Source organism: Sarcophilus harrisii, chromosome 6, assembly GCF_902635505.1.
Source record: "Sarcophilus harrisii chromosome 6, mSarHar1.11, whole genome shotgun sequence".
NCBI lineage: Eukaryota > Metazoa > Chordata > Mammalia > Dasyuromorphia > Dasyuridae > Sarcophilus > Sarcophilus harrisii.
This window is the reverse complement of record NC_045431.1, coordinates 219,891,894-220,381,461: the sequence shown is the minus strand read 5'-3', so window position 1 is coordinate 220,381,461 and position 489,568 is coordinate 219,891,894. Positions and strand designations below refer to the sequence as shown.

Here is a 489,568-nt window from a genome sequence, read left to right as displayed (position 1 = left end):
ACATAAACTGCTCTAAAATAAGAGGCCCAGGGGAGGTCTCCGTGGGCCAGGCACTCACTCCAATGGTGCCCCTGACCACTGAACCCATCAGCTAAAACGAGCCAATCTCGTTAGGAATACACGGCCTCGCTGGCTGGGAGCTCCGAATCCGGTGATTCCCCAACAAGGGGGTGTCTTGTTGCTAGCTCATCCTCCCATTTCTGTGGTCGGGTCTCTCTGTTTCTAATTCTCTACCTCTTCAGTCCCACCAGACCTGGGACCTAATGGCCCAGAGAGAAGAGAAGCATGTTTTCCCTAGAGCTCTTTAGGTGTGTTTTTCTACAGTCTAGTGGAGGGGGACCTTGCTTCAGGCCCCCAGGCACTTTCCCCCCACCTCAACCACCAGCCATGTGTAGAAAACCAAAAAGCTCATGGGAAAGTCTCAGGCCAACCTTAGCCGGTCCAGGCTCCTCTTTGCAATGATCTGCGGAGAGATTCATGACCACGATAACATTCTGTGTGCATTAACCCTTTCGTTGCTCCCAAGGGTAAATGTGCCCTCACGATTTCGGTTGTGTGTGGTCAGAATATCAGGACCCAAAAACGGTTTGGTCTTTGTGTGGGCAGAAATCCTCACACTGAGGTACTAATCTGCCCTGAACGCCCATGTACCCCATACACCCCAGAGTCAGATTAGTTCCACCCTAGAGTGCTGGCCTTGGATTGGGTAAGAAATGAGTTCAAACCTCATCTTGGCACAACCTAGCCATATGATACACAGATTTCTTACACTTTTCATGTCCCTCAATTAATTACTCTGTTTTTGTTACCCATCTGGATCAGTGGATGGCAAATCCGTACCAAAATCTATATTGATGAAATCACAGCAATAGACCATCAAAAAAGAAAAGACATTTTGAGTCAATTGATCAGTATGACTTAGTGATAGGGAAGATCATAGTACGTCTACAAACTGTACCACATGGATAAACACATGATTCCCATGTCCAGACCTGAAAGAACTAAGCAGCAAGATAGTGCTGTAGCTAAAACCCTTGAGTCAGGGAGATAAGAGGCTAGTCTCAGACAATTACAAACTGTGTGACCCTTAGCAAATTCCCGAATCTCGGTCTGCCTCGATTTTCTCATCTATGAAACAATCTCCTGATTGTTGTGAAAATAAAATGATTTAATATTTGCAAAGCCTTTTTGCAAGCTTCAAAGCACTACATAAATTATAGTTATTATTATTAAATAGACATCTGGTTTGAGATAATTATACCTAATTTTTTATCCCTTTTCTATTTGATAGTCATGAAGTTGTGTGTCTTTAGGGCTACTGAGTTATGTTTATTTTCTGAGTATGGGAGACAGGATAGGAATTGGCTATGGATGGAAAGTGTTGAGGGTAATATATACGAATGAGACTATAGATGAATATTTAAGGGGGTACTCAAAACTCTTAATAGTTCCTCATCTGTCCCTTCTTATGGGGATCCTTTTCACCAATCTGGATTGAAACCTTTGTAAGTCTAAGGGTCCCATCCACCATACCATGCTACCTGTGTATTAATTACATTGTGAGTGTCTTAGGAATAAGATGTGTACCGGGTAGATGGTCAGTCAACAAATGTTTATTAAGTATGTACTAATGTCTTGAAAAAGATCTCTAATATAACAATTATATTTCTTCCTTGCAAATACATATATATACACATATATACATATATGTATGTATGCATACACATATAATTTCTAATGCTGATTACATTATTTGTCCATATGCCTCCTTAATACCAACTCTTAAACAGCCTGAAGTTAATCAAAAGATTGTCCTTGAAGAATGAGAAATAAATTGGAATAAAACTTATATATGCAAATTTTAATTATTATCTTTAAACATGGGTTATGAAACAACTATATAAATTTTTTAAAAAAGGTATTTACTAAGAGCCAAAACAAAGCCGAGCTAGATACCGAGGATACAAAGAAAAGCAACAATGCCATCCCTTTCACTTCACTCAAAGAACTTAGATTCATATCAAAGAGACAACAGTGGAAATAATTGTAAACATACAAGGAAAATAAAGTGTGAATGGGAGGTCATCTTGGTTTTATATTTTTCAGCTCCGATTCTTCCCCTTCTTCTACTTCCCCCCTCACCCATTGAGAAGCTAAGAAATATGAAACCATTATAGCTATGAAGTCATGCAAAACATTTCCACATTAGCCATGTTGCCAAAAAAAAAAAAGTAAAAGAAATAAAGTGGAAAAAAATATGCCAAAGGTAATCTTAGAAGGAAGATACTGGGGAGGGGAAAGACTGAGGAGAAGATTGGATTGGAGAACTGGTATGGTTGAAGTCCATCATCCTGTAGTGAACCAGCTGATGATATTCTTCAAACATAGCCAGAACTGTCCTTGGGTGAAGATTTATTAGGCAGAGCCCATATTCAAGACTTTTCCAGCTTGTTAAGGCCTTCAGAACTCAATGCTTAGCACACAATAAGCACTTAATAAATGCTTGTTAATCTAATTTAACTTTGAAAACTCAAGGATCATTGAGTAGGGAATGGCTGAATTACTGTGGGACATAAATGTAATGGAGCAATGTCATCTAGTAAGAAATGCTGGGAAGGGGGAGCCGTGGGGTAGTGAACAAATTTATCCTCAGAGTCAGGAAGATCTGGATTCAGGTCTCTACTCTGACACATACTGGCTCACACTTTAGAGGTTATGTTTTGTTGAATTATGTAGGACTCTTCATGACCCCATTTAGGATTTTCTTGGCCAAGATACTGGAATGGTTTGCCATGTTCTTCTCTAGTTCCTTTTTACAGATGAGGAAACTGAGGCAAACAGGATTAAGTGACTTGTCCAAGGTCACATAGCTATTAAATGTCTGAGGTTACATTTGAACTCAGGTCTTCTTGACTCTATGCTGGTGCTCTATGCACTGTATCAACAAGAGGATGTATAGTCCTAGATAAATAACTTAATCTCTCAGTGTTTCCAAGCAAGTCTCTAAGGCTCTATTGTAAATAGGTACCTAATTGCATTGGAACTCCAATAGAGCTCTTTATACAAATAAAATGATAGGTCCGGTTGGGGAGAAGCAGCCAAAAAAAAAAAAAAAAAAAAAAAGAATATATAGGAGGAATTCAGAGAAGTATGGGAAGATTTTGCAAAAAGGGAGGGGAGGGGAGATACACACAATAAATATGACAATGTAAGTGAAAAAAAATCACTGGAAGGAAGTTGAACTCTGAGTAACTGAAAAAGCCACCCATGTCTCCATAGAAAATATGATGAAATCCAAGGCAATCCCAATAAATTTTGGACAGAAAATGCAATCTGCATAACGAAAAAGAACCATGGAGATTGAATGTAAATCAACACATGTTGTATTCACTTCTTTTTCCTGCTTTTTCTTTCTCTTCCATGCTTTTTCCCTTTTGATTTTTCTCTCCCAATATGATTCATAAATAAATGTGTAATTTTCTTTTTTAAAAAAATTAAATTAAGTTAAAAATTAATAATTTTTAACTTAATTTAATTTTTTTAAAAAAGAAAATATGATGAAACAAAGTATGTCTAGTTCTACTCAGCATGGAGGTGGAGTCCTCCTAGGGCAGAATGTTACACACATTGTCAACTGAAGTCACTTGTACTTATTGAACCATCTGAAAATCAGGAGGAAAAGAGATATTTCTAGAAAAAACAGTAATATTTTAAAAAGGAATTGGTAAAACTATTATTTTTATTTTCATTTATTTATCATTTTAAAAGGAAAAAAAAGGCAGAAAAAGGCTTTAATAGAATTATGATTTTTTTTAACCAACCAAAGAGAGTACAAACTTCTTGCCAGGCCTTCAAGATGCCCTGCAGTCTGGCACTATCCTCCCTCTTTAGCCTTACTTTGTTTTCCTCCCTCTGCCTCTCCATAATCCATCCAAACTGGAGGACTCCCTGTCTTCCCTGTACATTCAGTGTTTTGCTGATTCTGCCTCCTTTTTATATCCCTTGTTTGTCCCACCCTCTCCCATCTCTGGACCTTTCCTCCTTCCTCTTTTCTATATCCTGCATTTCCCTTCCCTTCTCTCAAATGTGGCTACATTCCCTGTGTCTGGAGGGTACTCCCTTGCCATCTCTATTAAAGTCTCTCCCTTCCTCCAACAAGTGTATTGCCTCCTCCATAAAATCTTCCCACTTCTCTCTGAAGTTAAAAGCATTCTCTCTATCCCCACAGTGCTCATAGTATGGATCTCCCCTTCTCATTTATCCACTTCTCCTTTATTTCATCATTATTTGTGTAAATGTCTTAGGATCACAAATTGTAAGACGAATTTTACCTTGTGTCCACTTGGATTATTTTGGAGTCCTACTCTGAAATTTCTGGGGCTGGAATGGACCTTAAAGGATGAATTCAATCCCTTCCCATTTTACAGATAAGAAAACTTAGTCTCAGGTGTCTAAAACAGGCTTTGAACCCAGATTCTAAGATCAGGATCCCATCTGCCATACCATGCTGCCTGTCTATTAGATTGTGAGTGTTTTAAGACTGTACATATGCCCTTGGTATATTCCTTTGCATACAGTAAGCACCAAATGTTTGCTGCTGAGTGTCCTGCTCTTCATTTTCCCTTGTTGAAATACTATTTATCCTCAAAAAGTTCCCTCTTCCTAGGAGCCTCTTTCCATCCCCCAGCTGGAAATGTTTCCTTCTTCAGCCCTGAAATACACCTTTCTTTCTATTTCTCTTGTGGCCTTCTATTTTATATTAGAATTATTAGGCAGGACTAAGTGTTATTCCTTTCTGTAGCCTCACATCTCTCTGCCCAAAGCATTCACATGATATATGTTGGCTGTTAGATTAGAATGTAAGTAGGAATTTTTACATCTTTGTCTTTGTATTTGCAGTGTCTGACATATAGTAATCATTAGATAAATAAATATTTGTTGATTGATTGTTGAGAGACGAGCAACAGACTGGAAAGTAGAGGTTCTGAGGACCAGTCTTCTGCTGACTCATAACGTAATAGTCTTGGACCAAAAGCCATCCCTGTGCTTCAATCTGTGCTTATCCAAGATCTGAGCATTTTGAGATGCTTCAGTTGGGGATTGGGTGTACAGAAGGGAGGGAGTGGTAGACGAGAGAAAGATATTATAAGGAAAAACAGTATATAATAGCCTTGAAATCTGGAAAGCCTGGGTTCAAATCCTACCTCTGACAAACACTGATCCTGGGCAAGCCTTGAGACCTCCCAGCACCTTTAAGCTGCTCTCTAAAGCTGTAAATTCCAAGGGAGTTTCCAATCTGCATTGATGGAGACTTTCCATTAATAGGAGTTCCTATGCTGATGAAATTGCAGATCAGGACTCTAAAATTTTACAAAGCATAACAATCCAAAAGGGCACAAGATAAAATGCCAGGGATTATCCTATTAGTGAGATTATGTGCAGTGAGCAGTTTCCAGATGGCTTGCTTTCCTGGCCATGTTGTTTCCCAGCTCATACACATGTGTTCCTCTTTCAGAGTGATGTTGGACTCAGTAACCCACAGCACCTTCCTTCCCAACACGTCCTTCTGTGACCCACTAATGTCGTGGACAGACTTGTTTGGGACTGAAGAGTACTATCCTGGCTTTGAGCATCAAACAGGTATGTTAAGTGGGGGATTCTAGGAAAAACCTGGAGTTTGAAAGACTTGAAATTAACCTCAGTTATTTTCTTGGTGGAACAAGGTCACCAGGAGGCTTCTGCCCCTGATCAAAAGGATCTCCATATGATCCGGACAAAGATCCAGGGGAAATTATAAGATCATGGATGCTGAATTAAGAGAGATCATAAAGATCACATAATCCAAACCTACCATTTTTTAGAGACAAAATATATTTAATTTGTGAAAGAAGTCCCTTTAAATAAATCTACAGCTTATTTTATTAGCAAGTAGTTCTAAACAGTGGATGAGACTATATGTTTTTCCATACTCTTGCGTGATATGTGTATTATTTATTTTTATTATTCCTTACTTATTATTAGAAGGCCACTAGGTAGTTGGGGAATTTCTATATAGTTGGACTCTCAAAACTGCAAAATGATTGTGATCCCTATTTTCTGATTTCAAGATCTGCTAAAAATACCTGGCAGTATGTCTGCCAAAACAAACCCAGAAACACATGAACAAAACAATATAAAAATTTTTATATAAAATAAATCAGATTTAAATAATTGGAGAAATATTAATTGTTCATGGATGGTCAGAGCCAATATAATAAAAATCACAATTTCATTCACTCCTACCATTTTACAAATTACAAGAAGAGAAGCCCAAAGAGGTTAAATGATTTGATAGAGATTGAACTTGGGTCCTCTCTTTCCAAATCCAACATGTTTTCTCCATATCTCTATGTTGCTTAAGTTATAATACTTAGTACTGCTGACTTGCTGTGAGGTAAGGGTGGGGCAAGGAAACAAGCATTTATTAAATGTCAGGCACTATACTAAGTGCTTTTACAAATATGATCATAGTTGATCCTCACAACAATTGTGGAAAATAGGTGCTATTATGACCCCCAGTATTATTGCTGGAAACTGAGGCAGACAGAGGTTAAGTGACTTGCTTAAAATTATATCACTTGTAAATATCTGAAGAAGGATTTGAACTCAGTTCTTCCTGACTGCAGGATCAGTGTTCCATCTATGGCACCACCTAGCTGCTAAGAGGTTTAGGGTATTCCATTTTATTCCACTATGATGTAAATATAAGAACTCACATCAGCTTTGCAGGACTGTCTTTTGAGTGTTGCGTTTTGGGGTGAATATACATAATTTTAATTTCCCCTGCCACACTGACAGAGTTTTGGGTAGCTGCATTGAGTAATGATGTGAGAAGTAAGCTGGTCCTGGGACTCTCAGAATCATAACCCCACACACACAACCCTGTACATGCAGAGCCAATGGGGCAAAAAGACAATTGAGAGCCACTAAGCTCCTGTGCTCTGTTGATACTGAATGATCAGTGGGTGAATCAGCAGAACCATATTCTCAGGACAAGAACCCTATTCACATCTGTTACATATAAAGAGACCCAAGCACCCTCTGCTAAGTAGTCTTTTCTAAATATCTGAAGCCAGATTACCTATAAAATCATAGGCTTAAAGGTAAAAGAAACCTCCAAGGTTGTGTCGACCATTTTATGCCTGAAGTAAGTAAAGCTTTTGAAGGAAAGGTAGCATGATTTACCCAAAATCATACACAGAGTAAAGAGGAAAGCTGAGATTTTAACCCAGGACCTCCAACTCCATTTCTAAGACTTTTTCTGCTGGACCATGTTTCTTCTTCAGATAAATTTCTTGGGTTGTTATTCTGAGTAGTTTTTATACAAGGACAGCTGGAAAAATTCATCCAATCACCCTTCCTTAAAATGCTAGCCAAGGATATTAGGCTGAATCAAGTAATCAACAAGTGTTTATTAAGCACTTCCCATATGCCGGCCACCATGCTAGGGATACAATGAAAGGCAAAAACATATAATTGTACACTATTTCAAAGAGCAATTTTTTTGTGCAACAAAATAACTGTATGGATATGTATACACATATTGTATTGAACTTATACTTTAACATATTTAACATGTATTGGTCTACCTGCCATCTGGGGGAGGGGGTGAGGGAAAGCAGGGGAAAAGTTGGAACAAAAGGTTCTGCAACTATCAATGCTGAAAAATTACCCATGTGTATGTCTTGTAAATAAAAAGCTATAAAATAATTTAAAAAAAAGGCAAAAACATGGTCTCCACCCTCAAGCAACTCAACATTTTAATCAACTAGACAAGTAGATAACTAGGACTAATCAAGATACACAGTGAGTAGAAAGAAGGGAATCTCTGAAGCAAATCTGTTAGGAGCTGGGGGCTTGGGGAAGATCTCATACAGGTGGGATTTGAACTGAATCTTGAAAGTCAGAGTAAATCTGAGCTAAAAGGGGAGAGCAATCCAGAAATGGGGGACTCTTGGTACAAAGGCTGATTGAAAAAATGGGAAGAATGGCAAGTAAGCCAGAGTAGATTGATTGCAGAGTGAATAGAATAATATAGGGTGAATAGAAAAGGAGGGAGAGGTCAAGCTGTAAAGCAGACAAGTAGGTCAGAGTAGATAGATTGTAAATAGAATAATATAGGGTGAAAGGGAAAGGAGGGAGGGGTTAGGTTGTCAAGTGTTCTAAATGCCAGAGACTCGAAGCTCAGTCCTGGAGGTAGAAGGGAGCCCCTGGAATTCTGCTGAGTGAAAGGTGTGTCAGGAAGACCAATTAGCAGGGAGTCCTGCTGTGAGAGATGAGGGTCAAAACAAGAGCAACGGCTGTGTGAGTGGAGAGGAGAGAGATACTAGAGAGGATGTAAAGGTAGAAATCACCAGATTTGACAGTGTAGTGAATAGATGAGATGAATGGCAGAGTGGAGTCAAGAATGACAGCAAGGTTGCAGTCCTGGATGATTGGAAGGAGGGTGATTCCCTCAACAGAAATGGGAAAGCTCAGAAGAGAAGTGAGTTGTGGGAAGGGGAAGGGCAATTAGTTCAGCCTTAATTGTGTGATTTTGACATGCCCTCAGTACATCCAATTCAAGACATCCCAAAGACAATTGGTGATAGCTCTAGCTCACCGAAGAGTAAGGTTGACTGTATCATCTCCAGAGAGATTGTAATTAAACTCTTAGGAATTAATGAGATCACTCAGTACATCCAGTTCAAGATGTCTAAAGGGCAGTTGGAGATGGACTCTAGATCACTGAAGAGTAAGGTTACATATATCATCTCCAGAGAGATTGCAATTGAACTTTTAGAAATGAATGAGATCGCTAAGAGTTATAATAAGAATATATTATATTATTATTATATTATATACAATATAGAAATTTCCTTAGAACAATGCAGATCAGAAAGTTGTATCAGTTCCAGAAAGAAGAAAAAAAAGATCTGTCTGAAGCTACTATGTGCCCCAGTTTCCCCATGTACAAATGAGAGGGTTCATGGAATCACAGAATCTCAAACTAGGAAGGAACCTAAAAAGGTCATTGGGATTCATGAGCTACTTTCTCCCTTGGGTCTATGCATATATTGGCAGGGGATGGAAGAAGGGAGGAAGGAAACCCAGTAGTGTGATGTATTTTCTGAGTGTGGTAGCAAGGTAGGCATTAGTTACGTATAGAAGGCAACGAGAGCAATATGAAAGGCTGAGGTTGGGTAAGTAAGTGGGTCTGTAAGTTTTCTTGTTGGCAAATTAGAATTTAGAGACAGATTGGCATCTGTAACCTGAAATTCACGCTGGTTCGAGATGTCCATTGAATCCTAAGGTCCATTTACCCCATGATAACATCCTTTCTTGGGCTAGTCCGTCCATCCCCACTACTCCAGAATTGATAGAATCTGGACTAAACACACATCCCCATACCGTGATTCCCCAGCAGTTTTGGTTTCTAAAGGAAACTCAGCATCCACACAGGCCAGACCATCCTGGAGCAGGAATCCTTTTAAATGGTTCAGTAACAGATCATCTGTCCAGTCTCTGTCTGAAGGACTCTGGAAAGAGAGAACCCAACACTTCCCAAGACACCCATTCCTCTACTAGACAACTCTCTTCATGAACAAATTTGAACCTGACATTGAACCTAAATCTGCTTTTTAGCAAATCTTGTCCTTCCTTCCAGGACCAGACAGAATAAATCTAACACTTCTTCTACATGGCAGCTCTACATGGGACAACTCTTATGTCCCTTTAAAGCTTTTGCTGTTGAGGTTAAACAATCTCAGTTTCTCCAATTGCTTCTTTGATGGTATGGCACAGTTTGTAATAATAATAATAGCCAGTATTTATATAAATCTTTTTTTTTCCTGAGGCAATTGGGATTAAGTGACTTGCCTAGGGTCACATAGCCAGGAAATATTAAGTCTGAAACCGGATTTGAACTCAGGTCCTCCTGACTCAAGGTCGGTGCTCTATCCACTCCACCATCTAGCTGCTCTTATTTATATGAATCTTTACAAACACAATTTCATTTGATCCTGGAAAAAATCCTTGGAACTAGGTGCTATTATCGCAGTTTTACAGATGTAGAAACTGAGGCAGACACCAAATAAGTCTCTTGTCCAGTGTCTCACAGCTGGAGAATATCTGAAGGAAGGTTTGAACTTACAGTTTCCTGACATCAGGTCCAGCACTGTATCCACTGCACCACCTAGTGGCCTCTTCTCTCATCTTAGTCACCTTCTCGGACAAATTCCATCTTATCAATGTCTTTCCTAAAACATAAGAGCAACAATTGAACATAATTTTCCAGATTGGTCTTACCCAGTACAATGTGAGCTCCATGAAGGCAAGGACTGTGTAGGATTTTTTTTTCTTACTTTCCATTTCCTATTCCTAGCTCTGAACTTGCTGCTAGTAGAGCAAATCAAACATTAGATAAATGTTTATGAATAGAAATAGATTCCATCGACTAATGGAATCTGTCTGAAGCTGCTATGTGCCCCAGTTTCCCCATCTGTACAAATGAGAGGGTTCATGGAATCACAGAATCTCAAACTTGGAAGGAACCTAAAAAGGTCATCGGGATTCATGAGCTACTATCTCACTTGGGTCTATGCATATATTGGCAGGGGATGGAAGGGAGGAAGGAAACCCCTGACATTTTTGCAGTGGGACTATTATTTCCCTTAGTACAATTCAAGTTGGGACTAAATGGTCTCGTTAGACCCTATTCTAAAATTCTATGGTGGGCGGCAGCTAGGAGGCTCAGTGGATAGAGCACCAGACCTGAAGTCAGGAGGACCTGAGTTCAAATGTGACCTCAGACACTTAACACTTCCTCGCTGTGTGACCCTGAGCAAGTCACTTAATACCAATTGCCTCAGGAAAAAAAAAATTCCATGGTGGGTTGAATCAACTAAGAGTCCAGGGTGGATTGAGGTACAGTGGACAGAACATCTGCTCTAGACTCAAAGCTTCTCTAATGATCACTATCTGTGTGATTTAGGACAAGTCGTTTAATCTCCCTGAGTCTCTGTTTTTCTCATTGGTAAGATGAGGGAGTGGGGCTTAGTTGACTCCTAAATCCATGAGTCCATGATGATGGGAGAGGCTTAATTTATTCACCCATGCTCATAAGGGAGCATCAGAGTAGCCTATCTCGCCACAAAATGGTCTCATCACAGACCATTTCAAAAGAAAGCAAGCTTTCATGCTTGTCTCTTTATACTGGTTACTGCTAAGTAATGCTCCTTTGGGAAGGACCACACTTGACTCTCTAGCTAGGTTCTATGAATTTTAATGGAAAGCCTCCAGGGGAAACTACTTGGGTGAGGAAGGGAGGTGATTCTGGATGGATGCTGGCTCTTAAAGTTTCCTTTTGGCATTGAGTAAGTCTCCTTGGTCCTTTACTGCAGATATGTCTGCAACTGCTTTATGTCCCAGCTTCCCCTTCTGTAAAATAACCCCAATCTATAAAATTAGGTTTTGGTAACCCTCTAGGCCTCCCTCATTTCACAGAGAGAGAAGTTGGCTGGAAGATCTATTTAAAATGTGAAGAAAAAAGTCACATACTAAGTAAGATTCAAACCCCCAAATTGCCCAACATCTCTCTCCCCTTAGTTTGAACTTGCAAAATTCAGTTCTCAGAGCTAGTAGGATGTGGAAGAGTTTTCCCTGGAGATTTATTTTCCTTATATTTCATTTTAATAGAAGACTTTATATAAGGATTTGAGGTTAGCAAAGAACTTTGTACAAATTGTCTTATTTTATCCTTATATTAAATCTGGGAAGTAGATACTGTTATTATCCCCATTTCACAGTAGAGAGATCTAAAGAAAACAGAGTGTATGTGACTTGCCCAGGAGCACACTTTTAGTAGCTGTCAGTTAATTATATTTATTTTCAGCTTCTATGTACCAGGCACAGTGGAAAGCACTGGAGAGTCAAAAAGAGGCGGATGTGAGCCCCTGGCTTCAAGGTACTCCCAATCTTATGGGAAGATTAAGATATACTATACAAACAAGCTACAGAAAGGATAAATAGGAGATTATGAAAAGAGAGAAGCCACTAGAATTAAAAGGAGTTGGAAAAGTTCCTGTAGGGGGTAGGATTTTACTTAATATTTGTTGTGATTGTTGATGAGGCAATAGGGGGTAAGTGACTTGCCCAGGATCACACAGCTAGTAAGTGCTAAGTATCTGAGGCTGAATTTGAACTCTATCCACTGTGCCATCAAGCTGCCTCCCAATTTTAGCCGATACTTAAAGAAAAGCAGGGTAGCCAGTAGGTGGAGATGAATGGGATACATCTTGAGCCAGGATTTGAACTCAAGGCTTCTTGACTCTGAGTCCAACTCAATCTACTGCACTACCTAGCTGCCTAGGAGAAAAGGCACATGGGAAGACCGACCCACTGAATGCCACTCTTGTCCAAAGGAAATTAAGATGGGAAAAGTTAGAGGCCCTGGGTTCAAATCCCACTCTTTGATACTATCTGTCTGACAGCAGATCATTTAACCCTTTCAGTCTTATTTCCTCATCTATAATGTGCAAATAACAATGTTTATATTACTTGTCTCACAAGGTAATTTACAAAACTGAATAATCATTCTAATTCAGAATTCAAGAAACTCTAGACTTTTGGCTATTTTTACCTTTGTCATATCAACTAATCAGATAGTAGTAGTTAAAGAGTGCTGTCCTTCCTGACCTATGTTCAAATCCTGCTTAAGACACTTACTCTTATAATCTTGGACAAGTCACTTAAGTAACCAGTCTGTGCCTCAGTTTCTTTCTTTTTTTTTTCTTTTTTTCTGAAACAATTGAGGTTAAATGACTTGCCCAGGGTCACACAGCTAGGAAGTGTTAAGTGTCTGAGACCAGATTTGAACTCAGGTCCTCCTGACTTCAGGGCTAGTGAAGTCCACTGTATCTCAGTTTCTTTCTATGTAAAATGAAGTAGATCGATTTGATGGTTTCAAAATCTCTTCCTTGCCAGCTCTAATTCTAATCCTGTGATCAAAGTAACCTAAAATTCACATGCACTTATTAAGTACCAGCTATATACAAAGTTCTATATTGGGTGCTAGGAATAAAAAGTCAAGAACAATCCTTTCTCTCCAGAACCTGTATCATATATTATCTAAAATCATGAAACTATTTGTTTTTGTTTAAAAAACTACTCTAATTTCATTAATAGGAAAACTCCTCTCCACCTCTGCTTTCTGCCACCATTCAACAATCATTACAAAACAGAGAGATCTGATTGGATGTTGGGACATATATAAACATCCACTCCATGTCACATTTTTCCTATCCCCAGTCTTGAAAGCAAAGTAACCACAAAGCCCCTTGGTGAGCCCCTAAGCCCTACCTCCATATTCCTAAACTTTTGCCCATTTGACTAAGCCTGGGAAACCAAGGGGCAGAGGTTCATTTCTTGTTTTGTATTCGGTCCGCCATCTTAGTCTCTGACTGGTTAGCACACAGGTTACCATCCAAGGCACGTGTATCGCCTTGGAAGGCGAAGAAGAGAGATGATAAAAGGCTTTGGAAGCCATGACGGATCATGGCAAAAGTCGGGCGTGGTCCCTGGGACTTGCAGCCATGAACTCTCTCCCCCTTGGCGTGATTTGGCCAGGAGTTCCTGGACATCCTGCATCTGGTCAGATCTGAAGCACACTGGGCTGTGTGAGACTGCAGGACCGTCCGGGGAAAATGGCTTCTCGGTCTTCATCAGACACTTTCCTTATGCACTGTTGGGGCCAAATCCTTTTCCAAAGAGCCTGCCAACCTCTCCCTTCTTTCCATTTGTGTTTCTTCCATTTCTCCAGGGTCTTTTTTCCACTTAAGCTAAATCATTCCACAAACTTGGAAGGAAAGGGGAGAACGGTCTTGTGGATGGGGTCAGACCAGTTCTGTGAGGAAACCTGGAAGCAATTTATCATTTGGTTGCGTTTTTTTTTCCTCCTCATAAAACTATTCCTTTCACTTACAAAGCTTTAATTCATTGGACCATACACTGCATTATCCTCTTACCTTAAGCACTGCCCCAGGCAGAATTCTTTCCCAACTTCTTATGCTAATAAATCATTTTAATTACAGGTACAAAGGTGTCCAACCTAGGTCTTCCCCTGACCCAGACATCTGCCTCCTGATGTATACTTCTTCGAATTACTTTGTTCTAGGTATTTCTCTCCCCAAAGTTGAGTACCTTGTGGGGAGGGTCCCCTTTTCTGAATCCTGATTTGGACAAAATCTTACAACAACACCCCAAACACCAGTCATGTGGCTTCCCCACTCAGGACTGTTTACAACTACCTGAAGAAAAGAGAAGTCATATTTCCACTCTTATTGGGGGAAAAAAATCACTTTTATCGGGATTGCATTTCAACAAGTATCCCCAGTTATGCAGTTAGATAAATTTTGTGACTCCAAGGAGATCACATCACTCCCTCTGAGTTCCTGATCCATTTCCCATTTATATGGCAAGCAGCTGTCTGGGGATCCGAGGGAAGCAGGTCCCAAAAGGGACCCTGAGGCTCACGCCTTTCCGAGTCTCACGCCTTTCCTGGACAACCAAATGAGATAATATTTATAAAGCGCTTAGCATGGTACCTGGCACATAGTTGCTGTTGTATAAATGCTTATTCCCTTTACCAAAAAACCACATGATCTTTTACTGGTCAGTCCAAATACACAAATTATATATATTATCTTTCTATCCATCTACATATATATCTATCCATTTACATATGCATAGACACACAAATATATATTTTATAGACATACATGTATATATACGACACATAACACACATTCATACATATGTGCACACAATACACATATACCTATTTTTGCTCTGTTTTTAATTCTATCCAACTCTTTGTGATCCCATTTGGGGTTTTCTTGGCAAAGATACTAGAGTGATCTTTCATTTCTTTCACCAACATCCACATATATATACATATATGCATACACAGAGCTAAGAGAGCCAGATTTGGAGTTCAACCAGAGTAAATTATTTAACTCTTCTTACCTCGGTTTACTCAACTGTAAAAAGAGCCGGAGAAGGTAATGGCAAAGCACTCCAGTGTCTTTGCCCAAGTTCACAGATCAAAATGGCCCCAGAGATTACATAGGGATTCAGTAGTATTGGAAAGAGAGGAGATCAGAAAGAAAAGGGAGCAGCTACACAGACAGACATGAACTCTACTCCTTCAAAAGAAGCTAGTACATGACCCTACTAGCCCGACATGGCCCACGAGAAGTCTCATTAAAGAGCTCATCAGGTGATCAATAAAGACTTCAGCCATCCCTAGGAATATATTTTGCCAAGAAAAGGCAAGAGAGCAAAAGGGCTTCCTTTGATTTCTCTTCAACTTGTAAATTTTCAAAGGATTCTCTACTGGAGAATCCTGGAATGGGGCTGGAATGAACTAGAATCTCTCATTTAGTTGCTAACTTTTTGATTTTGGCCAAGTCACTGTCCCCATAGGAACCTCCTTTTGCTCACATGTAGAATAGATTGAAAAATTCCCTAAATACACTCCTATCTCTAATGTTCTAGGTTCTAAGGTTCCTCTCAACTCATATTCTATGTTCTTCAGCCTAGGAGCATTGAGTTAAATCAAGAGTTAAAAGTAATTGCAGAAGTGATTTAACTTAATTATTTTATAGATTCTTCAGAAGCAAATTGACTTAGTCTAGATCACACATATAATACGTGTGTGTGTGAATGTATGTGTGTGTGTGTGTGTGTGTGAATCAAGACCTTTTTCACTTCTGACATTCTATATTCTAGGGGCTCTTCTACTCAATATGTTTCTTTGATATCAAAGGACTCGGGTTCAAATCTACCTCTGATACTTACTATCTGTATGACTTTGGGCAAGTCACTTAATTTATTTCTACAACTACAAAACTAGAGGACTGCCCCAGATGGCCTCTAAGACCAAATTCACATCTTACATCATGATTCTAGGGTATCTTAGGGGCAACTTAGGGAAGCCCCAAGTTCAAATCCTGCTTCAGACACTTACTGCCTGTGGGACCCTTAACCTGTCTTAGTTTCCTCATCTGTAAAATGGGGATAATGATGGCACCTCTATCTTAGAATTGCTGTGAGGATGAAAGGAGATAATTATGCAAAGTAATTTACAATCCTTAAAATGGAATTGTTATTATTATTTTCCAGGTTCCTAATTTTTGCTAGTTTGTAGAGCTGTTCTATCTCAGTTTCCCCCATTTGGGGAGAGTCAATGATTGCCTTCCCCAACATAAGCAGAAATCTAGGAGTTCTTAATCATGTTTGTGTCATGGCATTTTAGGCAATATAGTGAAGCCTTCTCAGAAAAATGTTTTTAAATGCATGAAATAAAATCTAATCATATTAAAATAGTTATTTTAAAAGTTCACAAACCCCAGATTAAGAATCTCTGAATAAAAGGCTCTTAATTGCATTATAATTTTCCCTTCTGATTAACTGAATTGGTTTTTGTTGGATTTTTTTTTTTCTTTTGAGTGACTGTTACTGGCATCTGTTGTAAGGATTTGTTTGGTTTTTTTCCTCCTGCTCCTAAAACCATGTCATGATTTGGCTTTCTGACTCCTTCCAAGCCCAGTGAGATTATATACAAGGCAGGCTCTGTGGGGAAGGGTTCAAAGGCTTGAACTGTGGAAGAAGGCTCCCCTGTGCCAGCAACACCTTCCCAGTCAGTGTCAGTGCCCGCTCCCCACCCAGGCATTTCTCTGAATCACTAAAGCCCTCCTGGCTTCCAGAAATAATCTGATTCTCTTAAAAAGCCAAAGCAAACAGGCCAAAGGGAGGGAGGGAGGGAGACTCAAAGGGAATAGTTCCATGAAAAAGAAGAAACCACCGTGGCTCTCCAATTGCCAGCAACATCTTAGCATAGACAGGGCCGAGCTTCAGGACCAACTACTGAAAAATCTTCAAGGTTAATAAATATGCTTTGCCAGGAAAGCAGGAAAGATAGAGGCTCCTTAGGATGCCTTCAGGTAGAAACAAAGAGGAGAAACAGCAAATCCTTGATTTTGGGGTGCTGTTGTCTCAAGAGGGACCCTTCAAGGAGAACAAACACTAAGGAGCCTGGTGAGCAAACAGGACTTCTCTGTTGACCCTCCATTGGTACCTTCACTGATTTTCTCAACCATGCTTCATTGTGTTTTTAAGAAGAAATCAAGTTATAATAGTTCCTCCGCGTTCTCTCCACGTGGGTGTCAGAATGAAAGGATAAAAAAGCATTTATCAGACACTCCAAGCATTGTGCTTCAGCATTAGGTATACCAAAAAATGAATAAATAAAACCAATTTCTGACATTCTATATTCTAAGGGCTTTTCTACTCAATATGTTTCTTTGACGTCAAAGGGCTTGGGTTCAAATCTATCTCTGATACTATCTGTATGACTTTGGGCAAGTCACTTAATTTATTTCTATGACTACAAAACTATAGGACTGCCCTCAGTCCTCAAGTAGCTTACACTCTAAGCGGTCTTCTGAAAAGGGTATTTTGATTCTGAATATTTTCAGGGAAGCTAAGTAGAATCAAAAGGAGGTTGATTAAAGCACCTTTCCAGGAGCCATGACATTATTGATTTAATTAAGGCTTATGTTTGCCATATGAACCACAATTAGTAAATAAGTACTCACTATGTGTCAAAAGAGAGATTCCAAGAAAACTAAATTTTAAAAAATACCCATAGTCCCTACTCTCACATTCTAATGGAGAAGACAAGTTGTAAATACAAAATATAGAGAGATATAAGATATGCAAAGATAAATGTATATTGTTGTTGTTCAGTCCCGAGTCTTCATATCCCATTTAGGATTTTCTTGGCAAAGGTAATAGAGCAGTTGGCCATTTCCTTCTCCAGCTCATTTTACAGATGAGAAAACTGAGGCAAGCAGAATGAACTGACTTGCTCAGGGTCACATTGTTAGTAAGGTCAAATTTAAACTTAGGGCTTCCTGACTCCAGATTTCTTTCTACTGAACCACCCAGAGAGTTAGTGAAAGTGATGAATTCTGGGAACAGAACAGAGCAACTCATGGAGATCATCAATTATAATTTGAAGGACCATACAAGTTCCCTGCGTAGTCCATACCTGGGCTGTTGTGCTCAGTTCTGGGAACGAGAGTTTGAGAAAGATATTAATAAATGAAGGATCCGGAAGAGGATCCACCATTCAAAGTGCTGGAAAACATTGAATTCATGTCGTACCTGAATTACTCAAAGGGGCTAGGGCTCTTTGTCCTAAAGGAGGAGGGACAGCCACATAATGATTAGGTTTAAATTCTGGAACATCCGTCATATGGAAGGGGGAGGAAGAGGCAGGAGGTGGTATGGGCCAGGTGGGTCCAATCATTTCAATCATTCTTTCACCCTCAATACCTAATGAATATAGTCCAGGGTTCTGGAAGTAACAGTATCCCACTACCTGCCCACATGACCAACCGTTCTGATTCTAGCCCAATCCCTGAAAGCATAATTTAGGCAAGTGATCACTATGGAGAAAAGACTGATCATCCCACCAGCTGCCACCTCTGGACATCACTGAGACAGATAGCAAGTGTCCTATCAAGTCAAACCACCGTATCACCCTGATCACCGGCTTCCCAGGGGAATAACTCAGGATGCCTGAAACCAGAATCCTGCGAGTAGAAATGCCTCCAATATCTTTGGTTCTGATTCCAATCCAAGCACTGCAGCCATCACCCAAGAAAACAATACTTGTAAAGACCTGACCATGATTATCTTTACAGGTCCTGCAACCAAAGCTACAAAGATCCTGAAAAGAAAGTTCTTCCCCCCAAAGTCCTTGGCAACAACAGAAAGAGATATGATTTAATCATATGAATCATTATCCTTAATCATAATCAATGAAAATAGCAGTGGAGACCTGCCTATCTGCTCTGCCCCTAGGACCATGGGACCTCTCCATCTGCCTTGTAGCTAAAACCTTCCATAAGTGTTACCTCCCTCATTAGAGAGAGCCTTCTTTATCTTAATGTTTTATCTGTGTGCTCTAGACAAAGTAGGAGTTTAATTAAGGCTAGATAAGAATAGGTGGCCAGGGAGACCTGGTGAAGACTTGGGCTTAGAACTTCCAAGGTCTCCCACTGTGTCCAGAGCCCTCTCCAGTCATCCTGATTTGGATCTGGCCACTGGACCCGATGGCTCTGGAGGAGAAGGCAAGTTGGGTGACCTTGTCCAGCCCTCCCTCACTGAAATCCAATTCACTTGCAACTCATGGCATCCCCTCTCTGTGTCACGGTCTTCTTCAGGAATGAAGGACAAACAATAATTAGAGCTTAATCGATGGCTTTTTTTTTTTTCATTCAGTCACTCCTTTTTTCATTTGATGCCGGGAGCTTTGGGCAGAAAAAGCAAAGGGTTGCACATGTTTAGACTTAACATCAGGAAAAAGCTCCTAATGTTGAGAATTGTCCAAAGGGCCAGCAAGATGGTAGCCAGTGCCCAGAGTACCAGGTCTGAAATCGGGAAGACTCTCAAGTTCAAATCTGGCTGCATACACTTACTATGTGATCTTGGGCAGGACATTTAAACATATTTGCCTCAGTTTCCTTATCTGTAAAATGAGCTGGAGAAGAGAATGGCAAACCCCTCCAGTGTCTCTGCCAAGAAAATCCCAAATGGGGTCACAAAGAGTCAGACACATCTAAATAACAACAAAAGAATAGGATGGGCTGTATGGCTGGTAGTGAGTTCCCCTCATTGAAGGTCTTCTTGTAAAGACTAGATAAGCATCTCGGGGTTATCATGAAGGACTTCTTGTACTAGATATCCCAGGGATCCTTTCTCCTTCTACTATTCTGAGATGTGAGACATTAATGATTTGCTGTTGTTGCTGTTGTTATTCAGTCATGTTCAACCTCCATGATCCATATTTTCTTGGCAAAAATACTGAAGTGGTTGGTCATTTCCTTCTCCACTTTACAGATGAGGTACTGAGGTAATTAAGTGATTTACCCAAAGTCACACAGCTATTAAGTATCTGAGGCTGGATCTGAACTCATAAAGTTAACTTCTGGATCCCAAGTACAGTGTTCCATCTGTTTCTCCAACTAGCTGCTCCCTAGGAATAGACACAGCAGAAATACTTTGGTGATTAACAAGGAGAGACTCTAAGCAGTTTTATTGGACTTTTCCTGAAGCTCTTTGCTAAGCATTTTATCCCTTCTTGCTCCTGCTCCCCTGCGTGCATCGGGCCTCCCATCCTTGCTGATTTTCCTGGCTTCCTCCTCCCCTGGGCCATTATGGGTGTGTTGGCAACTTGGCTTCTGCCTTTGATCAAACTCTGACAGCTGCCAGCCTCCCTATCCCAGAATCCACTGGGCGTCTGTCAGTGCATCGGATTCCAAATAAAAGAAGAATTGGGTCAAGTGGGAGAAGGTCCCCTCTCGACCCGTCTACCCCCCCTTGCCCACAATGTTCCCCTTCTCCTTTCCAAGAGACTTCTGCTATGGTGAGATAGGGTCTCGAAGGGGATCCAGGAAAAATCCAGCACACCAGAGAAGACTCTGTGGTAAAGGAAGGCATAAATTGGCAAGAGAAGCTCAAGAACGACTTGCCAATATTAAGTAATCTCCCAGAATAGACCCTGAGAACATCTAAAGGCAAACAAAGTACCTTTTTTTCTCCTCTTCTTCTTCCTTTTATTTTTTTCTCCCTAAAGTACTTTATACTGGAGACGGGCCTCAGGATTCTGAGCCCATGGCAAGATTCCATTGCCCACAAAGTGATTCTCCTACTTTCACTTCCATCCTGAGGACCAGAGTCATAACTAGGGTTGGGCAATCTGTGTATTAACCAAAGGTACCAAAATCTAGAGAAGGAATCTTAAAGCAGTAGCCTAGCACCATAATAATAATTAAAATAGGAAGATACCAGATAACACATGCTTCCTTCCTCCAGGTGATCTCTCTCCACCCAGCAGGAAAGAGCCTTTGTTAGGCCCTCCTTTTATCTGACTTAACTGAATTTATCCTTAAACAATTGGTTTGAGGGACTTTTTCTTGATGCTTATCCCTAATGGGCACATTTTATAAAGGGAAAAAAAATATTTCGAGGCGTGAAAGAAACAAAAAGAATTGTTTATAGTTTATCAATCCTTAGATTGACGTGATCAAGATCTCCATTTGGATTTTGATTTATCCAATCTTCTCTTGTTTTCTCCCTTCTTTAAAAGCTATTTTGGCCCTAGCAGTACAACTGAGAAACTTATTATGGCCAGGGATCTGAGGAGACAAGTAAGAGGAAGGTGGGATTCTTAGTTAATCTTGTTATGAGACAAGCTTCAGGAAGAGCTGTCCGCTGGATCTCTCAGCAATCCCCTTTCCCTTTTCTGCCTGCCAGCCTGCGACTCCTACTGGACATCCGTGCCCCCGGAGTACTGGACGAAGCGCCATGTCTGGGAGTGGCTCCAGTTCTGCTGTGACCAGTACAAGTTGGACGCCAATTCCATTTCTTTCTGCCACTTCAACATAAGTGGGCTTCAGCTGTGCAGCATGAGCCAGGAGGAGTTTGTGGATGCCGCCGGGATCTGTGGGGAATACCTGTATTTCATTCTCCAGAACATTCGCACGCAAGGTCAGTGTTTCGGGGTGACTAGCTGTGTGGCCTTGCCAAGTAACTGGGGTGTCTCGACCTCAGCTTCCCTATTTGTTAAATGAAAGGACGGGGCTAAGTGGTCTTTGAGACCCTTCTACCTCCTTGAGGACCAAGATCATTTGGCTAATAATAATATTCCTTTCCAAATGTTCATGTAGACTCTTTTTATTCTTATTTTAATTTTTGAAAGCTTTATATTTTCAAAATATGCATAGATAATTTTTCAACAAGGCGTAGCCTTGTATTCCAAATTTTCCCCTCGTTCCCCGACCCTCTCCCCTAGATGTCAAGCAATCCAATATATGTTACACATGTTAAAATATCATATAGACTCTTTGTGCCCATCTTATGGTAGAGCCTTCCAAGCTCATATTAGTTTAATCAGACACAGACACACTGTACATTGACCTTGATATCATGGTGTCACTTTGGATGGCTTCAGTTACAAAGGACAATAATGAAGATCCACGGTTTTACGATTAATAATAATAATAAGCACTTAGATTACACTTTAAGGTTTGCAAAGCACTTTATAAATATTAACTTATTACCACAATTCTGGGAGGGAGGTGCTATTATTATCCCCATTTTACAGATGAAGAAACTGAGCCTGAGCAAGGTTACATAACTAGTAAGGATCTGAGACATGATTTCAATTTGGACCATCTAACTCATTGTCACAATCCTGGCAGGGAGCTGCTGTTATTATCCCCATTTTACAGATGAGGAAACCGAACCTGAGAGAGGTTATATAGCAATTTCAATTTGGGGCATTTTGACTTTAAATCAACCCTAACCCTAGTTTTCCTAAGCCAAGTAACTCTAAGGGCAGTTGGACGGAAGCTGAACCTAGAATCAGGAAGACAAGCTCAAAATTGGTATGACTTTGGACAAGTCACTTAACCTCATTGTGGCTCAGTTCTGGGAAAATAGGGATTAATAATAATACAGATTTTCCAGGGTTGCTGCAAGAAGTGAGATATCTGTAAAGTGTTTTACATGCCTTAAAGAATTACATAAATGCCAGTTTATTATTTTTATTATTATTGCATCATCCTGAATTTTGAGTGCTTCCCATTTCTATCTGGAAGCAGGGGAATGAATTTAATAGTCTCCTGCAATTCTAGTCCATCGGGACTCTGGTACAGAAAAAACTCAAATCACAGAAATCTTTTAGCTATCCTCCATTTCTAGGTGAAATCGGTAAATAATGACAAAATAAGCATAATTTTCCCATTTAGCATAAAAATAATGCTCACAGAGGATTTCCCAACATCTCATTTTCTTCATCTTTAGCAACAGGACTAGACAAGGAGAATTCTAGGTTAGAATAATAACCAGAGGCTTTTTGAGATCAACAGTTATCAAGGAAAGATTCGGCTCTCAACAGTAGATACCTGATAAAAGTCCACAGCAACAAAGCCCGGAAAAAATGGGTTTCTCTCTCTCTGTTAACCCGAACATTCAATAAACCAGGACCCTGTTCTGATGCCCAAGGATTTCAGGTTCCATTGTAGTTCCTTTTCAATGTGTTCAAATGCCAAATGGCCAGAAGGTGGCGCCAAGAGCATGACTAAGTAGTCAACTACTAGACCATCGTCAACCTTTTGGGGAATGAACGTTTTTAGTTCCATCAATCAATAAACATAAAAAAATAAAGCATCTACTTATTGTGCGCCAGGCGCTGCACTAAGTGCTTAGCCGGTCATAGATTTGGAGCTGGAAAGGACATCATTAAGTCTAATTCTCCATTTTATACACAAGGAAATCATTTTTTCAACATTATTTCAACATTAAGTGATTTGCCCAATGATCATCACATTCAATTGAATTTGAATCTTCCGGGCTCCCAGTCATTGGAGATAATGATGATCATAGGAAGATGGAGGAGGTCATCTAGCCCAATCCCCCTCATTTTTATAGATGAACAAATGAGTCATAGAAAGACGGAGTTACCTTTCCCGAGGTCGCACAAGTAGTCAAACCTGGACCCCCGATACCCAAACCAGAATCTTTCTTCTGCATAATAATTCACATTTATATATATTTGATTATTTCTAGAGTCCTTCCCTACATGGCAAGTAGAGTGAAAATGATGACCCCTTTTTACAGATAAGTTCACTGAGGTTAAGAGAGGTCATATGGCCCTTCCCGATATAATTAAGTGTATACATTATGGCCGTCTATCAAGAATGCTGCCAAAAGGATTTCTCTCCTGGGTGGGAGGCTAGACAGATGGTTTCTGACTTGCCTTCCATAAGTCTCTGATTGCTTACTTTATACCAAGTTGATTGAATGGAATTTGCAGTCCTGCCACTATTTATTTACAGTTTAAGTGGAGGCATCAAATTCTCAGAATGTAGCCCGAACCAACTGGGAAATGTTTAACAAAATAAATAAAAATACAATATGAGGGGAGGAGAGGAGGGAAAGAAAGTCAGTTACAGTAGGATTCATAATGAAGATGGATTTGAAAGCAGCCCACTGTTTGGGACCTTAGCAGCCATGTGAGTAGCTGAAAAAATATTCCCTCTCTGGTGTTGTGGACAAATAACCACCCAACCTTTGCTTGAAAGCTTCCAGTGAGAGGGAATCTAACCCTTTATAGGGTTGCTACTAAAGAGCTCAGATTGTTAGGGAATTATTTTTCTGCCATCAAACCTAAACTTGCCCCTTTGTAATCTTACTTCTGTCCTCTGAGTCCAAACAGAGAAAGTCTTCTCCTTTTTCTAGGCGATAGGACCATTATCCTGATTGCCTTCCACCAGACACTGTCCAATTTGCCAGTGACCTTCTTAAAGTGGAACATCTGAAACTGAGCATGATATTGTAGGTATTCTTCTTACTTGGACTGGATCCTAGGATCTTATTTCTAGAAGGGTCTGGAGAATCTCTCTGGGCCCTCATAACTCTAAATTCAAAAGTTCCTTGATTCATCCCCCAAAGGATGTCATCTTCCTGCCTGTGGTCTGAAGGTGTGCATATATATAACTTTATATATAATATATATAGCTTTATATGTAAAATATATAACTTTATATGTAATACATATACATATGTAACTTTATATGTAAAATATATAACTACATATAATATATATACAACTATATATATATATATATATAAGCTAGGGCAAATGGAAGCAAATGACTTTGTGAGACAGCAAGAATCAATCAAACAATTTAAAAAGAATGAAAAAAATGGAAGAAAATGTGAAATATCTCATTGGCAAAAACCATTAGGCCACCAAAGGCCTAAAGACCTTTTCTCACCAGGTAGCTCCATCCTACAGAGGATATCGATCTGCGTAAGTGACTGGTCTAGGGGGATGAAATTGGTTACTACAACCACTACAATTCATCACCTCGTAGCCATATCCCAGGGGAGGCAGATCTTTGGAGAGGGAAAAGAAATAGAGTTTGAGCTAGAAGGGATATTTATGATCATAAAGTGCCTGACTTTCTCACTTTACTAAAAAAAAGCTTCATTTTAAAGCTGGGGAAACAAAAATAGAGAAGGAAATTACTTTTCAAGATCACACAGCTAGTTACTGACAATGAGTTAGGACTCAGACCCCAAATCTCCAAGTCCAAATTGATGAGAAATGTGTCAAGTGACAGATTTCCCCTCCCCAACATCAGAAAGAAAAGAATGTGGCTGATGTCTCCTGGAAGTCTGAGAAAATCCTCTACCCAGTATTTTTAAATAATAGGAAAATAAACCCTAGATTCTGAGTCCTAAGACTCAGAAGAGAGAGAGAGAGAGAGAGAGAGAGAGAGAGAGGAAGAGAAGGAAAGAAGGAAAGAAGGAAGAAGGAAGAAAAAGAGAAAAAAGAAACAGAAAGAAAGAGAAAAAAGGAAAGAAAGAAGAGATGGAGAAACAAAGAAACAGAAGAGAGAGGAAGAAAGAAAGAGGGGAGAGAGAGGAAGAAACAAAAAAAGAAAGAAAAAAAGAGAGGAAGGAAGAAAGAAATGAATATATGTATACATATGAAAAGATAGATAACAAATTAATTTTTAAAATAAGAGGATTTATAAAGAGTTTTAAAGTTTGCAAAGTATTTCACATATATTATCTTATTTAATCCTCTCAACAACCTTGGGAGCAAGGAGATATTATCCTAATTTTACAGGTATGGAAACTGAGGTACAGAAAGATTAGCCCAGAGTCACATAGAATTCAAACTCATGTCTTCCTGATTCCGTGCCCAGCACCCCATCCACTAGCCAACTAGCTGCCTCTCCATAGCTTCATAAAAGAATCCTTTTTTGTCAAAGTTACATATATTCCATTCCATTCTACCATCCTCATTAAGCACCTACTATGTGCAAAGCCGAGAACTTGGTGCCGAGGTTACAAAAGTAAGATGAAAAATAGCCCTTGCATTCAAATTGCTTATATTCTACTGGATGGATATCAGAAATATTGTAAAAATTTGTTCAAATGAAAAGTATTGATTCAGTGAACAATCACAATTTCAAAATACCTTCTTTTTGTCCTCTAGCTGCCTATCACTTTCTGCTTTTCAGAGCACTTTGCATCTGATCTCTCATTTCCTCACATTTTCCCAGCATTTATGGGAGCTAGTGAGTTCAAGTACAAATATAGCAGTAGTTCAGTATTACAAACAGAGAACTGCGTTAAGAGTCGGGAAATCCTGACAGAATCTTGGACAAAGTCACTGAATCTCTACAGTCACAAAATGCCTGGGGAATTTCCCGCAGGAGGAGTCCTTTGAATCTAAGCTGATAGAATAGTTTTATTAATCACCTTCAACAGATGAAGAAACTGAGATCCATGTAGGCCGTGTGCGGTTTTTCCTGCTCACAAAAGGAATCCAGATCTTTCTGGAATCATGAGATAGAAGGAATCTTGGGAGTGTTCCAGCCAGTAGCCTAACCCAGTTTGAAAGTAGGTTCCTACAGACCACATATTGACTTGGAAAACCACAAATTGACATTATCTATATCGTATTGATTTTTATTTATTTTGTTAAACATTTCCTAGTTACAATTTAATCTGCCTTAATCTTACCACAAGAGTTTCACGGCCCTCAATTTGACACCTCAATTTGTTCTAGTTCAACCTCTTCATTTTTGCAGGTGGCAAAAGTGAGACTAGTTAAATGAGATCATATCAGTACAAAATGTTAGGGGTGGGATCAGAACTCAGGACTTTTAATTCCAATTCCATTTTTTTTTCTACTCCCGAACCAGAATATTTGAAAAGTCTTTGGAGACTTTAAGACTTTGGGGGACACCCTATAAATGATTTTCCATTGACGATTTGTTTGATAGAGATAGCTCGAAAATGTTCCTGTCTATCCCATGTTTCTTATTACTTTGATACTCAGAATTGCACAAAAGCAAATGATTTACAATTCAATCTAGATGGGATATATGATTAGCCTTCAGATAATGAAATCTAATTATGTAACATCTGGAACAATCATGTTGTTTTGTATGCTGCCATTTTGTAAGCTTACATTTTCCTGGGTCATAGAATTTAGAGCTTAAAAAGAAATTAAAAGATGATCCCAAGTGCCTCATTTTACAGATTGGGAAACTGAGACCACAAAAGGGGAAGAGACTAGCTCTCAGATTTCACATATAATTAAGCAGAAGAGCTAGAGAATTAACTTAACTTTTCTGCTTCCCAATCCAGTGTATGTTTTTCATAACACCTTATTACCTCTGGTATTTGGGGTTTACTCATCTTCTACTGGGTATAGTGGCTTATAACTGGGTAAACTGAGAACAGAAGTGATCCATGATTATTTAATGATTGATCTGGATCTAGTCTCCAGATTCCGGGGCCAATCTATTCGGTCCAAAATAATTGAACCAATATTACTAAGCATTGATATTTTGTACTGAGGCTGCACTTGGACTGTTGGTTAGGGAGCCTTTTTCAGCAGCCTTTGAAAATGAGTCCATTGTCACCTGTCTAGTACAGCATAATGAATAGTGCACTGGACCTGGAACTAGGAAACCTACTCTTACTGACTGGATGGCCATGAACAAATCTTTTAATTTCTCTGAGCTTGAGGAAACTCTCTACCAAGACTCATCTACCAAGTTATAGAGACACTGCCACTTGCTTTGGTGAAAGGAATTTCCACCCCAAAATCCCGGATCATTGACTTATTGTCACATATTTAGGATGTGTTAAAAATGGACCTATTAGGACCAAGTCACTTCCTGTAGCTTATATAAAAGTGTCCCATCAATGGCTTAGTCTTTTCTCGATTCCTTCTCCCCCTAGTCCCTTTGGGCCCCAGAATCCTTGCCAAATCAAGTCTGAATTGTTTGTTATTATTTGTGGTTTTGTGTTGTTTGTTTTTTGTTCCCTAGGCTATTCCTTTTTTAATGATGCTGATGAAACAAAGGCCTCAATCAAAGACTGTAAGTAAACATGTTCTAAATTGCCTAGATCGAGGTTAAGTGGGTTGTAATATATATGCGGGCATGAAGTGGGGTGGGGAAAGAGGGGGAAGAAAAGGTTCATTCTCTGGCTGAGGCTTAAACAGAAATCCCCTTTTGGTTTTTCCACCCTGCTTACTGAAAATCTAAAAAATGCCCAAGTTTACTTCCTTGCCTTAATAAATGAAGTCTGCTTAATTTAATATATCATAATACCCAAAGGTCATTCAGGACTTTAGAACCCACATTCTAGATCTTATATAGGAATTAGAACTCACCCCTGAATAGAATTGATTGTTTTGGGAACTGAAGAGAGAGGAAGAAAGGAAAAAAGAGAGGGAGAGAATCTTTCTAAAGATTGTCGGTTAAATCAATGGAGGACCCTTTGTGATAGTCATTATAGAGGGCATGCTGGGTATCCAGGAAAGTGTTAAACTAGACGGGTCCTCCAAGTCTAAAAGTTTGGGATAACAGGAAGGAAGGAAGGAAGGAAGGAAGGAAGGAAGGAAGGAAGGAAGGAAGGAAGGAAGGAAGGAAGGAAGGAAGGAAGGAAGGAAGGAGGGAAGGAAGGAGGAAGGGAAGGAGGAATCACTGTGCTGCCCCCTCCAAAAAAAAAGTCAGTCCTCTTATGGTCAGTCCTCTAGTGATCAGCTTCCCTCTTTTAGTTTAGCTGGATCAAGGGACAGGTAGACTCAAAATCTTTCCAACTTGGCAAGACCTGCTGGAGATTAGGCTCTGCTACAGTAGCTTTCAAGACTTCCATGTCATGGTACAGTATCAAATAAGGATGGGATAAAAGGAATAGAAGTAACAGAAGTAGGAGTAATACTAGTAACTTCTCCCTTTTGGGCCAATTTTATGATTCCACCAGCATAAGAAATTCCTTTGTATGGGAACTCCCAGTGTAGCTAAGATCAGCAACACATCTGTAACTCAAGGAAGTATCTCCAACCAATGCAACCGATAATTCTCTAAGACTATAGGTTCTCTAGAAATCAAGTGATTGGCTCAGGGTCACAGAGCCATTAAGTGTGAGATGTGAAACTTGAAACCAAGTCTCTGACTCCGTGTTAAGGAGGAAAAGAAGGAAAAAGAAGAGGGAGAACAGAAGGAAGAAGAACAGGAACAAGAAGAAAAACAACAAGAAGAACAAGAACAAGAACAAGAACAAGAAGAACAAGAAGAACAAGAAGAAGAAGAAGAACAAGAACAACAAGAAGAAGAAAGAAAGAAAGAAAAGGAGGAGGAGGAGGAGAAGAAAAGGAGAAGAGGAACAAGAAGATGATGAAGAGGAAGAAGAGGAACAAGAAGAAGAAGGAGAAAAAGAAGAAGAGGAACAAGAAGAAGAAGAAAAAGAGAAAGAGGAACAAGAAAAAGAGAAAGAGGAACAAGAGGGAGAAAAGGAAGAAGAAGAGGAAGAGGAGGAGGAAGAAGAGGAACAAGAAGAAGAAGAAAAGAAGAGAAACAAGAAGAAGAATAAGAGGAACAAGAAGAAGTAGCAGCAGTAGCTAATTTAAGCATTTCTTATGATTTGCCTCTTTGTCCCATAAATGAATTCCATTAATAGAATGGTTTTAAGTGCCATTAAATTTGGTTAAAAGAGGTTTCAGTACCCACTGATTTAACACAGAAACACCAAAACCCTAGAATTGTGTCTCCCAAATGACTTCCAAAAGAAACGCCTCCCCTATACACCAGTTTCCCTTTGGCAGTGACTCTATGTCCTCCCAGGACTGTTCGCACCATAAGCCCAGAACAGGAGACAAGCTCCTTTCTGCAGCCAAGGCTGAGGTGAGAGCCTTCTAAGAAGGCAGGAGGAAGGGGGGCCTGAAAGGCAGGCTAGTCCTGGCTTCCCACTGTAACAGTCTTCCATATGCAAATCTGCTTCAGTCAATCAACAAGATGGTGCTTGGTACAACAGGAGGTGCTGAATAAATACCAATTGGTCAGTCCAGCATTTATTAGGTACTTTTTGTATGCCAAGTAAAAGGAAGCATAGCCTCGTAGAAACCAATCAATTCAAGACACATTTCTTTATTAAATGCTCACTGTGTGTCAGGCACTGTGCTGAGTGCTAGGGATCTACTTCTTCCCCCACCCCACAAAAAAAGAGCAAAAAGAGCTCCTGCCCTGAATGAGCTCAGAGTCTCTTGGGTCTCAAGTGGTACCTCAGACATAGATTGGCTATGTGACCCTGGCCAAGTCATTGAATTTGTGCCTGCAGAATCATCCTGAGACTATAAGATGCAGGGATTTGTTGATCTGCATCATAAGAAGGATTTTCCTTGCAGGGAAGCTCCCTACACACTGATGAAATCACAGGTCCAGACCAAAAAAAGATTTTTTAAACATCACACTTTTTTTAGGCATTAAAGAAATAAATATTAAAACACCACAATCCCTGCCCTGGGAAAACTTGAATTCTAGTGGGGGAAGGGATAGTAGAATGTACTGACATAGAAGTATAAATACAGATTGATGGAGATGAAGGTTTACAACTGAGTCAACAAAGGAGAGACTTCTTGAAGAGGGGAGCTCTTACCTGAGCCCTTAGAAAAGTTAAGGAGTTAACAGAGCCCTAGAGTCAGACTCTTCTCTGCATAGACTGGGCAGCTAGCCCTACCCTGGTGTTGAAAGCCCTGGATTTAAAATTTGTGAATGGGAGAAGCTTGTTGGTGCAGTAGATAGAGCATCAGCCCTGAAGTTCGGAGGATCTGAGTTCAAATCTGACCTCAGACACTTAACACTTCCTGGCTGTGTGACCCTGGGCAAGTCACTTAACCCCAATTGCCTCAGGGGAAAAAATTGTGAATAGTCAGAACCAAAGCCCTAAGATATTGGGCCAAAAGAATGAAGCTTACCTAGGTCTCAGTTTTCTCACCTGTAAAATGGCCCTATCAGCACCTGCCCACCTTCCTTTAGGTATGGGCTGCTAACTCGTCAGGTGTTCCCTCTCTGAAATACTCTGGAAGTACCGGCTATATACATATCTAGATGCTACATATCAAGGTCAATGTTTGCATGTCCCCACAGACTCGCAGAATGTTAGAACTGGAAGGGACCTTAGAGACCACCTAGTCCAAGCTCCTTATTTTACAGATGAAGAGACCGAAGTTCAGAGAGGTAATGTATTTTGCTCAAACTGAAGTAGCCAGTGATTGGTCAGCTGGGTTCTGGTGCCCAGTTCCTTTGGATGGTCTTATTCCCTTTAACTCTTTCTACTGTCCTGGGCTTTCTCATTATTGCGCTTTCCCTTCTTCCTTCCCTTCAACCATCTGTTCATTCATGGGTTACATTTTCTGAGTGAGCTGCTGGGCTGTGGGAAGCAAGGTGGGAGGAAGTCTTGGTCCTCCAACAGGTGGCAACTAGTGGGGGAGATTAGCTAGTTCTATGATAGATCAATAGATAAATACGGATGATGGATACATGGGTGAGAGAAAGAGACAGAGAAAAGAGAGACAGAAAAGATGAGCATTTATTAAGCCCTTTATTATACTAAATGTAGGAACTGAGTGACAAGGAGAATGCAAATTCAAGTAAGAAGGAGGGAAACACTGGGGCAGCATGGAGTGTAGACAGCTGGGAAGTAACAAGATTAGGGACTTGGTTCTGGGAAAGATAAAAAATGTAAATAAATGAGCATTGGGCCAGGAAGGACATAAAGAGGGTCAGAACTTTGACCCAGAGCATGAAAAATCTCAAAGGAAAAAGGGATGGCTTCTCATCTCCATGCATCTGCCGGAATTATGATAATAATAACAGTATTTAAGTAGCATTTTTAAGGTTTACAAAGCATTTAATATTTATTATTTCACTTAATCCTCACCATCCACGTGAAAAGTAGATTGTTATCCCCATTTTACACATGAGGAAACTGAGGCAGAAGTTAAAGTGACTTGTCCAAGATCACATTGCTAGTAAGTGATTGGGTAGAATTTAAACTCAGGTCTTTTAGACTCAAAGTTCAGCACTTTATTCATCTGTCCAACCCAATAATGTAGTCTTGGGCCTTATTTCCCAGATATGTGATAGGGCCCCAAAACAAGTGCTTCCAGCCATCCCACAGCCTAAGGTCAGTCCTTAAGGTCATTCCTGACCTAGAAATGCTTTCTTTCAATTCAGCAAATATTTATTAGGCCCTTGGAACGTGAAAAGCCTTGTTAGTTACTAGGGATGCAAAAATAAAAGCACCCTCAAGAAGGTTCCATTCTCCTCAGGGAGATCCAACATGCAGACACCAAAGTACGATGCAAAGTAGATAGAAATGGAGGCAAAGCAGAGGGCCACCTGTCCCCAAGCATGTATTAAGTACCTCCTACTGCAGGGATTGTGCAGGGGCTTCAAGCACAAAGACAAAAATGGAATGGCTTCCAGGAGCTTACGAATACATATACACATAGAAATTGAGTGACAGCCAATAATAATAGCATTTATATTTGAAGGCAGCTGGTAGGTTCAGTGGATAGAGTAGTAGGCCTGTGGTCAGGCCTAATTTTACATTTTAAATTTTGAATTTAAATTTTTTTTAATTTTAAATTCAGCCTCATGATGGGGTTTCAGCACCAAATGCTGGGGAGAGGGGATTTTGGACTCCAAAAGCATATCGGGGTCTCAAGCCAGTGACAAGAGCTGTCCCAAAGAATTTGTGAGCCTAATTCTCCAAATCAAGAGGCAAAGATTTTATTATGCTGCTAACAGCAGCTAAGTCCATATGGAGTTTTTTTTAAGCAATTAACAAGAGGATGGAAGCTCAGTCGCTGACAGGATTCACAATTAAGCAGGGAGAAGACCCCATTAAGGAGGAAGATGCCATTAAGGCATGATTAGTCCCTAATGAATCCTTGACTCCATAAGGTGGGCTAAATTCCTAGAAAAGGAGTTTAGAAGGAGGATTACACCATTGATTGGTGGGCTAAATTTTTTTTAACAATAAACATATTTAATTCAAATGAAATGTTAAAGGAACAAAAGAATTACAACAATATACTCGTCTGGTTCAAGATTTCAGGGAACAGAGAAATGGTCACATGTCCCACGGAAGACTTTCTCAATAATATGCAAACCCCTGGTAGAACCCAAATGCAAAAAAAAAAAAAAAAAAAAAAAAAGAAAAAGAAAGAAAGAAAGAAAAGATTATAAGATATATTATGCTTCTCTGTTCCTTCTACCTGATTTCTCAGTCTTGCTCTGGTCCTGAGAAATGAACCCACATATGTAATCATAGAACAGAAGAGCATCCCTAGTGGACTAAATTCTTTTTTTTTTTTAATTAAAGCTTTTTATTTTCAAAACCTTGGGTTCCAGTTTTCCCTCCCCTTTCCCCACCCCCTCCCCTAGATGGCAAGTAATCCAATATATGTTAGACATGGTAGAAATATATGCTAAATCCAATATATGCAATTTACACAATTATCTTGCTGCACAAGAAAAATCAAATCAAACTGGAAAAAATGAGAAAGAAAATAAAATTGGGCTAAATTCTTAAAGACGTTTTTAATGCCCTAAAATCCAGTACACTTGCATGCTACGGTATCACCCACAATGTCGTTGTCCTTTTTGAGAAAAAAAGGACAAAAATAATAAGTCATAACAAGGAGAAGACTTCAGGAAGTTCCTGGAGGACCATGACAGGGTAGATTAAAAGTTTTAAGGGGGAATCTGCAGTAAGAGTAGGTCTTTTTATAGGGGAAATATAAACTCAGGGGCTGACATCATAACTTGGCTTTCTGATTGGACACAGCAAACTGTGGGTAATGATGGTTTTGAAAAATAGAAGGAACAAAAGGCCTACTTAAGACCACATAATCTACTTAACACTTCCTGGCTATGTGACCCTGGGCAAGTCGCTTCACCCCAATTGCCTCAAAAAAAAAAAAAAAAAAAAAGATTCTAAAATTTAAAAAAAAGACCAGATAATCCTATCAGTGCTCCTTGCTGCAGGGAATAGCTGGTTTCCAGATTGTATACAGTGATTCAGGCTCTCTGGGTCAATGCCCATCTGATTACCAAGGACTTCATTACCCAGAATGTGTGAACTCCGACAAATTATTAACCTCTGTCTTAATCCACTGGAGAAGGAACTAGAAAACCACTGCAGTATCTTGGCCAGGAAAACTCCACATAAGCTCATGAAGAATCAGACATGACTGAACGACAGCAATAACAAGCATTTATGTAGTGCCTACTGTATGCAGACACTGCGCTAAGCGCTTTACAAAAATTACATCATTTGCTCCTCACAACAACCCGCGGAGGTAAATGCTATTATTGCCCCCTGCACCGGGTAGTTTCACAGGGAGATCCCAGCATTGAAGGAATCAAGAAAGAGCATCATCACACGGGATGCTCTAGGAATATTTAGCAACGGGGTGAAGATTTTCAGCTTCTATTTCCCAGTTCTGATCGGCCCTTTCTGCATTAATAGCCTGGCATATGGTAGACTTAATAAGCTTGTTAAATTAAATTGAATTGAATTGTGCACTCTGATGAATAAGCCCGGGGCAAGCTTTATTACGAACAGATACGAGTTGCACTGTTACATTTGAGACATTTACCAAGGTCCTGTTGTTCATTATCCACACATAGAGGGTGACTGGCTGTCAAAGACTAATTCAGTTCATTAAGAATTGACATTATCCTAACACTCTCTCTCCTTCTCCCTCCCTCCTACTCTGCCTCCATCCTTCCCTCCCTCCCTCTCTCTCTCCCTGACACACTCTCTGTCTCCCTCTCTCTCTCTGTCTCTTTGTCTCTGTCTCTCTATCTCTGTCTCTCTGTCTCTCTCTGTCTCTGTCTCTCTCTCTCTGTCTCTCTGTCTGTCTCTCTCTCTCTTTCTCTCTCTGTCTGTCTGTCTGTCTCTGTCTCTTTCTCTGTCTCTCTCTGTCTCTCTGTCTCTCTCTCTCTCTCTCTCTCTCTCTCTCTCTCACACACACACACACACACACACACACACACACACGGCCCGCACCTCCACATTCTCCTTGCACTTTAGTTCCACCCCTAAGTCGCAATGGAAGATGTTGCCTGGGCAGAAGGGGGATGAGGAGGGGCGGTGGCCAGAGCTCAGTTCGTACCCTAAAGGCCGGGAGGGGTTAATGGGCTGCAATCCGCGGACTGGCGCACCCCGGCAGCCGAACGAGCGAGCCCGGTCTTGGACCGCACGAAGTGGGCCCGGCCTGAGGGAGGGGGTCACGTGCTGCGCTCGGCACTGGTCTGACCGCTTCTGGGCCTCGTGTTTAACCCTCGGCAGCAAAGTTTGGCAGGATCGTTGCCGAACGCGGGCCCGTCCGGGAGAGCGCGGCCGGGGGTCGGGGAGAGGCTCCGGGCTGTCTTGAGCAGCAGAGAAAGGGGAGAGGGGGTTTAGCCCGGAGTGAGATTAGAGGAAAGCGCGCTCCGTCTGGGCCGGGGGCGGGCAGGAGTTAGACTTGGTCCGTCTGGGAGCTCGAGAACCTGATGTTGGCTCCGAGGAAGGAAGAAAGACTCGGTCCCTGTCCGAGCTTCCACAAGCGGCCCGGGCTGCCCCGGGAGGGAACGGGGCCTGGGGCACCCAAGTTCCCAAGCAGGGGCCGGATGCCCAGTTACTGAGGTGCTGGGGAGGGGGCTCAGTCAGAGCTCCGAGGGGCTTTCAGAAGCCCCGCTCCCCAGGATGGAGAATAGCAGGTCTAGATCGGACTCTAGTGGCAGGGATGGTTAGCAGGGGTGGGGCTGGGGCAGGAGAGTCAATCATTTACTCTCTCGGTCTCCCTCCTCTCCCCCTCTCCCTCCCTTCCACCCTCTCTCCATCCTTCCGTCCATTTACTAAGCACCTACTATGTGCTCAGCGCTCGATTGGATTCAGCTCATCATGGCTGCCTTCAACCAGTCTCAGGCCAAGGTCACCAAGCAAGGCGGTGGTTCTGAATAGTCTCCATGCTGTCCCCCAAACCACCACCAGAGCATTCCCAGGAGGTTTAGCTTAAGCCAGACACACCGGCCCAGGGGATAGAGCCACAGTCTAGGGCAAAGAAAGGGGGCTGGGCCGGGCTCATCTTCCCCTTCCCACACTTACTTAGCTGTGGCGATTGAAACAAATCACTCGCTCTCTAAAAGCCTCCTTTTCTCATCTGTAAAACGGGGATGGGCATTCTTGCTGAGCCAAAAAATAAGCAAACACAAAAATATCATTAATCATATTTATAATTGAAGATCTGACTTCAAATTTCACCTTTAATTCCTACTAGCTATGGGTCATTGGTCCAGTCGCTTCACCTCTGTGTCTCCTCCTTTCTAAAATAATTAATAGTTCCTAGGCAGATATATACAGGCTGTGTAGAGATAAATATATGTGAAGGAATAAGCATTTATTAAGTACCTATTATGTACCAGACACTGTTAAGTGCTGGGAAAGACAACCCCTACCCTCAAAGAACTTACAGTCTAATGGGAGAGACAACTTGAAAACAGCGGTGAACAAAAAAAATATAGACAGAGTAAAAACTAGAAATTATAATAGAACCTTCTAGGTTCTGTAAAGGGTAGAATGAGGTAGTACTTGTAAAGTCCTTTAGACACCTTAAAGTGCTATAAAAATGCTCACTAATATCATACCTCCCTCCTGAGATTGTTGTGAAAGAAGCACTTTGCCAACCAAAAACCACCATAAACAAGGAAGTTGCAATAAAGATAAGAATTTTTGTTAATGCCCTATGTTTGGGGTACAGTGTGTGTACATATACATACATACACAGGTGAGGCAGAAGATAGACTCTGCTCCTCATCCTCCTCAACTCAAATCCGGCATCAGACACTGTGTGACCCTGGGCAGGTCACTTAACCCTATTTATCTCAGTTTCCTCATCTGTAAAATGAGCCGGAGAATGAAATGACAAACTACTCTAAGATTTTTGCCAAGAAAATCTTAAATGGGTTCACAGACACAACTGGAAAACTCAACAGTACACAGACATCTGCATATATATGCATACAGATACAAATAAGACATCCAGTTAGCATAGTGCTGGACCTAGAATCAGAAAGACATAAATTCAAATGTGGACTCACATATGTCCCAACTAGGTGACTGTGAGCAAGTCATTTAAAATAGGGATTATAATGGTATTTATTTCCCACAGTTTTTGTGAGTATTAAATGAGAGTATTGAATTAAATGAGTATTAAATTAACATTTGTAAAACACTTAGTTCCTGGCATATAGTAGTGCTTAATAAATGCTTATTATTTCATCTCATTTCATGTGCATTTGTGTGTATACACACACACATGAACACTTGTGTATGTATGTGTATATACATGTATAAGTACACACACATATATATTCATCTTTGAAAAAAATAATGTAAATATTTGAAGTTTATAAAAACTAGTTTTCCTTTCGGCAATTCAGCACAATTTACTCTCTGCCCACATGTTAATCATCCACCTTTGTTTATCTTTATGGTTGAGCTGTTTTTCTCTCTTGTTAAAAGATCAAACATCAGATAGGTCAGCCACACTGCCCAGCTCTGGCTTGCTGAGATGTGACTTTGGATCAGGCGAAGGGGCAGGACTTTGGATCCCTGGAGCGCTGGGCTCTGGCCGCTTTCCCTCTGTGAGCGTCACCTGCCTTCACCTAACCTGTGTAGCTAAAGCCCTCTTCCTCTCTCCCACAAATTAGAAGCCTTCTCCTCTGCCACTTTATGTTTCCACGGGCATCATGGGAGGGCTCCGGCTGTCTATTCACATCCTATCTCACTTGGTAGCCCAGTTGAAACTACATTATTAGAGACCCCCACCCCAACCTGGGGGGTCTCCAAACCTAGAGACTATTTATTTCAAGGGAATAGTTTGTAACAGACGCCTTTGTACAGACACAGGCAGAGATGGAAAGTTTGAAGGAGGCCAACATTGGGTTTGTTCTCCTGGAGATTATAAGAGTATGACAGAATAGCACATCCTGAGCTTTACTAGATCTCTATGGCAGTGGTGGTGGGAGAATTGCTCATGTTCTTCTGTAATTCTCATCAGAAGATCTAGCAAATGACCATCCCCTCTGCCTTCTCCATAGGAAACACTTCTCCCTGGTTACCATTCCTTCATATCTGCTATCTTTCCTAATAACAAATTTAATAATAATAATAAATCCTTCTCTGATTGATTTTACAGATGAGGAAACTGAGGCAAATAGGCTGAAGATTTTTTAATTGGCTACTACAAAGAAAATGTGGATATAAAGAAAAAAGAATCCCTGCTCCCCATCTCTGCTCCCAGAGGAATATAGGGAGGGAATGAAGATAAATATGAATAAATAATCTATATATGGGAGAAAAAAGAAATAATTAAGATGAAGGCACTAGAATTAAGAGGCTTTCTGCTGAAGGTAGAATTTTAGTTGGGCCTTGAAAGAAATTGGAAAAGATAGATGGAGAAAATGGAGAGAGAGGGTTCCAGGCGTGGGGACGGCCATAGAAAAGGTCCACAGATGAGAAATGGAGCACAATAACCAGGACTGAAGAGTCCATATTTTGGATGCCAGACAGGATTTTGTATTTCATCCTAGAGGCAATAGGGAGCCACTGGGGTTTATTGAGTAGGGGGTGACATGTTCAGAACTGAGCTTTAGGAAAATCACTTTAGCTGCTGAATGGAAGATGGAGTGGAGGCGGGCAGACTCTCTAAGAGCTGTTGCTGTAATCCTGGCTTGAGGTGATGAAGGCAGCAGGTGATGATGGTCTCAGAGGAGAGAAGGGGGCAAATCGGAGAGAAGGAGAATCGGAGAGATGTTGCAAGGCTGAGATCGATAGACCTTGCCTGCAGATTAAATTTGGGGGGATGAGAGTGAGCACTTGAGGGTGACTCAGTACTTTGAGACCTACTGTGTTATTATGGTTCAGAAGAGTTTTTAAGCTTCTCTTGCTTTTATGTCAGACCTCCTCAAGGACTGTGAGTTTGGAGCAAAGGATTGTTTGCTTTTCAGTCCCCCCTGCCCTCCAACCCCACAGAACCTGGCAAAACTCTTGGCCCAACCAAGGACCAGCGGTAAACTGTGGAAAGCTTTCTTTCTGGCCTCAGAAATTCTCCAAAGTTTCCCAAACCTGTAGAAAACAAACAAACCTCCCCAGCAACCTCTGCTTTCACTCCTTCTCTGCTCGCCCTGGTCTCGGCAATTAGACCCAACTTCTTTTGGACAAGAGCCATCGCACTGAAGCAACAGTGGGTTAAGCAGGCCTGGACAGGGCTTCTCCCTTATCCCAATCTGGTTTGGATGGGGCAAGAGCGAGCCCCATAATCCCATGGGACCCTTCTTTCTCTCGTATTCCCTAATGCTCACCTTTTGTTACAGCTGCAGACTCATCGTGTTTGAAAATAGGAAGCCTAAAAAATCAAGAAAGCCATAACCACGGCAGATCAAGTAAGTGCCATTAGAAATGCCCCTGGAAGGGAAGCTTCATAAGGAAGGCGAATGTCCCTTTAGGGTCCCCTTCACCTCATAGGAGCTCAAATACCCACTGGCATTCCAGTTGGGCTTGGGATGAGGAAAAACCTTGTAACCAGGAACTCTCCCAGAGGAGCCTGGGCTGCCCTGGGAGATAGGGGGTTCCCTCATCACGAGGGATGAGCACAGTCTGAATGACCTGGATGGGTTGGATAAGACGGCCTCAGAAATCCCTACCCGGGCATTATGTTGGTGGAGAGGGGCCTGGATTTGGAACCAGGAGATAGTCAAAGTTGAGGCAGTGGTTTGCCTTGCTCGGTCCCCTCAAGGGTGCAAGCTAGAATGGTTTACCTGTCATTTGCATGGCAGTTGGCCAGTAGATGGAAATGACTGGAAGGCACTTGCAATTTCTGGGTCTTGTTTTTCTCATTTGAAAAAGTGAGGGGGGGGGGTGGACTAGGTGATACCTAAGGTTCCTTGTTCTTTTTTTTTTTTTAAAGCTTTTTAATTTTCAAAATATATGCACAGATAGTTTTCAACATTCACCCTTGTAAAACCCTGAGTTCCAGTTTTTTTCTCTCTTTCTTTTCTGTATCCCCTCCCCTAGATAGTAAATAATCCAATACATGTTGAACATGTGCAATTCTTCTACTCATTAAATCCATGTTCTCGAGATGAGTGACTTATCCACCATCACACAGTTAGTAAGTAGCCAAGTCAGCCTGCAAATCCAAATGATCTGTTTTCAGATCTGTGCTCTTGAGGGTCTAAGGCTCCCTAAAACTGAGTAACTTACAGGGAACTCTGCAGGTCAGCTCTTTCTAAAGGAGAATCCTCAAATTAAAAAGCAAACCTCTCTTTTCTCCAGTGTGACTACATGTGTCTGGTGCATAAATGTTGTTCAGGAATTATATGATAAGAAAAGATGGGCTGGTGTCGTGGTGAGAAATAAAAAATAAAGTTCATTATTATCAGTCATCCAACAAGCAATTATTAGGCACTTACTATGTACCAGACACTATTTGAAGAACCTAGGACAGAGAGGTAAAGGGACCCTTAAGCTCACATTCTAATTCTATATTTAGAGTGATAAGGAAGGTTCTGATAAGGACCATTCCTTAGATTGGGTGGGATGAGAGAAAGCCTGGAAGGAAAGGAAAAAAGCCCAGAGGCCGACACTGGGAGGTAGAGCTGGGCTCAATCAGGGAAAAAGCCTCAAATTATGGCTTGAGGAGCAGCAAGATCAGCATTTCTGCATGGTAGAATATGGAAGGAGCAGGATGATGTTAGAAGGCTAGGAGAAGAACAAGGGGCCGGTTTCTGAAGGGCTACAAATGACAAAGACTCACTAGAGTATATCGGGAAGGAGTCAGACCTGGACTTGAGGAAAATCACTTTGGCAGCTGATTAGTAGATGGAGCAGAGGAGACATCAGGGAATGGCCCCATGGGCTCAGATGTATGAGAAGTCATGGACAAGCATGGCAGAGGGACAGGAAGGGATGAATGGGCCCCTGGGGAAGGAAAGCAAGTCCATGAATCCTCTGGAGGATTGAGGACCTAACTTGGTTTTTTCGCCTTTCTCTTCTCCCAAAGGCCTCCAGAGTTCTCACCTATGGGAATTTGTGAGAGACCTCCTCCTGTCTCCCGAAGAGAATTGTGGCATCTTGGAATGGGAGGATCGGGAACAGGGTATTTTTCGGGTGGTGAAATCGGAAGCCCTCGCCAAGATGTGGGGACAAAGGAAGAAAAACGATAGGATGACCTATGAAAAGCTGAGCAGAGCCCTAAGGTAAGATAATATCCTGCCCCATGGCTCCCCTCTGGGCACAGTTACATAAGCCAGGGATGACTTTGTTTTCCTGGCATTTTCACTCTAGAATGGAAAGGTCATGAGACCGAGCTCCTGGCTTTTTTTGGTGGCACTTAGATTAAGAGCTTAGAAGAGGACACTCCTTGCTTCTCATTCCTGGCAGCCTTTAAAGAAGGGATCTATCTCTCGGAAGGCAGACGGTCTCGCAAACACACACACACACACACACACATACGTGTTTGTGAGCAAGAAGAAGGCAGATCAATCACACAGGGATCTGAGAGCTTTCTGTGTAAGCTGATCAGGTACATGATTAAAAAAAAAAAAAGAAATCTAAATAAAGTTGCCCCATCAGAGAGGCCCCAAGCTTGAGAATGTTGACTGACTGGTAGTAAGCTTTTTTCCTCAGCTGTGACTTTCTCCCCAGTTACCTTTCTGTTGTTGTTCCCCCTCCCCTTTGTTTTTCCCAGATACTACTATAAAACAGGAATTTTGGAACGGGTGGACAGAAGGTTAGTGTACAAGTTTGGGAAAAATGCACACGGTTGGCAGGAAGACAAGCTATGATCGGCTTCACTCAGCCTCATTTTATGGATTTCCCCCCTTAAAAAAATCATCATGTGACATCTAAAAGTCTCTCTCTCTTTCTCTCTCTCTCTCTCTCTCTTTTTTAACCTGAATACATTCTGGTGAAATTTCTCCATATCGGTTTCCATCTGGATTGACAGGTTGCCGACTGTTTTGCATGATAGCCATAAGGCTATTTGAAATCTAATGTGAGGGGGAGGGATGATTTAAGGGAGGATAAATTTATTTTGCAATAATTGACTCCTATGGTTTAAATCAAGCATCATTTTTAACTCATCAAGATTCTTGAGAGCAATAAAGACAATCAGAATCTCTGGCTCAAAGCCAAACTCAGTATAGGACTGGGTTTTTGTTTTTTAACCCAGGATTTTGAAATTTCAAAAGGGGCTGAAAATGCAAAGTTCTTCACCTTCAATAGTTGCCTCCTCCTCAACCGTTTACTCAACGGGCATCTATCTATACCCCATTCCCCTGCCTTCCTCATCACCCCCATCTCCTTAGCAACTGGCCAGTATAGTAGCAATGCACACTCCCTTCCTCCTGGCAGCTGTACCCCAAGGGAGCTCCTTCCTCCATCCCACCCTCCTACAGAAACTCCTAGTTAGGTTTAGCTCCTGGCCACTCACTCACTCACTCACAGCTCCTCTTCAAGAGCTTCCAGGTAGATCCCAAGGAACAAAGTGCTTAGAGACAGAATCCAATGAACTACAGGTGAGAGGAATTTAGTTCCAATTTTCCTTGACTGAAATCAGCAGCTGGGCAAAGATGTGCTAAGTCAACACGACTTGATGGAGAGATTCGAGTCGGAGGACCCAGTCACGTCTCAACTGTGAGACTTTGGCCAAGTCACACTTCTCCGGCTCTTGGTTTCCTCATCTGTAAAATGTGCATTATCAGACCTTGCCTGCCTACCTCACAGGGTTGTTGTGGGGACTCGATGGGTTTCGCAGATATAGTACTCTATTACCTCGACGTGCTATGTGAATATCAGCTATTGTTCCAATGTCAGGGAATTTTGCTGTTTGAAAAATAAATTTTACAAAAATTGAGCTTTAGCCATGAATCCAGGATACAAACTAAATTTAGCAGAGGTGGTCAGTAGAGTTCTCAACCATCTTTCCAGTCATGAAATAAACTTTTAAGCATCTTTCTAAACATATTAGACCTTTACAATTGACTTTATTAATATTTGTTGTTGAAATTTCCCTTTCTCCTGCCCAATTTTGACTAGGAGTGGAATGAGGGTGTGCAAGGGGTTCATTAACTGAAAAATAAATATTTTCTCCTCCTCCCCCCTACCAAATATCATAAATTTTGTTCCTATGCAATCAACAGGAGATGAGTTCTCCCACTTTGAACTAAGTTCTAAAAAGTTAAATCTTTTCTCTTTGGATCTTTTTGTGACAAAAACATCAAACTTTTACATAACTGGAAAAGTCCTATTATTTAAAGGCAATCAAAAGGTGCATCAGTTTTATTTTGTTTAACTACTTGATTTGTCTCCCTCCCCCACCATAAAAGTCCAGATTGCCATATCAAAAATAGTGAAAGTGAAGGAACACTGACTCAACAAACTTCAGGGAGGTCAAGTCTGCACCGACAGTTTCTTGCTCATCCTCAGCGACCCATAATTCAGTGGTCTGTGCCACGTCTTCTAGCTACCGAGCCAAAGGAGGGAGGCATCTCAGAGCCGTGATATATGACGAAAACTACAGTGGTCAAAAGGTTAACCTCAAAAACTAATGTGTTTAAAAGAAAAATGTGAATAACTGTAAAGTAATCTATTTTTGGATTCATTTTTTTCCAGACGGATAGTTTGTAAACAATGTGAATAAAATATTTAATGTGAAAATGTTTCTGTATGTTATTCTCAAAAGCAATATGCCAAAATCATGGTGGATTATAAAAAAATTTTCAAGGGCTTTAGCTTAATCTCATTGATTTGTGTTTAAATATTGAATTTTAAATTTTTTTAGGGGGGGTTTCTTTTTCTTTTATCCCAACCTGACATTTCGTCAATGTTTAGAGCTCCATGTGAAGAAGTTTATCTATCTCTTCTCTAACTCAATTCAAAAGAATTAAAGCTTTCATAGGGAACATGAAATGAGAGGGAAATAGCAGCAGATTTATTTATTCTAGCCATCTTTCTTTTTTTAAACAGGTAAAGTTCAGTTTTATAGAATGAATGAGACCACAATCACTAGATCATAGCCAGTCAGGTTTAGGAAGGACCCCAACAGCTTTTGGTCCATATAAATCAATATAAACCTAAGCAATAATGGCCTCTGCAACACAGCCTGGTGCAGTACCTGGTAGGTATTTAATAAATGCAGGTTCACTGACAGACCATATGACTGTTATCAATGTCCAGTCTTTGCTTGAACACCATCAGTGAGAATGAACTCATCAGCTCCCGCCGAGACAACTCCACCGGGAGACAGCTGCATTGTGAGGAAATTCTGGGAGACATGGAGAATATCACCCTCCCTAAGCCTGCCTCAGTTTCCTCAGATTTAAAATTAGGGGACTGGACTCAATGACCTGTGAGATTTCTTTTAATATGTGATCCTATCACGACTCGTGGTTCAGTGTCTTCAGCTGAAAAATGAAGGGACTGGCTCAGGGGTCCTAAGTCTTTTTTGTGTCAGAAATTCAGCCATGCCCGCCCCATACACACACATCCACATCCATGTTGGCAGTTTGTGGAAGACTAAAGAGCCTTCTCAGAACAATGCTTTTAGATGGAGCAGATAAGATGCATAGGATGACAAAGGAAACCAATCATGTTACAGTAGTTTATATATATTATATATATATATGTGTGTGTGTGTGTGTATACATAAACACAACTTTAATATTGTGTGTACGAATTATGAATATTTAATATGTGAGTATAAATGTGTATAGATGCATATATACACACATACATAAATAATTATACATAATAGGACATAATGAATATATACACATATGCATAATTATACATAATAGTATATATGACAGTGTGATAATAGCATTGAATAATATATATTACAATGCAATATTAACTATGTTTAATATGATATATATTATATATTCATTATATTATGACACAATATATCCTATATCATTAAAATTATATACATACACACATATATATGTGTGTATATATATTTATATAAACATATATTTTTTTTTAATTCATAGACTCCAGGTTAAGAATCTCTGTAATTGAGAGCTCTATTATGACCCAATGAATCATAACTGCCTCCCACTTTAAGATTTACAAAGCAATTTAAACAAATTATTCCATTTGATCCTCATAATAACCCCAGGAGTTTCACAGATGTTTTACATCTGTATATTTACATCTGTATGTTATTCTCAAAAGCAATATGCCAAAATTTTTTTACAGATGTTGGGGCCAGAGAGGCTCCCACAGCTAGTAAGTGTTTGAGGCAGGTTTTGAACCTAGTTTCTCATTACTCTAAATCCAGAACTCTGCTATGCCATACAATAGGACTATCACCCTCTTGTTTCTGGATACAAATTCCAGATTGAGGGGAGAGGGAAAGATTGAAGAAAGGATTTTTGGAAAAAAGAGAATGAAGGGAGAGCCATTGGACCACAGGCTCAGGACAATAAATAGCTGGTGTAATCACCTTGTTTTAGTAATGAGGAACATGAGGTATTTATAAAGCACTTATTATAGTATCTGGCACACAGTAGGCACTTAATAAGAGTTTGTTCCTTTTCTCCTTGAAGTAATTTGTACTACTGCTTAACTTCTCCCCCTCCCCTAGAATGATTTGGTTTCAAGAATCAAATGGGAAGATCTCGGTCCCCTAAAATGATTCATGTTACCCCATGGACTAGTTAGCCCCTTGAATGCCCTGCTAGATACTTACCCTTTGTCTACAACTTCACTACTTCCATAGCAATGCAATTTCTAATCTACTAAGCTTCCTGTGGAAGCTCATTCACCATCCCACTTGTCACCATGATCTCTGGACATATTAAAATCTCCATGCACAAGACTCTCCTCCTTTTTTCTTCCTCTCCAGTGGCCCTTGCCCGGTGTTATCTGTCCCAGGCCTACCATCTTGAAGAGTAAGATTTTCTCCAGTAGATCCCAACCATAACTACCTACTGCAACCTTGTGGGTACTCTCTGGCATTCGTCCTCAGCAGCTCTTCAAGGGGCTTCGAGAGTGAGGAGAGGAAGAAATAAATACCCGGCCTTTGCAGGCTCTCGTGGAATGAACACCCAGGAACATTAAGGAGTGTGACAGTAGCTGGGAGCGTGGGGAGGCTTCAAGGGCCATCTAGTCCATTGGTTCTTGACCTTCCCTGTGTCACAGATCCTTCAGGCAGAAGTATATACAGCCTTCTCAGAAGATTGTTTTTAAATGCATAGGATAAACACATAGACTACAAGGGAAAGCAATTATATTAAAATCCAGTTATCAAAATGGGTTTTAAAACATGTTCATCTGTGCCCAAAGGGTTATAAAACTGTGCGTACCCTTCAATCCAACAGTGTCTCTACTGGGTCTGTATCCCAAAGAGATCATACAAAGTGCACCCACATGTGCAAAAATGTTTGTAGCAGCCCTTTTTGTAGTGGCAAGGAACTGGAAACTGAGTAGATGCCCATTATTGGAAAATGGCTGAATAAATTATGGATGTTATGGAATATTATTGTTCTATAAGAAATGATCAGCAGAATAATTTCTGAAAGGCCTGGAGAGACACGAACTAAGTGAAGTGAATAGAACCAAGAGAACACTGTACACAGCAACAAGATTATGTGATGATCAATTCTGATGATCAACACTGTAATTCAGGCCAATTCCAATAGACTGGTGATGGAGAGAGCCTCTGCAACCAGAAAGAGGACTGTGGAGCCTGAGTGTGGATCACAATAGAGTATTTTCACTTTTTCATTATTGGTTGTTTGTTTTTTCTTTTTCTTTCTTGTGTTTTTGTTTCCCTTTTGATCTCCTTTTTCTTGCACAGCATGATGAAAATGGAAATATGTTTAGAAGAATTGCAAACAATGAAAAAGATCTGGGAATCTTAATAAATTCTAAAATCAATATAAGTTAGTGGAGTAATATGACACCCCCAAAACTAATGCTAAAGCAAGTTAGAAGGACAAGTATTGTATGTGAACAAAATCTTCCAGTGAAGTCTCTCTAACTGCCCTCAATGAAGGTAAAATAACCATGGATGATATTATGGACATGTGAGTCCTATTCCCATACCAGATGTCCTTTGAGGTCCCCTCCAACTATGAAATCCTGAGTCATTACTTCCCTAAGGCATTATTCTAAATCTACAAGGAGACACAATCTGCTCACATTATGCATTGGATTAGTCTTGTCAAAGTGGATGAAGGCCAGACCGGGAGTGTGCTGGTATTTGGTAAAACTATAAATGGGACTGGATGATGTTATTATAGCCGTAGCACATGATTTCCAATCCTGAGTCAAGCCATTGCTGAAAAGTCTCAAAAGGACCTCTTAGGAGCTACGAGTATCTCAAAAATCCCATTTGGACCTGTAATGTTATGGGTTGGAATACAACGGGCCTACAAAACAATATTTGGGGTACTAAACTCAATCTAATCGGCAGGTTTGTGTTCTGGGATCCACTCAGCAATTTCCTTGCCGCCACTAAAGCCTCTGCCTGGATCTCTAGCCCCTTACTCTCATCCCACCATTTTGTGGCAATAAGCAGCAGATCTCAATTCTGTCCAGCCCCTGAAGAGAGAGTACATAAGAAAGCAGGAGCATATTCTACCCGAGGCAGTAGCATTCAGCCAGAGAATGAGAGAACCAGGGCAGAAAGGAGTGACATCTAACCAGGATGAGCCAGACAAAGGCTGATTAAAAGAAATTTGGCAAAGATGGATGAGGAGACTTTGAGGTTCACTCCTTGGAGAACTGCCATCGGGGAGGAAGGAGTAAGAAAGTAGACGATAAGGAAAATAAGGGGAGGGAGGAGGCTGAACTAAAATTACCAAAGATCCCAAGAGAAGGAAAATTCAGTTAAGAAGCTAGAGCTCAAGCAGAAAAAGTCAATAGGAAAGATATTAAAACAAAAGACAGGATCATCACACCAAATAACTGCAAATGTCTCTTAGTAAATATTGCAGAACAAAGGAAATCAAACAGAAGACAATATTGACTCTCAAGGGAGCAAGACGTTCCAAGTGATTCAAAAGAGGTCAGATTCTTGAAAGAAGTTCAAGTAAAACAGAAGAAATTTTGCCTTCCACAGCAGAAATAATTACAGAAACAAAAAAAATAAATAAAAACAAAAACAAAAAATCCACAAAATCCCCTAGAATCCACAAATGGAATATCTCTCCAAAAAAAGCAAAAGAGAAAATAACTAATTGGAATAAACATCTACCCAAATGAAGGACAATTTGGAGGAAGAAAAGCAGAAAGCAAGAACACTAAAAAAGCACATGATCCCTACACAAGTCAAACACGCTATTTTTGAAAACAAGATGTATAGAGATAATTTAAAAATTATAAGCCAATCAGAAGAACATGATCTGTTTAAAAATATATGAACACCCTGATGCAAGAAATAATACAAGAAAATTTCCTGAATATAGAAAACACATCAATTTAAAGAATCTCCTCCCCTCCTGAAAAAAACAACAACAACAAAATACTTGTGTTGTAAAAGCCAAGACACATAATGATTACACTGAACAATTCCAACAACAAAAAAACAAATTTTGCAAGCAACCAAGAGAAAGACCTTCAAATATAAAGGAAAAGAAATTCGAATAATGTAAGACTATTCTGCACCAACTACAAACCACATAAGTGGATGGGAAAATATATTTTGAAAAATAAAAGAGAACAAAATGACACATCCTAAAAACAGAGCCTAACCATCAGTGAAAAAATATGGATGTTCAATAAAACACATTGCTAACAGATTATTCATTAGAAAAGAATTCAAAACACAGAAAAGGTAAATAAATGTAACTGCAAAGAAATGAAACAAACTACTCCAACTCTAGAAACCACTGACACCTATGGGGTTAAAAAAAAAAAGAAGTAATAATAGAGAAATCATTAAGACATTTCTTTCTAAAAATATACAAGGCAATAAAGATAAAAGCGACAGTAAGAAACATAGCAACCAGTCTGAAACATCATGTCCTAAGTCTCACAACAAATCAATCAATAAATCTTATGAGATTAAACTGCAGAATGCTAACGTGCCCACACGGGGTGAGATGATGGAAGAGACTGAGTGATGTGGTCCATTGAAGTCAATGGTAAAAAATAAAGAGGAATTAATTCCAATAATTTCTCAGCAAGAAGAGGGGCTACAAAAGAATGCCCAAAGTGAAAGAAGGGATTGAAATGGAAGGAAAGAAAGGTAGAAATCTTGATTCAGTGGATGGAGAGGGTCTCACTGAAGAACATACCCACAATGTAAAGATGGGGACATGACAATGGCTATAATCTGCAGCTATTTGATTCTCAGGGAGATCACCACCTCTCAGGATAGAGGAATAGGAGCTTCTAAGGACAACTGGCACCCAAAAAGGTGGGAGGTCATGGTTCTGGAGAGAAAATTCCATGGCAAATAAAATTATCACCATTTTTCTTTGATATTCTCTTCCAAGTTTGGGGAACATCATTCAATTCTGCTTCTTCTCCTACCCAACTATCCCTTTTCACTCTCCTATACTAGATCCTCATCCAGATAAAAACCATTCAATATGGGTGTTCTTCCTCAGTTCTGGATCATTTGATGATTTCATCGACTGCCATGGATCAGAGCAGAAGATGCTCAAATAGGCTCCTATCCCCATTTCCTGTCTTATTCCACCCCTTCTCCTCCCACATACTCTTCCATCCTGTGCCACTGGCTTCTTTGCTTTTCCTCCAACAAGACACTCTCATCTCTAATCTCCAGGCATTTTCCTTGACCCAGAAAGCTTTCCCTCCTCATCTCTGCCTCCTGACCTCTCTGGCTTCCTCCAAGTCCCAGCTAAAATAGCCCTAACCCTTCTGGTGAGTTCCTGTCTTGTATTACCTATTAGACATCTTGAACTGGTTGTCCTGTAGACTTCTAAAACTCAGCATGTCCATAACTCTGCTCACCCTTTCCCTGACAGTTTCCTCCCTTCTGAACTTTCCTATTACTAGAGAAGGTACCATCATCCTCCCAGTGCCCAGGCTTATGACCTAGAAGTCATATCCTTGACTCCTCATTCTTCCTCCTCCTCCCCAATAGCCACATTCAATGTGTCCAAGGCCTGCCCAATTTTACTTTTATAACATCTCTTGAACTTGCTCATTCACCTTCTGAAGCTGCCATCAGTCTGGCACTGTTTTCATTGTCTCCTGCCTAGACTCTAACAATAGCCTGCTAGTATACCTGCCTCAGGTCTCTCTCCAACCCAGTTTGTCTTCCAATCGGCACAGACCTGACCATGGTACCTCCTACTCAATAAACTCCCGTGGACCCATATCACTCATAAGATCCAGTATAAAAACCTGTTTGACATTCAAGGCCCTTAATAAACTGCCCCTCCCCATATTTCCTGTCTTCTTTTACCCGTTCTCCTCCCACATACTCTTCCATCCAGTTCCACTGGCTTCTTTGCTTTTCCCCAAACAAGACATTCTTATCTCTAAACTCAAGGCATTTTCCTTGGTCAGAAAAGCTTGCCTCATCTCTGCCTCCTGATCTCTGGCTTCCTCCAAGTCCCAAGTAAAGATGGGGACATGACAATGGCTATAATCTGCAGCTATTTAATTCTCAGGGAGATCACCACCTCTCGGGAATAGAGGAATAGGAGCTTCTAAGGACAACTGGCACCCAAAAAGGTGGGAGGTCATGGTTCCGGAGAGAAAATTCCATGGCAAATAAAATTATCACCATTTTTCTTTGATATTCTCTTCCAAGTTTGGGGAACATCATTCAATTCTGCTTCTTCTCCTACCCAACGATCCCTTTTCACTCTCCTATACTAGATCCTCATCCAGATAAAAACCATTCAATATGGGTGTTCTTCCTCAGTTTAGTATACTTTATATATATATACTAGTATACTTTATAAAGCTAAAATAGCACCATCCCTCCCACCCCCAAGACAATTGGAGTTAAGTGACTTGTCCAGCTAGTATAAAGTGTCTGAGGCCAGATTTGAACTAGGGTCCTTCTGACTTCAGTACTTCAGGGTTAGTACTCTATTTACTGCACAAGCTGCCCCAAAGTAGAACCTTCTACAGGAAACTCTCTTAATTCTAATGCTTTCTCTGTCCTTTTTAATTTGTCCCGTCTACATCTCATTTGTACATTATTGTTTGCTTGTACTCTTGCTCACTGGATCATGACCTACTTGAGAGTTGGGACTATCTCATTTATACATTATTTATTTGTGTTCTTCCTCACTGGATCATGACCCACTCGAGAGGAGGGACTGTCTTTTATCCCTATCTCCCCAGGGCTTAGCACAAAGCCCAACCACAGTAAACATGCAATAACTTTACTGAACAACTGAGTGCAGGGAGGGCAAGAGGCAGAACTGGGTTTTGTGATCAGGGATATGTGGAAATTTCTTCCATGGAGCAAAACTTCTATCCTCTCTACCTTTTTTTTAGGAATGGCTACTTCTAAGTGAGGCAAAATGGGGGAAAAGGGCAGGGAGCAGTATCTATAGAGAGTAATAGAGGAAATTCAAAATTTTAGGAGCATTATTTTGATAAATGATGTGATGAGGCTATTGGAGAAATGGATAATTATCAAGACCATGAAACAAAGAATAAAAATTTGGGAAAAGCCAGAAAAGGCAAAGAACTCATGAAAAGAGCAAAATAAGGAAATCCTTTTAAAAAAAAAAGTAATGGCAAATTAAAACTTAAATTAAGTTGAAGGGGCAGAGAGAAAGGATTTAAATGAACAACTTACCCGAGAGGAAAAAAAGAGAGGGGAAAAAAAAGAAATAATAAGTTAAACTCTAAAAAATGGAAAGGGACAGAGGGAGGGAAGAAGAAGGCTTGAGATTGAAGAAAGAAAACCTGGAGAAATAGGGTTGTTTTAAGGCAGAGTAGGCAGAAATAACTTAATAATAATACCACCTTAAAAAATAAAGAGGAAAAAACACCCTAAAATCCTAATTTGGAAAGAATGAGAGGCTGATCTAGGGATGACTTTCCCATTCCCCACTAGCCTTCTTTGTCCCCTCTGGTCTGGAGCTGTTTGGTATTATGTGAACCCTTTTTTTGTTGGTGGGCCCTTCTTTGTCTTCCAGTCAGCTGTGGTACAGTGCAAAGAACACTGAATTTGGAGTCTAGACCTAGCTTCAAATCAAGCCCTTATATGTGGAATCAGTAAACCCAAGACCAAACCCTGCCTCAGATACTGAGCAGCTCTGTGATCATGAGCAAGCTACTTGACTGAAGTTTCCTCATCTGTCAAGGAGGTATAATAAAGAATAGCAGCTGTGGTGAGGATGGAGTGAGATCCCGCTCATAAAGAAATTTTCCAGGATTTGTGTTATGGAAATGCCACATGTGGTTATTATCATTGCAATCCTAGCCCTGCCTTTTACTACTGTGTGCCTTTGAACAAGACCTTCACCTCAGTCATCACACTTGTCCAATGAGTCGGGAGGACCTGCTCACCAGTTCTAAAGCTGTGATCCATGATCTGCTAGAGGGGCTGGGTCTTAACAAGAGTATCAGTCAAGGATGGAGCTCTTCAGTAGAATGTAAGATCCTTAAAGGCAGGGCTTGGATTGTTCCCAAAACCTATCATGCTGCCTAGTACACAGTAAGCACTTAATAAATGCTTAGTGAATTGTATTAAAATTCAGTTGCAGTTGACAAGTTTTAATATCCACCTAATCACACCCAGAAGAAAGAAACTAAACACAATTTGTTTTCTTAATTGGAGATTATTTTATTGTAAAATGCAAATATGATTACAAATCAATCTGTTTAAAAAAATCAGTACTTCATATTGATACTGCAAACATAATTCCAAGATTAAAAAAAAAAAACCTGGAAGATGACAAGCAGAAACAATGAACCAAACACAAATGATGGAGGCAAAATAATTTCCTGAAAAAGAATACTCCAAAAAATGTATTCTGGATAAGAAAACTGATTTCTTCTTTAAAAAATGATTCATCTAGAAGAAAACTTCTTCAACAGTGGATCGCAACCCCTTATGGGGTCGCATAACTGAATGTGGGGGTTGTGAAAAATGTGGCAACAGTAAAAAAGTTTCGGAATATATCTTACAGTATCAAATAATCCATCCATATTTAATTCTTTATGTTAAACAAGTAATCATTAGTATGCAAACTTGCTTTCTTCTTTAATAAATGGTAAAATTATACATATGGCAAAGAATTGTTTTAAAATAAATTTCTTTATGATTTATTATCAGTGTTTGATTTGCATACCTATTTTATATACCCAGGGTTACAGAAAAATTTCCCAGGCAAAAAGGGATCATGAATGGAAAGTTTAAGAAGCACAGATTTAGAAAATGATTCTTTCTTCTTATCTAAGAGGCAATGAGGTGAGATGAAAACATCAATTTTGTGAGATAATTTTTATCAGACAAATTGATAATTCCACTAAATTTTCTCCTGGCACATCACATGAAATCGACAAGTCAATACCAAATACACTTTCTTAAAGGCACCGTATCAACCTTCACTTTCAACATAAACACGAGAAATTACTTTCCCCAAGTACTAACCCTGGGTCCCAAATGGGCAATAAGTATTATTTGTTGCAAAATGTGAATATTTTTAAAAAGTAGGCCTTTTTATGGGCATATTTAGCATATAGACGCGCTGTATTGTGCAGCAACTGACCCCGAGTATTAACCTCTTGGAGCTTCTTCTGTAAAATTCTTTAGTTGAAAAGAGATCTTCCCAATGATCTCAGAGATTCGATTTTTCCTTGGCAGCCAAATGAGATCCAGACTGGGTATAGGTGCGAATCACATTCTATTTAAAAGAGAAGGGCAAATTAACTTATCAGCAATCCCTAAGGGCAGCAGCTGTATTTCCCTCTTATGACATTACTATGCTAAGACATTCTCCTCCAGGGTGTGTGACCCTGGACAAACTCTGTAACTTCTGGGGGGTCTCAGTTTCCTTAGCCGTAGAAGTGAGTAGGTTAGCTAAGGGATGTAAGGATTTTTCAAAACCTAAATCAATGATCACGGGGGCCAAGTGTGGCTGAGTCAGTGACATTCAGCCCGGTCCTGTGACCAATGGCAACCTAACTTAATCTCTGTCAGAACCTGTTTTACCAAGTAAGGGAAAGGGCAGGAAAGTCAGCAACTGAACTAAGTGATCACACCAGTTGGTCTCCAGCAGGGAAAGGGGGATTTATCAGAGTCAGCGCTCTGAATGATTAACCAAATGACTCCATTAAAAAATTGGAAACCCCATTTGGGGATCTGGTGAACCTAGACTTTGGCCAGATCTTGTCACAAAGAAAGGGAATAGTAAAAATTAGCCAAAATTCAGAAATCATTTTGAACTGGAATTCAATTATAATTAATTTGTAAGCTGTCTTCTTCTCAATGATTTTGCCGTGAGACAAGACAGGGGCAATTATTGCTCAAATTTAGGGCAATGCTGTTAAAGCTAGAGCTCCACTCTCCTACTACAACCACCAGCCTGTGCAAGGGCTTACCTTCTGTTGTTCAGCGTTGTATTTATCCAGGAGCGCCTGGATCCGGGACCCATAGTCTATATGAACATCAGTGAAGTTTTTTACCTGGAACCAAAGTAAATTAATCCAAAGCTGCACGAACCACTCCACAACACAAGCTCTAGTCCAGGGGTAAGGAACAGGTACAAGGGCTGCCTCCAGATCATGCTTAAGCCCATGATTCCATGAATAAGGGGGATGCTGGAGGGAGCTCGGACTTCTCCAGAGTCCTAAAAGAAGGCATTCCCAGCGAGAGCCCTAGTCCAGCCCCAAGAGCCAGGGAGGGGAGCAACTGAGAGAAGTTTCTTTACTGCAGAGGCCCAGTAAAAGATAGATTAAAAAAAAATACAGTTGTCTCTTCCACACCACAACTTTCCCCATCATAGTTTCAATAATTTATGGGTTGGCACCTGAAATTAAATAGGAATTTGGGGGAAGTTTTGTGGAAGACAAAGGCCAACCGATGACAGAGAGCCTATGACCAAACCCAATTTTACAATAAATACACCCCATAAAAGAAAAAGAGAAACATTTAGACTTCTCTGGTGGGAAGAGACGGCCAAAAAATTTTACATGGATTTTCCAGGTCATGGGAGTGCCCGTTTTGTAGAAGGAATAACTAATTGCTTTTGGTCAGACCCTATAGCTAAGCAGTCAGTTGTAGGCACAGCCATCTTAGATTAAGGCGTATCCTGGGCCTGTGAAGGTGGTTTAGGAATAGAGGCAGAACTGGGCATGGCCAGCCTTCTCTATATCCTGAGGATTGGAAAAAGCCATGGAGAGAAAGGGTATGGGAGGGAGTCTGCACATGTCATAATGAAATGACCAGGACCAGAAGTGAGGAGGTATTTTATTAAAGGTTATTTTTTTTAAATGCTTTGAGAAAACAGTTTCAAACTGAGCTAACTTCCTCCGGAGGCAACACAGTTCTATCCAGCTCAGTAAATTTCTACCGAACTGCTTACAAAGGGTCAGACACCAACATTATTTGGAAATCCAAGGTTTAGAAACCATGTCCCTGCTGGTTACAACTACTGAAATCTGTGGTCAAATCTGTATTTTTATCAGGTTTAAAGGCACTGTATCAATCTTCACTTTCAACATAAACATGAAAAATTACTGTCACTCAGAATCTTGCACAATATGGGGCTGTAGCCATGATAAATCAGTGAGAGAATTCCTCCAATTTTAAGAACTTCAAGAAATCGTGGCTGAGTATTTTAAGCATGGGCCTGAGGATCAAGGGGGCTGCCCACACCCTGGAAACCCTGGAGAGAAAGAGAAAGAGGTTCCAAGTGGCCTCCTGATCATTAGATCAAAGAGTAGGGAGGCTGCCTTTGCTCCAGAATATCTTTTCCCAGCCCTTCCAGGCCCTCAAAAACGTGGTCCCACCCCCAGCAAGCTTGGCCAGGATACAAAGATCACTCACAGCTTTCTTCTGGATGAAGAGCTGGGCGTTCTTCAGGTGCCCCGCGATGTTCTCACACAGGCGCTGGCGCTGCTCCTCATTTAGCACTCGGACAAAGAACTCTCTCACCTGGCAGAGCCACAGAAAGCCAAAGGGTCAGCTCATCCCAGGGAAAGACTAATGGAGCAGCCCGGAGGAAGGAGCCTCGGCTTTCTCCCTCTGTAGGCTTGTGCGACTGGCTGACTTTTCCCAAGCAGAATGGGCTCCAGAGCCACCCAACAAGCTATTCTGGGAGGGAAGCGCCAGACCATGGCGGTCATTTCCTAAGGAACACCCAGAACTAGAAAGCAGCCTCTGGCCATTACCTGGGTGACATTATCCTCATCGGAACTGTTGTAGCGCTGCACATCCCCTGAGGTGTTATAGCGGTGCTCCAGAGCCAGGGGATAATTGTGAGGAGCCCCAAAGCTATTCGGGTAGTAATTGGGAGCCCCACCTTGGAAGAACAGAAGATACGGTCAAAGTGTAAAACCTGCACTTGTGCGTTACTCTACCCCCAGAATTGGAGCCTTCTCACTAATGTCATCTTTAATAACACACACACTGAAGCACCACCAAAGACCAGAGGAAAATATACCAACAGGCAACCTGGACCCACACCTGTCCAAGGTCAAAGAACAGGAGAGGTCCAATTAAGCATCTTAAAAATGTTTACCAATATATAGAAGAACTGCACATATTGGATGAAGAGGGTAAGGGAGAAAAAAATTGGAACACAATGTTTTGCAAGGGTAAATATTGAAAACTGTCTATGCATAGATAGATCGATCGATCAATAGATAGATTTCCCCCTAGGAAAATATCTTATATTAGCAGGGGTATGTGGCTTGGTAAAAAGAAAATCATATAAGGACAAACATAGCTAGAGTACAAGCTCAACTAGAATTTCTGGAAGAGATGAAGCATGAACTTAAAAAAAGAAAACAATAAAAAATATTTTTATCAATGAGAGTAATTAGAGAAAAAATGGGGAAAAAATGAGAGCTACAGATCAAAGAATTAGAAATAATAGTTTGGCAGGCACAGGAAGACCAAACCTTACCGAAGCAACAAATTCCCTGAAATATCAGAACGAACCACGTAGAAGCCAATGACTCCACAAGGCAACAAGAAACATCTCACAGCTAAAATGATTGACCTGGAAAACAACCTGCTTACATTCTAATCTGGAGAGATGACATATGTTACCTCAGAATCCAATCATCAGGAGACACAGAAGGAATCTAATTAGACAGAGAGGGCCTGGGAATGGATTCTGGTAATCTTCACAGAATAGAAAAAGAGGGGAAGAGAAAGGGAAGGAAAGATGCAGGAAAGTCTCTTGTATAACTAGAAAGCACAAGTAGAAAGGGGTGCTTGATACTCTCATGTAAAGTAATCAAAGGAGGATGCATCCTCAAGGGAGGGGTTCCCATCATTTGAAAAATAGTTGAACAAATTACGGTCTATGAATGTGAGTGAATACCACACAGTGCTGTAAGAAATGATGTAGAGGATGGTTTCAAAGAAACCCGAGAAGATTTGTGTGAAGTGATGCAGAATAAAGTGAGCAGAAGCAGGAAAACAGCATATGAAATAGTGACAAAGCTGCAAAGTCAAACAACTCTGGAAGACTCAGGAAGGCCGAATGACACTGCAGAGGTCTCATGATGACCATGATGACGCCTGCTACCCCCCCTTCCTGATAGAGACACAAGGGACTCAGACTGCAGATGAAACATATTTTGGGAACGCATGGCTAATGGGAGAACTTGTTTGGCTCAATCGTAAATGTTTTCCTTTCTTTCTCAATGGGGGAAAGAAAAGGTGGGAAGAAGAAAAGGTGGATTTTCATCGATTGAAAGAAATAAATCTTTCAAAAAAGAAAGAAAAATGTTCACAGAAATGGATGGGCAAAACAAAAGTGAAAGGGACACAAAGGAAGGCATTGATAATTGCTATGAATAATTGAAGTTGAGGTGTTCAGGGTATAGAGAGAAATGTGGTGATCATGATCATGATCATGCTACAAATTAGGGCTAATAAGAGATAATGCAGGAGAAATGATATAAAGGACACCATCAAAGAAATCTATACACCATAAAGCAAGGCAATACATATCCCTGGGGGAAAAAATAGAAAAAAAGAAAACTATCAGTTCCCCTGTGTCTCCATTGGTATTCTTATATTGTAAAAAGAATGTGAGAGGAAGGTCCTAGCATACTGTGCAGACCCCCGTGACAAACTTAGGAGGAAACATCAATAGATTCTCAGATCTACAAGAACATAAAGAAATATATTATTCAAATGTAAAAGTTCTATTGCATACTTAATTGATTTTGCTGATATTAAAAGTTAAGATCAAAATAAATCTTGCAAAGTCATATATGGTCTATCACAGACATGTCTTTTGTATACTGAGAGGACTAGAAAAGGGAGAAAGTAAAGTTCCATTTCTCATAAAGACACCCAAGAAGTCAAGAGGGCAGATTAAAGTAATTAGTTATATCTAGCTATGTATGAAATATCAAAACAATCTGTTATAAAGTGGAAAATTCAAAGAACTGATAGTAAATCAAAGATTTTTTCCCACTGAATCTACTTCCTTTTCTGGCAGCCAAAAGGTAAGGAAAGTGGCACCATGGGAAGAACATCAGATTTCCAGTCCTAGGAGGCACAGGGCTCTCATCTGAGGTCTGCTCCTTATTATCCAACATGCTCTTGTATCAACCACATCTGAGCCTCATATGCCTCATCTAGAAAATAAGAGGTTTGAACTCAATGGCCTCCTGAAGGTGACTGCAGACTGAAATCCTGAGATTGCAAATTTAGAAGTAAACTTCTCCTCGCCTAGGATACCGAAGAGTTTGGGGGGGGGGGTACCTTGGTTGTCAGACATGCACATGGGTCCGTCTCTTTGGTAGCTGGCCACTCGAGTTCGGTAAGGACAGTTCACAGGTATATGAAGGTAGTTGGGTCCTAGGCGGTGGCGGTGAGTATCAGGATATGCAAAAAGACGGCCCTAAAATAATGAATTTGGATTTGTAATTCAAGTTGTAAAAGTTTATTTATTATACTTAATCAACAGATAGGAAGATAATTCCATGAAGCACAATATACAAAATATTGAAAAGTCCTGCATGTACCCCCACTGAGGATTAGATCTATTCTTTATTTTAAGCATTATCCTTACTGAAAAGTAGTTTAATCTCCATGATGTATCCCAAGTTAAGCTAATATTAATTTTAAAATCTATTCTACACAGATTTTTTTCAGTTTACAAATGACCAACAAAGTCAAATCATTTACTTAACTTTTTTTTCCCCCATGAAAGTTTTCCATCACAAAAGTGTTCTATATTTACAATTAGCTGCAGTGCTGTTGGTTAAAATAACGAAGCTGATGTATACAAACTTAATCATAAAATATTAGATGGTGGTCAAAATATTTTGTTTACTATGGCAGGAAAATGTAGACAGGCCATGGAAAGAGCAAGGTTCTGAAGAAACAGAAGACAAGATCCTGCCAAGTTGCCACTCCATTGGTTACAGCCCAAGTGCCTTTCTTTTTACAATGCAGTAAGATGTTATACAACCAACTCCATAGGATGGTTGTGAGAAAAAGGGCTTTGCAAACCTTCAATACTATTGTTAGTATTATTTGTTTGAGAAAATTATCCAGAAAAGACAAATAAAAGAGACCTTCTCCTTCAGAAGACGCATGATGATATGGCATCAACTATCTCACAGTATTATTTTTCAGTTTTGTGAAGAAATGAAGAACTGAAACTTTAAAAAGGAACTTGCTGGTCTAATATCATGCACTTAATAACTTAAATTATTAAAATCTAGCTGTGCTAAATTCTAATTCAGTGCTGTACCATGCATGAATGGGCTTTAAGGGAGGAAAGCTGCACAAAGTTGTCAGTCTCTCTCTTCCAGAGTCACCAAAGTTCAATGACAAGACAAAAGTTGACGACTGGCAATGGCCCAGAATGCAGCGGATGACTTTGCCATCTTCAGTGTCTGCCCAAGCTCTGAGCACTCCAAACAGCCAGCTACAGTCGCCTTCACGGCCATTGGAACAAATTGTTCTCATTCATTAATTCCACCAGCCTATACTTGGTCTGAAACCAGCTCCCAAATCAGTGTAAACGAGCGAGGGTCTATTTTTTTTCCCACTGTTCCTGCCAATAGCACAGTCCAGGCTCTGTCTTGGGCTTGAAGCTTCACTAACTCCTTAGCTCCAGAGCCAGTCTCCTAGAGGCAGGACAAACACTCTGTAAACAAAAGCAAGACCACGGCCTCCTTCATATCGTCCTACATCACCACAGTCCTAGTGTTTCTGGGGCCACTTCACATAGGAAGGAAGTTTCTAATACAATAGGAAAAGGTCCAAATATCTAACAACAGGAAAACAATTAAGCAAACTGTAGTATACTGCATTCTAAAGTCATTAAAAACAAGTAAAAGTCTATGAAATAATTTGAAGTTTGCCAAACAGAATATACAACAGAATATTCACCACAACAACACAAAATCCCAACAAAAATCTTATCAAAGATTGGGGAAATTTTTGACATATTATAAACAGTGTTTAATATTTAGATTTATTGAGGCAGCTAAGTAGTGCAGTGGATAGAGCATCAGGAGGACCTGAGTTCAAATCTGGTCTCAGACACTTAACATGTCCTAGCTGTGTGACCCTGGGCAAGTCACTTAACCCCAATTGCCTCAGCAAAAAGAAGCAAAAAAAATATATATATATATATATATTTATTTTTACATCTTTTCAATTTTAATAATAATAACAGTGTCTTAAGATATATTTTTACAGAGACAGCTAAATGGTACAGTGAATAAAGCACCAGACCTGAAGTCAGGAGGATCTGGGTTCAAATCTGACCTCAGACACTAAATGCATCCTGTGTGACCCTGTGCAACTTAACCAAGTGCCTAGCAAAAAAAAAAAAAAAAGTGTGTGTGTGTGTGTGTGTGTGTATATATACACATACATATATATAATTATCATTATTACATAAAAATCAGGATGTAATGAATAAGATAGATTTATAAAAACTTCTGATTAAACCTTGGTTCATGGATGTAGTTCAAGAAAACAAATAGCTCAGTAATTTGTTAATTAAACCAGTTCTTTTGCCATCGAATTCTTACCTAAGAAAATAGTTACTCACATTACAAGAGTATAATATGGCTTGAATTATGCCAAATACACCCAATATTAAGGATTACAGTTATTAATTATATTTATGATTTTATATATATATAAAATTATAATTATTAAGGACAACAATTAAGGCAATCTTAAACATCAGCAACAGCAACTCAATTATTAATTTCATCAATATTTTCTGTTTACAAGTGGAAAAATTTAAAGGCCACATTAACAAAACAATAAATTAATAGAAGAGTTTTGACCAAGGCATGCTCTTCCCTACTAATTAATTGTAGGCAATAAACTGCCCAGTCCTCCTTCAATGATGAGACTGCCTAATCAATCAATCAGCATTTATTGTTAAGGCTACAGGCCAGGCATTCTGTAAAATGCAAACAATTTCTGAGACACATTTGAAAAAGCAAATACCAGAATCTTAAAACCCAATGGCCTCTTGCTCTAACACTATTCATCACTAAGTGGATTCAAGGAGATGGGTTAGTTGAGGCAACAGAAGGGCCTAGTAAATGTGTCTGGTCTCCACCTCTCGGTTCCAGCTTCCTTGTTGTCCCCCATGTCTGGAATGTTCTTCTTCCTCCACTCTGGACTTCTTACCCGCCAGCTTCCTTTAAGTCCCAATTAAAATCCCACTTTCTACAGGAAGCCTTCCCCTACCCACCTCTTTCCAGAGCTTCCCTCTCTTAATTCTTCTACATAAGGGCTTCCTCTCTATATATTTGTTTGCATGCCATCTCCCTCATTAGACTGCAAGTTCCTATATACATAAACATTTATAATTACATTAATATATATATGTAAAACTTTATATATATTTTATGTAAATTGTAATTATAATGAAAAAATTTTGCAAAAACTTTAATACTGAGATAGTATATAAATTGATTTTTGCGAAAAAAAGAAATAAAAATGTTGTTGCAGGAAGTAGTTTAAATAGAATATCGGCTTTGGGCGTTGATGGTGGGGTGTAATGCCTTCTTCCTGACTGTCTTGTGGCTCTCTGTATCCCATGCATGTAGCACAGTGCCTGGCAATGTAGCAGTAACGACTGGTTACTGACTGATTGACTAATGCTCTCATCCCAAAGCATTCCCACCTTGAAACCTCTCCAGCTTCAAACCTAAGGTGAGACTTGACGGTCGGTCTAGGATGCTCTGAACAACACAGAACTCATCCGACTCACCTGCAGCATTTTATCAGGACTCGGTTCGATGCCTGGCGGCATGCTGCTGGGGTCAAAAGCGAGCTGCTCCACCTCTGCGAAGTAGTTCTCAGGGTTCCTGTTTAAGACCAGTTTACCCACTGGGATAAGGGGGTAGTCATTGTGAGACCAAACCTGGAAATGAGGGAGCATCAAGTACGAGAGATAAGCTAAAAAGTGCAAAAAAACAGTTTTTTAAATCCTGGCACCCTAATGACAATGACAAATGATAAAAGCCAAGAGATCATTCTTGGGGCCGCCATCTACACAAAATTTATCTTTCACACTTTTCACAAAATTTATCCCTTCACAAACAGATGCGATTCCAAGCAGTTCAGCAACAATAATTACACACTGAAAGAACATTCAGCTGAAATTTCTAAGTCGATAATATCTTGTTTGCTGCTAGTATATGATTTCCCTTTCATTCTCCATACTCAATGCAGGGGAAAACAAGAGTAAGGAAATGTTAGGCCATCTAAGTCTTTAATTTGCTTTACCTTAGTGAGGTCAAATGGATTAAATGGAAATGCTTCTGCTTGTTCAAAAGTCATGACCTGGATGTAAAATGTCCAGCTTGGGTAATTGCCTGTAGAAATGGCATTGAAGAGATCCCTCAGGCCATAATCAGGATCTTCCTGAGCAAGTCTTCCAGCCTCTTCAACAGAAAGATTTTTGATTCCTTGGTCGGTCTGAAAGAGAAAAACAACCGAAGCATTTAGACCGAGTTTAACTGGTAAAGTTATCTAAAGTTAATGAACCACAAAGGAAAGGACAATGAGGTCATAAATAAGGGCCCCTCACTAATTTCCATGATAATTAAATCACCCATGGAGAACATGTTTGAGTATCATCATTTCCAAATTTCAAACTCATTATTAGGCCCTTAAACGCCATTTTCAGAACAGCCAAAGAATCACGTTTGTCTATATCGAAAATTCGTTCTATAAAAGCAATTCTAGCAGATACTTAATAAATATTTGTTAAAGAAATGAATGTATATACCTTTTAGACTGTAAACATTTTAAGGACAGGATTAGTCTTTTGACTCTTTGTTTCCCCCATGATTGGTATAGTGCCTGACACAGAGTAGAATTTAATACATATTTAATGACAGATATATAATTATCCCTCTAATATTATAATAGAAAATACAAGCAATATTAAAAACAAAAGAAATCAATAAAAATTTGTTTTAAACAAAAGTACATTGCCTCCACTTTATGATATTCGAATTAGCTCAGACTGTAATTAAGTAGACTTTTTCTTTTAAAGAAAATTCTCTGAAGTTCTCAATGACTAGTACTTATCATCATGAACAGCAGTATTTTATGACAAAAAGGTCCATTTAAAATATTCCATATAACCAGAGGCAATATTAGGCAATAAAGTGACCACTTAGACTAGATAACAAGAGACCTGAGATCCAGGCCAAGGTCTGCAACTAACCAGTTTCTTCACTTAGGGATAAGCACTTCCTCTTTCTGCGTTTCAGTTTCCCCATCTGCAAAATGAGGGAGCTGAACTAGATCATTTAAAAGGTTGTTGTTATGTTTAAAATCCTATGGTTTAGTGTCTTCCAAAAAACAAATAATTCATTTTCAATGAGGAGGGGAAAAAAAGGAGAATTTTGCTTCTGCCCTTTGAATCATTTACTTTTACCTTTGTACAAGAGGAACTCAATAAATATTTATTGAATGAAAGCTCTAAAAAATCCTGATGACTATATTTGAAAAACTAAGAATCACCTTATAATGGAATTTGCAGTAAACTGCGTTTCCATCAGCATTAACCAGTTTGAAGGTGTGAGATCCATATCCATTCATATGACGATGGCCATCTGGAATCCCTCGGTCACTAAATAGGAAAGTAACCTGAGAGGCAATAAGTAACAAAATTTACTTTAAGGCCAAAATGGCCATACAGATTCTTAACCACATCCTAGCAAACAATATGGTGCACAGACCGCCCATTACGTGCTTATTTCCTGAATCACAATCACGCCATCTTTCCTTTACATACCCCAAATCCAATGAAACCCTTCATGATATATGAAATGATCAATCTGTTGCTTCTGTCAAGCTAATTCTAATTAGGTTACATTAGCAGTTTAAAGTTTCTTTAAAGAAAAAAATCAGAATATTCTCCCTCCCTAGGAAATTAGAGGAAGCTCCTCAAGAGAAAACATAAAAGCCATCCCCATATGATTTCCTAAATCCCATAAAATAAAGAATTAGTAAATTCTCCCTCAGAGGGAAGTCACAATGCAATTAAAGACAGCTATTCCTACCTGATGCAAAGATTCGGGGCGAAGACTCCAGAAGTCCCAAACCATGTCGGCATCTTTAAGGTGGGTCTGAGGGTTCCTCTTCTGACTATGTATGAAGGATGGAAACTAAATGGGGACAAAAGGTTGGGGGGAATCCAAAATCAAGACTATAGAAATGATGGCTTCTTTTCCATACTTGCTTTGGAGCTAAGTCATAGACTGTACTGCAAGTTTAATGAGAAATATTGATTCCAGTCAGTCAATAAGCATTTATTAAGTGCCTACTATGTGCCAGGAACTAAACAAAAGGCAGAAGACACAAAAAGGGGCAGAGAATCCCCACCTTCAATCTAAAATAGTATCATGTAAATGAATGGAAGGATAGGAACTGAGCAGTGGACTCCACTGGAGTTGAGAACACCAAGATGAGCCAATGTAGGTTAGCACCTTCTTAAAGAGTTAGCTTGATCACTCATGGGTTAAGTGAGTTGACCACAGACACCTAATCAAGTTGGAAGCTGGACTTGAACCCAGGGCTTCCTGATTTTAAAGCCAGCTATCCAGCCTTTATATCAAGATGCTTTTCAAATAAGTCAAAATCTTGAATTGACTACGATGGAATGTTCTATTAACTATATTGAGCTCAGCTATTGACAAAACTGTCTCCAGACTCCTGATCTGCAAAATTATAGTAGGAGAATCTCTTTAAATTCTACACAAAGTCTGAGACGTCTCCAGCATCCCAGTATAAGCCCTTCACTGTGGGGCTTCCCCCTCCTCTCAGGGTCCCTGGGGCCCTGCCGGGGCAGACTGCCATGATTATTATGACAATTAATATCAAATCTCAAGACTAAGAAAGATATTTGTTCTTTTTTTCTTGAAATGCAAGATTTCATTTACAGTGGATCTTCCAAAAGCCAACCAGGCAATATCTGAACAAAGGCCTTTTCTCTTTGGTCTTCTCCACTGTGGGGTGTATAATAGATTCCCCTACCAGAAGTGGGTCCCGGATGAAGAAGATGGGGGTGTTATTTCCTGTGAGATCCCAGTTGCCTTCTTCGGTGTAGAATTTCACAGCGAAACCTCGAGGGTCACGGACAGTGTCTGCAGACCCGGATTCTCCAGCTGGAAGATACACCAGTAACCGAGGTCAGAAAAGAGCGTCCTCTGGGAAGACCAACACAACCCTGTGCTTCATTCTCGTGGGGTAGCAATGAAATGCTTAGAGTTCTAGAGGATCACTTCTCTACCTTATGATTCACTCTAATTAATTCACTCTAGGAAATAGGCAAATAAGAAAATGAAAATTAATAAGCATGTGTTATTCTCTTATTAGAACATGGACTCCCTAAGAGAAGGCACTGCCTGTTTTGTCTTGAATCCCCAGTCACTAGGACAACACTATGTACAAAATAACCACTAAAGAAATGCTCTTTCATTTATTCATTCAAGTAAAATAGTAATAAATAATAACAAATAAAATAAAATGAATAAAAGTCCAAATGATCTTAGTGATAAACTTTAAAACCTTCTTGAGCTAATACTAAAGTGTCTTTCAGTTCCACAATGAATCAAAATTTCCAGATAAAAAGCTTAAAAGAGGAACTGAAAATTAAGGAAAGTTATGAAGAATCAGTAAACAGCCAAATTATGAATTTAAAAGTAAGCAGAGTTAAAATAAATTTCCAATTTGTAATTAAATTTGTTCTTTAGTAATAAAAGAAGAACTTCAAAACATATTAAACCATATAAGAAACAATATGGAGAGGGGAATAAAATCTCAACTCTGGAGTGTTGAAGTAAAAATTAGTGCTTGTAATGAAAATCTCAACTAATTCTAGAGATTTTCAGTAATAGGTAAGGAAGTCACTGCCCCCAACTATTACTATTCAAGATTCCAGCAGGTAAGATGTAAGTAGTTTCCTAACAAGTATCAGGAAGTTTCTGTTATTTTTGAAATTTTGCTCTATTTTTCAAAGTTCCTTCCCCAATCCCCCAAAAAGGCTTGTTTCTGCATGAGATTATATTTGTTGTCATCGTTCAGTCATTTCAGTTGTGACCCCATTTGGGGTTTTCTTGGCAGATGGCTTCGCCACTTCCTTTCCCAGCTCATTTTACAGATGAGGAAACTGAGACAAACAGCATAAGGAGACTTGCCCAGGGTCACACGGCTAGTGAATATCTGAGGCTGGAGGCAATACTAATTACAAAGCAGACAGTGCAAAGCAGGAATGATCAGGTAACTAAAACTGATGACTTACCAACTGTAGAGAATCTCACAGCAATTGGAGTCCTCTTCCCAATGTGCTCAAACACCTTTGCCTTGCAATATTTGGTAATATCATGAGTGACTTCAAAATATCCGAATGCTCCTATGAGACAAGCACACAAAACACCACAAGTAAAAAATGAGTCCTTTTGTTGTGCCTGCCTATGAGAAGTGGGAGGTAGCCTTGCCCTCCAAGAGTTTACAACCTATAAATGTAAAGGAAACGGTATATATGTGTTTAAATGCTAAACCATGGGCACTGGGCTGGAATTCAGGGATTGAGTTAATAGGATCTCAAATGTGTTAGAAGAAGCTTTATGAAGGTACTAGATGTTGAGCTGAGGCTGACAGGAAGAGTAGCATTTGTTAAAAGAGAGACAGAATTCAAGGCTGGGAGAAAAACCAGAAAAAGCACCTTAGGGGCAGGAATGATATTAGCCATTCAATGAAGATGACATAATGTTGAATTTAAAATCATGATGAAAAATCTTGCAAAACTGCTCAGAGATGAGTGGGGATGGGTTACATGATGAGATTCAGGTCTCTTCCAACAGAGGGAGTAAATTAGCAAGTTTTCCAACAGAAACTCCACAGGGAAGAGAGATTCAAGTCCCTATGCTAGAATTGGACAAATTATTTCATTATTAAGACAAAGGTATAAAATAAGAGCTTGAGAATGCCTACTCTCAACCCAGCCAGCATAAAATAATTACTGTACAACAGCTAAAATGCAGCTCTCACCTGCTCCTTTAGCATGGACAACTCTCTCAGGAATTCTCTCCCGGTCAAAGTGAGCCATTTCATCGGTGAAAACCACATCTTGAACAAGAAGGGGTCCCCGAGGTCCCGCACTCAAAATATTAAGTTTGTCTCCTACAGGATTACCAGATCCCGTGGTAATGTGTGAAGGATTCTAAAAAGAAAGAGGGGCATAGAAAAATCATCCACACTTAAAAGGACATTTAATTAGTTAATACCAATATGTCCCCAATTTACATGATCACAATGGGTATCTTCCCCACAATTCTTTACCTTTCCACTTGACCCATGAAATGTATCATCCCTACCATCCTGCTCAGCTGTGATTTTTCAGAACACTTGCTAAAATTTGCATTTGTATTTCAGCCATGTTCGGTAAACATCCCTGCTTGGCCATGCTGCTTGTTCCAAAGCAAAAAAAGGCTTCTGAGACTCAGCTCATGTCTCTCCTGAGATCACGGAGTCTGACTCAAAGCCATAGCACCCTCCCTCCCAAACTGCCTTATGCTTAATTGCTTGGCATCTCATCTTGCTATTATTTATTTGAAATATATTTGTCTATGTCCTTTGTGTCTACCGTCCCTAAACCGGAAGCTTTCTGTGGGTAAAAATACATACAATATATACATAAATATATAATACATGTAACAATACAAATGCATCATATCTGTATCTCCAGTCTGATACATAGTAGCTATTTAGTAATTTGTTGACTGATAATATCAGCTATGAATAAATGCCCTAGCAACTTATTGTTAAAAACTGACATTGCTATGGGGCTTTAAGGCTTACACGGCATTTTATATAGACATTACCATCTCGTCTGACACAAGTTTTATAAGTATTTACTATATGAATTTTACAATCAAAGAAATCAGAGGATCAACACTTCAGTACCAGAGCCATAAGGCTGAGGGTGAAATTGAAGGAAAGGAAAGAGACCGAGCATTTATTCCCTGCCTGCTGTGTGCCAGGCACTGGGCTAAAGTAAGCCTTTTATAAACAGTATCTCATTTGATTCTCATAATTATCCTGGGAGGTAGGGGCTCTTATTGCTTCCTGCCAGAGCTAGCTCTCCGCCACACAGAACCCAGAATCACCTCCTTGTCGCAAGTTTAGATCAGAGCTTCCTAAACTTTTTCCACTTGCAACTCCTTTTCCCCTGAGAAATTTTTACATAACTTTGGGTATATAAAATAGGTATACAAATCAAATATTTACTGATGATAAATGATAATTTCATGACCCCCACTTTTGGGCGACATGACAGCTGGTGTTTTTGCCCCATAGAATAAAAAGGTACTGCTTAATTTGTGATAATGCAGTTCTGTCTACTTTGCTGGCGTTAGAAGCCTTTTCTTCTTCCTTCTGGAGACCTCATATTGGGTCACAAACCACAGTGTAAGACAACAGACTTTAGATGACAATTTGGGGGGAATGTGCTTGTTGGGGATAATGCAAATTTCAAAACAATCACTTTACATGAGACTCGTCATACAGGTGAGTTATGATTGTGGTTAGTATTAGAGCAAGACAAACAAGAGCCTGAGTAATTTATCAACTTTCTTCATGTTAAATATAATTCCTCTAATAATCCCATCCTCAAAAAGACATGAGGAACATTTTACTCTAATTGAAAACAAGTTTTTTGGGGACTGTGACAACCTATTTTCCAAAGCTAGAAAGAACCTCTCTGATGGTTTACTTTCAGTGGATTTTTAATCCTTTAAGCATGAAAAAAAGTTAAAATAAAAAACCAGGAACAGCTAGGTGGTGCAGTGGATAGAGCACCGGCCATAAAGTTAGGAAGACCCAAGTTCAAATTTGATCACAGACAGATTTAACACTTATTAGCTATGTGATCCTGGGCAAGTCACTTAACCCCAACTGCCTTAGTAAATAAATAAATGAAGGAATGAACAAATAAAAAATAAACCAGTCAGAGGGAAAGAAGAGATCTTGAGCAAGATAGATCCCTGTCTAAAAATTTAATTTGTCAAAATGTGATCCACTAAACAAAGAGCCAAAAGGAATGAAGATGTCAGCCCTGAACATGCAATGTAATTCTGAAACTACAAATAAGTACAACAAGGAATTCATTTTTTAAAATTAAATATAAAAATGAATCTTTCAGCCATGGATTCTTGATGCAAAGGCTGAACCATTGTGATACAAAAGCATCAGTACAGGAATTCCAAGAGATCTTCAAATCAAGACAATGGTTTCCTCTAGTTGCCTTAATATGATGATGTGGCTAAAAGAATAAAATGTGACCAGAAAGCAGATAATTAAAAAGGAATGAAACTCCTGATGTCTTCAAAATGAGATTCAGGTTAAGGGAAAAAGGTGAAATTAAAGGCAATAATCAATATTGGCTCCAGGGGGGCTGATGATGCAACAAACTACCTCCCTCTTCCCTGGAAAGAGGTGAAAGCTTTACAGGTACGAAATGGTGTCTGTGTTGTCAGACAGAATTTTAATCCTGTCCAATTCTCTGTGACCCCATTTGCTCGCTGCCAAAAGACACTGGAGTGGGGAGCCATTTCCTTCTCCAGCTTATTTTACATATGGGGAAACTGAGGTAAATAGGATTGAGAGATTTACCCAGGGTCACACAGCCAGTGATTGTTTGAGGCCAGATTTAAACTCAAGAAAATGAATCTTCCTGACGTTAGCGCGGTGCTTTATCCATTATACCAACCAGATGCCTGGGAATTGCTTTGAACTGTTTGCTGTTGTTGATGAAGTTTTTTGTTTGTTTGTTTTTGGTGAGAGAAGATACTGGGAAATCTATGCTATAAAATCCAAAAGACACCAATAAAATTTAAAATAAATCTAGAGGGGGGAATAAAAGAAATTAATAGTACTAAACTCAAATCTGATTCTAGTCAAGGCTGCAAATTCTTGTAAAAATGGTCCCAGATTATTGCCTAACTTAGGACACTTTAGGTCACAGAGACCCATAGTTCTGTATTTTTCAAAGTGGGAAAGTGAAGCTCATTAGGAAGCTCTGATCCAATGGCAGTGCTGCGAATGGACCTTTACTGTCTAAACCTGAATCAAGCAGCGAGAGTCCTCTTAGAGGCACAGGGAGTAAAAAAATTAGGAGGAAGTCTGAAACAGTCCACACTGTACAGCAATTACAGCTTCAGACCATTCACTTCAGGTCATTCAGAAAGATAAAGCAAACTCACGGTGCAATGTAACCTGGCTAAAGGGACTGACGCATAACGTGCTCCAAGGTGAGAATTACCTCCTCTTTGTAAGGGAATACATCATTTTCTCTTTAGATTACCATGATTAATCAAGGTACAAGAGAACCAGAAATTTTAAAAAGACATTAAACCTTTCTCTCTGCCTTTAGAGAAGATAGCCACAAGTATTTAAGGCAGCTGACTTTGTTCTGTTAAAAAAAAAAATGCTAGTAAGTGTCTGAGGCCAGTTTTTAACTCATGTCTTCCTTATTTCAGTCATGACGTTCTATCTACTACCTTTGCCTAGCTACACTTTATTTATGATGAGGAATAAATATTTGTGATTTATTTTTGATGAGGTCCCTTTGAAATCATTTTTAAAACAACTGATTTAAAAGCCTTTCCGTATATTTCCATATCATCAGGATTTTACTGGTGTCCATATTTCTTTTTACCAACACAGATGACAATTCTTCCATGAATTAGTCATTATCACCACCAATATAATTACATCTCACGTTTGAATTGTTCTTTACATTTTGCAAAGTACTTTATACACATCACCTCAGGTAAGTAGTGCTGGGAGAGTTTCTAGAGCCCCCATCATTCCCCTGTAGCAAGACCAGGGAGGAGCCTTTGCACTGAGCTGAGCTGGTCAACTGTAACCAGAGTCCATCCCTGGGCACTATTTGAAGACTTTCCAACTTGGTCGGCCTTTCCTGAGCTTCCAGTGCCACAAACACAGCCTTTAAGAAACTGCAAACTATTAACAGTCATATAAAAATGTTTTAAATCATGAATAATAAGAAAATATAAAATAAGGTAACTCCAAGTTTTCACCTCACACCTAGAAAACTGGCAAAAATGAAAGATGGGAACAAATGATTGGGTGGGGAGAGGAGTAGGGGTGGGAAAACAGGGATCCAAATGTACTGTTGAGGGAGCAAACCAGCCTAAAGGCAATTTGGATTTATGTGAAGAAAGTGACTAAAACAGCCATCCTTTCTAACCAAGCTCATTTACAAGTCTTTCATAATCATTCAGTAAATCTGTTTCTTGCCAGTCTAAGTTTATTTTGACAAACAGGTCACCAGCACCTTTCATATGTATGAATTAGCAGTTGAAAGGCACAGTGAAATAAGGAGATGAATCTGTTTTTTTGCCTTCAAATAAAGGAAGAGAAGGAAAAAGACAAGGCTTCCCAAGTCAGCAAAATAGACAGAACTGCATTATCACAAATTAAGCAGTATCTTTATTCTATGGGGCAAAACATCAGTTGTCCTGTCACCTGAAATAAGAGAAACAGAGAAAATAGCAAATTTTTCATTGTAATTTTTTTTTTTTTTAATGTTAACCACCAAAGCTTGGAGAATGCCCTACTACTTGGTTCCACATGGCAGAGTAGCGAGCCCTTTTCACTCCACCTCTTACACTGGCTGTTTTTGCCATACACTGGAAGCTACAGCCAAACTCTCATTTTGTTTTTATCTAAAATAATTGGAAAATAATAAATGGCAGACACCATTCAACAAGTATTATACAATGTCAAGTGTACACTTGATACTGAAAGGCAGAGGTGTCAAACACACCCAGGGCTTTCAAGAATGCTCCCAAACCAGATTAAAATGTAATTGGGAATAGATAAGTAATCAAAGAATTGCAACCAGTTCTCTAAAGAATAGCACAGTACTAGAAAGCACCTTGAGAAAATGCTCTAAATCACTAATAAGAGAAATGCAATCAAAATTCCCCTAAGATTTCATCTCAACACCCTGTAAATTGGCTAAGATAAGCCAAAAACCCCAAGATAATAAGTCAATGAATGGAGGGCTTGTGCAATGACAAGCATACTAATGCATTATTATTGGTGGAGCTGGGAAATGGTTCGGCCATTTTGAAGAGCAATTTGGAATTATGTAAATGAAGTTACTAAAAAGGCTATATTCTTTAACCCAGATACTCCACTACTGGATTTATACCTCAAAGAAGCCATTAATACGAAGATTAATCTCTATATACTCCTATATACTCAAAAATATTTGTGTGATGCTAAGAGTCAGAACAAAGTAAATGCCCCATTAACTGGGGAACGGCTAAACAAACTGGGGTACACGAATGTGATGGAATACTGCTGTACTGTAAGCAATGATGTGTGTAATGAACACAGAGAAGCACAAAAAGATCTTGATGAACTGATGCAGAGTGAATTTGGCAGAACCAAAGACAACAGACAAGGTAAATGGAAGAAACCATACACTAAGAAGGAAAAGTAAATGTAACAAAATTGTAAAAATCAGTAGAACTTGAATGACAAGATATGAGAAGACACCACCAAATTACCCTGTCATGGAGGTGGGTGGTACACAGGTATTGTACCTCACATGTTTTCAGACTTTTTCAATATATTGATCAATTGTTTGTTTGTTTTTCCTTCTCTAAAAAAACAGTATTTGTTATATATCCTGGCTCTTGTGAAAGGGCAAGAAGAATGTTATATGGGATAATTACAGTGATGTGAGAAATAGAAAGCATCAATAAAAACTAATTTTTAAGCAATTGTGATTAAATAGTCTGCCCAGAGTCACACAGAAGTATCTGTGGCCATATATGAACTCAGGTCCTCCTGACTCTAGACCTGGTACCCTCTATCCACTGCTATTCACTGAACCAACTTGCTATCCCTTAACCTATAAAACCTACTATCCCCTAATATATAAAAATGTAATTGGGAAATATTTAACAGAACAAATAAAAATCCAACAGGACATAGTGTTAATATGAAGCTTTCTATTTTAATATGTACATCTCTGCAGGGATCCTTATGTATGGTTCTGTGGCCCCATTTTATTTGCATTTGATACTACTGTTGTAGAGAAAAGAATAGCTACAGAATATCTGATGATGTAGATCGTATATTTCTTTATTATTAGTTTAATAGCAGGTTACTGCATTTGATAGAGTGCCCAATTCCCCTAACACCAGAATCTGTTCATGAGTTAGACGCTCAATAAACTACCTTCTACTTGGGCTCACACCCTGGTTCTAAGTGTAGATAGCCTTGCCAAGGCAGGTGTATCTCCATACCTGTCAGAAGCACACCTTATTTATCAGGTGAATTCAGAGACCAGGTAAACAAGAGCCATGAAGTATGGAGCAATGGAGTAAGAGCTGGTGAGGAATCATGAGAACCAGGTCCTGAGAACCTTGGACAAGTTACAGCTTGGCCAATCCTGGCCTCTGCTTCTCCTTCTATAAAATAGGAGACCTGAAGATTTCTAAGGGCACAGCATCACAGGACTGAGTGGCAGAAGAGATCACCCAATCTAGAGGCTCTGACTTTTGTCCACTGTGGTTGTACTTTTCTGTTTAAACACAATTTTAGCAGATTCACGTGGTCAAATCCTCTCACATTATCTTTTTTGATGCTTATTGACAACATAAGGTTCATTGAAACAAAAACAAAATACCTTAGAATGTTTCAGGATTTCTTACAGCAATCTGAGAAATGCTGATGTATAATAGAACAGCCATATGAAAAAAAGGCTCCAAAATCACTAATCACCAAAAAAAACCAATTCAGACAACTCTAAGTTTTCCATTTACATCTACTTAGCAAACTGTCAAAGAGGATAAAAGATGGAGTTAGTAAATATTGTTGGAGCTTGGGCAAACAGGCACACTTCTACACTGCCTACAGAATAGGTCTAACTGTTCTGGAAAAGTTTAGAATTATTGAAAAAAAATCACTAAGATGTCCATAATCTCTTATCATCAATCTCATGATTAGACATATGCCCCAATGAGGTCAAACAAAAAAAAAAAAGCTCTATGAACAAAATATTCATAACACTTTTTAACAGGAAAGAAAACTGATGTCCTTTGATAGTGAAGTGGCTGACCAGATTCTGGCATTTGAGTGAATAATTTTTCACTGTACAAAATAACAAATATGAAGGTTTAGAGAATCATGGGAAGACAAGGATGAGCTGAGACTAAGGGAACCAAGCAGAGTCAGAACACTCCATACAACAGCTACAATCATGCAAACACAAAAAGGAAGCTAAACTTGAAATAGCGTTTCACTGACCAATCAGGGCCCCCAAGAGCACCAGGGGGAGGCACTTTTATTTTTCTCCTTTCCAGGTCCAGGTTGAGTCAAGTGCTTTTTGTCTAATTGATTTTCTGTGTAATTAGACTGAGTTGGAGTTGGAGGAGGAGGAGAAGGAGCCAGAAGTAATGGTGATATCAAAAGAAGTTATCAACTAAATGTATTGATCTACATTAAACTTGAAACCCATCTGAAAATGGGTTTAAGAAGAAAGTTCCAGCATCTCCCAGTTTCCCTTGGTAATGCTGCCTCCAATAAAGGGAATCTGGGAAGTCTCCTTTAGGATCCCAGCCATGGCCCAGTCCTACCTTCTCATTTTGAAGGTCTGACATGTCAAACGAGCCCACCTAGGCTTTCCCCTCAGTTTCTCCAACCCTTAATTTTACTTCCACTAAGTTTTGTGGCTTCTCCATGTCCTTCCTCTCAAGTGCCATCACTAGAAGTCTAACCAGATCAGCTCCAAGGTAGAAGCAGCTGAGAAGAGTTTACACCAAGAAGAGAATGATGGATCAGCCTTTTCATCAGTCAATCAACAAGCATTAACTAAGTGCCTCCTGTGTTGCCAGGCACTGTGCTGAGCCTTTTCATATGGAGGGGAGGGGAAGAGTAAACTAGATAAAGAATCTGAAATAGCCCCAATAAAGGAGGGTCCAGAGTACATTTCTCCCAGTACATACAGAATCTCAAAGTCAGAAGGAACCCAGAGACTAATCAACTTAACTCCTTCCTGACCTCCACCGGATTACAAATAGGGGATACAGCCTCTGGATCCACAGGGCCCGAGTTCAAAACCCGACAATACAGTGTGATCTTCAATAAATCACTTGAGGTCTCAACTATAAGGGTGGATCTCTCACCTCTTTAGATCGGTCTAGCTTAATGCATAATGCTTAGAGTCCCTTAACCTCTCAGTGCTCCGGGCAAATCTCTCGGATGCCAGGTTGCTTAGAAGGTGCAGAGCAGTAAAGGGACTCTATTCCAAATGGCCTCTGCACCTTCCTCTCGCGGAGGGCTTCACATGACTCTACTTCCTGCAGTTTCACTTACTTGCCTGGCTTCCCCCAAGGCCTATTTCAAAGCTGCGACCTCTGTACCACTTGGCAACCTCGCAACGACATACTTGGGGCTAGGTCAACGCAGCCGCCTCGTGGGTTAGAAACATATGGGTGTTTTTGCCAAGGTTCCCAGGTCCTTTCCCATGTGACGCCCCATAATCCTCTCCGTGGACAAGAGACTTTGAAATTCGGACATCCCCCCGCCCCAGTCCCTCGGTGACTGGGCTTTTTTTGGAAGCCCGGGGATCCCGAAATAGACATTTCTCCAACCCCGAGTTCCAAGCAGTGGAACTTCGCTTTGGAACCCACGGATCCCGACACTGATCCCCTCGGCCCCTCCGTGAGTGAGCACGGCATCTTCCTCTGAACCCCCGGGGATACTGAAATGGACACTGCCCCCACCTCGCTGTTAGCGGGCATTAGATCTTTAAAATCCTAGATCCTGAAACGGACACCCTCCCACCCCCCGTTAGCGGCATTGGTACTTTCCTTCAGACCCTAGGGTTCTGGAAATGATTCCCATCCCCGCCCCCCTCCGCTAATGGCCATTGGAACTTTCCTTCGGGATCCTTCTCCCCACACCCCCCTCTGGGAGCGGGCATTAGAACCTTCCTTTGGAAGAGGGTCCCCAGACTAACGTTCCACCCCTGGTCTGAGGCCACTGGAACCTTCCTTTAGAAGGCTACTGGCTCGTAAGTCCCGCCCCCAACCCATGGCCACTGGACTAGTGCTAAGAAAGGCCGAGATCATGGATTCCCCCTCCCCCCCCCAGCAGCTGCATTGGATTCTTCCAACAAGCGGAGGCTCCCCCCGCCCCCAACGGTCCAAGGACGGCTCCCGGGGCCGCCAGCGCCCGGGGCCGTTAAGTCTCCCGCAGCCTCTCTCCTGCATCCTCGGGCCCTCTCGGAGGGCCGGCCCGAGCCCGCGGGGGGGAGGCACCTGCGAGCTCCGCTGCTCCTTCCAGCGCTTCATCTGGTCGCTGGCTTTGTCGCGGTTCTCCCCCATGGTGAAGGTGCCCGGGCGCGGAGGCGAACGCGGTACGAAGTGGCTGGCGGCGCTCAGCGCTGGCCTGCAGATGACTGACAGAGGGCCCCGCCGGGCGCGGAAAAAGGCGTCAAGCTCCGCCAATCAGCGCCCGCCCTCGCGCCGAGCGGCCCCGCGATTGGCGGGCGGCCTCTGGCTCTAGCTTAGTTTAGGTGGGATCTTGGGGGGGGGGGGTGGGCGGGGACGGGAATGAGCTGGGGAGAAGGCCCGGAGGGAGTCCGAAGGAGGCGGAGAAGAGGGTGGGAAACGGACAGAGTCCGGGCCACCGGCATTTAGTAAGTGCCTACTGTGTGCAGCCATTTAGCCCTTCCAGTCGTGTCCGAGTCTTTGTGACCCTGGATGAAGTTTATTTGGCAAACCTAGATGTTTGCCCTTTCCTTCAACGGGGAATTAAGGCGGGGTCACCCAGCTGATAAATTTGAACTCGGGTCCCCCTGACTTAAACCCAGCACTCTATCCACAGAGCCACCTAACTACCTCTACTGCTTGCGAAACCCTACCCTGAGGGACTGGGGGCGCCCTAAAGGGGGCTGCGGGAAAAGAATCAGATTTAGGGGTGGGGGAGACCATCTAGGCTGTCCTCATTTTGCAGATTGGGAAACTGAGGCTCGGAGGAGAATGGACTCGCCCAAAAGTCACCCACGTGTGAAATGTTTTAGTCTGCGCGTAAAACTGAAATTCTGGCCTGGTGGCAATTGACTAAGTGTGGTTTTAATTAACTCATAAGAACACTCAAGAAAAATGATACTATGTATCATCTTGCTTGCGGTCTTAAGGAGGGGAGAGTGGAGCGGGGAGAAAAAAGTGCAGCACAAAATCTTACAAAAATGAATGAATATTGAAAACTATCTTGGGGCAGCAGCTGGGTGGTGGAGTGGAGAGGGCAGGAGCGCTGAAGTCCGGAGGACCTGAGTTCGAATTTGACCTCAGACACTTAACCCTTCCTGGCTGTGTGACCCTGAGCAAATCACTTAGCTCCAATTGCCTCAGAAAAAAAAAAAGAAAACTATCTTTACATGTATTTGGAAAAAATAAAATGCTTTTGAGAAAAAAATTGTTAGCTAAGAAAAGCTCCTCCCTATTGTATGAGGATGTATTCTGATGGAAGAGGATTTTTCTGCAAAGAGAAGATCTAACTTAGTTTCAATTGATCAAGGATGGACAGAAGCAGCTACACCCAAAGAAAGAGGAACACTGGGAAATGAATGTAAACTGTTTGCGTTTTTGTTCTTCTTCCCAGGTTATTTCTACCTTCTGAATCCAATTCTCCCTGAGCAACAAGAGAACTGTTCGGTTCTGCACACATATATTGTATCCAAGATCTACTGTAACCTATTTAATGTATAGGACTGCTTGCCATCTGGGGGAGGAGGTGGAGGGAGGGAGGGGAAAAATCGGAACAGAAGTGAGTGCAAGGGATAATGTTGTAAAAAATTACCCTGGCATGGGTTCTGTCAATAAAAAGTTATTTAAAAAAAAAAAAAAGCTCCTCCCAAAAAAGAAAAAAGAATTCCTCATCCCCTATAAAGTGATATATATGGGCTAAATGAATATTTACTATCCTATTGTACTTTTTCTCTTAAGTAAAAGATTAGATAATTTTAAAAGTTTTTATCATTTTTTTAGGATTAAATAAATTTTTAAGTAGAATTGTTAAACCACTTTAGGGGCTCTCCTCAGTGAGACAGCTGGGGCACCTGAAGAAATTACTTACTGTTTACCTTCCATATTGTCCCTGCCATCCTTTCATAGCATAAGAGCTTCCTATTACATATAATATATATATATATTTAGGAACAGATTTGCTGAACCCTTTGGTCTATTTTCTCATTTGATCCTTATACCAACCTAGAGTCAGGACTGAACAACAGATGGACTGTATTTTTTATTTTCCTAATTACAGTTTAATCTGGTTGGTTAATTTGGGAATGTTGGGACCCCACGTGTCACTAGGTCATGAGCTTGATACCTTCCTTAGATTCACATCATTGGAGAGAATTCCTAAGTTAGTCAGAACCTGATCCATAGAAGTGTTGAAGATGTATTTATGTAAATCAAGATTTTAAAATCTATACCCAACACCTAAGAATTGCTTTCCTTACAACTGACTCTACATGACACCAAGACATAGTTAACTGGTATTAAAAAAAAAAATCAGACTATTTGATGGGGGGAAAATCTATCAATCTGATTGTTCAGCCAAGGGAGTCAAGTAATCAATCAGTCCTCCTCTTTAATTAACAGTACTGGCCCCATAGTTCACAATGTCAACTTTTCTGCATGCTGTTCCAAAGGTCAGATAGCACATGACTGCAGTTTTCAGATAAATGAAGATACCCAAGTCAAACTATCTTTCCGACCATTTGCAAGTTGTTTTTGTATTTTCTTGAGCATTCCTGTAAATTAGGACCACTCCTATTTCCCTAGAAGCAAAACAAAGTTTCAGCACTTCAAAAATGTATTAAATACTAAAAGTCTTCTAACTCAGCAAATGAAGAAAGCATAAAAATAAAGAGGAGATTGCAAGGGTCATGCAGATACACACATTTCATAATGGTACTGATGTTTCATGGGATATAATGGAAAGAGATGGAAGGCAGGGATGTTTAGCCACCTAGCTGTCTCACAGTAATTTTGTTGTTCAGTCGTTTTCAGTCATGTCTCAGTCTTTGTGACCCCATTTGGGGCTTTCTTAGCAGATACTGGACTGATTTGTCATTTGTTTATTCCTTCTGGTTTTACAGATGAGGAAACTGAGCCAAACTAGGGTTAAGGGATTTGCCCAGGGTCACAGGGCTAATCAGTATCTGAGACAAATTTGAACTCAGGAAGATGAGTCTTTCTGACTCCTGGCCAGGTGCTCTATCCACTGAGCACCCAGCTCTGTATAGTATAATATAGGTTATTATATACATATATATATAAATAGATATACCACAAATACTTATATAATTTGTGTGTATATGTACATATACTAATTTATGAATGTGTATACACAAATACACACATACATAATTAGTATATATACACATTCATAAATCTATTTAATAAGTATTTAAATATATAAAAACAAAACTATGCTATCCTCTACATATATACATTAGTATATATATATATATATACATATATATATACACAAAATGCATAGATATATATTATATAAATAATATATACATTTATACTATTTGGGTATAAAAATCAATTATTCATATGTTTTATATATGCAGATACGAAATAGTCTTTAGTTATACAAAATTGCTTACACTTCTATCCTGGGCACTTGGTATATAAACAAATGTTGAAATTTTAGAACATTGTTTTACTTTTATAAAAATATTATTAACCATTTTTAAAACTGAGCCTGTAATTTCATCAGTGGAAGGAGTTCTCTGTCAGGAATTTCTTCTCTTAATGATTATAGAGAAACATCTGCTCTTCAGCTTGTAGTCCTAGAGAAGCCTGGTTCACTTAAAATTAAATTGCTTGCTCAAGGTCATCCAGTCAATATGATCAGCTCTCTCTCTGTGACCCTCACCTGCTTTTCAGTATTAAGGTTACAGAAAAGTAAATCAGTATTTTAAATATTGGCATTCATTTGGTCAACTGACTCATGCTTGAACTCAGACTAATAATTCTATCAGTAACGAAAATCAATAAGGGTTGAGTAAATTATAAATAAATAAAATTAAAAATGTGAGGTACGCTTTGTTCTCTACATAAACTCGTTTCTCTTTCTTTTTTAACCTCTTATAGTCACTGATGGTTTATAGGAGGGCTTGTTAAACTTTTTCCACTTGTACCCCTTTTCACCTGAGAAATTATTACACATCTCTAGATATGTGTGTATATAAAATAGGTATGCAAATCAAACATTTACTGATAATAAATCATAATTTCACAACCCCCACTTTCAATTACACAATCTCATATGTTTAAAAAGCTTTGAGCATTAAGAGCTATTTCTGTACTTCTGACCAAGAAAAGGAACAACTTGCTGGTTTCAGGTATCACCGCATCCTGTGCCTCCAACTACTTTACCTAAACATTACCTAAACATTACATTATCTCCATGCATAGAAGCATATTTCATTGATTGATTGGGGTTAGAATATGAAATTTAATTGAAATAAAAGTCATTTCATGCCTTTAAAAATAGAAATCAGCAGCAAAATACTCGGAATCATCTTTTTTTCAAATGAAGATTTTTCCAAAGGTTTTACTTTAAAAGACTGTTAAATAGCAAAGCAGACCAATATCACACACTCCTATATCCTTCCATCACACACACCCAAAACAAATTCTTGCCAGAGTCCTCCTTAATAGACTAACCCTTCACCTAGAAAAAGATCATCTATCTGAGAGTCTGTATGGCTTCAGAAGGGGCCAAAGAACGCTCTATTGCCTGACAACTCCAGAAAAAAATTCCAGGAGCAGGAGGTCTGTATACATTTGTAGATCTGACCAAGGCCTTTGATACTGTCAGGAGTGAGGACTTAATGGAAAATTATGTCAAAATTCAGTTGCCCAAAGTTTATCAATATAGTATGCCAATTTCATGATGGCAAGCTTAGGCAATGGCCAGTGCTCTTGAGATTTCCCAGTCACCAGTGGAGTGAAACAAGGCAGTGAGCTTGCTCCCATTTTAACTTAGTGTCGTCAGCCATATTGCCAAACACCTTCAACGTGGACAAACATGGAATCAAAGTCAGCTACCATACACTTGGTAAATTCTTCAACTTGAAAAGGCTACAAGCCAAAACCAAAGTGGAAGGTTTTTTGTTTTCAGGTGATTGTGCACTCACTGCAGCCTCTGAAGCTGAGCTGCACCAAAGTATGGATCAGTTCTCTACTGCTTGTAATAATTTGGGCCTAACAATACCAAGAAAATCCAGGTCCTCCATCAGCAAGCACCACTCCATCTATAAGTGGAACCATCACTTAATAGTAAATGGGGAAGTTTTGAGCGGCAGTATGCTCTCCCGGGATGAACACATTGATAATGAGATTGATGCATGCATTGCCAGAGCTAGCTCAGTGTCTGGGAGGCTCCAAAGGAAAGTGTGGGAGAGGAGAGGAATTAGACTGACGATGAAGCCGAAGGTCTACAGAGCCACCATGTTGATCTTATTGTTGTGGGTCTGTGAAATCTGGATAGTATACTATAACCATGCAAGGAAATGGAATTGGTTCCATTTGATTTGCCTTAGGAAGATTCTGAAGATCATCTCTCAGGATAAGATACCAGACACTGAGGTTGGTTCTCCAATTAAACTGCTAAGCACTCAAACTCTACTGCAGAGAGCACAATTATGTTATGCTGGCCATTTTAAATGCCAAATATATACTTGCCAAAAAGACTATTTTGTGGAAAATTCACACGGGGCAGGCACTCACAAGGATATAAGGACATACAAGAACACTCTCAAGGTATCTCTTAAGAATTTTAGAATCGATTGTATGACATGGAAAACATGCACAGGACCTCCCAGCATGGGATGCCCTCATCAGAGAAGGTACTGTGCTCTGTGAAAAAAGCAGAATTGAATTAGCCTAAAAGAAATGTAAGATACACAAAATTAGAGAAGCTATCCCAAATGTTCTAATAGACTATTTGTATGCAATCTGAAAAAGCACTCTGAAATTGTATTTGTCTGATCGGCCACAGTCTAATTCGATTCTAACCATTTGGTCTTCTTCAAGAACGAAGGACAACAATCAACCAACCAGTTTATCCATAATACTGTAATAACTTTGAATGCTACTTCATGACTATCCTAAAAGTTAAAGATATATTTTAAATTCATCAAATAAAAGGATTATGAACTTGAAGTTCCATGGAAATTTGGAGGACATCTAATCTCATTTAATCCTCTCATTTAAGAAAAGGAAACTGAGGTCTAGAAGTGTCATGTTACTTGCTTGAGGTCACACAGGCAATAAATGGCCAAGCCAGAAGTAAAATTCTAGATCAGTTGTTCTGAAGAAAAAAAAAAAAGATGTCTTGGATGGCTCAACCACTTTGGCTCCCAATTCTCAGCAGCCCAAGCACAGTGATGGAAGTAGGGATGCTCAGAAGCAGACTGAGTTGTTCCCTACCCTTTCTCCTGAGAGGTAGGGTATGGGGTGTAGGGAGAAATGGGGCTACCCCTCCTCCCATCTCAGCAGAAATGGTGGATGGTCTGGCATGACAGTTAAAGTACATTTCTTAATTAGGCAAACCTGATCCTGGTTTGGGGGCTGTCTCTACTTTGATCTTTCCTGACATTAGATGAATTAGTGTTGATCCCAATTTAGATTCATCTGGGATCGGAAACCTCCTTATAAGTTCAAAAGTTTCAACAGTCCTGAATCCTTTGGTTATAGCTGACTCACCAGAATGAAGAGAACAGTGCAAAGTCAAGTGAAATCTAAAATGCCTTTTCAGCAATCCCACAAACTGTTTTATGTCCTGATGATATTTAAAGTATCAACTTCCTAAAAAAAAACTATTCTCCTATACTGTTGTTATAAATTACTGAGTGCTATTTTTGTCTTCCTATCAATGTAAGCTTGTATTTTTTAAAAGCTTTTTATTTTCTAAACATATGCATGGATAATTTTTCAACATTGACCCTTGCAAAATCTTGTGTTCCAATTTCTCCCCTTCTCCCCATCCCCTCCCCTATATGGCAAGTAGTCCAACATATGTAATACATATTAAAATAATGTTAAATCCAATATTTGTAAACATATTAATATAATTATTGTGCTGCACAAGAAAAATCAGATCAAAAAGGAAAAAAATGAGAAAGAAAATAAAATTCAAGCAAACAACAACAAAAGAAGTGAAAATGCTATGTTGTGATCCACACTCAGTTCCCACAGTCCTCTCTCTCAGTGTAGATGGCTCTTTTCGTGTGAGTATTTTGTGTTTGGCATTTCTTTTGTGTGTAGGAAATCAATACCTTCTCATACATTTTTGATTTTGGGCATTGAGTACCTTCGTGCTCTTTGGGGAAATCTGGTCCTGAGGCAAAATATGAACCTTAGACAATTTTCTTCAAAAATCCTGAGGTTGGAGCTTTAAAAATAAAGATCTATAAATATATAGTGTGTAGGAAAAAAGAAGTCTAATCCTTCTGGGTAATCCAAATCCCCTAAGAGTGAACCCCTTTTGGAAAACATATGCATGGGTCCAATGAGAAGGCTACCTCAGTGCAGTTTAATTGAGGATTTTAAATTTTGTTTTTCTATTTTTATTATTGCATGTCCAGTTCATTAATTTGCTTCTTTTTCCTCTTGAAAGTATTTGGGGATATACATTTCCCCCTACGAATTGCTTTCCTTCTTAGTGAAGAAAAAGAAGACGATTGACCTAGATTTTATGAACTCAACAGGAGTTCTAAATTGTTAGATTTAAATAAGAGACTACTATAAATGTAGAGAGTAGACTAAAATATAATGCACTAAAATGAAAACCAGTAGTATTAATTCAGGTATCTCTTCATTAAAACCAAAACTTCATACTGTGGAATATAGTTTGTTAAAGATATCCAGGAGTATAAGTAGAGTACCTCCCTGAAACTCTTTGTAAAAGAGTTTTTAGTCATCAGTTCTTGCCAGAAAAGAATGATTTAAACTAGTTTCATTTATTTTGGCAAGGGAGAGGCACTCAAAGCAGAATGGGAAGCCATAATAGAAACCTGGTGAATTTGTTTATTTGCTCACACTTCCCATCCACCCTTCCTCTGAACTTTTGAAAATGGCCTGCATACTTTAGGGTAATTATTTTCACTATGTTCCTGAAAGATCAGGTAGGTTTTGAGTCAGGAAAGTCTAGAATTATTGTACACAAATAAAAATAAAAAGATACATTCTAGGAAGGTTTCACGGCCAAGATTTCACTTTTGACCAATGATCAACAAGCAACGCTCATTATATGATTTTGATTGAGGGGGCCCAGGCTTGAGGGTAACAAGAAAAGATTAAGTTGCCATCAGTTGGGGAGGAGGGGAAACAGAATATGTTTACTCTTTCAATTATCACCATGACTCATATCTCATATTTTCTTACTCTTTGGCACACTTTTCATGTTCTCTTCTCCATCTTTTCATTAGTAACTAACCTGATGTTTCATCATGAAACAGAAAGGAGCCTAGTTTTCAAAAGCTGGACACAAAACTCTACAGGTATCTAGCAAATGAGGAGGTTTGGAGTTCGGATCTAGTGATGAACTCTGTTGTCCATTCTCCAAGGATCTCATTGATATAAGAATGACAACCCAATGGTTCCTCTGTTTGGCTCAGGAATCTGACTTTTTAAAACTCTCCTAATACCACCCTTTGCACATTTTTTTTTTTACTTTATTTGGTATTTAGAACAACACATCAGGGGCAGCTAGGTGGCCCAGTGGATAGAGTACCAGCCTTGAATTCAGGAGGACCTAAGTTCAAATCTGGTCTCAGGCACTTAACACTTCCTAGCTGTGTGACCCTGAGCAAGTCACTTAACCCCATTACCTCAGGAGAAAAAAAAGAAAGAAAGAATAACACATCAATTATTTCTACTAAAACATACAGTATTACATGGGAGTGTGTTATGGAAGCCACCTGTTAGTGGCTGCTGGGGATCTAATTCTGGCCAGCAGAATAGATCCCTTCCCGTGAAAGGATGATAACAATACAAGGAGACTGAGAGGCAGTTGTATTCTCTGGCCTCCCTCCTCTTCCCTCTTGCCTCCAATTTATTTCATTCCCAATTCACAAGCAACATCTGTGTCAGTAAAGGCTGATCTGCATTTCCTTCAAGTGTGCTGTGGGGGCTTTCAGAGAACCAACTGGCCCCTTAATGGTACAATCCTCTTTAACCCTTTACAGGTTTTCTGGGTTTCAAATTTAGCCATTGTCATTAATATGAGTGCAGACAATTACTTGAGCTCAGGACATAGATTCCCAATTGTGTTAGTGTCCCTCTCTTCAGAAAAAAAAAAATCTACTTTCCCTCCCACTCTACTCCCCACCTCGGAATAGAAAGAAAAATAAAATTTTTGTAATAAGCATACACAGTCTTCTGAGCATTGGCCTTCTGTTAGAATCAGGAAGACCAGAGTTCGAATCCCATCTCTGACACCTACCAGATGTCTGACCCTGAGTCAGTCACTTAACCTGTCTATCTCAGTTTCCCTATCTGTAAAATCTATATCATAGATTTGTTGCAAAGGGCAAATGAAATAAAATATATACAACACTTTAAAAACCTTTTGATGCTAGTTATTATTATTGTTTTATTATTTATATTTTTAGTCAAACAAATCAAATTCCCACATTAACCTGTCAAAAAACTATGTCTCGATCTAGTTTGTTGCTTTTATGTCAGGAGGTGGCTAGCAGGTTTCCTCCTGAGTCCTCTGGAATTTTTATCGGTCATCATATTGAATAGTTAAATTTGTGACCCCATTTGGAGTTATCTTGGCAAAGAGACTGTAGTAGTTTGCCATTTCCTTCTCCAGTTCCTTTCTCAGTTTCACCTTCCAAATCCTTCTCTTCAAGATTCAGTTCAGATGTCACCTCCTCTATAAAGTCTTCACTGATTCCTAGCAAAGAAAATGGTCTTCCTCTCCTCAAATTTTCCTAGGACACATTGGCAGGATCTGTCTTTTGCCTTTATCACACTCTACTTGGTATTATACTTTTCCATGTACAAATAACACTGTTCTCGTTCTCTTCTTTGTCACTTAGAAGCAAACTCTCTCAGGACAGAGACTATAGCATTATTTACATTTGTATTCTCTCTGTCTTGTCTATAGTAAATAATTAATATCTCTTGAATTCAATTGAATGAAAGTGAAAGCAAATATCTTGGTCATTGTAAGAAGAATTATGAGTTTTTCCTACTTTTATACTGCACTAAAATATATCTGGCATAGATAATTAAAGGAAAGGGAAAAGATTTCTAAGTAGAAAGTTTTTATTCTTAAAGATATGATAGTATTCTCTTTGGCCTTTTGCCTAAAGTTATATATAAGTATTTGCAAGTTTACTTCTTTAGAGAAATATCTAGTTTAGTTTTGGTTTTCAGTTATCTCTACCTCCTAAAGGAGTCATACTCTATAAGGTATAAGAAGATAATTCCAAGTCTTTGTTAAATATTCTGTATTTCTTAAAAATCTCAATGAGATTTCCATGAATAGACCTATCATAATAAACACAAATTTATAGGAGGTATTATCAACCTTTGCCATGTTTGCTCAAAAGTGGTATGCTAGCTTCTAGATTAAGGATTTCCCCATGTTGGCTTGAAACTATTCAGCAGAAGATCCTTGATCTTCTTTCTAAGAGAATTCAGCAAATTACCACACTGGTTTAGAATAGATACTCATTTGTACAATCTTATGGAGTAGGATGGTAGAAGATTTTGAACAATATCATTTCATGAAACTGCAAGAACACTTTTATGAGAAGCTTGGAAGAAGAACAGAATAAGCCATTTATCCCAAAGGTAGGATGAAACTAGGACAAAAAAGAGAAGATGGAAAATACCTATAAAGACATGATAGATAGATAGATACATAAACAGTAGAAGAGTATTTGTCCTCTACTATTATAGTCTTTTGATGTGCTGCATGAGGAAGCAGAATTCTTCATCAAGGATGTAATGTTAGAACAAGTTTTCTAGGATTCCATCCATGGAATTCAAATCCATACATTTACATCATTTAGTTTTTGAATTAGACCAAGTGTATACTCAGCTGATACAATTTTGAAGTTGTCGGGTGATTAACTCGAGATTTCTGAAATCAGCTAAGATACCTAAAACTCAGAAAAGTTTTAACATTATTTTTACCCCAAAAGTGACAGAATAATTAATAATTATCATAATATATATATAAATATATATATATACACTTTCCCAATTTTACCACATTTTAAAGAATATTTTATAATTTAGCATAGAGCAAATACTGAGCTGAAGCCTTAGACTGGCGACCTTGCACCATCAGTTCTGGCTTTTTCTTAGCCATTATGGTTTGCCTGAGTTCAGCTTAGAAAAAGCCTACGCCCTAAAAGTATGCTCCCCGTCACCCTAAATCTCAGCCCCTCAGAGGGCCAATTCTAATTTGCTAATTTCCTTAAATAGACATGTAAAAGAGAACTCAGTGTACAAACATAAATCAAGTATAAGACAAGCGACTTATTCCTATTGGAAAAATATAATAATAAACATAAGAGAATTACAGCACTCATCACAGAACAGAATTAAATAAAAGCTTATTAGTACTGGTATAGTAAGCTGAAAGCCAAAGGGGACACCTCATCAGAACATAACACAGTTGAGCAAGGATTTAATTAGGGATTTCACATTTTACCTCTGCATCAAACTATTTGACTTAATTTTCTCAGAAGCCTCCCTTTTAGATGTAGAAACCTCCTATGATACCAGTCACTGTAACTGTATTTATAACCACAACCACTCAGGGAGATAAGATAGCTATCACTCCAAGATAATTTCACATGACTCTCTACTAAAAGGGGAAGGAAAAAAAGAGCAATCAGGAGTCCTGAGCACTGACTAGCTTGTTTAAATCCTTTTGGGCATTAGCTACCATCTGGGCAGGGTTGCCCTAACTTTGGAGTGAAAATCCCACTCTTCATTAAAACAACATCTTGTCATCTTAGAGAAAGCCTAGAAAAAATCAGATGGAAATAGTTTCCTCTTTGAAAAGTTCTGTCTGACCTGAGCTCTTCAGACTCAGCTGCTGAGCAGGAGACCCTTAGAGAGAAGGCATATGTGGCCAGAAGCTGGGCTCCCAGCTTTCCCTTATGGATGATGAGAATGTCAAGTGTGTGTGTTTCATATGAAGAAAAGAGCCACTGCACATAATCTAGGAGTATGGCCAATAAAATTTTGAGATAAGAATAGACAGGCCCTTATAAATTATATTCTATAGACAACAACTAACAAAAATATCTAGAAAATACAGGATCATCCCACAGTTATTGCTTGTTGATTATTTGATTCTGTAGAAGAAAATGATTGGGACCTTAGGCTCACTTTCAACAAAATATCCTCTATGCACAAGACAAGATCATGAATGATTTTTTGAAAGATGTATCAACAAAGACAACTTGTATTATGCCCTTTGATTATTAACATAAATGAGACCTAAAACAGAGAGAAGTAGCCTACTGGACAAAGACATTTACCTCTTTCAAGAAAAATATCTAGAACAGAATCTACCTGGGAGAGCTGGATTTCATTTTATAGATAATATAAACCTCCAAATATTCCTGTTTGTGAATCAGGTTGTTATAATTGTATCAAACTTTACAGAACATACTAAAAGAGATCCAGGATTCGAGTTTAGCCTAACCACAAAATAAAAACAAAGTGGATGAATAATTCTTATTGATTAGATCATAATATGAAGATGGATTTATAACCATAAAACAGGTCCATTAGTACAGATTTCTCATACAAATAAATGATGAGTTGAATCTGACAATTTAACAAAAGGATTAGAGTGTGTTAGACTTCTAGTTAGAAACTGTACAGTGTATTTAATAACCTTAAACTCTTCCCTGAAACAAAAGGCCATCTTTTAAAACCCTATATGTCACTAAAGATGTTGGATGGTTGCAAGACATAGAATTCCCTGGTTGCCAAAAAATTAAAGTTAAGGTCATGCAAGCAGCAGGGCAAAGACTTGTGAAGTGGAAATGAGTGGGCTACAAAACACCAGAGACCAAGAACTGTGGAAGTGAAAGTGGAATAAAGGATGTCATCAGAATGATATAGAACTAGAAATGAAGGTGGCTCATTGACATGAGGAGAGTAAAAGATGTCCAATGGATGGCCTTCATGTTCACTTGATAAGCAGAATGTCAAGAGAACCCCCATCAGCACGCTGAGGGGCACTCCCATGAAGGATTCCCAGGAGGATGTGAAAATGAGTCCCAAGGGATGGGAGATCATGATAAGGTACTCATGTAATATAGTTTCTAGGGGAGACAGCAATAATTTTTAAGGTCCCCTGACCTTAGGGGGCTTCTGTTCTAACAATCTGTTGTTGATTCTAAATCTTCTGGCTTTGAAATTTGTGATCCTGAGGCCCTCTGATCTAAGAATGCTATTGTTCCATCGATGATTATAAAAGTTCTCTGGCCTAGGAATATAATAATATTTCTTCTCTTAGACTTTAGGGAAGATATATTAGTGATCCTGAGATTATTGTTCTAATAATCTGTCTGTCAATGATTTCAAGTCTTCTGGCTCTAGAATAATCCCATAAACATTACTGTTGCTCAGTGGTAACCAAATTCTTTAGACCACTCCTTGGTTCTTCCTCTAGGCCATAAAATTAGCATATCAATGACATGAAGAACTGAATAAATGTGTCTCCTTGCTTCTGTTTCTTTGCTAAATTCTCTTGGAATTTAGATCACTTCAACTGGCATTACAATTACAATAAACTTTGTCCCTTGACTTGGTTATCAAGTCTGCAATTTCTTTTGAGACACCTTGGATACTGGTCTGCCAGCCCTAATCTTTTTGGAGTCCCTTCCCAGCCTCAATAGTACCATCCAAAACATCAGAAATGAAGCATCAAAATATCCAGAAGGAGTCACCTGAATGTTTAGGAGAATCCTCATGAAGGATTCTCAGGAGTATTTGAACACAATTCACAAAGGATGAGAGGTCATAGAGTACCATCCAGGCCAGTAGAAGGCATGTCCTCATAAATAAGTATATAAAGACAAAGTATTAATATATCACAAAATCAGAGTTATCAGATTAGAAAAGTCAAGAGTAATAAAGAAAATATTTGCAGAATGACCACTGTGGTTATTGTCCTTTGTTCTCAAATGACATCACAGTGTTAAAGTCAAGTTATAGTGTATCTGGCCACGACTGATCAGATGAATATGAGACACGGGTTATGGAGCTAGGAAGGTTGGCAGTCCACTGGACTCCACTTTTGTCAGACTGCCTCTAGAATATTGTATTCAGATAAGGGGGCCACTCTTTAGAAGGAATCTTAATCATCATCAAGATAAGGATAATAAGTAGAGTGAAGAGCCTATAGATCATGCCATATGAATATTAATTGAAGAAACCAGAGAAGAAAAGATTTAGGAGGTAAGTCATAGTTACCTTCAAATATTTGAATGGTTGTCTCTTGGAAGACATAGATAGTAAAATGTTATTGGGCCATTTTATAGGGGAGAAAACTGAGACTCAGAGAGTTTGTGGCTTGCCCACAAGTTCAAACAAACTAGGGATTGGGCTTTTTCCTTTTAAAAACCCTACATTAAATTGAAAGTACCTTAAATTTATTAAGGGAAAAGGGCAAACGGAAGCAAGAAGAGAGTAGTACAAAAGGGACAAGTTCAAAGGTGAATTTAACCTGTTTGAATATTTTGCCTGAGGTCTGAATATTCCCTGCAAGAGCAGGAGGAGAAGCTCACACTGAAGTAGGTCAGAGCACCATGAGTAATGGAGAGGTACATCATCACACTGTTCCATTTTTTTGGGTTATGAAGTTTAATGAGCTAATGCTTACAAAAACTCTTTTCATCTGATGAAAAACACTTTGTGGGGATAAAACGGATTATAATTCCAAGATTAGGAGTTTCCTAGATGGTGAACTTTAACATTTGGTTTTGAATTTTATCTTTGCCTGCCAATTAGTTGCCATTTGTTTAGTAAATATCCCCTATTATCTTCAAACAGCCCCAGTTTTATGAGAGCCTCTGGTGGTATTTGAAACGTGCCCTATCTTGCTGAGCCATCACTTATGCAATTGTTAGTATTTGTGTTGGGCTGTTGGCCTGGTCTCTGCCCACACAAGGTTTGAAAAGAGAAGTTAGATATAGAGAAATCAATCATAATACATAGAAATACTAAGTCTCATACAAACTCACTGGAGTCTTGATTTTTTAAGTTTGTATTAGAAAAAATTTTGGGGAAAAGTTTTCTACCTTCCCATTAGAAGGATGGCAGAAGCTTAGGATAAGAGAGCTGAGGAAAAAGAACAAAGAAGAGAGATGAAAGTCCTAAGAAATTAATGGTAACTGAGAAATCAAGAATACCGAGGTCAGGCCTTGGAACAGTCCCACTATAAACAAACCAAAAAGATAAAATACAAAGATGGCGCCAGGTGGACTCCATTGAAGTGTTTTTCCATGCTGTAGTTGCCCAAAAGAAACAATGGTTGAAGTGAGAGCTCTTAATATCTTTTCTTGAGACAGAGACTGTCTCAAGACTCAAAAAGGATGGTGAGGGTTTGAGACTCATCTCTGCCTCCTAGAATTCTTAAGTTCTTTCAACACTCAGCTCAGGTGCCATCTCTTGCAGGAAGCCTTCCCTGATTCTGCTATTTGTTAATGTTCTCTCCTTCCTCAAATTTATCTTTAGAATCACAGACTTAGAAGAATAAAGTTCCTGAGAGCTGCCCAAACTAGATTAAAATGTATTGGGGAAATATTTAACAAATAAAATAATATGTAATAGATAATATTTAACTAAAAAGTACAATAAAACAAAGATTATATTACATTTTAGAACTAAGTCACTATGTACCCAGCAAGGATCCTTATATATGGATTAGTGACTTCCATTTCTATTTTATTTTGATACCACTAGAATGGTGGAATCAGGACAATCTGGGTTTAAATCTTGCTTCAGACTCTTCTGTGGTCCTGAGCACATCATCTGATTTCTCAGATCCTCATCTGGAAAATGAAAGGGTCTGTTTAGATGACCTCCAGCTCTCAGTCAGTAGTCCTATGAGCTAGAAGGGGCCTTCAGCCACTCTGATTCCTTTCACTTGGCTGCGTTTTGGATTAATTGGCTGGCCACCAATCAACCAATAGGAGATGGAGATGAGAACTGCAGTTATATTCACTTAAGAGTGAGGCATATCCACAAAAGTAGATGAGAATGTAGGTATAATTTTGCTAGTCATATTACATAATTAGTAAGACCAGACAAAGATGAGGATGGCCACAAAAGAGATGCTACAAATATTTTTGTACATACTTCCTTTTTCTTTTTCTCTGATTTTGGTATACAGCACTAGTAGTGGTACTTCTGGGCCAAAGGATATGTTTAATAGCCCTTTGGGCATAACTAACAAATTGCTTTCCAGAATGACTAAACAGGTTCACAGATCTAGCAACAGTGCATTAGAATGCCTGTTTTCCACAGCTTCCCAGCCATTTGCCATTTTACTTTCTTCGTCAACTTAGCCAATCTGAGGGATATGAGGTAGAATCTCAGAGCTGTAAATTTATCTAATTTTTTTATCTAATTATTTTTATCTAATAAAATTTATCTAATTTTTAGTTATTTAGAGCATTATTTCATGTAGTTATTGGTAGTTTAGATTTCTTCCTCTGAAAACGATTTGTTCGTATTCTCTGCCCATTTATTAATTGAGAACAACTATTACACTTATAAATTTGAATCAATTCTCTGTCTCTCTCTCTCTCTCTCTATATATATATATATATATATGTGTGTGTGTGTGTGTGTGTATGTATTTTAGAATTGAGACTTTTATCAAAGAAGCGTACTACAAAATTATTTTTTCTATTTGCCTGCTTCTCTTCTAATTTTAGTTGTATTGTTTGTATTTGTGGGCAAAAGCTTTTTAATTTTATGTAATCAAAATTTCCCATTTTATCTTGTATGACCCCTTCTCTTATTTGGTTATAATTCTTTTCCTATCTATAGGTCTAACTATTTTTTCCTGTGCTCCTCTAATTTGTTTATGATGTTACCCTTTATATCTAATTTATGTACTTATTTAGCATTTATGTTGGCATTTAGCATAAGATGTTGGTTTATTCCTCATTACCACCTGACTGCTTTCCAATTTTCTCAGCAGTTTTCATTAAATAATGAATTCTTGCTCCAATGGATGGTTCCCTTAGGCTTATCAAACACTAGGTCACTGTGTTTATTTGCTTCTGTGTATAATATATCTAAAATTTTCCACTGATCAACCTGTTTCTTAACCAGTACCAAATCAATTTGATGACTGATGATTTGCAGTCTAGTTTGAGATCTGACATTGCTCACGTAGGAAATTGAAGGATCAAAATAACTCAGAATTTAAGTATGGGTCAGAAATGAAGGCTAACAACAATCCTTGAAAAAACTGTTATTGATGGTATAGGTGATTCTTGAATCTAAGGGACAAGGGATCTAAGATATGTCCTAAGATCTTATTAAGAAGACATTCATTTAAATGCAGCCATTGTGAGAATGATGCAAAATCATTCTTAAAAGCTATAACATATCCATCATGAACAAGTGTTGTAAGGTTTGGTGACTAAAAAAAATATTGAAAAAAAACCAAATAGTTTGAGAATAAGAAAGATATAACAAACCATTGTGTTTCAGTACAGGGAAACATGTACTCTTTCAGGTAACCAACCCTCTTATCTGCACAGAAACCTCTGTAAATCAATTGATCTAACGATTATGGCTGGATGGAAATAATACTTAGGAACAACTAGTTTCGTCTGAACAAATTCTGTGCTCATCAAACAACCTATAATTTAGTCTCCTGAGTAAACCTGCCTACCAGTAGGGAGTGTCTCATGGGTATGACTAGCATTGTTTATCCTGCTAAGTACAGTAGATTGCCTCTTAAACAGTAGGCAAATGGAATTCTGGGGTAGAAATCATTCTCTTGTGAGTTTGCTGTATGTGAATCTGTCCCCACAATCTGGTCACTCCTGATCAACAAGCATCTAACCCAGCAAAGCTAAAGCTTGGACCCTGGAACCAACGTAAAAAGATTGTGATCCTACAAATATGGAGTCGCTCTAGGAATTTCAATCACTTTCAATAATCTATTGCCTTCTTTCTTCACCATGTTATTTACAAGTATAACTCCATATGTCCTTTTGCTGCTAAATCTATAATTTTCTCATATATGTCATATAACAAGTTCAGGAATATCACCAAATAACAAAATTCAAAAAGGACAAATTTCTTAAGTTAAAATATTAGAATTGAAACTATGGCGAAATTTCATAGAAAATATATTCCCTTTTATCTTTTTTTTGTCTTTTTTGTATCTACTAGTCTACAGCTAAGAATATCTGAGCAAGGGGGGTAAATTTTGGAGAGTAGGGGACATTTTCATCACCCCCTCAAAACCCATTTTTTCCATTTTAAAAAAGTAAAGAAAGAATATTCTCACTTCTTCCCCTGCCAAAAAGGGAATACTTCTGAGGATTTGTTTCCTCTCCTGAACTAATCCCATAATAACAAGATTTTAACTACGCCCTCAAAATATACTTAAAAAAGAAAAAAAATGTCTGTACAAAAACATTCAGAGTTGTTTTATATTTTTTTAAAAAGTAGCAAAAAATATGGGAACTACACATTTTTCAAGCAGCGGGAGAATGATTAAACAAACTGTGGAAAACCAGTGGAATGACATAAAGAAAATATGGAGAGATATTAACTATACTTATTTGAAACAAAGTAATTTTTGTGCCTGCTGATGGAAAAGAAACACCTAGGTGGTACAGTGGAAAGAATCCTGGCCCTGGAGTCATCAAAAAGCAAAAAGGAGTCATCTTCATGATTTCAAATCTGGCTTCAGACACTTTCTAGCACTGTGACCCTGGGTGAGTCACTTCACCCTGTTTGTCTCAGTTTTCTCATCTGTAAAATGAGCTGGAGAAGAAAACGGCAAACCATTCCAGTATCTTTGCCAAATGGGATCAGGAAAAATTGTACTTGACTAAAATGACAATAACATCAATTGATGCAGATCAAGGGAGGGGGAAAAATCAATTTATTATTTTGTTGTCATTCATTTGAAATGTAAATTTTTCTGATTATATAATTTGTATTCTGATTTGTCAGTTTTTTTCCCTTTTTTGGTTTGTATTTGTTGAGGTTGTCACTAAGCACACTCTAAAAAATAATTAAAGAGAAAGGCAAAAAGAACAGTATTCATATTTCGCAAATTATTCTCAAAAAGCCTACTGGAATCCTTTTATGAGACAAATATAGTTCTGAAACTATATAAGGGAAAGAAAAATATAGAAAGAAAACACTGACTCAAAAATTGTTAAACAAAATTTTATTGAACAGATTGTAGTGATTCATCTAAGAAATCATTTATTGTGATCAAATGGGATTTATACCAGGATGGTTCAACATTAGAAAAACCATCAATATAATTTATTATATTATAAACCAAAACATTCCAAACCATATGGCCATCTCAATAGATGCTTTTTTTTTTTTTTTAAAAAGCCTATCACGAAGGACAATATACTCTTTTATGTCAAAAACTCTACAAAATATAGGCATAGAGGGACCTTTTTTAATATAATAGAAAACATCCTTTTAAAATCAAAAGCAAGCATCATATGCTTTGGGGACACAGTAGAATCTTTTCCAATAAAGAGTTGAAGCAAAAACACGATCTCCTAACTATTATTTATATTGTTCTGAAAATGCTAGAGATAAGATAAGAGAAAGGAAATAAAGGAATAAAAATAGGTAAAGAAGAGACAAAACTATCCTTTGCTGAAAATACACTGGTTAACTTAGAAAATCCTAGAGAATCAGCAAATATACTAATTGAGACTATAGCTTCAGCAAAGTTGTAGGGCACAGAATAAATCCTTGGAAAATCAACAATGTTTCTGTGTAATAATGATAAAATCCAAGAAGCAATAATATAGAAAGAGAAATCACATTCCAAACAACTCCAAAATATTTAAAACATCTGGGGATCAATCTCCCAAAAACACAAAAGACTATATAGATTACTTAGAAAATGTTCCTTAAAGCGATCAAGAATTTAGATGTAGGAATAGATAGTATTCATGACTAGGCTATAGCAATACAACAGAAATGACAATAACACCAAAATTAATATATACTTTTAATTTAATTTAAATTTAATAACTTTAAAGTCACCAAGGGATCCTTTGCAGAGCTTTATAAAATAATAACCAAAAAAGGGATCTAGAATATTAAAAAAAATGATGAAAAGAAGTAAAGACAAAGGGGAAATAGTATTTCTAGACCTCAAACTATATTATAAAGCAGCAGTCATTAAAACTATCTGGTATTGGTTAAAGAACAGAGAACTAGACTGATAGAACAAATTAGAAAAGGAAGATTCAGAAACATAGAACTCAGTAAGCCAAGCATAAATGAAAAATTATTTATTTCATAAAAGCTGTTAGGGAAACTGGAAAGCAGTCTGATAGAAATTAGGCTTAGAACAATACTTTATACTATATTCCACAATACATTCAAAATGGATAGACAACCTTAAAGATCACACTATAAAAGAATTAAAATAGAAACAGATCATAGCTATGGGTAAGAGATATATTCTTAACCAAGAAGAGATAGAGGCAACTAAAATAGATAAAACAAATGAGTTTGATTATTTGAAATTGAAAAGCTTAATGCTAAACTTAATGCACCTAAGATAAGAAGTGAGGGAGTAAGATGAGGAAAAAAATCTTTGTATCAAGGTTTTTTTTTTTTTAGTTGTATTCCAAGATATGATAGTTTAGATAACTCTAACTATCTATCTATCTATCTCTAATAGACATTCCCCAATAGATAAATGGTTAAAAGTTATGAACAAACAGGTCTCAGAATTATTGCAAAGAATTCATTACCACATGAAAGAATGTTTCAAACCACTAATAAAAAGAAATGCAAATCAAAACAACTCTCAAGTTTTATCTCACACCATTAAAATTGGCAAAAATGACAAAAAATTAGCGATGATCAAAGGTAGAGTTATAGAAAGCTAAGCACCTTAATATATCATTCATAGAGTTATGAAATGATACAATCCATTTGAAAAGCAATTTTGAATTACACAAATAAAGTAACATGATCCAGAAACTCCTTTATTGGGCTTAAACCCCAAAGAAGACATTGATAAAAAGAAGACAAGATAAAAAGATCTCATGGGCACCAATATGTTTCCAGCTGCACTTTTTGTGATAACTAAGAATTAGAAACCAAGTAGATGGGTCATCATTTGAAGAATGACTAAACAAGTTGTGGTAATAGAATATTATTGTGCTGGAAGAGATTATGCATGTGATGAATACAGAGAAGCATAAAAAGATATGAACTATTCCTGAGTGAAATAAGCAAAACCAAGAAAACAACAGACACAGTAATTACAACAATGTAAATAGAACAACACACCCAAAAAATCAAAAGTAATTATAATAAAATTGCAAAGATCAAGCAGGAGAAGATATTTCCAACTTATCCCTTTTTAGAGGTGGGAGACCCACAATTTTTTCATTGTGTTGATCAATTGTTCTGATTCATTTTTCCTTCTCTTAAAAAATACTATTTGTTACATACAATGGACATTGTCCATACAATTCTGGGGCATAAAAGTAAAAACAAGCAAAGTGGATACAGCAAATAGAACTTGAGAAGAAAGAGAAAACTAATAGGATTAATCCAAATTCAGCCTGACTGAGCAAGAGGATGCAAAGCCAGAACTGGGAATATTAATCAGAAAGATTATGGCTAGGGAACAAGTGGGGGCAAATCACATCATAACCAAGATCATTAAATTAACAGTATCAAACAGTGACCATAGCCATCCCAAAGAAAGGATCCTTGGGAGCCTTCATTCAGACAGACAGCCAAAGATTCACACCATCCCTCACACTGGAGCGAGCCAAGACTCCCCAGTTCCTTGGGACTTTCTTTGTCTGTGATCAGGAAGAAATGAACTGGTAAATTTTGTCCACCCAACACCCAATTTATGGTCCTTTGGCAGCATCTTTCACCTGTTTTTTCAACCTACTTTTTTAGAACTATAATCTCTATTCCTCAAGGAAACCTTTATCCAGTTTACTTTCTATTGGATTACAGCATTCTCTCCCCCCTCACATGAACACAACTTTTGCTTTCCATCCTACAGAGTTTATTTTTATTTTCCACTGCAGCAGTTGGTGTGGTGTAGCAGAAAGAACACTGAATTTGGAGTCAGGGGATCTGGATTTGGATTTGGGGCAAGTCATCTATCTGTAGCTTCAATGTTTCATCTCTATATACACTAGGTGGGTATTCTATGAATAGTAGAGTTAATTGGGCAATACTTTCTCCTTATCTTCTGAAAAACTGGCAAAACTGAATCTTTCACAGCCCCCACTAATTTCTGCCTGACAGTGGACTTAGGGGTTAGGGTCCTATCTTTTCTTTAATCACAGCCCTCTCCTCCCTGCCTTGGCTCTCTGAAAATTTTATTGGCCACACTTAGTTACAAATATCAGCTTTCTTTAGCCTAGGGGAATAGAAATCAAAACCACATGGCTTCTTTCTCAGCTATGTTCTAGCATTTATAGTGAACAAAAAGTTATGGGCACTATTGCTAAAATTCAGTTAGGAAAAAACATTTGGAAATAAATTTGTCTCTTTTCTAAATTTTGTGCAATTCCAGCTAACTTCTGGTTTCTTCTAGTCTCTCTTTCTTGGCATAGATCAAATATGTGATATAAAGTTTATAACCTTCTAGATTTCTCTTTATGTGAATCAAATTAAGAATACAGAAATGCCCAGATTTTAAAAAGTGATTAGAGTATATGAGTGGCTGTCACTACATCATAAGAAAGTGGGGAAAAAGAGACCTTATAATTTATGTATAAGAGCTTCTATGTAGCTATCTGTGGAAAGGTAAAGATTGAGATGAGATATGATTAATATCCATAAAATCATAAAGATTCTGTGAGCTGAAAAATACTACTAGTTTCAAATAGAATTTAGATAAATTTATGAACTACAGTTCTATCAGATTATTAAGGGAAAGTTAAGGGAAGATATATAGATATATATAGATACAGACATAGACACAGACACACCCACAATACACCTAAATGCTAAGAAACCATGGATCAGCTTATTAATGTTTCCCCAAAATGTCCTTTAATACTCTTCTCTTACAGTACATTAAGCTAGGTCAACCATTGCTCTGGACCAGCTATATTTCTTACTTTTCTGCATTCCATTACCTTCTATAGCATCTCTCAGCAGTCTAGGCCATTCATCTCAGGATGCTATTTCTTTTTAATGAGACAATCAAAGAAATGTTCTTCATGATTCATGAAGCCACCCAGTCATTACAACTCTCTGTACACACCCCTGTGTCTCAGTCCACAGCTTAGTACTTTGTCAAAAGACTTTAGTTTATTGTCCCTTCAGGTAAATGATCTACCTTACTATATGTATTTCACGTTGGCTCTTCTCAATTGAATTCAGTATTAATTAAGATGAATGAATAATCAACATCTAATCCCAGAAACTATCACTCAGGAAGGCAGAGCTCCACCACTTACCAACAGCCATTTATAGACAAGTAAACCCAGGGACCTGTTAAACCCCATAGTCCTCTCCAGACCATTTTCCTTACTTCTCTCTATGTAATTGTGTGGTGGAGAAAACTTTGTATTCATGTGACCTGGCACCTATTTCTGAGGGCAGACAGCTCCTACCCCATCAGCAACCTTATTACTGAAAAACCAATTTTAAAAAACTGACTGCCAAAGTCCTGACTCAATCAAATGGCTTAGAATGAGGAATGGATATGGTTTTAGCAATAGAAATGATGATTTCTATGAAAGAAAGAAAGAAAGAAAGAAAGAAAGAAAGAAAGAAAGAAAGAAAGAAAGAAAGAAAGAAAGAAAGAAAGAAAGAAAGAAAGAAAGAAAGAAAGAAGGAAGGAAGGAAGGAAGGAAGGAAGGAAGGAAGGAAGGAAGGAAGGAAGGAAGGAAGGAAGGAAGGAAGGAAGGAAGGAAGGAAGTGTGGAAATGTTATGGGCCAAAACTCTGAACTTGAAACAAAGGATTCTTACAAGGTACTAAGTCAGTGGAATTGATAGAGACAATAGTTACCTAATTTAGCATGGTTTAATATGATTGATTTAATCCTACAAGGAGATGTTATGAGCCAGAACTTGAAACAAGGTACTAAGTGGAATTGAGGAGACAATGGTTAAATCTAGTTTAGTTTGATTTAATACTACAACAAATAATGGTTTCCTAGTGACATAATGTTGATTTGTACTCAGTGTGGGGCATATAAGCTAGGAGCCTCAGCCAGGGAGATTCAGAGATTCCGAGACAAGCGGACAGAAGGCTGGAGGCTGAAGGCTGAAGCACAAACCTTTGGATTCGGAGAGATTCAGGGGGCCTAGAAGGAGGCAGAACCTCTGGGAATCAAGGAGAGAGATAGACCTCTAAGAAAACTAACTGGGCCCCAAATGAAGGAGACAAGACTAATACCTGGCTGCACTTGTGGTGATTGCTGAAGTGGAACAAAGGCTGTTCCCAGAGACCCCAAGAAAACCTCAACAGAGAACATTACATTTTAGAGAGAACATTACAAGGAAAGAAGGAAGGAAGGGAGGAAAGGAGGAAGGGAGGGAGGAAGGGAGGGAGGAAGGGAGGGAGGAAGGAAGGGAGGGAGGGAGGGAGGGAGGAAAGAATTGCACGACTATTTGCATTCCTACTGCATTCCAACAATAATTCTTTCCATCTGACTTGCAGATAAACCCTCCTATCCGTGTTGCTGCCCCCATTAGAATGTCAGCTCCTTGAGAACAGACACTTTTATTTTCCCCAGCACTTAGCACACACCAAGAACCTATTTAATACAGTTTTCATTCATTGTTCATCATTTCTACTTTTCAAGGTCTGTTTCAAATGGTTCTCATTCCAGAAGGGGCAGAACCAGGTCTGAGTTGTGTCTTGGAGAGGATACAAAAAAATTATGTGTACTCTCATCTTGGAGGACATATAACCATAAAATGTCAGTTATATTTTAATGTACTTTTAAAAATAATCTTGCCATGGCTTGCCATGGCAGAGTACCTGGCGCTTAGTAAGTGTTTGATTAATGGTTATGGATTGATTTATATGTGGGCATAATTTTTTGTGTGTTTTTTGTATTATCTCCTTACCGGACTATAAACTCAAAGGTGACCAGGATTGTATTTTATTTAAACTCTGTCTCTTTCCTAGAACTGTTATAATGTTTGACATACAGAAGGTCCTTAATAAATTCTTCCAGAAGGGATGAATATTTGACAAACAATATCAAATAAAAGAAAATTCTCTCTCCCCTCTCCCAAATAAATAGTGTTATAGCACTTCAAAGGATAGAGAAATTACTGTGGACTGAAATAGTCAAGGAAAACTTAATGAAAGATGAAAACCTGGAGTTAAGCCAAGAAGGATGAGTAAGATTTAAAAACGTAGAAGAAAGCAGGACAGTTTTCTACTGTTCAGGGGTTGGGAGATGGGAAAGAGATGAAAAAGATAAGCAAAAACTTGTACATAGAAACGAGTGTGATGGGGGTAGGAAAGAGATGTCTAGCTGGTCTTGATACATGGCTCTTGTTAAAGAATTCTGGGGTGGGGGGGATAATGTAAAGAAACAGAAAAAGAATCTTTTTATCTTTTTCCCAAAACAAAATTCAAAAAATCTGCAGTCGTCCAAAACACCAATTATATCAAACACCGGAAAGAAAAACCGCATGAAATTAATAAATGAACAGAGAAAATGCCCTTCTGGATTTCACAAGAAGAATACCTCATTAATGATGTGCAAGAAAGCCTTACATTGGTGGCTGGTAATCCCCAAAAGAATAGGAGGAATGACAAAAGGACAGCTGTGGTCACATCCATAAAGCATTATAAATCTCTTTAAAAAGCAAGCAACCAACCAACCTTTGGTATCTCCAAGTTTTCTGTAAGAGACTGATACAGAGAAATAGAGACAAACCTCCCAAAAATGATTTTTAAAAATTCCTCAAGTCTCTCTAGCAGCCACTTGAAAATCCTAGCATGTGAACAACTCTCACAAGAAGCAAGTGAAGAAGGAAGGCTGGATGGGACCAGATGAGGGTTTTATCTGCTTCAGTCATAACATTTCACCTGGGCCAAAGATGATCATTAAAGACAAAATGGACAGTGTGGATTACAAAAATTTTAAAAAGCTTTTATATAAAGATAATAAATACCAAAAAAAAAAAAAAAAGATGAAGTGTATAGGGGAGGAAAAAAATCTTGGCATCAGGAACTGGAAATTGAGTAGATTCCCATCAGTTGGGGAATGGCTGAATAAGTTATAGTATGTGAAGATTATGGAATGATGATTTCAGAAAGGCCTCAAAAGACTTGTATCAGTGAAGTGAGTAGAACCAGGAGAACATTGTACACAACAACAAGAAGGTTATGTGATGATCAATTCTCATGGACTTGGCTCTTTTCAATCATGAGGTAATTCAGGCCAATTACAATAGACTTGTGGTGGAGAGAGCCATCTGCATCCAAAGGCAGAACTATGGGGACTGAATGTGAATCACAACATAGTATTTTTACCTTTTTGGGGTTGTTGTTTGCTTGCTTTTTTTCCTCTTTTTTTTTCCTTTTTGATCTGATTTTTCTTGTGCAGCATGATAAATGTGGAAATATGTATAGAAGAACTGCACATGTTTAACCTATATTGCGTTACTTGTCTAGGAGAGGAAGTGGGGAGAAGGGAGGGAGAAAAATTTGGAATACAATGTTTTGCAAGAATGAATGGTGAAAACTGTCTTTGCATGTATTTTGAAAATAAAAGGCTATTTTAAAAAAAAAAATCTTTGGTTGAGAAAAACCTAACAACCAATGTATGTAGGTACTTGACACAAATTTGCTAACTCTACCCCTCACTCAGACTTGGAACATTGAGTAATCAATCTCCACCAATGAGAAAAAGTCTTGTGCAAATGGACCTTGAGCTGAGGGTTACATTTAAAACCAAGAGCCATTGCCCAATGGATAAATGGTCAAAGAATAGCAATTAAATATAATATAAACATTATAACTATTATATATCATTATTATAAATATATTATATTTATTGATAAATTTGATATTTAGAACTTCATTAAGGTAGAATTATTCTAGGGTTAGAATTCACATTTAACAGGCATGGTCTTAAAGAGGGTGGGTACAAGTTTATTACTGCTCAGATCTGATTTAAACAAGACATAAGAAAAGAGGAAACTTATAGCATCAAAAGAATGTGCAATTAACAATTGCAGTGATCACCAAGATAATATAAGAAACAGACAACATATAACATATATCAATATTTTGTATTGTTTGTTATACTACTATAGTAATTATGATAAATACTTATTATTACATTGATTAATATATTGATTATTGATTCACCCAAGAAATTGAGTAATGTCCTGCCCCTTGCAAAAATCTAGGAAGTCAATGGGATCCAGTCAATGTTAAAGGAGATAAAGACATTTGTTGCTAAACCTCATCTCTGTTCAAACATATGAGTCAAGGGGTGGATCCTTAACAAAGGAGAATTATTATCACATTTTCTACTCTCTACATCTTTCAATGAAAACCCCCATGCTTTTTGAAAAGCTCCATTCCAATAGGATCTACAGGTTCTTAGGAGGTAGGGTGTGGTCAGAATGAGGCAACAAAGGTGGTGTGGGAAAAGTAGTTCAATAATCCCAGCCCTTCTTTAGAAACATAGGATCCAAAGCTACAGAGGCCCAAAGAGATCATGGAGACCAAACCAACTTTTTGCAGATGATGAGACTCGGGATTGGAAAAGGGAAGTTATTTGTTTAAGATTAGACAAGGATGCAGGCTAATCCAATGAAAAGATGCAGTGTCTTTTATTCACATTTGTATTGAGAACTAGACTCTGCTGCTTACTACTTATAAGACCTTGGAGAAGCCATTAAACTTTTCTGATCCTCAGTTTCCTAGGCTGCAAATTAAAGGGATTAGACTCTAGTCTCATCTATGAGCTCTAAGATATTTTCAACTCTAAAATCCTTGTAGAGTTGGAATTCAAATCTAGATCACCTAACTGTTAGTAACAAGAAATTCTAAATAGATTCAATATAGAAAAATGACCCTATTTTCTGATTTTTTCTTTGGGAGGGGGGCCACTACTTTCTCCCTAGCTTTAGGGAGATTATTCATACTTATTCCCAAATTGGAAAAAGGAAAAGAACAACAAAAAAAAAAAAGTAAAAAAATATACATTGTAAAAAAAAAATTTCCACATTGGCCACATTTAAAAACATACTTTATTAAATAAAGAATATCATTATTAACTTTTCTCATTCTAAGGTATTAGCAAGGTACCTAATTAGGAAAAAAAAGTCATATTTGACTAAACATTCATAACAGGTGAATAGGTGGGGAAATGAGGGAAGTGAGGGGGGAGAGACGGGAAAGAGAGAATTTTAATTTGAAAATAAAACAAAAATTAATTTAGGGGGAAAAAACTGATCCATTCCACTGTTGGCTGAGCTGAACCAAAAGCTGGGATTGGCTGTCTCAGAACTCTTTCTATCCATAATGTAATGAAATTAAACCACTGAGCTGCCTGATTTCAGATTTTCTAGTTTAACTGGATCTTTGGAAATAGAGTCATGGAGGTGACTTGTTAGCTATTGCTATGGAGTAGCATGATATGCAGGCAATTCAGTGCCTAATCTGTCTGAAGTTTACCTGGAGCTTGCTTTTGTTCCTAGCCCCAGCCTAGATAGAGTGTCACAATCTTGAGGCATTGGGGGTAGGGAAAAGAACAGAGGGAGAAAGGGGAGGAACTGGGCAGATACAGACCTTGGGAAGTAAGCCAAGAGTCAGGACAAAGGTTTCTGTCCTACAGGGCAGAAACACTCGTCTGATTGACTTTGTAGAGCAAAATTCAGCAAAATGCCATGTCATGATTACATCACAACTAAGTTTCTAAGTATTAAGCCTTTAGAAAGGGAATAGGAATGGTTGAGGTGAAAAAAAAAAAAAAAGAACTCTACAATGAGCATGAAGGAATGGAGAATTTTGTCCCATAGGCTGCTTTCTAAACCGCAGAACTGAAGAGAAGAAACGAGTTGTTCTCTGCCATATTCTCTGTCTTTTGACAGAGACATGCTCATTTTGTAAAGGGAGTATACTATGGTGTCTGTGACCAAGTATACTTGATAACTATCAACTTCGAACTATTAATACTTTATCTTTCATAAGCACCAGCTCTATTTCCAAGACACACCCCATACCATCTGCCAGCAACCCCTGGATAGAATGAGCATTGTCATCTCTGCCACCAAATGCCAATCAGCTACCACCCCAGGAGCAAGCCAGCCAGCCTAGCCAAAGCAATAAGGTGTATAGAAGGAGAAACAGCTGGTGGCACGTACTCTAACCACTATCCAGATCATCAAACCTGCTTCCAGCCCAGCCTCCCCTCTCTACTCCAAGCAATTATCTAATAATGAGACCCTTGTGGAATTACAATGGCCAGCAGCTAATTCTATGGGTGCTACAACCCCCACCTCCTCAGCATTCATGGTTCCCAAAGACCTAGAAAAGAGTTCCTGCCACCAAAGTTCTTGGCAGGCAGGTGGCAAATATTTAGGTTCTTATTATGAGCTAGTTATTGTTGTTCAGTCAGATTTAATTATGTCCTACTCTTCATGACCTCATTTAGGTTTTCTTGGCAAAGATACTGAAGTGTTTTGTCATTTCCTTTTCCAGATCATTTTACAGATGAGATGAGAAACTGAGGAAAACAGTCCAGCTAGTAAGTGTCTAAATTTGGATTTGGGCTCAGGAAGATGAGTCTTCCTAACTCCACGTGTGGCACTTTATCTACTACACTCTGTAGATGCTCCATTTTGCCAGACACTCCATTAACCACTATAGATACAAACAAAAAGACAGTAATCCCTCTCTGTCCAATGGTTACACATTTATTCTTGGGAATGACATTAAGGAAGAAGGATACCGTCTGCCTGCTGCTCTGCCTTGAGAGCCACAGGGCCTTGCCATCTGCCTGATGGCTGAACTTCCTCTAGGTGTTGTCCCCTGCCCGTGAGAGCAGAGACGTGTTTCTCTATTTGTACCCCAGTGCTTTGCACAAAGCAAGTCTTTGACAAATGTTTTTTTAATAATAAACATCATTTATTCATTTCAAGGTGTGGTTAATAATTATTTCTAGTATTATTTCATGAAGCTTAGGTAGAACTGGTCCTGGGAAGATATCATATTGCATACAATTAACCATGGCCTTGGGCGGTGCACTCCTTTCTCTGACTTTATTCCCTAATTTATAAAATGAATTTAGTTAGATTAAGGGATGTCTGTCTTCCCTTCCAGCATGAAACTTGTGATTCTTGGGATCTATAGAGGAACACAGAATCATGAATAGATCATATAAGAGTCTCAGTTCAAATTTTACCTTCTTCAAGAGACCTTTACTTGTCCTCCAGAGAGTATTGCTTTCTCTGAGATTATCTTCCAGCTAGTCTCTCTCTCTCTCTCTCTCTCTGTGTGTGTGTGTGTGTGTGTGTGAAGAGAGTAGATAGATAATGTGCATATGTATGTATGTATGTGTATATATTCACGCATCATCCAAGATAATTCAACATCTTGGCTAGTTATTCCAGATACGTGCATATCTAGGTAGATAACTATATATTGTCTCTCCCATTAGTATGTAGGTTTCTTGAGGAATTTGTTGTTGCAAATATTACAAATTTGATTATTTTGAATATTATCAAGTGAGATAATAATTGTAAAAAGCACGTAGCTTAGTAGTATGATACATAGTAGGCTTGGTACTTGGTACTTAATAGGCACTATATGAATGTTTAATCCCTTCCTCCCAAGGGAAGGGAATGTGGTTTGTTTTGGGTTTTTGTTGTTGTTGTTGTTGTTGTTTGGTTGGTTTTTTGCCTTTTTAAAATATCTTTTGGAGCTTAGCACAGCTCCAGGCACATACTCAATCCTTTATTAGATTCTTTTTGATTGAATGATAGGTTTCCATTTAAGAGTACAATTGCCTTTAGTCAATCTCCAAGGTCCCTTTTGATTCTAAGTCCTGGGATGATGAATCAATGAACTAGAACCCAATGTAACCAGTAAGTGCATGAGTAAAACCTATTGAAACATTTATTCCATTATTGTCTCATTCATTTGTGGCACCTCTTAAGTTCAAAGCCCCATAATAGCCATTATAGAGCTCCAATTCAATTTAAAAGACTTAAACAGCTACTGGTCCTGTTCTGATATCCCAGAAGGGAATGGGGATCGCCACTCCCTTGCAGGTTATGCTAGGGAAGGTGTCACAAATCTGGGAGGCTTTGAAAACAGGTCCGGTGTAACTAAGTACCAGCCTCAGATTCATCACAGAATATTTGAGCGAGCATAATCCTGGATACCATTTTTATTGTGCTTTAAGACTTGCAAAATCTAAATATACTCCTTCCTTTTTTAGGTGGATAATATTGATAAGGAGCTGAATAACTAGATGTAGTCTTTTTCTGCCAAAAGACTGAAGTATTGATGTAATTAACTTGCGGAGGCAAGCAGGGAAGGGCCCTGATGGGGATCAGTTTAGCTTCATAGTCCCACTCTGTGTGGAAGTCATGGGTAGCCCCATCTTGCTATATTCAGGCAGAAATCTGAGTTCTGTCAAACTCTAAGGTAAAATTTCCCCATAAATCTGTTTGTGACTTATGTCATCTGTGCTGAATCCCTTTTGGGGTTATAGGCTGCCATAGCTCTCTGCCCTGTAGTATCTTTCCCCTTCTCCCTCCCCCATTCTACATGGTATTTGTCCTCTCATTCCCTCACCATGGTTCATGGTGTCTTTCTCCTTCTCATAGCTAACTTTTTTTTTTTTTGGCTGAGGCGACTGGGGTTAAGTGACTTAGCTAGGAAGTCACATAGCTAGGAAGTATTACGTGTCTGAGGCTAGATTTGAATTCAGGTCTTCCTTACTTCAGGGCTAGTGCTCTATCCACTAGATCAACTACTATAGCTAACTTTTTTAAGGTGCTAAATCCTTCTTAGGATTTAGCCTGCCAGTTAAGGGTATATTCCAACCTCATGGAGTCTTTCCTTTCTCCTGGTTCATTGTGAGTTCCACTAAGAAAATTGTCTTTTCCATCATCAATTGTTTAAATTAATTTATTTATTAAGTTTAAATTAAATTAAATTAAAAAAACCCAACTCTACCATTGGTAACTACATGCTTTCCCAACTCTAATTCATATTTACCATTCCTGGTGCTTATTGTATCTCTTCATTTTGTCTGTAATTTCTTCTCTTAAACAAACCTACCTTTTGCCAAAAAGAATGGCCATTGTGACTTCTTCACATGACCCAACCCAACATTTGGTGCTAAACTCCAAAGGCATTATTTGGAACTAGGAATTGTTCTCCTAAATCACATCGCTATCATCCCCATTGTACAGATGAGGACATTGAGAACAAAAATGGTTTAATGAGTCATATACTTTCAGGTTACAGGTCTCCTTAACACCAGGTCTGGTCCTTGGGCTTCTCATGCCTCTGATCTATCAACTTGAAGTGAGCCTTGAACGTTCCAGAGATTCCAAGAGATGGAGATGAGGATGGGATGTCTTTAAGGAGTAAGGGGAAGATGGGGATAAACTAGAGGCAAGAATGTCAACTGGGGGATAAAAGGCATCAGTGGAATAATAGATAAGTCTGGATTGGTGAGTCTGATTTGGAGTCGGAAAATCTGGGTTTGAAGTCCCCCTTAGCCACTTGCCACCTTTTATAATCCAGGGCAAATCTCTGGGTCTCAGTTTCTTTAACTGTATAATGAGCTAATCAATTATGCACAATTCATTACATGAGACAAATTGGAGCTCGCTACTTATTAAAGGGGATGGCTATCACTCGATACAGGAGCTAAAGAAAGAACGTGGACTTGTTAAAAATAGCTCTTCATTCGACATAAAAGGGGACATATATAATTTGTGACATGATATAAAGAAAAAGTCTCTAGAGATGCTAAAAGTGGAAAAAAGCAAGAGATTGCCTCACTTTTTTTTTCTTATTCTTTCATTTTTTGTACTTCTGTTCCCAGGTCCTAGCAGAGAAACTGACAAATAGTAGGTAGGACTATCATTATAGTATTATACTATTATATTAATAATATTATAGCATTATACTATTATATTAATTATATAATAGTAGATTAATTCACTGACAACTATATTTTTATGTAATTCTTGACTCTGATTTTTGAGCCTCACTAGTGATTTTGAATGTAAACTCCTTAAGGGAAAGACTTGTTTCTTTTTGCTTTTTTCTTTTTTTGTCTTTATATCTGTTGCATCCAGCATAAACTGGCTACTTTGTATTTAAGAGTCCATGCTCTTATAATGGTATAAATCTGTATGCTTATTTTGGATTTGACATATATTTCTACCATATTTAAAATATATTGGACTACTTGCCATCTAGGGGAGGGAGTGGGGGAAGGGGGGAATTGGAACACAAGGTTTTGCAAGGGTTGATATTGAAGAAATGTCCATGCATATGTTTTGAAAAATAAAAAGCTTTAATTAAAAAAAAGTCTGTGCTCAACAAATATTTGTTGATTTACTAGGAAGAAAATGAATTGTACTGAAGCTTTGGAACCAAGAAGTATTGTTCCTTTATATTTTGCCAAAAGAGGAATTCTGGGAGTTGGTCATGATGAATGATGACATAATGAAATCCATTTTGTTCCACATTAGCTGAGGGGGTTTTGCTTTTGCTATGTGGTGCCTCAGCCTGAACTGGAAGGACAGCTTAAAGCAAGCTGACTTCAGTATCTCCTTTCAGTCTTTCAATAATTGTTTTATGACCGAGAAAGAAAACTCAGAGAACTTTGATTAGTATAATAAAGCTATGTCTGATTAATTCCATCTGATACAGAAGGTATCACTCTCTTTTAACTAGGACACAAGTTCTTTCATTTGTAACAAGTGAAAAGTATCCTCTCTTTGTTACAAAATGCCTTTGTCTTTTCCTTTAAGCATATAATAAATCTAACATCTAACTTTCAAAGCTGTCCTGTTTGTCAAATACTTTCTGGTTTTCCTTCTGTACATTTAAAAAGAAAAATGTTTCAATGGCCATCTTTTCTTTCTTTTCTTTTTACTTCTTTCCTTCATTCCTTTGTTCCTTCCTTCTTCTTTTCTTTCTTTCTTCCTTTCTTTCCTTCTTTCTTTTTTCTTTTTTTCTTTCTTCTTTCTAACTTATTCCTCACTGAAAAAAAGAAAGAAAAAGAAAACACTGTAAAAAATATACATAGTCAAAATATACCCTCACATTAACCATGTCCAAAAGCAAGCAGAGTTCATCACTTTTTTTTCCCAGGCAGTTACTTATGTGAAATAGCTATATTGCAATGCATTTGTTCTCATTTTTCAAGTGAAGAAATTGAGGTTTGGAGAGATGAATCCACTTATCTATGATCCCACAACTATGAAGTATCAAGGTTTGTGTTAGAACCCTGACCCCAAACCCAGAATGCCTTTCATAGCTCATGCTACTTTTCATGAGTCACAAGAAGAGTATAGTTTGTAGAAGGCTACTTGTTTTGGATTTTTATCCAATGGGATTAAATAATTCTTTTTTTTTTTACTATTAATTTATTTGTTTTTCCATCAATTTATGGATATATTTAAAATTGTCCTTCCTCATCATATCAAATAAGAACAAAATCATAAATAAATAAACCCATGTCATAAACTTGCATGCCCAACAAAACAGATTCCTACACTGTCTATATGTGACTGAAAATGTATGTCTCTCTCTGCATTTTAAATTCATCACCTCTCTAACAAGAGGGTAGTATTTTTTATCTTCAATCTTCTGGATTCATCATTTGCCATTGCATTAAGTAGAGTTCAAGTCATTCAAAGTTGCTTTTCTCTGTAATATTGCTGTCATTGTATAAATTGTTCTGCTAGCTTTTCTCACTTTGCTCTGCATTTGTAGAGGTCCAAAATGTTGGGGTTTCAGACTGGTATCACGAAATATTTCTAAAGAATTTGCAGGCTTAGACCTATCTCCAAGTCAAGGGGCAAAGTCTATTATAATTTTAACCTCATTTAAAGCAGGCTCAATTCCAAAAGAAGTTGAGAAAGAACCAGGAACAAGAAGGTAAATTTATAAGGAAAAGTTAGAGAAACCAAATGCTTCATGTCACTGAGATGCTAATTTTATGGCTTAGAAGTGGAGTTGAGAAATGGTCTGGTTCTGACTTTGTGTGCAGATGCTAAGGTGGGGAGGGGGGAACCTTTACTTGGTTCACTGGTGGATACCCAATTTTGTTATGTACCTGTGTTAACTATAAGTTAGTTATAGTTATATAGTTTTTTTCTATACATTGTTATATATAAACATATATATATATATTCTCATTATTGTTGCTCATTAGTTTCAGAAACTCTGTTATCACTGTCCTACAGGCTGTTATCTGAGAGCCATCAATATGTGTGACCTTAGCATCCTGATCATATAGAGCAAACTGGGGCAGGATACCCTAGAGGAAGAGAGATATCATTTCCAATACATCACTCCCAAGGCCAGGCGATCTTAGAATTACTGCTCATAGAGGTTCATAGAGGTCCTCCAAGTTTTCTCTGAAGTGTTATTTCTGATGGCATTCACATGTCATTTGCCATTCCCCAATAGGAAAACCTCTTAGTTTCTAACTTGTGGTCACTACAAAAAGAGCTACTATAAATATTTTTGCATATATGGGTCCTTTTCTTCTTTCTTTGATCTTTTTGGGATATAGGTGTCAGTGTGATATAACCAAGCCCAAGGATATCTGCAACTGAGTCACTTTTGGGGCAGAATTCCAAACTGGTCTTCAGTTTGACTAGAGCAATTCATAGCTTTATCATCGGTTCATGTGGACCTAAGTGAGTTAATTTTTCAGGAAGATTTAATCACCTAATTTTATAAACTGAGATTTAAGCAAAAGCCAGTATTTCTGCTATATATTTTTCTGTGACCATCTAACATTTCCTGAAGATAAGGTTTTGTAGTAGAATTGAAGCAGACAAGCATAAACAACTAGGAAAATCAAGGAGGGTTTCATGGAACAGATGACATTTAATCTGAGCCTTGAAGAAATATTCTGAGAATTGAAGGTAAGGAGAGGGTGCATTCTAAAGGGATTGTTGATAGTCTTTTGAGCTGAACCATATTGTGGGTCTGTGCATAATTGGGGGGGGGGATAATGTGAAATGGAGTTGGAAAGGGAGATGGGAACCAAGATTGCAGAAAGTATTAACTATCACATTGAAAACATTATATTTTGTCTTAGAGACCCAAAGATAGAACAACTGGTGATCTGTGAACTGTCATCCACACTGTCTGAATTTGAGATCCATATCTTACCCCTGGGTCTTGCAATAGACTACCTTCTTACCTATAAAGCATATTCTCTTCAGTCTTTTATAATTCTCAATTCATTTCAACTCAATTTAATTTTAATATTATCTATTAAATGCCAAAATTATGTGTGAGGTACTGTGAAGAAGAAAAAGACCTTGCTCTCAAGATGCTTGGGAAAGACCACACACAGAAAGAACCTGAAATGGAAAGAAGGGGACATAGGTGCCAGAGAGATCCATGGAGCGGAAGTCAAGCAGAGCTGCTTAAGGTAAAGGGAGTTACTTGAAAGATTATAAGTTTTTTTTTTTTTTTTATAAAGGAAAACTCTGAGAGGAGTTTAACCCTCCACCCCTTCAATCAGAGGGGAGAAGCAACTGAGGATGAATTGAGAAGGTAATGTTCTGCCTCTGTCCCAGGCTATCATCCATGCTCTTAGCAATATCTTCTATTTTCCCCACCTTGACTTCTAGATGAATCATTCCAAATCTACACTTTACCTCTTCCTTTGAGTTCCTTGCCTCCTTATTTTGCCAGTTGCCTTGGATCACTCCTACCATCTATCACCTTTACTCCTATATATGTGTCACTGAATGAAGATAGAGAAAATCATCCTTATTCGATCCATTCCAAATTTATGTTACATAATCTTAACTGGGCTCTTACTGCTGCTAGGCAATACTTCTATATCTCCAACATCAACTCACTGTCCCATTTCCCACAGTGCCTCTTCCAAACGTTTTTTATCCCTTCTCAAACTTGTCATGATTCCTCCTTCTCCAACCCTTTCAGATGAGAATCTTACTGGAAAATACCAAGGCCATTCGCTAAACGTTTCCTTTTCTTGAATCTGTTTTATCTCACATCACCAGATGCTTCTGCCATTATCTACTTCACTCTTGTCTCACACAGTGAGGTGGCCTTTCTCCTTATCATCAACTTCTCTAAAACACAAAGTGATTATTAACACAGATATTCCTGTGTACAAGTGATCCCCTTCCATTCTATCTTCTCCGGCAGATGATCTAATCAATGAATATTTATTAAGTGCCTATTATGTGCTGGGTACTATGCTAAGCACTGAGACAGAAAAAAGAGGGAAAATACAATCCCTACCCTCAAGGAGCTTACAATCTAACGTGGGAGATAACATGTAAACAAAATATATGATACAAGCTATAACAGTCAACCATTAAGCATTTATTAAGTGCCTACTATGCGCTAGATATTCTCTCCACATTCCAATCTATTTTTAGCCACCAAATTGATTTTCCTAAAGCCCAGATCTGACCATGTCACCCCCATTAATCAAAAAACTCTAGTGGCTCCCTGTCAACTCCAGGATCAAATATAAAAGCTTCAGTTTCCCACTCAAAGCTCCTCATGACTTATCCCACCTTGCCCTTGGTCACTTGAATCTAGTGACATTTACTTCCTTGCCCCTTCTTGAGCAAGGACACTCCAACTTCTGGCTCCAGTCATTGTCACTGGTTGCTTCCTTCACCTGTAATACTATCTCTTCTCATCTCCATTTCCTGGTTACTTTCCCTTTGATGATTATCACCTATTTATCCTGGATTTAGCCTTAATGTGCAAACATAACAGCCAGGAGGGGTTATTTCCAAATAGTTACACAGTTATTTCCAAGCTATCACTGCATCCCCAACATTACATTTTGATCTCCTCCAGGACAGAGGCTGCTTGGAGCCTTTCTTTGTACCCCAAATGCTAGGTACCAGGACTGTTGGGGGAGTTACACCCAAGTTCTCTGATCAGACACTATGCCATGTTGGTTTAGAAGGAGGCTCATCTGTTTCTCCTAATGTCTCTATTTGGAAAAAATGTTTACATAGATCTTATAAGTTGATGGTGTCAGAATGTTTGCTCATGTCGGTGATGATGATTGTATTGAATTTCTGTGTATATTGCACTTCTTCCACATATAGGACCAAATCTAAGCTTTTGTGGCTTACTCTAAGGTTTCTCTAAGCAGGGCTTGTTAAATTTTTCCCACTCTCAACCCTTTTTGCCCTAGAAATTTTCATGTGACCCTGGGTATATAGGTATATAAACTAAGTATACAAATCAAACATTTACTGATAATAAATCATAATTTCATGACCCCCACATTCAGTTACATGACCACATATGGGGTCAAAATTCACAGTTTTAAAAGCTTTGCTCAAAGGCACTACTCCCAAAAACCTCTCCCCCACTGCCCTATCAGACTATTGAAAATGCCAGAATAATTTCTATTTCTGTGCTTTGTCATGGGGACTGAATAGTTTGATTTTTTCTTTTTTCCTTTCCTTTCCTTTTCTTTTATTTATTTATTTGTGTGTGTGTGTGTGTGTGTGTGTGTGTGTGTGTGTATGTGTGTGACTTGACATTGTCTCAAGGATTCCCTTTGGTGATGGATTTCCATTTATGGATGTACATTGTGATAAGTCTGCTAAATTGTTCAGGAAGTAGCTTTAAAATTTTAGGCTATGTTAGGTTAAAGATAAAAAAAAATGTACTATTTTCCTCTGAAGCAGCAGATTGAAACGAACCAAAAACAGCACTCAGTTAAATCACTACCTTATTTCCCTGGCTTGTCTTCCATGTACCTTTCCTTCAGTTTCAACATCTGCATTCCACAGGAAATTATGCAATTTGATTATACACAATTTCTCATCCTTCCCTTAAAGTCTTTCATTGATAATGACTATGTAGCATCAAGATCTACTGCTGGGTGTTTCTACTGGACCTGTTTCCCAAAGAGATCATAAAGTAGGGAAAGGGACCCACATGTGCAAAAGTGTTTGTGGCAGCCCTTTTTGTAGTGGCTAGACACTGAAAACTGAGTGAATGTCCATCAGTTGGAGAATGGCTGAATAAATTATGGTACATGAATGTTATGGAATATTATTGTTCTGTAAGAAACGACCAGCAGGATGATTTCAGGGATACCTGGAGAGACTTACATGAACTGATGCTGAGTGAAATAAATAGAACCAGGAGATCATTATACATGGCAACAATAAGATTATATGATGATTAATTCTGATGGACATGGCCTCTCTTCAACAATGAGATGATTCAAATCAATTCCAATTGTTAAGTGATGAAGAGAGCCATCTGCAACCAGAGAGAGGACTGTGGGAACTGATTGTGGTTCACAACATAGCATGCTCACTCTTTCTGTTGTTGTTTGCTTGGATTTTATTTTGTTTCTCTTTTTTTTCTTGTGCAGCACAAAATTGTATAAATATGTATGCATATATCGGATTTAACATATATTTCTACCATGTTTAGCATATATTGGACTACTTGCCAACTTGGTGAGGATGTGAGGGAAGGGGAAGCAGGGAATTGGAACACAGGTTTTGCTTTTTTTTTTTTTTTTTCCACATTCTTATAACTAAAAATCAGCCTCCAGGAAGCTGCTGATTCGAGATTTCATCTCCACCTTGGCTCTCCACTGTCTAAACAATTTTCTCCAGGGATATGTCTTCTGGCAAACTGAGCTAATGGGCTCTTCTTCCTCTTTGGTTATTTTTTACATGCAAATATGCAAAACATTCCTCCTGTGTCAGTCAGCACTGACTGAGTAACTGGATGTCTGGATCTCTCGGATTCACCAGGTTGCCTGGAAACATCCATCTCTTGACTGATGCTCCCTCACATATATTTAAGAAGGAAAGAAAATCAGAAAAGGCATTCCCAGATCCAGATTCAGGCTCACTTGGGCAAGACAATATGCTTTAATTGTCTTACAACTAAAAGTACTGCTGAGTTGTATGGGAGGTAGCAAAAAGAAAATGTCTCCCCAAACCTTGAGGGAGAAGTTCAAATAGTTCTGCCTCATCCAGGGAAAAAGGGTGGGGTCACTCCCTTTTAAAAGCCCACTTCATGGTTAATAGATTACTAGCTTTTGTTAAGCTCTGAGCCACATTTGTCCCTGAAGTTGCTAGGGGAAGTGTTCCATGGGCTCCATGGGATAGAACACCCCCTACAAGTGTAACACTTGCACTTTATAACTCTTAGTCCCAGGACTCAGTGTTCTTGAGAGCTGTTAACCTGCCTCAGACTAAGGGAAAATCTTTTCCTAGTACATCCAAAACACCATACTCAGATGACCCCTCACTGCATTTATGAGGGCGTTGCAATCACGGCTGGCCCTCCTCTGAGACTCTTGTTCAAGCTTTAGTGGGAAGAAAAATGTCTTCTAGGGGAGAGGAAGAGGGATTTAACCTTTGTCCAGATAAAGGGAAGAGTTTTGTACCTATACTAGTACATATCTATGGACCCACAAGCACACACATGTATTTGGAGCTCTTCTTTTTTTTTTTTCTCAATACTATTTTATTTTCCAAACATATGTAAAGACAGTTTTCAACCTTCATTTTTGTAAAACTTCATGTTCCAAATTTTTCTCTCTTACCTCTCCCCTCCCCAAGACAGCAAACAATCTGATATAGGTTAAACATGCACAATCCTTTTAAACATATTTCCATATTTGTCATGTTGTGCAAGAAAAATCAGACCAAAAAGGAAAAAAAAAACATGAGAAAGAAAAAAAAGCAAACAAAAGGTGAAAATGCTATGCTGTGAGCCACATTCAGTCTCCATAGTTTTCTCTCTGGATGCTGATGGCTCTCACCATTGGAATTGTGTTAAATTACACATTGCTAAGAAAACCGAGTCCATCACAGCTGATCATCACACAATCTCACTGTTACTGTGGACAATGTTCTCTTGGTTTTGCTCACTTCACTCAACACCAGTTCATGTAAGATTTTAGAAAATCAGCCTGCTCATCATTCCTTATAGAATAATAATCTTCCATTACCTTCATATGCCACAACCTATTCAGCCATTCTCCAATTGCTGGGCATCCATTCTTGCCACTACAAAGGGGGCTGCCATAAACAGTTTTGCACATCTGGGTCCCTTTCCCTCCTTTAAGATCTCTTTGGGATATAAGCCCATTACAAACACTGCTGGGTCAAAGGGTATCCACAGTTTGATTACTTTTTGTGCATAGTTCCAAACTGCTCTCCAGAATGGTTGGATTCGTTCACAATTCTACAAAGAATGTATTAGTGTCCCAGTTTTCCCACATATCCTCCAACATTTATCATTTTCCTGTGTGACTTAGCCAATCAGAAAAGTGTGAGGTGGTATCTCAGAGTACCACTCTGAGAATGAAAAAGAGGAGAAGAAGGAAGAGGAGAAGAAGAGAAGGAGGAAAAGGAAGTAGTAGTAGTAGTAGTAGTAGTAGTAGTAGTAGTAGTAGTAGTAGTAGTAGAAGAAGAAGAAGAAAAGAAGAAGAAGAAGAAGAAGAAGAAGAAGAAGAAGAAAGAAAGAAAGAAAGAAAGAAAGAAAGAAAGAAAGAAAGAAAGAAAGAAAGAAAGAAAGAAAGAAAGAAAGAAGGAAGAAGGAAGGAAGGAAGGAAGGAAGGAAGAAGGAAGGAAGGAAGAAAGAAAGAAAGAAAGAAAGAAAGAAAGAAAGAAAGAAAGAAAGAAAGAAAGAAGGAAGGAAGGAAGGAAAGAAGGAAGGAAGGAAGGAAGGAAGGAAAGAAAGAAAGAAAGAAAAAAGAAAGAAAGAAAGAAAGAAAGGGAGGAAAAAAGAAGTGAAGGAAGAAGAAGAAGAAGAAAGAGGAGGAGGAAAAAGAAGAGGAGGAAAAAGAAGACGAGGAAGAAGAGTTGCAGGAAGGAAAAGAAGGAGGAGGAAGAGAAATTAGTGCTTTGGGGTACTGAGGCAACTTTGTAGCATCAACAACAGAGAGACAGAGAGGTTTGTTGTTTTTCTGTAGTATGTGTACAAAGCATAACAGAGAACCTTCTAAGACATCCAAATGAATAATAACTATTTGCTTCTGATCATATAAATGGCGATTCCAGAAGAAAGCTTAGAACTACTACTAAAAGTTATGAAATTTTAGCCCCAAAATTGACAACCATTATGATATAAGCTATATTTTCCTCACTTTCACCAAGTGAAGGCAAGAGACAAAGAAAAGAGAAAAAAAATTTTTTTTCTAACTAATAAAATAGTGTCTGAGAATGGGATTTGCATTTCTCGGTCATGGCTTACAACCCAGAATTACCAGGTTCCTGACCAGAGATGGAGAGTGCCGAATAAAGAATGGTAGTAACTGTTTTGTCAGATATCCTATAAATCCAATCAAAAGGGTTTTAAATTAAAAGGGATTGAAGTGGGAGAAGGCTGCCTGTCTATCTCCCTCATCAAGGGAGTGACATCAAGAGTGACAAGAAAGAAGGAAAATGCCAGTAGGAAAATCCAGGGAGGGCCTGAGATGTCTATTGACAAGTACTCAAGATTTAAGGAATGAACACTGCAGGGGTAGGTTAAGGCAAGTGGGCAAACTTCACCTCCTAGGTACTTGTTGAAACTTGTTGAAATGAAAACTGCACTATGCTCTGGATAAGCATACTTTATTCAGAAGAAACAAGATGGAAAAAAGCAGGGAGGGCTGGGTAGCTTTATATACTAAGAAGTATAAGAACCAGATTAAGGAAGCATGACAGAGAGTATATGAGGGAAGTTCAAAGGAGGAAGAAAGGAAAGTGACTGTGTCACTGGAAGATATATATTAGAGACTATTTGGACAGAAAGGAAACAGATGAGTTTGAAAAGCAAATCACAATCCCAGCCCTGAGGCATGACATAATAGTGACTGGATACTTCAATTATCCAGACATCTCCTGGAGACTTCTTTCTGCCAAAAGCAGATAATTTCATGGCTAATAATTTCATATCTTGCCTTAGTGATAATTTCATGCTTCAATAGACAGGTAATAGTCTCAGGAAGGGAAGATGGAGAAAGGGATAAATTTTGAAACTCAAAAATAAATTAGAAATGTCAAAAAATATTTTACGTGTATTGGGGGAAAATAATTTTTTTAAAAATAGTAACAGGCAATTGTTTGTTTGCTTTAATAAATGCTTATTATGTGCCAGTCATAGTGCTAAGAGATAGAGATACAAATACAGGCAAAAAGAAAAGCCCCTGACCTCAAGAAGTTTACAATCTAATGGTGTAAGAGGATACATAAAAAGAAGCTGAAACGGTGTGGAGAAGGGACCATCCACTTGGGGACATGATGATGAAATTAAGAGAGTCAGAAGCCTAGCAAAAAGGAGCATGAAGCATGGCCAGCTTGGGTCCACCTCCAAAATCGAGGAACTGGAAGGAAGTTCCAGAGACAGGGATAAAAGACAGCTAAATCATGGTGGTAAAAAAGCACAGTCTGAAAGGAGGGAAAAATAGAGAAAACTAACAAGGAGAAATTCTGAATTCTTAGTTATTGGGATAGGATACTTAGAGAGAAGTGACCACTCTATTCAGGAGTTTGTAAGAATTAGTAAGTTTGTAAGAACAGAAAAGAAATCTGGACCTACTTTGTCATGTAAAAAAAAGTAGAATCCTAAATGAACTCAAAAACTTTAGGAGGATGTTAGCCCAGGAGACTTGGAAAATACTCAGGAAATGCTCAAGAATGAAATTCTGAAGACACTAACGGAAACAATTACAACTGGGAGGACCAATTGGATTTGACTCATGAAACTGGTGTGGATGCAAAAGGAACTCATCAACCAACTTAGATTTTGTTTTTTAAAAATGTACAGAAATTGGAAGCAAAGCCAGGAAATAGAAAATGAATATAAAAGCATGGTGTTGGTCCTATTTTTAAAAAAGCTTCCCACCATTTTGTTTATTTGATAAACATTATTGTTTATATTCCCACCAATCTCAGTTCATTTGATGAAGGAAACTAAAGATAACAAAATTGTGGGGAGCAGCCATAGTTAGAGGGGGAAATGAGGGTTGGAGAAGGGATGAGGCATTTGCTTTAGGTGGAGAGGATGATAACTGGTCACAGATGGAAGGCCAAGTTGCTTAAATCTTAATTTTGTTTCTGCTTTCTCTTCCTAGGACCTTCTTACAATGAAATAATAGAACAAACATGACAAAAGGGGAATTTATAGCTAGGATTAAGTGAGAGATTAATAGAGCTTAGGGGACCTAGTCCAGAGCTATCCTCTGGTAACCTCAATTTTTTTAAAAAAAATTATAATAGTCTTTTATTTTTCCAAATACTAGCCTCAAGTTTGAAAAGAAAGGGGAAGGAAAGAAGCATTCATTATGTGCTAATAGATACAACATTTTACAAATATTCTTTCATTTGATAAATGGCTGATATAATTGTGGAACCTCTGCCCATGATATATGGAATGTAGGAGATACATCACGATAATGGAGAAGGGTCATTATTGTACTGATTTTCAACAAATGAAAGAGAAAAGTGTATGATATCCATTTTACAAATGAGGCAATCAAGGCCCAGAGGAGTTTAAAGGGAAGCATCATGACTTCCTCTACCTTTCCCAGCAGACAGCAGTTGGAATAGAAGCTTTTGTCTTTGTCCAGTAGTGACTCCAATTGGGATTTTCTTGGCAAAGATACTGGAGTGGTTTGCCATTTCCTTCTCTGGCTCATTTTATAAATGAGGAAACTGAGGCAAATAGGATTAAATGACTTATCCAGGATCACATAATAAGTGCCTGAAACTGGAATTTAGGTCAGGAAGAAAAGTCTTCCTTGCACCAGCCCAGCAACTCTATCCCCTGAGCCATCTAACTGCCCACATAAAAGCTTTTCGTCCCAGTCATTTGCTGAACCACTCATGCAGCAAAAAGAATAAAGGCAGAGTCCAATCCAGGAGTCCATGGCTACAGATGAGATCATTCCTGGCTGGGATCCTTGGGCGGTGGGTGAGTGGGTGGGTGGATGCTAGTCTTTAAAATTCAGAATGAGATCGAGCTGCAAGATGTGTCACGTCAGGACCTGCACAAACATTCAGCCCGACCAGAATTCTTTAAATCCCAGTTGTTCAGATAGAGGTCATGATATTCCTTCCCATCTGACAAAGTTGCCATCTCATTGTCCAGCAGCTTCCAACTTTGAGTTCCCAAAGCATTTCCCCTATATATGTCATGTACTTCTCCCTTGTCTTTATTGTTCATTACTTCAATCATGTCCAATTCTTCGTTATCCCATTTGGGATTTTCTTGGCAGAGATATGGAAGGGGCAGCTAGCTAAATGGCACAGTGGATAGAGCTGAGTTCTAATCCAGCCTCAGACACTTAACACTAATTAGCTGTGTGACCCCAATTGCCTCAGGAGAGAGAGAGAGAGAGAGAGAGAGAGAGAGAGAAAGTGGTTTGCCATTACCTTCTCCAGATCGTTTTACAGATGAGGAAATTGAGGCAACCAGAGTTACGTGACCTGCCTAGGATCACACATCTAGTAAATGTCTGGAGTCACATATGAGCTCAGGCAATTATTGCTTGCTCAACCCCAAACAAGTCAATTAACCTCTTTAGTCCTCAGTTTCTTGACCTAGAAAATGAAGATGTAAATGACCTTTAAAATCCCTTTCTCTTCTAGATCTATCATCTTATGCAGCCTCAGAATAAAAGCACCCACACTGTTGAGCTAGAGTAACCGATGTGTCTGTCATATTCCCACATTGTCAGTAGGTCACCCCAGATCCCAGACACCAATCTCAATTTCCAGACTGTTTAGCTTAATTCCATTACTCTCTTCCATACGTTGGAGGACAGGAGGGGACCCACCAAATCAGCCAAGTAATCAGCATGTCATGGTCCCTCAGTATGTCAATGGCTTCTTTATGCATCCTGAATCACATTTCATCCTCATCCATTAAGAATGAGAATATAGGTTAATTGTCACTTAACTGCTGTCAAAACAAGGTGAGGACAGTCATGGGAATGGACGTTGGTCCAGGCGGCACCCCAGAATGGGTCAGTAAGCTTACTATTGTCATTACAAGGTGGGAACAGTCAGAAGGACATTTGTCTAGATGACATTTTAAGTAGTGACGCCCTAGAGTGGGTCAGTGAGAAAGAATGATAACTTTATGTCTTGTTTCTGAGTCCTGTTACCTCTGACACAGAAGTAACAGAGACAAGAGCTTAGAAAATATTAAATGTGCGGCTTTGGGATCCAATGTTCCATTGTGCTGCCCTCCGGGATGAAGACCTCTAAAGATTTATGTTTACAGTCCAAGGCTTATGCCTTTCCCCAAGGATGAATTCGGGGCAAATAGAACATAAATAGACATGGGGAAAGCTGAGCCAGAAAAATCAAATTTCCTAGAATTGACTCAATCATAGAATCTCAGAGTCGGAAAGGACATTGGCAACTAATTCCTTCCTGAAAGATAACCCATTCTTTGCTCACAAACATTCAATGCGAGGAAATCTCCTATTCTACAATTAAGTCCATTCTACTTTGGGACAATTTTAAACCTTAATGTGTCACTTCCCTCTCCATGCTGCCCGTGTCCAATCAGTTATGGATTCCATGTCCATACCTTGTCCCATATCCCTCTCCTTCTATTCACTTACAGACCCACCACCTATTTTAGATGCTCTCCATGGGCCCACCTGGAGGCAGCCTCCTCATGGGACTCACAGCTTCCAACCTCCCCTCCCCAAGACAATTTATCCTCCACCAGCTTCCAAAATCATCTTCCTTGAAGCACACATTGACCGTGTGATTCCTCTTCTCCAGAAATGTCTGTGGTTCCCCTTTGCCTCCAAATTCAGCTCATCCTTTAAAACCCTTCATAAGCCAACTTTACCCCATCTTTCCAGGCTCCTTGTATGTTATTCTCTTCCACATGCCCTTTCTTATAGCCAAACAATAACTACTTACTGCTTCCTGTAATGGACATTCCCTTTCCCACCACCCTGCCTTTGTCCTCCAGGACAGTTAGGAGTCACAAAGCTCTTTATATCCTTTGGGTTCACCATTCAGCTATTGAAGATCTATGCCACGAAAGGCAATGACAGAAAGAAAAGTCCTAAAACGTGGGTAGAATCACCCACTGCGGCCACCAAAAAACTGCAAACAATATTGCTGCTTCCTGATTAGGAAATGGCTAATCATATTATCATGTGGATATAACTGAATAATATTGAATCATAAGGAACAATTAATATGCAAAATGGAGTAACATGGGAGACTTATATTGAGTGATACATAATAAAGAGGGTATAGCCAAGAGAACAAAACATATACATATACACACAAATAATAACTGCAATGATACCAATCAATCAATTTTTTGCCCAAGAGGCATTGGGGTGGAGCAGCAGATAAAGCTCTGGATCTGGAGTCAGAAAGACCTGATTTCACAGCCAGCCTCAGACACTGACTAGCTATATGACCCTGGGCAAGTCCTTAACCCTATTTGCCTCAGTTTCCTCATCTATAAAATGATCTGGAGGAGGAAATGGCAAACTATTCCATTAAACCTGCCAAGAAACCCCCAAGTGAGGTCACAAAGAGTCAGACATGACTTAAAACAACTGAACAACAGCAATGAGCACTGATCGTTGTGCCTACTGTGTGCCAGGTACTGTACTAAGTACTTTGGGACTATTTTCTCATTTGCTCCTCAAAGTCCAGGGTCATATCCTCAATCCACTGCACTACCTGGGTAATGGTAATAAGATAAGAATGGTAATGATGCAAAAAATGTGGAGGTAGAAAGAGCCAGATTTGGCAATTGATTTTCTGTGTGGGGTGAGAAAGAGTGAGGGGAAATATGAGAGGCTGTACATCTGGGAAAGTAGAAAGGTGGTGCTGCTCTCAACAGAAAGTGGGGGTGGCGCAGGAAAAAACACTGAAATGCTCCTGAATTCAGGTAAGTTGCAAGTGTCCCTTCACCTTGGCTTTGCACTGTCCCCTCAAAGTCCGTGGCTATCAGCCAGCCAGACTCCTCTTGTCAGTGGACATTTTCTTCCATGCAAAAGCTTCCCTTGCTTTCAATCCACTAACCCCCATGGACCCAAGTTCTTTGGGCATCAAAAACTCCCAATCAACCCCAAAGTCTGGGTATGTCTATCTCAAGACCCAGATTAAATCCCCTACTTAGTAAAGGAAATACACAATGCAGGAAAGCATCCAAGAGCCCAGCTCAGGCTCAGGCTCAGATAGTTAAGTCCTGTGCCCCATCCGCCAAGTATGTGGGGGGAGGAAAGGGATGACCAGCTTTGCCTCCATCCCTCCAGGAAGAGGATCTGTTCTAAGGGTTCACATGTGTTGCAAGAGGAAGAGAAGAGAAAGGAGAGGGAAAGGGGGAAGAACGAGAGGGTTTTCTTGTTTGGGGTATTGCTTCATCATCCTAAAAATAGCACAAGGACCCTTCACCAACATGGCCAGAGCAACCGGGAGCTTTGTTATTCCCAAGGTACCTAAGCATGGAGCTTGTTCAGAACCAGAAAAGGTCTGCTCTTTTGCACCCTTAGTTATCCTAGCAGTTCACTCTATTACCAATCATTTCTTCAGTTTTTACAAAAATGAAGAAGAGGTTGTTTATGGGTAGAGGGGGCATTCAAAATTATCAGTTCCAATCCCTTCATTTTATATCTAAGAAAATCAAGACCTGAAAGGGTTGAATAACTTGCCTGTGTTCATGCATGTAGATATGGCAGAACCCAGATTTGACCTTTGGGCCTTTTGACTCTCAACCCAGTTCTCTCTTCACTGTACCCCAAGGCTACCCCTAAATCTCTTGATATCACCTTAAACATGGGAACAGCAGCAAAATCCTGCTCTAAAAGGAGGTGGTCCCTCTTAGAGATTTGTTTATTTTTGCTACTAACAGAAGGACCATTTCTGAACAATTGTGTGGGCATCCAGATATTAAAACTGTGCCACCATATCCATATTAAAGATCCAGTCAAAAAGCAAAAAAAAAAAAACAAAACAAACCAAACATGTAATCTTCAAATCAACAAATATTTAGACAACACCTTCAACATTGCCCTTGACATTGTAAAGTGTACAAAGAAGTAGACATGACCTTTCCTCCCCAAGTCCTAGAACATAGGTCAATTTGGAGTTGGTAGGAAACTTGGAGAACATCCAGTTAGTGGTGAGAATGGAAACAGCTCCTAAAGGAAAAAGGAAGGAAAGAGAAGGGAGGGAGAGGGAGAGGGAGGAAATGATGAGAGGAAAAGAGAGGGAGATGGGGAGAGGGGGATAGGGGAGATAAGGAAAAGAAAGGAAGAGGGGAGATGAGGGAAGGGAAAGAGAGAGGAGGGAGAGGGGGAGGAGAGAGGAATGTGAAGAGGGGGAAGAAGGGAGAATCAGAGAAAAGGAAGAAGGAAGAGGGGAACGGGGAAGAGAAGAGTAATAGAGGGAAGGAGAAAGGGGGGAAAAGGAAGGGAGAAAGAAAGGGGAAAGGAAAGGAAGGGGAAAGGAGAGGAGAGGAAAAGAGAGGAGAGGACAGGAGAGGATAGGAGAGGTCGAGAGGAAAAAAGAGAAGAGAGGACCCTGGGGCTTAAAATAAAAGAGTAACAACGCTGCTCCCTGCTGGGCATAACCAAACTGGCTGGAAGTGGGTCCATAGTGATCTCGGTGCATTCTGTATCCTATGATTCAAGTTGAAATCTTATGACTGACTCCCAGTGGCAGATTCAGAGATCATCTCCCTGCTCACTCACATTTTACAGAGCCAAGATTGGAGCCCAATTTCCTTGAATTACCAATCTACAGTTGTTCCAAACACAGCCCACTTCCTTCTTTCTACAGAAAGCACCGTTTCCTCCTCATCTCCATTTCTGTTTATATTCAAAACCCAACTGAAAAGGGCCCTGTGTGGTGCTCAGGGTCTACCCATACAAACCACACACAAACTTATTTAGCTGTAGGTACTCTAAATGTGAGATCTTTGTCTAGTGACCAAAGAGACCTAGTCCTAGTGCTGGAGGTCTTGATCTGTTAACTCCAGGGCAAGAAGGTACAGATGAGCTGCCACCTGTAATGGGGAAACATCCACAATGCTACCATCACAGAGTCTTTAGATGTATAGAGAAAATCAGACTATAGACTCAGCAAGTTTATAATCTACCCAAATTCTATGAGCTTTTTTCAGATTCACTGTTTTTGGGGTACACTTTCCCTACTTTATACTTGTGAAGTTTGGTTTTTTTTTTTAACACAATTGTAAGAATTTATATTTATGCTTTTAAGTTTCATTTCCGGGCAACTAGGTGGTGTGGTGGATAGAGTGCTGGAATGGGAGGCAGGAAGATATCTTCTTACATTTAAATCTGTCTTCCATTATTAGTTGTAGGACTCTGGGCAGGTCATTTAACCTTGGTTGCCTCAATTTCTTCATCTATAAAATAAGGCAGGACAGTGAGTTTTAATAATTCTATCCCTGGTCCTCCATGCACTCTTCCAGTTCCACCAGTCTGTAACCCTGTCCAAAAATAATTTAAGTTTGGGATGTTACTGGATTTAATGGAGGAATTCTTTTTTTTTTTTAATTATAGCTTTTTATTTACAAGTTATATGCATGGGTAATTTTACAGCATTGACAGTTGCCAAATCTTTTGTTCCAATTTTTCCCCTCCTTCCCCTCATCCCCTCCCCCAGATGGCAGGTTGACCAATACATGTTAAATATGTTAAATATGTATATATTGTTAAATATACAATATAAGTATACATGTCCAAACAGTTATTTTGCTGTACAAAAAGAATAGGACTTTAAAATAGTGTACTATTAGCCTATGAAGGAAATCAAAAATGCAGGCGGACAAAAATAGAAGGATTGGGATTTCTATGTAGTGGTTCTTAGTCATTTCCCAGAGTTCTTTCCCTGGGTGTAGCTGGTTTGGTTCATCTCATTGCTGGAGATGGCCACGTTAATGGAGGAATTCTAATCTGAGCTCCATGAACTAGCTTTTAAAAATATTTCAATATATAATAAAATATTTTAATAACTATGCCTTAATCTAATTAATTTCCTCAGAAACCCCATTGTTTTGTTTATGAATTTCAAAACATAGTTCTGATAAGGTATCTGTAGACTCCCCTAAACTCCCCTAAAGAGGGGTCCAGGATACAAACAAGGTTGAGTCCCTATCTAAATGATCAACATCACCCTTTCTAAATGTTCACAAACCATCAGGAGTTTATAATTTTGTCAGGAACCAAATCAATCTCACTGGCCTAGAATTTGCAGACTCTCTCCTCCTTTTTACAAAAATTGGGATAATGTTTGCTCTTCTCCAGTCCTGAGAACCTTTTCCATTCACCCATTCTCTAAGATATTTCAAAGATCCCTGATGACAACTCAGACATCACATCTACTCCTTCTCTCAGGCCCCAGGAATGTAGTTCATCCTGGCCTGGTAAAAGAACTCATTAAGGGCACCTATGTGCCTTCTACTCTCCCACGTATCCTTAACAAGACTTCAACTTCCTGTTGACCATTTTTGTTCTTTCCTCCCTCTTCCGAAGAGCCTTCTTGGCAAAAGAAAATTGTTGAGTTGTCTCTGTTATATCACTGTTATTCCACCTGCCCCCAAAATGCTTCTCTCCCTTTGTTCTGCTTTCTCTTACTGATAACATCACATTTAAAGGTCCCCTTTGCTGTCAATAACCTTCATGACCAGTCTCAGCTCATTCTGAGCCTTGGTGGACCTGACAGAATTCTTATGGGACCCACAACTACTCATCACTTCCTCCTCTGGCCCTTGTTGGTTAACCCCTCTACTAATGATCCTAAATGATCCCTTTTTTAAACACAAGGAATGGATTTTCTTCCATGTGTTCCCAGCCTCCTAAAAGAAAGGACATTATACCTCCAACATGGCTGCAGTTTGATATTCCGCATCACATTCTCCACACCCTCCAAATTCTCAACAGGGTTGGAATTCCCTTCTTCAGATTTTTCTCTTTGTTTTCTTTTTGAAGTACTTTCCCAACTCTTGAAAGAAACTCTTTGTTCCCCTTTAATACCCTGGGGAGTGAGAGGCAATATGGCACAATGTATATAGAACTGGGTGAGGATTTAGAAAACTTTAGTTCAAATTCTACCTCACATACCAATTGCCTTAACTTCTCATTGCCCCCAGGCAATTCTGTATTTTTTCTGTGATCTCTTGTGTTTTTATTAACTTTCTGTGTTTTTTTTTTGTTTTAGTTTATTTTTAATACACATTATTTTATCAATAATATTAGGGGAGGAAAATCAGAGCAAACAGGAAAAACCATAGGAGAGAGGAAAAAAAAAACAGAAAAAAGAAGTGAGCATAGCATGTGCTGATTCACATTCAGTCTCCTTAGTTCTTTTTCTGGATGCAGATGGCATTTTCTGTCCAAAATCTATTTCATTCAAGTCTTTCCAGGTTCCTCTAAAACCTTTCCTTTCATTGCTTTTTTAAAAATTCATTTATTTATTTGTTAGTTTTTAACACACACTCCTTTATGAATTATGTTGTGAGAGCAAAAGTCAGAGCAAAAGGGAAAAACTATGGGAGAGATTTTAAAAATGGGAAAAAGTGAACATAGTATGTGCTGATTCACATTCAGTCTCCTTAGTTCTTTTTCTGGATGCAGATGACATTTTCTGTCCAAAGTCTTTTGGACCATTGAACCACTGAGAAGAACCAAGTCTTTCATAGTTGATCATCGCACATTCTTTGCTGTTACTGTCTGCAACGTATTCCTGGTTCTGCTTGCTTTGCTCAGCATCAGTTCATATAAATCTTTCCAGGCCTTTCTATAATCAGCTTGTTCATCATTTTTTATGGAAGGCAATTCTCTAAGATAATGATACTGATAACATTTATTTAGCACCTACTGTGTGCCAGTCACTATGCTTATCTCATTTGATCCTCACAATGGCCCTGGGATGTAGGGTGCTATTGTTATTATTATTCTCACTTTACAAATAGGGAAACCGAGGAAGGCAGATGTTAAGTATCCCACAGTTTCTCACTGTATTCTACCCAGTTCTAGGGATGAAGGTTCGCCACCTGGCTCTCTAAGAATTTGAGTTGCAGGACAGGTATCGATCTACTTTCCTTGCTCTACTTTGGGAACTTCCGAAATAACACGTTTAGTTAGTGAAATCTCCCCCTCCAAAAAAACAAAAAAAACTTCAGGAGTAAAAAAATGTTTCTCCAATACTTTTGCCTTCTTCTCTAGGAATAATTCTAACTTATGTTTCCTACATATAAAGCTTCCTTGAATCTGTCAGAAACACAAATATTATATAATATCCCACTGCAAGTTATAATGAAATTCCCCGTTACCTTTTGTACTTACTCGCAGAAAGAAGATCCTTGCTCCTTGGCTATTCTTGTTGCTAGAGATTATAGCTAATTCTCAGGATTAGCTAATTGCCTCTTCTCCCTGCCTGGCTGCTGTCTCATGAACTGAAGTATTGGAAGCTCTTCTTTAACTTCTATTACCCTGAGGTGACAGTAGCTCGTACACTTGCCTCTCATTGACATCTTCATGGCTTCCTGGTAAAGCACCAATGTCTGTGGCTGTTGTCTGCAAGAAGGTCTTGAGCAGAACCTTATTATCATTCTCAACACAAATCTGTCCTGTCCTATCCCACTACGTGTGTGAGTCATGGTTCTTAGTTTGAAATAATTCAAAGAGATTCTCTTAAAGTCACCAAAGGGTTTATTTATGCCATTGCTGATGGGCCTAGTCTCTAAAGGGAGTCTAAAAAATTAGGAATAATTTGGAGAGAGCCTTATATACTGAAATTTGGGGCCTAGCTAGCAGGCTAACAGCCTACAAGGTTGTAAATTATAAAAAAGAGATAAGAAGGAGCCAGGATGTCTTTTCATCCTGGTAAGGAGACAGGATGTCTTTCAGCAAGGTATTTTCAGACAGGATTTTTTTTTGGCAGAGGACAAATAAGGAGCAACAGATAAGAGGTTTTATTGCTCCACATTCCTTAGCGAGATAGATAGTTGTGAGCAGACTCTGGGCTCTGACCCATCATCACTGATCACATTCTGGAAATCTCCTCCAATCTTTCCAGTTTGGTTTTGGCCACTATCAATCTCCATGTCTTGAGCCTAAAATTAAACATTGTGCCTTTGAATTTCTTGAGCCTAGAATTAAATATCAAGCTCTCCATGTTGCTATTTATACATCACAATCTTGTTTCCAACTGGAGAATAGTGCTCTAGACTCACTGCAAGCTTGCTGTCCAACAGTATGCCAGGTCTTTTGCAGACATCCTTAGTCTCAGCAAGTCATTGTTTGTCTCACAGTTTTACAGTTTCTTCCTGAAGCTCACTCTTCTGGATCATAAGCCAGAGGCTAAAGAAGAGCTAATATCCTCGGGTGTTCATCCCATGTTCAGTAGTAGTGATTGACTATTGTAAGTGACTTAGAGCAATAAGGCAGTGTAGTCTAGCGGACAGTGTCATGACTACAGCCAGATGACCTGGATTTGAATCCTGCCTTATCTACTTCCCAGCTGTGGTGATCTTGGACAATAACTACCTCTTTTCTGTGCATCAATATTCTCCCTCCCTCCCTTCTTCCCTTCTTTCTTCCCTCCTTTCCTTTTTCCCTCCCTCCCTCCCTTCCTTCCTCCCTTCCTTACTTCTTTCCTTCTTTCCTACCTCCCTCCCTTCCTTCCTCCCTTCCTCCCTTCTTTCCTTCCTTCCTCCCTCTCTCTCTCCTTTATTTCCTCTCTCCCTCCCTTCCTCTCGTACTTCCTCCCTCCCTTTCTCCCTCCCTTCCTTCCTTCCTTTTCTTCCTTTCTTTTCTTTCTTTCTTTCTTTCTTTCTTTCTTTCTTTCTTTCTTTCTTTCTTTCTTTGGCAATCAGGGTTAAACAAGTAAAGACTTGCTCAGAGTCACACAGCTACTAAGTGTTATGTATCTGAGGTCAAATTTGAACTCAGGTCCTCCTGACTTCAAGGAATCATCTCACTGCCCCATGTGCACCAATATTCTTGACTGTCACATATCAGCAATAATACTTTTACTAGCTGCCTCAAAGTTTTGCTAGAAAGAAAATACTCTGCAAACTATACAATGTTTTAGAAGGTAAACTGAGTTAATGAGATGGTATCATAGTGATAACCAAAAGAGCCACATACAAGAAAAAGAAGAAAGACAGACAGAAACAGAGAGAGAGAGACGGAAATAATGAGAGTGAGAGACAGAAAAATAGAGAGAAAGACAGAGAGACAGAGAGACAGAGACTTACTCAGAAGCTTTCAATGGCTTCCTATTACTTCTAGAATAGAGTGAAAACTCTTCAGACCTTTAAGATGCCTCTCCCCCCAATCTCTCTCCAACCTACTTTTTTTAGCTTTATTTTATGTTCTATCCACGATGCCAAACTTGGCTAACAGCTGTTCTCATATTCTACATTCTATACCCCCTCTCCATTGATAAAAATGCATTTATTAAGTACTTCTGAGTGTCAGGCATGGGATTAAGCCCTAAAAATAGAACTAAAGGTAAAAATGCTCCCTGAACTCAAAGAGCTTACATTCTAATGGAAATAATATCATGAACACACACACACACACACACACACACACACACAGAGCATATGAAGATTATCTGGAGGTAATCTTAGAAGGGCAAGAGCTAGCAGCTGCAGGGTCTAGGAAAGGCTTCCTGCAGAAGATAAGATTTTAGCTGATTCTTGAAGAAAGCCAAGGAATCCAACAAATGAAGTTAAGGAAGGAGAACATTGTAGGTACAAGGGACAATCAGGGTAAAGGAGTGGAGGTGGAAATTGGGAGATAGAATGTCCTACTCAAGGAACAATACTTAAATTAATTCAGGTTCTTCACTTGGTGACCAAATGCTGAAATTGAAGATTAAATACTTTGATCATATAAGGAGAAGATGGAACTCATTGGGAAAGACTCTGATGTTGGGAAAGATTGAAGGAAAAAGAAGAGAACTGAGGAGGATGGAACCAATGAACACAAACATGGAAAGATTTTGAGAGATAGGGAAGGATAGAATCAGGTACCACAACATCTCTGAAATCTTCTCTGAGCATTTCTTTCCTTGCAACTTAGTATTTTCTCCCTCCTCACATTACCCTGGAGCCCCTAGGACTCTACCTAGAAGATGAGCTAGGAACCCTCCCCAGGCCATCCAGAACCCACTCTCAAACCTTTCTGCTAATACTTTATTGTTTATCAATCACTTCAGTCATGTCTGACTCTTCATGACTCTGTTTGGGGTTTACTTCACAAAGATACTGGAATAATTTGCCGTTTTTTTTCTCCAGTTCATTTTATAGATAAGGAAACTGAGGCAAATTTAGCTGCCCTAAATACTGCCCTTTCCCTTTTTACCTCCTGGCCAAACACTGACCTTTCATTTCCAGAAGGCACCTAGAATCCCCAATCCTTAGGGCTACTTCTTCCTTTCTGGTGGCAGTGGGTCAAAGACTCTCCATACTTCAAAGAAAACATCCTAATATTTTGTCATCTGCCCTTTTACTGGACTTTTAGGATATGAGAACTTTCACATCCACCCTATAATTGAACTCTCAATTTGTCTCCCTTGAATAAGGTATTCCTGAAAATTGGGGTTGTCTTATTTTACTGTCTGTAACCCCAGCACTTAACACAGTAAACAGTAAGCACTTAACAAATGCTCTTTCCTTCATTCCTTTATGTCTTCTTCTTATATCCCTTTTCAATGAATTTAAGTTCTGTGACACTCATTTTTGCCTTTATATTCTTATGATTGGCAAACAGTAATCACTTAGCACATGTATGTTGAATGTGCTCAAAATTACTCAGCCTAAACCCAAATTTAAACGCTTTCTTAGGAGGTGTCCTTAGGAGGGCACCTGCCCTGTCCCTTAGACCTAGAGGCTGATGGGATTGTTACTGACTCTGACCAGCATAGTAACTACTTCCAAGAATTTCTTGAATAGAGAATGTGTCTTGTGTCATCCAGTAGCCAACTTAGAGGGGGTGGATTTTGAACTCGCCTGTTCTCTACTTCTCTCCCATCAGGTTCAAGGTGAAACCTCCTGATTATCCTTTAATTCCAAGATCCAAGTGCTAATTACATATCCCAAGGAGGTGAAAGATACAAAGAAAAGTCTCATAGACATCAAAGTGCTTATAGCAGAATATTGTGTGGTAGCAAAGTTCATTGTTTAGGAAGTTGTACCATAAAGAAATTATGGTACATGAATGTAACAATATTACTGTGCCTTAAGAAACAATGGATATAGAGAATAGAGAGAAGCATGGAAAATCTTATATATATTGATACTAAGTGAAGAATCAAAAGAACCATGAAAATTATACACACACACACACACACACACACACACATATATAACAACATACATGGAAAGAACAAAACAAATAAAAAAACTCTTAACGTTTTTTAGTTATGATGACAAAGAAGAAATGAGGAAAAGATATTTTTCTCCCTTCATTGGCAACATGAAGAATTATAAGTGTGGAAACATTGCCTAGACTGTCAAACTCAGTTAACTGATTCTGTGGATTAATGTTGTCAGATGCTTTTTCCCCACTTTCTTTGTTAATCTTTGATATAAGATATATATCCTGTAAATTAAAGGCTATTAAATTAAAAAAAAAAAATCTTTGATATAAGGGATGCATGATGGAAAGGGTGTATTTTGGAATGATGGTAATGTAAAAACAAAACATTGCAATAACTTTTTAAAGAGGGAATCTGTCTGTATCCAAAAGAGATCATAAAGAAGGGGAAAAGACTCATATGTGCAAAAATGTTTGTGGCAGCCTTTTTGTGGTGGCAAGGAATTGAAAACCGAGTGGATGCCCATCAGTTGGGGAATGGCTGAATAAGTTATGGTATATAAATATTATGGAATATTATTATTCTATAAGTAATGATCAGCAGGATGATTTCAGAAAGGCCTGGAGAGATTTACATGAACTAATGGTGAGTGAAGTGAGCAGAATAAGGAGAACATTGTACATATCAATAACAAAATTATGTGATGATCAACTGTGATGGACGTGGCTCTTTTCAACAATGAAGTGATTCAAGGCAATTCCAATAGATGTGTGATGGGAAGAGCCATGTGCATCCAGAGAGAGAATGATGGGGGCTGAATGTGGATCACATCTTAGTATTTTTACTTTTTTATTGTTGTTTGCTTGGTTTTTTTTCTCATTTTTTCCCCTTTTGATCTGATATTTCTTGCGCAGCATCATAAATGTGGAAATATGTTCAGAAAAATTTACATGTTTAACCTATATTGGATTACTTGCTGTTTAGGGGAGGTAGGAGGGAGGGAGGGAAAAAAATTTGGAACACGGGGTTTTGAAAAGGTGAATGTTGAAAACTATCTTTGCACATATTTTAAAAAATAAAAAGCTATTATTATAAAAATAATAAAGAAGGAATTTGACTTTTGAGTGATTGTAGTTACCAAAGTTGACATATAAAAACCTTGGCTCATTCTCCAAGTGAGAAACTAGTTTCCTTAATAGTGTCTCGATCTCTGCCTAAACATCTTTGTTTTCAAGATTAACTTTGTTGTATTTTGACTAAAAGTCTATGGAAAATCATATCCCTAAAATATATTACACAGCATCATAGGATCATAATTTTTGAACTGAAAGAGATTTAGAAGTCAGCAAGTCCAATAGATAACGAAACAGACCCAGAGAGCTTTCCCAGTCACACAATTAATAAGCATCTAAGCCAAGTTTCAAACTCAAGCCAAACAAGAGTACTTCCTAGTTAAAGTATTTCTAGATAAATATTTCATATTTTTTGCCAATTCCTATCTCTTTCGATTTCAATTCTTCTGCTGCATATGATTTTTGGTGGTTAAGTCCCAAGCCTTTTTTTAATTTCAATTTCCTCCTCTACTGGCAGTGAATTGAAAAGCTTGGCTAGTTTTCAGGTCCTTTCCAACTCAGATATGATGAAAGCTATGTGACCTCAAGTTCTATCCTTCAAAAGAACCTCGGCTTCCTCCCCACCCTGGGCCAAGATTGTGTTTGTACCAGCTCTGAGCCGAGATGACAGTTTGCCATTTGTCCAATACTGATAATTCAATCAGTCTAACAGACTGGTACAATTTGATAACTTCATCCTTCTAGTTTCTTTTTTTAATCCTGAGTCAAGCACCTCTAAAATAAATAAAGTCAAGTCAATGTCATCTTGTATACTCGGCAGCCCAAGTCTCACTCTGACAAAACAGCCTATCTGGAAGCATTTGGACCAGATTCACGATATTACTATCTATTTATCCATATGTACTGGAAGGTGGACAGGGAAACCGAGATAAAACCTCCAGTGCCGCTCGGGTTCTTTCATTGAGGTGGAGCAACAATCCTAATGTTCATTGCTCTGGAGCATAAGGTTATAATCTCCTCTGCATCCTGTTAGCAATGAGTAAGTATACAATTTTGCCAGCAGGCACACAGAACTTAGAGATCAGCATCACTTTAAATCTTACATTGAAGGTCATTTTCTGGCTCGGAAAGTTGCTTAGATGAAAGCTTCTGTCATCTAAGCTTTAACCAATTTAACAAGCATTTATTAAGCATCTACTGTATATATCAGGAACTGTGCTAGAGACTGGGTATACAAAGACAAGAATGACAGTCCCTGCCCTCAAAGAGCTTTCATTTTACTGTGAGCACACTCGGTTGGTTAGTTGTTATTCTTCCTTCTGAGGTGCACCAAAGTGACATCACTATATTAGAACCAAAGTACAGTGTGGCGGGAGCACTAATCGGCCAGGAATTAGAAAAGGAAAAGACTCATCATCTCCATCATCATCATCACTAGACTTTATAGTGATTTGCAGACATTATCTCATTTGATGCTCATAACAACCCAGATAATTAGGCACTATTATTATCCCCATTTTACAGATAAGGAAACTGAGGCAGAGAAAAGTTAAGTGATTTGCCTACCCTGGGTCACACAGCTAGTAGGTGATTGACATCATATTTGAACTGGTCAAATCTTCCCGATTCCAGGTCAATGTGCTATGCACTATGCCACCTAGTGACCAGCGGAGAAAATGACACTTGAACTGAGTCCTGAAAATTCATGAGGATTCCGAGAAATAACAAGTATATTCTAGGTATAAGGAATAGCAAATTGACCGGTTTTGCTGGAACATAGAATACATGGGAAGGGAGCAGTAAAGGAAAATCAGTCTGGAAAGAAAAAAATAGAGCCAGATTGTGAAGGTTTAAATGTCAAACAAAGCAGTTTATATGGGATCCTAGAATCAATAGATGCCCTCCGAAGCCTTTGTAAGCAAAAGGGTGAGATGACATATCTTTTCCAGTGATGATAACCTGACCAATAGCCAAGTCATGAGAAGAACCTGATTCAACAGTGGGGTTGATGGTCCATAATTACTTTATTTCCTTTTTGGTCATGGAAGTAAATTTGTACCTTCTCTCATACAGGATATTCATGAGTAGTCTTCAGGGTTAAGATGAGAATTACAATTAGCAGATGACATGGGGAATGGTATAGCTTCCCCATACCACCATGATCATAAAAAGCTGAGAAAACTGAAATTATCAGGTGAATCCCAGGTATGTGACTAGAGATACATGTGGACAACACACACTAGAGACAAAGATGGAAAAGCAAGATCACCAAATTTCTCTATTTTGTCAGTGACATTCCATGGTCTTTGAAAATCTTGAAGTTTATTAGAGTTTTCTCACAAGTTAATTAAGCTTGAAGAGTAGTCTGATCATTGTCAAGCAATTTTCTCCTCTCCAACTAATTTCTTTTAATCTTTCTTTTTCCCTCTTACCCCTTAATTACCATACCCAGCAGGGTGAAGAGAGGAACTGACTGCCAGATAACTTCATAACCCATGCTGAAAATTACTCCCAGAAGGAAGGATCATCCAATAACCTTGGCAAGCCACTTGCTCTCTCCCCTCTCAGTCATTGACCTCTGCTAAAGCATATGTCCTATGCCACAGGAATCCATCTCATGGAAAGATTATAAAGTTTTCCTTTCCCCATATTTTGTAACTCTTTGTTTACTGGGTGTGGGGGATACTGCTACTAATGTAATAGGTTACCCTTATATAACATCCTTACCCTTATATAACAGAGACATCCTGTCTCTATCTTGCAAGTCATCAAGTCTTCTGATTTTCCCCAGAAACTTCATTTCTGAAGTAATTTTTGCCTTTCATAAGTTTTTAGTTCCAGTTTCTAGTTCATTTGACATAGTGAAAAGAATTCTAGGAGTCAAACTCAACTTCCTCTCTTACTAAATGATCTTGGATAAGTGACTATCTGAGACTCTAATGCAGTGGTTCTCAAAGTATGGTCTAGAGAATCTTGGGGATCTCTGAAACCCTTTTAGAAGGTCTACAAATTCAAAAATAGTTTTTATTTCCAATATCATATATGTCTATAAATATAATCCAGATAAACAAAAACGCTTTGGAGAGATCAATAATTTTTAATAGGATAAAGATACTGAAAAAAAGTTTGAGAACCACTGCTCTAATAGATTCATCTGTCCAGTGTGAATTCTACTACTCAAGCTATCTACTACACTGAGTTGTGTGGAAATGCAATATGAAAGTTACATAAATGCACATCTATTATTTTGAGAAATCTTTTTAATAGTTAAGATTATAAATCATCCTAAAACAAGTCATTTGATATTATTCTTTTATGTTTAACATTCTGTAGACTGTTATACAAGTACGTAAAATGCCTTTATTTTATAATGGAATAAAAGTATGGAGATAGAATCTCATTCTATGAATACACAGAAAACATCCTTGGGATATCTTCAGTAGCATTCAGAATAGCAGTGATATTAACTCATCCTTTTCCTACACAATTTTAATTTCTTCTTTTCAATCTCTATATTTTGCAAGCTTTCCTTCTATGTTGTCTGGAGAGTCTGAATGTCCAACATGAGAGTCATTTAAAAATCTTCCATTTTTGTGAAACGATGCTACGTCTAAACAATGACTAGCAACTACTTTCATCTTTGGTAATGATCCTCATATACCGTCTTGGGTGAATTCTCCAAGATTTTTTTGTGAACCACCTTTGTAAAATGATAATTTGTTAACCATTAACTCATGAAAGCTAATAGAAGTCAGGGGTTGTGCTGGGTTTCTTCTATGGACCTTTCCAGTTCATAGAATCTTAGTATCAGTAGTAGTTGTCAGTGAATTCAATATCTGATTTCTAACTTTCCAGTAGGGGGAGACATTCACTTTCCTTTTTCAAATCAAAGCAAAAAGCATTTATTAAGCACCTACTGTGTTCCAAAAGTTGTCCTCAACACTGGGAATAATTTTTAAAAAGGGGAAAAGTTCCTACCTTCAAGTAGTTTATACTCTAACTAGGGAAACATATGCAGAAACTACATACAAACAAAATATAGATGGGAATAATTGGAGATAATTTTAGAGGGAAGGCATTGTATGATCATGAATTACTTAACCTCTGCTTGCCTCAATTTGTTCATCTGTACATTGGGGGTAATAGTAACACCTAACCCTCAGGATTAAATGAGATATTTATAAAATGCCTGACACATAGTATACAATTAATAAGTGCTTGTCTTCTTCCTTTTCCTAGCTCCCAAAAATCTTTTTTTTTTTTTGCTGTCTCCTTTGTTTTCAGTCAAGTCTATGATTTCCCTGACATTGTCCCCCCTTTTCTGTTTTTAATCACTAATAACTTTTGCTTCAGTAAGAGGTCGATGACAGCAGGGGGCAGTGTTGTTTCAAGAACTATGAGAGTGGAACCCAAGGCAATCCATCCTAATAAAAAGCAGCTTCAGAAAGAAAAGGGCCATTAATTTAGGGAGGAAAGAAACAAACCAGACATTTTTAGTTCATATCCAACTCACGGGCCAAGGTCAGAACTGTGTAAAATAGCACAAAGAAACCATTCATGAGTGGGGGTTGCTGACATCAGGAAACGCATTTACAATCCCTTCATTCATTTTATGATACCACTGGAGGAATATATACATATGCTCATACATACATACGTATAAGTGTATATATATTTATATGTGTGTGTATATATATATACATGTGTGTGTGTGTGTGTATATATATACATATATATATATATATATATATATATATTCTTGTGTATGTGCATACTTACAGACCAGAATAGGAAATGTAAGCAAGAATAAATTTACTGGTGCCTGAAAATATAAATGAGAGCTCTGATTGGCGAGAGCTGCTCAACTGCTCTGTACTGAATGATCACTTTAGAGAGAGCTGCAAGAAACCTTATAGAACTCAGCCCTCACTTGACGCAAGCAGAAGCTGAGGCTTAGGGACATTTAATTGGCTCGTTTAAAATCACACAACCAGGTAGAACATAGTGTGGATAAGAGAGTGCTGTATTTGGTACTTAGGGGAACTGGATTCCAATACTATACTAATGCTACTCTCTCTCCCTTTGGGAGAGCTTGGGAAAGTCGCTTGTAAAAATGAAGGAACTAGACCGAGTTGATGAGTCAAAAGATGAAGGTCCTTTCCAGTTCTAGGTTCTGAGTATCCTATGATCCTCAGGTCAGTATTTTTCCCCATTCTACCAGAATGCATTTTACTTCAAGTAATAAATCCCTCTTGGATAGTCTCCAAGAGAGAGTGACTATGTGCAGAATTCCACATTTTGTCTATATTGCAAATTGAGTTATTGTGAGAATCTGTTTGTTTCTAGCTTTTACTCTGAACTTAGCCCTGTGCTAGTCACTGAAGGAGAGCTATAAAGGAAATATAAGCAATGGCCAAATAACTAGACACACATATAATTTCAACATGAATCACTCAAAGCCGCATGTAGATAAGAGGGTTGTTTTTGTTTTGGAATAAGGTAGGACTTTTTTTTTTAAAAAAATGCTGTTGGAATAAAGGCATAGAAATATACCAATTGCAATGAAGTGGCAGCCTAGATTCCTGCAGAGAATGTTGGTCTTAAGAGTAAAAGAGATCTGAGTTTGAATCCCCTATGAGGTTTATTTACAAGCAAGTCACTTAACATCTCTGTAAGTTCTGTTCCTCCTCTATAAACTAGGGATATGAATACTCACCTCAGTATCTGAGCGCCTGTCTCAGAGTTGTTGTGAAGATCAAATGAGATAATCTATATAGTGGCAAACTGTAAAGAGCTACATAAATGTGATCTGTTATTATCCAGGCCCAGCCCAGAGTAGGCATTTAATACATGTTTGCGACTGATCAAAAATGTGAAAGCTATTATTTATTAGGGATGTGAAGAAAAGGGCATGGGTGGAATGCCTTTCAGGTGTGGGATTTGGAACATTTGGACATCAGCTGAGAGTCCTCATTTTACAGATTGAAGCTGGGAAGATGAAGGTCACTCAGATATGATTGTGGCAGAAATTGGGGTGGGACCCAGATTTCTTAACTCCAAATCTGAATCCTGGTCTCATTCCAGGATATTACATTTAATCAATCTCTCTCTCTCTCTCTCTCTCTCTCTCTCTCTCTTCTCTTCTCTTCTCTCTCTTTCCCCTGTCTCTCTTCTCTCTCTCTTTCAACACATCCCAGTTTTGCTCAACACACACACAGCCTTCCTTTCCCAGAACAGGCCAGTTCAGCTTTCTTTAATGTTCAAAAGGCTCGAGCCATTCCCAGGTTAATGCCCTCTCTGCCCACTGGTTCCCCTGTTGCTTTGTCTCTTTTGCGAAGCGTTGTTCCCCTCCCGACGTGTGCGCTTCCTCTTCTGCGCCAGAATCTAAGAAGACAGCTTGCCGAGATGGAGAGAGATATTGGGCCGGGACTCAACGACCTGCTTTCAAACCCACCCTTGGATACTTACCGGCCGTGAGACTCCGAGAAGCCCCTTAACATTTAGTGTCCTCAGGGTGTGAAAAACCCAACCACAACGGGAGGGGGGCGGGGGACAAACCCTGCTCGCGTCCACCTTCCGGGACTTTGTGAGTCTCTAACGAGACACCTGGTATCTCGTAAAGCAGCCGGCCCGGAGGATGCACTTAAGAGATGCTTGTTTCCTTGCTAGAGGCCGGGGACCGTCTGAGTTTTCCTTTGCACCCCAAGCGTGCGACCTGGTGAGTTACTGGCACACAGTAGGTACTTTAGGGCTGATGGGCGTGTTACACTAGGAAAGAAAGGAACGTAAACGGTTTAAAGGTTCCCCCCCCACCCGCCTCCTTTGTGCAGACATCTAACTCCTCCTGGCTCCTCACCCCCTCCCGCCCGCTCCGAGCCCTTCCCCTCGCCCCCCCCCCCCCCCCCCCCCCCCCCCCCCCCCCCCCCCCACGGACCCGCCTCCGGTCCCTCCTCCCAGTTTCTCGACGTGGAGTGGGATTTGCATAGCGACCGCCCCCTCGGAGCGCAGTGGCGGACGGGGCTCCTTTCCGGGCTCGCGATTGGCCCGCCGGCCGAGGTTCATTTGCAAGCGGGCGGCCCGCCCCGGTGGCCAGCTGTGCGGCGCGGCTCGGCGCCGAAGTTTGCCCCGAGCCGTCTCCGCGGCCGGTGAAGGACTCGCGGCCCGCTCCGGTCTCCTCCTCGTTCCCTCTCCCGCGGCGGCCCCACAGCCCTGCTCGTTCGGTCGGGACCTTCCCGGGGGGGGCGGCGCTGCCTCGCCGAAGTTCCGCCGGAGAGGGAAGAGCGGGAGGCTCCCCTCGCGCCGCCGCCGCCGCCGGCTGACCGCTCCTCCTCCTCGGAGGCTCCTCGGAGGCTCCTCGGAGCCGGGTCTCTTGGCACCCGCTCCCCGGGGTCGGGAGCGGGCGGGCGGGCGATGCAGGCCCCTGGGGCCGCGGGGCGGCGGGCGGCCGGGCGCGCCTAGAGCCGCGGCCAGACGGACGCGCGAGTGCCGGGCTGCGAGGAGGGGCGCGCGGGGCCATGGAGCTGTGAGCGTCCGTTCCCGCCCCGCTCGCCGCGCAGAGCCCCGCGGCCAGGCTCCTCCATGGCCGGCACGTACAGCTCTACCCTGAAGACTCTGGAGGACTTGACCTTGGACTCCGGGTATGGGGCCGGGGACTCTTGCCGCTCCCTCAGTCTGTCTTCGTCCAAGTCCAACTCGCAGGCGCTCACGTCGTCGGCGCCGCAGCACCGGGGGGCGGCCTGGTGGTGCTATTCGGGCTCCATGAACAGCCGCCACAACAGCTGGGACACCGTCAACACCGTGCTGCCCGAGGACCCCGAGGGCGCCGACCTCTTCTCGCGCTGCCCGCGCCTGCCGGAGCTGGAGGAGTTCCCCTGGACGGAGGCGGACGTGCTGCGGGTGCTGCGCAAGGGCGCGGGCCCGCGGCGCTTGCCCCCCTTCTCGGCCGAGGCCGGGCGGCGCGTGGCGCTGCTGCTGCGCCGGGCGCTGATCCGCGTGGCCCGCGAGGCGCAGCGCCTGAGCGTGCTCCACGCCAAGTGCACCCGCTTCGAGGTGCAGAGCGCCGTGCGCCTGGTGCACAGCTGGGCCCTGGCCGAGAGCTGCGCGCTGGCCGCCGTGAAGGCGCTCTCCCTGTACAGCATGAGCGCGGGCGACGGGCTGCGCCAAGGCAAGTCGGCGCGCTGCGGCCTCAGCTTCTCGGTGGGGCGCTTCTTCCGCTGGATGGTGGACACCCGCATCTCGGTCCGCATCCACGAGTACGCGGCCATCACGCTCGCGGCGTGCATGGAGAACCTGGTGCAGGAGATCCGCGCCCGGGCGCTGGCGGCCGCCCAGGGCCCCGACGGCGGCGCGGAGGTGTCGGCCGAGGCGCTGGAGATGGTCATCAACAACGACGCCGAGCTCTGGGGCGTCCTGCAGCCCTACGAGCATCTCATCTGCGGCAAGAACGCCAACGGTAAGAAGCGGGGCCCCGCGCCGCGCTGGGGGCAGGGCTGCCGGGCCTGGCGCTGCCGGGCGGGCTGGGCTCCGGGGAGACCTGGGCGCCCCGGAAGGCACCTGAGCGGCGTAACCCCCCCGGGCTTTCCTCAGAGGGGCCAAGTCCCTGTTGGGTCATCCTGCCATGCTCCAGCCCCCCCGGCCTTTGGGGGACCCGGAGCTGCCCCGAGCGCTAAGGGATCCGTGGTGGGCTGCTTCCCCGGGCCGCTCTCTGAGCTCCTTGACGTGAGAGTCAGCGCGTCGTTTCTGTACATCTTGGTTGGTCAAAGATGGCTTTTCCTCTCTGTTACGCCAATTATCCGGGACGGCTTCTAACGTTGGACACTTTCACTGTGAACTGTGGATGGTCGCTGTCTGTGGTTCTGGCCCCGGCACCGCGGGAGAGGTACAGATGTGCATCAAGTCAGAAGGTGCCTCGGTTTCTCCCAACCCTCCCCGCCTCCCCTTCCTTCTGTCCAATCTAGACGACAGAAGTTGGCGAGAAGAAGAGTTTGAAGGGTAGAGACACAGTGAGGTGCTCTAGCAGTTCTCCCTGGGCCCGGGCACCCATCCGAGGCCGAGGGGGGCACTTATTCACTGCATTAAGCTAGAGGCAGAGATTAGTTCTTGTGAATCCCACCTTTCTCAAAAGATGGCACTTGGGCCCATTCAAGGGCCTGATTTTTTAAAAAATCCCAACCGTTGACCTCATGTGTTTCTGGAGGGGGGTTTGACCTCATGTGTTTTCTGGAGGTTTCTAAGGCTTCTGGAGAAGCCTTAACTGCCTGGAACAGTATTGAAGAGCTAGACGTTGTGGAACAGTTACACGCTCTATTGGAGCAAGGGGAGAGGGGAGGAAAACCACTAGGTAACTGGTGCTCCTGAAAGAATGACAAGGGGGCAAAAAGCAAATACCTAACCCACCTTTCCGATAACGTTTAGTGTGTAAAATGTATTCTACAGCCAGCTGCCTCCCAGGCTCCAGTTTCAGGAGTTGGCGTAATATAAAATATTTAGAGTGGTACTGTGGTAAGACATCCCTGTAATCTGATTGGAAGGCAGTTTGGGGGCAGCAAGGCAAACGAGGGAATGGAAGAAAGCCAGGAAGCACATTATAGAGACATTGCAAAGAGCTCAATTCTTGGGAGGGTTAACATATTGAGAAAGCAGCTTTGTTTATTTTCACAAAATCCATGAAAAGCAACAAAATTATTTTTTAAGGGCCCAGCCTTCTTCTGTACAGACCCAAGTGGGATTGCTCCAATGTGTTTTTGTTTGTACTGATAAAGGAAATGGCAAGAATCAAGAGAGCTCTTCCCTTCCCCCGCTCCCCCTTTTTCCTCCTACCAATCTGGTAGGCCTGCTGCTTCAGCCCCACCTGAAACCAATCCAGGGCTTTTGTGGATGTTGCCACAACTAGTAATTGTGGTTTCCTCCACACCAGCTTGGTGATGTCACAAACAGGAACACCAGGAAGCTTAGGCAGGCAGGCCACGGGTGGTTTCCAGCCGGTTTTCAGATTCCTGAGCAAGAACGATGACTTTCTTAAAAGGAGAGGACATTGGAGTTAAAGGAGAGCTCCTTCCTTCAGTAATACTGGCAGTGATTTAGAAGGATGGTGATGATTGTGGATAGAATATGTATAGTACTTTAAGGTTTAGAAGGTTTTATATATAAACACACACATAAATGTGTGTGTATATATATATATATATATATACATGCATGTTTGTGCACAGACATAATTGTGTGTATATACACATACATATGTCTATATGTTTCCATATATATACATATATGATGTGTGTGTATATAAACTTGATCCTTAGAATATCTCTGTGAGGTAAGTGCCATTATCCTCACTTTAAAAATAAGAAAACTGAAGCTGAGAAAGGTTGACAGGATTTGTTCTATATCACACACCTAATATATGTCCAAGACAGAATTTGAACTCCCAAGTCCAGTATTTTACCCTATATAAGCAAAGAACAGATGTGCTGCAATTACTGGTGGGCATATTTTTATTTTTCCTAATACTTATAATATCTGTTGGGGCAAGGAGATTTTCGCCTTTTTGCTTCCTTTCTGGTACCTAGCACCATATTTTGAATATAGGATACATAAACATTTGTCCATAGAATAATAAATAGACGAGTGCTGGAATCTGTCACTCATACACAGCCGTTTGCCGCCTCCAGCCCTGAGCTAGTCACTTAACCTCTGGAATTGCTAGATGAAGATAAAGGAAAATAATAGAGTATGAGCTGTCTTCATACTAACTATCATAGAGATAGTACTTCTAGTCATTGGGTCATTAGGTCAGAGCCGAAAGGGACCTTAGAAGCTACCCAGCCCAATCCCTTATTTACAGGTGAGACAACCAAGAGATATTTAGTGGCTCACACAAAATCAAATGGATAAGAAATAGATGGGTCTACATTTGAACCCAGGGCCTCCATCTACAAATCCACTGTTCTTTTCATTGTTCTCCCCTCCTCCCCCCCCCACCCCCCAACCGTACTTTGATTCCAGAAAGCAGGTGTTTTCTGTGAACTGTGGATGCACATACTACTGAGTTAACTGTCATCCTGTGTAAAGTTTTGGGGGCTTTCCATTCAGGATGAGTATTTGACGCTCTCAAGGATATTGCTTGGAAGCTGCTTTATAAAGCCTATACACATTTAAAAAAAAAAAATTGACTAAAAATGAAACAGTTAAGGTAACCGATCACTCTTGAGGGTAGCAAACTTCTCTCATCAGAAAGAATATTTCCCCCTTTATATTTTACCATCTCTACAGAATTATGCTAGGCCGCGTGACCATTTATCACCTCCTAGTTCTCTGCAAACTCATTTTGAATACATGATAATAGAGAGAGAGAGAAGAGCTCTAAACAATAACTGGTCTGATTTATTGAGTCTATTTAGACAAAATAAAATGAATGTTTAGAGGAAGAGCAATTAATTACTTCTGCCTGAAAGCTAGTCAGAGAAACAAACTGCTTGGGGAAGGACCCCAGAAGTCCAAACCTTTTTGTTAATATTAAAAATGCTTCCAAGGCCAGTCAGGTTAGAGTTTGCACGGCTGGATCCCAAATGTCGACTGGCAGAGGAAAGAGACATGGTGAATATTCCCTTGCTGCTCTTCCCTTTAAATTATATATTTATTGTTGTTATGCTAGTTAATTATACAGTATGGAAGTATGCATTTGACTCAGCTGTATATGGCTTTTAAAATTCTGTTCTTCTAACCTGGAATTTAAAAGCCAGCACTACTCATGTCCATTATGCAGATCCTCAGACAAAGATGATTTTGCTCAGTCTGAGATGGAAGATAAAAGTCCCAGGGTGTTTCTAACACATTATTTTAGCTTTGTAGAGTAGGAGTTACAGATTGCTTGCTCATTTGGTATTGATGTCCAGGCTACCAGAGAAATACCATTAAATGATAATATCTTCATAGCTTCCTCATGTGGAAGCATTGAAACCACTTTAACAGAGAAGCACTTAGAAACACAGCTCTGGGAGAAGATGGTAGCTTGTTTCCTCATTTTATCCCACCGAGGTAAACCGATGTTGAACATTAGTTATGAATTTCTGGTCTCGATCTTCCCTAGTCCTATGTAGAGACCGAGGAAATCCTTTTAGCTTTTGGACCTTGGGACTAAATAATAGGTTTGGGTTGGAAATTTTCTCCCCTACAAAGTATATAAATTCAATTCAGCAAGCATTTATTGAATACTTTGTTTGTCAGGCCCCATGGCTGAGGCAGCACAAATTGCTTTATCCAATGGGTTCTTAAAGATACAGTAACAGTGTCCATAGTTAACTTTGAAATAGAGATTTTTCTGTTATTTACTCAGCAGCAACTATTTGTCAAGCACTGTATCCCAGACAGTATGGTAGAGCAGAAATCCTTCTTTATAAACATAGTCACAGGACTTCCAAGTCCTGAGCTTGATTCCTGATTCCACCATTTGTGTTCATCTTGCCTTCTCAGGATCCCAGTTTCCCCCTATCTAAAATGCTCTTTTCACATGAAACAATCTCCAATATCCCTTCCAATTCTGACCATGACCAAACTTTACTAGATCCTGAGAACACAGACAAAATGAAACAGTTCTGGGCCTCCAGAAGTTTACATTCTGTGGAAGAACCACCATTAGGAAGAGCTCTCCACAAGTCTTCCCAGGCCAGGCTTTTCTGAATCGCTTGCTTTTTAAAAGAAGCTGGCTGGGGCAAGTCTGAACATCTTAGTTCAAGTACAGAAGAGAAAATACTTGCTGTGTGTGATGGCAGGGAAGAAAACCATCCCCAGACTGTGGGGTTAACTTGAGGGATTTTTAGAGGGCCTGGACTCCCACTGAGGCAATCGACTGCCGGAGAAAGTGCTAATTGAGCAGCCCTTGGCTGTTTGGATCCGTCTCAGAACCTAGATGAGCTGAGGGGAGAAATTCAGTTGGTTTTGTCTTTTCTCAGACTACTTGACTGAAACTGAGGAGACTAGGAAAGAAGGGATGTGAAAAACAAAAAAACTTAATTCTTTAGGGAAGCAAGTTACAGTATAATAATAAAGGAAATGAGTGTATTTTTTTTAATGATAAAGTAGAATAAATACCTTAAAATCAAGGCTGGAGCTGAAAAAGGGACCTTACAAATCCCCTCCCCCCATTTTCCTGATGGCTGAGCTGAGAAGTCCATTAAGGAAGTAACTTGGTCGAAGTGGCTCATTTGTTTTACCTCCTGCCAATGCATGCATAAAGTACAGGTCAAGTCAGAGATAGATATGGAAGGCCAAAGAGCCCATTTAACAAGCATTTTATTAAGCAACTTCTGTGTGCCAGACCCAGTGAGTGCCGAGACCTTGAGAAAAGGTCTTTCTTGAAGTGTTGGATATCTCTATCCCGGGTGGAGGATGTCAAAGATGCTGTAAAATGAGGTCAGCAGGAGCTATTTTTAAGTCAACAAGCATTTATTAAGCTTATCTACTATGTGCTAGTCATCATGCTAAGCAGTGAAGATGCAAAGAAAGGCAAAAAACAGCCCCCTGTCCTCAAGGAGGACAACCTCCAAACAACTATGAACAGACAAGATAGATACAGGATAAACTGGAGATGTTCTCAGGGGGGAGGCAATAAGATTCAGAAGGATTAGAAAAATCTTTTTGCAGAAGGGATTTTAGCTGGGGCTTGAAGGGGGAAACCAGGAGGCAGAGCCAAGGAAGGGAGGACATTCCCTGTGTGGGGTACAGCCAGGGAAAATGTTTTGAGTTGGGAGATGAAGTGTCCTGTGTGAGGAACAGGAAGGCATTGTATTGGAGAGTAAGCTATATAAAGATTTCCTTCACAGGGTGATTGTGAGTCTCCATTGAGGAGGCCTACATAGTACTTTAAAACCTTCACAGGCTCCCAGAGAGGGAACTATCATGGTCAGTCTTATCAAATAAGGACACTGAGGCAGAGGGAAATGAAGTCATTTGTCTCAAGTCACAGACCTAGTAATCATTAGAATCCAGATCCTTGGGCTCCAGCACACTTATTAATTGTACTATGTTTATCATTATTATTATCATTTTTAAGCAAACATTTGGCATCTTGTTTCTTTATGTCTAAAAAGAAGGGACTCTAATGATCTGAGATCCTACAAGCTGTTTGAGGGCAGGAACTGTTTTATTTTTCTTTCTGTAACCGATGTCTAGCACCAGGGCCAAGCAGCACATCAGCACGATAGAGTAGGAAGGCACTGGGTTCCTCCGTTTGAATCTTGGCCTCATAGTTAATGTGATCAATAAGACAAACGGAGCAGAAACTCGGTCAGATGTGTTGCTGTCTATGTCCTAATTAATGATGAATCAGCTAGATGGGGGAAAGGGACTCAGTGGTACAAATGGAGTCGTCATCTTTTTGGGGAGCACCTGCTTCCTTATACAAACCTTCCCCTACCCTCAGGAAGGCAGCACGATGTCACCAAAAAGTGTCTGGCTCTGAAGGGCTTGGGTTCAAATCCCACCTTGGATACTATAGAGTTTTTTGAGTGTGATCTTGGTGAAATCATTTTCCCTCCGTGAGTCTCATCACATCTGTCTCCCTCATTTCCCAGATTAGGAGAAAGAGGAAATGATTTTGCCCATATCACATTTTGTAATCTGGAAAAAAAAAAGATGACAAACCACTTCAACTCAATTTCTATAAAATCAGAAGATTGGAATAGATAATCTATTACCTCAGATAATCTGAGGTTTCTTCCAGCTTTTCATCTAGCATCTTATCCAAATAAATGATTAAGTTGATTTGAACTATGAACTTCTGTTGAAAGCGGGCACTGTCAGGATTCTCGGCGAGATGGTAAATAATAATAGAAAGGGCTTCAAGGCAGATGTCTGATATATCTAAAAGGTGAGTCACTTGGAGGGTGAAAAAGGCAGTGGTACTGTCCTCAGTAATGCTAGCCTTCTCTCTTCTTTTGTTCCCCTTTATCCAAAGGAGGGTGCAGGTTCCCAAACTCTTTATCAGACAGCTGCTTGGCTTTTTTTTTTTTTTTTTAATAGGATGCATTTCCCTCCCCCCCCCTTTTATTTTGTATGTTTAAGAAATGAAGCAAGGCAATCACTGCCCAGCTTTTCCAGGATAGATCAACAAGATTTAATATTCTGACCTAAACCAGGGCCATTTCAGAGCAGAACATGAGGGTTTGTCCCCACCTGACCCTGTGGTGTTTGTTCTTATCCAGGACACTGAGTGATATCTTTGACTTCAGTTTCCAGGCTTTTGCAATAATAATCAAAGATCGTATTTCATGGAATCATAGAATATTGGAGTTGGATGGGACTAAGCATAAACCAAGGTCTATGCTTATTTGGCAGGTGCTTTTAATCTCCCTCAGACACATGGACAACTCTTGACTTGTTTATTCTTACAAGCATTTTTTCTTATTAAAAGGCAATATAGCATAGGAGATCTGAGTTCGAGTCCCAATTCTGACACATATATAGTGGTTGTGTATCCCTGTTCAAATCACTTCTCGGTGCACATTCTCTAAGATTATAAATTGCAGGTCCAGGTATTTTTTTATTTTTTTCATTTTATTGGGTTTGTTTTTGTATCAGTTGGGATTAAGTGACTTGCTCATACATAAGTAGGAAGGCTTAAGTGTTTGAGGTTGGATTTGAACTCGGGTCCTCTTGACTTCAGGCCCAGTGCTCTCTATCCATTGCACCATCTGGCCGCCCCATTGCCAGAGACAGTTTCCTTCTCTGGCAGTCCCCTGTACCAGTGAAATCAAAATCCAGTCTCCATCTCTATTGTTCCTATTTTCCAAAGATCCAGAGAGACTAATGCTTGACCTTACATCACAGGGCTCTTGATTTCTAACCTTACCTTCTGTTCTTTACCCAGCCAAGTGTTGTGAATGTTCTTCATTGTGGTTCTTGTGTCTGTGAAATTCCTGGGTGTAGGCGAGAACGGCATTATTCCCCAGGTAAAGCAGATGGTTGCTGTCGAGAGAATGGAGGAATTAACTTCCGATGGGTATTCCTTATTTAGTCCCAGTTTTCTAGCACTCTCGGCCAAACTCATTGGGGTGCCATTGATTTTAATAAGCTTCTATCATTACTCCTAAGAGTGGGGGAGGGAATTTGCTTGTCTATTCAGAAGCGTTAGCTGTCAGGGTGATCAATAAGACAAACGGAGCAGAAACTCGGTCAGATGTGTTGCTGTCTATGTCCTAATTAATGATGAATCAGCTAGATGGGGGAAAGGGACTCAGTGGTACAAATGGAGTCGTCATCTTTTTGGGGAGCACCTGCTTCCTTATACAAACCTTCCCCTACCCTCAGGAAGGCAGCACGATGTCACCAAAAAGTGTCTGGCTCTGAAGGCTTGGGTTCAAATCCCACCTTGGATACTATAGAGTTTTGGATTAATCAATGAGCCTCCTTAGATCTTGGTCTTTTCATCTAGAAATTGAGGGGGTGGGACCATCTGGTTTCTAAAATCCCTTTCAGCTGTGAAAGTTGTCAGAAGAAATTTTAAATGAGCGTCCCCATGGTGCCTTTGGGGAAGGAGCACTCGGTGCCTTTGGAGTTGCAAGGCCTGGGGTCCCATCCCAGCTCTATAACTCACCGCCTATGGGATCTCGGCTAAATGATGTCATTTCTCTGGCTTCGGCATTTCTCCTTTGGGTGCTGACAGGGTTACACTGGAAACTCAATGGGAGTTGACAGCAATTGTCATCTGAACGCACAGAGGAATGGACAAGAATGATTCGTGCTGGGAAACCTGGTGCCCAGAGAATGAGGAGCCCGTGTGCAGAGGGGCAGGTCGGGGGATCATGGAATTAGAGAGGGGGGGTGATGGAAAAAACAGGCTCCGCTGCTGCTCTGTGGCTTTCTGGAGGAGGCTCATTGCCAGGAAAAAGGAGGCGGGTGGGAGCGGAATGGCTCTGACTTCTGCTGTATCTCTTTTTGCCGGTTAGGATGTAGTCATGATGGATTCGAACTCTCAGGCTTCGGCCCCGGGGAGGGAGTTGGCCCTGGATATCTGATCCATCTTGTTGCAGCCCCAAGTGGTAGCAGGTGTTTGGTGTTTGCTCAGCCTGTCATAGAAACATGTTTTGTGTTGTTGGTTTTTTGTTTTTTGTTTTTTGCTTATTTTAAAATAAGCCTAAAGAATTTTGATGCTGTGACTTTTAAGGTTGCCTAAAGGGAGGCTTTGGGATCTATCTAGAAACATGGTACCAAGAGAATTCAGGATGATCTGGGCCGATTTGGATATTCATTCCATCACCCATTCAAAAAATTGTTTAAGCACCTACTATGTGCAATGTACTATAGATTACCATTAATTATAACCATTTGATTTTTTTGGGGGGGTCCCCAATTAGTCAAACATTTCTTAAGGGCCCACTATGTATCAGGTAGGCAATGCCAGGTTTATTTCCAATTTATCAATGGAAAAACTGAGACTAAAAAGCGAAGGGGTTTGCTCAAAGACTCAGCTAGTGTCAGAGTGGGAATTTGAACCCGGGGACGTACCTCCAACTTCAGGATGTTCTTTTTGTTACTTTCTTGAGACCTTTGCTTGACATGTAGCCCCTATATGTTCCAGGCTCTAGGAATGTTGAGATAGGGCCCATCAAAAACATGCTTCTATAAAAGAAACATTAAGACATCACCACGGAGGGAGGTATAAGAAATGAATAAAATAAAATTGTACAAATAACTGTGGGAGAAATCAAAGTGGGCTTTCTGGAGGAGGAAGAACAGATAGGATCTGCCCATCTTGAGCAAGGAAGTAAATTTGGGTGGAAGGAACAACATAAGGCATGGCATGAGCCATGAATGGGAGAAAGCAAAGCAATGAGGGGGGATTTACAAAGAGTGGGAGCAGAAGGTCTGCTTGCCTAGGGAAGTAGTGGGAGATAAAGCCACAAAGTGGAAACCCTGCCCACATCTTTTATCCAGATGTTTGCGGTCTTGCCAGAGTGTAGGCTGAGATTTTTCCAAATTGCATTTTGTAATTCAGACTAGAATGTTCTCCCCGTCCCATCCTGAACCTCAGCCCCAGACCTCCTATTACCCATCCCAGTCTTGACCTTGAAACTGTAACTAGCTGCTGGTCTTGACAATACAAATGACAGAAGACCATCTTGGCTGTCTAAACATGTGGGGAAAGAGGTTAGGGGTGAGAGAGAGAGAAAGGGGCTCCAGAGAGGGTTCTCTAATAAACTTACCTTTCCAATTAAAGTCAGCACTTTTAGTGCACGTTTCTTTGGGTCCCCCCAAAGTAATATTTTTATAGCAAAGCATTCTGGATGCCAAAAGAATCTTCTGACGTTCAAACAGAAGTAAACTGCAGCTGCTTGTGTGTGCTTTTGCAGCTCTGTACAAAACGGGACTCAGAGTAGGAGAGTGGATAACAGCAAAGCACTTAGGGTAGCATAAAAATAATCCTAAGCTTTCCTTGGTAATGAATGTTTTTGCTTGTTAAGTATAATTTCAAAAAAAATGAATTAGCCCCTTTAGAGTTTGGAAAAACAAGGCAAATCAGGGCAACAATTTCCACAAAGACAATGTTAATAGGAAGGGAAGCTGTGCTGAAAGCATGCATTGACCATTGACAGATGATGAGTTGGAAGCCCAAGGGGATTCTGGCCTCCTGTCTCTTGGCCCAGACCAGCACAATGGATAGGTACAGAAGGAACTAGGTCCCTATTAGTGAGAATAAATGAGCCTTTTGGAGTGGTTACATGCATTCATATTCACACTATTGGAAGTTATAATCATGTCAAATATGGCAGTTGGTTCCAATCATGGTTTCCAATGGAAATATGCAGTGTGAATTTTAGTTATGAATGCTAAGTCGAACCTAATTGTGTTGAAAAGTGAGAAAGAACAGTCACTGGGGAAATGCGATATGTACATATATTTTAAGTCTTGATCATTTTTTTTTTTTTTTTTAAGAAAATCGTTTAGAAGATTTCATAGAAGCTTAAAGAGACTTTCCAATTCTCCATTTGGGGTTAGGACATCCCCAGGATATAATAATACTTGTAAAGTATTTAGCACTGTGCTTTGCACATAGTGGGTATGTTGGTTCTTTTCTTTTCCTGACTGAGATTTGATTTTAAAAATTTTAAAACTTAAAATGTCAAATATGATTTAAAAAAACATCAACCCTGTGATCACAGATTTAGGTAGACCATGGGTTGCCATGTCCCTGGAAGCATAATATGCCATAAAAACTTGATATGTTTCTTTTTTCTGTAACATGGCACCATGAAGGAGTTCTGCTGTAAGTATGCATTGTCAAGTGTTACTGTTAGATTTTACAAGTTATTTTCTAGTAAATCCACTGGGGGTTCAGTTTACTGTTTTCCTTTTGAAAAGTGAATTGAAGTTGATAGAGAGAAAGGAATTAGGCCACATGTTGGGAATATTAACCCAAAGGAAATTAAGCTCGGAACTGTATGGGGGATTTAGCCCCAAATGGCAAATAATAGATTCCCCCTCCACATGATGTATAGAATCTCCCTTAAAATTGGAACTATGTGTGGAAAAACCATTTTTGATGCTGGGATATAAAAATGTTACTATTTTCATTAACAATAACAACAGCTAACTTTTATATGGCATTTTAAGATTTGCAAAGCACTTTACAAATGATTCTCACAGCAGCCCTGGAAGGGAGCTGCTGTTATTCCCATTTTACAGGTGAAGGGTTAAGTGACTCACATTTCTAGTAAGTGCCCGAGTGAAAATTTGAGCTTAGCCTTGGAAAAAGTCCATCTGGGATGTAATTTGGGTCCTCCCTGAAGACAGGATCATGCAGTAGTGCCGAGATGAGGCCCTTTTGTATTGAAATTATCTGCGATTATCGTTATCATACATAAATCTGTGTCCTATCTGATTCTTCCAGCACAAGGGCTGAAGCTCTTGACTCCAAGTTCTAAAAATTCATCATTGTGGGGTGATCGGGTCCAGATTATCTATGATTATCGTTATCATACATAAGACTGTGTCCTGATTCTACCAGTCCAAGGGCTGAGCCCTTGACTTTTGACTCCAAGTTCTAAAACTCATCGTCATGGGATGATCGTGTCCAGGGGTGATCTATGGCTGAACTTTGCAAGCCAGCTTTATAAAATGGCCTGCTTAGCCAGACATGGGTATTTATAGTAGGAGAAGGATTAGAAAAAATAATCAATGTGCTTACACCCTTTTTAAAAACGTGTGTGACAGAGGAATTGAGGAGGCCGAAATGTTTGGTCCAGCAAGATATTTTTAAATGTTGTTTGTTGTAATTGGCACTGTAGGCTTTTTAAAAGGGGAGGGAAACTGAGCAATCATAATAATAGCTAGCGTTTATATAGCACTCTGAGGTTTACCAGGTCCTTTATTATCTCATTTTATCCCATCATTTTGGGCAAGTCACTGTATGCCTCAGTTTCATCCTCTGTAAAATGGAATCCATAATAGCATCTCCCCAGGAGTTGGGAAGCACAGTAGCTATCATATAGAAAGCTCTAAATTCCTGTTCTCTTCCCTTCCTTTATAGGGAAGTCCCAGTAAGAAAACTCCCTCTATCAGTGCAAATCAGTCTTAAGGACTCTGCCTGGGAGTCCAGCCCTTTTGTATCAGAGCTGGGCCTGGAACCCTGAGCTCAAAGGTCACTCTCAGAAAGAGGCCAGAAACAGAACTGGGAATTTGGATCCTTCAGCTCCCTCCTTTCCTTTCCTGTCCTCTCCCAGGAGTGACCTGGGTGGGGAAGAAGCATATTTTGTTATTTATGGAGCAGAGGAATGGGTTGATTTCTGTAGCCAAAAGAAAAGCTATCAGAGGCCCAAAACTCCCTTTTGCATTTCTGAAGTACTGGGACTATCTAGGTTATCCTAGAATAATTACTAGGAAGACTGTACTTTGTGAAGGTAGGCCTGGGGTTTAAGGCCTACCTTAATGGTGGTGATGGGATTTGTACCTATTGGTGTAAAAAGATCCAGCCTGCTAAATGCTTTTATTTTTGTTCTGTTACTGTGAATTTAAAAAAACCCAGCAACCTCAAATGAAATCTGTGTATGAGTTGCTTAAAATAGCGCAATAGGAAGAAATTTTGGAAGTGTTTAGCTCCTTGAGACCTCCTCCTGATTTATGGTCCCTGTGAGGGCTCCAGGCCTTTCCTTGTTTACCCTTTCCCGCCTACTGTGTGCACAGAAGTGAGCCCAGAGAGAGCTCTAGCACCCATTTTGGACCGATTTCGACTTTTCTATACTTTTTCTGGGGGGGAAGAGAGGGCACATACTATTTGTGGGTGAAGATTTTGGGGGAAAAAAAGAGTCTTCGTTGGGGATTTGGCTCCTTCCCTCTTCCAGTAGAGTTTGCTCATCATCATGCTGAGATTCCAACTCTGTGGAATTTGGACAATTCAGGTCTTTTTGCTGTTTCGTTTCTCAGCAAGATGTCAGTGATTATATCGCAGTGGTAGCAGAACCGCAGCAGGGGAAAAAGGTCATTTATGGAAGGACCAAATTTATGGAGACTCGACCATTCTCAGGGTATCTCAAAATCTTCAAGTTCATAGAAGCAGCAACTGCTGCTACTACTATTACTAACAAATAATAATAATAAAAATGATTTTTAGTTGTTTTCAGTTGTGTTCAACTCCTCATGCGTCCATTTGGGATTTTCTTGGCAAATATACTGAAGTAAATCTGCCATTTCCTTCTCCAGCTCATTTTTGAAGATGAGGAAACAGAGTGAACTGACTTGCCCCCCAGAGTCACAGAACGAGGAAATATCTTAGGAAAGATTTGCACTCGAGTCTTCCTGACTCTAGGCTGGTACTCTATCCACCTTGCCACCAGCTGCCCAATAATAATAATAATAACTAACAATTATATAGCATCTACTATGTGTCAGTCACTGTGCGAATATTATCTCACTTGATCCTCACAAATACCATGTGAGGTAGGTGCTATTATTAATCCCCCTTTTACAGTTGAGGGAACTTAGTGATTTACCCAGAATCACACAACTAGCAAGTGTTTTAGGCTGGATTTGAACTCGGATGATTCCAAGACCAGCAGTCTATCTAAGGTTTCCAATTCATTCTGCATGTGAATCACACGTTGTGAAATAGTGTATCACAGTGGAAAGGATGGGGAATAGAGAGTAGAAAGTCCTACATTTTGAATCCTGTTGCCACCTTGGCAAATCACTTCCTTCTGGTGGTCCTCATAGACCCAAGATAATTTGGTAGGTTCCTTCCAGTTCAGTTTCATGATACTAACTGACAGTTGAGGACATCCATTTCTATAGGGCTGATTTTCCTCAACTTTAACCAGGGGTCTCATCCCAGGACATCATGCTTTTCTTCTAAATTGTCTTGATTCAGTAGCTATGTTTAATGGAAGTAGGTGGCTTGACTGCATTGTAAACTAACCAAAATTTCAGTTAGCCGTCAGCCTCTGAGATCTTTCCCTTCCTCTGACAGCCTGGTCCTTCCCTGAAGGAGACAAGAGAGGCTTCCCAGTCATTGTTACTGCGTTTCATTTTCCTGGTAGATTCTAGGACTTGTATTATTGAAGATGCAAAGAGTCTCTCAGGTCCATTCTGACATTTTCCCAGAGCTTACTTTTCATTTTCCTGCAGATGACCCTCCTGGAGTTCTCTTATGGCTCCCTTAAATAGTTAGGACAGTGCCTGGCACAGAATAGGTGCTTACTAAATGCCAGTTGACCAAGTAATCCATTACTTTTAGCTTTCACGTGGACCGTCTCATTTTGTTCTGGTCCTGCTTGAACTGGTTAAACAGTATTGCTCTCCTACCTGTCCCCTTGGGACCAACCTTCCCTCATTTTACAGATTAGGAAACTGAGGGCCAAGAGAAATCACTTATCCAGAGAGATAGTGATTTTAACTCCTAAACCACTAGGATGCTAAGCTACAGGACTAATTCCTTTGTATTTCATTGTTCAACAACCAGATAAACAGAGTTAACTCTTCCTTTATGGGAGGCAAAAGAGTTTTTGAAGAAACGTACATATGGACCCATGTTAGAAGACCTTGAGAAAGATTTAAGTTTTGGGTTGGTTTTGTTTTAAGGTTTTTTGAAGTTTTTTTAAGGCCTTACAAGGAGTTTTCTACTCTTGATATCATGATTCTTCCCCATGCTTTCCCAAAATATAGACTCCAAAACTTTTTGCCAGTATCAACACCCCAAACCTCAAGCAGCAGCCAGCTTTCTTTTTTTGCCAAGTTTAGATTTTGATACCATCCAGGGAAACAGTGGATGCAAGGGGCCAGTTTTGGGGAAATTTGTCCTCTGTATGAGGATTATCAATATAGATATTATATAGGCATATTAAAATAGATTATATATCTAAATATTAATATTTATAGATATTGATAATCTTATAACACTACCATCCAGTTGCCCTCATCCAGATGCACATGATATTGGATTTATATATAAAGAAGTCTCAACTTTCCACTATCCTACTGGTAAAATCCATTAATTGTTCACATAATTGTAGGAAAGGGGGAAAGGAGCAAACATTTATCATTAAATGCCTGCTATATGCCAGATACTTTTTTTTAACACTTTGCAAATATTAATCTCGTATCTACTTCCCAGGGTGGTTGACAGGATCAAACAATTATGATCTCCATTTTATAGTTGAGAAAACTGAGACATACAGAGGTGTTAAATGATTTGTCCAAGATCACCCAGCTTGTAATTGTCTGAACTTGATCTCCAGACCCTATGTTTTATCCACTTGCACCCCCAGCTTGTCTCTGGATGGGATGGGGTCACTCCTGGGGACATTTCTGAATGAAAATGGCTCTGCCTTTTAAAGATCCCAGAATGATCTCCATCTGGCCACTGGACCCAGATGGTTCTGGAGGAGAAAATGAGGCTGGTGACCTTGCAAAGCCCTCCCTCACTTATTTCCTCCTGTAGATGGTTTAAGGAAGAAGAGTAGGAGTGGTTGGGAGCCACCCAGTCTCTGTAGGGAGGGACCTTATCTTACCGCAAAGCAAAAAAAAAAAAAAGGGAAGGAAGTGTGGTTTTGTGTCTTGGTACATTGAGAGCCTTCATGGAGAGGGCCACTTGTACCTACAGAGAGAGGCGTGAGGAGGTGATCTGGGGAGTCTTAGTTCTCCCTTCATATGGAGCAGGGAGATCTATGGGAAAGCCACATTTAGGATGGTGGTGTTAGGCAGGGCAGAAGGAAGACTTTGAGAGGACACAAATCCTTCCTAGATCTGCCATTTATTAATGATATGCTCTTGAGAGACGTCTTTGACCCTATTTAGGATCAGGTACCTTGAGTTAGAAGAGATACCTGAAGTCTTCTAGCCCCTTATTTATTTATTTGCCAAAGTGGAAATTGGGGCACTTTGAGGCTATGACTTGATTAAGGTTAGACAGGTGGTAACAGAGGCAGAATTTGAATTCAGGTCTTCAGTCTCTACAATCACTGCTTTTTCCATTTATTTATATGGTTTCTCTGCCTTACTGACCCTGAATTGCCTCATCTGTAAAAAGATGGGAGCATTGTCTTTTTTGACCTCAGTTAAGTAACTAATTCTCTCAGTGGCTTTATCCATGAACTCTCTAAATCAGCTCTATCCTCTGAGGGTCAGAGATAAAGGCTGGTGAAGGCCAGTGGAGTCTGGGAATCCCTTCCCAATAAGGCTGTTGGACTGATCCCGTGTCTAAACAAGTCTTTTTTTTTTTTTTTTCCATTTACTGAAGGCAAAGTCTCTGTTGTTCCATCTGTCAAGGAGGAGTGGGCTAGTGGCTTGGGGTGTGTATGGATTGTGGTTATTTTAAATGCACAAGGCCTACCCATCTGAAGGCATGGGAAAGACAGCTTTGGGAAGCTGCCTGGATTCAGCTGGAGTTGAAATCACAGTATACTTTGCCCATGTCTGAAAGTAGACGCCCTCATCCTTCTACTGACTGGGATGAGGAAATCAAGGAAGGATGGAAGGAGCAGTTGGGTAAAGAGAGAAATCTCTCACAGAAAAAAAGCTGGAAAAACCCAAAGGCCACTGGTTCTTGGGCTTTGGGGGTGGATAAACCCTCTTGTCCCTGCCCCTGAGGACTGTATCTTATAATCCATATCTTTCTTGATTACTCAAATCTCATTAATTCTGACCATAGGTGGGGGATGGAGAGAAGATTCCACTGGAGGAGGGAGTCTAACCTATGTCAGCTGTGATCTTCTTTGACCAGAATTTTTGTTTGAGTTCCCCTTTCTTCTTATCTTCCTAAGTTTGTGTTCAGCCTTCATTAGCTCAGAGGCTTGCAAACCCTGGGATACTTAGATAAGATAGATGTTGTTATTATTCCCATTTTACAGGTGAAACTGAGGTTAAGCCACTTACTCAATTTCACACAGCTAATAAGTGTCTGAGGAAGAATTTGAATTCATCATCCTAATCTAAGATTACTCAATGCCCTTTGACCCATTCCATCCTTGATTACCCAGCTCTCCTAATTTCAAGCTACAATTGGAGTTGGAAGGGTGTGGGAGGAAAGGAGCATTTATTAAATGCCAGGTTCTCTGTCATTATCATCCTCACTACAATCCCAGGAGGAACGCACTGTTATTACTCTATTTTACAGTTGAAGAAATTGAGGCAGACAGAGGTAAAGTGATTTGCCTAGGATCACAGCCAGCAAGTGTCTAAGGCTGGATCTGAGATCTTTCTTATTCCAGTCCCAGCATCCTTTTCACTGTGTCATCTAGCTTGAGCATGTAAGAAATGAAGGGAAGAGGAGGGGGGTTAGACTAGAAGGTCTTGTGGAGGATTTGGTGCTGAGTAGCTAGGGGTGAGCCTGTGCCCACTTGGACCTGTACCCTAAGCTCTGGCACACCCTACCCCCTACATCCCAGACCACAAGATGGGTTTCATCTGAAGGACCGTTCTGTACCCCCAGGTGTCTGCTGACTGTTCTCAGAAGACCATCCTTTAGGAGCCTACAAATGCTCTGGCTGCAGCCCAGCTCCCCCACCTCCCTCAACTGCTCCCTCCAGGGATCTGGTAGACATACATAAAAGAGAAACTGTGGTGGATGCTCAAAGGTCTGTTCTTGTTTGTCCTCCATTTTCAAAGAGAACAAATGACATCACGGGGTGATATTTTGCATGAGTTGAATTTAAGTGAGGTAGAATTAATTGGACGGAGTCGTCAAGCTCGGCCTGTCTTTCTGAGTCATCAAGGTCCAGTGGCAGGACCAAAGTCAAGGTGATGGCCCAGACTTCACTGGGTACCCTGTGGCATCATCAAATACTGAACCAAGCCCTAAGTTCCAGCTGCCTTTGTGGCCATTGGAACATTCTCAACCACCTCTCCCACTAAGGGTAGTCTTCTCTTACCTGGTGCTAACTCACTAACCAGTCAGACTCGACCTTCAGTGTGGTCACTACAAGTATTACAGCCACCGGAGAGAGCTGGGAGCCACCAAAAGTGGGTGGGCAGCCCTGAAAAGGGCTTGGCAAGTACTCACACCGGGGGTGCTAGCCCTTTTTTTTTTTTTTTAAATAACTTTTTATTGACAGAATCCATGCCTGGGTAACTTTTACATTATCCCTTGCACTCACTTCTGTTCTGACTTTTCCCCTCCCTTCCTCCCTCCACCCCCTCCCCCAGATGGCAAGCAGTCCTATATATGTTGAATATGTCGCAGTATATCCTAGATACAATATATGTATACAGAACCAAACAGTTCTCTTGTTGCTCAGGGAGAATTGGATTTAGAAGGTAAAAATAACCCAGGAAGAAGAACAAAAATGCAAGCAGTTTACTTTCATTTCCTAGTGTTCTTTCTTTGGGTGTAGCTGCTTCTGTCCATCCTTGATCAATTGAAACTAAGTTAGATCTTCTCTTTGTCAAAGAAATCCCCTTCCATCAGAATACATCTCATACAGTATCGTTGTTGAAGTATATAATAATCTCCTGGTTCTGCTCATTTCGCTCAGCATCAGTTCATGTAAGTCTCTTCAAGCCTCTCTGTATTCATCCTGCTGGTCGTTTCTTACAGAACAATAATATTCCATAACATTCATATACCACAATTTACTCAACCATTCTCCAATTGATGGGCATCCATTCATTTTCCAGTTTCTAGCCACTACAAACAGGGCTGCCACAAACATTTTGGCACATACAGGTCCCTTTCCCTTCTTGAGTATCTCTTTGGGGTATAAGCCCAGTAGAAACACTGCTGGATCAAAGGGGGCGCTAGTCTTTCTTGAGCATTCCATGCATCCCAAGGGTCTGTTCTAGAAGTGGACCTAGAGAGCAGGGTCAAGTATCAGGGGGGGAACTTGACTGCAGTCAAACTGGATGGGATGGAGAGCCACCGAGAGCTGCCCAAGCCATGATGAGACCAGTGGGCGGCGACTGCAAATAATCCATCTCTTGAGCACAGCCAGTCACAGTGAGCCCCAAACCTGCAACTCCTGCCTGTTCCTTCTCTCCGAGCATCCCATGTGGAGGGCTGAGCTAATTAGGCAAAACTAATTCTTTTAGATTTAGCTTTGCTATCTGAAAGTGTCTTGAGTTCTCTTGCTGAATTTTTAAAAATTGCATGACCATTAAAAGATAGAAACAAGAAAATCCTCCTTTTTGGGAAGCACCTGACTCCCCGAGATTCTATTTATGGTGAGCCGAGTGTGAAGAGAACATGGATCACTTGAGTATCTTGGGTCATCTTGTTTCTCTGCTACTATGTAGGTTGCCTGCAGATTGTGGCCCAAAAGCATTGTCCTTCATTTTTCCTTCTTGAGTCAGGTGCAAAGTCTGATGCAAGCTACCTCTAATGGCTCACTTAAAATACTGGATTTGTTCTGGGTAAGAGAAAGATTTCAATTGTAGCTGTCATCTTAGATCCCGTGATCCTCAAATGGAAGAGATCCTGGGGTGATGAAATCCAACCTCCTTGGTTTTTTACAGATGAAGAAATCAAGGCCCAGGGGAATGCATTGATTCTCTTAATGATGATGTAGCTAGATAAGTTGCAGGGCTGAAACAGCCATGGCCAGAAACTGTGGCCTTTATTGCTGGTCTTTGGATGATGACCTTTTTTCTGAGAAAATGAAGCACTTGGTCCCTTATCCCTAGCTTACAAAAGGACATGGCCTCTCATGCTTTCACCTCCCTCCATTTGTCCCTCATCAGAAGTGTTAAGAGATAGCATGAAGTCTTAGTCTGAAGTTCTAGTCTGAAGATAGCATGTGTCTTAGTGTCAGGAAGTCCTGAATTTGTCTTTGACCCATCCTGGTTCTGGGACCATGGACAAGTCTCCTAAGCTATTAGAGCCAGAGGGAGTCTCTCCTGTGGAAAGATGAAATTAAAGAACTGTCTTAATCCCATGAGAAGTGGGATTTTTGACAGAGTGGGCTGATGCTTAAATGGTGGGATGCCAGGAGCACTGAAAGGGTTCTTGCCCAAAATGAACCTTTAGCAGATTGTTGCCCGGAACTCTACAATTAGAGATTTGTTCTTTTCATTTTGTTCTTCATCCCTAAAAAAGACAAGGATGAAACGGAAAGCATTATCCATCCTCAATGAGTTGATATGAATGAATTTGTCAGCTCCCGGAGAGCAGGAGATTTATGTACCCTCATATAATGTAATGAGAGTACTAGGCACCTGGGACTGGGGATACCCAACCTTGAGGTAGTGAAAGGAGAGACCAGGTACTAAAGACAAACAACTCATTCAGAAATTTTCTAGAGAAATTGTTCTTGTTCCCTGAGGTGACTGGGGCCTGTTGACAACATATTATAACCATGCCAGAGGACCTTGGAGAGCAATGGCAAGGATGCTGACTCTGGAGCCAGGGATCTGAGGTTCAAATCCGACCCTGACGCCTAATATTTGTGTGACTGTGGCAGGTCATTTACTAAAATTGGACTTCAGTTTCTTCACTTTTAAAATGACAGGATTGGACTTGATGGCCCCTAACTCTGGCACCTTCAAAGCTCAAACCAAGCACCACTTCCTACGTGAAACTTTCCTTGATCTCCCCCAATTATTAGTGTCTCCAAAGAAATGACAGCAGCACACAATTGCAGAGTTGGAGATGATCTTAGCAACAGTCTAGTCAAATCCATATGCAAAAGGAATCCCTGGTACAACCAAACCAACAAAGGATTATCCAATGTCACGGCCTTTCAAGGAGGCTCGTTTTACTTTTTGGACAGCTCTTATTAATAAGTATTCCCTAACCTCAAGCCGTTGGAGTCACCATGTAAATCCTTGCATTAACTGACGTGTGTGTGTGTGTGCTGTGTCCCCCAATACAATGTAATCTCCTCGAAGGCAGCAACGGTTCCTTTTTTGTCTTTGGCTCCCCATCTCCTAGCACAATTCCCAGAATTCAAGACTCTTAAATGCTTGTTGATTAAGAGGCAGGTAGGTGGTGCAATGGATAGAGCACCAGATCTGGAGTCAGGAAGACCCAGTTCAAATCCAGCCTCAGACACTTAGGAACTGTGTAACCCTCATCTTCCTCCTCCTTCAGTTTCCTTAACTGGAAAATGGAGATAATAGTATCTGGATTGGTGGTGAGTGTACCATGAAATATTTATAAAGCACTTAGGACAGTGGCTGGCATATAGCAGGCACTATATAAATACCAATTGTTAATACTACTAATAATAACCACACCATGGTTTAAGGATGACATCTACCCAACTCATCAATGAATGAAGATTTACTATGGTTCACAAGTTAATTCCAGCAGACCATCCATCAGATGAATCTGTTTAATTTCTTGATTACTGCTCAGCAGCTCCATCCCCTAATAATGCAAATTTAAACATAGGGTTTTTTTTACTCCTTTGAATGATCTGAATGAGTTTGTTGGTAGAAGGGGAGAAAGAATATTAAGAAAACCATTTATAAGAGAACATTGATTTTTGCTTAGCTGGGGGGAGGTATGGGGGGTGGATTTGAACTCCTTGGATAGAGCCAAGGACGATGGATAATATGTTTGTTATGGAAGATGATCCCAGTTGGCACCAGTCTCTTGGCCTGCCACCCCTCGCTAGGTCTGCTTTCCAAATTTCTCCAGTTGCCATGGGACCCAGACTCAGACAGGAAATCATGGTAGGATGGGAAAGGGTCCAAAATACACACAGCTAGTAGGAGAGTTGCAGTTAAAAGGAGAGTGAGAGAGAACAGTCTATCTATTCTCATGAACACAAGCTGCAAAGTGAAACTTGTTTTTTTTTTCTTTTTTTTTTTTAAGACTCCTTACATTTTATAAGGCTAGTTTTAAAGTTTTTCCACATTAAATGCTGTTTGAATAACTGCAAGCGATCCTTTTATTCATCTGAACAGAGAGGGTACTCTTCCTCCTCCTCCAAAGTTGTTCAAAAATAATCCTGAAGTGGAGAGGAGATGGAAAAGTTGGGGAGAGACACACAATAGGCAATACCTTGCTGAAGGAACTGGACAGAATCTCTCTTCACTGCTTTTCTCGGCTGCTTCCCAATGGAAACCGGGTTCTTTGGAAAACCCAGCCCTCGATCCTGACGTAGGATGTGCCGATGGAAAAAACAGGAGGGGGCTGCTGCTATGGCCGGTGATCCTCATCTCCTGCTTTCTTGGAAATCTCCACAGCCAAGCCCAGTAACTAAAAATCCTCATTTATAAGGAAGCACATTTTCAGCCCATCTAAGAAGTTGTTAAATCAAATTGAAAAATCACAAAGGGACACTTACTTGTGCTCTTGCAGATGTCTCTCCAAAAACGTTCAGAAAGGGACTTTTCATACCTTGGAAAATATTTCAGTGTACCAACCCCCCTCCCCAAACAGATCTCTATTCACTTAATTTTCCACAATTGCCCTGATGGATTTCTCCAGGAGTGCGCTAATGCGTTAAAAGGAATGATAGCTTGAGTGAGGGGGTTGGACCGCTTGGACCTATTGACCTCCCCACCCCCACTCTGTCTCCATTCTTGGCTGGGTTGGGGTGCCCATTGTGAAGGCTGAGTCTGTCTCAATACCTCCCCTTTCTCTTGTCCATTATAGAATGTGTGACATGAATTCATTAGTGGGAGGGGAACCGCTGCCACAGAGCCAAGAGGGGAGAGAATTGGCAACGACCAACAATTCTGTGGAATATGAATGAAAGATAAGCGAGTTTTAGATGGGGGGATGAGCTCTCCTAAAAGAGCTCATTCAGGAGCTGGCTTCCACCTGGCCACATTTGCATCCATCCTTTGGATGGGTCAACCTTCTGTTTGTGTATCTCTTGTGGATTGGAAACAACTGTGAGAACCTGGGGCATGGGCCTGCCTCCCAAGCTTTGCATTCACAAAGGGGCAGCGAATGAACACAGTGCTTTGAATGATGGCAACCTCTGTGGGACCCCCAAGGGAAACGGGAGGAGATGGATGCAAAATAAAACACACTTTTAGTACCACTTCTGCAGAAGCTAGTCATGTCTTTGAGCAGATATAACTTGAACCTTTGGGGAGTGACTTGAAGTTTCTAAAAGCCCTCTAATGGACGCAGAAAGCCCAGGAGAGTTCTCTCCATCTTAACTATTAGCATAATTATTATTTGTCATATTCATTGTCCTTTAACAGGGATTTTCTTTTTGCCTTTTCCTCTCTAGAAGAAAAGACTCCAAATGGGTTCCAGAAATGGGCGCATTTCTTCCGTCTTAATGGCATTTAAAATAACACTGCCATGTCTCCCTTTGGCAAATCTCTCTTGGACTTAGTGCCATTCTGACATAGGGAAAGCACTAGCTTGAAGTTTGGTGACCCACCATCTGAACATCCCAAAGTGTTTTACTTATTGTTTTTTAACCCTCTGCAGCAGAAAATACAGTGTTGACAGTGCCGTGACACGCTACACATTTTCAGGCCAGGGAGTGTCTTTTTTGCAGTCTCGGTGGCCAATCTGCTTTCTCTTTCAGAAATGGAACAGATCATGTTCAGGGGCAAAGATTGAGAGCTTTCTAAAAAAAAACCTCAGAAACCTTTCCCTCCCACCCACCCTCTTGACAGATAAGGAAACTGAGATCCTGTAAAGCAAAAGTAACTTGTCCAAATTCCCATAGATAGTAAGTGGCAGAGATGAGATTTGAACTCAGATTTTCTAAAATCTTTTCTAAAACTTTTCTTTTAAAATTCTAGATTTGACTAGATTTGAATAGACAAGTCATAAAACACTTATTGAGCTATTCTATGGCCAGAATTATGTGAAGCACTGAAAAAGATATCAAAACAACCTCTTGATTGAATCCATGCTGTTATTCTGTCATCATTCCATCTGGGGTTTTCTTGGTAAGGATATTGGAGTGGTTTGCACCTCATTTGACAGATGAGGAAATTGAGGCAAAGAGCAGGTTAAGTGATTTGCTCAGAATCACACAGCTACTAAGTTTCTGAGGCCATATTTGAACTCGGGAACTGAACATGTGTTATCTGCTTCTTGATCTGATTTGCTGACATAGAACATTCTTGTTTGTGACCTGGACAGTACCGGGAGCCCATGGAAAATGGTTGTCCTGGATTCTGGCTGGTCTCAGGTCCCTTTCTGCAAGAGGTCAAACCAGTGGGCTCATTGCTTTTGGGTCACTTTTATCCCATGTTTCTGAATGTTTCACATGGTATGTGGTGCTAGACAGAAACAGTGAGACGTTTAGAATGCTCAAGGAGCCACCATAAAATTGGTAGCGTCATTTTTTTTTCTCCCCAGAAAGGGCAGTGTGTGGTTTTAAGACCTTCCTCCTTCAGTGGGAAGAAGAAAAAAAACCTGAGGGGCAAAAGTGAGAAAACATTTATATGAAAACTTTGAATAATGACATACACATAAATGCAGGGACCCAGCCTGACTGAATCAGAAATGAAACCTACTGACTGACTCTCTTCCCTTTCATCTCTCTATACAAAAGAAACTCCCTTGGGGGTAGGTGCTTTCCTAACCCTTGATGACCCAGAGCATATATTCCCAAACTGTCCATCAGTGTCTTCCTTGATCTACTGCTTAATTTTATCCTAATGATCAGTTGTCTGACAGTGAAGGAGGTGTGGATTCAGATTCTAGCTTTGTCACTTAATAGCTGTGTGACTTTGGAGAGCTCACCACCTCTCTGAAGGTTCCCATTCCCTCACATAGGGTTTTCCAAATTGGTACCTGGTGATTCATCACTTTTTCTGAGCTATTATTCACTGCCAGTCGAGTTATGAATGGAAAGTCTGGGAGCCTCTCCTTCCCCCACCCCAGCCAGATGTGCTCCAGGCTGGTTGCCTAGACAAGCCACAGTTGACATCTAAAGTCTGTTCCAGCTCTAAATCTGATTCTGGGAGCCGGTGCGGATGCCCCATGATTTCAAGGTTTCAGCCAGTGGGTGGGTGTGCTCTCTAGCTAGGAGAATGCAAGAACCTTGAAGGCAAGGGCTGCTGTTAATGGCTTTATGTATTCCAAAGGCAGTTGATTTAATGGATATAGAGGGTCTGTCTAAAGCTGGGTTCAAATCCTGTCTCTGACTGTGTAAGATGGGACCAGTCATTCTCTAGGGCTTTAGATCATTCTTTAAGGCTCTAAGTTGGTGAGAAGTAAGTCTCAAGAGAACAAAATTGACTTTGGAAGGAAGGCATGATTTGATATTCTTTTTTTCCCTGCCCAATTAATTACATGACAATGGAGTAACTAGGGTAGGAAGACTCAATTATCAACCAAAAATAAGATTTGTTCTCTTGCCCCTCCTGTGAATATGGGTCTTTTTGAAATTCAGTGTTAAATTAATCAATGAAAATTTCCAGGCTGATGAATTAATCACTCTTAATCTCGTTTTGAGTGTTCTTAGGGAAAATCCCATTTTTCAGTTGGGATTTCTGGAAATGTAAGAAGCTAGGAGCACTGAGGATCATCTTACTATGACCCAGTGAGGGGAGAGCAGGAGAAGAAAGGATGAGTTAGAACAGAGCAGAATGGGTAGTGTACTGTCCGTGGATCAGTTGATTCCCTAGCCCAGCCTTCAAAAATGGATCTCCTAGCCCACTTTACTAGAATCTTTCCTTTTCCTTTTCCACTGACCTACCTTGCCTAGCATACTTGGTTATGTGAGTCCTCTGATTAGATTCTGGTTTTCCCTGCATTTACCATAGATCTTGTACAAAATATATTTCTGAAGAGTCCCAGACCACTTCATGTCTATCCAATTCTGCTTAAAAGAACATTTTAACTGAAGACTTAGAAAAAGGAAAGAGCAGCTTTGGGCTGCTGAGAATAGCCACTCATTGTCTATTTTCTAACTCTGGATTGTTGAAGAAAAGCAGCTGGGAGAGTTGAAATGAATGAAAGGAAGGAAGGGAAAAAAAAAACATTTCTTAAGCACTTGCCATATGTAAGGCACTATGCTGAATATACAAATGAAAATGGGAGTCAGAACCAACACATTTAGGGTAATCAGAGCAATTGAGCCTTTGACAAAAGGTGGCAGGGGACAGACTATGGTCTGTTGCTTCACTGGCCCAGTCTAGAAAACTGGATCTCCTAACCAAACTGTGGCTAGAAGACAACGAGGAGACTAGGATGAAACATGGGCTAATCTGGGCCCATCTAGACCAGGACTTCTTAAACTTTTTCCACTCACGACCCTTTTTTGTCTGAGAAATTTTCATATGACCCCAGGTATATAGGTAAATAAAATAGGTGTGCAAATCAAATACTGACTGATGATAATTCAGTTTTAAGGTCCATATCGTTGTGCCACAGTTCTCCTTTAATATCCTGACTTAGTTTCCCCAATTGTCCTATTTAGTTATTCTGCCTCAGGTTATAACCATTCCCTCTTAATGTTTGATAGGATATATCATATATATGTCTTAAATCTTAGACCTAGGTTTTACTTATTCCCTCTTAGTGTTTAATGGGATAAAGGTCTTTATCCATTTTAGATGTTATTAGACTATCAGGAGCCTCTTCAGTACCTCCCATTAGATCATCCCCATCCAGGTACTTCCCCTATTATGTCATTGTTCTTGTTACCCCATAAAAGAATCTTGTTATCTGACATTCAGGGCTGGATTCTTGGAGATGATAGTCTCTTTCAGCCCTGGGACAAAACATGGATCATTTGGTCCCAGTTTCTCCATTTAATAAACTATTGTTCTCTAATCTCTATGTCACTCAGTTTCTCCAGCATTACAATATGATGTTGAGACTCACAGTTTAAGAAGATACAATGCATTCTAGTCAAGCTGAACCACACCACCCAAGGCTGAGTGGCTGTCCTCTGAGTCAATGAGATTTGGGTTCAAGGTTGGCCGCTAATGCACACTGGCCTTATGACCTGGACAAGTCATTTTAACTCCCAAGTCCAGGGCAATTCTCTAACACTATAAATTACAAAATACCTGCCTTGGAAGACAGTTTTCTTCCTGAAAGTTTCCTACTCTAATGAAATCCCAAGTCCCTATCAAAGATAAATGTTTGCTATTTAAAAAAGAAATAAAATGAGTAGGTTACACATTGACTAAAGTTGCAAGTTGAAGCATCCGGTTCCATCTTTTCCTCCTTTATGATTATTTGTAAATGTGTGTCTTTCAAATATATTTATTTTCTCTCTACTTTTACATGTATAGTAGACTAAGCTTATTTTTTTTTCCTTCAATGGTCCTTGCCTCTAAGGAGGAATCATATATGACACAATATATATTTAAGAGATTTTGGTACAGCAAAATGGTCATGAAAAGATTCTGGAAAACAATTCTCTGAGGGCAGTTGCAATGGGTGGACTGCTGGTAACTTCAGGAGAGGGAAGGGAGTGGGAATTGGCCATTCACCAAGCTCAGGATAGTAAGTGTGTTCATCATCTCAGCTTACTGATTGAGCTCCGATTCCATGAGCCGACGGGGATGTTCTTAAGATAGAAGGCAGGAGCTCAAGGAGTGAGGTGCCAGCCTGAGAGGGAGGGCTTGAAATAGGTCAGTGAGGGGAGAATGGCAAACAGGAGTCCTGCTGAAAGGCTGGATTCGCATTCCCCGCGAAGGTATGGTTACATTGACTTGTGCATAATCACCAAATTGGAGAACAGGAATGATGTCCAGCTCTGCTGGCAGGCCTCCAAGGAGCAAGGACCCTTTCCTTTTGATAGGAGGCCTTCATGTTGAGCCCAAACACATCCCTAACTTCCACCCCTTGCTCCCAGTTCTGCCTTTTTAGCCCAGAACAGAACAGATTTGCTTTTCTTACACTTGAGAGTCCATCAGGTTCCTTGAACACAGCAATCTTGTCTCCCCTCGAGTCTTTTCTTCTTCCAATTAGACATCCAGGAATCTTCTTCACATGTCATGAACTCAAGGCCCTTCACTCCCTCAAGTATTCTCTCCTTCCAACTAAATATCTATGGATCCTCCTCACTTGACATGGACCCGAGACCCTTCATTCACCCTTCTGCTTGCCTTCCTTTTAAGGTTCCCCATTGTATCAATATCCTTCTTAAACTATAGAGCTCAGAACCAAACAGAGTACTCAAGCTGTAGCTTAACTAGAATTAGATTGGACTAATGTCTGTTGAATTAAACTAAAATAAAGCGGGCACTTTACCAAGGTGTCCCGTGACCCTTATAGATTAAGCCTACGTGCTAATTTGAAACGATAGATGAAGAAACCTAACTTCACCAAAAGGGTAAGGGGATCCCTAATAATTTGATATCACTGGGGCCTTCTCTCCTTGATTCATCTCTCCACTAAATTGGTCTCCTCCCATTGAGGAGCACTATTTTGGGAAAAGGCTCACTTTGGTCAAACCTGATGCCCCTCCTTCTCCCAGTGTGCTTGTGCTCCTGGACTTTGCACTAGATCCCGGGACAGGTGCCTTCTCCTTCCTGCTCCCCTTTTATTTTATATAAGATGGTGAATTCCCTGAGACTTTTATTTGTAGCACGCAGTAAGCACTTAATAAATGCTTGTTGCCTTCCTGAATACAAATGGAAGGGGCCAGAGAGAATAGAGGGCTGTTTGAAGCAAAGGACTGAGGAACCAGGTAGATTAGAAACCTGTAATCTCTCTTTTTCTCTCTCTGAGTGCTCTGCTGAGTGGGTGGGGGATTTTGGGACTTCATTTGTTTTCATTTCACTTAGTCTCATTGAAAAACTCGGATCTTGTTTCAATGAAACTCAGGGTTCCACCAAAAACAGATGGTTTCCCCATATCTCAGTTAATGTAGATAAGAGCTCTCTTGGGCTGCATCCCTTGAGGCTGGGTGTGGTCAACAAGTGTAAGCCACAGGCCATGCAGGCCAGCGCCTTGTAGGAGTGGGTAGAAATTGGCAGGAGTCAGGCCAGCTGTGGATACCCAAGCCCCTTCTTCCTTCCTGGGCAGTCAATTATAGCTCTGTTCTCTCTGGCTGGGTTCCAGCTGACTGATCACATCTGTAATTGCTCACTGAGGGTCTGAGATGAAGGAAGACCATTCCGTACAGATGGTTACGAATGCTGGTCACTGCAGCATGGAGCCCACGGGCTCTGTTGGGCATCTGTTCTGGGCCTGCTGTTGTGCTGGAGAGAGAGATTCAGATGTGGGGAGATGAGTCTTCCTGATTTCAGACCCCAGACTCTTTATCTATCATACCACCCAGTTGCCCTAGAGGAACTGATGTGGAAGTAAGCAACAGCTAGAAATCCTTGCAGTATAGAATGATGGGGGGCTGGTTGCAGCTGGGGACATGCAAGTCAAAACCATTCACCCACCCATCTATGTCTACAAGTTTGCTGGACCCCAGGGATGCAAAGACCAAAGTAATTAAAATCAGTTCCTGGCTCCAGTAGTCTGCTGAAAGATGAATTAAGTAGATTAGTTGATAGAAGATCACTGGAGGAAATTATTGCAGTATTCCAAGTGAAAGGCAATAGAGACCTGAGCTAGTGGCTCATGTGGATGGAGAGAAGGGATTGTGGGAGGTGACTGTTACGGTGAGAAAGCATTTGATGAAACCTGGTAACTGGTTAGATCTGGGGAAGTGTAATTATTTGTCCTTCGTTCTCGAGGGGGACCATGACATTAGGGAGGGGGATGCAAGTGATTTGGATGTAAGTGAGGGAGGGCCCTGTGCAAGGTCACCTGCTGCCTCACTTTTCCCTGCAGAGCTGTCCAGGTCCATTGGCCAGATACAGATCACAGTGAATGGAGATTCTGGCCCTGGATACATTGGGCGACCTTGACCTTTTTTAGCTAAGGGCTTTTCCCACGTCCTCATTTGACTGAGGTAATGCCAGTAAATGAATGAATTAAAAAGAAGATTCTTTGGTGTGAATCTGAGTAACTGGAAAAATGTGCCTTCTATAGAAATAGGAAAATTAGGGAGAAATAAGAATGATAAGTTTAGTTTTGGATGTGGGAAAGCCTAGTGGGTAAGTTTCCTCCTACTAATGCTTTTCTCTTCCAGTTTCAACTGACTCATCATTCAATAGATTTAGCCATCAATAGGACCTTCCCCATAATAGTTCTATTTAATCCCTATTCATTACTTATACATACATTATTTATGGACTGGGCAGAATGGCTCGAGATAGAGCTTGCTGCTCTATATCCAAGTGACATTTTAAAATTTGAGCATGATGGTTAGATATTAAAGGTACAGTTTAAACAAATTGGAGGAGCAGTGGTTAAGAGTGCGGGGTCTGAAATCGGGAAGACCTGAGTGAGTGCCAATCTGGTTTCAGATACATATCAGTCGTGTGACCCTGAGAATGTCACTTGACCACTATTTGCCTCAGTTTCCTCACCTGTAAAATGAACTAGAGAAGGAAATGTCAAATCACTCCAGTATCTTTGCCAAACAAAAAAACAGAGTTCACAAAGGATCGGAGGACTGAACAACAGAATTGATTGGATCACTGAATTCTTTTAGCCCATGTGTCCCTAAAGTCAACTCGGCAAGACCACAACACTGTCCTGCTGAGAATGCTCCTGTAGCTCCCTCTTGCCTCTAGGATATAAATCAGCTTCCTCCATTTCCATTTAAAGCCTTTCCAAGCTTACTGCCCAATATCCCCATTCTGGGATTCCTGTTCCAGCCTAACTGGCTGATTGGCCATTCTCTGTGTCCAGTATATATTCCAGCTTTTGTACCCCTTGTTCTCCATGCTGGGAATGTACCCCTCCTCACCCTCATGTTTAGAATCATGAGTTTCCTTCAAAACTCAACTCCAATGCTACATCCTGTGCACGGCTTTCCCTGCCTCTCCATCCTTCTTAATTATTATTGCCCACCTTGTACTTGTCTGTGTGAATGGGTGGTCTTCCCCAGAGGGATGTAGGTTCCTTGAAAGAAGGGAGGGGCTATCTTTGCATTTGTGTCTGCCAGCCCTTAGGCTGGCATTGAAATGGTACTTAATAAATGCTTATTGATTAATTGATTGACTACCAGGCATTTTATATTAAGATTCTAGATCTTGGAGAGAAGCTTAGGATGGGAAGAACCTTGAGAGGTCATCTAATATTACTGTCCCATGCTCCCACAGCCAGTATCTAAATAGCAGAGATGGAACTAGAAGCCAGGTCTCCTGGGTTCCAGCAGATTTTCCCACAGCCCCGGCTGGGCCTGGCAGAGGTGGATGATTTTTAAAGGAGCAGCCTGGCTGGAAACTGATAGGGAGCTCCACTGGGACAGTTTGCAGTCCACCCCGCAGGAGCCCTGGGAAGCCAAACCTCAGAGCTCAGCAACAGGGCCAAGCGATTTACTAATATTCTGGATCCTCCCCCAGTGGCCTGGCAGTGTCACCAAAGCTTCGCATGAGATTTTGCATTTTCTATGGAGCTGGAACCTTGGGCCCCAGAAACAGGATTCTGAAAGATCCTTGGATCCAGGACCAGACTTACCTTCCTAGGCAAGAAAGGGCACTAGATCTGCAGCCAGGCCCCGAGGTCAGGTCCTGGGCAAGCTCCTTAAACTTTCTAAACATTTTCTCCTTTGGAAAGGGCAGGAAGACTGGAAAGATGATCTCTCCAATTCCGAGATTGCCTTAGGAAGAAGAGAAACAGAATCTTAAGTTTCTAGAGTGCAAGGGCAGAGTGCAGTGGGTGAATACAGAGCAGAATGGCCCCCTGAGGTTGGAGCTAGGTGACTCAGAGACCCAGATCCTGGAGCATCCTTGCATTGCCCCGCCCTGTTCAGGGATGTATATTAACTTAATACCTGAATACCTTAATAGTCTAAAGGCTTGTTATCTGGGTCCAGATAAGTGCCCAATTGACTTTTGTCTTTTCAAAAACCACAGTTCTCTTCCTATACCCTCCAAGATTGTTCTTGGTTCAAGGATGGGACTGATCCTGAATGGTATAATGGTTAAGAGTATTGGACTTGGAATCCAAACTCAGAAAGTCATATATACTTTCTCTTGCCTCCAATTTCTTTATCTGGAAAAATGATAGAATTGAATTCAGATGACCTTTAAGCCTGTGATCTGGTCTGTGTCACTTCTTCCATCTTGCCTTTATCACTTCTTGCATCTTGCCCTCAGTTTCCAAATATATATAAAGGGTTTGGAGTAAAAATAACAATTATTCTCCTTTTCTCCTCTGTCTCTGATTCTTTGAGCAACTTCTTGTATAACTCATAATAGCTCAGGGAACCACTAGTCCTAACTGAATATATTTTTTTCTGTGACGGTCACCCCCAAGAAAGAATGAGCTTTGCTGAAGATTCTAGGCTCACACAGTTAACACCTGAGCTTGGCATTTGATGTGGTGAGAAACACTTTGAGCTATGGTTTCCTGTCTGTCTCTTGCCTTAGCTCTCAGCATTTTCTGCCCTTATTTGTTAGGTCCTGATGTTCTCAGGGGTCTCTGGCCCCATCCCTGCTTCTCTTGTCACTTTAGTTGAAGGAGGTACATTTCTACAGGTGTGGGAGCAGCCGGGGGTGGGGTGGGTGGGGGGTGAGGGTGGAGGAGCTTAATTTTGTCCAACCTTCTTAATGGGAGAATGAGGTACTTTTGGAGATAAAGCCAATCTGGAATGATCAGGAAGAGAGCTTCCTAGCTCAGTGCTGATATTTCTTGGACATCTTCTACAAGTCCAGCTTCCTAAAAGAAACTTACTATTAAAAACCAACAGAATCGTACCTCTCCAACTAGTGAATTTTATGGACTTTTCTGCTGTAGTTTAGCTTGAGAAGATGGCTCTGTTCAGGAAGTGATAACCACAAGATTTTGCTCTGGTTTTGGAACCCGGTCACCTTATGGGCCCTCTTCCAGCACAGAATGCACATCTGGTTCCCATGCCAGCAAGAGATAAAGTAAATCCCCTCTTTCCTCCTTCCCTTCTTCAATTTATTTGTCAGTGCTGAAATAAAATAAAACCTTCTCAACCGACTAAAGCAGAATTGGGACTAATTCATCTTGCACTGTCCTGTTGTGTTTCCTCTGAAGAAAGAGCTTGTCAAGCAAGTCAGTGGTGTGAACAAGACCACAGGGGGGGCATGTTTAATATTCCGAAGGGCATGAACTCCCTTCACGAATTGTCTGAAAAATGGATGCGGTTAGCCAAAGTCGTCACATCTTGGCGTTTCTAGTTGATTTAACCCTGTTCTGGGCATGCATCACCTTGCTGTTTTACCTGTTTTAGCACAGGAAGGTCTTGCATTGACTGGAGGGGGACTGTGTCATAAACTTGCCAACACTCACAGCGATAAATTGGACTGGGCTCTAAGGCTCTCTGCTTAGGGAGAATCACCAAATGACCTCGAAAGCTGTCAAACTGTTTCTGGGAAGATCTAAAGCCTGATTGTACTACTTTGTAGATGTGTGGCCAGATGTGGTCCTGAATCTGAGTCTCAGATGTTTACTAGCTGTGTGACTCGGGGCAAGTCACTTCGCCCTTAATATCTCGGTTTCTTTATCTGTAAAATGGGGATAATAGCACTTAACCCTCCCAGGGTTGTGAAAATAAAGTCAAATAATTGTAAAGCATTTGGCAAAGATCTGACATATTGTAAATACTTTATAAATGTTAGGTGGTGGTGGTGGTAGTAATAGTATTGCCCTCTGCCAGTGTAAATGCCCTGCAAGTTGTCATTTTGCAGACTAGAGAATTGTCTTGAGAAAGGGAGGGCTTATTTTTTATTTTCTTCACAAGCTAATTGTACAATATTTCAGAGTCTGATTCTATTTGTACAGCAAAATAAGTTTGGTCATGTATACTTCTAATATCTAATTTATATTTTTAACTAATTTTTTCTAATTTATATTTTTAATATCTAGTGGTCATCCTGCCATCTGGGGGAGGGGGGTGGGGGGCAAGAGGGGAAAAATTGGAACAAGAGGTTTGGCAATTGTCAATGCTGTAAAGTTAGCCATACATATAACCTGTAAATAAAAGGCTATTAAATAAAAAATAAAGGTAGAGTTGGTATCAGCAGGACACTGACTTTTGTTAGCTGTGTATCAATAAATACATCACTTAATCTTTAAAAAAAAATAGAGAGAAAGGGAGGGCTTCTGGGATTGGGGAGCTGGAGCAGCACCTTACAGGTGATGTTGGAACATGGGGCTTCCTAACTGAAACCTTCACTCTTATCTACTACACGACCCTTCTTCCTCCTCTGGTTCTCTCCCTCATTATTCAATAGTCTTTTCAAAATCATCCAAGCTTTATAAACAGTATAAAGAACTGGAGGAAATGCAAATGAAGAGCTAATGTAGTTTTGTTTTGGGTTTTTTGTTGTTGTTTTTTGTTTCTTGCTGTACTCCTGGTTCCATTTATAGGTACTGATGCAATATTCATGGCAAACATGTGTTGGTATATGGGCACTGTCTCTAGCATAGAGTGTGACTTTATGGTAGAGTAGATGGCTATAGAGAAGACTCTGATCCAAGTTGCATCATTTGCCTTCGGTCATCGGCCACTCTGGACAGAAAATTAGGAGTGATTTTTTTTTAAGCAAGTGGCTCCTCTGAGTTCCTTTTGCCCAGACCATCAAGCGGAAGTCAAATTTATAGTCTTCCAAATATGTATTAGGAGTAGAGATCCAGAGCTGGAAGGGACCTCACAAGTCCAACTCCTTCTCAATGAAAAAACATGCCTAGAGTAGTTAAATGACTTTAAGATTATGAAATTTTAGGATTATTGGTTCAGGGCTGGAAGTCACCTCAGAAAAATCATCTAGCCCCCAGTTTCTTAAACTGTAGTTTGCAGCCCCATAGGGGGTCTCAACTGAATGTACAGGTTGTGAAATTAGGATTTATTAGTAGTAAATATTTGATTTGTATACCTCTATATTCTTTGGTTGTATAAAAAATAACTTGGGTGAAAAGTAGTCATGAGTGGAAGAAGTTTAAGAAGTCCTCATCCCCTGCATTTTATAAGAGAAGAAACAGACAAAGGGAATATAAGTGACTTCACAAAGTAACATATCATAAGCGTGGGTTCAGATTTGAACCCAAGACCTCTGACTCTGGACTCTCCAGTTTTTTTCCATCTAGAGTTCAAATATCATGCTGGGCACTATGATTAGCTCTGGGCCTGCAAAGTAAAAGCCAAACAGTGCCTGCCCTCAAGGAGCTTACACCAATTCTAGATTACCTTAGTAGCGTTTGGTTCTGTGCAGATTGGACAGAAATTTGTTTGGTTTTTTTTTAATGTATTTTTTTGACAATTATTTACGTTTATAATATTTATATGTTGTATTTTTGTTTTAATTTTTCTCTCCCCCTTAACTCTCCCCAAGATGGCAATCTGATATAGATCATACTAACTCATATTGCATGTATTCCCACATTCGTTATGTTGTGAAAAAACAAAAGGAAAAACCATGAGAAAAAACAACTAAATAGAAAAATTACAGGCTCATGTGTCTGATGGATTTGAACAAATTATTGTAATTGATCTGTGCCTCAGTTTGCCCTACTGGGAATGGATAATTGGGGGGGATTTGAGGTGTCTGCCACCTGGTGTGCCCGAGCTTGTAGAGGTTTTGTGCATATGCAGGGATGATGAGATGGTAAATGCTCCACCCAGGTGATAGTGGGCCTTGCCTTCCGGTTCTATTCTAGGGCAGGGATTGACATATCCAGACACCTGTTCATAGCTGTTCACACCCGAAACATCACTTGGCATAGGCGACTTCAGAGAAGACTTGGAACTGATGCCCCATTCTGGGGAGTATTTCCTTTGGGTAGCAGAAACTGAGGAGACAAAAAGAAGGTGGCAACCCAAAGGACAGGAAAACCAATCTAATTGTTTCCACTAAGCCATTAAATGCTCAGGGCCTGGAGTCTACAAAGCAGCCCCAAGTCTCCGCATCTCAGGGCTTCAGGAGGAGGAGAAGGAGGATTTCTTAACTAGGAGAGTCAAGCTTCAGGTTCCTTATTACCAAGGTGGTTGTGAATGCAGACAGCTCCAGAGACTTCATTTCCCCTCCATTAACTAAAAAAAACAAACATCCAGGCTGTACTCAGTAAATTTATTCAGTAGAATATTAGAACCTCCTCCCAACACACACACACACACACACACACACACACACATTCTCATGGTTTCAATCAGAACTCTTATTCTGTAGTAATTAAGGCTTCTCTGGTATGGATTGGTCTGGTTCTGTTTAGACATCAGGCTCTGAAGCCAGTTGGTTGCCACAGATACAGTATCTGCTGCTCCCCGGGCTTCCTCTATAGGCAGATTAGCCAGAACAGACCTCCCTACAAGGCAGGCCTTGTTTTATGTGGAATTCTGAAGCTGCCTGTTTTGGGATTTTCCAGTTCTGGTTTTTGAACCAAGGGAAAGAGACCCTTGTGAGGAGGCCAGACTAAAGAAGTCCTTCCTCATGGAGGAAATCATTTCTTTTGTGATAGGGGCTTTTCCTAACCCCCTACTGACCAGACCCAATTAGCCTCTGAAGTATCTTCCAGACAAGGAGAAGATAATCACGATAATATTAGCTAGCATTTTCATGGCACTTTTAGGTTCATAAGTGCTTTACACATAGGCTCTTTCATTGGGCATGAATAACCCTATGACATAGATATTATTATTATACCCCATTTAATGAATGAGAAATTAAGTGGTTTGCCCCAAGTTATGTAACTTGATGTAGCTAATCAATGTTTGAAATCAAATTAAACCTGTTATATCTTCTTGGCTCCAGAGCCGATGATTTATGGGTACCCCAGCTGTCTAGATCTGTGACCTTAAATTGTGATAGTACTTTGCACACGTGTATCCAAGAAATCCCTCAAGAGAATCATCTGGCTTCTAGCTAACGCCATAGCCCACATCTCAAAGTAACTGTTTTGAATGCATAACATAAAACACACAGGACCCCAAAGGAAGCCAATTAGAGTAAAAAGCTGGTATTAAAAATGGTTTTTACAAGCGAGCTTCTGGTCTGTATTCATTACCTGGAGTAGCCCAAATTAGGGTTACATGTGCGCATTCTCAGACAAGGTAAGTGTACAGATGGAGGACAAGGGACTTTGATTTATGATGTGGCAAAGTTTGCTAGTGGAAACCTTGCTTTTCTCTGCATATAGGTAGCTTTTATCTGGTGGCTGAACATCTGGTTTATTCAATAAAGAGGAAATCCAGGTAGACTATATATTCACACCCACTCTGCCATTTGTGAAGGATGCTGAAATGCATCCCTGCCTCCTGAGGCTGCTTGGTGGTTTTCCTCCCCAAGTGGTTTGCTCTAAATTACATTGATAGCTGCCTCTTGGCAATCCTTTCCTTCCTTCTCTTCCATTTCCATCTCCTCTCCCTTCCGTCTCAAATATACACCGCAGAGTAGTGAGGGAGCTTTTTCCGGCACCGGTTTCTTCCCAAAGGCCCTTCTTTGACCACTTTTCCATACCATCCTTGACGTCACGCTGTATTTGTAGTGGCCAACGAGCAGGTGCAAAAGCTAAGGTTTAAGTGTGGCTGCCTGGAGAGCCCCTTGGTCTCCTACCTTTTTAAACTCAGATCAGAAAGTCGAGAGCTCTGGGCTATTTTCAGATCTGAAACTCTTCCTTCCTTCTTGGGGCTGTGATTGAAAGGAAACGGGTCTCTGTCACTGGGAATATCTGGGGTCATGTTTCTCATCACTTCTCACCCACGATTCTTCTCTTATCTGTTTTGCTCTGTTGTCATTGCGAACCACGGGACCGAAGCACACTCATCAACTAAAAACATGTCCATTCATCTCCTGACATATTAACTCATCCAGCCGAGAGCAATCCCTCTTCTTGACCTAGGACAGCCCAGCTTCAGTTTTTAAAAGGGGTCTTTCGGGTTATCAGGGAGGGTGGGGAAAGCCCCTCTTCTGAGGGCACAGGGAGTTTGGAGGTTTCCTCGTTGTGATTTATCTGAGTCACATATCAAAGGCCAGGAAAGCTGTGGCCCTGGTATGTCTCACAGTTACACAACAGGGTGAGTGGGGGAGGGGGCACTCACCTTGTTTTTCTGTCCTTTGCAGCAGTGTAGGAAAAGGAAATGGGGGAGGGAGAGATTGAAGGCTTCTTATCTAATGAGGTTCTTTGGAAGCAAAAAATAAAAGCATTCAAGAGATTTTTTGGGGGAGGCGGGTGGCGGGAGGGAAGGTCCACCAAGGAAAGAGAGAAGGCAGAATTCCCAAGGACTACAACAATGATCAAAATGTAAAGAACAAAAGATCAAACATTTAAAAAAAAAAACCCATCCTGAAACTGAATGCTGTGACATTAGAATAACCAAAAAGAATGAGAATTCACCTCCCTAACTTCTGAGAAAGAAGGGGCCCATCAGTGAAGCTGCTGCAATAAGCAGTAAATGAAGTTCTTGCTCCATTCTGTTCTCCTCTAGTCATTTTTAAAAATGCTTCAACGATCTCTCCCCCACCCTTTCTTTGTAGAGGTGGGGGGCTACCAGTGTGCAATACTGCATACAGCATTGAACTTGCTTGACCTGTTGGTTACTTTTGCAGAAATGTGTTTTTTCCCCTTTTAGAATTCTTTGTGATAAGGAATGAAAAAGGAGAAAGTGGATATTGGGTGGTAAAGATGATAAAGAAATCGATAAAAATTTAAATTTAAACTAAGAAAAAGCAAAGGTAGGTCTCTTCCTGAATCGAGAGCTGTGGTAGGAATGGATGGAGAAGTGGAGTTTTCCACTGGACACAGCTGTGGCGTCCATAGGTTTCCGGCCTGCCCTCCCTCAGCCAAGTGGCCTGGATTCATCTACTGAACACCTGGGGGAATGTGGGCAGACCACATCCTATTGGATGGTCACCGGTGGCTGGTCATGGCCAGTGCCCAGCCTGGATTGTTGGATTTAATCCTCCATCTTCTGCCCCGGGGCCATCTCGAGGATCCGCCCACCAGGCTTCTGCCCAGTTGGTCTTGCTCATGATGTCCTTCCTATCAGACGCTCTTTCTGCTGGGGATGTGACCCAATTTCCACAAAGGCTTAAGCAGCCGCCCAGCCTGTGCCCTTTGGTGCCTTCTGCAGGAGTCAGCCCAGTCTCTTAACCCTTGCATCATTTTGTAACTTTCTAAATAAGGGGAATGGATTAGACCAGACACAGGCAGCTCATCTCTTGTTTTAAAAGCGTTTCAGAGATGGGAACGTCTTATTTACTTGATGATAATTTGCTTTTTTGTTAATTTTTTTGACGGTTTAGGGGGTCAGAGCAGAGACTGAGGGTCCTCAATCAATCTGATAAGGGCATTTTACCATCAGAGAGGCTGTAAATAGAGGGTTCAAACGTACCTCTGACTAGTCCAAGTTGACCATGAGTAAATTGCCTTTCTCAGCCTCACTTTCCCTGATTGTCAAATAGAGATAATCACTAACTATAATAGCATGATTTCCCAACTGGCTCAGAGGTCTTTGTAAAGTACTTTGTAAAGTGACGTTGGTGGAGTATTTTACAATGTCGTGCGAGTGCTATCAGCTAGGACCAGGAATTTGGGAACCAGCCTTGTGATGTTTTTATCAGGATAGTAACATTTCTGGTGATGCAATTTGTTCTGTTCATGCAAATCTGTCCGTGGTAGAGCCTGAGAGAGCAGGACACTGGGCCTATGGGTGATTAGCCCAGAATCACATGGCCAGGCTGGAATGTTCCTCATGAACCACACTGCCTTATAATAATAATAATGCTATTCCTTGTTTGTTCCTCTGTGACAGCAATAATCCCAAAAATGGTATCTTGTTACCATACATTGGTGGAGGGCTTAAGTTGGGAAAATTCGGCTGATGGCGTTTTCTGAGACCAAAAAGAGCAGGGTAATAGGGAAGGACAGAGTTAGGTGCCCAAAAAGTTCTCCATCCTGTTTTGAAGTACTTTCCCCAGGCAGAATCACCTGCTGCTGCCTGATGGGGATTATTTGGAGTCTTCAGATATTCTTCGTCTGTTAATATACCTGTAATTAGAAGTTCTGTTCTAGTCAAAATTAGCAGCAGATTCCTGACTCACAGTACTTCCTCACCTGGGTACAATGGGCACTGTGTCAGAAGAAAAAAAATGGCATCATTTCCCCGAGGCAGAATGCTAGTAACTGAGGTTATATTTGAAATAATTACTTCCCATTAAAAATGGCCATCTCATTTTGCTGCCTGAAGTTTTCCCTCTGCCACAGAGAAGAGACCTGGCCAGTCACAAATCAGATATTATTTCTCTCAATCTGTCACTTCTATATTTTTTAAATGGATTTTTATTGCTTTCTTTTGTTTTTACGTTATCTGTATTTCATCCTATATCCCTTTCTCCATTCCCTCCCAGAAAGCTATTGCTTATAATAAAGAACTTTTCCAAGTTCAAAATTAGCCAGTGTGTTGAAAAAAGTCTGATGTGAGAAAGTGTGGGGCAAATAGGAAAAGAAATTCAAGCCATAATACTATAGCTAAATACATTGGATATATTGAGAATAGGAAAATTGTCTTCCTCCCTTATGAGGTTTTCCCCTGTGAAGTAGAAAGGCTTGTTGCTACTTTCAAGTCCAGTTTTGAAGGCCAAGATAGAGATTCTCAAGTACTTGTCTTCCAGAGACATTGGGCACCCATTGAGCACCCACTGGCTGGATAGTGACGAGGAGAAAAATTTTGGTGATCTAGAATCCCTGGAGAATGAATACATTCTCATAACTTAGTACTTGTCTCTTTTAAACACTAAAACTTTTTTTTAAAATTATGACTATTATACATGCAAATTTTTCTTAAAATTATATATATATTTATCTCTTTTTAAAGAGTTTTGGATTTAAATGCAAAGATGAATGAAATGTCTTGTACTATAGTTCTCTGCCCAAAACTTTTTTGCGACTTATACATGAAAATTTTTCTAAAAATTATCATCTTCTTATTCATAACTTAAAAGTATGAATGAACTATATCTTATACATTTCTGTGCTCAAAACATTTTTTTTTTTACTATGACATATACATGGAAATTTTGAATGTGTAATTTCTTTGAATGCATGCAATCATGAATTGTGTTTTGTAATCTAGTTCTGAGCTCAAGGATTATTGAGGAGCAGAATATGCTTTTTTTCTCCCTTTGCCTTCTAATCTGGTTCTAATCTGGTCTGACTAGTCAATGTTGCTGGCTATTGGAGTTACCAGTAAGATATTATTGTTATTAGCATGAACATGTACAGGAGTTTTGGAATAAAACAACTGATCAGATTTTCAACATCAGGCTCTAACTGAAGGTGTAATTTAGGCTGATCCAGTAACCTGAAAGTCAGACCACCTATATCCCAATCCCAGTGGTGGTCCCAAGGAGTTGGTTTTGTATGTGAATTCCCCTTATTAATGCATGACATGCCTTAGTGTTCCCCAGTGCCTGTGATTGTCTTTGTGAGAATACTCATACTGCCAACGCAGATTGCGACCCTCCTACAGCTTCATATTTTATCTCTCTGAGTTTCTGCAATGGAAAAATCTGTCCTCCTCCAGCCAAGCTAAGGATGAGTCTCTCCTGACTTTGCGAGGCTGCTCCTCAGCAGAAAGGCATGCCATCCATCACCAAAGGCTTTCCAGTTTGCTAAAGGACCTGCCCAAGCTTGTACTCTGTGGGCTTAGCCTTCGAAGCTTTCCAGACGCAGTTACCTCTGAGGATCACAGTAGAATAATTGTGTGTCATAAGTTCTTGATTTGAGTACTGGGAGAATAGTTAAACTTCTTGGAGAACAAACATACGTTTGTGTCTATGTGTGTGTGTTTATCTTTTTTTAGAAAAGCATAGAGCAAGAAACGTTTGCTTCAGAGAAGTATTTTATCCCAAATTCTCCCAGTGTGTGTGTATGCTGAGGTCAATAAAAATGGAATTCCATCTCTTACATGTTCTATAACTGCTTCTATTTACATGTAGGAAGACTTAGTGTATGGCTAATAATCCTAAGAGTTTATAACTTTGCTCACATCTGATGATTTTGATGTTCCCATAGGTAGTTAACCCCCAGGTAAGGAAGCAGAGGCATATATCGTTCCCCCCCCCCTTTTTTTTTCTTTATTTCTAAAAGTATTTTACTTTTTTATGACTCATTTTAAAATTTATTTCTGGTACATGTATGACTTTTCTCTCCTGTCTCCCACCAAAAAGCAACTTTTAAAAATTGTTTTAACCCTTATAATATAGTTTAGCAAAACAAATTTCTAGAGTGGTCCATTTTTGAAAGATTTTGCACAGCACAGGTTTAAACAAAACCAGTTTGACCTTTGGCCAGCCAGAAATTCAGTTGACCAGAACCTGGCCATTACATGACCCTGTCAATCAGTTAAGGTCTCCACCTTTGTTTCTGTGTCATTGGAAGGAAATAATTGCATATCCTTATCCAGCACTTACTGTTTACAAGGCTATTTCCTCCTAACAGCCTGTAAGGTAGGTGGGGCAGCTGTCATGACAGGTGATAGAGCTGAGAGGCCACTGAAGCGACATGTCCAGAGTCAGACCTCCCTCCATCAACTGCGTCCACAGTCCTCCTGTACCCTTAGCATTTGTTTGAATTTTTCTAATAGGCTACTGGATCCCAGATTTAAGATTCAGAGGGGACCTTCTAGTTCAATCCCTTCTTTTTTACAGAAAAGGAAACTGAGGTCTGGACAAGTGAAGTGACTTTCTCACATTTAGTTAAGTAGATGAGCAGGGACTTCACCTCTTGCTCTGACTCTACATCCAGGGCTCCTTCCATTGCATTTTCCGGCCTTTCTAATATCTTCCATTGTCTTTTTATCCCTCCCATTTAATCTGCCTGTTTAAGACTGAAAGCATTCTGACCTATAGATCTATAGATGCTGCAATACTTTAATCTACCTAGCATCCCTACCCATCCTGTAAATCCTTAAGGCTGTCTCTTCCACGGAGCCTTCCTAGATCTATAATTACCCTTCTCTGCTCAGATTTCACAGAGCCCTTTGTACCTCTCTAATGTACTCATTATTTTTGTATTAGTGTTATTCACTTGTGGGTCATCTCCTCCTACTAGATTGTAAGTTCCTTGAGGGCAGGGCCAGGTCTTGATCTGAACTGTGCCTCTTTGGTGACCTAAATCCCACACTCAACAAAGTCTTAACCAATGATGTGTTGACAGGGATGGAACCCTTCCAGCCCCCCAACCCCAGATTATTTTTCAGCCCCAAAGGAGCAGGCCTGATGATTCTTGCAGCACGGGGTTTCTTTTTATTCAGAGGACAGCAAAAACTCAGCAACTGTTCCCTCTAATAGATTTTTCATTTTCTGGGAAAGAAGTCCATGCACGTTTTACTGCCCCCCCTGACAAATGCTTTTGCAAGCATCAGATGTGTCAAGTTTCCAACTGCTGGGATTTTTTTCTGAGAGAAAGAGTGGGGGAAGGGAGAGAGAGAAAAGGAGAAGGATGATGTTGAGACTGGACTGGAGAGAGAGAGAGAGAGAGAGAGAGAGAGAGAGAGAGAGAGAGAGAGAGAGAAAGAAAGAGAAGGAAGTAGGGTGGGGGGGTGTATGTATGTGTGTGTACATATGGGAGCAAATAGATCTCATAAAAGCTTTGCTGTTCACACGCTTCAAGAAACCATTGCCAAGAATAAAAAGCTCAGAGCCTGACTCTAAATCTCCCCAGTGTTTATAGCCCAGTTTAGCATCAACATTGAGCTGACATTCAATTTCCAAATGAGATCCAAGCAGTCGTTATAGATCAAGTATATGGGAGCAGAGGCAGACCTTTTAAATATAATCCTCATAGTAATAAATGAATAACTCACGTTTCTTTTAACACTTCATGTTTTACATAAATATATTTTACATAATATATATTTATATTATATATTATGTATATATACTATATTATACTATATATAGTATATACATATAAACAAATATATTTTACATAAATACATATTATTGATATCACCTTAGAAGGAAGCAAATCACCTTCCTTCTAAGGTGATATCAATGAATTGAACCTCGTTTTTTGGTTATTGTTGTTGAGTCATTTTCAGTTGTCTAGTTCTCTCTGTGTGTGTATGTGTGTGTGTGTGTCTATACAACTCTCCATGACCTCATTTGAAATTTTCTTGTAATTGGCCCTTTTTCAGCTCATTTTATAAATGAGAAAACAGAGGCAAACAGGATTAAGTGACTTGCCTAGAGTCACACAGCTGTAAATGTCTGAGGCAGGATTTGAACTCAGGAAGATGAGGCTGACTCCAGGCCTGGCACTCTATGCACTGTACCTTATAGTTGCCTTCAACTTCATTTTTACAGTTGAAGAAATGGATCAAAAAGCTAAATAATTTACTTGCCTAAAATCAGTAAGTAGCAAGGGTCAGAAGGGCCCTGGCTCCCAGACTTCAAATTTACCATTCTTTCCTCTCTACTGTCTTACCTTCCTCAAGTTTAGTGGATTCATGTATTTTTCACCCAAGACAAAATTCTGCTTGATTTTTGACCTTGAGAACTTTTGGCCTACCTTCACTTTCAATCCAGGTTCTTCTGAAGTGACTCCTCACAGGCCCTTCTCTCCCTCAAAATTTCTTTTTAAAAATATAATGTGATGCTGTTGGGCTTTGGGGGCCATGACTGAACTACAGCGGTCGATGATATGTAACTTGTATTCATTATTTTGTAGGATCATTTATACCAGTTTTATAATTTAAGTGATATTTAGATAATCCTAATAACTGTATATTTGGCAAACTATTAAAAAATTTCTGTGGGGGAAAAAAAAAGAATATAACGTAAGACTGTGGCTACATTAGGTAAGAGTTGGGTTGGTTGTTAGCTGACTGGTGTGACTAAGTCTCTCACCAGAGGACCTTACATTAGAAGTGTGAGCCTCAGTGTGTTATGTCACTCTACATATACAAGCCTAAAAAAGGCAATATTTCCTGTGTTGCAACTGGTTTTTTCCTTCTTACCTCTTCCTTGCTCCTCAGTTGTCTGTTTTACCAGCAAATGAATGAAGAATGACTAAATGTGCAGAATGAGGCACATTTTTGGACATGGCCAATGCAGGAATTTGCTTTGCTTGAATATGCATATTTGTTGAAAGGATGTTCTGTTTGTTTCGGAGTGGGGGGAAAGATAAAAGAGATACTTGTTTAATTTTTTAAATCAATTTTTAAAAAACCATTTGTTAAGCACTTACTAATGTGCCAAGCATTGCATTGTAGAGATACAAATACAAAATAGAAATAGTGTCTTCTGTTAAGAAACATATTCAAATAGGGGAAAGAAAACAAATGTAGGAGAGGATAGCCAGGAGAAAGGATTTTGGGTAAGAAGGGAGGATATATAGAGTCAGAAATGTTGGTCCCCTTAGCCAGGGGTGGATTTTTGTTTTTGTTTTTCTTGTTTGTTTTGTTTTTGTTTTTTGTTTCAGTGGTAGATAATAAGTGATCTTATCAGGGTAGCATATGATTTTGATCTGGAAGGAACTTGTATACCCCCTTATTTGTCCCCAGATATAGGGATAATAATGGCTTACCCCAAGTCATAATCAGTAATGAGCAGACCTGAATTTGGAACAAAGATCTTCTGATTGCCAGATCCAATATGAGTTCCACTAGGCCACGTTGCCTTCCATCTGATCCATAAAGTTGGCAAACACTAGTCCAGAGCCTCTGATGCCATTTATGGAGTTTTTTGCTTGGTACCTGCTTAGGAAAATGCCCTGTGGCCTCCACAATAAATCAGAGGACTCAGGAATGGGGCAATGTTGAGTGTCATAAGCATCAAGAACGTATCTGCCAAGGGAAGTCATTGAGCTTGGGGTATCTTATGTACTTCTCATCTTTACTCCAACATTGCTCCAAAATTCCAGCCACCCTGAAGTCTGTTCCCTGATTAGTTTGGGCCTAGACCTCTTGGGATCATCCCATGTATCAGAATCACCTTCCCCAGGAGTGAGCCTGAGCGGTGCCAAACTGCCAAACAGCAGTGATTTCCAGCCAGTAAAGTGGGCCAAAACCCCAAGATTTTGGTTGTGAGAATAGCCCAGTTACCATTCTGGTTAATAACTGGGACATCAGTGAAATCACCCATAGTTTTATTTATTAAAGCAAAGCCAATCAACCTGTGTGGATCTTTTGCGTAATTGAAGGAGTTTGGGGTTTAGGAAATGTTGCATCATTAAAAGCTGATCATATGGAAGGTTGATCTCTACTTTCTGCCCAAAGGCAGCATTTTATGGGATATGAATAAAAAATAACCTGGGCAGTGATGGCAGTCCAGTTGGTGTTGGGCCTGGACTCAAACAGCAAACGTTCAGTTGGATAGGGGGTTTTCCAGTGAATTGAAATACCCAGTTTACTAAAATATAGAGACTGTTTTAGTAAAGAACTCTGCATTTGGAGGTCAGAAGCTCTGGCTTCATATACTGACTCTGGTACTTAACTATCTGTGTATGACCTTTAGGAAATAATTTTACATTCTGTGGACCTCAGTTTCTCTTCTCTAGAATAAAGGGGCTGACCTAGATGACCTCGGAGTTTCCCTCCAACCCTCAGTCTACAATTCTGTGATCACGACCCTATTCTTCGACTATCATGAGTAGTGAATTTTGCCGCCCCCTTCCCCCCTTTTTTAAGCCAGGAAAGCCTAAGTTGATTCTACCCAGAAGGTGGTAATCATAGTATTATGGTTTGACTCCAGTGACCTATTCTTTAAAGAAATCACCAACAGTATGCTGATCTTGACTTCCTGACTATTTTGAGTCACAAACCATACAGTTCTGTATTTGTAAAAAGAGGTTGAAATGCCAGTAATGTTCTTAGAATGATGGTATCAAAAGGGAAGAAAGAATATGACACATCTAAGGAATGTGGACAGGCTGTTCTTACTCATTTGTCAGCAAATGATCCAATTGATGCAGTCAAGAGAGTGTGAGACTTTGGGGTAGATTTCTACTATGAGAGGTTAAGCTGGCACTTTTCCCTTCTTGCTAATAAAAAAGGGAGTGTAGAATGTGGTTATTTCAAGAGTTCTTAACCTGAACTCAACTAAAAAAATGAGGATATTTAATAACTATATATACTATTATTTTACTTTTTATATATGCTAGTATATTACTAGTATATATAATATACTCTTAAGTATAATTTACTTCTTTTGTATTTTCTTTTATACATTTACCAAAATTATTTTTGTGAGGGATGTGTCTGTCATTTTCACTAATATTTCAGAGGTGTCTCTGACACACAAACAGTGAGTAACCTCAGGATATCGAGAATATATATAGTATACTGGAGCCAAACAAAGTAGACTTTGTCCCTGTAGGTGCTGTTAGCACCACAGAGAAGGCAGGGAGATTAGGTACGGTAGTGGTATCTGCACAGGCCGGGAAACTGTGGATGCAGAGTAATGAAGAGTGAGAGGAGGTTACAAGAGGGCCTTTGTGGAAAGGAGATGGCATAACTGTGGTAAGCCAAGGTCACTCGGAGTATTTTCTCTGGTGAGTAGGTTCTTGTACTCTGCAGGGGAAGCCTCCCTTCCTGAGGGGGAAAATTGGCATATTCTTTCTATACTCCTTTGGTGCTTTTGGTGTATCAGTCAGTATAAAGTACCAGTGACACAAAGAAAGGCAAAAGACCTACCGGACTGCCCTCAAGAAGATCACAATCTAACGGGGAAGATGGCATCCAAATAAATATGTACAAAGAAGCTATAGACAGAATAAATAGGAAATAATCAGCTGAAGGAAGGCATGAGTAACAAGCAACACGGCATATGTAGCAGCAATCTAGAGAGGGAACCCGTGATGAGCCCAGTGCCCCGATACAGCTCCTATTCCCTTCCCATCTTGCTATATCTGAACCAGAGTTTGGGAAATCAAGGAACTCTGACAAGCATTCTGATCATGAATTCCTACACAGGAGAGTTGGCAAAGGGCTGATTATTTATTAATTCTTCTTCTTTCCAACCCATCATTCCTCCTATATAATCCTAAATCTATTCTTTTTCAGAAAGATTAGGGACAATCACTTCTTTCCCACTGGAGTATTGTCATTTTACCATGTGAAAATTCATTGGCAGCAAGATCACAAAAGAAATCAGTCCACTGGGGGTTTTAGGAGATCCAGGTTGTAATCTGTTCTTTCCCTGCCTACCTCTTAGTGTCTTGCAGTTGGTAGGCAAAGCAGCCATCAGCAAAAGGTTTGACATTCTCATTCAGCTCACGAGTAAGTCGGCTCACTTTAATTTTAAAAAAAAGAAAGAAAAAGATGAATGAAGCAAGGGAAAGAACAGAATAGATGCATTTTACTTGTGTTCACAAAATACACCAGATTATTAAAGTATTCTTGCTGTCCTTTGGTCTTCATTCACCAAATCCCAGGACTGGAAAGGGGTGGGGTGTGTGTGTGTGTGTGTTCATCCTCTTCCATGTTTTTCAGTGATAAGAGAAAAAAGTTATAAAGAGATGGATGAACTGATGATTACGCCCAATTACATTTGGCAAGCTGGAGAGTCAAATTAATGGGGCCAAATTATTCTTCTGTGCTTGATATAATATTGTACATCTTAACTATTTTAGCTCTTATGATTTGGTAGATTGTCAAACAAATTAATAGCAGGCTAATGTGAGTCTCCATCTCCTCGTTTATATTAATGAATTCTGTTCCAACCAATAACTAATGATTAATGGTATTGGAAATAGTGTATTAAGCCCAAAGACAGGATTTTTGTCACTTTTTGCTCTTTCCCCCCACCTGGATTGGGGCAAGCAGCTTAATGGTGAAACTGCCAGGTTTTGTAATTGAAATATAACAATGTTAATTATGTTCTCGGGTGCATACACACATTTCATTCTGATCATGACTTTGGAAGTTGAAACGCCTGCAGCGTCTCCTGCTACCCAGAGCTGAATGCAATCTGATTTTTGTCTCAGTAACTTGTGAAACAAGAGTGTGACTTGGTTCTTAATATCTTGGAATTCATCATGGTGGTTGAAGAGTAGGTTTGCTGAGCTAGCATTGAGTTGGATTCATTAGGGTGGGAAATATCTGCTTTGAAAGCAACTTAGTGGGATTTGGGGGTGGAGCAAGAAGGAGAATGGTTTTATCCTAGCCAGTTGAGTGATGGGGCAAGATGACCGCTCTTTCTCCAGTCGGAGTCTACTTGTTCTCTCTGTGTGAGTGTGTGGTCGATGACTTGGGCAAGCTTGATACAAAGCCCTGTGTGTGACCGCCCTGTATCCAAGGCCAGGGCAAAACTGCAGTCAGGTGCGCTTGAGAAATAGAAACCCATTTATGGATGAAAAGGAGCCTCTCCTAGAAGCTGCAGGGCAGATCTCAGTGGCTCACCCGCAGTATTCCACGTGGAGTGGTAAGCTGGCCCGACCACTGATGGAGAGCTGTGGCCCAGCTCCAGGTCCTCAGCCTGCCATCTCTGGAGGCTCCAAGCCGGACTTGGCTTTTCAAACAAATGCCTTCACTGTTTTCTAAGAGGAGTATTGCCATAGGTTTCTAAACACACAGGCCCTCCGAATTAGGGAACCCGACACCCTTTGAGATCTTGGCTTAAACATCAGAGGCACTTCTTGCTTAAATTAGTGGAACTTTAAAAAAACTTTTTTTTGCATCATTATAGTATGTTTTCCCTATTCAGGAAACCCTTCACTCCCACCAACATTTATAACAATGTCCCAGAAAGAATCCGGAGATGACTGTATTGTTCAGAGACCATCTATCTAGAAATTTTAGCGGTATACCATTCCCATACCACACCCTCCTTCCTTGCCTACCTACTTCCCCCCCCCCCCCTTTAATTCCGAATTCTTCAGTTTTTCCTATTTTATTGTCACCAGCCATTCCAGAAAGACATCTGCTAAAGAGATCCTTCCCTTGTAGTGGGAATTAAGTACATATTTTAACTTCAGACAGATTCACTTAATGTTTTCTACATTGCACAGAGTAGAGGATTAATGTGAAAGTCTCCAAAAAGCGCCCATGAAACCTTAAGCTGCATGTTCAATCGCTCAACTATGCAGTGGACAGGATTTGAAAGAAGGTCAGGAAGAACAGAGAACCGAATTAGAACAGAAACCTTTATTACTGTTTTTGTTGTAGTTGTTTTTTTCATCGACACAAACATGCCTACTGTTGGGATTGCTGAGCTTTGTTGAACCCAGACCAATAAGATTGTTCTAATTCTGTTTGAGAAGATGAGAAAATGAGACTGGTAAGGCACTGAAGAAAGAAAACGGAAATGAGATTTCCAAGTTCCCCTCTTTAATCATCTATGCTCTAGGTAATAGGGTTTTGATGTGAATTTTTATGCTGATGGTATCCCATCAGAGTGATTAAAAAGTCTGTTTTGAATATTAGAATGAAATGCATAAATGTATTTTCAAATTAGGTTAACCTTTTTTTTTTTTTTTTTAAGTCAAACTACATTTAGAGAAAAATCCAACCATATGTTTAAACTGGACTCTTAACTCCTACTCAAAAACGTGTAGCTTAAACAAATCCAAAGTCAAATGAAGAAATGGAGAAAAGCTTATTTATAATTATTTATAATAAATGCTTATTTCCTTCATCCCATTTTTTGACAGGTGGGGGGTTATGAATGCAGAGAATTGACATGTGTTCTCAGATTTAGTGTATCTTAGTAAAAAAAAAAAATCACTGTTCTCAAGATGTTAAAGCTAAAACCTATTTGTCTTGATGAAATTCAGGGTGTCTTTCTTGCTATTTTAAATAGCTATTAATGTTTAAAATGGCATTAAGACTTTTAGCACGTCTTAAATTGTTAAAAAAAAAAGACATTTCAATCAATGTTAGAGGTGACTAAAATGAGGTCTAATTTAGATTTAGCTGTTGAAATATTGAAATAGCTAAAATAGATTTTCCCAAACCATGGGAAAAATCACTTCTAGGGTGGGTCTTCAAGCAGGTCAGTCTGGGATCTCAGGACTGGCTGGTACCTCTTTCTGAGTGAATCAATAGCCCAGCCATTCCTGAGTGCTGTTTTGTTTTGGGGTGTTTTTTTTTTCTGTCCAGGAATAGGTAGGGCTGGGACTTAACCGATGCCACTTGCCCAGGACTGTTGGGGAGGCACTTTAGCAATTCAGCAGTTTAAAATCGGTCTTTGTTCAGCAAAGGGCTCCACGTTCTGACTGATGTCCTCCAGTGTCCAAGGTATATAAGCTCATCTTTGTGCTGTAAACCACATCGCTCTCCAACTGAATTAGGAAGTTTCCAAATTAGACCTTCCTAAATCATTCCCAGCCCTTGTGCAGAATACTGTGGTTTTTCATTGACTGCATATTTGAGGGGGGGAGGGGGAAGGAAAGCAAGGGAGGCTCTCCAGATGGAAGGAAAGCGTCATTCAGGATACACTGCTTTGCTCTCCCTGATCTTTTGGAGTTTAGTCCAGACCAGGGGCTTGAAATGAATGGAATATCTGTTTGGTTTGGAGAATGTTATAATTTTCAGTTTTGTTCATTCTCGCTACTTTTAGAACGGGCACGGAGAATTATTACTGTTTGATGCCGTTCTTTGACTCCTGGTTCAGTTAGTTTATTTCAAATCCCTCATCCACATGGTGAATTTTAGCTGCTTATGACAACTGGGACACTTCCTTAGAACCCATTTGCCAAAGAGACATTGATTCATATACATGTTTGTTCTTCAAATGGATGACTGTCCCATTATATTCCTGGTAGTTTACTATTCCTTTAGACAACGGGGTCTTGGTCCCTGTTCTTAGGACATGGCCATGCCTTCCTGTTGCTGGTAGGTATTGGTGAGTTTAAATGGAATCAGTTGATGGGTTTACTCTGTTTGTGCACCTGATGAGACTACCCAATGCACTTGTCATTCTAAGGTAATAAGGAGGTATACGTACACTTGCTCTTCCTCCTATGTCTCCAAAACCAAAAACTCAAACCCATCTTGTACCTTGATATGTGACACGTTGAACATTTGTGGTCCAATCAGTACAGTGTGTGTGAAGTTGGCCAGACAAGCCAGAGGCGATTCTGAACCAGTCTGAAAAAGTACCATTCTTCCCTTAATACACATAGCTATGAAGATGTAAACACAAAACCAGTTTCCTTGGGGACCAGGGAAGAATTGACTTGGATTTGAAGCTCATTAGTAGACGGCAGTGATGAGAAATCCTGGTGATGGTCGGTAATGTCAGCAATCTGGAAAGGGATCCATTTTCAGCAGCAGCAGCAGCAGACCCAGTATCGGGGAGGTCACAGCTATAAAACGCTGCTTTTCCACTGTGGATCTTAAAAGGAATTTTATTTCCCTCATGCCATATGAGAATTTCTTAAAAATAAAACTTTGTTGGGAAAAGTTTATAACAGTTTCTATTAAAAGCACTTCAGAGATGGAACATGGGAAATTCTGGGGTGGCGATTTCAGCGATTGGTCTGAAATAAAATGCAAAATGTCTTGAGACATTCATCTGTCTGCTCTCAAGGTCTTTGTTCAGTTTTCAATTAGTCTCTCCTTTCTAGCACACACTCCCGCCTTCTCCTTTCACTCACCTTGGCTCAGCAGGAGCTTTCTTTCCAGGACACAGCTTTTCCTTAACGTCTACATTGTTTCCATGCCCGTTTCTTGGTTGATTTTCCAGGAATATCCCTTTAATGGTAAAGAAAGAGATTCTATATGCTCTCCCAACCGCTGGGGGCATGCACAGTGTGGTTCAATGGACAAGATCATAACACCTTCTCTCTTTCTTCTCCCTCCTTGCCATTCATCTTGGGCTTAATTTCATAAAGCATTTATTGACTATCACCAGTGGCCAGTTAGCTCAGATGCCGGGAAGGTCCAGCGAGGTCATGTTAGATGCCCCTTCTCCGCCCATGACCACTCATGGCAACGTCCAGTCTCACCAAGCCATTTTGCAAATGTACATCATCTGTCCTTGGTGGGAGAGAGAAATTTATTTAGTACAGAGCCATCATCACTATTAAAAAGACAAATGAAAGCTTTCACCCAGTGGGATAATCTCTCTATATACAAGAAACAAGGAACGCTCTCTCTACAACAAGGAACTGTTCCTAACATGTCACTGACAAAGGAGGTATAATAGAATTTGATCTTTTAGAAATTTCAGTAGCAGATGATGAGAAATGTATTCCTCCATGTCAGACCCATCACAATGTAACCACTGCCTTTTCCCCAGCTGTCCAATGGAAATGAGCTCCAAATAGGGAGAAGGGAGCAGAGAAAAACATTGTAATTGTTCTCAATGAGGTTTCACTTTTTGGTTACTCTGCTACGTCAAAAGCGACTTTAGTAATAAACCAATCAAGCTACCGGTGCACAACTGCTTTTGCTTTATACCGTCTCTCTTGAATGCTAAGGGTACAGCTGTCAGCAGCTCAGCTGATTGATGGACCCAGGGTGCCGGACCCGCCCTTCACATCTGGAGCACGGTGCAGGGGGGCCATGGGGCAGAAATAATGTGGAGCCCTGGGGTCAGAGGCAAGGGGCCACTCCTGAAGTGGAAGCATAGCCAAAGTCTGGTCCAGGGATGGACCAGAAGATGCAGGGCAGTTTTAAGGGGTTCGGTCCAGGGCCCAGATTGTACAAATCAGGCAACAAGTAAGGGAGGAGAACTAGATGCAAAAATATTCTCAACTTGCCTTCTACATGAGACCATGGGAGAAACATTTTTATTAAATAATAAATTATTATTGAGCTTTAATGATTTATTTTTATTTATTGTTTGAGGCTTTGTTTCATATTGGCCATTTCTGGATATACAACTTGAATCCCTCTTTAGAACACCATCTTTGCAACACACATACTAGTTTCTCAGAAAATTAGGTATGGCCGTTATTCTTTAAAAAAAATTAATAATAGTTTTTTATTTTAAAAATACATGCAAAGAAAGCTTTCAACACTCATCTCTGTAAAACCTGTGTTCCAAAACTTTCTCACCTCCTTTCCCCTTATCTATCTCCCTCTCCCACACAGCAAATAATCCGATATAGATTAAACATGTGCACTTCTTTCAAATGTATTTCCACATTTATCATCTATTGGATTTGGGGTATGGCAGTTCTTAAGATAGGGAAGGCTTGCCACTGTCGGTCAGACATTCTAAGAGAACTTATAAAAGGCAGGAGGAATCTGCAAAAAGAGGGCCAAGTTGAGATGACCCGAGGTTCAAAAATCCTTCCCCTATTTGCTTCTAAGCATTCTCAGCTGTGTGAACATGGCCACCCTTCTCAGTCTCTCTGAGCTGCAGTTTGTCTATTTATAAAATAAATATAAATTTTTTTTTTTTGGCCTGTGACAATCTTCCAAATCCATTATTTTGTTTTTCCAATTCTCATTTTTTCCTCATCTGTAAAACAATCTCAAGGAGCTACTAAATGGTACAGTAAACAGTGCCAGTTCCTGAATTCAAATCCAGCTTGAGACTAGCTGTGTGATCCTGAACAAATCACTTCACACTGTTTGTCTCAGTTTCTTCATCTGTAAAATTAGCTGCAGAAAGAAATGGCAAATCACTCCAGTATCTTTATGAATAAAATCCCAAATGGAATCAGGAAGAGTCAGATATGACTGAAACGACTAAATAATAACAAAATGATGTCAACATAGAAACCTCTATTTATATGTAGCACTGGGATGGACCATCAGTTAGTTTAAGAAAGGTAGTGACTTTCAAATGTATCATTCTAGTTACCAGGTCATGTTTGGATTTCAGTTCAATAGGTGCTCAGTTTTTTTACAGCCCGGTTTGATATATAGGTTGCACAGATTCTACCATTTCCTTTTATAATGTGTGTGGACCAGTAAGTCCTGGTTCTTTAAGGCTAATAATCCTTGTATAATTTCTAGTGACAATGACCCAGTGCTGATTAGCCTGTCCTAGGGCCCTCTTTATGTAAACAAGCCTGTGTAACAGCCATTTTACCCTCCCTTGCCTTTTTTTCCAATTAACCCACATTGATTTTTCTCTTCCTCCCATTTCCCCGCCCCTGTTCCCATTGGAAAAAGGAGGGAGGAAAAACCCTTCTAGAAAATACATATTTTCCTCATACAACAATTTTCCTCACTGGCCACGTCCAAAAATGCATATTTCTAAACCTTGAGTCCATTACCATGTGTGGGGGAAGGGCAGCAGGTTTCATTATCCGTCTTCTGGAATCCTGGTTGGTCATTGCATTATCGGGGTTCCTAAAGCTTTTGCTGTCATTTGTCGTTGTGCACAATCATTGTTGACGTGTTCCCTTCCATTTTCCCATTGACAGAACAGGTTTCTTGGTCAGCAAAGAAGCCTGAATAGAAAATGTGGACTCGATAAAAATTGGGCCGTGCTTGTTGGTCTCTGTTGGCGTGGGGGGGAAGACCACTTAGTCACAGCCCCAGAGGGAGTGTAAAGGTTGCTGCTGATGTGCTGGCCAGAGCTGTACGGAGGAAGGCTGCATTTCATGTGCGGGCGATAAAACAGAGCCTTACTGTGCACGTGGCCTGACAAAGCCATCTCTTAGTCATCCAGCCTGGGGAGCAATTTCAGCCACCCAGAATCCCTGCTCCTGTAGGAGGTTTGGCCTTTGAAGCCCCACAGACATTGTCAGACCCACCCCACCCCCCAACACCAGAGAAGAGGGGAACAAGAATGACGGACAGGAGGGACTCACTTTGGGGGCCTGAGAGCCTAGGCTTGGCGTAGCATGGTAATGTGGTCGAATTCTGGGGCTGTCACTTACTGCTGGTATGACCTTGGAAAAGTAATTTCCCCTCAGGGGACCTCAATTCCCTCATTTGTAGAACGAAGGGAATGGACTAGATTATGTTCCCTGTTACTCCCCCTGAATTCTGCCTTTTGGTCAAACTGGTCTCCTTCCTGGTATTTGATCTCCCCTCTTTGTGCTTTCCCATCTGAGGGAAGGAAGAGTGGCTCAAACCTGTCATACCAGGCAGAGTGGAATAATTGTACCTACTATGTGCAGAATCTGGGTTCCTAGAAACAATACTGAGCTAGGAGTCTGGAGCCCTGAGTTTGAATCCTAGCTCCAGTATCTAGTAGCTTTGTGATTCACATAAATCATTTAATCCTTCTCATCCCATCTCCTCATCAATAAAATGATGACCATGTTTGTACTTTATATTTAGCTACTCCCCAGGGTTATTTGCAAAGAAAGCACTTTTTAAACTCAAAAATACTATGTATAAATTGTGGTTTATTAGCCAGTCAACAAGCATGTATTAAACATTATGTGGCAGGCATTCTCATTTTATTTCTATTTGACTTGTGGTTTAATTGGTGTAGGGAGTTCCTAGTGAGGAACTTCCTGTTCTAGTGTCAACTGTCACCTGGCCTAAATTTATAGACTTAGAAAGTCCGTATTTCAATACATCTCTGCCACTCCCCCACCCAGAGAGCTGCCCTTTCCACAAAGAAAAAAGAGAGAACCAGAAAAAATTATTCAGTAGGACCCAACCAACACATCAACCAAAGATGACATTGTATACAGTCATCTACACCTATAATCTCTCATTTCTATAAAAAAAGGAGGTGGGGCTTATTGTCATATACCTAGACATGCTAAATTTTGGATCCCTGTGCCTAGTGAAGTGTGCTAAAATGCTAAAAAATAAAAATAAAAAACAACTTGCAAGTTCAATTAAAGAGCTCTGTTGGGCACCTTTGGGAAAGCCATCGAGGAGATATTTCTGGAAATGAAGAATGTCTTAGGCTTTATAAAAGGTGGGAAGAGAGAACAATTAACCTGATACTTATTATCTGATACTTTGGGTCTGGGATTCCCATGAGGTCACATGATTTCCTTTTTTATTTATTTGTTTAATTTAAGTAATTTATTTTTTATCATAGTTTTTTTATTTACAAGATATATGCATGGGTAATTTTTCAGCACTGAAAATTGCAAACACTTGTGTTCCAACTTTTCCCCTCCCTTAGATGGCAGATAGTCCAATACATGTTAAATATGTTAACGTATAGGCACATGATTTCTTGCACTGATACACTTCACAAACACTCCATGTCTTCTCCTATTTGATATGGACTGGAATCAAGGAGACTTGAATTCAAATCTTGCCTCAGATATGTGCTAGATGTATGATGCCGTGGTAAGTCACCCCCCTCTGCCTCAGTGTCTAATCTGTAAAATGAGTATATGAATGGCACCTATTTCCCATCTCACACTATATAACCACAGGAAAGTCACTAGTTTTCTCATGTATAAAAATGGGAAAAATTATGTTTGTGATATCTATACCCACCAGGTTTTTATAAGGATCAAATGAAATAATGTATATAGAGAGCACTTTGCAAAAAAAGTGCTAGGGGCAGCTAGGTGGTGCAGCAGATAGAAGCACCAGCCCTGAAATCGGGAGGACCTGAGTTCAAATGTGGCCTCAGACACTTACCATGTCCTAGCTGTGTGACCCTGGGCAAGTCACTTAACTCCAGTTGCTTCAGCAAAAATAAATAAAATATAGTGCTATGGGAATATCATAATTGTCATTAGAATATTACCAGACTGAGAGAGACATTTGTGACATTTTATCATTCAACATGGTTTTGGCGTATTATTTGTCCTATTTTTGTGGGGGAGGTGGAGAAACATGACTGGGTTAGGAGGTTCATCACAAAGTTAAACATCCATACCCAAAAAGTATTGATTAGTGGATTGATGGCAATCTTCCAGGACTAGAAGGAATTAAATTATTTTGTCCAACATTTTGATCCAGGATATGGAGGAATTTTAAAAAAGAAAAAAACATAAGCATGAAATTTTTGGATGACTCCCAGCTGGGAGGGATCAATAATAAGATGAAATTAGATTCATAATTATACTCAAGGTCCGGAATGATGGGCCCAAATCAATAAAATGACATTTCTGCAGAATAAAGTTTCATTTTTAGAAAATAATCATTTGTATAAAGAACAGAAAGATGGGGCTTGAGAGCAGTTCATGGAGAAAGGACCCAGGTGGCCACTGGAAAGACATAACAAATGGGAGAATATCCAGTCAATAGGGATCAGGGAGAGGGTGAGAGATCTTAAGGCAGCCAACACAAATTGAGGGAACGAGAGGACATTTAAGGGAAGAGAAGACTTCGGGCATGTATTTAAGGGGACATATAGCTGCCATTAAATATTTAAATGGCTTTAATGTAGAAAGAGAAGGGGACATTCTCTAGTCTCTATTGCTCCCAAGGGCTTAACTGGGAACAATTGGTAAAAGCTACAGAGAAACCGGATTATAAATGAAAGGAATTTTTTGATTATTAGAGTTGTTTAGCCATAGACCAGAATGCCTCGCATCAGTCGACAAGCATTTGTTAAGTGATTACTAGTGCTGCTTGCTGGTTTAGTGGATAAAGCTCTGGACCTGGAATCAGGAAGAATCCTTTTACACTTAGCCCTGTGACTTAACCTTAGCTAAGTCACTTAACTAACCTGTTTGTCTCAGTCTCCTTATCTGTAAAATGAGTTGGAGAAGGAAATGACAAACCACTCCAGTATCTGCCAAGAAAACCCCGAATGGGGTCACAAAGAATAAATGCAGCTGAACAACAGTGTCCATTCTGTAGATACCCCCAAAAAAAGTGGAAGGGGGGAAGATGGTCCCTATCCTCAGGGAAGTCACCTCCTCCTGAGGGAGACCATATGCATACAACTTCATAAAGACAAGAGGCTTACAAAATAGTGTGAGAGTACTCTGAGGAAAGGTGCTAGCTAGGGAATGAACTATTTCCGGATCTGTTGAAGTAAAATCTAGCCAATTAAAATCAAGTATTTCAGGTTGGGCTATAGAAAAGATTTCTGAGTTGAGAAGAAAGTATTTTCTCTTTTTGGTTCCAAACTTTGTGGAGTGATGGTAGACCAAACAGAATTTGGAGTCACTGAGCTCTATGTATTTACCTGATAACGCCATCATTCCACTACCTGGTCCTCCAACCAGAAGGTCCTTTCCGGTTCCTATGGCTGCAGGGAAATAAGAAAGAAAGAAAAATTCCAACCTGTTATCTTGATGGCAGAAACACGCGTTGGATGTGCAACATTCTGAGCGGTGGCGGAGAACGCATGGACGCTGGTGCATAATTATGAATCCCCAGAGACCCTAGATAGTAATCAATAGTCTCAGCTTAGGTTTTGTTCTTAGATAATCAACGATGCAAGGACGGCAGAGCCGGGGTGGGGAGGTAATCTCCATCTCTGTGGGGGGGTTGGGAGAGGGACCACTACGAGTCCCCCCACCTCTGTCGGATCTCTATTTGAGCCTAGTCGCCAACACAATTAACTCTTCATCTATTGCCCCCGGTGTAATTAAAATATTCCTATTCCCCAGGCCACAGGGCTCCTGGAAAGCCACATCAGATTGTCCAAGTGTCTGTGACCTATTTTAAAGCACCTGCCTCCCCAGCTGATTGTTCCACTGAAGGGGATGGATGGGAGCTGTCGGAAAGGTCCGCTCGGGGGCCCTGATTGGTTCTCTGAGGCCCCGAGCTGAGGGCTGCCCAGCTGAGTGTCAGATCTGAAAAATGGGGCCTTGTGCGTCTGCCTGGCCCAGCTTCATTAACACCCGTTGTCTGGATTCTGCTAGGAGCTGGTCTGTGGGATAGGCGAGCGTGGCTAACGGCCCCCACATGCTGCCATTGTTCATGGGTGGCAAGGACAGAAACCTGCCCGACACTCCAGGCCCAGATTTTAGCAGGCAGCAGTGTTAATTAGGCCCCAGTTCCCGGCATCTGTGATATGTCCTGCCTTTCCAGTCCTTTGCCTTTCCTATCTTTCCCCAGTATATTAATGTATTCTCGGATCCCAGAAACCCTTCCTGCCCCATCCTCATCTGCAATTCATAGAAAGTGTCCCCTTCACCCTCTCTTTCTCCCTCAGGTTTCCTTCTGTTTTCATATTTTAGCCACTAATTAGTCATTTTTTTCTTATTTGCCCTGTGGCACTTGAATTGTCATCTTACTGTGATAGCTAACAATTCTTTCAGTGATTATTTTTGTGGCAGTTTTACATTATTTATGATCGGGATTCTATTGTCCTGCTTGTTTTAGTCTTAAAGTCACAATTTTTAAAAATATATATCTAAATTTTAAAAATCACAAAAGTTAAGTCTAAAACTAAACTCTGGTATTATTGTCTTTCCTTCCCAAAGCTACATCTTATCTAGTTGTGTTTCGGTGAACAACCCTGTGGTTTTTCCCATTGCCCAGATCAAAACCAAAACCCCCTCTTTTTTTCTCTGTGTCCATTTAGCCTTTTCTCTCACTCTTGCTCTCGCTCTCATTCTCTTGCTCTCTCTTTTTCTCTCATATTCTCTCTCTCTCTCTCTCTCTCTCTCTCATTGAGAGAATCAAAATGAGATGTTTAGGAAGTACTTTGCATTATTTCCCTCTTATTTTCTTTCAGTGGAGTAGATAGAAACAGACCAGGGACAAGTCTGAATGAATGGAAAAAAATGTTTATTAAGTACTTAATATATGCCAAGCTCTTAGAATACACATAGGAAAATCATAGTTTTTTTTCTTAACTATTTGACAGATTATTGTACAGATGTATAAAATGACAGGGTGGGTTTTTTTTTGTTTTGTTTTGTTTTGTTTTAGCTGAAATAAAGGTATTGGGATGCAAGAATATCTTCTTGAGCTTCAGGGAAAGCATCTTCAGAAAAATTCCAGTAGCACACAGGAGTACAGAGATGTCAAGGACTCATCCTGTTTCCCTATTATCATTGTTATCAATATCATTGTAGTCTTTGTCATCATTGTTGTTACTATGGAGCTGATAGCTCTCACCTGGACTATTATAATGTTTTCCTACTAGTCTCCCTGCTCACAGTCTCCTCTGTTCTGCATAAACCACTTCCAGATTAATCTTCCTAATATGCTTTTCTGTCACTTCACTTCAAGGCTTAAAAATATTCCTTGACTTCTCTGCCAACCAAATAAAATGTTCCTCTATTTCCTGGCACTTCAGGCCTCCACAGTATGGCTCCAAATAATCTTTCCAGCTTTATCTTGCCCAGAAGAGAATGTTTCATCAACTGTAATGTGCTGTATTAAATTTGACAAATGTTTATTTAGCGCCTTAAGCTAGCATTACCCTCACACACTCAACACTCCAGCAAAATTGGATTATTTGTCATCCCTTGAATACTCCCAGGGTCTTCCTACCTCTGTATCTTTGTTCTGGCTGTTCCCCCTGCCTAGAAAATACTCTTTCCCTGCCTAATTTTATGAATTGCATTTCTACCCATTTGGAATACCACCTCATCCAAGAAGACTACCAAGATTTCACCCTCACACTCCATAAAGATGACTTCCCCCCCCCCCCCCCCCCCCCCCCCGTTTTGTATTACGGTTACTTACATAGACTTTTTTACTTTTTAATTAGCAAGGGATTACAGCACTTTAGATTAACTTAACTACTGGATTATTTGTTTTTAGGTCTCTCCCAAGTACCCATCTCAGAGACTTGTACCTAGTTAGGGCTGAATGAATATCTGTTGAATTTTGAATCATGGCAGTGTTAGAACTGGAGAAGAGGGATTTGTAATCTTTTTTGTATATTTTGAACCTCTGGCAGTCTGGTGAAACCTATAGATCCCTTCTCATGTTTTTAAATATTGAATAGGGAACATAGGATTCTAGAGGAAATTAATTCTATCAAATATATCAAATTACATCAAACATATCAAAGTATTTTTTTTTTACAAGTTTCCAGACCTCAGGTTAAGAAACCCTGAGTTAGTATAATGCCTCAGTCCTTGAAAGAGTCTAGGAATCAGTGACTCCTTGATCTGGAGAGAGCCTTGGATTGGTAACGTATTGATCTGAAGAGAATCTTGGATCAGTGGTTCATTGATGTAGAGATGAGAAGGACATCACAGGCCAAAGGAACCATGGAAAAGATGAATTGGCAGAAAGGATCATGATAATTGTCTTCCAGTCTTTTGAGGGTCTCTTGTATGAAAAAGGAATTCAATTGCTTTTACGTGGGTCTAGAAAACAGAGGTAGAATCAGTACCAAAATATTGCAAAGAAGGAAATGTTGATTTGTGGTAAATTAGGGTTCTCCAAGTGAAGAATGGGCTGCCTCAACAGGTAATAAGTACCCCTTTATTAGAAGTTTTCAGGCAAAGATTGCAGGACCACTTACCAGATGTATTATAGAGAAGATCTTGTTCAGATATGGGAAGAGCCAAGGCAGTCTTTGAGAGGTCCCTTTTGAGCCTGAGATTCTGAGAAATGACTTGCCTAGAGTCATAAGATATCACTGGCAGGGCTAGGACTAGAACTTTTAATGTTGAGGTCACGGTTCTTACCACTCAACAGTATTTCCATAGATCCTGTGCTTCCTGGGCAGTGACCAATATGCTTAATTTTCTGATGGATAATGATCCGTTTGGGCATATCCATTAACTCATTAGGAAACCAGTTGGATCATTTGCTAATTGGGTACTAATGGCCTGAGAAAATGAATGGATTTCCCCAAAGTCATCCATTTCCATCTTTCTGATTGGCAGGGTTGGTAGCATGTGTGCCTGTCAGGGGCTTGGCACCCATTCTCAAATTGAGCCCGCCTCTTGCATTGAGGAATCTCGGTGACAAAGGGGGTATTCCGCTAGCTGTCTTCAAGTTCAGAAAAGAATGGGACAATTCTAGTCTTCTTCCTCCTCTTCTGCCTCTCACACCAAAGGCAGGGACTAATAGAAATTTTATTTTTGTGTTGTTGCTTTTTTTCTTGTGAAGGTTTGAAAATTCAGGTCACCAAACATTTGTTAAGCCCAGCAGTCAGTTATGGCCTGGACACAGAAGAGAGTAGCAACCACAAAAAGTTCTACTACCAGTACTTTGGTGTAGAAGGATGCTGTTTCTTTGTCACTGATCTCCTAGGGCTGGCCAACAGTAGGATCTCTTGGTCATTTTAATAATTCATATTCATTTCAGGAATGAGTCAACTCTGATAGCTGGGAAAATCCAGAAGTGCTATGGAGGAAGTAGCATTTAAAGTGGTCTAGGTCAGCACTTTGTGTCCTAAAGAAGGAAATCAAAACCTAGAGAGTGATTATCTTAAGGCAACACCGAAGAGCCAGCAGTAAGGCTCAACCTTAGTATATATTCCTTGCTTGCAGCCCCAGGTACTCCAGAAGTCTTAAGTCTTCCTACACTTCCAACATTCAAAGTCTTTCCCATTTGGCATTTTGATCCTTGCTGGACCAGGGTGGGTCGGCCCAATGTATGCTACGGCCTGAAAGCGGGGTCTGAGAGTCATTTGTTGGCGATGATGATGAAACGCTTCAGGGAAGGGACAGGTTGGGGAACTCTGAGATGCTTTCATCCTCCAGGCAGCTGGAGCCCTCTCTGCTTATTCCCCTTCACACTAACCCATATATTTCAGACCATATATTCACACCAACATTTTTATTTTTAGCAGTTTTATTTATCTCTCTCTTTTTTTTTTTTTTACACGAATGCCATTTCCATATGCATTTCATCCTGTTCTCTCCAGATTCTAACTGTACCTTGTAACAGAGCCCAAACAACCGATACAGTGACCACTCCTGAGGTCATCATCAATTTTTGACCACATTTATGACCAGGCCACGTTTTGCCCAGTTTCCCTGCTCTCCACTAAGACCTTTGTTATCTGTGCTCAGAAACTATTATTGCTATTTTCAGTTACTCAGAGTTGGGCTTTCTTTTACCGATCTTCTCCCTTAACATTGGGGCAGTCATATACCAGGATTTTCCAAATTCCTCATTTTTTATTGCACAGTAATAGCTTATTACATTCATATGCCACAATTTCCTCAGCCCACTTTCCTTTTTGGTTCTAGTATTTTACTAATGCAAAAAATGCTTCTCTGAATGTTGGTGTGTGTGTGTGTGTGTGTGTGTGTGTGTGTATACACATATTTGCACAAATGCAGACTTACATACGTGCATACACACATACATACGGAGTGAATTGTTTTACTTTTCTGAACATCAGTTTCTTCATCTGTGACAATGAAAAGACTTAGTCCAGCAGGTCTTTTTTAGCTCTGATATCCTGTAAGTCTGTGAAACACCTTGCCTAGTTTTATAATTAAAAAATATGACTGTCAGCCAAGTGAGTAACTATCAAGCTGATCTATTCATCTGGCAACTCGATCATTGACATGTTGGCTAGCTGAAGGTTGGATAGCAGTGGTGGGAGAGGGGAGGACCGAGACTGACATATTCGTATTAGAAAATATTTTCTCCTATTGATCTTTTTTATTGTCTTCAGTGATGGCGCTTATCATGGGAAACTGCTATCTTGTAAACTCATTTTTAAGGTTTTTTTCTTACTATAATCCCTTTAGAATCTTGACATCTCTATAATGGGATGTCATAATGATCATAGCTCAGTTTTGTGGGTACTTGAGTCACAACTACCCTGTGCAAGTATTATTGTGATATTATTCCCCTTTTACATATAAGGAAACTGAGGCTGAAAAAGGTAAACAGACTAAAGGTAAAAAGACTTTTTTTTTAACTAAAGGTAAAAAGACCAGTGGTCTAGTCCATAGTGAGACTCGTAGTAAAGTACAGTTTTCTGATCCCAAGACTCCATGTTTTTCCCCATGGACCACACTATTTCCCATTCATCCTGTGTCTCTCACAAACACCATCATTGCTCCCTCATCTTTAACGTGGACCTTAATGGTGGACACCAATTTTGCCCTAGTGTGCCATCACCAAAATAGAAGAGATGGATGGAGGGGGGTTCCATCATTTGCAATCTCTTTATTCCAAGCCCACCCTGGCCCTCCCCCACTTCCCCTCCCCCCTTTCTCTCCCGTGGCTGGTCAAATTAATTTGATTTGACAGCCTGGCATTTGAGATTTGTCAAGTATCGTAACCTTAAGCAGTGCTAATATTGAAAACTGTACTTGAAATTTATCTAATCCAGATGTGTGTGTGCCAATAAAGCAAAGATTTGAAATGGCGGCCTTTGGGGGTTGGGGAACAGAGTCCCTTTGCCTTCTATTTCTTCCACATGACATGCAAAATGCAACAGGATTTTATGTATTAATGCTTTCCCCTTAATCAGAGGAACTGTATTATGGTGTGGAAGCTTCAAGCGAGCCCAGATTTGGTTACACTGGTGGCCAAAAATAACTGATTAAACCATTTTGGGAAGGCAATTTAAATGGGATCTTAAAGTGTAAAACTGTTCAGGACCCTCACCACCAGTGTATTCTTGGGAATTATTAAAATGAACTAAAAAAGCATATTGCACAGGAGCTAATTTCCTGTGAAATTTTCTTAATGGAACATTGAAATTTGTGTAGCTTCCCCGGTCTCAGTTTCTTCATCTATAAAATGAAGGGGTTGAAACACATGGGAAGGAAAGTGATACAGGCTAAGAAGAATGGAGTAAAAGTCTGAACTCTCTTACTGCCTGCAAAACTCTGGGAGAGCTGTTTTAAACTTGTTTGGACCTCAGTTTCCTTTTCTCTCAAATGGGATGCTTAGCTTCTGGAGTCCTGAACAACTCTAGTCCAGGATTCTAATATTGACGTTTGGAAGCTCTTTGAGGGGGAGACTTGGAGGCAGGAAACCCTGAATTCAAATGCAATTGAAGACATTTTCTTGTTGTGACTCTGGACACTTCACTGTCTCAGTTTCCTTAATTGTAAAATGAAAATAATAATATCTACCTCCCAGATTGTTGTGAGGATTAAATGAGATAATGCAAAGTGCTTTGAGAATATAAATAGATAATATTATTTTATCATCATCTCTATTCCCAGTACTTAGTCCACTGCATGGCCCATGGCTCACTCAGTAAGTCCTTGTTGATTGATTTTTCAGCTCTAAATCACTACCCTGTGAGTCTGTAATGAGCCAAGTCTAAATCTGTGATCTCCAAGTTCCCAATTTAGGGGAGCATGGGCACAGTCCCACCCAGGAAATGGAATCTTTGAGCTCCAGCTCTTCAGGCTTCTTTCCCAGCTGCTAATGATCTATGCATCTTCAGACTGGTTCATCCAGGCAGTGGGGAAGATAGCTCCGGAAGCAAATCTGTACTCGCCCTTTACCGAGACCAGCGTTGAGTTCCAAAGCGGGGAAGTCACCTGCCCTCTGCCTCCAGAGCTTTCTCTCTCCTCCACCTTAACTTTGCGAGCCCTAGCAGGTCTCCTCTCCACCCTGCCGGGCCCTGACCTGTAAAGAGAGGGTCAGCAGAGTGACTGCTGGGTGCAGCTCAGTGGCCACGTTGACCCAGCCTGGGCACTGGGCAGCTCCTGAGATGAAAGGTCGGCACAAGGGATCATTATTCCTCAGCACGCTGTGTATGATTAAAATCAATTAGTGTAGGAGACCCAGGACTAGCCCAGTGAAAAACTGGTCCCTCTGGACAGTGAAAGCAGCCAAAAGATCCCCCAGGAAGGGAAGGCAAGAAGACCAGATCCCCGTGGAAGAGGCAAAGATTTACGAGAGGCTCAGGTGGACATTCAGGCCTCAGCTGGGGTTGCTCTCAGTGTTGCCTGCAACTAGTTATTTTCAGTCCTGGAAGATCAAATTGCTATTTAAGCCTCTCCCTCTTCTTTTCCCTCTCCTTCTCCTTCTTTTCCCTCTCCCTCTCTCTCCTTCCCTCCCACTCTGGCTCTTACTGTGTCTCTTTGTCTCTCTCTCTCTCTTTCTCTGTGTCTCTGTCTCTCCATTTTTCTGTCTATCTCTGTCTCTTTCTGTGTTTCTCTCTCTCTGGGGAGTGGAAGGGTTGAAAGTCTGTCTCCATCTCTAACTCTCTTTTTGTCTCTTGTCTCTGTCTGTCGTTCAGTCTCTGCATCTCTTTCTCTCTGTCTCTCTGTCTATCTTTATCTCTTTCTGTGTTTCTCTCTGTCTCTATTTCCGGGGATGGGGAGAATTGAAAGTCTATCTCCATCTCTAACTCCCTCTTTGTGTCTGTCTCTCTATGTGTCTCTGTCGTTCAGTCTCTGTGTCTGTCAGTCTCTCTGTTTCTCTCTTCTCTCATCCATCTCAGAGCACAGCTACGCTCAGTGTTTGGAGGAAATGCACAGCATGATTTACCCAAGAGCTTTTATCCCCCACGTGCCTTCCCTTTGGATGAGAGGCCAAAGTTTCCATGTGAGCTTTTCTCTGGAAGTGTAGAGGGATGTGTAACTTAGCCTTCCCTGAGATGATTTAAAGGTTTTATTCCAAGGAGTGAGGATGTTGCACATCAGTCCCATGCTGGCTGGGCGCCTCTTGCAGCTCTAGGAATCCAGTTCTGGGCAAAGGATGCTGTCGTGGCTCCAGGAAGGACAGATTTGTCTCATCCACGATAAGAATTGTCAAAGATGTGGCGGGATCCCGATGGGGTCCCGCCACATTTCTTATAATCCTTTCCAGTGTCTCACACGGAGGAAGTACCAAATTAGACCAGAACCAACCAAGTGGGTCTCGGTATTAATCCCAGGGCAAAGACTGGCTTGCCTCTTTTCCCTCTTGGAGAAAGAATTTTCTTTTATTTGGTGCCTTTCTACTTTGCTTATAACTTGAACATTGCCTTAATATTCCCCCTGGTTTAGTGTAGTATGGAGAAAGAGCATTAATTATGGGTTCATAGGAGCTGGGTTCAAACCTGATCGATGCTTGCTGTATGTATGACTTTAAGGAAGTTCACTGAACTTCCCTGGGTCTCTCAGTTTCCTCATCTGTCAAATCAAGGGTTGTGTTAGATAACCTCTCAAGGACCTTTCAGCTCTAGATCAAGAATCCGATCTTATTATTACTAGTTAATTTTATGTTGGTAACACAGTTTGAGATCTTGGGCATAAAACCCTAGGGGCAAAACAACTGTGTGATTAAATACTCCCTCCTTTAATGGCAGATCTTGACTGTGTAAAGCTTCACTCCAGGAAGCAGCTGAGATGGTATTCGTCATCCTTGTGCACCTGTCACAATCCAGCCAGGAACGCCCAGAAACCTCCTGGTGGCTTACTGAGGTCCTGCATCTTGGCTATTTACTTGTGTCCAGCCGTTCCTCTCCGGTCGAGGGGAAAACGAGCTCTTACTTAAGTCACTTTGACCTTCACATCAGGCCCGCTAGTTATCTTTATTTCTCTAATTGGTTTGTGGACAGAGGCTTCTGGTTGAATGCATCCCAGCTATTTCCATCAGAATTTGCTTGGGCATTGGACCTGAGGTCCAAAGAGTGGGCTGCTCTGCGGATTAATGGGGGAGCCATTGTAAAGGGAAGCACACACAGTTCCGGGGCTTCCTTTTGTTGACTTGTGCTAGCACTGCTCAGCTGGGGCTGAGCTCTGGCCTCCCAGGCTCCCAAGATAGAAATTCCAGGGACACTCACCATAGACCTTCGTTTTCCCACACAATGTGTCTCTTACTGGAATTCCTCAAAGGGAGATCCGTGAGCCTGTGATCCTAAACCTATTCAGCTTCCTCCAGGAAGTAAAAGAAAATGGAAGACATTATTTTACTCTTAATTTGTATGCTTGGACTGAGTTCCCACTACACTCATTTATTGTTCTCTGACCAAGACATTCTGTGCCGGCACAGGCTGTCTCCTTATTCCTCTTCCCAGTAGAATCTCTGGCTTCTTTCAAAATGCAGCTCAGAGGGTACCTATCCGCATCCCCCTCCCCAAGTCAGACCCTTCCCTCACCCCAAATTACTTGGTAATTCTCAGCCTCTTTTGTTGTTGTCCTGCTGTTGTTGTGTTGGGGACTTATTGACAGATACTGGAGGCGTTTGGCATTTCCTTCTCCAGCTCATTTTACAGATGAGGAAACTGAGGCAAACAAAGCTAAATGACTTTTTGTGACCTCATTTTAAGGTTTTCTTGGAAGAGATACTGGAAGGGTTTGCCATTTCTTTCTCCAGCTCATTTAACAGATGAGGAAACTGAGGCAAACAGGGTGAAGTAACTTGCTCAGTCACACAGCTAATAAGTATCTGAGGCCAGATTTGAACTCAGGAAGATCATTCTCCCTGACTCCAGGTCTGGTACTGTATGCACTATTGTGCCACTTAACTGTCCCTGCTTCACTGTTGCTAATAGACAACAGAAGTTAAGAGCCTAATACATATGCCAGACATGCACACAGAAAACTACTGGAGTGGCTTGCCATTTCCTTCTCTGATTCATTTTACAGATGAGGAAACTGAGGCACACAGGCTGAAGTGACTTGCCCAGGATCACACACATAGTTAGTCTCAGATCACATTGGGCCTCAGGTCTTCCCCGAGTCTGGCGCCTCCTTGTCCAGCTTGGCAATCAATAAATGGTTGTCAGATTGAATGGATTGAATGTGTTTTGGCTTTCCTACTTTTCTGCATCCCTCTATTTCTACCAAATGTGTGTACACTGAGAAGTAGTCTGCATGGACGGTTCTGAATTTGTATCCCAGGACCTAGCCCATACAGAGTGCTCAATTTGTGCTTGTTCACTGATGGCTGTGATTGAGCTGGAAAGGGACTTTTAAAGTCATCTAGTCCTGCTTCCTTCATTTTAAAGTGGAAGAAACTGAGATCCAAAGAAATTAAATTAGCCTCACAGGCAGCAGTGAGCAGAGGAAAGATTGGAAATCAGAAGGTCTAACTCCAAATCTGTTTTGTTTTTTTTTTTTTCGGTTTCCCAGAGCTAAAAAGGAACCATAGACACTGTCTAGTCTAAACTTCTTCATTTGGTAGACGAGGCAGTTGAGACTCTAGGCAAGGTCCCTGGCCCAGGGGAGACAAGCCAGGGCTCAATCCCAGCTTTCTAACACCTAGCCCAGAGCCACGCTGCTTTCCTCCCTGACCCCCTTCTTCTAGCTCCCATTCCTCAGTTAGCTCAGGAGTTTTCTGGGGCAGAACTGCTTTAACTTCTCCTATTCGTGACCCTGGGTATATAAATACATAAAATAGGTATACAAATCAAACATTTACTGCTAATAAATCATAATTTCATGATTTCCACATTTCATTACAAGAAACTTTGTTCAAGGTGACATGGGAACAGGGAACTACCCACAAACTCCTCTGTGTCTCCCAGGTGGGTGAAGGCAGGGCACCTGCTTGGCCCCGTGCACAAGAGTGGCTTGTGGGATTCAAGCAAGGGACAGTTGGAAAGCAGGCTAAAACCGCCAGGCCAGGCCAGGCGGCCACTGCAGCCTCATTTCCATCAAAGGTGTCCTGTGACGAGATTCAGCTCGAACTTCTTTTTACATCCTTGCCCTGAGATGAACCTGCTCTGAATAATTTGCCCTCAATCTCCTTTTAGACTTAAAAATAAAATGAAAAACAAGCTTTCCTATGGTTTAAAAAAAATTACAAAATATGAGGGTTTTTTTTTTTTCTGTCCTGTCCCATTCCAGGATATTAGTAAATGGCATTTTCTGGAATAAATTTAACGGATTATGGTATCTAGGCCTGAATTAGTGATTATCATCCCCACTATGTCATCTTTCAGTCATGTCTGACACTTCATGGCCCTATTTGGAGTTTCTTGGCAGAGACACTAGAGTGGTTGCCATTTCCTTCTCGGCTCATTTTTACAGATGAGGAAACTAAGGCAAACCAGGTTAAGTGTCTGCCCAGGGTCATTATAGCTAGTAAGTGTCTGAGACTGGATTTGAATTCAAGTGTCCCATTGTGCTGACTAGCACCCAGTACCCTTATCATCTTACATATGAGGAAACTGAGGAAACTTATCCAAGCTAATTTGGAATTGGAATCCTCATCTTCTGGCTCTAGTTCTGTTAACCAACAAGCATTTATTATTAAAGCCTACTATGTGCTAGGATGGGAATACAAAGACAAAAGTAAGACAGTCCCTGCCTTCAATGAGCTTACCTTCTATCAGCAGAACAACGTGTGTGTGTGTGTGTGTGTGTGTGTGTGTGTGTGTGTGTGTAGAGAGAGACAGAGACAGAGAGAAATATTTTGGAGAGAAAACTTGGAAAACTAGAGGAGTCAGAAAGGCCTTTATGGTGAAACTTGAAGGAAATCCGTCCTCTCCATCCTTTCTTACCACCTTCTCATGCTGGGGTTAGGCAGTGTTAGTGAAGCCCTTTCCCACATCTGCGCCCTGAGATTCCTGGCAGTTGAGGGACACTGTGACCCTTTCTTGAAATTATCTTTTTAGATAAATAAAATGAAATATGCAGGATGACAATAGAAGCCAACCGTATTGAAATATCATTATCAAAGTAGATTTTTTTTAAAAGGTCAGAGGTCCCAGGTTAAAAGCCCTGGTTTAGAGGGATATCAACCTTGAGCAAATGTTGTCTTAAGGCTCAGGTTGAACCAGAAAAGGAGGGAATTGTACATGGATCAGGCCCCAAGGACAGTGTTTGTCCAGGATATCCCGCACGTAGGACGGCGTCTTTGCTGTAGTAGACACTTAGGAAGTTTTGTTTACTTTTTAGAGCCCCACTGAAGCTCCTTAGCCCCTACCCTTTCACTGGGAGGGTAACCTAGAAGATGCAAGTGCCAGCTATCTCAGTTGTATTATTATTACTGTCAGTATTATCATTATTTGGCAAGGCAATTGGGGTTACATGCCTTGCCCAGGGTCCCACAGCTAGGACATAGTGTGTGATGTTGGATTTGATACAGATTTCAGGGTCGGGGCTTTATCCTCTGTGCCATTTAGCTGCCCCCAGTTAACTTATCTATCACTCCATGTAAGATCAAACTATTGGGCTGGTAATTGGGAAGACCTGGATTCAAATCCTGCCACCTATCCTTAGTAGACGTATGACCCTCGAACAAGCCCCTTAACTTCTCTGTGTCTCAGTTTCCCAGTCTGTGGAATGAGGACATCGGATTCTCTGACTTCTGAGGTCTCTTTGCCCTAAATCTGTGATCCTTAAGTCTGCCCGGCCATCCCATGAGACATCATTTTGGGCTTGGCACATGACTGTGACACTGTGAGTGGGCAGAATTCTCAGAATGACCTAGGATTCCACCAGGCTGCCCTGACATTCTGCTTGCAGTGGAATTACTGGGGTGGGGCGGTGGGGGGAGAAGTGCTCTGGGTGAGCAGTAGTGCCCTGGGAGCATTTTACCCGAACCGGATGAGCTAAGCTGCCCAAGCCAACTGCAGAGAAGGTGTGGCTGACCAAGGAGCTCGGCAGTGCTGGGAAAGCAGGCTTCTTCCCCTCCCAGCAGCCTCCTCCAGCCTCGGCTCATGTTGCAGAGATGGGACAGAGGGCATTTTGCAGCTCCTGAAAGCCTGCGGTCATCTCTTAGGTAACTGGCAAATGGCAGCCAGACCAGGGCAGATGTTCTCTTTGGGTGAGCGAGTAGTTTCCCCCAACCACGGGGCTCTGGCCGAGGGGACTTTCTGATGGAAAGCCACAGCAGAGGTTTTCACTCGTTTGGGGTTTTTTGGTTTGGGTTGGGAATACGCAGGTTATTCCCTTTTTAAAAAACATACGTCGTGATAATTTAAAAAAATTTTTCTTAAGAAAAAAAGGCTGTTCCTGTCTTCAGTGGGCAACTCTCCCACAGTTCGCCAGAGTTTTGCTAGCAGTCATCTTACCCTTTCCACCTCTACCTCCCTTCACTCACAGCCCCTCTGAGCACAGGTGTGGCTGTTTGTGACCCCATTCACACAGCATTGTGGTATGGTAGAAGCAAGACTGGCTTGGAATCAAAGATCCTGAGTTCAAATCCCACCCTCATATGTCTCTGAGTGGCCTTGGGTTCAGCTTTGACCTTCCTGGACTCAGTTGAGTCAATGTAGTGGCCGGATTGCATGGTCTCTCAAGTCCATGAATCTTCATGATCTCCTCTGATCCCAGATCAACTCTGCAGGGATCGTCACCACCATTTTATAGAGGAGGAAACTTCAGCATTAAGTTACATGACTTGTCCAAGGTCACAACATTAAGTCAATAGAAGAGAAGGAGCTAGACCTCCGGCCTCCCAGCTTCCAGTCTGCTGACCTTTTCATTTACAACCTAGCTAGACTTTAAAAAGGGGGGAGGGGGGCATATTGATTTTCTACAAATGTTTGAGGAGGGGAGATTTAAGTTCACACCATTGCCCAGCAGAATTTTAAATTGTTATTTTTGTTCATTTATTAAGTCACACACTACTCTTTGTGCCCCATTTGGGATTTCTTGGCAAAGACACTGGAAAGGTTTGCCATTTCCTTTTTCAACTCATTTTTACAGATGAGGAAACTAAGGCAAACAGAATGAATGAGCCTGGAGTCACACAGCTAGTAAATATCTGAGGCTAGATTTGAACTTTGTGAGATGAGTTTTCCTGATTTCAGACCCAGCACCCAATCCACACAGTGGACCTACCCCCCTTTATCTCTGTTTAGTTTTTACCTATAACACTTTGTCTCCCCCCATTCTATCTGGGGATAGTGCACTGCTCTTGGTCTCTTAGAAGTCCTGGTGAAAGAGAGTCATTCTTCTCCTCCTGTAGTCAGGGACCCTCGGTAGAGTAGGATCTTCAAAAGGGCAGGAGTCACTGATTCTGCCTCTTACCAGGGACCATGACATTGTGGGTAAGTCAGAACCTCAGTTTCTTACAAAAATAAATGTTGGACAAATGATTTCCCAAAACCCTTTGCAAGCGATAGCATCTGAAGGGGCGTCCTAAGTGTATTTGCCTTGCGTGGCCCCTCTCCTTCCCAGCTGTACCACGGATGGTGATTCTGAGCCTCAGTGAGCTGACACGGGGGATAAAAGACTGACTTGGAGCCAGGAAGACTTGAATTTGAATTCGCCCTCTGAGTCATGAGCTTCAGCAATAGAAGGAGCAGCACAGTCCCAGAACCTTCAGCTGTTGAAGGAAGTGCAGTCTGTCCTCATTTACTGGAGCTTTCAGATTTCAGGAGGGAGGGAAAAAAAGGCTGGCTTAGCATTTTCTTTTAAGAAAAGGAACACATAGAGAACATACATACTTCTGCGTGTTATTGAAGGTGTTATTGAAGCTGGAAATGGGAGAGCGAGAGGAAATGACATTGTCTTTTGTCTTACCATGAGCTATAACGATATCTTGGGGATCAGAACCAGAGAGATTGTTGGGAGAAGTGACCAGGATTAAATACCGGGGCATACAATGATGGAAAACATCCTTCTGTGCTTGGGTCGTAGGTTTTGATTAAAAGAATCTGGCTAAGCTTCTAGCCGGTGTCCTTCAGCTCGGAGATAAAACATTCAATTTGGAAATAAATCCCAACCACCAGTATAGTCTGAGATTTCAAACAGCGGTGTAGTATTTATTTAATAATCTGGTAGGAGATGGAGCGAAGGTCTAGAATGAATGAAATAGAAAGAGGTTGCCTGAGAAAAAAGCTAACCTGACTAGATCAGTTGTTCAGGGGGTAGAGATTTGTATTTGAATTTGTGAGCAAGTAGGTGGTGTAGTGGAGAGAGCACCAGGCTTGGAGTCAGGAAGACTTGTATTCTTGAGTTCAAACCCAGCCTCAGACACTTTCTAGCTGTGTGACCCTGGGCAATTCACTTAACCTTGTCTGCCTCTGTTTCCTCATCTGTAAAATGAGCTGGAGAAGGAAATGGCTGACCACACTAGTGTCTCTATCCAGAAAACTCAAATTAGATCAGGTATGACTGAAAACTGAACAATAACAATTTGAATCTGTGGCATCGGTCCTCACAATGGAACCGCAGAACAGCCCCTGCATCCAAGCATTAGTGATCTCACGTTCATTATTTTTAATCTTTTGCCCAGTCGCTGTCTTAACCTATTGAGTTTTGGCCTCCCAGGTGGCCTTTTGCATCCCGAGAGCTCCATTCTGTGAATTGACGACTCCATTCCTGCACTTTTTGAGTATAGGCTACCACAGGAACCCAGTTCAAGTACTGTCGATTGATAGTTGATCAACTCCTATGGGCTTCATTTTTGGCACTGGTAAATGAGCCTTTCAGAAGCTACAAGTCCATTAAGATCAAGACTGGCCTTAAGAAAAAGGACCCACAGCTTCTGGAGAGCTTACAGTAGTTGGCATTTGATCATGTTCATGAACCCCCTTTTTTTTTTTTTTTAAGCTTTTTATTTTCAAAATATCTGTATGGATAATTTTTCAACCCTGACCCTTGCACAAAATCTCATGTTCTAAATTTTCCCTTTCTTCCCTCCACCCCGTCTCCTAGATGGCAGAGTATATATGTTAAACATGTTTTAAAAAATATATTAAATCCAATATATGCATATATAGTTATACAATTATCTTGCACAAGAAAAATCAGATCAAAAAGGGAAAAAATATGAGAAAGAAAACAAAATGCAAACAAACAACAAAAAGAGTGAGAATGCTGTGTTGTGTGATCCACTCTCAATTCCCACAGTTCTCTGTAGCTGCTCTCTCCATCACAAGATCATTGAACCGGCCTGGCTCATCTCATTGTTGAAGACCCCCATCCCTCAGAATTGATCTTTGTATAATCTTGCTGTTGCCGTGTACAAGGATCTCCCAATGAACCCAGTTTTCACACTGTTGCCTCAGTGCTTGCTTTGAATCTCTATGGTGGTCTCTGAGAGATGCTACCCCGTCACCTTACTGGCAAGGCCCAGGTGGGCCCCCCAACCACTTACCCATCCGTGTGAAGTGTGTGCAGCTGGAGGGACTGGAGGTCTCCTGGTCTCTCCCCGTGCTTGCTGGGAAAACCTGGAGGGGCGAGATGCTTTTAGGGAATTTGTAGTGCCCTTAGTGAAAAGGAGGGAGCTCTGGGTCCCTTTCTGCCTGCTTCTCTGGACTGTTCCTCTTGGCATTTATCATGCTTTCTTTCCTTTCCCTGCTACTCCTACACTGTGAAAATCTCAGCTGCCTCAGTCTGCCCCCTAAGTACTACCACATGTTGGAGGAGAAAGGATCTGAGGGTCAGATTCTAGGGAGGTGGGAAGTGAGAGTCCTGGAGGGGTGGGTGCAGAAGCATTTTAGAATTCAATGGCTTTAGTCATCAGCCTTTGCAGAAGAACTCTTGGGTATGTGGAGGGGAATGAAGGCCGGCTCTGTGAAGGACCATGTGATCCTCGGAGGTGAGGGTTAGCAGAGAAGGGGGAGGGGGGGAGAGGGGAGAGGCTGGGTTCTTAGCCAGCTGGGCCCTGGGGAACAATCAAAACCTCTGGCATGGTCCCCACCCCCACCCCCCTCCTGCTCTTGGCAGGAGGCAGGGCCTGTAAAGGGCTTCATCCCGGCAGTTTTCCTTAAGCTCGTTGGCGGGTGTCCCTTCGGATGCCCTCCGGCCTGCAGGGGCTTCCTTGCAAGGCCCTATCCCTCTGGGGGCATCTGCTTCTGGCTCCCATTTTTGGAAGCTCCCATGGGGCTTTGGAGCCCAAATTTAGAGCTGAAAGGGATCGTAGTGAATGTCTTATTTTCTAGATGATCAAACTGAGACCCAGAGGAGGGAGAGTAACCTTTCCATGATCACAGAGGAACCATGGTGATCCAGACTGGAGTCAGATTTGTTTTCTATAGCTCCTTCTCCTTCTCCCCTTTCAACAATTACCTCCTTACACCTGAAAAGGTTTCTTGTTTCAGTTTTGTTTAAGGTTTAAGAAACTTGCTCGTGTTTCCAAAATAGGCTTATTTTTCAGGCAAAATGTCACCTGAATTGGATGATAGCACATCATTCTGGCAAATGATGAGACTCTGGTGCTTGTGAATCACTTAAGTCCATTCCTCCAAAAAACACCAGCTTCTTCTATACATTATGTCATTGATCCTCGTGACTTTTGTAAATATAAAAAGAGATTTTTTTTCCCCTCTAGTTACCTCCTCCCCATTTTACAGATGACCAAAGGGAAGCTGAGGCACAGGGAAAGCAGTTGGGCCTGGTTAATTGGTGCTAGAGCTGATATTGGAACCTAGTAGATCAATAAGACAGTTCAGAGTCACAGAAAGGATCCAGGGAAACATATGCCATTACCTGATGAGGAGACCAACAAACAGCACAATTGCTCTCAAATGCCCCATTTTGGGGTCTCCCTGGCACCCAGACAAGTACCCATTCTACAGGAGAGAGCTGGCAATGTTCTCAGTCGACTCGGCAAAATGGTGGAGGGGAGGAAGAAGTCAGACATTCAGCCTGAGTCAGAGCTGGACAATAAAACCCATAGAGATGCTGGGAAAACTCCCCTCAGGGAAAGAATCACAGAAGGTAGGAGCTGGAAAGAACCTCCCAAGCAGAATGTTCCCCCATTTTAAAGATGAGAGAATGGAGGCCCCAGGAAGTTCAAGGACTTACCTGTGATTGTCGCACAGTGAGTCAGGCAGAGTGAGTGAGATTTAAATCTGGGCCCTCCGGCTCATTGCCAGAATCTTTCCCAGGTTTCCCTGTAGGGGAAGAAAATGTCAGCACTGGAACAGCCTTTCAAGGCCATCCGAACCGTCTTGTTCATTGGACAGATAAAAAACTGGAGACCCAGAGGGGGAGGTGGCTACTCAGGCCGTCGGCCGATTGCAGTCACTGGGTCTGCCTTGTTCCCTCTCCCGTCTGGACTTTCAGTGGAAAAGTGGGACTTCCAGCCTGACGCGGGGGGCTGCCTCCAAGAGGCCCCTCCCTGCTGGGGTCTGCGCCGTCCCTCAGGACTCTTTCCTGCTGGTTCTTTTCTCCTCTCTCCCAGTGCAACAGGACCCACCTAACGTCCAACTTCAGACAGTTGGGGGGTAAAAGTCGCTCACAGACTCCATCGCACCCACAGGGAGGCCTTGCTGGACAGGGGACGGACCGAGTGTTTTCTGTCTCTCGGCCCTTCTAGTTACCGTATGGCTCAAGGCAATGGCCAGCAAGGGTCGTGTGCGGGATAGTGTCATGGGGGAACTATATATTCATATATACATAGCTAACATCTTGTAGCACACAAATAAGTAAATGGGCATATATTTGTATATTTGTGTTATACCCTCCCCCCCATACATACATGTTTGTGTATTGTAAGGCTCTCTAGCTTGGGCCACATGTGGGCCACGATATCCCCAAACGCAGCCCAAACCAGATTCAGATGGGACTGGGAAGTCTTTAACAAAATAATGAAAACTCGGTACATTTTAAAACTAAGTGCATGAGTGACCTGCGGGGATCAATATGTGGGACAGTGACTCTCATTTCTGTTTGGGATTGACACCTCCTTCCAGCTTTGATGTCCCATGATCCCTCCAGTGGAGGTTTGGGGCTGAGAATGTGTGTGTGTGTGTGTGTGTGTGTGCAGCACACATGCATGTTTACATATATACACACAGACATGTGTATGTCTTTATGTATTATACTCATATGTCCAACTTGAATGATGTCCGACTCTGGTCCCATTTGGGGTTCTCTGGGCCTGCCATTCCTTCTGCAGCTCATTTAACAGATGAGGAAACTGAGGCAGACAGAGGGAAGTGACTGGGACAGGGTCACCCAGCTGGGGAGTGTCTGAGCTTGGGAAGGTGAGGCTTCCCAACTTCGGGCTCAGCACTCTTTCCACTGGGCCACCCAGCTGCCCTTATATATAAAATATGTGGGTTAGAATAATAAATTACTGGAGTTATTAAAAATAAATTTAAAATTATACAAAATAAAAGTAAATAATAAAATGAGGGGAAGATACAACTGTGGGCCTATGTGCACATGTGAGTGTCTGTCCCTCCCAAGCCTTTTGGAGGAAGCATAAGCTGGAAGAGAGCTCCAAGAGCTTGAGAGAAGAAGCCGAGGGCACTGATGGGCTAAATGGAGACGGGTTCCTAAGGCTAGGAAGGGGGCCCCTTTGGGCACGGCCGGCCCGCTCCCATTGCTCCACGTTGGCAAAGGGAACCATTTCATGACTGATTCAGGGAAAAGGGGGAAGGACAGAGGTCAGACCCCTCCTGAGCTAGGTGAGAGCTGAGCCAGGTGAGAGCTGAGCCAGGTGAGGGGAGATGCAGAGCAGGAGCTCTGGCGGCTGAGTCAGGGTTATGGAATGAGCTCCTCTCCCCGAGCAGGGCTGCTAATTAGAAGCCGGAGCCAAGGGGCCGGCATTCTACACACACTCACACACTCTCTCATTTGTTGGGTTTTTGGTGCTTTTTTTTGATTGTTGCAGTGAAAGCCTCTTTCATTCTCCTCCATTTGAAGCTTAGTGAATGTAGAACATAAATCCTGGGATTCTGGCATCTGTGGGGAAAAAAACAGTGTTTATGAGTGTACCCACCTACACAAAACCCCCCCTCCCCATCCACAAAACCTACAAAATCCACAAAAAAAGACACCAGCCGGGGCCATAATGAAAACCAGAGGGCACCGGTGGGACAGGCCCGATTCCCCGCAGCCGTGCCTCTCCCCACAAGTCCCCGGGCACAGAGGCTCAGGTTTGGGGGTGAACCTGGGGCCCATTATCTGCTGGGCTTTCATCTGGCTGCAGCAAACCTCAGTTCTGTCATCGACTGCTCCGACACAACCCGGGCGCTGCCCCCGGCTCCTGGCAGGCCCGCAGGAGTCCCAGACTGCTCCTGGGAATGCTGCTCTCAGCAGAGTGATACTCATGGAATGCTCTTCTGATGTGGTCAGGGGTTCAAGGGCAGAAGGAGGGGTCCGGCTTTGAGTGGGGGTCCATGTGCCCACCGGACATGCGCACGCTCAACAAGAAAAAGATGGAGACACATTCAAAAGTGGCTCAGGCTACCCTGAGAGGTACTGAGTATTCTAGCATGGGGTGGAGGAAAGAATGATAACTGGGGGTCTGGGAGCCAGGCTCACGTGCTGCTTCCCAGCCATGAAACACTGAACACGTCGCTTAATCCAGCTCGATCTCTCCTTTGCCATCTCTAAAATGGAGGCGTTGGACAAGATGGTCTTTGAGCTTCTTTCAGCATGATCTTAAGATCCTAACTCATTTAAATTCCCTGAGCCTCTGTTTCCTCATCTGTCAAATGAGAGGTTTGGACTAAGATTTTTAAGTTCCAGTCAACTCTAAAGTGATTTTTGATTGAGCAGGGAACAGATCTTAGATTGTGTGTAAAGGATCCCTCTGGCAGCCATGGGTTGAACTAAATCAGGGATTCTGAACCTTTTATTGGTATCGTGGGACAATGGGCCCCAATGGGCCCCTTCTGAATAATCTTTTTTTTTTTTTTTTTAATAATGAAAGGGAAATGCTAATTTTCAGTTTAAGGTTAATGAAAATAAAGATGGCATTTATTTTCCATCCAAGTTCATAGACCTTTAGGGAATCTGAAGTTAGAAACCTCTGAACTAGATGGCAGCTCTGAAATTCTATAGTAAAAAATGAGCAGTCAAATGGAGCCGTGCATAGAGCACCAGACCTAATCAGTTCAAATATAGCCTTAGACACTTCCTAGCTGGGCAAGTCACTTAATTCTTTTTGCCTCAGTTTCCTCATCTGTAAAATGAGCTGGAGAAGACTCTGGTATCTTTGCCCAGAAAACTCCAAATGGGCTCACAACTTTAAAAATGACTGAACCAAATAGTGGGGAACGATCACAGTGAACGGATTTCATTGGCGAGTTCCCCAAGTCTCCGTAAGCCTGGGTGCCTGAGTGGAAACAAGCAGAGATGTCAGAGGAATTGGCATTAAGTTGGTCTGGCAAACCGTTATAAGCGCCTCCAGAGGAAACAGTGTCACCCTTATTGTCCTTTTAAATTATTGTCTCTTTGTCTGAGCCCTGCTGGGACGATAAACCAAAGGAAGCAATAGGCCCTGCCCATGGGGCATATCGTTCAGCAAGACAAGCCAGGCAGAAAACCAGCTGCAAAGGATGATGGGCCAACCTCACCTTGGGGCTGAAGGTATTTTGGGAGACGCCCAAAATTCTTTGGTTTACATTTTTCAAGATGGCGGATTCTTTTTTCACTTTCTCACCAAATCAGCTCACAGGAGCATTTTCATGAGGAAGGGCGAGGATGGTCTAGAGGACCCTGGAAACAGAAAATCAGCCCACGTTGAATATGTCCCAGCATGCCTTTAGCATCTGATTAGGGCTCTGTGATTGTGTCATCAGGGGCATCCTCTCCACCAAGGCACATCTGACTTCTGAAGCCTTGGCTGATACTTTTGCAGAGTTGCCACAGCTCCAAAGCTTGGGGAAGATTATCCCCTAACTTAGCTAATCCACTACGAAAATGTCAGCTAGCCAGGCCCTCACCAGTCTGGGCAGAAAGCCTTCTCAGCTTAGCAGGACCTGCCAGAGGTCTTATTTCTGTGGCCATGGCCTTTGAGGAGCTCATAAACCTAGAACATGAAAGGGACCTTAGAGGTCACCAAGTCCAACATCCTCATCTTAGGAAACTGAGGTCCACAGAGGAGAATTGATTCGACCAAGATAAGAGTTCAGTTTTTAAGGAAACAAGGTATTCTAAAGATCTAGAGGCAAGGAGGCAGAGTCTTCCAGGCATGGAGGAGGGCCAAAGAGGGAGTGTAATTCAAGGGGATTCTCTTAGTAGAATTATGAAATCCTTTTAAAATCATCTAATGCAGAGATTCTTGACCTGGGCATCAGTGAACTTTAAAAAAAATTACTTGACTATTTCCATATCTTTGATTTTCTTTGTAATTCTACTTTATACATTAAAAATATTATTCTGAACAGAGGTCCGTAGAGAGGTGGGAATGGAATTAGAATCCCCAGAAGGGAATACCCCCTTCTCCATAGGGTATTCATAGGATTCTCCAGATAGTGCCAGAAAGGTGAAGAGCCCCTAATTTAATGCAGCTCATTTTCAAAAAGAACATGGGGGGTCCAGAAAAGTGAGAAATTTCTCTAAGAGCACTCGGCTAATAAATGGCAGGCCTGGGACTTGAACTCGTGATTCCCACCCAGGCCAGTGTTTTTTACTGTATCGTGCCAGCTACTCGTTTGGGGTTTCTTCTGCATTTCCAGAATTGGTCCATTCCTATTTTGGAGAAGTTAAGTTTCCACAGGTGCCGTGGACATCACTAGGACATGGGTGGCAAAGGACTGAATGGACAAGGGGACCTAAAGTAGGCAGGAAATTTGGAGGGCACCAAAGGCACCTTTCAGGGGCATTGCCCTTGCTCCAGAAGCCAGAACAGTCTGGAAATCTAAAGAGTTCACACAGCACTGCCTTTAGCTTTCCCTACCCTTCCTACCTTCATCCCTTATAGGGCCATACTTTCTTGTCTTTCTGAAATCCTCCACCCTGAAACCACACTTCCAGCCTACAGTCGCTACCATTTTTTCCAGGAACAAAAAGTCCCTCTGTTCTGGGACACCCTTTCCCTGCCTCCCCTACTATGGCTGTGCTTGGCCCCTGCTCTGCTTTGCCAAGAAAGCTCGCGTGTCCGGCTGCTTCTTTCCCTGCTGGAGCTGCTCCGGACGAATGTTCTTCCTCTTCCTCCATCTCTATCCCGGGCACAAAAGTTGCTAGTTATGACTCGGGACCGGAGATGGTCCCACTGGGTCTTTTTCTTCCCTTGGGACAGTGCCCTCAGTACCAGGGAATGGAGGTTCGTTTTCAGAACTGGAAAGGTGATTGAAAATCCCAAGCGAGCTTCCCGTGGCTGAATCATCAATGTTCCCTTCTCTGAAAGCACAGCAGCGGCTGTGTACCTCCTGCAATCGCTCCTTGCAGCTGGGCTTCCACAGCTCTCGCTTAATTGCAGGGGAACAAAAAGTCCTCTGTGGCTTCCTCAAGGGAGGAAATGCAGATCATCTACCAGCTTTGTGCATGGTCTTGGTAGGTAGAGGAGTTGGTGGCTGTTGCTTTAGGGGGAATTCAAACCAAAGAAGAATCCTCAATTTAAAAACAAAAAAAAAATTATATAATTATTATTGTGTTCATTATGCAGGAGATCTAAATGAATTAACTAATTATAGCTAAGTATCGGGTTTCCAGCAAGAGGGGGTATTCCCATCTGGGGATTCTAATTCCATTCCAACCTCTCTATTAATTTATAAGATGGGAATACGACCATTGTTTGCAGCCATTAACGCGGGGCAGGATCCTATGTCTTCTGTCATCGATGGGACCCTTCTAGATAGAGGAATCAGGCAGGATGGTTGTGCGAACGGGCCTTGTTTTACACCATTGGCTTGTGTGCCATAGGTTATAGATCCTGGAGATGGAATTGGTGCAAATCAGATCCCCTTTTAAGTGTAGGGGACGTGTTGCCATTTAATGAAGGGAGAGTTCAAACTGAAGAGAACTTTTTGGATCCTTTAGAACAAAGCTTCTTAAAACTGTGGTTGAAACTCCAAATGGGTTTTCATAACTGAATGGGGGGGGGGGCATGTCCCAAAATCCGGATTTATTATCAATGAGTATTTGATTTGTATACCCATTTTATATACCTATAAATTCTCACATAAAAGGGATTGTGAGTGGGGAAAAAGTTTAATCTAGTCCAAGGATTCTTAATTTGGGATTGAACTTGGATGACAGAGGAGTCATCTTTATTTTTACTAATTTCTAAAACTGAACATTTCCTTTAATTGTGGTTTTTTAAAATACTGTTATTTTATGAAGGGATCCATGCTTTCACCAAATTGCCAAAGGCATCCATGACACAGAAAACTTATTATTATTAAGGATTATTCCTCTCTGCTGAATCTTGTCCTGATCACATACATAGTCAACCCAAATTCTTTGTCCACTGTTCTTCCCCAGGCCCCACAAGTGACTGCTTGTATAAGGAAACACATCTTTCCCCCCTCCAGTCTCTGGTGTAAAACCAACCATCTCCCCACAGTGAGTTTTGTTTCTACACCACACTCTGGTTTTGCTTCTAAATGTTGCAACTGTCTCACACAATTAACTTTCAGTCTCTCTCTCTCTCTCTCTCTCTCTCTCTCTCTCTCTCTCTCTCTCTCTGTCCCTTTCTCTTTGTGTGTGTGTGTGTCTCTTCTCCATCTCTCATTCTCTCTCTTCTTTCTCTGTATGTATATAAAATATATATGTGCATATGTATACATATATATAACATATAGAGAGAGACAGAGACATAGGTACACACATTTCTATACATATAGCCTGTGAGGGACAAACCTCTGACAAAACAGTTACAAATGTTTAGAAAAATTGTCAGTACCTCCCTAGCTGTGTGACTTTAGGTAAATCATTTAAACACTTCTGGACTGCAGATGCCTCCTCTGACAAGTGAGCGGTTAGAAAGAACTAGGTGACCTTTTTAGAATCTGACTCATTGCAGGGACCTCGATCTGCTGATTGAGATCTCAAACCCTCTCGGCCATAACTGAACTTTCAAATATACATCTCTGGCTAGGGAAAAAAAAAAAAAAAAGGTTTTTTTTTGATGATTTTCTTTCCCCCCTCCCCCCCAGCCACTTCTTTATCTGCTCAAAAATGAGAGGAAGGGAGCATGATGAGATGATTCTTATAATTTTAGGGTTAATTAAAATGAGGAGGCAGTGTGGTACCATGGAGAGAGCAATGATATATTTGGAGTATCTGGGTTTGCATCTTGAAAAAGAAACTGGTTAGTGGGAGAATCCCCTCCCAGGAGCTCCAGAAACCTAATGGCAGGAAACTTTATTAATCCCTTAGCAGTTTGGAATTCAGATTTCAACCTGAAGAAGACAAATCTCTCGTGTGGGTATGGGCGAGTTCCCAGGCAGGGATGCTGGGAAGTAACTTTACCTGGAGATTTTGCCGCCATCCCTTCAAGCCAGGAAAGTGCAGTGGGAGCTAGAGATGACCTCCTCGAGACCCTTGATTGAATTACAGCCTGGCGTCCAATTGGAGCCCATGTTTTATTCACGAGGCCATAATGCCAGACAGAATGCAGGTACTGGCAGGCTAGGTTCAGATGGATTATTGGACTCAGAAAACGCTCATTATTTATCACGCTGCCTTCTCCTTGTTCCACTTGATCACCCCATCCCCCCCCTTCTTTGGTTTCCCTTATTCCTGGGGGATTTGGCTGCTGGAAGCCTCAAAGCAGCAAGCAGATTGTTATTGTGCTATCTTTTCCTGGGGATGTGGGGATGGGGGAAGATTGGGTTCACAGGGAAACTCCAGCATCCAGAACATTGGGATGACATGGGGAACTTTAACTGGAAATATCCATGTGGGGAAAAATACATCAGGTAGTCTACAGTTCCCAAGGTGAAACTTGCTTTTGTTCATAACTGTAAAAAAATGATCTTGTAACCGGGCTGGTTCAGAACAGCGTTTGATTGGTTACCTTTTGTGCATATCACCAAACATAACTGGAATATGGCCCCTGCACTGAATTCTCACTGCCGAAACTGAAGAGATCCAGATCTCTGCCGGCCCTGAATAGAGGAGTTCCTCTTTGGGGGGGAGTGGGAGTATGGCGGAATGGAAACCATGTTGGGCAAAGTCAAAAACCCACGTCCCAGTTACAGTTCTGTCGCTGTCTAGGTGGTCTTCGGTCAGCCATTTTCCTTTTTCTTATCTGTACAGACGAGAGAGTTGGATTATGTTACCTCTAAGATCAGCTCAGTTCAAGAACATTTATTAAGAATTACTGTTTGCCGGACATAGACAAAAATCAGTTACTTCCTTCAAGTTGATTATACTCTACTGATCCTATTCTACTCTGAGATTCTGAGATTTCTAACCATATATATATATATTTTTTGCCCTTTTTCTTCCTTCCTTTCCCTCTGTCCCTTCCTCCTTCCTCCCTTTCTTTCTACTTTCCTTCCTCAATTAAAGTTAAGTGACTTGCCCAAAGTTACACAGTTATTAAGTGTCTGGGGCTTTTTCTGACCCCAGGATCAGTATTCTACATACTGAAGCACCTAGCTGCCCCCCCAACCCTATTTCTCCAGAGATAAAGGGATGAAGTTAAAGGAAGTTTAGTCTGGAGTCATTTCCTTCAGTATTTCCTAGCTATATGTGCGACCCTTTGATACCTTGAGCCTCAATTTGCTCATTTAAAAAAAAAAAAATGAAAGTGCCGCCAGTGAGCAAATGTTTGGGTTTTTTCTGTCTCTCCCTTCCCCTCCCCTTCTGGGCTGTGAAGTTGCCACACCTCACTCAGTTGGAGCTGGATACACTGACTCTCCCATCCCTCTTCGTGCTGAACTTGTGACTCACGGTCATCTCCATGGGCAGCCAGCATTCAGGGGTCATAAAAGCAGCCTCATGATTTGAGTGTTGGAAGGAAAAGGGATGGTCACAGATCTGAGGCTGCAAGGGAGCTTCAAGTCTCTTCTATAGAGAGAATCCTGAGGTTCCAGGACGGCCCACTGATCTATCCAAGGTCACCCAGCTAGTAAGTGGGGAGCCAGTGAGTGCCTGTCTACAACCAGATATGTCTACACTGATGGGGGAGAGATCTGGAAAGCCCCCAGTTATACAAGCACTCTATGGTGGCCCCTTTGAGGAGCTCTGGGATCCAAGAAGCCTTTTTAATTGCTCTGGACATGAGATCACTTGAGCAGTAAAAGCTTGTCCCACCAGTATGCAAGTTCTGGCTTTATTAAGCCATATTAGGACTTCTTATCTTTGAAGTACATTACAGATATAGGAAGATGCATCCTTGTCCCTGCCTTAGGGAGGGCAGCCCCAGCAATGTTTGGTTTATAGAGCATGATGATAAAGGCATTCAGAGTGGGGTTGGTTGTAAGTTTCAGCTTGGAGAGCCAGTGCTCTCATCTTCCCTGGGATTAAAATCCTCCTTTGTGGGATTAAAATGTCTAGCACAGTGCCTGGCCCACACATGCACAGACAGGGTGAAAGAGGCAGACAGACAGAGAGAAAGGGAGAAAAAGAAAGGCAGAAAGGAAGGAAAGAAAGAAGGAGAGAAGAGAGGGAAGAAAGGAGTGAGGGAGGAAGGAAAGAAGGAAGGGAGAGAGAGAAGAAAGGAGTGAGAGAGAGGGACGGAAGGAAGGGGGGAAAGTGCATTTCAGTCTATATTCAGACATTAGTTCTTTCTGTGGAAGTGGATAGCATTTTTCATCATGAGCCCTTTGGGACTATCTTAGACACTGAATTTGCTGAGAATAGCTGTCATCCCCAGTTCTTCACTGTACAGTATTGCTGTCCCAGAATGTTCTCCTGGTTCTGCTTCCCTCCCTCAGCATCAGTTCATGTAAGTCTTCCCAGGTTCTTTGGAAATCATTCTGTTTGTGTTAACGCAGTAATATTCTATTATAGTCATATCATCTGGTCTAGTTCTTTCTTTGGTTTAAGTGACTTGAGATTATAGAGCTATTGAGTCAAGAGTCCAGATCTTAACTTGGGGCTTCCTGGCCCCAGATAGCAGCACTCTCTCCATTGTATCACCTCATTGCTTCTATATATGCCCGAGTCATAGAGCACCAGCATAAGCTCTTCAAAGAATTCATAAAATGATAATTGGAGATAGAAATGCTCAATCTTTTGCAATTTTAAATAAATGGAGAGTGAGGATGCATTCATTACTCTGCTTACAATGTTTAACATACTAGGGTACATACTACCCTACGTAGTCTGGAACAATACTGGGTTGAGCATATTTCTAAGCTTTTAGAAATTATTTTATTGATGGCTCACTTTTATATTAGTCATTTCTTGATTCACCCCCCACACTAAGAATTGAATCTTCCTTATTATGCTGGCAAAATAATTAAACAAAAATCAACAAATATAGCGTCTTCAGCTGACAAGGTATATAGCGTTCTATACCTGTAGAACTCCACCTCATTGCCAAGAGGACGACAGTACATTGGCCTCTGGAGAAATGTGTGTTTCCCTCTGAAAGTACATAAGCTCTCTGGACCCAATATTGATTTTTTTTTTTAAACAATTTTACTTAAGAGTTTGGCTTCCCTCTGCTAATGTTTTCACTGATGTTGTCATTGTACATATTGTTTTTCTGGTTCTGCCTTTTCACTCTGTTTCTCTGTTCCCTCCCACGTGTCTCTGAATTTCTCATTTGTCGTGTCCTATGGCACAAACCTCCTCTTGTACAGTTCTGTGCCATAGTTTGTCTGGCCCCTTCCCAGTGAAGGGAGAATATTTCCTGTGGACAAATTCTGTGTTTTGATGAAGAACAGATTCATTTAAGAAGAAGTTTTGGAGCTCAGTGGATCCCTCTTGGTCTGGGAGAGCACTGAGAAAAGCAGCCAGTCAATATAAACATCCATACAGAATACCAGTCCTGTTAATGCCGGAGGCTCTGCCCTTTCTCTGAACTGCCAGGATGGAAAAACACATGAGAAAAGCCAGTTCTAGCCCTCCGGGAGGCAAGGACCCCATTCCTTCCTTCTGCCTTCACAAAGTTTTGATGCTGAAAAAAAAATAAGCCGTCAGAGATTTGTTTATTTTTGGGAGAGGGGGCAAAAGCCTTGAGCTTTTTTGTTTTTTAAACCTGACACCAGCCCTGTTTTTCCCCCTCTCATTTTCCAAGTATCACGGTGTGCGGGTTACCCACACAATGCTCCCTTGCTGATTCTCCTTCCTTCCCCCAAACAGACCCCCCTATCACTCAGGGGTCAGGATTTCTAGCCAGCTTCACACACACACACACACACAGAGAGAGAGAGAGAGAGAGAGAGAGAGATTTGCCTCAGTATAAATCCATGTTATTACAGCGTAAGTGCAGAAAATTCTATGACAAATCCATTTTTGTTTCTATATTAGAAACCCTAGGCCAAAATATGGCAATATTCCTTTATGCCTCAGGTAGAGGAAAAGGTACTTTGTTAGAGGTTCCAGAATAGATGAATTTTACCGGGGATCAGACAAGTTTTAAGTTGTTGGATTTATTTTTTTTCTCTCCTCGGGTTATTGATTGAACTTTCTACATTCAACGGTAACCATTGGTTTATTTCAGAGTGTTTAATTAACCTTACCTTTTTCCATTTGGCCATTTCATGTTTGATTTGTGTCTGCATCATTTCTTAGTAGATTATAAACTAGAAAAGGTCATCACCATTAGGGGAGAGGCTCCTCTTAGTTCTCACAAAATAATAGGATCTCTGATGGGTGTGTTGGCTTGGGGAAGGAGTTTCCTGGCAAATCTTTAACAACCAGTTCTGGGTGGCGGGGAGGGAAAGGAATGTTCACAGGACACACTTTGAAGTTTAATTTTCCCCATTAATAATTTTTCCATCATTTTCTTAAGACTAGACAATCAACAACATCAAACCCTGCTTTGTAGCATTTCCCAAGGAATCGGCGCTCATACTGAGAATGTGATTGTTATTTGTTATTGATAGTTCCAAAGCACCCTTGGGTTGGGGACATATGGATGTTTATGAAAGATTTATTCTCCGTTTATCAGATGTGATACCATTCTTTTCCAAACAATGCATTGAGTGTAGGGCAAGGTAAAGAAAAATCTGTTCTGCAGAGTTTGAGTTTTATGGAAGATACTTGTTGCTCCATCCCCGAGGCTGTTGTCCCCTGGGTGTCTTTCTCCACCTTGTGAGTGGCTTAAGGGAGATGCCTTTTTTCCTTTTCCCTGGGAAAGTGACTCTCAAGAGTCATTGAGCTGTTCCTCCCTCTACCCACAACTTGGCATTTCTGCTAATTATTTATTAAGTTCCTTCTGTGTGCAGGACACTGTGCTAGGACCAGATAGTTGTTGTTGACCATGACTCTTCGTGGACCTTGGCATGTCAGTGGTAGCCATGGGGCTTTCTTGGGGGTTTTCTTGGCAGAGATGCTAAAGTGGTTTGCCATTTCCTTCTCCGATAAATTAAAACAGAAGTTAAGTGACTTGCTTAGGTCCATACAGCTGATAAATGTCTGGGGTCAAATTTTAACTCGGGTCTCCCTGGCTCCAAGTCTGACACTTTGGCCACTGAGCTACCTCCAGGGGCAGGGAGTTCAAACACAGAAAGAAAACTGTCCCTCTTCTCCAAGAATTGGAGTTTATATTCTGAGACAGAGACAAAATAAGTACATACAGGATAACACAATTAATATTTGGGGGGAAATTTGAACTTGTCTCCCTGACTTCTATTCCAGGACCCTAACCACTATACTACCTAGTAAGAATGAATAGTGCTTCTAGAGCTGGGTGGAATTGCTCAGAGAAGTTGCAGAAAGCCAGATTTAGACTTGAAGTCAAGAAAAAAGTTCCCAGCAGTTAGAGCTGTCCACAACTGGAACAGAGGGTCTCCAGATGTGGGAACCTTCTCTCCTCAGAGCTCTTCCATCACAGACCAAGTGATCATTTGTTTCTGACTTATGGTAGGGATTCTTTGGGGCTTGCAATAGATGGCCACTGAGAAATCTTCCAACTCGAACATTCTGTGATTGTGTACAGGAAGACTTCTGGGGAGAGATTAGGAAGGGACCTTTCAATGGTAAGTGGTCATCCAGCCTGCACTCAGACGTCCAGAAGTAAAGGAAGAGTTTTCCAGAGACAGAGGGAAGAGGAAGATGGCTTTTGACGAAAGGAAGCTTTGGTTTCCAAGCCTTGAGCAGTGGGGAACCAAAGCTTGTTTGCTTTTAACCCCTCGGATGCAAGAAGAGTGACACTGGTAACATCATAGTTCATTTGGCTGCCCAACTCTTGGGGATGTGAAAGATATTGCCAAACTCTTAAGCGCTGAGTGAGGGGCAGTGAGGAGAGAGATGGCAGGGAAGGCCAGAGGGAAAAGGAAAATGGAAGGAATTTGGAGGGGAACCAAGGAAATCGAGCCTCTTTTCATTCTGACAGGTGGCCATTTTATCCGATATGTAACTTCATTTTTAATATTGTAGAAGGAAAAAAAATGTTTCTAACGTCAGCAGTTCCAAAAAGAACCCTCGTCATCACACTGGGAGCATTAAAGTTCAGAGGCACGAACTTTGGAAAGGCTGAGTTAAAGCATTTAATTTGTTGGGAGGGAGACTGGGGATCGGCACACTGTCCACAGGCCAGGAAGATGAGCTGAAGGTTTTCCAAGGCGCTCTCTTTCCAGTTTCTCTCTCCTTGAAGGGACTGCCTTGGGCCTGGATGAGAGTCCTCCTTCCCCAGACAAGGCCCGATGTTCCAGCACTCCAGCTGGGTAGAGAGAGGCCACGTATCCAGTTGAGCAATGTTCTGGGAGCTCTTGAGGGTAGCAGCAGCCTGGCTCAGGAAGGAGCTCCGGGCTTGCACATGACTCCCGGCTGTGGCCAGGGCTCAGGGAGGGGGAGGTTAACCGGTTGGACCAAAAGACTGATGGGAGGGATTTTGACCCTTTGGATGGGAGCTGATGGTGAACACAAAACTGGGGGGGAAATGACAAATCTAATGAAAAGGCAGGTGACCTAGTGTTCACTAAGGGGCCTGCCAGAGTTCAGGCTCTGAATGAACCAGGATGTGTCCTTAGGAGCCGGGGCATTTGGCTTTTTGGTGAAGCTTCAGGCCCAGAGAGCCTTGCTGTCATCTGGGAGGAATGCTGAGAAGATAACCAAGGGCCTGGCCTCCTTAGGGTGGGGATAGGGATTAGCTGGAGAGTGGAGGAGGAGCCAGCACCAGTGGGCAAGTTTTCCATCCTCGGCACCTGCACCAGATTCCCCATCTTGGCAAAACGGAGTGGTTCAAATGAGATAAAGAATATAAAAGGCCTTTGGAACCACCCTGCACTGTGTAGGTGAATGGATTAGTACCGTAGGAGTCGTTATCTTGAAGAGTGTCACTTCATTTTCTTGGTCACTCAGCTGTTTTTGACAAGACCAGGAATAAAAATTTCTCCCTTCTCCCTCCAGGGTCTTTGACCCACAGAGGGTAACCTTCCCTACTTCTCGTAAACCACTGAGAACTGTGCACACTGGTGTGGGGGTGGGGCGATTGGTCCTCAATGAGAGCTTAAAAAATCTCACTGTGATTCCCTCATTATACAGTTGAGGAAACTTGAGGCAGAGAAATCAAGCAACTCAGTCATGCAATTAATTCCTTTCGACTTTAAGTGCCTACTAAGTGCGAGGAACCTTGCAAGCAGAGCCCAAAATTGAGGCTGGCCCTGTCTTCAGGGGGTACTTGTGCTTTGGGTGGGATAAAAAGGTATACATGTAAGTACCTACAAAGTAATACAGAGTGACTTCAAGAGAGAAGGAGAAATTAATAAGAAATCAAGAAAGATTTTCCTACAGGAGGTGGAAGCTGATTTGAACCCAGGTGAAACCCAGGTGACTTGATTTCAAATCCAGGGCTTGCTATGCGAGGCTACTGCCCCCTTCTTGAAGTTAACATGATAGCCTCTGAAGTTGTAGTTTATGGGACCGAGGGGCACTCTGGTCCACTTGTATTGCTCAAAGTCTATGTTAAGAAAGACCTGCCCTCAGTCTCATTGTGTATCAGCTGTGTGATCTTGGGTAAAAGTCATTTGATTTGTTGGATGTCCTTCAGTGAGGGTGGGGAGGGAGACAACTTGTGGGGCCAGGAGTGGGTTTGGTTGAAAACACCCAGGAAGCTAAGTGAGGATGAAGCATCAGAGCATTTAGGGACAATCAGAGATCTAGAACTGGAAGGGAGCCCTCCGGCCATCTCCCTCATTCTAGAGATTAAAAGTGGATAGAGGGGCAGCTAGGTGGAGCAGTGGAGAGCACCAGATCTGAATCTCCCTCAGATACTCAACACTTCCTGGCTGTGTGACCCTGGGCAAGTCACTTAACCCCAATTGCCTCAGGGGAAAAAAAGGGGATAAAACACCAGACCTGGAGTCAGGAGTTCAAATCTGGCTTCAGATGCTTACTAGCCACTTACTTAATCTTAATTTCCCTCAGTTTCCTCCTCTGATCAAATGAGATATTTGTGAAGTGTCTAGCAAGGTACATGGCACATAGTAGGAACTTTATAGATGTTGTTTTATGATAGAGTTCTCATGAAGTGAGTTCCTTAAGGTCACAAAGATAGTAAGAGGTAGCGCTGGAGTTTGACCCCAAATCTGGCAACTGTTCCTTGTCACTCGTTGCCTCATCAGCAGAGCAAATGTTTTCATTTACAGATGAACTTTGGTCCAGACACAGGGAAAGTGATTTGCTCAGTCACCAAAGTTGGACAACAGGGTCTGCTACTATAGGGCTGAGAGTAGAAAAGGGGATTTAGAGATCATCGAGTCCATTTTTCAGTGGAGGAAACAGAGGTCCAGAGAAATTGGGTGACGGAGCTCATCAGGAAGAAGAAAGATTTGGACTTGGTGCTCTGGCCACTCAACAACGCTGCCTCCACCTTGGTGTTTTCTGTGATAGACTCTGGGGAAGCAGCTGTCGCTGAGTGGGATTAGTGGGTATGTCCCCTTTGAGAAGAGAGAAATGGCAAGAGAAAGCTTTTTCTGACTTGCTGCTTTGAAGTGAAAACCCATTTTTCATCTGAGTCCACTTGCCTGGTCTTAACAACAGTCGCTGAATTTGTGGTAGCGGGCTGCCAGACCCGACTAGTTTCTTTCTGCCATGTGAGGAAGCTCCTGATGCGGGAAGGGCCCTGTCTGCTCAGTGGGAAGGGGCCATCCCCCAGTGATGGATCATTGTCCTTCTCTAGCTGCCCCCTTCCCTCCCAACAGGCCCATCGCCTCCCCTCTCAAGGGGCAGCCTATAGAGAGGGAACTGACTTCTCTAGTGAGCAGGCTCTAGACACAGGGTGGTGATGGCCCAGGATAGTTCCTAAATCCCAGCGGATCGGGGCTCCCAGAAAGCCCTTCTCTCCTCCTGAGGTCACATGCTCCTGTGGCTGTAAACAAGGGACCATTCTTCCCCCTACACACACACACACACACACACACTTTCTCTGTCTTTGTCTTTATATCTGTCTTTCTGTCTATGTGTGTGTGTCTGTCTCTCTTTCTCTCTCTCCCTATCTTCCTCCCTCTCCTTCCCTCCCCCCCCCCTCTCTCTCTCTCTGTGTCTCTTTTTTTCTCCCCTCTTCCTTCCTCCTCTCCCTCTCCTCTTCTTCCTTTCCTTTTCCTTCTCCCCTCCCTCAAGGACCTCAATGAAACCCAGAGCATCAAGCCAACCAGCTGTGGCAGGAGCCCCCTTGGAAGAGAGCCATATGTCAATTTGCCCCCCAGGACCTTGTGACCACAGATGCCCCCTGTTTTGCCATCTTCTTCACATAAACAATCAAAACTTAATTTTAGAAATGGGGGGGGGGGGCAGGACGAGCAGCTCCGAGGAAAGCCTTGATGTGGGACACGGTTCCCTGCCTCCTCCTTTCTCCTCCTCCTCCTCCACCCCAACCCATGTCCATGGCTGGAAACACATGACATTCTTCCCGGAGTCTCGAATTGTTTAAATCTTTATTTCCAAAAAGTGCCAGAAGAAGTAAATAGTTCCTCCTATTTGAAAGGCTCGCAGATCCAAAGTTTCAGGCCCCGTGGTTCAGGCTTTGTTTGCCTGGTTCCATGGTGTCCCCTCTCACAGTCCTATAGGAGTGCAGAGTCATATATTCATATGGAGCTTTCTGGAGCCTTTGGGTGGATCCCATACCAGGCTGTAAATCACTGAGCCTCAGGCGCTTAATGTGCAGAGGACTTAAGGGACAGGGGAATCCCCTCTGCCTGCTCAGCCTTTCCCCATCACCCTTTGCCGGACGAGGCTGCAGTCTGTGTGGCCTACCTGGCAGCAGAACTTTGTCCTCCTTCCCACACCCTGCCAAGGTGCCCTTTACCCTTGGGGCTTTCGAGACAAGGAGAGGAAGTTTGGAGGGTCCCCTTCCCTGGGAAGAGGCAGCGGGCTACAGTGAGAACACACACCCAGTAAGGCGTCATTGACATTGAGCAAAGAGGAGTGAATAGAAATCCCAGCTCTGCCCTCCACCTCCTTGTATGACTAAATATCCTTTCCCCTCTGGACCTCAGTTTCTTATCTGTAATATTTGGGTTGCGTTTGACCTCTAAGCTCAATTCCAAATCCTTCCAAAAGACCTTCCATTTTCTTTAGTATTGAGCGTGTGACGTCAGTATTGCCCGAGGAATCCTCCTACCAGATGCCATGGTGGGATGGGTCTGGGGAGGAAGGGTGATAATAAAGGGCATTTACCTTGAGGTCCAGCGGGTACAGTTCTTGCCATGGTACGGATGGTGGCTTGCCAAGGGTCACACAGCTAACTAAATGTCTTCAGTAGACAAGTCTGATCCCGAGTCTGGTGTTCTCCTCACTTCCCCAGGCTGCCTCAGTGGGCTCTGGCATAGAGAGAAAGTGCCATCTGCATGGGCTCTGGTGCTGTTTGAAATAGATTTCATTCCTGCTATGGTTCCCAGCTATTTTCCCTTGTCCCATCCCTCATTATCTGACATGCCTTTTCTTCTTTCCCTTTCCATTTTTTCCCCCTCCCTCATTGAGAGGTGTTGATCCATTTTAATTTGCACTAAAAACTGATTTTTCTACCAGTAGCAATAGAAATAGATATACAACTTGCAAAGACTTTGGACTTTGATTTCACTGAAAATTAATTTATAAAAAATACACGAAAAATAATTCTTTATTGGACCCAAATGGCCGGTTCTATCTAATCTGGACCCCCTGAGCTCCCCCTTTCTCATGCCCCCTCATGCTTCCTATTTCTGAACATGGTATAGATGTTATGAAACCTGGGGACAGATATCCAATTGAGGGACAGTTTCTCAGAAGTCCTTGTAAAAGTTTGATTCAAAGTCAAGAGCATAGAATTTCCTGCAGTTGGTCGGTGTCTTAGGTACCTTTAGCAGAAACTTCTCAGAATCATTCCCAGGCTAATGGTCAAGAGTAGTGATGTTTTATTCGTTCAATTGTACCTCAGATACTGATTCTTGTCGTGTAAGCTTGGGCAAGTATGACCTCACTTCCCTGGACCGCTGCTTCCTTATCTGTGACTTGAGTGGGTTGCATTACATCACCTCCAAGATCCCTTTCCAGTTCTGTCTCAAGATCCATGATCCCGTGGTCCTTAGCCCAGTCAGAATGAAGTATTGGGCAGCTTAATGTGGGTATAAATTAAGTACCTTTTTCTTGAGATTAGACAGGATGGGACAATGGGAAGAGTCTGGACAAGAGTTAATGGAATAGGCTTCCTTACATTATGTTCCCATCCCTCAGCCTGTTTCCCTCCCTTCAAGGTGGGAGTTATGGTACACGGGCCACCTCGTGGAGTTACACAAATGTCAGGGACTATTTCTCCCTCTTCTTTCTCCTTCCCCACCTTCTTTGCACGCTTTAGCTTGGGGCTGAGGACCCCATTCTCTGCTGGCAACAACTAATGCTAAGAATGTGCAGGGTGCTCCATCTTTGTGTGGCTGTTGAAATCACCATCTATCTCCCGCCTCCCCATCCAGCCAGCCCAGGCCTGTCTTCCATTTTCCCAGCAAGAGCTCTCAAAGGTCAGAGGAGCACAGCTGGATTGCTCCCTTATCTCCTCAGAGTCCTAGAGTTGTTTATTCATTTAACAACTGGGTGAGATTAAAAAAAAAAAAAAAAACTCCTGCCTTTGGAGGCCCCTTACTATGGAAAGGGTCAGCAGCCTTCTTTGGGAGGGAGAAAGCTCCCTACTAGTGGGAGGGAGGGGAAAGGTGCTTAAGCCAAATGGGCTATTTAACATTCTGGTAATTGGGAGCCCCTAAACTTGGGATTCCAATGGTCTGGAGAGCAACTGACCACTTGAGAGATCTCCAGCTCTTTCGGGGAGTTTGTCAGCCTGTTTCCTTGTGCTCTGGTCATACTGTCTCTTCGCTTTAAAGTGATGGGGGCTTCTTAGAGGGCTTTTCAAAGGACAGACTAGCAGGAATCCCACGGCCCCACACGTTTGAGTCGGGGCACTCTTATATGGCAGGACATTGAATGTTGATGCTGTGTTGGGGGGGGTCAAGGCCTGATCTTTTAGTGTCATTGATGGGCAGACCTAAGCTAGGCTTTAGGAAACTGTCATAAACAGTACGGTGCCATCTTTGATGTAAGGATGACCTTGGCAAGTCACCTTTTGACCTCGTTTCCCCATTGGGCTTTGTAATACCTAAGTAAGAAGTCAAGACTTTGGAGGAGAAAGGGCAGGCTCTGTGGGGGAGAAGAACTGGATCGAGGATAATGACATATGCAAATAGGTTATTTTCTCCATGTTCTTCATTGTTGACTTAGTCCTATCCCTGTTGGGCACTCAGTTTTTATTCCCAGCAGCCTTCAGACTCTGTTGGGTCCCCTGTGGGGAGAACTTACATTTCTTAACTTGTAAACGAGGAATAATTATATTTGCACTATGCATGGAGGTGCTTAATCAATATTTGTTGATTAAGGGACTCCTCACCTGCTTCTACCTCCTGCTCCCTGAGAGCATGAAGGAAGCAAAGATGTGGGGGATGGGGGAGGTCAGTGAGAGAGGGGAAATGGGAATCGGAGACTCGGCTCCTCAGGGCTCTAAACCTTTGTAAGATGACCCACTCGTATCTGAGCCACTTCCTAATTGAGCCTTAGCCAGAGGTAGGAGAGAGTTCTCTTGAGATTTGGCTGTGATAGAGAGACAGACAGAGATAGAGAGACAGAGACAGAGAGAGAGAGATCTCAATCTTGCCATGCTAAATGATAAGGATACAGAGAAAGGCAAAAACAATTTCTTTCTTCTAGGAAACAACAAACTGTGTGTGTGTGTGTATTTACATGTACAAATATACACATACATACCTCTGCGTGTGTTACCACAAACACACTAAGTGGCCCAATGGATAGAACTTGGGCCTGGAGTCAGGAAAACCCGAGTTAAAATCCATCCAAATGACTCTGGGCAAGTCACTTTGCCCTGTTTGCCTCAGTTTCCTCATCTGTAAAATGAACTGGAGAAAGAAATGGTATCTTTAGCATCTTCACCAAGAATACCTTAAATGGGTCAAGAGGAGTTGGATAGGACTGAAATGACTGATCAGCAACAGATCAGGAAGTTTAGTGATACCTGGTTCCAATATATGAGACATAGGTTGAAGGAAGCTTAGGGTCGGAGGTAGGGAGGCTTAACTTTCTAGTCTAGAAATGTTATCTCAATCTCTCTGAGTCTCAGTTTCTCCATCTGTAAAATGAGCACACTAACATTAACTACTTATTATAGGACCAGGCACAGTCCCTGGTGCCCCGTAGGCACTTAAATAGATTGATTCCTTACCTTGAAGGGTTTATCCAGATGCAGGCTCTTATTATCTAGAGGGTTCTTTAGTCACTTGTGGGAGAAATAAATAAATAAATAAAGCCAAAATCTTGGCTAAAGTGTTTTTCCCCTTTTTCTTCCAAATTTCTCTGTAATAAGCCTTCAGTGTTTTGTATAGAAATTTCTCAACTACATGTGTCCTATGTGTCCACTGAGTGCCAAATGGACTGCTAAGCCCCTGGCTTGCTCTGAGAGGCATCCACTCCAGTATATACCCATCCGCCCCGAAGGGCACATCCCAGCTCAGAAAGTCGGCTATTTTCTGGTTCACCCTCATTTATCCAAACATACTTTGCAGGGGTAGCTCTGATTTCACTGAGCTCTTTCTACCAGTGTGATTCGCAATTGAAAACATGTGAAGTTTATCTTTAGAATCCCTCCTTTCCCTTCAACTAACATATTCTCTGTCTATATGTCTGTGTCTATCTCTTTCTGTGTTTCTTTCTCTCTCTCTCTCTCTCTCTCTCTCTCTCTCTCTCTCTCTCCCCTCCACACACAACCATATTACTCCTCCAGTAACCTCATTCACAACAAGGTAACAGAGACTCAGAATTCAGACCTTCCTGGCAGCAGTAAAATATTGAAACTGGACACCCAGGAAAGGGAAATGTTTCACACAAAGGCATGAGTAATGGATGGTGGAAGTTGTGTTCAGGAGTTGTTTCAGGACCGTGGGGCTTGATTCCTCTGAATCATCTCCCCTGGGCCACAGCTCACTCTGAGTTCCAGGAAGCCTGGCCCTGCCCCAGCCGATGCTGTACTTTGAAAAGTCCAAAGGAGCAAACCCTGCCCCACGTCGGGCCCCAGGGGAAGAATCCTGAGAAAGCTGCTTGGAAGTGCAGAAGGGAAGACTGGTAGCTGGGCTGACCTCCCCAGCGGTGCCTCTGGGAGGCTGCCTCGGATGACGATGCTCAGGCTTGGAGCCAGGAGGAGCCTGCCTCCAATCTCACCTCTTCAGGAGGTGTCAGCTTGAGAGCTGAAAGCAGCTTTAGGGACCATCCAATCCAGCCCTTCCATTTTTTTTCCTGAGATAATTGGGGTTAAGTGACTTTCCCAGGGTCCCACAAGCCAGAAGGTGCTAAGTGTCTGAGGCCAGATTTGAACTCGGGGCCTCCTGACTTCAGGGCCAGTGCTCTGTCCACTGCACCACCCAGCTGCCCCAACAGCCCTTCCATTTTACAGATGAAAAACTGAAGTAAGAGCTAGGTGATTTCCCCAACTTACTTAACAGAATAGAGAGAGTTATGTGGCCCCAAAATCAGAGTTTCAAATCCTAATGTTTACCTAGGTATGTCCCTTACTCCCTATGAACCTCTGCTTCCACATCTGTGAATTGGAGTAATAAATGGCACGAGTAGTGAGACTTACCTGGAAGCACTTCTGAGGGGAACTGATGCAATCATTTATTAAAGTGATTTGTAGACTTTAGAGCATCCCACCAAAAATGGGAACTGTGATTCAGCACTTTGCAGAAGTCCGGCAGGCGATGGACTAAGCTCTGAGATCCAGAGAACAGAATGAAGTGGTCTCCTCCCTCTAGGACTTCACAGCCTATTGTTTATCCTTTTCTTCCTCCTCATTTGTCATTAATGTGTGTGTGTGTGTATATACACATACGTACATACGTTACACACACGGAATGATGTCATTCTGGGTCTTTTTCACCTCTGAAAGAGCAGTGATCCCTGGGAGAACAGCATAGCCCTGGGTGGGCCTTTAGGTTCTGCGCCGAATCTGGCTAAGCTTCGCGGGGCCCAGACCCCCATGGCCACTCCACCTGTGCCATTGCAGTGGGGTCTGCTCTCCTGAGCTGTTCTCCCACCCACCCCCGGGCCCACAGGCCTGGGGCCGAAGGAAGTTGGGTAACAGGGAGAAGCAGCCTCTGCATTCCTTCCCCATCGGCTAATAAACGGCGAGGCTGGCCCAGGGAGATGGTGCTGGCCCGGCTCCCCGAGCAGGGTTCTCTGGCAGCACCCCAGAGTTGCCTTCTCCCGATTAGCTTCCTGAAGCGGATGGGCAAGGAGAAGCAGAGACCTCTGAAGACCCTGGAGTTCCGTTTTTCTCATGGCAAGCGTTAAGCCATTTAACCAGCACAAATGGTGGGTGGGCGCCTTTCCCGGGGTCCGGATTGCCTCCCCTTGACAGGACCACAGCCCACACCAGCTGCGGGGGGAGTTCTCGGGGCACCTCAGCCCGGCCATGAGGTAATGCTTCTCAACCCAGCCAGGTAGAGGATCAGAAATTCCTTGGAATGGTTCCTTGGGGGAGCTTTTCCTCTTGGAGACCAGGCCTCAGTGTTGGCAGGCAGGAGTCGGCTCATTAAATGGAAAACTTTCGGAAACTGTGGGAAAGACAGTATTCTTTGGACGTTCTTTTGGCTCTGAACTTTTTTTTTTTTTAAAGAAAAAGAAAAAAAAGAGAAAATGTAGCCAACTCCCCGCCCCCACCCAAACCTTCACACCCCTTCCCCCCTGGGCCTCAGAAGCCTAGTCAAATAGGCCGTAATGAACAGCAGTAGGACTTTTGATTATTTTCATATGATTTGTCAAATCTTGTAAGTCTATTAACTGTCTTACGTGGTGAGGAAGTTGGACGTGTAACAGAAATAAGAAACTCCAACTGACTTTAAGTGATAATTCAGGTCTTGGGGCTCTGGATTTTATCATCCTCCCTTGACCTTCCTGGGCTCCCAAAGAGTGAGCAAAGGCCTCTGTGCTAAGAAAAACTCTCCAGAGTTTGGGTTCTCCATTACCTCTGGCCAGGACCATTGCAATGACCTCTTAACTCACTCTCCTTGCCTTCCATCCGTCTTCCCCAGCCCTTCACTCTCTGCTTCCAGACCAAATCCAGTTTAAGCTTTGCTACTTTTTATGTTCTATTTCCTGAGCATGACATAACATCGCCCACCTCCGAGACCTCCATGTGTCTCCCATGTCCGAAACCCACCTCCTTCTCCCCTTGCAATTCCTAAGTTTCTTAAAGGCCTATTTTAGCTTCCTCCTCCAACATTCACCCTTTTTGCTGATTTCAGTCTCCTCAATTGTTAGTATTCACAATACTGTAGGTACTCTGTGGCTACTCTGTATTCTCTTATCTGTGTCCCTCCTATAGAAGGTAGGCTTCCGGGTTTTTCTTCCCCCATCCCCAGTGCCATGTCCACAGCAGATACTTTATAGAAATTTTCAAGTTGAAGCTGTTGGAGCTAAAAATGGCTTTCCTAGGAGGAAGGGGACCAGCAGAGGTATATAGATTATTGCTAAAAATAGAAGCCCAAATGTCATTTCAGGCAGCAGACACTCTGGAGGATTTAACAATGGCTGCTCAGAGCCGAGTGACAGGCTAAGACTCATTCTAAGTTTATCCTGGTAGTTAGTTGTTTCTTTCCATCAGAAGCCTCAAGGACCATTTTTCCCTAGAAGAAGGAGAGGGAGAGATGGGAGGGGCAGCAAAAACATTAATTGGCCGGGGAGGTTCTAAGTTAAACTACTGTAGCTTTCTGAAAATGTCTAGCAGTGAGAAAATCTTAAAGAAAAGAATAGCTAGAGGGAGAAAATTGACATTTCTTACAGGCTTCCATACTGAGTTGGTCCTTTGATTCAATCACATTAAAGAAGCAGGTCAGATACTACTCAAAGTGGATATTAGGGGTCCACAGGGAGAGTGTGAAAGTTGTATCATGGACATTGTCTAGCCCTTAACAAAGAGGATGAAGGTGAACCAGCCTCCTCCAGCTCCATAGACTTTACTCTTAGCCCAGGAGACCTGGGCAGAAATAGTGAGACTGTATGGGTGTGAGAATGGTGGCGGGTGGTAATAGTGGTAACAGTAGTAGTGGGTCATTGATTTAGGATTTAGGACATTGAGTGATCTCAAAAGGTTCTTATCAGCCCAAGAGAGACTAGAATTGCTGTAGACTCTCCCTGGTTAAAAACAAACAAAATTAAAAAAAATAAAAAAATACCCAAGCATGCTAACCACAAGGGTTATCAATATTAGCCAGAAAAATAGTCCCAACTGCCTCTGGATAGAGTGTTAGACTTGGATTTGCATCCAGTCTCAGGTACTTAATTAGCTGCATGCAAGTTCCTTGGCAATTTTGAGTCTCAGTTTTCTCATTTGTAAAGTAGACTTGAAGAGGTTATTGTAAGGAGCCAGTGAGAAAAGGATAGAGTGTTTTAGGTGGCAAAGCTCCATCCAGATGTTAGCACTTCCTCCTTATCGATGCAAGTGCTTCTGAGACAAGTTGACATTCTGTTTTTATTCTTTTATGTACAGCCACACAGAGTGATTTTTCTAACCATAAGCAAATTTTGAGCTATATACAACTTTATTTTATTATCTTATCTACCTGACTAAAAGGCTCTTTTCCCAAGGCAGGTTTGGATGGTGTGGATGGGTAGGGAGGAGAATATGAAGGTCCTGAGCCAAAGGAAAAGTAGTTTTTCAAGAGGAGAGGTGGGGAAACTCAAAGCAAACTTTTATAGTTCAGCTAAAATCTGGCCTTTCAGGGAAGCCCCCAAAACAGCAGATCTGATCTTGGAAATGTCTCATTGATATAAAAAGGCTCGTTGACTGACTGACTAAATCAGAAAATGCTTATTCACTCCCTGGGGATTCCCTCATCATCAGATTCCTTTAATTCTGTTCAATTCCACAAACATTTATCTAGCCCTGGCTGAGAGGGAATCGGTCCTAAGCAGAGGCAAGAATATCAAGTTCATGGAACAACTAGTGATCTCTTTCATTGTCCAGCAAGCTACCCACCCCGTGCCATCCAAATGGACTGGATTTGTAAAAAAAAAAAATTAAAAATTAAACCAAAAAGAAAGAGAAAAGAATTTACACATACATCTGCTTCATGAAATTGAGTTCCTCTGGGGGCTTCTGGAGACTGAAAAATAGGTGTGTATTTTATGGGAACAGGGAGGGGAGGAAAGGGGAGAGGATGTCTCCTATGGACCACTGCCCCAATAAAATGACTCTGCTACTAAGAAGTTGAAATCCTTATGGATCTAGCCCAGTTAAAGAACGTATTGTTGTCTGAAATGATTAGGTCAAAGGGAAGGTGTCATTAATCCATCATGGAAACCAGCTTTCCAATTGATTTAAATTCATTTCTTTTCCCACTGCTCAGATGCTTTTGTTTCTTTATTCTTTTCCTCTTCTCTCTTCTACCCTTCCCCCCACTGGACAGGTCTGATATATTGGCAACTCAATCATCATCTACTTCTGAGATGAAGGGGCAGCCTTGCACCCTGAGGGCCTGAAGAGGTAAATCAATGAGTTACAGAAAGCTGGAGGAGAGAGAGAGGGAAAGGATTAGAAGAGAATTATTGGGGGGGGGGTTCTCCTTTCAGTTTCATCTCCCTCCTGTCTGCTGCTTGTCCTACCTTCAAGAAAGGAAGCCTTTGTGAGATGTTCCAACCAAGGGAATTTACAGGTTACCAGCTTCCTTTCCTGTCCTTCACTCACCCTCAAACCCTTTCTCTTAGAAAGAAACTCTCTGAAACCCACCAGAGAATAGTTGTCAAAATGGGCAGTAATTCTTTCAGAGCAGCCCCTCGTTTTGCAAGCACTGAAATAGGTGCCCAGCTAGAACAAGAGCAGAAAGAGAGAAGGAAGGGCTAATTCTGTTTATTTTTCCTTCTGTTGCTGCTCAAAAGCAAAGGAAAAGGAGAGTTTCCATGTTTTCTAAACTGTTTCAAAACCCTGCACAGGGGAAACCTTTAAGTCATTCCAAATGACCTTGTCTTTTAAGAAAAGGCATTCACTCTATTTTGGTCACTTCTGTTTCCTCTCTTCCTAGCTACAGACTCACTCCCTTTTTCCATTTTTATTCCCCCACCCCACCCCCCAACCCTTTCCATTTTTATCTTCCTCTGAACACTGACATCTCAAGAGACTTTCCAACTGGACCTCTGCATTCTCCCCTGCTCCTACTCTCTGGACAGGCTTCCGGCCTGGACACCCCCAACTCCCCCACCTTGTCCTTGGAGATCAGCTGCCCCAGATGGATTCTTCTAGTGTCCTCTAAAGCAGCACTTAGTTCTCTCAACAGAAGAGAAGGCATCTTGATATGGTGGAAATGGGCCAGACTTCCAGTCTGAGGGCCCCTGAATCAATCATCCAGGCAGGTGAAAGAAAGGAGTTTGAAGAGCCAGGAGCTTAAGCCTCTGGCTTTACATCAGTTTTGAATCTTCCTAGTGTCTAGCATTGTGCTTTGTATATAGAGTTGCTTAATTTTGTTGGCTGGATGGAAGGAGGGAGGGAAGGAAGGAAGGAGAGACGGAGAGAAGGAGGTCTGGGCTCTGGTTTTACATCAGTTTTATGATATACATTGTGCTTTGTTGATGTTGCTTAATTTTGTTGAATGGATGGAAGGAGGGAGGGAAGGAGCTCCGATTTTATATCAGTTTTGAATCTTGCTGGTGTCTAGCATTGTGCTTTGTACATATATACGAGTTGTTTTGATTTTGTGGAGGGAGGGAGGAAGGAAGAGAGGAAGGAAGGGAGAGTTGAATGGAAGAATGACTTTTATGAAGGCAGAAGCAACAGAGTTTATAAGGCCCTTAGGGACAGGTTCCATGTGCTTTTGTTACTGTCTTCCCTACTTCTGCCCAGTCAGTGATTACCAACTTAATCCATATATTAATTAAGTGCTTACTATGTGCTGGGGGAGAAGGGGAGAAGTGCAAGAATTTCAAGATGAGTAAGAATTATCCAACAGGGAATAAAATGCACATTGATGATGATAATGATAATATTAGTGCAGAAGAATACAGACTGCTGGGAAATGCAGAGAGAAAAAACTCATTTCCAGCTACAGGATGGGGGTGTGCATCAAGAGAGGCTTCTGGGAATAAGGAGCAGGGAAGGTGATTAGCTAAAGAGGAGGGGAAGTCTGCATTGCTTTTCAGGGTGGAACCCATTCTAAGTGTTTGGGTGTCACTTTCCCAGGTCTCTGGACTTTTAAGGGTGTGATCAGTTTGGGTTGTTATCAAGTGAGAGTAAGGCAACAAATCTGCATGTCAGGGAAAGGGACAGGTTTCCCAGATAGCTCCCTGTTATTACAGCGCCTCTGACTCATCATTTCTCATCTGTAAAATGGGGACGGAGTAGGGAGGGAGAAGAGAGGACTAGATCAGTGTTCCCCACCATCTTCAAGGACTCTGAGATTTTAACGTACATACACCCTCCCCACATATCGTCAGCAGCAGCAACAGCAGCATGGTTTTAGCTTGTTGGTTGAGAAAATGGAAAATGGCAAAATGCTACGGTGAATTTAGAAATTCTTTTAAACAGATTTGTTTCTTGTTTAAACACATAGCCTAGAATGGTGGCTAGCCTGGTGTTGATCTTGGATAAGTCAATAAATCTCACCAACATGATCAATTAATTTAGCAGTTGTTATTCTCCACTGGTGACCCCCCCTACACAGCTGAAACTACAGGTCTAGAAAAAATAAAGGTATATTTACATGTGAGATTCATCCAGTTACTCATTGTCAAACACAGATTAAATGCCCACCTTGAACTGTGCACTTTTCTTGGGCGCTAGAAATACAAAACTGAAAAGGAACTAATCCTTGCTTCCACAGAGCTCATGTTCTAGCATGAGAGGCAGTATGTATAGACATGTGCAGGAAAAAAAAAAAACATGCAAAATAAATACAAGGCAGCTAAAGATGGTAAGGGATGAAAGGCACCACTGGCAAGAGTATCAGAAAGGGCTTCTTATGGAATTGGAAAGGGACCAAATGGGAGTAAGTATATAATGAGGCTGGAAAACAGGTTGGGGGCCAAGCTGTGAAGGGGGATTCGAAAGCCAAACAAAGAAGTTTATATTTGACTCTGGAGACACTAGGAAGCCTCAGGAGTTTAGTAGAGGAGTCACGTAGTTAGATATGTGCTTTAGGAAGATCACTTTGGCAGCTGAGTGGAGAACGGATTAGAAAGGGGAGAGGCTGGAGGCAAGGAGACCAATGAGGAAGGCATTGCTAAGTGTTTGCTCATTTATGACATTGAGTCATGCTTCCCATTTTAGAACTAAATGGAGATGAAAATAGTAATGTTTGATGTGGGTATGGCCTCCGAGGCCTCTTGGAATAACTATAAAGTCCTCCCTACCACATCTCTGCAGATTCTGGGGCCCCGCAGGTTAGGAACCCCTGGACGGAGCAGTCCCTCTAAGGCCCCTTCTAACATCACATTCTATCAAATCTATTTCTTCCCTCTTCTCTCTCCCCCTCCTTCTCATTTCTCTGTCGCTCTTTCTCTCTCCTCCTGTCCCTCTCCGGATCTGTCTATCCGTCTCTTTTCCCTGCTCCTTTGTTTCTCTCTTTCTGTCTCACACCTACATATGTTATTCCCATTCTCCTCCCTCACCTTGCCAGGCAGCTCATCGGGATGATTCAGCAAGCTCCAGGGCCTTTCCCAGGTAAAGACTCATCTGTGTTGCACAGTAACCCATAACAACGTAGGGCTGGTGATGGGATGGGGAAAGCCCCTTCTCCGGCTCTGGAGGAAGGAGCCCTCAGGCCAGGAAGTAAAGTTCGGGGGCCTTACCACCCAGGAAAGAATAAAACACAGATATCTTTGGCTCGGAATGGCTTGGGGAACTCTGAAACATATCACTGAATCGTAGATTTAGCTCATTGGGCAAACTCTGGATTTATAGATGAGGAAAACGAAGGCTCTGTCTGAGAAGTGAGATCACACAAGTAGTAACTGGCCAGGACAGGATTGGACCCCAGACCCTCAGAGTCCAAGCGTAAGACTCTCTTTCCACACCAGACCATCTTGTCTCAGGTTTCCAAGACTCTTCAGAGAAAAGGTCCCAGAAAAGACATTTAAATCTCATGACCAAAAACCTCCCCAAAGGGAACTGAACCTCTGGTTAGCTGTTGTGATGGCCTGCCCATGGGGCCAGCCTGCAGTGAAGAGACGAGATTTACAGCTAGAGGAAGAGGGACTAAGCTTCTTGAGAGCAGGAACCGGTACCTCAGCCAGGCACATGATTGGTGACTAGTAAATGCTTATTGATTGATTGGTTCATGTCCCACTCTCTTCCCCTTACCATCTAAATGCTCTCAAGGAGCAGTAGTCATCTGTAATCTAGGGAAAGGTATTTAATGTTGCTGGGCCTCAGTTTTCTCACCTGCAAAAGGAGAGGGTTGGATTTAAATGACCTTAAAGGTCCCTTGTGATCCTAGAGATAGGACCCTGTGATCATTCCATATGAGCCTCAGTTTCCCTCCACGTTAAATGGAAGAAATAATATTTGCTCTGCCTCCCTCCTGGAGTTGTCATGAGAAAAGTGCTTACCTTTTATTATTAACACTGGATTGGTAGCATCTAGGGAGACAGGGATCTGTCTCCTCCAAAAATCATAAATCCAGAGAAAAAGCCAAAACAAAAAATAGAATTTGTACAGACTTTTACATAGGTAAAAACCTTCAGGAACCTTCAGCCCTGCATCTGAAGTGGGGGAGCCCATAAACAGCCGTGCAAATGGCTATAAATACTTTGGGGGAGGGCCATTGACATTCTTCTTCAAAGGAGTCTCTGTTGGAGAGGACTGAAGGAAACTGCCACAGGAGCCTATATTTAGATTCAAAGGACAGCTCAAGAGGCTCCCCCACACTCCTCTCTGGCTCCCCAGTTGGCCCCATACCGGTGAGCTGTGACATCTAGGAGATGGGGCCAGGTAGCAGGAACTTGACAAGAGAACCCAAGGTTCAGGTCTCCCCCAGAGCCATATCTAGTACCTTTTTTCACCTGCAGCATCACTGACCATACTATGCTGTATTCCGAGTTAGAGAATGGAAGAGAACAGAAGTCTCCCTAGAAGTGAACTTGTTACTCTTACCCACAAGGTGCCAAGCCCCGTTATTTCTAGCACTTGAAGGACCACCATACTTTCAGAATCTTCCAAAGTTGGTGCCCTACACCAAAGCCCAGGTTGCCTTTGCCTAGTTACAGTTCTGGTCTCAACTCCATTGCTTAGGACTGTAGGACCTTGGACAAGCTATTTTATCTTTCTCAGCCTCAGTTTCCTTATCTCTCAAACTGCTATTGTTGCAAGGCTGTTGCGAGTATCAAATAACAATGTAGCTGAAATGGCCTGTAACCACAGGATGCTACTTGTATATAAACCAATATATTTGTACATAAGAATAGGAGAATTCTTTAATTGAGAATATGGTTGTGAGGATGGGACACAATTAAGTGAGATGATCATAATAACATATTCGTGGATTGAAAAAGCAAATTTTCAAAGCAAGGCTGGAGGTCTCCTCTGGAAAGTAGTGTCCCTCCTAGGGGCAGATAAATACAGTGGTTAGAGCACCAGCCCCTGGAGTCAGGAGGACCTGTTTGTGAAAAACAATAAATAAACCTCAAATACAATAATTACAGGGAAACTAGGTAGTGCAGGGAATAGAGTGCTGGGCTGGAGTCAGGATTCAGCTACCGACACTTGTTAGCTGTTTGACCCTGTGTACCTCAGTTTCCTCCTCAGTAAAAATGAGCTAGAAAAGGAAATGGAAAACCACTCCAGAATCTTTGCCCCCACAAAAAACCCCAAATGGGGTTACAAAGAGTCAAACACGACTGAAAACAACAGCACTGGCTCTCCTAGGCTGCCTCAAAATTGGAGCCTTTTGTGTCTGGGCCATCCCTAAAGCCAGCATTGCACCTTCTGATTTTTTGAGGGAGAACCATCAATTTGAGCGTGAGCAAATAGGGCAAAGAAAATAGGTCAGATTCAGGATGGAGAAGGACTTTGCCAGAAAAAGACTCTGGGATTTGGAGACAGGACCTGAGTTTGAATCTTAGCCCTGCCATTGAGTCACTATATATAACCTTGAACAAGTGGCCTCTGTGAGCCAGCTTCCCCTCGTTTGTAAAAAGAGAAGGGGGTTGGATTAGTTTACTTCTGAGTTCCTCTCAGCTCTAAATATATGAATCTAAACTGGGCTGCTATCGTGAATTTCCATTACAAATCCTTCCTATAACTCTTGACTTGCTGTCATGTGTGAGTGATTCCAGTGGGCCCAAGAGGTGACAAAAGGGACAGAGCGACATAAAGAATGGGCTCTTGGGAAGAGGGAATGAAAGGGGAAAGGAGCCACAGCTTGGGGAGAGAGGGAGGAATGAGACACCCCACAAAGGGAGCTGGCCGGCCTGAGAACGGCAGATAAATCCCCAATCCAATCGTTGCAATCTCCAGGACTGAGTGCTCGTCAAGATTTTTTCTCCTTTTTGGGGTTTTGGGTGTTTTGCGTGTTTTGCGCTATTCCCCTGGTCACCGGGCTGATGGCATAGGAGGGAGGGAGACAGAGACAGAGTTTACTCTGGATAATTTCCTTTGGCATGTTCTTGCCCTTTTTCATGAACCGAGAATGTGAAGGGTTAATTTGGAGTAAGGAAAAAATGGCTGGGCAGACTTTGAAGAAGTAGGTTCTTCCTGACTTGGAAATCCTGTGCTCAGCTACTAGAGTTGGGTCTGAAAGGAACTTCTTCCCCCTCTCCTCAGCCATTCTTTTCTGATCCCTCCTCCCTCTTTTTCCACCTCCTCCTCTTCTCCAGCCTCCAGTTGTGAACTGGCCCCAGGAGGATGCTAATTTGGCTCGAGGAGAGGGCACTGCTCCTCCCCTACCCCCACCCTGCAAGAGCAGCCCCCCTACAATAGAAGCTGGTTTCCTGGATCAGGGGGTAACTCATCCTGCCAAGTCATTGCAAGTGTTTATTTGAGAAAATCAGAATCAAATGGTCAGTGGTTTCTTCTAAGCCCCATGGTTAACGGGGGCTTCAGAACTCTCCAAGCCCCATCTCAAGCTCTCTCCAGTAGAGCATATGTGTTTATTTTCCCAGACAGACACTTATTTCTTCTTCTTGCCTCAGGAGAAAGAAGCAGAGAGGAGGGGGGGGAGCAGCACAAGGTGGCAGGGGCTGGGGTCTAAAAATCCTCATCTGGCATCAGAGCCCTTGTTTATAGCGGGGGATGTGAGCTGGAACTGAGGCTGCCTCTCAGCCTTTTGCTGGGGCTCCTCCAATGGGGACATGCTGTCAACCTGCTCAGTCAGTTGGTACCTGGCACATACCAGGCCCGGTGGGGAAGCAGAGGCGTACAAGTGCCCCTGGCCTCCAGGCACTAACAGTTTGGGGAGAGATGAGACAAGAACATAAATCAGCATCTACAAGACTGGCTGTGATCAATACAAGGAGAGGGAAGGGAAGCCAAGTGCCGGGGAGGGGGGGGGGGGAGCAGGGGAGGGCCAGGGCACATCTGGTTTCCAGCGCCCAGGAAAGACTTCACAAAGGAGATAATAACGATAATAGAAAAGATTTAGGGATTGTTCTGTGGTTGTCAAAGCACAGGTGGAGTGGGGAATGGGTGGGGGGTTTCTTGTACCTCATAAATGATAAGGGGCAGTGTTCCTGAACTTGGAGCCTTTTGGTGTCTGGCCCCCTGAGGCCCAGCTGAGTTTCTCCTGGCTCCCTTCCCCTGAAACAGGAAGGATTGAATTCTGGGATTTTACTGAGTGCCTTAACTTTCTACTGGTCTGAATGTATTATCTTTTTTTAATTATAATGTGAGCTCCTTGAAATCAGGGACTGTCTGGACCTTTCTCTGAATCCAGAGCTTAGCACAGTGCCCGGTAGAATGAATAAATGCTGGTGACTGACTTGGTAAACTCCAAACCACTCTGCAGGGTGTTTAAGTCGCCAATTGTTAAATTTTCAGTGGGAGCATTTACACCTGGGATGTCGGCAAACGCCACCAATCAGGGCTTGATTTATTGTTTTGTCGATTGCCTAGACTTAAAACAGTAATGGAGAGAATCTTAATAATGAACATTCGACTTAAAGGGGTGTCATGTCTTTTGGGAAGCCATTGTTAAACATTTACCTAGCATCCCCCTGCCTGTTAGTGATCTGAAGACAAAGATTTGGGACCAGGAGGAGGAGGTGGAATCACAGCTCTGCTAATTATTACCTGGTGACCCTGAGCAAATGTGGACTCTCTCTGTGTCTCAGTTGCATTTTCTATGAAATATAAGATCTGGGATCTCTGAAGGCTCCACAGTTCTGTACCTGTGATATTATGACCAAAAGGTTATTGTGTTGAAAACAGAATTCTCGATTCTCTCTCCAAGCTCTCCTTTCCTGCCCTGTGCAGTGAGTATAGAAATAGGGGGGCCCAAAACCAATGAACTTGTGGTAAACATCGGGGATTGAAGAACTAAACTAGAAATAGTCACTGACAAGTCAACCAGTTTGGCTTCAGGGATAGAATGGTGCTGGGCTTTGGTCAGGAAAACCTGGTTCAAATTCCCCCCTCAGACACAAATCCCTTCACTTCAGGCTTCTCATCTATAAAATGACATAGTTGGGCTTGAAGTTTTCTTAGCTCTAATTCACAATATTTTGATTAAATGTGAACTGCTGGTGTTAGTGCTATTATTTTGACCATGATGGCTGCCAAGGACCCACAGAGAATTCTGTGAAAAGAAAAACTGAGAGCGCTAGCAAATCCCGCTTCTGCCAAATACTGGCTGTGTGACTCTTGGGCAAGTCATTGAACTTTTTACTGCCCCTTCTGCTTTTTAAGATTATATATGTCAATCACTAAACATTTATTGGATACCTACTATGTACCAGCACTCTCACAAATTAAAACACAAATTAAAATAAAAATAAATTAAATCAACAACATTGAATTTATTGAGCACATATTATGTGGCAGGAACTGTCCACTCTGGGAATTCAAAGAAATGCAAAAGGGAACCTTGTTGTCAGGAAGGTCCCAGTCCCATAGGGAAGACAACATGCAAATGAGATATAGACTGGATAAAACAGAGGATTAAGGGATAGAGAAAATACAGATTGATCAATATGGGTAGAAGGGTTTCATCAATGGATGGGAAGCTCAGTGGTACCATAGTGCATAGAGTACCAAGTCTCAAATCAACAAGACTCATCTTCCCCAGTTCAAATCTGGCCCCAGACACTTAGTAACTATGTGACCTTGGCAAGTCACTTCACCTGTTTACCTCAGTTTCCTCATCTGTGAAAATGAGCTAGAGAAAGAAATGGCAAACCATTCCAGTATCTCTGCTCCCCAAAAAAGAGAGGGGAGTGGGGAGATCAGAGTCAGACATGGTTAAAACAACTGAACAACAACTTTAAAAATGTTTAAGGACCTTTAACTGGCGATTAATTCTGGGTGGTGATCTCTTTGAAACAATGCTCTCAGTTGTGATGTGGTGAAAAGAACAGTGGGTGAGAAGAGCCCTGGCTCCTATTTGCTGATTGTTTGCCTGGACAAACCATCTTGTCTTTCTTGCCCTTGTCCTTCCTCCATGAAATGAAGGGGTTGTTCTACATGACCCCAAGAGTCTTTGTTCCAGTTCTAAGATTTCTGTGACTGAACTTTCTTACGCCCTGTTTTGGGAGTTGGTGATTCGAGGTAGGGCCTGGTACATAGTATTATATAAATGTTGTTATTATCATTATTATTAGAAGCAAAAATAAATCCTGATGCACCAGGCTCTGCGTATGCTCAGTGCTTTACAATTATTATCTCACTTGATCCTCATAGTAACCTTAAGAGTTGAGTGCCATTATCTCCATTTTACAGATGAGGAAACTGAGGCAAACAGGATTCAATGACTTCCTCAGGATCACACAGCTAGTAAAAGTCTGGATTTTGCACTCAGAGCCTAGCATTCTGTGCACTACAATCAGCTACTTCTCTTCAGGGATATGTGTTGAGTACCCACATAAATGGAGGGAAAGGAAGAGGGGGAAACATGGGCTTGTAGATTTAGAGCTAGAATAGATCTCAGTCCATCTAGTCAACTTTCTCATTTTATGAATGTGGAAACTGAGGCTCTGCCAGGTGGTAAGTCCCGTGGCTCTGGGGCCTGTGTTTTCCCTCATTGCACAATAAACAATTGAATCTCTTGTTTCTTTGTCTTTCTCAGTGCTGGTGGGCAAATCACACGCCAATCCTCATAAAACTGCTCTCCGTTTGTCCATAGGACATTTATAGCCCTGTAGGGAATTTGCTTTTTAATGAGTCTAATTTGAGACTCGAGTAGAAGTTTATAAAACAAACCTTGAGGGACTTGGGGCCAAAGCCTAGCGCTGCTGCTAAGTACACAGGGTCATATCTAGCTCTAGGGACCTTGGAGGGAGGGGTTTCCATGCACCCAAGGGAGTTAAGGGGTGAGGGTAAAGCAAAAGGTGTCAACCCTCGAGCCTGGAGTTCCTGGAAGGGTCAGTGAGCCTTGATCTATGGGAAGGCCAAACTACAAGCTTTCTCCATCTTATTTGATTTCCAAGACAGAGTATCCCTAAAAAAATCTAACTTTTTGTGGAAAGAGCCTAGCTTCCCTAGCTAGAAAGAGACCTCCTGCCCCCCTCCCCAGTTCCTTGAAGCTGAAAAAAGAAGGGTGTGCATTCAGTTCTGCTCTTTTGTCCTCTTTCACCCTCTCTGAAAAACAGTTTGAATGCCTCTAGTCAGCCCTCGGCCACGTGAGTAGAGGGCTGGCTGTTGGGCTGGAGCTGGCCCCCTGGGCAGCCAGCCCTCGGCTGTCAGCAACTGAGTCTGAGAACTGGAATTATAAAAGCACCAATGGGAACCATCCAGAATCTGGAGAGAGAGGGAGGGGAAGGCTCAAGAACCATCCAAAGTCGTGAACTCTTTTCTAAAGGCAATATAACCCCAGCGAGTAACTCAGGCAAACTGTCCTGGACCTGGTTTTCCCATTAAAGTCACTGTGGAAAATAGCGGTGTCTGTTGGGAGGCCCTTGTGAGGGGCCTCTGAAAAGTCTCCCTCTGAAAAGTCCAGGAGGTGCTCATCTTCCAGAGCTTTTTCACGGGGCCCAAGGGTGAGGATCAAGCTAGATGCCAGCCCTGATCTACCACCAAACTATTGGGAATTGGTCTAGGTCAGGGGCAGCTTCCAATTGTGAGGTTCTCATTTCGAGCTGAGAGACATCGGATGCTTTTTAGTTCATCCACCTCCTTGTAGAGGTGAGGTCTCACCTGCCAGGGTCACACAAGAGTAGAATCTCCTTCTCCTTTTGACTTGGAGTCAGTCCTATAATACAAAACAGCTGAAATTTGACTGGCTTGCAAACATTTCCAGGGCATTTCAAGGGTTACAAAGTCACCTTTCTTGCAATCATCCCAAAAGAGATGCAGGGAAATCGTTATCCCCACTTTATCCATGTTGTCGGTCCTTAACATCTTGGGGAGGAGATGGTGAGATCGGTTTCTGGGAAAGCTTTGGGGAGCTTTTCCTTCCATGAGGGAGAAACCAGCCTCTTTCATAGAGATCTGGGTCCTCTAGAATGATCATCCAACTACTGAAATGATCACTGAACTCTTCCTTCCTGGTTCTGGAATAGTTTTCCTGAGGAACAACATTTGCCCCAGCCTGGCGGGCTTGGTGAGGTCAGAGTATTCCCTTTCCATGGAGTCCATGGGATCCCTTTGGATCCCATGAATAGGAATTCCCAAGAATAGGAATTCTGTGAGTGAAAGGGGCCTTTCTTGAAATGCTTAAGAGTTAGGGTGGGTTTTTTTTTTTTCCATTTGTAGATGGTAACACTAAACAAAAGCTTCCCCTTAAGTCACAAAGAACTGGTCAAAAAATCTTCTCTCCCCCCATTCCCTTCTTATAAACATTCTGTAACACCTTCTCCATAAGGCCCAAAGTGAAGGAAAAGAACTAGGAAACCTCATGGCTTCCTAAAAAATAAACACCCCCTCTCCCAAATTCAACCCATGGGTTAACCAATAGGATGGAGTCTCCTATGTTTGTGTAATGAAGAGTGCCTTAGTGGTAATGGCAGTTTTAATAATTATTTTAGTCATGTCTTGACTCTTTGTGACTCCTGTTTGGTTTTTCTTGGCAAAGATACTTGAGTGGTTTGCCATTCCTTTCTCCAGCTCATTTTACAGATGAGGAAACTGAGGGTTAATTGATTTACACAGGTTCACACACATGTCTGAATTTGAACTCTGGCCTTTCTGACTCCAAGCCCGGCACTGCACCCATAGCACTACCCAGCTGCGCAATGACTTATAAGATCATAGATTGAAAATAGGAAGGACCTCAGAGGTCATTTAATCCAAGTACCCCATTTTGGAGTTAAGGAACCTGAGGTATAGAGAAGGTAGAGGATTTTCCCAAGATCAAGATTCAGAAACAGAACCCTAGACTCTACACCCCTGAACCATTTTATCTCTTCTCTCGCTATGTAGAAGGCATTTCCACAGAAGGAGTCCTCCATATTGATTAATCACAATCCTCTCTTAAAGCATGATGGCAGGGCTGCTCCTTCCCAACACCCCAAAAGAAGCAATTCGCGCACTTGCTGTTTGTAGGATTAGCATCCCCACCACCATCTGACAGATAGGAAAATCTCCAAGTCCCAACTCTTATCCACATCTTTTGGCTCCCAGTCTAGTGCTTATGAAAACACTTTATAAAATTTGAGACGGGGAAAAAAAGAAGAGGAAGAGAAAGGAAAGGGGAGAATAGAAGGGGAAAAGGAGAGACTCAAATAGACAAATAGAGACAATGACAGACAGACAAATAGACGATGACAGAGACAGACAGACAAATAGAGATGATGACAGGCAATGAGAGAAGCAGAGAGAAAGAGAGAAAAAATCTGTTATTCTTTAGAAGATCTGAGTTCAAGTTCAAGGCTTAGTGTAATCTTAAACAAATGGCCTGTTTTTTTCCACAGCTCTAACATTCTAGAAATGGCCAGGTCCAAACCTTTGGCCAGCAGAGTGGGAGAAATGAGGTAATCTCCTTGTGGGCAGAGATTGTTCCATTTTATGTAGTATCCCTGGTGCCTACACAGTACTCGCGTTACTAAGCACATAGTAGGTGATTGTTGGATTGATTAACCCTCCTGATTAGGTCCCGTAACCAACAGCCCTTGGAAAATACACCAAGACTGAATTCCATGTAATGCAGGTCATGCCGGGAGTTCAAGGCTCAGTGGAGGACATTGCTTACTAACATCCTATTAATAAGTGTGTTGGCCAACAGCTTTGGCTCATCATGTTTGCAGTTTCTTTTGCCAGCTCCTGATCCCTGTTATGTTTATGGGTTTTGCTTCTGGCTCTCTTTGCCCATTTCTCTCTCTGACATTGTCTTAATTTTTTTTCCTCTTATTTGTCCCATGATAGAATCCATTATTAACTGTAAGTGTTGTTTTGATTTTGTTTGCCTCTTGCTAAAAGAAACCGGTGGCACTATTAGATTATGGATTCATCTACAAAACATCAGGCACCTATCAGTTTCAATTCAGCAAGCATTTATTAAGTCCCTACTGTGTACCAGGTACCATGAAACTGTGATAGGTGTTGAGGTATAAAGCAAGTCAAAAATAAGGAAATTCCTTCTGCCGATTCGTGGTCTGATGACAGTGGCCTCTTTCTTTGCCCAGACCGGCCCTTCTACCTCTGCCCAGGATCCCATGCCCTTCCTTTTTCTCAAACTCCACAAGTTCAACTGTTTCCTTCTCTTGGTCTTAAATCTTCAACCTGTCCCTAACAAGTGTTTTTTCTCTGCTTCCTTAAAATATTCCCAAGTCTTTCCTATCTTTAAAAAACTCTCCAAGGTACTTAGATGGTACAGTGGATAGGTCCAACCAACTCCAGAGCTGGTGCCCCGAATTTGAATCTGTTCTCATATTCTTAACACTTCCTAGCTTAACACATATTAGGGTCCTAGTGTGACCCTAGGAAAGTCACTTAACTCCAACTGCCTTAGCAAAAAACCAAAAATACAAAAAAAAACCCAACAAAAAAAAAAAAACAAACCCTTCATTCCTCAAGCCTTTTGTCCATACTCACTTATCTGATGATTCCTTGATCTCCTTTGCTGGTTCATCATCCAGGTCATGCCCCCCAACTGTGGGTATTCCTCAAGGTCTGTCCTGTGTCCTCACTAATCTTAACTCAGAGCTCTAATCTTAACTCTCCTGATGAACTCATTGGCTCCACTCCTTGATGGCCATTATTATAATCTCCACGTGAATAGAGATCATCCCAGTATTGTATTGTATTTTATATTGTTTACTGCCTAACACATAGTAGGTACCTGTGTTTGCAGACTGATTGGTTTGCAGTTTATAGTCAGAGAGTTGCTAGGGCTACACAATTTTCCAAGGCTCTGATTCTATGGCCACCTCTCCCCTAGAGCATGCTGCCTCTGCCTGTTGTACAGATGAGAAAACTGAAGCTCCCAGCAATTGTATGATTTGTCCCTGGTTACACAGTGAATGGTGGCAAGTTCTAAGCAAGTCCTTTCTAATGCCAAGGTCAGCACCGTGTCCACCTTCTGCCTCTTACTGGGTCAAGAGCATATTCTTTTGGCCAAAAGGCTCCCCTCTTCATCGGAGACTGGAGCAAAGGAGAGAAGGGTAAAAGACTGACTGGGGGCGGGGGGGGGGGGTAATGTGGGAACTTTTGAAGCTGCTTTGAAGCTTTGACGTCATCCCACCTCTTCTTTGCCCCCACCTGGAGCCATTTTCCTATCAGGAGCAGAAGTCCCAGTTCCTGGTCCTGGGGCTGGGGCTGAAAAGAGCATTTTAGGGAAAAGAAATCATGTCAGACCCCCCTTTCTCAGAACCCAGGCCAGGAAGGAAGCTTCGGCTTCATCCTCCCCGCATGAAGTGAAGCATATAGCGAGCGCCACTCTTGCTCCCACAGCCTCAGTGAGGCTGGGGGTGATGTCACTGCTTGTATTGGACGCCGGAAGTCCTACCTAGGAGTGTTCCCCTGAATCAGCCTTGAGTCATCACCACGTTGGGATGCTATTGAGAGGACCCCGCATTCTAAGGGGCTGGCTCCTGCATGTGGCACCCAGCCAGGGCTGTATTTCTGCATCAGCAAAAAGTAAAATAAAATCAGCATGTTGACCCTCCCTTTGGCTTTTAAAGGAACATCCCCGTTGCATTATCAATCTGGAAAGCAGCGGCCAGAGGCTCCCTTGTTTCAGTGTCATCACTGCAGTTTCAGAGTCAGTAGGGAGCTTTTGGCTGTGGGAGGAGGCTTCTTTCACAGGGCTTTGCTTTATTTTGGCCCCCGTTGTTCTCTTGTAGTTTTAGTCATTCTTCATTTGTTGACTTAAAGTTAACCTAACGTGATGCCATCTTTCGTAGATGAAGCACCTTCTATAAGAAGTTGTTTTTCCATTAGTGGGAATGAGTTGGCACCAAGATTTCCCAACAAGGATTAAACCTACCATCCTGGTGGCAATGGCACAATTCTTTTTTTTTTTAATTAAAGCTTTTTATTTTCAAAACTTATGCACGGATAATTTTTCAACATTGACCCTTGCCTTGTATTACAACTTTTCCCCTCCTTCCCCCACTCCCTCCCCAGATGGCAGGTAGTCCCATACATGTTAAATACGTTAAAATATATGTTAAATCCAATATGTGTAATTTGCACAATTATCTTACTGCACAAGAAAAATCCGATTATAAAGGGAAAAAAAAATGTTGAGATCCACACTCAATTCCCACAGTTCACCTTTGCAAAACTTTGTGTTCCAGATGCCCCCCTTCCAAGACAGCTAGCAATCGGATATGGGTTAATCATGCAAGAATATAGGTTTTAACATGGAATCCCTGAATTATATATATTTACACACACACACACACACACACACACACACACATATACAGATATAAATGCTTCAATCTGTATTCATACACAATGACTTCCTTGTCTAGGTATGGAGAGGATTTTTTTAATCATAAGTCCTTCAGAGAACATGATCTATATTTTTAACAAATATATTTCCATATAATTGGGATTTTTTTTTTTTTAGTATTCATATATGTTTAATGCATTTTAATACATGATTCTGCTAAGAAGTTCCTAGGCTATCCTAGACTTCTGGAAGAGACCATAATGCCCCTCAAGGGTAAGAAAAAACAAACCCTTACAGGTTACCTGAAAGGTTAAGTAATTAATGATGATGATGGTGTGATGGACTCTAGCATTTAGAGAGTACTTTGTAATGAGCTTTACACTTAGACTAGCTCATTTAATCCTCACAACATCCCTGGGAGGTAGTGGCTAGAAACTGAGGCAGAAAACAAAGGTTAAATGACTTGCTTCTGAGTCACACAGTTAGTATGAGGCAGGATTTGAACTCAGGTTTTCCAGATTCCAGTTTCAACATTCTACCTCCTGAGCCACCTGACCCCCTCCCCAGTTCACTCTGCCAGTAGCTGTGACAGGTGGGATTTGAACCTCCCCATATCTTTCTGACTAATTTTTTTGTTGTTGCTAAGGAGAAATGACCTCTCTGAGGAGCGAATGGCAAAGTTATTCTGTGAGTAGGTAATGCTGGGGCAAAATGTCAGATTTCTTTTCCCTGGGCTCCCAGAGGAAAGTGGGCATTTGTCAGTCATGGCCAGAATAATGGATAGGCTCCCCCTCTCCCGCACCACTCTTTTGCCTATCACTGCCTCAATCGTGACCTTGGTTAGTCCCCGTGGGATAAGCGAAGTTAGATGAAAGGGGAGATTGTGGGGACATGTCTGTTTTAGGACGTGTCTGTTATAGGACGTGCACGGGTCTGGCGTCTGGCAGAAAAGACCCTGGAGTCTGCCCTGGCCACCCCAAGCCTGCTGGACAAAGCCTCCTCTGAGCTTCTGGTTAAACCTGCGTTTGCTGGCCTTCCTGACCGCATTGGGCTGGCTGTGACCAGCCTTGTTCTTGTTTGACTTGTTGGCTGCAAGCCAAGACTCCTAATGCCTTCGACCTGGCCCGCAGCCCTTTTGCCATCTTCCTCCCTGACCATCAGTCACTTTTGGCCTTAGCTCTGACCCTGTGCTACTCCCATCACTCCTGGCCCAGAGAGTTGGTGCCATCCTCCATGCCCATTCCCAGCCTGAGCTTCGGCATCCAGTTCTTGTCTGGCCAACACCAGCTGCCCAGGAGGGCCCAGGAATCCTAGTTTCGTGCCCCAAACTTCTAAGGCTTCTTTGGTCATCCCATTGTTCTTTCTTCTTCACATACTTACTGCAATAGCATCCTGGATGTCAAAAAGAAAGCAACAAAGACTGTTTGCCTCACATCTCTTCTTTCATTCCTTTTTTTCTTCCTTCCTTTTCTTTTTTCTTTCTCCCTTTTGTTCTTTTTCCCTCTTTCTCTTCTTTTACTTATTCCCTTTCTTTGTCCTTTCTTTTCTCTTTTCCTTCATTTCTTATTTCCACCTTTCTTTTTCTCTCAAATACTTTAGCTTGCTCTCCCTCTAATTTTCTTTCCTTCTTATTCTCTCTCTGTCTCTTTCTCTCTCTCTCTCTTGTCTCTGTCTCATCGCTGTCACTTCACTTCCCAATAACTTCTTTCCTTTCCTGCCTCCTTTCCCATAACATTGAACCAATGAGACATCTAAGTGACACAAATTGCCCACAGATGACTGCATGTACCTCCTTCTGCCTGTAGATCACAATCCCTCTATGAAGAGGAAGGACGTATGCTTCACTTTGGGGTCATCAAATCCAGGACTTCTAATGAAGCCTTATTGCAGTAATGATTTCATATACATAAGTACATATTGTATGTGTGTGTATACACAATGGTATCGATAGATGCAATTTTCTTTGCAATTGAAGTTCACAGGCCTCCCCCTCAATCTGTCCACAAATGTGCCCCTCAGTAAAGACCAAGGCTCCCTAAACCTTTTCCACTCCCCTTTTCACCTGAGAAATTTTTACGTGGCCCCAGGTATAAAATAAGTACATTTACTGATAATAATCATCTCACAACCCCCATATTCAGTTATATGACCCCACAAGGGGTCATGACCCATGGTCTAAGAAGCTTTAATCTAGACCAATCTCTTCATTTGACAGATGGGAAAACCGAGCACTATTATCCAGGCCAGGTGACTCTTGGAAGGTCCATGAATAATAAATGCTGGCCCCCCTCTCTCCAAAGCCAGGACCCTTTTCTGCTGTAACACTTTTTCTAAGTCGACTTTCTCCAGGCCTTTCTCTGATGTTGTATCTTGTAATCAAGGCCACCCAGGACCTCTTAATAAATTCTCAATAAGAAGGGATCTTTTTCAAAGGGAAAGGGTGAAGGGGTCCGAGCCTTGGCCCACCGGACCACCAGCCCAGTGTTGAGACTGCTCCTCCTGCTTTCCAAAGTTCACCTTTGGGTTTAATTTCCTGAAATTGATCTGGTTTGGTTCCCCTGGCTTTATTTGAGTATTGCCCAGAGGGGAAATGACTGGGAACAGACTCCATTTTATTAGTTTTCAGTTTAAAAAGGGGGGGAGGCAAGTTTAACCAACAACATATGACTGCTGCCACCTTGGCTCACCCCGATTCCCAGCAGCTGTCTGCTGGGCTTAGCAGTAAAAGTGATATTTGCTCTAAATTAAACATCTTGCAAAAATGCAGCTTCTCCCTTCCTTGAAAAGGGGGACTTGTGTTAGCTGGAAGGCACAGTTGCCCAGAAAGAATCGCAAGACCAGCATCCTTCGATTGTAAATGGTAACTCATGGAATGAATGGATCACAGAAAAGAGTTTGGAGATTGTATATATATATATCAATTTGCCCCAAGTCACAAAGGTGTAGAGCCAGTGGTTTGCAAACCTTTGTTTTCACTATCTTTATACTATTTTAAAAACTATTGAGGATCTGTCTGAAGAATTTTTGTTTATGTGGGTTATATTAATAGATATTTACTATATTAGAAAAAAAATTAATTTGAATTTGCGGACCTTCTGAAAGGGTTTCAGAGACCACCAGAGAATCTCTGGACTTTACTTTGAGAACCACTGGTGTAGACCTTGAACTTCCAACTCCAAATCCAGCCACCCTCCCACAGGCTCTCAGTTGTTTATCATTTACAGAGAACCTCTCCTTTATCTGGGGATTTATTTTCTTCTTTGGGAATCCCCGTAGAAGAATAGGACGCTATAGCTTTTAGCACAAGATGAGAGGGACAATGGCAGCTTTGTAGTAAAAGGGGGCCCAGCTTGGGCCTCCCCCCAATCCAGCAGGAAGAAGGGACTTTACAGACTTGGGAAGGGAAATAGGACTTGGATACGATATTAATGCTATTTCCTTTCTTTCCAACAAGAAATTTGAGATGCTGGTCTCCAAACAATGTGCCCGTCACCCCCCTCTGCCTTTGATCTCCCTCTTCTTTCTGTGGCAGATTCTTGTAGTGATAAAGGCTAATTATTGTTTTACTGTGTAATGGTGATCAGTTCCGGCACTCTGTGATTGAATTACTCTGGGAACCCCACTGTAGGCATCCTGACAGGGAGCTCAGCTGAAGCCTGTTGCTCTAATAGAAAGTGTCAACTGGTTTTTGCTTTCAATCCCACCTCTGATGCTCATTACCTGCTCGAGCTTTGCTCAGCCTCAGTTTCCTCATCTGTAAAAAGAGGTTGTCAAACTGGATAGCCTTTTCACTTGAATCTGTGGTCCTATGAGTATCTTACAAGAATCATGAAGAAACTGGAAAGTATGGGAAATCATTCCATCATCACATATGGTGACTAGTTTATGATTTAGTGGGAAAGCCCTGGGGTTCAGATATGATAAGTGACTTGTCTGAGGTCACACAGCTAGTATGGGTCAAAGCGGAATTTGAATCCAACTCCTTTGACCCAAAACCCGGTGCCCTTTCCATTGTACATAACCAGGTGTATTTTTGCCAAATTCCTCCCTTTTTTTCTTTTTTCTTCCCTGCTCAAAAAAAAAAAAAAAAAAAAAAAAAAAAACTCCTTTGGGCTTAGATTGGCAGGAGAGACCTATGGAGTCTCTTCTAAGTCTTTGATATATATCCTTAAACTCTGACCTGGGTTTCATAGGAATCATAGGAAGAAGTCGCCCTTTGGTTTATGGCCAATGTTAAAAGGCGCATACATAAGTTTGCTTATAAAAAAGAAAGAAAGAAAGAAAAAAGCACTTACTATATAGTCCCACTTCTGAGAATGGAAACATTTGCAGCCTGTTTTTAAAAGAAAAAATAAAAGGGATTGGATTACATGAACTATTTGGAAACCATTTAGTGGGGCAGTATAATTTTTATTTTCAGAAGCTTATGGCCCTACCCTACCCCAGAATCAAGCTCCTAAGAAAACATGTGGGGGAAGGGATTCCCAGGCAAATTTCCTCTAAAGGGAAATAAGAGTAATTCCTTGTGTGCCCAGGTATAACTTCAGAGACATGGGTAAGATGAGCTACTTTTGATGCTCTTGACCCACTGGGGAGAATTTTAACAAAAAGTAGCTTCCTAAATTAGGGGCAGCTAGGTAGTACAGTGGATAGAACATCAGACGTATGGTTAGGAAGACTTGTTTTCTGCTATCCTTTTATAATCACCTGACATCAGGAGCGGGACGAGGCTTGGGTCAATTAATAATTGGTATTGTAAGTGATTTACGGATCTAAGTTTAATTCATAAGGAACCCCGGAATGGAGGTACTACAAATACAATTGTCTTCAATTTACAGAAGAATAAATTGTAACTCGGGTCAAAGATTGATTTATGCCCTAACCGTTGTTTTATTGACAGCCTTTTGAGGAAAAGGAAAGAATTATAAACTTAGACACCTGGTGACTGTTTTTAGATTCTGCTAGAATTCTGTCGCTTTGTTTGAATCCTTTCACAAATCAGCTGAACTCCCAATTCTGCTGTCTTAAAGGTTGTAAATTTTATCCACATTTCACCGGTGTTGTTGTTTAGGTTACACAGAAAAGAGATGGTGGCATGACTTCATAGAACAGCCTAGAGATGTGTAGGAATGGCTTCCAATCTGGTTGGAGGACTGTGAGGTTTGAATTTTCAGGTTCAGGGGCTAACTGCTGTTGGGATTTGTTTTTTTTTGTTGTTTGTTGCTGGCTTTATTTCTTTTGGTTTGTTTTAATTTTACACTTCCTAATTATTCTGGTTATACAGCTGGCTGCAAGAGCTTCCCTTTTAGGGAACCGGGACTATAGAATTCAAAACCCCTGGGGACCAGCTCTAGCCCTTCTCTGAGTGAAAGAGACTTCTAGGAAGTGCCTAATGTAATTCTTGGCCAAGTCAGAGCAGGATGTGAACGGATCCGTTTTGAGCAAAGGGGCTGGGGAGGGATCGCATCATACCCAGTCCCTTGGCCAACCAAGACAGGATTGGGCCAATGAGCAGCGGCAGAGCTGACATGGACCAAAGCAGGGAGATCTGGACAGGATTGAGGCTGTATTTCCACCAACCCCACAAAGCTGAGTTCTGTCAGGGACTGTGTAGCAGAAGGATGAATATGTGGTTATTTCAAAAGAGCTAAGGAAGTACCTCAAGGTTCCCATCAAGTCAGGATGTGAGACTAGACAAGGAGGCTTGGGGATTTATTATAGCAGCGGTCCATTAAAATGTTTAGAATACATTACTCAGATACATGGATTTTCTAGTGGTTCGGAAGATATCATGGTAATACTCGGTGATCCTCAGGATTTTGTCCCAGCTCTGGGATTTCCAAACCCATTTTAGCAATATTCTTCTCTCAAAAAATGGTGTGGATTTTTAAAAAAATAACTGTAATCAATCTTAAAGGTAAGGATGTATCTTCTATTACCTTTGGGCAGAAGGGTTGAGAGATTACACTGAAGGGGGAAAGTTCAGAAGATTATTCTAAGTATCTCTGTTCTCAAAGTTTTTAAACATCCGAGCTTAGATAACATTTTCCTCATTTCCCAAGGTACCACACTGGGTGCTTGAGGGTGGGTGATTCTTGGGCAGCAATCTGTCCACCTCTGGGTCATCCAGGTAAAAATCAGAAATGCCCGCTGGCCTTTTCCAAAGGTAGTGTTGATATTCTCCTTTCTTGACATGGAGAGGAGAGGAGAAGGCTTGGGAAATTCTGCAGACATGAATGCAAATGACTCGGGTTTGAGGGATGGAAATTAATACCTGCTTCTGCTTGCATCACCAAAGTAGAAGAGTTTCAATTCATTGTATGGGTCCCAAAGAGAGGGCTTTGTTTCCTTTGACTCATTGCTTTATAAGTATCAATCAGTCAGTCAGTAAGTATTTATTGAGCCAGCTGCTGAGGATACAAGTATAGTACAACGCATGTAACCATCTCTGTTTGCAGAGAGCTTATGATGTAACCTTATGGGGAGATAAAAGGTACACATAAAAATATTCCAAAATAATTGTTGGGACAGCGAGGTGGTGCCGTGGATCGAGCACTGGTCCTGGAATCAGGAGAATCCAAATTCAAATGTGGCCTCAGATACTTGACAGCGTACCAGCTGGGTGATTCTGAGCAGCCCCAATCACTCAAAAAATAACAACAAAAAGAGAAGAGATGGAAGGAAGAGGGAGAGTATATTAGGGAAAGGCACAGATAGAAAATAGAATGGCAGGTATGGAGAAGGGGGATGTAGGGAGGCAATCACCCCTCTGTATTCTGAAGAGTTGTGTCCAGCCCTGAACCTCCCCCCCCCCATTCAACCACCAACTCCTTGAACAGAGGGCCTGTGTCTTTGCCCGTGTATCACCAGTGCTTAGCATGGTGCCTGATAAGTGCTGACTGAATGAAAGAATGAATGATAAGAAGACTTGGGGCAGACACGAAGCCTTCCTCAGATATCAGGCTGTCGCATGGAAGAGGCATTGGACCCGCTCTGTTCATTGCCATTGGCCAAAATTTGGAACAATGGTTGGGAATTGAAAAGAAGTATTTTTTTAAAGGGAGGGAGTCCCAACAATTAGCACCATCCCAGCACGGAACAGGTGGCCTTGGGGAGTAAATGGTGGCTGGCTGATGCAGTGCATCTCAGAGGAGATTTCTCGAAGCGTATGCTCATCTTGTGCCCTTGGAAGTCTCCTTGGGCATGGAGAAGCTGTAACTTGGGTTCTTGACTCCTTGTTCCTTTTGTCCCAATTGTAACCATCTTGCCTCATTTCCTCCCTAGGTGTCCTCTCCCTGCCTGCCTACTTTAGCCCTTATAACGATGGCTCCCTGGGCAATGATGAGCGAGCTGACGCTTATGCCCAGCTGGAGCTGCGGACGCTGGAGCAGTCCTTGCTGGCTACCTGCGTCGGGAGCATCTCGGAACTGAGTGAGTCTGGCCTTTCCTGGTGGGCCCGATTGTTGGGGGGGGGGGGGGGGGGGGGGGGGGGGGGGGGGGGAAGGGACGGGAACTGCAAAATGGTCTCTCTTCTCTTGCTCATCTTGTCCAACTTAACTGAGAAATGTCCATGTATAAATTCCCATCCATATGAATTCATCCCACTGATATCATTAGGGCAGTTGAGGATTGGGGAAGTAATGGGCCCTATATGGTTAGGGCACAAAGAAGTAATTGACCAAGCAGTGTGGAGAGGGAAGTTCCTGCCTCAATCCAGCTAGGTTATTGGTCTATAAGCTTGTAATGGATTCCTGATCCTTTTGCTGGAAGCTTTGGTATTTCACTGCTTCCCTCCCTTCCTCCCTCCTTCCTTCCTTCCTTCCTCCCTCCCTCCCTCCTTTGCTTCTTCCTTTCCTCCTTCCCTCCCTCCCTCCCTTCTCTAAAAAGAGGAACAAAATGATTCCTTCAAAGACATTTGTTACAAACTAATGGCAGGTCTGGAGCAAAATTCAGCTCCCAAGCTCAGATGGTCTTGGCTGTTGTGAAGAATGGGAGCAATAGGGCCCAGCAGGTTACAGAGTCTCTGAGGTTGGGATTCAGCGGGGAATGTCTTCCCTCTTGACCTTTGTCAACAACAAATATTTACCGTCCACGGCGCCACAAGTCCCAGGCCGTGGCCTATCTGGGCCATCTTGGTGAAGGGCTGCAGCACTTGGCACTTAGTGTCTAAAAGAGCTCAGTTGTAGAAATGATAACGATCACTCACATTTACATGGAAAAGGGCTGATGATGTGGCCCAACTCTCTTTTTACATAATGCTTCAGAGGCAAACGGTCTCAGCGGACAGCTGGGGATGTGTGTTTGGATACAGTTGTTTGCTTGTTGTTTTCCCCTGCATTAGACTGGGGAGGGAATTGTGAGGTCCTTGAAGCAGGAAATTTTGCTTTTGCCTCTTTTTGTATTTCCAGAACTTGGCATAGGACCTGGCACATAGTAGGCACTTAATAAACATTTATTGACTAAATGGCATAGATGGAATCTGGCTTCTGACTCCCGCTAACCATGTGACCCCGGGCCAATCATTAACCCGTCTCGGCCCTTATTTTTCTCATCTGGACTTAATTGTCTCCTAGAGGCAAATTAGCCTATGACTTGGCAAATAAAAAATCAGAGTCGGGAAGACCTGGATTCCAATTTCATGTCAAACTGTACCAGCTGTGCAAGTGATTTAACCTCTCAGTGCCCTCCAATCAATGCTGTAAAACTACAAGTTTCAGAAAAGGTGATGGTCTACTTTGGGAAGGGGAGTTCCCCGCTGGGAGCTCCCTCTCCCGGTTAAATCCCAGAGCCTGTCAAAAATAAAAATAAAGAAGGGCTTGTTGTGAGAGTCAAATAAGATGCTATATAGAAAGTATTTTGAAAACCTTAGGGAGCTATCTAAATATTTATTGATAATTATATTAATTGTATTAAATATGATCAAGACAACACATGTATTTGCTTTTATTATGATTATAATTACCATTATTACAGTTTGCAGATGGGGAAAAAGATGAGATTGAGTAGGCAGACTTTCCCCAAACCACCAGCGTAGGTGTAAGAGTCTAGCTGCACCTTTTCTTGTTCCACTACATTGCCCTGCCGGTCTGGCCTTGGGAAGGCTTCTGTGGTCTAGGTACGGGCATTTTGGGGGCACTTTGATCTGAGCTGGAATCAAACCTGCTTCCTTCTCATTCAGGGTGGCTGCCACACCCATGGCATTTGTGGGAAAGAGGGAAGAGAGAGGGAAGCATCTGTGGGAAGGGAGGAAGAACCTCCCTTCCCTCTGACTGTCCCAATAATTTTGATGCCCTCCTTGCCACTTAGACCACTTGTCTGTGGTGGAACCCCAGGTTTCTGCCCTCCTGCTGTGCCACGGCTCCTCCCGGTGTGTTTAAGCTGAGAGCAGCCCAATGGTCAGCCAGAAGGCAGGTGAGGGGAGTCAGGACCTTTCATCATCAACCCTCATTAGCCTCTTGCCCAGTCTCCTACAGGCACGCCATGCCCACTGTCGGCAGGATGCCAGCCTCTGTCTCCTCCTGGTACGGGGCCATGTACCCCCTTCACTGTTCTCTAAGGTCTGAGGGGTCTCACCACCTGGACTGCCCTGCATTATATGTGGAATCCTCCCGTTAGAGTGTAAGCTTCTCAAGACCAGGAACTCCCCTAGTCTCTCATTTCTATCTCTGACCCGGGGTTTGGCGCCTCCGGAGCACCTGGGAAGTGCTTCCCACTCTGCTGCAGCATCCTGACTCATCCCGGGCAATAGAGAAGGCTCTTTGATGTGGTCGGATGCCTCTGCCCCCCCAAAGCCAGGATCCTCTGCCCCCCTCCTTCCCCCGTCTGTTCCAGCAAGGGGGAGGAGGGATGCAAGGAGCACGGGAGGAGGCTGGTGATACTTGGCACTTGGCTAACAGCTGGTCCCTAAAAAGCCCATGAAAGTTTGATATTCATTAGCTCCCTGAATGTCTGCACCTTACTGAGCCTGCCTGACAGGTTGAGAAGTATCGGTCTCTTATGGGCCCGATTGCAGAGGAAGCTCAGAAGGCAGCTTTTTGTTCTTTACCCCTCCCCACTGGGAAAACCTGATGAGAGAGGAGAGGGGGAAGGGAGGAGAAGAAAAAGGAAAAAAATAAATCCACTTCTCCCCAACAATCAGGATAAATGAGGCTGCTCCCAATTTCACTTCCATTCTGGCTCTTTTATTTGCTACTTTATGAAGAGGTTTGAAAAGACGGCCAAGGAGGCCCCCCGATCATTAAGCTTTGCATGGTTAATTGGTGGAAAGGGGGGATCCTCACCTTGAGAAAGGGGGATTTGTGGAAAGGACTCTTATTCAAAATTGGGTTCCAGGGGTCAGGGTTTGCTTTGCAAACTTTAAGGCTCCACATAAAAGCCATTTTTGTTATTATTAACCATGACCAGCATTGTTTTTTTATCACAATTATTTCCTTTCCAACTAACTGTGCCTCTTTAGGTGAGCTGCCTCCAATTCTGGACTCCTTTCCTGCTCAGTAAATGGAAAGGGTGAGATTGGGTGACCTCTAAGCTCTAATCCATTAGGGCCATAAACTTTTGCTCCCAGAAAACCTTTATAAACTTAAAATTATTAAGAATTAAATTGGAGGGCCAGCTTGATGGCACAGTATATCCACTGTGAGCCCCAGCCCTGAAGTCAGGAGGACCGGAGTTCAAATCTGGCCTCAGACACTTAACACTTCTGTATTACCTGGATGTGTGACCCTGGGCAAGTCACTTAATCCCAGTTGCCTCGGGGAAAAAAAATTAAAAATCTGTCCAAAGTGACATTGTTTATGTGGGTTATAGTTAGATATTTACCATATTAGAAATAAAAACTAATTTTGAATTTGTAGACCCTTTGAAAGGGTTTCAGACCATCCCCTGACCCCAGAGTTCTCTGGATCATACTCTGAGAACCATTGTTTTAGGGCAGGGATAGAGCCCTGGGCTTGGAGTTAGGAAGACCCGAGTTCAAATGTGGCTTCAGATACTTCCTAGCTGTGTGACCCTGGGCAAGTCCCCTAGTCTTGATGCACCTCAGTTTCCTCCTTAGCAAAATGGGGACAGTAATGACATAGACCTCCCAGAATTTTTGTGAGGATCAAATAAACGAGAGAATAACTACAAAGTACTTAGCACAGTGCCTGGCACATCACAAGCACTAATATGTGTGTGTATTTATATGTATGTACATATATATATACATACACATATACATATGTATTTATATTATATACATACTTATACATATATATCATATACTCATACTTGTATCTTATATATATACAATATATATATTATACACATATTATATATATACATATTATACATATGCTTATATTATTATTCCTTATCTCGTCCCATCATAACCTCTGGGTCACTCCAGAAAGAAAGCAGGGGGACCTGGTGTGCTGGGGCTTGGGTCCTCAGCCTAATGAAGTAGAGAAAAAAAGCTCTAGTAAATAAGAGAAAGCATGTAGTGAGAGAACCCTGAGAAGGCTGTTCTGGGGCCGGGCAGACGGGCAGTCTGCCAGGAAGGTGCCAGGGTGGGGGAGAGCCAGTCAGCGCTGGCAGAAGAGCATCACGACCTTGTTTGAAATGGTGGAGACCACCCGGCTCTGGGTCCTCATTCATTTGGAGGTGTCAGCAGGGCTCGTGAAAGTCTTCAGAAGCACCTCATGTCCTCTGACTCCTTGCCCCGCTTTCAGAGGATCGTAGATTTAAAGATGGAAATTTCCATAAAGTTTTACAAAGGTGAATATTGAAAACTATCTGCGTGTAGTTAGAAAAACAAAACACTATTTTAAAAAATTAAACAAAACAAAGGTGGAAAGTTCCTCCAGAGTAAGCAGCTTGCTTTTACAAATAAGGAAACTGAGGTCCAAAGAAAAGAAAATGTCAGGAATCCTTTGGAGGTCGCCTCCACTTTCCAGTCCTGTCGTGGACTTGGGCCGGAGACTTCTCCAATAGCATTTTTTTTAAATTCTCTTTCACCGTGCCTTTGAAATACCATTTCAGCATGATTTTCACTTGATGCTATTGGCTTTTTCCTTCCTGCGGCCTTGCCAAGAGTTATGACATTCGGGCCGGGAGAGACGGGAGCCAGGTTTCAACTTATTGCAGCTGAGAGAGCCGTGCCGAGGGGAGGCTGCCTGGCGAGGGAGCCCGGCCAGGAGGCTGATGAAGCCAGTCCTTCTGGCTTTGGGAGGCCGGAGGGCAGGGCCCGGCCACGCGGTGCGACAGCCCAGTTCTTTCTGAGGCTGCTCGTGTGCCCGGTTCCAAAAGGAGTCTCGGTGAATGAGAGAGAAGAGAAGGGAAAGGGCGGTTTGAATGCTGGTGGGCTGGGCCCGCAGGGGCGAGGTGCATTTTCTCTGGCCCGGGTATCATGATCATTTCTGAAGAGGAAAAGGGGGTAGGATGGGACCCGCTGCTGGCAGTGCCTTCTCCCCTTCCATTGGGTGTGTGCTAATGAGTGGGGGCCCCTGGCCCAGGGCGGGCTGGTTTTGTCATTAATCTTGCAGCCTGCTTTCATCTGAGCCCCCACCCCCACCCCAAGTGGTCCTTTTCACGCCCCTTGAATTCTCCTAGAGCACAGACGGATGTTTGTGTCCCGGGCTTCTTCCCCTCAGCCCTTGTTTACCCAGGGCCAACTCGGGCACCATGGGCTCCGTGAAGAGAGATCCCCAGACCCTCTCAGCTGGGACCGCAGGAAATGAGGCAGGAGCTGGGCCGGGGCCTCAGCTGGGAGTGGGCCGCTTGTGAGGGGATGGAGATGCGCTGACACTTCAGCCTTGTTTGCTGATCATCCTCTCCATCCCTGAAACTCATTAGCGGGAACTCTGCCTAATCCAAATGTGATCTTCGGAGCGCAGGAACAGTGAACAGGCCTTCCTCAGCCAGGGCCGGGCTTGGGAGAGAGACTCTGTCAGGAGCTGAGGGCCAGACTCCAGCAAAGGAGCTCAATTAAGATTTATCTGGATTTTAGTCCTCAATCAGCCACTAATTTATTCCTCCTGGGGGCTGGAGGACACATGTCAACTGCCTCAGTTTCCTTACCTGGACCAGGTTGATTCTTAGGCCTTCAAGCTGGGGTTGTTTGGCATTTCAGGGACAGAATCCAGGACTGACCACCCCCCCCCCCCAACCCTGATAGGAATCTCTGATGTTCTCCATGTTCAGAAGTTTCAAAGGGGGCCAGGGAGCTTGATGGCGCCTCCCCCTCCGCTCAGGCCCCCTAATGCCTGCATTTCTGGGCACAGAGCTGGAGGGGTCCGAGAGAGGGCCCGCCCCCTCCCCCTCCCGGCCTGCCCCACCGAGGGGCCTGCAGGTGCCCAGAGCTATTTTGGTCCCATCCTTTCTCAGCATTGTCAGCGGGCAGACAATGGAGGGAGATTTCCTGTACTCAGTTTGGGGAAAGTTAAGGAGTTCTAGAAACCTCTGTGGGTTCTGGGAACTGGAGGGTTTGAGAGCCCATCGTGGGGCACATTTGAGCTGGAAAAAGCCTTAGAGATCGCCGCCCAAGCCCCTTGATTTCCAGAGAAGGAAACTGAGACCCTTTACCTCGTGTCCCTCCGGCAGTAAGAATGGAGCCGGGCTCGGGATCCAGCGCTGGGAAGGACCGGGGGGCCAGTCTAGTCTCAGCCCAGGGAAAGAAATTAAAGCGCTTGCCCAAGATCTAGGGCTGGCAACTGCAGAGCCAGGATGGGAAGCCCCTCTGCAAGTGCGGTCTGCCTCCCTCAGGGCTGAAATGGCAAAAGTCCTGTCAGGGTGCAGGAGCCATGGCTTCTGTCCCGCACCTGCCGACACCCCAGGGTGCGAGTCTGATGAGCAGGGACAGGGAGAAAGAGGCAGGCAGACACACAGAGAGAGAGGCAGAGACACAGATTCAGACAGAAACAGAGATAGAGATGGAGAGACTCAGAGACAGGGACAGAGCTAGTGAGAAGCAGGGACAGAGAGACAGAGACAGACAGACACAGAGATGGACAAAGGGACAGAGAGCATGAGGATGAAGGGGCAGCAGTGGGTTTCCTTGGGCCAAGGAGGTGGAGAGAACCTGGCAGGGAGGGCGGGAGCCAGGATGATGAAAAAGAAACCGCATTAGCATAAGCTCCCAGGAGCCGTTGGCCCTGCCAAGTGTCTCCCTCCCGCTGCTAAGTCAGGACCATAAGTGAAAGGCGAACCTAATTGGCCCCTGGGTCTGGGTGGCAGTTTCACCCGCGCCCCTTAGCTCTGGGGGTAAATAATAATTAGGGCTGGAAGGCAGCCCTTTCCCACGACAGCAGGAGCGTTATCTAAGAGGGAACGGAGCCCAGGGCAGGAGAGCTCACCTCCCCCTTTGTCCCCCCTTCCCTGCAGGTGATTTGGTTTCCCGGGCCATGCACCACATGCAGTGCCATCATCCCCTGTGCCCCGGCACCAGCCCAGCCCGCCAGGCCCGCCAGCCTCAGCAGCCCATCACCTGGTCTCCCGACGCCTTGCACACGCTCTACTATTTCCTGCGCTGCCCACAGATGGAGTCCATGGAGAACCCCAACCTGGACCCGCCAAGAATGACCCTGAACAACGAACGGTAGGAGAGCTTGGAGGGGAATGGGCGTGGGGGTCAGGGTCCTGCCCCGGGGGGCGGGGCTGTGAGGAGCCACAGGGGGTCGGGGTCAGCGCCTTCCCACCCAGCGTAGGTGAGCCTGGCAGGGCCTAAAGTTGGCAGTCCAAGGTGGCGCGGGGCCCAGCCAGGGCTTGGGTCGAACTTTCCAGAACGGGCTTAATTTAGGCCCCAGAACCATAGAATTCTTGAACAAGAAGAACTTGGAGATTATCTCCTTATTCACTAAGAAAAAGTTTACAACAATCAGCGCCGCTCTTAGGGTCAGGTGGCAAAAGCAGGACTGAGCCCTCGTTCTCTCTCACAGTCCTTACCTCTTTCCTTCATATAATAGCCTTGCAAGGGTGCATCATGGGAAAAGATGGAGAGAGGCAGAAACAGAGACAGAGAAATAGACAGAGAGACTCAGAGAGAGAGAGAGAAACAGAGAAAAAGAGAGAGAGAAAGAGAGAGAGAGACAGAGAGACAAAGAGAAAGAAACTGTCAGCAAAGTCTTTTCCTGGTGTACCTCCTACCCCAGCCCCATTAACATGACCAGGATCTGGCCCGGCCGGGTGTATCTCTGACACTGAAAGTGGGGCTGCTCCTTTGATGTAGATGGCATCACAAAACCAGAGGATTTTTAGCTAGAAAGCTCATGATCAGAAGAAATGCCAAATTTCAGTGAGAGGTTAGTGAAAATTGGACAATAGTTTTTTCTCCTGTTTACTGCTCCCTCCCTGACATCTGATCCCCAGCTGGACCTCTTGGGGACCCCTAATTAAGAGTCTGTGTCTTACAGAGTGGGGTTAGCATTTGAGTGGTTTTCTGTACGAGTGTGAAAGTGTACCTATATATATGTGTATACACACACACGCCTCCCTGTATGTTGCACAGACACATTTGCAAGCGAGGTATTTTCTGTGAGTCATCAGCTCTCTGCCAGGCGGGCACATAGGAAATTAAAACCAGCGTTTAGACAGAATGAACCATTGCCATATATTCTGGCCTAAAACGAACCCGACCTAGAAATCTCCAGGTGAGTGAGCTGTTCCTCCCTCCCCCACGTATTACCCAGCACTGCTGGGGACTGGGGGCAGTCTCTCAGTGCGGTAAAGAAGGGTGCTTTTTTACAGAGTGACTAATTTCCCAGTCACCACTGAGAGCTGAGCCTTCAGTCATGGCCAAAAGGCAGGTATGGAAACCCCAACCCTCTTGGCCATAGAAAGAAACTGGGATGAGTCTTTGGCTTAGGGGACAGAGTACAGAGTCAGGGTCTCTCGTACAAGTCCCTCTCCCTTCAGAGGGGTTGCGTCATCCTTCTCCCCCGCCCCCGTCTCTTAGTGGGGGGGGTTAAAGCTGTGGTTCCAATATCTCTGCATGTGGAGCAGACGTCTGGCCCACTAATCTCGCCCACTTAAGGGAAGAGATCTGTTTTGTCCTCTGCCCTCGTCGTCATCACTATCACCCCGTTCCACAGCCTGAATAGCTGTCAACAAGCGCTGGGATCACTCATTTCCTGTTTTGAGGAGCACTCCCCCCAGCACACACACCATGGCGTTCCCCAAGCACACTGTATACCAACACAGAGATGTCTGACTCAGAGTTAGGGACGTGTGAGCATGTTCTGTGTCATGGCTAAGAGCTGTCCGTCTCGGAGCTCTCGGTTCTTGCCCCAGCCAGCTCTCTCAACCATTCTCCTACTGTCCAGACCCTCCCAGGGGCGACAGCGCTTTCCCTCCAGCCTCTGCAGAAACTGGGGCGGCTCTCAGACTCTGGCTCGCCCCAGGAGGGAACCCTTTCCAGGTAACGGCAGCAGCGCAAGGGGCCTCCTGGGCGGCCCGGTTTGGAGACCAGTTTGGGGGCCTGTGGAGAAGAATAAAGCCAGTGGTGAACCCAGACCTCTTGGGCCTGAGCTTGCCTGGGACTTGGACCCGTTCCACAGTAATGACCATTAGTGACTGCAGTGTGATCCAGAAGAAGCTGGGTGGGCCCTGGGTCCCTCAGTGGGCCCCTTCCCTTCAGCATTCCAGCCCCGCTGGCCCTGCCCCCTTTGATAACCTGGGAAAGTGGAGAGTCACCCACCCAGGATGCTTTCCCGCTGTTGGCTTGTCTTGTGGAGCCCTCAGTAAGCACTGGCCAATCCAAATCTAGGTGTGGTCACAGCCCCCGCCCTCCAGGGCCTATCTAGAACCTTGCCTGTGGGTCTGTCCAGAGGTTTGGACCATGACCCTGCAAGGTTCTAGCTTGGCCCTAATTTCACTACAACACTCGGGTCTGGCCAGAGTAGACCTCTAAGTGACTGCAGCACTAGGGTAGCCTAAGGAACCTCAAACGAAAGGTTGGGGGCGGCTCAAGGGCGAGTTTCCTCAATAGTATTTTATTTTTCCACTTACACATAGTTTTCAACATTCATTTTTGTAAGATTTTGAGTTCCAAATTTTCCCCCCTTCTTCCCTTACCTCACCCCTGTCCAAGACAGGAAGCAGGACAGGTTATCCACATACAATCATTTTAAACAAATTCCCATATTTGTCATGTTGTGAAAGAAAAATCAGAACTAAAGGGAAAAACAAAGAAAGCACACCAAAAAAATTGAAAATAGTACACTTTGATCCCCATTTAGTCTCTGTAGTTCTCTCTCTAAATACAGATGGCGTTTTCTGTCCCAAGTCTATTGGAATTGTCAAATTACTGTATTGTTCAGCAATGATTTTGTTTTAGAACAATTTATTGATCTCTTAGAAACGTCAGGCCTGTGGAGAGCTCACGCAAGGTGGAGGTAAATGGGAGAGGAAGTGGATCTGGGAATTTTTCAGTCGGAGAGAGTCATGGGGCCAGTCTCACTTAAATCAAAACCTTCTGACTTTGTATCAATGAGAAGAAAAAGGAAAAATAGAAGAGCTTGATGATTTCTTAATCACTAGTCACAGTGCCCCTTCCAATTCCACAGTGATTTCCTTTATTCCACAGAGAATGTATCATCTCAGGTTCCAAAGCACCTTCTCTCTTCCCTGCTCAGGGAACCATTCTTTATATCAGTGAATTTAAAAATAGAAGAGCCTGATTGTTTCTTAATCACTCGTCACAGTGCCCCTTCCATTTCTACAAACACTGATTTCCTTTACTTCACAATGAATGTATCATCTCGGATTCCAAAAAACCTTCTCTCTTGCCTACTCGGGGAATCATTTCTTTTCTTTTCTTTTTTTTTTCTTTTTTTTTTTTTTGAGGCAATTGAAGTTAAATGACTTGCCCAGGGTCACACAGCCAGGAAGGGAGCCATTCTTTATATCAGTGAATTTAAGAAAAGAGAAGGGGCGGGAGGAAGCAGTTTGCAAAGTTAATGAACATCTGAGCCAAGTTTAACTGGTGTGTATAATTCCACAAGCGTCCAAGTGCCTACCATGTTCTTCCATAGAGACTCAAAGACAAAATAATTTCTGCCCTCGTTTACATCCTCCTAAGGGAAGGAGGAAGATTTCTTGCGATCGGAATAGGAAGATGCCAGCCAGCCCATGAGCTGCCCTGAGGAGAATAGAGTAGATCAGGGGCAGAGCCGGGATTGGTGACCTGGAATCTCTTGCTGTTTTCCACTCCCCCATCTTCTCTCTCCTCAGGGAGCTCTGAGGCGGTGAGTAAACAGATTCTCACCCTCTCCATGCTCTTGGCCTGAGGGCTCACGCCTCACCAGGTGTCATTCCGGAGAGCCTCTGTCATAGTCTCAGACAGAGAAACCTCAGCCTTTGCAGCAGCTGCACCCCGGGAGCTCCCCCGGGATTGCCGTGGGTTGCCGCATCCAAGAATCCCTCAGTGGGGTCATTCCTCTGCTCCCATCCCAGTGTCACTCCCCGCATCAGAACTGCCAGGGAGCTCCCACAGTGTGGAGTCAGGCGCGAGGGGAGGTGGATCTGGGAATTTTTCAGAGAGGGGAGATAGGGGACCCAGCTTAAGGAAAGCCCTAACTTTGGATTAAGAAGAAGAAAAGGGAAAAACACGAGAGCTCAACAGTCACTTAGTACTTATGGAGTGATTTCTCTTCCTTGTGAGACGCTGGGCTCGTGCTCCTATAGTAGGAAATTCCTGTAGATCTAATAGGGTTTTAGATGTGAAATCAGAAAGCATCTTGTCCAACCCCTCATTTTACAGATGAGGAAACTTAGTCCACAGAGTAGGTGAGACCTGGAGAGGTTGACCTGCATGGTCTCTTGTTCCCCTTGAATTGGACTGAATGACCTTTGGGGCTCCTCCTTACAGCTCTGATCTGGTGAACCTCCTCCCTGCAGGCCCCCAAATGCTGGAGGTAGGCGTCTGGGCTCCAGCCCTGTGAATGATATACCCCTGGGCTGAAGCTTCTTTTTGCTGAGCTGCTTTTGGCTCACTTTGGGACCAGGGCAGCATTGTGGCTTCTGCGGTTTGTGTATTTTCTCCCCTAGTCCCTGCGCTTCCAGTTCCCTTTCCCCCAGGCCCTTTAACAGAGAAGGAGGGGGCAGTGAGGTGCTCCTGGGGAATTTCCTGAGTTACCTGCTCAGGGCTGGAGCTGGGGCCCAGGCCCACGGTTCCGGCTGCACCCACCCTTCATGCCCCGTTCCCCTAGCCTCCGCCTGCTGGGAACACAGAAGGCTGGCCTATTTCCACCAGACAAGTTCAGGCGGGGTGTGTTCAGGGCTCCCTGGAGGACTATTCTTACTGATCCCAAACCAACCAAGGAGGCTCATTCCCTAAGTTGGCACTAATAGTGAGGGCAACTATTAGTGCCAGCTTAGGGAATGAGTCTCCTTCTGTTGGGGGAGACGGGGCTATCCTGGCCTGGTGTCTGTCAAGGAGCTGAAGCTTGCCTTGGAGGGGCAGATTCCTGGATGTTCACTTCAATCCCACAAGCATTTATTAAGCACCTTCTATATGCCAGCTGGGACTAGCCTCTCTGTGTTCAAAGAGCTTACAATTCTACTATTCTCTCTGGAAGGGCTGCTTGTGTGCAAGTAAATACAAAATATATGCATTTTGAACAAGGAGAAGATCAAAGATCGCTGGCCCAAGCCTAGGGGAGAGGGGCTTTCCTCCCCACCTTCTCAGAACAGAATTAGTCAGTTGATTGAGCCTCCACACATAGGCAAGGATTAGGAAGGCACCTCCCTGTCAGATAAGCACTTGACATAAGGAAGAAATGCAGTATGTTATTATGGAAGGCTCGGGATCATTCATTCTCCCCCCACCCTATATTTTTTTTTTTTTTTTTTTTTTTTGCTCAGCTTGCAAAAGTGGTTCCTTATCAAATAGTGAAGATGATAGCAGCCGGGCTTTGTTCTGGGTTCTGTCTCCCTTAAATACCATTTCAAGAAGATTTGCCACGTTAAGCTTTTTTCCTCTTGATTTCCCCCCCCCATTCTGTGCATTAAATCTCCATCTGCTTACTCAAAAACTTGAGCACAAGACGAGGGCAGCATTTGAGTGAATTAACTGTGATGTTTCAGAGTATTCCCCGAGCTGGCAAACCCATAAACCTCAGAAACGATCTGTTTCTAGTCCTGACAGCGGGAACGGCAGGGGGGGGGGGGGGGGGGGGGGGGGAGCCTTGATCTCTTTTTTTAAAACTAGCAGCCGCTGTGGCCCACAGGTAGGAGGAACAAGGGCCGAGGAAGGGGCCGGCTGCGAGCCCTGTTTGACTTCTTGTTCGCCCTTGGAGGAATCAGTGGGATTTATGGAAACCTCTCATCTTGATCAAAAGCCTGGATTCTGAACCAGACAGAATATTAATTATCATCTAGTTGTCCCTCCCCCACTTTGATTAACAAAGAGGACCCAGCAAGAGGAACTAATTCTCCCAGTGCATCCATCTCAGACCCAGAAACTTGGGAAGCGCCGAACAATTGCAGGTTTTCCTAGGGGTTAAGTTAAATGTGCAGGGCCCTGTAGCTAGGAAGTAGCGGGAAGAGGACCTGAACTCGGATCTTCTGACTCCCATCTTGCCATTATGGCCTGCTACCCACAAAAAGGCTGGCAGAGGGGTCACAGGTTGCCTCCCTGTTCTAGGACAGTGACAGGTGAAAAGGCCTTTGGGAGGTTTGTGGAGTCCTGTGATTCCTGGATGGAAAATTGTATGACCCCTAATGCATTTCATGTGTGTTTGACATCCCAGAGGCTGGAAGTTTTTACATTCCATTAATTCCTCCTGTTCTCCGCGGGGTCCCAGGATGCTTTTCAGGTTGGATAAGCGTGTGTATGTGTGTAGCTGTGCACACGTATGTGAACTCGTTTCATGGGCACACATCTCCAATTATTTGGGGATTCTTGGCTATATAGATATTAAACAAGGTGACATTAGCATTCACGTAGTGAATTAAGGTTTGCAAAGTGCCTTGTGTATTTTATGTCATCTGATCCTCTCTTCAGCCCTGGGAGTTACTGTTCTTCTGCCCATTTGACAGATGAGGAAACTGAGGTTGTCAGAGGTTAATTGACTTACCTAAAGTTACAAAGGTAGCCTCGAGGAAGGGTTCGGTCTCAATTCTTGCTGTCTCCAAGTCCTGAGCTTTATCTGCCATGTCAGATGTGTGATGTAACATAAGCAGATAAGGGTTGGTCCCCTGCGAATTGGTCAAGTTCTGCCTCTCAAATGTGTTGCTATGTGACCTTGGATGAGCCCAAACTTCCTCCCCATCTCTGCCTCCTGGCTTCCTTCAGGTCCCAGCTCAAATTCTCCTGGAAGCCTCTCCCCTTATTGTCTGTATCTTTCCTCTATTTCTCCTCTCCAGTTTATCCCACATGCATCTTGTTTGTCCACAGTCCTTCACCTGTTGTCATCCTCATTAAACCAGTTGTTCCTTGAGGGCAGGGACTTTTGCCTTGAGCACTTAGCGCAAAGTCTGGTACATAGTAGGCACTTAATAAATGCTAATTGGGGACAGCTAAGTGGTGCAGTAGATAGAGCACCAGTCCTGAAGTCGGGAGGATCTGAGTTCAAATCTGGCTCAGACACTTAACACTTCCTGGCTGTGTGATCCTGGGCAAGTCACTTAACCCCCAATTACCTCAGCAAAAAATAAACAAATAAATGAATAGATAAACAACTAAATAGATAAATGCCAATTGACTCTCAGTGAACCAGACAGACTCTGAGGTTATGCGTTACAGACCAGGTGCCACTCTATACTGGTAACGGGCATTCCCTCACAAGAAATTCTCAACCGCCAGTGAAATCACCCATTTGGGTTCTGAACAAACCAAGAAGAAGCAATTATCCTGTTTAGTCCCCACCTGAGATGATGCGGTCAGAGGTGGTGTTTTCTGGCAGGCGCCTAGAAGGTGTTTAATAAATGCTTGTGCGATTCCTCGGTCGGTGGTGGCCAGTCATCTGCTGGGCCCGTCTCGCCACCTGTCAGTCGCCCGCAGCTCCGTGAGGGCCGGTCGGAGGGCATTCGGTGCCAGGTTCCTTGGGAAGAAAGAATTAAGGGATTTGGGCTAGACAGAGGAAGCAGTTGGTGCCAAATGTCCCAGAGGAAGGACAGGATTCTCTCTGGCTGTCGAGTGCTGGGCTGGAGGCCACTGGTTGTCCAGTTTCCTGTCTCATTGTTGAAGACGGGCAGGGAGAAAGAGAGCGAGCTGGTAGCGGCGGGGGCCCCGGGGGGCTCGTTACGTGGCCACAACAATGCTCTTTGTCTCCAGCTCTGCCGCGGTTCTTGGGGACCCTCCGGCAGCAGGAAATCCCAACTGTAGGGAAACGGACAATTATTATATTATAATTGTCATCATCGTCGGAGCTTGGTTTTTTCCCTAAGAAGGAGGCTCTGGAGGCTCCTTCAAAGCCCAGGCCTGGGGGTAGCAATGGGACATCCCTGAGCCGTTTGGGGCCAAAGTGGGCTGGTTTCTCTCTTGCTCTCCTGTGCCTTGTGAAAATGGTGGCCAAGAGTCAGGATAAATGTCTTCTGAACGACCACCCCACATAGACCTTGCCCCATCTCATCTCCTTAAAGGGGTTTTTAGGAGGCAAATACTTGATGGAACTTGGGATTCACCTCTGAGGCTGGAGATGAGATTGGAAGGAAGGGAAGTCAACTCTTCCCCCTCCCCCGAAGCTGAGGGCAGTCCCCGGCCATGAATGGCTCTTTCTTTTATGCTCTCGGGTATCCATAGTGTGGACGTGGCTGTGAGTGCAGGTGATGGAGCATGAATGGAACGGTCTGTGTGAGCCTCTTCTCCCCCAGGGATCAGCCCTGGATCTGAGTTCATAGGACTGGGCAGTTAGGAAAAGGTAGCTCTGTTGCCCAAAGTCAGTAAAAGGCTTTTCACACTTTGCTTGGTGCCGGGTGAGCTCTTGAGGTAGAGAAGAGCCCACCTCGAGTGGACAGAGCATGAGACCCCACCTCAGAGACTGGCCCTGGGAGTTAATTTTATTATCTCCTTGACCCACATTCTCATCTATAAAATGGACATAATCAGAGCACCAATCTGAGACATGGAGTGCCCTACAGACCACAAAGGGTTAAGTCGACCAAGTAAATCGTGACAGTGATCATTCTCCTTCTGGACTCGGTGACCCCCAAGGTCCCTCCCAGCTCTGAGCCTGCGAGCCGTCAGCGCCGTGATGATGATGATGATGATGACAAAACTGACCGCCGTGTCCTAGTGATGATATCCCTCTGAGTGGAAGGATCCATCTTTCCCTAACCATCTCGTGATGATTTTTTAAACAACATTGAAAAGGTTTTTGTGACAGGGAATGTTGGACCTTTAGTGTCAGAATCTTAGAATTAGATCTGGAAGAGTCATCATTAGACCCTTGGAAGACTTTCTAGTTCTAAAGAACATACAGAAAACACACAGAGAAGAAATTAAATGACTTGCTGAGCATCACGCAGCTAAGAAGTCTTCAAAAGCGGAATGTGTCCTTGGGCTCCCTTGACTCATCCGTTACCTCCAAGTGGCCCAACTGAGATTCCAGTCCCATAACTGGCTTTGATCTCCGCCCCCTCAGGGATGCTGCCCCTCCTTGGGGACCTATGTCCGCCGGCTCCCCAGTTTCTCGAAGAAGTCCTGGCCGGTGGGGTTAGGAGCTCTCAGCCTAGTAACCTTGTCCATCCTGGGGGGGCCCCCAGATGGGGAGGTGATTCTGCTGGGCTTCTCTGTACCAATGATACTCATCCTCAGAACCCTGACTAGCAGGATGTGCGATTGGAGCCCCATCACCACTTGATTGTTGATGTTTTTAATGGCCTCATCCAAGCACTGAGCTTCCTAAGCCCACCTGTTGGAGGCAGGTCTGGGTGGTGGTAGCCACAGCTGGGAGGGACCACTCTGAGTAAGGAGGGAGGACCTCCGCCCGTCTGGGGCTCGGGCATCAGGATGGGGCCTGAGGTTTGTTCCTGGCCACAATGAGGTTTGCTGCCAGCCCCAGCAAGACAGGGTGTGGCTGGGGGGAGAGACCCCGCGAGCAAGGGTGTCCCCCCTGGGCCCCCCGCTCTCAGAGCTGACACCCTCCTACCAGCCAAGCCAGGGGTCCGGCTCACTGCTGGCTGGGAGCGTTCCTCGCAGTGTGAGAAAGGAGGAGATGGGATGGCACCTTGCCCAATAGGCTTGATTGGAATTCCTGTTATCTCACCCACAAGATGCCTCAGAGTCTTTCCCAAGCACCACTGGGAAAGGCCCGGCTTGACTGTGGGTGCTGGTGCTTGGGGATCCCCAGGGCCCCCTCCCCATCCCACAGAGGCAGTCGGATCACATCAGCCTTTCCCAGCTTTTAGGCGGCGTCTAGACAGGGCGCTCTTGTCCCCATTTACCGAAACCAACGAGCCCCCGAGGAATCGCAGACTGTCGGGCTTTCCCAGGGAAGTTTTTCTAGTGAACATGAAACAGTTATCTTTTTGACTGGAAGATGATACACTGGAAATGGTTTTCTTACGGGAACTGTCTGCCAAGACACGAGGGCAGACTCTGGTAACCAAAGACTTGAGTCCCTCCAAGACTGGTTCTTGTAAATGGATTTTTGGGCTTTGGAACCCTTCTTAAATCATCCTGACTCGAGGACTTAGACTTGGCAGATTCCCGCTCTCATCCGGGTGGGTACTGCCTTCCCTGATACAGACACAAACCATATCCCATCCCGGGCACTTCTCACAGGGACTTTCCTTTGTCTTTTATCAGTTCTCTTTTCTTTTTTGAAGTAACTCACTTCCAGGTAGCAATCTCTCACCCCATAACCCTGCCTCTGGAACAGAGAAATTCAGAAACAAAATAAATCAATGCAGCAGCTGTCTGACATTGTACGCCTCGTTCCACACCTAGAGTTCACCGCCTCTATGTCAAGATTACTCCTCTGAGGTCATAATTTAAATTCAAGTTGCCTGGCTACTCTCTTTTTGCACTGTGTGCCATCCAAGCCCCGTCCCTTCTCTCTCCCTCTCTCTCCCCGCCTATTAAATCTAGACCCATAATCCAGTCAGTATTGCCGATACTCCTGTAATCCATGGCAAATCCACTTCATCACAGAGCTTTTCCCCATCCCTGTGACTTCTCCCTTCCTTGGGCTTTCCTATTACTTCACATTTCACCTCTGATGCTTCCTCACCCTCTGACCCTGATTAAGAAACCCATCCTTCCTGGACCACAAGTTCCTCATCTGTAAATGAAGAAATTGGATTAAATGGTCTCTGTGGCCATCCTTTCAGCTCTAGATTCTGGGACTCGATAAAAACTTTCCTTGTGCTTACAAGAAAACAGTAAAAGAGTGGAAGTTCTCTGAGGGCAGGATTGTCTTCCCCCTATGTTTATGTCCCCAGCATATAGTAAGCACTTAATATATGCTTTCTCATCCATTCATGCTTGGTAAGAGGGACTCTTCCAGTATCCTTTGTGGAAATTGTCCTCTTGGTGCTGCTCACTGAACTTGCCATCCATTCACACAATTCTTGTGCCTGCAAAATCCTCCCAAGAAAATCTATCTGGGAGCCCTTCTTTTTAGTCTGTGCAGCTCATGGGCTGCCCATTGTCATTCCTCACTCTCCCTGGATGGCTGATTTTTGATGTATCTGTGACACAGAATTATCGGCAGTATCTTCTCATACTTGCACATTACTATGGTCAAGGTGCTTCGAAGCACGTGGTCTTCCGATGCATATTTATCTGTTGGTCTGCAATCCTAATCTCGATTGCTTGTAGTAACTCAGTGCTTAGTGTAGTTCATGAAAATATTAGTGGTATCTGGGATCCTAGAATCTAGAACTGGCCAGGATCTGATTTTAGAGATCACAAGAGGGAACGTGATTTGGAGAGGAGCATGGGACTTCTAAGCTCTTTGTTTTGCCTGTGAAGAAATTTTCTAAGATTATAAATCCTATAACTATGAAACTAGTTTCTATCCTAGGAGATACCTATGAAATCATAGGTCTAGACTCCCCCCCCCCAAAAAAAAAATCCCATGATCCCATTGTAACCCTAGGAAGAATAAATATGGCCCCATCGAAAAGTCCCCTCTCCCTTTATTGGACCTAGGGGAGAGAGATCGATGAGTCATGGTTAATCCAAATACTGAAATGGATGTGTGGTCTTATTGATGGGTACGTTCCCTCCAACATCCCCGACTCCAGCCCGCATTGCCCAGGCTGTACAACTCAAGAGTCTTATTCTCCCATGAGTTCACAACTGGCCTTCCTCGATTTCTCCTGAAACCCACCACTCACCCACATCTCCATTGCCCTCTCAGTAATTTGCAGTTTCACTGTTTCAGAGACCATTCAGTCATATTCTGTGACCCACCACTAGTGGAAAATTGTTATTAAAAAGCTTGAGCCTTCATTTCAGGGGGAAATTTGACGCCATTCAAGGAATTCTGCAATTTCCCATAGGCAAAACAGCCCACTCTGCTCCTTGAACTCATCCAAAAATAATTTCTAAGTGGCTTTCTAATTACATTCCAGAATCCTGCCCGCTTACAAAATCGGGGCCCCTCTTCTACTGTCAACTACTATCTCGCTCTGACCTGGGGAGGAGCGGGAGGGATGGGAGTGGGAGAAAGCTGGGGGCTGTCACAGATAATCCACTTTTGGATTATTGAGAATTTGTTGTCATTCCAGACCTATCCCAGTGCAAATAAGCTCTCCATCTGGAGGCATTAGAGACCAGATCTTTATTTAGAGTTCGTGCTAATGGATACCAAATGGGGAGGGGGGAGCAGGGGATGAACAAGAATACACTTAGGGAAGCACGCTCCCTCTTCAGAGATCCCAGATCCATTCCTGAGCCCTGAAACATAACTTTACCCAGAAATCACCCCTATCCAGTCACCTCGGGAGCAGCGGCTACGTTTGCCCAGCAGTTTTGACTGAAGGGATGGATATGCACCAGGAGTTGCAGGGTGGGAAATAAAAGGAGGTTGAAGATGTCTGAAGAGGTCTGAGTTGGAGGAAATCATTCTGGTTTACCCAACATTTTTCCCAATAATTAACCCAAGATGTGAATTGGACTATAATTGCTTCAGTTGAGTTGGAAGAAAATCTGACTTCAGGAGAACACTGCTTTTCTTGTGTTTTAAACCAGAGTTCGAAACGTTAGGGCCATTTTTAGCCACTGAGAGAGGGGAGGGGGGCAAGGCAATTTCTGGTGGGGCCCCAGGGAAGCCACCTGGATCATGCTGGATGGTTTTATGCACTGGGGCCATCCCTCATCAGGGAAGGGGTTTATCATTTGTGTAATTCCCCTCTCTTGGGAGACTGAGCCTCTGATCTAGATTTGTGAGCCCCCCATCCCAAACCATCGGGAAAAGATCCAGGTCACATCCACATGATGAGCAAAGAGCAGTGGGTGGGTATTGTTTGGCAGAAGAGATGGGGTGCGGGGGCAGTTCTTTGGACCATTTTGAATGCCTTCTCAAAAGGCAAATGATTAGGTTGGTTTTATCTGAGGGTGTGTCAGAGGCAAAGATAATTGGGGGTTGAAGGGGAACATCTTTGTGGCCACACCTTTCTAAATAAAGTATTGTTTTCCTTCGGCCCATCCCCTCGAGTTTCCCTTCTTGGGGTTCTGAGATGGTGATGAAATCGATCATTAGGAAACAAGTCCATTACCCGTTGGTACCTTCTCTAAATTTTCCCAGCTGTAAGATCAAGGCTCTAAAGGTGAAACCCTTTGGGGCTTCTAGCCAAATGTTCAATTAAGTAGCTCCGACGTGGCCTCCCGAAGCCCTGGTGCTGACTGGCCAGGATGTGGTGCCCTGGTGGGACCGTCCGTGTCCACACTGATACTAATCCTCCATGTGCTTAGGCAGATATGGGTCCACGGTTGGCAGAGCCACCCCGTGCCAAAGTTGACTTTCCAGCCCAAAGTGTTGGCCAGACCCTTCGACTTTTGCTGGCCCTCTCACAACTGCTGGTTGTAGGCGGGCATCCAGGCCGCCAGCTTGGACCGGTTTGGTTGAGGCCCCCTGCCCATTCCCGTGTAGGAACAGGGCCTGCTTTGAGCCTGGAAATTGGAGTCATTTCCTGTTCCCCGTTGTTAAGACACTGCTTCTAAGACTGGAATCACAATAAATCATAAGTGTGCTGAGTGATACAGGGTTTATTTATTTTTTCCAAGCTTCGAGGCACTCTTAAATTTAGGGCCTCCAGTTTGCTTGTTTTCATTCTTCCTCCCCCACAGCCCTGGTCTTTAAGGTGGAAAGAAAAGGCTTTTTACAAACCAGGGCCTGTGGAAGACCTTTCCGAGACTCCCCATAGAAGGGCTTGCGTCTGTGTTGCAAATGGCCCTTCAAGTTGGGGGAAAAAAAATACAGAATGGAGCTCTTGGTCTGCAGACAACACGGCAGGGAGATGTGAACCCTTCCAGGTACCACAAGATGTGGCTGCTCACTCCCTAATTCTGTGGGATCGCTTCTGAGAGAGTGCTCGAGCAGGACAGAGGAGGAAGCGGGCCCATCCTCTCCCTCGGTCAGACTAAGTCCCAGCCGCCATATTGTACCGGGGACCTTAATAAGCCAGACAACGGTCAGGGTGATGAAGGGCATCAAATCTGCCATAAAGAACTGAGGGTGTTTAACCTAAGAAGGGAAGCTGGGAGGGACACGGTAGTCATCTTCAAGTATTCCAAGAGCTGAGACCTGAAAGATGGATCGGTCTTGTTTTGTTTGGCTTCCAAAGACAAAACCGGGATCAGTGGCTCGAAGTTGCAACATGACAGATTCAAGTTTTGGGTTAATTAAAAAACAACAACAATTAAAGAGTTATCCAAACATGGAACGGGCTCCCTTTGGAGACAATGGGTTCTTCTTCTTTGGAAGTTGTCAAATCAAGTCTGGAAAACCACTCGCTGGGTATGTTACCAGGGGAGGATTCTTTTCCAATTTGGAGTCGACTTTTATAGTCATTGTCTCATTCTGATTCTGAACCATGGAGGATCTTAGAGATCCTTCCCTCTGCTTTCTCACTCTGTACATTTGTTCCTTCTATGAAAAACGAGAGGGACCATCCCTGAAGTCAGGAGGAGCTGAGTTCAAATTTGGTCTCAGGCACTTCCTAGCTATGTGACCTGGGCAAGTCACTTAACCCCAATTGCTTCAGCAAAAGAAAAGAAAGAAAAACTAGAGGTCACTCTAGCCAACCTCTCAGTCATTTCTTGCTTTGTCGGTTGGGGATACTAAGTGGCAGCTGTGGGGGGCAATTCCATTCGAGGCTGCCCGCCATAGCACTCATCATTTGCCCCAACTTAGCCCACACTAACCCGCAAACTGCCCCTTGGCTCCAAAATCTGGCCGTGAAGCGAGGGAAAGAAGCCCGAGCAGAGATCTCCTGAGGATGAAGAGATCTCATCGATTTTCATGAAAGCAGAAAACGGCCTGCAGAAATCATAAGAAGTGGCTGGTGGCCAGAGGGTCACTGTACCCACAGAATCCTGGCTGGACATCACGCGGGACCACATGCAGTGGAGCAGTCAGTCTGTGGTCAGGGTGTAGGGAGAGAGGCACCGGCAGCCCCCTCTTAGCTTTCTTTCCCTTTATTAATAGCATGTTATGTTTTGGGAACTGTGCTGGGTGCTGGGAACACAAAAGAAGGAAATTTCCCCTATCTTTAAAGACTGCTTGTACCCGGATATATAAATACAAAATGCTATTGTTTAGTCACGAATGACTCTTTGTGACCCCTTTTGGGGTTTTCTTGGCAAAAATAATGGAGTAGTTTGCTATTTCCTTTCCTTTTTCTTTTTTCTTTTTTTTTTTTTTTCTGAGACAATTGGGGTTAAGTGACTTACCCAGGATCAATCACACAGCCAGGAAGTGTTAAGTGTCTGAGACCAGATTTGAACTCCTGACTACAGGGCTGGTGCTCTATCCACTGCACCCCCTAGCTGTCCCTGCTATTTCCTTTTCTAGCTCATTTTACAGATGAGGGAAACTGAGGCACATGAGGTGAAGTGACTTGCTCAGGGTCATATGGCTAGGAAGTATCTGAGGCTGATTTTGAACCTGGGTCTTCCTGACTCCCGGCCTGGTGCTCCTGGCACTACACTTCCTAGAGATATACAGGTGAAATCTGCCCCAGAGAGCTCACATTCTGCTGAGACAATCAGCAAAGGATGCTGCGATCTCCAAGAGAAGGCATCAGCCCCACGGGCACCAGGATTGAGGGGGAAAGGCCTTTTTGCAGAAGGGGAGATTGGAGTTTGGAAGACAGCCAGGAGATGGAGGTGAGGTTGGAGAAGCTGGGGTAGCAAAGTCAGGATCCAGCCCCTTGGAATCCCTAGCTTTCTTCAAGCTGAAGTTGAAGAAGCAGAGGCGAGGAGGAAGGACCGTCCAGTTAGGGCGACAAGAGCAGAAGTCTCAGGAGCAGGGTTCGAGCCCGGGACCTCGGACCCCTGAGGTTCTCCCCTTCTGTTGGAGCGCGCTACCTCCTTGGTGGTCTCACTGTTCCCTTTCCCCCAGAATCGAAGCCTTGGCCCCATCCCCCTGTCGACTTGCCAACGTCTGAACTCCAGGACCGAGCCCGCCTGAAGGAAGCATAAAAGGACTGAGAATGTGGATTTCTGGCTTAAAGACCCGGCACTGGTGCTGTCGGCGCCTGTGTCCGTGTGGTCGGCGGTGCCCCGGGATCCCGAGGCAGCCAAGAGGGGAGACGAGGGGACACCATTTCCCCTTTTAATTAGCAGATACTTCTCAGCACTCTGCTTGGGGGCCCTCCTGCCTTATAGAAGCAGCCCGTGGGGTCCAACTGGTCCAGCACTCCCAGGAATGCCACAAGCCAGCAGGATGGGTTCCGAGTGGTAGGCAGCAGAAACGGCTTTTGAACTCGGGACTCGTGCCTCCAGTGTATCAGTTGGCTCTCCAGGGGAGCCAGAGGAAGCGTGACAGGGAGGAATGGCACTCAGGCCGGGCCTGGGCATCCCCCCTGACTGTTCCGCCCTCCGCTCGTGCCCGTCTGTTGCGGAGAGAGGAGGGTTGGAGGGGCTTGGTTAAGCGGGTGGAATTGTCATAATTGCATTCAGATGAATGACAGACGCACCCCAAGGGCAGAAGGAAAACAAGATGACCTTCAGAAAACATCTTTGAGATGGCTCTCTTTGCGGTTATTAATAATGCATGTGGCCATGTACCGTCTTCAGAAGAACAGAAACCGTGCTCCCAGCAGCATGTCGCTGGAGCGCCCAGCTCCCTCGTGGCGTCCGCGGCTCCCGAGAACATCGCTGCCATTAGCCCTGCCTCGCTGGGCCGGGCCTGGGCAGGGGGAGGCAGACATTCGGCTCCTTATCATCCAGAGGACATGACACGCTTTTGCTAATTGGTGAATTCTTTTTTTACTTTTCTATTTTTTTTATTTTATTTAGGCTTCTATTTCCAAATATCCTAATATTTTAGTAGAGTTTTATGCTTGTCCGGTAGAGGTAATGGATAAAACACAAATAGGGATACATGGAGAATTATTATACCTTTGGGCTGATAATTGGGGGAGACGGGGAAGTGCAGCTGGAGAGGGTTTAAGTGGGCAGAACGCTCGGGTCAAAGGACGACAGGTTTAGATCTGGCAGTGGCCATCATACCCTCCCCTCACTTTTCAGCCGAGAACACTTGGTTAAGGGACTTGCTTAGGGCAAGTCACTCAGCAGATATTTGGAGGGAAATCGTTCTGTAGTGGCAAGGAACTGGAACCAGCGCGGCTGCCCATCAGCCGAGAACAAGTTGTGGTGTATGAATGCTATGGAATATTATTGTTCTGTAAGAAATGACCAGCAGGAGGATTTCAGAGAGGCCTGGAGAGACTCACAGGATCTGATGCTGAGTGACATGAGCAGACCAGGAGGTCATGGTACACAGCAATGATACTGTATGAGGATCAGTTCTGATGTACGTGGCCATCTCCAGCAATGATGGAGGGAGGACTGTGGGGACTGAGTGTGGATCACAACAGCATTTTCACCCTGTTTGTTGTTGTTTGCTCGCATTTTATTTTATTTCTCTTTTTTTTTCCTATTTGATCTGATTTTTCTTGTGCAGCCAGATGATTGTATAAATATGTAGACATAAAAAAAGAAATCATTTGCCAAAAGGGCTCCTTGCACAGGCAGCAATGGTGTGACAGAGGCAGGTTTGGACAGCAGACCCAGCAACTAGAGGAGCTCTAGGATGGAAGGGGCTGCTTCCGAAGGTAGCGACTCCCCCGTCGCCGGAGGTTTAAGAGAGGTTAGGCGACCTTTTGTTGTGGCTAGAAAGGACTGAGCCAGACGGCAGTTTGGCGTGATGTTTCTGAGCTTGGCTTCCTGTTTTGATCTGAAGGCTTCTGATGTTCGAACGGACTTTTGAAATCTAAATATCATCCGATTTACAAATAGACGCTGCAGGTCTGTGATCAAGGCCGAACCTCCCGAGCTGTTGGCAGGAAGAGAATTCTTGGATTTGTTCATTCATTCTTTCTGCAACACGAACAAGGCCTTTTTTCTTAGCTGTAAAGCCGTTCACAACTACCAACCCTCCTGTTATACACTCATTGTTCTTAATAATAATGTTGATATTATCATTGATAATATTATATTTCCTGCTCTCACTAAAATATTAATAACAGGCTGTATATAACATATTAAGGTTAGCAAGCTCTTACAAATTTCGCACTGGGTCCTTAAAACCCATTTTCCAGATCACCTTCCCAGGGTGACACAGTTAGAAGGGTCTGAGGCAGGATTTGCTCTCCCATGTTTGGGGAATATGTGCTGCCTTTCTGCCAGCTAGCACACAGAATAACTACTCACATCTGGCTTGGCCAGTGCAGAGATGTTCTAATCTCCTCACTTCTGGGAGCTATTCCTGTCAAAATCCCATTCGCTTTCTGGGCTGCCATATCGCACCACTGACTCCCACGGAGCTTGTGGTCCATTCAGGCTCCCAGATCTTATTCAGTAGTAGTCAGGCCGTCCCCTTTTTGGACTGAGGAAGTACACATTTGAACCCAAGTGAAAGATTTAACTACCTCCCAACAGATGGGTAATGACTTTTTTGCAGGTGGGGATTTTTTGGTTTTTAAAAGTCAGGAACTGGGGCAGCTGGGTGGTGCAATGGATAGAGCACCAGCCCTGAAGTCAGGAGGACCTGAGTTCAAATCTGGTCTCAGACACTTAAGACCTCCTTGTTGTGTGACCTGGGCAAGGCACTTAACCCCAATTGCTTCAGCAAAATAATAAAATTAAATTAAAATAAAAGTCAAGAACTTTGTCTAAGATCATGTGAAAAGTAAGTGGAAAACCCACAGCTTGAGCTAAAGTTTTTCTAATCCAGTGTCCTCTCCTTGGGGCCATGTTGTGTCTCACGGAAACTCATGGGCTCCGGCTCTAAGAGGAAAGGCCGGGTCCCGTGGGCAGCCCCCTCCGTGGAGCCCGCTGGAGGGAGGAGATGGGATTGACAGGACGAGGAGAGGAGAGGAGAGGGACGTAGCTCTCCGGTTGTCATTAGAGAGACCTGCTTATGAGAGCAGCAGCTTGCCGGTGACAGCCTTTCTTATGGTGATGGCGAGCCGGGAGACGGGCTCCATCCATCTGGGGCAGCCTGTATGTCCAGTGAGTCATGAAGCAAGGAGGCTGGTTGTCAGGGAGATTTCCCTAATGGCCAAATCTATTAGACTGTGAAATGGTCTCCTGAGGGGGTCCTCATTGCCTCGGGAAGCCAGACAAAGGCCTTGGAAAGGACCCTGGGCAACCCTCCTTCATTAACGGGAGCGGCCCTGACCAGCCGTGAACCGCCTCCGTGACTCCGTGAGATGGTGGGTGATCTCGGGCCGGAACAAAGGAGGGGGCCCGGGGGAGGGGGAGGAAGCAGAGGCCTTGTGGGGTGCAGGAGCTTTGTCAGAGACACATCCTGTGTCAGCTGCCGCTCCACCTTGCTTGTGGCAGGGGAAAAACAGAAAAGGCCTCGTGGAGATGCTGGATGGCTTCTTCTGAAGGAGTGGGAGGTTCCTTCCCCCTCCCTCCTTGGCCCTGTGTGGGAAATCCTGCTCCCAAATCCTGTTAGAGAACCTTTCTCCTAACGGGGTTTCCCCCCAAAAAATCCCTCTTGTGTTTGGAGTTGCTCCTTATGCTTGCTTCTCATGGGGGCTTTATTTTTTTTGGCAAGATGTGGTACCCCCTTTGGGGCCATTTCTTTTCCCAATGTTTACTTGTAGTGACAAGCTGGGTCCTCAGAGGTTTCTTATGATGATACCCCCCCCCCCCAATTTCTTTAATTTCTTTGCATTGATTGAGCTAGCAGGATCAGAGCATGAAGTCGTCTTGCCCATTTGGGAATCCTGTTTGGAAACAGACGTTCAAATCGTGCAGGGAGCACCTGAGCCGAGCTTGAAGATGGATGGTCTGCCATCCCAGAAGGGGCTGGGGACTCCTGTCGCCCTGGTGCTGCTCCAGCTGGACGGATTTTGAGTTCCAGCCCCCCGACCTGTGTCCGTAGTCAAGGGATAGGACCCCAGACTTAGGGCCAAGTTATCTTTCAGACAATTCAGCTGTTGTTCAAATTCCTTAATCTCCCTCTGCCTCAGTTTCTATTCTAATAGAAGTATTCGGTATTCTGTTTACATATGGCTGTGTCAAGGGGAATAATAGATAAAGAGATTTGTAAATGTAAGTGCCTTAAAAATGCTTGGGAGTAACCTTCCAGCTGGAAACGGTTTTCAGTTTCATCCTTTGGACCCCATTATCTTACAGATGAGGAGACTGAGGCTTGAAATTGCTTTATTCCTGTTGAAGTGAAGAGTTGTCCTGGGGGAGGTCTGGGATCTTGATTCCTGACTAATTCAAGGCTCTTTCCACTATTCCCATGAGGTCCAATTGTGATTCTGCCTGGGCTGTGAAACTGGGCACTCAGTCAACTTGTCAACTGACTGCTGCCTGACCGTCCTTGAGCACTGGTCACGTTCCTTTGGCTGTTTGATGTTCTCGGGGTGTGAGCGGAGCAGTCAGCGTGGTTCTGACCCAGACTCTGCATTCTGGGGGCCGTGGTGATTCAGGGTGGTTCTTCTCTCACTGGATTCTTGCCTCTTTGTCTCCCTTTTGGCTTCCTGAACAGAATACAAAAAGGGAACATTATTTTAAAGAAGCCATAAGACAAATTAGTCGCCAGCCATTTTCCAAAAAATACTGGAGGACGTCCGCTCGTGCTGACCTTGTCTCTTTGCCATTTTGTAGACCCTTCATGCTCCTCCCTCCACTGATGGAATGGATGCGCGTGGCCATCACCTACGCGGAACACCGTCGCAGCCTGACCGTGGACAGCGATGATATCCGGCAGACGGCCCGATTACTCCTCCCCGGCCTGGACTGCGAGCCCCGGCAGTTAAAGTACGGGAGATATGCTCTGTCGGGGTGGGATGGGAGAGCCAAAATCCTATACCCTGTAAGGGCAGGGATGACGGTCCCAATCCGACAGGAAGCTTTTTGTGGGACAAGAGAAGCCAGTTATTTTTTTTCCCCTTTGCTGTCCCAAACCATCCACTTTCCATCTCGCAGAAATGTTGAGAGGTTAGGTGGTAAAAGCAATAAATTGTTTTGAACTTCTCTGAGAAAATCCCCCATAAATACCCAGGAGTATTATTAGAGTCGCTCATAAATCTCACTCAAGACTAGTTCCATTGGCCATCCCGACTCCCAAGGTTCCATGGTTGGCACGTGGAACAGGTGAGTGGGAATGGGACAGCTCAGTGGGAGATCCAACATCATGGACATGGCAGAGGAATTCCAACTCTTTCCTCTATGTAGCAAGTGAGAGCCCCCATGTCCTTCTCCTTTGCTTGAACAGAACCACGCTCTCTGATGCAAGTCCTAAGGCAGACAGTTCTCCATCTGTAACTGGTCCCCATTGTGCGTGGATGCAAAGGGGAAAAAAAGGAAGTAGTTCCTGTCCTCAAGAAGCTCAGCTTCTGTCGATAGGAAGCAGCATGTACCCAACGCGGGGGGATGAGTAGGTCCAATCTGAGCTGTAAGAAGCTAGGAATTCTTGGGGACAGGAGAGAGGGACTTACCTACAGAAAATGGAAAAACCACGATGGTTTCTAGACTTGTTCAGGATTTGAGGAGAGAAGATGGTGCTTCTCTTGGCAACGGGCAGGAGTCTCACATCCCCACATCTGGCCTAGTGCTTCTGGGGCCCCCGACTCATACGCTGAGTCCCAGGGGAGAGAATATGCTCTGGACCCATCCCAGAAAGAGTCCTCATTAGTGCCACTCTGTTTTTCTCCTGGACAGGCCTGAATGTTGCTTCAGTTCCTTTCGAAGACTCGACGCCAAAGCAGCCACTGAGAAGTTCAACCAGGATCTAGGTTTCCGGATGCTCAACTGTGGCAGGACGGATCTCATCAACCAAGCCATCGAGGCGCTGGGGCCCGACGGGGTGAACACCATGGATGACCAGGTAGAGATGAAGGAAATCTGGCAGAGTATTGCAGAATGTCTACTGGAGGGAGGGAAGGAAGGAAGGGAAGGGAGGGAAGGAGGGAGGGAGAAAGGGAGGGAAGGGAAGGAAGGAAAAGGGGGGGAAGGAGGGGAAAAAAGAGAGAAAGAAAAGATGGAAGGGAGGGAGGGAGGAAGGAAGGAAGGCAGGCAAGAGGGAAGGAGGGGAGGTAAGAAGGAAGGAAAGAAGGAAGGGAAAGAGGGAAGGAAGAAAGGAGTCTAGGCAATCAGTTCATGAGAGTTCAGAAGTGGGTGATCTGGAAAGGCTTCTGGGAAGAGAAAGGACTTGAGCTGAACCTTGATGAATAAGGGGATTGTAGCTAATATGGGTATGGAGGAGAGGCTGAAAAAATAAAATGTATTTCTTGTTAAATTTTTTAAAATTAAGTATGAAATGAGAGAAAAAAAGTTTTGCCCCGTATGTGTATATCTAAATTGCCATGTAGGTAGACTGTACTTAGCCAGAGAATGGGGGTGGGAGCAATGGCCTCCTGAGAGAAAGGAGGCAGTGAGCCAGAAAGGCCTGTGTTCGAATCCCGTTTCTGCTCTTAACTAGCCCTGCCATGTCATCTCTCCCGCTGGGTCTCCCGTAGTCCTCCAGGACTAAAGTCAAGGATTCCCAGCCGATAGAATGCATACCTCCAGTGGGGTTAAGAAGCTTGTTTAGAGAATATGTTTTTCTTTATACAAAATGAGTTATTCCAGCAGTTTTATCTCTTAAATGTATGTGCTTGGGAAACAAGAATTTATTTATTATAGAGGTTGGGGGTGGGCTGGGAAGATGTAATTAAGGCTAGTCAAGGGTTTGGGGACCAGAAAGTCGGGACCTCTGTGCTAGGCCCGTTGGAGAAATGGAGATCGGGTCAGAAGGTCGGGATGGAGTCATTAGAACCCCCCTCCCCCCCAACCCTGGGCCTGCGGAGGGAGACCCAGAGTCCACGAGGTTCTGACCGCCACCTCTGGGGCCATCTCGGGAGTCGGACACGGTGGCTGTCCTACTGATGGACTCTCTGACCAGTCCCTAGTTGGGCTCCGAAGTGTCCGGATTCCCTAACTTCAGGCCCCACGTCCTGCCCACTGTGCTACTTATTTATCATTCTCTAACTAGAACTTGATCTCAGTCCTCAAGGAACCAGCCATTAAGCTGCAGCTCTGAAAATCACTCAGTCAGCAAATATTTATTGAGCACCTACTATGTGTCAGGTTCTGTACTAAGCGCTGAGGACACAGAAAGAAGCAGAAAAGCAATACTGCCCTGTAGGAGCTGGTGGTCGAATTGCAGCTTCAGGAGTTAGTTAACATTTATCAGGCGCCTACTGTGTGCCGTGCAATACAAAACGAGGCAGACGGCGGTTTAGGCTGGTGGCGCAGCTGTGGTTCTGAGAAGGAAACGGATTTGGGGGCGGCAGGTTTCCCCAGGTGTGGGCTTTCTCCCTCTGTGCCTGTTCTGTTTACCTGCCGGCCTGTGATATTCCTGGAGTGATCTGTGGGTAAACAGCCCATCTCTGCCATGATTAACTTCAGACCATTCATCTGTCTCCGGCATCCAGAGTGAGGGGTTTACGAGGCTGGGAGCTCTTGTCCGCACACACATCACTTAATAAATAACATTTCAAGGCTCCAGGAAAACGCTTGCTGGGGAAGTCACCGGGAGTTAACTCCTTCCCTGCTGGGCTCTTTGCGGGGAAGCTATATTTCTGAGCCTCTGGAAAACCGGGGCTGCGGCGGTTAATGAGCTCTTTCCCCCACCACAGATCGCTCATCCATGGGCTTTCCATCCGCCATTTATTTTAGTTCAGACCTGCAGACTTGGGCTGTTGTAAGGAGGACCCTCGGTGGCTCCCCCTGCCCCAGATCAGTCATTTAAAAGCTGAAAAAGTGGAGGCGCCCTGAGGAACACGGATGGGAGGTGGCAAGCCTGCACGGGTGTCCCCAGGGCCGGGCGTGGGCATCTTGGTGGGTTAAGAGCCCTATGCAGAGAGAAGGGCTGTGGAGCCGGAGATAAAACTGCCCGCTCTCGGGGAGTTATGTGCTTTCAGAGGAAGGTTGTTGTGGAGAAATTTGTTGAAAACTTTAAAACATGATTATTTTAAATCATCATTCTGTGCTCCAAGTGCACTATGCCTACATATGCATTGAGGCCGGTGGTCCAATCTCCACATTATACAGATGGGAAAACCGAGGCCTGGATGGGGGAGCTAGTGCCAGACAGCCTGTAGTGGCTGGAGCAGGATCGGAAGCTGCTTCCCCCCCCCCCCAGCTCCTCATCACCCCCCATACATCGGCTCTTCCCGGGGGGCCTCCCGGGTTGCACAAACCCTCCACACCTGTGCTCATGGCTGACTGTCCTTTCAGGGGATGACCCCGCTGATGTACGCCTGTGCTGCTGGGGACGAGGCGATGGTCCAGATGCTGATAGACGCGGGAGCAAATCTGGACATCCCGGTAAGTGGCCTCCCAGCCAGTCTCCTTGTGGGCCCTCCCAGCAAGGGTAGAGGAAGGCCTGGGAGGGACAGAAATGTCGGGGTGCCTGACACCGGCCCAGGCAGAGTCCCGGTCAGCAAGCCCGGCGTAGCTGCCCCTGCTCCTGCCCGCCGCCATCTTGTACATCCCCCTTTCCCAGTGCTCACAGAGCCGTCTGTCCTCCCCACCCCACAGGTCCCGAGCAGTTCTCCCCGGTACCCCTCGGTGCACCCCGACAGCCGACACTGGACCTCCCTGACGTTCGCCGTGCTGCACGGACACATCTCGGTCGTCCAGGTGAGCCTCCTCACCCCGCGTGCTCCGCGCCGTCAGGGTGGGCCCAGGCTCCTCCCGCCACGGCCCCCGGCAAAGAGCCAACCTGCGAGAAGGGCTGCTCACCCACGGCATCTTTTTTGGTCCCACACCTCTAGAATAAGTCCTCTTGGGAACGGGCGCACCACCAGCCCTTCCACACAGCGCCGTCCAGTGCGCTCAAAGAATTGTATGGTTTGGAATTGTAACAGACTCTAGAAATGCTTCCATTCTACCAGCATTGAGCACCTACTGTATGCCGAGTCACCAAGCTGGGCATTAGTAACACGGATGAAGCCGTCCCTGCCCTTCCCCTGCCCCCCACCCCCTACCCCGCCCCAGGCAGAGAACCGGCTCGAATCTCAGTGACATGTCTGAGGTCCCGTGGCTCGTATCCGGGCACGGCCTCGCTAGGCCGTCGGCTCTGGGACCGTGGGGATCTTTAGCTTTGTCTCTGGGTTTGCAGCAGGCCGGGCAAAAATGGTGCTCGACCAACTGCACGGCACCGTGTGTCCGTTCTTTGTCCGTGCCGGCGGAGAGGCTGCTGAAGGCCCCTCGAGCAGTCCCAGAAGCCCCAAAGTCTCCAAATTAAGTCCGGGGCCCCTGCGCTTGTGTCAGGAAGGCGCAGCCACAGGGGGAGGGACATGATGGCCAAAGGAACTCTGGGTGCTTTTCCCCGGGCCCGCAGTCTCTCCCCACCAGGCTCAGTTCTCTGCCTTTTTGTCCGGCAGCTGCTGCTCGACGCCGGTGCCCATGTGGAGGGCTCTGCGGTAAACAGCGAGGAGGAAAGCTATGCAGAAACCCCTTTGCAGCTGGCCTCGGCAGCAGGTACTGCCCCCGTGCCGCCCACCCTGGGGGTGCCAGCCCCACTGAGGCTTCCAGCAGCCCGCCCGGGCCGGACTTCAAAGCCTTCCAGGGGGTTTGGAGTCTGTTCCCTGGCGTCCCTCTCTCCCCATCCATCAGTGGGTTTGTTCAAAGGTTGGCACCCAGACAAGACTAAACAGAGACACCGTGAGGGAATCCTTTCTCCCGAGGAGAGAGAAAAAGATCCCTGGCTCTCTTCCTCTCCATTCGTCTTCCCAGGGCGCTTCTTCACTTCACGCCTTGGGAAATGTCACCGGGAGCCGTGCAAAATTGTCTGTTTTCTTTTTTGGTAAAGGGAATAGTTGGGAACCAGTCCCTGTCACCTTCAGATTTGACCAGATTTCCCTTTGAAGCAGTTTTATTTGAACTTTATTAGGATGATTCTGCCATCACTCCCCCAAACAGAACCCTCCCTCGTCACAAAGAAATAACAGATAAATGGCTGTATCTGGCAAAAGTGCTTCATTTCAGCCACTTTTCTGCCAAGAGGAGGGAAGGCTTGCTTTTGCCTTCTTTCTCTTCCATTCTTTTCTTCTTGAGGCAGTTAGGGACACACACAGAGTTCGAGACAAGATTTGAACTCGACTCCCCTTGACTGCAGAGCCATGCTCCGCCTGCTGCACCACCCTTTGCCTTTCCTTTATGTGAAGGTGGTCACGGTATAGATCGCTCCCTCTTTGCCCTGCTCAGTCCACACGAGTTTGCCTCAGTCTCCCTGAACTGTTCCCGTTTTGGTACGCTTATTCCCCCCATGTGCCATCGTGGGCCAGCCATTCCCCTGATCCATGGCCGTGACTTCCTCTCCTGCCACTGGTTTCAGATCTTCCCATCTCCAAAGTCCTTGAGACACAGACCTGTAACCTTCTGTTGCAGGGAACTATGAGCTGGTGAGTTTGTTGCTGAGCCGCGGAGCTGACCCCCTCCTGAGCACGCTGGAAGCCAGTGGGATGGCCTCCTCCCTCCACGAGGACATGAATTGCTTCAGCCACTCGGCGGCCCACGGGCACAGGTACACCCGGCGCCCCCTCCCCCCCGGGGTCTCAGGCCAGAGAAGGGGCCTCTGCTGCAGGCCGGGGAGGTGGGTAGGGCTGGAGAGAGAGAGAGAAGCCGGATCAGGTGTTAGAACGGGGCCTGCTGCTTTCAGAGATACGTGGTCTGGGTGATCAGAGTGGGGCCACACTGCCATCCCAAACCCAGTCAGCCAGTCGGCTTTTTTAAAGTGTAATAATCTAGCTCTGAGTCGGGACCAGGTAGACCTAAACACGGCAGGCTGTCACGCGTCACACATGGCCCGGTTCCCTTTGCCATCCATCCCGCCAACCTGAATCCTTGTCCAGCCCAGGAACAGGGCTCCTCTCTACAGAAAAGCCCCATTAAAAGTTTAAAATTTATTCTTTTTCCCATTAATAAATGCTTCTTCATTCACTGTTACATAAAACAGGGGAGGGAGAATTGGACTCATTGGTCTCCATGATTCTTTCTAGCTTGAAACCTATGATCCTTTTAGTCTTTAAATAATTCTCTTTTTCCCATTTGCTCTTTATTTTTCTGTCCTAACATAATTCATAAAACAACGTGCGATAAAAAATAAACTAAAAAAAAATCAATCCGCCATCTGCAAGCAGAGAAAGAACTAGGGAGACTGAATGTGAATCGGCACACGCGATGTTCGCTTCTTTTCTTTCTAAGTTTCCCATGGTTTTTTCCTTTTGCTCTGATTTTTCTCTCCCAACATAACTCATAAAACAATGTATATGAAAAACAAATATACCAAAAAGTTCAGCATTTAGAACCGGAGGGGACAGTTGATGAGAGCTGGGGGGAGCGTGGAGGTAATCTGAGCCGACCCCATCAGGTCACAGATAAGGAAACGAAGGTCAGAACCAGAAGTGACCGCCCCCAGATTCGGCTGAGAATCAAAAGTGATGGGGATGGGGCGTCCGGGCCAGAATCTGGCCGCAGAGAGGGGAAGGGGCAGCACGATCCCCTCTCCCCGCTTGTCCTCTCGAGGGCTCGGGATCCGCTGGGGAAGGGGAGGGAGGGAAGGCAGGAACAGGTTATCCTCATTACCTGTCCAAGAACACACACATTCGGTCCTTCCCGGTCCCATTTGTGTAGGAACAGCTCCCACTGGTGGCCACTCGGGGGAATGGCCCTGCTCTGCCTGGACTTTGTCTGGAACCAACTCCGGCATTTCTCTCTTGCGGGGTTCAGTTTCTTCATCTGTACAATGGGGGGGTTACACTGTTTGATCTCTGAGATCCCTCCCGGCTCTGAGTTTCTATGAGTGACTAGAAGATAAGGAATAACCAGAAGAAAGGTCTTTGCTTTCTCCCTGTATCTCTAAAGCAGAATAAGAGTTCAGAGACGATCAAAGGAAAAGCGTAATTGCTGCTTTTTTGGGTGGGAGCGGTGTGGGTGAAAGTCTAGAAGCTGGCCCTTCCCAAGTCCGTGGGGAGTCTCGAGGCCCTCCGTCTCTGTACACTTTAGACCGGGCCCAAGGCTGGGCAGAGTCCAGTAAGGGTGTGCAGACTTTGATCGTCCCCAATAAACATCCACGGATTGATTGTTCAAATGCTGACTGTTTTAACCATTCATCCAACAAAGCATTATTTAAATACTAAAAGGATCGTGGGTTTCAAGCTAGAAAGAATCATGGAGACCCATGAGTCCAACTCTCACTCTCCTGTTTTATGTAACAGTGAATGAAGAAGCGTTTATTAAACCTTTATTAATATCTGATAAACCGATAACTGTTGAGGCTACAAATATACAGAATGGGCTGACATTTGAGGAAACTGAGGCACAGGGAGATTGAGTATTCCAGAGTGATGGGATTTGAACTCAGGTTCTCCTGATTCCGAGTCCACTGTACTATCCACTATACCACACTGCCTTTTGTACTGCATACAGTCACTGAGGAGGATAAGCAAGAACTTAAAGCTCCCTTGGGGAGCTTTACAATGGAGCTGAGATAAGACATGAGTGCAAAGACTGAAAATCCATGATGGAATGTGAGAATTTGGAGAAGCTCTAAAAGTTTCCTCAGTGTTTAATGCTCATTTGGTTGGATGAATGGATTGATGGATAGGCAGGTGCTTAGATAGCTGGATGGACAGATTGACTATAAGTGGATGGATGGAGAGATGGATGGTTGAATATGATGAATAGATGATTGAATGGGTAGATAGATAAATGAATAGATGGACAGATCAAAGGATGGATAAGCAGATGAATGGATGGATGGATAGATGGTCAGATGGTTAGATGTTTAGATGGACAGATGGGTAAATGGATGAATAGGTGGCTAGTTAGACAAATGGGTGAATGAGAAAGTGCATTCTGGGATGCATGCCCATGGGTTTTCTTATTTCTCCATTCCTTCTCCATTCCCGTCCTACAGAAATGTCCTGAGAAAGCTCCTGACCCAGCCACAGCAGTCAAAGGCCGACGTGCTCTCCCTGGAGGAGATTTTGGCCGAGGGCGTGGAGGAGAGTGACACTTCGAGCCAGGGCAGTAGCAGCGAGGGCCAGATCCGGCTCTGCAGGACCAGGATGAAGGCTCTGCAGGAGGCCATGTACTACAGCGCAGAGCACGGCTACGTGGACATCACCATGGAGCTGAGGACCCTCGGTAAGCTCCCAAAGGCCGTTCCTTCCTCAGAAAAGGCAGAAGGAAGTTGCGTCTCTACCTTTCCTCATCCCCGTGCGCGGGTCGGCCCAGGTGTGCACAGAGGCTGTGGTGGGCTGGGCAGGTGACCCCTGAGCAGGAGCGTGGTGGACAGCAGGAAGTGACGTGGCAGGCACAGAGCTGGGGAGGCCTAGTGCTCCCCTGCCGTACACAGCGGGAAGCACGCAGGCAGACCAGAGCTCTCTCCACAGCTGCTTGCTCTCAGGGCACATCTCACCTGGTCTCAGGTCCAGCCCCCAGTTACGTAGCAGGTGCCTAATGTTTGCTGATTTACTGATGAAGGGTCCTGGCTCCTCTGCTGGCCAGCCACAAACAGAAATGATTTCACTAAGAGGGACTGAAGGAAGAAGGCAAAGTGAGCAGAGAGGATCCTGCCCTCTTCTGTTATCAGCACTTTGACCTCAGTTTGTCTGTCTATTAAATGGTCGTAAAACTGACCCCAAAGGAGCATGGTGGGGCTAACCGGCACCCCTGAGGCCCCATCCCAGCCCCGCCGTGGCTGGGGAAACAAGATGTGATCTCCCTCAATCGCCGAGAATATCATTAGTTTTCAGTCGTGAACTTTGCCGAGCAGCCTTCAATTACCCCGAGCTCGCTCCGCCACGCTCCCAGGAGCCCGTAAACAGTCATTAGGCTCTATCTGCAGCTCCCAAACACCCAGAAGTCTGGCCGGGAGGGGAGCCTGTGGTGGCGGGCCCGAGCTCTCGCCCAAGAGCGGGCTGGGGGCGGGGAGGGGGGCCCCGGCCAGGAGAGCATGAGCTCGCCCAGCCGATGGATCTGAGGGGACCGGCTGTCGGGGCGCAGGGCTGGCTTCCCAGGCTCCCACCGTGGCCGTTCTTCCCCCTCGGAACCCAAGCTCGACCTCCCGCCCTGTCAGTGGAGGGCCATAAGAGTGAATGAAGGCTTTCATTATGGGCTCGGGCTGAGCTGTGAAGGGACAGAGCTCACGCGGCTCGGGCAGGGGAAGCCACTGTTGGTGCAAGCCGCAGGGGGGGCACGGGCTGGGCAGAAGGAGGCACTTGTGGGAAGGGCCCGGGGCCTCCTGACGCCACCAGCTAAGCCACCTGTGGGCTCGGGGCCTCAGTTTCCCCAATTGTAAAATGAAGGGGATGAACTGCATGACCTCTGAGGTCTCGCACCTAAAGTCTTCTCAAACAATCAAGGGCTTGGGGGAGGGCTCAGGAGCAGGAGGGAGACGAGTATGGCCCAGGCCTACACTTTCCTTTCTGTGGAAGTAGAAACCTGAGGCAGACGGGCAGCTCGTCTCCCACCGGGACCTGGGGAGGCAGTGGGAGTACTGGGGAGTGCAGGGCCTGGGGCAGCGATCAGCGGAGAGCGAGCCCTCAGGGGCAGCCCGTCACTCTGCAAGCTTACAACAGCCCACGTGACAAGGGCCACGATTGCCCTCCTTTCACAGAGGAGGAAACTGAGGCGGCTGCTAATTCCCAGAGGGGCTCTTGCCCCCTTCCCCACAGGTGTCCCCTGGAAGCTCCACGTCTGGATCGAGTGCCTGAGGACATCCTTCTCTCAGTCCCGATACTCCGTGGTCCAGAGTCTGTTGAGGGAGTTCAGCACCATCAAAGAGGAAGACTACAACGAGGAGCTGGTGACCGAAGGCCTCCAGCTCATGTTTGACATCCTCAAGACCAGCAAAGTGAGTGGCCCTGCTCCCCTCCCCCAGAGACCACCCAGGTTCCCCGGCTCGGCCCCCATCCCCCAGCACCCTCGGAGGCGTGGGAGGGTTTGCTCTGAGCGGGGCCAAAAGCGCAGCTCGTGGAGGGGCCGGAGACCGAGGGCCGCGACCACCCCCGCCCCCTGCAGCCGCCCCGCATGGGGAGCCTAACCCGGGCCTGTCTGTGCCTCCCCCGATACAGAACGACTCCATCATCCAGCAGCTGGCCAGCGTCTTCACCCACTGCTACGGCAGCAGCCCCATCCCCAGCATCCCGGAGATCAGGAAGACCCTGCCGGCCCGCCTAGGTAACCCAGCCCCCGGCCTTGCGCACTGCCCTCCTCCTCCCGGCCCCCTCCCTCCTCTCTCCGTTTCCTCCTTTTCCTTCTCTCAGGCTCTGAAGCCTGTCCGACCTCACCTCAGCTCTCTAGGTGACACTGTCCGTCCATCTCGCCCTCCACCATCCCCTTCCCCTTTGGCCTTCAGTCTTTCCCAGATCGCGGCCTTTCCAGCGAGTCCCGGCCTCCCACCATGTGGCCCGGGTATTTCAGCTTCATTGTTTGGCCTTCCAGGGAACGGCCCGAGCTCACTTCTTTAAGCACTGACTGGGTTCGTCTCCTTGCTGCCCAAGGAGCTCTGGGAAGTCGCCCCAGATCCACAAATTTCCACCTCCAACCTCTCCCAGATTCCCAGAGTCAGCCCTCAAGGGCAGCGAGTGTCCTGGGAAGGCTATAGGATGGAGGGGAGGGTGACCTGCCTCCCGGGATGGTCCGAGGATTCGAGCAGCAAGAATTAGGGGCCACCTAGTCTAGTCCCATCATTATACAGACAGGGAAACTGAGGTGCAAGAGAATAAAAGGGACCTTTAGGGCCACATAGTCTAGTATCATTATACAGATAGGGAAACTGAGGCACAAGAGAATTAAAAAGGATCTCAGAACCCATTTAGTCTAATATTTTAGAGAGAGAAACTGAGGTACAAGAGGCTAAATGGGACCTTAGGAACCATGTACTCTAATATCATTTTACAGATGGGGCCCGGAGAGGTTTAAGTGGCTCGCCTCGTGTCCAGTACACCATGGCTGCCTCTCCTCAGATGCAGTAACTACAACACTTGTTTGAATGATACTTATATTGCCGAAAGGCAGCGGACGTGAGCCCGAGTTCCGATCTCGTCACAGACCTTTCCTAGCTTGTTACTTTGGGCTCGTCCTGAGGGCATTGGGACAACGGCAAGAGCCGGGCGTTCCAGTGGGAAGAAGCTGAGGGCTGGAGCGACTCCTTTTAAATTCTGCCCAGTGGCTGGTTCTTCCTGCTCGTGGTTGTTTGGTTTTCCCCCATAGCCCTTCCCCAGCATATGCTACTTTACAACAGAGTATCCAGTCATGGAGGGGAGGGACGATTCCCTTCTTGCCTTCGCGTTCCCAGCACACAGTAGGATTTTGTGACTCACAGATGTCGAGCTGGAAGGGACCGTACTATTTTACAGATAAGGCAACTGAAGTACAGTTTGATGGTGCTACCAAAGGGCCAAGTCTTCATTAATTAACATGTGTCTTCACAAGTGGCTCCATGGGATGGCCATGGTCACGGTCCCATTACTGAAGATAGTTTGGAGGACCATAGAGGTCAAAAAGCCCTGCCCTCTGGGACTTCTAAGGAAGGGATTTTCACAGGGCCCCCCCCAGACGGGAAGGAGCAGAGCCAAGATTGGCACCAGGTCTGCTCCCAGATCGGGGCTCTGCCCCCAGCACCACGCTGCCTCCCACACCTGGGACCACGAGCTGGGGCTGCCAGTCCTGAGCCGCTCTTCTCCTTTGCCTTTTCTCCCTCAGATCCTCATTTTCTGAACAACAAGGAGATGTCGGACGTGACCTTTCTGGTGGAAGGGAAGCTGTTTTACGCGCACAAAGTCCTGCTGGTGACTGCTTCCAACAGGTGAGGGACCCCTGCCTCGTGTGAGTCCCCTAGCAAATTAGATGAGTTAGAAAACCAAAAAAGGAGAAATCATTACTCTGTGTTCCTACTGTGTTGATACCTGATAGAAAAAGTCCCAGGAACTGGGCAGAGAGCTGGCAAGATTGAAATCGCTCCTTTGGATCGGAAAATAAAATTGAATTAAAAAAAAAAACCTTCTACCCTAGGTCTCCCCTCCTCCCCCTCCAAACTGCAGGAAAATGTTTAATGTTTGATGATTTAGTAGATCTAGGAAGGAACTGAAATCTTTTCAATACGTAGACCTCTTAGTGAGAGCCCCAGAGGGAAGGTGATCTTGCTATTGTTGGCACTTTTCTTATTAGAAAACAGCAATCTTTGGGAATGGAGGCGCTGACCTTCTGCCCGAGGGAGCCCAGGGTACCCCCACAAAGGGATGGCTCCAGCCTCCTGGAACCACGGGCTCAGTGTAGAGCAGAACGTCAACACCACCATCGTGGGGATTAATTTGGAAGGTTTTTCTGAAATGATTAAAAGAGATCTTGCCGGAGTGGGCGGGAAAGGGAGCGGAGAAGTCATCAGGGGACCTTGATGTGTGAGGAGCGGGACACGATGGGGGGCCTCCCAGAAACCGGATTTTGTCTTGTCTGCCTCAGGTTCAAGACCCTGATGACCAATAAGTCTGAGCAAGACGGCGACAGCAGTAAGACCATCGAAATCAGTGACATGAAGTATAACATTTTCAAGGTGGGCTCAAGACCCGGGCTGGCTTTGGAGGGAAATGGTACTGCTGACCAGGAGCAGGAGGCATTAGACCACCTAGTACCAGTGCAAGTGTAGCCCACCTTTGCTTCCTAACTCCCCTTGTGGCCTTAGGTTAATTTGTTCATAGTGTACAGATCTGGAGCAGAGAGAGACCTCAGAGTCGGCTAGTCCAACCCCTTCATTTCCAGATAAGTGACTTGGAATCCCAGTTCTAGAGCAGGGACAGTCCCTTCCCCTCATTCAGAGACAAAGAGCCTGACGCACAGAGAGATTCTGTGAATCAGTGCCCAAGACCACACAACTCTGTAATACTTTGTGTGCAAAGTGCTTTTCCTCCCAGCGTCCTCATGACTAATGCTCCCATTTTACAGAGGAGGAAAACGGAATAGAACGCTAGCAGTGTCTTGGTCCAGGCACATGACTAGTCGAGTATTAGACTCACAATTTGAACCCGCTTCTAGCCCGTGCTTGCCACACTGAGGCAGGCTCTCCGCTAAATAGGATGTTCCCGGTGTAACCCGGCGGCATTTTTACTGGGGTTCCTGGAAGTGATGGGGCCAGGAGGAGCGGTACGGCTACGGTGATCCCAGTGGGGGACAGGGCCGGTGCCGCAGAGGAGGAGATGGCCTCGTTCAAGAGCCACAAGCGAGCAGGGGGCGAATATGTCCCAGATCAGAATACTCCCCTTCCAGACGGTGCCCCCGATCGCAGCGTGGGCACCTCTCCCCAGGGCCCTTTCTCCCTCTCGAGCCAGGCCTTCCCAGCACAAACCCCGAGCGTCGGAGCCAGGGACCTGGCAGTTATTCACTTGGAATGACCGAAAGCCAGCCCAGTGTCTCTCTGGAAGGTTCAGACTGGCTTTCTGTCAACTTTCCCCTTCTTAAGAGAGCTCAGGGAGAATTTTTCATTAGAAGGAGGGGACAGGGGAACATGTCCAAGTGGCCCCGTCCAGGTTTCTGGTCCTGACTTATAAATCAGGAAGGAAAGTGATGGCAAGAGTGGGCGCCAGACTAGCTCTCCCCACCCCCGGAGGGCTGAGGCTCTCAAGGCTTTGCTACCCCCCAGCCCCACCCCACCCGGCCCCCTTTGCCAAGGGGCTACCCTGAGGCTAACCTGTGGCCCAGGCTCTCCTGGGAGGTCCCAGCCTGTGGCGTCCCAGCTCCAACAACAGACCACGTGAACCAGTCCCAGCCCCTGCCAGAAGGGCCCCTGCCCATCAAAGCCCGGCTCATCTGGTCTTCCCCTCCCTCCCCCCTCTCTCTTTGTGCCTCCATCCTCTCTTTGTTGTGTTACTCTTCCCTTCTTCATCCCTCTCCCCCTGTTTGGGGAAGGGAGGGGCTGGGGGAAAGGCTCATCTGGACAGGAAGCTGGAGGTTGGTAGAAATAGGATCCCCTGTTTGGATTTGTGGAGAGAGCAGCCTTTTTGACCTCAATTTTGAGGGAGCCGGCCCACTGGGGGAGCCCTAGACGAGCCCCGTGGCGGCCCCCCGGCCTCCCTTCCCCCAGGGGCTGCTTTCTTTCCCTCCTAGACCCTCTGGTGCCTCTAAGAGCCCCAGGGGCACCACCTTCATGGAAAGAAGCTTGGCCAGAGCTTTCTGTTTACCCGCTCCTGCAAGTTGCCAGCCGGTTGTTGGGTCTGTTTCCTTAGTGGAGCGTGAGGGATTTTTTTCCCCCCTTCTCTCTAACTGAGCAGTTCTGTGAAAGCTGGGCCCCAGCCTCCGCAAGGAGCAAATTGAACCTTTCGCAGAACAACCCCCCCGTGGCCTCCCCTTCCCCGCTGCCGCTCTGTCGAGGAACCCCGGAGAGCCACCCACGGGGGCCGGACCCCCTCCTGAACCTTCTCCTCCCCGTGCTTTGAACCTCTGCCACTTGGAAAGGGCTCTCCCTCCCTGCCAGGTTTGTCCCAGGCCGCGAGGCCAAATTTGATCTGGAGCCCCTCCTCCCTGGCTTCTGCTCCCAGGGAGCTCAAACCAGCGCGAGCTTGTCTCGGGAGGAATGGGGTGTGACTGGGGGGCCCCGGCTCATGAGCCGGCTGGGCCTCTGGAACCGCAGCCCGAGACTTGGGGGGCAATAGGAGAGAGGCTCCCATTTCCTGAGCTTACATCGGAGGCCTCTCTCCCCACCCCGATCAGGCTATTTGGACAAACCTTTATAGGATCAGAGCTCAAGGGAGAAGGGAAAACTTTCTTGCCCAGCCCCCTTGTCCTATAGGCGAGGGCCAGAAGGAAAGGTGTCCAAAGGCACACATCAGTAGGAAGGTCCCCCAACTGCACGCCCTGCCCATTTTCCATTCGCCTCAAAAGCCTTCAGGTTTTCGTCTGCTCTTCTCCCGACTATTCTTATTCGAGACCTGGGGAGGAAGCCCCAACAAAGCAGAGGAGCCGGAGGGAGGGATCAGCCGGAGAGCAAAAGCCGCTCTTTGTGCTTCCTGCAGCTCATGGGTTGGGCTACAGTGCGAGGATCACAGGGCTTCATGCTTGAGGGGTCTGGGAGGATGGCCTTGACCAACCCCCCTATTTTATAGATGAGGGAACCGGACCCTGGAGAGATTAAGTGATTTGCTCAACCAGGTAGCAAGCAGCCAAGTCTGCAATTTGAACCCGGACATCTGGAGAGTCTGCTGGTAGAAAAGAGCATTAATACCCCCCAAAAGGCAGGAGGAAGTTCACAAGGGAAAGGAGACAAGAGGGACGGTTCAGTCCACGCGGGTCTCTTTTGGTTTGTTTTTTTATTTTTAAGAAGAGAGAGAGTGCTGAATTTGGAATCCTGGAATCTCAGTCCCATCTCCTCCCCGAGGTGACCTAAAAGTCACAATTCTCCAAGTCTCCTCATTTATAAAAAGATATTTTATGAGTATTAATATTTTATGAGTGTCCTCATTTATAAAAAGAAAGCTTGATGCTGAAGCTCTTGGACTGTGACCCCAGGATAGTCCCTATGCAAACACCAAATCTGGCTCCTTCCCGGTCACCCCCAAAGCTCTCTCGGGGGGACCGGCCTTCACGGTGCCTCTCCCTCTGTTTCAGCTGATGATGCAGTATCTCTACTACGGAGGGACTGAGTCCATGGAAATCCCCACCGCCGACATCCTCGAGGTGAGCCTGATGCCGGCGTCGATGCCGGCGTCCCTCCCGGCCTCCCCCAGGGGTGGGGGGAGAGGCAGCTTGTTCTTGCCTCCCGGCCCCCTCCAGGGAATGAGCTCACTGTTAGAGCGGGGTTTCCTGCAGTTCTTTGGGAATTCCCACGACCTGTGGGAAGAAAAATCCCAGAAAAGCACCTTGTGGGATGGGAGGAGCAGGAGTGCCTCACACCCTCAGGAGATCCCCCCCAGCTGGGCTTGTAGGAGTGGAGGGGGAGGGCTAGACAGGAAAGGAACCCCCTTCTCACGTTAGAAGCATCAGCCAAAGAGAAGGGGATTCTGGGGAAATCTGCCGCGGTCCCGTTGGGCGGCTCATACAACAGCATCAGCAGCTCCCCTCCCTCGGGATCCAATCTCAAGCCCCAAGAACACCCCGACCCTTGGTCAGGGTCCAGAACAGGAAACCCCAACCCTCACTGTGGGCTCCAGACACCACGGACTCGTAGGGGAGCTGAGACCGCCATTTCTGGGGGGGAACGGGCCTGACCGCGTGCCCCCCGCTGCCCCCACAGCTGCTGTCCGCCGCCAGCTTGTTCCAGCTCGACGCCCTGCAGAGACACTGCGAGATCATGTGCTCGCAGACCATCAGCCTGGAGAGCTCCGTGAACATCTACAAGTACGCCAAGGTACGGGAGAGCTCCGGCCTTTCTGTGCCCCGGCTATAAGATGGGGAGGAGGAGGGGGCTGCAGAGTGGGGCCCCTCGCGTGCCCAAACACCCCCACTCCGCCTTCTCCCCCTGGGCTCCCCGTCTCCTTCCACGGCCCCCCTCCCCCTGCATTTCGCCTGGGACAGACTCAGTGCCGGGACCTCAGAAACCCGGCAGGCCGAGGGGTTGGACGCAGTGGCTTGTGCATCCGCCCTCCTCCTCTTCCCTGGGCTGGCGGGGAAAGTGTTACAGGGGAGGCAGAAAGAAGCCCCTCCCCAGATACTGTGTTGTGGGATTCTGGGAGAGCCGTGCACATCTGGGAAATGGGGCAATAACCCTCCCCCACTCGGAGAGCCGGGGAAACCAGGGTGCTTTGCAAACCTTCTCTGGTTCTGTGAGATAATGGCCTGGCTCGGTCCGGGCCTGAAGGTGCAGCCCGGCTGAGGCAGAATCGGGGAATGCAGTGGTTGGGGGGGGGGCAAAAACCCAACGTGGAAGCATCCCTGAGTGAACCGCCCGGCCCCAAGTTGTAGAAGCTGGCAGCCCCCAAGAGGGCCGGTGCCAGCCTCGGGCCGGTGCCAGTGTAGGGCCCGTGCCAGCCTAGGGCCGCCCAGTCTCACCCGTGGCCGTTCTCCCCCCCAGATCCACAACGCGCCCGAGCTGGCTCTGTTCTGCGAGGGCTTCTTCCTGAAGCACATGAAGGCCCTGCTGGAGCAGGACTCCTTCCGGCAGCTCATCTACGGCCGCAGCAGCAAAGTGCAGGGACTGGACCCCTTACAGGACCTGCAGACCACGCTGGCCGAGCGCGTGCACTCGGTGTACATCACCTCCCGGGTGTGAGCGGCCCCGGGCCTGGGGGGGGGGGTTACCGAGGGCAGCCGCTGGCCGTTCTGTTGGTGGGGAGACCCGTCCCTCGCACAGAGAACTCTCCAGGGGGAAGGAAAGGGCTGTAGCAAAGGCTGGCCAGGAGGGCGCCTGCCCTGTGGGCATCCGTGGTAGAGCCTGGCCGGCTCCCCGTCTCGCCGCTCGTGTATATATCTCTGTCCCTGCCCATCTCCGCTGCCCCGGGCTCGGCGTGCCCTACAGGCGGGCACTCGCTCAAGCTGAAAGGGCTGGTGCTCCTCTGCCCAAAGGTAGGCGCTTAGCTCCTCCTGCCGCTCCGCCCTGTGCCAGGGTAGCTCGGCTCTGAAGGGCCTCCTTCCTCTGGGCCACCTCTCCCCCTCAGTTCTGCGGATTCCCCCGCGGCAGGAGGGGGGTGGGCAGGGGGAGGGGGAGCCGGCTTTCCTGAGTGCGAGGGCAGGCACCCCCAGTCCCCAGCAGGCCCCCGCCCCCCAGAGGGCTGCCCGTGCTCCGGAAGGGACTGACCTTCCCACAGAGATGCGGGTCTGTGTCTGCCCCCTGGTTCGGGACGTTGGGAGGAGGGTCGGGAACAGAGACGGGCCCCTCGGGGCGGCCGGTTTTTAGTGGGCAGGGAAAGGATCGTAAGTGGAGGAAGGTGGGGGGTGAGCGGGCAGCAAGGACAGCTGCCATCAGAGGCCACGGGCAGGGGCAGAGTCCGGGTACGGCCGGGGCCAGAGCAGAGTGTCACCTGGCGGGTCCTAGACCAAGGCCGTGGCCCGGCTCGGGCCAGAAGGAGTCTGGCTTTGTCTCGGGAAAGGGGAAAGGAGGGCGAGAAGCCACGTTCTGGGGTGGTTCACGTCCAGTAGAGTCGGCGGGAAGGAGTAGGAGCGAGTGAGAGGAGGGGAGGCTGCAATATTTCACCCCACGGCCCTGCGCCCCCCGGCCCCCAGACTCGGCCGGCCGAACTGGGCGCGGATGGGCCAGGGCCCGGTGGGAGGGCTCTCGGGCACGGGCTCCATGGGGCTCTAACCATTTATTTATTCACCCACAGCCACGCGTGGGCTTTTGGGGAGGGGGTGCCCCTACCCCCGGGCAAACTGGGGAAAAGCCCGGAATGGCTCGGAATACTGGAAAATAATTTTCAAATAGCTGCTTCAGCAAGATGTACAAAGGTATAGGCTCTATTTTATTGCTGTAATATTGTATATGTTAACTGTACATTAATTCCTGTTGTCATTTATTGTAAATGTATCGGGGTTTTATTAACAATAAACACTTGTTAACAAGGAACTTCTCTGTGCTGGTCTGAGGGAGGAGCCGGGGGCCGGGGGAGGGGGGCCGAGGGGCCTCCCTGAAGCCTTGAGCAGGGACGGGGACAGAGCAGGCCTTGGGCTCTGGGCCGGGAGAATGCAGGACGGCCCTGGGCAGAGGCTGCTGGGAGCCACGGGAAAGGGCCCGAGTTGGGAATGACCTCGGCCACGGTCCCCAATAAAGCAGGAGTTTGGGAATGATCGTCTGCCCCCATCTCAATCCCCCTGAGTCAAAGTGCTGTTTCCCTATGGGTAAAACAGCAGCCAGGCCCTGATCACGAGCAATGATAAAAATACAAATACGCTTCTATTGGTTTGGGCTCATGGGCAAAGCCTCTTTCTAAGGCGAGGGAGGACTTTATCAGTCTCGGAACAGGCTATGGGGGATTATGGGTTTGCTTTTTTTTCCCTCCGACCTCACGGTTTAGCGGTGTGGGAGCTCCCAGAGAGCAGCGCCACTGTGTTAATCTTAACTTCAGATTTTCGTTTCACTTCTGGCTGATTCAGGGGTGGGGTCCACCCCTGAATCAGCCAGGATGGAGCAGGGGCAGAATCTGAGAGCCGCCCTCCTCGGGTAGGGTGGTCTCCTTTAAACAGAAAAGATAGTGGCCTAGACCATTGTCCAGCTTGCTCTCTGCCCTCCTCCCTCTGAAAAAGGGAGCAAGAAAAAGGCCGCTTGCAATGGCCTCATAGAAATGTCGGCTACGGCGTCCTGGGATCGGGCACGTCCGCCCCTGAGGAGACTCCCAGGAAAGCTCAGAAAGCAAGCAAGGGGCACGGAGTGGCGAGAACACAACCGGAAGCGAGATCTCGGTTGTCGGAGCTCGGGAGAAACGTTTCATCTGGGTGAGCTCGGTGTTCCCTCTCTGCACGATGAGCATCGGATATTCCTCCGGCTCACGGCTGCGCTGAGACAAGGGCTTAAGCAGGTGTCTGCCGCCCCAAAACAGACGGCGCCGCTCCCAGGGAGAGCGCTGAGGGCTTTTCTTTGGCTCCTAGCTCGGAACCGACAGTTCCTACTTAGTGCCTGTTAAATATATATTATTATGTGTATATGTTGTTTTAAAATGTAAAATATAGTATTTAATTTTTATACCTATAACTTTTTTATTTAAATTTGTGTACGCACACACATGTTAGCTGTTACTGTGATCTCTAAGCTTCCTCTAACTTTTGTTATTTTTTGTTATAAGTTTTGGTATTGTAACATCTAGACCTGGAAGGAACTTCAGAAGTGATCTAGCCCATTGGCAGATGGGGAAACTGAGGGGGCGGGGGGGGGGAGGGATCTGTCCGAGGTCACATGGTGAGACTTTGGATCTGACCTTTCCCAGCAGGAGAAGGGGAAGGCAGGAGGCAGGGGGACTGTGGTGCCCCCCCCGGGGGATGCTTTATTTGTTTATTCTTAGGCCAGCCTTTACTACGCGTTTATAAGTCAGTGGCACTCCTCCGCCCTGGAAGGGCCCTCTTGGCGCGGGATATCTGGGAGCCGGCACCCAGGCTCAGGCCCGCAGGGGATTTTGTCTCGTGGGCAGAGCGAGCGGATCGATGGGCCCGGCACTGACAAACTAGGATGCGGAAACTCCTCTGATCAGCTACTGCACCTGCTTACGGATGGGGACAGCGGTGCTTGGCTCCCGGGCTCCGGTTGAAGCACCGTCACAAGGTGGCCGTTACCACTGGCCCGGAGGGCCCGTTCTCTCCCCGCTACCCGGGTCTGTTTCACACACGAGACCCCCCACGCAGCGAGGAGCAGAGGGAATGTTTGCGCCCGGGTCCGGGCTGTAGATCCGGGCCCCCTCCCACCGGACTGGTCACTCCGGGCCGGGCCGGACAGCCCTCATCACGGACTAGCTTGTGGCCGAGCGCCGCTGGCTTCCCGGATGGCCCGAGCCGGCCCGGCCTGCCCTGCTCCCCTCGGCTCGGGGTTCCAGAGCTAAAGGCCGCCCGCCCGCCGGCCTGTTCTTCAGACTGAGCTCCGGGCCAAAGAGCCGGCCGAGACACGGTGGGCCGAGGGCCGGGCCCAGGCATTGGCCATGGGGCTCCCGGGCGGCCAAACCTGCCACGGGGGCGGCTGCCTTCCTCCCCTCCGCGCGGCCCGTGCGCGCATCACCGCCCGCCGTGACTGGGGCTGCCGGCCCTGCCACGGGGCAGGAGGGCTCGCCTGGCGGCTCTCTTCCACCAACAACGACGACGAAATAATAGTGCTGGCTTCAGGGCCGTTCAGAGGCTCTTCCGGTCCCGGGAAGGGAAGGGCAGGGGCCGCAAGTGTGTGGGGAACGCAGCTCGGCTCCGGCTGCCCAGGCTGGAGAAGCTCGGGGGCGTTCGGGCCCCCTCCCCCGCGCCCGAAATGCGGCCTGTCCCCCACCAGCACCCGAGAAGGGCCGGGCAAGACGCCCGCTCTGCTCAGCAACGCAAATCAGAGGCTGGGAAATTACAGGATGTCCGGGGTCGCTCCCGGCCCCCTTCGCCACCGCCTGGGCCCAGTTACACCTGCCCTGGGGCCCCCGGGGCTGGGTATGTCAGACACAGGTGGGGAAGGGGGCTGGGGGCTCCGCCCCTCCGGCCTCCTGAACCCTCAAGGACCGCGCGGACCGCGCCCCGCCCCCTGCGGACAGGGCCCCGCCCCCGCGGCCACAGGGACGGAGCGGACCGAGCCCCGCCCCCTAAGGACCGGGCCCCTCCCCAGCGGCCACAGGGACGGCGCGGACCGAGCCCCGCCCCCTACTGACCGGGCCCCTCCCCAGCAGCCACAGGGACGGAGCGGACCGAGCCCCGCCCCCTACGGACCGGGCCCCTCCCCCGCAGCCACAGGGACGGCGCGGACCGAGCCCCGCCCCCTACGGACCACGCCCCTCCCCCTACGGACCGAGCCCCGCCCCCCGCGGCCACAAAGACCCGAGTCTGCTGATCAGCGTTTCTCACCTGGGGACGGGGTCAGGCCCAGCTCGGGCTATCCCCAGGACAAAGTGAGATAATGAGTAAAACGCTTCGCCGAGTTGGGCGCCGCGCGGACGTCAGCCGCCCCCCCTCCCCTCTGCGGCCCTGATTCTCAGCCCCCGTCCGGCCCCCCCAGCGAGGGGAGGGGAGAATAACAAGGAAACCGCCCCGGCCCGCGCGACTTCACTGCCTTTTCTGCCTTTCCCAGCCTCTGCCTCCGCCCAGAATTCCTTCCAGTTTGAAACGAGTTCCCCTAAAACAGACGGGGGGGGGGCGGGGGGGGGAAGGGAAGGTGGTGATCAATCTTCCCATCCTCCACCTGTAAGAAGCCACTTAGCGGAGGAGGAACAGCCCCCTCCCCCCCGCACGTGAGCAGCCAGCCCTAACGAGCCCGCATTTCTCCAGCCCCGCTGGCCGTCACCTCTCCCCGCCCCCTCCCGTCCGCCCAGCTGACGCGGCGCCCCCTCTCGGGTCACTAAGGCATCAGCCGGGCCCCCCAGGGCCAGATGAGCGATGGAGGCCCGGCCTCTGCCCCTCCCCCCTCCCCCGGCTGGGGGAGGATGAGCTTTTGTTCCGGGACCACCAGCCAACCCGGCGACAGCTCCTGGCCCGGCCCATCTGCCCTCGTTCCGCCGGCGAGATCCGCCGAGACGGCGGCGGCCCTGCAGCTGTCACTCCCTGTCTGGGGCCCAGATGGCGGGGACCCGGAGCCCGACGCGGCGCCAGAGGCCGCGCCCATCCCCCACTCCCCCAAACCCCCGTTCCAAGCGTGTGCCCCGAAGCAGCCCCTGCAGCTCCCCACGGCTGAGCCGGGGCCACGGCCTGGAGCCCGCCACGACGACAGCTCTGTGGGTGCCCCCTACACTAACGTCATCATCATCTCCAAACCTTCCCCCTTCCCATCTCGTCAAGGGCAATGGCATCCCCAGGCCCCAAGCCCCCGGCCTGAGCGTCCTCCGCGGCCCCCTCCCCCGCCCCTGCTCTCCTGGCCCAGGCCCTCATCCCCTCGCTCTCGCAGGCCCGTTTTTATGGCTGACATCCCCTCCCTTCCTTCTCTCTCCATTTCCTGGCTGTGCCCTGTGCCCGGGATGTCCCCTGAGTTTTCTCCGTCCTCACATGCAACTCCCACCTTCCCCCGCTTCCTCCCGGAGCCAGATCCAGGACCTCCGTCCGCCGCAGGATTCTTCCAGCCCTCCCAGCTTCTAGTTAAGTCAAGTAACCAAACATCACTCACAAGTAGCCATTGCGTAGTGAGCCGCGGGTAAGGGGAGGGAACGAGCATTTACACAGCGCCTACTATGTGCCGGGCACCGGGATAAGCGATGGGGATGCAAACAAAGGGAGGGAACGAGCATTTACACAGCACCTACTATGTGCCGGGCACCGGGATAAGCGATGGGGATGCAAACAAAGGGAGGGAACGAGCATTTACACAGCATCTACTATGTGCCGGGCACCGGGATAAGCGCTTTACAAATATTATTCTCGTTCAATCCTCACAATAACCCCAGCAGATAAATGCTTTTATTAGTTCCATTTTACAAATGAAGACACTGAAAGCGATTTTCCCAGGATCCCCCGGCTGGTGAGTGTCTGAGGCCAAATTGGAACTCGGTTCTTCCCGAGTCCTGCACACGACCAGCTGCCCAGAAGGCGCCCTTCCTGCAGACGGGGGCGGGGGGAATTGGGGGAGAGGGGTTTGAGCCGATCCTTGAAGTCCAGGAAACCGTGAGGCAGACGAGGCTTGGGGAGACCGTCAGCAAGGCACTGACCAGTGCAGAAGATGGAGGCCCGACAGAGGGCGCAAGGAGGGGGTGGGAGGCGGGAGACCGAGAGCAGCTGCCCCCCGCACACACCGCCCCCCCCCCCAGATGACCTGCGGATCCCCGCTAAGCTGCGTCGGCCTTTTATTCCCGCCAGCCCCTTCCAGAGCCCCGAGGATCAGCCGCCGGAGGGACCGGGCGCGGAGGCCCTTCTCGGCCGCCGCCGCTCGCTCCCCGGAGTTTTATGTCACAAGGCGGCAGAGGCTGCCACAAGGGGGCGCTCTGCGGGCCTCTCTGCTTTAGGCTTGACGGCGTGACATGGAGCCCCCGGCCCAGGACCCCCCAGCGCGGCGGGCCCCCATCGGAGAAGGTGCCGGGCTCCGGGGGCAAAGCGGAACCAGCCCAAAGAAACTCAAGCACGCAGAACCAGGGACGCCCCCAAACGTTGGTGGAGGGGGCCGCTTGTGTCCGGCCTGTGGCGGCGCTCTGAGGTCCCGGCGGCCTGTGGCAGCCAATGACGTCACTGCCCTCTCAAAGAGCCCCGGACGGCGCACGGCCCCCGGGGCGCCCCCTGCAGGACTCCCGAGGGTAGGGCCTCTCCTTCAGTGGGCTCACCCCAGAGGGCTGCCTCCGCACGCGAGCCGTCTCTGGGCTGATAATGGGCGCCTCGTCCGTGTTGGCTGCGGGCGCCTCCGTGGGGTTCGGGGCGCATTTGTCTGAATGACAGAGACAAGAGATGAGAGAGATAGTGTGTCCGGGTCAGAGGCGGTCCTCACTGTTTTTATTTTTATTTGTTTGGGGGGGGGGGGAGACAAGGCAGTAATGAGATAATTCTAGGGAATTCTGGCCTAAGGCGGATTCCGGCGTTCGGGACTCCCCGAGACTCGGTGGCCCCGCCTGGGGGGGAGAGTCCTTCTCTGACCGTCTGCCCCTCCCTCCCCGGCCAGCTCGGGCGGAGCTCCCAGAAGGAGCAGGGGGCCGGAGGGCACAGGGCGGCCCCGACTCCGCCCCCTTCCCCAGCCCCACAGCTCAGCGCGCCCCGCACACAAGGCCGGGAGAGAGCGGCGTCTATCCCCGAGTCCCGGCAGGCCCAGGGAACAAAAGGCCTTCCCATCTTCTCCGCTGCGAGCCGTTCCTCGAGGCTGAGACGAAGCAGGTGGCCCCGCCACTGCCCTGATGGCCAAGACTCAGCCCCTCCCTTTGGGGACCCAACCAGGGAAGTGCATTTTACAACGTCTCCGCCAGAAGCAGGCGCCTCCCCTCCCCGCCCCGCCCCCTTTGGCAAGAAGCCAAAGACCTTTCTCAGTGGTACAGCAGAAGCTAAGGAAAAGGGGCTGGTGTTTGCTATAATCCCGGAGACTGAAAGCGGGCCATGGAGATAAGGCACAGTATCTGACGCGAGCACATTCATCCCGCCGATCGGAACACAAAGAAACATAAGTGAGGATATTGTGGAACTGGCATCTCTATGGATACAGTTTCTAAAGGGTCTTTAACCTCTTTTTGTGGCTTATCCCTTGGGCCCGCAGTCTGGGGACGGACCCTTCTCAGAATCCCGCTTTTAAAGGGATAAATTAAAATGCACAGGATTACAAAGACCATCAATTATATCTTGAGTTCTCAAAATATTTAAAAAACAAGTTCACGGACCCAAAATTCAGAATCCGTTGTAAGAATGGCTCAAGCGCAGGGGAGGATAGATTGGGGAGGAGGAAAGGGCCAATGGCGGTCACTTACAGAGGAAGGTCGCATCCACGACCAGGAGGCGTGTTTGGCTCATAGCAAAGCTGGGACCTGACACTCGGGGCTGAAGGCCGGCGCTTCCGCTCGGCCGATGAGAAGCTGGGCAATGAGACTCGTCCGATAGGCGGCATTCAGAAACCATACCTTCCCTGTGAAGATCCACTGATCTGAAAATAACATCCCTCCCCGAGACCTTTGGGGCAAAAACCGTTACGTGCACACACAAGGAAGCCTCCAACAATGGCAGCTGCCAGCGAGAGATGGCTCTACCCAAGCCGAGTCCACAGGCACTTAGTCACCAACGAAAAAGGGAGCCCCAAAACCAGCATGGCAGGAACGGGAGACAGAGGGCAACCAACGTCCGTGCCAGAAGGGGCTCCGACCATCTCCGTTCAGCCCTCCTTTTCAAAGACCCTGAGGGCAGCATGGAGCTCAGAAGGGCTGGCTGTCTGGCTGCCAGTTTAGAGCCAGGAGGGACCTCCTGGGCACCAGCTCCAGCACTCATTTCGATGCAGGATCCAGGCTCCCTTTCAGGATGACCCCCCTGCTCCAGGCTTTCAGACCCCATCACATCCAGCAAGATTTTGCCTCCTAATTCTCCTGTCTGCCTCTGACATTGAAATCAAATCCCTCACCCTCTGCCCATGATGCAATGCTGGCATGTACGTCTGGCCATTTCTAGTCCCTTCAGACATCTAGGGACCAAGAATTAACCAGAATTGTTTTTTTCTCAGCATTTTTTGGTCTGGACTGTGAGTTCATCAGCATAGAACTCCCAGTGGTGAAATTCTCTCCACCAAGGCTCACTTGTCGAGTTCAGTTCTCCCGGGGAACTGAAATGCTCTGCTGCTCACAGTATCCCAGGCAGCAGATGTGGGATTCGAATGCAGGCCTTGCTTCCTGGCCTTCACTCACTACTGCCACATTCTTTCTGTTCTTCAACTCAAAGCTCAGACAATAATCGGCACAGAAAAGTTGATGGGCACAAAGGGATTTAATACCCAACCAGCAAATAGTCCTTCTGAGGCTGAAAGTGAAAACAAAGCTTGCGTCCCTCTCACTCCTGGGCCGCCTAAGGCGGCAGCTTCCTACGTCCATCGCCAGACAGCGACTGGTCAGAAGTGGGGTAGCTCCAAAGATCCTGCCCGCCGTTAGCTCCAGGCTCTCGGTCGCAAAACACTCTGGGAATCATGGCTGCCAAAGGACAGTCCCAGAACCCAAGTGTCTGGCTTCAGCCCCGGCCTCCTCTTCCCTGACCCCTTACTCCTCCTGCCCATCATGGGGCAGCTTTCCCAAGACGCCCATGAGGTGTCCTGGGTAGTTACGACACTTCAGCTCCTTGGCCTCTCCAGGGTGCAGAGGAACGAATCTGGAAAACTGGGTCGGGAAGCCCGAAAGGGATGCAGGCGGGAGGAAAAGCAAGTTCAGGGTGAAAGGCCAAGCGCCAGGATGTGAGCGCCCCAGCTCGGAGGGACATCTCTGCCCGTGTGGCCCTGGACAGGTCCTTGTGAGGCGGTGGGCAGCACCCACCCCGGCCGGCCCCAGAGCTCTCCAGGTCTCCCGATGCCCGAGTTGGCAGCCGCCACTATTTCCTTCTCTTCTGCTTGCTGTCGTTCTTGCTCTTCTTATCTCGGCCCTTCTTCAATTTCTTGTTCTGTTTCAGATCCTTTTCTGCTTCAGATTTTCTCTTCTTATCACTGAGAAAACAGGCAGAGGAGGAAGAGATAAGGATGGAAGCCATCCCCCACCCCAAAGTGCACACAGAGTGAGCCCACTACCATGTTGGCTCCTCCACCTCAGACGTTCCTCCAGGAGGAAACTGAGGGAGACCTCAAAGTCTAACACTCCCCCCTCTGCTCCCCATGATGGTGGCTGGACCTGAGCAATTTACTGGAACCGCTCTGAACAGACTCCTCCTTGGGCCTGGGGTCCTGCTCCTCCCCCCCCCCCCCCCCCCCCCCCCCCCCCCCATCCAGCCCAGGGACCCCTGACAGATCCCACTCCTCCTTGAGGAGGGGGCACAGGTGTTGCCACCGCTTCCCCGGCTTGACTTGGTTTCCTCATCCACAAAATGTGTTAGGGAGGGGCCAGCTGCACTTCTTAATCTGGCACTCGCGCAGGCCCACAGGCTCCAGGTCTCACCTCTTCAAGCTGACGACGGAAGCGTTCTGTCCGGCTTTGTTCAGGACCTCGTTCCATTCTTCGTCATCCCCACGGATTATGTATCTATAGAAGGGACAGGACCAGGTAAGAGAGGCTGCGGCAGGGGCTGCGCCTGAGGAGGAAAGGCTCCTGCTCTTGTCTGCAGACCGGGAACAGGACACAGCAACGTGCCCAAAGGAAGGGCGAGAGTGTGTTCTGGCTCAAGGGTGAGGCTGACATCCCTGCAGGAAACCCCCGGCCCGCCACCGTCCTCGCTACCCAGGAAGCTAATAAACACCCCAGGGGATGGGAGGGCAGATGAACCTCTTAAGGAGGAATTGAGGCAGAGCCCGAGCCAAGAAGCCCAGGCCCCCACTTCCACGACACCTGGCCCAGATGCTGACCCGCTCTGCTTGAGGCAGCCAGTGGTCCCTGCCCACCAGGGTTCCTGACGCTGGGGCTGTGACTTTCCTGGGGACCCTCATCAGCTTGAGCCCATCTACACTCTCTGCTTTGGGAGCTGTCTAGACTCTCCCACCTCAGTGACACACCTGAACTCCCAGAGCCCCCCATGGTGCCTGGCCCAGAAGAGGGGCTTAATAGTCGCTTACAGGGATAAAACAGGTGAGAGTGAAGCACCCCCAGGAAGTAAGGGCTGAATCTGGGGGGGGGGGGGGGGGAATCAGTTCTGATCTAAGAGCTGCTCTCACACCGGGCGTCAGGCCCTAAAATAGTAGTGACCGTCCCAGAGAACAAGAGGAAGCTCCCTGAGGAGGGAAGCTCAGGTCCCTGCAAAATCCAAGGTGGAACCAGCACTGACTGGTAGTCAAGAGGGACCCGAGCACGGAACTACAAGGCGGCAGGGCCGGGGGCTCTGGAGGCTGGGAGCAGGTGCTTACTGGGAGAGGTCCATGTTCTTCAGCTTCCCCACTTCTTTGCGATGTTTTTCCTGGAATTCTTTTGCAGCTTCATCCTGAGTTTGTAAGACAGTAGGAGCAAGTCAGACCTCACACTTAACCGCGACGACAAAGTATGAGAGAGAGAGAGAGAGAGAAAAGTTTCCTTTCCTTCTGCCTTAAAAGCGGCCGTCCCATCTTTCCAAAGGGGCGGCCGCCTTTCCCTCTGTGGAGAAAACCCTAATTCCACACACACACACACACACACACACACACGCCAGGGCCAAGTCTAAATCTGTTCTCGGGGTGGGAAGTAAAGGAACTGCCAACAGAAATAAGCCCCCCTTCTCCTCCCACAAATCCTGGAGAGCTCAGTTTTCCACCCAAGGCACAAAGACAAAGAACCACGCAGGACCGGGTCACATTGAACACTGGCAGCAAAACCCGTAAGCCCTCAGGCACCCAAGCCTGGGATCTCGAACTCCTACAAGCGCCAAGGGCCTGGTTAGGGCAGCTCGTGCTGCCCGTGCGGCTGCGCCTGAAGCATTGGGGGTCCAGAGGATTGAGAGGAGGGGAGGGAGACTCAGCAAGCTCTGGGTCTGTTGTCCCAGCCTGCGGACCGAGGCCATGCACACACAAACGCCTGCGGACCGCCTCGTCCCTCCCCCACCCTCCCCCAACTGCCTCCCAAACAGAGGAGAAAGCCTTTCGGAGGTGCGGGGGAAGGGGCCGTACCAGGTCTTCACTCAGAGACTTAATGGTGGGCTCCATGACCACGTCCTTCGCTGCCACCATCTGCTCCTCGATGGCCTTCTCCTGGATCACGCTGAACAACTGAGGAGGGAAACACAGGATGGTGGCAGGGTCACCCCGGGGGCCAGGACGTGGGGCTCCCTCGGGGGAGGCGGGGCGGGCAGCCCGACCCTTCAGGGAAGGCCTCTCACCTGCACCACCTTGCGGATGACCCTGTTGAAGAGGCCCATCAGCTGGCTGCAGGGCAGCTCGATCTCCTTCTCCAGCTGGTCCATGGTCTTGTGCTGGAGGCCGACCCCCAGCAGGAGAGCCTGGCAAGGACAAGGCGTCAGAGCCGGCCCCCAGCATGCTCAGCCCCGACACACCCCAGCCCTCAGCCTTCTTTCCAGCTTCCCCAGTGCCCCTGGTTGGTGCCAACGGACATGGGCGATGCTGTACAACCAACATTCCGAGCGGGGTGAAAAGCTAAAGGCTGCCCTGGCTGCAAAGGCCCAAGAAGAGACCGTCAGCCTATCTTGAGCCTGTGCTTCCTGCGACAAGGGGCTGTGCAGCCATGCCTGGAAGGTGTCAAGTGAGGGGAGACCCCCCTCCCGCGCCAACCGCCTCTCCCCACCACATCCTTGGCTTGTGGGGGCTCAGACAGCACCCTCCCACTCGTACATTGTTGTAGGCATTGGATGTGAGCTCCCCGAGAGCAGAGCCTGGCATACGGTGGGTGCTTAACAAGCCTGGTGACCGATGGTCAGCTTAGTAGCCATTCAGACCCGTCGCCTCAGAGAGCACAGGAAGAGCCACCCAGGCTGAACCACCCGGGCCCGAGCTGTGCTGGGGGTGACAGACGTACCGACTGGGCGGCCGACAGGGAGAGCTGGCCCAGCTGGCCCAGGAAGTGCAGCCTGGCGATGGCCGGGATCAGGTCCATGATCAGGTGATAATCCACCATGTTGCGCGAGTACATTTCCAGCCTCTTCAGGTCGTAGGAGAGGAAGGTGGCCTCCAGCTCTCCGCGGCTCAGCTCTGGGGACACATAGTGGGCTTTGCTCTCTCCCCCAGCAGAGGGAAGGCCCATCACCCCTTCCCCCATGCCCTTACTCCCTAAAGAAGGTTACTTTCCCAGGCTCCCCTGGTCTCATGCCCAGATTGCTGGGGATTAACTTGTGTGGACCACAGCAGCCCGCAGCAAGGTACATCGTGAAACCAGAGGAGGGCCCAGAGAATCCTTCCCACACCACAAATCTTTTCAGGATGCTCCCGCGCACATGTGCCCATCTGATTTTTCGTAATAACCCAACGAGATCAAAAGGACCAGTTTCATCATCCCATGTGACAAAGGAAAAAGCAGAGTTGTTAAAGATGCCTCCAGACAGAGGACGGGAGTCAGATCTTGCCTCAGGCAGTCACTGGGGCCCTGGGCAGGCCATTCCCTTAACTCAAGTTTCCTCTTCTGTAAAAGGGGAACAGCACTGACCTTATAAGGGTGCCGTGAGGCTTGTGAAGAAGAGAGATTATGGGCAGAGTTCTGCAAACTGTAAAGCAACAGATATCCCATCTAGCTGTGGCAAAGAACACCCAGTTCTCAAGGGATGGGAAAGGGACAGACCTTGGATGTCTAACCCCTCATCCACCAGACCTGACTCCCTCTCCTCGGGGTTCCCTCAAACCTGAGTACTCACTCACCTGCCTGGGATTTATCCCCAATGTTTTTATTCTGAAGGATGTTCAGAGCCAGAGCAGGTGAGAAAGAGCTGAACTGATAGGCCAGCAAGGACAGGAAGCGCCTCCGGAAATCTGGGGCACAAGGCAGGGCGAGTCAGTGCACTGGACGCTCGTGTCCCTCCCGTTTAGCCCCCAACAGCACGGCTCCCCAACATGCCCCACCAGTCCGTACCTTTCCAGAAGGCTGGGAGCCAGGGGTCCTGCTCAGGATCTTCCTCTGCACTTAGAGTCTTCAGCATGATACACGAGTGCTCGCCTGTCAGGTCATTCTGAGGAACAGAAACCCACGTGCTAGCCCCATGGATTTCTGGGGCCCTGGTCCTTAGCTGCTCCCTCCCCCTTCTCCTCCCATGATGCAGTGAGTCCCACAGAACAAGGGTTCATGGTTCCTCTGAACAGGAAAGCCTCATTAAGAGCTTACTAGGTGCCCAAGCAGAGGGAGACCAACTTGCCCGGCTCCGTACCAAGCTGCCCCTCGAGCCTCCCAGAGGGCTTTGGGCAGTGGCCAAGGCCCAAAAGCCTCTTGGGAATCAGCCACACAGTCTGGCCCTTTCACGTGAGGCCTAAGCAGAAGGATCCAGGGGTAAAGATGCCTGGATTCCCTCCTGGGGCAGGGGGCCAAGTCCCAGGGGCCAGCGGTCTGCCTGCTGCAGAGGCTCCCTCTGGCCAGACTGTCCTTGCCCTCGAGGAGTGACAGAGACCAACACGTGTCCGCAGAGTGTCGGGACACTCGATCGCCTGCACACTCACCGGTGTCTGCCTCAGATAGACAGGAACAAATCCAGCCCGCTTCCAGAACCTGTGGGGACAGGAGAAACTGCATTTGTGGCCAGGCTGGGTCTGATCTGGGAGCCTGGGGGGGGGAAGAGGGGGAGGGGAGGAGGAGGAACAGGAATGACCGAAGGCGCCGGCCAGGAGGGGCCCCGAGGCCCTGAGAGGCAGCCCCCGGAGCTGCAGGGGCGGGTGACCTACTTCAGCAACTTTGGTGTCAAGCCATAGGAGACGCCCAGGTAGTCCAGGCTTTCCGCAGGCCTCTCACTCAGCTTGAGGAGCAGGGGGGGCAGGTCCTTCCGGGGCGAAACGGCTTCTTCCAACAAGCTGACGGCCTAGGGCAGAAGTCAGAGGGAAGGTGAGTCGCTTGCTCCTTCTTGCACATTCGAGTCATGCTATTTAAAGCCCCCAGCTTCCCTGCCTCGGCAGGACCAAAGCCCCTCACACAACGACCCTGCAGTCAGTGTCCGTCTTTCTGTAATGGAGGGCGAACAAGGCAGCCACCCCGAAGGCGCCCCCAGCTCCAACGGCCTCACCTGTGCGAGGGCAGCAGTTGGGGGGGCAGGGGGAGGGGAGACTGGAAACCAAGGAGATGCCACAGGGCGGGACCGGCCAAAGGAGCGTGGCACCCCAAGGAGATGGGACGCGAGTATCCCAGAACATGGAGGCCTCGGAGAAGCTTGGGGAGACTGGGTCAAAAGAACATAGAGAGGGCCCAGGGTGTGTAGTCTACGTGCCGAGCCATGTTCAGACTTCTAGACCAGAATCTGGGATCCCTGCGGCCGTACACAGGACATCGGAGCTCTGGCCCTGCTCAGCCCAGCAGAACTTACAGGGAGGACTGCTGCACGTACTGGGAGCATGGTCAATGTTTGTGGTAGATTTCTGAATTTAAAAAAAATCTCACAAAACTCCTTAGCTACAAGAAATTGGGGGGAGGGGCATTTGTGGAATTAAGTTTGGTGGGAAAACAAAGGGCATGAGCAAAATTAAGAAAAACAGCCTCAAGGGTGCACAGAGAGATGACCGAGCCCAAGGCTTCCATGAGCGCAGGAGCCCTTCTCAGGGAGCCTCCAAATGGGCTCCCGAAGGGAGGGCGGTGACATCACTGAGCGGGAGGCTCCCGGCTCCCGGGGCAGCCACGGCTGTGCCACTCACCTCGCTGCTCACAGTGTGGATTTCTTGTGATTTCTGGATGATTTTCTCCTCCAAGCAGGGGAACTGGCCCTCATAATACATCTGGAGCAGCTGCAGGGCCCGGCTGCCATAGCCCATCTTCAGGGCAGAGAAGCACAGACACAGTGAGATGCGGCCCCTCGTCCTCCCACAGGCCAAGGGGCCTCCCTCCCCAGGGTCATGGAGCCACTCCCGGCCAAGGACGCCTCGTGTCCTGCTTCTCCATTGGGAGACGCCCGGGCTCGAGGTCACTGTGATCCCAAGAACCTCCCAGGGGCCCTGGAAGTGAGCACTCATTTTCACCAGGTGGGAGCTTGTGGGAGGGGGACATCGGAGGGCTCCCGGGCCCCCCCAACCCTGGTGAGGGAAGAGCCAGGCTGTCCCCTACATTACTACAACCAGGCCCAATTCACAGCTGCAGGGCTACAACCGAAGAAAAAGTCCCGTGCCCGAGGGGAGACGGGGAGACCTCACCCCTTGGTAATCTGGGTGCACAGCAATGCGGACGATCCTTCCCCCAGAGAGGCTGCCAAAGTCAGGGTCTTGGAACTGTGGGGGGACAAGTCTGCGGCTCAGAAAGAGGCAGAACCAAGGGGAAATGCATACAATGGTCACAGTCACCTAACGCCTCCCAGTATTTCAGGTTTCCTGAAAACCGCCCACAAGCAACTGACTTCAGAGGTCTAGCCTATCTTTGGCAGAGGCGGGGATGGCGAGGGCAGGAGGCGGCGTGCAATTTTAGCCACCGGCCTGTGCCAGGATCTCTTTTAACTGGGCTTATCTGTTATGAGAGGGAGTTCTCCTGAGGTGGGAGAATGAACCGTTGGTGACAGCGATATTAGAAAATCCCAACAAAACTTGGTGGGTTCTTTTTAAAGACCATCAAAAACCCCCTTCTCTGCTGTTTAACTGCACCCAGGGATGCTCAGCACGGAGCCACAAGGAACAACGGGTCACCTGCTCGGAGATGGTCCAGGGAATGAGATCTCCATATGCCTTCTTCCCCCGAGACAGGCTGTTGAGGATGGATTGCCGAGAGATCTCACCCTCGAGGCAGACCTACAGGGAGGGAGGGAGTCAGAGGCAGGGACTCCAACCGGGACCCCTGCTGGGACCCGAACTGCTCTGGCGAGATTCCGTCCCCTGGCACCCATGCCCACAGTCACTTCCGGGAAAATGCAAAGCTCAAAACCAAAGGGCTCCTCTCCCAGACAGAGATCACTCAGCCCTGCTTGGAGCCCTAGGTCAGCCTTCCCCACAGACCCAACCCCCTCGGGAGATCCCCCAAGGTGCCCGATTCCCCCACGTGCAAGAAGTCCCCACACCTGGACGACAGCGAGCACTTCTGGCAAGGAGTTCTGGGTCGGGGGGACCGGTGGCAGGAGACAGAAGAGATGGTGAGCCGGGGCGTCCGAGAGCATCTGAAGGTCGTTGGGGGAGTTCTGGGGGGGGAAGGGAAAGGTCAGAAACGCCCCAGAGGCTACCCTGGCCAGCCCAGAAGTGGCCCCAGCATGACATCACCTTGTAGTGAGAAGCCACGTAGAGGGCCATCAGTCTCTGGAGGAAGGCTTCAGAGGCCTTGTGGTAGCAGAAGAGAGTGTCGCGGTTCACATAGTAGCTGCACCAGGGTTGAGGAAAATCCCAAGATGCCCCAAACTCTTGTGGGTGAATAATGGGGAAGCTCGAGGATGGCCCAGAAGGAGCTCCGAGTCAGGGCTCAGGAGGAGTCATTGCCCCCAGAGGAGATCCTGAAGGGCCCAGCCCCCGCACCCCTCTGCGCCCCCCCAGTCCCGGTGCCCCTGCCAGGAAGGATACAGTTCACAGGCCTCAGGGAGAGGGCAGCCCGACACGATCCTGGTGATGTTGAGGCAGTCGAGACACAGCAGGCCGTTGAGCCACTTCTCGACCGCGTCTCCAGGCGCGTATCGGATTGATTCCTGGAGGGAAACTTCGTGCAGGGTTCGAGCTGCCCTCGGGGAGAAAAAGCAAAGAGTTCAACACCGCTCTGAAAGCCACAAGCGCAGAGCCCCTCTGATGGCCCACACAGCCGGGTGTGGGGCTTCCCCAAGCCCAGAGAGGGCCCCTGTCCCTGCCGCCCGCCCGGGGCCCCCCTGGCCGGTACCTGAGGCCAGCCGGGCTGTGGTGGTGACCTTGTTCTCAGCCGTGGTGCTCAGCTGGCTCTGCGCGCTCTGCTGCCGCAGCTGCTGGATCAGCTTCAGAGACAGCGAGCGGCCCGTTCCCTCGTACCTACAGACCAGAGACAGCTTGGGTCACGATGGCCCCGGCCCGTCAGCGCCGAGAAGAACCTTTTGCTTCACCACTCCCCTCGAAGACCCGGTGTTGAGGGGTCAGCTGGGGCGCGCCCAGCCTCAGGGTAGACGGGCAGCCCACCCGCACTTGGACCCAGGGGCATTCGGGTGGTCCCCTTTCTACCCTACCCATTGATGGTGGAAGCCATGAAGACGAGGTAGGGACCCAGCAGGCTTTTCACCAAGGGCAGCGGGATGGCGGCAGCTTCATCAATCACAACGAGCTCAGCCTGCCCCAGCTTCACTGCATCTCCAGGGTGTATATACTGTGAGGGGGACACGGCAGAGGAGACGTGACCCAGGGAGCCTGGAGCTCGCCGTCCCAAGCGGCGCCCAGGCAGCCACTGGGCCCTTCCCCTTCATCTCATGCCCCTTCCCCGTGACCTGGTTTATTGATGGACAATCCCTGGATTTGTAATTTACTCAGGCCCTAGTTCAGTAGTTTCTCCACTACCTCCCAGGACTCAGTTTGTGTCGGCACACGAAGGAGTGGTTCCGTGGGAAAGAACACTTAGTTTGAGGTCTCTAACGTAACTGGGCCTCAGTTTCCCCCTTTGTAAATGAGGGGGGTTCTAGCAGGTGACAGCTTGGGGTGTGGGAGCCCAGGACCCCGGGTGTCTTGGCTCTCTCAGCACAAGCATGGCAGTGCCCTGAGGGCCGAGCCAGCTGCCCACTGTGCCCCTGACCTGAGCATCGTCCAGAGTCCAGCTGCTAAATGGTCACAAAATGGGAGCAGGAGACTGACCTATCGACATCAGCCCTGTGACATAAAGGTCTGGCGTCCCAGTTCCTCGGGTGCTGACTTACTGGGTCATTTCTGAGACAAACAACCGAGCCAAGTACTCGGGGGTCCCGGCCGGTGACCAAGCAGGATGCCCGGGATGTGGGATACCCCCCGCCTATCAGAGGGAGGGACTCGGGCCACAGAGTGGCAGCTTCTGGTTAGCTCAACCACAGTAACTGTGGGAAAGAACTTGTTTTTTCAATTGAGAGGGGGAAGGGGAGCAATTAAATGCTTGTTAATTGGGGGAAAAGTCCATGTGAGGGGGGACTGGGAAGGAGCTCCTGAGGCTTTCTAGGCATCAATGTTTCCCAACTTACACAGCCCGGACACCCTCAGAGTTCATGGGGTCCCTCCTATTTCTAGAAAAGTTCTGACAGAAAACATTCTGACTCAAGTAACCAACTTCTGGGACAACTGTGAGAGCCTTGAGAAAACGGGAAGAGAAGGATGCATGAAGGGCAGAGCCCCCGCTTGCCTGGAGATCACCTCTGTGACCCCTTCTTAGAGTCAGAAAAAGGTGAATGAATCCGTGTTGAGGGGCCACGGCTGGGAGACAGAGACCACCCCTGACCCACTCAGGCCGAATGGCCGGGGACGCGCCTCTCCGCTTCTCTGACGAGACCTTGCCAAGGAAGGAGCCCACCACAAGTGCGTCCCGACCCCACGTTCAGGACAGTGTGGTTCTGGGTTTTTTTCTTTTCCTCAGTCATGGACAAGACAGAAAAGAGCCGGGAGGGCAAGAAAGGGGGCCTCAGAGAGAAACCTCTCCTCACCATTTAAACTCCAGGTAAGCGAGAAGGATGTCCTCACACCTAAAGGCCAGCCCCAATGCCCCAGAGGCCTGCCCACCACGGGGACCTCTCCCCTAACCTCACCGAGGGTAAGTATTCAGACGCTGGGAGCTCCCCGGATCTTCCAGGGCTCTGGGGGAGGGGTTGTTTAAAATAGAAAAAAAGGGGCTGATTGTTAGAAAGGCACGTTTTCCAAAGGCTTTCCAGGAAAGTCCTTGAGACACGGCTTCTCAAACCCCGACATCACTTCAATAGAGAAACAGTGGGCCTGTGTGTTTTAAGCAGGATCCCACTGATCCGACTGAAAACGGGGACAAGACCAAGGCTTTTCACACTGACTAAGGCACACTTGGTAAAAGTAAACATTTTCCCATGGAGGAGGCCGAAAATCTGGAAAAGGTTTATCTAAACACAACACACTCTGACTCGGGGGAGCATGAATGCCAAGGGGAGATGCCAGGAAGGGAGGGAAACAAAGGGCTGGAGCGCTTACCTGGATGGTCTGCCGGTGCTCACGGAACACGTTCACCCGGATCACCGCCTTGTTAAATTCGGGATTCAGCGACTGGATGATCTCATAGTCTAAATGCTCCTGAAACACAAAGCCAGAGGGAGAATGAAGGCAACAGGACTGGGGGGGAGGTCGGGCCCCCCCCAGGGACCCCCAGGGAACAAGGCCAGGACTAGCCCCAGCCTCCAACGTGTTCCCAATGGCTACAGGCTGGCTTCAAGTCTCCTCTCCAGGACCCCTTAGCTGCAGGAGTTCTACATAAGTCACCTCACTGAGGCCTGCCTCAGTCTCCCCATTTGTGAGATGAGGAATCACCAGTCAGAGCAAAGGCAGAAACTCGCCCAACCCCTCCCCCAAACCGCTCCAAATTCCTTTAAATAATGACTCTTAAGCAAATTTTAGGGCATTGAAACACCCCAAAAGACTGATTGGAACATTTTCCGGCCAAAGGCAACTTGGAAGGTTAGCAGGAAAGATCTGGGCCCTAGGGTTGGGAGTCCAGTGTGCAGTTCTAGTTCAGGCCCCAGCCCTGGGCCCAGGCCAGTAAAGCAGAAACAGGCCCAGGTACAGGCCTCCGGCTCAGCGGCAGTGCTGGTGGCTCCCAGGCTTCTTAGCCCAGAGAGACCAGAGAGGGCTTAGAGGGTCAACAGAAAAGGTCTGTGGTTATTGGGGAGAGGGAGGGAGATGGGGGGGGGGGGCAGTCCACAGCCCCAGGGCCCAGTCCTGGTCCCAGATCTTACAGATCTGCTACAGACAGTGGGGCGGACACGCCCAGCAGCTCCACCTGGGAACAGAGCCCAGCTTTAGCAAAGAGCTAAAAGCCGAGTGACAGGCTAGGAAAACAAGCAGACAACAGAAAAAGATCAGGACCACAGAAAGTCATTGTGGTGAAAGGAAGATCAAAACATATCGGAAGACAGCAAAGTCAAAGCTCCTACATCCAAAGCCCCCAGGAAGACTAAGCCTTGGGCTCAGGCCCAGACCTCAAAAAGAATTTTAAAAATCAAGTAAGAGAGGTAGAGGCAAAATCAGGGGAAGAATGAGAGTGGTGCCAAAAAATGACATATCTATATAAAGCTGATGAGAAGAATGCCTTAAAAAGCAAAATTGGCCACGGGAAAGGAGGCACAAACGCTCACTGAGGAAAATAATTCTGTGAGAAATCAAGATAAAGCAAAAAAAAAAAAACTAAAAACATGAAAAATAGAAAATGTGAAATCTCTCACAGGAAAAACAACTGACCTGGAGCACAGGCTTGGGAGGGATAATGTAACAATGACTGGGGTACCCCAAAAGATGGGGCCGCCCTAGCACCTGTGTGCCAGGGCTGTTAGTGAGCGTGTCTTAGAGCCTAAGGTACGTGTCAGTTGCCCCGTGGACAAGGACCGGGCAGAAGCTAGCCCCGGGCCTTTCTCCCACCACCAAGCCCAGGGACCAGCACTCACACCCACGTCTTCCCTGGTCGCTTACCTGGTACTGAAGGGCATCGAAGCCTTTAAAGATGAATTCAAACAGGGTGTGCAGGTTATCCGGGCTGGGGGAGGTGACAAAGATGTTGGAGTACCTGCAGACAAGAAGAGAGCCGATTGCTCCTCCACTAAACGAGTAGGCCTGGGAGGGGGCAGAACAGGCACTAGGGGAGGGGAGGACAGGGCTGGGGACGGCGCCAGCACCTCCTGTGATTCCCCTCAGGACGTCTCTGCCGCCAGACTCTCGCCCCAGCTCCAGCAGGATGCAGAGAGGGACCCCCACTCACCCAAAGGCCACTGCCCCCGCGATGGCCAGCCCCAGGGCGGCCGACTTCCCACGGCCTCGGGCCGCCGTGAGCGCCACCGTGCTTCTGAGGGTCTTCTCTGAGATGGCCTCGATGAACTTCAGGACAGCCTTGGCCTAGGAACAAGAAGTCATCCATTGGAGGAGCACCAGAGGCTCCAACGTCCCCCTACCCCGAGCAGGCCCGTGGGGAGGTCCCACCCTCTCCCCCCCACTCTCCAAGCAGGCTTGCAGGAGATCGGGGAGAAGGGCCCAGCCCACCGGCCAGGGAAGCCCCCTGCCCTCTCAAGGCTGGAGACCACCGCTCCCCCAAGGCAGGCTGCTGCTGCTAAGAAGGCTCTGCTGGCCAAGGAGCACTCGCCATGTGGCCGACCCCACGCTGCTCTCTTAGTCCCTGTGACCACACTGGGCAGCAGGCACTATCACTGCTCCCATTTTACAGAGGGAGACGCTAAGGCCGAGGGAAGTGAAGGATTTTCTCAGGATATAGAACCAGCAAGTAGCCGAGGCTGGAGCAGAACTTGGCTCCTCCTGCCCCAGGTCCCCGAGGCACAGGGTCTCCCAGGACACAGTCATGTGGCTCCCCCATGGCCCAGGCCCATTGTCAGCCTGAGCCTTTTCTTTGAATCTCACAGACTTGGGGGCGACTCGCGCCCCCGTATGACCTGACAGAGTCAGCAGAGCCTCTGGGCCATGGTTGTGTGAGCCCCCCTCTTCAGGTGCCTTGGAACCTTCAAATACCACGGAAACATCCCCGTGACTGCGATGAGGGGCTGCAGAAGCCCGTGAGGGCGCCAATTTAAGAGTGAGCTGGAACTGTACAGAGAGGGACTTGGGTCCCCCTGGCCTAGGCCCGGGAGACTCCCCCACGGGGAAAGCAGCCAACTCCCTCCCTGCAGGGCGGTGGGCACACCCGCGGTGGGCACCTGGTCCAGCGTCTTGCAGCAGTCCGCCAACACGCCCACAGGTTGAGTATCCTGCAAGCTCTCCTTCAGCTCTTTCAGCTCCAGGTCCGAGGGCGACAGCTCATCGTCCTGCCAGGGAGAGGGCAGAGAGGCTGGTGAGCGCTCCGCGCTCCAGCCAGCCCGGCCACACGCCCCCTGGGATCCCCACTGACCTGCGTCTTTGGAGGCAGCGCCTGAATGTTGGCCACGTGGCTGGAGATGGGCAGGATGTTGAGCTGGTCGTCGATGACGATGCAGTTCTTGCAGGAGGCCAAGGACAGGATGAACCTGGTCAGGAGAGAAGGGACTGCCTGAATACCCCCAAGCAGCTCCCCCGGGCCCCCAGCCTTCCAAGGACCAAGGAGGCCAGAACGAGCCGGGCGCTGAGGAGACACGGGAGCTGGGCCTTTAATTCACCTCCTGCTCCAGCGTCCTCATCCACAAAGTGAGAACAATCACTGGTGTTTCCAGGAAGCTTTGGGACTTAGAAAGCTCTTTAACCAACATGATCTTGTCCCTGCCCCGCAGGTGCCCAGGGACAAAGCCATGAGGCATTGAGGGATTCGAATGTGGGTCTCCCCGACTTGCAGCCCCATCCCCAGTAGCCCCCACTGCCAGAGTTGGGGTGCCTGCCCACCCTGCACATGAGGCCATTTATATGAGACCCCGTTAAGCCCAGAGGGAGGTCCAAGGCCTAGCCCACAGCTGGCAGGGCCCCTGCCACGCCCCAGCCTGCATGTTTGCAAGCTCACTCAAGGTTCCCCGTGGCCTGGTCCGCTTGGAGCTGGCCAAGGCCGGTCACCCGGCACGAGCTGCCCACTCTCCCGCACGACTACAAAGGCTCCCGAGGAGGCTCAGACGCAGGCCCTGCTCCGTTGGGAGTGAGTCAGCCAGAGCCAGAGGCTGGGAGGAACCAGAGGTCAGCCCCAAGGCCACAGGGACACTCCCAGGCCTGAAACGCTGCCCAGCCTGCCCCGGCCTCCCTGCCCCACTCCTGGCTCCTGCCCTAAACTCCTCCCGCGTCAACTTGTATTTAATGAGAAGCCATCGCTGCACAGGTAGGGGGACAGACATGTTTAGACTCCTGACGTGCCATTTCCTATCGGAGCCAGGCCCTCCAACCGGGCCAGACCCCCCGCCGCTGCCCCATTGGCTGTTACGCCATTTCCTACTTTAAAGCCCCTTGTCTCGGATCACCAGGGTCCCAGGGCGAAGCCTCTGGCTGGGTTCTGGCCCCCATCGTCCCCAGGAGTCCACCCGGCCACGGGGCCCAAGTCACACCTTTCATTAAACCGTCCCACCACGTCCTGATGCGCCTCCGTCCGGTAGCGGGAATGAACGTCCTGGAAGGCAAGGGGGCATCCGTCAGTGAGGGAGGAGGAGCTCCCCTGCCCTTGCTCCCGGGCCCAGCAGGAAGCCCCCTCCCACCATCCGCCCAGGAGGCTTCTGCTCGATTTAGCCCACAACAGCGTCAGTTGCGCTTCTCAAACGCCCGGCGGCTCCCTGCTGCCTAAGAGTCTGGTCTCCCCTCCTCCTCACAGCCCCCCAGCACGCCCCGCATCTGCCTGGCCAAGCCCCCCTTCCCTCCCCCGCCCCGAGCGTACGCAATGCTTCTGCATTTTCTCCCCCCCCTCAGGGGGCTGCCCTGGATGGGCGGCTGAAGCCCTGAGCTGTGCTGAGCAGGGGAAGGACAGGGTCAGGTTTGGGAGGATGGCTCAGCAGGGAAGGAGGGCCAGGGGCCATGGGGACAAAGGCCAGCAGGATGGGGGAGAGCAAGCAGTCAGAAGTGGACGAGGCCCTGGAAGAGGGGGGGGGAAAGGTGGCGAGTGCCGTTCTGGAGCGGCGTCTGGGGCCCCCGCCACGGGGTGCCCACCGGTGGGAGGTGCCCGGCAAGGAAGCCCAGGGAGCTTGGGCTGGCTGCTGAGGAGGCAGGGAGAAGGGGAGAGTGCCCAGGAAGGAGTCTGGGAGGGTCGGCAGGCAAAGGGGATGGAGAAGGGGAGCAGGGCCAGAGCCCAAAGGCCCGCCTCCTCTGCCCAAGGTCAGGCCCCAAGCCCAGACCCAGTCACCTTCTTCTGAGGTCGAGCACCCCACCCCCGGGCTCACCATGGTCAGGGTGTACAGCTGTTTGAGGGAGTTCATGGTCCGCAGGAGGATCACGATGATCCCACCCCCTTCCACCGTCTCCACCGTGCGCGCCAGTAGGTTTGGGGTCAGGGCCTCAAAGTCCTAGGAGGATCAGACACGGTCATGCTCGCCCCTTTGGGCCCACCACGCCCACCCAGCCTGGCGCAGGCTCTAAGAGTCCGGGGTCGCCTCAGCGCCCCGAGGGAGGCAGCTGCATGGCCGCCCCCCCACCGGTACGTGGGCTCTGGCGAGGAGCTGCCCGCGGGGCCCATCCCACACCCTCCCGCCCATGTTAGGCTGCATCTGAGCCTCGAAGGTCGGGGTGACACGCACAAGGCTGCCCCTGAGACGCCCCCTGGGGGGGAGGTGGGCAAGCAGGCCACAGGCTCGGCGACCGAGCGCCGGATCCCACACGTGGCCTGGGCGACCCCGGTCAGGGGCGGCCCCATCTGTCTCTGCATTTGTATAATGGGGGCAGTGACCACCTCTGCCCCACATCACATGGACCTCCGCAGAGCCCTCTGCAAACCTCGGGGCTCCGCGGCGCGTGTGGGGCACCCACGCCCAGAAGGGCACCGGGGAAGGGCCCCCAGGGAAGGGCCTTGGAGAAGGGCCCCCGGGGAAGGGCCTTGGAGAAGGGCCTTGGAGACGGGCCCCCGGGGAAGGGCCTTGGAGAAGGGCCCCCGGGGAAGGGCCTTGGAGAAGGGCCTTGGAGAAGGGCCCCCGGGGAAGGGCACGCTTCTCGTTGGCTCAGACGGTTTCAGTCCTGTCTGACTCTCCGTGACCCCTCCAAGGGGGGATAAGACACTGGAGCTGCCGCCATTTCCTTCTCCAGGCCATTTGGCAGATGGGGTTAAGGGGCTTGCCCGGGGTCGCCCAGCTAGGGAGTGTCTGAGGCTGGATTTGAATTCAGAGCTTCCCGACTCCCAAGACCAGAGAAGCGCCCTGGCTCCCAGACACCCCCGGACCGGACCGGCCCGGGCAGCTCTGACGGGGAGGAGGGGGCCTGTGTGTGTGTGTGTGTGTGAGCGTGTGTGCGCACAGGCCCCTGCAGGCCCCCACGCCCCCCCCCCAGGCCCGCGGGCACGTTACCTGCAGGACGCACATGCCGAAGGTGTTGCCCAGGATCTTGTGCGTCTCGTTGTAGTAGCAGTAGCGGATGTTGGTGGCCGCCACGAAGAGCTCGAAGGGGTCGTCCTGCCGCACGCTCAGCGTCCCGCTCTTGATCTTCTTCTGCAGCTGCCGCATCCTCTTCTTGCGGTGGCTGCGGGGAGAAGGCGGCCGGGGGTGGGCTCGGGCGCTTCCCCTCCCTCCCTGCCCGCAGAGGCCGCTTTGTGAGGGGGGCCTGATAGCCCGGGATCCCGGCTCCCGCTGCTGCAGCGCAGCTCAGAGGCCCGGGGGCGGAACCCGGGGCGCCGCGCCAGGGCCCCAGCGCGGGGCTCCCGCTCACCTGCTGAAGCCCAGCTCCTTCTTGTAGCACCACAGCACCGACGGCCGGGCCCTCACGGCGGCTTTGGACAGCATGTGGTGGAGAATGACCACCTGCGGGGGAGGGGAGACGGCGGGCGTCAGGCCGGCAGACGCGGGCGCAGGTACCCGAGGGGCCGGAAACGGCTCCCACCGGGGCTCAGCCCCCCCCCCCCCCCGCCAGCACTTGTCTGGGGGATGCGGCAGGAGGCGGGGCCCGTGCTCCCCTTCCTTCAGGACTGCCCCCCCCCTCACGTCACGCTGTGCCAGCCTGCCCCAGAGAGCGCGCCCGGTGCCGGGCCCGCGGGGGAGGGCTGCCTGGGCCCTAGGCTCACTGGGGGGGGGGGGGGGGGGGCTTCCGGTGCCCGATGCCGACTGCGACCCCCGCCCCTCAGGCCCCGCCCCGCCTGTTCTGCTGCGCCGCAGAAAGGCTGGAAGCTCGGCCCCCACAACCGGACCGCCTCCCAGAAACCCGGCGCACAGAAGGGGTGGGGGCAGGTTTCCCGGCCCCCCCCCCGCCTGTCTCACCTGGTCCTTCCCGCGGTCCCCCACGAGAACGAAGAGCGACCTCTGGCGCTGGGCCATGCCGTTCTCGATGAGGACCCGGAGGCGGTTGTCCACCTTCTTCCTCTGCATGGCGCAGGCGTGTCCCTGGGGAGCAGGCGGGGAGCGGGGGTCAGCCCTGACCAGGCGGGGGCCCGGGGCGCCCCACGCTGGGTCTCGGGTCTCCGGCACCCCGACGTTGGGCGCGGAGCCCGCTTTGTCTGCTAACCCTCCCCGCCCCCAGAAGCCAAGGCCCGCGCTGCAGAGGCCGGGCTCCCGCTGTCCGGCCGCAGCCCCGGAGCGCTCGCCAGGGGAGGAAGCGGAGGGGGGAGGGGCCGGCCCAAAGGGCCTCGCAAACTCTGAGAAGGCTCGGACCGGATCCTTGAGTTTGCCCAGAAAGGCGACGCGCTCCTAGGTAGGGGGTGAAGGGCCTGTGCGCGCAGAGCGGAGTCGGCCCTGCACTCGGTCACGCCCCCTTGGGTCCCACGGCCCGGAAAGGTTCTCCCCCCTCGGCCTGCAGGGAAGGTCCCCTGCCCAGGAGGCTGTGGGCGGCCGCGTCAGTACCGAGGAGCGGCTGCGGGGGGCGCCGACCTCGAGGCTCCGAGCGGGGCATGTGCCCCGGCCCGGGGCCGGCCAGCTCGCGGCGTTCCCGTCTGCACCTAGGCCCGTAACTCCAACGCCAGGCACGACCCCCGCCTAGGCCCCAGAAGCTCCCCCCCCCCGGGGGCGTCCCCCAGCCCCCAGCCCCGTTACCTCTCGGGCGGGCTCAGCCGGGCTCTGCGAGTGCCGCTGGGGGGCGGGCAAGCCGGAAGCACGTGGAGCAGCCGCACGTGGCAGCGGCGCCGCAAGAAGGGAGGACCCGAGAAATGAGAGCGGCTGCGGGAACGAGGGAGCCTCCCTTATGCCTCCGCTTCCGGGACCTACGGGAGGTGGAGAAGGCGCCTACCGATCTGGCGGGCGCAGGCAGCCCGAGGCGAAACTCACGGGCCTGGAGGGACCTAGCAGGACCGCGGCGCTCTCTAGTGACGTCACTTACGCCTTCGCCAATAGAGAAGAGCCCTCAAAGCCGCTTCCGGCGCATTGCGGCTGCGCAGATCCGGAGCCGGGAAGCGTTCTCCTCTCCTTTCCCTTGCGCTTGCAGCTCGTATTTCCCGCCTTCCTTCCCAGTATTTTTCGCCTCGTTTCAAACAGGAATGACCTTGTCCTCTCGGGACGTGCCAGCTCCACGCCTGGCCTTTGCACTCGTCCCCTCGGCCGGCCGCCTAGCTCTCTCTCCCGGGTCCTGCCGCCGAGGCCGCGCCTCCCCCTAGCCCGCGGCCCCGAGATATTCCCTCGGGGGAGAGCCGGGGTTTCCTCGGTCAGTGCGCCCCCGCAGAGCTCGGGCTCTCCCTCACGGGATCGGGCCCTCGTAAGGAGGCGCTCATGGCGGGGGCAGCTGGTCCGCCGACAGGGATGGCCCTTGCGGGCAGAGGCGCCTTTCCCGACCTATGGGGACCTTGAGCGCGGGTGTAGCCCCCGAGTTGGGGCGAAGTGGGGCCTGGGCACTTGCATAACCGAAATGCCCAGCGCTCTCCTGGGACTTTCCCGCGCCTACCGGGCAGGAAGGACTCACGCCTCGAAATGCCCCGGCCCTCTGCGCCCCAGCCCCGCGGGGACGGCCACATCTGAGCCAAGTCCAGATTCCGCCAAGGCTGGGCCTCAGCGCCGCCTCTACGGTCCGGAGCCCCGCCGCCGCAATGCCTGCGCGAGCCCGGGGCCGACTTGCATTTGCGTCTCCAGGCCGCGGGTGGAGAAGCTACGAGGTTTTCATTTGTCTTCAGAGCACAGGTCTATTTATTGCTCCTTCCTCATCCCTTACGTGCGCTCCCTTCTTGGGAAGTCCCCAGAACATCATCAAACCTGTTGTTTCCCAGATAGCCTGGTTTAGAAACCAAGTCCGTCAGGCGCCGTCCCTCCCACCCCACCCCTCCCCTCGTGGGTGTCTGCATTTTCTCAGCAGGTTTTCAAGGAACAATTTCTGTTAATGAACTCCAGAAAGATTCAACTTCAAAATACCGCTGTTGCCGGCTTAAGTGTACGTCTCTAAGCAAATTGTAGGACCTAAGCAAATGGGGACCTAAACAAACTAAAGAAGTTGATGACTATTAAACTGTGTTGAGGACATTTAACCACAAATTACAATACTTGGGAAGATCTCTATATTCTTTGAAAAAAAAAAAAGTGGGGATCTCAGGAAACAAGCTAGTCCTACCTTTAGCAACCAAGCTAAATAAACCAAATGCTCCACAAAACAAGAATCGATACTGCACCATCTGCATAATACACCAATTCACCAGAAAACCAATGACTTGGGATGGACATTCTCGCTACAAATTAAGCTAAGTTGTCTTTTCCATTTGGTTGGTGAATGGATCGCAGCTAAAGCTGGCAGCAGTGAGCAGGTGCATACTGACGTTGTCTCAGTGTGTAAAAAATTAAAGTCCAGATTTGCAAAAACTGAAACCAATTTCCACTAACTTTTCAATTATGAATATGCAAATTATACTTCAGGATTCTTAAAAGTTGTTAGGTACACAATACCTTAAAATCAAAATGGGTCTTATAAAGCATTTTCTTAGCCAAAATAGTCACATCCACTCAAGTATAGGCCTTTCTTAGTTTGTTGGAATTTGGCAGACATCTTCACATAGCTTTTCAAAAATAAGGATCATCACGTGCCACAATGAAGCATCTACACAATACTCATGCTTCTTAAAAATAGCATTGTTGTACAGCCCTTGATGAATGAGATGAAGAGTAAACATTTCTTAACTCAAAAATTCGAACTGGTACATAAAAGAAAAAAAAAAATTAGTGCAAAAGGTACACACCCCTAAACAAAAAAGCTTCATGTGTATACATGAGTGCACATGTATCTGACAGGCACCAAGAGTCCTAGTACCTTCTCACTGTCTCTTCTAAGTGATCAACTTGGATTCTAGATCTCTGGATCTCTATCCCACTATTTCATCATGTTAGAGGACCTGAATCTTACTCATGAACAACATTGAGAAGGTAGCTTTTATATAGGAAGTGAGTCGTTTTCCACAGGATGTTACTTATTGCTTAGTAAAATCCACTAATATTTATCGGCACTTATATAATGTATGGTTGTGGTACATCCTTGCCAGCTATGATTTAATTAGGGGAGAAAACTGGCCAAGAAGCCTGTTGCTTATGTAAGTAAACAGATAACCCTTCCAATAAGATGTACCACAACCAAAAATGAGAAAAGACAGGAACTTATTTTATTTTAAAATAAACATTGAAGACACCCCCCACCCCTTTCAACCCCAGCCCCTTTACAAAACTTCTGAATGTGGAATGTTCTCAAGAGTCCTTCAATAGCCTATCATTTTAGTAGATTTACAAGGTCAGCAAAAATCCAGTTTTCTAACAATGAGTGTTTTAAGAATGGTTTCAAAAATTAAAGTAACTGAATATCTACTTATCAAATTACCAAGCTGAAGGCTGAAAATAAAATCCAGTTTCTGGACTACAAATATCATTAACTTAGCAGCCTTTGCTTAATACATGGGATTAATTCAACATGAAGCCAAAGTAGGATGCAACGGCAAGCAGCAGAGAAGTCCATAGGCACGTCGAAGTACAGCTAGCACTCCAACTGCACACACGAGATCCACCAACATGGTGTGAGAAAGGCTAAGTCACTACTGAACTGGGCACCTCCAGAAAGCCTGTGGAATTATTCCTCATGTAACAGAAGAGATCTATTGTGGGTAAGACCAATACCTTGAGATGGAAAAAATTGAACTCCATTCAAGAGAGTGGGGGTAAATGCAGGTACACATACCAAAAGCTGTAGGAAAACCTCAGTGGAAAAGAAGATGAGTGAAATTTCAGAGAGACAATGAACAACTGTAGGATCTCCATCATGTATGTTAGCTGCTCAACACCAGTGTTCCAAGGATACAATTTTTATAAACATGTTTTATTTGTTTGAATTATACCATTAGAACTGAAACTGCTGGCTGTCATTTCCCTTAAAAGGGGAAATCAATCCAAACACATACTGGTGCTTTTCAAAAGATAGCAATTAAAAGGGCGGCAGCGGCAGGCATTTGATATCTTTTTCTTTTAAAAACCTCCAGGCTGCAGAAAGAGACATGTGACCAAAAGTGTTATGATTATCCATTAGAGATTTCCATCAGTACCTGTACCAATTATTTAGATGACAATACAGCAAGGTCAAGTATTAGTGACAGACAATGTGCATGTCATAAGGAATGATAAATATATAGTACCAATCCTTACAAAAGTCATTGCTATCAAAGAAACTGTTAAATGTGTTCCAAAAGGTATCTAAATACTTCACATTAAATACAGAAGCGGCCATCCAGATTACATCCCATATTTGTTGCGGATTTTTTTTTAAAGTGCCAATCAAAGCCCAATTTTGCATTTTGGCTTTGTCTTGTACAATATCAGCTGTTACAAAGCAATTTATATGTATATATTTTTTAACCACAGTAGTTTGGCCTGGTGATGAATAGTGCTGTAATCAAAGCTGGTAGTCAGCCTTATTTGTGGAATTAGGGACCCATGCATCTTTTAGTATGCATCTAATCGTTCATTGCTCCAATTTAAACCAGAAAAAGCTGTGAAATGCAGTCGCTCTGCCAAACCACACTCCACTCTTTCCATCTTCCTTTCATGGGAAATATTTTAGTTTTTGTCAATTACCATCAAAACAACTCTAGGGCTGATTTGCTGATTTTATCCAATGTCAAAAATGAGTCAATCTTGCTTTTGTTTTTTTCCAAGCCACTTCAATCAAATAACCTTGGAGATCTGATCACCCCGAAAGTGTGTGTGTTTTGCTTTGCTCCTAAGCAAGGGTGAGGAATCTGAGTATCATGTGCAAGGCTCAAGATGACGCTTAGGACAGAACATGCAGAGTAAAGATCGTTTCCTTCCATATCCAGGTAACATAAAGCTGACAACTCTAGTCCTGTCTTTATGGGGTGAAAACAGTCCCTTTACCAATGAGTTTCCTGAAAGGGAGAACAAATAGATAATAACTCTTCTGGTAACATGTTATGGGACACTGGCCAGTGTGTTTTTGGCGTTTAAACGTAATCCTGTGAACCGGTTTAATTCACTTGCTGAGTGTTCATTGGCGGCATCCCTCGGTTGGGTCTTGGGGGCCCACCGCGACCTGTAAGCAAAACAAAATAGGGATTTAGATCTCTCTCACACATTTGTACTTCAATTTCTTCTTCAAGACAAAATTGCAAGGACAAAGCCATGAACTGCCAGGCCTAGAGCTAGGAAGCCCTTCTCCATGTAATGAGGATTCCTCTTTTAGAGATTGCCCTATCCATGTTTATTACTTAAAGCAGCCCCACTGATCCATTACTGATTATGCTCCACCAAAAAATTAAAAGAAGCAAATTCTTTCAAAATATAAACACCAAAAGGAGAAGATATTCCCTCTTAAGAAAAAAACACCACTTATTTAAAGTAAGATTATGTTTACTTTACAACAAGACTGCAAAATTTAGGTTACCTGCTACTACAACCAACACCAGGAATATTTAAAGTTCCCTTTAAATTATTTAGCTACCTAGCTCCTAGTTATTAAACACCCCAAAGCAGAGAAAAAGAAAATAATCCATTTGCAAGTAATAAATATTCTGTGGCACACTCATCCATGTGGCATGGGTAGCCCAAGTAATTCTCAACTCAGCTCTTCTTTCCAAAAAGTATTTTAGAACACAACTGAATATTTTCTCCAATGACTATCCCATTCTTCTGTACATGCCTGGCACATCTCAGTCAAACTGGAGTATGATTACCTTCTTTCCCTTTTCCAAACTCTTACTTTCACTCATTCTGGAATTCTCTAGACCAATCCTGCTCCAACTCTCCCTGGTGACATTTTACCAATTCCATCTAATACCCAAAAGGAGGACTGTAGGAACAGTGTGGCTCACAACATAACATTGTCACTCTTTTTGTTGTTTGCTTGCATTTTGTTTTCTTTCTCAGTTTTTTCTCTCTGATCTGATTTTCTTGGGCAGCAAGATAATTGTATAAATATGTATACATATATTGAATTTAACATATATTTTAAGATGTGTAACATATATTGGATTACTTGCCATATAGGGAAAGGAATGGGGGAAAGGAGGGAAAAAAGAGGGAAACACAAGATTTTGCAAGGGTCAATGCTGAAAAATTATCTGTGTACCTGAAAATAAAAAGCTTTAAGGGGAAAAAAAAATTAATCATATAATAAACTCAATAAATGCAGAAAAAGCTTTTTGACAAAATACAGCAGCCATTCCTATTTAAAAACACTAAAGAGCGAGCATAGGAATAAATGGACTTTTCCTTAAAATGGTAAGCAGCTTCTATCTAAAACCACGAGCAAGCTTACATTGTAATGGGAAGAAGCTAGACACATTCCCAATAAGAACGGGGTGAAGCAGAGATACCCACTGTAACCAGTAAAATCCAGTATTGTACTAGAAATGTTAGCTTTAGCAATAAGAGAGGACAAAGAAATTAAAAGAATTAAGAGGAGGCAATAAGGAGATAAAACTATCACTCTCTGTAGATATGGTGGTATACTTAGAAAAACAATCATGAAGCATCTCTATGTTACTAACAAAGCCCAGCAGCAAGAGATAGAGAAATTCCACTTAAAATAATTATAGACAAAATAAAATATTTGGTATCTACCTGCCAAGACAAATCCAGGACTTACATGAATACAATTAAGAAACCATTTTCCCACAAATAAAGTCAGATGTAAGCAATTGGAAAAATATCAATTGTTCATAGGTAGACTGAGCTAATATAACAAAGAAAATTTTACCCAAATTTTTCTACAAGTGCCATCTTACAGAGCCAAAAAATTAATTTGGAAGAACAAAAGGTCAAAAATATGAAAGGAATTAAGAAAAAAGAAAATAAAAAGACCTGGCAAAGCATAGTGGTCTAGTAGTACCAGACCTAAAACTCTATTAAAAAGCAACAACCATTAAAACCATTTGGTACTGACTATAAGAAATGGTCTTATAGCCTAAGACTGTGGACCAATGAAATAGATTAGATATATATGACCCAATAATCAATGACTGTATTAATCTAATGTATGATAAATCCCAAAACTTCATCTTCTGGGATAAGAGCTATTGGACAAAAATTACTAGGCAAACTGGAAAATAGTATGTCAGAAACTCAGCAGAGATCTACATCTTATACTCCATACCAAAATAAGTATACAATTTAAGGAGATACTATAAGCAAAATTATAGTAAAAGCAAGGGATAGTATATCTATCAGATCTTTGGAGAAGGGAGGAATTTATGGCTAAAGAAGAACTAGAGAATATTATAAAATGCAAAATGAACAACTTTTTTACATTAAATTACAAAGCATTTGCAAAAGCGAAACCAACAAAAACAAGATTAAAAGGGAAGAACAAAGCTGAGAAAAAAATCTTACAGGCAGTATTTATGATAAAGGTCTCATTTCTAAAATTTATAAAGAACTGAGTCAAAATTATAAGAATACAAGTGATATCCCCTTTTAAATGGTCAAAGGACATAAACAGACAACTTTCAGATGAAAAAATTAAAGTTATATAAAATCATATAAAAATGCTCTAAATCACAATTAGAAAAATGCAAATTAAAACAATTCTGAAGTACCAACTCACACCTCTCAGACTGACTAAAATGACAGGAAAAGATAATTGTCAAAAGGGATGTGGGAAACCTGGGATACTACTGCACTGTTAGGGTGTTGTGAAATGATCCAACCATTCTGGAGAGCAATTTGGAACTATGCACAAATAATTATCAAACTTTGATCAGCAATGTCACTACTGGGTCTGTATTCCAAGAAAATCATAAAAGAGGGGAAAGGACCTATATGTGCAAAAATGTTTCCAGAAGCTCTCTTTGTGATGGCAAAGAATTGGAAAATGAGTCGATGTCCATCATCTGAGGAATGGCTGAATAAGTTATGGCATATAAAAGTAATGTAACATTATTGTTCTATAAAAAACAACCAACAGGCTGATTTTAGAAAGGCCTGTAAAGAATTATATGAACTGATGCTGAGCAGAACAAAGAGAATCGGGAAAACAGCAACAGCAAGATTGTATAATGATCAACTATGATAGACTTGGTTTTTCTCAGCAGTTCAATAATCCAAGGCAATCCCAAAAACTCCAGATGGAAAATGCCATCTTCCTCCAAAGAAAGAAATATAAAGACTGAATGTAAATCAACACATTAAGCTACGTTCATTTTTTTTCCCCCTCCACTCATGGTTTTTCCTTTTTATTCTGTTTTTTCTCTCCCAACATGATTCACAAAGAAATATGTTTTTAAAAAAAGAGAGAGAGAAAGAGAATGTACACGTATAAACAAAAAAAAAAATTTCACCATGTAACTGAGAAAATAAAATAAAGTGGCATGTTTTACGTGAGAATCTATCCTTAAAAAGTTAGGACTAACTATACTCAAGATTGAAGCAGTTCAGCTGGAAAAGGGGAAATAGGATGGCAGTTAAGGTCTACAAGGGTGATAATATGGAAAAGATGTATTCAATGTGGCCTCAAAGGAAAAAAGATTCAAAAAGGTGGATTCTGGGTCAATGAGGAAAAACTTCCTAACAATTACACATATCCAAAATTGCCAAGTCTTGAGTTAATGGTTAAGAGAAGATAGAAGAGGGATGTTGCTATTCTAAGGTACTTGGCCGGTCTGGCCTTTGAGATCTCTTCCAGGCTTAGAGTCTTTGACAATTCTCTGGTCATTCCACTCCTGATTTAAGTGTATTTATTGAGTCCCTGATGCTTCAGGCTTTCTTTATGAATTAAAGTGGAAGAGATAAATGAAGAGAACCCAAGAACCATGACCCCACAGGAAAAAACAGCATTTCACATTTTTTAAAAAATCCATTCTTAAAATCATTCACCTTTAGAAAAATGAATGTTTGAACAATATACTAAAACTTGATTTAAAAAAGACAGAAGTGTCTTCAATATTACTGACTGGAAAAACTGGGGAACAGCCAAAACAGAGAACAACTGAAGCACCAAAATGGCAAGCATGGTACAAAGGTCAAGTGGGACTGGGGTAATTTAAAAAGAATCTCCTCAACTGTTTGCTTCTGATTGACAAAGGAAAAGGGAAGCTTGAAGAACATGGGCCTCCATATACCCTAACAGTTTCAAAATGATAAAAGATCCTACAATGCACAGAAACACTGTAGATTAGAGTTGTTAAGGAATCAATTGTTTGGCTATAATGGAATGGGTGCCATTAGAAATAAAAAGCTAGATTATATGTTAAATTTATCAAATCAAGCATTATAGAGATTAGAGATTAGGAACTACATAAGAATAATACATAGTCCATGACCTCAGGAAGTCTTAAGAAAGATCATTTGGGGAGAGAGAAGAGAAGACTTAATAGAAGAGGCACTAGAGTAGGGACACATTTGATTCTCCCCTCCATCTTTATTAAAATATGGTAATATTACTACTTCATTATTTTTGATTCCATATGCTTCAAGCTTTAGTAGTATTACAGTTTTAAGGCTATTTTAGGAAAACCTAGCCATAGGTAAAAAGATGGTTTCCATGAGAAAATATATTTCTAAGTTCCAAACCAACAAAGTATAAAGGAATTTTTGGCAACAGCTTGGTTTCAGTAAAAAGAACTCACCATATTATCTAAAGATCTAAAGAGTTGGCAACATGCCTTCTTTAGTAAAGAAGGCATCTCACAGGGGTTCTAAGATCAAGAATAGCAACATTTAAAAAAAAAAGTCACACACAAAAAATGATTAAGTGACTGTGTAGATAAGTGACATTATGTATATTAAAAAGCTCTTATAATATTAAAAATTCCTCACACACACTTTCAAGAATCAAAAAAAAAATTATTTTTCACCAGGTTCTACTGAAAATGCATCATTAGTAAAAAACTGATTGGAGGGAAAAGTGAATGTTCAAGATTTGGATCCTTATCACAGAATTTCCAAAATGAAGGCCAGCTCACCAACGGAGAAAAACAAAACCCTCTGATATGTGGTCATCTAAACTAAGTCTGAATACTTTATGTACATAAGAATTTACCACTTGTTCCCCGGAAAAGGAACACTCTTCTGGATTATTCAAGTTTTACAGTCCTCACTTTTCAACATTTTTGTTCCTGCAGGATATGTCGTCAAGCAGGGAATGAAGACCAGAGTAATATATACTCACCAACCCAGATTGAAGATGATGTCCTAGTTCTCACCCAAGTAGGCCATGTTCAATCACTTTATTATGAATAAGAGATTTCTTTCCAAATAGTTGGAAATAATCAATCAAAAAACATTTATTAAGTGATTACTATATGTTACACTACATTGTGCTAAGTTGTTTATACCAAAAAAAGATAGTCCCTTGTCCAAGATTACCCTTGCAGTCTTTCCTCTAGATCAAACAATACAAGTTTCTTCAACCTATCTTTAGGATCCCACTATCTTGGGAGCTCTTGACCAATATCCTATATGTGTAGCTTGTCAGAAAATCTTGAGTTATAAGCTATCTAGAGCTCATGTAGCACAAAAATCTTTTTACAGCATTTGCATTAAACCATCCTTTTGCTTAAAGATATTTAAAGGGAGAATTCACTTATTTCCCCAGGTAGCATATGTTCCATTCACCCACTACTCCAACTTTAAAAGTCACCCTACAGCTATTAAAAGGTATGCAATGTAAAAATCTTTTTTTTTAATTAAAAACAAAGCAAATCCACTTATTATACTACACTTCTGTAGTTCATTCTTTAAAGAGATCCTTTCGCCAATCTTTTTATAAAATGTTATATGCCTACTAGAAACCAAATTGATCTATGCTATTCAAAAACCTCATTTTATTCATCATTAAAATTAGAACAATATTTCTATTTCCCTACTCACTATATTTTTAAAAAAGAAACAAACCAAATGAAAACATTTATGTGAAAACACTTTACATATTATATAATCCTTGATTTGATAAATGAACATACACTCTAGCTTTTTACTTAATAGCACCCCATTCTATTATAGCCAAACAATTTATTCTGTTGCAACTATGGGACTGAAATCTGTGATACTGACCCTATGGTAATCAGTTTTCTTATCTTCCAAATAACCAGGTGGGTTTTAATCTTGAAAATCACTTTTAACTCAAAGTAATAAATAACATAATCCTATCATCAGTGAGGATGGATTTTATTTGGAAAACAAATTTAACTGCAGGTAAGGAACAGACAACATAGTCTAGCAGAAAACTACTACATGTCTACTCTTCGAATATTCTAACATTACCTCTTGGGGCTCCCCGTGGTCCACTCTGCCCAGAACCTCTCTTGAAGTTTTGTTGATATCCATCCTAAATATCAAAAACAAAACAAACCCCCCCCCATCAAATCCAAAACATGAAAATAAGCCAATTTCTACTGATATAACACTCAAAATGTAAGGCAAAAATCAAACACAGAAATAAAGTCCCTTTCCTAAAAACCACCTTAAAAAAAAAAAAAGTTTCCTTACTGTTTTCAAGATTCATCTCCCCCTCAACCCCTTTAAAGCCTGTCCATTAAAAAAAAAAAAAAAAACACACAGCTGAAAATGTTTCTTGTTTTTACAAAAGAAGTTACTAAGAGAAAGAAATTTTATTCAAAACACATTTTTAAGTCTACTTTCTACTTTAGTCTTAAGATCTTTTAGAAATTCACTGAAGAGACTAAATACTAAAAAGATTCAAAAATTGGTTCTCTATAACTAATTCAACAACTGGTGGTATTATGTTATACAAAAATACTGTGTGTCAAAATAAACTGGGCGCCTGCAATTGTTTTCTTTGCATTTAAAAAAAATTAAATTTGTCTCTATAAATTACACAACAGAAGCTATTTAGCATGATTTTCATCTATATGTATCTATCCTATCATTATTATAATTAATTTAAGTTTTCCTCACCCGCTGGTAATTGGAGTAGTCTCGTGGAGCACTGAACTGAGATTGCGTGTAGCCACTATTTGGAGTGTTAGAAAATGAAGGGCGGTAGCCATCATAGCCTCCTAAAAAAGATAAAGAGAAATATTAACATTCAAAAGAGAGTTTGAATATTTGTCCAAAGATTTATTAGAAAATGAGAAATGGAGACAGGGTAAGGTAATGATTGATGATGAAACAGTCATCTTCCACCCCCCTCCATCTCTTTACCAGAAAAGTGTTATTTTCAATTTCCTAATATTTTTGCATGTCAGTAATTTCACTGTTGTTTTGAAATATATCTTTCAAAAAGCGATCATTCATTCATAAACTTGAGAGGGGAAAATTCTGAGATAAAATGGTATGGGTTATTAATGTACCACCAAAATTTGAAAGGATTTGGAATGTCAAAAAATCATACAAAGTCTATGTATCAGATACTAGGATAGGCAATAGAGAGAAAACAGACAAACATCAAACAATCCTTGCCCTCAAAAAGTTTACATTCTACCAAAGAAGATTATATATATATACACACACACATACACACAGACAGACACACACACACACAAAGTAATTTTAGTGGGGAGGAACAAAGCAAGGTCTTATAGAAGAAGTGGAGCCCAAGCTAAGGTCTCAAGGAAATATGAATTCTAAAAGGCAGAAGTGAAGAGGAACGCATTTCAGCCAGGAAATACATGAATATCATGTCTAAGGAGACTAGGAAATATAGGATAAAGCAGACTGTGAAAGGCTTTAAATACCAATAATAGAATTTATTCTAGTTATCAGGAAGCAACATGCCAGGCACATGCTTTATCACTTTGGCATCTATGAATCAGAGAATAGATAAGGGAAAGACTGGGGGCAAGGAGACCAGTGATAAATATATGATTCTTTGACATTCCAAATCCTTTCTTACTGCAACAGTCAAGTGAAAAATTGATGATGCTGTGTCAGGAACTTAACTTTTATTTCTTAGTTAATAAAGAATCACTGAAAATAAATGACAACAGTTACCCTATAATGGACTATTTGCAGTATAGGGGAGTGGGAGAGAAAAATTTGGAACACCAGGTTTTGCAATAGTGAATCTTAAAAATTATCTTTGCTTGTGTTTTGAAAATAAAAAGCTAATAAAAATTTTTAAAAAAGAAAATAAATGACAAAATCAAACCGATGCATAAAGAGAGCTCGAGCACTTTAAGAGAAGGGAGTGACTCTTTTCTTTGGTCTCTGTACCCTGGTGACTACCATAGTGTTGAAAGCAGGAGCTTTTTAAAATCCTCGTTATTTGACTAAATAAAATACTTTCTAAAACCAATAAAATCTCTTGTAAACACAACTTATACCTGAGGGTAAAAAGTTTAAAAAAAAAAATCTTCAAATAGTATAAAAATCCAATGCAAAAATTTAAGAGAAGTTCATTGGAACTCTTCTTTACCTCTAAATCCATTGGCAGGGCCCCTATATCCATTCATTAAGCCTCTAGTGCCACGAGATCCTCCACGTGACACTCCTCGGCTATTGTAATAGGGCTGACTACTTCGTGGAAATCCAGTGTTCTGTTGTGGAGGTTGCTGGTGGTTACCTGCCACCTGGTGAGACTGGTCCTGGGAACCATGGTAGGTACCAACCACTGAAATACAACACACAAACACACACAAGCTCATTTGTATATCCATTTATAAATATACACATAATTAATTATATAAGGGTATGATTAAATATAAGATGCTGCATTTATTTGGAATGCTACATTCTATAAAATATTTTGCACATAATTATCTAAGATTTTTACTATATGATATTAAGAACTGAAAAAAAGAGTCTGGTAATGTGCACTAACATACAGCAGGAATTCATGGTATGGTTTTCTTAAACTAAAAATCATCTACCCCACATTTTAACACTTCCATTAGGATGAGTCCACACTACCACTGCAAAGTTATAATCACATTGTATTTTGACGTGTTCTAACGAAAAAGTTTCAAAGACAAATTCCAAATGATTTCTATTCACTGACTAGGTCTGTCTTTCTGCAGTAACAGAAATAAATCTAATCTCTAATGATTTTAAATATTTAAGTCTAAGCTAAACCACCCCAAGTTCTTGGAAATGTTCTTGATATGGTTTCAACATTGTGCTTGGTATAATTTGATAATATCTTTCAAAGTATGCCATAATGAATTAGATATGTTCAAACTAATATTAGAGTAAGTCTATTAAGGCACAAATGCAAATAACTTATCATTACCATTCTTATTCTAGAGTGAAAGTTCAGATTTTTTTTTTTTTGCCATAGATCCCTCTTGGGGCAGTCTTGTCAGTACCTATGATCCTTTTCAAAATAAGTGTTTTTAAAATACATTAAATAATTAGTGAAATTGAGATAAAAATTTGACACCTCCTCCCAAATCCAACTTCAAAATCTACCTAGAGAAAATAGAGGAGTCCTTGGGACCCCAAAAAGCCCAGTTCTAGACTACTGACATAAAATAACAAAGCAAAATGATTTTTCATACCTAGTAGAACAGATATAATAAAGTAGTAAGGAGAACTCGGCATGTAAAATTAACTCAACTTTTGTAAACAGAATATACAGTGCAATACTAATTCACCATTTCAAAGATTAGGTAGAAATGGCTATAAAACTCTGATACCATAAAGATTTTAGATTGCAAAAACAAGTCCAGTAACATGCCTCATATCCTAGCATTACCCATCAGTAAAACCTGGTATCTTTTTATACTTGTTTCTAAGGGCAAGGATTTACTTTTATGCTGATCTTAATATTTTGCATACACAGTGTCTTATGGAATAGTAAAGGTTATTTATTATGCACAAGATAAATCTGCAAAGATAAGAAGCATTTGGAGATACATATCAGGTAAACTCACATTATCCAAAATCCTTTAGGTACTTGAAATACCCACAAGTCAATTCCTATACCTCTTATTTTCAGTGCCCAAGGGCCTACCTTATATCCATTATACTAGTCATCTTTCCTCCCCTTATCCTTACTTTTTACCTTAAGGAAACTAGGCTTGGGTCTTTAAACTGGTGTTGAAACAAATTCTGCTAATGATTTTAAACGTGATGATTGAAAAGTGGATAGAAAGAGCAGACTTCTATTTCAAATGCACATTGGAGGATGTTGGGGAGAAGAGTGGCAAGTGAGGGCTTAATTTACTGGAAGCTTATTATTCCTATCAATCATACAATCTATTCAATAAATAAGCCCAAAGTTGCCAGGAAGTCTCTATAATTATTTAGCCTGCCTAGAAACATTCCTGATTGCCCACAAGTGATTTCCAACCCTATGATATACTAATGATCTATTCTACAATGATAAAATGAATGCCACAGGGGCAGCTAGATGGTGCAGTGGATAGAACACCACCCCTAAAGTCAGGAGAACCTGAGTTCAAATTTGCTCTGACACTTAACACTTCCTAGCTGTGTGACCCTAGGTAAAATCACCTAACCCCAATTGCCTCAGGGAAAGAAAAAAAAAAAAAAGCCACAGGCAGAGATTCATTTTTCAATGGCTTTTAAATTTTTTTTTTTATTTTTTAAAGATACCATCACTTTGGGCTTCTTAATAGGTCACAAATTGCATGAGAATGAATCAACATCTTATTGCTGCTTCATTCCAGAAATTTCCCACCTTGATTACCTTTTTTTGATAAACTTCAATATGGTATAACAACTACCAGTAAATCCCACATGACCTTTCTACATAACTATATCTCAAAATCACCATTCTGTTGGCCTCTGATCAACCAGTTAAAAAAAGTAATCGCCAGTCTTGGATTATTAAAATAACAACAAAACCCCACACACATATCGATGTAAAGGATACAACTTGACTGTAATTGTACCTTCAAGCATAGAATTTTATTGCTTTTGGTCAAATAAGTCTTACTGTTATAAATACTCTCAGAGAGAGTAACGAAAAGATAAGGAATCTTTAAAAAAATAAATCTTGGACCTCAGATACCATTACCAATAAGCTACTACACCATTTTAATTTTGGCTCAGTCATTTTAACCCTGAACTCTGAAGTTACCAGTGCAAATAAACATCAACAGTTACATTCATGACTGTATCAGGCCTTTTTATTTAATATGACTAACAGTCATCTAAATGCATATTAAGATGAAAATGATCAGTGCAGAAATTCCACAAATAATAAAACCAAAGACCCAGGATTCAGAGTAAGAAAAGACTTCAGAGATGATCCCTTGACTAATTCTCATATTTTACACACTAGGGATTCAAATGAACACAAGAGCTAAACTGAATGGCCTGGGGACAGGAATAGTTAATTAGTAACAATCTCCTTGCCTTGTGCTCTTTCCATTACACCATGGGAGGTGAGTACAATACCATACTGATAGATTAATCATGGCCAGCAGGTATTGTCTGGAAATAGATCACCATAAAAAGACTTGCTAGTTATGACCAAATTAACTGATATGACCATTTTCCATTATTTTATACCACCTACAAAATTTTGTATCCAAAATACTCAGCCTGTTTGGACAACACGTTTTATGTAAAGATCCCACCAAAGTAGATTAGTGCCTGCCTAACTAAGAAAAGATTTTTGAATCCATGGGAATGGAACTGAATTGTGAAAATCATGGAGTGCTTGAAATGATCCTTAAAATTCTGTTGTTGGACATAGTTATATTTTGAAAGATAAGTCTCACAGAAAGTTTTCAGTTTCTTTAAAGCATCTGATTATTACCACATGAACGTTCATAGGCTCTAACTGAACAGACTCCAACTTCTATCTGGATTAGAGTGACTGGAATTAGAGAATTATTTAGACTGTTGTAGGACTTACCATTTACAATCCATTTATCATCTCTAACCCAAACCTTTTCTCCATAAAAAATTTGGATTAATGCTTTATTATGGCAAAAGTAAACTGATTTAGCTCTAAATCAACTTATATGACAGATACATCAGTATGTTTCCCATGAATTTCAATAAATATAGCCTTTCTAGCATATTATATTAAATAAGTAAATGCTACAGATTTCCTACCTTTTTGCAAAATTTTCAGATATAAAAGAGCTATTCAATGTATCATAAGCAAAAGACAATTGATTTCTACAGTTAGTGCAATGCTTAATCCTAAAACCATTTTTAATGTATTAGCAGTACTTTCTTTCTGTAAACAATCTTGGTATCACCCAAAAACTACCTAGGAAAGAATTTAATTGAAACATGATTTTGCTTACCGGCCTGAAGCTGCTCTTGTTGAAGTTCTGTTTGTTCTACTTGGTGAGGCTGATTGGAAAAGCTCTGGTTGTAACTAGCCTGGTACTGATTTTGTTGCTTTAAAGTTTCTGGCTCATTAACAGGAGGAACAGGGGCATTCATATTGAATACCTGTAAGATAAGGGGAAAAAAATCATTAATATATCATTTGGCAGCCAATTTCCCAAATTCCAAATCTGATTTTTAAATCAAATATAAAAGTTTTAGAAACAAAATATACTATATAAAACTCATAAAAGCGTATCTAGAATATGGTCTCTTGCCTACCGTTTGCATGGACTGGAATGGAGCTGCATTGACATTGATGCCGCTGCTATGTAAAGGTTTGCTTGATCCAGTTGGGAATACCTGGGGCTGAGAGGCAGCAGGAAGGGGTGAGGATGCCGGGGCCTGGTCTGCAGTCAGTGATATTGCAGCCTAAAAAAATTTGCACAAAATGTGTCAGTGCACTCCTGCATGATAATGAATTGTTTTTTTACTTATACCTTTTATACAGTAAGATTAATCTAGAACAAAACTACTCATTTGCTCTAAAGTGCTTTTCTACCTTAAACAGTGTCATCTTCTGCATAATGATTTCTATGTATTTATGTTCTATGTATTCATTCTGTAAACAGCAAGACTACCTGAATCTGGTCAATTGATTCCTTCTGAGGTCGCTGGTCTCCAGCGTGAGAAGGCTGGTACATAGGCTGGGATGTAGTGTATCCCTCGCTAGTTGAAGAAACCAAAGGTACCTAAGGAGAGTAAATCATTAATTTCATTCAAGGTCACTTATGAAATAGGGGGAAAAAATCAGTGCTCAGTGCTCTACAATGGAAGAACTTAAAGAGCCCTTTTCCTTATCAAAGAGCAGAAAAATCTCTTTTGGCAAATGAGCACAAAACTACTAAAGAGGTCTGAGGACTATCGAGGGACCTACCCTTTTGCCTAACAGCTGAAGCCTTCCAGGGGGGTGGCCCCCCTCATTAGAGTGCTCTTCAAAAGCTTTGTTTGTATCCCAAGGGTAGTATACAAAAGCAAGCGCCTAATAAGTTCTCTATTCATTCAAAAAGAACTGATGAGAGTTAACACTTTACGATAAGCAGTAATGTTACAATTAACTTCAAGATAAAGGTTTTAAGGGCATATGTATAAAGTGTACATGTGTGTATGTATATACACACACACACATATATATACATACAGAGTATATGTATGTAAAGAAATTCTTGGGTTGGATTAACTCATTTGTTTTAATTTTTTCACAGTCACAACAATTCTTTAAAGTTAATATAATGTCTCTGCTATACAAAGCTTAAAATTAAGAAATTGACCTTGTGAAATTCATTTGGTAAAACTTTCTTTGAATATCTTTTTCTTCTATCCCTCAACTACACTCATTAAGAAGCCATAAAAGGCACAGGTGACACAGGGATAAAAGTTATCTAAAAATATAAATTAACATTGATTTAAAATAAAACATTAAGAGTTTCTAAGCCTAAAAAGCAAATGCTAATCAAAGTACAGGTATTCTTAATCACTCAGGTGAAAAAATGACTATGACTCTCCACCAGTTCATCTCTGTGAGAGGCCAAATCTCCTGCAAAGCTTTCTAAGGACCCTACAACTCTAAATGTATGACTCTAGGATCACATGAAATGTATGTGTATGGAGGGAAAAAAAATCAAAATAGACAATTACCCTCACCTGCGTAGCTTCTGGCTGTACAGGAACTGGATTAGGCTGAGCAAGTCTAGATTCAGTGTGAACTGCAATTTGACAAAAAACTGATAGTTGATATGATGTCATTTCCAAATAATTCCAAATAGCTACATTTCAATTATTCTATACAAAACTAGTCCCTTTTATAACTATTATGGTAGTAGTATATTAGAAAAAAAGCATGACTGAGATCAAAAATGATCCCTTGAAAAAAATTTCAAATGATCTTAATTGGAGAAGACTAAATTTTAGTAATCAAATTTATATAAACATATGCATAAAACATGTAATTTATTATGCTGAAATATTGCAAAGATTGACGCTAAAAGTCAAACTTAGAGATACTGCCAACAGACAATACCAAAAAATATGTTTCTTTGGCTAAGCACCCAAAAATTGGAGATTTGGGGGGATATTATTGCTAAAAATCATATACATTTTTTAAGAATTGGAAAAAGTTTAGGTTTAGCATCTTGTGATTTTTGTTACTGATGGTGATAAGAGGGAGAGCAGGATGCACCTAAGTAGCCCTTCTGCCTAAAACTTAAACTAAAGACTACAGCCATTTCCCTCACAATTTCTTTATCATCAGCAGAAATTTATGAAATTAATTTTGTTCCAAATGCATATGTATATATAAAAATACTAAGTTCAACAACTAAGTAAACTGTATACAGATAATTAACAGCTAATCAATCCAAAAGCTCTCCATTCCAACAGAAGCAAAAAACTTCTGACAATGCATATTAAATACACTTTTGTGGAGTGCTCTCTCAAGCTCTGAAGGTAAGAAGATGCTGTGGGCTTAGGTCAGAGGGCCACAATTCAGATTCTGGCTGTTTCATTTGATCCTCCCATTATGACTTTGGCTTCTATCTCTCCACAGCTGTGGGCCTGCTTCATTTGAAAGATAAGTGAAGGGACAGCTAGACTCTATAGTGGATAGAGAGCCCTGGCCCTGAACTCAGGAGATCCCGAGTTCAAACCCAAGATTCAAACACTTAAGATTCCCTAGCTTGTGACCCTGAGCAAGTCACTTAACCCCAATTGCCTCACCAAAAAAAGAAATGATGAGAGAGCTAGGAGAGATCATCTAGAAATTCTCTCCTGGGCCATACATTTATAGTCCTATGAGTAGCTCAGAAACAAGACTCTCAGGATGAATCACCATTCATGGTAGTTATTTTATCAAATTTAATGAGAAAAGTCACAGTATTTTTCAAATAGAACTCTAATAGTGAAAAATCTGCTTGGGATACTTTCTAACAGATTCAATCCTACATCTTCTAAAGCTGGAGTAGATGGACAAAAGAACTACAAAATGCTGATTCGAAAAGGGTTTCTACTTCTTTTAGAGTTTCTAATTACCTAAGGTGTCTGGTGTGTGTGTGTGTTGTTTTTTTTTTTTAATCAAGGTGTAAGCTTGTAGCACTAAACCATTTATTAAATGAATATAATAGAAGTATACAAAATCACATTATCTACAATTTATCACAATTCCTACAAACGTATTTTATATTCAATCTTTTCTTCACTTCTTTCTAATACTCCCCTCCCCCCGTATAATTCTAAAGACATCAAGGCATCCAAATGAAGCCTAAGGAAGAATTAATTTCATTCAGCAGATAATGCCCATATTGCTGCAGGATATTTGGCACTAACGGGTTGGTTCTTGCTTTCTTCTTCACATTATTTCATGTTCAAATTTCACCAGATTGTTTATTATGTTTAGAGGAAAAGTTCCAATATGTATTTTGTATGGGGAGAAGGGGAGACACCAGACCCTTTCAGGGTATCCATGATATCAAATTTATATCACAATAAAATGCAGGAGATTTTATTTCTAATACACATTAGGTATCTATAGAAAGAATACAAAACTAATTTTGTCCTCAATAATTAAAGAGTGCAAAGGGGTTCCAAGATCAACAAATTTGAGAACCACCACTTTAGAAGAAAGTTTTCTTTATTTTAATATGAGCTTTGATTTCCCGTCATTGCCCCAGCACCTCCTACTTCCCTCAAAATTCTAAAAAAATCTCATAAAAATGGAGGTGCTAGGCTTGATATCAGGAAGCCATGAATAGTTCAATTATCAATTGTGACACACTGACTATGAGCCTTCCATAATTCATAGCCTCTAAGGTTTCTGGAGCAATTAATAATAATAATAAAGATATTAATAGGTAACATTTCAATAACAATGTAATTTTCCAAAGAATTTACAAATATTATCTTATCTTTGGTTCTAATAGCAACCCCAGTGTCATCATCAATCTAAATTTTCCACTTGAGACAAGTGAGGCTGTGAGAAGATCACTCCATCTAGGAGTGTAAGGTCTGCCTCTGTCTCTCTGTTCCTCCCCCTCATACATTTAACATGAAGAAGAGATTCCCAAAGCAGGTTGCTGTCACTCACCTGGAGGACAGACAAGCTGAGGCATGTCCATGTTCTGGGACGGATTCATAGGCTGTGCAGATACAATCGCAGGATCAAGTGCCTGACTTTCAAAGTCCAGCATGGAATCCTGCACCAAGAAAAAACCCAAATGAGAGAGCAACAGTGGTGACCTCTGGAGGCCTCAGGGCCTCACAACTGAGGGACTGGAGCCTGGGGGGTCTTTAGAGTCTGACTACACCCAGGCTCAAGGCCTAACACAACTCCCAGACACTAGAAGACTGAAGGATAGGCCTGCATAACCCAATGCAGTTCCATTACTATTCCTGACTGATAAAATCATAGCTCTGGACCCAAGAATCACATCCAGAATGAGAGAAACCATGTTCCCATTGTACTCTGCATACAGAAAGCGGAAACCATGATGTTTTGATTAATGAGAGGTAGAGATGTTGAGAAATAAGAAGGGAATTAGAAGGAGTTTCCAGAATATAAAACCATAATTCAATAACAAAATATAATTATCCTAATTCAAAAGAAGTTTTTGTCTGTTCACCCACCTGTATGAAATTGTACGGCCCCTGCATTTGTGCCATGAGGTCCTGTACTCTCTGCCTTCTCACCAGAGGATCGGCCTGAGCCACAGGAGCCAGGGAGTGGGCCTCTGGCACAGAGGGGGATGCGGCCGGTGGCTGCTGCTGAAGTGAGTTTACCACCTTAGGGGAAAAGGGAGGAGGGCAGGAGTAATAAAATCATTACACAGGGAAGTATAAAGCAGCCAGAAGTTAAGTAACAATTTAGTGTTATAAATCACTACGCTTTAATGTGGATACTAAATGTTATTTTAATGTTTCCCAGATCTCCAGAAGATCTGATGTTGGCATCAGAGATGACCCTGATGAAGCTGCCTTCTACATCCTTCCATTAATACAGCACTAGGAGTTCAGTGACATGGAAGCCTTCCTCTCTATCCCCTGATGTAATGCAGAAACCAAGGAAAATGAGGAGCATCCATTAGTTATGCCTTCATTTCCCAATATGACCCTTCTAGCTCTTTCTGGTCGATCTCTCTTACGTTCCCCCTTTGTACAACACTCCACTGTTAACATGCTAATGTCTCTTTATGCCTGTGGACATCCATTGTGTTTGGGTGACCTTTCAAACTACACAGTTTTTAGTAGAGTATGGAATTCTAGGACTCAGGACCAAAAAAGCATCAGAAGAATTACAGTTATCATTAAAAAGATGGATCTTTGTTTCACTTTTATTTGAAGCTTAAGATCATGAAAAGTACTATACAATTTCTCAAAGTTGACTTAGCCTATGTTTCTATTGAATACTGGGCCCAGTTCATCGTACAGCCAACATCTGTTCAAAAAACATACTAAGGCTGGATTCATCATTCAACCATGTATCTTACTCTGAAAACAGATTTGTCTCACCCTTTTTTTCCTATGCTCCTGAAGGACATCAGGTCCTCCTCCCTCCTAAAAGCACAAAATTCATTTTGCAATTTAATAGCAGAGGGCTATCTAACTTACATATCTGTTAACACAATTATAACAATTTCACCTAAAAAATGCAGGAATTACTACTATATTCCAAGTGTAACATGGCAGGATATATAGAATATCAAAAAAAGTACATAATCATTATTCAGCTTTATTTTACTCTATCTAGGTAGATAACTTTCTTGCTTCATTATCTGTGCTTATTTGAATGACCTTGATTATTACCACTTATCTGGTCTTTCCTTAAGCAACAATTAGTCATCATGATGGACAAAAGGACAGAATCTAGACCATTATATGTGGATGCCTTAAATTATCATCTTTTACATTATGGTTCCTTACTCTCCTAACAAGGGAAAGTGCCATCTTTATGAAAACATGAAAAATGAGAAAGATGTTAAGATTTCTCTAACAAGTTCTTTGGAGTTTCAGATGTCAACATAACTCCAAAAATATTGGTTTCTTCATTGCCATACTTTGCTTTCTCAATCAACAAGCATTTATCAATCCCCTCCCAATCCTGAGCTCTCTGCAGTTTACCACAGACACAAAGACTTAGAAAACAAAGCTGTCCCTTGTCTTCAAAAAGCTTCCATTCCCTCTATGTGATAGATCCAGCCAAATATTATGCAGAAAGATAGTCAAGTCAAAAACCCAGAGGAAAGTCAGAAAAATGTGTGACCAAAAGAGACACATTATCCACATTGGCAATCGGAGAACCTGCACATTCCACTAAGTATCCATGTCATGTCACAGGCCCTAGCATGGATGGGTCTCATTCTGTCCACTTGGAAAGAAATGATTCTGACTCAGATCATAGACACAAGGAAGAAAGTTCTGTGACAAGAAGAGCTTTATCTCTTTGTCTAAGAGGGCCCTTATGAAGACTGAGATCATGGTCAGCTAAGCCTTTAAGAGCTTAAGTAACTGTTAAGTAACTGTTACCGGAATCATTTCAGGGGCCTAAAATGTTACCACAGAATCAAGCTTTTCTGTTTCCTGTCAATGTCATGTTTCATACCTACCATTTCCCATTATTTCTTCTTTAACTTCCTGCTATCTAGCTTCCATCTTTACTAACCTACTCTTACAATACACTGGGGTAGGAGGTTGGGGTAAGAGGGGGGACAACCAAACATGACAATCATTCAAAAATAAAATAACTTGATTCATAGTACAAAGAATCCACTATAATAAATCCCATTAAGTATTTTAGCAGAAATCCTATTTTCCCAATCTGAATGATGTGGAGATCAAAGAAAGCTGGCCCATCACCTCTACTTTTAAATTAACAAATTTTAAAAATGCTTTGAGCCAAGAGAGCAAAATATCCCCATGCCCCCTTTTTTTTTTTCTTTTTTGGCATTTTTGGTATGCATAGTTTTAACAGATAAATTTACAAGTTGTAGAGGGTCTTCCTGAGGGTGTTTTAGATGCAAATATTGAAGGGAAAATAGAGGATAACTGCAACTTGGTAGAAACAGTCGGCACACAAGGAATGACTAGAAAGAAGCATTTGCTGAAAACAAAAGATTTTTTTAAACTGCTACCATGGATGACCCACAGATACATGGAAAACATTTCATCCCCTACACCTCTCTTCTTAATGGTATTTATTAAAATGGAATCTTAATTGTGTCAATTACTTTGTTGTCAGTCCTCTACAATATTGTGAAAATAATTCTAAAAGTTAAGAAATACTCATCTTCCCCATAAGATCAAATTCACATCTTGCCTGAAACATCTGATTGCCCCTTCCTTTTCTTTTTACAAGCCCAGATTTTAGGATAATTCAGAGTAACTGGGCAAAATTAAATATCCATCAATGAGGATTAAACAGCCATTAAACTTACAAATCAATTTCCAACACAGACATTTTCTTACCTCAACTGTTTCAACTGTCCATTCATCTACCTGTTCCTTTTCACTGTTGCTGAACTGAGTCTCTGCCATAAACTGTCTATTTACATACTGGGGAAAAAAAAGGCATGTTGAGCATTTTTTAAAATAAGAACCATCACAAACAACATTCAAATAAAAACTATACCTCTGTTGACTCAACTTCATTTTGTTCAGCATATTCTTCTGCTGGCTCAACTTCTAGAAGAAAACAACAACAAAAACATTTAAGAATATATTTTACTTCAAGTTAAAAACTCCACACATAAATTCAGGTACAAAAAAAGAACTAGAAGATCAAAGAGTTTAGGCATATTTCCCAAAATTAAGGTTCTTTTAAATTCAATTTTTCATTTATTATATTCTTTAAAGAGGAATTATACTTACCTGATCTTCAAGTTATTATCTTATAAAATTTCTATCATCAATTCAATTAAGTTAGAACTAAAAATCTGGTAAATTGTGGTGCAGAAAATGATTATCTTTAAACAAGAGCATATGGCTCATCCCACTGTGTTATACAATTTTCCAATTGACCCAACAGTAATGGGGCAATTAATATCATGAAAACAAGATTATAAATTCAAAACTGACCATTGTTTGGGAGGAAAAAAAATGAAGATCCAGAGAAGGGAAAAGTACTTGCCCTAGCTCTAACAGCTCAAGGTAACTAGCAGAAGCAAAAGAAATCAATCTGCATCTCCTACCTTCCAAGCCAATCCTCCTTGTACCACATCCTACCTTTCATCCACCATTATGTTTCCTAATTTCATAATTATTATAACCGATACCACTGTTCCACATTTACAACACTCAAAAACTAATTTCATAAACAGAAAATATTGAAAAGTTGAGAAAAGAAGGGGCCAGATCACTGTTTGAGTAAATGGAAACCTTAATGAGACAGAATGATCTGGTAGCCCCCTACCCCCAAAGTGAACGTAGGCACAGAAGGAGGAAGACAACAAATACTCCCATCACATTATGTTCTCAACAGACCTCAACCTTGGCACAACACCCCACAAAAGACATAAATATTAAGCATATTCAAGAAGATGACCATCAAGCAATTCAAAGAAAAGGAGAAAGAGGAAGTAAAACAAAGGTATCTTTTAGCAGGAGAAGATAAGATGGAGTGGGGAAACAACATAGTAGGTGTGTTCAAACACTCAAAAGTTCTGCCAAAGACAAATAATTAAGACCTCATTCTGTCTGGCCAAGAGCAGACCAAGAACGATGGGTAGAAGCTGATGAAGGACAAATTTTGACTTGCAATAAGTAAAAGCTTCCCATTAATTTTAACAATCTAAAAATGAGAAAATTTCTATTCAAGCACAAGAGTTGAAATATAAAACATCCAACCACAATTCCAAAGAACCAGCCTGGACCATGGGATACTCTGCTACTGAGGAGGGATGGACTGAGATTGTAGAATAAGACATATACTTTAGGACACGTTCAAAGTGAGAATTTATGTCAACAACACATTGTTGTTACAAGAGTTTTTCTTTTTTTAATGGAGGGAGAAGATATGGGCAGAATTCACTGGAAAAATAGCTTTTTTTTTTTTTTTTTTAAAGAATAAAATGGATATGATTTCAATTAGATTGCCTTTTGAATTCACTTCAAATTCTTGAGTAGCTATTATTTTAAATACTACCACCAAAACATCACTGGTTTGGACCAATGCCATACAGATTATAATTACTATTTTCAATATTATAATTATGCTAGCATTGTAGTAAGGTCTTTACCTTATCCTAGCACCATATATTCCTCAAGATAGCTTAGGAATACTAAATAACAATTCTGTTGCTTTAACTGGTCCAAATCTGAGAAGCAATCTGGAATTATGCTTTTAAAAAGTTACAAGTATATTTTATACCCACTGACCTAGAAATTCAACTTCTACGTATATATTCCAAGAAGGTCAAAGACATATGGGTCCCATATGAACTAAAATACACATACCAGCGCTTTTTGGGAATGGCAAAAAACTTGAAAGAAAAAAAGCTCAAGAACTGGGAATGATTAAACAAATTGTGATTCATTAATAAAGGAATAATGTGCCCCCAAAAATTTCAAATATAAAGAAGTGTGGGACAGAGGAAAACTTTTATAAGCAATCACTGGTGAAATAAGTACAACCAAGAAAATATGCATAATGATTACATACACATAGAAGAGTTCTCCCAAAAAATAAAATCAAAACAATTAGAATGACCAAGCTTAGATCTAGAGAAAAAAAATAAATGGTTAGACTCCCAAAGTAGGATTATGGGTTGCTTCTTATTGAACCTGTTCTTCATCAAAAATCAATATTCTGGGGAATGATGTCCAGAGAATTCTAAAAGGAGCAAGAAATTAGAAAGTAGGTGGAATAAAAACATTTCTTGGAAAGGGGAATTTATATCAGTGACAAGGATGGAAATGGCAAATTAGTTTAAATACTTCTTTTTTCACCTAAACTAGAAAAGGGAAGGGTTAAATTAAAGAGGAAAAGAATAAAAACAATAAATTTCTGGAGCTTGGAATACTAAGACAAAGGAAAAGAAAGGGAATAAAAAAAGGAATTATTAATATAACCAAAACAATCCCCTCCTTGGCTAACAGCTGAGAAATTTCTGCCTTGAGGTTCCATTCTGATTGATAATAAATTCCACACACCCCTCCCACCTCACCCCCCACACTTGCATTTCTACACAGGTGCTGTCTTTCTCTATTAGAAAGGAAACTCCTTGAGAGCAGGGATTTTGTCTTATTACTTGCTTCTATTTGTATTCTAGAACTCAGGAGGGCCTACCACACAGTAATCCCTTAGTAACTTTTATCTAACTTAAAAAGTAGTAAATTTATATTATTCTAGTACTTAAAAGGGCCTTTAAAAACAAATAAAGGGAATCTCATCTAAACAACCAATATTAACAACCATTAATTGAAACAACCTTCTCAACTATAATGAAAATAAAATAATTCCTATGTACTTACCAGCTTCTGCTGCTTGGTCTTCCCCTGTTGGAAGAGCAGCTGTCTCTTCTTCCTCACACAAGCCATTTTGGTGGTTGTGAGTGCTATCAAAGTAACTGGTCTGAAAAATGCGTTCAACCAGCTCCTTTAGGACTTTGTCTAAGAGAAACATGGAGCAAAAATGAATCCCAATAAAATCCTTTTATTTCAAAAAGTCATTCTGACATTCTGCTAAAGACTATCTTGATATTAAGAGTGAACATCTACCTGATTCTTTCAAGTTTACAAAACATTTTAGATACATTTTTATTTAATAGTCACAGTAGCCAGGTGAAGGAGATAACAGGCATCACCAATTTTAAAGATAAATGGGCTCAACTGTAACCTTGTCCAAGGTTACAAAGCTAACAAGCTAAAGGCAATAGCCTACTCAGATCTGGATCTGGTTAGATCAAATTCTGCTATTTTTTCCCCTTTTTTGCTTCTTCCTTTAGATCAAATTTAATTGTCCCTTCTCTGAGCACAATTCAATTGTTTGTGAAAAATGAATGGCAAATGAAATGCTAAGGTGGACATCTTTATCATGCTACCATTAGTAAAATGGTCCAGTATGTCCACTCCTTACCATAAATAGTTTAAAGCTACACCATAGTTCTAGCTATAGTTCTCTTGAAACACAATTGTCAGATGTTACAAAGCTTATCACAATCCTGTTTTAAAAGCTCTAAGTTATGTTACGTAACAAAGTTCTCTGTGCCTTTTAACATAAGCCCATTAGAAGAGTTTACAAATATTAGTAATAGTACATTTTATAGATGAGAACACTTAGGTAAATGTGTGAAGTGACTTGCCTGATGTGCTACAACTACTGAATGTCAGAAGCAGAACACAAATTGTAGTTCTTCTAATTCTCAATCCTACCTTCTAGGATGTTACTCCAGCATATTATGGAGACAAAGATTCCCTTTGACCAGTTTTCATGTAAAAAGGACAACTTATCCTTTATTAAAATACTACATATTTAACAAGAAAATGCCAAACACCATACAAAATGTACCAGGTACAATCTTGAGTTGAAACTTTCAAACCAATTTACTTCTAGATCTTTCCACATCATTTCAGACATCAAAACAAGGAGAATCAAATTTAATTCTTTCAAACAGAATCTAAAAATTTACTGTTAAGCTATCAATTTCATAATACACGAGCCAGTAATTCAAGTCCAAGAATACTTCTGAAACGTTGTCATGTAAGAGTCTGAAAAACCAGGATACAAAAGACCTTATTTTGGGAGTTAAGTAATAAATAAAGGAATTCACAAAGCCAAAAGTAATCAGCAGAGTTTTTAAGCAGTGTTCTAGTGTAGACATCAGTTAGGATGTTTTTAAAATGTAAATTATTGCACAGCTAATAAACCTAATGTTTTATACCACATGGCTCAGGGTGATTCAGCAATCTCCTAAGACTGACTCGGGTCACGGTCTTCTTTGATTTTTCTTGTACAACACAGAATTATTTCCTATACCTCAGCAAAAATCCCTTACTTGTGTTTGGTTTAAGTGGCCTTTTTACAAGGCTGACCTAATTTCATTGACTAAATATAACAAAAGACTAAGCATAAACACAGTATAAACTACTGACCCCAGAGCAGCACAGGAACAAGTAACATATAGGAAAGCTGGGCCAGCAGTTTGCCAGTCACAAGCTTGAATAGATATAACTGCTCTTCACTTAAATTTTAGCTGAAATTGGCATACTCCTAAGTTGTCATATCAATGGAAGAATGTATCTAGTGATTATTCATGAACATTTCTAACATTCTTAAATTTGCCCCCTGAAGGATTCTCCTTCTGTTCAAAAAACAAACCCCTACTACTGACATCAGAGCTACTTACAGGTTGTTCCACATACTGGTTTTTCCTTTCCCTCCAACAAGTCCCACAGATGAATGGATGCTTGTTCATATTGTTCATTCAACCTTTAAAAAAAGAGGAGAGTGGAAGGTGGGGATGGCCTCATTTAGTATCTTAATAAATCTAAAACAATGCCTGTAAAAATCCTGCATTTTCCAAATGCCATCACTAGCATACCTCATGCTCATGTCCCGTTCAGGTTGAACTAGTTTGTAGAAGTCATCCAGAACTGACATTTCATTTTCACTTAGTATGGGCACACCATTGACGCCTTGCTTCAAGTCGCTGCGGACATCATCATCGCCTAACTTGTCCAAAACAAACTGCAACTCAAGGACAGTCTTTAAACGCTTTTGTTCTGCTTCCTCTCGCATGAGCTGTTCTCGTCGGGCTGTCTTTTTTATTGTTTTCTGAATCTACCAAAGGAGAACATTTTAAATAATCAACAATATTTTACATTCAAGTCTACAGTAAATTTTAAATCATCACGAACTAAAATACATGCAAGATATGTCTAACTAAATCATTCAATCCAGTAGTTGATTCTTGAGGTCAGTGTATCACTCTTTAACTGCCTTTAACATTAGAAAGTCCAGGTTCATCAATTGCCACACAAGTTATCAAATTTTCATATTATAACTTTAAAATAAAGAATTGTCATCCTCTATTTTCTTTGCTTATTGACTAAAAAAAGCATTATTTTTGAGCTTTCTCAATCACTTTTCTCATAATAATCTTGTCAAGTAGTTACTACTGAGTATTGTTACAGATGGAAAAAAACCAGAAGTTTAAAGATTTAGATAATTTGTTTATGGTCCTACAATTAAAATATCCTTCCTTACCAAATCAAATAGTCTTTTCTCTACACCAGTGGTGCAAGACTCAAATGGAAGAGGATGGGGGGGGGAGAAAAGGGGGAGGCTGAGCCTCAAACTCTTAACACCTCTGCTCTATACCACATTACCTAAAACCCAAAAAGGACATTTCTCTGGTGAAAGAGGGATGGCTAGCTATAATATAAAACTTAAGGACATAAATTAACAAAGGAGGTCTTCCTCAAAGTAGTAATATTTAAACTATAACATAGGTGAAAATGACTTGTAAATAAATGTTGGATTTTACTAATTTTTAACATCTTTGAAACTAACTTTGAGAGTCCTATTTCAATTCTCACTATGGCACAAAAGTGGCCATGGGTTCCAAAAGAATTGCCAGCTCTAGCAAATCCTAAACAAAGTTGGAACGGTTTCACATACAGGCCTAATGAAAGACTGGGTTGTCAGCTGTCCTACACTCAGAGAAATTCATTATTTCCATTCATTATATTCATTGGATACAGGTGATAAGCTTTTTAGCCACAAAATTCTCAAAGACCACCTACTTTGTAAAGAATCTAGATGTGATGTGTAGCAGAGCATATATATAGTGACTAAATTAAACATCCCTAATGTGCTGCTATTTAAAAGCTTGAGCTGCTGATATATCCTTTGGAATCTAAAACTTTTTTCTTATTCCACTTATCTAGATTATAGATTTTTAAAAGCAGAAAAGAATTTAAATAATATTTATTATAACATCTTTAAATTTATTCTCCTCATTACCTCAAGTTAATATAACTGTCATACTACTATTAAGTGGGAGAACCAGGACTAGAAGGTGAACAGTCATTTTGTTATAATCCCAATGCTTAATATAAAAGCTCATGTGTTGCCACTAGTCATCCCCTAACTACTTACATCTTGGCTCAAGGCCATGAAACTCCGCTGCAGCTCCTTTGCAAACTCCAAGTTATTTGTGACTTCCTGGTACTTAGACACTGCATCCTACAAAGACAAGAGTTTGTCTTTATTGGAAACACATAAAACTAAAGTAACTATTTTCTTATTTATAGTAGCACAAATATAATATTTAAACAAATTTAAGCTCTTTACCAGTTGATCTTGATTTAGTCTTTCCCCCTTGTTCATTCGATCCTGGTAATCATCAAGCTTGCCCTAAGTTAAAAAAATATTCAGGAAAAAGTTAAATTAAGCATATTAAAAAGCATGACAAAGCTATAAAACTAACCTACATTAAGTTTCACTCTGATTTATATACTTTAGATTTCTCCCAGTTGTAATTGTTGCTGAGTTTGCCAAACCAGTAATAACAAGGTTTCCAATAAGTATATTAGAATATTCTAAAAGACACAATGGCAACTTTTAACGTAATATAAAATTAAATGGATTAAACTCATAAGTTTATCTTTGTTTTAAATAAAAAAAAAAAAAACTTCTGGGTATTTTTTTTTAAATCCTAGAAGCTATATGAGGTACGAAAGCACAGAAAACAATTCTTAAAACAGCAAGACAAAGACATAAGTGACAAACCCCCTGCAACAACAAGGTTACAAGCCTAAGGAATGCTCCTCTCCTGCTTAATCAGTTAAAACAAGATAAAGCTGTAAGTTCCACAACACTTTTATAAGGTGCTATAATTGGACCATCAACCAAGTTTTGAAACTTTCTGGTGTAGTTTGGGGCTGCTACAATAGCAAAAATAGTTATAAAACAATAAAGATCAGGATAATCTAAAAGGAGCCCCTATATGATAAATAGCTTCAGGGTACTGATATAAAGTACTAAATTCAAATAAGCTGCTAAAGATCCTTAAAAGTAGTTTCATTTAAAGTATGAATAGAAATATATTTGTTTTACTGTGGCTTAAAAATACATTTTTTATTTATTCATTTATCTTCTTTTTTTTAATATACAGAAGCAAAAAAATGAAGTGCAAATTATATGGTATAAGCTATTAGGGCCAGTGAACTGATTGTCCCTTACAGACACTTAAATAAAAAAGGAATTAAAGAAGAGTAATCTCTATGAATTGATATTCTCAGACTAGATTTCACGGAGGTAGGGTTTGCCCTAACATTTAAAGAATTGTGAAAAATTAAATATTAACACAAATATGTATCCATATTGATTCTAATCTGCATAATACTTGATTGGTTTTTCCTGGGACCCAAAGATTGGAGAAATATGTGCTTCACGTCATTCTCAGGAGACAAGAGCACTCTCTTCCAGCTTCCTCTCATCAATTGGGTGGCCCACAAAGACTAGATGTTTCTCGCTTTAGATTCCCCACCTCCACCTAGAAATAAATTATGAACAAATCTGAAAGTATTGCTAATTTACAGCTTGACAACTTCCGAGTCATCTTTTCATGGTAAGAATATATCCCTTTAAGAACTAACTAAAGGAAAAAGCCTTAAAATTCAAAAATCACAAAGTTGTCGGTATAATTATCAATTCTAAGCTAGGACTTCATGCCAATATTCAAAATTATTCCCAGAAAAACAAATATCAAAAACAAACACGTGGAGTGCCTTAACCATTGCCCCAGATTATTTTTGAAGGCCAATTCAAATAATATTTCCATCTGCAAATCCCAGAAAACACGCCTCCAATTCTTATTAATCTCTACACCTTACTGGCATTGTGTGTGTATCTTCCACTTTTATTATTTCACATGAAAATTATTAGCATCATTGTGTGCTAACAATTCAATATCTCATTTTAAAAATTGAGTTCCAAATTCTCTCTGTTCCTCAATCCCTCCCCCATCTTCTGAGAAGGCAAACAATGATACCCATTATACATGAAGTTCATGCAAAGCTTATTTCTAGATCATGTTGAAAGAAATAAAGCAATAAAGTGAAAAATAATATGCTTCAATCTTTACTTAAGAGTTCATCAGTTCTTTCTCTGAAGATAGACAGTATGCAGCTAGTCTGGTAAAGGCACATGATTATAATACAGTTCTATGTTTCTACTACACAATAGTAAGCAATCAAAGATCCAGATCTTATCTAGGCTCTTTCTCCCAGCACAGTATTTTTTTGTGCAATTAAGAGGTCTGTCTGCCAAAAACAGATCTAATGCTACATTCAAGTCCATAGTAACAGGTCCAAAGTGAAATTTTATATAACTAAGCAGCTCCTTACCACCTATGAAATTATTTTTATTGTTCAGTCATCTCAGTTATGTCTAATTCTTCATGACCTCATTTAGGGTTTTCTTGGTAGAGAAAATGGAGTGGGTGGCCATTCCATTCTCCAGCTTATTTTTACACAAGAGAAAACTGAGGCCAACAGGATTCAAGTGACTTGCCCAGAGTCACACTTTATGAGGCCAGCTTTTAAGTCAGGAACATGAGTTTTTCTAACTCCAGGCCCAGCACTCTTATCCACCGTGCTTAACTTAACTACCTTGTCACCTATGAAATAATCCACAATATTTTGATCCTTTCAACCTACAAATATTCTCCTAAGGGTAATGTAGGAAAATTGGGAAACCAAAGCATTGTTGGTATTGTGAACTGATTCAACCATTCTAGAGAGAAATTTGGGAACCATGCTTAAACTTCATACCCTTTGATTAGCTTACTACTACTAGGTCTGTATTCCAAAGAGATCCAAAAGAAGGGGGAAAGACCTATCAGTACAAAAATATTTATAGCAGCTCTTCTGCTGGCAAAGAATCTGAAATTTAAGGCATACCCAATCATTTGGGGAAGAGCCAAACAAATTGTGGTATATGATTGTAATGGAATTTTATTGTGCTATAAGAAATGAGAAGCAAGATATTTCAGAAAAATCTGGACTTAGTGAAATCATGCTAAGTGAAAAGAACCAGAGAACACTCTACATAGTAACAGCAATATTATATAATGATCCACTTAGTGATTAGTAATTCTCTGCAATACAATTGGGAAGAATTTATGATGAAAAATGCTATTCATCTCCAGAGAAAGAACTGATTGAATCTGAATGCAGAGTTATACTTTTTAAACTTTATTATTCTGAGGTCTTTTGGCCTGCATTTTCTTTTGAAACATGAATAATATGGAATGTTTTGCATAACTAGATATGTTTAATCCATCATGTCAAATTGCTTGCCTTATCAAAGAGATGTGAGGGGAAAGGATGGAGGGAGAGAGAATTTGGGTCTCAAAATTTAAAAAAAAAATTTAAATTTTTATTTCCATGTAATTGAGAAAAAAGTAAAATAAAGAATATAAAAAAAAATAACAAATTAGGTCAAATTTTCTTTAATAAAAGATCTAGACAATATATTCCATATATATTAATAAAATATAATTATCTTGTACAATTAATGAAAAATTAATTCTTATCTCTTAGATACTACTATAGCATTCACACAAGCCTTGTTCCTATAACCTAAATTTAAGATTAACAGTAATATACCCATTCAAACTTCAATTCTAAGTGACAGACCAGGTCTGAATTTCTTAGTTGTTTTGATGGCAGCTTATTATCATTATAAATGGGTCGCAAATGGAATTCACTGCCATGCTGTCACCAGTATTCTAAGTATGTAGAGCCCAACTTTCCAATTTGCCCACAAGTGACCAGAATGGTCATGGTTGTTTTCCAGTTGTTTAGTCATTTAGTCCTCTTTCTTCTCCTCAGCTGTAAACTCAAAAAACAAAACAAAATAAAACAACAACAACAAAAAAAATGCTTACACTTCTCAAACTCTCTCCTACACCCTATGTCATCTAACTTCCATCTTTTTTCAGTGGAAAACTGTCCTAATTATCAAAGACAAATATTGTAGGGGCTCTGAGAAAATAGGGACATTAATTCAGCTGTGAACTAATTCAATCCTTCTGATTGGAATTATGTCCAAACCTATAACCCAAAGAGCTCAAAGAAAAAGATCCATATGTGCAAAAATATTGATAACAGTTCTGTGGTGGCAAAGAATAGAAAACTGAGGGGGGGATAGGGAATGCCTGAACAAGTCATGGTATTTCAATGCAATGGAATACTATTGTGCTGTAAGAAATAAAGGAGGTGATTTCAAAAAACACCTGGAAAAACTTATACAAATTGATACAAAATAAAGTGAACAAGACCATATGATAATAGCAATAATGTAAAGACAATCTACTCTGAAAGATAAGGTAACTCTGCTTATCACAATGCCAAACCACAATTCTAAAGGATTCACAATGAAATGCTATCCATCTCCAAATATTTTCTCCTGGTCTTTTACCTTCTATGTATGTGGCTAATATAAAAATTTGTTTTGCATCATTATACAATTTATAAGGGGTTTCATTGGGGGGGGGGAGCAGGAAGGGAGGCTTTTCAATGGGTGGAAAAGGAGAAAGGGTATTTGGAATTTAAAAAAAAAAACTGAATTTTCTTTTCTTTTTCTTTTTTTTTTTTTTTTTTTACCAATGATGTCTTAACTGTCAAATCTAATAGACTTTTATCAGTTCTCATGTTTCTTGACATCATAGCATTTAACATAATTGAGCATATTTTTTCATCTGGATACCATTTTTTTGAGTTTTCGGGACAGTTCTCTTGTTCCTTCTATGTATGTGACCACTGTTCAGCTCTCTTGTAAGATCTTCACACCACCACCACCACCACAAACTGGGAGGGATACCCTGTCTTTTTCTTTATGTACTCTCTCACTTGGTTTTTCCCATCAACTCTCATGAGTTCAATCATAATCTTTATGCAAATAATTCCCAGATCTACAGATCCCAAATTTTCTCTCCCCCATCTTTCCAATTCCTGTCAAATGATCATCCTCAATGTCACCCAGGTTCACAACCTCCTCCAATTCATTACTCTCCTAATCTGTTGCCAGATTTTGTCATTTCTTTATAGCATCTACTCATGTGATCTACAGTCTTGCCCCATTTATTCTACTTCTTACTCCTCAAAGAGGGACTCCCTCTCCATGGTTCTAGCAATAGTTTTCCCCCCACACTTCAAATGCTCACCCTCCTCCTATTTACCTTTTAAAATCCCTAACTTGCTTTCTTTAGGATTCAGTTCAAGTGCTATTTCCTCCAGGAGAGAAGGCCTTTCCTGGTCCATCTGGGGCCAGTCTCTTCTCTTCTGCCATCCCCTCTATTTGCTAATGCCTTCCCCTCCAAGACTACTTTTCAATTGCTCTGTATCTAACATTTATGTACATGATGTTCCCGAAGAGACAACTTCTTTGCTGTTATTTTATTGTAACTGAATACTTGGCAGTGCCTGAAGCAGAGTGCCTAAGCCAATATATTTGTTGATGACCTGGATACTCCCTCCAAGCACAGATTCCAAGCCATCCCTCCCTGCCCAGGCTCTGTTGCCTCTTCCACATCCTCCTATTGATATTAAAAAGATTTACCTATTTCCAACAAGTGAAAATAATCCTGAATTTAAAAGAAAAAACCATATATCTTCCAATTGTTAAAGCATTAATAATATATTATCTTATTTTTACCTTTGTAAATTGTGTTAATGTGGTACCCCATCAAATAGAATGTGCACTCCTTGATGACAGAAATTATAAATTTTATTTCCAGCATCTTGTTCATAGTAAATACTTAATAAAAATGACTGTTTAATTGCTATTCAAATAATCAACATTTTAATGAGAAAAGAATCTTGCAGAAGAAACAGGGAAAAATCCGATATGGCAGCATAAAACTTGCCAGTGAGCCTCATTTTTAAAAGTACATTAATTAACAAAAATTAGAATAAGCAGAAAAGCATGGGTGGCTACAGAATAATACAAATGTATAGTGACATCATCAGAAGAAATAAAGTCTAAAACAAAGAATTAAAAATTTATAAAAAAATAAAAATGTCTTTTTTAAACCTGTATATAGAATAATAAATGAAGAGAATGAAACATAGTTTAGAGATTAAACAGCATAAGCACAAAGACAAACAATTCAAGGTCTTATCTTGTTCCCTTTTTCTAAAACCAGAGATGGATGGTATCAATTTGGAAATTTCAGCTAAGGAAATAAATTTAAAGCCATTAGAGCTGTCCAACAATAAAGGTCTGACTTGAGATGGAGAGCCTAGAAGCATTCAAGCAGAGACTTCTCTTGGTCTCCAGCTCCATAGCATTCCCAGGTGATTATTACTATACCAAAAAAATTCTTTATTGATTCCAACTTTATGAAATTAATGACAAAGTTTAACATGCATCCATGTAAGTATCATTGTACAGTCCTGGCACTAGATAACAACTGAAAACTATGGAACTGGTGATTCTAGAAAGAAAAAGATGTGAGTATATACATCCCTTTAGTAAATAATAATTACTGTCCTGAAATAATTGTTTAACATTTCCACATTTTTAAAGATACAAACTGATGGTAGTTAATCTGAATATATCTTCTGAATTATTTGGGTATTTAAAGATGAAGACCAAATATCTCACCAAAGTTCAGCTTGAATTTAGAATTAGCAAAGCTTGAGTCAGTTTCAAAATTTGGATCCATTCCTTTGCTTAACAATAACAGAGTATAATTCAATTTCTAAAATGTTTCTAAGAACAATTTAAGAAATTTTCTTATGTTAGTAAGAATTCCATGTGATTCTATGTAATAATTCTGGAGTCAGGAAAATCTGAGTCCAAAACTAGTTTAATATACTAAGTTGTTAGAGCCTGGACAATTCATTCAACATGCTTGCTTCAGTTTCTTCAAATATATAAAATGGGTGTGTTAACTGTGCCTATCTATCTCCCATGATCAAATGAGGGTTTTTTGGGAAGTCTTTAGCACATTGCCTAACAACTAGGTGCCAAATAAATGCTTATTCATTTCTTTCCCACTGCTAACCTTTCAAACACACCATTAAACACTTAAAATCATTTGGCCTACTCATCCAACCTCAAAACTGAGATAGAAAAATTCCATTACATTGAATTCTGCTCTAATAAATTCCACTAAGAGTAGTTCTTTACAACAGAACTTTGCTGCTTCAGAAATCATCTACATACTTTCTTGATCCAATTAACAAAATAAAATTTCACATTGAATCAATTGAATGTATATTCAATAATTCTAGGTACAAGGCATTGTAGGGTACATATGGACAGGATCCCTGGTTCTAACCTGAACATTACAAGCTTGGGGAGAAGACACAAAGAAATCATTCTTCTTTTGTATTCTTAAGTCTAAGTATTAAATTGAGTGGTAAAATTGCTACAGAAGCAGAAAAAGTGAAAATCAATCTGGTTGAGACAGTGGAATGAAAAGCTTCATCTTTCTCAGTAAAGAGATTAGTCCTGGTAAAACCTAAAGAAGCAAGTGTTCTCTTTCTGGGTTCACACAGTTTCAAAAACAGCTGAAAGTGAAATTTTTTTTTTAAGTTAGGAGATGACCCATCCTAAATATGCCCTATAAAAAACAACCTCTTCTATTCACTGCCAAGAGAAAAATTCAAACAATTCCCCAAAAGAACAACAATATGAATCAAAAGACTCAAAACCGAGCAGAGAAAATTCACACATCCGTATTCTCTTACTTAACAACTCTTTTCTGTCATTTGTACACTACTGAGAAAGTTTCCATCTGAAGCTTGAAAAAGTTGTCATTCCTAGCAACTCCATGACAAAACACTGATGTTTCAATGAGTTATCAATATACTTCCATTAGCAATTCCTTTATTTATAAGAATAGTTATAACAGTGAGTTAGAACATATTTTAAAAAGGATGCAATAGCAGTCAACCAACACGACTCTACTGAAAACAAGTCTAAGCAGACTAACCATTATTTCCTTTTTCATTAGTTACTGGATTGATAGCGGTAATGCTACAGGTAGCTTACCAAGTCTTTCATGTCATTCCACAAGACCTATTTGCCTGACAAATAAATATGTGTATTCTGTCTAAACTAGTTAAAGGACTAGATGTAAAGAATCATTGGCTTATTGAGCATTCTAGTCAATTTCTCCAAGGAACTGTGCTTAGCCATTACTATTTAAAGCACTTTTTAAATCAAATTTAGATATAGGTACAGATGGCATATTATCAAATTAGATAACAAAATCAAGATTCAAAAAATATCTTGAGATGCTAAAAGTGATATAAGAATATGATATGAATCTTACATTTAGCTTCAAAATACAAAAAATGAGTATAAGATGAGGGAGACATATTTAGATAGTCCTTTTCCCCTAGGTATTTTAGTCATCTGCAAGCTTAGTGAACTGTAGGAGAATCGGTCCATTATTTCGATGTCGATGGGATTGTGAATTGGTACAATCATTCTGAAAAGCAATTTGTAATCTACCAAAAAGTCACCACACTGCATACTCTTTAGCCCAGTGATACTACTACTACTATGCACATAACCCAAAGAGATCAATAACACAGAAGAAAGATCTCCTAAGTACAAAAAAGATGTTGTAGCAGCAAATAAATGGACACAAAGTGAACCACCATAAGTTGCAGAACAGATGAATAGTGACAAAATATGAATCTAACGCATTATTGCATCCTAAGAAAAAAATAAAAGGGCAGAAGCAGAAAAACCTTAAAAAGTCCAGAAAGAACTGATGCAAAGAAAATATAACCAGGAGGCTTATTAATACAATACCTCCAACACTGTAAAGAAAAACTCTTTCCAATGCAATGACCAATAATCACTGACCTTAGGAAAAAGATGTTGAAATATGAAATGAATTCTAGATTGTCAGTCATGGTGAGGGGAAATACTGATAGTGACACCAAAAAAAAAATTTTTTTAAATACACAAAAGAGAACAGAATCAAGTTCAGAAGGCACACAAATATAAGTTTTGTTAACATTAAATTTTAATGTGCTCTTCAAAAACTTTCAGTTTCATATATAACCCTTTATATACAGAAAGGTCTGTATGTTTCAAATTAGTAATAAAAAAGAAAAAATTAAATCAATAGAAAGATACAGCAACAATAGGAAACTAATATAAACTTAAAAACACATCAAGTTAGAATATCCTTATTTAAGGATGCCAGAGAAGCACTATACTCTGCCCTGGACAGACATATAGGATATTATTAATAGTCACATATTAGTAAGGACAAAGGTAAAACAGGGAATTCAGGGGAGCAAGGAAAATCAAAGAGCTATATAATTCATGCCATATGGGGATTAGTTCAAGAGACAGAATATTTGGCTCAAAAAAAGACAAGGGAGCAATATGTAAAAGAGATTCACTCGTTCTGTTTAGCCCCAGTAAGCAAAACTATGAGCAGTGAGTAGAAAGTGCAAAATGAAAACTCTCCAGAGGAATGAACTGGCGGAGAGATCCCTGGAGATCAATTGTCAAGGGCATTGAAGATAGGATTCTGCAAATGGTATCAAACTTTTTTGCACTTGTGATCCCTTTTCCCTCAACAAATTTTTAAGGGACCCTGGGTATTTAAGTATATAAAATAAGCATATAAATCAATTATTTACTCTAATAAATCAATTTCACAATCCCCACATTCAATTATGTGACCCCCATAAAGGGACACAACCCACAGTTTGGACTAAATTACCTCTAAAGACGGTTTCCACTGAAAGAAGTGGACTCTGATGAAATTTCTCTCATTATTCCCAATATTTGGCTTCAAACAATGCATATTAATGTAATGGATTATTGCACTATTTAAAAAATGACTCAAGGACTGAATGCAGAGAAACCTTACGAAGATCCAAAAGAACTGATGCAAAATGAGCCCTATCAGAATCATTTATACAACACTGTTGTTTCCATGGTTTAAAATCTAGTATATTAAAAATTCCCCATAAAATAAAATTTTCTTCTAGCTAAAAAAAGCAAGCAGACATTATCTAACTTCTATAGAATTTTATGTGGTCTGTTCATCATGCAGGTGGACACTAAATTCCATAATGAATGAATTAGTCAAAAGATCAAAAAACTTTTAGACCTAGATGTTCCCATAGAAATTAAATTACTTAAACCAACCTTGAGCTAAAGATGAAAGATTTGTGGCATGCCATTTCTAAAATTTTAGAAATCTATCATACTCATGTCTTTTACAAGTTAGCAAACTTTAAGACTGTTACAAAACTAACCATAGGCAGTGCTCACTGTGAGGGGGGGAGGGGAGAACTGGATTTGAAGTCCAAGGTCCTAGGCTGTAGAAGAGTCATTGTCATGCATGAGAAAAACCAGGGCAGCTGCTATGACTACAGAAATGCTTCTAAAACCCCAAGTGTCTGAGAACTGCTATCACTCCCACTCCCTTCTAGAGAAAGAGATTTGGTACTTGTTGGGAATTCAGGAAAGGACTCAAACATCGTAAGACTTGAAACTAAGTCAAACTCCCCATTTCAGAATGTTTTGGAAAAAAAATCTGGGGTTTTAAATTGTATTCTGATTAGAGAGAGTGTGATATATTAAAAAGAAGATTGGACTTGGGGGGGTGAAATGACCTGAAGCGTTCACATCCTATTTCCGGTCTTATCCCTGTATGCGAGTGACCTTGAACAAGTCTGTAACCACTTTGGGGGCGTTTCCTCATCTATATCTACTTCTTATCTACCAATAAAAAAGTAGTATAAAGCACTTTGCCAATCTTAAAACCTCATATAAATGCTAGTAATCATTTGTTTCTGTGATATACTTTTTTCCTACTAAGGCATGAAAACTTTAATAGGAGATACAAAAATTTCATTTTAATCCTTGGTCAAATATACAAAAACATATTTCTCATACTAAAATCATCACTCTGAATTATTTTGAAAAGGATAACTTGGTCTACTTTAAAAAATCAGTATTAAAGCTTCTTTCCTTTTTGCCAAGGTGAATGCACAACATGAAGCCACCTTGTCCTCTGCAATGCAGTGAAAAAAGCTATACTAACTAAATGCACGTGTTAACAAACCAAACACTTATATGAGCAAAAAATTCATCTCTTGGCCTCAAGAATTGATTATCCTATAACCTGGCTACAAGGAAAAAGTAGAGCACATTCATGATTTTATTTTCTGTCACCTAACAAATGAGAGAGCCCCATTAAAAAAATGCAGTACCCCACACCACATTCAGGTTTCTTAAGAAGGGCCTACATTACAACCAGATCACTCCCCCCATCCCCCGCCCCCATTAATGCTAACTATAAAAGACTTCAATAACAGGAATATTTAATGAAACATGAAATTCTCAACAATTACTCTGTGCAGTGATTTTCAGAAAGGGTTTCATATTAATTACAAAGCTATCAGTTTCTGTTTTTCCAGAAAGGTAAGATTGGCTAATGTTTTACTTACTACAGTCACTGCCAAGTCTCCCTAAGTTACACCGATTCAGTGTTACTCTCAAATTTAACATAAAAACATTTCAAAATGCTACTTCTTCTATTTATTTCTCCTCACCTCTGAGTTAGGCAGAACTTTAAAATAATACAACTTTTAGCTTCAGTTCTCAGGTACTTTTAAATTCATCTTTTACAAAGAGGTATTTCAAAGGCCAAACTATTATGTCATACCCAAGAAACAAACAACTTAAAGGAAAAAAATTTCTTTCATCCAACTAGACAAAACTTTTATTGAACAAACCCTTAATTTTCCTAAAACTGAAATTAGAGGATCCCTTAAGAGGGAGAAATAAAAAAAGTTCACCATGGGAACTAGTTACACAGGAACAAAGACTGAACAAAATGTAGGGAAAAGTTCTTAGGCCATGTGGAAGAGCTCCTTTACATGGAGTTTTTAATAGTAAAAGTAAAAAGAATCTAAATATTGATTTTTTCCATACCAAAAAATGATTTTGTTCTTTATTTTATTTCAAAATCATCAACAACTCCACCTAAGGAGTTAATTTCATTTCATCAGTTTTCCTAATTCTACACTAGTAAACTCATAACTTATGAAAAAGATAAAAAAATTTTTTTAGCCCTGGCCAGATCATTTAGGGGGAAAATGAGTAATGTCCAATTGACCCAAATTGTAAAGTTATTTGTGCACGATGCTTCAGAACGTTCCCCAATAAGCTATTAATTCAGTATTCCAAAAAGTTAGGACAAATGCTTTCCCTATAATTCTTGTTTGATTTTTAAAAACCTATCATATACATAATCTCAATCTCCAATGATTTATTTACAAGTGATACAGTATTTTCTACTAGTCATTTTTTTCCAATGTAATTTGTATCACCATGTTACCTTTATTAGAGTCCACACATAAAAACAATATATCACTGAAAAGGCCCAATATGAGTGGGTATAACTAAGAATTTGGATGTCAAATAAACTTCAGAGGGAAAATAAACTGCAACAGCAATTGCAAATTTTAGAGATATAAGTATCATTTGATACAATGAAAGGTTCCTAAAAACTAGAGGGAAAACTGAGTGGTGCTCATTAATTTTAAGGAAATTTCAGGATGAGCTATATGTAGAATAACCTAATCTAAATTGAATTTAGTTCAGATTATATAATCGTTTTTTCTTTTAACTGGAATATTCCTGCATAGAAAGAAAAGTTGTACTTTTACTAATACAGAAATGCCACTAAACACAGTACACAGGTCCAATAACAATACACTCAATTTTACACCAACTGTGTTTGGTTTTTGTTTAAATTTTTTGTACACTGCTGTTCTTCCCCTTAACTCGAGTTCTCAAGCCTAAGCCAGGACACAAGGAGCATAAACGAATTCTAAACAATGATCCAGTTATAGAGTATGTGAACTACTAAGAGAAGGCTAGTTACAAGAATGAAGGGAAGAACGTCATCGGCCACCGGCTTGCTCCTCAAGCTACTACTTTTGATGTCGACTTTGAATACTTCCCTTTACTATTATAAAGGCATATCTGGGTTTTCAATTAGAACATAAAATATTTCAAAATATTCTGAAAGGGTGGAATATCATTCACTACACAACACAAAGACACAGAAATTAAGAGACTAAAAAATACAAATTCTCTGAAGGCTTTTTCCAATGCATCTACACCAACGGAGTCAGTGCTCTAAAATCCAGCTATTCCCTGAATCCGGGGATGCTAAATGAAAAGGAAGAGGCACCGAACGACCGCCCTTCTCTTTTGGACAAGGAGAATAGCCTCAGGATGCGCATTTTTCCCTCTCTCAACCAAAATATCGCTATCTGCCCGCTGCTCATCTCGAGTCCGGTGGTGGAACCTCTGCACTCTGCCCCGAAGCCCGGGGCCTCCGCTTGCTCAAGGTTCCCGAGGCCCCGGGGGGCTACAGGCCGCTTCCACTGGATTCCAGCGGGCCCCGGGGAAGAGGGGGCGCCCTGGGCCTGGCGCCCACGGGCCCCGGGGACACGGGGACTATCGTTAAGTAAAAAACGTTAATTGCCTAGGTTCAGTGGGTGCTGGGCGGGGAGTCTGGAAGGCCTCAGGCACCGGGTGGGCGGGTGACCCCGGCCAAGTCCCCTGGCCTCTTATCTGCCTCAGTGGCCTCACCTGTAAAATGGGGACAATAATTAATAGCCCCCGCCTCCCGGGGGAGAGGGGCGAGGAGAATAGCATAAGAGCGCTCAGCACGGGGAGTCCGTGTTCGCCGTGACCGGGGGGCCGGGGGCTGCCCACGGCCACGCGAGAGGGCTTCGGTGAGAGGCCGACGGCCTCGGGGCCGGGCGGGAGACAAAAGGCCGAGCGGCGGAATCCGGGCCCCCTCCCCCCAGGCTCCCGGGCCCGCTTTCGCTTTGTGCTCACAATGCGGCGCGGCCCCAGGGAAGCGCTTCGCCGCCGTCGCCGGCGCCATGTTCGCCTCGTTGCCCATGTGCCCCGGCGGCCCCTCCCCCCCCAGCGCCCCCTCGCCGGCCCCGGGGGTCACGGGCCCGAGACAAAAGGGCCGGCAGCAGTTAGGAGGGGCCGGCTCGGCCCGTTGGGCCCCCTCCCCCTCCCCGCCTCCCAGGCACCTTTTTCTTCTCCAGGTTGCGGAGCTTCTTGTCGATCACGCCCAGGATCTGCTTCATGGCCTCGGTCTGCACCGAGCTGGTGCCGCCGCCGCTCGCGGCCTGCTGCTGCTGCGACCCCGCCGCCGCCGCGCCCGCGGGCCCCGAGGCGCCGCCTGCCGCCGCCGCCTCGGGCCCAGAGGAGGAGGAGCCCGGCGGCGGCCCGGACGCCTTGCCGCTGCTGGTGGGGTTGGTGGCCGAGGGCATCTTCGACACCGAGAGGGGCGAGAAGACAAGAGGGCCGGGGTAGGAGGGAGAGCGAGAGCGAGCGACCCGAGGCCGGACGGGGGCAGGCGCGGGACAAAACGCGACGCACCGGGCGGGCCGCCGAGCCCGCCCTACTGGGGGCGCGCGCGCGACGCTCGGGGGTCGGGGCGGGGGGCGCGCGCGCTGGGGAGCGAGCGCAGGGGACGCGCGTGCGCAGGCCAAGAACGAGGCGCGCGCCGGGCCCGCTCCCCGGACCCATCCCTCCCCCACCCCCCACGCGAGCCTCTTCCCTCGGCCTCGGTCGCCCCGGGGCCCGCAGCTCGCGCCGGGGGCGGGGCCTCGCAGCGCCCGCCGCCAACGGCCGCCGAGCAACGGTCCCTGCCGGCCCTCCGCCGCGGCTTGGGGAGGGAGCGGAGCGGGGCCGGGCCGGACGGCCGGACTGGCCGGGGCCGGCGGCCGCGGCCGCCCCCTCCCCAAGCCGAGGCCGCTGCCCCCGCCGCCGCGCCGGGGCCGGGCTCACCGTGCGTGCGCGGAGGCCGCTAAGGATCCGGAATGGGGCGGCCGAGCGGGGGGGAGGGTGGCGGTGTGTGCCGGGCTGTATTGTACTGTCTGCCGGTGGGCTCAGGCCGCGCCGCGCCGCTCTGCCCCGGCCCTGCTGCTGCACCGAGAGCTGCCGCTAGTGAGGCAGAGGGAGGCGAGCGGGAGGGACTTAGCCAGCCCGGGGGGAGGGGAGCCCGGCGAGGGGAGGGGAAGGAGCTGGGAGGGGAGGGGAGGGCGCCGACGAGCGGAGCGAGCCGGGGGCCTGCGCGGCGCCGCGGCCTGCCCGCCGCGAATGCCTGTCCGCCCGCCCGCCCGCCGCCGCGGCCCGGGGCCCGCGCCGCTCGGCCGCCGCGCCCTCTGGCCGAGCAGCCCCGGGCGGCGGCGGCGGGGCCTGCGGCGGAGCGGGCGACGGCGCTCCGGGCTTTTTAGGCCGAGACGGGTCCTTCAGGCGAACTCGGCGGCTGCCCGGCCGGGGACAATAGGTGTCTAGCGGCCGGGGGAGGGGAGGAGGCATGGACACATCCCTTATATGGAGGGGCGGGGTTGCGGAGCTGGGGTTAGCCACCCCCCCCCCCCCCCCCCCCCCCCCCCCCCCCCCCCCCCCCCCCCCCCCCCCCCGCCCTCACCCCCCCCCCCCGCCCCGCCCCCCCCAGGCCTGTAGCTGACGAAGCGTGCCTAGCAGGGCGCTGAAAGCTCGGACTAGCCGGGGCAGCGGGACTCGGGATCTGTACTGAGGAGCCCTTCTCCGCGCTCTAAATGCTCCCAAAGAACGTGACTCCGCCAGCCGTCGCCTAGTGGGCAGCAAGAGTGTGCAGCAAGAGTGTGCAAAAGGGCACTTGGCCAGGAAGCAGCGAGCATCGCGAAGCGCCCGCTGTTTGCCGGCGCCCCCCCCCCCCCCTGCCCCCCCCCCCCCCTCCCCCCCGCCCCCCCCCCCCCCGAGAGCCCGCGGTCCCGGAGGAAGCGGTGTAGCCAAAAACAAATAAGCACAAAATTAACTGGGGGGAGGGGCTCCTCCTGAGGGACCCGGACAGGCCTCGCGACCGACGTGAGACAGACCCGGCGCTGTAGGCGGTGGGTCAGTCCTGGCCTCGAGGGTGGGGCTGGCCGAGAAGTGGGACTCGCCCCGGCGGGAGGAAGGCCGGCACCCGCGGTCTGGTCGTGGAAAGGAGAATCACGGACTCGGAGGGCGGGGAGGGAGGGCAATGAAAACTACCTTGTGGCTGCTCGGGGGGGGGGGGGGGGGGGGGGGGGGGGGGGGGGGGGGGGGGGGGGGAGGGAGCGCGGGGGGGGGGGGGGGGGGGGGGGGGGGGGGGGGGAGGGGCTAACGGGAGCTAGGGTGGGGAGGGCCTTCAGCACCCGTCCGTGGGGGGCCGCCGAAGACTTCCGGACAGGTACCGGGCCGGTGCTGTAGGTGTCGGGGTAGTGAGGTGCCGGCAGAGTGCCAGTGCGAGCCTCCCGGAATAAGGCTTCGGCAGCACGAGCACGGGGAAGAATTATGCAACCATCGCATTCACACACCAGCTGCCCGCGCCGGGGAGTGCGACTGGTTATTGCCAAAGGTCCCCGGGGTGGATGGTGCATTGACGAAGTGCTAGGCACTCAAAGGGGAATCCACAAAAGCGTGTTCTCCTACCCTTTAAGGGGCTGGCAGTTTCGCCGAAAAGAGCGAGCGGGACGCAAAACGAGCGCCCGGGTGAGTGCCACTAGTGACACTTTGCTATGGTTCGGAGATGAGGCTTAACAGGATCTGCCATCACAGGAAATAGGGAAGAAATGGCCCTCGAGATAGGCCCCCGAAAAGCGTGACTTAGAAACACAGGAACAGCACTACCGGTGGGGAGAAGAGGCTGAACAAAGGCAGGAAGTGACCAGAAAGACTCTAGAGGAGCTGGTTTGGCTGAAATCCCTCACAGGCGCTGCTCCCGAGCCCAGGTTGGGTAATAGCAGCGAGATAGGATGGTGTAGGATGATAAGCAGCCCAGTTTAATGACTATCCCTCTAAACCCGGAATCGGGTGGGTTTGACTCACCTCAAGGTCACATTGGGTGACTTTGAACAAGTGACCTGATTCCTCTGAAGCTCAGTTTGATCACTTGCAAAATGGGAGTGACATACTTCACAGGGCTGTAGCTAGGCTCAAATGAGATAATGGATGGAAAGTGCTTAGCAAAACTCAGTATGCCACAGGAGTATCTCCGGGATCTGAAGACCTTAGGGATCATCTAATGCAACCTCTAAACTTTCCAGAGGAGAGCAGAAATTGCTAAGTACCCAGAAGGCCAGGTCTTGTGGAATTTAATCTTTATTTTTTGGAAAATAGGGTTATTAAACATTTTTTTTGTACAGATTGTGAGATGATGGATTTTTTTTTAAATTCCAGGGGGATCTTGTAGACTTAGAGATTGTGGGCAGGAAGACCAGTAGAGAGGCTATTGTAATCCAAGTGTGAGAGGAAGGAGATCAAGATTGGGGCGCTATCCTCAGAGAAAAAAATTACTCCACATTATTAGTAGTTTGCCTTAAAGAATGTTTAAAAGGCACATTATTTTAAATGGGTGGGGGGAGTGGAGATCCCCAAAGTGACCATCGGAACTCTAGGCCCCTACTCTGCAGAGTGGCGCTCCAGTACATTGTTAATCTTTGATCAAGCTTCAAGGAGAAAACTGCTAACACAATGCTTGGCACAGAGGAGGCATTTTGCTTATTGAAATTCCTGTCTACCTACTTCCATGAAGACTTGAGATGTTCCCAACCAGAAGTTCTTTCTTATGCAATTGGCTTTCTAGTTTTCCATTTTAATTGTTTATATTGTATCTCACATCTATTGTATCGAACTGATTTGTAAGACTATCTTTCCTACCATCAGTATCTAAAACTTATGATCAGTAAAGCTTGATTTAATTGAATCATTGTCTCCCAGCCTGCCTTATGCAGTCATTTCTATGTACTTCTCCATCTCTTTAACCCTACTCATACCAGTTAATAGGCCAAAGAAACTCGCCTAATAACAGGTAAAGTATAGGTACACTAAAATAAGTACCTTACTACTTGTAGAGCTGACTGCTGGCTACTCCTTTGTCATAATCTCCAATTCCACCAATTAGTGACAGAAGGGCTAATGTAGTTCATATAAGATACTTCAGGACATATAACTTCACCTTGTGCATATGTCCTCCATTGATGTAGATCAGGGCTTCTTAAAATTTTTAACACTTTTGACCCCTTTTGGCTTAAGTTTTTATTCAATTCCAGGTATATAAAGTATGTATATATGTACAGAGTCTGGTCTACACTTGAAGCCTTTCTAGTTTCATGACTTGTGAATCTGTTTGAGGACCTAAAGTAACCACTACCCTCAATGAAAATTCAGATTGGAATGTTAATCATGAATCAACCTTAATTCAAATCTAACTTCTGACATTACCTACTTAGACCTCCAGAACTTTGGTAAAATAGGGCTGAGCTAAATGGTCTCTGAGGTCCCTTCCAAGATCCTATGACACTATCAATATATATATATATATATATAATTACTTGAAAGTTTTCTTAGTTTTTATCTGCCTTAGCCCCATGGTTGGTTCAGTATTATCCTTCCTATTCCACTAAATTAAGATAATCGTAGCTCACATTTATGTGATTATATATTGTGCACAATTTTTTCCAGCAACTCCATGAAACAGACAAAGCAGATATACCCATTTTGTGGATAAGGAAACTTGTCTCAGAAGTGATTGCTCAAAGTCACACAACCATCAGCGTTGAGATAATAATGCTAATCTTGTCCTGATGTGGAAGATTAAAGGCAAATGGAAAATAGGACAGCATGGGATGAAATGGATAGTGTCATGGAAACAACCTGAACTTAAAACTTGAGATAGTGGAGGATTGAAAGTCCTGGTATGTTATAGTTCATGGAGTCACAAAGAGGAAGCAAGGAAACAAGCTTTTATCAAGAGTCTACTACATTCTAGACACGTTACATTCACTTAGTGCTCATAATATTGGGTAATGTTATCCCCATTTTACTGTTGAGAAAATTGAGGTTAAGTGCCTTGTCCATGGCCATACACTCATAAAATGTCTAAGGATTTGAACTCAGCGCTTTCCTATTCCAGGTCTCATGTTCTATTGACCAAGCTATCTCTGATGGACTTTTTAGATTTTTTGGTCTTTTTAAAAATTTATAATAACTTTTTATTTTTCAAAATACATGAAACAATATTTTTAACATTCACCCTGAAAAACCTAGTATTGCAAATTTTTCTCCCTCCCTCCCCATCTCTCCTTTCCCATAGACAGCAAAGTAATTCAATATGGATTTAACATGTGCAATTCTTCTAAACATACTTACACATTTATCATGATGCACAAGAGAAAACAGATCAAAAGGGAAAAAATGACAAAAAAAGAAAACCAAGCAAGAAACAACAACAAAAAAAAAAAAGTGGAAATACCATGTGGTGATCCACATTCAGTCTCCAAAGTCTTTCTCTAGATGCAGATGGCATGCTCCATCACGAGTCTATTGGAATTGGCCCGAATCACTCATTGTTGAAAAGAGCAAAGTTTTGGTAGATTAAAAAAAAAAACTTTTTTCTTTAATAACAACCAATGGGGACTCAAACCAATGGCAGAAGAGAAAAGACAACCCAGTCTCTCAGCATAAAGGGACCTTAAAGTCTATATTTAGCTGGTCTGGCTCAGTGAACCAGTACTAAGTGCTAAAACCATATTATGCTTTAACATAGAAACAATTATTAAAGAGATTAATCAATCATATAAAACAAAATACTATGTAGGGTTAGGGGAGTTAGATTGAGAAAAGGTCATTGCTAGATTGAGATCAGGAAACAAAAAAACTTCCTGGAGGAGTTCCAAGAGTAGGTCGAGGCTAGGGAGCAGATGTTCTTAACCATTTCTCTGGATTCCTCGGAATAATGTTTTTAAATGAATGAAAGAAATGCTCAATCCCAGTTAGAAGATGGTGAAAATAAATAGGTAAATGGTTTCCCGTAAAAGTACGTGAACCTCCTGAAATCTGTCCATGTACTTGAATTAATCTCTAGTTTAAAAGAATTCATTCCTTCACTAAAGCTGTGTTCTATTGCTTCACGCTGGCATGGCAGTAACCCAAGGTTATCAAAGGCTAGATGGAGACTACAAGTCCTGACTGGTTCTACCAACCTGTAAAGACCTAGCAAATGCAGGACATGTTTTCTAAGGGCAGCCTAGCTCAGTTAGGGGCTAAACAGGAGGTGAGCTTGGTGACAGGGAAATTAGCTTCTGACTATATCTACTCTGAGTGACATTAAAATCGTGCAGTGACCTACACTCCCATTCAATTTCACTGCCTGCTTTCTAACTTCCTCCTCCATTATTGGCAGAAATAAAGCTTTTCAGTCTAGTCTAGTTATCTATAATGATCAACACTGAAATCACATTAACCCAAAATGATCTTTAGAACCGACCTGCTTTGGGATAAGGTATAGTTTGAAGTATGAAAGGCCAGAAACATACTGATTAGTCCCTGCCTTACAAAGAAAGGAAACTTGACTGGTTTTTTTGGAACAGCTAGCTCTGTAATTCGTGACCAGCCTAATTTGAATTTGAGTTTCTTTTCTATGATTCAAGCGTACCCTACACCTGCCCCTAATTTAAAAATTGAGCTCACTGGCATCCTTGATCTGCTGTTCTCAATTTGATCACAGATTTCTCATTTAAATAATTTAAAGATGCTGAATTTATAGTATCTTTTATTCAGCATGATATGAAACACTTTACAAATTGATTATCAAATGTCTTGCTGCAGAGCCCCTAATTATCTGACTTCTTGCCAATTGAAGCATAATCTCGGTCTCTCTGTAAGTGATGCATATTCTATAATGCCTCTTTCCCACTAATGGAAAATTTGTATTGTATATAGCAATGACCCTTAAAATGCGGTTCTCCTTGATAACAGTGGTTGCATGGATATTTAGGAGAGAAAAAAGAGTCAAGAATACAAACTCTGGATAGTTCATTGAAATTTGAGTTATGTTGGATAGTATTTCCATAAGTAGTCAAGTCTTAAATTAATTTCTCAATTAAAAGTGTTCAGCACAGCTCCACCCTATGTTAATGGTTTACTATTCAAGTATTGACATCTTTTCCTTATCTTTGAGTTCTAGGAAGTTAGTTTAAAGGTCTACTAAATTGCTCAGTTGGAAATGGGAATAATGTTATGGAAAGAAATGGGTCCTAAATCCATTTCTTTTTCTTGTGTTGCTATTCTACTGATTATCCTAAAATGGATTTATAAGATTTGGAGGCTAGGGAGTGCAAGGTATCTAGATGACTTTTAAAGTCACCTTCAACTTTAAATCCAATAATCCTCTGACCTATCAGTGCCCCTAATAGATATTAGCTATACAGGTATAGACATAGCTATAGATATAGATAATAGAAATACAGGCAATCTATTCAGGAAACCAACTTACACAGTCTATGATATACTATACAATTATTCATTTCCCCCAAAACAAAACTTTTGGTACGAAAAATTAGTCTTTGACCAAATAGATGTTATCTTATAAAAAGCTGGGAGTGCTTGGAGGCTTTCCTAGATAAGATAGAAAGGTTATGGGTAAAGTGGGTAAAGAGGGTTTTGCATTGGAGCTACAGTGGCAGAAAGGAAGATGTGGAGAGCAGCATGTGTGGGCTAAGAGAGGAAGGAAGAATGTTGACTCAGCAAGACTGGAGCTTGGGGAAAGCATCCTGTACTTGAACTAATGTAGTGATAGAGAAAGGAGGGTAGACTTGGATAGGGGATGGGGGAAGAGACCATACAGGATAATCGTTTGAAAAGAGAAGCATAAAGGAAAATTAGTGAGAAGAAAAAAAATCAAGGATAAAACATTCCAAGAGCTTTGGGATTTTGTTTTTTAATGCTAGTCTTCTGATTTTTCTTAGGCAGGGAGACAGATAGACTCCCTATGCTATATGTGGATAAAAGAGCCTGGGATCTGTGGTAATCAGCCTTCCTTCCCAAACCGCACCAAGGAACAGTCCTGGCTCATGAGAGTCCTGGGGATTCTCAGGTGTTAGAGTTAACTTTCAGTAAGCAGTATGGTCTCTTCTAGTGGGGATAGACAGGGTCTCTATCCGGTACTTCTGCTACAGGAACTGTATTTTATTGTAGCTTTGTTTAATTTGTTAGCAGGGGTCCTCAAACTACGGCCTGCGGGCCAGATGCAGCAACTGAGGATGTTTATCCCCCTCACTCAGGGCTATGAAGTTTCTTTATTTAAAGGTCCACAAAACAAAGATTTTGTTTTTACTATAGTCCAGCCCTCCAACAGTCTGAGGGATAGTGAACTGGCCCCCAATTTAAAAAGTTTGAGGACCCCTGGAATGTTACCCAATTACATTTTGATCTGTTTCAGAGATCACTGTTGTGGGCTATTTGTGGCCAGGCCATGTGTTGAACACCTCTGATCTGGGAGGGACAAGTGGGCTTGGAACCATGGAGATTTACTGTCTGCCTCATTTCTTCTAACTAAGGCATTATTTCTTATTAAAATGGAAATATAAAATATTAAATTTAAAGGATAATATTAATCATTGAAATCCTAGTGTAAATTAGCTTTCAGATTATTTTCAGTGACACATAACTAAGACCAGATCCATTCAGGAATGAGGCACATAATTTATATATTTTCATGTGAATGTGGGATGAAAATAGTGAAGAGTTCCATGTTTAGTAATGGTAGACCCTGTATCAGATGCTAAAGTAGAATTGCACAGGACAGCATGAAATCACTGGGCCACAAAGAACCTATACGACACTAAGAATAAGCAAGAAGAGAAGTTCTTCTTCCCATAGTAGAAAGGCTCACTACTTCCTCTCATCTTCATTAATACAATTCAGTGCAACATGCATTAAGACCCTCGAGGCTTACGTTCTATTAGGAGAAAAGATGTAAATAGATAACTGTATCTGTGTGTATGTGTATGTATTTACACATACATATATGTTCTTATACTGTATAGGCAAACAGATATAAACTGTTTGCTTGAATGAACATGAGAAATAATTAACCCATGAAATTCAGAGGGATGAATGAATTACCTAGCTTTGTATTTATAAAGAAACTAAAGATTGTTTTCTTTATCAACCAATGGATAAAGAAACAATTGACTACAGCAAGCATTATATGTAATGGGGATAAACTAAAATCATTCCCAATAAGTTCAGGAGTGAAACAAGGTTGCCCATTATCACCATTACTATTCAATATTGCATTAGAAATGTTAGCTTTAGCAATGAGAAGAAAAAGGAATTAGAGTAGATAATAAGGAAACAAAATTATCATTCTTTGCACATGATTGATGGTATACTTAGAGAATCCTAGAGAATCTGTTCAAAAACTACTGGAAACAACAACTTTAGTAATGTTGCAGGATACAAAAGAAATCTACATAAATCATCAGCATTTTTATATATCACCAATAAAATCTAGCAGCAAGAGATACAAAGAGAAATTCCATTTGAAATATCTGTAGATAATATAAAATATTTGGGAATCTATTTACCAAGGGAAAGTCAGGAACTATATAAGCAAAACTACAAAACAGTTGCCACACAAATAAAGTCAGATCTAAACAATTAGAATATCAAGTGCTCATGGGTAGGCCATGCTAATATAATAAAAATTATAATTTTACCTAAATCTACTTATTCAATAACATAACAATTAAACTGTAAAGAAATTACAAAACTAGAAAAAATAACAATTCATATGGAAGGCTCTAGCTTCTGGGAAAAGAATTTACTATTTGACAAAAATTGCTGGAAAAATTGTAAAATAGTATGGCAGAAACTAGGCATTGACCAACATCTAACATCTTATACCAAAATAGGGTCAAAATGGGTTCATGATTTACACGTAAAAGGTGATACTATAAGCAAATTAGGAGAACAAGGAATAGTCTACTTCTCAGATCTGTGGAGAAGGAAGAAATTTATAGCCAAAGAACTAGAGAACATTATGAAATGCAAAATGGATATTTGATCCTATTAAATTAAAATGGTTTTATACAAACAAAACTAATGCAGCCAAGATTAGAAGGGAATCAGAAAACTGGGGCAAAAAATTATAACCAAGGGTTCTGATAAAGGTCTCATATAGAGGATTGATTCAAATTTTAAAAGAATACAAGCCATTCTCCAATTGATAAATGGTCAAAGGATATGACCATAATTTTCAGATGAAGAAATTAAAACCATTTCTAGTCATATGAAAAAAAATTTTCTCAATCACTATTGATCAGAGAAATAAATGCAAATTAAGAAAGTCCTGAGTTACAACTATACACTTCTCATATTGGATAAGATTACAGGAAAAGATAATGATAAATGATGGGTAAAACTGGGACACTAATAAATTGTTAGTGGAGTTGTGAACTGATCTAAACACTCTGGAGAACAATTTGGAACAATACCCAAAGGGCTGTCAAACTGCATACCCTTTGATCCAGCAGTGTCTCTACTGGGTCTGTATCCCAAAGAGATCATTAAAAAAGGGGGAAAGGACTCACATGTGCAAAAATGTTCATAGCAGTCCTTTTTGTAGTGGCAAAGGACTGGAAATTTAGTGGATGCCCATCCATTGGGAATAAGTTATGGTATATTATTGTTTTATAGAAATGATCAGCAGAATGATTTCAGAGAGTTCTGAAGAGACTTACATGAACTGATGCTAAGTGAGATAAGTAGAACCAAGAGAACATTGTACATGGCAACAAGAAGATTATGTGATAATCAACTTTGATGGATGTGGCTCTTTTCAACAATGAGGTGATTCAGGCCAATTCCAGTTGTGATAGACAGAGTCATCTGCATCCAGAAAGAGGATTGTGGAGACTGAATGTGGATCATAACATAGTATTTTCACCTCTTTTTTGTTGTTGCTTTTTTACATTTTTTTCCTTTTTGACTTGAATTTTTCTTGTGTAGCATGATAAATGTAGAAATATTTATAGAAGAATTACACATGTTTAAAATATGTTGAATTACTTGTTGTCTAGAGAAAGGGATGGGAGAAAGGGAGAGAGAAAATTTTGGAACACAAGGTTTTGTAAGGGTGACTGTTGAAAACTATCTTTGCATGTATTTTGAAAATAAAAAGCTATTATTAAAAAAAAAAAAAACCTCCCCAAAAGAAACAATTACCCAGAAAATCCTTTCTCATTTCTGGCCTGAACTGACCTAGACTTGGTGGTTTCCCAGATCTCTTCCAGCTTTAATAAACTAAGATTTGATGGTTAATGAATCTTCTAAAACCAAAAGATTTTAGGAAAACTTTATAATAAACAGATAACTTGTGCGATGACTGGAAAAAAGGGAAAAAAAATAACTTTGTAGAAACCAGATGTGGTTTCATCTGTACAAGGATCCCTTAGTGTAGATCACCCTTACAAAGAAGGCAACTAAATTGTATTATAGTCATGGAGAGATGTCCAAGGGCACGGAGGTTAAATGACTTGTCCGTGGTCACCCAGCAAATATGCCAGAGACTGGACTGGGATCCATGTCTTCCTGACTCCAAAGTTAGCCCTCTATTATGCTACATGGCTTCCACAAATAAAACTTACCTAGTCAATACAGAGTCAGTATGGGAACTCTTTCTGAGCTGATAACTGGATTGTATACATGAACCATCTTCATTCTTTCCACCTCTTTCATGGTTGAGTGAGGAAAAGACTGGACTAGAAAAGTCTGGATTTTGGTCCAGGCTCTGCCCTAAATAGCTGAGTGAATTTTTAAGTTTATTTGGATGAGCCTAATAGTATTCAGCTATGCAGGACTCCTTCCCTGCTCTCCTTTCAGGTGACCCTGGACAAATAATTTGATCTTCATAAATTCAATTTTTTCACCAAGAAAATAAGAAGGTAAACCAACTGACCTCTAAGATCCCATCTACAATTTGCACAAATATATAAGTCTTCCTTTTTTCCAGCCATGGAATTCTCAGTGTTACTTTTGGGGGCTTTCCTGACTTCCAGAAATTAGCATTTTTACAAGTTACAATCTGCCAGGATCTGAAGTTGTCCTCTGTTTAGAAACCTCTGTTTTGCATTAAAAAATATGCAAAAATTCCTCTGGTCCTAGTTAAAGAAGTGTGACTTACAGACACTGGGAAAAGCTAGTCAGCCAATTAGCATTTCAGAAGGGGATCTGCTTCTAACTAAGATTTGGAGCTTCTTTTTGAGAGCAATCCCTAGGTTATAGAATAGAAATTTTTATTTTTATTTATTTTTATTTTTATTTTATTTAATAGCCTTTTATTTACAGGTTATATGCATGGGTAACTTTAAAGCATTAACAATTGCCAAACCTCTTGTTCCAATTTTTCACCTCTTACCCCCCACCCCCTCCCCCAGATGGCAGGATGACCAGTAGATGTTTAATATATTAAAATATAAATTAGATACACAATAAGTATACATGACCAAACCGTTATTTTGCTGTACAAAAAGAATCATACTCTGAAATATTGTACAATTAGCTTGTGAAGGAAATCAAAAATGCAGGTGGGCATAAATATAGGGATTGGGAATTCAATGTAATGGTTTTTAGTCATCACCCAGAGTTCTTTCTCTGGGCATAGCTGGTTCAATTCATTACTGCTCCATTGGAAATGATTTGGTTGATCTCCTTGCTGAAGATGGCCAGGTCCATCAGAACTGGTCATCATATAGTATTGTTGTTGAAGTATATAATGATCTCCTGGTCCTGCTCATTTCACTCAGCATCAGTTCGTGTAAGTCTCTCCAGGCCTTTCTGAAATCATCCTGTTGGTCATTTCTTACAGAACAATAATATTCCATAATAGAACAGAAATTTTTAAAGGGTTGGAGGGGTGAGGCCGGGAGGAGGGTGGTCTTTGCAATTAAAAAAAATCTTTCAAATAGAATTGATTTTTTAAAAATCTTTATATTTTACATATTTAAAAATATTACCCAAGAAGGGATCTATAGATTTATATGGGACAGTAGCAACCATAAAAACAATCAGAGACTCTTGAGGCAAGAAAAAGTAAAAAGGGATTTATTACGGTCTTATAAAAAAGGGCAACTCCCAATAGACAAGGTGTCAATAGAGGAGTGCAAAGCACAAACTGGAAAACACAAGATTAAATAGGCCAGAATCCCCCATCACCCCTCACTTTTGCTTCCATAGTCTGAGGGAGTCCAGGCTTATACACTAAACAGAGAAGTCTAACCAGAAAACAAAAGAGTAAATAACAAACTTGTAATTCAAATTTCCCAAGAGAACTGCTATACAAGTAGATATTCTTGGATGAGAGAATTCTGTTACCTGGATTCCCAAAGCCATCATCACCTCTAAAAGAAGTACTTAAATGCTCATTAAAATGTGGGAAGAAACAAGAGAGGAAATATCCATCCAAGACAATTGAACACCTGCAGCTTTTTATCTCTACCTCAACTTGTTATTGCAAAGTCTCAAGGCCATGTTTCTTTAAGAGGGCTTCACTCAGTTTATCCCATACAATCCTTCTTTATTGATTAACCTTTGAAAACCTCTCATACTATTCTTGATACATTTCCTCAAACAGTCTCAGTCTCCAATCCCTCTGGGTCTGAGTTGTCCTTTTTCTCTACTGGGATCCACCCTCATCAGCAACCAAAGAACCTGTTTTCAGTTTGTTTTCCTTGGTGCGACACTATAAAGTTCCAAGTCTACACCTCCCCCTCCAAGTTGTTCAATCCTTATTCTGTGTCTTGGTAGCCTAGATGGCCCTTCATCTGTGGCCTGCTTTTCTAAAAGGCCTGGTTTCTGTGGCCTGGCTGTCTACTTGGCTCCGCTTACATGGCCTAATAGTCTAGATGGCTAGGCTTCCATGATCCTGTGGTCTAGCTCACTTTCCCACATCTTAGTGTTCTAGATCACACATTTCCCCAGTCTTGGTGTTCTAGATGGCCCAACTTCTGTAGCCTGGTTTTCTAGAGGCCTGGTTTACGTGGCCTGGCTGTCTACTTAGCCCAGCTTCCTTGGCCTCATGGTCTACGTCACTTTTCCATGTGTTCGTGCTCTAGATCACAGATTTCCCCAGTCTTGGTGCTCTAGATCACCGGTTTTCCCACAGATCTAGAAAGATCTCTCACTTTCCCTGTCTTGGCATTCTACATTGCCCTGCCTCACTCTTGGAGTATCAATTATTCTACTTGTTTTGTTGTTGAAGACAAGTTTCCCATTCTAGATCGCCTCTCTTGGCATTCTAGATCTTCATGTTCTAAATCACTCCCCCATGTTCTTGGTGTTCTAGATCAGCTGTTTGCAGTGTCTTGGCATTCTGGATCACCCTACTCCTGTCTATATGGTTTAAATCAGCTGTTTTCATGCATTTCCCCAGCTCTGTGGTCCCTGTTGTTGTGTTCTAGATCAGCTGTCTTCCATATCTTTGCATTCTGGATCATCCCCACTCTGCTAGATCAGCTGTTTCCCATGTCTCTGCATTATATTTTCTCCATTTTACAGTTGAGGAAAATTGGGGCAGATAGAGCTTTAGTGACTTACTTAAAGTCAGTGGCTGTATTTGAATTCAGTTCTTCCTTAGTTCAGACCCAGTACTCTACTCACTGTTCTAACTACCTCCCAAGTTTTACACCACTTGGTTTTCAGGGCAGAATGAGATAGGACAGAATTTTGCATGTAAGACCAAGTTCCCCAGATTTTTCATGGGCTTTGCCATAGAGACAGATGTCTAGGATTTTGTACAAGTTCTTTCCAGATGACTAGAATTTCTGTTCCAGCAGACTCCAGGTCAAGTATCCTGTCTGTTACACCAGAAGTGTCATATTTTAGCTGGCAACACCTTGGTAAATGTTTAACAAATAATGTTTTAAAAATACTATAGTTTTAAAAATACTATAGAACATAGATAATATTAATGTGTAATTTTTCTAAGTCAAGATATAACCTGCAGGGATCCTTACATATAATTTGGTGCCTCCCATTTCTATTTGATTTTAACACAACTGACTTCTCAATAAAATGAGAGTTAGAGATTAAATGACTTTGCCCAAGGCCATAGAGGTGACAGAGATGGGAAATAGTAAGTAGCTCTTACTAAATTATGTGCTTTTATCTTTCATTTTTCTACTCAGGATTGATCATACTTGGCTTGATGTTCCAAAATAGAAAAAAATCTTTTAAAAGAAATCTTTAATAGTGAAATAGAGGATGATTGAAAGAACCCTTCCCATATATTTCTTGGGGGCCAGAATATCTCTTATGGAGTTGGTCATATCCAACCAGTTTTTGCTGAGGGGCACATATCTTGCTGAAAGGATAATCTCCTCAACATGTTCTGTGGTCTGAGTGAGCTTTGAAATGGTTCCACTCTTTTGGAACTACTTTCCCATTTTTCTTCTCCCTTGAACTTCTTACCTGGAAAAGTGGGAAGACAATGGGGATAAGAACTTGAAGCAGAAACATATGGTACTGGGACCATATGCTCACTTAAAAGAGTCTGAGGCTGGAGCTTTTTGAATCTCCAATCTCTGGCTACCATTTTCCATCCTGTTTCTTTTCCTGAGTACAGATCGATGGCTAGCAATCCTAAGAAATCGATGTTTATGGTCTTGCCAATTACTCATGAATATTCTTTAGTTCCAGAGTCAGATGCTACCTGCACAAAGAGACATAATTTTCTCAGCAGCATACTTTGTAAAGGAGGAAAGGATAAGGTCACCCTACAAGTGGAAGACAAAAAGTATTCTGTGAATAGCCAGGAGATCTGGACCTTGCCAAATTCTCCCCCGTAATTACTGTGAATTGCTCAGACAGTGCTGTTTCTTGGTAAATTCAAAATATCTATTCAGCAGTTCCACCAAGGATCATTGCCTACTGGGGAGAATAGTGAATATAATGGGCCATTTGAGTGTTTTATGTGGCCTATATTTGTTCATGCATGTCTATGAGACTTTTGCATCTTATGCCTTTTCTGTAGAACAAATAAAAAGTTGTTCCATACATATTATCTATACAATACCTTTGTGGGAGGAACCCCTGTATTCACATCTGTAGAAAGCTAATCCTATAATTTCTTTGACATTTTATACTAGGATAGGGGCAAAATCAGAGAAAGAATATGACCCTGCTGTGGTCAGGATCTTCAAGGATGGGATCGAATGAGCCCAGAGTCCCTTGTGAGAGGACCCTGTGCATTGGGATATAATGGACTTGGTACACATAAAAACATGTGTAACAATATTAGCTTTCACTTCTATAGGGTTTCATGGATTATAATCCATTCTTCACAACAACCCTGCAAAGAAGAGATGAAGCTAATATAATTATACTTATTTAATAATCAAGGAAATTGAGGCCCAGAAAAGTTAAATAACTTGCCCAAAATCATGTAGCTGGTATGTGTCAAAACTGGAATTTGAACTTAAGATTTCTGACACTAAGAATCATGCTTTTTGCTCTCTGTGTGATCCTAGCAAATCTTTCCGTGAGTTGATTTTTCTATCTGTAAAAGAGAGAGAGGTTGGATTTAATGGCCTCTATGTATTTCTAACCTTGCTTTGTGAGGATAGCTAATACTGCCTGTATAATAAAGTGAATGTTCCTCTGCCTTACCATTTGAGTTTCAGGCCAGCAAGAAGCTTTAGAAGAAATGGGAGAAGATGGGCAAGACTTGAGAAATGAGATCAATGAGAAGGTAAAGCCAACCTCTGGTACTTCCACATGTTTGTTCAAGAGTTTGTCCAGCCAATCTCAGTGAGCTCCAAAGCCACAATCCCTTCTCTGATTATTTTCCCTCTAATTACAGACAGAGAGAAAATGGGGAGGAGGGGAAGGGAATCTAGAACTCATTTACTTTATTAAGTTTCTTTCTTCTTAAATTAAAACGATAGGTTTTAAATGATTTATCCAGGGTCACACAGCTAGTGTTTTAAATGACTTATCCAAAGTCACACAGCTAGTAAGTATCTGAGGCTGGATTTGAATTCAGGTCCTCCTGACTTCAGGACTGGTAGTTTGTCCACTGGACCACCTAGTTGCCCCGCCTTCATATATTTCAATAAATTAATTGCTATTAAAAAGTAAACCATGTAATTCTTATAAATGAATTTGCTCAGTTATGAATGAGAAAGGGAGATGCTGAATGAAGAGGTGGTGGCTTGAAGCAGAGATTTCCTATTTTGGTCATTTTTGAGTATGTATAAGACCATACTCCTAAATAGAGACTCGAGAGCAAATCATCCATTCTGCAAACTCAGTTGAGTTCTGCACAGTTGGAGAAGGAAGAGAGTGCTACTCATGTGTGCCCTCTGGTGGGGAGTAGGAGATCCTGAACAAGCACCCACGGGACCTTTGGAGTACCCTTTGACAGTCATTGGGGTTGGTAGCCTATTTGGGACTATCTGGTGACTAAAAATATTTGTTGTACTCTCTAGTTGGTAGTGAATTAACTAGTCAGTTAATGAAGTGACAGCCTGCCCCTGTGTAGATTGCAGAAAGCCAGAGAACGATCCAGGAGGAGATGAGAGCTTTGGCAATGTCACAAAGTGGATGCCTGGGAGTGGCCATACCAGCTGTCACACCTGTGTCTATCTATCAAACTGCAAATGATTTTCATAAGGAGAATTTTGAGTAGGTCTTTTATTCACACTCATTTCCATCAAGGATATTAACTACAGACATTAAAAGATATAATAGCTATACTGTATGATAGGAAAATAGTAATAAAATTTAATGGAAGAATTTTGCATTTACTTAATTTCAAATTAGCAGTATTTCACAAGCCTTAAAAGTGACACCTACTATTCCTTATACCATAAGAAAATGAAAGAACCCCCTGTCTTCATTTAAAAATCACTCAAATCTAATAAAATACAGAGTACTATCAGCTCTAACCAGTTTAGGAGCATCAATTAATGGATTAAGGTCAATTGATAGCTGTATGATTTCACTCAACATTTCTTGCCTTCTTATTTTTTATTTTATTTTATTTATTCATTTTTTTTTTTTTTGCTGAGGCAATTGGGATTAAGTGACTTGCCCAAGTGTTAAGTGCTTGAGGTCAAATTTGAATTCAGGTCCTCCTAACTTCAGGACTGGTGCTCTATCCACTGCACCACCTAACTGCCCCTATTTCTGTGGCTTCTTAAACCAAAATACTCCTTCCTGGCCACCATTCCCTGATGTGTTCTGTCTGCCCCTACTAGAATATAAACTCCTTGAAGGGAGGAGCCTTTTTCTTGTTGTACATGTATCCTCAGTGCTTAGCACAAAGTCTAATGCATAGCAAACACTTAATAATGCCTGTTTATTCATTCATTCATTAACATTCCATTTGCACAATCTTCCAACCTAAAAACAATTATAGGTATATAGGTTATAGGTAAAAAGAAATAAATATTTCACATTTCTATAGAGCCTTATTATTCACAAAGTCCTTTTGTTCACAACCCTATGAAGCTGGTAGTGCTAGGATTGTTATCTCTATGTGCTGATAGGAAAATTGAGCCTTGGAGAGGAAAATTCAATTTGACAAATATTGTAAAATACACTCTGTATGTTGAGTACTTTGCTGTGTATTAGAGATGCAAAGACAAAAAAAAAAAGAAAGAAAAGGACAAGTTATGTTCTAAGAAGCACTGGATTGGAGAGAGACAGCATGCTTACAGATAATTATATAAGGCTAATTTGGTAATTATCAAAGTTAATTTTTATATATCATTTTAAGTTTTGCCAAGTGCTTTGCATATATTATTTTGATTGTTCCTCATAACAACTTTGGGAGATGGGGCTATTTCTTCCTCAACCTGCAGATGAGGAAACTGAGGCTGAGAGGTTAAATAATTTGCCCAGGTTCACTCAACTAGTAGCATCTGAGATAAGATTTGAACTCAGGACTTCCTAGCTCCAACTCCAGTGCTTCATCCATTGTTCTACCTAATGGTGAGTTTAAGAGTGAAGTGGTAGCAATGTCAGAGATCAAGAAGAGTGGCAAGAGAGAGATGGAGATGAAGGAGTGTATTTCAGGCTCAGCAAATAGTTAATGTGATGCTGGAAATACTGGTACCTGATGGTTTGTTCTGAGGACAACCTTGTAAATTGCAAAGATCTGCACACGGGTGAATCTGTATTATCAATCATATAAAAATGTCATCAGATGCTGAGTGAAACGAGCAGAACCAGGAGATCATTATACACTTCAACAACAATACTACATGATGACCAATTCTAATGGACATGGCTCTCTTCAACAATGAGAGGATCCAAATCAGTTCCAATTAATCAGCGATGAACACAACCAGCTACACCCATAGAAACAACACTGAAAAATGAGTATGGATCACAACATAACATTTCCACTCTCTCTGTTATTGTTTGCTTGCATTTTTGTTTTTTTCCTCAGGTTATTTTCACCCTCTTTCTAAAACCGATTTTTCTTGTGCAACAAGATAACTGTACAAATATGTATACATATATTGCATTTAACATATACTTTAACATATTTAACATGTATGGAACTACCTGCCATCTAGGGGACAGGGTGGAGGAAAAGAGGGGAAAAGTTGGAACAGAAGTTTTTGCAAGGGTCAATGTTGAAAAATTACCCATGCATATGGTTTGTATATAAAAAGCTAATATATACATATATATATATATATATATATATATATATATATATATGTCATCAGAGTTATAAATGGAACTCTGTGGAAGCTCAGAATAGGAATAGAGCTGGCAAGAACACAGAGAGTATCTAATCCAATGGCATCATTGAACTTGTAACCACTTGGTGGTGCTGTCTGGTAAGGTTTGGAGGTTTGAAGAAGCAGGCAAAATCAAAGAAGGCTTCCTCTCACCTTTGGCTTCCACCCTTGGAATTGGGGGGGGGGGGGAGGATATAGTATGACCACATCCTAGACTCCACCTTTTCCCTCCCACTGGAGCTACTTACTCTTTAATTGCTGTCCTTCCTCTGGGAGCATGCTCAAGGAAAGGCAACATGACTCATAGGTACCCATCTCCTTTATCAAATCACCTAGGCTTACAGTTTTAGCCTGAGAGGCAGAAGAAAAACCCCAGATCAGGTTTAAATTTTTCTGTTTGGAGAATTTTTCAAAAGTTATTAATAATCAAAATGATATAATCATTTATCATAACTTAAAGACTCCAAGCTAGAATGGAAAAAACACAGACTCCCTAGCTATTTTAGATAAAGTAGGTTGGACTTAATATCCTCTTTTTCTGTGCTAATACTGCCCATTCACTGGCCTGCTCCTTTGAAATGCCTTCTGTTTGCAATTGAGAACAAACACAAAATCACAAAGAAGTTACACTGATTATAATTAGGAGAAAGTGTTTCTAAGGTACTGTGAAGAATCAGAAATCAGGAACAACTGAAGGGATAAAATTATTATTATAGTAAATGTCTGCTGAATAGAGGGAAGGGAGGGTGAAGATGGGAGGAATAAACACTTCAAAAGTCCATTCCAAACATATACCAGCTCAGGATTTGGAAGATAGTGAATCAGTAAAGAGCTCAAGCTTCCTCAATATCCCGAGCTGTAATGGTCATTCAAAAGGCCTGATGGAGCAGCCCTCTTTCTCTGTTAACCTATAGCCCCACATGATGAAATTGCCAAGTAAATTTTCCTTTCCAATCTCTCACCATTCTTCCCTTCCCCCAAGAGAGGGGAAAGTTACATTGCCCATTTGGACTATATTTCCCAGAAATACATGCAGTCAGGTCTGGGAGCCTTTCCTTGCTCAAGAGGAAGTCAGTTTAATTATCTATGTGGAAAATGACACAGGTAGAGATGAGGGCACAGAGGTAATAACTATTAAAAAGAGACAAATGAAATAATATTTGGTTTTTTTTCTCAATAGTATTTTATTTTTCCAATTATATGTAAAGATCGTTTTCAACACTTATTTTTGTAAGACTTTGTGTTCTAAATTTTCCTCCCTCTTTCCTTTACTTCCCCTTTCCCCAACAGCAAACAATCTGATATAGGTTAAATATGTGCAATCCTTTAAATATATTTTCATATTTATCACGTTGTGCAAGAAAAATCAGACCAAAAGAAAAAAAATGAGAAAGAAAAAGCAAACAAAGATGAAAATACGATACTTCAATCAACATTCAATCTCCATAGTATGAGATAATATTTGTAAAGTGCTTAGCACAGTACCTGACATATAGTAGGCACTTAATAAATACTTTTCCCTTTCTTTATTCCCAACTACTAGAACTTGAATTTGGAGCAGCCCTTTGACTCCAGATCCAGATTCAACATACTCTATTCTGTCACATACTGCCTCTTTCTTGCTTATGAGATCTAGCAAAAGTTGCTTTAAGCCAGAGTTAAAAGGCTGGGGAGGAATTAGGCCAAAATCAATTGTGGGATGGATCATAGATGTGGGAAGCAGTATAAAGAAAGGTGTTCAGACTGAATCAGGGCAGAGTAGATTAGTATAGTCTGTTAGAGCACTGAGTACATGAGGAACAATAATGGGAGATTTATTTTTTTCCTCACTTAATAATGTTTGTTTTTTTTTTAACAGCTACATATAAAGAGCATTTTCAACCATTTATTTTTCATATATATTTTTCTAGTTACATGTAAAAGAATTTATTTACATTTGTTTTTTCAGAACCTTGAGTTCCAGATTCTTTCCCTTCCTCCCTCCCACATCCACCCCTCATTGAGAAGGCACATGTGAAATTATGTAAAACATTTCCATAAAAGTCATATTACATAATGAGATTGTGTGATGAACAACTGTGATGTACTTGGTTCTTTTCAACAATGAGGTAATTCAAGCCAATTCCAATAGACTTGTGATGGAAAGAGTCATCTGCATCCAGAGAGAGAACTAAGGAAGCTGAATGTGGATCACTTTTTTCTTTTTTGCTATTGTTTGCTCATTTTTTTCTCATTTCCCCCTTTTTGATCTGATGGGTAATCCCCTCAATTTCCAATTCTTTAATCTGAGAAAAGAACTATAAACATTTTTGTTTATTTTGTTTCTTTTTTAAAAAATCTCTTTTCAACAATTAGTTTCTATAATATGAGTAAATTGTTACATGTGATTATGATGGAATACTGTTATTCTGTAAGAAATGATGAGCAGGATGCTCTCAGAAAAACTTGGGAAGTCCTCCATGAGTTCATGCAAAATGAAATGTAACATGTACAAAATAATAGCAATGTTGTAGGATGATCAGCTGGGAATGTTACCATTCTCAGCAATACAATGATTCCAAGATTACTCTAGGACTTATGATGAAAAATGCTATCCATATCCAGAGAAAGAACTGATTGTATCTGAATACAAATTGAAACATAATATTTTAAAACTTTTTTTAAGATTTCAAATGGGAGATCTTTTGAATTCCATTTTTTTCCTCCTTCCTTCTTTCCCTTCCTCCTCTCCAAGATAGCAAGCAACCTGATATCCCTTAGTATTCCAAGCACGGTAAAATTAATTTTTACAAATTTTAGTTAATAAATTTTAATTTCACTTTGAGGTAAGATGAACTAACTTTAGCTTTAAGGGGGATAATCTTGCATTAAGTTATATTATTTTAATAATGTTGAATCATATTTCCACATTAATCAAGTTGTGAAAAATAATCAAAGACAAACAACATAGAAAGGAAAATAATATTCTTCTGTCTGCATTCAGACTCCATATTCTTCTTTGGATGTGGATGGCATTTTTCATCATGAGTCTTTTAAAATTGTCTTGGTTCATTGCATTGCTGAGAAGAGCTAAAGTCTATCATAGTTGATCATCCCACAATGTTACTGTTACTATGTACAGTGTCTTCCTCATTCTGCTCACTTCACTCAGGATCAGTTCATATAAGTCTTTCCAAGTTTTTCTGAGCTATCTGTACTTATTATTGTCATTATCAATAGTATTCCATTACATTCATATAGTAAAACTTGTTGAACTATTTCCAATTAATGGGTATCTTCTTGATTTCCAATTTTTTGCCACCACAAAAAGAGATGCTATAAATATTTTTCTATAACTAGGTTCTTTTCCTTTAATTTTGATTTTTTTGGGATATAAGACCTAGTAATGGTATAGCTGGATCAAAGGGTATGCATCCTTACCGCCCTTTGGCCATAGTTCCAATTCTCTCCAGAATGGTTGGATCAGTTCATAACTCCTTCAGCAATGCATCAGTGTTCCAATTTTTCCACATCTGTTCCAACATTTATCATTTTCTTTTTCTTGTCATCTTAGTCAATCTGATAGGTGTGAGATGGTACTTCAGTGATATTTTAATTTGCACTTCTTTATTCAATAGTGATTGAGAGCATTTTAAAAATATGACTATAGATATTTTTAATTTCTTCATCTGAAAACTACCTGTTCATATCCTTTGATCATTTATCAATTGGGGAATGACTTGTATTTTTATAAATTTGACCCACTTTTCTATATATGTGAGAAATGAAGATTTTATAAGAAACATTAATTGTAAAGTAACATGGGATATAGGTGAGAGAGTTAGATTATGGAGAACCTTGAATGCCAGTTGCAGAAAGGAGATCTACACAATCTATTATCCAGTACTAATACCTTTACTACACTTATGAAACATGTGTCAGTCAGGCAGTAAACAGTCAAATTAAGCATTTATTAAGTGAAGTAAGCTCCTTTTGTTGTGTTAGATGATTTGTGAATGTTTCATTTTGTTCTAATCCTGAGCCTGAACCATTAGTCTGCTCTGAATTGAGCCTGTCTTGCCAGAATGTTTTGCCATCCTTCACAGGGTGAGTGGCAAGTAAGAAGCAGTGACTGCCCATTTGCGGTAGTTTTGGGCTTGGATGATTTTGGTGCATTGATGGGATACCCTGGCCAGAGAGCACAAATTACTTCCAGGTACTGTGCTTCAGCTTCAGAATGACTCACCTAGCCAAGATGGCTTTCCCCTTTTATATCATGACATAAATGATCCATATAAGGCCATACACATGCTATTTATCCTTGGCCATTCCATATCACAAAATATGGGTCAGACTTAGATCCTTCCAAAGCAAGCTAGGTTAGACAGTCTATAAGACAGCAGGCAGTCCTGGCTACCTCAGTATCCCAATCACAGTAAATTTAATTTTATTTGTGACTCATTTTCGTTTTGAGGAGAAATGAACTAACTTTAGTTTTAGAGGGGTTAATCTGACATTATATTATTGGATAGGTGCCTAGCACAGTGCCTTACATATAATTGGTGCTTAATAAATGCACCTATCTCCCAGAGTTATCGTGAGAATCAAATGAACTAATATGTGTATGGCAGCACAGGTTTGGTACACATAGGTGCTGAATAAATGCTTATTCCCCTCCCCTCATTTCTTCCTCTACCTCCTGTACCTTGTTGACTGATTCATTAGAGGGAGAATAATGTTAGGAAGTTATTACAATAGTCCAGGCAAGGGGTACATTCAGAGGAGTGCAATGAGTATAGTGAGGGGACTAGAACCATATCAACTCTCTTGAGCTGAGTTGAACTCTCTTATACACAAGGGACAAGAATGGCTCTGCTTGGTCATAGAAGGTGCAACTGGTAACAACCATTGGATATCTGCTTTTATATTGGTATAGGTGCTGTCTTTGTCCATTCAGATCCAGACCCCTCTTCAACTGACTGGATCCATTTCCTGTGTTTTTGTGGCTGAAAAAAAAATAAATCAAAAAGTCATTACCTAGGGGCCAAACCTCTGTTGATGAGCCTCAAGAAACTTTTCTGGGCTAGATCTTAGATGATAACCACCCGGATCATCTCCTGGTCCTTATTCAGAGTCCTCTAGTTTGACAGAACCTGCCAGAACTTTCGATAACTCAAACCAATTTCCACAATCGAAAGGAGACTTTAATGGAGGATAAATTCTAAAACTGTATTTGTATTACTTTTTCTAAAGTGAAAATTTTCATCTTCATATAACTCCCTGATATCATAGACTTGAGACTGAAAGTGATCTTTGAGGTCGCCTAGAATAATTCTCCTGATTTTATGGATGAGAAAATGATGCCCTTTTAAGCCAGGCAATTTGCCCAAGGTAATTAATGATTGATTGGATTCCTTTATACATGGGATCATGGAATTAAAGCTGACAGGGAACTTAGAAGTCTTCTATGTCAAACCCCAAACTTTACAGAAGAGGAAACTTGAACCCCAGAAATATTGCATGACTTTCCTGAGATTCTAGAGGTAACTAGTGGTAGGGCTGGAGGTCTCAGTGACTCCCTGACCAACCCCCTTTCCAAGGAACATGGCTACCTCCTTAATTTCTGATTCAACTTCCCCTTACGCCCCTGAGTCTTAACCCATTTGTTGAGAAGAGGCTGTTGCAGAAATAGGAAACAAATAAGCAAAGAAAGACAAATATAGATCCTTTTCAGAAAATATTGGAAAAGTGGGTTTGCAATATACATCTAAAAGTAAACTCATTATTATTTGCTGCAGGAAATAAAGTGTTTTTTTTAAAGTCTTAAATACACGACAGATTCTTTCCTCAAATAAACCTCCAAGCGTGAGTCGCTGTGAGTTGTGGGTACATGAAATCAAATGGATAAGGGTGAAATGGAACCCCAAATATTCTTCAGCTCAGCCACTGGAGGGCACCCGATCATCATTCCGCAAAAGTATTGAGAAAGCCCAATCAAGATGTTTCTGAAAGGGATGGAAATGGCTTTTAGAAAGGTCATTTGAAATGTCCACATATGACGATATCAATGGAAAAGGACAAAGGTAACACGTTTTAATTATAATGCCCAAGGTTAGCTCCAGAGAAGAGGAGAAAATACATCTCTCTCCCTTTGCAGAGACTGTGGGTATGGAACATTGCACATATTGCCAGCTTAATTGATGTTAGTTTTGTAAAATTGTCTTATTTTGTCTTTTTGTTTTATCCTTTATTATTTATTTATTAGGAGTATTGATTGATTGATTGATTGATTAGGAATATAGGTCAGGGCAATGGAAATAGGAGAAGGGTGGTGTATGTGTGTACATATATGTGAGTGTATATATGTTATATACACATACAAACACACATATACAAATATACTTCTTTTACATATATACACACATATACAAATATATGTATGCACGTGTAAGTATGTGCAGATATTTGGAAGAGAACTAGAAATAAAAACAAAAGATCCGTCAATAAGTATTTATTAAGCATCTATTATGAGCCAGATAGCACCATGGATAGTACACTAGGAAGTTCAAATCCAGTCTCAGACATTTGCTACTTGAGTGACACTGAGAAAATCACCTGCTTTCCTCAGTGTCCTCATTGGCAAAATGAGCTGGAGAAGGAAATGTCAAATCACCCCAGTATCTTTGCCGAGAATATCCCAAATGTGATCACAGAAAGACAGACGTGACTGGAAAGACTAAGCAACGTGAGCCAGGTACTGTGCTGGGCTCTGGGATTTCTAAAACAAATACAAAATGGTACCTATTTTCAAGGATCATCCTATTGTTTTGTGGTGTTTCATCTTCTTCCCTAACCCTCAAGCCTTGATGACTTAAAGCCCCTTTGTGCCTTTCCTCCAGGAGCATCACTGTCCTATAATATATGTCCTCCCTGTTCCCTAATCTGGGGGGCCAGTTTGTGTTAAGGTGCTAACGGCTTCTAACTGCTAGATTTTATGTGATATTTACATTATTATTTAAGGTCTACAGACACTTGACAAAACTTATCCCATTTGATTCTTTCTGTGGGTGTTACCATTTCCCCAATGAGGAAACAGATATAGAGACAGCTCATAAGTGTCAAGGGCAAAAATTGAAAGCTGTCTCTCCAGATTTGAAACACCAATTCTCCACTTTTTCCACTATACCAACATACTTTCATATTAATTTTCCCTACCATTTATTACACCTGCTTTTTAATAAGTGTAGAAAAATCTTTAACTCAGAGGTGTAAGAAATGGTATTTTCAAGATCAGCAAGTTTGTGTTTAGTATATCTTATTCCATTTATGTTGTAATCACTGTGTATTTTGTTTTTCTGGTTCTGTTCATTTCATTATTGTATATATCTTCCCAAGCCTCTGTGAATTCTTCTTCTTCATTCATTCTTATAGCACAGTAATATTCAATTCTATTTACATTTGTTTAGCTGCTTTCCATTTCAATGCAGTGTGGTCTTATAATTTTAAATAAATTCCATGTGTATTATCAGAGATTTGCTGCAAAGATTCTTTTTTCTCATTTACCTGCTTCTCTTCTAAACTCCATTGGTTTTGTTTGTGCAAAAACATATTTATTTTATGTAATCAAAATTGTCCATTTTACTTTCTGTCATTCTGTCTCTTGTTTAGTCACAAGCTCTTCCCTATCCATAGGTAGCTGACAGGTAATTTCTTCCTTGTTCCTCTAACTTGTTTATGATGTCACCTTTTATTTCTAAATCTGAAGCTATTTAGAACTTATCTTGTTATGCAATGATAGATGTAGGTCTATGACTGTTTTCTGTCCAACTGTTTACCTAGTTACTTATCAGTTTTTGTAGAATGGTGAATTCTTGCTTCAAAAGAGAAAGATAGGTAGCAAAAAGATAGGTAGTGCTGGGCCTGAAATCAGGAATGCTTGAATTCATATCCAGCCTCTGACATTCAATATTTGTGTGACTCTGGGCAAGTAACTTAATCTTTCTGTCTTTCTGTCTCTCTTTTTCTCTCATTCCTTCTTTCTTCTCTCTGTCTCTGTTTGTCTCTCTCCTTTCTCCCTGCCTTTCTCTCTGTCTCTTTCTCTTTCTGTCTCTCTTTTTTTCTCTCTCATTCTCTCTGTCTTTCACTATCTTTCTCTCTTCCTCTCTCTCTCTCTCTCTCTCTGTCTTTTCCTCTCACTCACACTCTCCCTCTCTGTCTCTGCCCGTCTTTGTCTGTCTGTCTCTCTGTATTTCTCTTCAACTTTAATGGGTTAGCATCTACCTTCCAGGTTGTTATGAGGATCAAATGAGATAGTGTTGTCAAGCACTTAGTATAGTGCTTGGTACATAGTAGGTACTTAATAAATGTTTTTATCCCCTTCCTTCCAAGAGTTGGGATTTGGGGATTTTGCAAACATTAGGCTGCTGTTGTTTCCTCAATTAGTTGTACTGATTTTTGGGAGGTTCTTGGCAAAAAAAAAAAAAGCAGCAAACAAACAAAAACAAAAAACAAAACTGGAGCAGTTTGCTATTTCCTTCTTAAACTCATTTTACAGATGAGGAAACTGAGGCAAACAGGGTTTAAGTAACTTGCCCAGGGTCACACAACTAGTAAGTGTTTGAGGTCAAATTTGAACTCAGGTCCTCCTAACTCCAAAATAAGCACTTTATCCACTGAACCACCTAGCTAAACAATAGGCTACTGTGCTCATTTGCTTTTGTATAATGTGTTCCTAATTTGTTCCAGAGATCCATCTCTTTATTTCTTAATGAGTATCAAATTGTTTGGATGATGACTAGTTGGTAGGCTAGTTGGAGATCTGGTATTGCTAGGCTTCCTTTGGAGTAGGAAAGTTTAATCGTTTGTACTGGGGTGAACCCTCAAACTCCAGCTGTTCCAGGAGCTGTCCAGCTCATGTGCTATTAAAAGTCTGTTTAAGGTCTCCCAGCATGTCCTAGAAGTAGCCCAGAAGATACTGGGTTAATTATTGAAGGCTGCCTACAATAATAAGCCTGCCTGCAATGTTATCTCCTATACTTTCCACCAGAGTCCTCCCAGTCCATCAAGACACAGTTTAATAGCCTGAGGAAAGCTTCCAAATTAGGGGGAGATCTGTGTCAGCGCCTCTCCTCTCCACCCTCTGTTGGTGACTGGGATGAACTGCTTCCTCTTCTCTACCTTCTAGAATCTTTTAAAATTTAGACAGACAGATAAGTAGATAGAGAGAAAGACCTAGATTCCTAAATGAATGGTTAGATAAATAAATAGATAGAGCATCAATTCAGTGCTTGCTGTGTTCCAGGCACTGTGCTAAATCCTGGGGATTCTGAGATATAGAAACAAAATCAACCCTGCCCTCAAGGATCTTAGATTCTATTGGAGAAAAATAATGTTATAAAGAGTTTCTGGAACCAGGCAGAAAAGAAGGGATTCTAATATATAGAAACAAAATCATCCCTGCCCTCAAGGATCTTAGATTCTATTGGAGGAAGACAATGTATAAAGAGGTTCTGGAAATCAGGCAGAAAAGAGGGGATTCTAATATATGGAAACAAAATAATCTCTGCCCTCAGAGATCTTAGATTCTATTGGAGAAAGGGGTTCTGGGAACAAGGCAGAAAAGAGCAAGAACTGTCATGATGGCCTGGACCCAAGCTGAATAAGACAAAATACTCATTTATTTGAAAAAGGAGGGGAGTTTTAGTTTCTAGATTGTAGGTGCCCCAAGGCATTGGTACCCCCATCTTTATGTGTACCTCAACTATAAATATAGATTTCATTTTTCCTTGAAATCTTTAGATCATGAAAGCAGAGCTGCCAGAAATCTCAGAGATCTTTGCTCCTTTTGAAGAAGATGACATTGAAACCCAGAGACACCTCTTGAAACCCTTGCCCACAGGTAATAAATAACATGGCAAACCCAATTCCTTTCACTCTCCATTCAGTACTCTATCCACTTCATATGACTTCCTTTTCCCTCCCCAAATATCTTAGAATCTGCTGTGTCCTGTTAGCCTCTAAAATAGTAGTTTTTAACCTATTTTTGTGTGGTGGGCCCCTTGGGCAATTTGGTAAAACCTATGGATTCCTGCTCAGAATAATGCTTTTAAATGCGTGAAATAACACACATAGGATTAGAAAAGGGGCCAATTATAATGAAATAGCTATAGAGATATTAAAAAATTCACAGACCACAGGTGAATATTTATCTGTATATTTTACCTTCTGTGCTTTAGAATGCTTTAGAAAGGAGCCTCTTAAAGACAGATGCTCTCATTTTTCAGCTGTGTGCTTTCTAACTTAGCTCTTAGCATAATATCCAGCACAAAATAGGTGCTTAATTGATGTTTGTCTAATTGAATAATCTACTGAGTGCCTATTGATGACATGGCACAAAATACTTGGGGTCATAGGACTTGAGTTTGAATCCTGATTTTGCTGTTGCATTGTATGACCCTGGACAAATCACTGTTGAATTTAATAAATGCTTTTTGACTAACTGATTTTTCTTCGTGTACCTCAGTTTTCTCAGCTGAAAAATGAGAGGAGTGAAGGAAGAAGAGAATGACCTCCACAGTCTCTTCTAGCTCATCATAATCATAATGGAAATCATGCTAAATCTATAGTCTCAGGACCTGGGTTCAAATCTGAATTCTACTCTTTACCACTTGTTTGTAAATTTTCCCTTCTCTGCATCATCTTTCAAATTAAGGAGTTGGACAAGATGGCTTCTAAGTTCCCATGTAGCTTGGGGTTTATGATCTTAATGACTTGTTCTCTCCCGTGAATTGTTCTGGTGTCCACCAGATGGCGCGGATGTCTTTTTAGCTGTCAAACTTTGCAAAAGCTAGGAAACTTGGCAAGTTTCTGGCCCAGCAGAGAGACTGAGGCACCTGATGAAAGGGATCAAAAGGTGAAAAATGGAACATGGTTGAAAGCAGGGGATTCTGCAGGAGAGGTACTTCCTAGCTCTTCTGCTTGTGGGGGATGTGGTCTTGGTGAAGCATTTTATTTAGTCTCATAGACCTAGAACTGGAAGAATTTGTCTTATCTGAGCTCTCTCATTCTACAAATGGAAAAATTGAGGTCCAAAGAAATTAAGATATTTCCCTAAAGTCGAAGACAGAATAGTTAAATCCAGGTCCTCTGATTGCAGCCAGTTCTTTCTACTACAGTTATTTCTCCATATTTTAATTTTCTCCATTGTGGTTTCAATCTATCTGAGGGTCAGCATAAGAAGCTGCAGACAACATGCAAGAGGTCAGCAGAGAACACCAAAAAGGTTTAGAAACTCAGAAATACATAAATTCATGTATGATATTGTTTTAGCAACCAAAATTTTACAATAAAGTTTTATAAACACTCCCATAAGGAAAAAAGAAAAAAAAAATCAGACTTCTCTGATGGGAAATGAGGGCCAGAAAGTTTTCCAGATTATTAAGGCTCTGAACCCCTAACCTCCATGATGTGGAAGGGAAGGATAATATATATAGATATAGCTATCTATCTTTATCTCTATCATCTATTATTCATCCATCTATCTATCTAATTATCTATGTATTCATTTATCTACAATATTAAAAAATCAGTCTTTCTTAGTGTACAAAGCCCTCAACTTACAAACAGTTTGGGTTCCAAAAGGTTTGGCAATTGTCAATGCTGTAAAATTATCCATGCATATAACTTGAATATAAAAAGTTATTAAAAATAAAAAAACAGTTTGGGTTCCCCAAAATTCATTTGCTAGCAGGTTTGTTGGGAAGAATATTTGGCCCCCAGAAATGGTGGTTAGACTCTTCAGTGTACAGACAATCTTATCTAGAGATATAACAAAACCATGAAAGAGAGCAAGTCACAAATATTGATATAACAGTTTTCCATCCAATAAAGAATTCCTTCTACAACAACTTAGTATAAGTGATAGATCTTTACTACAAACAAGTAGTAAAGAACAGAATTTAGATTTGAACCCAGGTTTTCAGGCTATGGATTTAGCATGATTTCCATTATGATTATGATGAGCTAGAAGAGACTGTGGAGGTCAGTCTCTTCTTCCTTCACCCCTCTCATTTTTCAGTTGAGAAAACTGAGGTACAAAAAAGAATTTATTGAGTGCCTACTATGTTCTAGACACTATGCTAAGCACTGGGAATACAAAGAAAGAAAGGGAGAAAAACCAGTGTCCCTGCTTTCAAGAAGCTCACATTTTAATGTGATTTCTTGTCACTAGTAAAGATTTCTCCTAATGAAGGTTTTTCCAAAGTATAGGATATCCTTCCCCAATGTTAGTGTGTTTATCAGTCACTTTATCATGTTGGAAGTAAAGACTTCTCATCCCATCTTAGCAGTAAAAATTTTCCACTTTTCCTTATTGATCTGCATAAAAATGAAGCCTCCTGCTAGTGGTAAGGGTGGGGTTCATTTAGACTATAAGCGAATGGAGAGCAAAACTGAGATTCATTAACCTATTGCCAACAGAGATGTAGGATTATATTTAATGGAGAGAGATTTTTAAGCTAAACTCATGAGTTTATGAGTTATGTGAGATAGGATTCTATTTGAATCCTACATGCAACAACATGCAAAAAAGGAAAAAATCTAACATTACATATATATCCTAATGTCCTACATATATTTATGACTATATATGTATATAAATATACATATAAATCCTAATATCCATATATATATATATATATATATATATATATATCCATCCATATAACACAATTTCCACTATGCCATCAAGCTTTCCAAAGTGCCTAGTGAATATTTTTCCCTAAGTAGTACAGTGGCTAGAATATTGGAGCTGGAGTTAGGGAGACTCATTTTCCTGAGTTCAAGTCACCCTGGCAAGTCACTTCATCCTTTTTGCCTCAGTTTATTCATCTGTAAAATGAATTGGAGAAAGAAATGTAAACCATTCCAGTATCTTTGCCAAGAAAACCCCAAATAGGGTTCTAAAGGTTTGGACAAGACTGAATAGCATCAAAATTCGTTTATTCACATATGAGAGATCTCTCCAAACATGATGAGCCTGGGCTTCTGACAACAGAATCAAGTGTTCAGGAATATATTCAATGCATTTTCAACATGGCAGGAGCTACTAAAACTTAGGTTTTGATGGCACAGCCTTCAAAAATCAGGGTCCTAGGATCACAGATAAAAAGTTCAACAGAGACTATCTAGTCCAGTCCTTTCATTTTACAGATGAAGAAATTAAAGTCTAAAAAGTGAAATGTTTTAGTCCTACAGGTAGTTAGTGGGGATTGGAATTTAAGGTCTGATTTCAAATCCAGACTTTATTATACATATATTCTGCTACTTAATCAATCTATTAATCAATCAATCAGTCAATCAACAAGCATTTCTTAGGTGCTCTAGGCCTAGCACTGGTGATACAAAGATAAAACCAAAACAATTCCTGTCCTCAAGGAGCTTACATTTTTCGGTTATTGTTGCTGCTGATGAGGCTATATAAAGAAGTTTACACAAATAAAAGAGAGGCCAATTTTTGAGTGTGGGAGAGGATAGCAAGGTAGTTCAGAAATGAGAAAGAAATAGCAAAATTAAGTTTCCCTAGAGCAGGCAAACTCTAAAGCCTTTGACACTGATCCTCCCCTTGTCCTCTCCCCTGCTCAGATCACATTTGGGAATTGTGTTTTTTCTTGGAATCCTGATAATACGCATTCAATCAGTACACTACTTCTGGCTGATGATAGTTTGAGAATGTGTGTTGTACTGAAGCCTACCAAAAAAAGTTAGTGCTTTTCATTGTCATTTTTTTTTTGTCATGAACCATTCTTTGTGATGAAACAGTTTGCCATTTCCTTCTCCAGCTTATTTTCCAGATAAGGAAACTGAGGCAGACAAGGCAGATAGCTAGTAAGTGTCTGAGGTCACAGTAGATCTCTGGAAGATGAGTCTTCCATGTTCTGCTCTGTGGACTATGGCACTACTTAGCTGCCCTCACAATCTCATTTAATGCTCACAACCACCTTGGACAGTAGATAAGCAAAATATTCTCATCTTCATTTTATGAATGAGGAAATAAAGACTGAAAATTTAAGTGGCTTGCCCAGAGCTACGTGGCTCCTAAGTATTTGAAATGAAACTAGAACCTAAATCTTTTGTTTCCAAGTTTTCATCCCATCATGCTGTCTGTGTCTTTAAGGACATAAAACATTGGGAGGGGGTAAGATTGACATATATTGCACTTGAATTATTGCAAATCCCAAATTAATTCAGTCTGAATTACTTTATCATATAGGAAATGCAATATAATACATTCATTTATGGTTGCATATTTTCCAAATAAATTCTCTATAAATTAGTCATTTAAAAATCACAAGTGGTCAGAACTAAGGAAAATGAGAAAGCCTCCAAATGAATCTCTTTCTTAATTGTTTATCATCTATCCTTTGTACAGATGAACGGGACCCTTTGTTTTCCCTTTATGATGCTTGCTGACAGATGTTCTCTGTGCTTTTTTGCCTCATAGAAATTATGCAGAGAATTTATAATAAAGAAGAAACATTGCATCTTAATGTTAAGCAGAGCCAAGTTGGGAGAATGAGCTTTTAATTATGGGTCTCTCCAAAAGATCTCTCTGATCTTGTCAGAATTATTTCCTTTCTCCATTCCCTTGCTTCTAAAAGGAATCTGGTGAAATATTTGAGCTGGAAAGTCTCTTCCTTCTCCTACATTCATGTCAAGCGTTCTTTCTTCACCAGATAAGGAATATTTCTAAGGAAGCCTTGGGACAGAAGACAATTCCATCTAGCCTTTCAGTGTCCCTAGATAATTCTGTTGGATTAAAATATAAATCAGGGGTCTACCTGCAAGGAGTTCTCCTTCACTAGTGAAATTACAGGTCTAGACAGAGCCAGGGAAGAAAATCTTAAATTTGGGCTTTTTGGATGCTCTTCTTTTGGTTTTCATTCTGGGATTAGCTAATGTCTGAGCAGTAAAATTGGAAGATTATCAAAACTTGGAATCTCTCTCTCTCTCTCTCTCTCTCTCTCTCTCTCTCTCTCTCTCTCGCTCTCACACACACACACACACACACACACACACACGCACATTTGACAAGGACCTGGGGTCTCAGTTGCTTTTGGGACATTGTCTAGAGTTTTAACAGTTCTTAGCTTTCTTCTTGATTAGAGTATGTATGTTAACTAGGTTAAGTTAACCAGGGCTGTGGCTTATGCTACAGAAAATTAAGGTAAATTTATTAATAATGCCAAATTAGTAGAAATTATTTTATTTTAGTGTTATAGAATTGACTTAAGTTTTAGCCCATTTTTCATAATTAAATACTATAACAATGCTATAAATAATATAATAAAATCATAATCTAATTAAAATAATTAGAATTTCAAAATTAAAATAAGAAACTACAAAATAGCACCCTTTGTCTCCCCAGGTCCCCACCCCAGTGACCTCAACTCAGATAAACTCTTCCCTATTCTGGCCCAGCCCTTTCCTGTTCCTTCAGGAAACCTCCCTAGCAGTGACTAAGACCTCTTTCTCCATCCTCCCTTTCCCCACCAACTGACCTACCTTTAAAAATTGATTCGAGGGTGTGTTTCATGAAGATTGCCCCTAGTAGCAAAATCGTTTTATTCCTGAGAGAAAAATCCATCTTTTTAACACCAACATTCTCTCTTCTAGTGGGTAAAGAATGCCTGTTATTCAAACTACACTATGTGGTTGAAGGGATGACCTATAATAATAGTATCAAACTCAAATAGAAATTAGAACCCTTTGGGCCATATATTGAATTAGAAAACCAGAACTGAGATTATCTATAGGGTATTGTATTTTTATTTAGTTTTTTAAGACATTTCCCAATTATATTTTAATTTGATTCCAGAGAGTTTTGTAATGACCATGAGTTTGACACTCTGAATAGAATGACTACATCAATTTACGTACTTCTTAGACAGACACAGCAAATAGAAATAGACAATCTCAATGTTTCTCTCCTCCCACACAAAATCCTAAACATCCCTTGATAGACAATAGGAATATAACTTTGTTCAAAGAGCCTGTGATTATCAATATCAAATAAGGCATAAAACTATATTTATATTCTCATCAAAAGTAGGTGCTCAATCCCTAATTGAAAGGATTCTTTGTAATTGTTAAAGTCCTCCAAATATTCCTTCTTGCAATGATTTTTCTATATCAAACCTTGGAACACTGTAGGGTTTCCTAAATAAGATCCATAATTCTGCTAAAAAAATTTGGTTTAACAATCTACACAGGAAAAACCAAGTGGATGAAGACTGCCTCTTGTCCAGGTTATGTCATATTGTTCCCCAATCCTCACCTATAATCAATCCAACTTCTCCATCCCATAATGTAACATGACCTAGACATAAATTGGATGCATAAACCCATGGAGCTGGGAATATTTTGGATAGATAATATGAGCTGGGTCCAGAAGTGGACAAAAGGAGGAAGAAGGTAGGCTGGATTGGGATATCGTGCAGTACTTTTTAATACCTCATGCTTTTCCCCTGAAACAAAAGTTTATATGATACCAATATTATTTTTTTCTTCAAATTTAATTGATTTTTTTCAATTAACAAGCATTTTTCTCTTTTCTACTGGGGAAAAATGCACTTGCAATAGTTGTACAGTCAAGCAAGTCCTTTCCACATTTTCCATGTATAAAAATGTATATCTTATTCTGTATATTTGTTCTATCACATCTTTCTCAGGAAGTGTTTTGCCTTCTTCATCATTTTTTTCTCTGATCATTAACACCAATTTTCTTCCAGTGATATTAGACAGCTGGGAATGATGGAATGGAATATTTTCTGAAAAATCATAGTTGTAGGTCATCCAAAGAATAGCAGATAGATAGTAGGAATGCACAGGCACCATGATTCCAAGGACAAATTGAAAGCAAAAAGTGATTCCCTGATTTCCTTCAAGTTCCAGTTAAAAATCCATCTTCTAAGGAAGTCTTCCCCAACTCCTATTAATTTGAGTGCTTTCCCCCTCTCTTAATTATTTTCTATTTATCCTGAATCTAGTTTGTTTGTACATATGTGTTTGTTTGTTGTCTCCCCCATTAGATGCAGATTCTATCATGGTATGTGGCACACAGTAGGTATTTAATAAATGTTTACTGTTGGATGGATTGGAAGAGGCATCAATAAAGAGATAAGGAAAGGAGAGGAGTTAAGTATGAGGTTAGACTGAGAAATGGCAGCTTTGCCTTGGTTTCTTGAACTGTAAAATGGGACTTATAGAGCACCCATCTCTCAGGGTTGTAGTGAGAATCAAATGTGCTAATATCTGTAAAGTAGTTAACATAATACCTACCATATAGTTAGTACTTAATAAATTCTTGTAAATGTTTATGTGTGTGTGTGTGTGTGTGTGTGTGTGTGTGTGTGTGTGTATGTAGGTATTTGTTTCCTCCAACAGAACAGGAATTATTTCATTCTTTGTATTTATTTCCCATTTCAATTTCTTCAGCTATAAAATGGGGATGATAATAACACCTGTCTTTCAGGGTTGTTGTGAGGATAAAATGAGCTAATATTTATAAAGCACTTAGCACAATTCCTGCTACATAATAGGTACTTAATAAATGCTTATTTCCTTCTTTCCATATGCATTTGTTTTCCCCACCAGAACTTAAGTTACTAGTGAATAGGAATTATTTAATTCTTTGTACTTATTTCCCCAGTGCCAAGTACCTGGCACATAGTAGGTACTTAATAAATTCTTGTTGGCTGATTGTTGCAGATGTCTCCATCTTATAAATGAGGAAACCAAGTCTCAGAATAATTGGCACATCCAAGGTCCCATACCTACCTGGTGAGTGATGAAAGCAGGACTCTAAGGTTGGGGCTTTCCCCCTTATTGTACCCCTTTGGTAGTTTTTATAGCACCAGTTAGTGATGTCAGCCTTGAATGTAAGGGCTAGTATATAGGAAGAGATGAGACAGACAAGCATAAAAATGGTCAGAGGTTCTTTAACAGAAAATAGGAGAGATGATTAGACTCTGATTTAGCTCTTCATCCTTTTTTCAGGCTCCATATTCTGACCTGCTTTCTGCTAGTTTTGTTAAGGGGTCAAGGTCAGCTTTTAATGATCATTTTAAGTCATAGAACTGGCAACACTTGGAATACTAACAGGCTTTCTAAAATGTCTGTTTTTTAAATGTCTTATGCTAAGGGCTAAATCCAGTCACTTTAAATGCACTATAATTATCCTTTCATGGGGCTCTTGAAAATCTTTAATGGTCAATGCACATTTGCTATTTGAAATTTTTTCAGTGAAAAATAATGAAACTGAGTCATAGTCAATGGCAAAAGAACATTACAGTGGAGGGGACGTTGGGGCTTAAATGTGGTCATGGCAGAAAGGAACAACCTTTTCCATGCTGGATTTATTTATAGCTACTAAACAAAAATTGAATTATAATGAATATACAAATATTATTCAGTTCAACAAATGTGTATTAAGGCCATATTTGTATATAATGCCAGAGGGACTCTGGGCACAAAGGTTAAAAATAACTTGGTTCTTACCTTCTGGGAGTTTGCAATCTGATAGGAGGAATAGGACATAGACACATATAACCCATGGCCCAGGGTTTCCAACTCTGAGCTTATATTGTCTGGGGTCAGTCCTAGGGTCATCTGCCAAAACATCATTTTCTTTGTCTTATTTCCCCTTCTGTGTGCTAGGCCTAGATTAGACTGATCCAATAGGTTGGAAGGTTAAAATATAATAAGTACTCTCAGGGCATAAAATACAATTAAAAATCACATTATTAATTAATTCAAAGTTGAAAGGAGATAAGATGTTGCTCTTCTTTGCAGTGACTAAATCAATGATTCAGAAAGCTGACTTTCTGACAGTTGGAACTTAGAAAAAGCTTCTGCTGCCATTTTCTTCTCAGGTTAAGTCTGGGAACCACTTCAAGCTACCTCATTGACCAGACAGGGTTAAGTGAAGGATTATAGCATGACTTACTCTAAGGAACCTTGGAGCCCATCACCTCCCCCTCCCCATTATTCAGATAAGGAAACAAAGCCCCATTAAGGTAAAATAATTTGCTCCAAATTACACAGCAATAAAGTATCAGAGATGAACCTTGAACCTGTATCCTTTTATTTGAGAGTTAATACTCTTACACTCCTAATACCATGTCTTAAGGCAGCTGCTGGTGACTCCTGCAAAGATAATAGTGTGAGAAAAAGAAAAACTCCTTCTCAATCCCAAGACCAACCTATATTCTCAGCACCTCATAAACAAAATAAAATTGATTTTAAAAAGGAGAATCAACAGGTCTAGTAGAATTGTTTTGCAGCTAGAACAAATGGGTGTATTCGGTAGGAAGAACAGTCTGAGAGTTATTGCCATTTCCCTAGATCTACATCTACCATCTGTTTCTGGGAATATGCCTAGTGCTTGACCCCAGAGCAGATGAAATCTCTGGAGGACAAAAACAACCTGCGCTAAGCTGAGCTCAACATAAATTGAGACTAAGGATTCTTCTTTTTATGATCGGTTGTCTAGACAACCTAAGACCCTTACTTCTCTGAGACAGTAGTTCCCCAGCTCTATTCTAAAATCCTAATTTGTATAGATCACATCCCTGGGTGTTGGTTGTCTCATTTCTGGAGGTGAGAACTGACTGAGGTAGAGATTAATGAAAAAGTAGTGATTAGTATTTGAGACTACTATCTTCTCTCTATCTTCAATGTATCTTTCAATAAAGCTTGTGCCAACAAACCAACCATGAGTATGTCCTATTGTATCAAGTCATGGGAATCCTTTGAGCCCAGTACCAAGACAGTGTTCTAGCCACAAGGATTGTCTTACAATAGCAGGAACCAGCTGACTCACTTTGAGGGCAGTCTCCATGAGTGAAACTATTCTGCTCCAGGAGGCATGGAGGGACTTCTCCATGGGGAGATGAAATAAAACATCATGAACATAGGCTATCACTCTGTAAGCTCATCAGTTGATCAACTCTTTTGAGTTCATATAAACAAGTGTAGTTGTACAAAAATGTTTGTGGCAGTCGTTTTTATGGTGGCAAGAAATTGGAAACTGAGTAGATGCCCATCAGTTGGAGAATGGCTGAATAAGTAAGTTATACTATATGAATGTTATGGAATATTATTGTTCTGTAAGAAATGATCAGAAGGATGATTTCAGATAAGCCTGGGGAGACTTACATGAACTGAGGAGATCATTATACATGGCAACAGCAAGATTATATGATGATCAATATTGATGGACGAGGCTCTCTTTAACAATGCGATGATTCAGACCAGTTCCAGTGGTCTTGTGATGGAGAGAGCCCATCTGCACCCAGAGAGAGAGGGTTGTAGGGATTGAGTGTGAATCACAACATAGTATTTTCACCCTTTTTGTTGTTGTTTGCTTGTATTTGTTTTCTTTCTCATTTTTTTTTCTTTTTTGATCAGATTTTTCTTGTGCACCATGATATTTGTGGAAATATATATATATAAGAATTGCACATATATTGGATCACTTGTCTTCTAAGGGAAGGGATGGGGGAAAGGAGGGAAAATTTTAGAATACAAGATTTTGTAAGGGTGAATGCTGAAAATTATCCATGTGTATATTTTGAAAATAAAAGCTTTAATTTAAAAAAATAAATAAATAATTTAAAAATAAAAAAAAAATAAAATAAACAAGTGTAGTGTGAGATAGGAAGAAAGTAGAAAGCCAGAAAAAGGGCTAGAAAAGTTATTAGAAAGGAGACATCTCTTTCAGCTAGAGTAATCAGGAATGTTACTACTGGAGGAAGTGATGTCAGATCTGGGCCTGTAGTAAAGAAAACTTCCATTGATAGAGATAAAGCCTTTGACAAGATACTTTACTTATAAAATTCCACATTCTATGTCCTGAGCCTTCCATGGACATTAAAGGGCTATTTCATCACTATCTACATGAGATTTCTGAAAAATCTCAGTAAGATTCCTCTTAACAAAGTTCTTAGAGGATCAGATGATCATCCTTAGGGGTCACAAAATGTGGCCTCCTTTGTTTTACAAATGAAGAAAGTGAGGCTTTTTAAAGATTAAGTGATTTGCTTAAAGAAGGAAGAGTCAGAATTTGAACTCAGGTCCCTTGATTCCAAGTTCGGTGTTCTTTCCATGAAAACACATAGTCTTGTAGGAATCAGAGCTGGAAAGAGTTTTTTGAAATCCTAGAACTGTGGAGTTAGAGCTGGAATTGATCACTCTTAATGATCCCATTTGGGGTTTTCTTGGTAAAGTTCCTGGAGTGATTTGCCATTTCCTTCTCCAGCTCATTTTTCAGATGAGGAAACTGAGGCAAATAGGATTAAGTGACTTGACCAGAGTCACAGAACTAGTAACTGTCTGTAGACAGACCTGCTCAATGCTGGAAAGGATCTTGGAAATGATAAGATCCTAGATTTGTTTCATCAACTAGTGGCACAATAAAGAGAGCATGGAATTTGGAGTCAGGAAATCCTGAGTTCACAATCTCTCTTCAGAATATTACAAGTTGTGTGATCCTGGATGAGTCACTTAACCTCTAACACCTCAATTTCCTCAATTGGAAAATGGGATTATAATAACACATACCTTTCAGGATTGTTGTGAGGACTGAAATTTTACTTGCCAAATGCATTGCAAACCTTAAAGTGTTATATAAATGCTAGTGATCATTTAGTAGGTCACCTTGTCCAACCACCTCATTTTCTAAGATGAGGAAACTTGTCCTAAAGAGCTAATAGAGCTTGTGCGAAGGCATGTAGCTGCCAAGCAGCAGAGCCAAGATTTGGATGTTGGTGCTCCGAATCCAAATTTCATGTTCCCCCTATATCACACAGCCCCTGTCTGTATGGTCTCCGTGACTTCTTTATGATGGGAGGAAGAAGGTGTTCCCTTTCTGGCCAGAGCACTTGTGTCCTAATAACATCAAGGGCAGCTTTTATCAGTGGCACCCAGGAGACAGCCTCTGAGCGGCTTCACTCTTCTATACCAGCAATATTTGGTTTTCTCATATGCAGATTTGGTCTGTTCCAACCATCCCGTTCTTTGGGAGCAGGTCCAATGTCAAGTCCTCCTATTCTTTTCTATATTTTTACATTTTTATTTTTATGGTGTGTGTGTGTGTGTGTGTGTGTGTGTGTGTGTTGGACATTTCCATTTATATAATTTACTAAACAGGCATTCTTGACCACCTCCTACACCAAGTATTTCTATCTGTGAGGAGAGATAAAGTTTGTGAAGAGGACTGACTTCCTTTACTGAAGAACACCATGTAGTATTTCCTCCCTTTTTGACAGCTTTTCTCCAAGAAGGAGGAGAGTAAAGTTCAGCAATGTAATTCAACTCAACAAGCATTTATTAAGCTCCTACTATGTGCTGCACTCTGGGAATGTAGAAATAAAATATTCCTTGTCCCCAATGAGCTTACATTCCACTGAGGTGATACAGCCCTTTGGGACAAGCAATTGTTAGGAAATTTCTCTTGACATGAAGCATCAGTTGGGCTGTTTGCAAATTCCACCCCATGGCCTTTGGTTTTGGTCTCCTTTATACCACATGCAATTCTCTTCCAAATTCTAAAGGTATGATTCAATGATTCTATCAATTCATGGCCTTCTAAGAAAAGAAAATCCATTTTGTGAAGGACACTATCATCCTTTCTTCCTTTAGTAGTAATGTGGATCTCTGATTTCAGAGGAAGGGACACTGCCTTGTGAGAGTAAAAAGCCAGTAAGCATCCTCTCATTCTTTTCAGTTCTTGTCAATGTTCTCTTGACATAGAATCAGCAAAAAACAACAAAACAAACTATCCATAGAAAACATGGCCGTATACTCATGACTTCTCTGAGACCGAGGCAATTTCCAGAAGGTCCACAAGGCACTCCGAACCCTAAAAGTCCAGTTTAATTCATGCATGGGTGCACCTCAAGCCTCTCAAATGGTACATATGGGCATCTACACTCAATCTCTAGGCTGTCTCACTCTTTCCAATCTGTCCTTACATTGGCAGGTTCTCTTGCCAATAGGAAAAGAGACTCCCGATACTTAGTACATATTAAGTATGCTGCTATTTACACAAAAACCAATCCCCCATAATGTTGTCAAAGTTAAATCTCAAACATTAGCAGTTAATAAGGTGAAAAACAAACAAAAACTCACAAGAACCTCAAAATATCACAGGTCATCACATGTATTGAAGCAAATGCAGGAATAATAAGTATATTAAAATTCAACCATAAACCAGGGATCACATTTTTCCCCCAATGTACTCAATGTCAATGGGGAAGAATGGGCTCACATTTACAGAAACTTGACAAGGGGAACATGAATGAGGAAAACCCATGTGTCTGGGTAACCACAAACTTCATTTTCTTCTTTTGTCTCAAGAAGTGGCCACAAAAGTTCCTGGATGGATGTAGCTTTTGTGGTGGACAAATTCTTCTATGGCTAAACTGAGTTGATCTATGCTGCACTTGACTAAAATCTTTCTGGGCACAATGTCTCAGCCTAACTGATAGAGTTGGTAATTTCTCTAATTCTTCATTTTTAAGCTGTTATTGTTACTTCGTTAAGAAGAATTTACTCTTCAATAAAAACTGTAGCAATTAAAAACTGTAGCAACCATCACTTTCAGCATTAAGTCTAGCAAACTGGGGTCTTCCTTTGGTCCCATATTTTACAGCTTGTTACATTCAAATGCAACTGCTGTCTCAGAACTCTGAGTCAGACTTAACTTCCAACACTATGTTTCTAAAGAACTAGGAGCCAACCTGTGCCCACCTAAATGACATGTCAGGGCAACTATTTTTCTTAGAAGCAAACAAGGCAACCCTCATGAGCTGTTCCCGTAAAGAGTCACAATTAGCTCCACATGGTCCTGTTTCTTACTAATGGATCAAAGACTATAAATAATACACTATTCTCAGCTGTTATTAAAATCATTCATCCAGTAGAACTAGTCTCAGAATTATGATTGGAGAATGGGAAGGATCCTCAGCAGTCATCTAGTCCAATTTATAGATTTGATCATTGGGTGAAAACATAAGAATTCTTGATATGAGTTCTCTCACAGCAACGAACATAGTCTTGAAATCTGCTGTTAATAAAAATGTCTAATGCCCAACGATTTCTCTTTAGCGTCTCATTATTGCCATTGCTTTGCAACGAGACATCATAAAGCAAGGCAGTCCAGTGGCAGACCACAGTGGCTTTCCACCATTTCACTCTGTAATCCCTCTTTTAAATTTGACCTTGACTTTGACTTTTGGTTTGGGGCTTCACTTTATTCTTCTGCCTTTTCTCCTCACTTCTCCTCTTGCTTCACTAATGAGCAAAAGCCTGGCTAGCAAATGAAGCAGGGAAAGGGATGCTGTACATTAAATACTTCACAGAATTGTTGTGAAGAAAACACTTTGTAAGCTTTAATACATCTAACAATGATAACAATAATAATATTTTATATTTAACCAATATTTTGAGATTTGCAAAATATTTCACAGATATTATTTCGACTACAAGATTTACATGCATTATACAAACACGAATTGTTATTTCTTGTAACCAGAGGCTGGTCAATAAGTCAGGTCTTTATGAACTTGCAAAGAAAACATCAAGCTGAATCGCTAATGGAATGCCATACATGGAAGAAGCTGAAGACCCTGCTTTTGGGAATGTAAGTGTCTTGGAGAGACAGTTTACATGCAGATCTTCCATAACTGATTCTGGTCTCCTAAAAATGTGGTGAATTGAATGACTGAAGCTGTGCACCTGGAACAAGTGATACCTCTAAAAGGCCTTGATCTGCCTCAGTGTCGTCTCTTTTGTTTGGACCTTTTCTGTTGGTTTGACTTCATTGCTAAATATCCAGTGAGAGATAATACTTAGGAAAAGTAACCTTCCAGCCCTTTCTTCTCTGAGGTCAACATGTAACTCATGAATATGGGTCTTAGTTTTTTTTGCCTGTTTTTATGTTTCCTCGTGTTTGTGCTTTCGTTTTAACTGAAGGAAACCAGGTTGGAGACCATGACTTTTGGAACTTTGAAAGGTTAAGAGAGCAACCATTTGGTAGTCTGGTAATCTGAGACTACAGAAGTTCAGGAATTGAGTCTATGTTGAATTTGGCATCCAGCCTCGCACTAATACCTCAAAAACAATCGTTGGGACTCAGACCAAAGGTAGTCAAGACAGTATTAATCTATCATCATTTAGATGTGATCTGATGAGACCACTGCTATGAAGAAACAATGCTTAAAAGGAGCTCATTTGCCCCAGAGGCAAAAGTAATAAAGGGTAGAATGTGCATGGCAGGTTTTGGAGAAAAAATATTTGTTTTTATTGTTGTTATACAATTAGAGTAAATTTGTAAAAATTCATAGGTATTAAATGGCTAAATGGAACTTGGATACTAGTCTCTGGCAGCTAAAAGTGGGGGAACTACATTTGGATAGGGATGAGAGAATTAATATTATATATTATGTTAACAAGTAATTGTTAATTGTGATCCAACCTTTACCCTTCTATTTTCTGTAAGGGCCCAACTCTGGTTGATTGGTCAGTCACTGAAGGGCATGGCTGATTGATGAGATTGTTCCTAGCCCTAATATATGCTCATCAATTTTAGGCAGGACCCTATCCAACCAGGAGACCTAATTTGTGTTTTGAGTATAAACAGAATTCAGTTTGAGTGAGCCCTTAACCTAAAGGAAAGAACCTCTATTTTTAAGTCTCTTCATTAAAGTTTAGGTTAACCCAGCTCATAAAGGAGAAAACTAGTCCGAGAGGTCCAGATGGAGATGGCTTCCCTCTACCCAGATTGCTAGAAGCTGCTGAGTTTCATGATCAAGCTCCTTATGGAACAGGAGGAGCTGAAGATTTTTAGCCCACCTCCTCATTAAAGGTCCACCAATCAAGGTTGATCTTCATTGGTCAGGAGCATTCCCTTTTAGAAAGGATTTAAGGTGTTTCAGGGTCTTCCTTGGGGCTTTTGGTTTCTGGGAGAAACCACTGACCATCAATTTATTGACTGTCAGTTAGTCTAATTAATAAATTGATTAATTTTCTAGAAACTCTAACTTTTCATTTGTCACAGGAAGCTCAAGATCCATGATTTCTCAGAGGTATCTCTACAACCTGGAGTGGGAGATGTAATTGACCTTGCTCTGGAAAGATGAGGCCAGAGAACTATTACTATTTTTAAAAATTTAGTCATGTCACCTTTCTAAGCCTCAGTTTCTTGAGCTAAAAAATGGGAATAATAATATTTTTAATTTCTACCTTAAAAGAAGGGAACAGTTTGTCAACTGTAAAGGATTGTGAGTTATTATTGTCACAAAGACGCAGACTTTTTTGTTTCTCCTGCTGATAATTTTTGAGTTAGGTAGGCTTCCCTGCCAACTTGGAGTAAATTGATTTATCCCCATCAGTTCAATTTTCCTCATAAAATAAATTTGACCATAACACAGAATTGCTCATACTATGTCTCTATAGACAATTGATCTTAAGTTTAAAGCCTTCCAACCTCTTATTCTGACAATCTGAGAAACCCAAGCCATTTAAAACAAAACAAAAAAATGAAGTCCAGACAAAATGGGATATTTAGGAAAAGAAGAATTTTGCTTCTAGCCCAAAGGTCAGTGCTTCTATGAAACCTGCAAAAGGAAACAGTGAGAGAAAGCTAAACAGAAAACAAAATGGGATTCAGGGCTAGAATTCCCAGCCATTATTTTTTAAAGTGTTTTCTTCTTTTTAAAATTGAATTGCCTAAAATTACCCTAGTCCGATAGCCCATTTACACAAGGAGACTCTCAAGGGTTCTACCATTTATGCCATTATTGACAATTTTGTGCTAATTACTAATTTGCCTCCTAGTATTTTAGAGCTTATGATCCTATGATCTGAAAGATCTAGTCCAACACCATCATTTAAAAAGGCTTGAGTCATGAATGGAGACAGACATTGCCTAAGGTTACAGGACTCACAGAGTTGGACATGATATAAATGACTGAATATATTATTGTCATCATTTTATAAATGTCGAAACTGAGGCAGAAGGCAAATTGACTGGTTCATGGTCACTGATCTAATAAAGTACAGAAAATAGAGGGGGTTTCATTGGCAGTTTGACTCAGAGGGTAGTCACAGAGATCTGAACTCTATTATAATATAAATAATAATTATTGCATTTGACCCTGAGAGTTTTGGGGTACCATGATGTAACTAGTAAAAGTTTTAAGTTGGTGCTTTTTTGTTGTTGTTACAATAAATAAATAAAGATAATAACAAAAATGAAAACAATAAATAAATAAATAATTTTAAAATAAAACAATAAAGAAATAAAGAGATATAAACTAAATATTATCTTGTAAAGTGAAACAGAAATGGGAGGGGAGAGGGCTTTTGATCCCCAGTATACCCCATCAGAAGGCACGCTCTCTCTTTGGATTCCAAAGTGCTCCCACTGCTTGCCCAGAGAAGATTAGCCTTTGACTTCCTGTTGTTTCCTTATGCTAGCTATTGATTTGTTATCTGTCACAAACTGCAAGGCCTGCATTGGAGATGTGGCCATCCTACACCCTTGGCTCTCAGGGGCTTACATTCTTGACTTTCTGTGATGCCCATATTTGGAGGCATAAAAAGTATCTAAAACAGAGGTTCTCAACTGTCTGGGGTGACGTTGATGCCTGTGGTAGTATGGGTTCCCTTTTTGGAATAATATTTTCAAATGCATAAAATAGAACTCTTTGCAGTTTATGCATTTGTGGTAGCAAAAACCTGGAAAGAAGATGGTGGTCCAATTATTGGGGAATGGTAGAAGAAACCCTGATATGCTGATATTACAGAATATCATTATACCATTTTTAAAAAATGACAAACATGAGAACATTTATGCATAAAATGCATGAAATAAAATATGAGACACAATTTTATCCTTATCCAGATTCACAGACTCTTTGAAATCTATCAAAAGAAATCCAATTCAGAACCTCTGTTCTTAAAACAATTTTAGCATTTAATAATAATAGCTAGTATGTATATATAGCACTTTGTTGTTTAGTCAGTTGTGTCTGATTCTTTGTGACCTTTTTGGTCAAAGATATTAGAGAGGTTTGAGTTCATTTCACAGATGAGAAAACTGAGGTAAATAGGGTAAATGACTTACTTAGGATCACAATGATACTAAGTGTCAGAGGCCAAATTTGAATTCAGGAAGATGAGTTTAATGGACTCTTAGACTGATGATCTATCCACTGCAATACCTAGCTGCCCTATGTATCTTCAAATGCTTTATAAAGATTATCTCACTTGATCCTTACACTATTTAGACATTATTATTTCCTCCATTTTACAAGTGAGGAAAATAAGACAATAGATGAGCTGCCCAGGTCACAAAAACTAGTGTTTGGGGGTGGATTTGAATTCAAGTCTTCTTGATTTTATATCTAAGGCTCTATCTGTTGTCCTGCTTACCTGCTTGCTGTTTCTAGGAAAAGATTCTTGTCTAAAATGAGAATGTTCACAGTGACCAACAAAAACCACTCACTACAAGCTAACCATAAGTCATTGATTAAAAACAGAATAGTGTCCATCTTATTTTTCTCTTCTACTAATCAATATCTTCCCTTCCCTACCCCTCTGAGCTTCATTATCAAATAACAAAGGAGATTTTGGAAAGAGTGCTGGAATTAGAAAGATCTGAGTTCAAATCTAGATTCACATCCTTCCAGCATGTGTGACCCTAGGCAAGTCACTTAACCCTGTTTGCCTCAGTCCACTGGAGAAGGAAATGCAAACCATTCCAGTATCTTTGTCAAGAAAACCCAATGAATGGTATTGGCACGCTATGGTCCATAGGATCAAGTTGCTCACTTGACTAAATGGCTGAACAACAAAGCAGAGGCAACCCATGGATTGACCGTGTCACATCCACAGTGCCCCTACTCTCTACCAAAGGGAGGATGCATTTCTGCATCTCTTTTCCAAACCAAAATCAATCATGACAATTATTTGACATCTATCTTCCTTTCAATATTTTCATTTTCATTATTGTACTCCTTGTGTATATTGTTCCCCTGGTTCGACTTACTTCCTCTTGAACCAGTTCATTTAAGTCTTCCTAGTTTCTGTTCTCATATTTGTTATTTTTTTAAATGGCACAATGATATTCTATGACATCTTTTTTCCAGTTTTTTGTTATAACAAAACTATTATTTTGAATAGTTAAGCACATAAGGGTCTTTTAAAAACAAATTTCCTTGAGTAGATGCTCATCATTTGGGGAATAACTGAATAAATTGTGGTATATGAGGGTAATGGAATATTAATTTTCTATAAAAAATGATGAACAAGCTGATTTCAGAAAGGCCTGGAAAGATTTACATGAAGAAAGCAAAACAAGTGGAACCAGGAAAATAATGTACACAGTAACAGTAAGATTGTGTGATGATTAGCTCATCTCAATGAGCTGATTCTTCTTCTCAATGGTTCTTCTCAATGGTTCAGTGATTCAAAGCATTCCCAATAGACTTTGGATAGAAAATGCCATCTGCATCTGGAAAGAGAACTTTGGAGATTGAATGTAAATCAACACATGCTATGTTCCTTTCTTTTTTTCTGTTTTTTTTCCCTTTTCCATAGTTTTTCCCCTTTTGTTCTGATTTTTCTCTCCCAACATGATTCCTAAAGAATGTGTATTTTAAAAGCTAATATACATGTATAATCAGAAAAAGATTAATAATAAAGAAATAAAAAATCAAGGCATAAAGTTTTACTTAAGCAATAACCCTTCAGAATAGAAATGGACACTAAACCATAATTAATATAGTTATTCTCTCAATAGATATTAATATATTCGTTACTTATATTATTTTCATAAACACATAGATTAATAAAGAAAAATGCATTTCCTATTTGGGGCCTGTAGGCAGCAACTGGATCTCTAGGTCAATGGGTGTGAACAATTCTGTGACATTTCTCACCTAATTATCTCTCCCTACAGAAAATGAGCTCCTTAAGGCCTCTGAACTCCCAGAACCCATCCCAATGACTGAACTATAGTAGGAGTTTGGCATGTGCTTCATGATTAATAATTCCAGTCACTTCACAGAAAAGTGGAATGGGTTCACAGAATGGAGCCTAGGACACCAAAGTCACCATGAAGATCAAAGTCTCCCTTGCATATGGAATCTCCAAATTTGGGGGATTAGTCCTGCTAACATCACCAATCCTCCGGTTCCTTCCACCCTTTCTGTTCCTCTAATTACTTCAGAAGCCTTCCCTTGTTCATATTAGGAGACTGCAATCAACTTTATTCTACTGAACATCTCCAGTAGAATGGAAGCACTGTAAGGAGAGAAACAGTTTGGGTTTTGTTTCTCCAGCATGAAACAGTATATAGTATAATTATAAACATATCTAAATATAATATAAAAATAAGTATATAGCATAATTATAAATTACTGAAGATTGGCCCCAAAGGTGAGATACACAAGGAGACATGAATGTCTTCCTCTTCTTTGCATAAGTAGGAGACTCGGGGTATAGAACATCATCATATATTTTGTTGAACAATCCTCCTGTTTCTTTTCTCTTTATTTCAAGACATGGCTGTCTTAGAAGAAAAAAGAATATATTGGGAATTGTAGGTGATGTTAAAACAATAGATAAAAATAAAATGTGAATATCATATTACATGCTAAATTATTTGTTTACTAAGGATAAATATAAGCATAAAATAAGTAAAATAAATTTTAAATTCTTGTTGAAAGAGATAACTCTGATATGATGACTAGATAGATGTTCTCAGAATCGAGATCTGGATTAAAATCCTAACACATATTTGTGACTTTGGGAGAATCACTTACTCTCTCCCAGTGGCACAGAAAACTCTCAAAGACTGTAAATTGTCCGGCAAGTACCACTCACCAGGAAGTAGCTAGGTGGTTCAGTAGAAGGATCACTGGGCTTGGAGTCAAGGAGACTTGATTTCAAATCTATTTTCAGAAACTTACTAGCTGTATGATCCTGGGCAAGTCACTTAACTTCAGTTTCCTCAAGCATATTAAATGGGGATCACACAAACTACTTGTAAGATTGAGATTCAAAAGAGATATTTGTAAAGCACTTAACATAGTATATGCAATATAAATCTTTATTTCTTCTCCCCCCTCCAAAGAAATCTCTGGTCTGTTCCCTCGAAGACCCCTCACAAGTAAATATTTCTTTTAAATTGAAAGTCACTTTACCTTATTTGATTCAGTTTCTGTAGAGGGTCGCAGATAGTGGGGGAATTCTGAGTAAGTTATAAGACTTCAGCCCAGAGGGAACCTGCTGACAATGTGTGGTTCAGTTCCCCATCCCTTTGGTGCTCTCACCCTTCCTGAGAAGTTAAGGGGGGCATGACCACCTGTGGTCTACTTGAAGCTAGGGATACTTACAGTAAAGATGCATTTACATATCAATAGCAGGGTGCTTATAGTTAACATTTGGGCAGTGTGCTGTGGAGATGTAATGGTTCTATGATTGTCACATGCTCATTGTGCTGTAGTGATATACGAAGGTATTTAGGGGCTGAGAGGACTTGAAATAAAGGACTCCATCTTTGACCAGCCTCGTGGGTCTCCTGCCTTCATCACTCCTCCACTAAGACTAAGGACTCAGCTTGGTCCCGAGATCCTCCAGAGAGCTAGTCTGGATGGTATATTTTGGCACCCAGCATGGGGGCCCTAGAAAGCATAGTACATTTTGGCACCCCAATTTTGGGGCTCCAGAAAGCACACTACAAGTTTCCTCATCTGTAAAATGGGCTGGAGAAGGACAAGACAAACTACTTCAGTACCTGTGCCAAGAAAATCCAAACAGAGTCACAAAGAATCAGATACAACTAAATGATAATCTTTATTCAGCTCATTCCTCCTATTAACCACAAGAGGTAGGAAGGGTACGTATTATTGTTTGCCTATGGTAGCACAGCAAGTATCTGGGGTGGGAAGTGAACTCACATCTCCTGATAACAAATCTAGGGCTCTATTCTCAATCCCAAATGACCTCAAAACCCCCCAACAACCCTACTTTAGAGCATTAGAACCTAAGAGTTATGGGAAGGAGAAAGCTTGATGTAGTGGCAAAAGGCAGGTGTACTGAGAATCAGAAGACCTGCTTTCCAGATTATGGCAAGTTAAACAGGTCACTTTGTTTAGGGCTCAGTTTCCCCAGTTGTAAACCAAATGCTTAGAGGAGAACCTTTCTAGAGTCCCTCCCAGTTCTTCACAGTCTAAATCTGGGTTCTCCTGACAGAATCAAGATAAAAGAACTGCAGTCTCTCTTGGGACCTCCAGGACCTGTGTGTGTGTCCAACCCTAACACACACCAAGGACCCAAATCTGAGGGGAAATTACCTAATGTAGAAGGCGTTTGCAAATCTTTTAAATAGCCCAGGGAGAAAGCGACTTCCCATAAAGTAAGAGCCAATTTTAAAGACCCACATCCTCTTTGGCTTGCTTCATAGGCCGCCCTTAGCCTTTTTCAAGAAGAATTCTAAAGTCACTTAATTTGCATTTCACTGGGGAAAATAGGGGACCCTCCTGTGAAGTCCCCTAAGAAGAGAGTCAGTGGGACATGGTGAAAAGAGCACCGTCTCTTGTGTGCAATGACCAGAGTCTGCTACCTGCATGATTTTAGGCATCACCTCAACTTTCTGGACCTCAGTTTCCTCATCTGTAATATGAGGAGGTGGATTACATGACCTCTAAGGTCATGCTTTCAACTTTAAAGCTACAATGCTAAGAGAGGTAGAGTCTCTACTGGGTCTTAATGGGAATTGTTCAATGAGGTAATATTCTTGACTTCGTTAACTAAATTTCTTTTTTCCTCATTAACTGGAGACTTGGCCCATTCAAACTAAAACTTACTCTGGCTCTGGGCTCTGTGACAAGAATGAACGCCCATCACTAGAGAAACAGGGGCCCTGGTCTTTCCAATGTTAGACCAGGTGCCCCGGGAATAGATGAGATCAAGTCTCTGTAATGTCCAATTATCTGTGTATTGTCCAGTGGCTTTCACGCCAGGGAGGCAAGGGGTTCTTAACACCGTGAGACTGTATTCTGACAGCTCCTGGAGAATCACTAGTGATTTATCCAGGGCCAAGTCCTTCTTCAGAATGACTCCTAGGAGGCCTTCCAGCCAGCAAAGTTAATTATAAGAAACTAAAATGCTCGAATGTTCCAGGACCTTGGGTGGGCCCTGGAGGCCATTGATTTAGCCCAGCAGCTTTGGTAGAAAAAAGCACCTATTTCATTGACCTGCCTCCCTGGACCCCACTTTCTCTGGATCCCACCAGGGCCAATGGTGTGTTGAAGGCCTGTTTGACAGGAGGAAGCAGGCTCTGACTCATCCAGGAGTTTCCTGGGGGATGTTCTCTCTGATAACCCTGAAGTGAGAGAATGAAAACAATTTTCATCTCTGTGAAATTTCAGACCCAAACAGAAAGTTGCCGGCTCTCTTTATCCTCCTGGGCCCAAGGCTTTGTGATCTCGGGGTAGGCAGGGAAGAGGACCCCGTTGGGGGGCTGGGGAGGCCGGAGGATGAGGTGTATGTGTTGGGGTGAGGGAAGGCTGAGGAGGGCGGCCCCTAGGACAATGTCAGCGTCCCAGCAGCCCTGGGGTTTTATCAGAGTGGGAGGAATAGCTGGATTCTATTAATTGCCGGGATGCTGTTTGGCTTGGCAAATACAGGAAGCAGTTTACATGGCTACAGAGGGCTCTGGCTCCCCGGCTCTCTGAAACGGTATTATTGTAAGGGGATAATAGTGATTAGGGACAGTTCCCTGAGGAAGGACAACCCTTTGATGCCTGACTCATTTCCTTCTCTGCTCTACTTCAGGGGCAGATAGAGTCCACACACACACACACACACACACAGAGAGAGAGAGAGAGAAAAAGAGAAAAAAACTGTTTTCTTGGTAAAGATGGAGTAGCTTGCCATTTGCTCATTTTACAAGTGAGGAAACTGAGGCAAAATGAGTTTTCCTGATTCCAAGCCCAGTGCTCTATGGGTCCAGAAACTTTTCTTTTAAGGAATTTTAATTCGAGTTTCCTACCCCATCCCTTCCTGGGGCTCCTTTTCTCTTGGATGCTCTTAATATTTGGCGTTTCTGAATTTATTTTCTAGTTATCTATTGAGTGACCCATTCCTGAAGTGAAATTGAGTCAGGAGGGGTGCTCACAGAGGGCTTGAGACTGGTACAGGAGAGAGACAAGGACTTACCTCTCTGTTTCAGGACATTCAAAGGATCCTTGTTACTTCGGGGAATATAGATGGTCCATCCCTTTGAGTCGCTGCATGATGCTCTATGGAGGCAGCACCCTTGTCCCCCAGTATCCTAACCCCTAGGCTGGCCAGATGTTGTTAAATGACCAGGAGATAAGGAAGTCCCCATTTGCTCATAGCATCATGGGGGTCATAGATCTCTGAGGCTATTAGTTGAACCCTTCATTCATTATACAGCAGAGAAACCTGAAGCCTGGGGCAGACCCATGACTTCTCAAGCTGGAAGGATCAGAGGCTGGAAGGATCAGAAGTGACATTTGAACCCAGATTTTGACTCCAAAAAGGGATCAATCAGAGAAGAGCCCAAGGAGTATTTGGTACTCAGCCCTGCTGATCATTTCTCCCCTTCTAGAGGAAGATTTCAGAACTGGAAGGGACCCTTAGAGCTCATCTAGTTTGAATCCTTTTTCTTTTTTTTTTTTTTAACAGATGACGAAACAGAGGTCCAGGGAAATAAAGAGACTTGAAAAATTCTACTCCCTGTGTCACCTAAGTGCCATTGATTTAGCCCAGCAGCTTTGGTAGAAAAAAAGCACCTATTTCAGTGACCTGAGGTATCAAGAGACAGCTCAGTAATTTCTTATATCTCCCCTCACCCTCTACACACTTTGTAATCAATTTGTAAATATTTATTAAGCACTTATGGTGAGTAATCATGGTGCTAGACACAGGCATATAATGACAAAGAATAAAGATATCCACCCTCTTCAAGAGCTTCCATTCTCTTATGGAGACAACAGGTGGGAAAGGCAGCTGAATGTGAACACAGGTTCAAATCCCATCTCACCACTTTCTCCAGACCTCAGTTTCTACATCTGTAAAATGTAGGGATTGGAGTAAGGGGTCTCTTAAGGGTCTCTTCCATCTTTGAACCCATGATCACTTGTGTATAGCTACACAAAATAAAGACAAGATAGTTTGGGGGAGAGAAGACACACATTTGCATGGAGGGAGGGACAGGGAATCACAGAAAAAGTTGAACAAAACAACACGGAAATTACTTCAGCTGATGTACATCTCTTTCTACCCTTGTAGTCCCTCACCTGTCTCTGTACTAGAAGGGATTAGTGCTTTGTTATCTGATTTTCTGCGTCTGTTGGTGGTACCCACAGCATCTTACGTCTGAAGCTGAGTCACAGAACATTCACTTGTGGAAAAAGGCGTGAGGATTTCTGAAAGAACACAGAAAGCGTGCATTTTTTTTTTTTTTTAAGTCAGAAAGTATAAAGACAGGGATTGAGGAAGGGATCAGAATAGGGTGGGGCTAATCAAGGCAGGAATCCTAGTAGAGGTGGTGTTTCAGCCCAGTTCTGTGAGAAGGGAAGGATATGGGTAGTGGACAGAGGAGATCCCTTCTGTGTGCTCTCAAGAGGTTTCCACAAGATGACTGTTCTTACTAGCCATGTGATCCTGGGCAAATCATTACTTTCTTTGTATCTCAGTTTCCACAACTGATAAAATAAGTATAATAATAACACCTCCCTCTCTGGATAATTTTGAGGATCAAATGAGGTATTTGTGAAGCATTTAGCACAGCACCTGGTACATTGTAGTGTTTAATAAATGCTTGTTCCTTTCCCTTCCCATTGCAGTGGATTCTGGGAATGTGACAGTTGTAGGAGTTTTACCTGGTGACAAGCACTTTGGAGGCAGAATAGTCCATTTTTGAACTCTCCTTTCAGAGAGGAATTTTCTTTTGGAAGGCAGGGCACGGCATAATGGAACTTTTTTTTTCTTTTCCTTTTTTTTTTAACTAACTGTAGTAGGAGTTGGGTTCAAATTCTGCCTCTGATGTTGACCACTTGAGTGATCTTGGCCAAACTCCCTGGGCCTGACTTTCTCAGCTCCGCCTTATTGATGACTCCTGGTTGCTGCTGAGCCCCCCACTCGCTTATCTTGGACCGACCTTATCATGCATTCTAATGTACACTTCTTAGTTTATATTTAGTAAGACCCAAAGTCCTAGAATCATATAGTGAGAACTCAAAGAGAACTCAGAGGCAATCTTGCCCAAATCCTTCATTTTACAGAAGCCTGTAGAAAGGCATGGATTTGCTCAAGGTTCCCTGGATAAAAATGACAAAGGTAGCACTTGAACCCAGGGCTTTTGGCTCAAAAGTCACTGCTCTTTCCCTTGTACAGTGCCTTCTAATCAACATTAACCCTTTAATTGGACAAAGTTCTCTGGCTTTCCCCATTCTTAAAGGGGCCAACATATCCTTAGGGATACTTTCCATTTTTTAACAGGACTCTCCCTACTGCCAAATTGAGGGATAGAGGAATGGCAATGTTATGATACCCATTTCACAGATGACCATACTGAGTCAGAGAAAGTCACTCAAAAACACCCACTTATAAAAGGTAGTTACTTGAATGAACTTTAGGTCATGGTATATAAAGCGCTGGCTCTGGAGTCAGGAAGAACTGAATTTCAATTCTGTGTAAGACTTTTAGTAACTGTGTGACTCTGGGCAAGTCACTTGACTGTTCTCTGCCTCAGTTTCCTTAGCTGCAAAATGGGAATCATAATAATATCTAATTTCTAGGATCCTTTTGAGGATCATTTTTGTTTTTCATTTTTTGTTATCATTTGAGATATTTGTTAAGTGCTTAGCAAGTGCCTAGCACACAATAGGTGTAGGTAGCAGTAGGTAGCATCTGTCTTCCTTGGTCAATAGACTTTCCACACTTGGAGACACACTCCTTCCCATTCCCATGCTAAGACAGTCAGAGACTCTTTGTTTATTTGTGTATTAATGTGAGAGGCAGGGAGCATGATTTCACGGAAAATTCCCCCAACTTAATCAGAAGGCTGGGGTTTAGATCTCAGATGTCACCTTTACTGAGCTTTGTGACCTTGAAAAAACACTTTGGCTTTCTCTGCCTCAGGATCCTCATCTGTGAAATGGGTATCATAGCATTGCCCTTCCTCTACCTCTCCATTTGGCAGTAGGGAGAGTCCTGCTAAGAAATGGAAAGTATCCTCAAGGATGTGTTGGCTCCTTCAGGAGTAGGGAGAACTGGAATACTTTGCCAATTCAAGGGTTAATGTTGATTAGAAGGCAAATGTCTCCGTTATCACTGAGGGCTAAAACTGGATCCTTTTAAAGTGTTTTCTCTCTGGAGGGGCAGTAATTGCTTTAAGATTAGGCAGGAAGCTGTACCAGTATTATTACTCTAAAGGAGTCAGTGTTATCAAAAGACAACATATCAGAGCCTGTCCTCACAGGAAGGGAATGGTGGGTAATCAAGGGCTCAGCTCCAAATGGCTGCTTCCAGGTCAGAAAAAGCTTCAGGACTCCCTGCTCAAGAGAAGCGAGCTTCCAAAGAGGGACTGTACCAGGTTTTTTTTTTTTTTTTCCTCAGCCTGTCTTTTCCAGAAGCCACCGCATTTCTTTCCAGTGGGAAACAGTGAAAAGTGGGAATGTTAGTCTTGAGTGGGAAAACAGAGGGGAACAGCTCCAGGTCAGAGCTGCAATTAGCCTGGGTAATAGGGACTATACCTCAGGGTGCTGATCTGTAGGGTGGTCAAGTGGGGAGAGGGGAGATTGGAGACCTCTTTCTCTACTCTCACATTATGCTCTTCTACCAGTCATACCCTTGAATTCCCTCCCCTAGGAGCCAGCTACTTTTCCATTCCTTTCCAGGGACTCTTTGAGGTACAAATGAACTCCTAGGGGCCCTCACACTTTTTAAATAGGGGGCCAGTTCACTGTCCCTCAGACTGTTGGAGGCCAGACTAGAGTAAAAACAAAACTTTGTTTTGTGGGCCTTTAAATAAAGAAACTTCATAGCTCTGGGTGAGGGGGATAAACGTCCTCAGCTGCCGCATCTGGCCTATGGGCAGTAGTTTGAGGACCCCTGCTAGGGGATGTTTCTTCCTGTCCCACTGATCTATTATCTGAACTACTGCTGTCACCTACCACTAAATACCCCGGGCACAATTATTCCCACTTAGGCTTCTGTCACAGATTTAGAATTTGCAGGAAATTAGAGACCATTTAGTCTAAATTTATAATTTTGTAAATAAAGAAACTGAGGTCCAGAGAACTGAGAACACCTGCAGTGTGTATCTATGGAGTGAAATTGGATTAACTGGATAAAATGGGCTTGAATCCTATCTCTGAAACTCACTAGTTGCGTGACTCTGGGAAAGACCCAACCTCTCTGGGTATCTTATATATAATAACGGATGAGGCTAGACTCTCCTCCCAGCTGTTTGGTGCTAAAAACCTCAGGAAGAAAGCTCTGAAAGTGTATCCTAATGTTTCTTTCTAAAAATAACAGCAATTTATACAAGTCATATATTTGGGAACAACTTTTCTGAGAATGTGCTGACTTGGGAACAGGGACATTTAAAATCCAGTTGCTTGAAGCTTTTAAAATGGGCCCCCACTTTCATTGTCTAGGGCCCACTTAAGTAAGTCGTATTGACAAAGGTCATGGCTCCAGTTCTTTGGAGGGCCTACAGATTCACAATAAGGTGAGGAATAAATGAGCTGCTTTGGGGACAGCATTTACTGTTTTGGAATTTTTAATGGTAGCCAAAGAATTGAGATTTCTGTCTGAAATACCCTGTGCTCCCACCCTTTATTCTGATAATCCATAATGCACCAGATCAGCCAGTCATTTTCCTCCAGTATCCACTGGATGGCCCCCTGGGTCATTTCTGCCTCCCTCCCACCCCCACCTTAACCTCCCTGACTCAAGCACAGCTGACATCAGAGGCTTTCCACTGACCACTGATTTGGCATGGGAGCCTCTGAAAAACATTCCATTTCAAATCCATCTGGGTTTTTCTTTTCTTCCTGTTTCCCCTCTCCCTCCAAAGCCCCACTCATCGTCGTATTTTCCACTTATTTGGTGCAGGGGGCAGGAGGGGGGAAGGGAGCTAAATAAAATAGTTGTTGAAAGAGTGATGGAAGAGCTGAGACTTTGAAGGAGCAAGGAAGGGGGAGAAAGCAGAGATAAGAGCCCACTTGGGTCTTGGGTCTTTTTTTTTCCATGTCAGTTGCTGACACTTCCCTTCGCCTCAAGACCCCCTAAGAGTATCTCTTTGCTCTCTGCCTCAAAGCTGAAGTCTTTAGGAAGACCCGGGGCCAGCCTTCACAAAAATTGTGAAGTTAGTGAAAATTGATTTTTTTTGTCCCCAGTCTTTCCTTTCAGCACCTCCTCTCCCTCCTCACACCCACTGCCTCCCCTTACAAGAGCCTGTCCAGAGTCCCATTCCCCAAGGTTTTCCTCTCAGCTAGTTGTCAGCTAATTCCTGCTCAAGTGTGAGCTGATATGGGATTAAAGTATTACATACCTCCAGTGAACATTTGCATTTTAATGGGGATTCTGATAGTTTCAAAGAAATGCATCTCTAAGGATGGAATTTCAAATACAGCACAATTAGAAGAGAGGGAGGTTCTAGGGCCCTGGAACACCCCAGGTAGCTAACTACTCAAGGGGATAGAGATGGGGTAGGAATCCCCTGAGGACTGGATTCCACTGAAGTTGTCCAGATTTCTTCAGAGAGGGAACAATAATAGAAGGCCTTAGACATAGGTACTTTAAATGCCCTCCAAAGGGCATCTCTGAAGTTCAGAGAATGGAAGTGACTTGTCCATTGCTATCCAAATAATTGAATAGTAGAACTGGGCTTGTGCTTTTCCAAGCTTATCTGCCTCTATTTACCTGTATAAAAATGAGAAATGCCCTCCTTGCTGGAAGTCTTGAACATCAGATGGACAACCTCTTCTCAAGGATTTCATAGCGTGGGTCCCTGCTTCTCTGGGAACTGAGTAGGACTATGTAAAGTCTCTTCCAACCATTGGTATACTGGGAAATTTTTAACAATCAGTTCTTCCCACTCTCACCCCCAAATGTATGCAAGATACATTTTAAGTTTAATTTGCAATATTAGTATTTTCACCATCATTTTCTTAAGTCTAGAAATCAATAAAACAATAAATCAAGCTCTAATTTGAAATATCTAAGGTTTAAATATATTGAAAATTTAACAATTGCTTTGAGAGAAGAAGCTCTGGCCTACTGTAATCTAGCCTTAATTCTATGATTTTAAGGTTCCTATCTCCTTCCCTCTCTCCCTCCCACTTGCCTCCATGACCAAGATAGGTCAATGCAATTAATCTTAGTCTGGTTATCTTTTAGTGCTCGCTATTTATTCCCATCTCCTGCCTGGATCTGATTTCTTTGTTCTGCATTCATACATAGAAGTCTTCCCTTCTCGTGTTGAAATCCTCATGTAAATTGCTTCTTATGTCAGTTAGTCAATCAGTCAATAAACATTCATTAAGTGCTTATCATGTGTCAGGTACTATGATCATCAATGAGGATTTTGAGGTTGTTTAAAAGTGTTCAACTCTTTGTGATCTCATTTTGGAGTTTTCTTGGACGAGGCAATAGAATAGTTTGTCATTTCCTTCTCCAGCTCATTTTACAACTGAGAAAACTGAGGCAAACAATCACACAGCTAACAGAGGCTGGATTTGAACTCGCAAAGATAAGTTTTCCTGACTCCATCTTTCTATCCACCAAGGAAAGTCAAGCCCAAAGACTTTATTGGTGCAAAGGGTAGGAGAATTTCCTTGGTTCTTCCACTTAATACCTATGCATTCTTGAGCAAGTGCTATAACCTCCATGGGCCGCAGTTTCCTCATCTGTAAAATTAAGGAGTTGGACTAGGCGAGTTCTAAAGTCTAAAATCTCTTTCAGCTCTAAATGTATGACCTTGTGCACTTGAATGAATGCATTTTCCTTGGACCCCTCTGCTTCTCAGGGCACGTTCTCGGTGCCCATTCACTTAGTAAATACAGTGCTTGAAGACTAACTATTTATCAGTGAGTAATTACTATGAGTTAAAAACTGAATTAAAGAAAGGAAGGGAAATGGCGAAGTTTTAACTGCCAATAACGAGTGGGAAAGATTTAAGACTGCATTGGGCAGCTGGTAAGACACAGGCAACTCACAAGTGAATTAGCTGGGCCACCAAAGGACACTTTAGAAGTCTCTTTGTGCCTGGCTCTCTTTAGTTCCACTTCAAATTGTGCAATTGTATAAATTGGGTCAAATTGTGTAAATCGTGGAAGGCCAAATGAAAGCAGAGTCACTTTCCTTCAAAGGAAGCCCTAAAAGGGGGCTTAAAGACAGAAAGGAAACATTCTCTCCAAAAGCATTTCAAGCCCAAACATCCTCTCAGATTTTCCATCCATCAGGAGTCTTGAAAGAGCAGAGGTGGCAAGGAAAGGAAGTGCCCAACGGCAGGGGATCATTAAAGCATTGCCTTTCCTGTAGAAGGTCAGCCTGAACCTGAATAGGGTGGGCTTCAGCCTGCAGGGACACTGAGGACTGGCTGCCTGTTGGGACTCCCAGCCCCTCTGAGGTCATGAACTGTTTTCAGAGAAAAGGCAGGGCTCTGCTGGGAGGGAAAAGGAAGCAGCTGAGTCTCCCAGGGTTCTTAGAATTACAGAATCTTAGACCTGAAAGGGCCAGGAGGCCATCTTGTCCACCCACTCACTTTGCATTGAGGTCCTGGGGAAGTAACTTGTCCCATCAAAGTCATAGATCTAGCAAATGGCAGAACCGAGACTAGAACCATTTTCTCAGTCTCTCAATTTATAAAATGAGGCTAACAAAATTTACACCACTTTGATCCATTTCCCTCCCAGAATTGGTTTTAGCAAAGGGGTCTACAGAGCAGAGGTTCTTAACCTGGGTCTGCAAACTTGAGTGTGTGGTTTTTTTAAAGAATATTTTGCTAACTATATTCCACTCTATTTGGTTCCCTTCGTAATTATATGTATTTTCTTTTTTTTTTTTTTTTGCATTTAAGAGTGTTTTTCTTTGTGTTATAAGAAATGACAAGTAGGATACAGAGAAACCTAAACTTAGATGAGCTGATGCAAAGTGAAGTGGGCAGAACCAGGAGAATGTTGTACACAGAATGTACACAGTAACAACGATGCTGTCAAATGATCAACTGTGAAGACTTAGCTTTTCTCAACAATACAATGACCCAAGACAATTCTGAAAGATCCATGCTATTTACCTCCTGAGAAAGAACTGATGGAGTCTGAATGCAGATCGAAACATACTTTTTTTAAACTTTCTTTATTTTTCCTGTCTGTATTTTTTTTTTTTTGAATCTGTATTTTCTTTCCATGTTAGTCATGGAAATATGTTTTGCATGACTGCACATGTATATAACCTATATCAAATTGCTTGTTTTCTCAATGAGGGGGGAAGGAAGAGAGGGAGAGAATTTTTTTTTAAATGAATGTTAAAATATGTTTTTACATGTAATTGGAGAAAAATAAATTTTAGATTTTTTTAAAAAGCATTATTCTCTGTGGACAGCTCTGAACACAATGTGTACTGTTCATTATACAAGTTTTCTTGAAATGGAAATTTATTGCTTTATATTTTGAACTTTCTCATGGTCTGCTGGGGACATCACAATACTTTTTTTCTTTTCCCATTTTGTATTTATAGTTTAAATAAATTTATTTTAAAAATTAAAAAGCATTATATTTCGGGATAAATATCACATTACTGCCAAAGGGCAGGTCTGTGACCCAAAATCCTGCTGTAGGTTGTAAACTGGAAGGCTGATATAACTTGGCTCTGTGGATGAGAGCCCTAAGAGACAGGTCTGGGGGTGGAGGTAAGTGTCTTAGCACTTTGTGACATCATTCGGTGGATGGGGAGCCAGAAGACCTCATTTCCAGTTCTGGTTGAACTTTAGGCCAGTTCTTTGACTAGCCTCATTTTCCTTATCTATTAAAATGAAGGGGGTGGACCATATCCTCTCTAAGCTTCCCTCAACTCTAAACCTTATGTCATTTGAGCAGGAGTATGAGCTATAACCAGTTCAAACTGGCTTGGGACAGTCAGTTATTAAATATTCAACATGAGCATTTTACAATTCAGAAATTGGCAAATGTTACAGGTCAGGGCTTGATTTATTGTCTAATTCTGAGAAAGTGATAAAGAAAATATTGATAATAATAGTGCAGATTAAATTTAAAAGTATATCCTGCATATATTCCCCTTCCTCACTCTCAGTAGTTAAAACAAATACACCAGTGAATTAGACTTATTATTGTTATTAGGTAAGTAAATTTAAAGCTGGGAAGATCCTCAGAGAAATAGAACTCTATAGCATGGGATTTACCACATTAGGGGCTTTATCAAGTTCAATCCTATCCTTTTACTGATAAGGAGATTGAGACCTGGTTGAATGAGTCACTAAAGGGCATATGGAGGTCAGCATTGGAGGTAGGGCTTGAGACTCAGATCTTATGACTCCAAAGCCAGTGTTCTTTCTAGTTCACCATTCTCCCTTCCATCTAGACCTAGTCTAAGGAGGTCATCAAGTCCAATTTCATCATTCTACCTTGGAGGAAGTTGAATCCTAGAGATAGGAAGTGAGTTGTTCAAATGGCAGAACCAGAATTGCAACACAATCCCTTGACTCCATCTGCAATGCTCTTCCCACCATGCTATACTGCCTCTACAATTCTTTTTTTTTTTTTTAATAGCTTTTTATTTACAAGATATAAGCATGGGTAATTTTTCAGCATTGACCCTTGAAAAATCTTCTGTTGCAACTTTTCCCCTCTTTCTTCCCTCCCCTCCCCCAGATGGCAGGTAGCCCCATATCTGTTAAACATGTTAAAGTATATGTTAAATACAATATATGTATACATATCCATACAGTTATTTTGCTGCACAAGAAAAAACGGACTTAGAAATAAGGTAAAATTAACCTGAGAAGGAAATCAAATGCAAGAACAAAAAGAGGGATTGGAAATTATGTTGTTTTACACTATTTCGAGTTCTTTCATGACTGGCGGTTCTCTTCATTATCGAACAAATCGAACAAATGGAACTGATTTGGTTCATCTCATTGTTGATCTCTTGGTCCTACTCATTTCACTCAGCATCAGTTTATATAAGTCTCTCCAGGCCTCTCTGAAATCATCCTGGTGGTTTCTTAAAAAACTATGATTTTCTGTAAATCTATATAACCATAATTTTTAGCCTTCTCCAATAGGGCATCCACCAGTTTCCAGTTTCTGGCCACTACAAAGAGGGGCTGTCATAAAATTCTTGCACATGTTCCTTTCCTTCTTTAAGATCTCTTTTGGGATACCAGATATGAACCCATTTTGACCTTATCTTGTTGTAAGGGTGTTATGGGTCAATCCAGTTTCTGCATACTAATTTCCAATTTTCCCGTAGTAACACTGTGGATCAAGGGTATGCAAGTTTGATAACTTTTTTGAGATAGTTCCAAATCGCCCAGAATGGCTGGATGTGTTCACACCCACCAACAATATATAGTGTCCCTTGTTTTCCCACATCCCTCCAAATTCCTCATTATCTTCCTCTCATTCTAGCCGCTGACAGGTGTTAGGTATCTATTGTTTAATTTGATTTTTGATTAATAATACTTGAACTTTTATTAGAAATAGTTTTATTTTTCATCTTGAGAATTGTCGTTCATATTCTTTGACCATTTATCAACTGAAATGACTTGATTTCATAAATTAGAGTCAATTATATATTTTGAAATGAGGCATTTATCAGAACTTTGACTATAAAAAATGTTTTCCCAGTTTTTGCTTCCCTCTAATTTGTCTCATTAGTTTTGTTTTTACAAAAGCTTTTAATTTAGTCATCAAAATTTTCTATTTTGTATAATGATCTCTAGTTCTTTCTTGGTCACAAATTCTTCCTCCTCCACAAGTCTGGAGGAAACATCCTTTGCTTTCTAATTTATTTATAATTCATTCTTTGCCCAGATCAAAACCCAATTTAACCTTATCTTTGGCATATGGTGTTAAGTGGGTCAATGCCTATTTTCCCATAAACCCAATTTTCCCAGCAGTTTTTGTCAAATAGTGAATTTTCAAAACCTGGGGTCTTTGGGTTTGTCAAAGACTAGATTATTAAAGTTATTGACTATTTTGTCTTGTGAACCGAATCTATTCCACTGATCAACTAGTCTATTTCTTTGCCAATACCAAATGGTGTTGGTGACTGCTGTTTTATAATATAATTTTAGATCTAGTACAGCTAGACCACCTTCATTTGATTTTTTTCATCAGTTCCCTTGAAAGTCTTGACCCTTCAAAGGTTCTGATAAAGGCCTCATTTCCAAAATATATAGAGAATTAACTCTAATTTATAAAAAATCAAGCCATTCTCCAATTGAAAATGGTCAAAGGATAGAAAGAAATTCTAGATGAAGAAATTGAAACTATTTCTAGTCATTAAAAGATGTCCAAGTCATTATTAATCAGAGAAATGCAAATTAAAAATTTAAGATAATACACACCTTCGATTTAAGATGACAGGAAAATAATGATGATTGTTGAGGGATAAAAAACTGGGACATTGATCATTGTTGGTGGGTTGGGAATCCAACCATTTTGGAGAGTATTGAACTATGCTCAAAAGTTATAAACGAACTTTGATCCAGAGTTTAACTGGGATTATATCCAAAGAGATTATAAAGAAGGGAAAGGGACCTGTAGGCAAATGTTTGTGGCAGCCCTTTGTAGGGTTAGAACTGGAAACTGAATGGTTCCATCAGTTGGAAATGGCTGAATAAATTGTGGTATATGAAAATTTGGAATATTACATTCTGAAGAAATGACCAAAGGATTTCAGGGCCTGAGAGACTTACAAACATGCTGAGTGAAAGGAGCAGGACCAGGAGATCATTATATACCCAACAATACTAGATGATGACCAGTTCTGATGGATCAGGCCATCCTCAGCAACAAGATCAACCAAATCATTTTAAGGAGCAGTAATGAATGAACCAGCTATACCCAGAAAAAGAACCTGGGAGATGACTAAAACCATTACATTGAATTCCCAATCCCTATATTTAGCACACCTGATCTTTGATTTCCTTCCGCAATTGTACAATTTGAGTCTGATTTTTTGACAGCAAAATAATGTTTTGGCTGATACTTATTGTGTATCTAAGTTTTATTTTATATTTAAATCTATGGTCATCCTGCCATTTAGGGAGGGGGGGGGGGGAAAAATTGGAAAAGAGGTTTGGCAATTGTTAATGCTGTAAAGTTACCCATGTATATATCCTGTAAATAAATGGCTATTAAATTTAAAAAAAAAAAAAAAAAGAAAGTCTTGACCCTTTTGTTCTTCCAGATGAATTTTGACGTTATTTTTTCTAGGTCATTAAAATAGTTTTTTGGGAGTCTGATTGATGATAAATAAAAAAATTAGTTTGGGTTTATTTCATCTTTATTATATTTTTTGGCCCAATCCAAGAGCATTTAATATTTTTCCAGTTTTAAAAAGACAATTTGTGTGAAAAGTGGTCTGTAATTTTGCTTAAAGTTTCTGATTTTTTGGGATAGATTCCAAATATTTTATACATCGGGAATTACTTAAATGGAATTTCTTTGTAACCTAACTGTTGGGTTTTGAGTGATATATAAGAATGCAGACTTATTGGGTTTGGTCCCAACTTCAAAAGTGTGGATTATTTCTAAAGTTTTTAGAAATTTCTGGCCTCTAAATATACCATCATATCATCAGCAAAGATTCCTCTACAATTCTGACTCCTTCATGGAACCATGCTTCAGAGACATCCTCATAGGTGCTGGTGGAACTGGGGCCATTGCAAATGGCAGAAGGTGAATCTGGAAGTAAATTTCCCACTCCAGTTCTAGTTGAGAAGAGTGTGCGGTTCTCCGGGTTCCTACGCTCATCTTGATCATGGGACAGCTATTTAAATAATGCCATTGGTTCCATCTAAAAAGTCCAATCTGAGCTAGACATTCTTTTATTAGTTGTCTATTCCCCAGGGACTGTGCAAGGAGCTCTGAATCTCCAAGTGTATTAATACCTCTGGGCAGAGAGGGAACTGTTAATATAAGACTTCACATCCCAAGCCATTAGAGCGACTAAAATCAATAGCTTTCAGACCAACACTTGTTTCAATGAAGGCAGTCATTTGGCAGGCTTGTGAGTATCAGGCAGCTCCTTTTTCCAATATACTTCTGTCTGAGTCAACTGACTCTCCCCAATCCCTGCACAAAATGTTCTGTGAATTTTTCACCTGCACAATATAACGCAAAAATTATTATCTCCATTTTTCTTTAAAAATGAGGAAACTGGGGCCCCAAGAAGGGGCAAATGAGGGATACTGGGAAGGAGGTTCCAGAGCTAGAAAATATCAGCATCAAGATTATAATAGTAGATATATATTAAATCCTATATATAGTTATATATCCTATATAATTAGATATTAAATCCTATTTTAAAATCTATTAATGAGTTTTATAAACCTTTTGTGATTTTGTGTCTAGGGATGAGTACCTGCCTTGATGTATATTATACATTAAGTACCTGTCTATCCCCTCTTTTGGGAAACTGTGGACAGGAGTCAGAACATAAGCTATATGTAAATTTGTCCACATAGTTCCTGGGAGGAGATATAATAAATTGAAGAGCTTGAGAGAGAGCTTAATCCCTTTCACTGGAGGCTAGGACTGAAGCTCTATGCCTGAGTCCAGAACCTTGGAAAGGTGTCCCTCCAGCCCTGGTCAACTTGGCAGTGGTTTTTCAAGGTTAGATTTGTTTTCAGTCTCTTTTGTTGACCAATCTCTGCCTTTGCCTTGAGGCTGTTGTCTTTGTATTCCTGCCCTGTGCCTTGCATATTTTATATTATTTATTTTTGATCTTGACCTCTGATTTCATTAGCATGGGGGTACTTCCAGCAATGCACAGCAGCAACTTGCCGGTTACTCAGAGATTCAGGATCTGCCTTGAGATAGTTAGTGATTCACCAATGACTATAAACCTAAGATGTGCCAGAGGCAGCTTTTGAATACAGATCTTCTTGCCCTATAATTCCACTCTGTCTCTCTTTTTAAATAATAGCTTTTTATTTTTCCAAATACATGCAAAGATAGTTTTTAGCATTCACCCTTGCAAAAACTTGTGTTTCAAATTTTGCTCCTTCTCTTCCTTCCCATATCCACCTTTAGACAGCAAGTAATTCAATTTATGCTAAACATGAGCAATTGTTCTATACATTATTTCCACAATTATGCTGCACGAGAAAAATCAGATCAAAAAGGGAAAAAAATGAGAAAAGAAGCAAGTAAACAACAACAAAAAGGTGAAAATACTTTGTTATGATCCACATTCAGTCCCATAGAGATAGCTCTCTCCAACACAAGTCTATTGGAATTGCCTTGAATCACCTCCTTGTTGAAAAGAGCCACATTTTATCAGAGTTGATCATCATGTAATATTGCTGTTGCCATGTACAATGATCTCCTGGTTCTGCTCTGGAGAGCATCAGTTCCTGTCAGTCTCTCCAGGTCCTTCTGAAATCATCCTGCTACTCGTTTCTTATAGAACAATAATATTCCATAACATTCATAGACCATCACTTATTCAGCCATTGTCCAACTGATGGGCAGCCACTCAGTTTCCAGTTCCTTGCAGGTACAAACATTTGTACATTTTGTCTTTTAATAAATGTTTATACAATTGAGTTGAATTGAGACTGTAGATTTAGAATTAATTCCATATAAACCATAGTGAGATAAAAGAGATCAGGGCCATATCTTCCCATCATGCCCTTGGCAGCAAGTGGGTTGTAAAAGAACTTGCTATACTCGGCTATCATTATCAAAATACTACTCTAGGGAGAGGGGAAGTGAAGGGACAAAATGATAGAATTCTGTATTCCTGCATCAGACGAGACCTCAGGGCCAGGAAAGTAGACTCACCCTAGGAAGTAATCAGCAGAGACAGGATTTGAATCCAGGTCTTCTTACTCCAGAACTGGTGTTCTTTCCATTATAACATGACTGCTATAATAGGACACATAGCTGGGAGGTGTTATAGAGTTAGCTAATCCAAATCCCCATTATCTAGATGAGGAAACTGAGACCAAAAAACAGAAAGTGACTTACCTGGGATTCAAACTCAGGTCCCCTAATTTGAAATCCATTCCTGTGTCCCCTATTCTACAATGCCTTTGGCACATGCAAGAAGGATTAGGGATGTTCTTCTTTGTCTAAGAGAGTAGAGTTAGGATTTGAAATAGAACTGGGTAGAAATTATAGAGAAATGGATGTTTCAACATAAGGAGAAGCTTCCCTCAAAGTAGAATAATTCCCAACAGAAAGAAGTTCCTCTGGGAAGTAGCAGGTTCTCTGTCCTTCAAGGTATTTAAAATCACTTGGCAGAACATTATAGAGGGGATCTTGCCTCAAAGGGAACCTGTACATGAGGACAGTGTGGTAGATGGAAAGAACCTTGCATTTAGTGCCATGGAATCTAGGTTCAAATACTATTTCCTTACGACTTTAGGTAAATCATTACTTTTTTTGGTTTAACTTTGGGGAATTCATTTTCCCTCTTAAAATAATAGCTAGAATTTATCATTTTAAAAAATAGTATCTTATTATTCAATTGTATTTTATTTCAATAGTATTTAGTTTACAACATTCACCTTTCCCCCCCCCCCCAAGGCAATTAGGGTTAAGTGACTTGCCCAGGGTCACACAGCTAGGAAGTGTTAAGTGTCTGAGATCAAGATTCGAACTCAGGTCCTCCTGACTTCAGGGCTGGTGCTTTATCTACTGCACCACCCAGCTGCCCCTCAAATTCCCCTTTGCAAAAATTTTTCTTCCTCTCTCCCTCCCTTCCTCCCCTCTCCCTAAGACAGGTAGCAATCCAAAAATAGGTTAAACATTCAACAGAATTTGCATCATAAAGCTCGTAGCAAAGTGTTGGCAATAATTAGTGCTGTATAAATGTTTGTTATTATATAGTGCTTCAAGAGTGGCACAGTGATTTATAATTATTTCATTTTATCCTCACCACAAGCCTGGGAGGTAGATCATTTTATCCTCATTCTGCAGATGAGAAGACTGGCCGCACTTGACCAGAGTCACGCAGCTGACACATGTCTGCAGCCAGATTCGAATTCACCAGTGTGCTGTTGAGGTTTCAGTGGTTTCAAATGAAACGGACTGGGTAAGAGGCCCGAATCCATAATTCTCTGACCTGGCTCTCCTTGGCTCTACAGGAAGCCTACCAACCTTGGTTTTTCACCTAACCTGACCTGCTCCGGACTGCAAAGTTTTTAAGAGTCTGAAGCTTCTTCCCAATTAGGGAACCTCACCCCTCTTCTCCAGAAGTATTAGGAGGCAGGAGGAGGCTAGGCTAGAATTCAGAACTGGATGGGAAGTTTCCAGCCTGTGGTTACTGCTTGAAAGCCAGGTGGTACATACAGAGAAAAGAAATTCTCTCTCTCTCTCTCTGTCTCTGTGTCTCTGTCTCTGTCTCTGTCTCTGTCTCTGTCTCTCTCTCTCTCTCTCTCTCTCTCTCTCTCTCAATATATGTTTAGAGTTTCACAATACTGTAGCCAAAACACTAACATCCAAGAACAGAGTTGTATGATGATGGGAGAGATAGATACTTGTTTTTTTTCACCCATAAGTCTTGGGTGTTGATGTTTTGATTACAAGATTGTGCAACTTTTATGGGGAAAAAAAAGCTTAAACCACTGAAATGTATATGAACTTCTATCTGTGGATACCTGTTCACATGGTTATGACTCATAACAGTTTCTCTGGGTATTACCTTTTCTAGCTTCTCACTTTTTTATTACTAGCTTTTTATTTACAAAACATGCACGGGTAATTTTTTCAACATAGACCCTTGCAAAACCTTCTGTTCCAACTTTTCCCCTCCTTCCCCCACCCCCTCCCCTAGATGGCAGGTAGAACCATACATGTTAAATATATTAAAGTATATGTTAAAACCAATACATGTATATATATTTATACAGTTATCTTGCTGCACAAGAAAAATCAGATCTAGAAAGAAAGAAAAAAAAAAAAACCTGAGAAGGAAAACAAAAGTCCACAGCTTCTCACTTTCAAAATTAAAGCTTCACTAGACATTCAAGACCTGCCCTCCACCACAGCCTTTATCTTAGATCCTTGCCAAACTGTAACGAGGGTGGGGCCACTGGGGCTTGGTATCAGGATACAGAAATCTAGAGGGTACTGACAAGCACCCTGTATATCTAAAGGATATTCTTTTAGCAGATTGAAATCACTGAGCTGAGCACCTGGCTAGCAAAACAAACAAACAAACAAACAAGCTAAAATAGGAAACTTCCTGACAATCAGCTCCTCCTCCTGCTCACCTTTGCTTCTGTATCCATTACTATACCTCACATGGGCACCTTCCCAGATAGGAGCCTGGCTAGTAGCTTTCTGGGATTTTTGCTTCAAGAATTTTGAAATTTTAAACTTTTTTCTTCCCTCCAACTGAAATTGTCTTTAAGAACTGATTTAATATTAATTTACATATTTTAAGGTTTGCAGAGTACCTTTTGGACATTTTCTCTGTGAGGTAGAGATATCATTCTTAGCCCCATTTTAAAAATAAAGCAACTGAGGCTGTGATTCCTGTACTGAAGATACCCAAGTCTTTCTAATTGCTAACCTAGAGCTTTTTACTATCTGTTGTTGCTCCTCTAGGTATTCCTCTGGGGCTTACTGAGGGGTCAGAATCATTCATTATAGCTCTGCCTCCATATGTTCTCTGCTTCAGGTGATTAGGACTGCTTTCTAGTCACTGACTGTGCTTTGAGCTCTCTAATCCTTCTTTGAGGCAGAATTTTATCTCGCGTCTTGTGTACGTTACTTTCTATGATAGAAGACCAGGAGGGAGATGGATACCCATAATTAAGGTAAATCTTTTGCTCGGAAAATAATGATAAGGAAAATCAGACTAGTAAAAATCGCCTCCTGTGAATAGCACTCAGGGTACAGATGAATCTTGGTGGGCCTGGAGCGCTTCTGGATTGGGTTTTAATGAACTCTCTCTAAAATCTTAATTTTGCCAATGGGATGAGACATTGGATGCCATCGGATTAAAATATTAGTGTAGATTCAAAGAATGACCCTTGCAAAACTTTCTGTTCCAACTTTTCCCCTCCTTCCCTCAACCTCCTCCCCCAGATGGCAGGTAGTCCCATACATGTTAAATATGTTCAAGTATATGTTAAATACAATATATGTATACATATTTATACCGTTATCTTTCAAAAAGTATTCAGAGTTTCAAAATTAAAAAAAAAAAAGGACGTTGAGGAAAGGCTTCAGATTTTGGAACAGAATTTTAAGGTTGGAAAGGATCTTAGGCCATAGAATGTAAGGGTCAGATAAGCCTTAGAACTTGAAATTTCAGAAATGAACATGAGAAAAAAAGAAAGAAATGAACATCAGATCTAGAAGGGAACTTAGAACAGGAACGTTAAAATTGGAAAGAACCCTAAAACATAGAACATCAGAACTGGAAAAGGCCTTGGAATATAGAATGTCAGAGTTGGAAGGGGCCTTAAGGTACAAAATTTTAGGAGAAGAGCTTAGAAATCACTTAGTTTAATTCCAGGTAATTTCATTGGGAGGATGTCTTCTTTTAATGCTACATATTACGTAAAGACAAGCAAATAAATGAATTTCTATTGAGATGTTTCTATTATAATGCCTAAAATTTCCTCTGATCTTTGCCCTTTCTCCCAAAGAACCATCCCATATAACAATATTAAAAAAAAAAAAAAAAAAAAAAGGAAAGAGAGGAGCAGCTAGGGGTTGCAGTAGATTGAGCACCAGCCCTGAAGTCAGGAGGACCTGAGTTCAAATTTGACCTCAGGCACTTAACACTTCCTAGCTGTGTGACCCTGGGCAAGTCACTTAACCTCAATTAACTCAGAAAAAAAAAAGGAAAGAGAAAGAGGAAAAAATGAGCAAAACTAATTATAAAATTGGGGGGGAAAATCTGACAATATATGCAATGTTCTACACCCCCATGCACTCCTTATCACTCAAAAGAATTGGACGAGGGGCAGCTAGGTGGTGCAGTGGATAGAACACCAGCCCTGAAGTCAGGAGGACCTGAGTTCCAATGTGGCTTCAGACACTTAACACATCTTAGCTATGTGACCCTGGGCAAGTCAGTTAACCCCAATTGCCTCAGGGGGAAAAAAGAGTTGGAGAGGTATCTTTTATTATACGCTTATATTTATTATAATTATATATATATAAAATCAATTATTGTATATTTGTATTTTATTATATATAATTTAATTTACTCATTTAAAAATTATTATTTTATAAGATTTTTATAAGATTATATAAGATAATTTTATAAGATTTTTATTCCATTTTTCTCTCTCCCACTTTCCCTCCATCATCCCTTCCCAAGACAGCAATCAGTCTGATATAGATTATACAATACTTATTTTTAATGTTTTGCATTTATTTCTATTTCTATTTAAGATATAGCTGTGGTGTATCCCTTGCTCATTTCCCTGTGCATCAGTTTATATAAGCCTTTCCATGCTTTTCTGTGTTCAGTATCTTCCTTGTTTCTTACAGCACAAGTAGGATCCATTAAATTGACATATCACAGTATTTTTATACATTATTTCTTCAACATTCAAAAAATCTGTGATTTTATCAATGCGAACACTTTGTACTCTGATAGATATCACAACCACCCACAGTGAAACAGCCCTGGCAAGATGAGAGGTTGTAGGTGACCTTTCTGAAATTGGCTCAGCTGGTCCTCAGATAAGAGTCGTACTGAGTCACTCACTCAGCCAGTCTACAACCATTTAAACTCAAAGCATTTCCATCCTGGTAGGACTGACTAGAATTTGTGTTCTTTTCGCAAGAACTTTGAGAAGCTAGAATCCTTCCCATGTTATGATAAGGCATTGGGTTTAGGATTATTAAAATAATATTATTGTTATTAATTATTATTACAAGTGCTAATAAATAATAATTATTTGATTATTAATATTAAAAATCAAATTTATTCTATCAAATTAATAATCTAATTTATTAATTATTAAATCAATACTAAATATTAAACAATAATTATGGTTATTAAATTAATTAATATTATTAAACAATAAATATTAATTATATTAATTTATTGAATTGTTATTAATTATTAAATTATTAGAATGATATTAAAATAATAAGAATTCTTATTATTTCTAATCACAGTAGAGAAGAATTCAGAAAAGCACAACATAGATTTTGTCCATCTATGGGGGTTGAGGTAACTTGTCTACAAGTTCCCTTTCTCCCAAATTCCACTCTCTTCCAAAATTCTCTATTCCTGTCAAAGACTCTTGTGGTCTCTCAGGTTCATAATCTGAGCATCTCCCTTGATTTCTCATGGTCCTTCATTTCACATGACCAACATATTGTCAAATCTTAAAGTTTCTCCCTCCATGACATCTTTTGCACCTGACCCCTTTTTCCTCTCATATAATTAAACCCTTAGTGGAGACCCTCATCATCTCCCACCTAGATTATTGCAACAGCTTCCTGATTAGCTTCTCTGTCTTGAGTCTCTCCCCACTCCACTCCTTTCTAAACATTGCAGCCAATGTAATTTTCCTTAAACTCAAGCTCCATTTTTTATCTGAAATCCTTTCTGATCTCTTTTCCAGCTGCTAGTGTCCTCTTTTTTAAACAAACTTACATTTACCTGCTGTTGTGGTTCAATTGTTTCAGTCTTGTCAAACTCTTCATGGATCATGGATCATGGACACTAGTACTTAGCCTATTAATCTGGATTTTCTTGCCAAAGGCACTGGAGTGCTTTTCCATTTCCTTCTCCAGGCAATGGAGGCAAATAGAGTGAAGTGACTTGCAGGTGTCACACAGCTGGTTAAGTGTCTGAAGCTGGATTCGAACTCGGGAAGATGAGACTTTCTGATTCCAGGGCCGGCATTCTATCCAATGTGCCACCTTGCTGCTCCAGTCTCAAGGATGATGGAAGCTAATTCTGTTAATCCTGTTAACAATTAATCTGGATACAGGTATCCAAATCTTAAATCTTCTGTCCTATTTCATATTCCTTGCCTACTGTATGTTCTCCATCCACAAATCAGGTAGTGAGGGAGATGACATGAGATTATTTAAACCTAGAAAGCTCTCTTTTCCCCTCAGCCATCACCACTGCAGTCCCACAGGGTGATAATAACTCAAAACAGATAAGAGGCAGGGCATGGGAACAAATTATATTAGGCTCTAAATGCGAGTCCTTTATACAGTAACCAGAAGGCAGAAAAGGGGGCTGTTGCTAAAGTCCTTAATGAGAAAAGGGATCAGATACTAGTGGAAAAGTCCTGCCATTGCTGCCAGCTCCCTTTGGCATCCCAACCGAAGTGGTCTCTGGCTGTGCAAGTTTTCAATCTGGCAGCAAGATGGCACGGAAGCTAAAGCTCTGGCTCTTGAATTGGGAAGATTTGAGTTCAAATTTACCATCATTCAGTGACTTAATCTGTATTTGCCTCAGTTTCCTCAATTGTAAAATGGTGATAATAACAGCTCTTACTTCCCAGCGTTGTTGTGAGAATCAAATGACACCTTATTTGTAGAGCACTTAGCCTAGTGTCTGGCACACAGCTTGTGCAAATGAATGTTTCTTTCCCCTTTCCAATCTATAGTTTGGGTACATAGAGTTTCATACCAGAAGTTCTATACACCAGAGAGACAGAACCTGAGAGACAGACAGAGAGACAATCTTGCATGGAAATGAGAAACACTAGACTATCAATAGGGATGTTTAAGGGCTACATATTAATTCTGAAAGCCACATGTCATATCAGCTATGTTTTATTATATTTCATTTATTTTGTTAAATACTTCTCAATTATGTTTTATCTGGTTCAGGATACATTCAAGAGTGATGTGAGCCACATGATGTGTGGGCCATGTAGTTGATATGTCTTCTGTGTTTATTTTGGTCACTTATTTTCACTCATGTCTGACATTTTTGACCCCATTTATGATTTGCTATTTCCTTCTCCAGCTCATTTTACAGATGAGGAAACTAAGGCAAACAGGGTTAAGTGACTTGCCCAGGATCACACAGCTTGTAGGTGTCTTAAGCTGGATTGAACTCCTGATTCCAGGCCTGGCACTCTATTCACCGTGCCATCTGTTCTGTGCACCAATGGAATCCCAAGTCTGGACCGCAAACCTCCATAAAGATGTATTATGAATTGCACATGGACTGGGATTTCATTGAAGCTGAGAATTTTCAAAGAAGAAGTTGCCTCAACTAACTTGTTTATGGGCTCTCAGTTTAGAATGTTTTAAAGGGCTGCTTGCCGAGCATGGAGAGGGGCTCAGGTAATCAGCAAGCATTTGTCAGACCCTGTGCTTAGTGCTGGAAATATAATAGTCCCTGCTTGCCTGAGGTTATAGGCTATGGGAGGAAGCAATATCAAACAAGAGCCACACAGGGATACATGTGTCAGGATCAGGATTTGAACCCAGGACTCCTATCTCTAAAGTCATCTCTCTCCCTACTCTGCCACAAACTCTCATAACTTCTGACTCCCACATCCACAACATGCCATGGTATACACACACACACACACACACACACACACACACACACACATTCATACATATAGACTTTCTCACACACATCTCCCCATTATCTTTCCCTCTTCTTCTCCCCCCTTCAATCTCTGTCTATCTCCTTTCTCTCTCTCTCTCTCTCTTTCTCTCTCTCTCTCTCTCTCTCTCTCTCTCTCTCTCTCTCTCTCTCTTTCTCTCTCTCTGTCTGTCTCTGTCTCTCTCTGTGTGTCTCTGTGTCTCTGTCTCTGTTTCTCTCTCTGCCTCTCTCTCTCTCTCTCTCTTTTGCTCTCGCTCTCGCTCTCACTCTCTCTTTCTGTCTGTCTCTGTCTCTCTGTCTTTCTATCTCTTTGTTTCTCTCTCTGTATGTCTCTGAGTCTGTCTCTCTGTCTCTCTCTCTCTGTTTCTCTGTCTCTGTCTCTGTCTCTCTCTCTCTCTCTCTCACACACACACACACACACACACACACACTTGGCTAAGGTCCCCAAAATGGCCATTTTCCCTAGACCTGCATTGTTCTGCTCTCAAGGTCTAAGGGAAGGCCGCCCCTGCCTGAGAACTTTCTGCCATTGACTGACTGACAGCTAGAATTTGAAGTTCGGAGTTTCCTCTCATTAGCTTAAGGCTTTGATCCCTGTCCCAGTACAAACTCCCCGAGGAAGGGAAACACTTTAACTTTTCAGTGTTAACTGAGAACCAATGAAACCATTTCTTCTCATGGAAAAACTGTTTAAAACTGCCAGGCCATTTAAAGTGATGCCGTTGAGGCAATGGCTCTTTGGAGAGCATGGAGTTGAGCGCCAGTTCAGGGGAGAGCGGGGCGGGGGTGTGTGAAGGGGGAGGGTGGAGCCCTGGGAGGATGAAGAAAGACAGACGAGAGAGGAAGTTGAGGCTCTGGAACCCCACTCTGCCAACCTCACGATTTTGCCAAGGGCCGACCCTGAGCCTTAGCTAATCCAGACGCTTCACTGAACAGCCAGTTTGGGGCTCACAACAGTCACGTTAACAACAGCCAACATTTGTATGAAGTTTCAAGGTTTGCCAAGTGCTGTCCTTGTATCATTCCACTTGGTCCTCAGCAAATCTCTGTGAGGTCGATGTGACACGGATAATCGTCCCCATTTGACAGATGAGGAAATGGAGGATCAGAAGCGTCTTGCCCCCCAATCACACAATTAGCAAACAGCAGAAGTGGAAAACGACCCCACGTAGCTCTTGCTCTTGAGTCCGGCCAGAGCACCCCCCCCCCCGTTATCCCATGGCACACATTTTTTTAAAAAGCCAGAGCATATAAATGACCATCAGACCACTAAGTGTTGACTTGTCAGACATGGTGGGACTGGGGCCAGTCAACATAATTGATGCTCAACTAGCTAAAGTTGGGCAGTTTGAACCTCCTGAATACATCCACCTGCCAGAGAAGGGGTGGGCAGCTTGCCTCAAGGATATCTCCTGGGAGCTGGGGCTGGATGGAGGGATAGTTATGAAATCATTTGTACTTATGGTGAGTCTTCCCAAGAGCACCCAGGCTGCTGCTTAATGGAGTGTGGTTGGGTTGTTTTTTTCCCTCCAAGACCTGCAGTACTCTCATGATGAATATTTCCCCTCGTCATAATTGTTTGGAGAAAAATCTTGCTAAATGGCTGTATAAACCATTTTAATTGGCCTGGGCTCCCCGAACGTGCTATTTTTGTCCTTCTGCCAAAGCTGCTGCATTTTTTTTTTTTTTACTGGTTAATTATGTCCAGGGTTTAACTTTCAGCAAAAACAGGAAATCGGGCATTTATTACTCGAGTGACAACTTTTCAACAAGCCAACCTTTCAACAACCATTGTGTAATTTCCTGCCCGGGCCCACCGTTATTGGTTCAGTCTTGCCTTTGGAGACATACAGCTCATTGTTGGGGGTGCCTTGGAGGGGAGATTTTGTTGTTCTAGCTCATACTGTGAAAGCAGGCTTAGGATTCTCAAAGCCACATGGGGAGCTTGTTATGTGGGGCCCACCCATCTTGTAGGCTTCTTCTTGGCATGGTCTGATCCGTATCTCACCCAAGCTAGGCTGATGACGGTCCATTTTCCCCAGTTGCTCAGACCAATTGGGCTTTCCATCTCTGTATCACTCAGCCTCTCCCTGGGGCTTTGTGAAATGGAACAAATCATAGCTTTCCTTTCTTTTCCAAAGAGAAATGTCATGGCGGGGCGATGACTTGGGTTCCTGGAAAGCTCTCTGAAACCCCTTTTCCTCATGATTCACTTTATATTGAGATTGATTTGAGGTAGAGATAGCAGAGAAATGATATTGTCAGGGGACAAGAGCCTCATCTCATCTGTGATTCAGTTATCAATTATTCACCAAAAGCAAAAGGCCAGGTGGTGTTTGGAGCGGGTTCGAATCCCAGCTCGCTAACAAGTCACTCCCTGAGCCTCAGTTTCTTTAACTGTTGAATGGGAGGATCAGAAGATCTTTAAAGCCCCTTAGGGATCTAGATCTACAATCTCTCAGATGCACATGTTTTGGTATCATGGGTCGGGGAGAGCACACTGGATTTGGAGTGCAGGGTCCTGGGTTTAAATCTTGGTTCGCCACATACCCCTCTTGCGATCTTTAGTGAATGTCTGAGCCTCCGTGTAGCACTAAACTTCTTCCTCAAGGATTTGTGACTTCATTTGTGTAGATATTTTCTTTGTTGAAATAGGTAAAACCCTTCTGCCTTTAGAGAGCATCACTGAGAATCACTGAGGTCAAAAAAAATTCATCTTTCTACAACCCATCAATTTATTGATCTGAGTCTCAGTTTCTTCATCTATAAAATAAGAAGGTGAGAGAATCCCTGTATTTTCTTTCAGCTGAGATCTATGATTTTATGAGATGGGTTATTGGAAGGCCAACTGGCTACTGACAATGGAGTGGAATAAAGCCATTGTATCTAACCTTTTGTTCTAATTAATTGCTCTGAAAGATACTTATGGTAACTAAAGGAGTTCTTTTATTCCCAACAGGGAATCTGAGAGACAGAATTCCATAGGCATGAAGTACATTTGGCACGGTGCCTCTGATCTGACTTGCCAACAGTCACAAGGTATCTATGTGTCTAGGACAGGATTTGAATCCAGGACTTATATATTTCTAGGGTCATCTCTCTATCTATTGTGTCACAAATTTTCTCATGAACTTTGACAGAGCCAGGCACTGTGCTGAGCACTTTGCTTTTTTTTTTTTCATAAAATACTTTACAAAATAAAATTTGAAAAGTGTTTTCCAAAGAAAGGCAAAGGCAGCCCCTGCTCTCAAGAAGTTCATGGTCTAATTGAGAAGAAGGCATGCAAATAATTAGGTACAAGCTAGATCTGTCTGGGCTAAATTGGAGATGAGCCACCAAGGAGGGCCCTGGTATTAAGCAAGATGGGGAAAGACCTCCCTCAAAAGGGAGAATTCTCTTTGTCTGGGAGCTGAAGGAAGCCAGAGAGACAGAGATACACACACACATGCAGAGACAGAGACAGAGAGACATGGAGAAAAAGAGAGATAGAGACAGAGAGAAAAAAAGAGAGACATGGAGACAAAGAGACAGAGATAGAGACAAAGAGACAAAGAGACAGAAAGACACAGAGAGCCAGAGCCAGAGGAAAAAAGATATATATATAGAGAGAGAGAGAGAGATAAAGACAGAGAGTTCCAGGTATGAGGGACGGCCAGAGAAAATGCCCAGAATTAGTTGAAGAGAAGGGAGAAGGAAAGAGAATAAATATTTATATAACACCTACTGTGTGCCAGGAACTGCACTATACACTTTACAAATATTTCATTTGATAGATGTCTCTGTCTCTGTCTCTCTTTCTCTCTCTCTGTCTGTCTCTTTGTCTCCATTTCTCTGTCTCTATCTTTTTCTCTCTGTCTCTGTCTCTCTCTGTCTCTCTCTAGTTTGAGAGAAACAAGGCCAGCTGGAATCATTGGATCACAGAGTTAGATGATGGGAGTTGGTATAAGAGATAAGAAGCTTGGAAAGGTAGGAAGGCACCAGGCTATGGGAGTTTCAAAAGCAAAAGGGAAGATTTCCTATTTGATCTGGAGGCAATACGGAGTGAGGAAAGGATGATGTGGTCTTTGGGAAGATGCTTTGGACTTCTATGATTACTGAGAGGAGAGTGGATTAGACCATAAAGGCAAGGACTTGAATCCAGGATCCCCGAGTCCATATAGAGCACACTTTCCACTCTATGACCCTTCTTCCCAATTAAACTCCAGGAGATCTGGAATTTCAACTGTGAAATCAGTCCCCTGGGCCGAGGCCTATCTGAATCCAGCTTTCCGCTGACCACGGCATCCCAGTAGGCTCAGGTTTCAGAGTCAGCCCTGACTCATGCTTCCTGTTATAAAATGGGGAAGGGTGTTTCCTGTAATAAGTTCAGCAGGAGGAGATTCTGAGCTCCGACAAGATTAGAGCCCAGAAGGCTCTGGATGTCAGGAACTAGAACCTGCCACTTCTTCATCTTTGAAGATCCTGAGGGCAGGTCATTTCAGTTCTTTGATCTTCACTTTTCTCATTTGCAAAATGAAGGTGATAATACTTGGGTCTCCTACCTTGAGAGCTCCCATGGCACGGCATAGGGAGAACAGGCTCCAGTGTTGCCACTATTCTGAATCTTGAAATCATGCTGCTCTATGATCCTGGTCAAGCCCCTTAACCTCTCAATACCTCAGTTTCTCTCTGGGACCCTCAATTGTGGAATAGGTCCAAAAAATCTACTTGTTATAATGTTCCCTGTACTAGAGAAAAAATAGATCATGACTCCCTTTCCCCCACTTTTCCTACCCCCGTAGGTGATTTCCTACTTCACAGGATTGTGGAGAAGATATTTTGTAAGCTGTAAGCACTATTTGTATGTAAGTCATTATTACAAATCAAGATGAAATGTTTTCTCCCAAAGCTCCGTATCTTGATATCTCATGATTTGATTTTATGATCCAAGTTCCCTAGATTTGTGATCTTAGGACAGGTGCCCCTTATAGAAGTGCAGATCGCATTTCGTCTGATGCCTTTATATCTTGGGCAGTTCTTGAACGTGTCCTGTCGACCCTTCACTGGTGTTTGCAACACAACGTGCTGGGAGGGTCTCTTGACATTGTAGACTTAACGAGGGAGGCTTGTAGTTATTCCTCAACTCTGCTGACCAGCCTCCTTCTTTGGCTGGTTACTTATTTTTTTGTATCTTGTTGCTTATTTTTACTTATTTTACTTATTTTTTTTTTTTTTACTTATTTTTCATTCAGCCAAACTGGTAACTGGGAAAGATTTTAGCTTACCCTGGACCATCTCCAATCTTCCCTATCTATACTGGACTACTGGACCCAGATGTCTCTGAAGGGAAAAGTGAGGCAGGTGACCTTGCCCAACCCTCCCTCACTTAAATCCAATTCATTTGCCTCTCATGACATCACCTCCCTGAGGTCATGGTCCTCTTGTAGGAGGAAGGACAAACAACAATTCTGTATCTGTTTACAAATGTACATGTTGTCTCCCTGGATAGAACATAAGTTCCTTAAAGTCAGGGAATGCTTCGTTTTTATCTCTGGGTAACCAGTGGTTAGCACACTGCCTGGCACACAGTGGGTGCTTAATAAATGCTTAGTAGTTGATGGATGGAGTCTTCCCATTAGTGATGTTTCATAGCCATTCATCTCTCCACTGCCCTTTGAGTGAACTTCAGATAGAGAGACTGTCTCGTTGTCTCAAAGCCAGCCATCAGCAGCAGAAAAATATGTCGTTAGAAAGATGGATTTTTATTTCATGGAGAAGTGTGGGGTTCCCTTATGCAATTTCCCCAAAGCAATGTGTAGCAGTATTTTTTTTTTAAGATAGCAACCCATGGGTACATGCAGCTATTTTTAAGAACTCTATTAGAACTGGGTCTTCACCCTTTTCTTTTTATGTGCCCGTCTATACTTTTGATTCAATCAGTATTTTGTAAGAGTGAGACACTGACGGGGGTGGGGGGTGGGGAGAGGGTACAGAGAACATACAGCATGGGCTGGCTCTCGTGGAGCTTACAATCTAGCCCGGACACAACTACATATGCATAAATCATTTTGGTACAGGGCCCTAGTGGTCGGGGCTAGATGGAGGTTCAGTGTGTGATGTGAGCTTACAGGAGGAGTTGAATGGTGAGTTAATTTGACAGGTGTTTATCAAGTACTTACTATGGATTGAACTGGATGCCGGGGAGATGAAGGCAGAGAGAGAGAGACAGAAAAAGGGAGACAGACAGACTGCTACAGAGACACGTGGAGAGAGAGGAAGGAGGGAGAGAGACAGAGAGACAGAGAAACAGAGAGAAAAAGACAGAGAAACAGAGAAAAAGAGACAGAGACAGAGACAAAGACAGAGAAAGAGAGAGACAGAGACAGAGAGAGAGACACACACACAGAGAGACAGACAGACAGAGAAAGAGATACAGAAAGATCCCTGTTCTCAAGGAAGAAGTTGCTTGTTACACTGGCAAGAGTACTGAATTGGGAAACAAGATAGCTGAGATCTAGTTCTTGCTTGACCTCTATGTGTGACTTTAATAATAATTATAAATAATCATAATATCAATAGGAACTAGATCCATGATTTCATTTTTATCAGAGCCTCCTGGATGAGGACATTCCCTTTACAAATGCAGGTAGCACCTTTTCTGTCTGGAGCATTGAGAGGTGGAGCAAATTGCCTGACATCATAGCCTGTATTTGTTAGAAGTAGGGCTTAAATCCAGGTCTTCTTGGATCTCAGCTAGTTCTGTCCGCCAGGCCATGATGACCTCATAATAATAATAATAACAATAATAATAATGATAGCTGACATTTATGAAGTGCTTTAAAATGTACAGAGTACTTTAGATGCATTGTTTCAATTAAGTCTTAGGACAACCCTGTGAAGGATGCATTAAAGGCATTTTTATACCCATTTTACAGAAAGGTAAACTGAGGACAAGTAACACAATAGATAGAACACCAGACCTGGAATTGGGAAGACCTGAGTTCAAATCTGGCCTCAGATATTTACTAGCTTGTGTGACCCTTGGCAAGTCATCTCATCCTATTTGCCTTGGTTTCCTCCTCTGTAAAATGAGTTGGAAAAGGAAATGGCAAACCACTCCAGTATCTTGGCCAAGAAATACCCAAAGGTCTTTCAAAGAGAGAGACTAAACATGATGACCAAACAACAACAAAAAACTGGAAGTCCTCTGCCCTAAGTCACACAGCTAGTAAATATCAGGGGTGAGATTTGGAATCATCTTCCAGAATTCACTTCTGACACTGAGGTAAGTCCTTTGAGCTCTAACTCTTGGTTTACTCATTTGGAAAATGGAATTGAACTACATGTATGACCTTGGGAAAGCTGCTTAACTCTTCTGGGCCTCAGTTTACTTTTTTGTAACATGAGAAATTTGATTTAGATTAGTTCTTGAGCTTGATTCTATGGATTGGTACATGGAAAAACTTCAAAAGATCTACAAACTTAGATGGAAGGAAATAAAAACCTTCTTCTTTTCTTTTCCTTCTCCTCCTCTTCCTATTCCTCTTCCACCTTTTTTTCCTTTTCCTCTTCCTTTTTCTTCTTCTCTTTTTTATTCTCCTCCTCCTCCTTCTCCTCTTCTTCCTTCTTGGCAAGGCATTTGGAGTTAAGTGACTTACCCAGGGTAACACTAGAAAGTGTTAAGTATCTGAGGTCACATTTAAACTAAAGTCCTCCTGACTCAAAAAAAAAAAAAAAAAAACAAAACCAACCCTCTTCTTTGTTCTTACAAAACTTTAAATTAAATTTTGGGTTTTCCATATTAAATTTTCCCAAATTCTTTTTTTAAGCATTATTTTTTTCTGTATAAGTAATAATTTTATTGTAAGTTGATGTGCTGAAATGCAAAAGTATCAGCAACAAAATACAAAAAAGTATCTGAACATTAACTTCAGCTGATTAAAAAAAGATGTCAGCTAGTTTAATGCAAGTGTTTATACATGTATTACAAATTTCTAAATTATAGCCACTCCAATACTGGTCTTTAAATCATTGTAAAAATGTGTTTATTTCCAAAACAGGACTCATTTAAGTTAAGCCTTCATTTTAAACACTGAAGACAGAATTAACTGAACTGCTGTGAATGATGAAGTCAAATATCCAAAGAATTCCCACAAATGCCCTTTCAAATGTAAAGGCCATTAAGGCAAACAGAAAGTAAGCTGTAAGTCTAATCCAATTCAGCAAACATTTATTAAGCTCCTACTATGTGTAGAGCACAGGTTAAACTAGTCTAATCTTGATATAGGAAGCTCTCTCTGTGTGTGTATGTGTGTGTGTGTTTTCTAATACATCAAAACCAGTGACCATGAAGTTAATACTTCTAATTTGGTTAAGTTCCATTTTGGACTGAAATATTGATTTTAAATTATGAAACACCTTTATAAAAAAGTAACCATCTCTTAAAATTTCATTCTTAAAATACTTATTTCAGATCATGAGAATGCATATGTAAATATCTGACATGTTTGAATTAGGAGGAAAAAACTCTTCCTATTCAAGAATACTGTATCTGACTAATTGCATTTGATTAAGAAAAATCATCTGATAAAGGACTTGATAGATTTTAGGCATATTGTTTTCAATTATATATCAGCAACAGAGATTTACTTTTATTTCAATTAGAAAAAGCATTATTCTGAAGTCCACAGGATTTATAAGGCTATCAGAGGGGTCTGTGACACAGAAAAAGTCAACCCCCCTAGACTAGATGACCTCTATTAGTCCTTTCTAGCCTTGAATCTATGATCCAATGATTCCGAGTCTGACAATCAGAGGACATCCGAGCCCCTTCCCTCCCTTGACCTTTTAGGATTCTTGGCTTTCATAAAAGAGATTGCACTTTAAAAGGAAGATGCCCTCGGAAGGGCAACAGCTACTACAATTTCTCATGCCAGATCCCAATGTCTTTTCTGTCTTTTATCTTCAGCCTGTACGTGTGTATGTACATGCAGGTCTGTTCACTCTCTCTGTAATTCACTTAGCAGGGCCACAAAGGGCCATTTGGAACACAGTTTGTTTGAATCACATTCTATAAAATCAAGTTAAGTAGATTTCATTCTACTTGGTGCCCCAGTATATATGCTTAGGGAGAAGAAACAGGATTTTCTAGGCTTCTTCAGGTCACCGAAAGCCCTGGCTTTTGAAACATCATTTATTCTTCATTTATGGTCCCTCTGAAAGATAGACCCGGAGGGAAAGAGACATGTGCTAGCTTTTCTTCAGATCATTTTTTAAAAATTTATTTTATTTTTCAAAACAATAGAGTTCCTTTCTTTCTCTCTTTTCTTTTTGTTATTGTTTAGTCCTTTTGGACTCTTTGTGACCCCATTTGGTGTCTTCTTCTTCTTCTTCTTCTTCTTTTTTTTTTTTTTTGATGTTTTCTTGACAAAGATACTGAAGTGGTTTGCCATTTCCTTCTCTACTCATTTTATAGATGAGGAAATTGAGGCAAGCAGAGTTAAGTTGATATTAAGCCCTAGGTTGAGGTTTAGAAGTGTGTTGGGTATGAGTAGTGGTGTTCAAATTGTTAGGACAATGGAGAGGGCTAGAATGGGGGCAAGAATAAATACTGAGATGGAAGAGCTTAGGGGGTAGAGGGGTTCTTTATCTGAGATCAGATTTGAATTCAGGTTCCTTCTGACTCCAGATCTGGGACTCTATCTGCTGTGCCATTTAGCTCCCCCACCCACCCCGAGAAAGAGTGAAAAACAAAACTCTTGTAACAAGTATGTGTGGTCAAGTAAAACAAATTTTGGCATTGGTCATGTTTAGAAAATTATGTGTCAATCTACATATGTGTTGGGAAGTGGATAGCAAGCTTTATCACTGGTGAACTCATTCTTGATCATTGCTTTGATGAGAATTCCTAAGTCTTTCAAAGTTGTCATTACAATATTGTTATTATATTATTTGCCTGTTTCTGCTCATTTCATCAGCTTATATAGGTCTTCCCATCCCCTTCATCATTTCTTGCAGCATACTACCATTCCAATATGTTTATATGCCATATTTTTCCCACTATTCCTCAATTGATGGGCATCTCCTTGGTTTCTAATTCTTCACCATCACAAAAAGAGCTGCTAGATACTTTTGTACTTATTGGACCTTTCTCTCTTTCTTTGGTGTCTTTGAGATATAAATTTAATGGTGGTATTGTTGAGTCAAAATGTATGCACAATTTAATAATTTTGGGGGTATATCCCCAAACTGCTTTCCAGAGTGGTTGGACCAACACTATTTTATCAACAGTGCATGAATGTGACTGTCTTCCCTCAGCCCTTCCAGAATTGCTATTTTCCTTTTTTGACAATTTTATCAATCCAATGGATGAGAAATAGAAACTCAGAGTTGTTTTAACATGTATTTTCACATGACTATTGATAACTTTGTTTTCTTCCTCTGAAAACTGCCTATTCATGTTTTGATTATCTGTCAGTTAGGTTATAGAACTTATTCTCCTAGACAGAATATCCTTTTGGGATACCCTACATATCTTAGAAATGAGAACTTTAGGGGCAGGTAGGTGGTGCAGTGGATAGAGAACCAGCCCTGAAGTCAGGAGAATCTAAATGTCTAGCCTCAGACACTTAATACTCCCTAGCTGTGTGACCCTAGACAAGTCACTTAACCCTAATTGCCTCAGGAAAAAAAAAGAAAGAAAGAAATGAGAACTTCATCAGAGAAAATTACTACAAAGATTCCCTCCCCATTCATTTACTTGATGTTGTTCTATTTTTGTTTTTTGCAAACTTTTTAAAATTGTATGTGATCAGAAAATTATTCATTTTGATATCTATGATCCTCTCGAACCCTTGTTTGGTTACCAACTCTTCTTTTACCAATAAAATTAACAGGAAATTTCTTCCTTGCTCTTCTAATTTGTTTATGATGTCATCCTTTATGTCTGTCATGAACCCACGTGGAGCTGATTTTGATATATGGTAAGAGATGTTGGCTTATACTTAGTTTTTGCCAGATTGTTTCCCCCAATTTTCAAATCAGTTTTTGCCAAATAGTGAATGCTTATTCCAATATATGGAATCTTTGAGTTTATCAACCCCTAGACTATATGCTTATTTGCTTCTACCTATTATGTATATAATCTGATCAACATCTCTATGTCTCTATTTCTTAACTGATACCAAATTGTTTTGATGATTACATCTTTATTGTATAGTCTGAGATCTGGTACTCCTGGGCTTCCTTTCCTTCCAATTTTTTTCATTATTTGACTTGAAATTCTTGATGTTTTGTCCCTCCAGGTGAATCTGATTTTTTTTTCTAGTTCTCTAAGTTATTTTGATTGGTATAGCATTGAATAAGTTAATTAATTTAGGTAGTATTCCATTTTGATTATATTAGCTTGATCTACCCTTTAGCAATGAATATTTATCCAGTTTTTAAGATCTCTCTTTATTTGTATAGAGAACATTTTGTGATTATTATCCATATGGTTTCTGAGTATGTCTTGGTTGGTTCAGATTACTTTATTTAGATTATTTTTGGGTCAGAGTTGGCAATCAGGGTTGAGTTACTTGGCCAGAGTCACATAGCTAGTAAGTGTCTGAAGCCAGATTTGAACTCAGGTTCTCCTGACTCCAGTGCCCATTCTCTAAACATTGTACCATCTACCTGCCCATTTCAGATTACTTTGTGCTGATATTCTAATTTTCTGTCTAGGAGTGAATTCAGACATTTTTCTGGCTCCAAGGGCCTTGTAAATCTTTTATTCAGCATTTAATTTTTTTGTAATTAAATGTTTGTTTAATTAACAAAATTCTCTTTTCTCTCCTTTTCCTGCTGATAGGGAGAAAAAACAAAACCCTTGTAAGAAACATGCATCGTCAAGCACAATAAATTCCCATATTGGTCTCATACAAAAAAGTATGTTTCAATCTGCACTCTGAGTCCATCTACCTCTTTGTCAGAAGGTAATTGCTGTAATCATTATTATTTGCCCCAGAATCACTCTGGTTCACTTGGGATTTATTCTTGTTTGCTTTGAGATTTCCTTCTTGGTATTATTTTATTTTTTCCATCATTTAATCATTGTTAATACCAGATACTGATATATTTATTTATTCACAGAACATTGGTGTTGGAACTGGACTCTCAAAACCTCATTCCTCAATAGTTAATATGTCATATTAGGGGCAGAGTCATGAAAAAGGGAAAAGCATGAATCCTATATTCACAAGACCTAGATCCTAATTCCAACTTTCTCAGTATTTCATTTCAATTCAGCAGATTTACCTAGCATCTGTTACGTTCCAGGCACTGTGCTAGGATCTGAGAGTACAAAAAAAAAAAAAAAAAAAAAAAAAAAAAAGAAAAATCATTTCAGTCCTCAAGGACATTCATTTTTTTTCTTGCTGAGGCAATTGGGGTTAAGTGACTTGCCCAGGGTCACACAGTTAGGAAATGTTAAGTGTCGAACTCAGGTCTTCCTGAAGGATCTTAAATTTTATTAAAGGTATATAACATGTTCCCCAATGAGTAAATACAGTGGGAACTGGAGGAGAGAAAGTACATTGAGAATGGGGATAGGTTAGGGAAAGTAAGTTAGCTAGAAGGGACCTCAGAGGCAATCAGGTCCAACCCCATTATTTGACAGAAAGGAAATGGAGGCCCAGACATGTGAATGAAGAGATGTATCCAAGGCAACACAGCCAACAAGCATCAGAGGAGGGATTTGAACACAGGTCCTCTGGCTTCAGAGTCAGTTTTCTTTCTGCCCTATCATACTGCCTATCATACAAAGATTCTGAGAAATGGTGATAAAGAGTGAATACTTAAGGCTAATTCAAGTTTGTGATCTTGGATCCTATTTCTCCTTTCTGGGTTATTTTTAAATCATCTTTAAAAGGGGGAGGTGATTAGATGGTGGGAAGGTTTCTCAGTTTCAACTTTCTATGTTTTACTCATGTATACTCTGAGGAACCTTATCCCAACTCCCATTAATCCTGAAGAGTGGGACCCTCCAGATCTTGACTAAGTCTTCCCTCAGGATTCTAGGAAGAGAGCTGAGAAATACTTAAAGGCAGAAGTTCGAGCCCCCACCAGTGTGTTTCTCAGAAGATTATCAGTTGCAAGTCATTTTAGTTTCCAGAAAGGAATATTGACTAAAATTATATGGTCAGAACAGTTGTTACAAAACACCTCCCCCAAAGTCTGTGACATCCTCTATTACATATACATTTAGGTCTAGGGAAAGTGGGCTTAAGCTTAGAAAGCTAGCAAAGAGGTAACTCATATATAGCTCCCGAAGGCTAAAGAGGTTCCTCTTAGGCACAGGTTCCTTTGTGTAACCTTGGATTTATGTCTAGTCTATCCTTGTATGTCAATACAGACATTGCCCTCAGTTGATTTAAGAATACACCAAAACAGTGGTAGGAAGTCCAAAATTCCCATGAAGCTCCAAAGGTCTTCCTCTGGCCAAAAGGAGGGAGGGAGACCTAGATCAAGGCCTTAGATTAGTTTCTTTGGATTTTATGAAAAAGAACAAATTTGGTCCCAGGGAAAAGATGTGAGAAGATGCTTCCCCTGCCTTTTATTTGCAAAGGTTAGGGTTCACAGGATTTTTTTTTTGATGTGTTGAAAATTTTTGCTGAATTTTTTTCTCCTGAATGCTGTCCCTTCTTGCTGAGATTATCTTCAATTTATCTTGTATATATTTTGTCTGTATATAGTTATTTCCATGCTGTGACTTTCATTAGAGCTCCTTCAAGTCAGGGACTGTTTTGCCTTTCCTTGTATCTTCAGCACTTAGCACAATGCCTGGTACCTAGTAGGTGGTCAGTAAATACATGTTGACTCTTCCTCTTTTAGATATGCAGGTTCATTAAATACAAGATTCTCCTGTTTTATATAGTTTGAATCTCTGGGAGGAAAAGGAAAAGAGATACAAGAAGAAGTCTAGAAGATATGAAAACTAAAAGTATCAATAGAAATTATTATTTAAAAAAAAGACATCAATTCCCCCATTTGTAAAATGAACAGGGTATATTAAATGATTGTGGAGGGTATTTCTTGTTCTAAATCTAGGATCTACATAGATCATAGGAGTTTATAATATGGCCAGAAAATCAAAGATACATAATTCAAAAGTCAATGTGATTAACATTTATTAAATTCCTGTTGTTCAGTAATATCTAACTCTTCATGACCCCATTTGGGATTTTTCTTGGCAAAAATACTGAAGTGGTTTGCCATTTCCTTCTCTCTCCAGATCATTTTACAAAAGAGGAAATGGAGGCAAACAAGGTTAAGTGACTTGTCCAGGCCTAACAACTAGTAATTGTCTGAAGTCAGATTTAAATAGAGGAAAATGAGTGGGTGTGTGCATGCATGCACATGTGTTTTTAACCACATCTCCAGTTTCTCTGGTCTAGGGGAATGATTCCCATTTGGAGTTCATGATGTTGGTCCAAGAGTTTCATGCTAAAAATTCTCTCACGGTGCCTTCAGTGGTAAATTATTGCAGAATATTATGAGCAGCATATTAAATTACCTTAGGAGGTTCACAACATATGTGTATTGAGTGAGAGAGAGTTTTGCAGAACAAAAAATAGTTGGGAATCACTGCTTTAGGGAATTCCCAATGAGAACCTCCCTCCAACAATACAAATCAATCACTGTTCTGGCAACTTAATCATGTGGAGAGTTACCTCGGTAACCACTGAAAAGTTAAGCATATTGTCCAGGGTCACCACCAGCAAATGTCAGAGATGAGATATAGGATCACACTATCTTAAATCCAAAGTGAGAGGGACTTGAGAAATCACTTTCATTTTAGAGATGGAGAAACTGAGACCTGAGGAAGGGAAGTGGCTTCTCCAAGGTCATATAGTTTATGGAATCAGATCCTCTGACTTGAGTCACTGATTTTTCCCCTATTACTTGCATGTTGTCTTTTGGGGAGTCCAGGTCTTCAAGAATCTATAGCCTGCTTCCCTATGTATTCTGCATTCTACTTCTGGGGCAAACAAAGATGAAATAAGATTCGGTTCCTGTCCTTAAGGAATTTTAATGTAGTAATCATGAAAACAATTGCAAAAATTCAAGGATCTTGAGAGGTCTCTATGTGTGATGAGACCACAACTCTTTTGCACCCCCCAAAAAAATTTTTTTGTCCATTGGGATCTCTCTTTTAGTGATAAGCATCTCTAAATTTAAGTAGGTTCATCCTCTAACTAAAGGATAGGTGCAAAAAGGGAACAAACATTTATTATGTAACTACTACGTGCTAGGTACTGTTCCAAGTGCTTTACAAATATATTTTCATTTGATTCTTACAAATCTGCACAGCCTCTTGCTGGGCTCATTTTCTTTTCTTCATTTTTTTTTATTTTCAAAGTATATACATGGATAATTTTCAAACATTCACTCTTGCAAAACCTTGTGTTCCAATTTTTTCCCCTCCCTTAATTTCACACTTCCCCCAGATGGCAAGTAACCCAATATATGTTAAACATGTGCAATTCTTCTATACATATTTCCACATTTATCATGCTGCACAAGAAAATCAGATCAAAAAGGAAAAAAACGAGAAGAAAAGAAAATGCAAGCAAACAACAGCAAAAAGAGTGAAAATGCTATGTTGTGGTCCACACTCAGTCCCCACAATCCTCTCTCTGAGTGCAGATGGCATTTTCATCACAAGTCCATTGGATCTGGCCTGAATCATCTCATTATTGAAAAGATGGACTCATTTTCAAAGGCTGGTACAGTAAGTACTTATTTGTTGTTGATTGCCTTGTTTGCTTTTCATCCCAGTAGTTCTTCCAGAGCTTGTGTTAACTCTTTCACAGATTTGGAATGACCTGGGTTCCCTTCCTAACGAGGGAGATAATATTTCCTAAAAACCATGAAAATTTGGTTATAGGAAGTTTGCAAGGTAATACCCCAAGGTGTCCCAAAAGTCTGAGCACAGGTAAACCTTTAATAGCTTTTAAGCTATTTAATAATTTAATTCATTAATATTTAACCTTTGATAAATTAAAACTCAACTAAGCTTTTTAGAATATCCTGTACAACAGGACCACCCAAGGCAAGGGAGTAGGAGAAGATGATTATAGCTAGAGAAGTCAAAGTAATGTCGTGGAAGAGGTCCAATGGGCTATGATCCAAATATGATTCTAGGCATTGGAGGTAAAGGCACAAAGTATGAAACAATCTTTACTCTCAAGGTGCTCACATTCTAATGGAGAAGACAAAAAGTATTGATATAAATACATACAGCTAAACACAGAAGTGAAAAAATACAAATATATCTGACATGTTTATTAGATAGAAAGGAACTGGAGGTGGGAGAAGAACACCTACACCTGGGGAAATCAGGGAAGACTTCACATAGAAGATGGGGCCTGAACTTTTTCTTGCAGGAAGAAATGGGTCATATTAATGATCAACACCCATTCAGCATGGACACAATGTCTCTAAGTGGTTCATAATGCTCTGTTTTGTTCAGAGGATGTTATTCATAAAGGATGTTTTTGAGTGGAGATGAGTGTACTTTGGAAAAAAGCCTCTGGTTGTCTACCTTAGTTCAAGGGAACATCTTTCCGGGAGCAAGAGACAAGGATGACAGAGATTCATTCTGTTTTGTAAATTGAACAGAAAAGAGCTTTGCTGAAAGACTTTACTAGCCAATAAACGATTCTCTGAGTCATACGGGGGATTTAGGTCCAGAAGAAATCCAAAATTTTTCATTGAATGATCTTCATAGTCGCTACAACAATAACTAATATATAATATTTTAAATACATGCTCTCATTTGAGACTCACTATACCCTGTGAGATAGATTCTACCAGCATTGTTATGCCCATTATTATGCCTATTTTACAAGTCAATCAATTGTAAAGCATTTATTGAGAACCCAAGTCCTGGACCTGTTCCTAACTTTCCAGGGGACCAGAGCTTCCTATATGATTACTTTCTTCCATCGTAAAGTCAAAATTCCCTGAGGTGAATTTTTTTTCTTTTGTTCTTTCCTCCATCCAAAACTTGGCTTGTGTTCTGTTTCCTTAGGGTCCTGGTCTCTCCTAGGTGTCAATGCATAAAAAAGAGCTATACAATAAACTGTGGTATATTAGAGAGAGAGAGAGAACAATGGCTTTGGAATCAAAGGACAAGCTTTCCAATACTGGATCTACTACATACTAGTTCTATGGTTTGAGGTAATTCATTTAAGCACACTATGCTTCAGTTTCCTCAACTGAAAAAAAATAATAACATGGTAAATATTTATATAGTGTTTTAGGACCTGAAAAGTACTTTACATATATTATCTCATTGGATCTTCACACAACCCAAGAAGTCTGGTGCTTTTTATTATCTTTGCTTTATAGTTGAAGAAATTGAGGCAGACAGCTGTTAAATGACAGCTCAGGTCATATGGCCAGTAAATTTCTGAGACAGGATTTGAAGTCAATTCTTCCTGACTCTAAATCCAATGCCCTATATAATAGGAATGGACAAAATACTCTTTAAGGATTATTCCAGTCATAATTTTCTATGATAGTAAGCCAGGTTACTATGTAAGCAAAAACCTTATTTTCCACTTTCTGTATCCTCCTCTTTATTTGTCCATTTAATGTGTAATCTTCCAAGGATTCTCAAACCTTGGTTTATGTTGGGAATTTTGAGCACTGTGATATCCCATGTTCTAGAAGAGATATTTTCATTGAAGTGATTTTCTTGAGACCTTTCAAATCATACCAGGTGGGCAGATAAGCTGCCTACTCATAAGACTGGCTCTGTTCTTAGGTTCATTGAAGGGTTAATAGTATTACTCCATTCTGTGCTAGGCAGACCACATCTGGAGTATTGTGTTCAGTCCTAAATAACACATTTTAAGGTGGAAATTGACTGACAAGCTGGCACAAGTCCAGAGGAGGGATGAACAAGATGGTGAGGGCCCTGGGAGCCATTTAACAGGAGGATTAGTTGAAGAAACTGGGGCTATTTAGCCACTAAAGAGAAGACTTAATGGTTTTAATTAACATGAGATAATTTAGGAGAGAGGGTACAAGCACTGGGGTGGGGAATCTGGAATCTGGAAAGGTTTTGCTTAGAAGATGGAGTTTCAGGCAGGAAGGGATTCCTTTGCAGGCCCAGGTGAGGAGGAAGTAAATTCCAGGTATAGCCTATGTAAATGAATGGAGGCAAGAGATGGAGTGTCATTTGTGAGGAAGAGAAAGGTCAGTTTGACCAAATTGTAGAGAATGGAAAGAGGAGTCATATTTAAAGAGACTGGATACGTAGTTTGTGTTGTGAATGGCTTTAAAAGTTGAACAGATATAAGTCTGATCCCAAAGGCAAGAGAGCATTTATTAAGTAGGAGATGAACATGGTTAGATTTACGTTTAAGGAAAATCACACAGAAGCATGGTGGGAGGATGGACTAAAGTGAGAAGAGATTTCACAGTATCACTGAACAGGATGTGAGAGCTGGAAGGGATGTCAGTAGCCTGTTAAGGCAACTCATGGCATATGAGTTTGAAAATATGAAAGTGGAGAGAATACCCCCTAAAATATACAAAAGGTCATCCTATTTCCCTCCATTTGAAGACCTTTATGGAGGAAGATGCTCAGTCCCCTTCTGGGCATGGTCCAGTCTGCTTTTAGAAAGCTCTAATTGACTTTGAGCCACAGAAACCAATTAGGAAGCTATTGCTACCATCCATGTTAAGAGGTGATGAGTGCTTAAACTAAAATAGAAAAGGGGATTAGATGTTGTGGGAGTAGAAAGAGCTAGATTTGGCAATTAACAAGAGAAGTGGGTTAGAGGAGAGTAAGGAGTTGAGGACTGAGTTTTGGGGGAGATATAACGAATTCAGTTTTGGACATGTTGAGCTTAAAGATGTCTCCAGGACACTTAGTTTGAAATGTCTAATAGGCAATTAGTAAATCAGTAATGAAGTTCAGGGAAGATACGGGGGTTGGGTATAGAGTTCTGGCAGTTGTCTACACAGAGATGGCAATCAAATCTATTAATTAATTAAAGCTAATGAGGAGAGGGGAAAGGGAGGGGGGAAAAACTATGATAGAGCCTTGTGGAATATCTATAACTAAGGGATATGATGTGGATGATGAGCCATCAAAAGAGACATTCAAAAATCAGTTAGACAAGTAGAAGAATCAGGAGTGAGTAGGGGCATGATATCTGTAGGAAAAAGAGTATAACAAAGGAAAGAGTGATTAACAGGGTCAAATGACCAAATGATGTTAGACTGAGACAAGATTGTCAGATCTATAAATTAAGACATCATCGGTATCACCGGAGAGAACAATTTTAATTTAGTGATGAGATTGGAAGTAAAGTCAAGGAGTCTGTTGAGAGGAGGTGAATTCTTAGGGTGTCTTGACTGAGAAAGGGTGGAGAGGAAAAGCAAGATAGTTCTGGGTATGATAAATTCTAGTTATAGTTTTTTTTTTAAATCAGGAGAGATGGGAACTTTTAAAGGCAGTAGGGAAGGAATTAGTAGATAGGGAGAAGTCAAAGACTAAAAAAGACAAGGTGACCTCTAAACGGTAGAACTTTGAGATTCAGTCACTCTGTGATTCTGACCTTGGGAGGTAATGAACCTATCATTGATGAAAGCACCAAAGCAGGTTCCCTGACTGTGCTGCTGTCGTGAACTCCTGCATTGCTCGGAATACTGAACTAGATGTGACTTTAAAGATCTTTTCAAATTCTAAAAAGAGCAAGCTATAGTTTTGGTCGCCATGTTCATCCATCCTATCAGTGCAACACTGTGGAAGAGAACTGGTGTTGGAGCTAGGAAAACTTGGGTTCAAATTCTCCCTCCAATCTCTACTGATTGTGTGACTGACTCCGAACAAGTCATCTAGCTTCTGATTAGAAATTGCAGAGCAGGTGCTGAACTGCATTATCAGAGAGGATTTCCTCATCCAGTATAAACATAAGTTCAGTCTTTATTTCATTCATTCTTTCAAAAAGCATTTATTAAGTGCCTACTGTGTTTGTTTACACCTTAGACAGAAACAATCCCAACTACCCCAACAAAACCATCCTGGAGGAATTTACATTGTATCTTTCCCTCAGCCACTTTCAGAAGCTACATTTTCTAAAATCAGAGGCAGAGAAAGTAAAAGAAGTGGCTGGCCATGAAAGCTTTTGAAATCCTGTTGCACAGTTTCTACAATGTTGCGGCCACACACTAGCTGTACAATGTAGCTGCTGTATGTATGCATACATGCCCTAAGTGTTAGCTATGTGAATGTCAGGGGAGAAGGTCCTGCTCCTTCCTGGAGCGTCTCCTGTGACAGCCCCGGGCTGCCCTTCTGTCCATCACCAGGGTTAGAGAGAAATGCAGCCATGGAATTAGACACAAAGGACTCTGGTCCTAAATGCACGAGAAGTCAGAGCATCGTCTTCAAGGGGGACGTGAAGGTTTTAAGAAGAGGAGCAGCTCTCCATCTGGCTTGGCGATAAGGGTCTGGCCAGCAATTAGAAGAGAAAGTTAAGGATCTCTCAAATTGCTCTCCAGCTCTGGGATTTCATAAACGTCATTGTTCTGGTGGGAAGGAGAACAAAGGATGGCTCAAATAGTCCAGACAGACTTATTTTAAGCTGGAGAAGACCCAAGGAGGGAGGGGGAGTTTGATGGCCATCTTCATATATCTGAAGGACTATCCCTGGAAAAGGGATCAGATTCGTCTTTCATGGCCCCAGGAGAGAGAATTAGTGATGGGTGGAAGTTTCAAGGAGGCCAAATTTCAAGCGACTGGTAAGAATGCTTTGTAGCAATTAGACCTGTAAAGATAGGACAGGCTGCCTCTGGAAGGAGTAGCTCCTATTTTCCCCAGAGGTCTCTAAGCAGAGGCTGGAGTGACCTCTTGTCAGGAATCTCAGAGTGGACATTTGTTTGGGGAATATGGATCGGGCTGCTTTGTCTCTGAGGTCCCTTCCAACTGGGAAATTCTGCCATTTGGGCCCAACAGCCACAGTCACTCTTTTTTTTTCTTCATGGGATCATAAATCTAGGGATGCAAGTGAGCTTAGAGGCTATTTAGTTCAACCTGTTCGTTTTGCCCAAGGTCAAACGGTTCCAAATTCTAAAGGCAAACAGTTGTCCTTTCTCAAAACAAGCTCCACTACCCCACCAAGCAGACCTCCCTCTTCTCCTCTGCCAAAACCTTCCAGAGCACCCTGAGTCGGAAATAGAAAGTGTCAGTACAATAAGGAAAATAGGGCAGTGCATGGGGTGGAGGGGCAGAACTTAGAGTCTTACTCTGAGAGAGTAAATGTTCTGGGGCTGCCTGAAGAAAGGGGGCTCTGATTGGGCTTCCAGAGGGTCTGGGAGAATCAGATAATGAAAAGAGCCTGCTAGAACTTGGATTAAAGAGGCCTCCAGGGAGGGGCAGGGAAGAGTGGTGCAGAGGAGACACAGGGAATGCTGGGTACAGTGTTCCAACAGTAGAATTCTCAGCATCTGGTCCTGAATAATTCTCCCTTTGGGTCATTATCATGTTGAATTGGAGGGTGCTCACTGGTGCCTGTGGCAGAGGCTCTTAGATTTACAGCTGGAGGAGACTGTGGAGAACCTCTAGTTCAATTCTTGGAGACTCAAAAGTTTAAATGATTTGGCCCAAATAATATGATTGATAGTATAATAGTAACATATAGTATTAATAGAGTAATAGTAAAAGACCAGGTCTTATGGGTAGCTGGAAGTGCAGAGAATAGAATGCCGGGACCTGTAGTCAGGAAGATGATCTTCATGAATTTTAATTGAACTTCAGACATGTACTAGCGCTGGGCAAGTCACTTAATGCTGCCTCAATTTTCTCACTTGTGAAACGAGCTGGAGAAGCAAATAGCAAATGACTCTAATATCTTTGCCAAGAGAAGCCCAAATAGAATCATAAAGAATCAGACATGATTCAACAATAATTTATGATGTCAAATCCAGTAATTTTCATGACGCCACTGGCCAGGATCATGACTCATGCCTCTAAGAAATCCAAATTCAACTCAATATAACTTTATTATCATTATTGATAGTAATATCAATGATAGTTAAAATTTACTTAGCACTTTAGTTTTTGCAAATCACTTTACATATTTTAATCTCATTTGAATTGCACAATAGCCCTGAGAGATGGGAGTTATTATTAGCTTCATTTTACAGATGGGGAAACTGAGGCAGAGAGAGGTCAATTGACCCCTTCAAGGTCACACAGTGTATAAGGTAAAAGTTGAAGTTTCCCGAGTTCAAATCTCCAACTCAACAGAATTAGAGACAGAGGTTCTGGATTTGAATCCTAAATCTTTGATTTATTCCCTTTGCAGCTTTGGGGAAGACACTTGTCCAAATATTTCTGAGCTTTGGTTTCCTCAACAATAAAATGAGAAGGGGCAGCTAGGTGGCACAGTGGGTAGAGCACTAGTCCTAACATCAGGAGGACCTGAGTTCAAATCTAGCCTCAGACACTTAATACTTTCTGGCTATGTGACCCTGGGCAGGTCACTTAACCCCAATTGCCTTAGCAAACACACACACACACATACACACACACACACACACACACACACACACACACACACAATAAAATGAGAAAGGATTGTAATGGATGATCTTTAAAGTCCCTTACACCTTCAAGTCTACGGCCCTAGGATCTTGTGCTGGGAATCAAAAGACAAAAGAAGTGGGGGCAACAATTGATGCTAACTCAGGTCACATTCAACCAGGCACTCAGACTAAATGCTGCTTGCAGAGTTCTCCCCCAAACTCTCCCCTTCCCCCACCAAGAGTGTCTAGGAAACTGTCATGTGCTATGCAAGACACCCTCTAAATTACCAATAAAATCCCTTGATTCGCCCTGTGGAGGTTGCCATGGACAATTTGCTAAGCTTATTGATTATTTTCTGTTTAAATTAAAGTTTGATGTCCTGGAACAGGCTGAGGAGTACACAGAGTTAATGGAAAAGATTGTGATTCAGGAGAGAGACACTCTGGGGAAATGGAGCGTACTAAAGGGGAAAAAGGGAGTCTAGGCAATGGGGAGCAGCAGCAGCAGGTAGAAGTAAATATGACGGCCATAAAAAGAGAGAGAGAAGGGATTTCTTTTATGGAAAGGGCAGCTTTTCTTGGCATCTAAGACATCTGGGAGAAAGATAATGAAGAGGTATCATGAATCTTGGGCCTTAGGTGAGCAGTCCTCCTGGTGATGGGACTCTGAAGCCCCATTTACAACCAACCATAAACCCAAATAGTCCCGGTGTTGACTAGAGGTGCAGTGGAATCTAGTCCTGGGAAATATTAGAAGGAAGAAATGGTGGTCTCAAAGAGTCTCAATTTGCGTGGGAAAGAGCCACATGGGGCTTGGAAGGCAAAATTCGGCACAGCTGCCTCCGATGTTTCTTCCTGCATCTCTGCCCCCCCACCAACCTAGCCCAGGGTCACAGTACAAGCTTCCTGAATCATTGTCATAATTCATCTGTCTCCAGCCCTCTAGTCCCTCTCCTTTCCAAAACACCCCCCACCCCACGCCACTCCAGTCTCGATCTATGATTTCATTGGAACTCCTGGTGAGGAAAACTCCCTCCACTTATACAGATGAACGCCCTTTCTATCAGCAAGAGAGTTAGAGTTGCCTGAGTTCTAAAAGCTTATGATCCTATAATCATGATATATCCAGGGTGAAAATGATCCCAGGCTGTCCTGACTCAGAGCTAGCATTCTACCAATTTTCCCATGTAGTACATCTCCTAGTCACCTCTTCCCAAGGATGGTCCAATAATTTTCTTGACATATAAGTCTGGCTATGTTGCTCCTCTGTTCAAAAAACATTCATTAGCTCATTATTGCCTTTCAGATAGGAAACTGGATCAAGCACTGGAGTCAGGAAGAACTGAATTCAAATATGATACTTACTAGCTGTGGGTCCCCAGCCAAGTCACTTAACCACTTTCTGCCTCTATTTCCTCAACTGTAAAATGGGGGTAATAATAGCACCTACCTCACAAGGTTGTTCTGAAGATAAAATTAGACATTTATAAAGTGCTTAGCACAAGACTAGCACATAGTTGGAGCTTAATAAATGCTTCTTTTCTTCCTTCCTACTTGAATAAAGTTCAAGTTTCTCAATCTATCATTCAAAACCCTTTATAATCTACTTGTCAAGTCTCATCAATCAGTCAATCAACATCTATTAAGCACCTACCTGCACCAAGCAATGTTCTAAGCCCTGAGGTTGCAAAAAGAGGCAAAAGACAGTCTCTCAAGGAGATTAAAAAAAGACAGTGCTCTCAAGGAGATTACAATTTTAATCTAATGGAGATAAAAACAAACAAACAAATGTGTAAAAGCAAGCAACATACAGGATAAGTAAGAGATTATTAAGAGAGGGAAAGCACTAGAATTAAGAGGGACTGGAAAGACTTTTTATAGAAGATGATATTTTAGTTGGGACTTGATGGAAGCTACAAGGCAGAGAGGAGGAGGGAGAGCATTTTAGGCAGAGTAAAAAATCAGAGGCTGAAAGATGGAGCATCTTATCTGTGGAATAGCCAGTAGGTTAGTTTCACTGGATTGGAGAGTACATACAGGGAAGTAAGGTGTAAAAAAACTGGAAAGGTAGGAGAGGGGGGGATAGATTGTGAAGGACTTTGAATGCCAAGCAAACTTTATTGAGAAGGGGGATGACGTGTGAGAATGTGATTTAAGAAAATCATTCTGTGTCTGAATGGAGGATCACATGAAGTGGAAGGAGATTTGAGGCAGGCAGACCCACCAGAGGCTATTACAATAATCCAGATGTGAGGTGATAAGGGTCTGCACCAGAGTTGGGGCAGTGTTGGAGGAAAGAAGGGAATGTATTTGATGGTGTTGCCCTCTACAGAAATGAAGATAGGATTTTGAAGGGAAAATGATGAGTTCATCTTTGGATGTCTGCTGGATATTCAGTTTGAGATGTCTGAAATGTGAGATGTGAGATTGAAGGTCAACAGAGAGGTTGGAGCAGGATTGACAGATTTGAGAATCACCAGTATAGCGATGATAATTAAATGTATTAGGGCTGTTGAGATCACCACATGAATGCATGTAGAGAGGGAGAAGAGAAGAGGGCCCAGGAGATAACCCTTTGGAACACTTATAGTTAGGGGATGTGATTTGGAAGAGATGGAGAAGGAGCAGTCAGATAAATAGAAGGAGAACCAAAAGGGAAATGTATCTAGAAAATCTAGAAAGAAGAAATCATAGAGTGATTAACAGTGTCACAGGCTGCAGAGAAGTTGAGGGGAATAAGAATTGAGAAAAGGTGATTGGATTTGACAACCAAGAGATTATCAGTAACTTTGAAGAAAGCAGTTTGGGTGGAATGATAAGGTGAGAAATCAGATTGTAAAGGGTTAAAAAGAGAATGAGAGGAGAGAAAATAGAGGTATCTGCTATGGATGACCTTTTCAAGGACCCAAAGAAATGTGAGGTATCAAATGAAGGTATTTTTCAGGATTGGGGAGATATGGTCATATTTGTAGACAGAGATTGAAAATAAGTGATAAAATTAGGGATAACAGAGGAGGCAATCTGTTGGAGAAAAAGGGAAGGAATGGAATCAACTGAGAAGGTAAAGGGGTGAGTCTTGGTAAAGAGTAAGGAGTGTGCTCCAAGTCATTATTAATCAGAGAAATGCAAATTAAGACAACTCTGAGATATCACTACACACCTGTCAGACTGGCTGGAATGACAGGGAAAGATAATGCAGAATGTTGGAGGGGATGTGGGAAAACTGGGACACTGATACATTGTACATTGGAATTGTGAATACATCCAGCCATTCTGGAGAGCAATTTGGAACTATGCTCAAAAAGTTATCAAACTGTGTATACCCTTTGACCCAGCAGTGTTACT

At 42.4% G+C, this 489,568-nt stretch overlaps 5 protein-coding genes and 1 long non-coding RNA gene across 13 annotated transcripts in view; 2 read left to right on the top strand and 4 right to left on the bottom strand.

Moving 5' to 3' along the window:
• ELF5 (E74 like ETS transcription factor 5) overlaps positions 1 to 43,424 on the top strand; it is a 52,283-nt gene extending 8,859 nt beyond the window's left edge. The window contains exons 2-8 of one of the 2 annotated variants that reach the window (XM_003773680.3): positions 5,516 to 5,640; positions 21,403 to 21,636; positions 28,011 to 28,061; positions 39,396 to 39,464; positions 41,084 to 41,279; positions 41,771 to 41,812; positions 42,029 to 43,424. In XM_003773680.3, coding sequence (XP_003773728.2) covers positions 5,520 to 5,640; positions 21,403 to 21,636; positions 28,011 to 28,061; positions 39,396 to 39,464; positions 41,084 to 41,279; positions 41,771 to 41,812; positions 42,029 to 42,068 — 753 coding nt within the window. In that variant the 5' untranslated portion in view covers positions 5,516 to 5,519 and the 3' untranslated portion in view covers positions 42,069 to 43,424. Of the gene's footprint in view, positions 1 to 5,515; positions 5,641 to 21,402; positions 21,637 to 28,010; positions 28,062 to 39,395; positions 39,465 to 41,083; positions 41,280 to 41,770 lie in introns of both variants that reach the window. The other variant, XM_012552567.2, reaches the window with a different exon arrangement.
• Positions 43,425 to 52,791: 9,367 nt separating this feature from the next.
• Positions 52,792 to 77,181, bottom strand: CAT (catalase). Its single transcript, XM_031943793.1, has 13 exons — positions 77,029 to 77,181; positions 67,715 to 67,886; positions 66,966 to 67,076; positions 65,699 to 65,829; positions 64,726 to 64,830; positions 64,184 to 64,309; positions 62,936 to 63,127; positions 62,418 to 62,570; positions 58,925 to 59,063; positions 56,368 to 56,498; positions 56,024 to 56,131; positions 54,577 to 54,660; positions 52,792 to 53,879 (listed from the first exon to the last, which is right to left on the bottom strand). Exons 1-13 carry the CDS (start codon positions 77,092 to 77,094, stop codon positions 53,814 to 53,816), a joined length of 1,584 nt encoding a protein of 527 aa, XP_031799653.1. The 5' UTR covers positions 77,095 to 77,181; the 3' UTR covers positions 52,792 to 53,813.
• A 66,006-nt stretch (positions 77,182 to 143,187) lies between these two features.
• ABTB2 (ankyrin repeat and BTB domain containing 2) lies at positions 143,188 to 315,473 on the top strand. 2 transcript variants are annotated; one of them, XM_031941908.1, is made up of 17 exons: positions 143,188 to 144,061; positions 269,878 to 270,024; positions 276,952 to 277,165; positions 297,815 to 297,967; positions 298,871 to 299,036; positions 301,430 to 301,519; positions 301,733 to 301,834; positions 302,581 to 302,677; positions 303,587 to 303,722; positions 306,117 to 306,346; positions 307,879 to 308,057; positions 308,278 to 308,383; positions 309,911 to 310,013; positions 310,667 to 310,757; positions 313,802 to 313,870; positions 314,427 to 314,540; positions 315,204 to 315,473. In XM_031941908.1, exons 1-17 carry the CDS (start codon positions 143,188 to 143,190, stop codon positions 315,399 to 315,401), a joined length of 3,069 nt encoding a protein of 1,022 aa, XP_031797768.1. In that variant the 3' UTR covers positions 315,402 to 315,473. The 2 variants fall into 2 exon arrangements, with proteins under 2 accessions (XP_031797768.1, XP_031797769.1); XM_031941909.1 differs by lacking the exon at positions 143,188 to 144,061 and adding an exon at positions 144,088 to 144,512.
• On the bottom strand, positions 196,684 to 219,698 carry LOC116419793. Of its 2 annotated transcripts, none has more exons than XR_004230096.1 (3): positions 219,507 to 219,698; positions 202,861 to 202,923; positions 196,684 to 196,871 (listed from the first exon to the last, which is right to left on the bottom strand). It is a non-coding gene; the product is annotated as an uncharacterized LOC116419793 (long non-coding RNA). The 2 variants fall into 2 exon arrangements; XR_004230097.1 differs by lacking the exon at positions 196,684 to 196,871 and adding an exon at positions 199,185 to 199,243.
• Positions 315,474 to 322,167: 6,694 nt separating the features above from the next.
• NAT10 (N-acetyltransferase 10) lies at positions 322,168 to 342,855 on the bottom strand. 2 transcript variants are annotated; one of them, XM_031942436.1, is made up of 29 exons: positions 342,611 to 342,851; positions 341,843 to 341,965; positions 341,298 to 341,389; positions 340,940 to 341,111; positions 339,827 to 339,949; positions 339,005 to 339,066; positions 337,897 to 338,011; positions 337,706 to 337,813; positions 336,763 to 336,896; positions 336,477 to 336,570; positions 334,989 to 335,087; positions 333,050 to 333,186; positions 332,734 to 332,858; positions 332,427 to 332,577; positions 332,133 to 332,229; positions 331,937 to 332,053; positions 331,569 to 331,670; positions 331,086 to 331,160; positions 330,594 to 330,710; positions 329,637 to 329,770; positions 329,415 to 329,463; positions 328,837 to 328,933; positions 328,626 to 328,736; positions 327,793 to 327,965; positions 327,140 to 327,259; positions 326,931 to 327,029; positions 326,199 to 326,272; positions 325,300 to 325,383; positions 322,168 to 324,854 (listed from the first exon to the last, which is right to left on the bottom strand). In XM_031942436.1, exons 2-29 carry the CDS (start codon positions 341,948 to 341,950, stop codon positions 324,743 to 324,745), a joined length of 3,081 nt encoding a protein of 1,026 aa, XP_031798296.1. In that variant the 5' UTR covers positions 341,951 to 341,965; positions 342,611 to 342,851; the 3' UTR covers positions 322,168 to 324,742. The 2 variants fall into 2 exon arrangements, with proteins under 2 accessions (XP_031798296.1, XP_031798297.1); XM_031942437.1 differs by lacking the exons at positions 322,168 to 324,854; positions 325,300 to 325,383; positions 326,199 to 326,272; ... (1 more) ...; positions 327,140 to 327,259; positions 327,793 to 327,965 and adding an exon at positions 327,972 to 328,474 and having other exon boundaries at positions 342,611 to 342,855.
• A 3,532-nt stretch (positions 342,856 to 346,387) lies between these two features.
• Positions 346,388 to 388,249, bottom strand: CAPRIN1 (cell cycle associated protein 1). Of its 4 annotated transcripts, none has more exons than XM_031942438.1 (19): positions 388,062 to 388,249; positions 387,299 to 387,541; positions 373,530 to 373,592; positions 373,335 to 373,421; positions 371,776 to 372,014; positions 371,581 to 371,663; positions 369,707 to 369,844; positions 366,867 to 366,919; positions 366,704 to 366,790; positions 363,869 to 364,024; positions 363,330 to 363,438; positions 360,890 to 360,957; positions 359,833 to 359,943; positions 359,474 to 359,623; positions 359,167 to 359,317; positions 355,356 to 355,550; positions 353,897 to 353,997; positions 353,243 to 353,306; positions 346,388 to 347,075 (listed from the first exon to the last, which is right to left on the bottom strand). In XM_031942438.1, exons 2-19 carry the CDS (start codon positions 387,539 to 387,541, stop codon positions 347,011 to 347,013), a joined length of 2,163 nt encoding a protein of 720 aa, XP_031798298.1. In that variant the 5' UTR covers positions 388,062 to 388,249; the 3' UTR covers positions 346,388 to 347,010. The 4 variants fall into 4 exon arrangements, with proteins under 4 accessions (XP_031798298.1, XP_031798300.1, XP_031798302.1 ...); XM_031942440.1 differs by having other exon boundaries at positions 360,896 to 360,957; positions 388,062 to 388,248; XM_031942442.1 differs by lacking the exon at positions 366,704 to 366,790.
• Between the last annotated feature and the right edge of the window lie 101,319 nt (positions 388,250 to 489,568).

Excerpts from the sequence above, each read along its gene's own strand:
- CAT (XM_031943793.1), bottom strand. The coding sequence starts at position 77,094 with ATGGGGGAGAACCGCGACAAAGCCAGCGACCAGATGAAGCGCTGGAAG. Across the intron at positions 63,128-64,183 it reads ACTGCAAATTCCATTATAAG|ACCGACCAAGGAATCAAAAA; the intron begins GTGATTCTTAGT and ends TTTCTCTTTCAG. Across the intron at positions 53,880-54,576 it reads ACAACGCTGAACAACAGAAG|AATGTGATTCGCACCTATAC; the intron begins GTAAGCCCTTGC and ends TCTTTTAAATAG.
- ABTB2 (XM_031941908.1), top strand. The coding sequence starts at position 143,188 with ATGGCCGGCACGTACAGCTCTACCCTGAAGACTCTGGAGGACTTGACC. Across the intron at positions 310,014-310,666 it reads CTGGTGACTGCTTCCAACAG|GTTCAAGACCCTGATGACCA; the intron begins GTGAGGGACCCC and ends TGTCTGCCTCAG. Across the intron at positions 314,541-315,203 it reads ACATCTACAAGTACGCCAAG|ATCCACAACGCGCCCGAGCT; the intron begins GTACGGGAGAGC and ends TCTCCCCCCCAG.
- NAT10 (XM_031942436.1), bottom strand. The coding sequence starts at position 341,950 with ATGCAGAGGAAGAAGGTGGACAACCGCCTCCGGGTCCTCATCGAGAAC. Across the intron at positions 341,390-341,842 it reads GGGACCGCGGGAAGGACCAG|GTGGTCATTCTCCACCACAT; the intron begins GTGAGACAGGCG and ends CCTCCCCCGCAG. Across the intron at positions 326,273-326,930 it reads AGTCTCTGAGTGAAGACCTG|GATGAAGCTGCAAAAGAATT; the intron begins GTACGGCCCCTT and ends TTACAAACTCAG.
- CAPRIN1 (XM_031942438.1), bottom strand. The coding sequence starts at position 387,541 with ATGCCCTCGGCCACCAACCCCACCAGCAGCGGCAAGGCGTCCGGGCCG. Across the intron at positions 373,593-387,298 it reads GCAACCTGGAGAAGAAAAAG|GGCAAGCTTGATGATTACCA; the intron begins GTGCCTGGGAGG and ends TTTTTAACTTAG. Across the intron at positions 364,025-366,703 it reads GGACAGTTGAAACAGTTGAG|GTGGTAAACTCACTTCAGCA; the intron begins GTAAGAAAATGT and ends TTTTCCCCTAAG.